The sequence below is a fragment of the Ursus americanus genome, chromosome 4 (assembly GCF_024610735.1).
Source record: "Ursus americanus isolate L20-20 chromosome 4, mUrsAme1.1.p, whole genome shotgun sequence".
Taxonomy (NCBI): Eukaryota; Metazoa; Chordata; class Mammalia; order Carnivora; family Ursidae; genus Ursus; species Ursus americanus.
In genome coordinates, this window is record NC_142130.1 from 66,705,954 (window position 1) to 67,282,669 (window position 576,716).

The window sequence follows — 576,716 nt, forward strand, 5'->3', positions numbered from 1 at the left end:
AGAATAAAAATGGTTTCCAGAGGGAGTGCCTGGGTGGCTCAGTCAGTCGAGGGACCCACTCTTGGTTTCGGCCTGGGTTTTGATCTTGGGGTGGTGATCTCAGGGTCATGAGATGGAGTCCCCTTCTGGGTCCACACTCTACATGGAGTAGGCTTGGGATTCTCTCTCTCCCTTTCTCTCTGCCCCTCCCCCTGCTCATGGTCTCTCTCTCTCACTAAATAAATAATTTTTAAAAAATATGGTTTCCAGAGAAGACTATATTTTTAGTTACCAAAATCTTCTTTCCTTTACTGAGATGTATTTATTTTGAGATATTTAATTAACATTTAACGTATTACAACAAATCTCATGTTCCTAACACCCCATTTATATTTTACCATTACTTAGGAAACAGCTATCAAAGTATCACAAAATAAAGCATGTATTAGTCAATGACAGGTACACTTATGCTGGGTAATAAGCAACCCCCAAAATCTGTGACTTAAAAAAACAAACTTCTTTTTTTTAAATTTTTCATTGATCCATCTATGGACTGAGTGCAGATCTACCAATCTCAGCTGGGCTCATCAGAATTCAGGTTTGATTTGACTCAAGGCCCCAGGTTAGAATCAAGTCCGCTTCACCTGTCTTCATCACTCTGAGACTACATGTTACTTGTGGCATATTTTTCTCGTAGTGGATCGAGGACCAGCAGCTCAAGCTTAAGCACACCGGTACATTCAAAGTCACTGCTCATATTATGGCTGCTGACATTCCACTGGCAAAAGCAGGACCCATGGCTAAGCCCAACATTAGTGTGGTGGGAAAATATACTCTACCTATCCTGGCAGGAGATAATAAGAAGTTACTTCACAAAGGGCTTCAGTATATAATTCTATAACAGGGAAGCAATGACAAGTTGGGAACAGTAATATTCCATAATATTCCCATAATATTTTATAATAGGCATTCATTACTTTAAATTTCATTAAAATATTTGCAGAGCTTGAGGAATGAACTCTTGATCAGTAAGGTAAAATGATCCACTTGTAATAAGAACTTAAAGTTGAAACTTTAGCCAGAATTTATGTCAATTTATAGTAAGAGTTTAGGTTAAACACACATTTAACATGTGATTGGATTGTTAACATAATGCATGCATTTATATTGTATCTATCAGAACCAAATGAATATGACACCCAACATCATTTGAAACATTAAATTATTTAATGATAGATGCCATTGTTTAGAAATATACTTTTCTTTCTTGATGACTGGAAATAACATTTTTTTTCTAGCATAAATTTAGGGCAAGAAGGGGCCAATAAGAGAAATCCTAACATTCTTCTTGTGTGTTAGGAAAAAATACTTTTCTAATATAATTTATGTGATGTTCTATTATAAAATTCTGTTACATAGGCCTGCTTTCTTTTTTTAATGATAATAAATCTAATGTCAAACTCAAACACACTGGAATGTGATGTCCATAACAATCACCATGTACAGCCCTTTCGAGGGCTGAATGAAAACTTCAATAAGCAAACCATTTGATTTTTTTAAAAAGATTTATTTATTTATTTGAGAGAGAGAGAGAGTGCATGCACGATTGGGGGGGAGGGGCAGAGGGAGTGAATCTTCAAGCGGACTCTCCGTTGAGCTCAGAGCCCCACCCAGGACTGGATCTCGTGACCTGTAAGATCATGACCTGAGCGGAAAACAAGAGTCCCACACTTAAACAACTGAGCCAGCCAGGCGCCACCAATCCATCTGATTGTCAACAATGCTGCCCAGAGTGGTAAGAAATGAAAAGGCTGATAAATTATTTTTTGGTTTTGGTTTTGTTTTTGCTTTGTGTTTTCGGGGCATGAATTTCTAAGCCTTAATGTTGCTACTTTAAAAATCACCCTATGTATGTTAAAGTGTAGCGGCTAGAAGAGAAAGCAATATCTTATGTCGTACATCCCAGCTTAAAAATCTTTGATGACTCCCAAATTGCCACAGAATGAAGAACGTTTTAACCATTTACCTTTCTCAATTCATTTTTCACTACTCCCCTCTCCGACAGTCAAATTAAGCCATTGCCTATTTCCAAAATTTACTCTAGGCTATTCTTCCTTTTTATTTTTTTCTGGAATCTTCCTCTCCTGTTATCTATGACGCTGCTGACCGTCCAACATTTACTTCTAGTAAGAACATAACTTGAAGGCCCAAATACAACTTGCCTGAAAAACTTGTTCTAATAATCCCAAGACGTTGAGTTCCCATTGCTTTTTGTATTTCTCTGATAGTACATACCAGAGTCTAACTTGTGTACTGCTTGATTTGTCAAGTCATTTACTGAATACCTGCCATGTGTCAGTCCTTCAGAAGCTCAGTCTACTCTGCATGTTTTATGCATCTTAGCAAAGTATGAGCTCTCTCAGATTGAAGGTTGTCTTACTCATCTTTGCCTTCTCTGTGAGGCTTAGCACATCTCTTTCACACAGTAGGTACTCAATAATATTCAAATAAAAAAATAGTTTTATGGGAAAAGGTCTCAGTAATCTTTATTCATTTTGTCCAGGAGTTTTCACAAAATGATATAAAATTTTACTCTAGGCTTCAGCAAAAGCACCTGGATCACTCAATAAACTGTAACAGGGTCATTAGAGGTAAATGGATCTCTTTGAGCCAGGAAAAGACTGTGCCATTTGCCTTGAGGTATTTAAAATCAAAGATAGAACCTCATTTGTCTGGGATAATTTGAGTGTTGGTCTGCATAACAGTTGTGACCCCTCCAGACTATTATGGTTCCAAATTGAGGATTTTCAACATTCAAATAGTAAATGATAAACTGCCAAAAATTAGGTTATACACTCACTACCTGTAACACTTTATTTATATGATTACAGATGTCTACAAAGTTATTACATATTCTCACTTATATAAAATAATAAAGTAGCTAAAATATTATATTTATAAAGTTTTTTTATCCTCATTGATTTTTTTCCTATCTTTCTGAAGTACAGATTTTATATGCCATTAATTGTCCCAAAACATAATGTAGCCCATTATTTCTTTATAGGCTAAAGAAATTTAAATTTTAAAGCTAGAAGACACTAGAAACCATTGAATCTTCTCTATTTCATAGGATAGCAACTGAGACCCGTAAAAATCACTATTGAAGTCTCATAACCTATCAGAATTTGAACTGTGACTGGTCTGACTCCTGATATAATGTTTCTACTTTACCATCTTTTACCTTTTTAAACTCTTCTGTTTTTCAGGATGTCTACAATAAGACACCTTTCTAAGTAAGTGAATTTATTTCCAACTTTACTCTCAACACAAATCTTTACTCAGGGTAACTCTCTTCCATTATACAAACTTTTGTCATGAAAAGTCTCTCTTCAATTCTCTTCTGCCCAAACTCAAAGATTGTCTTCCTTCATGAAAAAAGAGCAGCTGTTCCAGGTCACAGTGACCTCTTGAGTCATCAAAGATATATTCTATATCTACATGTTTAAAACTCAGCTAAATTAGGTGCTAGATGTAAAGACAGCTTTAAAGCTGTTTATAACACAGCTGGGGAGAGTAAATATGTTCATATAAACAGGGCAAAAGATTATAAGTGTTTTAAAATGGCCACAATGGGCTGTGGGAGCACAAATAAGAGAGCTTTAGGTAATAGCTGATGCAAGCATTTAAAGATGGCCAAAATTCTAGAAAGAGGGAAGGACAATTTGAGATGATAGGTAAGCATTGCTGAAAGATGAGAGTTGTAAAGTGCAAAAGGAAAGTAGCAAACATCACATTTGGCAGGGTCTTAGGGTTTGTTAAGCAGGGCAGTGAAGAGTAAGACAGGAGTAGGTCAGGGTGAAGCTTCATCTAGATAACATTAATTTCCAAGAAAAGGTGCTTGGACTGCATTCAAGAACATGAAAAAAAGATGAAATTATTGAAAGTATTTGAGCAAGGCAATTTCTTCATCAGAATTCTGCTTAGGAAGAGTAGGTCAGAATTCTGCTTAGGAAGATTAAACCAGCTGGAGTCTATAGGATGAACTGAAGAATGACAAAACTCATGCCAAATAGACCAGTTGGGAATGGAATGCTATAGTCCAGGAAAGAGTTATCAATGGCCTGGACTAGAAAAGTAAGTGGAAGAGGATATAGGGGGTCAGATGTGTAACAATACCGGGCTATAATCAATAAGAGTTGGTAATTGATTGGATCTAGAGAAGAGAGTGGGAGTAGTTAACAGACATGTCCATAAACAGAGAAAGAAAAAAAAAATGAACATCCAAGTATCACAGAGGAACATTATTATATTTTTGAAAACTATTGAGTTCTAAGTTAAATGCACAACATGCATACCATAATCTGTCCCACAAATCAACATGTATATTTAGATATAGTAGCAATTTAATGCTTAATTACATACTGACATATTGTTCATTAATTGTTTCAACCATTTCCATCTTCAGTGATTGGAGATACTTTTGAGGAGGGAAGAAGAGGAGTGGGTGGAATGAACTAACATGTAGAAAACTCTGATCATATCTCGCATTCAGGCACAATACATATGCTGCAATTCCTATTTTACAGATAAGGAAACTAAAGCTCAAAACTATCCGCTGGCTTGTCTATATTGCCAGAGATGATATAATTAGTCCCTGGTTTTATTGATTCCCAGAACTCAGAGACTTTCAGTGTTATTAATGAGTTAAGGTTATCAATGAGTTGAGGTTCTGGGAAGCAGATTTTGGCTGAATATAAGAAAAAACCTTTTCAACAATTACAACTGTGAAGTTCAAGAAGAGAACGGAGACATACAGGGAAATTCCAATGAGTTTAGGTAGGTATGCAATCTATAAGCAAGGGAAATCCCAAAAGTTTTTGTCCCAAATGGTTTCAGCATAATAATTGATATGTGAGCAAGGTACACAGAAACAAAGATCATTGTTTATGGACATATACCATATATCTGTATCTCCTTATTAAAGTTTTTTTTTTTTTGCTTGATTTTCCCAGACACTCTTCATTAAGAAAACGATGGATATTTTTAAAATTTTAATGTTTATTCAACTTTATTATAATCCATGGAAAAATATGTATGTGAACTGGGTGTGACTTCCACATAGGGTCTCCTTACTGTCGGTCAGGTTAAATTGTAGTAGCTTGACAGACATGTAGAAACAGATGGAAATGGTACCCTTTGTCAAATGAAGGAAAACTCCTTTGTCAACAGTCAGGTACATTTCAACATCTAAATCCCTTCCAAAAACCTACAGCAAGGTATGATGAGGTAGCAAGAGCTGAAGAATAAAAAAAATTTAGAGATCCACGGAGAAAAAGGTAGAAATTTTTGGCCAATATTTAGTGCAAGAGTAGGTCTAAAATCCCCTAAAATTCTACCAGATTCCTTTTGGGGCAAGTCTATGTCTAAAGAATGAATCACCTGGCTCTTGGAGTTTATCACAATGTCTCAAGCTGAACAGATTGGTGATCAGGAACTCTGGATCCTATATTTTTTATAAGACTTCTTCAGCTATATAGGGGTTCACATCAGAGAGGATTACTATGCCTCTGTGTGTGACTTAATGCTATCCAAAAGTATATTTTTATTTTTCAAAAAGAGAACCTGAGACTGATGGAAGCTAAGACATGTTCCCAGCATTATGGAGTGAGTCAAGAAAACATGTGCATTCAGACTTCAGAGTTCATAATCGTTAGTTACACTGTATCAACAGTTGTAAAATTACCTAGGCAGGTCAAAGTTTTTCTTATAAAAATTGTTTCCAAATTAGGATTCATATTTCAATTTCTAAGTTGGTTTACTATTTGAATGACTGTATAGGTCATAAATTAAACCTCTGGATCTGTACTATCACTTGAACTTTAACGTTTGACTCCCGTTGATAATTCTGCTTAAAGTTACACTTTACCCTCATTGAACTTCTCTCACAACATCTCAAAAATATATCTCAAAAAAATAATTTTTCTAAGTTCTAACTCTTCCTGACCAAACCTTCAAATAAAAAGAAGAAAAAAATAAGCCAGTTAGCAAAATTATTTACATTTTGGAATTAACAACAGTATGAAAACATAGAGCAACATCCAAAAATGACAAATATAGAAGAGCTCTCAGATATCAGACAAGAATATTACAAATAAAGAGATCGAAATAGCAAGTAAATATTTTTTTCATTTTTTTTTAAAGATTTTATTTATTTCTTTGAGAGGGAGAGAGCATGAGCACGGGAGGAGCAGAGGGAGAAACAGGCTTCCTGCTGAGCAAGGAGCCTGATGTAGGACTTGATCCCAGGACGCTGGGATCATGACCTGAGCCAAACAGATGCTTAACGAACTGAGCCACCCAGGTGCCACGACAAGTAAATATTTTAAATATTACTAACCAAAGGAAAAATCCAAGGAGATATTTTGAATTTGGGCAGCTCTTTTCTGATCATTTCCAAATCAGCACACCAAAATTAGGAAGGGTACTTTTGGTCTGAAACAATCTGCAAATTGTCATCTTTTGTGGTCAGTCTGACCATTTGTGATTAGAGTGGGCTATTTAGAAAGAAGTCTCTCTATTCATTTAGACTATTAACCTCTACACACACACACACACACACACACACACACACACACACCTCAAAATACATACACAAAAGCCAAGTATAAGCTACTTTTTAATATGTCTACATGTGATCCTATATATATTATGTATGACTCAGAGAACACTGTACCAGGTATAAGCAGACTTAGATTCTAAACTGAATTTTACCCCTTATTAACAGAGTCACTGGAGAAGTTAGTAATAACCTTGTGCCTCAGTTTTCTTATCTGTAAAGTAAAGGAGTTGGGATGGATAATTTCTAAAGTCGTTTCCAGCTCTATGATTATATATGATTCTCAGACAAGTGAGATGAGAAAATCTATGTGGCTGTATTGAATTGCCTTTGTCCTTGGTCCTGAACAGCTTCAGACTTTAGGGCTGATTCATTACAGCCAGGAAGGAACATTTCCATTTCAATTTCTAAGATAATCACAGCCAGGTTTAACCCTTTCAGATTAAATGTTAATTTTCTTGTTTTTCTTAGGCCTCCATATTTGTTATCCCAGGACTTTCCTATAATTAGATGACTGTCTTTTGATTAATTCTGTATTTGCTTCAGGGAAGTGCCTACTTTCAGCCCTTAGATTATTTCCAGTGTGTGTGCTCCCTGCCCTATCTGTACTTGCTTTTGTGTTTTTGTGCCTTTTTCCTTATACCGAAGCAGCACTTTACTTTAGTTGGTAATTCTCTTTAAGAGCCTGAACTTGCCCTTTAAGATTCAACAATTATGCCCCAATAATATACAGAAAGATGCACTTCTCATGCTTCTATCTCTGTTTTAAACCAAAAACATTTTATCTCAAATATAAAAAATCTTCTTGTTATTGCTTTTTCTTGTTCCCAAGCATCTCTAATTTCCTTAAAGTAATGGGGATTAAAGATTCCATAAAATCTTTTCCAAAGTTTTAATTGGGTAGACAAGAATAAAAATGTTCCTCTTATATAACTTAAAGATTATATCATTGCTCCATAACTCAAAATTAGAAAAGTATAGTAAATCAACTAGTGCTCACATAAGAATCACTTTACCAAACTGTAAATTTAGTAATGAGTAACTAAATTCAAAGGTTCAAATGGCTGATGCAGGTGATAATTTATTAATGAGTTTTTACCACTCAAACACATGTAGTGATATATTAATTGTTTTAATTAGCAAAAAAGATATAAAAATGAAAAAGAATACTTTCTATCTTCCTCCTCTTTCTTGGTTTATCATCTAGAGGTTGTCTCTAGCCTGAAGAAGAGAAGGGTGGATGGAAGTAAATCTTTACTGTATAAAAACTTAAATAGGAAATAATTATCCTAACTAAAAGTCTCAGAAATTCTGCACTGATTCATTTGAAATGATCTAAATAACCCTCCCTTTCATTTATTCCATAATGTCTAAGGCAGAGTCGCTAGCTTCTGGCACTAGACAAAGACTCAAGTTAAGAGCAGAGGGTCAGAAACTGTCTCTGTCAGGGAATGCTTAAATAAACACTACCATATAATAAGCACATAAACACCAATTGTTGCCGAAACAGGTGAATATGACTGTGTCATCATATATCTGCTTTCTACACACACTTCTGAGGAAATGTTTTAGTCTTAGCTCTTTTCTGAGTTCTTTAACCCTTCAAGGCTATTCTTTGGGAGTATAGAGGTAGAGGTATAAAGAAAAAGAAAGTTAACATCATTGAGAAACATTTCTCTAGAGTCTCCCAACAAAAGCCTTTGATGAAGCTCTTAAATTTAGATGCCTCAATTGTTAATTCTATAAAAAATTTTCCCAAATTTTAGTGCTTTTCTAGAGTATAGTGAACACTTTTAAGTATTTCCACATGCTGTATGAGAAAATGAAGCCAGATTATAAACTTCCTTGGATAGTTTTTTAAGGTGATGTAAACAATCAGAATCCCCTTTCACTCCCAGCATTCTCTAAGCAAATTATTGGTTGCATAGTGTAATTTATGTTTACTATGATTAACTAATAGTTTGTAATATAATAAATTTATAATATAGAGTTGTGATTTTTGTTATGTATATAGTTTATTACACACCAAGTCCTTTTAAAATAATTACAATGTGCAGTTAAGTATATTTATGCTCATATCATATCCTTCGTAACAAAACTATATTTTAAATTTCTATAATGTCATGAGTGCTTTTTTAATTTACTAAAAATATTTATTGAGAATCTAGCATATGTCAGACACCCTCAATGTGTCAGTAATATGGTAATGAATAAATCCTGATTTGAATAATTATTGTTGTGAATAAATCCTGATTTGAATAATTATTGTTGTGAAATAATATTCATACTGTTTTTGAAATAGTGATTTCTCTCTTTAATATGGTATATGAGAATTGTTGCAATGAAACAATGATTTTTTTTTATAATTTAGTTAGGATAAGGCAATTTTTTAATAGACAGTCATTACTATTGCTAACTACTCTCATGACCAATTACTTTTATATCATCTTGTCAGTGAGTTTTGTTGCCCATCCAGTTTCCACATGACTATTAATGCTTTGATTTTATTGCTCTCATTTTATACATGATGGCAATGGAAAATTCTACACAACCTGTTGAATCTTGCAGTCCCACAGGATGGTTCATCTTTCTACTTCACTGTGACTGGATAATATCTTTTCTATACACAATGTGCTTGTCCTTTTAGCTCATCTCTTTCTATTTTATTTCCTGTCCTACCTTGTGAGTTTGCTATTATTCTTCTTCACCCCCCCCCAAATCTGTAACAAAGTTTCCCAGCAAACTTGACTCCAGGGTTCCTTTGTGCCATCCTGAAGAAAGAACAGTATGTGAAATATGCTTTAATAGCATGCCCCTGCTGCTTATATAAAGAAACACTGTAGGTAAAATAATGTTGCATTTTTCTATGACATATTGCCATTTGACAGGGTAGCCAAGGGACTATAACTTTATTCTATTTTTTCAGTGCCTTTACACGAAGTATTTGATAGTAAATTTTTCCAGGAGCATAGCAATGGGAAAGAATATTTATTATTCTTGATAAACTGGAAATTTCCCTATTATAAGCATTGTGTAATCAACTACATTTTTTCTTTAACTGCCAAAAAACTTAAAGCCAGGAACCAATCCCAGCTTTATGGGACCTCAGGTCTATATAATTTTGGGAGCCTTGTTTAAGAAAAAAAGAATTTAAAATGATGAATACAAAATTAGGAATGAGGCTGTGGAAGAGCGTCATCCAAGTTCAGGGCTTTTGAAGCTTAGGTGTTATTAGCTCGTGGCAAATCCATCTCTGCCCAGAACTAAGTTTTATACCCAACTGCTACAATTTTCCTCTATCATCATTTCTTTTTTTTTTTTTAAGATTTTATTTATTTATTCGACAGAGATAGAGAAGGCCAGCGAGAGAGGGAACACAAGCAGGGGGAGTGGGAGAGGAAGAAGCAGGCTCATAGCGGAGGAACCTGATATGGGGCTCGATCCCATAACGCCGGGATCACGCCCTGAGCTGAAGGCAGACGCCTAACCGCTGTGCCACCCAGGCGCCCCTCTATCATCATTTCTTAATACACTAGATAACCTTACACAATTGGAACCTAATTGGTTGATTAACTGAAATTTCTGGAAAATACAGAAATTATAAAAAATTGCATATACATTGGGGTGCCTGGGTGGCTCAGTTGTTAAGCGTCTGCCTTTGGCTCAGGGCGTGATCCCGGTGTTCTGGGATCGAGCCCCGCATCAGGCTCCTCTGTTGGGAGCCTGCTTCTTCCTCTCCCACTCCCCCTGCTTGTGTTCCCTCTCTCGCTAGCTGTCTCTCTCTCTCTGTCAAATAAATAAATTAAAAAATCTTTAAAAAAATTACCTATACATAAACAAACATATGCTTTAACACATATAAATATTCATTTGTCAATCTTTTGATTGATATCCAAGGCTTTTTATTTGCGTAAAGAATTAAGTGGAAGTTACAGAGGTTTTTCTGTTTAATTTCCCCCCATCCTTACCTTTTACAATTTGATTTGTTTATTTTAATTTTGGACTAATGGCTTAACATTTCCTATACCTATGCTTTTGTAATAAACTACCTCAAAATTGTCTAAAAATAGGCGGATTAAAGTTATCACTCATGATTACTTGTACGTAGATTGTCTCTTTTGTAGATTGCCCATGGCAGTGTTGTAATACATGGCTGATTACCTTGGACCTTTCTGTGTTGCTGCCTTTGGTTCCATTTGGCATGTGCTGTGTAAATAAAGTACAATTCATCCCACTCAAAACATATGATAAAGTTTTTATTTTATATAATTTTGAACTGTCTTTGTTGCTTCAACTTTCCAAAATCCTAGGTACTTCATAACTAAATATGCATTAGATGTCATTTCTTATACACATGGATTATTTAATTATACTGAAAAATAATAGGGGTGGGAGACTTTTTTTAATCAGCAGGCAAAAGTAGAAATGAGTTAATTTGTTAACACAGCTTTTTGTTGTAATCAACATATGATTTAAATTTGCGTAGAAACAGATTGTAGAAATATTAGCTATTGCCAATCTGTTTAGTCACATACCAGTTAACAGCAAATGGTCACTGGTATTTTAATTTGACCTTGTGGTGTAGAGTTTTAAGAACACGCATTAGTGCACAAATGTGTACTACCCTTTGAAATCTGCATCCAATGTTGTGGGCTCAGTTACAGAACCCAGTGCTATCATCTAAAACAAAAATAGTTTTTTCTTTTATCTGTGCAGCATAACAGAAGAATTTTAATCAAAGTCAGATACATATTCTGAAAGAAATCACTATCTACCCTTCCATGAAAGAACTAAATTTCAGCACCTTACTTCAAATTTGCATTGTGCAATAAATTAATTTCACACATCTTATGTTGACTCATCCAAGATGGAGTGATTTCATTTCTTACCAACCAAAAGATGGTTTGTTTCATAATGTGTACCTTGCTATGAGCTATAGTAATTTTTGAAGCCCATTAATTCAGGAAATTTGATTTTACACCAGTTTGCAGACAAAAATAGCATGTTATTGCATGGATGAGAAAGAACAATTAAATACTTGAAAATATTTTCTGAGGGGAAGTGTTAGTTTAGGTTATTATGAAAATACTGCCTAAGTCCATAGGCCTTATAAAACTATAAAATTTTAAAATATGAGTTCTTTTAGAATTAACAATCTTGGTTCTTTTCTGATCATAACATAATCACACATTATTATAAAATATGATTTCTGAAACTTGGTCATTGTTTGAATGTATGATATTGGAGAAGTACCTAAAATGGATCATGGAAAGGATGGGGAATTAAGAGTGATGTCATAATAGAGGGGCACCTCAGTGCTCAGTCATAATAGAGGGGCACTTCAGTGCTCAGGTCATGATCTTAGGGACCTGGGATGAGAACCCCACACAGCAGGCTTCCTGCTTCCTGCTCAGTGGGGACTCTGCTTCTCCCTTTTCCTCTGCCCCCCCTCCCCCACGTCCTCACCTCATGCAAGCTCTCTCTGTCTGTCAAATAAATAAATGAAATCTCTTTTTTAAAAAAGAATGATTTCATAATAAAAAGGGCTAAAATTATTGGTGCTGTTAGGCCTGCGAAACCTAAAATAAAGAGGAAATAATACTGAAATACATTAAAATATGGGAGGTATTAATAGGCTGAACTGTGACTTTTCTACTAACTTCAGTTTTGTAAGATGTTTAGAAAATGAAATTAAGAAACATTTTTTTAAGCTCTTCCTTTCATAATGAGTTCTAAACATAGGTGATTTGTCAACCTTAGGAGATGGTATGTAGTAAAAATACAAAATAATTCATGCAAGATTTAGATATGTATGGATGATGGTACACAACCGGGTTGCTGCAGGAAATCAAGAAGCTTGAGAGAAGTACTTCTTATCAAAACAAGGAGAGCAACCATGCCTGGTGTCCCTGTGCAATGGAATATTGCATAGACAAATAGCAATTTGTCTGTCATAATTTTTTTTAAGATTTTATTTATTTGAGAAAGAGAGAGAGTGAGCACGAGTGGGGGGAGCACAGAGGGAGAAGCAGACTCCCCGCTGAGTGTGGAGCCTGACACAGGGCTGGATCCCAGGATCCAGAGATTATGACCCAAGCCAAAATAGCAGAGGCTTAGCCAACTAAGCCACCCAGTTGCTCCTGTCTGTAATTATTATGCTTCATTTTTTCACTTTGATTTTCATAACACAGGCTATCAAGAAAAATGAATGATATAAAGAAGTATTATTTTGAGTGAGTATAAAGAATAACTGATTTATAAGACAATTCATTCTAGTTCTCCACTCTAAGTAAAAAAAAAATTATAGTCACACGTATATTTACAATAAAGTTTAAGATAGTACAAAAATTCATTGTGATTGCTTGCCTCATAGTGACTACGAAAGTATTAGGTATTGACTTCATAAATCATGGATCCAATTTTAGGATATGAGTTCCTGTGAAACAAAATGGGCAGCCTATTGCGATAAGCATAAGTATGTCATGAAAGGCTAAAAATGAAGCATTCTAAAAATGCCGCTTGCTTTATCCAGTTTATCCTTTGAATGGCCACAAATTTTCGTTTGTAATTCTTTTGCTTATCTGTCAGGATAGGCTTAGCTATGCTATAGTCACAAACAGCCCTAACTATCTCAGTGGTTAACACAACAAATGTTTTTTTGCTCACTCTGTACAACCAGTGCAGATCAATTGAGGGTTTTGCTCTTCCTTGTCTTTCAGAGACCAGGTTGATGGATGTTGTAGCCACTACTTGGAATGCTGCGGCAGAGGAAAGACAGTTTATGAGGGTCTCCTTCTGTCGATTAAACGCTCTAGCCCTGAAGTGGCCCGTGTTACTTCTGTTCGTGACTCCTTTGGCCAGAACAAGTCACATGGACTCACCTGAGGAAGCCAAGTAAAAAGGAAATCAGGAAAGAAAGTCCCACTAGGCAGCCAGAGCAGAAAGAGTTGGTAAGAGCACTAATGATTTCCACACTACTTCTAGCCCCAACCTTACTGTTTTAAAGGCAACTAGTATTGACGGAGTAACTCATTTAAGTGTTGACCTCTTTAAAACACCACCATGACTGAAAAGTAATATTAATAGGAGACTTTTTCTGACCTACTAGAGTAAAACAAGCCTTCTCGAAACCCACCTCCTGCTGAGGCGGCTTGCTAAGGCTTCAGTGCACTTCAGATGCCTTTTGCTAATTGTAAGCTTGGATAAAACGGCTATTTTGAGAGGTTGAGTGATGCCAGCTACAAAAACATTCAGCAGGAGTGGTCAGCTCTTGGCAAGTGATCTGCCTCGCTGGGAGACAAAGGTCTAAAGAAGGGAAGAACAGGGAAATACTGTGATCACTGTTTTAAACGGAGACTGATTTCAGCCTTTAAATTTCTTTCATCAAGGCATTGTTGAAAACTCAGGCTTTTTAAGGATAGGTGTTTTGCCCAAATACCTTTTGACTGGCTCCTACTAGATAATGTGTAATGAATAAATTGAGGAATAGACTGAAGTCTCCAATACAGGAACAATCTTCCCAGTCCATGAAGGATATGAGAGAAAACGATTTTAGGGGTGGTTTGAAAAATACATCGGTGTCTGGATCTCAGGACAGTATCTGTGTGGTGAGAACAGCTAACAGCACAGTTAGTTTCACACAGAGTCTTATGTTCCATTTCTTATTTTCTCTGGGATGATGAACATTTTGAAAATGAAATAGTGGTTTGAAGATCAAATAGCAAAGCTTTTAGTGGATGCTGCTTTTGAAATATTGTTATCTGTGACATGCTGATTTTACATAATAGGTCACAGAAACCCAAAATATTACATTTATTAAATAATACTTAGCATAAATATTTCAAACTCGGCTATTTTAAAGTACTGGGAAATTAGAATAAAAGGAGAGTATTTTTTAAAATTTTTTAGTGCTTTGCATTTATAACAATAAGAGAAATATAAAGAAAAGAGCACTATTTTTTAGAATATAACAACCTAATAATTATTTTATCATTAAACAAAAATACTAGTAGCTAATGTTTCTTGAACGTTTACCATGCGCCAGACTTTATCATTATAAAACCCATATTCACTAATTTTATTCTCACAACAATTGTCTAGTGTGGGTATTATTATTATTATGAGCAGTTCACAAATGAAGACATTTACAACACAGTCTGATTCCAAAACCTTTGTATTGACATTCTTTTGAGAATATGGGCTGTGGAGACAAAGAAACTGAGGTTCAAATCTTGCTGTGCTGTTTAATAAAAGTGGCAGCCACTTTGAATCAGTTATTAAACCTTTGTAAATACCCATTTCTTCATTTGTAAAAGTCATGAGCTTTAGGTGAGAGAAGAGAATAACTAGGAGTTGAAATTGCTTAGTACACTGTCTTTCCCCCAGGAAGTTGCCCAAAAAACATCAGCTATTATTCTTATTGTAATCACTAGGTATAAAGGGAAGTATCTAGCACAATCTCAGGACTACAGCAGATACTTAATAAATATTGGTTTTCTTACTTGTATATATTTAAAAATCTTAATAGACTGAAAAATAAAAGACTACACCACACGTGACATGGAATCCAACCGGGGTGGAATTCCACAAGATTATGGGAATGTGTCTGTGAATGACCTTGAAATGAAAACCCAGGGGCTATTTTGAATTCTGTTTCTAAATTTAACTGTGTCATCATCTCATATTATTCCTCTCATTGCCAGGGAGTTTGGTGTTCATTTAACATACACTGGGTACATTCTTCAAAGTATCAGCTTTCAAATCCTGGCATTGAACCAGTTTCAATGACTATTCACATTTCCTACAGAGGCATAGTGGAATTTAATAAAAGATCTGTGGATTGGAGGGGGAATAGGGTATCTGGGTATGAGAGGTTCGTGATGGCTCTGATATATTTCTTCCCTCTTTTCAAAAGCAAAATTCACAAAGTGCTTTAAAATTACTGACAAAATTGCAACTAAATATTAGCACTCTTTAAGTCCAAGCATCACCACTGACTATTAAAATGAATGTAATGCTAAAGTGTATTTGAGGTTCAGTGCTCTAAAAAAAGTTCTCTGGGAACCAAAGGTAGCTCCTGTATGGTCTGATTAAAGACACCTGTCTGCAAAACTACATGATGCATCAACATTGCAAGCTCAAATCAATTTAATTGATTTGTGTGCATCATTATCCTATCTGTTATGTTTATGTTTTCAATTGTCAAAAGCAGACTTTGCCGATTAAGGGTTGTGTTACAGTATAGCAGTTAAAGGATGGAGAGTCCAATCATTCGTCTGTATCATACAGAGCTGGCCAAGAGCATTATTCTTCAAAAATGGAAAAATAACAGCTTGAGGAATGGGTCCAATGGCACATTAACTCGACAAATCCAGGAAGCTAATGCGGAGGTGATGCTACACTTGAAAGGCTAGTTCAGTTTCCAGAACTGCCAAGTAAAACTTCCAAAGGTTGACTGACGGCAAACTTGACCCTATTATTATGTTAGCTTTAGCAAGTTGAAAAGTAATATCATATGAATTCTATTTTGAATTAGCTAAGATTTTTTTTACTAATAATTGCCATTAAAATTAATTGTGCAAGTAAAGCTGAAAGAATGCATGATCTTGCTTATTTCTAGTAATAATTAGCCACACATTATATCATTTTTTTGTTGAGCATTCGTACTAAGTTTTGGTTAGGATAAAAATATAAAACTACAAAATTTAATAACATTTCATCTCTTTATTGTTGCTAACAGATTTCAAATTTCAAATTTCTATCTGTATAAGGGATATTTAAACTTATTTGATATTATCTCATTGACAGAGATGAGGATGATATTATCTCATTGACAGAGATGAGGAAAGGCGAATATATATATATGCCAAACTATTATGGGTGAAAAGCATTTTGATTAAAAAAAAAAAAGACCGGGTAACAATCTTGTATTGGTGGGCTACTGCTCATTACAGCAAATGTTTTATTTCCTAGTACTGCTAAACTTCGTTTCACTGGGGAAAATAAATCGAGGCAAGTTATAAAATTAAAGGTTCCATGTCCAGCAAATATTACTTTGGAGGAAATAAGCCCATGAGAAGAAATGCTCCTACTTCCCCATTTCTCATCTAAAACATTCTGGAAAATGGATTTGTGAGGAGAAGCTCATTCTTCCAATGACAAAAATTAGGGTTAAAACTATATACAAAAGTTGAATTCTGCTATCTTGATCAAAAGTGCTGTTTCCACAGGGTGATCTTACTCTTTTGAAACGTGGCTAGTAAAAAAAAAGCAAATCAACTGCAGGGAAGCAGCAGATCCAAAGTCCAGGAAGAGCTGGAACATTAGGGATAATGGACACCATTACTCTTTTTTTTGGTGCCACGCACCCCTAACACACAGTCTCAGCCTTTCTTTTTTTTTTTTAATTTTCCCAATTACTCAATATATAGTACATCATTTGTTTTTGATGTAGTGTTCAACAATTCCTCAGTTGTATATAATACCCAGTGCTCATCATGACACATGCCCTCCTTAATGCCCATCACCCTTTACCCTATCCCCCCACCCCACAGTCTCTTTTTAAAAAATATTTTATTTGTTTATTTGAGAGAGAGAGAGAGAGAGAGAGAGAGAGAGAGAGCAGGAGGAGGGAGAAAAAGCAGGGGCAGAGGGAGAAGCAGGCTCCCTGCTGAGCAGGGAGACTGATGCAGGACTCAATCCCAGAACCCCAGGATCATGACCTGAGCTGAAGGCAGACGCTTAACTAACTGAGCCACCCAGGTACCCACCACAGTCTCTATCTAAAGCTTATTTGGGCAAAATCAACTGGAGTTTTGGTGGGTTTGGGGCGTTTTTTGATGTTGTTGTTTTACAGAATTAAAACAAATAATACTAAAATTCATCTGGAACCACAAAAGACTCTGAATAGCCAAAGCAATCTTGAGAAAGAAAACAAAGCTGGAAGTATCACAATTCCAGATCTTAAGATATACCACGCAAAATTGTAGTAATCAAACAGTGTGATACAGCACAAATATAGACACAAAGATCAATGGAACAGAATGGAAAGCCCAGCAATACACTTGTGCTTTTATGTCAATTAATCTATGACAAAGGAGGCAAGAATATACAATGGGGAAGAGACAGTCTCTTCAATAAATGGTGCTGGGATAACTGGACAGCTACATGCCAAGAGAATGAAATTGGGCTTTTACACAATACACAAAAATAAACTCAAAATGGATTAAAAACCTAAATGTGAGACCTGAAACCATTAAGCTCATAAAAGAAAACATGGACAGTAATCTCTTTGGCACTGGCCTTAGCAACATTTTTCTAGATGTATTTTCTCAGGCAAGGGAAACAAAAGCAAAAATAAACTTTTGGGATTACACCAAAATAAAAAGCTTTTACACAATAAAGGAGACCATCAACAAAACAAAAAAGCAACAGGGTGCCTGGTGGCTCAGAGTCCTGGGATCAAGTCCTAAGTTGGCTCCCTGCTCAGTAAGGAATCTGCTTCTTCCTCTCCCTCTACCTCTCCTTCTACCTCTCTCCCCACTCATGCTCTTGCTTCCTCTCTCTCTCAAATAAATAAATAAAATCTTTTTAAAAAAATCAATCTACTGAATGGGAGGAGATACTTGCAAATGATATATCCAATAAGGGGGTAATACCCAAAATATATAAAGAACTTACACAACTCAACACCAAACCCCCAGATATTCTGATTAAAAATGGGCAGAGGACCTAAATAGACATTTTTCCAAAGAAGAAATACAAATGGTCAGCAGACACATGAATAGACACATACTCAACATCGCTAATCATCAGGAAAATACAAATCAAAACCACAAGATCTCACCTTACATCTGTGACAATGGCTAGAATCAGAAAGAAAGAAGTAAGGAAAGAAAGATCGGGAGAGAGGGAGGGAGAGAGAGAGAAAAAGACAGGAGAGGAAAGGAAAGGAAAGGAGAGGAAAAGTGAGGCAGGGAGAGGAGGGGAGAGGAAGAAAGGAAGAGAAGAATTAACAAGTGTTGACGAGGATGTGGAGAAAAAGGAACCCTCGTGCACTATTGGTGGGAATGTAAATTGGTGCAACTACTGTGGAAACAGTATGAAGTTTCCTTAAAAAAATTTTTAAATAGAAATGCCATATGATCCAGTAATTCTACTACTGGGTATTTACCCAAAGAAAGCAAAAAGACTAATTTGAAAAGATATATGCACTATTTACAATAGCCAAGATATGGAAGCAACCCAAGTGGTCATCAATAGATAAAAGAATAAGGAAGAAGTGGTATGTATATATACAATAGAATATTACTCAGCCATGAAAAGAATGAGATTTTGCCATTTGTGATAACATGGATGGACCCAGATGGTATTATGCCAAGTGAAATAAGTCAAACAGAGAAAGACAAATACCATATGATTTCACATATATGTGGAATCTCAAAAACAAGAGAACAAACTCATGGTTATCAGAGGGGATGTTGGTGGGAGGTGAAGGAGTGAAATAGATGAAGGGGATTAAGAGATACAAACTTCCAGTAATAAAATAAATAAGTCATAGAGAAGAAATTACAGCATAGGGAATATAGTCAATAATATTGCAATAAGGTTGTATGGTGATAGGAGGTGACTACACTTATCATGGTGAGCATTGAATAATGTATAGAATTCTTTAATCAATATGCTGTACATCTGAAACAAATAAAACATTGTGTATTAATTATACTTAACAAAAACAACAAATAAAGCTTATGATCAGTTCGTAATCTGATGTGGTTGGGAAGAAGGAGAGGGGAGGGAAAAGGGAGAGGGAAAAGGAGGAGGAGAATCAGCAGCTGTTTCCACCTGCTCTTAATTCTGACTTGCTTAGGAGCTTTTTGTAACATGCAAGAGCATGCAATATTTTAAAAATCTTCATATTTTTCCAGGAAAAACACACTCCAATAATCAAGAGTCCACTGGGATAAGCCATTTGACAGTCATAGCCATACCTTACTGAAAGTAACTTTTAACAGTGACTTGTAAAATTGTGCACTGAATTGTAAAGATCATTTGTGGGAAGACAATGATGAGTTTTCTTTGTGATTAGTTCTTGCTTTTCATGCACTAAAGGATTGGTTGTTTCTTGTTTTGTTTTGTTCTGTTCTGTTTTTAACATCGAGCTCTTCTACCTTTCTCTGCTATTCTTGAGCACAGCTGAGCACATTTTGATGATTTTTGATGCCCCCAGTTGGCTAGTCATGTTTCTTTAGGTACAGTTCGCTGATATACACTGCTTGACAAGGAAAAAAAATCCGCAAGAATTTCCTCTGAAGACATTCACATGCAGCATGTGTTAGATTTTTCATTTTCATTTGGCATTTTCCAATTCAACTAATTATGTTATAACGCAATGTAAACTTTAAAAAAGAAAGTCCTAAGTAAGAAAAAAGACCAAAAAATGAAGTTTTGCTGCCCAACTTTCAGAGATTTTCCTGTAATCTTTAAATAGAAGAAAATTATATTGTTGCTTTTACATACCTACATGTCAGTTCATGTTCAACTCTCCACCCTGTCTCTCCACCTTCACCCTTCACCCTCCTTCCCCTCTCTCTATGTATCTCTAATGACTTGTTTCTCTAGAATACAGGGTCTTTACTGATCCATTCAAATTCAAGAATCTATCGCTCTCTCTGGGTTGTTTTCTGTGGAAGTTTTGTCATGTTATAACGCTCCATCAATGTATCTATTACATAAGTTTCTCATTCTCTTTCACAGGCTATAACTTATGTGGCAATTCTGCCAGACATATAAACAAAATGGTCAATTATGACATGAATTGAATGGCGATGAACATACGTTACCAGTATATATTTATAAGCAAATACTTTATTTCAATCAATCATTCTGAGAGGTCATTGATTATAAGGCACATCATTATATGCATCACTAAGAAAGAAAATATTTTTCCATTTAAATTTGACATATCAGCAATTGTAAGATACATCCCGATTTCATAGATGAGAAATATAGAGAAGGGGCGTACCATAGAATTGATAAAATGTTGTAGGCTTATGTACACTGATGTGCCTTTTTCCCTTGTAGTACTTCCAGTATCAACCACAGAGCTCATTATATTTTACTTACCTGCCTCTTTCATTTTTCTGTTTTCAAATCATATTTATGTGCAAGTAATTTTGCTGATTTGGCCTTGATTTTAAGATGCAGTTTAAAGCCTGTGCTTGGGTTCCCTCCAATTTATGTCATGGAACTTGGCACCATTTATTCCTGCAGAGTTAATTTCACTTATTCTGCCTTCAGTTGGCCAGTGGCATAGATATCAGAGAAAGCTGGCACAAGGGTGCAATGTCTGGGCGCTACTCTGTTATTCCATATTAAAAGGATTACTCCAAAATACATATCCATTTTAAAGGCATTTGGGCTAGTTCTACAAAATTGTGAGGGAGGAAAAGTTAGTCGTCAGTGCCATCCTTTCTGATGGCCAATTTTCTTAGCATTCCAAAACATGAAGGTCAGAGGGTGCCCTCCTGTTCTGGGTTAAGCGTACAGCCCATAGTAGTAGCGATGTGTTCTTTCTCTCATATCCTCAAGGATAGCATTTAGCAATTAGCAAATCTGATAATCCTTCCAATTGGCCAGAGAAAGGGAAGTGGGATTCTGCCCCCAGGAAAAAAAAATGATATGCATTAACACTGACCTTTTAGAAAGCAATTAATATTTCATCCCATAATTATGGATTCCAAGTGACTGGGTGGAGGCAGGACAGTTTTAGAACAAACAGTAAGGAAGAGAGTTATGATAGGTTACCAGGTAAGATATTTTGGGGCAAATGGCCCTTTTATCTATCCACAGTATGTAGTTAAAACTTTAAGCCATTAATGCCAAGAACCAAACTAGGCTTAGAGAAAGCATTTGCTTCATCTCAAGGAAAAGGTTATAATATAGTTTACAAATATAATATGTTTTTAGTCACACAGAATTCTGGAAAAAAGTCATTCATTCACTCCTTTAATATTTTTAAACATCTGTTATCAGCCTGGTCTGGGCTAGGTTTTAGAGACACAGCAATAAAATAGATTTGGCCTTTGCCTTTATGGAGTGTATAATATAGAAGAAAATACAGATATTAAATAAGTGTATGTGTAACAGGTGTTATAAAAGAGATGTGCGGGACCCAGCCTAGTGTTTGGCAAGAGCCAAAGAGATGACAACTTGCTTAAGACTTCAAAGATGGGTGCATATTAACTTGGTGAAAGTGGGGAATGGGTTATCCAGGCTAGGGGAAGTACATCTCTTTGAGGGCTCATAGGCCAGAGAACTAATACATTACTAGAGCCAAAAGAAACTGCGAATGTAATATAAAGAAGGAAGCACATAAGGGAGAGGTTGAAGATAATAGGTGGGACCATCCACACTGTGGGAAACCCTGTAAGTCATTTAAAAAGTTTGGACTTTATTCTTAAAACCGTTAGAAAGCTGTTAAAGGGTCTTAAGCAAGAATTAATTCATTTTATTCTTTAAACTTTTGTTTAAAAAATTGAGGCTGAGATTAAAGAATAGTTTAGAGAAGGAATCAATTGGATGCAGGAGACCACCTCAAAGACCACTGCAGTAAGTCCAGGTGGGACTGCGGTGGTGGGAGTCAGAGCAGGATGGTTGGCAACAAAGCTGGAGAAAAATAGATAAACCTGAGAGCAACTTGGAGGTAGACTCTTGAGATTTACATGGTCAGTAAAGAAAAACAAACCATCAAGGATGACTGCATGAGTCCCAGTTTTCTCTCTTGAGTAACTGGGTATGTGATGATAACATTTCTAAAAGGAAAAAGAAAACCAGAGAGAGAAAAAAGAAACAACAAAAGCAACAAAAACAGAATTAGGGTGAAAAAACCGAGGGACTCTGACATGTAAGATCAGGTAGGAAAGAAAGATATGACAAAGGAGATGAAAAAGGTACAGCAAAATCAGTAGACAGAAAATCCAGAAAAAAAAAAAATGTGTTAAATAAACCAAGGAAAGAACTTCTAGAGCGAGGTCAACAATGTCAAATGTTGCTGAAAAATAAAGTTAGATAAAAACTGGCATTGTTCTATTGGATTTATTGACATGGAACTCACTGACAACTGTGGTTAGACTAGTTTGGGCAGTGTAGTACGAATAGAAACCACTCGGAATGACTGCAAACGGAGGTAATGAAATTATAGAATAAAACTCTTTTAAGAAGTTTGAAAGTGAAAGGGAAGGTGTGAAACATGCATATGAAAAGGTGACAGATATGAGAGTGTATGTTCATAAAGGTTTTTTTGAAAGCAAGTAATAAGAACTCACCTTAATCTAGTTTAAATAAAAAGAGAGGAAATATCTTACAAGGATAGAAAGAGATCTCAATGAACCCAAAGGCAGGCAGGGAACACAATTTACCAGAAACCAATTCACTAGCTTATTAATTTCTGAATTTATTTGTTTGACTACTTCATTTTAGTTGACCAGATTTTATTGTGATTGCATAGTCATAGGAATATTTATTTTTGTCTCTTCCCTAACTCTTTATTGGTAGAATGGAAGACCAAGGTATAGGTAAAGAAGTTTGAGGGGCATAAGATAGTATAATCACAAGAATGAGTATATTTTTGGTGTATATATTCTCCTTATGAATATATTTTTATAAATATAATAATGGCAAATACATTATTTATGAATAATTCTTGACAAGGATATGACTTAAGAATATTTATATTCAAATTACGCTGTTGTTAGAGTGTCAAATTACAGCCTTCTTACACCCTTCATTGCATGACTTCACATTAGTGGTCAGAAATTAGGAGAATCAGTGGCATCCATGTGGAAGAAGAAAGAGTATATAGGTTTGGGAACAGCAGGAGTAGCCAACGGATGAGACATATTATAAGAAGGGACTACTGAGAAATATCTTCTCCTAAATCAGGAGTAAAGGGCAGAAAGTAAGGAAAGCTGATGGGGTTCTAATCTCAATTAAAAAAAAAAAACCACACATTTCTGAACTAGGATGAGATATCTCTTATTATAGTAACATAGATCTTTAATTTTCTCCACAACTCGTTTGACCCAGAAAAAGGAGAAATGTATCTGTTTATCTTCTGCCTTTCATAGTCAAACTTCTCAAATGAATATATGGCTTTAATAGGTAGTTTTACTGAACACTTACTACGTGACAAGGTTTTTACTCTGTCTTTACAACCTATGATGTAATTATTATTATATTGTCCTCATTTGATCAGGACAGAAGGATTAAACAATTTGGCCAAAGTTATAGCATTTTTTAAAGGATGGAATCAGTATTTAAACCTGAAGAATCTGATTCCAGAACTAGTTTGTCTCCATAGCATCAATTCCCTATCCCACCACTCTACTAGTACTACATTCTTACCGGTCACAAATGATCATCTCATCATTGATTCTTAATGTCCCCTTCTTGACTTCACTATAATTTTTAATGAAGTCTGTTCTGAAATTTTTTCTTCCCTTGATATCTGTAAATATTCTTGGTTTTCTTTTACCTTTTTTAACATGTCTGTCCCCTTTGTCTCCTTTTTTGGCTCTTCTGTATCTGCCCTTTAAGGGTGCTTTTGTCTCAAGTCTCCAACCATGAGTACAAATGTATATATAGTACTTTAGTTTCCTTTAGGAATAAGGCCCTTAAAAGAAATTCTCTGAACAAAGACCTCAATACCCTAGTAGAACTATATACTGTAACCTCCACTCCAGGAACAAGCAACCTATGCTTGATCAGCCTTGCTACACTGGTCAAAGCTATGTACACAATCTAACTAGATCAGTTTCCCCAGTTCATGTGATCCTGCATTGCTTTTCTCTGCCATTTCCAATGTTACTTCCTGGTTCTAGCATGCCTCGTGCTGTAAGTTAACATTGCAGTGTAGTTTCCCTATATGGCTTTATTACTGTAGACTAGTTGGTCTATTGATAATTCCATAACAGTCTTTGTATTGTCCAGGAGACTGTAGAGCTGAGAATGTGTTCAGAAGTCAAACTACCTTATCATTGTTTTTTTAAGTTCTATGTATTCTGGTTATAGTCATTTTTTGGATAAGTGCTTTGCAAATATTTTCTCTCAGCCTGTGTCTTGTCATTTCATTCTTTTAAGAGTATCTTTCAAGGAACAGAAAAATTTAGTTTTATTAAGTTAAATTTATCAATATATTTACTTATGGACCATGCTTTTCCTTTGAATCAAAGAAATCCTTGCCTAATCCAAGGTCACAAGAGTTTCTCCTGTTTTCTTCTATACTTGAAATGGTTTTAGGTTTGACATTTAGTTTTATGATTCTTTGATGAAATTTATATTTAATTAGTGGTATAGATCATATGGAATACAAATACATATAAAAATCCAGTTATTTAGTATCAAAGATTATCCCTTCTGTATCAAATTTCCTCAAAACCTTTGTCAAAAATCAAATGATTACTTGATATGGGTCTATTACTGGACTTTGAATTCTGTACCAACAACCCATTTATCTATCTTTGCCCTAAGACTACATTGTCTTCATACTACAGCTTTATAGTAAGTATTATAAATCAGGTAGTATTTATTCTTCTTTTTAATGTTTGTTTTGGCTAGTCCAAATCCTTTGCATTTCTATTTGAACTTTTTAGAATCAATTTAGCAATTTCTTAAAAAAAAAAAAAAAAGTCTACCAGGATTTTCACTGGGATTGCTTTGATTCTATGGATTAGTATGGAGAGAACTATCATCTTAACAATATTGATTCTTCCTATCATTGAACATGTGTCTCTACATTTATTTAAGTGTTCTTTAATTTGCTGAAGCAATATTTTGTAGCTTTCAGTGTACAGAACTTGAACAACTTTTGCCAAATTTATTCTGAAGTAGTTCATATTTTATTTTTAAAGATTTTATTCATTTGAGAGAGAAAGAGCATGAGTTGGGGAGATGGGTAGAGAGAGAGGGACAGGAAGAAGCAGACTCCCTACTGAGCAGGGAGCCTGATGCAAGTCTAGATCCCAGGACACCAAGATCATGACATGAGCTAAAGGTAGACACTTAACTGACTGAACCATCCAAGCACCCCTAAAGTACTTCATTTTTTTTTTTTATGTTCTTGCAGTTGCAATCTTTTAAAAATTTCAACTGCCTCTCATTAATTGCTAGTGTACAGAAACTATTGATTTTTGTGTTTTGATCTCATATTTTGTAACTTCATTTAACTCACTTACTAGTTCTAGTAGGTTTTTTTGCAGGTTTCCATATAGACAATCACATAATCTGTAAATAAATACTTTTTTTTCTCTTTTTTTACAATTTAGATGACTTATTTACCTTCCAAAACGTACTGTCCAGAACTTTCAATACAATAGTGAATGGAAGTGTTGAGAGTGGACATGCTTTATTGTCCCCGATTTTAGAAAGAAACCATTTAGTCTTTCACCACTAAGTATGTTAGCAGAAGGACTTTTGTAGATGACCTTTATCAGGTTGAGGAAGGTCTCTTCTCATACTTCGCTGAGAATTCTTATCAGAACTAAATGTTGGATTTTGTCGCATTCTTCTCCTGTGCTTACAGAAATGATCACATTATTTTTCATTTTAGATTTTTCATATGGTGAAATATATTGATTAATTTATAAATGTTAAACCAACCTTGCATTCCTTAGGTAAACCTTACTTGTTCATGATATATACCTTGCATGGTTGAAATTTATTTACTAATTTTAATTTATTTACTAATTTTCCAAAAACTATTTTTTGCATATAGGCTTATTAAGGATATTGGTGTTTAATTTTCTTTTAGTAATGTTTTTGGTATGATTTTGTTATAATGGTAATGATGACTTTATAGAATGAGTTGGGAAGTATTTTCCACTCTTCAGTTTTCTGGGAGAGTTTGTGTTGAATTGATATTATTTCTTCCTAAAAGGGTTGATAGAATTAACAAGTGACACCGTCTGGGCTTTCTTCAAGGGAAATTTATTTAGTACAAATTCAATATCATATATATACAAATATATATACATTTGTGTGTTTACACATGCATATACATATATACTTAGAGATTATCTATTTTTTCTTGAATAAGTTTTAGTAGTTTGTGTCCTTCAAGAACTTTTTTTATTTTGTTTCAATTATGGAATTTATAGGAATGAAATTTCTCATAACAACCCTTTAATGTCTTTTTAATATCTGCAGAATCCACAGTGTTGTTCCTGCTTCCATTTTGGATATTGGTATATTAGTAACTTGTGTCTATTCTCCTTCTTTTCCTCATCCCCTCCCTCCCTTTAATCAATCTGGCTATGAGATTACCAATTTTATCAATGTTTTCAACAAATTCGGTTTTGGTTTCTGTGGTTTTCTCTATTGATTTAGTTTTCTATTTCATTGGTTTCTGTTTTGATCTTTTAATTTCTTCTACTCACTTTGATTTAGTTAGCTTTTCTTTTTCTAATTTCTTAAAGTAGAAGCTGAGATCACTGATTTAAGACATTTCTTCTCCAACAGGTGTTTAATGCTATACATTTCCTAAGCACTGCTTTAGTAGCATCCCAAAAACTCTTTATATTTTGTTTTCATTGCAATTTATTATAAAATGTTTTCCAATCCTCTTCCTCCTATTTAATCTTTAATCCATGTGTTATTTAGAAGTGTGTTATTTATTACCAAATATTTGGGGATTTTCCAGATATGTTACTCCATGTGCACTGGAAGAGTGTGCCTTCTACTTAAGTTGGATAGAGTGTTACAGCAATGCCCATTAGGTTAATGTGTTCAAATGTTCTATGTTGTTACTGATCTTGTCTATTTATTCTATCGTATATTGAGAGAAAGGTATTGAAATCTCTGATACTGTATTTGTCTATTTCTTTTCAGTTCTATCAGTTTTTGCTTTATGTATTTCAAAAATCTGTTATTAGACTCACAAAGATTTAGAATTATTATGTCTTTTTGATAAATAGATCTCTTTATCATTGTGAAATGATCTTCTTTATTCCTGGTAATATCATTTGCCCTGAAATGTACTTGGTCTGATATTAGTATGGCTGTTGCAGCTTTAGTTTGAATAGTATTAACATAGCATCTCTTTTGTATTTATATTTAAAGTGAATTAATATAGGCAACATTGAGTTGGGTCTTCTAATCTGGCAATCTCTTTTTCATTGGAATGTCTGGACCTTTTATATTTAATATGATCATTGCTATATTAATGTCTATCATCTCCAATTTTCTTTTTGTCCTTTCTGTTCTTTGTTCCATTTTCCTGCCTTTTCTGCCTTCTCTTGGACTCACTATTTTTCAGTGATTTCGTTTCATCTTCATTAGATCGTTAGTTATATCTTTTTTTTTATTGTGTTGAGGTTTATAGTAGACATCTTTAACTTACCACATTCCACTTTAAGTGATTTTTATATCACTCTGTGTGCAAGTTGACAATAGTACACTTCCATTTCTATTTCCTAGTCTTATACTATTTTTTCATTTGTTTTCTTACACATGTTATAAAACACACAATAAATTTGCTTAAATGGTGAATTGTCTTTTAAAGAAATTTAAATTATAAGCAAAAACCCTTATTTTTTTAATCCACGTAGTTACCTTTCCTGGTGTTCCTTATTCCTTTAGATGTATATTTTCATCTGGTATCATTTTTCATCTGCCTGACAAATTTCTTTTCCGTTTATTGTAGTGCAAATATCCTCAAAATTATTCTTTCAGCTTTTATATGTCTGAGCTATTTTTTTTGCATTTATTTTTGAAAAAAATAAATTCTTTGAGTATTAAATTCTCGGTTGTCTGTCTTGTCTTTTACATTTTTAAGATGTTGCTCCACTGTTTGAGTTTTTCCAATGAGAATTCTGCTGTCTTCCTTATTTTTGTTTGTATACATATCTTTTTTCCTTTGGATGCTTTTAAAATTTTTCCTTTTATAACTGGTTTTAAGCAATTTCATTATGAAATGTGTTGATGTGATTTTCTTCACTTTTTTTGTGTTCGAAGCTCATTTAGCTTCTTGGAATGTGGGTGTTTAATATTCATGAAATTTGAAATAAATTGGCCATTATTTCTTTAAATTTTTTTCTTTGTTTCTTCTTTTTTCACTACTTCAGGAATCCAGTTGCATATTTAAAAGATTGCTTGAAGTTGTTCCGGCGCTCACATGGTATGCTTTGCATTCTTTTTAAAAAGTATATTTTCTTTTTTATTTATTTATTTATTTATTTTTGAAAGAGCATGCACGTGCACAAGTTGTGAGGTGGGGAAGCGTTGCAGAGGGAGAGAGTATCTTAAGCAGGCTCCACATTCAGCACAGAGCCCAACACAGGGCTTGATCCCATGACCCTGATATCATAATGTGATCTGAAATCAACAGTTGGACGCTCAACTGACTGAGTCACCCAGGCACCCCATATTTTCTGTTTTAAATTTTGGTTAGTTTCTATTGCTTTCTTCAATACCCTAAATTCTCATTTCAGACACTGTAGTTTTCATCTCTACAAGTTTGGTGTGGGTCTTTTTCATATCTTCAATATTTCTACTTAACTTTTTAGACACATATATGCAAGGCAAAGTAACTGTGTTTATTCCTTGTGTCTGCTAATTCTAACATTTATGCCAGTTTTAAGTCAGTTTTGACTGATTAATTGTTCTCCTCAGTGTGGATCATATCTGTCTGCTTCATTGCATGTCTCCAAATCTTTGGTTGGGTGTCAGACCTTGTGGATTTTACTTTCGGAGTTTTGTTATTCCTATAAATATTCTTAAACTTTGTTCTTGTGTGCAGTTAAGTTACTTGGACATAGATCCTTTATGGTCTTGCTTTTATAACTTGTTAGGTGGCTCCAGAAAAGCACCCAGCATAGGGCTAATTATCCCCCACTACTAAGCCAAGACTTTTCTGAGTATTCTACCCAATGCTACATGAATTATGAGTTTTTGTGGTATGGATATATGGAACAGGTACTTTTCCTGGCCTGTGTGAATGTTGTGCACTGTTTGCTTTAATTCTTTTGAATGCTTTTCACTGCCTCTGGCTGTCTGCTCAAATGCAAATCCTGATCAGTACTCTGGGGAATATTCAGCTGAGCCCTTCTGCATGACCCGGGGTTATTTGTCTGTGCTGGTCCCTCATTTGTGGTGTTGTCCTATGAACTCTAGGCCGCTTTTTTTCCTGGACCTCCACTTCCTCAGGCCAGGTTCTGCCTGTGTTCTTCTCTGAACCATAGCTTGGAAATTGTCTCATGACAGTAAACTAAGACATTTGTAGGGGTTACCTCAGATGTCTTCTCTTTGGTTGCCTGATGCCCAACACCTTGATTTGATATTGTTTTTGTTGTTTCCTGCAGGAGGGTAAATCTTGTCTTGTTACTCTGATTTGAAACTGAAGTCCCAACTGATCTTAATAATGGAGATGGGCCATGGGAAGATTAAGAAATCTATAGTTCTTCTGCAGAAAATCCACCTTATGGTAAAATATTGAATCAAAGTTTCTTTCTACATATACATGCATATGTATATCTTTTTAATTTAAATGATGTTATCCTACTCTGGGGAAGTATCAATTTTAATGAGCACCAAATTCAATTCTAAATATTGTTCACTTGAAAAAAAGGAGAAAAAAAAAACTACTGGATACCGCAAGAGTGTCTGTCATTTAATAGGTAATATTGACTTTCTAGAAATACATACCTTGAATCCAACCTCTACAATCCTTTTATATTGAAACTATTCTTAGATCTTAAAGAATTTTCTGACCTCATCACACTAAGGAAAAGTTTCAACCTTTACCTGTCAAATACTATTTTTTTTTAAGATCAAAAGTATAGTATAACTAGTAGAATATTGAGTCAGGTGAAATGATAAACCCTCTTATGAAATAATTTAATGGTTGGCTTAGGAAATGTTACCTTCCCACATGAGAGTTAATTTAAGAGGTGTTCATGAATGCAGGTAATGCAGAGACATATGCAAGATTAATTATCTCCGAAAAAGTTCTCAAAATAAATTTTGATATAGGTAAATTCACACCTAGATTATTAATTTTGTGTAAAGACAGAATGTTTGTTTAAAAAAATCCTTAGTATTAAAACCAATATCAAGTAAATAACCTTGGTTTCACTGGAATATCTTTGAACACTGTGAGTCTTTTCAAGTTTAAAAGGCATTATTTTAAGGGCACGTGGGTGGCTCAGTCGGTTAAGCGTCCAACTCTTGGTTTTGACTCGCTGTGATCTCAGGGTCCAGATTAGGTTCCGGGCTCAGCCTGGAGTCTGTTTGGGACTTTCTCTCCCTCTCCTTCTCCCTCTGCCCCTTCTCCCTGCTCACTCTCTTTTTCTAAAATAAATAAATATATATTTTTTAAAAAGACATTATATAAGGGGCGCCTGGGTAGCTCAGTCAGTTAAGCATCTGCCTTCAGCTCAGGTCATGATCCCAGGGTCCTAGGATCCAGTCCCGCGACAGACTCCTTGCTCAGCGGGGAGCCTGCTTCTTCCTCTGCCTGCCACTCCCCCTACTTGTGCTCTCCCTCTCTCTCTCTGGCAAAAAATAAATAAAATATATCTAGAAGGAGAAAATCTTGAAAATAGGATACATTTCTAGATAAGAAGGAAACATTTGAATGAAAATCGATGGGAGTAAATAGTGGCAGAATTAAATTAGAAACTTCAAAAGTCAATAGCTTAAGAGATTCAGTGTTACGAAAATTTTGTATTAATAAAAGGAATTCCATTAAAATTGTTTTAAGAATCAAACAGTCTAAGGAAAATGATCTCAAAGTGAGAAAAATAAATTCTTAAAACCTAGGTCATTTACCTGAGATTTCCTTTATTTCCTGCAGTTTTGTGCTTTAAACTTTCTGATGCGTCACCTAGAGACAGTCACTTTTTTTTCACTGAAGATCAAGTTATCAGCAAAGTACAAAATGGTAATTAAAAATTTCTAGTTCAGTACCAGGCACACATTGTTCTTTTAATGAATCAGATTATCTCAACTTTGTAAGGATTAATTAGGCACTTGTAGCAGTTCCTTTAAATTTCTCAGAACACTATGCCACCAGATAACTAAGCAGCAGCCTTGTAAACTCAGAGTTAACAGAAGCTCAGAAAATCCATTACACTTAATTCACTAGAAGAGTTAGAAGTTTTTTTATTACAACATTCTTAAAATATTATCATATATTTTCATTTGACATTAAGGTTTGTGTAAGCACTAAATACCATTAGAAAAAAACGGTGATGTCAATATTGCAATATTTTTCTTTTAGAAAAAAATTAAAATTATTGAAAAATACATATAACAATAGTTTTTGAAGCCTGCATATATTTTCTCTCCAAAATCAACAAATATTAAGATTTCTGAAATATAGATATTATAGGTTTAAGAAGAATTATTTTGGAATAACTTCAGATTTATAGAAAAATTACAAAGACAGTATAAAGAGTTCCTATATACCTTCACCAAACTTTCTCAATGCTAACACTTTATACAAACACATGTATTAAAATTAAGATCTTAACACTGGTACAATGCTTTTAACTAACCTGAAGATTTTATTAATATTTCATCTTTTTTTAATTCCAAGATCCATTCCAGAACATCACTTTAACTGTAATGTATGTACATATGTACATAGGTATGTATGTAGTTTTCCATCCAACACAACTTTATAACTTTGTCAGAACTATACATATATTTTTCTTTCCATTAATCTATATATATATATATTTTTTGGAGATTTATTTATTTGAGAGAGAGAGTGTGTAGGGGGTAGGGGAAAAGGGAGAGGGAGTCTTAAGCCGACTCCAGACTCATAGAGGAGACTCATAGAGGAGCCCCACACTGGGCTCGATCTCCTAACCCTGAGATCACAACCTGAGCCAAAACCAAGAATCAGACGCTTAAAACGACTGCACCACCCAGGTGCCCCTATCTTATTTTTTTTTAAATTGAATTAAGTTAATATGCAATATTACATTAGTTATAGGTGTAAAAGATAGTGATGATATTTTTATACATTATGAAATGATTACCACTATAGGTTTAGTTAACATCTGTCACCATGCAAGGTTATTACAAATTATTGACTATATTCTCTCTGCTCTATATTATATCCCTGTGACTTATGTATTTTATAACTAAGTTATTTTATAACTGGAAGTTTGCACCTCTTAATCCTTCACCTATTTTGCCCATCCGTCCACCAACAGCAACCAGTAGTTTGTTCTTTCTATCTATGAGTCTGTTTGTGTTTTGTTTTGCTGGTACATTTGTTTTGTTTTTTATATTCCACATATAGGTAAAATCATAGTATTTGTCTTTCTCTAAGTTATTTTACTTAGCACAATAGCCTCTAGATCCATCCACATTGTCATAAATGACAAGTTTCATTCTTTTTTTTTTTTTTTAAGATTTTATTTATTCACTTGACAGAGATAGAGACAGCCAGCGAGAGAGGGAACACAAGCAGGGGGAGTGGGAGAGGAAGAAGCAGGCTCATAGTGGAGGAGCCTGACGTGGGGCTCGATCCCGTAACGCCGGGATCACGCCCTGAGCTGAAGGCAGACGCTTAACCGCTGTGCCACCCAGGTGCCCCAAGTTTCATTCTTTTTTATGGCTTCATTCATACACACACACACACACACACACACACACACACACACACACACACTACAATGTCTTTGTCCGTTTGTCTATCAATGCACACAGGTTACTTCCATATCTTGGTTATTATAAATAATGCTGCAGTGAACATAGAGGCACATATATCTTTTCAACTTAGTGTTTGGTTTTGTTTGTTTGTTTGTTTGTTTTTCAGATAAATATCCAGAAGTGGAATTGCTGGATTGCTGTAATTGTTTGATGGATCTCTATGCTGTTTTCCATATTGGCTGCACCAATTTACTTTCCCACCGATAGCGCACAAGCGTTCCCTTTTCTCCATATCCTCATCAACACCTTATTTCTTATCTTTTTGATAATAGCCATTCTGTGTGTGAGGTAGTATCTCATTTTGTTTTTGATTTGCACTTCTACTGATGTTCAGCATCTTTTCATATCCCTGTTGGCCATCTGTATGTCTTCTTTGGAAAATGTCTCTTCAGGTCCTCTGACTATTTTTCAATCAGTTTCTTTGTTGTTGGTGTTGTTGTTGTTGTGTTGTTATTGAATTGTATGAATTCTTTTTATATTTTAGGTAATAACTTCTTATCAGATATATCATTTGCAAGTATCTTCTCCCATTTAGTAAGGTGCATTTTTGTTTTGTTGATGGTTTCTGTCAATGTGCAAGAGCTTTTCAGATTGATGTAGTCCCATTTGGTTGTCTTTTTTTTTTTTTTTCTTTTTCCTTGCCTGAGAAGATGTATCCAAAAAAACATTGCCAAGACCAATGTCAAAGAACTTATTGCCTGTGTTTTATTCTAGAAGTTTTATAGTTTCAGGTCTTACCTTAAGGTCTTTTATTAATCCATTTTGAGTTTATTTTCATATATGGTGTAAGCAAATGGTCCAGTTTCAGTCTTTTGCATGTAGCTGTCCAATTTTCTCAATACCATTTATTGAAGAGACTGTCTTTTCCTCTTGATATCATCTTCTCTCCCTTTCCTAGATTAATTGATCACATAAGCATGGGTTTTTTTCTGGTACTCTATTCTGTTCCACTGATCTATGTATCTCTTTTTGAGCCAGTACCATGATGTTTTGATTACTACAGTTTTGTAGTACAGTTTGAAATCAAAAGACCTAGGATATCACTTAACTTTTAGTCATCATGTATCCTTAGCCTTCTTCAACAGCTGATAGTGTCACAGTCTTTCTTTCCTCTTCATATCCTTCATATTTTTAAGAATATTGATCAGGTATTTTATAAACATCTTCGATTTGGTTTTGTCTGATATTTACTTATAATCAGAAATTCTCAATTTTTTTTGAAGAAATCTCAGCAGTGAAATGTGTTTCTCATCACGCCATATGAAGGCTTATATCACAACACATCTTATCACCAGTGGTGTTAATTTTGTTCACTTGGTTAAGGTGGAATCTGACAGGTTTCTCTACTGTATAGTTCCTGTCTTCTGTTTCTATATTCTATTATTTGGAAGCAAGTAACTAAAGTCAAGCACACATTCCAGTGGAGGAGAATTAAGCTCCCCCTCCTCGAGGGAGTATAATTTATTTAGAATTTTTCTGGAGGAAGATTTTTCCCTTCTCCCTCATTATTTTGTCAATTGATTATGTACATTAGGATGTACTTGTGAATATTTGTTTTGTTCTTTGAGTTATAAATACTATTACAGGCATAGCCCAGAGATATTGCAGGTTTGGTTCCAGACCACCTCAATAAAGCAATATTGCAATACAATGAATCCAGTGAATTTTTTGGTTTCCCAGTGAATATGAAAGTCATGTTTATATTGTACTGTATTCTATTAGATGTACAATAGCATTATATCTAAAAAAAAAGTACATGACAATTAAAAAATACTTTATTACTAAAAAATGTTACCCATCATATGAGCTTTCAGCAAGTTGTAATCTTTTTGCTGCTGGAGGGCCTTGCTTTGATGGTTACTGACTAATCAGGGTGGTGGTAACTTAAGGTCGTGGGTGACTATGGCAATTTCTTAAAATAAGACAACGATAAATTTTGCTCCATTAATTGACTTTCTTTCACAAACAATTTCTCTGTAGCATGTAGTGTTGTTCAATAATATTTTGCCCACAATAGAACTTATTTTAAAATTGGAGTCATCCTCTCAAACCGAGCCCCCCACTGCTATATCAACTGTTTATGTGCTACTCTAAATTCTTTGTTGTCATTTCAATAATCTTCAAAGCATCTTCACCAGGAGTAGATTCCATTTAAAGAAACCAATTTCTTTGTTCATCCATAAGAAGCAACTCCTCATCTGTTAAAGTTTTATCACAAGATTGCAGGAATTCAGCAATCTTCAGTCTCCAATTCTAATTCTAGTTCTCTCGCTATTTCCACCACATCTAGAGTAACTTTCTTCACTGAAGATTTGAACCCCTCAAAGTCATCCATGAAGATTGGAATGAATTTCTTCTAAAGTTGATATTTTGACCTCTTCCACTGAGTCATAAATATTCTTAATGGCATCTAGAATGGTGAATCCCTTCCAGAAACTTTCCAATTTACTTTTCCCAGATATCTGGCAGCTATAGTCTTATAAAAATGCACTTCTTGGGGCACCTGGGTGTCTCAGTCAGTTAAGTGTCTGCTTTCAACTCAGGTCATGATCCCAGGGTCCTGGGATCGAGCCTGGCATTGAGTGGGGAGTCTGTTTCTCCCTTTCCCTCTGCCCTTGCCCCTCACCCCAGCTTGTGCTCTCTCTCAAATAGATAAATAAAATAAAATCTTTTTAAAAATGCACTTCCTAAATAGTAAGATTTGAAAGTCAAAATTATTCCTTGATCCTTGGGTTGCAGAATGGATGTTGTATTGACAGGCATGAAAACAACATTAATCTCCTTGTGCACCTCCATCAGTGCTATTAGGTGACTGGGTGCATTGTTAGTAAGGAGTAATGTTTTGAGAGGAATCTTTTTTTCCCTGAGCATTAGATCTCAATGTATATTGATGTAAAATATCAATGTAAAAAAATCAATGTAAATAGATGTAAAATATTTAGTAAACCGTGTTGTAAAGAGATGTGCTGTCATCCAAACTTTGTTTTCCCATTTGTAGATCACAGACAGGGTAGACTTAGCATAATTCTTAAAAACCCTAGGATTTTCAGAATGGTAAATGATCACTGGCTTCAACTTCAAGTCACTAGCTGCATTAGCACCTTAACAAGAGTCAGCCTTTGAAGCCAGGCATTGACTTCTCCTCTCTAGCTATAAAAGACCTAGATGGCATCTTCTTCCAATAGAAGGCTATTTCATCTACACTAAAAATCTGTTGTTTAGGGTAGCCACCTTCATTAATTATTCTAGCTAGATCTTTTGGATGATTTGCTGCAGTTTCTACATTAGTACTTGCTGCCTCACCTTGTACTTCGATTTTAAGGAAATAGCTCCTTCCCTTAAACTTTAGGAACCTGCCTTAGGTATCTTCAAACTTTCCTTCTGAAGCTTCTGCTCTCTCAGCCTTTATAAGATTAAAGAAAGTTGGGGCCTTGCTCTAGATTAGGCTTTGACTGAAGGGAACACTGTGGCTGGCTTGATCGTCTATCCAGACCACTAAAACATTCTCCAAATGAGCAATAAAGCTGTTTGTTTCACTTTCTTATTATTCAAGTGTTCACTGGGGTATCTCTTTAAATTTCCTTCAAGAACTTTTCCTTTGCATTCATAAATTGGCTATTTGACACAAAAAACCTAGCTTTTGGCCTAGCTCAGCTTTTGACATGCCTTCCTCACTATGCTTAATCATTTCTAGCTTTTGATTTAAAGTGAGAGACATGACGGGGCGCCTGGGTGGCACAGAGGTTAAGCGTCTGCCTTCGGCTCAGGGCGTGATCCTGGCGTTACGGGATCGAGCCCCACGTCAGGCTCTTCCGCTATGAGCCTGCTTCTTCCTCTCCCACTCCCCCTGCTTGTGTTCCCTCTCTCGCTGGCTGTCTCTCTCTGTCCAATAAATAAATAAAATCTTTTTAAAAAAATAAAAAAATAAATAAAGTGAGAGACATGTGACTCTTACTTTCACTTGATCACTCAGAGGTCATTGTAGAGTGATTCATTGGCCTGATTTCAGTATTGTTGTGTCTCAAGAAATACGGAGGCCCAAAGAGAGAGAGACAGATGAAGAATGGCTATCAGTGGAGAAGTCAGAACATACACCATTTTATGTGAGTGTGGTTCATGGCACCCTAAAACAATTACAAGAGTAACATCAAAGATCACCGATCCCACAGATCACCATAACAAATATAATAAGAAAAATGTTTGAAATATTGTGAAAATTATCAAAATATGACACAGAGACACAAAGTGAGCAAATCCTGTTGGAAAAATCTGGCCAATAAACTTGCTTGATGCAGGGTTGCCATAGACTTTCAATTTGCAAAAAAATGCAGTATCTGTGAAGTACAATAAAGTACAATAAAATGAGGTCTGCCTATACTACTAAGAGTCCAATACTACTATTATTTATTTTGCTGCTCAAGTGATTCCTGCTTTGACTCTCTGTGACTCTTTCTGTTTGGTTCCTCTGTCTGTTTGACGTGGCCGCATAGTTGTCTCTCTCTCTTCCTCCTTCTTTTCTTCTTCTCTTCTTCTTTTTCTTCTTCTCCTTTTTTTTTTTTTGTTTTTTGTTTTTTTTTAGATTTTATTTATTTGTTTGACAGAGAGGCAGTGAGAGAGGGAACACAAGCAGGGGGAGTGGGAGAGGGAGAAGCAGGCTTCCTGCTGAGCAGGGAGCCTGATGCGGGGCTCCATCCCAGAATGCTGGCATCATAACTTGAGCTGAAGGCAGACGCTTAATGACTGAGCCACCCAGGCGCCACTCTTCTTCTTAGCACTCTCTTTCTGGCACTATTAAATGCTCCAGGTTTATCTTGCATTTTCTCTACCCAGCCCTAGAATCAGCCATTTCTTCAAGGAGCCCTGGTTCTTTTTGTTGGAGAATGCTGTCCAGAAACTAAGATCTCAGTGTGGGTATGCTTGTCATTACTATGATGTCACTGCTTCCATGTCCTCCCAGCAGACAGAGCTAAGAAATACATGTGTTATACAGATCAATGTATACACATTTAAAAACATATATTTATCTTTTTGTGGGTGTGTGTCGGGGGGGTAGGTGAGCTCACATCACTATCTCTGAATCTCAATTCAGAACCACAAGGTTTACTCTATCCTTCCCCCATTGCTTATTTGTAACTTCTATCTCTGACGGCATGGCACCTGGCTCCAGTTATCTACAATTTCTTTACTCATTTGCTCAACCAATTGTGGTATGCATGCAGAGTAGCCTTAGAATTCTTAGTCCATATTGCTGTGAAAAATAAATTTACCAAGTAGAATATAGTGTTTATGTACAGTTCTTTTTGTTTTTAGCCTTATAATATTCAGTCAAAACAATATTTTCTGAATTTAATTTAGGTTAGCTTTTTTTCTTCAATAATGTGGCTTCAAAGAAAATTCTCTTGAGTGAAAAACACAATATAGGTGATATGGAATTTAGAAATGTAATGTTGCAAAGGTTCTTTTTGAAGATGATTGTCATTAATTTTTACAGAAGCAGTATTCTAAAGCATTATAATCCATCATAATTATAACTCACCTCAATATTATCAGAGCTCTTCGTCTTTTAAGTGGGGCAATTACAGCATTATATCAGGTCCTACTGTAGTGAAGGCAGAGTTGGGGAAGATTACCTGCTGTGACTTTTATTAAATACAGCCACAATAGCACAACTCTGCCTCCTCCCCTCTAAATTAATTGAGTTGCGTTGGTCTGTTACCCTTCTTGTCATGGTCTTGATATCATATTTAAATGTCATATCTTCCCAATGACCTGCTTTACTGTATCTAAATTTTAGAAAATGAAACCGAGTTTCTGAAACTGACTTGTCCAAGGTCATATGGCTTGTAAATGGTAGAGCTAAGACTAAAATTCAGTTGTGTTTAAAGTAAAAAATATGAAAAATTATCATATTAATGTTAGAACTTCATGTCCTGCAGAAGAATACAGTGAGGCTGGGTTCATGATTAAAACACCCACATTATTTTGCTTTAGCAAATGGACATTTTTATAGTTTTTGAGTCATCCATTGCCTATTTCTTTATTGTCAGTTGGCTCAAACTATGCAACTCTAAAGACACTTCTACCTAAAGAATATAAACAGGGTCTTATTCAAGTCAACCTTCTCATACTTTACAGTTTGTCTTTTGTCTCTAAATAACTTGCGATGGTTATTTTACAATGCAATTTGAATAGATTGGCTTTACTTGAATAATCTAGCTTTTACCTTGAACGTGTGAAATGAAAGCGCAATTTCATTAAAATGTTTGCAGTCAATATAATTCCTATTCCATTTTTGTTTTGTTTTGTTTTGTTTTATGAGGATTTGGGAGTGTCTAGTATGTACTCATGGGGACATTTGCACAGATAAAGAATTTTCTGAGAATAGTTCTGGTTCTATCTAGTACAGGCTTATCAAAGAAAAGATTTCTTTCTTTCTTTCTTTCTTTCTTTCTTTCTTTCTTTCTTTCTTTCTTTCTTTCTTTTTCTTTCTTTCTTTCTTTCTTTCTTTCTTTCTTTCTTTCTTTCTTTCTTTCTTTCTTTCTTTCTTCCTTCCTTCCTTCCTTCCTTCCTTCCTTCCTTCCTTCCTTCCTTCTATCCTTCCTTCCCTCCTTCCATCCTTCCTTCCCTCCTTCCTTCTTTTTTTTTTCCCTATAACCAGTCATGGATTGATAACTTCTTAAAATAAAATTAAAATATTTTCCTAAAGATATAAAAAATTTAAAATACCAAATACAAAGCCCAATTTCTTATCGTTATATTTTTCCAATTGATATTGAAGTTTCTAAACACTTTTTCTCAATTCCTGTATTTTTCTGTTTGTGGGTTGGTCACAAGCATTTGTTTACCAGCATTGATCTATGGAACATATTGGTCACTGGTTAGAGGATGCCTTTAGAAAACCTCATGCCCATCACATTCCAAGTCAGGTTTCACGGACATATTTTTCCCCTTAGAGGTGTGTTAACTATCCTCAAGATCTTAATACTTTCTTACTTTTGTACTAATCTAAGTTATTGGAAAACATTGTATATGGAAGACATTACCTTTCTTTGCTATAGTATTGCCTTTGCAGAAATATAAATGTTACCATTTATTAAGTCATTATTATATGTTACATACAGTTTTAAGTATCTTATATGTATTAAGTCATTTAATTCCTCAATATGAAAGCAGGTACTATTATCATTCCCACTTTATAGAAATGGAAACTGAGGCACAAATAAATTCCCATGATCACAGTTAGTGAGTAGCAGAGTTAAGATCCAAACCCAGGCAGGCTGACTCCTAAGTCTGTATCCTTGCCTTACCATGCTGCTATCCATAAGAAGAAACTATTTGAAAAGGTCCTTCTGTTTTTCTTAAATTGGCTTCCAGGGGGCGCCTGGGTGACAGTTGATTAAGCATCTGCCTTCAGCTTAAGTTGTGATGTCAGGGTCCTGGGATCAAGCCCCACATCGTGCTCCCTGCTCAGTGAGGAGTCTGCTTCTCCTTCTCCCTCTACCCCTCTCTCTGCTCATGCTCTCTCTCTCCCTCTGTCTCTTTTTCAAATAAATAAATAAAATCTTTAAAAAAATAAAAATAAAATTGGCTTTTGAGTACATGGTTCAAAATGTTCCTCAATACCTATCACTTATGGAGTAATTTTTTCTTTTTCAAGTTTTTATTTCAATTTCAGTTAGTTAACATATGGTGTAGTAAATTAGTTTCAGTAATAGAACTTTATGATTCATCACTTACATATAACATATAACATATAACACCCAGTGCTCACCATAAGAAGTGCATCTCCCATTTAACCCATCTTCCTGCTCACCTCCCCTCCAGCAAACCTCAGTTTGTTCTCTATGTTAAGAGTCTGTTTTCTGGTTTGTGTCCCTCTTTTCTCTCCCCACTCCCATGTTCATTTGTTTTGCTTCTTAAATTCCACATATGAGTAAAATATTATGGTATTTGTCTTTCTCTGACTATTTTGCTTAGCATAATACACTCTAGCTCCAGCCACATCATTGCAAATGGCAAGATTTCATTCTTTTAAAACAATTTTTAATTTAAATTTAATTTAGTTAACATATAATATATTATTAGTTTTGGGGGTGGAATTCAGTGATTCATCAGTTGTGTATAATAACAGGTGCTCATTACATGAAGTGTGTTCCTTAATGCCCATCACCCAATTACCCTATCCCCCCACCAACCTCCCCTCCAGCAACCCTCAGTTTGTTGCTGATAGTTAAAAGTCTCTTATGGTTTGCCTCCCTCTCTGTTTTTATCTTGTTTTATTTTTCCTTCCCTTCCCCTATGCCCATCAGTTTTGTTTCTTAAATTCCACACGAGCGAAATACGGCATTTGTCTTTTTCTGACTGACTTATTTCACTTAGCGTAGTACGCTCGAGCTCCATCTATGTCATTGCAAATGGCAAGATTTCATTCTTTTTGATGGCTAAGTAATATCATCTATCTCTATCTATCTATCTATCTATCTATCTATCTATCTATCTATCTATCTATCATCTATCTATATCTATCATCTATCTATCTATCTATCTATCTATCTATCTATCTATCTATCTATCTATCATCTATCTGTATCTCACCTCTTTATCCATTCATCAGTCAATGGATGATGTTTGGGCTCTTTTGAAAATTTAGCTGTTGCCAATAATGCTGCTATAAACATCAGGGTGCATGTGTCCCTTCAAATCAGTATTTTTGTGTCCTTTGGGTAAATACCTAGTAGTGCAATTGCTGGATTGTAGGGTCATTCTATTTTTAACTTTTTTGAGGAATCTCCATACTATTCTCCAGAGTAGCCACACCAGTTTGTATTCCCACCAACAGTGTAAGAGGGTTCCCCTTTCCCCACATCCTCACCAACACTTGTTGTTGCTTGTATTGCTAATTTTAACCATTCTGACAGGTATGAGGTGACATCTCATTTTGCAGTGCCATTTCTAAATGGAAGGGACAATTTAAAGCTTACAGAGTTACAAAAATTAATATCTTTCCTCTTTGCTTTTGCTACTGAGCACCAGAGAACTAAGGTCGGAACTCAAATGCCATAGATTTTCTCTATCCTGAGATTTTTGTTTTGTTTTGTTTTTTGCTTTTGTCATGTATCATTTTACTTATTCAAAGTATCTTTTTTAAAGATTTTATTTATTTGAGAGAGAGAGACAGAGTTTGCACTCACAAGAATGGCAGAGAGGCAGAGGGAAATGGAGAAGCAGACTCACCTCTGAGCAGGTAGCCTGATGTGGGGCTTGATCCCAGGACCTTGGGATCATGACCTGAGCCGAAGGCAGACGCTTAACTAAATGAGCTACCCAGGCACCCCCCTCCCAAGTATTTTTATTAGTCACCTCGAATTTCTTTTGTTAAGTAGATGGTATATAAATATGCTAATTAATGTCCTAAAGCAGTTCTTCTATGATTTAAATAACAAAAGTATATTCTCTAATAGTTTTGGAGATCAGTTTTCTGAAATCAAGTTATCAGCAGGGCCATACATCCTCTGGAGGTTCTAGGGAGAATCCATTCTTTGCCTCTTCCAGGTTCTGGTGCCTACTAACATTCTTTGACTTCTGTCTATATCACTCCAATCTCTGTCTTCATGGTCACTTTTTCTTCTTGTGTCTGTCTGCTCTGCATGTCTCTTCTAAGGACACTCATTGGATTTAGGAACCAGATAATCTAGATAATCCAGGATGATCTCCTCATCTAAAGATCCGTAACTTAATTCTGTCTGTGAAGACCCTTTTCCCAAACAGTTAACATTCACAGGGCCTGGGGATTCAGACATGGGCGTATCTTCTGGGAAGCCACCACTCAAGCCACTGCAATAGGTAATGGTAGTTACATGAGGCTTTAATCCATGGCCTTTGTGACTTAAATTTTATACGTAAAAAGTCTTTTTATTTTTTGTCCACTTCCTCATTCTTCATTTTGTTGTGGACCAGTTAAATTAGCCAGGGACCTGGGTTTCATTCAGGTAAGGTTGATAGATACACGGTGTTTTAAATTGTGTCTAATTTTTGTCTTGAAGTCTTAAAAAAAACTCTTCTACAAATTTGTCTTCATATTCATCTTTCTAAGAGGTAGGATAAAATAGCTCTTAAAATCATAGACTGTAAAAAGTGTACCTGGATTCAAAAACTGACTGATTCCTACTATAGCTGTATTACCTTAAGTGATTTTCTTCATCTCTGTGTACCTTCATCATGGGGTTAACTAAGGATTTTACACATACACACCCCACCACACAATGGTTAAAACGGTGCGACTGTGGAAAGCAGTATGCTATTATTATTAGCTATTATTCTAAAGAAGCACTACAGTCTTCTTCTAGAATAAGTCTATTATGATAGGCTCAGCTATCTGATCCTTTCTTACAAGATTTTATGCCTAAAAGTTTTGCAAAATTTTCAAATAAGGGACAATCGAGAAGTACTGAAAATTTCACATATATAAAATAATCACTAGAGATAACATGAGGGCATAAAGGAAGCCTGTAACTCTGAGTGAAATAAAAACTGCCATTTTGATTGGGTAGTTGGAGACCAAAGAAAATTGTTTAAGTTCTAATGGAGAGGACAAGGTGTTCAGAGGATTTGTCACAGAAGTGAGAGCCTTTCACCTTTAGGGCACTGATTCTCATCCAACTTGCCACAAAAGTAATTGAAAATCATTATCATCTAAAAACCATTAAGCACTGTCTCAGAAAAAAAGTTGTTTGCCTCACTCTGACTTCCAGGCAGTGACAATTACCATCACGTTGAACACCGACTATTTGGCCATCGAAGTAGAGAGGTTAGAGGGTGAGCAAGTCTGATGATAAAATGACAGTCTGTACCTCCAGGGTCCTCTGAGAGGCTTGGCAAGTGTAGAGGGGAAGTTTAGCTGGCTACTGCCTCTGCTGAATTTAATCCAGAAATAAGTGGGTATCAGTTTGGAGACTGGGATAACATAACTTGCTAGCCATTACATACCGTGTAAGGAGATTCTTACAGTCTTACATAAGAGAAAAATTTTAACTACCTTCATGGAGTGTAATTTACATCATAAAATTCACCTGCTTTAAATGTATAATTCAATGATTTTTGGTAACTTATAGAATTGTGTAACGTTTGCTTCATCCAGTTTTAGAACATTTCTGTGACTAAATCAACTCAACCCCATTGTAAACTCTTTACTTGGAATGCTCTTCCTCTCATGGCTTGCTCCTTGTCGTTACACTTCAGCTTAAATGTCCATTCTGAGAGGCCCTCCTTTACCACCAGAACTAAAGCAGACATATTAGCTTAATTTTAATTCTGTACATTTATTACTATTGCATGTATTACAATTGGGCATTGATAGGTTTTGAGAAGCATTTCTCATGTTAGTTGACATTCTCTCCCTGCACCCCCCATGTAAGCTTTATGACAACTGGGACTTGTCTTGTTTACCAATTAATCCCAGTACCTAGGAAACTGAACTGGCTGTCACATGGGACTTCATTAAGTACTTGCTCAGTAGTGAATAAGACGGAATAGGTCCCTGCTCTCTTGGAGTTTACATTCTAAAGGGTGGGGAGATCAATATGTAAAAGAGAAAAAGAGAGAGAGAAAAAGAAACAACTAAACTTTGTTAATTGCTGCATAGGAGAGAAAGTGCTATAATAGATGCTGAGGAATCTTATTTAAGTAGTGGAAGCAGAGGCTTCTCAAGATGAGTTGACATTTATGCTGAGATCTCAAAGAATGCTGGGAAGAAACCAGCCCTGTAGAGCTGAGTCATTAAGAGAATTCCCAACAGAGAAGGCCACATAAAAAATCTCAAAGGCTACAAAAGTTCTCAGTGAGTCCCAGGAAAGTCAGTATTTCCAAAGAATAGTAAAGCCTGATAAGATGAGAAAAGGTGACGAGAAAAGTGGTGGAAACATAGTCAGGGACCAGATTATACAAGGGTTGTTAGGGAATGGTGAGAAGTTTATATTTAACTCTGAGTGAACCAGCATGTCATTTAAGTTGTATGATTTATTCCTTGGGTAGAGCCTTACTATTCACACTATGCCCCTAACCAGCAAGAGCTGCATCACCTCTGAGCTTGTTAGAATTGCGAATCTCAGTACCACCCAGAACTAAATGAGACTAAGTTCTTCTAGTGATATCCTCAAGTGATTTATATGCACATTAAAGCTTGAGAAACACTAGACAATGGATTGGAGGTGAGAAAGAGTAAAGAGGGAAACCAGTTAGATATGTCAGTCCAAATGAGAGGCTGCTTGTATAAGTGACAGCACAAAGGATGAGAAGACTCATTTAGGGTGTATTTTGGAGATAGTTGGTTTAGGACTTCTGGCCAGCTAAGTGGAGATTTCAGTAGGCAGACAGTGATACAAAGGTGGATTTCTGAGAGAAGTTTAGGATTGGAGATAGATTTGTGGGTCTACTGGGTAACTTGCTTCTGCATTTCAAGTGTTGTTTTACAGTGTTTTGTATTTTACCAACATTTGCATGCTGTCATCTTCATGGAAAATAAGACATGCCTTTCTGAAGGTTGTCCAAGTCCTGCACACTTTCGCTTTGAGGTCCTCTATTGCTAGGTATCTCTCATCAAGTCCTTTATTAACCCCTTCACAAAAAATGTTTTGAAATTCAAGGCCATTGCTAATCAACACTCTTCCTTCTCCATAGCCCCCAGGATTCTCCATACCCAAATCCTAACTGGGAAAGAGACTCAAGTCTCTCCAGTTCCTAGGTTCAAAGCAGTTGGAAACTCCTGGGTTGGTAGGTCCAATTCTATGTACATACAATACTGTATTCTCCAAAAAGAATCGATGAGCTAGAAGCCAGTTAATGGGAATGAAAGAACATAGGCAAGTTCCAATTGGGGAAGTTTACATAGGGTTCCCGCTTCTTAAGCCAAGAGGAAGAGAGCTATCTTGCATTAGCACTTCATTAGTAAGTGGTACAGTTGAAATCCAATGTAACGTTCTTCCCTATGCCCTTTGTCTTATCAAGGATAGTTCAGTTTAATCGTTGAAAAACATTTGTTACAATTGTAAACAAAAGTAAAAAGGTGTTTTTGTTTTTACCCCTTTTTCTTTTGTTTCTTTTTGAGGTATGGGAAATGTGTAAAGTTCTTGCCTTGGTTTCACTTCTTTGCCGCTGGCAACCCAGAGAATTGTACCAGAACATCATAGTATCCCTGGGACCTTTCCAGGAGTTCTGGTTAGACAATGATGTGAACATTCTCAAAGGTATTACTATATCCATACTTGACTGTTGCCCTCACAGTGAATTTATTTGATCTGTCTGCAATACTGCCCCAACAAGAAATTCTCAGAACTTTGAGAAGGTCCCCTCCAAGAAAATCACACATCCATTTGAAAAGGATGCCACCAGTTGGAGTTGTTTACAGGAAGAAAAGCGGAGGGCTAGCGCTGGAGCCAAGTACGGATCAGGGTAAGGGAGGGCAAGGCTGAGCTACGGCGCCTGGGACCCGCCTGCCAGGGTGGCCTCGGCCCAGCCGGGAAGAGGCTGGGGAGGAAGGGGCAGGTCTCCCCGGCCTTTAGGTGCTAGCCGCGTGAGTGGGCGGAGGGCCCTGGACGCCTCACCCCCCGCTCGGGAGGTGCGTCCGGGAATCACCCTGGGTCCCGCTCCGCCCCGCCGCCGGGGGAGGGGGGGCAGGCGGCCGTTCTCTCCGGCTATAAAGGGCCCTGGGCCGCAGAAGCTCGCCCCAGCGTCCTCCGGCTCCGCCTTCACCGTCTTCCTCCCAGCTAGAGCTCCAGTTCCCGCTCAGTTTCCAATCGACCCTCTCGGGCTCGGCTACTCGGGCTGCAGCAGAAGATGGCGGCTTCCGAGGCTCGGGCCGACTGCTCCGAGGCGGCGCTGGCTGAAGCCCTGGCGGACGTGCCGGAACTAGCTCGGCTTCTGGAGATCGACCCGTACCTGAAGCCCTTCGCCCAGGACTTCCAGCGCAGGTACCGCCTGACGCCACCTCAGCTCTCGCGCCCCCATCCCCCGCCCCCCTCCTCTCAGCGGGACAGGCTGCGTTCCAGGCGCGGGCTCTGGGCTGGGGCCGCCCCTTAGCTCCTGTGAGCGCAGGCCCCGCCCCTTAGCGGCCCCGCCTCTTGGGCCCCGCCCCGTCCTGCGCTGGCCCGCCCCCAACCCTAGAGGGTAGCAACTTCTTTGGGTGGGCGTCGGGTTGATTTAGTTACCTGGTTCCAGTGGCTTCCAGAGTAGTGGTTTGATAACTCCGGCCCCCGGACCAGACGTGACAGTGCCGAATAAACTTTCCTTATCCCCTGTCCCTTCCTTTCCAATCCTCGGTTTGCGCCATTGGGTACGTGCTTTGGCTCCCAGCACTAGTTTCTTCAGGCGCGATACCGAGCGAGGCAAAGCCACTGCAGGTTTTCTGACCTTTCCATTCACAGAGTTGCCCTGTGAGTTAGCGTGTGCGCAACACCCGGCGTGTGTAATCGCGCGTTTACAGTTTTCGTTTATTTCATTGCAAATACTGTGATTTTATGTCCAACAGGATTCTTTCAGGCAGCTTCTGTTCTTTCCTTGTTAGTATTTCCTCTCTCGGGGGGATTAAGCGTATCTTGGCCACTTTATTTCCCGCCCCCGCGGGCCAGCATTGATGAGTAAACGCACAGCAACATTTGTCAGCAACATTTGCCTGTGTTTGGCATTGCCATCCTGAAGAGGGAGAAAGGCCCGGAAAGCCAAACTTCTAGAGGCCGATGTAGGAGCTTTAGCTTTAGTTTGTCCTCTATCATGCTATAGTAAATTGGTTTATCACAATTAAGGTGCTGGGATAATAATTCTAGTAGTCAGCTCAACTTCAAAGGTATAGTTTTTTTTTTTTTTCAAAGGTATAGTTTTTAAGATTAAAATAGTTGTTATGCTAGTGATAGTAGTTACATTTGTGAGATAAGCACATTGTGATTTAATGGTTTCTGCCCTTTTAGCCAAGTGACTCCAGGAGGAAAACTACTATGGCAACAGAATATGCATAGTCACATTTTCAAGTAATAGAATATTGCCTTTATTTATTTAGATTTTATTTGTTTATTTGACAGAGAGAGAATGAGCTCAAGCAAGGGGAGCAGGAGCGGGAGAGGGAGAAGCAATCCCAATGTGGGCTGGATCCCAGGACCCTGGGATTTTGACCTGAGTGGAAGTGGAAGGCAGATGCTTAAACTGACTGAGCCACCCAGGTGCTCCAGAAAATGGCTCTTTAGTTATTGGCAAGAAGCAGTATTGGGGGTAATGAAACAGGGTTGATTTGGAATTTGGGAAAAAAAAAAATCATAGGTTCACGACTTGGCATTGTCACTTACTACTTGGATCTAATCCAACAACTGTTTAGTAAGGATTCCCTATGAACAAAAGAAGCGGGGGACGCAAAGTTCAATATAGCATCTCATTGCAGAGCTTATATGTCCTAATGAATGAGCCCTCCTCAAAGTAGTCACTTTGAACTGTTGCTCAGTTAATCAGGTGATTGGGCCCTTACACAGCCTTATGAAATTGCTTTCAGTATTTACAATTTACGCTTTCAAAGTGACTGCATAATCTTCATGGTTCAAAATTGGATTTGATTTAGAAATAGTCAAAAAATTTTAGAGCACATGATGGTGGTCAGACTTTTTTGATGTGCTTATTAATGACGATCCTAAATGTATGCTTTGTAAATGACAAAAGACGTTTCTAAAAGAAGACTTGTGGATGTTTTATGTTTCCCCACCTTCTTTAAAACAGAAAAAGGTCACAGCTGACGAACAACCCTTGTTAAGTGTTTCTTTCATGTAATTCACTTCAACTCCATTGGGATTGAAGCAGTTATGATCCTCTTTCATGGTTTGTCAAAATTAATGAGAGGGGCAAAGGCCAGAATAAGGAAGTGAGGGCAATCCAGTGTTCTTGGTGAAAAGGCTAGTCTAGTGGGCCCTTGTGCCTCACTCTGACCTGGATTCTACTTCTGGCCTTGGTTCTGAGTAATTGCCATTTTCCAGCACACATGTTCCATTTAGGCATATCAAATAGTAATTTGGCATTTGGCAGTAGCAACTTTTACTGTTAACATGTGAAAGAATAAAAAAATTCTTCACTCATAAAGTTTGGTGCTGGTTACTTTTTCTATTTTCTGTTTATTTCTAATAACCCAGTGGGACATTATGTCTTTGGCCTAACAGAAAGGAGTGTGTCACTCCTACTGAGGAGTGAAGAAAATTTAGGGCACAAACAACGGTATTTAAGAATGACGATGGGGGAGGTAGTTTCTTGACATTGATGGACTGTCTCATCCTTTCCCAACTAAAGTTATCTCATTAACAATTCTGTTATGTACATTTGTTGTTCTTGTTTACCTTCTCTTTAACTGTAAGAATGTCAAATCAAGTGTGAGGATTAATGAATTACTCTGTGACATAAAAATTAGTACATTAGTGTGTGTGATAGTCTCAATGATGTCTCATTGATTACCTTCTAAGATGGGATTTTCCTTTTGGCTGTCCTTTTTTCACCTGTTATTTATACTGCAATTAGTTGCTGTGATCATAATTTCAAAATCTTAGTGTTTTAAAACAATAAGATTAATTGTCCCTATATTACATGCCAATGTGTGTCAGGCTGTCCTCATGGTCATCACTCAAGGATTTAGGATGATGAAAGCTTCTTTTTGAAACATGCTGCTATAATGTTAGCTGTACGGAATACAGAACATGTTAAACTATGCACTGTTTCTTACAGCTTTTGCCTAAGACTGAGTCACTTCTGCTGACATGTTATATTGGCCAGTGTAAGTCAAATGTGACTTCTGAGCCATGGGTGTGAAACAGAGAATTGACATTTGTGAACAGCTTAAAGAACAGCACAGTTGCAGTAGCACTTGTATACCCTCTGTTTAAAGTTTATATACTATTTTTAGATTTTAATTTAATCCTGATGACAAAACCACGAGGCAGGAAGGGTTTTTATTTTTCATGACGTACAGAGGAAGAACCTGAGATTTGGTCAAGTGCTTAAATTCACATGGCTAGTAGTACTGAAGCTGGGATTAATCTTCTTTCTAGAACTATTTTCAATAGGTTTCACAAACAATGACTTCTTGGTAATTTAGTGGATACCTCTTTCCTTCTTTATCTCTAGCATTGGACATTTTGGGCCACTTCTTGTTACTAGAAGCCATGAAAATCTTTTGCTTTTCTTCTATTACCTCTGATGGTTTTTCCTCTCTTTCTGACCATTTAACATAAGAGATTCTCAGGGCTCTTCCTTATGTCCTTTTATGTATTTCTACTTCTATACTTTCCCTAGGCGTTTTCCTCCATCCCATAGATTCCATTTATGTACTGAGGCTGCCCACATCTATCTTCGACCTCAAATCTCCTGGTCTCAGTCATATTTATAAATACTTTCATTCTGATGTCCTAGAAGTGCAAAACTCAACATGTGTAAACCAAACTTCGGGTTTTTCATCCCAAACCTGTTTGTCGCTTTATAAGCTATCTCCATGTGTGGTATCCTTATCTATCAAGTGCTCAAGCCTAAAAAACTTAACACCTATACTTAATTCTCACCTCTTCTTTCTTCTTCTTTTTTTTTTGATTTTAATGTTTTTTTATTATATTATGTTAGTCATCATACAGTACATCCCTGGTTTCTGATGTAAAGTTCGATGATTCATTAGTTGCGTATAACACCCAGTGCACCATGCAATGCGTGCCCTCCTTACTACCCATCACCAGCCTATCCCATTCCCCCATGCCCCTCCCCTCTGAAGCCTTCAGTTTGTTTCTCAGAGTCCATAGTCTCTCATGCTTCATTCCCCCTTCTGATTACCCCCCCTTTCTTCTTCCCTTTCTTCCCCTACCGATCTTCCTAGTTCTTATGTTCCATAGATGAGAGAAATCATATGATAATTGTCTTATCTCCAAGTAGAATTGATGATAGCTCCTGTTTTTCAACTACATGTCACTTTATATTCCTACTGCTATCATCCTACTCAAGTTGCTAACATCTCTGGCCTGGTTTACAAAAACAGCCTCATAGTTGCTCCACCTTTTTCAAATGTCCTCAACAATTCCCCATGGCTACTTCTCATGATGTGCAAGATTCTGTATTATCTGGTCTCTGTCTCCCTTTTTAGCCTCATTTTTGGACCTTTCTTCTCACTCTGTACCATCTAACCAGAGGGGGCCTGAGGGTTTAGAGAGGCAGCTCAGATGTCTAAGGGCCATTCTGTAAGGGGCACTAAAATATCACTAGAATAAATTGGAAACATGTCCATTTTATGCATGCACTTCTTTTTTAATATTGAAGATTTTCGTTTCTTCATTTGTGTGGGCTCACAAGAAGGTAGGGGTCTAGAAAAATCATGAATAAAAGGCAAGAGAGATTAAGAATTGGAAACATTTTTTATTTTTATCAGAAGTGACTCCTTTAGCTCAGTGGAAATGAATTAATAAGTGAACCCTTTTATATATTTTTATGAATATAATTTTCCTCTACCGCATTAAATAGATCTTTAACAAATGTTTAAAGGATATCAGTTGGCAGTGTGCCAGAATATTCTGCGTTGGAAGCCACATGTTTTGGTAGACATGGTTCCAGCTGTGCTTTTGTACTTGCTGTTCATTCTGTTTTTTGGATACTTTGCTTCTATCTTTTATGTTCCTCTATGTGCTTCTGGAAACAGCTTAGAAATATATTCCTTCCCTAACTTCTCTCCATCCTTATGAAATTCCAGGCTGTCTGAGGAGACTCACTTCTTGTCTACCACCTTGAACACCCCATCCTAAGGATGTTCATCCACTGTAATGTAGTTGTCTTTCTGCTCTTCTGTATCCCCGGCTAGATCGTTTGCTCCTGTGGGTGGGCACTTTTTCTGTATTGTTTGTTTACTATTGTCTTCTCAGTCCATAGAATTATACCTGGCTAATAGGAAGCAGTATAGTATTTGCATGAATATGTTCTGAGTCTATTTTTCTGTTTTTTCATAGCAGTGAGTCTCAGGTCAACTATTAAGCTAAAAATGTAGGGAATACTGGGATGAACAGAGAAGCAGCGGTAGTTACCAGAGGATTATGTATGACAGTCTAGGGAAGGGAAATATATGTTCAAGTAAAGAGCTAAAGATAACCAGAGAAAATCAAGAAAATCATTAATTAGATATTTCCACAGAGCCTAAAGGTTTAGTCACTAAAGGGATGTTCAGTTTGAGAGAGCCTGATGTCAAATTGTGTGCCCAAGGATGGGAGGAGAGGTTTTTGTGACCCCAAGTATACTAAGTTTTACAATTACAGTGAACATCTCTGTTTTGTTAGGAATGAAAATAGCTTTTACATTGGTAGCTAATCAGAGTTGGAAGCACTTTGGATTTGGTGTGTCAGCAGCCACACCAAAAATTGATTCTCACAGCACAGAAGTATATCATAGCTGCATGGTGCACTTTTTTCTCAGTGCCTGGCCAACTTGTTGGCTCTGAGGAAAGTCAAATGTCAGTGATTCTAGAAGGCAGGGAAAAATCTAAAGATTACAAGATGTATCTTGCCCACTCTTCTGTACTAGTAGATTTATTTGCCCTTTGCAGCTGAGCTCTGTACTAACTCCATTTACTCCTGAATTTTCTACGGTGATGGGCAAGAGGCTCTGACCTCTTTTCATTTTCAAAGTGCCTTAAAATGACTTGATGGAGCATTTTGGTTTAGTTTGGGTTCCGGTGCCTGCTGTACCACCTCCTGAGAAATGACTCTTTATGTGATAACTTCTTAGAGGATTCAGTTCAGCTCCCACCAAGCTGGCCCTAGTTAGTCAGCGAGATGTTAATATAGTCCCTGTGAAATGTGCTATAGTTTTAGACTGATAAGAATATCATGCTGCTGTTATTTGAAAGCATGTATTAAACTTCAATTATACATTTATAGATATTAAAGGAAAACATGAAAGTGTTTTCATTGGAGAGAATTGCTGCTACCAGTTCATTCTAAAGTCAGTTTATTTTTTACTAAAGAGTACATTCTCTTCTTGTGATGTCTACCCGTCAGTAGATGCTTACCACTGTTTTGAATCCAGGGTTCTTTTGTGTTTAACATCCAAAAGCAGCATATTCTGTTTTGTGTTTAGAGTAACAGGAACTGAGTACATTAATAAAAGGTAAAACCACATTAAATACACGTTATTAGATGACCTACATTCATTAATTTATTATATAATTACGTTGCATCTTATTTGATGTTGTTGTAAGGACTTGTGAAACTAGTGTTTTTGATATTTAAATGATTAGAATAATTTCTATTCTGAATTTAGTTCCCTAACATGTAAAATGGGGAAATTTATAGAAATATTGCTGTGTATATGTTGCAAAGTATAAGAGCAAGATGAAGCTTGAACTTGAGCTCTCGTGTGCTAATCGCTTTGAATCTGAGGACAAATTAATCAACCTCTGTGAACCTCAGTTTCCTTTTCTGAAAAAAATGGGATGGGACCTCCCTTCTAGGAGTGCCTTGAGAACTAGGGATATATTAAAGATCCTCAGTAAATAAATAATAGTTATTTGATGATGATAATATTATAAGCAAAACAGCCTTCCATCATAAATATTCACATCCTAGGATATTATTTTCAAAAGATTTTATTATTGTTAGCTTCTTTAATGCTGTATCCTGAAATCAACCATCAGATAAGTAACAGGACCAGAGATTCTCCACAACTCTTCCATTTTGTTGGATGGCATCTTTAGGGGGTTCTTTCTTTTTTCCTAGTGGAGCCATTGTGTGAATGAGGTGAGGAGGTGGTAATTTTAATCATAGTCTAGTATACAAGGAAAAGAATATGTTTAAACTTTGATCCTTAATTTGGAGAGGAAATGAGAAGGCAATTGCCTGTTTACTATAAGCTGAAGGCAAGACGAGTCCCGGATATAATGAGCACAAAGCTCCCTTTAGAGCGAGAGGTAAATGCTAGCCTGCAGAAGCTCACAATCACTCTTCTTTTGATCTTCCTTTTCCGTCTTTTCTCGTCTTTCATCTGACTGCTAACTGTTCATATTCTTGGGCATCAAACGGCTACAGGGATTTTCTTCCTCCTGAACTTTGGATGGTTGGAGGAATGGTCATATCAAGTTTACTGATAAACAGAAATAACTTGGAAAATAAGAAAAAATATATAGCTGCAGCTTAAAAGTTTGAAAATGAAAGAATTGTCCAGTGAGATCTGAATATATAATCTATTAGTAAGAATAAAATTTTAAATCCTGTGTCTTGCCTTGTCTTTTCTCTCTCTTTACTTGACTATTTCAGTTATTTTTAGTATGTTTGATTTTGCAATGAGATGTATAAAACAGAAAAATGGAATATTTATGTGTGTTTTAGTAGATCCATTGAACAGAAATCACAATGAGTCACAGGTCCTGGGTATGTATCAGAGGGACTCCTGAGTGGCTCAGTTGGTTAAGCGTCTGTCTCTGGCTCAGGTCATGATCCCAAGGTCCTGGGATCGAGTTCTGCATCAGGCTCCTTGCTCAGCAGGGGAGCCTGCTTCTCCCTCTGCCTGCCGCTCTCCCTGCTTGTGCTCTCTCTCTCCGACAAAGAAATAAATAAAATTTAAAAAAAATAAATAAAATACGATAATCAGAAACCAAGTATACAGGTACACTTCTTGTATAGGTAACCTGGAAGTTTTCCAAATATTTAGCAAATGAGAATTAAATATTTTTTTTACGAATGAAATCATATGTTACTTAATATCATATCTAATTTATTTTCATTTTCATAAATTATAAACAACAGCCACAGGTTATATTGAATTATGAATCACTGCGTAATACAGGTACGTTCTTTGTTACAGAAGCATAATAAAGTCAGTTATGCATGTAGGTCTATGTAACAGAAAACCCAACGTGCCCTCAATTAACAGAAAATCCCACAAACTGAGTTATTAAAGAAACTTTGTGTTTCTCACAAAGAAAGAGAAGCTGAATGGTTTGGGCTTTAGCACTGAGCCATCCTTTATCTTTCTGCTCTACGGTCCTTTTCTCATGGTCTTTATTCTTACACTTAGAAGATGGCGGGGCACATCTAGGCCCCACATCTGTCTTCCCAGCAGGAGCACATTCATGCTAGCTTACTCTGTCCATTTTAGTCAAGCATGTGTTAGATTTCCTGTAAACTCCATCTAGGGTCTTTCAGTTTACAAATTATTGACCAGAACTGTCCCATGGTCATTCTTAGCTGAAAGTGAACCTTGATAGTCAAGGCTTTTCGTTATACACACCTTCTTGAGAAAGTCCTTTTTGGCTTCATCTATCGGATCATCCCAGACCTCTTTCCTTTGCTCCAAAAGGACACTACTGCTGCCTAAGATTAAGTCTTAGTGAGACTATATGTTGTAGTTCCCTAATATCACATCTGTGTACAGAAAGAACCTTCTGAGTAGAACCCAGGTGTTTTCATTTCTCTCAAGTCTATAGCCACATCCCTCAATATCACCAATCTCTGAGTTATGGCTTTCACTTTTCTAAACCTGATCTGTATTTTTTCTGGATTATTTTCTTAGAGGACTATAGAAACTTTTGACTGCTGTGATCCAAAATGAGCTGATTGGGTCTCCTCAGCTACCTGGCTCCAAGACTTAGGAACACCACTGTCTTTTTCCTTTTAATTTCACAGATATATTACTCTTAAAAAATAATGAGAGTATTTTGAGAGGAAATGAGTTTGTCGATTGCTAGTAACTTTTCATGTATTCTTGGGTTCATTAAAAAATGATCTGATTTATCTTTAAGTTACATCATGTTTGTGAGGTTAGAAAGAACTAAATTAAAGATGTCAGTTAATTTACACTCAAACTTTAAACACAAATTCTCTGTTATCTAATGACCTGCCTGTTTATGAGGCTTTAACAGTATACCTTCCTATGCTTTTCTTTTGAAAGCTTGAGATGTGTGACTGTCATTCTCACATCATACCTAGCACAGACTTTTTATATAAATATAGGACTTTATCATCATAGGCAAGTTTAGTGTTTCGTCTCTGATAATAGGACTAAAGAGAAATTTGTGGAAGAGTGCGATTCCTCTTTGATGTCAGAGTAGAAGATCATTGCTGTGTCTGGGGTCATATAGGTTTTCTCTCCTAAGAGGTTATAGGCCTACTACCCATAATTGTTCTGTACTATTATTTAGATCATGAGTAACTAATGTTTGAGTTACTATCAAATTTTAATTGTTTTACAGTCTTCTCTCAAGAGGATTGGTTATTACTCCCGGATTTTGGAAGTTCACAAATGAGTTCATATTTGTCATTTCTATGTTTTTTTTCTTTCCCTAGCTCTGTTCTTTCTGCTTTAAAAATCTCTGATACTTTTGTTACTTGTACATTTTTGTTGCTGTTGTTTACACGTGGGAGTCTTTCATCCTCTTGACCGTTTCAGTTGGCAGTGTTATGTTGGTTGTTTAAAATTGTGCTTGCTAGCGATAAGAATGTAATGAAACTAACAGATCTCTTTTTGCTTCACTTCCCTAAGGTGCCCTTTATTGAAAACTATATGCTATCCATGCAGTATTAGGTAAACCTCTACTCACAAATACAATGTGTAAGCAGGAAGTATATAGAAACAAGAGTATTAAAATAACTGAAGTTTTGTTGTAGTTGTCCAGAGTACCTTTAGAGCTAGAAGACTTTAAAAACAAACAGAAAAACAGTGACCCCCGCCAAAAAAAGGTTAGAGGACATTTAAAAATAGAGTGAATTTCAAAACTGCAAATTGTATTAGACTGGATTTTAAAAAGAAATGTTTTGAAATAATTATAGATTCATAGGAAGTTGCAAAATAGTTCAAAGAAGGCTCCTGTGCCCTTTCTCAAGCTTGCCTCCATGGCAATATTCTTACATAACTATATTGCAGTCTCAAAACCAGGAAGTGAGTATTGTTACAATCTATAGACCTCATTCAAATTTCATGAGGTATTTTTTACATGCACTTAATTTTTGTATCTACTTTTTTGCAATTTTATCAAAAGTATATATTGATGTAACCACCACCATAATGATGATACGGAACTATTACTTCCATGGCCCTAAAGGAACGTCCTCATTCTTTTATACTCACACTATTCCCTTCCCCCATCTCTAACCTTTGGCAACCAGTGGTTTTTTTCCATCTCTATAACATTATTTTTTCATTTTTAGAATGGTATGAAAATTAAATCCTACAATATGCAATCTTTGGTGATTGACTTTTTTTCACTCAGCATAATGCCCTTGAGATGAATCCAAGTTGCATAGATTAATAGTTCCTTTTTGTCACTGAATAGTATTCTACTGTGTGTATGTACCACAGTTTATCTGTTGAAGGACATGTGGATTATTTCTAGTTTTTGGCTATTAAAAATATTGCAGTAAAGTCGAGGTATTAATATTTACATATGGGTTTTACTTTTCTGGGAGAAATGCCTATGAGTGTGAATGCAGGGTCATATGGCGAGTATATGTTCAGTTTTATAAGAAATTGCCAAACTTCTCCATAGTGTCTGGGCCATTTTGCATTCCAATCAGAAATATATGTGAGATCCAGTTTATCTTCATCCTTGTCAACATTTGGTATAGTCACTTTTTTTAATGTCAACAGTTCTGATAGGTGTATAATGATAGATCATTGTGGTTTTAATTAGCATTTTTCTAATAGCTAATTATGTTGAAAATCTTTTAAAGTGTTACTTGCCAACTATGGATCCTCTTTGATGAAATGTCTTTTCATGCCTTTTGTCCATTTTCTAATTGGATTGATTTTTTTTACCTTTGAGTTTTGAGACTTTTAAAAAAATGTATTCTAGATATAAGTTCTTTATCAGATACTTGTTTTGCAAATATTTGCCTTTTCATCTTATAAGACGATCTTTAACAGAAAAGTTTTTAATTTTGAAGAAGTCCAATTTGTCGATTTTGTTGTTGTTCTGTGGATTGTGCTAAGAGCTCTTTGCCTAGCTCTAGGATCTGAAGATTTCCTCTAATGTTTCTCCTGGAAGTTTTATTGGTTTACATTTTACATGTCAGTCTATGACTCATTTTGAGTAAATTTTTATGTAAGGCTTAAGGTTTAGGTTGAGGTTTATTTTATTACCTATGGGTATTTGATTATTTTTAAAGATCATAAACTGACAGACTTGTATTAGGAAGTCACCTGGCCAAAAGTAAATGTGTTTAGTTAGGTATCACTGAAATATATGAATAATGACAATTGTCATCTTGTGTTACAGTTTTTTCAATATTTAATTTTCATATTTTTTCTTATGCCATAACATTACTTGATTTATATTATAAACATATGCAGATTGAATTTTAATTTGACTTTTTAAGGTTTTTCTTATTTCATGCCTTAGAACTCACCTGTTTGTTGGTATCACCTATTGTTCAGTTTTATATTATAAAAAATACTGCTTTTAAAAATCAAGTTGCATTCATTTTGTCTGTTTACTTGGCTTAAATAACAAGCAAACTTTCAAAAATTTTTTGTTTTACTTATAGGAATGAATGTGTTAAATCTTAACTAAAGTAATGTTAATATTCCTTAAGATTAGCTGCTTTTTATCTAACTGAAATTAGCCTTTGGTTTATTTCAATCTTAATATTTACTTTGATGTTTGTCAGATTCATTGTGCTATTAATATAATAGAAATCAGAGCATGTCAATTTCCAGACAGAAATTGCTTAGATGTTGAGAGATGAAAGTTCTTAGCACATTTGTTTGGCAAAATTTGTAAAATTTATGAGTAAGATAGCTAAGAATTTACCCATCTTTAAACAGAAAAGGTAAGTGGAACTTTTGAGGATTCGTTCATTCTAATTATTCACTGTGATGAATATGAGGCACTGAGTATCTAAAAGAGACTTCTGCCAACTCTACTGATAATAAGTTATCATCATCACAATAATAATAATTATTATTACAGTTTATGTATACATCATTTTATGTGCACTGGGTCTGAGATCTGCATTTCTAAGAAGCTCCCAGGTGATGCTGGTGCTGCTGTTTCACAGATATTTTGATTAGCAAGGCACAGCATGACCTCAACCTCAATTTAAAACTGAGTTAGTAATGGGCCAAATTTTATTCTATTAATGTTTAAGTTATATGTTCTGATTTTTTTGAAAATAAATAACCTATATGAAAATAAATAACCTATATAGACTCATATAGTTAACCACATTATTTAATTTTATAATGGTCACAATGATTTTTCTACTTACAGTAGGTAAAGGGAGTTTTATTTTATCATTATCAAAGTTACTTTTTCTTACATCTGCGTTGTGAGTTTCAATGTTGCATATACGTCTTTGGATAAGATATAGAAAATGACTACATAGAGAAAATTATTCCCCACCCTGGTGTTCCAGGGTATATGTGCATATCTGAGTCATAGGCTGTTTTATTAATTTGCTTATTTAACAAATCTATTTTCAACATCCGCATTGTCCAGTCATTTCTCTATGTGATAGTAGGACAATTATGAGTAAAGTAGGCTTCCTCTCCTACAGGAGCTCTAATTGGGGAGATGAACAAATAAATGCATTATAGTAGATACTTGTGCATAAAATTCGGTATAAGACAGATGAAAGCATATCCTGTTCTGTTAAGGAAGGGGAGTATGTACCACATAGAAGTTCACTTGAATTGCCTGAAATTCTTAAAATCATTTCTCTATAAAAGAAGTACTGAGTCTTGACGAATTTGGACAAAGCCTGAGACTTTTTTGGAAGGAGTCAAAGAATATGATAGCTAAATCATTAATCTTCATTAAAACTATAATGCAGTTATCATATGACTTTTACACAGTTTTTGTTGCTTTTAAGTGAAAGTTTACTTGCAAAAATGGTTCAGTTGCAAAATATGCTTGTGTAAGAATAGCCACATTGTGTAAGAACGGAAGCCTCTAAAATAGTTCATAAATCACATTTGATAACCTATCAGCATATTTCTTTAAAACAGAGAAACCCATTTTGGAAGGGATTGTGGACTCTTTTTAGAGGCAATAAAGCAATTCGTAAGTAAGCTAAGGGCACCCATTCCTGAATGAGTCAGGGAGATATTTTGATGATTGTCACCTAGTCAGGAAGGTCTCAGAAATGCATGTGAATGCTGAGTGCCTCCTCCTGACTGCACCCTAAATGTCTCGCCTGGATAGCACTACTCAATAGAAATACAGTATCAGCCACATAATGTAATTTCAAATTTTCTAGTAGCTACATGGGAAAAGATAAAAATAAATGGATAAAATGAATTTTTATAGTATATATTGTTTAACCCAGTGTATTCACAATATTATATATTTGGCAGAAGAGTTTTTATAGAAAGAGTTGGTATGACTGATAAGGACAATGAAGTGAAAGATTAAGGAGGGTGAGAGGTTCAGTCAGCTCTGTGTTCTTGGTAACAGTGGAAAGTATTCCCATAGTGATTCTGATTTTGCCTAAGAGAGGGAGTCAGCAATTATTGACTGGTGACTTGTTTTCAATACTTAGTACTTGAAAGAGAAACGTAAGTGTATTATGTCATAAATGTAAACATGGAGATATGCCACATACTTAATTAACTGGGGCTGACTAGGTGGCCATGTCTTACCCAAGTGATTTGACATGGCTTGTCCACAGTGCCCTTTTCATTTAGGTGATTCTTATTTATGTCATATTTTCATATGCTAAATGCATTACATCTGTCCCATAAAGCAAAAACAAACACAAAATGAAACTAAACAGCCAAAGTAAATCTGGTCTTTCTTGATAAAGTGAGATTAGGTAGCTCCTCTGTGCTGTAATGGCCCTAGATCCTCCAGGATGTGCCAGCCTTCCTTTGACTCAGCCAATGACAGCTGTTCCTAAAGTTGTTGTCCTAAGAACCTAGCTTATTTGCAGTGACTCATTATGACTTGCATTATTCCTGAGTTGGTCTATGCTTGTAAGAGAGAAGGGTTGGAAGGGTTGCTCCTTGATCACTCTTGAAACTATTGTCATGTGGGTGGGTGTGCATGCATGGACATGAGTGTTCTGTATTTTATGCCCATTTCTTTATTACTTGCTTTTCTTATTTCGTCCATATGGTAGTTTCTTTAGTATTTATACTTTTTCTTTATTTTGCTCCTGCTCACTTTTCATACTTAATAGTTACCCTTGTAATAATAAAAAAAATTACTGTTTATAAAAGTATTTGTGGGCATGAAGTGCCAAATTCTTCCAATGGAATGCTGTTTTCCTTCTCTCTTTAGTACTGTGTTGTCCACATTATAACTGCTCAGTACATGCTGACTCACTGTGTATCCCTGGGGTGCTGGATGTGTGTCTTGGATTTAAGAAGAGAAGAATATATTTAGGGAACACATTATTGTCTTTTAGTTGTTTTCCAGAGAGCTTAGAATGCAGGTTTTTATTCAGGGGGTGCTTTGCAAGTAGATATTGACTGGGGGTCTGGTCCAGCTTGTTCTGGAATATTAGAAATACAGAAATATTTATTACCATCGTTGTTGGAGGGTCCCTAGAAATCTTGAAAGTAATTCTTCTATCATGTAGTGGCCTGTGGTGGGCAAAACCTCTCTCACATACAGCTTAACCTTTCTCACGTCTAATACTACTGTGAAGAAGATTGTAATTTGTGCATTGTGCTTTTATCAGCTTGCTGTTCCCAGTGCAGTTTGTGTAATTTTTCATTTCCTAACCGTCCTCGGGCAATTCTATTTAACATGCTTTCTATTTCAGAACATTCTCCTATTTAAAAAACTTCTTTTGCCTCAGGCCCAACATGCTTTTCCAGCCAGGCCAGTAGTAATTTCTATCCTTGCTGGCTTCATTCACCTTCACTGGTAAAATTTTATATAGATTTCCTAGGAATGTCTTTTTTTTTTTTTTTAATGGCTTAGCAAATGCTGGGATGTGTAAGCATTCTATTTGTTGATGTTACTTTGGTTTACAAAAATATTATTTTATTTTTATTACTAAGGAGAAGAAGACGTCTCTAGTTCTTATTTTTTACTTCAAATCTGTGTTAGTTTGTTAGATTGTAAACCAGACTTTGTTTTCTTAATGAACAGAATTTTAACTTTCCACCTGAACTTTTAAAGTCGTCCACATAATGTTCTTGAACAACAGTATTAACCTTAGAACAAGAGGCTGTTTCACTGATTTAAAAAAAGGGGCTCATTCAAGTTCATTTAATAGATAGCAAATTCCTTTTTAAGGTGGTCCCTTAAAAATGAGTGAAACAGATTATCTGGATTGCCATCCTGAATGATCATGATTTTGGCTTGAGATAAAGCAGCATTGTAAGTTGAGCTCTCGAAGTTGCTCTTGGGTCTGAATTCAGTAATAATGATATACTTTAGAGGGATTTAGGTTTTTAATGGGGGAAAATCTGGTAAACAGAGGCATCCAAGAGAAAGCCTTTGTTTTCTTATCATTAGCCACTCTGCCTTACATCAAAGTAGATTTTGAAATATCTCTTAACAATACCAAGTTTTTCAAGTGATTGTAGGGAATATATATAGAGATCTCAGTTCTAAAATTTGAACTCTGACTATAATACAAATACATATTCTATGTGTGTTTGTGTGTATAAACGGCCTTTATATTGTGTGTCATCCGAGTCAGAATAAATGTTTTCCTATTCATTGTGTTGATATCTGTGTAGAAACATGGCAGAAAATGGGGCTTTTTTCCTTTTTGGGGATAGTCATCATAGTGTTAAAGAAGAGTACTTCTTTTTTGGGGTTATAGTTTGCATTTTAAATTTCATTGCTGTTCCTCTCAACTTCCATCTGTGTTGACATTTGGGAATTTTGTCGTTGCTCTTTCTCAAGTAGAGTGGAAAAGCTTAAAACAGAATTTACACTTTAAAATATAACAGAGGCTCTCTCACATCGTGATTCACGCCAGGTCTGAGCACTTTTTCTTTGGCCAAAAAAATTTTTTTTTGTTGTTGTTGAACGAAGTATTTCTCAAGCTTGTAACACTGCTCATTATTATATATTATTAACAACCATTTGCATTAGTGGAAAGTTCTGGCTGAAAATATGATGGTAAATATTAAAATTTTAGGCACTTAATATTTTATGATATCAAAGAGATGTTTCCATATGGATATATTGTGAATTGATTGCTATTTATTAATGACATTGTGGTTTATTTTATTTTACTTTATTTTTTAATTAAGGTTCATCTGCAGCCTTGGAAATAGTAAAAATGTGAATGAGTTGCAAATAGCTACAAACAGATTGGGTGCTGTATGACCTTTTTTTGTTTCCTTATTTCCCTAACTTTCGAAATCCCAGTCCATTGTCATTCATTCATTCTCTCTTTCTCACTCTCTGTCTCTCCCTCTCCCCCGCCACCCCTTGCCGCCACCACCCCCACCGTGTGTGTGTGTGTGTGTGTGTGTGTGTGTGTGTGTGTGTGTGTGTGTGTGAAGGAAAGAGAGAGAGAATCTCTTGGCTGAATAATTAGTGACCTAGACCTCCGTTTAGTTACTGACAGGTTTGGCTGATTGATTCCTGTTTTAGTCAGTTTGGACTGCTATCACAGAACACCAGAGTGGCTTAAACAACAGAAATTTATTTCCCACAGTTGTGGAGCCTGGGGAGTCTGAGATTAAGGCAGTGTCTGGTAAGGGCACTCTTCCTGATTTGCAGGTTTCTGTCTTCCCCCCTTGTATCCTCACTTGACAGAGAAGAGTGAGAGAAAAGCAGTAAGCTCTCTCCCATCTGTTTGCATGAGGGCACTACCATTCATGAAGGCTCCACTGTCATGACCTAATCACCTCCCAAACACCCCACCTTCTACTACCATCACATTGGGGTTAGGATTTCAATATGTGAATTTTAGGGGCATGCAAGCATGCAATCCATAACAATTCCCTAAGACTTCTAGCCCTTAACATTTGTGTTGGATTTTGTGGGTAAAATTAGTTTTTAGATTTTGAGCAATGTGTACATTTGTGCATGCATGTGTGTTTTCCAGCACTCTGAGGCAATACAGCAGAAGCTCATTGTCATTTTCTAAGGCAGCCATGAGACTAGTGATCATTTAATAATCACTTTTAATAATGAAGTCTACATGATTGAAATTAGAGAGTGGTAGGTTTTGGGGGCCACTAATTTTAAGTACCGTGAAAGGCAAAAAAAGGAATAGTGCAAGTCTCCCAAATTTGTTACCTTCGAATTGGAAAGACTGGGACCATTAAATGTTCCAGGGTTCATGGGAAGTGAGGCAGAGGTCTGGTTATAGGCAAACATAATTCGTTCATCCGGTAGCCTGGGAAGGAATAGTTAAGCTAATTATTTTCTTAAGTTGAAATAATTATAATGAAATTCTTTTGGAGAAAAATAAGAACATTGCAAATGAGGTTTATATAAGATCTGAGAAGGAAAAGATATTTTAAGAGCATTTACTGCATTTTAGATTTTCTTACAAAAAGTAACAATAAATATAGTGCTAACTCTGGACTAAACAGATACAAGTGGTTGTCATACCAACAATTAAGCATTCATTTTAATGTTTTTGACAAGACCTTAAGCCATTTCTTTTCACCTTCCTCCTTGCCTAGTCATTAGAACTCTGTAGGCACATTTAACTTATAATGAAGGAAAGGATGCAAATAATTTATACTAGATTTCTTTGTGTTTTATTTTGATGTTTCTGCGTAGTGCAATGTAGTAGAATTGGTGTATATTTTTTAATGTATTAGGGAAGTATATGCTTCTTGAGTAGAAGCGTAGATGAAGGGTGGAGACCCTACCACATAATTTCTCTGTAATTTTAGTAAAAGTTACTTATGAATTTCAGAGACAAATAAACATTCATTAGATATTAGACGTATTTTGTGGTAACTGAGCCTTTTATTGTTTCCTTTCCTCCTGTTTGCTTTCTGTTGGTTCCATCTCTTTTTTTGTGACCTTTAGTTGATTTCTGGCTGATCAGCCAATTAGAGGTAAAGTGATAATAGCTGATAATAACTTAGTATTGTACTGTTATATATTATATACATTTAAATGATTGTATTTGCAGGCTAATTGAAGATCATCCATTTGAGAATTTTTGAACTTTCAGCCAGGGAGCGTTTTTGTTTTTAAACTGGTGTCCACCTTTGTGTAATGCTGACCCTTAAGGAAAAGCCAACACAGAGCACCTGGGTGGCTCAGTCAGTTAAGCATCTGTCTTTGGCTCATGTCATGATCCCAGGGTGCTGGGATTGAGTCCCGCATCGGGCTCCCTGCTCAGCAGGGAGTCTGCTTCTCCCTGTGTTAAAATACCTCATATTAGAACCAACAGAGGTGTTCTGGTGATCATCCCTGTAGAAATTGCATTACTTCAGATCACATTCCTGATGTCTTTTAGAGAGATTTTTGTGTGTGGAACAGAATTAACGTGTCAGGATTTCATCACAAATGAATCATGATTCAGACTTTCAATTAGAAAATCATTCATTTTTCCACCTGACTTTTCTTAAAATTATCCAGTACCTAATATATGCCCACAAATACAGAGAAGGAAATGTTTGTGTTACAATCTGCTGGAGAAAATTAATGCAAGAAAATATATATTAGTAAACTGCTCTATAGAAGTGGTTATCCAGTGGGAGTTTTGTACTACAAAGGGGAAGACTGAAGTAAGTAGACTGTTAAATTGTTAATATTCTTTAATATCACATTTTCTTGGAGCTAAGAAAAAATTCAGGCGTGAATTAGACAAAAATGAAAAAGTATAGGTTAAACAAACGCACTGTAATATATAATGGTTAATTTTTATTTTTAATCATTTATTATGGGGTATAGAAAGATGTTCTTGAAATTTAGAAAAAGCCATGCCTGATTTATATAAAGTTTGATATGTGTTTATGTATAAAAATAAGAAAACTAGCAGATATATTTTCTAAAAGAGTAGATTATATGACTCAGTCCTCAAAGGATGATGAGCCAAGGTAAAATTGACTTAACCCATTTGGGAAGCCTAATGGAAAAGAGTCAAGTCCAGTAATGAAAACATTCTCAATAAAATCCAGTCAGCTAGCGAACCAGTGTGATCACATTATTGCGTTGCCTAAGTTGACGGATAGATTAAACTATCTTTCTATCAAGAAAAGTTAGTTTCTTAGATCCAAACTCTCCTGAAGTAGGCATTAATTCACTCAGTATTTACCAGGCAGTATGTTAGGTACTAGAAAGTGTGCCTTTATCTTTTTTTGTTGAGTAATTATTGCCTAGTTGGAAGTACTAAGAATAATCCAGTGATGCATGCCAATATACAAAACTTTCCTGATGACCAAGATGTAAATAAATTCCTAGTTCTGGAAGACATGGACCCAGAGTTTTTGCTGAGCTTCCTGAAATATTTTATTTAAAATACATGAACTGGTTGAGTGGTGGGTTGACTATATGTTTTGCAGTATCATTTGGTCTGTGTTCCACTCCCAACTCCCTGACTTATTAGTTAAGTGATATGGGCAAGTTAGTTAATGTCCCTAACCCTTAATTTTTTATCTATAACATGGGGATAATGGTATTAAGTTTGCTGAGATTTAGTGAGGATTAAATGAAATAATCCATGTAAAGACTATTTGGTAAGAAGTTAGTGCTCAGTAAGTATTATTGATGATGATAAGGAGATATAGATGGTAAGGTGATCTTAGGAATTACATTCCAGGGCATGCAATTTTTATGATGCTATAAGCTGATGAAGGCAACCAGGGCAAAATACATAATCATCCCCAGTCCCTAGAAGTTAGAATTTTCTCTAGATTTCTTTCCTTAAGAGATTGCATCTACTACCATAGCTTTTTAAATCAGTGCTTTCCAACCTATGGAAAAAGATCAGTCTTTTATATATTTTTTAAAAAATATATCTAATCTAATAGAGACATACTTTTATAAAATTCAACAAGTTATTAGAAAAATTAAAATAAAAGCCCTAGTTTTTAATTTACAATAAAATATATGAAAATTCTTTGTATAGTTGCTATAAAAGTGTCTAGATGCTTATTCTCAAGTGCTCTCCTTATCTCATTATGGACCAGTGATACATAGTTGGCAGCTCAGCACTGGTCCATGGAGCACATGTTTGAGTAGTACTGCTTTAATATATATATACTGATTTACTTCAAAATTTATATCTATACCCAGATCTTTTCTCTGATCTTTAGATGCATACTTGGTGATGACCATCTCTGTCTTTTAAGTAAATGGTACCTTGTATCTACTCAGTAGAAATCTACCATTATAGGGTCCTTTCTTTCCTCTCTGCTCCTTCCCCCACCAGTTCATCTCTGCCCTATTGAATCTCACCATTGTTTTAATCTCTAGTGTTAACACTCTCATCCAAGCCACCGTCAATGTCTGATCCAATTTGGAACTTGCCTTCCTGTTTCTACTCATCACCTCCCACCCTATGTCTACAAGAATGACTTTTCTGGAAATAGTCTGTTTATAACCTTTTAATGCCTTTATGTTTTAATTATAGTGTGCTTGTCTGAGTGGTATGTAACAAGTACATTTTCCAAGGGTTAGGAGGAAATTGCAGCATTCTAGGTAAGTGATGATGGTAGCTTAGATTTGGGTGGTATTTGTGTAAATGGAAAAAAAAATACCAATTCAAAAGATTTCCAAGTATTAAAATCAATATGAATAAACCAGAGGTACAGACACCATTTTTGCTTTTATAGAGAAAAGAATATTCTTCTTCTCAAGATTTACCTGTATGCCTCTGAATTCCTTAAGGCCCAGAACTGAGTCAGATCCTAGCCTTTCACAGTGAAGATTGGCATTTTAGGTAGGCAGCTAATTTGTGTTAGCAGCAACCTGAAAATAGCGTACTGGGTTGAATTCTAAGGCAAGTAGACTGAGGAGGATGGAATATACTGATATGAGTACACCTAATTCAGATTGAGCCAAATTTATCCATTTGAGTATTCTTAACAAGAATCTGGATTTATCGTGGATTTAATTTAATGGGTGCAACAGTTTGCTTGCTTATTTGACTGGAACCTGAGCTCAACAACAGCCAACATTTAATGAGGTTGAGATGCTTGAACATTCCTAGGCTGTGAAGAGGGAGAAAGGCATGGGAAGATGGGAACGGTAGAGTAGGTTTATCCTGTACAGTCTCATCCACTATGTCGCCCTGCCCTCGATGAAGGCACACCTTTGATTAATTTAAAAATGTAGTGGTGAGAGGAACAGACCTCTGCAGGAGTAGCTACAGGTTTGGAAATATTATTGGGATATGTTGCCTTTGAACTGGACTCATTGATTTTGGTGGGGATTATGGGATCAGGTAGCAAAACACTTTGCAGTGCTTAGGCTTCATTGATTAAGTAATTGTAATTGCCATGATAAGCTTCAAGTGTAGAGTGACAATCATTGTTTTGAAATGTAGGGTTGTGTGGTGTGAGTAATAGATCATAGTGTCCTTAGGAATATGACATATTGGTAGATGACTAAATTTTTACCTGATCTATATAACTGGGGAAATTCTAGGTATGTTAAGTAGAAACCTGACCTGTGTTACTGAAATAGGGAAAACTGCTTCTCTTGGAGTCATTTGATTAACTGAGAGGCTGATTTCCCTTGAGAAAGGACATAAAATACCACCATATATATATTTTAAATCTTTCAAGGCTTTCTGAAGGCTTCTGGAAGAAGCCAGACTTTTGAGAATTAATAAAAACAGAATGTGGAGTAATCCTGGGAATGTAAATGCCACAGTGGCATATCAGTTAGACTTGAAGCTTCTGTAGGTCACTTGATCTTCGTCATTGTGGGTCCAAATGGCTTGGCAGACTGATCCTGTAGTTAGTTTCCAGTTTCCTGAGTGCATAGTTGCAACAGACTTGGGAATTGACACAGTTTTCACACTGACTTCTTGTGGAGTGAGGACTATTTAGGAAGGATGAGTGGAAGCCTCTAGAACTACCCCTCACTAACAAAAAAGAAAAATCCTAAGCGGTATCGCATCCCTGGAAATATTGCAGCAAGTAGGTCCACTCTTAAAGACTTGAACGATACAGCAAAGATGCAAGATTCCTATAACATTCCCTTTTGATTTGCTGATTTGATGGATGATCTCAGAGAACAACTGTGGAAACCTAATTAGAATGGCTCCAATTGCTTTGTTTTCTAAAATGTAGTATCAGTACAGTCCTTGGTACCTGGTATGCAGCAATTGATCTGGTGATTTTTTTTTTTTTCTCTATGCCAGTTAGTAAGGACAGTCACAGACAGATGGCCTTCAACTTGCAGGGGAGCTAAAAAAACTTTCATATTTTCAGAATAGGGCAATGATAGTGTTCTTGATCTCTGTCATAATATGGTCCATAGTGATCCTGTGATGGTTAATTTTATGTGTCAACTTAACTGGACCACAGGGTGCTCATGTATTCAGCTAAATATTACTCTACAGGTGTCTGTATGGGGAATTCTAGATGAAATTAACATTGGAATTGGTAGTCTGAGTGAAGCTGACTGCCATCCCCAATGTGAGTGGGCCTAATCCAATCCATTAAAGGGCTGAATAGGACGAAAAGACTTGGAGTAAGGGAGAATTCTCTTTCTCCCTGCCTGTCTTTGAGCTGAAACATAGGTCTTCTCCTGCTTTTGGACTTGAAGTTGGACCAGAACTTATGAGCGCTCCTGTTCTTAGACCTTGGAGCTCTGATTGGAAGTATACCATCAGCTCTCTTGGTTCTCAGGCCTTCAGACTTGAACTGGAAGAGCTAAACCATTGGCTCTCCTGGTTCTCTAGGTTGTCCACTGCAGATCTTGTGACTTCTCAGTCTCTAGACCACATGAACTAATTCCCTGTAATACATCTCTTTAATAAATACCCATATATCTCCTATTGGTTCTTTATCTCTGAAGAACCCAGAATAATACAGATTTTAATCATTTGAATATCTAGAAAACATCACCCTGGGCCGATACAGTAAAGACATCATATTCTTTGAATCTGATTAGTAGGGAGAGCAAGCAGTCTAGATGCCTTAGGTCAGACTCACACATGCCAGATGGTAGATGATAAACTCTGTGCTTTAAACTGGTAATCCTGCAAAATTTAACTTAATACAGTGTTCAAATATTGGGACAACACTTCTGAGTCTATAAGGTTTTTTCCTTTCCCCAAATGACTGGTGTTAATTAAATATAGAAAAATAAAGAATTACACATTAATTTGAAAAGAGGGCACTCATTTTAAACAACTTATACGGTATCAAACCTCTGAAACTTATAAAGTTCTATAGCTTTTTTAACTTAAGCTTTATCTTTGAATAGTGATTTTCATGGTAATTGGAAAATAAATTTCTGGAATTTAGTGTATTTATTTTACACACACACACACACACACTCTCTTAAATATACAAATCAATGTCATATTTAAAAATAAAACTCTGTAGTTGAATGACTTATATGTAAAAATAAGAATAAGTTAGATTGGAAAGCTTTAGGAACAAACTAGAGTTTCCATCCTCAAGGTTTTCTTGTTTTTGTTTTTGTTTTTTTAAAGATTTAATTTATTTATTTGAGAGAGAGAGACAGAAAGTGAGAAGAAGCAGACTCCCTGCTGAGCAGAGAGCCCGACTGAGCCACCCATGCCCCCCACCGTTCTCAAGGCTTTTTTTTTTTTAATTGATTATACCTAATACTTTTAAACAAGTAAAATTTCATTTATATTTAGTAAAATAACAGATGACTAGGTAAGAGAGGCAGATTTGTCCAACTGCCACCCTTTGTGCATGTAAAGAAACAATTCATTTCAGCAATTTATTTAGTTTCTACTATGGGCTAGGTACTATTACAGGCATTTGGAATATGAGTAAACAAAACAGATTAACATCTGTACATTTGAGGAGCTTGCTTTATAGTAGCAGGAGACAGGTGATACACAATAAACATAACAAATATTGGATGATAAACGCTATGGCAAAAAAGGAAACAGAAAAGTAGAAATGACACAGGAATTGGAGCAGCAGTTTTAAATAGGCTTTTTTTTTTTTTTTTTTTTTTTTAAGGTGGACACTGTTGAGCATCTGGCATTTGTGCAAAGATGTGAAGGGGAATTAGTTATGTATATACTGGGTGGAAGAATGTTCCAGACAGAGGAAACAGCCCTTAGGTGTTTGCCTGAAGTATTTAGGAAGTCTGTTCGGGACATAGTGAGCTGGGAGCAGAGCCATAAGAAATGGCATAGAAAGATAAATTGAGCAAGGCTCAGATTATGCAAGTACTTATAGATTACGCTAAAGATTGGTTGGTTCTTACTGTGAGTGAGATGGGGAGCCACTGGAGAGTTTTGAGCAGAGAAATGACATGATCTTATGGTTTAAAATGATTACCATATTAGGGTTCTCCAGGGAAACAGATCAATACTCTCTCTCTTTCTCTAAGCCAACAGATAGATAAAAGTTTTATTATAAGGAATTTGCTTATGTAATTTTGTACACTGAAAAGTCCCATGATCACCTGTGTGCAAGCTGGAGGCCCCGGAAAGCCGGTGGTATAATTCTAGTAAAAGTCCAAAGGCCTAAAAACCAGGAGAATGGATGGTATACATTTTAGTCCAACTCTGGAGGCCTGAGAACCACAAGTACAGATGTTGTAAAGCCAGGAGAAGATGTTGCAGCTCAGTAGCTAGGCAGAGAGATTTTTTTTTTACTTCCTCACCTTTTTTTCTGTTCAGGACTTCCATGGATTGGATGATGCCCACTCACCTTGGGGAGAACAATTTTCTTTACTGGGTCTACTTGTTCCAATGCTAATCTCCTCTGGAAAGATCCTCACAGACATACCCAGAAATAATGTTGAGCCAAATATCTGGGTAATAGGTTTTAGGAGACGGAAAATAGATTGTAGGAGACCAGGATGCCAAAGGGAAGACTAACTATGGCTATTACATAATCCAGGAGAGAGAGAGGATCGTGGTTTGTACTAATAGTTTAGCAGTGGAGGTGGTATAATGTGATTGGATTATGCATCTGTTATAAAATTTGAATCAAAAGGACCTCCTGATGGGTTGGATATGAGAAAAAGAAAGGAATCAAGGGTAAGTCCAAGGTTTTTGTTATGAACAAGAGGAAAGAATTTAATAAAGTGGCTATATTTCACTTACTTTAGATGGAAATGGGCTTGCGGTATATATTTGCCTGATGTAAAAGGTACTATACTGTAGTCTAATGTCCTATTTGTGAGTGTTAATTATCTTCATTAACAGTAGGCTTTCTATTTCATTTTACTTACTGGCCTGGCTCAATATAGTTCTCATGTGTTATATATATTCATTGATTTAACAACTACATTTCAATACTTACTATGCATCAGGCCTTGTGTTAGGTCTGGGCTGCAGCATTAAACATGAAGCAGATAGTTGTCTTCGTGGTGTTCAAATCAATATGTCTAAAGGGTTTTTTTTGTTTGTTATTGCTTGTTTTTGTTTTTCCCATTATTTCCTGTGGAATTGGATACAGAAATTAATGTTTATTTGGGGGATAAAGATAACTTTTTAGACATACCTGTCAGGCCTTCCACAGGAAATAGATGTCAATCAAAGCAGTATAATGTAAGGCTAATTTATTTATAAAGTGAGTATTTATAAAGGCATAGTGCAGAGGACAATAGGGGTTGGGGGGGAACTAAATGGGAAGAAATCAGAGAGGGAGACAAACCATATGAGACTCTTGACTCCAGGAAACAAACTGAAGGTTGCAGAAAGGGGGGATGGGGTAACTGGGTGATGGGCATTAAGGAGGGTACGTGATGTGATGAGCACTGGGTGTTACACAGAACTGATGAATCATTAAACATATCAAAAACCAATGATGTACTATACCTTGGCTAATTGAATTTAAATTAAAAAAAAAAAAAAGATATGGTAGTAAGGAAGCCTCAGAGGATAATGCAGCGACCAAGGGCTTAGCTTCTGAGCTGTTTCCATGGGTAGTCTGAAGGAATAAGGGAAGGGGAAGTTAATATAATCTGGAAAGAGAATATGCTATAGAGACATGCATTTTGAGAAGAACGGTGGTCCTAGTTCAGGGGACATGGTGAACTCACTTGCAGGGAGGGATCCAGGAGCATAAGTATCCTGATACCTCCCCCACACCCCTACTCTTCTCTCTTCCTGGATCTCTCTAGTGGCCAGAAATCTGTTAATATAGTCCATATAGGTCATGGTATTGGAACAGAGAACAGTGTGCAGAATGACGGAGAAAGAGTCTAGAGGGGCAAATGAAAGATGTCTGGACGGTTTGCCCCTTTTGCCTGTCAGCCTACACTATTAACCTTTTTCAAGGTGAAATGTTTGTGATCCTAATGTAGACAATGCACCAAGTCCCATCATCTATGCTACCATCAGGTGATGTCAGAGTGGTCCAACCCTCACTGAGGTAGAAAACATTGGCTACCACTAATAATCTTTATATAAGATGGCACAGAGGGAAAAAGTAGATTAAAAAAATGACCAAGTAATACAAAATGTAATTGCTGCAGGCCATTGTAATCACACTTCACCTTGGCTGGATGGGATTCTTTGCACGGTGAAACTTTATGGGGCACCTTTTCAAGGTTCATTTCCACAGGATCTGAGTCCTTGATAGTTTTGTTTTTATTGGGTTATATCTTACTGGGACTGTGAGGCGTCCCAGTAAAATCCCAGTAAAAATTTAAAATCTCCTGATTTTAAATATAGTCCTCTGGCCTCCGTTGTGAAACTACAACTCATTTTCTTCCTCGTCTTCCCATGGTTCAGTGACAAATGGAGTATGAGATAGCCATAGAGTAGTCTTAGCCTTCAGTTAATCAAAAGTGTGACCATATTTCTTGTTGGAAGAATTCCCGCTCCGTTGGGAACTGGGACCTCCACATCCACCAAGCCTAAAGTTGGTGTGAAGCAAAATTCTTCCTGTATCTGTTATCAGATATGATAATGAGAGGGGCTATGCCCACATCTTCTATTTGATTCGTGGACCTAAATTCTGTCTATGGAGAGGTAGTACTGATTATTGGCTGCTAGTTTGAGACATATACTGAATCCTCTAGGACAGGAGCTCAACCTCTTAGGCTGTTGCCTACCAGATGTCATAATGGAACCTTCAGCAGGCCATTCTACTATTTTATAAAGCCAGCTGTTTCTGGGTGATAGAGCATGTAGTAATATCAGTGAGTTGCCTAAGCATTAGCTATTATCTATATTATATATCCTGTTGCCAGAGGCACTGTTGTTTCATCCAACATGACAACTGATAAAGTATCAGGTAAATCCATGAATAGTAATGCTGGTGGAAACATCAAAGACAGAGCTATACCCAGAATATGTTTATCTTTATGAGGACAAAATACTGCCCCTCCTTGAGTCCCTCCTCGATGTGATGGGTCCAGTGTAATCAGCCCATTACTAAGTGGTTAATCAGCCCAGAAAATGGTAGTATTCTTGGGTTTTTGTGGGGACAGCCTGCTGTTGGCTGGCTGCATGCTCAGCACAGGTAGTAGCCAGATTAGACTTGGTGAGGGGAAGACGGTTTTGTTGAATGCAGGCATCCATCACTGCCACCTGAGCAGCTGTGTACATGAGCATGGGCTGTATTGGCTGAGGAAAATGGCTGACTGGCATGAATATCATCATACTCTGTACTTACTCCTAGAAGTCAACCAGCATACTTGTCTGTCACTGATTCTTAAATTTCTTTGTTTCCAAATTTATGCCTTGCTGGCTAGACCCTGTAGTTACTACCCTGTAAGTCAGTGCCGAACTGTACTTCTAGTTACTTCTCATTCCACTCCAAGTAGAAAACCAGATGTACAACCTAGTTTTGCTCACTGGGAAGGTTACTGCTGAATGGAATTGTAGTATACTCCTAACTTACACAGGCTTTTATGCAGATGCATTCATTATCCAAGCTCAAGCTTTTTCCTCCTGTGTCTTGGCCGTTGGGATCTTAATCCTGAAGTCAAATGTGCAGGTTGAGGTAGGGGCAGCAATGTAGTAGGAGCAAGTGCCTTGGGAGTCTGAGCCTCTTGTTTTGTGTAGCTTAGTTTACTTGTAGAAGCCACTTCCGGTTTGTAATGGAATTCATTCTGCATGTCCAGAGTGGAAGGTTTGGTGGATCAGATAATACCTAGTTCAACATGGGTAATTCCAGTCTCATAGTCACTTGGTGTGAATGGGCAGGTGGTTATTAATCTCTACTAGCACCTAGTAGTAGTAAGCCAGGAGCTGCTTTTCAAACTGAGAGCAGTTGCCTGCAGGGAATGTCATGAATTCCCTTTGATGTAAACCACATATATTAGCTTCTTGTGGTGAGAGGGCAAGGTGGAAAAGGTTGGACCATGAATTTGGAGGGGCAAAGGGAAGGTATCTGGCATACTTTGAACTCTTTGAAGAATTTCCTTGTCTTTTTAATGATAAATATTTAATCAGCTTTTCTGTTACTATATATCTTTTGTATAAGAGGGCATTTGATATTAGAATTTATTTATTTATTTTTATTTTTTTAATGATTTTATTTATTTATTTGACAGAGAGAAACAGCCAGCGAGAGAGGGAACACAAGCAGGGGGAGTGGAAGAGGAAGAAGCAGGTTCCCAGCGGAGGAGCCCAATGTGGGGCTCGATCCCAGAACTCTGGGATCACGCCCTGAGCTGAAGGCAGACAGCTAATGACTGAGCCACCCAGGCGCCCCTTGATATTAGAATTTAGATTTAATTTCATAGTCTTTTTTCTCGTGCTTTTTTTTTCTTTAGTCAGAGACACTTACTTCTTTTTCTTTCCTTTTATCCCCCCTCTACATGGCCAAGTAATAATTAGGGGTATTTCAGTTGTATATTCTGTTGCAATATATGCCTAAGCTAAAAGGGTCAGCTCCAGACTAGACTGGTGATTCACTGCTAGCCAGAGTTACCATTTCTAGTTTCCTTTCTGTTAATACCTGCCTGTTTCTGCTATTCAGAGGAAAAATTGGATGAGGTGGTTTCATATTTTTTTCATTACAAATGAAAATATGTTGAGGTAGGTCTATAGCGAGCGTAATTAAAAAGCATATAATTGGAATAAATCAATTTATCTAGCACTATTGTAGTTCTTCCTTATCCCTACCTATAGAGTCCCTACTTCATTAGTACTAAACTTTTGTATTGTTTTTTACAAAGTTCAAAATACTTTCAACACATTTAGCTATCTTTAGGATGACAGATGTTTTTATTTCTATAATATGTACGTATGTGCATGTGCGTGTGTGTATGGCAGATTCTTGCTCAGTGAGACCTTTTAAATTCAGAAAGTTTTCATATCATCCTTTTTTCCCCTCAGTACTATGTCTTTTGGTTCATTTTCAGTGTTTTATAATGTTTATGATTTAACAGCCAATCTGTACACAAAATAGGTACTGCCAAGAAACTAATTTTTTACTGGTAACTCTGTGGTAATTGGGAGGTTAATTGATAATTCTATATAATTAGCTAATATAATTCTAAATAATCATAATATGAGCATTTTTAAAAATAATCTCTTTCTTGACAATTCTGGCTAGGTATCAGTTTTAGTGAAAAAAGGCTACATTTAAGAATCTGTTACTTTGGAGGCCGTCAGGACAGGCTGGAATTATGAGAAACCAAATGTCACTTCAATTTATTCAGCATGAATTTATCTTCCAGAAGAAGCTTAAAAATATACTGCCTACTTTTTTCCTATTTTTGCTGAGAGTCTTACTTTATAATGACATTCATATTCTCTTTTGTATTTCAGCTTGAAAATTGTTGTTAAAGTTTCTTATCATAGGAAGAATTGCACTGAGATATCTGGCTTTATATTATGTGATGATTGCTCAATGGCAGGGGATTAAAAATTACTTATTCGTAAACATTTAAGTATAGAAAGTTAACATGTCTGGATTGATAATACTTGATAAGAAGTAGTTTGCTGTTCTGGGAATGCTTGATCAAATTCCCATCTATTGGCTTAAAGATCCTCTAACACTCAACCATATAATTAATGATTTTTTTTTCTGTTCTCATGATAGATTAATAATCTGTGACTTTTGCTTTCATATAAGATATGATCTGTTAGCCTCTTTTCAGAAGATGTTCCACATATTGCATCAAGGGAGGAGAATGTATGACATTTACAGAATTCCTGTTTGAAGGGAATTTTGCCTAGGAATTAAGCAGGTTTACATTTTCGCATTTTCTTTAAAAAAATACCAAGTATCCTGCCCATTGAACTGCCTCAGTTTGGTCAAGTTGGATATCACCATGGGTATTATTTCAGCCTTAGGAGAGAAAGCAGAAGGGACCAGTAACTCCTCACCAATATCCCTTCTCCCTTGCCACCCGCTCACTGAAGTCCGCATGTCTTAACTGGGCAACATCACTTTGTTTGGTGCCCAAAGGTGAGTGCACATCATAAGCTCTGGGAAGTATTGCTGGGGCATTTGGAGTAATCCCTCTGTTGGTACAGACTTGAAACACAATTCATATAAAGCCCAGTGTTGCTTAGCAACTTCTATATATAACCCTTTGAGTGAACTCTGCCTCTTCCTGTCCAGAATTGAATATCTCATTGTTTTTAAAAAGAAACTATAGGCCTGTTTTAGAGAAGGGATATTTCTCATATATATTCTTAATGCTGATGTGTCTCAGGAGAGTCCCAAAGTCATTTTTAGTATAAAAAAACATCCTGAAGGGGGATATATTGTTAGAGACTATTACCCTGGGAGGAGAAATATGATCTTATGAAAAATAAATGTACCAAAATTGGGACCTTGGGTGAAATTGGGTTATTGATAATGTTTCATCTTATTCTTTTAAAGAGGAAATAAAAATCTTCTTGACGATTGGGTTTAGTAAACTTATTTAAGAAGCAATCTACCTACCCATCAGTAAGCATTTAAAACAGATTGATGTGCATAGTAGCGATGTGGAAAAGTTTTGTTTACAAGGCTATTTGTGGGCTTCATCTCCAGAAATCAGGTCTAGTAGCAGGCATTTTGGCAAGCATCTCAAAAATCTTGATTTTTTTTTTTTTTAAAGATTTATTTATTTATTTATTTATTTGACAGAGATAGAGACAGCCAGCGAGAGAGGGAACACAAGCAGGGGGAGTGGGAGAGGAAGAAGCAGGCTCATAGTGGAGGAGCCTGATGTGGGGCTCGATCCCGTAACGCCGGGATCACGCCCTGAGCCGAAGGCAGACGCTTTAACCGCTGTGCCACCCAGGCGCCCCAAAAATCTTGATTTTGATAAGCAGCCCAGTTGAGTTGGATGCAAGAGGGACAGCACTTACAGAAACACATGTTTTGGGAATTTTGTGTAAGTTAAAATGCATTCATTGGTTTTCGAGAATTTATGTGATGTAAATATCTAAAATTGGTATTAGTATTTAGATATGAAGACACTTTCTTTTTTTCATATTTTAAATTTGTATTTTTTACTTTCAGAAAAATTAATTTTTGCTTCTGATGAATGAGATTTTTCCCCCCTGTGGAAGACACCACATTTTTATGCATACATATCAGAGCACTGTTTGCTAACCCTAAGGTGTTATAACTGTGAAGGGGTTTTGGGATTCTCTAGAGGAGCTGTGGAAACTGCACATCAGACTCTGGAATGCTTATTTTGTAATTGGTTGAGGCTTTTAGATTTTTTTTTTCTTCCTTGAACAAGAGAAAACATTTTCTCTGTCCTGAAAATCTGTCTGTGATTCTTTTTCTTGACTAAAAAGATCTTGGAGAGTGGGAGATTTTGGTTAAAGATGATAATTTTAAGTCCCATCTTGATACCACAGAACTGTAGGAAATAATTAGTGAATAGTATCATAATTTACTTAGGATCCTACTTGGAAGCATTTTGATCTTTTAAATTTAGAATGTTAATAAGAAAATGCTGGCAAATGCTATTTTTAGTGTGAATTTGGAAACAAATCTAGTTTCATTTAAAATGAGTTGTATAAAATATTTTAAATACATACATGTATATTTCCTGTAAGATGAATCTTTCCTTGCATTTGGACTTCTCTCAATTATAGCCAAGTTCACTGAACCAGGACAGGAACCAAGAATGGAGTCTTGTGGAGAAAAATGTCAAACATACTTTTCTCAGCAGTTGTTGAGCTGCCTGGCTCTTGATGGGGTGCAATTATTGTTTAGGTGTTCATTCTAGTAGCAAGTTAGAGGGAAGGAATTTGAAACCTAGTGTTTTCCAGGGAGGAGAAATAAAAGAAAGAAAGCAAAACAAGCCAACACACAACCAAAGCTCAGGCTTTGATTTTGGAGTTGATTTGTGAGACTGAATGACTAATGCTTTTCATACTACTGCACACTGTCTATAAAGCAGGAGGCAGGGCCAAGAGAGAGGCTGCGGATACATAATTACATGGCTGCCTCCGTCTTCTCTGGGGTTTTAAAATAGAAATAATGTTACTCTTGAGGGTGCAGAGCTGGACTTTTGTGCTCTGGTGGTAACCAGTCTTAGAAGAGAATGAGTATGTCATGCTTCAGTGCCCCTGCTTTTCGTATTTATTGTTTGTAAGCGTGATTTTGAGAATGTTGCTGGAAGTAAGAAGAAAGGAGGGAAATAGGTATTGAAGCAAACAATAATAAAATAGATCTATCACTGGAACTGTCTGTGCAACAGGCAGTGAAGTAATTTAAGATGTGTTGCACTGTTTTTAAAGAAAAAATACATGGTGAAAAAATTGAATGGCTCATTCTACTGTTCTACAGGTGGATAGTTTTTATTTAAACATGGCACTCTTGATATTGCAGTCTTCTTTTTTTTTAATCATTAATTTCATTTAATAGGGAGGATGTGTGTCAGTTTCTGCTGTGGGGTGAGGTTGACCTTTGGAGAGTGAGTAAGGAAGTATCAGGGAGGTTGTGGAGGTTATATCCTTCAGGAAACGATGCTGTTAAGCAAATAGTACTGGGGAGCCCTACCAAACTGAATTTCCTTGAAGACAGGCACTACATTTTGTTCTTTTTTTCTTTTTAGCTCAAGAGATATTTTCTTCCGGACGCCTGCTGTTGTTAGGTACCTGATTAGGTATTGGAGATTGAAAGTAGGAGAATTAATAAATGCATAAAGGGGGTGAGGAAATGTGTATAGGCAGAATCAGTTCGTTTAAGGCTTTAAAGGGCCTTGTGCATTGCATTTCAGAAGAGCGATCTGTGGTAGCAGATCATATTATTGACTTCAGGAGAGTTATGCCTTCTATTATAATGATTTGAATAGTAGAAGAGCTAAAGAGATGTAAGTTTTCATTATGCGGTTGTCTTTGCTTTTCAACAAGTAGTCTTTCAAACTTTTGTTAAATTAGATGAAATATGCTCTACCTTAGAATATTTTAATTATTTTTTAGATAATACACTTTAAAATCATAATTGTATTGTAGTTCCTTTCATAATTTACTTCAGATTCTGTTGTCTTTGCATTTTTATAGTAGGAAAAAATAGAAAAATAAAGATAAAAATACAGTGAAGTTGGTCATAAACTTCATTATTCTGAGATCATTGTTAACATTTTGATGTATAATCTTGAGATACTTTTCTATGCATTTATAATTAAACAACAAAAGACCTTTTAACCTTTATTATTTTTCATACAACAGTGTACTATGAACATCTTTTTATGTCAGTAAATACAGATTCAAAACTTATATTGTATGTGTGACATAGCATACATATTCAATAAAACCGTACCTGTGATTTGCATGGGGGTGCTCAAAAATTTGAAGATATTATATAGGAATATTAATCATAATGGCTAAATTATTCCACATGAACTTTGGGAATTCTTATAGAGAATTCAAAATTATCTTGAATGTACAGCCAAAAGATTAACGACTGATACACATCATTACAGTTGTCCACCCTTATCTGCTGGGGATATGTTCCAAGAACTGCAGTGGATGCCTAAAACTGTGGATAGTACCAAACTCTATATATACCATGTTTTTTCCTATACGTACATACCCATGACAAAGTTTCATTTATAAATTAGGCACAGTAAGAGATTAACAACAATAGCTAATGATAAAATAGAACAATTATAACACCAGACTTTAATAAAAGTTATGTGAATGTGGTCTCTGAAAATATTTTATTGTCCCGTACTCACCCTTCCTCTTGTATGATATGATATTATAAAATGCCTACATGATGAGCTAAAGTGAGGTGAATGACATAGGCACTGTAACATAGTGTTAGGCTACTATTGACTTTCTGAAATCAGAGCATCATCTGCTTCTGGACCATGGTTGCAATAGTTAACTGAAACCAATGGACAGTGAACCCATGTATAAAGGGGACTACCATATTACAATGATGACTGACTATTTTTTTAAAGATTGATTTATTTATTTGTCAGAGAGAGAGAGAGCACACAAGCAAGGAGTGGCAGGCAGAGTGAGAAGTAGGCTCCCTGCTGAGCAAGGAGCCCCGATGCGGGACTCGATCCCACAAGCCTGGGATCATGACCTGAGCCAAAGGCAGACGCTTAACCGACTGAGCCACCCAGGTATCCCTACAATGATGACTATTTTTCAGATACCTTAACACAGAATTAAAGAAATCTTTAAAAATTCTGGTTATGACACAAATGCCATATGATTTCATTCATTTGTGGAACTTAAGGAACAAAACAAACAAGAAAAGGAAAAAAAAGAGACAAACCAAGAAACAATACTCTTAACTGGAGATAACAAGCAGAGGGGAGGTGGGTGGGAGGATGAGTGAAGTAGGTGATTGGGAAGAAGGAGAATACTTATCATGATGAGCACTGAGTAATGTATGAAATTGTTGAATGACTATATTGTACACCTGAAACTACTATAATTCTGTATGTTAACCACACTGGAACTAAAATTAAAAACTTAAAAAAAGGGCACCAGGGTGGCGCAGATTAAGCGTCTGTCTTTGGCTCAAGTTATGATCCTGGAGTCCCGGGATCGAGTCCCGCATCTGGCTTCCCGCTCTGCGGGGAGCCTGCTTCTCCCTCTCCATCTCCTACAGCCTGCCGCTCCCGCTGCTCATGCTCTCTCTGTCAAATAAATAAATAAATAATGTTTTAAAAAAAAACACTTAAAATTCTGGTTCTGACAATAACTTGCTGAGTGATCTTGGTCAAGTTGCTTATTAGTCTCTGATCCTTGGGTTCTTCCTCATTTGTATAATATAGAATTCCTAACACATAGAATTGAGAGAATTAAATGAAATGTTGTTTGTAAAGAACTTAGCACAATGCTAGGTACATGGTAAGTCCTCAGTAATAAGTAACAGTTATTATTATTATTATTATTATTTTTAAAGATTTTATTTATTTATTTGACAGAGAGAGAGGCAGCAAGAGAGGGAACACAAGCAGGGGGAGTGGGAGAGGAAGAAGCAGGCCTCCCACCTAGCAGGGAGTCCGATGCGGGGATCGATCCCAGGGACCTGGGATCATGCCCTGAGCTGAAGGCAGTCGCTCAACGACTGAGCCACCCAGGCGCCCCCAGTAACAGTTATTATTGAAATCTCCCCAGGCTATTAAGACATTGTCTGTGATTGTAAACGCCCTGTGGTGAAGCATACTGAGGGAACCGTTTGTTCAGTCCCTATTCCATAATTGATGCTGTACTAGATGTTGAGGATGTAAAATTAAAAGATGCTCCTTAGTTTTATGGTACCCATTATCTGGTGGAGAAAAATGTCGGCGGGGAAATTTATGAAACTGTATGATTATAGCATTGGGACAGTTTGGCCAGAGCTCTTTGTGAACCCTGTCTTGGGAATGGTTGGCCCATGAGCAATGAGGAATTTATGGGAGTTCATAGCTCTAGTAGTTTTGATTATGAGTAGGCCACATTAATTATATCATAAGTACCACTATGTGATCTGGCCAGAGCATTTTGGGAACACCAAATTAGAAAACAGTGGCCCATAAGCAATAAGAGTCCTAGATGAATTTGAAGTTTCCATTTTACTGATTTTGAATAAGCTACCAAATTAAGCTTCAGTGTGGCATTATTAGCAAACAGATTTGCTTGCGCTTGAATGGAATTTAACATTGGGTTTTCTTGCAGATCTGCTTATAGCATTATGGTCTTGGTTATAGTAGTTTAATTTGGTGCAGGGACTCTTGATGGTATGGTAAGTGAAATTTATAAATGTTCTCTTACACCCGTACTTCATTATAAAACCTACAGAGTAATATAGCTCAGTAAAACTGAAGTGCTTTAATCTCAATTTGGAAATATTTGAAAGAATGATATATGCAATTTGGGAGAAATAATTAACTTGGACATGTAAACAATATAGCAGATCACCCTGCTTACCAAACTGTACTGTGGTTGCAGACCTATTGTGTTCAGTCTGTTTTAGGTCATTGGATATAAAAAAAGAAATTTGTGTATGTGCATGTATGATTTATATATATGATATCATTATATATAACATATATCATTATATATAAAACATGTATGCATAATATATATGTGTATATATAAGCATATATGATACACACAAAATATTTATATAAACATATACAAATAGATGGGTAGAAAGAAACTTGGATTTTTTTTTTTTAACTTAAAAGAAATCTTGCCAATATGTTGGAAGTCACAGTGAAAGCTCTTTGATCTTCTGGTTTTGTAGTTGAGAGAATTTTGAAACCTTTGTCTCCCTCAGTAAAGGCAAAGAACTGTCAGGGTATTTGATAGACCTTTGATATTTCATGGCTATTTAGTCCAAAAGATGTGGATTTTTTTGTTGGAGATATATATATCTCCTTAGATACTTTGATATATATTAGGATAGTGTGTCCTATGCCATTGTCAAAGTGAAAATTGATTCATTTATCATGTTTCTAATATTAAAAACATTCACAAGGATAAAGTTCATGGCTAGCTGGCTATATTTAATAAATTAAAGAGTGTGATTGGGTTTGTTGATTTGCGGAGTGCCCATATTTAAGCTTTCTGATCTTTGGCAATTTTTTAGGTAAAAAAAAAAAAATAGTGCTTGTTAGTTTTTATCTTATAATTGGTATAATAACCATCCAATTTGAAACATATATCAGAGGTATAAATAGTATATGCATATTTTGTTTCAGTAAATTAATTCAGATTCATTGTGACAGATACATCCATTCCCCAAATAAAATTTTCTGGGCAATTAGAATGTAGCACCAGGGGCGCCTGGGTGGCACAGTGGTTAAGCGTCTGCCTTCGGCTCAGGGCGTGATCCCGGCGTTATGGGATTGAGCCCCACATCAGGCTCTTCCGCTATGAGCCTGCTTCTTCCTCTCCCACTCCCCCTGCTTGTGTTCCCTCTCTCGCTGGCTGTCTCTATCTCTGTCGAATAAATAAAATCTTAAAAAAAAAAAAAAAAAAGAATGTAGCACCAATGTAATTTCTGCTCTTTTTTAGGCTTTAAAAGATAAAATTAAAAAAATGCTTTGTGGATTTATGTAGTCAGTGTAAATATGACAAGTTTTTTTTTTTTCAAGAGAGTTTTCTGATGATTTTATTTTTTGATCATTTCTATCACTCTTACTTGTAACAAAAGGGTTTTTTTTCCTTAGAAGTTTAGCTTATTAAAATTATTTAGCAAATATTAAGTAACAAAGAATTTAAATTTAGTAAGAAGTCCCAATCAGCTGGGAAACTGTAAACTGCAAAATGTATTGGGTAGTATTATGGTTAATGGCTAAGGTCAGATACTCTGGAAACAAAATCTTGGGTTGACATTCCGGCTTCACCTACTTAATAGTTTTGTGATGTTGGCAAAATTATTTAACCTCTTGTTTCTTCATCTGCATCATGAGAATGACAATAATACTCTTCACACTGGGTTATTGTGAGGGTTTAAATAAGTTACTACTTAACAGTGCCTAGAATGTAGTAAATACTCCATGAGTTTAGTCATTATCATTCACGATTTGTGATATTTACAATTTATTATAATTTTTTTGTTGATCAACTGTTTTTCTTGTTTTATTTGCTGTGTATTTTACATTTCATAGATGACTTATATGCTGCATTTTATTTTAAGAAAAATACATATTTAAAATTATATCACCTGTGTATGGTAAAATGTACCCTTTTTTTGGTATATGTGGGAGATGTCCAAAATAACCTTTGTATTGGAGTACATTTTTTTTTTTCCTTTCTTGGTTTTGAAATTAGGACCCAATTTTGAATTAGAGATTAGAGTATGGGTTACAGGTTCTTAGACCTGGATGGGACTTTTCGGTTTAGCGTCTTCAGTTTTACCTGAGGAAGCTAAAGCTTTGGGTGGTTATCTTCCTGAAGTTCACATGGCTAATGCCCTAGACTCAGTCTAGAACTCGTGTCTTTTGACTTCTTAACCTCCCTCTCTGTTTTGGTGAGTAAAGAATTTTTGGCAGTGTTTGAGTAACAGTGACATTCTTATCATATTAAGAGATGAAAAGACATGACCATCATTGATTTTCCTCTATTGATATAGGGAGTCACATTAAGAAGAAGATTCTGGTGGTGATTTGGAAGATTGGAATTGCTTCCCGGCGGATTAGTTGGCCATATGTTGTCAGTAGCATTGCTTACTGTGTAGATTGTGGTCTCCACCATCACCTAAAGCCCCTCTCTAACCCGAACCTGTGCTCTTTGCCATGTAATTTTTCCAAAAAGAGAAACCTGACCATAGAACAGAGTGTTATTTGAGCCAAGAGCTGTTGAAACATTAAGTTAGATTTCTTCCTAGAAATCAGTAGACTAAGACTGTGTTAGCTCATGTTTCCTATTACACGAGAGAAAATAAACTGAAAGGTCAGTTGAACAGTTACAGCATTGCCCTTTTCCAAGGTAATCAGCAGAGCATGTAGCAAAGACGTGAACAGGAGCGTGACTGGAAAGAGAGTGGCTGATAAAGAGGCTGGCTGCTCAGAGTGCTTGGGACAATACTTGACACTTCCAGGCCTGACCAGATGGGCCGTCGCACAGGGCTTACCTTCAGTAATTCTGATTTATTACATTCACATGATTTTTTTCTAGTTAGGCAGTCAGGTTTTCACATTGCCAGAAGACCCCAGAAATTTTAATATTGACCATTAATCATACCTTGGTAAAATGCAAGGGCAATATATTATTAATTTGTTTGCAACCAAGAGACAAGGCATAGTGATTAAAATTAATTTCTAGCTACATTTTGTTAATTTATTCTAATTAATTAATCTGTTAAGAAGTGAAAATATGTTTACATTAATGGCTATATTGTAGGTTCTTTAAGTTGTGTCATTAAATATCATTTCCATTATCCTAAATGTAGGATTCTAGAGATAAGTACTTTATTACTAAAGTAAATAGGGAGTTGTATAAGGCTAAGTAATACCACGAAGCAGAGGTTTTCTAGTTTTTCATTAATTGGACGAGAACATTTCATGTTTTTGGTTTTGTAGGATTTAGAACTGGGAGGATCTCAGCAATAACTTGCCCCAACCCCTTTACCTCTATGGCCCAGAACCAGAATAAGAAAGAACATTTAATAAATAACAACCCCTATTTACTTTCAGGACACTATTTTCAATAGTAGAAACAAACTTTTAAAAGTTAATTTTTAACAGTTTCAAAATGTACTCATTCTCCCCCTCCCTAAAAAAGAAAGATTTAATGATTTCTTTTTTTTTTTCTTTAAAGATTTTATTTTTGTTTATTTGATGGAGAGAGAGACAGCCAGCGAGAGAGGGAACACAAGCAGGGGGAGTGGGAGAGGAGGAAGCAGGCTCCCAGTGGAGGAGCCTGGTGCGGGGCTCGATCCCAGGACTCCGGGATCACGCCCTGAGCGGAAGGCAGACGCTTAACGACTGAGCCACCCAGGCACCCCTAATGATTTCTATGTAATCATAATTTCTACATCTATTCTATTAGTTTGAAACTCAAAGTAGTCAAATTACACTTAACTTTAGGTCAAGTAAGAGCAAAACTTATTTAAATAGCTTTTATTCTATACATTAGAAAATAAGAGATCAACTATTTGTTCTTACATGTGATCTGAGGATGTATTTATCGGATTGGCTCTGCATTTGATTGTGTTTTAAATATGGTACAAAATGAATAAGGTTTTTTTAAATGATTAAAATTAATAATGCACTTAATGCTTGCTTATAATTGAATTAATATTTAGGTTTTAGTATTGCACTATAATTAGCATGATAGAACTATTTCATTTTTTTCAAAGTTTCATTGATTTCTTTTTCTAATTAGAAATCCCTTAATTTCTTTTTTTCTTAAAAAATATGAGATATGCCATAAAATAATTTATTTTTAATAAATTTATAAGTAAATTATTTATGCAGTTGATCCTTAAACAATGCAGAGGTTAGACGCATCAACCCCCTTCACACTTGAAACTCAGTATATAACTTTTGACTCCCCAAAATGTAACTACTAATAGCCTACTGTTGACTGAAAGCCTTACCAATAATATAAACAGTCTATTAACATGTATCTTGCATATTGTATATATTATGTATTGTATTCTTACAATAAAGTAAGCTAGTGAAATAAACATTATTAAGAAAATCATAAAGAAATGAAAATACATTTACAGTACTATACTGTATTTATAAAAAAAAATCAGCATAATTGGACCTGCACAGTTCAAACCCATGTTCAAAGGTGGACTGTATGTAAGTACAACCCTGACATCAATAGTATTATCTTTCTGCTTTATTAATGGGCAAGCTGAAACTCTAGGATCATTAAGTAAAAAACCTGAGAGTTAGCTAATGTGCATAGCAATTTGAACCCAATCTTTTATTTCTAAAGTCTGTTCTTTCTGGTATGCCATCATGCCTGGGCACATAGTAGGTGGTCCATACCATTCAGTCTTAGGCTAATTCCATATGTGAAATAATTATTTTAATTAACATCGAGTCCCAATTCTCATGGACACATAGGCATTGGTAAGGATTAGGATAGTGAGACAAACTACTTGAATAAGAACCACATACCTGCACGATGCTGTGTTTGAATAGAAGGGAGATGATGGGAGTTAATTGCCTTCCACTCACTTTTGAGCAGTTCTAAAGCACAGAATGGTTTGCATTCATCTTAAATAGCACTGACTGCTGAGGAGGATGTGTTTTGGCTCCTGGCAGCAGTCGGTGTCTTTATTGGGTCATCACATCCCCCGGTTTGCTATTCACTTTTGTGGTTCCATATGTTTGATCTTGATACAGCACCAAGTTGATGAATTGGCTTCTTATGTGAGATCGTCTATTTCCTTCCAAAGCTGGTTGGTCACACAGGACCTTCAGGAGACAGGGGGAAGAATTTCTGTGAGGCCTCCTTCCGATTTTCTATATCTCATTGGTCAGAATTTGTCCCGTGGAGTCTTTATTCCTCCACACGTCCCTGTTGTAGAATCTGACCTCCACTGTTAGTGGCTTGCAAGCCACAACCTCTGGAAGTCCAGTCAAAGGAGTGCATGAAGCCTGGAGCGCCAGAGGGACTGAGTGAATCAGCGAGTGGAGTGCAGTTACAATGCATTGTAACTCTTACAGTTTAAGAGGCTCTTGATTTTTTTATTTTGATCTCAAATGCAGCAATCATTTTTATTACTTTTATTGGCCTCGTGGTGTTCATTCATTTCATGCAAAGGCATCATGCTAAGCGTTTGTAGGTATATTATCTCATTTGATGATCGAAGCAACCTTACGAAGTAGGTTCTGTTACTATTCTTAGATTAGGAAATTTGGTCTTAGTTATAGCTGGTAAGAGGTAGGATTGGGATCCAAATCTCTGCATAATAATTCTAATTTTAAACCTCAGTCTGACCATTGTATCACCATTGCTCAGCCACAACCTGAATGTAGTAAGTGCTCACTAAAAATTTTTCATTGAGTAATTACTACGTGCTAGTACTTTAGGTGTTTGGTTACCACAGGATGCAAAACAGATAATTTTCCCTGTCTTTGTGGAATTTATACTTTAGCTACTTCTGTTTTCTGGTTAAAAGCCTTTACCAATGCCTTATATAATGCTTTCCCACTTCGCTTTTTGCTTTACTAACTTCCACACATTATGAACTATGTCTTGGAGTCATTTAGTAATATCTTTTGTCTCTGTTCGCAGTGACTAGCATAGCACTAGATACATAGTAGATGTTCAGTAATACATATGGAATAAATGGGTGGATTTTACCTTGTTCATCACCTTTACTTAAATTGGTCCCATCTCTGGTGTTTCCTGGTAGATGAAGTTGAGTAGACACTAAATTGGATAGAGATTAGAAAGGTGACTGAGATTTTAAATGGAAGCTTGGAAATTAGATTTCCAGATTTCATTAACCTATGGATTCTGCCTAACAAAATTCATCCTTCAAATTGTTCCCTTTAAAACCTGTCTTTGATCATATCAGTTATCTCCTTTTTAAAGTCTTTAGGGTTTTTTTATTTTATTTTATTTATTTTATTTTATTTTATTTTATTTTATTTTATTTTATTTTATTTTATTTTATTGTCGAGCTAAAAGTTGTCTTTTCCATCCTGATTGGCTTCTAGATCCCTACCCATTCTCTTGCTCTCGCTACATACAGCTAGTTGTCATGTCAACAAGAACCTCCTGGTTTTTACATATGTATTGTCCTTCTCTGTCTTTTCTCTAGCTTTCAAAATATACTACTTATCCTTCAAGATACAGCATAAATGCCCACTACTCCCTAAAGCCTTCTCTAACCTCCCCTTCATCCTTGCTTACTCCTCAGTGAATGTTTGCTTATCCCAGCCTTCTCCTGTCATGAGTTGAACGCTCTTCCATTGGGCTAAGGAACTTCTAAAGCAAAGGATTTTATTTTATGTAACTGAATTATTAGCACACAATAAATATTTTTTTGTAATAAAATATGTTGCAGTTTTTGTTGTTGTAGAATACTTATCCCTAATTAAGAGATGTAAACTGTTCACTTTAAAGTCTCAAATGCCTAAATCTTCACTTGACATTTTAATATATGGATAATTGTGCATATTCTGGATAGTCTTCATTTGAGAAGAAAGTTTCTTTGAGAAACCTTGAAGTCTTTTTAAAGGCTGATTTAAAAAGCTATTTTTTTCCTTCAAAAATCCAACTCCCCCCTCTTTTAACCTTATTTTCCCATATTTTAGCTATTAAAAATTCCTATTGAGCTTTTACTTCTGTGCTTTTTCTTGCCTCTGATACAAGTCTCCGTGAGGAAGCAAACGACAATATAAAATCTTGAAAATTAAGCTAGCAGGGAAGGAATTTCCCCCATGGGTTCCTTAGGTTTCAGGACCACTCGGAAACACTTGAGAAAGGATTCTACATCCTAGACATTTCTAGATAAGGTATGATTCATCTCCCTTAACTTATCTCCTATGTTCAGAATTCTGCCTGGAATTAGAAATTCAGTACTGATCTAGGATGAATTAACTTACAGGAGAGCAAATATTTCAGTTTGTTTCTTTTCCGTTTTTTTTTCTTTTCTATATTTATCTCCTGTTACCTCTGTAAAATAACTATCCCCCCCCGCCCCGGTCAATCCAATCTATTTAATTTTTTTCCAAACTTTCCATAACCCATGCATTCAAGTCAATATGGCGTACTTAGTATGTGCTATGTGTTAGTATGCATTTATTTGTAATTTCCACAGCAGGAAAAAAATGGTAAAGAATTTTGGAATTTGAGGGGGAAGAACCCTTAATGTTTGCTAATAATTAATATATATATCAAAATCTAAATAAGTGCTATAAATAAAGATAAATTAAAAAGTGTTCTACAGCATTGCCCCTCACTGAAGTGGAGAAAAGTTGCAGCCAACAATTACTGAGCACTTGCTGGCTACTGTGGGGTTGGCTCCCAGTGTGATTTCATTGATTCCTTGGAACCTATGATGTTTCTCCCATTTGACAGTGGAAGAAATTAAGGAAAAGGGAGGTTAAGTGACTTTGTATAGTATGTAACAGAGTTAGAAGGTAACCTGTACTTTATTTCTAAAGACTAAGCTGATTCTCCTAATTAAAAGATTAATAGCTTTATGAATGAAACTTTAAGGACTTTCTTTAAAAAGAAAATGTGACATTTAATTTGAGATTTTTGTCTCTTGATTCACTTAAAGTATCCCTTTTATGATGAACAATGCTTCATCCCTATTGCTCCTTACCTTCTTGACCTTGGACAACCTAACATATTTATCTGTGCCTCTGTTTCTTCCTTTGTAAAAAGGATTAAAAACATCAATGTAGAGATCAAATCTGATGGTATTTATAGCATTTTATATCTGTACAAAATGCTAGTTGCTCTACTAACTTCATTTTATGTTCTTTGGTTACTAAGAATTTGACCTAGTTTTTAAATATCCTATAAATTCATAGCAAAATATTAAGAGAGATGACTGTAGTAGGAGAGGGCACAGGCATGATGAGCGTGCTGTATCCTCAGGCATTTTCTTTTTTGAGCCACAGTGATTTCAAAGTGGAATGTGTATTTCTGTATCAGAAGCTGTAGGGCTGACCTTGAGGGAAGTCAAGATATTTAGTTAAAGTAATATAATGCTATAATCCTGTTTCTGTTGAAATTTTAGTAAATGGAACGTTTGTACATATTTTATGAAAGTTCTTATGAATGATTTTTTTAAACTTAAACTTAAATCTAAAGTGTGTTTTTAAGACATCAGGCTCACGTTAACAATAAAATTATTACCGCATTTGGTTTAACCTCCCAGAGCTGTATCTTTTTTAATCAGTAATTTTCCTTATATTATGTATATATGTGTTTGTATTCTTTTCACCCTAAATCCAAATTAATTTTGTTGATTGTTCCTTACTGTTTGATCATTTTATGGAATGTTGTACTATGTTGTTTAATATGGGTTAGAGTTTTCATACACCCAAGAATTACAGCTGAGTGATATTTGTAGGAAGTAAAAACAAAACAAGAAAACAAAAAACACATTTTCTCATAGGACTTTGAAAATATGAGTCGGTTTGCATACTAGTATCTCATTATATATGTAGACCTTTTTTTTTCGTCCAGGTCAGTATTTTAAGGATTTTTGAAACATTGCCAATATTTAAATTAGGGAGAGTTCATAGAAAAATCTTGGATTTTTTTTGTGTATGCTCTTTGTTAATATGCAGATTTAATTCTTTTTTTTAAGATTTTATTTATTTGAGAGAGAGAGTGAGCATGAGCTGGGGGGCAGGGTAGAGGGAGAGGAAGAAAAAGCGGACTCCCCACTGAGCATGGTGCCCCACACGGGGCTAGATGCCAGGACCCAGAGATCATGATCTGAGCCAAGCGTTTAACCGACTCAGCCACCCAGGTGCCCCAAATATGCAGATTTAATTCTGAGAGAAAAACTTTCCAGCTTTATATTTTTTATATCCGTTTTATTTGGTTTTGTTCTTCAGAGTCAGCAGCTATCCTTATTTTAGATCATTTTTTTATAATTTTTTTTATTATATTATGTTAGTCACCATACAGTACATCCCTAGTTTTTGATGTAAAGTCCCATGATTCATTAGTTGCGTATAACACCCAGTGCACCATGCAATACGTGCCCTCCTTAATACCCATCACCAGCCTATCCCATTCCCCCACCCCCCTCCCCTCTGAAGCCCTCAGTTTGTTTTAGATCATTTTTGTCCATTTTGAGTATCTCTTAGCTTCTTTAATATACTCCATTTCTTTGTCTTTTTCTTCTCTAATTATATAAATTTCCAATTATTTATTCATTTAATAATTTGCTATTTTTACCATATGTGCATTTTATTTCTTGCCAATTCTAATTTATTATTTTTCGGTGATATATTTTGTTCCACCTTTTGTTTTCTTAGGTCTAGGAGTCTCATTTTACCTCTCATTCTATTGTTTTCTCATATAATCCCTCATCTCTTATTTTTATTGAGTTCATTTTTTTAAAGATTTTATTTATTTTTTAGAGAAAGAGAGAGAGAGTGTGCATGGGTGCGCATGAGAAGGGGGAAGGGCCAGCAGGAGAGGGAGAAGCAGACTCCCCGCTGAGCAGGGAGCCTGACCCAGGGCTTGATCCCAGGACCCTGGGGACATGACCTGAGCCAAAGGCAGATGCTTAACTGACTGAGCCACCCAGGCACCCCTATTGTGTTCATTTTTAATTAAGTCGAAATATAGTGTGAAATAGTCCCTGTATATCCCGTACTTGGATTCATGTCATCTTTCTGGGACTTTTATTGCTCACCCCTTAGGGTATGGGGAAGTGCAAGGAAGTTTTAGCATTGCTCAGTTCATTGTTCTGGAACCTTCACTTCTGACAGAAAGCACCTACCACCTGCCTCACTTCAGTTTTACCTGTTTTGTCCTAGCTTCTCTCTAGACCTGTTGCTGTTAGTGATAATAATAGCATTTTTTTGGTGTAGCTGTATGGACTCCGGATCTGGTAGAGGGTCAGGAACAGCCATGTGCTACTCTTGTCCTCCTTGGGAGGGAATCTTTGGTTTCTTCTCGTGGCCTCTAGCTTTTATAGTTTGACATGATGTAGTATGTTCTTTCCATGCTTAGTTGCTATAGGGCAGAACTAGGCAAACCACAGCCCATAGGCCAAATTTGGCCAATAACAGTTTCATAAATAACGTGTTATTGGCATCAGCCATACCCATTCATTTAAGTGTTGTCTGCAGCAGTTTTCATGCTTCAGAGAGATAGTTGAGTAGTTGTGAAATGGACCAATTCACTATCTACCCTTTAACAGGGAAAGTGTGCCAAACCCTGTTGTAGGGCAGTTTTATTTATCTTGCTGGCTTCTGACTATTTTTCTTTTATTTTCTTAGGGGTTAGAAGAAGGACATATAAGGATGCTCCTTCACCATACTATTTTGACATAGAAGTTGCTATAATGCTGATTTTTAAAATTTCATGGAATATAGAACAATCGTATTTTCTCTCTTAAACCAAAATGCATGAAATTACCAAAAAATTTTAGATTGGTTCAGTTTGAGATAAGAATGATTTTTTCCTGTGAGGTAACTGCTACCTTATATGTGAAATTATTCACATTATTCCTCTTTATTATCTTTTTTCTTTTCCTTTTCTGAATAAGAGTAAACAAAGCATTGACTTAATTACGGTAGCTTTCTTGGAAGACAGTTTTATTTTCTAACTTCCTTCTTTTGTACTTTTTCAAAGGTATAAGCGGTTTAACGAGACTTTGAACAACATCGGAGAGAACGAAGGTGGTATTGATAAATTTTCCAGAGGTTATGAATCATTTGGTGTCCACAGATGTGCCGATGGTGGTTTATACTGCAAAGAATGGGCTCCAGGAGCAGAAGGAGTTTTTCTTACTGGAGACTTCAGTAAGTATTTGAAAGATTTGAAGTTAGTTGTACTGTTTCATTTATTTACTTAAAACATAGACTTGTTATACTTCATATATTTATATGAAAATTAATGATTACAAATATCCGACTTTTGAAATAGAGCTATAGGATTTGTTGTCTTTACCTTCACGTGTACTGGTGTTCCTGAAAAATTTGTATGTTCTGTAAAATCATGTCCCAGAAGTAACAGAGGTTATGAGAAAAATAGTGCTAGGCAGACTGCTCCAAATTTATTCAACTTTGTTAGCAAGCCCTGACAAAATCAATAGCAATCTGGGTAAAAATATTGTTGTAAGTTAAATCTCCACTAGCATTTGCACCTGGTTAGCTGGAATAGTAGTTCTTGGATCCTCTGGAGCCTAATATCCTTTCTTGAGACCTCAGTAAAAGTAGACATCTAATCTAGAGGATAAACTTCTTCATGACTCAATTCTTTTGTTTTCCTTTTCCTTTTTTATATAATACAATCTCAATTTTTTTTTAAACAAATATTCTCTTAGCCTTGTTACTTGCACTGTTAATTTCATTAGGCTGTTAACCCTGTGGAAAGCTTCAGTGGTCTAGACGTCAGGCTTCCAGCTTACACTCTAGTGGGAGGAAGGACCTATATATAAATAACTATAATACAGTTTGCTCAGTTGTATTCTAGCGGTATAAATAAATTACTGTAATAGTGACAGGGAAGAAAGCTCAGTTTTGGAAGTAGAAAAATGAAAACTAGGTCTTGGCAGAATGTTCGTAATACAAGGAAATATCAGAATGATAATCATCCTTTAGTGCTGTGAGAGTACTGTAATATTTAAAATTTGTCTTTATCAGATTCAAAAGTCCACATGGTATATGTTTTCACTTATATGACATTCTAGAATGGGCAAAGCTATAGGGACAGAAGGCAGAGTTGTCAGGGTTTGGAGGTAGGAGTTGTGTGTTGATTACAGAGGAACATGAAGGAACTTCTTGGGGTGATGAAGGTATTTTATGTCCTAACTGTGCTGGTTGTTACATGACTGCATATATTTGTCAAAATTTATAGACCTATCCTCTGTAAAAGACTACATTTTATTGCATGTAAATTATACCTTAAAGAAGTTGACTTTTAAATAAAAGTTTTGATTTTATACATGTTGTCTAAAGCAGTACTAATAGAAATCTAATGTAGGCCACTTACATAATTCAGAACTTTTAGTAGCTCTATTAAAGTAAAAGGAAGACAGGTGAATGAATTTTAATAATGAAAAATTTTATTTAACCCAATATATCAAAATATTTTAATGTTAATATAATCAATATAAAATTCATTGAGCTATTTTTGTTCTTTTGTATTCTTTTAACTCTATTTTTTCATTGAAAATACTTGATCTATATTTAGATTTAATAAAATTTTCAGTTTAAGAATACAAACCCAAGTTTTTTCAAACATAATTAAAAGTTTAGTAACTGAGTCGAATAGTAGTTTTAAAATTTAAATTTAATAAAGTAATTAAAATTAAATTTAAAATTCCGTTTCTCATTTGCACTAACCTTATTTCAAGTGCTCAATGGCCACATATGTCTATTGGCTCCTTTATTGGAAAACATAGGTGTAAGGACTTGCAGTCCTCCAAATTAGATGAGGCCTGTTTCTTGAGAGTTATTGAAAACTTTAATACGTTTTGAGAAAGACCATGTGATCTGCTGACTTAGATTAGTTTTGTTTGCCTGATGATAATTATGAAATTATATAAAATTATGGGGATAAGAGACTTCTTACTTAAATTATTGTTAAAATAATCATTAATAATTTTTTCTTATACACAAACATTAATATTTCCCCATATTCTCTATACAACTGCCTTGGTTAGTAGTTTTTTGTTAAAACTATTAGACATCCACCTATCGTTAAGGCACTTTTTGGCATTCTGTTTTATTACTTCTTTTTTATGGCCATTTATAAGATTGAGAAGTATTGATTGAAAATGTATAAGTTAATTTTTACCTAGGGATACCAAAACTACTATAAGAACCTCCATTAAAATTTGGTACTTGCATTAGGTACCCCCTCCAACATATTTACGATTAAACCCACTAAGTAGGTTTTAGAAATATAAAAATATGGGAAAGGAACTCTATGAAAATTAGATTTGGGAACTGTCATAAGGACTAATGCTGATTTATTAGAAATTGTGCCTCATAAATATAGTTGGGCCATATGTGCATTGGAGAACTGCATTTTAAAATTTTATTTATGATTTAATGCTTACATATTGAAAGTATGGTAATTAAAAGATTTTTTGTAAACAGAAAACTAAAAATTATCTACCTCCTATTTTGATGTAAAAATGCCCTCTGTTAACGTCTTGTTTTTTTTCCAATTCAAGTTGATTTTTAAAAATGCCACCCTTTGTGAAGGTGTATAACATAATTTAAAATCTATCCATATATTTGGGATAGCATTTGGTGAATTATTTTCATCAACCAATATTTATTTAGTGTCCAAGAACATGAAGAACATCAGATTTAATCAGTGAGCCCTTATTTTTACTGGAGAGATGGGAAAAACTGAGATAAATGAAATTATGATAGAAAATAGTTAGAAACAGGCAGTATTCTGGGAAAATTTAAATGACTAATCTATTTTTTCTTTCTCTCTTTCTTTCTTTCTTTCTTTCTTTCTTTCTTTCTTTCTTTCTTTCTGATTTTATTTTTTTATTTCAGAGAGAGAGAGATGGAGCACAAGCATGAGTGGGGGAGGGCAGAGGGAGAAGCAGGCTCCCTGCTTAGCAGAGAGCCCCATGCTGGGCTCCATCCCTGGATCAAGGCCTGAGCCCAAGCAGACACTTAACTGACTGAGCCACTCAGGCACCCCACTAATCTATTTTCTTATCTAGATGAAAAAATAGCTTTTCTGCCCAAAGTTACAGGGTTTCGGGGTCTCTGTATACATGAGATCTCAACTTTTTCTCACTAAGGAGCTTTCACTTAAAAAAGTTTGAAAATTGAGAGTAGAACCAAACTTTTGGGTTAATAATGCATTTAAAAGAATATGTCTTTGGAAAGAAATGTACCTGTGAGTAGTGAGCATTAATTTGATATGACTCTGTAGAGCACAGAATTTTGATGATGATGACAACATAGCTGAAAATATACCCTTAAATAACTGAACTAACCATGCCTTTAACACAAGGAATTCTATATTTTGTTTTTCCCTACTTAGATTTTCTTTCCTCTTTTTTCTTTTTCAAGTGGAGTTGAGCAAGAAGAAAGTCATTTTTCTTTGTTGAACTTTTTCTCAGGATCAAAAATAGGTCAGATAATTTTATTGTTAAAGTCTTATAGTGTATAAATTTGTACTAAACCAAAAGGAAAAGAAAATGGATATTAATTAGCTAAATAATTATAGTATCTTTTTCATTATAAAATGCATATGTTCTTGGTAGTTTTGCTGATCATATTAAAATGTTTTAAAAAACGTTTAAAGACATTTAAAAAAACATTTAACTGTGTTCATGACTGTACTCATATTTATCAGCTGATAGGATGACACAGCAATAAACTTAAAAGGTTTTGTAGAATTAACCTCCAACTATAGCGTTGATCAGTTTTTAGAATTCTATTCTTCTAACACAGTAAGCTTGACTTTCTATATATGTACTTGAAATACTACCTTAAATTAAAAAAAAAAAACCACAATTGCTTCTTCACCTATTGGCAGAGATTTAAAAAGTAACATAATTTTATTTATGTTTTTATCATCGAAGTGTAATATAATTTAAAACATTGCTTTTGTACCTACCTCTTCTCTTAACCCCTGAAGATAATATAAAACTGATCTTCAGACACCAGCAACAAAAACTTTATTTCTGCTAATCGTTAAATTGACTGTTACTTATATTTACCTGAAAATGAAACTTTTCTTGCTTAGTTTTTACCTAAACGATTAGACATCTGTGCTATTTTTTCAGAAGAATTTAAAATTAAAGAATGTCTAGACTTTAATTATGTATTATGAAAAATGATACCTGTAATCTAAATACTTTAGCATACTGTGATATTTGTCTCCTCTTCTAATCACTTTAGAAATGGACTTCACTGTACATTCTTTCTCTGGGCTTATTCATAATACTGCTGGTAAATATTTGTTATTCTATTGTATTTTTTTGCCAACCGACTTGAAGATATTCTAGGTACAACTACTCAGAATAGTCAAATACAAATGATCTTTAAGAAAGAAATTGCCATGAATTGGTATGTTAAAAAAAAAAAAAAAAAGCTTGCTATCATAGTTGATCTGTCGAAACACAGTTCTTCCTTTGGCTCAATGGGGATAAAGTGATGATATTTGTCACTTGCCTAAACTGGGTTGCTGTGCTGTAGATACTAACTAGATCGTAGATGTGAAAAGATTTTATACCTTATTCAGTGCTAAAGAAATGTAATTGACAAGACTGAAAAAATTCTCTAGTTTGTAATGGTCTTTTTTTCTTATTAAAGACATTACCATTAATTTCAAAAGGCAGTTGACTCTTGCATGAGTCCAACGGTTGTCCAAACCAAAGTGGATCTAGCTTTTGCCATCCACATTTTTAAAACTTGGAAAGCAACTTCACTTTACATATATTACACATATTTTTCTTTATTTGAGGGAAAATGAAACAATCATTTCTTTTCCTTTCAGTCATTTTTTAAAAACTAGCTTTTTAAGCAGCTAGCAGCTGCCGTAGCAACCCAGGAGGACAGTGGATGTATAATGACATTCATCAGGATTGGAATCTTACCACCCAAAAAGTATTTCTGGGCAAGCCAGAAACTACTTAAAGGTTTGAGATGGATTTCTAAAACTTTGAATCATCTTCAGTAGAGCAAAGATTCATTCTTTAGAAAATTAAATGTGATTTAAAATATACTTGGGGTTTTGGAACTAAACCATGTTTATTGCAGGTTGCTAAATAATTGAAGAAAACTGGGTGCTTTCCAGTAGCTAGATGATAATAAGTAGAAAAAAAGGCAGTAAACTACATATGTCAATATAAAATAATTGGGTTCTATTCGCTATAACTGAAAATATTTCATTTAAAATTACTAAGTCTGGGAGCTAGGCACTTTTCAAATAACCTAAATGTCTATCACTGATGGACTACAAAAAAAAAAAAAAAAGGAAAAAATAACACCCTGATTTTTAGGCCTATAGGAAAAAGGAACCACGGATATTTTTGCAGAGTAGGAAAGATATTAAGGAGAATTTTACCTGTTTCCTGGGCAAAATTAGTCTATAATTTTGTTTTCAGTTATACAGTTGCCCAGAAGTTTACATCATCATAAAAGCCTTTGTGTTTCTTAATTCCACATGCTCTGAAACAATGCTGCTGAAAGTGTGCTCTGTGGACCTGTGTGGTCCATGCACTGTAATTGTTTGGCAGTGATGCATTGGCAGAAATTGGGATTGTAAGCATTTAGAAACTTAAATAGCAGTTTGACAGTAATTTTTTTTCTGGTGACTCTAATGATAATATAAAAATTGGGGCTGAAGTTTTGAAAGCCTTTTTTTCTTTTGATTTTCTAATATTCCTTTTATTACAGTATACATAAGATTTGGTCTATAATAGATTGGAATTTTTTTTTTAAAGTAACTGATCCATCAGCACAGATAGTTGGAGAAACACTGATCTGAAAATAAAGGACTATTTATTGGTTTAGAAGTCTTTTATGGTTGGAAGGTATAGTTCTGATGTCAACCTCCTTTGTATTATCTTTCTTCCCATAAATCTATCATGGCTGTGTTCGCCAGCTTTCACTGTGGTATGGCCCGTTACAAAAAACTCTAACATAATGCTTTGCAACAGCAAAGGCTACAATTATCAGCTGTGCCTCAGTCCCAAGGGTCAGATTCTTCCCAGGATCAAGGGTGATGGAGCAGCCCCTGTGTGGGACACGCTGATCTCATGACAGAGAGAAAGGGTAATGGAGGAAACCTGTTATGGCTTTAAAAGCTTCAGCTGAGAAGTGACAAATGTGATTTGCACTTCCATTTCATTAACCAAATAATTTGGCCAAGCCTTATGTCAATAGAGCATGGAAGCAGAATCTTCTTTTATGGAGGCTCATGTAAGTTTGGGAGTAATAGTATAAATGACCCCCATGGCGAAAAATACATACTCATAATATTTCCAGATTCTTTGATATTCTAGATTGTGTGTGTGTGTGTGTGTGTGTGTGTGTGTGTGTAATCAGAGGGGAGTTGGTTAGGTAAGGTAGTGCCGTAGTGTTCTCTACCTTGATATTGTTGAGGTTCTTTTCTGGAATCTCCACTCACCTCTGGATTCAAGTGGAACTTCGAGGAGTTTTTTGTGAGTTAGACACTTTCAACTCTTCTGTGGGCCTTCTGTGAATGCATTTTTGTTATGTGGGTTCTCATAAGTTTGGCTCCTTGGAGATTGGGATGCTTCTCAAAAGCAACTTTCTGGGATGGTCTGAGAACTCTTGATGTTGTTTATTTTGGCAAAGAGGTGGCAACTCCAAGGTAGAGAGAAGGCATTAGGACTATTAACCAAACCAACACCGATGCTGAGAAATAGCCTCTTTGCTGTATGTAAACTTTAAATAACTAACCATCCAAGGCGTTTTGTAGAAAATTGTCAGGACCTTCTCTGGCTTTCCAACCTGATGTTGCTACTCTCACCCCTTTTATCTGTTTTTACTGATAGATTAATTGTTTTCAATGGAGTAGAGTTACAGTGGAGGCTTACTTAGCTTATGTCTACCTACCAAACCTCGTGAATTTACTTCTGCTTGAAAGGCTCACTGGAAATGATACTGACAGCCTTCCACGGGATACTGAGCATGCATGAGTAGACTGTAGTCTACCACATGTACGCAGTTTGGCTCCTGCCAGTTACATTCAGTGCTTCTTAGTGAGCCAGTTTCCCACCCCCTTCAAATCCTGTGAATGCCAATTCTTCTCATTATAATTCTGCAATATAACATTATATAAAGTGATGAACTGTAAGTGTGACAGCAAAGAAAATTATTAAGTATTGGGAAGATCTCAGTAAGGACAAGTTGGAAAAAAATGATTTTGAAATAAGTGTGCACAAGTGAACTGTGAGAAAATGATATACATCTAACAGTTTCACATGCAGATGACTTTGTGTTTACCTTTTAGCTTCTGTTCCATTACAACCCAAAGGGAATTGGAAATATAAATGTTGCATTGGAGGCATGGGTTCATGTAAGAAAGATCCTATAAAATCCTCATCAGAGGACCTAAGGAGAAATGGCTTTAATCTTATATCAGAATATGGGTGAATATTTATATTTGTATTTTAAGTAAAAACAAAATTTTTACTGTTTTTTGTGTGGGTATGTGCACATATACATATTTTATTATTCTCTGCTTTAACCAATATTTTCACTATATGTACCAATCCTGCCCCAATTGTGCTGGATCAGAGAGCTTTGTTGTAATGTCTAATGGGATTATTTTTATAGGGAAGCATCCTTACCTCCTGGGATTTTAGGAAATTGCTGTTAGAGACCTTAATGCTAGAAGGTAGACTTTGAACTGTGTGACATAAATGATAATTTTCTAGCCTCGTGTTGCTTTTTTATAAATATCCTGTTAAAAATTTAGCTGTTTAGATACTACAATACTTTTCGTTAGGTTTCAGTTTTTTATTCTCATTTATTTTTTGTCATTTTTTTTAACATATTTAAAGATGAGCTATAATTCCCATTTACCATTTCAAAGTAGACACTTCAGTGGTTTTTAGTATACCTACTATGGTGTACCACTGTTATCACTGTCTAATTCCAGAACATTTCCATCACAGTAAACAGAAACATCTAACCGATGGCAGTTAGTCCCAAATGTCCTCTCTCTCCATTCTCTGGCCACTACTAATCTATTTTCTGTCTCTGTGGATTTGCCTGTTTTGGACATTTCCTATAAATGGAATCATACAAAATGTGGCCTATCTTTCCAGTTTCTTTCACTTACCATGTTTTCAAGGTTCATTAAGAGTGTGGCATGTAACAGTTCTTTATTCCCTTTCTTGTGGCTGAATAATATTCTACTGCATAGATACACCACATTCTGTTTATCCGTTCTTCAGTGGCAGGACATTTGGGTTGTTTCCACTCTTTGGCTATTGGGAATAATGCTTTTATGGACATTTGTGTACAAGATTTTATATGAACATGTGCATTCAGTTCTCTTGGGTCACCTTGGTTATTGATGTTCTTACCATTATTTGCCCTACGATCACTTACCCTGCTGTACTTGGCACCGCATTTACGTAGCTCCCTTGGCCTCCACTTCTGTTGAGCTGGCTTGGGGGAGGTACTAATGGATTACTTGAGGGTGGGAGGAGGGAGAAGCCAGGGAATTCTTCCCTACCCCCTTGCCTGCCCCTCTGTCTAAAGTGAGACTACCCGTTCCTCATGCAGCAGTCGTGTCTTGTAGTTCTTGTTGCTTTTCTCTCTCTAAGCTCAGCTCCTGCCAGGTAGGCTTACCTTATTGCCAGCTTCTCTTGGATGGCCCTGGATTCTGAGTTCCAGTAATCCTGCCTCTCCCTTGGGGGTATTACCAGGTTCCTGTTATCACTCATGTCTATTTGAATTCTTAGTTCTTCTACAACCTGTGTAACCAGTTTCCTGTATTAAAACTCCTTCTTGGAAATAGGTAGCTTGCTTTCCACTCTGGCCTCTCATCGCTGGAATAGTATTTACCTTCCATTAAGTGTGCTGAGTTATGCAAATATACAGGACACTTTTCACATTGTGTTTTAGGTATTTTAAAGCAGCCCTGGAATGGTTCAGCACAGTGGCCCTGCCTCTGTTAAGGTATTTTCAGTAATTTTTTTAAAAATAGATTTAATAACTTTGTGAATTTTCAAGTCTTTTTTGTGATAAAGAGATATGTATTATAGAATTTCAGTTATTTTTTTTAAAGATTTTATTTGTTTATTTGAGAGAGAAAGCACAAGCAGCAGAAGGGGCAGAGGGAAAAGCACGCTCCCCGCTGAGCAGGGAGCCTGCTGAGGGGCTCGATCCCAGGACCCTGGAATCATAACCTGAGGCAGATGCTTAACTGATTGAGCCACCCAGGTGACCCCGAATTTCACTTATTCAAAGTTCTAGAAAACTCAGCAATAGGAGATATAGTTATACTCTTTCTTTATATTGTAGCAAATTAGTTATACTTTACTTTAACAGGATTTTGATGTTTCCTGTATTAGAGAAGAGTTTCATCTCCATCATGCTTTGTTAAGTCAAAAACAACTTTTCCCAGTGTGTGGTCCATATATCACTTGAAGCAGTGTAACCTGGTGTTGGTAAAATGAATATTCCAGGGTAAATAATAAATTTTCTGAATCATAGTCTTAGGGTAGAGCTTAATGTTGATGATGTGTTTGCCCTCCTTTTTGAGGATTTATATCATTTATATGCTAGTGGCTGTTGTAGTATCACATATTCTTCCTTTTCATCTCTCACCCTACATCTTCATGGGGAAGTCATAGACATAATTTCTTTTCCTAGCACGTAGTAGGTGATGTGCAACCTAAGAGGAGCGACCTATATATTCTTTATTTAGGAAGATTTTGTAGAAGGAAGGATAAACATGTCTCCTAGGAAAGAATCAGATGGGCACATCACTTACAGTGGAAGGTAGAGAACAGTGAAACAATTATTTCAGATTCCTGGGGTGGGGGAAATTTGGTTGTTACTCCCTGGCCAATTTATCATTGGTGTGTAGGCAGAATTGAGACCTTTTCACATATGTAGGGATGCAGAAAGTTTATCTTCAAAGCATTCTTCCTTAGGATGTTACATATGGATATCAGCAAAATGAGGGAATAAATCAAGACAGAGGAGGACATAAGATGCAGGAAACAGTGACTTGGGTTCAGGAAAAGAGTAAAGTGGAAAGGGAATTTGTCAGGTTGTGCAACAGGCATAAGAGAACAGATATTAGGAAGGGACCAAGTAGAGAAGTCCTCACAGTGTTCCCTGGGAGGAGGTTCCCTGGGACGAAAATGGCAGGATGTAGAAACCATTTGGGAACTTAGAAAACTTTAGGATATGAATCGATGTTTTCAGTAGAAGAAAAAAGTAAGGCTCAATTTAAACATGATGCTGGGAAGAGTCTTCTTTAGGTGGCTGTTAAGGATTGAATTTTTTTGTATCACCCCAGATTTATATGTTGAAGCCCTAACCCCTAATGTGATGGTGTTTGGAGGTCTTTGGGGAGTAATTAGGCTTAGATGAGGTCATGGGAACCCTATGATGGGATTAATGTCCTTAAAATAAGAGGGAGAGAGACTAGAGTACTCTCTCTGTCTTTGTCCCATGTAAGGACACAGTGAGGAGGTGACAATTTAGAAACCAGGAAGAGGGCCCTCACCATGAGCCACATCTTCTGGTATTTTGATCCTGAACTTCCCAGACTTCACAACTATGAGAAATAAATGTCTATTGTTTAAGCCACCCATTTTGTTATGGCAGCCCAGGCAGACTAGCAGAGTGGCACATGGTCATGTTATTGTACTGTGGACAAGCCTGCAATCCTAGTCTTCTACTTGGCTCTGCAATGAACAATATTTGCTATAACATAAGAACCATTCCTTAGTTTTTAACTTTTGAGTTGACCTATAGAGGTATCATTAGACACTTAGTGTTTTAATTATTTCTGTAAAAATAATATTGAAAGATTTTGGAAGATATTTAAAAAATATATTTATTTATTTGAGAGAGAGAGAGCATGAGCAGGAAGGAGCAGAGGGAAAGGCAGAAAGAATCTGAAGCAGACTCTGCACCGAGCATGGAGGTCGCCATGGGGCTCCACCCCACTCCCGTGAGATCATGACCTGAGCTGAAACCAAGAATTGGTCACTTAACTGACTGAGTCACCCAGGAACCCCAGATTTTGGAAGATACGTTTTCTAAAGATTTTATTTTTTATTTATTTGACAGAGCACAAGCAGGGGGAGCAGCAGGCAGAGGGAGAGGGAGAAGCAGGCTTCCCGCTAAGCCGGGAGCCCATCGTGGGGCTCAGTCCCAGGACCCTGGGATCATGACCTGAGCAGAAGGCAGACACTTAACGGACTGAGCTACCCAGGCAACCCTGGAAGATATTTTTAAAAGGCTATCATTATATGAGTAACAATAATCATGTAATTAAAAATTACTCATTAAAAATATAAGTGAATTATATCTATGGTGATAAATATTTATCTATATCTATCTATCCATTTAATATATATCAGTATAATATATTTGATACACCTGCCACTTGATGAAACAGATATGCCGGGCAAATATATGCCTAATCTAGACATTGCTTTATGGTTGGAAATATGAAGACGTTTGTTCAATATGTTCATCCTAATTAGGGGAAATAGGTGACAAGAGAGCTTGATCAGGACTGAAAGTGAATGAACCATGTGCAGGTTCACCACTCTGGGCACATTATACGAGTTTGCTTATTTGTTTTTAGCCCAGGCTGTTCTAATTTGCTTTCTTTATTCTTGCTATCTCAGTTGACTGATAAGTGCATTTGGCTGCAATGAACAAGGCTGTCATCTCTTGGTAAATTATTCACACGCTTGCTTCTGTTGAAGAGTTTGGTTGAGAGTCACGAGATTTTAGCCTCTGTATTAGTCGGGGAGCATAGGACACAGATGGCATGCTCAGGGGTTTCACTGGAAAGAGTTTAGTGAAGGGCTTTTTGCAGAAGGCTGGTGAGGGTTAAGGGAACTACTAGAATTGGAAGCTGTTACCTCTTAGGTTGTAGGTATGAGAAAGGAGGGAATGGATTACTGGAACATAGTTAGAGCTGGAGTCATAAAAGAGGAATCTGATTACAGGATCTGTGGCCAGAAAGGCAGCCACTGCCAGAAGGAAGCAGGGATGGAGTAGGTGTTAAATATCTTCATTTCTCTTATGCCAACATCCACCATTGGCCAGTCCCAACTTGTCAATGGAGTACAAGGGAGTCCTGGAATTGCCGTCTACTGACGCCAGTCTCTAGGGCCTCGAGCAGGTCTGAGAAATTTAGAAGGATCTTAAGGTAGTTCCTAGCGTGGAGAAATGGAGAATAACCAGGATAGCTACCCAGTTTCTCTTAACATGATTTAGAGGGAACTTAAATTACTGGAGGCATTTCTGACTTTATTTTCTTCTAAGTGATAGCAAGTTCTTTAAATAACTATATCAGTGTATTATGTACCTTTCCATTCAGAAAGGAAGAAAACATTTTTGGTGCGTTGGTTTCTTTCCCCCTTCCTTCCTGCCTTGTTTGAACCCTCCCTATCCCTCCTTTTCTCTCTTTCTTCCCCTCCCATCCTCCCTCCCTCTTTTCATTCTTCCTTCCCCTCCACCCTCCCTTCCATCTTTTCCTTGGATATATCTTTAATCTTAACAATCCTGAACAAGGCTAGTGGCTAATATTAAGAAGCTGAAGAGTTTCAGGTTTTGAAAAGGGTCTGGGTTCTTAGGGAAAAGGAGATGGAACTTTTATTTCTTCATCTACTTAAAGCAAGCAATTAACTTTGTAGCAATTTATCAAAGACTTCTAAAATAATATAAACCAATGTATGCACAATTACCAGTACATCTAAAATTGGAGCAAGTAAAATCCAAGTTTTTCTGTTTTCCCCCCTGAAATTATAGAATATAATCTTAAAATCAGGTGCTTACTCTGTTAAAGTTGTAGTGTCTCTCAAATAAATACACAGTTGCATGGGAGTATACAGTGATTTTTTTTTTTTTTAAGTAGATTCATTTAAAAAAAATCTGCAGTCCTTAAAGTTAGGATCTGGAATTTAAATTCAACAATTTCAGCTTCATCCATCCCTACTTCCCTTTCCCTTAAGCAACAGTACTTATTGAGCACCTACTGTATGCCAGAGACTGTGCTAAGTAATGGAAAGTCACCAGTGCAAAAGAAGGGAAATAACCTTCTCTTGTAGCAGGGGAAATGGGTGGTCTCCTTTTAACTAGCAATAATTGCCTAAGGTCATCTAAATTAAACTGGGATTTTGATATTATTCTAAGTATTGTGGGCATCCCTATATGACTTTTTAGGTAAAATAAATAAAAGATCAACGATACCACTTTATAAAGATATTTTAGGAAATAAAAAATTATGTAAAGATATTTCCCTGAGTACTTTCTAAAGTTGAAAGAACTCTTAGAATATAATTTAGTAATAAACAATATACTCTTTCAAAATACTGGATTTTTTTTAGGATTTATTTTATTGCTTATTTATTTTGGTAATATTTGGTGTGTTTATTTTTAAACCAAAAGTATGAAAATGAAACTTTTGAGGTATATTTCTAGAGAATCTGTAATTGATTTAAATGATACATGAGACATTTTTTGTCAAACTGAAGTGAGCTAGAAAAAATCTCTTAGAATAGCTGTATTTAGATTTGAATGAAACTAGGCAGAAAGGAGACTAAAGTGAATTTCCTTTTTAGTCTTTTAAATGAAAAAGTGCATCATTTGTCCTATATATCTTATTCATCATCAGTCATAGCAAAGCATTCATTCCCATGAGAGAGATAATGGATTCAGAGAGCCGAGAGGAATGGAAGATTGTCATTCAATGCAGATGAGTTTTAGTAATATTTTTATCATGAGAAATTGGGTTGCAGAACCTTAAGATTTGGAATTAAGTTGCCATAGATATATTTAATTAAAAGTAGATTGCTTTAACCTTTCTTTAAGTTAGAAATAGGTTTAAAATCTTAAATTAAATTTATAGTTAGTTTGTATTTAACTTGTATTCAGGACTTGCTTTTAATAGGGATTCTTTATAAGGTTTAGCCCCCAAAAAGGTACATTTTAATTGAACTATTACAGTGAACATATAAAGAAAGTTTCTGAAAGGATGTTATAACTTTGTATATTGGATCAAAGTATGGTTTACTTTTCTGGTGATGGAGAAAGTAACTAAACTTATCAAACCAAACTGAAAAGGGAGACCGAAAGGGGGATCTGTGTCCTGAACTCTCCTAACCCCTCATCAACACAACTCCTTAATCAGTATAAATTATATTTCCTAGTGTTTTATTGTTATCACATGACGGGTTGGTTTCTCATTGATAATACTGTTTAGTGGTTAATACTTTTCTAGAAGTTGAAATTTATGAAGAATGAAGTTACCAAAGTAGAAAAGCAAACGAGCATATAAATGTGTGTGTATACATATATACATATTTATACATATATACACATTTATACATATATATGTGTCAGATGTGTGAACTCTGATATTACAGAATCAGTTTTAGGTTCATTAGAGGAAATTAGAATGCTCCAAGCTCATTCTGTGATCTTATCTAATTGTGCATTCTTAGTCCAAGGCATTAAAAAAAAGTAAGTTAAATAAAGAAGGTTGTGTTGTCAACTACTAACGTTGACCACACCTGCCAGGCCTGGAAATGCATCCCCTAGTTCGGGACATTATTTACCCCCTCATTCTGAGCAGGCACTAGGTTTGGGCTGTGTTTGGAGCCATGCCGGTTCCCTGCTTGAGGAAAGCCAGAGGAGTAGAGATGGGGAAGCTGCATCTCCAGTCTGTCGTCCGGCCTGGGGCTCCTGTCAATTAACTTTTTTCTAAGGGTTACAAAGTCAGAAGAGGGGCTTTATCTTAGATCTACTCAGACACTTAAAGCTTTATTCTTCTTGGGAATTAAAACTTTTTTGATACCTAGGTCATGCTGACTAGCACAAAAGTATCTCAGATTAATTGTACATATTAAATCAAAATAAATTCTGTCAAAAGGTAAGTCTGTTCACTGCAAGTTTCATTTCCTTTTTCAAGGAAAATCTTCTATAGGAAATAGTCCATATTTGTTCTCCTTTTCCCTCCTCTCCACAGGGTGAGGCAATCACAAACTGCAATCTCCTATAAGTATACCATCATTACCCAGAAGGTAATTGCAACATTATATAGTTGTTAATCTTTTCTCAATGAAGATTGAGATTCATTCACTCTCAGAGGCTTAGTAAGAAAGCGTGGCCATGTGAGGCATACAGAAAATGGGAATTCATTGTTGTTGTAAGCGTTTAAGTTCTCCTCACCTAGACTTTATTTTGTTTCACACCTTGGTCGTCAGCCATGTGAGAAGAGCCTGCTCTGTACCGTGCTGTAGAGCAAGTAAGATCAGATGAAAATGTGTATGTGAGAGCTCTTAGCACAGGGGCTGACATCTGGTACATTCACAATAAATATTTCTTCACTAACTCGTTTTTGCCTTTGTCTGGCACTTTCCAGTTTAAAGGAGAATGTGAACGTTATTGTCTAGATGGTCAAAACATGCCCCGGCTGGGTTACTTTTTGAAGCTGCAGACTCTCCAGCTAGGCTCACTGGTGGTGGTATTGTTCCAAATTGAAAGCGTAACAATTTTTTTCCTATGAGATAAGTAGACTATACCTGGTAAAACCTACCCTTAAGTTTCTCTAGGATAATTCGTTTCTTATGGAATTTGGATTCATCCCTTTACCAAAGTGTTTCAGTATTTTGTTTAGAAGCCATTGGAATAATATTAATAGAGAGGTAAAGATAGAGCCATGGAAAGCTCACATTTAGGAGTATAAGAATGATGAAGAAGAGGTGATGAAGGCATGAAAGAAGAAATAGTATTAGGAAAATGAGAAGACTGTCCTATCATAACACAGAAAGAGGAGAGGGCTTTTCAAGGAGGAGATGGATGTTCATAATATTACTATATTATCTTCATAATATCTAAAATATAGTGAACACTTAACTGGGCAGTAAGTGCTTAATATAGACTTGCACTAAATCTTCCCAGTACCCCATTGAGGTAGATACTATTACTGTCCTCACAGTCCAGACAAGTACACTGAGACCTAGCCTCTGGAACTTACAGCTGCTAACCTGTGCCAGACTCAGGATTTCATTCAAGCCATTTTGTCTGTATGCTGTAACCACTGAGCTGGAGAAGGGTTGAGGACCTCAAGGTTTCAGGAACGTGAGCTCCATTTGCAGCTTTTCTTTGTAGTGATAGAGAGTTTCCTTAACAGAGAGTTGTTTCTATACAGACAAATGTGGAAATTCAAATTCAAGAAGTTATATAATCTGCCCAAAATCACTTATCTAGTAAATAGTAATTGAAAGGTTTATCTGTAAGTATGCTACACATATTCATTCTATTAAAGCTCTGTTTACCAATAGCATCCCAATTTGTACCTTTGAATTACGTATAATTCCTGTGATGTACATCTGAAACTCATGTTTATATCCCTAGAAGCTGATTTATACTTTTGGGATATTTTATATCTAAACTTTAAGACATCAGTGTTGAGTGTGTGTGTGTGTGTGTGTGTGTGTGTGTGTGTGTGTGTGTGACATTATGTACGTATATAATAGAATAGATAGATGTATAATTAAATGGTTTACGTTCTTTACCTTTGAGTTGCGAGACAGGAAAATTCAAAGTGGACTGATTTGAAAGAGAACTCCTATATTTAATTTCTTTTCATTTTTTTCGAAGTATTTGAAGAATCAAACTTTGTCATTAAGATTACATTTGTTTTGAACCTTGGCTACCACTTTTCAAATCTACACTTATTTGGCTATATCTGCCATGTAGGGTTTCACTGGATTGTTCCTATTGCATGAATTTCACCTCTCAAGGTGATTTTGAAACTAATCTTGAAGGAAGCTTCCAGAAATTTTGTTTGTTGGATGACATGACCTGATGATGAATTGAATATGGTGCACAAGGGAAAGGCAAGGGAAAGTTACAGAACATATAGCATTCAATATTATGTCATTTATTTTAAGACATACACAAGCATACACAACATATACATAACTTTTTGCTCTATAAATAAAAATAAATATATTTATAAATGTGTGTATATGAAGTATATATGAATGTATTGAAGTGTGTGTGCGTGTGTGTGTGTGTGTGTGTGAAGTAGGTATTGAAGAATCACATGACTTTTGAATGTCCTATCTTAGGGAAAGGAGGGGGCTTTGGGGAGGTGGTCAGTTGAGTTATTTTGGTCAGACCTAATCACACTTATAACTATTGTAATGTCTAGTATAGGAAAACAGAACAACAAAAAGAATTATAGATGCTTCTCAGATGAATCTCATAGATTTAATCACAGATGATTCAAAAACAGTTGCATCATTTAAAATTATTATTGGGCTGCTCTTCTGGAATAGTTTGGAGATATTCATTCAGTTAGAATAAGTAGTAATGATAAAAAAAGAATTATTACCAAATGTTTAATTAGCAAACTTTAAGATGAATAATACCACTATTGTAGTTTAAAAATGCATATTAAATATAACCATAAAATAATGAGTAGTTTTGGTAGCTATTTAATGCACACATCTATTTTCTGCTATGTGCCTGCTCCACTACTAGAGCTGGAGAGGTAGCTACCCTATTACTCTTTGGTTGCTATTTCTGTATCTAGCTCTTATTGTCTATAGTGCTACATCTGAGATCCAGTTCATTCATTTCTTTAGGAACCTTAACAAGAGGAATTTAGAGAGAAAGCAATGCACATAGAGGTAGGACTGAAGGGATGTACATATTACATATGACTTTCGTTGGTGTTGAGTGTCCACCGAGTATCGAAGAACTTGAGTCCGCATAGTCTCAGGTAGGTCAGCAGTCTCCGTAACTGAGGAGATCTTACTGTGTTCAGTAGAGACCAGGGGCAGACACAGAGAAAGCAGATAGTTCTCTGTCCCCAGAGTATCAGATTCAAAGGATTTGTGCAATGGGCAGATGGCCAGTGGTCGAGAGAGGATGGAGGGAGCTTAGAGCTTAGTCTGTTAAAAAACAAAGTGGTACAGTGGACTAGCCCTTCAGTGATGGGGGAGAGTGTTAATGGGATAAGAAAGCAGAGCCTTGCAGGCTCTGTTAGGAGGTGGTTAAAAGTGACAGAAACATTTTAATGATTTTGTTTCAAATTTTAGGTTTTTGAATCCGTTCAGTCCAGTAGTTAAGAAAAACATGCTTATTCACTTTGTTTGACTTTAGATAAATGGCTATTGTATCAGAAGGCAGAAAACCTGGTAATAGTAAGTGGTTTCAGTGTGCTTTATTTTAATGGAATTGCCTTAATGGAAGTCAGATTTATTCTTGAACATGTTAAACCTCCATATAACTTGCCAGTATTTTCCTGAAATTGGCTCTCTGATTTCTGAAATGGGAGTGGGGAAAGATGTGAAAATTGATGGCCTCAAGCTTTTTAAAATCCAAATTGAAACTTGTACTACAAAGAGAGAAGTTTAACCTGAGAGTTTATGCCTATATCAGCATGACACAGAGCAGCAATTGAAGTTTTCTTACACCCCACAGATCTAATAAACACATTGGTTCATTTAAAAGTGATTCAATTTTCTTGGATTTGGGATTTCAGAAAAGAAGGAGCGTAGCCTAATGAATTATGTGTTATGTGTGTTATAAATGTAGAAATCACGCATAGAGGTCTATTTTAGATGCTACTTGTATGTAGATAGGGATAATTAGGCATATTGTGAATCTTTAGATTAACAGCTTATTGAACATTTTAGAAAATCAGCTTTGAGTGGTGATACTTTTTTTTTTTTTAAGTAAGCTCTATGCCCACCGTAGGGCTTGAGCTCGTGACCCTGAGATCAAGAGTCGCATGCTGTACTGACTGAGCCAGCCAGGTGCCCCTTGAGTGGTGATATTGAATTATATATATTAGATTATATAATTATGTATATTAGATTAGTTATATATTTATATGTTATATTACATATAATATATATACACGCACTTTTAAAACTTTAATTTTTATAACATTTTTTCACTTTATGTACATATTACGTATATATTACGTATAATTAATACATTATTAAATACTACCATTCATAAGAAGGTGATCTTCTGAAATGTTTATATATTATATAGATTATATATAATAGCTTTAGAATTTAGAACATAAAAGAGAAAATCAAGATCTCCCTTAAAATACATTCATGTTTCTTTTAATATAATTTTGCTTTTAAGTCTACATAATTTAGTTAGTGATACATATTAATTGAAAAGATTAATAAAATTACCTAAAATTAAAAAATTTTTGTGCTTCTTAATAATTTATGTTACTTACTAAATATAGATTTTTTATAATCTTAGTGTATAATGAAGTCTTATTAAAGGAATACTATTTATGTTCACTTGCAAAACTAAAAAGAAATGATTTTTTTGTTAATTCTGTTCTTTACTGACTTTCTAGTTGCCCAGTTATCTTGCGAATTCAATTTGGTATAAACAGTTGAAATTTATTCTTTCATTAAAAAGTCGTTGAGTACTTATTATGTGGGAGGTACTATACTAGGTGTTGCCATACAAAGATAGATAAAACTTGATCCTTACCTTTAGATAGTTTATAGTAAAAAACAAATCAGCCACAGACACATGTAGTAAGTGCTGTAATAGATACAGATTTAGGCTACTTGTGGGATGTTCAGAGGGATAGTGCTCATTCTTACCTGGTGCACAAGTCAGCTGTGGCCACAGTAATGCTGTGTAACACACTATCCCAAACTTCATATGTAACAATAGTAGCATTTATTTCTCACTCATGTATTTATAGATCTGCTAAGGTGTCTCTGGTTTGTAGAGGTGTAGGTGTACTTATGGAAAATGATGGGGTAGCAATCAAGATGTTTTTGGTGGGGGATGAAGCTGCTGATGAGGGATAGGGGAATTGTTGCAAACCATTATCAAAACTCATTGTCTGAAAGGTGCAAAGAAAAAACAAAGTGCAAATATTGCTATAGCAGCATTTCCCTGTTCCAGACTCCATGATGCAGGTTATTCCAGACTCAATGAGACCTCTTGATCCATGATGCCTTCTGACATGATTAGGTTTCTTTGATGTCTACTCCAATCTCTCCAAACACTGCCTTCTTGAAAGTTTCTTCTTCTTGAACATTGACCTTCTACCACACTTGCCCTGCAAGTCTGCATCAGATTGCCCAATATCTCTGCTCCTACACAGCTTCTAGGCCCATGAGGAAAAAATCACACAGCCATATGTACTGCTGCTTCTGTGGGTTCATGGCCATTGACTCTCCACAGAAACCATTTGCACACCCCCCAGCCTGCTCTTCCTTATATCCGCCACAGGAGCTATTTAGTTTCACCACCTCTTCCGAATCCCTCATTTCATTGCCTCCTCATTCTCCCTTAGTGGAAGACTTGCTCTTACTTTTCAGAGAAAGTAGAAGCCAACAGGAAGGAAAATTTCAGCTTCCACACCATTTCCTTAAAGAGATCTATTCATCCTTCCCATATGCTTTCAATAGGTAGTAGGAGAAACTGATGTCATGAATCCCTACATGACATCTCTTTTCTTCCTTAGTATGGTAGATGCTTACCTCTTTTTCTCCCATTAGCTTCTTCCTCTGCTGCTTCCTTTCTTTCTGCATACAAAGTTTTTCACATCTTTCCATCCTTAAATATAGTGGAAAGCTAAAGATAATCCCTTCCTTAATTCTTGATCAGATTCCTATAATGATATTGTAGATCATTGGTTACCAAACCTGTGTGTGCACAACAAAAAATTAGGGAGCTTTATAAAAGTACAGTCGCACTCCTGGGTCTGACTCAAGGATCTGGGATGAGGTCTGTTGATTTCTAACTTTTAAAAGCAGCCATGTTGGTAAAGTGCCTGACTTGATTTGTGCTCAGGTCATGGTATTGGGGTCATGGGATCAAGTCCCGAGTCTGGCTCCAGGCTGGGCATGGAGCCTGCTTGGGATTCTCTCTCTCCCTTTTCTTCTGCCTCTCCCCTCTCCATGCTCACTGGATCTCTCTCTCTCTTTTTCTCTCCCTCTCATCAATCAATTAATCAGTCAAACAATCAATGTGTTTTAAAAGCAGCCATGTTGGGGAACTCTGGTCATAAATGAGTATATATTGGCAGAGATAACACTCAGTATGTGAATAAGGTTACAAAATTGTAAGTTTAAGTAAGTATTTATATACACATACTTTTATATATAATTCATATTGTGGAAACATATGTATGTGCGTATAAATACCTATATAGTAAAAAAAAAGAAAACTTTATACTAAGGTATTAATGTAGAGGGAGTTGGGTTTATGAATGCTTTTTTTAATTGTATTTTTTGCCTTTTATTCTACACAGAATACACATTCTTTTGTAATAGGAAAAAAAATAGAGAAATAATAGTACTCTCGTGCACATATGTTCTTCCATTAAGCCTCCCATTCCCTCAAATTAGGTATTTTTTCTGTAGTTCTTGACCTTAACTGCTGTCATAGATTGTGTTGACCATTTCTAGTCCTTTTGAATTCTCTTTTCTCTTACTTCCATTTTCCCTGTCCTGTTTCAGTAACCACCCATGCAAGAAATTATCACTGTCACCTCTAATAACCAAACACTGCTTCTTATCAATTTTAACTCTGAAATAGCTTTCAAATGCATTCCTCCTTCCTCCCCATCTTTACTGTTGTGATGTAAGAGAACCAACTGAGGTGGGTATCACTGACCCCCAAGGAGGAGTGACAGGAGTTTCAAATGCCACTGAAATCTCATGTAATTCATTGAAGTCTGAAAAAAACAGTTGGGATTGGAAAGTTGGAGGTCTTCACTGATGAACTTTGCCAGAGTATTTCAGGAACATTTTAGGGGGTGAAGAAGTAGAGGAAGTGGAGATAGTAGCCAAAAAGTTGGGCTGTCAGGGACAGGAGAAAGAGAGTGACTTGGACCGAAAGGCGTGTTTTTCTTCATTGTCATTGATGTTATTTGAGAATTAGCAAATATATCAATTCATCGTATTTGAAAGCTGACAGTAATAAGCCTGTAGAAAGAGAATGTTTGAAAACCTCAGAACATAAAAAGTAATTAAAAACAGACAAAAGGAAAGAATGGAATCAAGAAGTTAGCCTTGAACAAGCGAGAGAGAGAAAGAAAACCAAAACCCTCTTCTATAGACTAAAGAGAAAGAGGTAAAGATGGCTGCTGGTAGCAGTTTGTAGGTTTGAAAGCAGAAAGCTGAGGAGTTCTTGCCTGATGGCTCTAGTTTTCTCTGTGAAGTTGAAATGAAGTTTTCTGCTGCAAAGAAGGGAGTATATGTGTTTACCTCTCTGTGGACGTACTGAAAGCTACTCAGTAGAAGGGGTCATTTGTTACTCTCTTTCCCCTTTTCTCTTTTTCTCTCTCTCAGTCTTCTCCTTCCCTTCCTCCTCTTTCTTTCTCGGTCTTGCTGTCCTCTCTTTTACTTTTGTGGTTGTCAGCCGTATGGCTATGCACCAAGGATAATGACGGGATTATTGTTGACAGTTCAGTTTGAGCGTCTAGGGAGCAGCCTGTATCCCATGCTCTATCGGTTGCTTGGCTGGGAATGGTGACTTGGTCGGGCATTGCGGTCCAGAGTGCCCTGCATTTAACGGACTGATGCAGCTCTTTCTCTGGTGTAACTGCCACAGACCTGCCTAACAGTTTTAAGGCTTTGCAAACATTTACTGTCGAGCTTTTTATTAATGAAAAAATCGACATGCAGAATTTATTTCTTAAAACATAAGATTCCAGAAGAATAGCCTTAATTCATAGTGCAGACATAAAATCTAGTTAAGAGCCCACTGTGTGGTATGTACATTTCTAATGTAGAGAGACACTGGACTGGGTCCAGATTGTTTATGTATGTCGTGCAGGGTAAGAGTACACACAGACAGAAGCAGGAGTCAAGCCAGCATGGATTCAAATCCGGCTCTGTCACTTAATAGCTGTGGGACTTGGGCTTTATTGCTCTCCCTCTTTGAGCTTGTTTCCTCATCCATCAAATGAAATCTGTATTACTTTATAGGACTTTTGAGATAATTGAATTAGATATTGAATGTCAAGCTCTGAGGACGATCCATAACTACTGTTGCTGCCATCAGTGTCACCAAGTCATCCTATTTTTTGTTAATGTAATGACTTTTATTACTTCTTCTATCACAATAAAACTCGCCATTCCTGTATCATTTGAGACAGCCTCTGCTCAAACCATTTTTTTTAAGAGAGTGGGTTTTGTGATAGTTTTATAGATTTCTTTTCTTTATAGGACTCTTCCAGAGTCCTGTGTAAGTTCTAACGTTGGCAGCAGCCGCAGCTTGTATGTTTTTGTTGGTAATCACCCATCAATCTGTTGCTAGTCTGGCCTCGAGAAGAAGAGATCCTTTTTTTTTTTTTTAATGCTTAAAAGCCTGTTTCTCCTCCCCCCCCCCCATCTTCTAATACGGTCAGGTTGTTCTAACTTTGCAAAGCCTTGAAACATTTAATCATTTTCTCTTCAAAGAAGTCTTCAGCTATCCAACTTGACGCTTTATTCTACCTATTGACCAAGCTATCTTCTCAGCATTAAATTTTTATATATGTCTCCCTACGTGGTCTTTCCCTTTACGATTATCTCTGATACAATCTGATTTTAGTGTAGGGCAAAAAGCTCAATAGAAATGAACAGATAAAGGCTATCTGACCTTTAAAATATTTTTTACTTTTTTAACAGCTTTATTGAGATAGACTTCATATACTATACAACTTAACTATTTAAAGCATACAATGCCATGGTTTTTAATGTATTAAGAATAGTGTTGTGCAACCATAGCCACAATCAATTTTAGAACATTTTCATCACCCCAAAAGAAACCCCGTACCCTACAACTAGCATCTCACAATACTCCCATCCCTCCCCTAGTTCTAGGCAACCAATACTTTATATAATTTGCCTAACCTGGATATTTCATCTAAGTGTAATTATATGTGGTCTTTTGTGACTGGCTTCATACACTTGACATAATGTTTTCAGGGTTCCATGTTGCAGCATGTATCAGTACTTCATTCCTTTTTATGGCCAAGTAATATTCTATTGTATGGATATGCAAAATTTTCTTTATTCGTTAATTAGTTAATGAACATGTGTTTGCCTTTCACTGTCATGAGTAATGCTGCTATGAACATTCAAATACAAGTTTTTGTGTGGATATATGTTTTTATTTCTCTTGGGTATATAACTAGGAATGGGATTGTTGAGTCAAATAGTGACTATATCTTTGACTATATCTTTAGCTTTTTGAGGAACTTTCAGACTGTTTTCCAAGGTGGCTGCAAACGGTTTTACATTTCCACCAGCAGTGAGTGAAGTTTCCAATTTACCCACAGTGTCACCAATAGATATTATCCATCTTTTTGACTGTTGTCATCCCATTGTGAATGAAGTGATAGCTCATTGTGGTTTTGATTTGCATTTTCCTACTGACTAGTGAGGTTGAACATCTTTTCATGTACTTATTGGCTATTTCTACATCTTCCTTGTAGAAAGATCTATTCAGATCCTTTGCTCATTTAAAAATTTGGTTGTCTTTTTATTATTAAGTTGTAAATGTTCTTTGCTTATTCCAGATTTAAGTCTCTTATCAAATATATGATTTGAAAATATTTTCTCCCATTCTGTAAGTTATCTTTTCACTTTCTTGATCTTCACTTTCTTGTCAATTTTCCTTTGACACAGAAAATTTTTAATTTTGGAGAAGTCCAATATATTGTTTTTTTCTTTTATTACTGGTACTTTGGTGCCACATTTAAGAATTGGATTGCAAAGATTTACCCCTGTGTTTTCTTCCATGAACTTTATAGTTTTAGTACTTACATTTAAGTCTTTTTAAAAAAAGATTTTATTTGTTTATTTGACAGAGAGAGAGAAAGAGCAGGGGTATAGGGACAGGCCGACTGTGCGTGGAGTGCAGAGCCTGACACGGGGCTCGATCCCACAACCCTGAGATCATGACCTGAGCCGAAATCAAGAGTTGAGGCTCAACTGACTGAACCACTCAGGCACCCCTAATTTTAGTCTTTGATTCATTTTGAGTTAGCTTTGTGCATGTTTTGAAGGAGGGGTCCAAATATATTCTGTTGTATGTAGAGATGCAGTTGTCCTAGTACTGTCTATTGAAAAGACTATTCTTTCCCCATTGAATGATCTTGGTTACCTTTGTCGAAAATCACTTGATCACAGACACCCGGGTTTTCACATTGCTAGACATATTAGAAAATATTATTTTACTTTCATTGGTATACTTTTGTAAGTGGCTATAGGGTTAGGAGGGAGACTTACATAATTGCTTTCCTGATTACTGTAGACTTCTGTCATGTGTCCATCCCAGGGGCCAGTTCAGGTAGAGTATCTTAAATTGAAAGATTGTGTTGTGTAGAGAATGGTTTCTAGCCTCAAATGTGTGCTGAAGCCAGGGAAGTCAGAAATGGGTTAAATTGCAATCTATAGTGATATAGCATGTAAGTGTGAGCTGGAGTGCGGGCTCTAAGAGAGCCTCCCTACTCAGCTTCAGATATTTGTTGACATGGAGGGATACAGTTCAACATACTAGTCAGTTAAAACATAATCGAAGGCCATTCTTGGCCTATGAAATGACGTTGCTGCCTCTGATGATTGATCGTATTGCACCAGTACCTTTCTCCCATTCTTTTCCTTACTATTTTGTCTTTTCCATGTTCTTTCTAAGCAAATATTGTACCACTTCCTAGCTCTAACTATCAATTTTCCCCTGCTTCACTGTCATTTAAAGATTATAAAATAAAAGGATGGTCAAATCCAGACCCAAAACAAACCCAGGTAAAATGGTATAGAAATCAGTAATAGAAATCACAGCAAAGATAAATGCCATTATCCTTAGGTCCCAAGTAACATTTACTTTTGGTTAAGTATAGATGGCAAGAATCACTAGAAATTGGATAGGTTTTCAGACCCAGTTACCATGATAGAATTTAGTATACTCTTAATTTGTGCTGAATCAAGGAAACTAAAAATAAATGGAGAATTTAAAACAAGTTATATAATTTTCAAGGATATGGAATATCTACAAAGGTAGATCATATATCAGAAAACTTTCTAGAACTGAGTTTTGAGTAGTGGGCTCTGAAAGAAATAATAAATGGTGAGTAGGGGTACCAGCTAGGAAAGGGTACTTCAAGCAGAGCAACCTTGCTTTCATATGTTTTGTGTAGTTTTCATGCTGGAATCTATTTTGAGATGACTCAATGGCTTATACTGTTAAAAATAAATAGATTGGTAAATAAATAACTGGGTTGATCACCCCCAAATTAGGCCATTAAGTACACCACATTTTTAATTTCATTTCAATAAAACTAGAAATAAGTGAAAAAGTTTGAAAAAAATATATACTCACCACCCAATTCTTCCCAATAACAATAGGAGAAAAGAGAATAATCAAAAGTTATAATTATAGCCTGTTTTGAAAAGAAATGCAAACACTGTGTATCAAAAGCTATCTGTTATAACTAGGACAATAATGAGAGGCAACTTTTCTCATGTCGGTTCCACATCTGATCCACAGAACACAGAAAATGATTTAAATGTCTACTTTCTAAATTCTCCCAAGTATGGCCATAATGAATACTATTCTACATGTACTGAAGAGAAATTAATTTATTGTATACAGTGGGTCTTTTGGGCCTTACGGCCTCATTCTCTTAGTGATCCCTGGCTGAGCGAGGCTGGCATGCCTTATTAAAGTTATAATTCCCCGTGTTGATGAGGATGTGGGTGGTTGAGCATGCTCATATGCTGCTGGTGGAAGTATGATTGGAACCGCCTATCTAGAAAATAGTTTGTTAATCTGTATTTAGAACCATAAATAAATTAAAATCTTATACTCTTTATTTGATAACTTTTTATAATTGATAACAAGGAAAGAGATTTGGGCAAATATTTAACATGGAGACTTCACATTGATTTTTAAATTTTTATTGTGGAAATTTCTTGGTCTGTGGAAAAGTAGAGATACCCTTTGTCATAGGCTGTTGGCCTGCTATAACAATACCATGGCCTGGGTGGCTTATAAACAACAGAAATGTATTTCTCATAGTTCTGGATGCTGGGGAGTCCAAGATCACGGCATCAGCAGATTTGGTGTTTGGTGAGGATTCACTTCCTGGTTCATAGACAACAGTCTTTTTTCTGTGTCCTTACTTGGGGGAAGGCACCAGATATACAGCTGGGGTCTCTTTTGTAAGGGCACTAACCTCGTTCATGAGGGCTCTACCCTCATGACCTGGTTACCTTCCAAAGGCCCCACCTCCAGATACCATCACATAGGTTCATTTATTTCGGTTTCTATTTTAAGGGATTTTTTTTTTATTATCCCCCTTTCTGACAATAGCTTTTTGATTGTATGAATTGTTTACCTTGTTCTATAGTCAAAATATAACAAGGTGTAATCCTAAACTACGAATCTATATTACTCTTTCCTACATACATAATCATTTCTATTCATTTTGGGGGGTTATATTTTCATGCTACTTAAAATTGCAAGAAACAACATACATTCATTTGCCATCTCCTTTCATAAAAAATATCATTATATAAATACTGTTCCTGTAATAAAGAAACATGGTTAATCCTATTTAAGTCACATTTGCCACACATGTTTTGATCATGGAGCCCTTTTCTTCCATGCATGCCTTTAAAAACAGTTCAATAAGTGAAGCTCTAGATTATTTGATTTGTTCTCTAATTTCCAGAAAGCTGCATTTCACAGGACTGAACATTGTTCTTTATAATAACAAGGTGTTAGTATTAGATTGGTTCTGAAGTTAGAGGCATTCTGATTTACTCTAGATTTTGTTTTTGAAAAGCTCATGTAGCCTTAATTAATGTGTGTTAAGAGAATTTCCCCAAAGAAATAATGCTGGAGGTCTCAATAAGATAATCCGTAGGGTACCAGCTGCCAGCAGAAGTTGAAGAATGGTGGTTCCCAGGCATCCAGTTAAGGGAAAGAGCTATCTGGAGGAGAAAAAAAAAGAAGAAGATCAAAAAATCACAGGGATATATGTCAGAAAGGACTACTGTCTTCCACTGACTACCGTAATCCTAGGTAGGGGCAATGCCATAGGAAGTTTCAGTAGTGAACATTATGATTTCTTGGGAACAGAGCAGATGTTTTCTTGGTATGAGAGAAGTCCCCAAAACTTCCGTTTGGCAAGCTAACTTTGCATAAATCTATGTAAATGCTGCATGATATGAAGCTTGAAACAAATAACATGGTGTGATGAAGAAGGGTGTTCAGTTGCTTTGAGGAGGTGATATTCCAAATATTTAACAACTGTTATAAGGGACATCCACGCAGATGGAGAATGACTAAAATGTGCCATACAGGCCAGTAGTGGCCTTACATGATTAGCCTTATCTGCTGCATTCTCCAGGGATCTGCATCACTGCTGGGTGAAGTCTATGTGGCAGGGGTTGACCTAAGTGTGGGCCATGTTCTCCAGCAGACCAGCACCCACATCAAAGGTGTAAGGCTCTACATAGTAAATTGGAACAATTTCAACCATACATAAGGAAATTTTGTATGAAACTCAGGAACTCTACGAAATGAGGTGGCTAAATGGCTGATGAAGAGAAATACTTTACTGTGAGTTAAAGAGTTTGGGAATATATGAAGGAGGTTGACATTTAAGAATTTTATGTGAGGATTATTACATTAGAAAAAGAAAGGTTGTTGGGTTTGAGACAAATATAGAGTCTGTTCTCCTGATGCAGTGACCTTAAGTTAATGTTTGATGATCTATGCCGAATGTGTGTTTGCAGTTCATATTAAACTGTGCGTCACACATTGTTTCTTTTCCATATCTCGATTTGAATTTTGTCTGCTGGTCTTGAGTCTATGGACAAATAGAATCTTTTGCATTATCAAATATGATGATATATTTTAGCCTGTTAATAAAATACCTATTAACATGTTTGCTTTAAAAATGTGTCAGGTCATCATAACTTGATAAATATCAAATGTCTTAGAAAATGTTACAATAAAATAATTTATACAGGCAGCAAACATAATCTTAAAATTTGATCAAAATTAGAATAATTAAACACATTGCCTTGGGTGTTCCGAACCCTTGAACCTGGTGATGTCTACATTATGGTAAGAAATGAGGCATAGAAAGGAAAATGAGGTAATATGTTAACATTTTAAAACTTTAATATTACTTTTCTAGATAAAAGACCTCAAATTTTTATTCATAATCAGTCAGTGATCAGTGGCCCAAGCATTTTAACCAAGGGATCTCTTAATGAGAATATTCTAGAAAATGTTATTTATAGACATTAATAACTACATTGAATAATGGTCTTAATATATGTTATCTTTTCATGTTCAAGTTTGTCAATTTTTGTTCCCTTACATTAATACATTCCAATTCCTTTATATGTTAGATCTGTTCTATAATCTTTATCTCACTTGTCATCCTTGTGGGCTTTACAACCCTTTTCATTCCCAAATCCTAAATCCTGAATTTCATGTGAGTAATATTGACCTTGAAGGGTTATTAAAGATATATGATATTTCAGAATTTCCTTGACCTATTGATTTAGAACATTATTTGGTAGTCATAAATCTCGTTTCATTTAGAAAACCACTTACAAAGCTAGGAGTAGAGAACAGCTGAACATACCTATTGAACCAGGCAGTTGTTTCTAGTGTGGTCCCTAGGTCAGTGGCATCAACATCACCTGAGAACTTGTTAGAAATACAAATTATTAGGCCACACTTGAGATCTATTGAACCAAAAACTCTGAGGGCGGGGTACAGCAATCTGTTTTAATAAGCCCGGGTGATTCCGGCATGAGGTAAAGTTTGACAACCACTGAACTACAGAACTCTCAGTGTTAGTTCTGTGCTTGATAGAGAAATAAACAATTGTCCCATGTGGTAATGGGATATTTCTGGTCCTGTCCTGATGCCTACATAGAGATATTAACTATTTGCATTAAGTACTTAAATAAAGTTAATGCTATCTTGTGTACTCAGAATATAAGTCATACAAGATTAAAATGAAAAAGTGTTTGAGTAATCTGGTTCCAAAAGTACCTCTTTAGATTTACTCTAGTATGGCTTAGAATCATTTATCATTGTTGTTATTACTTTCGGTTATATTTAGGAATAAAGTCTCATGACTTATTTCATAAGACAGAAAATTTCCCTAAAATATGTCTTTCAACTTCTTATCTTGCCTTCCATATTTTTGTGAAGCAAATTCTATTTACAAATGAAATATTCTATTTTATTTATGGGGCTCCTGGGTGGCTCAGTCAGTTAAGCATCTGCCTTTGGCTCAGGTCATGATTCCAGTGTCCTGGGATAACCCAGGTCAGGCTCCCTGCTCACTGGGGAGTCTGCTTCTCCCTCTATCTCTGCCCCTCCCCTTTTGCTTGTCCTTTCTTGCTCGCTCTTTCTCTCTCTCAAATAAATAAATAAAATCAAAATATACTGGCCATTTGATGTTTAATATTTGTTTATTTATTTTTAATTGTGTACTTCCACAGTTGGTTCCTGCAGTTATACCTGGCTGTACCTTAATTTTGGTTCCTTCTTTCTTAACTAAGTGTTTAGTATAAAGTTTATAAAAACAGGTTCAAATCCATTTTTTTTAAATTATTCTGTTTCTGGACCTTAGATATATTTATCCCCTGGAGAAAATCCCATCTTCTTAGTCATTCTGAAAAACCCATTTTAGGGAGAAACAATCTTACATCTGCATGCTGTACACTGTGGAAGTGGAAATGTTTATTGGTATTCATGTTTCCAATAGAAAAAAGCAACACTATTTAATAAAGGAAAATGAGTGAGGAAAATTTAGGGCTAACAGTAATTGGAAAAAGAGTCAGGGTCACCTGGGTGGCTCAGTCGATTGTGTCTGTCTTTGGCTCAGGTCGTGATCCCATGGTGCTGGGATTGAGTCCCACGTTGGGTTCCCTGCTCAGTGGGAGTCTGCTTCTCCCTCTCCTCCCTGCTTGTGCTCTCTCTTGCTATCTGTGTCGCTATCTCTGTCTGTCTCTCTCTCAAAAATAAAATCTTAAAAAAAAAAAAAAGTCAAGGAGATAACAGACTGCCAGTGGTGTGGCTGAAGAGGGATTTACGTGGGGCAAGTTATCTAATGCAAAAATCTTAAGTTGTTTCATGCGTATATGCCTTGTAAATGTTCCTCTCCCTTTCTTCTATGAAATCCTTAGATATGTTCTGCATCACTTATGATGGTTGGTGGAATGGATTTTCTTGGGGTGGCATATGTGAAGGTGTTCTAAATTTTGCTTTCAAGGGTGGGGTTTAGCAAGAAAAATGTAACTGCAGTAAAATTAAACACCTGAGTTTCCGTGAGTAGGAGGGGTGCTAATAAAAAAACTTGAAGATGATAGAAAAAAATTCACAGTGTAGAATTACAAATAACGTGCTTTATGAGATTTAGAACTCTAAGATTTTATAAAAGGAAAACATGATTCAGTAAAAGTATTTTCTTTATCCAAATACTAATACTTGTTTAACTAGACCTTAAAACTCAAGTGACTGCAAGTTGAAGCACTAGTTAAACTGATATTCAGTCACTAATATTCAAAAGCACATTGATTTTTACATTACTGAAAACAGCTTTTAAATAAATCTGCATATCTAAATCACCCATATAGTTGAAGATTCACTTTCAAAGTAACAAAATCTTATTGATAGTTGAGTTTTCAGTGACTCTGTATTATAAATTTATTCATTTTGGTGTACTGTTACTCAATTTAACTTTTTCTTGAGGAGATATGACAGTCATTCTGAACACTAATTTTGAGTTTGGCATTGAGCAGGGCCTATATTAAGCATTCAGTTCATATTTAATGAATGAATGAATGAACTAATGAACTGTACCCTTTATTTTCAGATCTAACTAACCAGGAAAAGATCTGCTGCTTGTCTTAAGTTTATTAATTATCTGAAGTGATTAGCTTAAAAAGAAATTCAGTAAATGTATGAAGTGTTACAGTACCTAGATATTCGTATTTCAGGCTTTTTTTTTCCCCCTAAACATGCTGTCAATTCTGTGCTTTGGTAAAGGAATGTCACACTGTATGTAGGTCAGATATATTTGAGATATTAGGAGCAGGAGCATATAAGAACACAGAACTTGTTGAGCTGTTTTTTAATGTAAACTACCTTTAGACATTTTCAGATTGTCTTCATGATGAGGAGTAGGGAAATGTTTAGAAGGATCTTTATTTAAATAGTATTTCCTACACCCACTGTGTCCCCAACATTCAGAGTGTCTGGGGGTAAAGATCCTTAGAATTAATGGGGTGAAAGAGTTGGTGTGTAAAAAAGGAAATCAAGACATAAAACAAGTTCCCTGATGCTTTTATTACCTCGTCCGCTGAGAGTCTAATGTCATAGCACTACGGTGCATGGCATCACAGTGCTGCTTAATTATTTTTAGGACTATGAAATATTTTAGGCATAAACAATAGGAAATAATATAATAATCATCTCTATATATACCACCTACCATAAGATATAAAATATTACAGATATTCTTGAAGCTTCCTGTGTTCATTTTCCTTTATCCGGTGGAAATCACCCATAGAATTTGATGTTTAACATTCTCATTTTTCTTTTGGTATTTTTACTATATGCATATGTATCCATAAGTGTTATGTAATATTCTTTTGTATATTTTTGAACTTTGTATAAATGGTTTTCTTCCGTACCCTTTTAAATTAACTTTCATGCTTTAGCTATTTGTATATATATATATTTGTTCTTTAGTTTATATTATTGTATAGCGTTCCATTGTTTAATTATACCAGAGCCTATTTACTCATTTTGTGTCTGACATACATTTTGATAGCTTCCATTTTTTGCTATTACAAACAGTTCTTCATTGAGCATTTGTGAATGCTATCTTGTGCACATTTCTCAGAATTTCTCCAGGCTGTTACCTAAGGGGAGGATTGTTGGGCTTTCTAGTGAACGTATCTTCAACTTTGCTATACATGCTATACAATGCCAAGTTGTTTTACCAATTTATACTCGCAGTTGCAGTGTTATTTTATGTCCTTGCTGACTACCTGATATTTTTAGGCTCTTAAATTTTGCTAATCCAGCGGGTGGTAAATGGAGTCTCACTGTTCTTTTAATTTGTGTTTCCCTAATTACAAGTGAGCTTGAACATTATTACATGTTCCTTGGCCATTCATGTGTCTTCTGCTGAATGTCTTTGTCATTTTTCTGTTGGTTTGTTTTCTTTTTCTCATGAATTATACACATTTTACATATATTTTGGATATTCTTTCTTGGTATATTCATTATAAATGTATTCTCCCAGTTGGTAGTTTGTCTTTTCATTCTTTCTATCCATCCAGCTATCTGTGAAGATAAATTTATAATTTTACTGGTCAAATTTATCAGGCTTGTTCTTAATTTTTATTTTTGTATCTTGTTTTAAAAAAAACAGTTTTTATGCCTGAGATTATAAACATATTTCCCTGTATTTTCTTGCAAATATTTTGCAGTTTTGCCTGTCATATTCAAACATCAAACATCAATCTATGCTCAAATGATTCTTGGACATAGTAATAGGTAGAGATCTATTTCTTCTTTCTTCCTTCCTTCCTTCCTTCCTTCCTTCCTTCCATAAGGATAGCCAGTTGTCACAGCACCGCTTATTAAACAGTGTGTCCTTTACTTACTGATTTTGTTTTCATGTGTTCATGGGTCTATTGTTCTTCATTTTGACTCTCTTCCAAGATCTGTGATCTACCTTTCCTTTGCCCCCTATAGTTTATAACCTTCCACCTTTCTTGCTTGTGGAATTTCTTTAGGTTTTTAACTCAGTTCTGTCATACATTTGTAGATTTGGATAAATGTAATATGATTTTAATTTTTTTCATCATTTTTCTGCCATGAGATGTATCTTGTATAAGCACCAAGAATACATTTCTGTTTTTTCATGTTAACTCCCATTGTTGATGGTGTTTCTTACAGAAGGACCCATCATTTTCTTTTACATTCTATTTATTGATGGATATATTAGAATTGGAAGGACAATTGAAAATGTTATAATTTTTAATTTTAAGATGCAAAAGGCTAACTTTCAAATACATTTCTTAAAAATCAATTTAAAATAACCTGCTTTTTTCTAAATGGCTAGTAGCATATTTTGCTTAACACCCTAGAAAACTTAACATTTTTTTAGGCAATTTGATTCTGTACAAGTAGGCAGTATATTATGCTTTGCTTAAAATTCATTTAATATTAGTCATACCATGCTATTGTTAACTGATCTTTTTTTTTTTTTTTTAGATGATTGGAATCCATTTTCGTACCCATATAAAAAACTGGATTATGGAAAGTGGGAGCTTTATATCCCACCAAAGAGGAATAAATCTCTACTTGTACCTCATGGATCCAAATTGAAGGTACTTTCTACCCTCCTGTTTTGTTTTGTTTTTTTTTCTTAAGATTTTATTTATTTATGTGACAGAGAGACAGCCAGCGAGAGAGGGAACACAGCAGGGGAGAGGGAGAGGAAGAAGCAGGCTCCCAGCCGAGGTGCCTAATGTGGGACTCGATCCCGGCAGGCCAGGATCACGCCCTGAGCCGAAGACAGATGCTTAACGACTGCACTACCCAGGCGCCCCTACCCTCCTGTTTTTATATGAACTTATTTTCTTTTTGTTTCATTTGCAAAGTTTGATTTAAAATATTAGAATGTAAACGGTGCATGATAGTTATGGGAGAAACAGTCTAAATGTTTAAATAGAGGAAAATTTAAGAGACATCATCAATAAATTGTGTTATATTGGGACTGTTTGGTAAGGTACTGAACTTATTAATTGTATTATTATCAACTTTGGAAACTTTATGTAAGGAGGGATTCAGTGATTGCAGAAGTCTAGCTTGAAAAACAGAAAGTTTAATAGAAAAATGAAACCTGTCTTTAAATCAACAAATGTGGAGAGAATTTTTCCCTATAAAGAGAGTCTTGATAAAATTGATTTTTGGAGGGTGCCTGGGTGGCTCAGTCAGTTAAGCGTCTGCCTTCAGCTCAAGTCATGATCCCAGGACCCTGGGATCAAGCCCCATGTCTGGCTCCCTGCTCAGTGGGGATCCTGCTTCTTCCTCTCCCTCTGCCTCTCCCCCTGCTTGTGCTCTCTCTTCTTCTCTCTCTCAAATAAATAAATAAAATCATTTAAAAAATTGATTTTGTGATGAGCTACATGAATGGAGGAGGCAATACTGTGTGGGGGAGACCCATGCATTTTGGGGACATGATTTGCCTGGTTATTATTCTTTCTGGTCTTTAACATTAAGACTCTTTTTTTTCCAGTTCTCCTGTATTAAGCCTATTTGGATTAGCCCAGGGACTGCCTGTCAGGGGCAGGCTGAGTGTCCTTCAGAATACCCTCTGCTTTGGCTCACCATGTTTCTGTATTCAGGGTTTACAGAGCCCATGTAGCTAGCCTTTCTTGTCTCCTCCAGGGACGCTTGAGGGGATGGGTTTGAAAGCCTAGATTACAGATTTCAGGCATTTGATTATTTAAAAGGTTATCTAAATCCTTTGATGTTTACTTGATTTTATCCAGTGCTCATAAAATTATATAATATTTCCATGTCCCCTTGTTTCTTTCCCTTCTTTGGACATGTGATTGCATTCAAAGCACTTACCGTGATAAATCCTGTGACTGAATTGTGGTTTTTTTTTGGTATTTGTTATTTAACATTATTAACTCAGTTACTTAAAGTAAAATCAAAATGTATTGTATTTGTATGGTTGTTTTGTAGGTTTTTAGTTTTGTTTTGTTTTATAAATAATGAAATTTTAAGTACATCAGAAAATGACTGAAATCAATTGCCACACATAATATAGTTACCAGAAGAGCATATTATCTGGGATAAAGAAACATTTTGACATGGAATGGCAGCCAAGGTTCTTCTTAATCTATAGTGAAAGGGAGAAAATGTAGCTACAGTATACAATAAGAGGGATTTACATTTAATATAAATAATCCCTTTCCACGTCAGTATAAACTTGACGAAAGCAGGGGCATAGGCCCTAATATTGTCTATTCTCAATTCTTAGAGCTTGGCACACAGTAGGCACTCAAGAAATATTTATTAAATATTAAAGCCATTTTTAGGCCTGGTCTTTGAAAGAATAAGCCAAAGAGCTTGATTCTTTTATAGTTTATGTAGCCTGATTCTAGGAAACTGTGAGGCAAGGCAACTCTTCTAGTACTGCTTTCAGTGTCACTTTAGGTCTTACGGCCATTTGTTCTGCTTTGCTTTGTGTTTTTAAGAACGCAACTTATCTAATTTTTAAAATTTTTTTGCCTTTTTAAATTTGTTTGCCATCTTAAATTAGAAAAATTTATGAGCTCTGACACCTTACCAACTTCTTGTGTTAAATGGTGACTGAATTAATTTTGACAGGTTGTTTTTTATACATGGGGAAAGTAATTGATTACCAATATGAATGATTATTGATATATACAGGGAATAATGGTAAGCATTTGTCTCTCCCATCCAACTCCTAATCCTTTATACTTTATGCTGTGGTCTGAATGTTTGTATCCTCCCAGAAAACATACGTTGAAATCCTAATGCTTGATGTGATGGCGCTAATAGGAGGGGCTTTGGAGGTGCTTAAATTTGAGGGTGTATCCCTCTGAATAGGATTAGTGCCCTTATATATAAAAGGGGCTCCAGAGAGATCTCTAGTCCTTTTATCATGTGAAAATACAAGAAGCCTGCACCCCCGAAGAGGGCCCTCACCTGACCAGATTGGTACCCTGATCTCAAACTTCCAATTTCCAGAACTGTGAGAATTAGATTTTTGTTGGTGTAAGTCACCCAGTCCGTAGTTTGTTGCTATAGCAGCCCAAACAGATTAAGATGCTTCGTACGCGATGTTATGTACTATACTACGCTTTCCTTTAAAAATTTATTTGACTTAGATGAGATGAAATGATCCTATAATTTAAAAAAGGTAACTTTTACCTTTCACTTTACTTTGTAAATCTATGTCTAACATAAAATAAATGTTTAGCAACTATCAAGTAAACTGTTGTGTAATTGTTCTTCATTATTATTCTCTAAAAATTTCCATGAGGATAATTAACTAGAAATTTAGGCCCAAAATATTACTCATAGTATTTAAATGTTTCAAATGTTGAGGAACATTTAGATGCTGTTAATATGGTGATATAATTAGTTTTTCATTTATGGGAAATGATGTATCAGATTCTTTGAGGGAGGGGTTAAATTCTCTTTAAAAAAAATCAACTAACTTGAGATTTTTGGCCTTTCAGTTTGAAGTGATCCCTAGATAGTCTGTCTTGGTAATTAAAAATCTTGTTTTAAATTGAACTTGAAAATTTATTTCAGTTCACAAGGGATTGACCTTTATAACTCACTTGAGGATGTTTCTCTTGTGAATTATCTGGTAACCGCTAACAAAAAAAGAAATGTTACCTACCATTAAGATAATAGCTTTGTTTTCTCTGTAAAACATTTTTCAGTTGACTACTTTAAAAGAAAATATCTAGCTGCTTATGTGGTCATGTAAATGTCTCCTTTCTATGTGAGTTTATCAAATAGAATATATTTAAAAATTGTAGTAAAGGCAAAATAAACATTCAAGACTATAGAGATAGAAAGAAGACTACATCCCTGAAGGAAAATGAGACATATGTTATTCATATCTTTAATACTTTTTCTTCCTGGGTACTTTAATACTTTTACTTCCTGGATACTATTTTAAAATACACATCTTTAATTGTTATATTAAAAAAAAAGAAAACTTCTCAAGTTGTTTCATAGACATTTAACATAATGACTGAGTGCTGTATGTCAGGTACTGTCCTTGATCTGTGATGCTCGTACTGAATTGTAATATATATGTGGGCTGCGTGTGCTTTTAAAATAAAGTGCTATTAGAACAAAACATTAGTGGACAGTACACACACACACAGAAAAAGAGAAGTTTGAACAATGTTTTTTGTTTGTTTGTTTCTTTGTTTTTCCAAAAGGCTGTTTTCAAAGTTGAGCATGCAGGGGATCCACTCAAGAGTTCAAAGAAGGGTGGGATGAGGGTCCTAGTAGCACCCAAATTGCTACCATGCCTAGGCCACAGGGAACAAGGGATCGATTACTAGAACTCAGAGGGAGAAAGAGTTGGCAGTCTTGAAGGAATCACTGAGCTCTGGGGAGAGACATGGCTAATTTATGGCGACCTTGCAGGGAAGGAGCCAGGGGAATAAGGAGACAATTTCATCTCTCACTCTTCTTCTCTCTGACCTCTTACTGGGGCTGCACATGGGCCAAACCCAAAGAGAAGCCAGTATTTTAAGGAATATGGTCCACATGAGTCAGCATCCTGGGACAGAGAGCTGGGTAGGAGGTAAATCTGACCTAACTCGTAAAATGTAGCTCAGGAGGTCGGTAAAGACCTCAGGTCAGGAAAAGTAAGAGATCAGGGAAAGTAAACCTGGAAGGTGGGTTGGAGGCAAACTGTGAAGAATTCTTTTTCTTTTCTTCTGATTCCCATTTTCTTTTCTTTTCTCATTCTTAATTAATGCCCAAATGACTGCCAAGGACAACGAGAATTGTCTTCTTTTTAGTGTTTAGGATGTTTGTGTATTTTAACTTTTCCTTGCCAATCAGTAACAAAATGGACTAGAACAGAAGTTCCTTGATACCAGACCTTTAACAGTTTCAGGAGATTCATGTGTCAGTCAGCTCGGGATGTTATAACAAAATTCTATACAGTGGGTGGGTTCAACAACAGAAATTTATTTTCTCGCAGTTTTGGAGGCAGGAACTTTGAGACTAGTCAGCATAGCTGGATTCTGGTGAAAACTCTTCTCCTGGCTTGCGTATGACTGCCTTCTTGCTGTGTCCTTACATGGCTCTAATCCCATCATCAGGACCCCATGCCATGACCTCATTTAAACCTAATTATCTCGCAAATGCTCCATCTTTCAATACTAACACAGTGGGGGTTAGGGCTCCAACGTATGAGTGTAGAGGGGAGCACAGTTCAGACCAGACCATATTGCTTTTCTAATTATATTGAGATGTTATACCATCGATAGGTAGAAAAGGGACACAGAACCCAATACGTACATTTTCAATTTTCTTAGATAAGACACAATGAAAAAAAAACCAAACAAACAGAGATTGCTTTACATTCTTATTTAATTTTATCCTGATGGTAATACTATGAGAGAAAGTATTGTTATTATATTTTTTATTTCCTACATGAGTACACTGATCTGTGGACTTGAATTCAGGCTTGTCTGACAGCTAAGTCCACGCTCTTAACCATTACATTACAATGTCCTTTAGGCTCAGGATTCACAGAGAGAAGGGAAAAAAGTGATAGAGAGGAAATAAAACTGGAGTCAGAGATTTAGCAACTTATTTTATACCATATTTGTGTTTACTTTTTTGTGTGGAAACCATTATCCTCAATTTTCAGGGAGCTGAGAGAATGTGAAGTGACCTTCCCTGAGAATAGAAAGGAGATAGGTAATATGTAGAAAGAGTTTGGGTTTTAGGGGGTAAAATATCAGATTTGTTAAGTAAAGTGAAACTACTAATTGAGATCTGGCATGAGATTGAGAAGCAGAAGGATGCCACTGAGTAGTTTAGGGGCAGGGATGTGGCATGTTGAAAAATCAGTATCTGATTATTTGCTTAAGAAGGTAAATCTCATTTGTACATGAATGTTCATAGCAGCATTATTCATAATAGCTAAAAAGTAGAAACAGCCCAAATGTCCATCAACTTATCTACAGACAAAATGTGGGAAACCCATACAGTAGAATACTGTTTGGCCATATAAACACGTGAAGTACTGATACATGATACATTCTGGATGAACCTTGAAAACACCGTGCTCAGTGAAAGAAGCCAGTCATAAAAGCCAAATTTTCTATGGTTTTATTTTTATGAGCACCCAGAATAGGCAAATCCATAGAGAAAGAAAATAGATTAGTGGTTGCCAAGAGCTGGGAGGGGATGGGGAATGATTGCTAATGAGTATGGGGTTTTCTTTTAATGTGATGGACATGTTCTGGAATTAGATCATGGTGATATTTGCATACCATGCAACCTTGTGAACCATACTAAAAACCATGGAATGCTTTGAAAGGGTGAATGTCGTGTTATGTGAATTATTTCTCTGATACAGTGAGACATTTGTATTTGGTCTTTGTCCCAGTTGCTGGCGTATAGCTCCTAAAACTCTTGGGGGATGGGGAGAGAAGAAGAAGGTAAATCTCATAAGCACTTTATCCTTCATTTCTGGAATATTTTCTTGTGTTATTTCTTTGCCAATTTTCTTGTCCCCACATTCTCTGTTCACTATTTCATGAATTTCTAATATCTGGGTATTGAATCTCTTAAATTTTCTTACCTTTTTCTCTCAAGTTGCCCATCATTTTGACTTTCTGTTCTGGTTTAAGAAATAACTTTATTTTCCAACTAATTTCATCTTAATAATCACATTTTTTAACATTTCTTTTTTTTTTACATTTTTGAAAGATTTTATTTATTTTTTTGACAGAGAGAGAGCACAATCAGGGGGAATGGCAGGCAGAGGGAGAGGGGATCATGACCTGAGCTGAAGGCAGACGCTTAACCACTGAGCCACCCAGCACCCCCCTTTTTTTTAACATTTCTAATAATATGCTTTTGTTCTCTCCTTTTGCATACATTCTTTGTTAAATGCCCAAAGATACTTTTATCTCTTTGAAAATTATTATAGATGTTTTCTTTTATTTCCCCAATTTGCTTCTTACTCCCGACCCACTACTCTCATTTTCTTTCTTTCAGATTTTATTTTCTTGAGTTTCTTTTAGTCTCTGTCTTTCACTCTGTATGCTGTTTTATTTTATTTTTTTATTTTTTTATTTTTTTTTAAAGATTTTATTTATTTATTTGACAAAGACAGCCAGCAAGAGAGGGAACACAAGTGGGGGAGTGGGAGAGGAAGAAGCAGGCTCCTAGCGAAGGAGCCTGATGTGGGGCTCGATCCCAGAACGCTGGGATCATGCCCTGAGCTGAAGGCAGACGCTTAAGGACTGTGCCACCCAGGCGCCCCTTGTATGCTGTTTTAAAATGCCTCATGATCCATGGCTATATGGTCATATTTTAGAATGAGGTAGGAAAAAGCATTTGAAAATTCTACGCACATACACAGGGCCTTATTCCTGGTGAGCTTAACTGTTTGGTAGTCAGAAAGTGAGCCGGCTTTTAAATTGGAAGCAATAAATGAAGGTTTTTCTTTGAGATCTTTCCAGATGAATCTTTCTGTCCCCTTCAGGGGGTCGGTGGAAGGAGTGTGGACCGGAGGTCTTTATACCTGGCTACTGGGATTCATGGATAAAGACAGGGAAAGTGGAGGAGGGTTCTACCATGACAGGTGACACTTAGACACTTAATCTCCCTACTTTCAATCATATGAGTCACCTCTGTCGTCTACTGTACTCATTGTCTCTGGAGCCTTCCTAGTTCATTGTTTTTTAGAGCATGAACCTCTCACCTCCTGTTTGAAGGGTAAGAGGTTGTGTTCTGGAGGTATGTACATTTATGTGTATAGGCTAGGGAAAAGATGTGCTCCAGAGCCCACAGTCCCCTTGTTTAACACCCCTTGTTTAACACAATCCCCTTGTTTAACTTACCTTCTTCCATAGCATTAGGAGCCTAGAGATGCTGAGTCTCCTCGTGGTGCTTTCAAGCAAATTGGCCAGCTCTCTGAAATACCCAGTTTTAATTTTTGCCTTAGTTCCTTCTCACTTCAGCTACCTTCTATCTTACAAACATTTGTTGAAATTTCTGTTCTCTTACTCCTTTTCCGTTAATACTGTATGTATTGCTTTGCTGTTATTTCAACAGACATTTGTTAGGCTTGTCATTTTTAATTCATACTTCTAAACACCCTTCTTTCAATGGAAGAAGAAAAAAGTACATCTACTGGTTAGAAGAATATTTTAAATTTTCTGGGTCCTCAGTTAGGTCATTATATTCTCATCGTATGCCATGATTATAAGATTTTGGCCAAACTGATTATTTCTTGCTTGTGATGTCTTTACATATTATTATATGTGATAAAGATTTTCTTCTTTATGACCCACAGAAAATCCTCTACTCACTTCATTTGTTACCTGGTTCAACTTAATCAACCTTTAAGACCCTGAAACATCTAATTTGTGAGAGAATGCGTAGTTAGAATTAGATGCTCCTTCCCTTACCACAGAGATTGTAATTCTTTGTGTTTGCAAAATACAATATGAATGTTAATAAACCTAAATAGCATACCAGAAAATAGTCTTCCTCTGTAGATGAGAATAAAGGCTTGTTCATCGATCCATTTTTCTTTTTTTTTTCTGAAGTTCTCTAAAATGTTGATAGAAAACACAAAATAAATGTGTACATTTCCAGAGGAGTCTATTTGCCAGTCTAAAGAGTAACTCTGTCTGCCTAGAGAGGATGGGTGAGGTAGAACGTGGGAGTGGTTTTTCTACTTTGAGTTTGCTCCACATTAATTTCTTTATCAAATTTTGCTCTTTTTCTTTCTTAATATCTTAATTAACATATATTTAATTTTATATTTTCCTCATTTGATATATTGTACTGTCTTCCCAGATATATGTGAAGAAATAAATGATAAAATGCCTGCACTTTGAATTGATCGTCCATTTGGAGAAAACTCCCCGTAAACAAATGAGTTGCTTGTGCACTCTGTGGCTGGGAAGGAAGTAGAGGAAGAAGCTTATAGTTTTGGGAGGGTTGTGACAGGAAAAAGAGGAATAAGTAAATGGAATATGTGGTTGTTTCCCTTTTTTTATTTGTTAGTGATTTAGTTCTCTTTACTTTGGCTACATATTGATGGGGCCAAGAAGGAATCCAAGAGAGAAGATGACGGGGAGAAAGAACAAGGAATTAGAGACAGATTCTTTGGGAAGTGGATAGATGGAGAAGAATAAAGGTCATAGGTTTAATAGGTAGTCAGGGAATGATTATGGGAGGAGATGCATTTTAAGCTTGGTCTTGTGGGAGTTAATAGATGTAAATTAATGAATAGGTTGTCAGGGGTCAGTTAGGGAATCAAAGAATATAAAGTCAAGCAAGATTGAACAGGAATTAACAATTCTATGTAGGAGATAGTGGCCAATTTGACTTATGAGGATATCATGTATAGGGAGACTAAAAAAATAGTGAATCTCTTTGAGGAAATTTTACTCTGAAAATGTGCAGGACAACATAATTGCTAAACTTTTTTTGCTTTTTTTCTTTAATTCTGCTTTTTAAAAAATCCTTCATTTCTTAAAACCTCAATAATTTTTAATAGTGGCCAACTTAGTCTTTAACCTGTGTTTTCTTCTTTTTTATCCCCAGGATTTTGACCCTTAATCTCATTGTTTTCCTCACAAATATTCATATTCTCTCTCCTAAAGCATATAAAAGTAGTCTCATTTTCAGTTAACAAAAGTTAGCTACTATTAATGGACCCTGAATGTTCTTTTTCTCTTGTATGGTAGAGAATCCTGGAAAGAAGAACCTACTATCATGTACCTGTGGTCTTTCCATCTTCTCACTTCCCATTCATTGGTTTTTATCCTCTCCTACTCTTAATAGTTTAATAAAAGATAATAGTATAAATAACTGGTTGATGGTACTTTTAAACTTCAGACCTGTGAATGAAGCAATGTAAATCTCATTTACCATTATAAATCATTTGAACCATATATTTATATCAATATTTCATATAAATTCATAAATGAGTTTTACCGTGTCAAGGCCTATGATAGGGTCTCAATCTTCTGCCATTTCTGAGGGATCATTTCTAGTTATGCTATTGGAAAAAATATATCCTTTTGCTGTGTGCCACCTGCCAACTCAAACTTGTCATAAATCATTGTTTTTCTAGTTTACTTGTTAACACTTTCTTTTCCTGGGCACATTCCAATAGAAATTCTTTCAGCAATGGCTCGAGATCTTATTTATTTTACATTTTGTCTAGGATTAAAGTTTATGTATTATGGATATCTAGATTCAAAGTTGAACATAGGGAAGAGGAGAAAAAAGAGAGAGAAGCAAACCATAAGAGACTCTTATAGAGAACAAACTGAGGGTTTCTGGAGGGGAGGTGGGCAGGGGGATGGGCTAAATGGGTGATGGGGATTAAGAAAGGCACTTGTGTTGAGCACTGGGTCTTATATATAAGTGATGAATTACTAAATTTTACTCCTGAAATGCCCCAGTCCATTTCCATATTATAGCCACAGTCATCATTCTAAGATTTGAAATCTGCTCATGTTATGCTTCTGCTTTAAACCCTTTGTGATAAACTCTCCCAACCCCTGATTTGTTTATAGCCAGGGTTTTCACACTGTGTATCAAGAAGCTGACCTAGTGAGTTTTCAGATTCCCCAGCACTCACTTGAAATAATGAGATCCTTTCCCTGTTTTATACTGGGCTCCCATGTATGAGTATGTTTAAATAATTTTTCTATTTTGAAAGAATTGAACAACACTGGCATCTAGTTTAAATTCTGTACTGTTAGCTTGACATACAAAGCCCTCCATGCCCTGGCCTCTGGATTCCTCTCCAACTTTGTCTTTAGCCTTGCCTCAGTCCATTTGGGCTGCTATAACAGAGTATTGTAGATGAGGTGCCTTACAGACAACAGAAATTTATTAAAGTTCTGGAGGCTAGAAGTCTGAGACTAGGATACCAGCATAGTAGAATTCTGGGGAGGGCTCTCTTTTGGTTTACAGACTGGCAACTTCTCAATGGTGACTTCTCGTATGGTGAAGAGCAGAGAGAGGAAGCAAGCTCTGAGACTCTTATAAGGACCCTAATCCCATTCATGAGAGCTCTACCCTCTTGACCTGATCTAATCCTTATTACCTCCTATACTCTCTGCTTTCTAATACCATCACATTGGGGGAGGGGTAGGATTTCAACATATGAATTTGGGGCGAGGGAACACAAACATTCAGTCTATAACAATGAGGTATACAGTCTACACCAAAGTACTTGCAGTTGCTCAAATGCTATTCTCATCATGTCTCAGCAAATGCAAAGGCAGCGTCCCTTCTACATGGAATGGCTTTCCCCTGCTGCTGTCTGACAAACTCCTAGTCTTTGATATAGAGTTTAGGTACTATTTAATTTTGGTGGAATTTTCCTTAATGCCAAACTCTACTTTCCACTTACCAACTACCCCTTCTGGCACAAACCTTTCTGGAGCCTGTTCCCTCCTCATTCACTGTGATGATATGTAGTTTTAGACTGTAAACTTTTTGAGGACAGTGTCGATGTCTTGGTCATCCCTGTGTCCCTGAGACCTAGTAATGTATGATAGAAGCTACTCAATAAGTGTTTACTGACTTCATGGATGAAATGGATTGAGACCATCAGGTAAGTCCATTTGCCACTGTTGGAAATATTTTTGCATATGCACATTATACAGAAAGTGAAAGAAATTTATATAGTTGTATGTCAGTAACTTTATATTCTTTGAGTTTAGGCATATTTGACCTATAGAACTGTTATTTATGGGAATCTTGTTGATATCAGGGTTAAAAACAAATGAACAAATATTAGAATCTGGAAATCAAAGCTAGTTTTAATGAGTCTTTAGCATTTTCTGTGTTAATATAAAGATCCCTGTGAGTTACTATTTAGAGAGCTCAATATAAGAAAAAAGTTTGCTTTTCTCCTGAAGATTCGAAATGTTTATTTTTATCTCACGATTATTCCGTCTTTTCTCTTGTCTGTCAGAAAACTTAAAATTAAGTGAAATGTACAATTGCAATAACCATCCAACTCCAGAGCCCTATACCATTTTCTAGCCTCCTTGCCCTCCGGCCCTTCTTGCCTTCTGTCTTCATTGTAACTGTTGATTTTTCTTTCTCATTTTATTTTTAAATATTACATTACATATTTTTTAAATTGTAAGGTTTTTTTCCTGTTTTTGGAAGTTAAGGATATAAATTAAATGTATGTAAATCTGTGAATACGGTCTTGAAATTACTTCCAGTCAAGACCCAAATTTGTTTTAATATTTCTTTACATCACCTGTGAGTAAATAAACAGGGCCTCAATCTTTTTCCTTATAGTTCAGAACCAGTTAGTTAGGAGGTTACAAAATGGATTTACTATGGGATGTGCCAGAGGTCAGAATGTTTAGATGAGTAACTATGAAGAAAGACAAGTCCAATTATGGGATGATGTCACTCTTACCTATCCCAAATTAATAATCGTATGTTATTTCTGTACGAGACACATATCATCTGTTTTAGACATTTTCCTCATTGAAAACTTTCTCAAACCTTGAGGAATATTTACTTTTGACACAACGAAATAGAAATGTGGGAAGCACTGTTACTATATGTAGGTCTATTTTGGTTAAGCTACAATGAATTATGATGAAAGAAAAAAATGGCTCAAGTCCTTTTGAGATATATAGATGCAGTCTTATTACAGCTTGTTTATATTAAGCATTGGAGTGTTCCATGGCAGGGTGAGGAGCGGCCTGGAGTATGTCGTTTTGTTTTCCCTTTTCATTTTCAAGCTAAAGCCCTGCCGAGTAGGAGGCTGTTAGTGAGCCATCACTGGCAGTATAGGGATTGCTTTCTGAAGTCATTATGAATTAACAGCTAATGGGTAGCGTTCTTTGGTAGCTCGTTTATAATTGAGTGCAGATAGATGAAAATCAAACACAAAGGGAACTCAATTTTATCATTAATTTTGACTTTGTTTAACGGATGATTTCTGGGCACCACCGCAGCCTTTCTAATTTGTCTGTGTATGATGAAGAAACTAATCATACACAGCTCAGAGAACAAATAACATACGTTTTCTCCAAAAGGTCACCTTCAGAGACAAGCACAAGAAAAAAAAAAATCTCATAAACCTGTTGATTCTTTTTCATTTCTCCTATGTTTTTACTCTTCCTTCTTTTAAGAATTCAGTATATAAAATAATTATTTCATAATTTAATATATGCAATGATTGAGTATACAGAATTTGTAGCCTAAGTTAGGCTATAAATATAATCAGCCTGTTTCTTTGTAAAAAGATTCCTTTGTTTATTTTATAGAACTTAACTATGTGCCAGGTGCTATTTTAAACACATTGTAAATATTAATTCATTTAGTTCTCAATGCAGCCCTATCAGGAATGTCCTATTATCATTGTTCCCATTTTTCAGAAGAGGAGAGTGAGGCACAAAGAGATTATATAACTTTCTCAAAGTTACCTAGCTAGCTGATAGCTGATAGTTGGTAGAGCTGGGATTGAAACCCAGGAAGTCTGGCTTTAGAGGTTGTGTTCTTAACCATTATGCTATGATGCTATAATTTATTAGTTTAATTACAATTCCTGTGACTTCTTGATAACTCTGCTTAAAAACACTACCACACATAGCCCTTGGCTTAAATGATAAACCTTTGCAAATTCTGATATGTTTTTAGAATACATGTTTTTGTATGAGCAAGTGGCAATGCAATGGCAGTAATAAATTTGGAAGAACACACACACACAAATCTGATATATTTTTAGTTGTTAGGAACGTCAATAGAACATATGGTATAATTAATATACATATATATGTGTATATATATATATGTATTTTGAGTTAGGTGTTTGATGGAATCATGACTACTATGTGAGGGCAGCTTACAATGAAGATCCTCAAAGGAATCCATGCCCACAGATTGAAACAGTTTGATCTTATGATATTGCTAGTCAGCATGTAGTATGTATGCATACATGTATATGTGTTTGTGTGTGTGTGTTGGTAGATGTGTGTGTAGTTAGTTTTATAGCTCTGTAAGCCAGAACATTCTAAAGTAAGGTGGATTTTACTTTGCATTTTTTAAATGTAGACTAGTCCCTATGCCTAGTGTGACCATACATTCGTGTTCTACCTCTCTAGCTAGACCTGTCAGCTTGGGCACTGATGAGGGGGCAAGGTCCAGAAAGCAAGGAGCTAGTGGTTGGGTGAGACCATACACGGTTAACTGGAAGGACATCAATGTCATTATAGAGTCAAAAAAGAAAGAGACTAAAGTATCCACATGGAAAAGCTAAGGATAGAGGTTGAAAGAAACCCAGTTGTTTATAAAGCTTGTGTGGCTAGACAGAGGATAGTTGGAGAAGTCCCTAATGAATGTGGTTCAAGAAAGCAAACAAGGTGTGAGGTGAGCCAGGTGTGGTGAGTGTGGTGAGTGGGGCTCCACCATGCTGTTCCTTTTTTTATTTTTATTTTTTGGTAATGTGCTTTGCTGGCCTAGGACTACACTTGGTTGACTTTATTAAGGTTGTTTCAGTGGGACATAGGCATCTTTCTCAGTCACCATATTAAGTAAGATATTGGTTATTTTGCTTTGTCAAGCACCAAAATAACAGTGTCTTAATCACTATGGATGGTTAATTTCTCTCTGAAGTAAAAGTTCAGGTCAGTAGGTGCTCCATAGGTAGTCTGTGTCTATTCCATGTATGTTCCCACATTTCCTTGTTACCTCCTATTGGCCTTCTGTCGCCAAGTATTTACCCACATGATAAACAACACCTGTCATCTCTGTGTTTCCTACAGAAACAGGAAAACAAAGTTAAGGCGTTCTCTTTTAAGGATGTGAACACATCATTTCTATACACATCCTTTTGACCAGACCTTAGTTTTATTGGCCGTCCTCGCTCCAGGGGTTGTTGGGAAATGTGGTTTTAGCTTGGGGGCCGTTTGTCCAGCCAAAATTCAGCGGGTTCTGTCTTCAAGAAAAAATGGAGGATTGCTTTTGAAATGCAGTTAGCATTTACTGTCATAGCCATTTAAAAGTAACTTTTTAAGGAAATGGAAAAAAATTAACCTTGTGCTAGAAACTTTTATTTTTATATACTTCTCAGGTCAACTGTAAATAATATATCCTTTAAAACTTAAAAAGTTTTAAAACTCTTATGAGTTCAATCACTATAAATTAGAAAAAGAGTGGTATTCTTAATAAAAAAAAGAATTTAGAGGGGACAGCTGACAATATACACTCCAAGATATAACTAGTATTAGTAATATACAATTATAATGATATACTTGAGATCATTGTGAACTCCAACATTACACAAATAAAGTGAAAGTAAAATCCTAAAGCAATCTGGAAGTTGTTAGATAATATTACATGAGGCTTAAAATTTTGCCACTTTTTGAAGGATGTCCAAGTTATCATGAAATGCTAGTCTCACTTTTAATGCTATTTTTAATTTCACAACAACTTCTGCATAAAGTAAGAGCAAGATTTTAATGAAAACACTGCGTGTAAATATAGCCGTGTGGGATGTAAGAGCATACTGAGCAGAATTTACAACTGGACAGCATTCCAGGCTCTAACCTGGTTTTCTTGAATAGCAAAATTGAGCACGTAAACTGATCGCCAGAGAATTCTTAGGACAGCTGGATGGGTACATTTAAGCTACCTAAGATTTAAATTAAGGTTTAAGAAGAATGATTTTCCTTCCCTTCTTAAAAAAGCTAAATAGGTATTGGCTGTAATCATTTATTTTTTGTATTGGTTGTGAGCATTTTTAAATGCACACTTAATTTTTCACTTTTTAAAACAAATTTGTAAGAGCATCAGATAAGAAGGAAAAGGTATGAGCTAGCATTTATCTGTAAAATTACAATAATTAATGAAAGAACTTGTAAAAATATTTTACATAATATTAGAAGGGTTTTAGGAAGAAGACTGCTTCTTAAAGCTGGTAAGTTGGTAAACTGAATCTTACTAAAATAAGAATTATATTCTCAAATTTATCTTTACTAAAAAGTAAAATTTTAGGGAAAATCATAAAATATGGGGAGGACAGAAGCACCTCAAAATGTTTCAGTTGTACCCCCTTGAAAGGATATTTTAAATAAAAATAATTTTGTTGATTTCCGTATCCTGATAGGAGACCTGCCAGCATGCTGGCCTCTCAGTTCCTTCACCCTCCTCGGCTCCAGTGGTCTTGCCCTCCTCTCCCCTCACTCCTCGAAGTTGTATGGCTCTCACCCTCCCGCTGGAGCGATCATACTGCAAATACTGTTCCTACTCATAAACAGCCTGGGTAACAGTACCTTAAAGCACTGGTCCTCCAGCCTCAGCGTGGGTCGGAAGCACCGGGTAGGCTTGTTGAAAGACACTGCCCAGGGTGCTTGATTCAGGAGGTCTGGGATGAACTTGAGAATTTGCATTTACAAGTTCCTAGATGATGCCAGCACTGCTGGTGTGGGGACCACACTGAGGACTGCTCAGAGGACTATTATTACAGAGCCTACACCTCTAGTTGATGATGCTTTAAAAACCAGAATTGTGTCCTCACATCTTTTTTCTTTTTCTTTTCTTTCTTTGGGTTTTTGGTTTGTTTGTTTGTAGGTCTCACGGTCCCTTGAAAAAATATGATGGGTTCTTTTTGGATTAGTTGTATACCACTGTTTTAATTCTAATTGTGAAGAATATGGGCAAGGCGCAATGAAGAGGTGCTTGAACAAGATTTTATATTTTATTTTGTTGAGCAGAGAAACTCAAGGGAAACTCTATTAAATGTCTTTTTTTTTCCTTACTGCCCAAAGTATGCTCTTTTACTGCCCCACATCATATCACCCTAATTGGTGAAACTAATACAAGCACAGTTGCAGAATTCCTTAAAGTCATGGAGACCTTCTTCAGCCCTTTTCCTCTTATACAAGATTAGGATACACGAACTCCTATGGTTACTTTATGTTAAGCCAGCCCAGGAGTCCCGCTCTAGCAATTTTCTTAAAGGCAAAGCCTCAGAAGTTGCAATAGCTAAGTCAGTGTTTACGAAGAGTCCATTTACTGTCTTATTAACTAGGTGTCATGACAAATTATTTTATATAGAGAATTGGATAAAAGTCTTAGGAATATAGAAGTTTATTATATGCCGTTTATGGCTTTAAGCAAAATACATATCTCAGCCTCTCAGGTATTCCCCAATTTGCGTTTAAAAAAATGTAACTAGTATTACAAAAACTTTTCAAATAAATAGTACTCAAGTAGGTTTCAATTTTCCGTTTTTTCATATTCATAATTAAGAAGAAATATGGTGATTGTTTTTATTCTCTCAAGATACATACTTCATTATTTAAATTTTGTCCTCTCATCATACACCCACAGAACAAATCGTCTCTTTTGAGTATACTGCCCAGTAGCTTTCTTCAGCACAGTGTACCATGTCTCACCGGGGTATCTAAATACATCTGAAGGCCGATACCATGTGACATTACTCCTGTGCACTCTGCCTATTAGGTGGCTTTGACTTTATGTCTATGCCACTATGACCTATATTTCAGAGGATAAGTTTCTCCATGTTCTCTTGAGTAGTGGTGAAAGCATAATGCACATAAATACGGACTCCAGCCAGACTGATTGTGTTCACTTGCTGTTTCCAGTACCTGCTATTGGTGTGGCCTTCGGCTCATCATTCTTGTATCTCAGTTCCTTCTCCTAAACTGGGATTCCTAATAGTACCTCATGGAACTGATGAGAGGGTAAAAGTATTTACAACAATGCTTGGTACTAAGTTAATTCTCTGTAATCTCAGCTGTAGTTGTGCATACCAGTGCTCAGAGCCATGCTTGTTATGCTTTCAGTAATCACATCTTTGCAGATTTTGTGAGTACAGGCCAAATATTTTATAAATTGTAAAATAAGGCAGTATCCAAGGAGTCTCTAAATCAGCGTCGTCTTCCTCCTAACAAAATGCTCTGTTTCCTGAGCTCAGCTGGTGTGTTCATGGGATCACTCCACCAATGTCTGAAAATTCACGAGAATGTTTAAAAAACTGTGTGCTTTGCGCAGTGTTTATTCATGTAAAGAATTTTATTTGCTTTTGAGTATTCATTTTCTTAATTCAGAGTTTACGTTTTAAGAATCTTGGAACTGTACGTAAAATCTCTGTACAACTTTAAAAGGAATCTTAATGAAATGGTATGGGCGAGATCAAGGAGACTGAGACCAAAACGAAGCTACTACAGTGAAGATGGATGGAGAATCCTTAATGAAGAGAGAACTGTTGGAAATGAGAAAAGCCAGTTGTTTTGAAACTAATCAAATACGAGGACTGGAGGTGAATGATCAATAAGATCTAATCAATGTGAAAAAGCATATCATAGGAAATGTATTAAACTGTGAGCACTGGAATGAATTTGGATACTGTTCTCATATTGCACACACGTTTTTGTCCGTCAGATAACCAAGAGGGTTAGGGTTTTCATATTTCGGTGAAGACAATTCCCACAGTCTTTTTGGTGACCTCTAACAAGTCACAAGAACAAATGTGGCTGTTTCTGCTTATAACTCCTGAAGGTTATCAACTATGTATTGACTTAACATGTAGTGCAATTATTTTGTGTTTTATACAATTGTCTAAACATACTCTACTGAAATTGCCTTAAAAAACCATAAAATTTACCTTAATTTGTCATAATTCATAAGTAACATATAAATATGACAAATTTCTTAGACAAATGGTTAATGGGAATGTATTCTAAAAGAAGGATGCCTCTGCAAAAGGATCCTTAGCTTTAATGTGATTCAACTTTTTTGAAGAGTAGTTCACACATGTATTATAGACGATCAAGCAAATGTTTGCTTTACTTCAACTAAGTGCTTTATATTGTTTATAAATGATCCTTACTTGCTTGTGAGAAGAGGGCTTCTGCTAGACTTACTTAAAGGATACTAATTTAAATTAGACTAAACTTTGAAAATAATAAATACTTGAAAATAAGGATTTTTATAATTTATACTTACACAGTTTTGTTTTGCTGGCCTCATTAGCTAAAAATAACAATTTTTTTCCAGAAAAGTAAGTAATGAAATTAATATAGTTTAACTTTTTAGCTCTGGGTTTTGACAGTGCTTGTGTTCTTCTGAGGTGGGGTGGGGAATGAGAGAAGGTACACCTACGCATAAAGTATATTCATGCGTAAACACTCATATACCACATACAGTTTTTAAGTTGCTTAATATTAAACAAATCTCTGATCATATTGCAAAAATACATATCTTTCAGTTACATGTATGAATCAAAACTCTTAAGTGAGGTAAATCTGATGAGATTCAAGTATACAGTTAACATTAAATATAAGGGAAAAAGCCAATTTTTTTCAGTTGTAAAGCAGCATAACCTTTCAACTGCTGTCATTCTCAAAGGTCTGCCATCCTCTTAGTCCCCAGAACTGTAAATACACAGTTCTTTTATCTCTTGTCTTCTATTACCATCACGTTCAATCAGTCAAGAAATTTAGCTGATTTTACCTCTGTAGGATTTCTCGAATATCGTTTTCTTCACTAGTAGCTTGGGCCTTTCTTGCCTGTTGTCTGAATTACTCGAGTGGCTTCCCCTTCCCACCACAGCAGAGAGTAGTTTTCAAAGATAGCTTCTGTATCACCCTCACAGAGGAAGAGGGTTGTGTATTTTTAAACAGCTCCTGATGATTTTGGCGGATGGCAAGTTTAAAACTACTGGCCTTATAGAAATAACATTGGGCAAGGGGTCAGGCACTTTGGGTTATTACTTAACCATTAGTTATTAGCTGTTTGATTTTATATCTTGGTTCCTCAGTTTATTAGCTAAGTATATTTATATTTTACATGTCCCAAGTAATGACTTTGTGAAGATACCTTTAAAGGGTAAAAATGATCTAATGATCAGTCATTATTGTTTTATTGTACTGTTGGTGGCTTAAGGAGTTGGTACTTTTTTAGCTGTTACTCAGTACTAAACTCCTCAGGATGGCATTTCCATTTTCTTCATTAATGAATTAATTGCTATTGTTTCAAACTTTCTTGTGTTGAGCTTGTCAGTTTCTTTTTTTTTATAATAATTTTTTATTATGTTATGTTAGTCACCATACAGTATATCCTTAGTTTTTGATGTAATGTTCCACGATTCATTATTTGCTTATAACACCCAGTGCACCATGCAATATGTGCCCTCCTTAATACCCATCACCCTCCCCTCTGAAGCCCTCAGTTTGTTTCCCAGAGTCCATAGTCTCTCTCAGCTTGCCAGTTTCTTATTTGGAGGTTTGTATAATCTTCTAGAATCAGGTTTTATTAGTCTCACTGAATTTGTTTCCAAGTCTGAATATATATTTTATTTTATTCACTTCCTAGAATGGCCCATTTTCTGTGTTTGCCTTTCCAGATCCATTTCTTCCTTCAGAATGGCTTAGAAGTCCCTTCCATAATGAAATAACACAGTGATTAAGCATCTAATTTCACATAAATATTTCACATAACCTCAGAACTTACATATGCTGTTTTTCTTCTTCTTCTTCTCTCGTTCTTTCTATATATATATCTATCTGTACATATGTAAATCAGTTTGTACACACACAGTATTTTCTCTTTGTAATGAGCAATCCTAGAGTTTGCAAACAAGAAGGAACCTTTGAGATCATCTTCGTCAAATATTGCTGATATAGTTAAGAAAACTGAATTTCAAGGAAGTTATAACTTGCCCAAGATTCATGCATCTCTTCACATTAATAAGATCTGAGCCTGCAAAATACCAGCTCATGCTCATCGCAAAATAAATCATTTGTAGTTGCTTAAGGTTTAAATAAGGAAATATTATCAGTACAGTTGTTTTTATTTGCAGTATGTTTCCTGACCATGAATAGTCTTCCACGGATACTATTCTTTTATGAGTTTAAATTGTTAGAGCATTTTAGTTGGAATTTTAAAAAGTCTTATTGTGAGTATTCAGCATGTTAAAGGTACTATTTTGAACATTTTATTTGTTTTAACAGCTTGTTTTGGTTTATAACCCTTACTTAACAGTCCTATGAGGTATAGATACTGTAATTATTCCCAGTTTTAGCTGAAGAAAGTGGATGTTAGCTAGATTAAGTTTCTTGTCCAGGGTCATAAGTGGCTGAAACAGTAATCAAACTGAAATGTTCATCTTCTAGTCTCTCTTCTGCAATATACCGACTTATATGTTGAGGTCGGGAGAACTGTAGTAATCAACTAGCTCAAACCTTATTTTAAATGTGTGGAAACTTGGTGATTTGGCCACATGCTGATTAAGAGAAACAAACCATCTATTTTTAACTGTAATTACATGGAAAGTGGGTAAAATAAATAAATATGGTAAATAGCATTCTGAATAAATAGGTGCCCTGTTTTCAACTGTTTTTGCTTACTTCCATTTCATATTTAAATGTATATGTATATGTATTTAAACTGGAACAATTTCACATTCTTTTTAGAATATAGATTTCCAGAGAATGATACCATTGCTGTTATCAAGTTGAATTAATATCTGGGTTTTGATACTAATATCCCTTCTTTCATCATTAGTGTGTCTTCTTAGTTATAACTCAAATATTTTTTTACTTCAAGCTTTTTAATTCAGTGTTGATATTATTTTTCATAATTTAGAAACTAGGTTATATTCTTTTTGTTTTTCAAAAGATGCAGTACGTTTTTTAAGATTTGATTTAGTTTATAAAGTAAATTCCATGAACATTGTTTTCAGTAGGAAGCCCCCAGGTACAGCATTTGATATTCATGTTTTTAATAATCACTGCAGGAGACAGCGTTCTGTCTCTAGTTCTTCTGAACGATACTAAATCTTATTTTCAAATAATAAGAAGAACCCATAATTTTTAGTAACCGTGACATCTGTGGTCTCTGAATCAGTGTTTTTTCAAATTATAAGCAGTATAAGATCCGTGTCGTATTTTTATGCTACAATTGAGAGTTTCGTAAAAGAGTTGGAGCAGCTTCCATTTATTATTTTGGATCATGATATTTTTCATAGATTTCAGTGTGCTCTTTAGGCAATTAAAATCATAAGGCTAAAATAAACACATAATTTAAAGTTTTTTCTTAAAATTATTTTATTTAAGTAGCTCAGTAAGTTGTGTGTTTGAATGTATCATTTATGTAGCCAATCGATACATTTGTGGCAATGGAGTTATATCTCCCTCTTTTGGAAAGTGAAGGCATGGCATTTGATTGCAATTAAATTATAGATTTTCAGTTTACACAATTTTCTGAGCAAACAGTTGTAAAAATAATATTTTTCTTTGGAATAGTTTTCCTTTTGAATTTTATAACATTAATTTAAAAAGCTTTGATTTGCACATATGTACATATTTATTTGTTTGGGCTTGAGGGCTACAGGCCAATTTGATGTGTTTGAACCCAGGAAAACTATATTTTCATGTTTGAAATGCTTTCATTTTTACTTCAAGAGAATCAGTTTTACTTTTTTGTCAAAGCAAAATCATTAAACATGATTTATAATGTCTGTTAAAAAACAGAATTTCAAACAATTAAGAAATGGAGAAATGAAACAGCAAAGTAGCTCTTCTCATAATTTAACAGCCTGGCCCTCCCTCCTGCCATCCACTATTTTGAGTTTTTGTAGGTCTTCTTCCTGATGTATTTCTACGCATTTATAAACTCTTTTTCCTTGTCACTCTGCTTCTCCCTGTGTGTGTATGTGTGTGTGTGTATGCTTTTTATTATCATAAAAATGTGATTATACTATACTTATTGGTTTCCAATTTCCTTCTCTTATCCGCCAACTAATCCCAGCCCCCCCTTCAATATATCATGCAGATCTCAAAAGGTACATTAGTATTTTACTACTTGAATCAACTCGATACTCATATTAATGAAGTGATGCCGACAAGCTAGAAACTAACGGCATTCTACCTTGGCCTAACAAACAATTATAAAAAGAAATAAAAGCTTACTAATATACTTAATGAATGTCACACAAATCTGTTTGTTTTAATAGCTAACCTAATTTTATAATAATTTTGTGCTTTCTTGAGATAGTAAAATCGGACTTCACCTTCACCACCGTTGTTTAGAAGAACATTTTCTTTTCTGCCCTCTTTGCTGCCCACACCAGCAGCTTAGCAAGTGCCCCGACTTTACCTGTAAATTGTTCACCAACACTGAGTGTCTTGCTGGATATATTCTTAGATTTTGTTTTGTGCTCCTTTGTACCTTGCGTACGGAATATAAAGGGATTCAGATTTAGAGATTTTCAGTTTACCATTACCATATCACAAGAAGACTGCTTACATGAAATATAAAAAGAAAATGTTTGCAAGAGTCAAAGTAGGTTCTTTTACTTTAAAAAATCTCACGTCTAATATCAGTTTGGTAGTTTTCATTTGTTTGATTCTCATAAATTACTTGTTTGATTCTCACAAATTACTTTCAGAACTTAATCAGCGTTTCTAAGAGGTTGAAAACATGACGTCAACCTACAGAGTCTCATTCAATAATATATGTGAATACACACACACACACACACATATATATACATATAACATATGAAACACGGTTGTGAACTGCCACTGAATTTAAGGAAAAAAAACTGTCAGAGTAGGTCTTATTTCACATACACATTAGAATTTAATTAAATTGTGTAAGTCCAAGTATATACAGGTAATGCCTTTTGTTTGTTACCTTTGTAAATAACAATGTCATTGACATTTGCATATTTTAATTAAACTGGATTTACTCTATCATTATGCTAAATATTATTAGTTTATGATGGCCAATTAATTCTATGTCATTGACTTAAGAAGTCACATTTACAAGTAGTCATGTTGAGAGGTTTGTGATAATAGTAATAATGAAATAATAATTCATAATGCCTTATACTGGTAATTACAGTGGGTGATTTTTGCAAATCTTTGTCCATGTGAATGTTTTCACCATTCTTTCAAATGAATCTATAAGTCAGAAATGAAAGTAACACCTCACTCACCTATAAATCTTGAAACATTATTTCTGGCAAATGGGTAATTTTACTGTGGGTTCTTTTAATAAATATTTGCTTAGTGATTGAAGCAGTTGTAAGCTATCCCATAAATATGGTCTTTTCTTTGAGAAACAACTGTAAACTGTCTCATAACCAGTTGTTTCTAGCTTTCCGTTTGTTCCTGAGACATGAACTCATTTTTAAGTTAACAATTTATATCAGAAGTAATTTTAACATCTGAAGAAATTTATCCTGTAGGCGTTTTCTTTCTCTTCTCAAAGCTTTTTGGTCATCTTGTTACCAAAACCCAAAGACCAATATTCAAGAGATGAATTTTGATTGGAAAGGAATAAGAGCTTTATTCAGGAGGCCAGCCACCTGAGGAGAAGGCGGACTCCTGTCCAAAAGCAAACTTAGTGGTTTCTGATTGGCCCAGAGATTTTTAAAGGGATTTAGGGCAGTTAATCAGTTAAGGGAGTGCAGTGGTCTGCCAATTCTTGATTACGTGCAGTCTCAGTGGTGCCAGCCACAGATGTTTTAGTGATGCCCAAGGTCATACAAGGGGATCTGGTTCCTTCGTGCCCAGGATGGTACCAGAGAGCCTGGTGACATGTGGAAGTGCTCTGTTCTTTCTAGGAAAGAATGCACGCTCTATAAATATACAAAAGTTTTAGTTAATCACACCCCTAAGGGTGCTTGCTAAAACTTAAAAGACTACTAGGTTGGCCAGAGGGCCTCAGGCAGCTTTACTCTTAGGACCGGGTTTGGACATAATTACACTGCTTGTGTTAATGTTGGTACTTTGACAGTCTTAGGAGTTTTCTGGTTTTGCCCATCTCATCTTGAAGTTTGGTCCATTCTCCTCCAGTTCTTTAGGATTCCAGTTTCCAAGATCCACTTCCAACTTTTCATCATATGAGCTCACTTATTCTACTTCTTTTCTCAAACTGCTGTATATCATATTCCAAATTTGATATGTTCTTTTAAAGTCATGTCCTATCTTAGGTCAGTGCATCTTCCTCTTATTTTTCATGATCAGAGTACTGCTTCAAATCCCAATTTAGGTACAGATTATCCCTACCTCTCAATCCTCTCTCTCTGCCCCCTAAGGATTCCTATATATTGCCAACATCTGTTTCTTTTCATGTGAGAATCATATCAACTCTGCGTATAAAATTTAAATTTTACAATTTCAACTTTGAAACCAAATGTAGGGAGAAAAGAACTTTCTCCATGCCAAACAATTTTTTGTGATTGTGTCTCATCAAGAAGCTAATTCTGAATGTATACAGAATTATGTATAGGGAGGTATAAATGGAAATAATGAATATGTGAGCTAATTAATTGTGGCATATCAATTATCTTTGAGTTTTCCACTGTTCATGCCTATGGAGATAATGGCATTTTATTAGTTTAAGCATCATTCGTTATTCTTAGGCAAGAAAGAGTGATCTCCGTATGATTTACCTCGTGCACTAGTTTCTTTCTCCCAGAGCTTATGTAGGTGCATCTTCTAGGTACAGAAACCTAACTGCAAGGAAGTGTGAAAAATGTGATTTTAAGCTTTATATCGTCTGTTACAGGAAGGAATGTCAGAAAATGGTTGGGCTGACTGAAGAGCCAGTATCTGCTACAACTTTCAAATAAAAATTATAAATGGAACTCCTAAGAATATAGTGTTGGAAAGAAAATCATACAATTTTAGTAATGGCATTTAAAGTAGCAACGATAAATATTGTTTTGCAAAAATGATTTGTGTGATACTTGGTAGAGAAACTGTGAAGTATTTTAAATAATGGGTAACAACTATACGATAAGATCAGAAACTTGAATAGGTTCACCATACCCTCTTCTGAAGACATTCCTAGCTACAGTAGAAAACTTAAGAAAAGTAGATGATGTGAAGACATTCATAAACATACTCAGGACCACAAATGAATAAGCTTGGAGCCAGCATAGATGCCTTCAGTGACTGAAGTGAGATTAAATTTACCAAATGATTGAGAATAATAAATTGGTAGGGAGATTAGACTATGAAGAATGAAAAATAATTGTAAATTATTACTGAATAAGAAATAAATGGAAAATTCAAAGTAGGGATTGAGACAAATCTTATTGCAAAATACTTTTTTATCATCTGTAAAGGTATTCATTTGTATGAAGGTTTAGAGAATCCATTCTCTATAATTCTGGTGGGAGTTCTTCCTTCCTTCCTTCCTTCCTTCCTTCCTTCCTTCCTTCCTTCCTTCCTTCCTTCTTTCCTTCCTTCCTTCTTCCTTCCTTCCTTCCTTCTTCCTTCCTTCCTTCCTTCCTTCCTTCCTTCCTTCCTTCCTTCCTTCCGTCCGTCCTTCCTTCCTTCCATTTTTAAATGCACTTTATTTTTTGCTTTCTCAGGTCTGGCTTTTATCTGCTAAGGCATGAGACTGCAGACCACAGAATCAGAATCAAGGGTGATAGGTAGTGTTGGTGGTACAGGATACAAATAGGGCTCTTTATCTTAAAATGTTCCTCAGGTAGTCCTCGTTGCACATCCAGGGATGAAAACTACAGCCAAAGACACATATAAAAGTCTAATATTCTCTTTACTGAATTCAGGGGGAAAATGTTCATATTTCAAACATGTCACAGTTCAGCATATACAAATCAATTTCAACAAGTGTTTAATTCCCTCCATTAAAGCCACAAGGTAATGTATAATACATTTTAGAAAGATAACTTTAAAAATATTCTTTTCTTCCTCCAGCTTTAGTGCTTATAGAAGTGAATCACAGGTATCTAGAAAATTAGACTGTCCATAAATACCTTCCTGCCTGATTGCTTTCTTGATGTCAACATTAATTCTAGAAATACTTTAAATGTATTAGCAGACATCCTTTTCCTCATATCCATGTACTGTGAAATATCTTACACTTATTTTATAAACTTCTTTTGTCCTTCACTCTGGGCATACTAGATTTTAAATAGGATTATAAAGTCTGGAGAATTGAATACTTTCATTTTTCCTTAGGAGTATTTTTTTTTTTTTAATAAAAGTAGTTCATGCTTTTGTCCTCTAAATTATGTAGGCATCAGTTTTTGTTTTTGTTTTTCTTTTGAATCGGGCTTTTATTTAGGATTTGATCTCTTAATATTGTGCCAGAAAAAGGAAGAAAATTGAATTTTGTAACTGTTAAGGTGGGTATTATTTTGAGTTATATTTAATAGAAGTATTTGCACTTTGGCAAAGTATGCCTTCAAATATTAGTGAATAAAGGTATGCCTACAGAACATAACCTTTTTCTCATGGGAAAGTACATACTATATAATCTTCTTATGATTAAATATTTACATACAAACTAAGTTATTTTATTGAGTAGCACCATTAAGTATATGTTAAATGTCAACATTAATGTTTAATCCTTTTCAATTTGAAGTGGTTTTATTGCTTTGTTTTTGTTTGTTTTTTACTTTTCAGTCTGTTCTTCTTTACCTATGCTAATAGCTATAAATTTCTCCGAGTCAGTGCGCTCTGATTGGAAAAAGTCTCATGGACAGGTACAGAGAGATAAATAGATGTGTTTTTAAAAAGTCAACTAGAGGTCACTGCATCTTACCACATGTATATTCTCTGAGCCTCACTCAAAAGTCAAGTAGGCAATTCTCTAACCTGTGCTTTAGAGACCACATTGTCAGAGAAGTTTCCCTGCTTCTCGAGAGGTCTTATCTGCTTCTCCAGAGGACTTGGAGATTAAAGCTTGTTTGCTGTCCTGTGTCTTTCTTTTCTACATAAGAAGGGAGTATCTATGTTTAATAACTTAAATACACCTGAACTAGTAAAGTTTCAAGTGAATATCTCTATTGTGAAGACTTCTATTATTTCTCACTACTTTCCATCATCACTGTTGCCACCTCCAGTCCATTATCAAAAGGATCGCTTTAATACTTTGCCATATTATATGACCTACAAAAGTGCTATAAATGCACATCAATCAGTGTGATACATCACATCAATAACAGAGTAAAAACCATATGATCATTTCAATAGACCCAGAAAATCTTTCAACAAAGTACGATATCCATTCATGATAAAAACCCTCAACAAGTAGGTTTAGGGAACATACCTCACCATAGTAAACGTCATATATAGAAACCCATCGCTAACATCAACCTTAGTAGGGAAAAACTGAGAGCTTTTCCTTGAAGGTCAAGGAACAAGACAAGGATGTCCGCTCTCACCAATGTTATTCAACATAGTACTGGATGTGCTACCCACAGCAATCAGACAACACAAAGAAATAAAAGTCATCCAAATCAGTAGGAAAGAAGTAAAACTTTCACTATTTGCAGATGATATGATACTATATTTAGAACCCTCCAAAGACTCCACCAAAAAATAGCAGTATTACTCAGCCATAGGAAAGAATGAATCTTTCCATTTGCCACAACATGGAAGGAGCTAGAGAGTATGATGCTAAGCGAAGTAAGTCAGAGAAAGACAAATATATGATTTCACTGAAAGAGAGAGACAGAGAGAAACACCAAGAAACAGACTCTTAATTGTAGAGAACAAACTGATGGTGACCAGAGGAGAGGTGGGTGGGAAATAGGTTGAATGGGTGATGGGGATTAAGGAGTGCACTTGTCATATGAGTACCAGGTGATGTATGGAATTGTTGAATCACTACATTGTGCACCTGAAACTAATATTACACTGTGTTAACTAACTGGAATTAAAATATAAACTTTAAAAAATGCTATGAAATCAGCTGACAGGAAGATATCCAAATGCATATCTGGAGTTAACATTTCACATATAGTCACCTATTCCAATTAAACCATCTGTTTAATCATCACATTTTCATTTCTTGATGGGTGTACTTACTTCCTTATCAACATTTATATATACCTCTTTATAGATCTTCCCCTAATACTATGTATACCTAGGAAAATACTTTTGTGGATGAAAAGAGAGAAAAGAATGTTAGTGTTGTAATCTATATTATGAGACCTTAATATATAAAGAATAGTAAATATTCAGGAAGAATTCTTTTCATCATTAACTGTTTACTTAGGAGTCATCAATTACATTATCGGAGATACTAGTCTCAATATATATTAAATATATAATTGTATGTTTTCTCAAATCTTATAATTTTTACAATTATGTATTTTGAATCTAGTCTCTGTAATTTCTCTGCATACCTTCTAGGGGCTGAATTATTTCTTTCTTTTCCCCCCACACTTTGTATCTTACCTCACTGCAAAAGCACTTCACGTGATTGCTTAAGAATTGTATTCTTTTCTTCAGATGATTCGATTTATCACCATATAGACTTTTGTAATTATACCTAATAAAATATTTTTAAAGAGAACTTTAACTCATCTTATGAAAGTACCCCCCATCCTAGCACTTCTGAAAATACTTCAGATATTTTTCTATTGGCATTATACCAGATTATAACTCTGTTTACTTAATAGAATTCTAGCCTTCACTGCACATGGATGAGTCTCTTTGAAGCACACTTTTTCAGTAATGAAAACTCACTGATTTTTTCCCCTTTTCATAGCTTTTTTCTTTTATTACTGTATTGATCTTTCAATATCTTGGAAGTTTAAATCCTATATTTTTATATCATGTGTAATTCATTTGTTTTCTAGTCTAAGACACTTAATCAATCTTTACCCGATTACAACATTTCAGCATTGTTCCTATTCTTTTCACTTAGGAGTAGTTATTCTCACTTGCTCAGGGGTATCGTTTTCAATGCCTGCTTCCTAAATCTCGCATAATCCCTTTGGATTTTGTCTTTTTATAGTGACCTCACTTTATAAGGTTTTTGTTCAGGTAATGTACTTGAAATGAAGCAGACACTTTATCAGTTCTACTTAGTTGTTTCTTTATTTCTTTAAAGATTTCCCTCAGTCAAAAGACAGAGACAGAAAAAAATATTATAGTTGTAATACTTCTTAACAGGACTAGAAGGTCAGGGAACTGGGGTGGAAACCTTTGGGAGTAATACTCCTTTTTGTAAGTACAGGAGCGTCTGTCTCTTTAAAAATCATTCTAAATAAGAACCTGCTTTTATGAGAAGCAACTACTGATCTTCATTTATTTCTTTTTTACAATATTCTGAAGTCCCTTCTCTCCCATGTGTAAGTATTACAGAAATGAATGTTTATGTCTCTGTAATTCTACAATTGGTGTTAAATCAGGAGCAAAGTAGCCATGAGTGTTATGCCTCAAATATAATCTCTTTTTGTTCTGTACATTGGTGTCCTTGATGTCAAAGTTTGGTATAATTTGATCTGATACCCCTTTGTGTCACATTACAAATTTATTTTTCATAGCTAGTATGCTTAATCTTTTCTTTTAAAGACTTTTTTTTTTTTTATAGTGGCTTCATTTTTTGAGAGAAATACTTTAACTTAATTTCTACTCAGGCCATTCTTACTGGATTCAACATTGGAAAGGCTTCTTGTTTCTTACGAAAGACACACGTACACACACAAAAACACCTGAATTGTGATGCCATATTTTCAAATTAAAAAATCCATACAGAGCTAAAATAATGGGAGTCAATGAAAATTTATCAATAGGTTATTGCTTTTGAAGTTCAACTGATTTTTTTTTTAAGATTTTATTTATTTATTTGACAGAGATAGAGACAGCCAGCGAGAGAGGGAACACAAGCAAGGGGAGTGGGAGAGGAAGAAGCAGGCTCCCAGGGGAGGAGCCTGATGTGGGGCTCGATCCCATAACGCCAGGATCACGCCCTGAGCCGAAGGCAGAGGCCCAACCGCTGTACCACCCAGGCGCCCCTGAAGTTCAACTGATTTCTATCTTTTCTTACTTAAGCTACTAGGAAGGATTATCACCTTTTCTTTTGTATAGTGTCTAGTACTGCATAACATAAGAGTTAATGGACTTAATCTAATCACTTAATCTCTTTTCCATTTACCTCAGCCTCTGAATATTGTGGATATAAAGCACATCACAAAGATGTGATTTTTTTTTTCAGTTATTTTTGAAATTTTAGTTCTAGTGTAGTTGACAAATACTGTGTTATATTAGTTTCAGCTGTACAACATAGTGATTCAACAATTCTACACATTACTCAATGATCATCAAAAACAAGTGTACTTAATCACCTTCACCTATTTAACCCATCCCCCAACCTGCCTCTTCTCTAGTAGCCATCAGTTTGTTCTCTGTAGTTAAGAGTTTGGTTTTTTATCTCTTTTTTTTCCCTTTTTCCCTTTGTTCCTTTGTTTTGTTTCTTAAAATCCACATGTGATATTTGTCTTTCTCTGACTTATTTTGCTTAGCATCATACTCTATAGCTTCACCGCTGTCATTGCAAATGGAAAGATTCATTTTTATGGCTGAATAATATTCCAGCATGTGTGTGTATATATATATTGTGTGTAATATATATATACACACACAAAGACACACACACACACACATTACTGCTTTTTTTTATTTTTTTAAGATTTTATTTATTAGAGAGAGAGAGAGAGAAGGCACGAGCAGGGAGAGGGGAAGAGGGAGAAGCAGACTCCCCACTGAGCAGGGAGCCAGACATGGGGCCGAAGGCAGATGCTTAACCAACTGAGCCATCCAGACGCCCCTACACGTTACTTTTTTATCTATTCATCAGTCAATGGACTTTGCTGCTTCCATATCTTGGCTATTGTAAATAATGCTGCAATAGACATAGGGGTGCATTTATGACTTTGAATTAGTATTTTTATATTTTTTGGGTAAATACCCACTATTTTTAACTTTTTGGGGAACCTCCATACTGTTTTTTCACAGTGGCTGCAGCAGTTGCATTCCCACCAATACTCAGGAGGGTTCCTTTTTCTCCATAGCCTTGCCAACACCTATTGTTTCCTGTTTTTCACTTTAGCCATCTGACAGGTGTGAAGTAATATCATTGGCATTTTCCTGATGATAAGTGATGGTGAGCATCTTTTCATGTGTCTGTTGGTCATCTGCATGTCTTCTTTGGAGAAATGTCTATTCATGTCTTCTGCCCATTTTTTAATTGGATTATTCATTTTTTGGGTGTTGAGTGTTTTAAGTTCTTTACATATTTTGATTACTAACCCTTTATCAGATATGTCATTTGCAAATATCTTCTCCCATTCAGTAGGTTGTCTTTTAGTTTGGTTGTTTCCTTTGCTGCAGAAGCTTTTTATTTGGTATAGTCCCAATAGTTTATTTTTGCTTTTGTGTCCCTTGCCTCAGGAGACATATCTAGAAAAATGTTGCTACAGCCAATGTCAGAGAAGTTACTGCCCCTTCTCTCTTTTAGAAGTTTTATGGTTTCAGGTCTCACATTTAGGTCTTTAATCCATTTTCAATTTGTGTGTTTGGTGTAAGAAAGTGGTCAAGGTTCATTCTTTTGCATGTAGCTGTCCAGTTTTCACAACACCATTTGTTGAAGAGACTGTCTTTTTCCCATTGCATATTCTTTTCTGCTTTGTGGAAGATTAATTGGCTGTATAACTGAGGGTTCATTTCTGGGCTTTCTAATATGTTCCATTGATCTATGTGTGTATTTTTGTGCCACTATCACAGTATTTTGATTACTACCACTCTGTAGTATAACTTGAAGTTTGAAATTGTGATACCTCCAGTTCTGTTTTTCAAGATTACTTTCTTTGGCTATTCTGGATCTTTTGTGGTTCCATACACATTTTAGGATTTTTCATTCTAGTTCTTTGAAAAATGCTCTGGGTATTTTGATGGGATTGCCTTAAATGTGTAGATTCCTTTGGGTAATATAGACATTTTAACAATATTTTTTCTTCCAGTAAATGAGCATGGAATAGCTTTCCATTTATTTGTGTTCTCTTCAATTTCTTTTGTCAGTGTTTTATAGTTTTCAGTCTTTCACTTCTCTGGTTAGGTTTATTCCTAGGTATTCCTAGGTATCTTATTATTTTCAGTGTACAGTGTTTTATAGTTTTCAGTCTTTCACTTCTCTGGTTAGGTTTATTCCTAGGTATTCCTAGGTATCTTATTATTTTCAGTGTACAGTGTTTTATAGTTTTCAGTCTTTCACTTCTCTGGTTAGGTTTATTCCTAGGTATCTTATTATTTTTGATGCAATTGTAAAAGTGATTATTTTCTTAATTTCTCTTTTTGTTGCTTTGTTACTAGTGTACAGAAATGCAACAGATTTCTATAGATTGATTTTGTATCCTGTGGCCTTACTGAATTCATTTACCCGTTCTAGTAGGTTTTTTTGGTGGAGACTTTAGGGTTTTCTATGTATAATATAATGTCATCTGCAGATAATGAAAGTTATACTTCTTCACTAGTTTGGATGCCTTTTATTCCTTTCTTTTGTCTGTTTGCAATGGTTAGGACTTCCAGTACTATGTTGAATAATAGTTGCGAGAATGGACATCCTTGTCTTGTTCCTGAACTTAGGGGAAAAGCTCTGAGTTTTCCCCCATTGAGTATGATGTTAGCTGTTGGTTTTTCATATATGGCCTTTATTATGTTGGGGTATGTTCCCTCTAAACCTATTTTGTTGAGGGTTTTATTCATGAATGGATGTTGTACTTTGTTAAATGCTTTTTCTGTGTCTATTGAAATGATCATATGGTTCTTATCCTTTCTCTTATTGATGTGATGGTGTATTGTGTTGATTGATTTGTGAATATTGACCACCTTTGTATCCCAGGAATAAATCCTACTTGGTCATATTGAATGATTTTTTTAATGTATTTTTGAGTTCAGTTTGCTAATATTTTGTTGAGGATTTTTGCATCTGTGTTCTTCAGAGATATTGGTCTATAGTTCTGTTTTCTTCATGGTGTCTTTTTTTTTTTAAAGATTTTATTTATTTGAGTGAAAAAGAAGGAGGGCAAGTGGGGGGGGGCAGCAGGAGTGGGAGAGGCAGAGATTCTCCAGTGGACCCTGTACTAAGCACAGAGCCTGATGTGGGGTTGATCTCACATTTCTGAGATCATGAGCTGAACCAAAATGAAGAGTTGGATGCCCAGCCAACTGAGCCACCCAGACGCTCCTCATGGTGTCTTTTTCTGGTTTTGGTATCAGGATAATGCTGACTTTATAGAATGATTTTGGATTTTTTCCTTCCTTTTCTAGGTTTTGGAAATGTTTGAGAAGAATAGGTATTAACTTCTTGTTCAGTGTTTGGTAGAAATCATCTGTGAAGCCCTCTAGTTCTGGACTTTTGTTTGTTGGGAGTTTTTTGATTAGTGACTCAGTTTAATCACTGGTAATGAGTCTGTTCAAATTTTCTTTTCTTCCTGCTCCAGTTTTGGTATGTTATATGTTTCTAGAAGTTTATCCATTTCTTGTATGTTGTCCAGTTTGTTGGCACATAATTTTTCATAATATTCTCCTAAAATCTTTGTATTTCTGCAGTGTTGTTACTTCTCTTCTTTTGTGTCTGATTTTGTTTATTAGAGCCTCCTTTCTCTCTCTCTCTCTCTTTCTCTCTCTCTTTTTGATTAGTCTGGCTAGACATTTTTGTTGATATTTTCAAAGAACCAGCTCCTAGTTTCATTGATCTGTTGTTTTTTAAATTTCCATATTATTAATTTCTGCTCTAATCTTTATTATTTCCCGCCTTCTGCTGGTTTGAGGTTTTGTTTGTTCTTCTTTTCCTAGCTCCTTTAGGTTCTTTGAGATTTTTCTTGCTTCTTGAGATATGCCTGTATTGCTGTAAATTTCTCTTTTAGAACCACTTTTGCTGTTTCACAAAGATTTTGGACCACTGTTTTTCTTTTATTTCCATGTATGTTTTGATTTCTTCTTTGATTTCCTGGTTGATCCATTCATTGTTTAGTAACATGTTATTTAACCTCCATGTATTTGTGCTTTTTCCAGATTTTTCATGTGGTTGACTTCTAGTTTCATAGTGTTGTGGTCAGAAAAGATGGATGATATGACTTCAGTCTTCTTGAATTTGTTGAGACTTGTTTGTGGTCTAATATGTGATCTGTTCTAGAGAATGTTCTGTGTGCACTTGAAAAGAATGTGTATTCTGTTGTTTTAGGATGGAATGTTCAGAACATATCTGTTAAATCCATCTGATCCAGTGTGTCAGTCAAAGCCACTGTTTCCTTATTGATTTTCTATGTAGATGATCTGTTCTTTGATCTAAGTGGGGTGTAGAAGTCCCCTACTATTATTATATCACTATCAATTCCTTTATATTTTTTAGTAAGTGTTTTATGTATTTGGATGTTCCCATGTTGGTACATAAGTATTTATAATTGTTATGTCCTCTTTTGGATTGTCCCCTAATGATTATATAGTGTCTTCTTTGTCTCTTATTACAGTCTTTGTTTTAAAGTCTATTTTGTCTGATATAACTATTGCTATCCTGGCATTCTTTTCACTTCCATTTGCATGATCAATGCTATTCCATCCCCTCACTTTCAATCTGTATGTGTCTTTCAAGTTGTGATCGTTTTTTATGATGATTTTATATGCACATGACTTGTGTAAGGTTGTTTGAGTAAATAAAATTATGGTCTAAATTATGAGATCAAAAATGGAGATCTCTAAAGTGTATGAACTTTATTATCCAGATAAAATTAATAGAATTTTTTTAAAAAAATTCAAATAACAGAGTTATGTTATTTTCAGGTTCATAGTAGGTTCAATATATAAACAATGGTAATGCCAATTATAGTTCACATATAAACCTAATTTATGTAATTTTACCAATCAAACATATGTAGTTTTATGAAAGTGTATCTACAAAGTGCTCATTTACATAATATGGGCTTGTTATTATTAGAAAAATACCTTAATACTTTTATTGATGTCTTGGTTTTTTTCCCTCAATTAATTGAAATATGAACTTAAAATTCACAATGAAATATCCTTTAATATCAGTTAGTGTTTCTGATATCCCTAATTAGAAAATTCAGAATGAGGGGTGCCTGGGTGGCTCAGTTGTTAAGCATCTGCCTTAGGCTCAGCATTCTGGGATCGAGCCCCACATCAGGCTCCTCCCCTGGGAGCCTGCTTTTTCCTCTCCCACCCTCTCTGCTTGTGTTTCTGCTCTTGCTGGCTGTCTCTCTCTCTGTGAAATAAATAAATAAAATCTTTAAAAAAAACAAAAAACAAAAAAAACAACGACAACAAAAAAGAAAATTCAGTATGAAATTTCTTCAATAAACATTGTTATTATTTTTGCTAACTGATTATCTATTGAAATAGTCTCATCTCTGTTTAATGAAGCAAATATATCAGATATTGGGTAGGAAAAATAGCCCCTTAGCTTTTGCTTATGGTAAACTCAGAGCTTTTATTTGCACCATATAGAGTAGTTCCTTTTATTCAGTCTCCGAATATAAATACATGGGGGTAGACTAGCAATAAAAACTGTGTATTACAAATTCACTTTTTTTATAAACTCACCCAACAATTCTGAAGATCAGCAACATTTACTCTGAAGGAGTTTGCTTTTCCTGGGAATTGTCAAGGAGACTTGTTTAGTGAAGATTACTGAAATGCATTGGTATATGTCTTCTTTTGGGGAGTAGGAAGTTAATAAGAAATAAAATATGTTATTTAGACTATTCATTAAAATAACTTTATCTTTTAACTCTGTCCAGCACTGATGTTTAACTAAATTTAAGTACATTCCATTTTATTCTTAAAAAGTGATTGCTTGTAATTTTTCCTTCCTAATTTAGTTTCCTGTAGCTGCTGCACAAATTTGGTGGCTTTAAATAATAGAAATTTGTTCTCCCACAATTTTGGAAGTCAGAAGTTCCAAACCAGTATCACTGGGCTGAAATCAAGGTGTTGGAATGAGCACACTCCCTCTGTTCTTTGCCACTCCCAGCTTCTGGTGGCTGCTGGCATTCTTTGGCTTGTGTCTGCATCACTCTGCCTCCTTGGTCACACTGCTTTTTCCTCTCCTATCTATGTATAAATATCCTTTTTTCCCTCTTATAAGGATAAATGTGATTGCCCTCTTGTATTATCTAGATAATCTCTCCATTTTAAGATTCTTTTATCATATCTGCAAAGACCCATTTTTTGCTACATAAAGTATCATTTACAGATTCTAGAGCATAGGATGTAAGTATCTTTTGAGGGGCCATTTTTGAGCCTCCCAAAATGGCAAAGTGATTCATTCTTACATAATGTTAGTGAATCTTAAAACTGATCCAAGTCAGAAGAACAAACAAAACTGTGGAAAAAACATATACTCATATGTCATTTTTTTAAACAAAGATTAGGCATAAAACTTCAGTTGAATTTAAAATGAGATTTAAGAGCTTCTTTAAAATTATATTAAGCTATTTTAAGTTTTAATAATTATATCTATGCATTTAAAATAATGTTGGGGCGCCTGGGTGTCTCTGTCAGATGGATGATGACTCTTGATTTCGGCTCAGATCATGAGACCGAGCCCCACCTCTGCCTCGGTGCTCAATATAGTCTACTTGGGATTCTCTCTCCCTCTCCCTCTGCCCCTCCCCCTGCTCATGCTCCCTCTCTCCTCTGTCTCTCTTATAGGTAAATAACTCTTTAACAAAATAAAATAAAATAATGTTTATACTATGTTATTTGTAAATATTAAAAAGTTATTTCTTCAGGATTCTGCTCACTGATAAAATCATCACATTCTCTGGAATATCACTTATTTTCCAACTTAATTATGAACATTGATTACTTTTTCTAAAAATTTATCTTCTTTATTTTTGCCCCATGCACTTTTTTTTTTAATTTTAATTTTAGTTAACGTTCAGGGCGATATTGATGTCTGTAGTAGAACTCAGTGATTCATCACTTACCTACAATACCCAGTGCTCGTCATAACAAGTGCCCTCTTTAATACCCATTACCCATCTAGCCCATCCCCCACACTCCTAAAAATTGCTTTAAAATAAATTGCAATATATTTTCTATGTATGTATACTTCTCTTTCTCTGTATATATATTTATATATACATATATGTATTTCAGTCACATTTTAAATGCACAAAGAATATTCATATTTAGTATTGTACAATGGTATGATAGATATGTATATCAACATATATAATGTATATTTGTATATATTTGTATGTGTTGTTATATAATAGTATATAATATGTACTATATCAATATATTATATTTATATATTTTCTGTATATGGTATCACTTAACAGTAGATATTATTATATAAATTAGAGGTAATTTAGAAGTGGAGATAACATTGATTTGTAAATTAGAAATGACTTTTCTTCATTATTTACTTTAACCTGTACGCCACTAAATAGTTATTTTTATTACTGTATTTCTAATAACCTCCCTGATAAGCTGCTTTTTTTTTTTTAATAAGGAAAGGTTTTCCTTGTATCACATAGTTGCAATTTTGGTAGTATAATTTAAGCAAATTGAATTATAATATTCAATATCTGTGCCTTTTCTCTTTGTCTTCTACACATTCATTCATGAAACCCAGAATTACATTCAATACCATTTTCTAGAGTATGCTAATAGTTCTAAACAGATGAACCCGACCACCTGAGGAGCATGTTATGTCATAATTTTCCGGTTCATAGGAACAATATTCTTTGGCAAGAAGCATTTCAAAAGATATTCCTAGAATGAATGAATACATACACACACACACACACACACACACACACACACACACACACACACACAATTTTTTAAGGTGTTCACTGCTTTACCAAACTGTTTTTTATATTGTTTATTTGAGTTCTAAGTGACATTTTCTAAATAAAATTTGACTTCATATAGTTCACTAAGTCAATTTGATTTTTGAAGAGACAGAGGTTTCTTTTATATACTTGTTTATTTATTAATGTCTTTTGATAGTAACTTCCCATAAGTCAGAGATAATTTGATTTATTAAAAAAGGAGCCTGATAATATTTTTACCATGTTACAAGAGGTTATAATTTTACAAAGTATCTATTTACCTATAAAAATTCATCACAATATCATATTCATTAGTATATTCCTTTAAAGTAATTTGAAGTTTTTTTTAACACCGTGTCAATATATTTAAGGTACATGATATATGCAACTTGAATAGCATAGCTCCACAAATGTGTATGCAGTTATATAATTAATGTATCTACAGTCCTTACTAAAATACTTATTTGTTTCTGATCAAAAAGGTTATACAAATGAAGGGGTGCCTGGGTACCTCCATCGGTTAAGTGTCCAACTCTTGATTTCATCTCAGGCCACGATCTCAGGGTCCTGGGATCGAGCTCTGCAGTGAGCTCTCCGCTGAGCAGGGAGTCTGCTTGTCTCCCTCTTCCTTTGGCTGCCTCCCCCCACCCCCAGCTCACACATGCACATGCTGTCTCTCTCTCTCTCTCAAATAAATAAAATCTTTAAAAAAAAAGTTATACAAAGAAATGAAGTGATACATACACACATACAACCAGGAAATAAAGGCTACTAATAATCTATCCATAGCCAGTCATCTAAATATTTTTTTCTATTGTGTGCATTTGCATTAGGAGATGGAATACATTCTTTTTCATAACATGAAAGAATTTTCTTAGAACCTTCAATATAATTTAGTACTATAGTTTTTACAACTATACATTATTATTTACAGCCACATATTATACATATTATTTAGTCATTCACTTTTTGCCAATTAAAGTAACACTAAGGTCAATAGACAGGGATATAATTCTTCGGACACATCTCTGATTATTTCCATGGCAAAGTTCTATCATTAGAATTGCTAAGTCATTGAGAATTACTTTTTTTTTAACACATATTGACAAATTGCTATTCAGAGCTTTTGTACTATTTTAGACTTACACTAGCCGTGTATAAGACTTTCAATTTGGTAGTATCAAGTGAATTCTTGTACTTCATCAGCCGTTAGACTTATTATCATCGAACGATCTATCAAGCTATCTCTTTTCAATTTGCTTTATAGTATGTGCTATTTTGAGGATGTAAATTAAATGATGTAAAGTCCTATCTCATGATCTAAAACACCTTTCATCTGAATCTGAACTCATGAGATCCAAATTCTAGGAATTACCCTCTCCCCCAAAAAATGTGAGCAGAGTTTAGTCAAGAAAGATTATATTCCCCATTCATTGGAACATCTCTCAAGTTAGCTTTATTTAGATTTAGTATAATACTCTTAGCTGGTTACCACAACAATTTAAGGACAGCAAATAAAAAACAAGGTGAGGTGGCTTCTATAGGCGAGTGCTTAGGAAAATTGAACTAGTGTAATAAAGAAGCCTCCAGGGGCGCCTGGGTGGCTCAGTCGTTAAGCGTCTGCCTTCGGCTCAGGGCGTGATCTCAGAGTCCTGGCATCGAGCCCCACATCAGGCTCCTCCGCTGGGAGCCTGCTTCTTCCTCTCCCACTCCCCCTTGCCTGTGTTCCCTCTCTCGCTGGCTGTCTCCTTCTGTCAAATAAATAAATAAAATCTTAAAAAAAAAAAAAAAAGAAGAAGAAGAAGAAGAAGTCTCCAAAATTTAGGGGCCTAAAGAACAGAGAAATATATTTACTTTTTATGTAATGATCACAGATAAGTGTTCCAGATTTGGTGGGAAGTTTTGCTTCACTATATCATTGAAGGACCTAGACTATAATTCCATTACTGAGAAGGAAAGAGGGAATTTGGTATTTAAAAGTTTCCATCCTAACAACACTAATAGGAATGACTGTTAGGGAAGTAAGAAACGGAACTTTTGGAAACAAGAATATTGAAGTCATTCAGTGAATGATTAAATAATCCTTTGTCAGGTGTAGAGTTTGATTTTACCCTGCCTACAAGCTTATAACTTAACTTGTTTCATGCCATCTGGCAGAATGCACACAACTCCTGGGTCAGAGACAAATGATTTTATTAGTCACAGCACAATAAGCAGTATGAGCATCAGATTTGCATTGGTTTTCTTTGTCTTCCAAATCCCATGGAGTGACACCAAATTGTCTGAATGGATGCTGCTCACACAGTTGGTTTGCCTCATAGCTCCAGAATATTCATCTGGGAGAATCCATTCTTTTATAGCAAGCAGTAAGCAAGCCCGTTCTGTATTTTCAGAGGAGACATTATCATAATATTCCTCAGGGTTACGTGCTACAAACACAACTCTGAGAAATGGCTTCTGTAATTCTGAGAATGGCAATTGTCAGGGCCTTGTATCCTTGCCATACCTGGCAAAATTTGTAGGAATATGAGACACCAATGAAGGGACTATTCCTTCCAACAGCCATAACACAGTAGCCTCTGTAGACATGTGTATAACAAGCAAATTGATGTTCTAAAGAATGTGAAAATTCTTGATGTCCTCTACTTAAAGTTTCAAATATTCTGTCTGCTAACAGGCACCTTCACAAATAATTACGGGTCTTTGAACATCCTTTGGAGGGACTGTGGAGCCATTTTGCAAAAGAGAGACAAGACAGATAGATGGATTAAGCAGAGTGTTATTTACTGAAAACAGATTTCTGTATTTTATTTCCCTATGGCCTATTCTCAGTTGATGAGTGAGACAAAGGACCTTTTCTTAAGCATATTACTATTGTATATTATACCATGAATTCATGTGGCTCAAGGGACATATCTTTTGGAATGAATACTACTGAAATGGATGAATCCTATTCATTCATCTTTTTGTGATAATTATTTGATAGCAATATTTAGCTGTCAGCGGGAGGCCTAATGAAGGAGAATTTTGTTCATGTAAGTTAGACATTCCTTTTCACCACTCACCTGCTCTTCCATCATAAATCATGATTTATTATTTTTTGGTATCTGTAGGAAGTGCTGTGGTTGCCTTTTAAGAGCAAGAAAGTGAGTATCAGAGGCTCCGTGTTTAGCTTTAGGCTCTGTTATTCGGTGACTTTTGACAACTTAGTCTCACTTGATATTTGGGTCCTAAAGATTCTCTAGAATCAAGTAAGATATAATGATGGAAGTCCTTTTTAAACCTTAAAGCGTTACACAAATATTTAATTACCAAGAATTATGCACACCAGAGCTTTTCTCTATTAAAGGAGACTGAAGAATATATTCTCTCTCAATGCTAAGGGCATAAGATAGCTCCTAATCTGAACAATTTTGATCATCCTGTATCTACTTCTAAAAGGTTAATTTAAAAAAAAAACTTAAGAAATAAAGCTACCATTTCCATCACTTGGAAACTCTGCTCATATGGCTCACTTTGTTATCTAACCACGTTGATAAGTTAAAAATCTTTTATTCAAAATTAAGTCTAGAAGGGTGGATTTGCACATTATTGGGTTTTTTTTTAATTGATAACAATAGTGATACTATTGGCAAATATAGGAATGGATGGCTAAAGGGGGAAATACTTGGTTTTATCTGATAAAGCATACTTGGACTAGGGTATAGAAGAAGTTGAAAAGAGGTGGAAAATATTTACAGGGTGTTATTTGTTTGTACGTATGTATGTATATTTTTGTGTGCACAATACAAATGTTAATCAAAACTCATTTTCCTCCTTTAGCTTCTTGAAAATGTTATAGTTGTTATGAAAACAAAATGAAAGAGATGGCAATATAGCTCATTACTTTTTTTTAAAAAATACATAGTAGGGTTATGTCCTCCTATTGACTTATTCACAGTAGTTTCCAAATAATATTCCTGTCTTTTTACTATCTACTTTATGTTTACTTCCATTAACCACTGTAATGGTTGATTGGCAATGATGGAAGTTGCCAGAGAATCATAAAGTATTTCAGCTGCAAGTGACTTTAAGGATCATATACTATAACAGATAAGAAAGCAAAGTCCATGGAATTTAAACATTTTAAGGGTACACATCTGTATGGTACTTTCGATTCTTAAGACCATTCCCCCTTTTCTTACTTGTAGCAGTGCTCATAAACTCTTATGCATTATCTTTGAGTTTTCAAAGTATTTTAAAGCAATAACATCTCATTCTCTTTTTAGGTGGTTATTAGGAGTAAAAGTGGAGAGATCTTGTATCGTATTTCACCATGGGCGAAGTATGTGACTCGTGAAGGTGATAATGTGAATTATGATTGGATACACTGGGATCCAGAACACCCATATAAAGTGAGAACAACAAATCTTTAAATAAATGCTTGTTCCAATATTTCTAGGAAAATTAATTTTTACTTTTATAACTTTTATAGTAATGTTCAACTTCTCTCTTCACTAACAGTTTTATATTTTACATCATAGTGTACCCGATATACTTACCATACATATATCAGAGTTCATCATCTGTAGCCAATAAAACATAGAAGTGAGTTCTTGTTTTATCATGTGTTTCTGAGGTTAGGAGGGAGAAAGAAATCTCTACATACTGACCTGAAAGGGATACTGCTTTTTTTTTTTAATCACAATTTCTGATTCATCACAGATTCTTCAGTGATGTAATATTTCTCATTGTGATTGGTTTGAAGCAGGATCAGTGTCCTTAGAACAAGGAATAGGGAAGATACCTCATGAATGTATTATTTGGGTTTATTTCTAAAGCCTTATTATTGCCAAGGTTTATATATTTGAACTCACTTTTCTGTCTTCTGCGTTATTGGAGCTTGTCGATAAATGCTTTTCATTTAACAATTATGTGTGCATTTTAAGCTCTTGTGTTTTCTTTAAGGCTCAAGGATAAGGCATAAGCCATTTCATGATTACTCTTTTAAAATAGACCCATTGGGGCACCTGGGTGGCACAGCGGTTAAGCGTCTGCCTTCGGCTCAGGGCGTGATCCCGGCGTTGTGGGATCGAGCCCCACATCAGGCTCCTATGCTATGGGCCTGCTTCTTCCTCTCCCACTCCCCCTGCTTGTGTTCCCTCTCTCGCTGGCTGTCTCTATCTCTGTCAAATAAATAAATAAATAAAATCTTTAAAAAAATTTAAAAAATTAAAAAAATTAAAAAAATAAAAATAAAATAGACCCATTAACATGATCCTAAAAAGGAATTTCTTTTCAAGAGAAAATTTAATGGATGTAGCCAAATGCCTTTTACATGCGAAAGCAGTTCCAAACTATTTGAGTTGATTCACCATTTCGTTTAACATGCTTAATCAGTTAGTATCATACCTGTACTTCTGATCTAATTCTTCATATAATTTTATATTCTGTAGTTTAAGCATTCCAAACCAAAGAAGCCAAGAGGTCTAAGAATTTATGAATCTCACGTGGGAATTTCTTCCTATGAAGGAAAAATAGCTTCTTATAAACATTTTACATGCAATGTACTACCAAGAATCAAAGACCTTGGTAAGTAATAACTGTGATTTTTATTCAGATAAAATTTTAATGAGTCTGTTCTCTTATTAGAAAAGCTAATTACAAGTGTCTCTTTTTTTGTGTTAAGAGATTAAATATGTAATAGAAATGCATTTTATTTTAGGCTTCTCAAATTGCCCTGTAATAGTGATAGCATAGAAAAGAGAAATGGAATAAGATAGAGCATAAGAATTCAAGATATTATTCCAATTTCAATTTTAAGTAATGTGAACTGATGGCTTCCAAATTGTAGATAAATATGTAAGCATAATTACTTTTCTACAGGAGAGAACTTTTATCAATTTAAGTGGTCATTGATTATAGCCTTTTCATTTTAGTTTGTTAGGGAAAAAAAATCTTACATTTTTTTAAGGTTACTGGAACCCATTTTGTATCAGAGTCAAAATATATACATACATATATGTATATATGTATGTGTGTATATATGTATATATATGTGTATATATATATGTATATATATGTATATATATGTGTGTGTATATATATGTGTATATATATATATCCACATCTGGTCTGGATGACTTATTTAACAAATATGTATGGTGCATCTTTTTTCTAAGACACATCGTTCTAGATATTTGTATGTTAGACTGTAATGACACAGATCCTTGTCTTCATGGGAACAACCAGGAGAGTTAATAGTGTACTGCTGAATTATTGATTCAGTATGCTTTAAATTTGTTATTTTTCTTTTTATTGGTAATTTTTTTTTTATCATTTCACAGCATATTAGTGCCTGGTCCAACAGCTAGGCAGGAAGATAAAGTACATTTAATCATTCTGCTTTTGCTAGGCAGTCCAAACTTTGGCTAGAAGAAAGGTTTGCAACTCACTGTTAAAGTTCTTAATTATACATGGATATTAATTGTCTGTGATGGTGAGGTCAGATTCCAGAAACCAAAATTAATTAAATATATGAAGAATTTAATATTAATTATATTTAATAGTTATTATATTTAAATTGTTATATTTGAGATCTTCTGCCATTTCATACTGTAATATGTTGTTTATGACCCTGGTCTTGCAGAAGTTTTGACAAAACAAGGATTCTCTTTTTCATTGTTGTGTTTCAGTTGAATAGCCCAGAACCCCTGCATAAATGAATCTAAGAATGAGTAATGCCATAAAATTAATAATAAAAACTATAAATTGGTGCTTGATCATAAGAATAATATTTATTGCATAATAGAGAAACTACAAACTGTATTTTGTTATAAAATATAAAATTGATTTATGTTATCTGGGCAGGAGTTTATGTACATATTTCTATCATGATAGAAATGTGATAGAGTTAGATTGTTTTTATAATGAAAAAGCCAATAGCAGATTATGAACCATAGTTCATGTTATTCTTGAAACATGAATCTGTAAATCTGAATGTGACTTTGCAATTGTTCCAATATTAATTCAGTACTGAAATATGTACACGAGAAGCTATACTAACATGAACTGAACTTTGAGAACAGATTATTTTCTGTGTATGTTACAGAAATGTAACTTTCAAAGCAGTCAAATCATATTTGAAAATTTTACCAAATTTTATCAAATTTGGAGGAAAAAATTGTTTTCTTAGTTATTTTTTTAAAGATCCAAAGTTTCTTCTTCTTTGATTATTTCCTTATATTAAAAACACATTAGTAAATGCTTTTAAGGTTATGTGTGCCTGTGTGTGCACACATACAACTTTGCAGTACTTGTGTAGGTGTAGAAATTGCAGGAAGTAGAAGGATTCTGGTTTTGTAAAAGCTGCCTTGTGGAAAAATGGATTTACTGGTATATCTTATGTTATATGGTAGAAATAATTGAAATATAAAGACAAAGGTAAAATAAAAAGTACATGGCATGCAACTGGTTACTTTTATTTAGCTTTCATAATCTTCACTATGAATATTACAAGTGCAACTGAAGTTTAGCATATGTAGATTGCCATCTTTAATATTCTAAAGTCAAATTAAGAGTATATTTGCATATCATTTATTACTTGTTAAAATGAAGACATTTCAAATAGCTAGTTAGAGTACAACTCTCAAGAACTAACCGTCCGATTTTGTGTTAGAAGGTCAGACAAGCAAAAGATGTTAAAGTAGTAGAACTTTTCAAAGTGATCAAATCATTTATATGTAAATGATCATATGTAAAATTTAATGTCTTCAGAACAAGAATGCTGTGTTTATATATTTTTTTCAGTTCTTTTTTTTTAAATGTTGCTTTTTCATCTCTGTTTGACCTTTACTTGTGTAGGATACAACTGCATTCAGATGATGGCTATTATGGAGCATGCTTACTATGCCAGTTTTGGTTACCAGATCACAAGCTTCTTTGCAGCTTCAAGGTAAAATGAAAGTCCCAATTAGAACCATTTTTATTTAAGAAAAAAAATAAAATGAATTTTTACCTTTTATACGATGTTTTGTAACCTAATTTACAGTTAACAGAGTTAACAGAAGCTGAGCATTTTTTTTTTAACTAAGATCCTAGACTGTCTTCCCATCAAGCGTCAGAGATTGGCCATGGATCAACATTGCTTTTCATGAAATGATTTCTGATAAAGAATATCCAGTTAACCTACTGAAATTGTCATGCATTTGGAGGCCCTAGTCTTAGTCAGGAACTCATGTTTCATGGAAGTCATTACTGCCAGAGCTCATATCCTTTTCTGGAAAGAGATTGACTCATGGTAGGAATGTGACCGAGAAGGCTCTTGGTAGGTCATCCTACTATCTGCAGAAGGATTGTCCTTTCCAGGCTAAAATCCAAGGAATGTGACTCTCCGGGCAGAAAGAAACCAGAGTCCTATAACTGAAGAAATGCTGACCTAAATGACTACGAGTTGAATAAGTCCAACATTGTCTCCACCTCATGGAGCTCACACTGTTGTGTCATATAATGTTAACCCAATGATCATCCATATTGATTTCTACCCATGATAAAAACTAAGAAGAAAATGACAGAGTGCTATAATAGCCTAGAATGAGGGATCTGATCAGTTTAGATTAGATCTGAACTGATGTTGGAACTGAGATCTAGAACATAATTAAGAGTGACCTGGGAGGAGGGGTAAAGTGGGAGTAGGGAGATAACATTCCAGGCATAGAGAAAAGATACTGACTCTTTTACCTGTTTCTCTTTATAGTCATTCTCCTTGAATAAATCACCTTTATTTATAATTTCTAAATATTTCATTCCTCTTCTTTCTTGAACTCATTCCAAGTTGGCTCTTTACGTCTTCATTGAAATTGCTCTTATCAAGTGTAATGATGACCTTCACACTGCTAAGTCCACTGATCAGCTATTAACTTACTTGAACTGTCAGCAGCATTTGGCACAATTAGTTACTTATACCTTGTTAGGACATTTTTCTTTCCTTGGTTTTCAGGAAAACTATTATCCTCCTGTTTGTGTTTTTCCTATCTCTCTTGCTACTCCTTATTTATTTTTTTAAATTTCCTTTGCTTTTTTTAACCACTAAATATCAGACCTCCAGGGATCAGCCCTTGGTTCCATTCTCTTCTGCATATGTATGACATATACATTGGGGGTCTTATCAAGTGTCACCCACTCTTATGGCTTAAATACACTTTACATTGTACTGGACTCTTCCCTTTCTGTCCATTCCTATAATCTAGCTATCATATAACCTAACCATCTTGTAACTTCTAAATGTATCCCAAATCTGGCTTCTTCAACTGTCACTACCCTGGTCCAGGTTGCCATTATTTATAACCTGGATTATTTCAGTAGCCTTTTAACCGATCACTCTGTTTTCTCTTATTCTACGCCTTCCCTAGCCTTCTTTCCCTCCATACACATGGCTACTTTCTGCATAGTGACAAGAGTAACCAGTTTAAAATAAAAGATCGTGTCACTCTCTTGCTCAGAACTTTCTGATAATTCCTTATCTCTTTCAAGTTAAAAGTCAAAGGCCTTATATTGGTCCATAAGACCCCGTGCGATCTGGGTCTTGGCTGACTCTCTGGGCTCATCTCTTTATTGATCATTCCACTCTGGCCATACTAGCCTATTTGCTTTTCTTCCAAGTGTTCCATGCTTTTTTCCCCAGTGCCCGTCCCTTTCTAAACATTCTGTCTTTTAGGTATTCACATCCCTTACTCCTTTGTTCTTTCAGGTGTTCATTCGAACATTGCCTTCTTCATGAAACTTTCACTTGATAACCCTGTTTAAAGTAGCACACCTGCCCTTTCTACCAGTGGTTTTGCTTCATTTTTCTTTAGAGAAGTTATTGCTATCTGACATCCCCCATGTTTTGCTTATTTGTGGTCCTCCAAATAGAATGTAAATTCCATAAGGGCAGTGGTATTTATTTTGTTCACTGCTGAATCCCAGAGTATAGAAAATTTCATGACACATGGTAGATAGCTTAATAAGTATTTGTTCAAAAAACAAATGAATGAATGAAATTTTTAGGCTATTTATTCTCTGAACACGCTGTTCATTGAGTAGGGAAAAAAAAAAGGCTAGGCAGCTGCGATAAGGAGAGAAAGGGGTAAAGTGTCATAAATCTAAAGTTATTGGAAGGAGCCAAATTAAGCAGTGCAGTAGGTAATGATAAGGTCCACAGTCTTCATCCTAAGGACAATGGGATTGCAAGGTAAAGATGAAATGATCACATTTGCATTTTGTAAAGATAGATCTTGCTGCCCAGTGGAGTTGGCTACCAGCAGACCTGCTATATACTAAGCACTGTACTGTATCATGGGAAACCAGATGGCCACAGACCCTGCCGTCAATGAGGAAGTGAGACAGTAAATAATCACAAGGGTAATTGGGTGATTATTTTATTTAAAAGCAAAGTTGCTGCTGTAGAAGGCCAATATTGAGATTTTATGTAGGTTAAGAAAAGCCTTCCCTCTTAGGAGTGATTTGTTTTCTATTTCATGCAGACTAGAGAACTGCTATTAACACAAACACACATGCCTATGAGCTATTCATGTTTTCTGCTTGGGTGGTGACAGACATGACACATTCTCTTGGCCTTCTGGCATCTGGGGACATTCCAGTTTGGGAGTAAGTAAGTGCAGGACGAATGGCCTCACTCAAGGCACCAAGGATATTCAAATAATACTCCACAAGCCTCCAACCCTAAGCATACACGTTCACAGTAATGGCCAAGTATATGAACAGGGAAGACAATGCTCTCCAGGCCAGGTAGGCCTGGAGAAGGAAATCAGAAGCTCTGAGTATGGAGAAACAAAATTTACTGCTTCCCTACTCAAAATGTGAATTTTCACTGGGATATAAATCTACATCTAATAACTGGAATTACATTATTATTTTTTTATCGAATACCTGTAAAATTTGTTTAATAGAAAATATTATGCCACCTTGACTTGTATCTAAGTATTATATCATATTGAATTTGCATGTATAAAGTATCTAGTACTGTACTGGTAAAACAATTGATACACAATAAATGATTAGTTGTTTGCTTTAAATATGATATGATTTTGTTTTTGCTTTATTCTTTCCCTTTAGCCGTTATGGCACACCTGAAGAGCTAAAAGAACTAGTTGACACGGCTCACTCAATGGGTATTACAGTCCTCTTAGATGTGGTGCACAGCCATGCTTCAAAAAATTCCGAAGATGGATTGAATATGTTTGATGGGACAGATTCCTGTTATTTTCATTCTGGCCCTAGAGGGAATCATGATCTTTGGGATAGTCGATTGTTTGCCTACTCCAGGTAGGTACCTATCGTATGGAAATGTCTTTGTTTAAAAAAACATTTCAAGGAATATTACTGAATTCATTGTGTATATAGTCTTTCACTGGTGTATAATTTCTTAATTTGATTATTTAACATTTTATAAGGAATGTTTAACACACTTATAGAATTTACCTTGTTTCGAGCAGCACATGTATTTGTGGTAAGTTGTGTTAAATTTCGGTTTTACCAATCTTATGTCATTTAAAATATATTGGTTAGATGGCCATTTAAAAGGATTAATGTGAATATTTTTTTAATATCTAAAAAAAATATATTTTATGAGGCTGAATTAACTGTAGCAAATCTCCTTTTAATACAAATATGCACATTGTTTTAAGTAGGCAATTTTTAAAAATTGTACTTCATATTTTGTTATCTTAATAATATTGCCATGTTCTTGATCGCAGCTAAATTAATATAACTTTAATAACAACATATGTTAGTATGTAATATGTCAGGGATGATATAAGTGTTTTAGATATATTAGCTACATATTTTATTTATTCTGCATAGCAACTCTACTTACACATGGTAAGTCCTGTTATTAGGACCACATTACGTAAAAGTAAACTAAGGCTTAATGTTGAAACAATTACGGTTAAACCCATTTCTGACTTCTTTTATCACTTAAATAGAAGGGCGTTTTAGGTGATTAAATACCATAAGATGACAAAAATATTTCAAAAGTCAAAAATACCATCCCTTTGTATCCATTATTGATTATAAGTGAAAATATAATGAAAACATGCTGTTAGGAATATTAAAAGTAGCAGAGTATCAATGTATAATTAATTTTTTATAATATTTTTTTAAAGAAGTTTAATGAATTTTCTTTTGGGTGTTGCATTATACATAAACATACACATATCTGGAAAACGAGCAGTGTAGAAAATTGCTTTAGCAAGTACTTTGACAAAATGAAGATTTCTAATTTTTCAACATAAATTAGATGACTTTCATGTGGAGGAAATTGTTTTGCTTTGCTCCTTCCTGAATATTATACATTGTTTTATATTTCATAACCGTATAGGAATCACTCACGCCAGACGAAGCCGCATAACATATGAGAAAAGACACAAGAGGTAGAAGCGGGTGGCAGGGTTCCAGGCCTAGTTTCGTTCTGGAGCAAATCACTTAATCATTCTGGTTCTCAGGTTTTTCATTGTAAGAGCAGGCAGAGTGTGTTTTTCTCTACCTCGAGCTCTCATAGTCCATTAAAAGTTATCCACTTTTCTAAAGAAAAGGGATTATACATAATCGTTTTAAAAAACATTTCTATTGTAGAAGTTAAGATATATTTAACATTTTATTTAATACTTGTTTTCTTTTGTTATGGAATTAACTATTAATCTTTCTCAAGTGCTTGCTTTTAGCAAATAATATATAGCATGGTTTTTGCTTGTTATTTTTATTATGACTAATTTTTTGGCTGTATTATGTCATATAGGCTTAGTCCTTTGTAAATATAGTTCCATTTAAAATCCATTTTATTATTTTATGTGTTGTTCTGTGTGATATCTATATTTTCCAATTTAATAGAATTAGGTTTCTGTATCAGTTCATACTAAGTGGTTATGACATCATTGTACAATATAGATAAAACCCTACAAAGCCAAATTAAAAAGTTTAAATCACTAAACTTAAATAATTTTTTAATACTTAGATTTCTCAATATATGAAATACTAAAGATTCTAGGACTCTGAATTATTTTCTCAATACTTTGCGCAATTTATTAAAGACTTTTTTGACAAAATTTATATTAGCTTGATGAAACTTAACGGCTTTTCTTTTACATTTTCTTCCTTCTATTCTGATAAGTTATAGCATATGTAAAATAACATGGCTCTGGTACAATGCTAAAGCCATTTTTTATAATCAGAATTCATGTTCAAAGTCCTATTCTGTTTTTTTGGTTATTTATTGCTGCTTAACAAACCAGCTCAAAATTTAGTGACTTCAGATAACAGCAGTTGTTTATTTTGCTTCCAGATCTGCATTTTGAGCGTAGCTCAGGGGAACAGCTCTTCCTTTCTTCATGTTGTGTCAGTGAGAGTGGCTCAGTTAAGGAGTGGCGCTTTCAGCATCCACTTTAAAGTTGGTTCACTCGCATGACTGACAGCCATGGCTGTGGGCCACAGGGCCCCAGCTCCTCTTCTTGGAGCCCACTTCACAGCCTACTTGGGCTTTCTCACAACTGTGGACATACTAAATAACAGGACATGCAGGCTTCCATTTCTTATGGTCTGGGTCAAGAAACTGACACAGCATCATTTCTGCTATAAACTATAGGTCCAACAGTTACAATTTCAAGGACAGGGGACATGGACCCCTTCTTTCAATGGCAGGAGCATTAAAGAATTTTCCCGCTATGTTTTTAAATCCCCACATCTTGGGAAGCCTGGAGGGTGACTCAGTCGGTTAAGCATCTGCCTTCGGCTCCAGTCATGATCCCAGGGTCCTGGGATTGAGCGCCACCCCTCCATCCCCCCCCACCCCAGGGCTCCTTGCTCAGCAGGGAGCCTGCTTCTACCTCTCCCTCTGCCTCTGTCTGCTGCTCTGCCTACTTGTGCTCTTTCTCTCTGTCAAATAGAGAAATAAAATCTTTAAAAATAAATAAATAAATAAATAAAATAAAATAAAAATAAAAAAATAAAATAAAATAAATTTCACAAATTCAGAAAAATATTGAAATACCTGTCTATGGGGTAATACTTTTTTTTTTTAAGCCATATTTCTGTGGTGGAGAGTTTTGTCTGAAATAAGCAAGTTTTGGAAAAAAAATAATGTCATTGCTGATAATTAGAAAGTATAAAAAGGCACACATTATCCAAAATAAAAGATTATTATTCTTAGTAAATATAAATAACATTCTCTGTACATGAATGCATTTAATGAATGTAAGCTCATTAAACATGCAAAGAACACATGGAAACCTAGCCTTCACTAATACTCTCCCATAGAGTAGCTACTCTGCCTGTAATTTTAGGTTTGTTCCTTATCCAGATGAAGTCAGAAGCTATGTATTTTAAAATATAAGTTCTTTTCCACTCCTTATCTTTGATTTGTTGATTAATATTATCCTCCATGGAAAAGTATATATAAAAATGGTACCATGGTTTACGTAAGGCCTAAGCCTCTTCTTTGAAAACTTGTAATAATTTTTGAAATTATTATATTTACTGTTTGAAAAAATTAATCTTATATAGAATCAGCTTCTGTAAGATATGTTGCTGATGCTCATTTCATCCTATCTATATGTCACAACCTGTCACCATTTATAATCTCTGATTCAAGTGCCATCATCAAAGTTATCAGAATTAAATCTCTCACTCTGAGTAATACCAGAGATCCTGACTGCGCTATTTCATTACCTGCTATGAATAAATTTCCAATCAGGAGCTGCCCATGTTTTAATTTTCTGTCTACTCGGCTGAACTGCCTTCTAGCTCTGCTAAATTACTAATGACAGTTCATAACAGAGATTGGGATGTCCTTACTTTAGTTGGTAAAGAGAACTTTCTGACAAATCTGTCATCTATAAGTTTCTGAAGTTTCTAGAGTGAAGAAATAATGGATACAATTTAGAGGTCTCAGTTTTAATTTGTTTTGCATATTTGGCACTATGTAAATGCACTTGATAAAATAACAAGACAACTGCAGATTTGTTGAGCTTAAAAATTATTATGCCTTAACTATTACTAAAGCTTCAAATGAGTACCTTTTCTTTGTTGAATATTTCTTTCAGAGATAAGATATTGAACCTCAAAGGAGATAACATAGTAGAGCTAATGCTCATATTTTCCCTGAACCTTACGTTTGGATACAAAGGTAGTATAATTATATTCCATCAGCATGGGGTCATGATGAAAAAACTATTAGGTAGGAAGATACTCTACTGTTATCTTGAGTTACCAGAGTTCCTTCTAGAAACAAAAGTAAATCCAGTTTGTTTTTTAAGGTCATAATCATGAATGGAATGAAATACTTCTTAGTACAGACACCATAATAATTGGGTTTTTAATCATGGTAGGCCTTTTCCATAAGTTAGAATGTGGAAGGAAATTCATGGGGGCCTTCCCTGTTTAAAGTGGATATTTGTACCTTAAGTAGTCTATGATGTCATATGTTTTTTTCGTTTTTTAGTTTGTCAATATAGTAAATTCCTTTTATTGATTTTTTAATGTTAGGCCAGTCTTGCATTCCTGGGAATGACCCTCATGAACACAGTTGCTAATATTCTAAACAAAATTTTAGCATATTTATATGACATTTTATCATGACCAAATCAGTTCTTAATGATGAATCTTAAGGATTATTGTGCACTGATATATTAGTTAAGGAGTGTGTGGCACCATCATGATTAGCAAGATGTTTAAAAACTAAGCATCCAGGACATGAATAGAAACTTCTAAAATTACTATTTTAAAGTCATGTACTTTTTTGTGGTTTCTTAAAAGCAAAAAACCAAAAAGCACATATCATTGGGCAAAATAATTTTGCTTTTTTGCTGTAATAGAAATGACCACAGGGCACCTGGGTGGTTCAGTCGGTTAAGGGTCTGACTCTTGATTTAGGATCAGGTCATCATCCCAGGGTCATGAGATCGAGCCCCCAGTTAGGCTCTACACTCAGTGTGGAGTCTGCTTAGGATACTCTCTCTCCCTCTCCCCCTTCTACCCCCCTGCCCTCCCCACCCTCCCCGCCCCCACTCTCACATGCTCTCTTTCTAAAAAAAAGAAAAAAGATATGATCACAATAACAAAGAGATAATAGCATAAATACTACTTTTGAAAACAGTTTGGTATTATCTGGAAAACTTAAAGATTCATGTGTCGTAGGATGTGTTCCAAAATCTATATGCTTGTTAACTCTTGAGCATATGCTTGTCAGAAGTTTGGGAAAAAATAGACCAAAAAGTCATTCCCTTCAGGGTACAGGTGATATTTTTTAAATTAACTTGAAGTAATGGTCTTTAAAGAAATTTTTGCTATGGAGAAAACATTAGGGGAAAATACCAAGAGAAAATTTCTGTCATTGTGATTTTATTGCCACAATTTCAGTCATAAAATTTCTTTGCATACACATAAATCTTGGAGGTAGGTTTTACCAAACTTTTAAAATGGTTTCAGTTTTAGTATATCTTCAGCCCATTGGTTATAAATATAAATGAGTCCTCTTGTGGTTATTTGGCAAAAGTCACCTGACTAACTTCAAGGAAAATGGAAATACACAAGTCAGATTTCAACAAAGATGGTAGATGATGGAGGGAGTTGAAAAAAGAATTTTATAATTTAATAATCATAGTCATTATTGATCCTCTCATTTATATCTATATATTTTAGTGAGCTGTTACAGCCAGGACAAGCATTAAAATCACTTTTAACTTTAACCAGACCCTTGATTATTTTTATTTATTTGACACAGAGAGAGAGAGCACAAGCAGGGGGAATGGCAGAGGGAGAGGGAGAAGCAGACTCCCCACTGAGCAGGGAGCCCGATGTGGAACTCTATCCCAGGACCCTGAGATCATGACCTGACTGAAGGCAGATGCTTAGCTGACTAAGCCACCCAGGCACCCTTAGACCCTTGATTATTTTATCTTTAAAATTAGTTTCTCTGTGTGTATGAGTTAACAGTGCACTTAATGTATTACTAATGTGGCACATATATACAATTAATAAATATATATAAGGGAGAATGTGTTGAAAAGTTTACATTGATAGAGCACACAATCAAAAAAGTTTACAAATCACTGAATTAGACCATTTTTTTAGGTAGATCAAGCTTGACATCATAGACTTTTAAAAAATAAACTATTTTTAGGTTAACATCATAGATTTTTTAAAAATAAACTTTTTCTGAATAATTTATTCCATTGATTTAACAAACATTAAACATCTACCAAGTGTCATGTCTTCCGAGAGCTGATATTTTCAATATATTTAAATGTAGCACAAACCCCAAAATAAAATATATGTTTTTAATTTCTTTGGGTAGATTTCCAAATATTTCATGTTTTTTAATTGAGGGAATACATCATCATTTTAGACAGACAAATATCTGTCCTATTTACCTTATAAATTTACAAAAAGTAAAAAGATGATTTTTATAGAGCAAATGATGGATGATTAAAAGACAATTTTGGACATAGATTTAGCTAACAGCGAACTATTCCGAAGACAGACAATTAAAAACAAACAAATAATAGCCTATTCTTCATTAAGAATATTAAAATCTCACAGAAAGATTGTTAATAGCTTCAGTGAATGCTGGATATCCCTCCCATAAAAAGTCTTAAATTGTTTTCTTCTTTCATAATATTTTTTTTCTTTTCCTTTTAGTATTTCTTTGTTGTATAAGCCAGAACCTTCTTTCAGCTTGATTAAGGAAAATGGTTAAATCTACTATTTCAAAAAAAGTAGAGTTAGATTCAAAATTCAGACAGACTAATTCTCTTTTGTAAAAGAGATTAAGACAGTTGCTGTATCAATCTAATCTGTCCGGATTTGAGTGTGAATAGTAGAACTATAACTTCTCCCACAGGGTTTATGAGCTTACTCAGCCTCGCAGAAAGGTTTCTGTTCATGCAGAGTGTGCACAGGGGTGAGGATTTACTGTCTTTGTATGAACTTTGTTCCTGGTATTATCTGCCCCGTTCATTCGCCTCAAGTCTAAAATTTAGGTGCACAGGGATATAGTGGAAATATCTTGAGTATTTAGGTCTTATTCACCTGTAACATTCATTCTCAAATCCAAACCCACTCTAAAGTAGGACAGTTCTACTCGGTAATTTGCCTTAAATTTGAAAATGCTGTGCTTTCCCTCTAAAAGCTGCTGCTTTATCTTAAGGCAGTGGTCTGTGTTAGTGAGAATGGTCCGAAAGTCCCTATTCAGTGATTATTCATAAGTTTGGAAGCGACGTGGAGTCTATAACAATATCTGGTTTTGTTAATTAAACAAGCAAGTAAAAAGTGAAAAAAAAATCTTTTCCATCTGTGGGTAACAAAACAACTTATTTAAGCATGTCTGTTTTCTAGGGTACGGACTAGCAGTTTTATAGTTATAAAGTGATATTTCATAGTTTCCTAGCTGAATGATTTCCTCAGCATTAAGCTGCAGATGAATAATCCATGTTGTACTGAGCCAATTATTTTCAGAAAATATGGGTATCTTTTAATTTTGGAGGGACACATTTATAAGTAATATAAGATGATTCATTTTTGAAGGCTTTTCCCCTATTCTTATAGATTAGTGATCAGGGCTATTTTTCTTTAATTCTTGAATTTCCCTTCCACATTTTGTGATGTGTGAGATATCCCTGTTTGGTTTTACCTCAGGCCTTCAGTCTGTCTTCTTTCTCTTTCATTATTAGTAAGAAGCCCTCAGCCTCAGGATTTATTTCATTGTCTCCTTCCAGGTTAATATATCTTCCAAAGATTAGACCTTTGCCTGTGTAGCCTTTCAAAATTCTGTCTCCTGAAAGTGTCAGTAAAACTCAGAAGCAGTTACAGTTAACATTTTCTCTCAGCGCTTCAGGAAACAAAACAGCATAATAGCCAACTTTTCTAAAACTTGAGCTCTGTTCTTGGCTGTGTTAAGGGTAGCAAATGGGGCCGACTAGCTGTCCAGGTGCGCTCATCGGGTCTTTATGGAGTAATGATCATGATGATTTCAGTGGTCACCGTTGTTAAGGGACATTCAATTTGGAGGCATTATTGAACTTCCTTCTGTGACTACCTGATATAAAACGACTCCTCTAGTTCCCCCCCACCGTTCCCTCCCTCCTATTCTTGTCTAATTTTTCTCCATTGTACTTATACCACTGTGCGACATTCTAAATAGATATTGTTTGTTTTTAATTTTCATGTTATATGTGTTGTTTGTATATTAAATATGGAAGTGAAGTTAATAATTCAGTGTTTTTTATAGAATATATTTTATTTAAAGTAAAGCAGTCTCAAGTTTTCTCTGTCGTATAAGCTTTTCACTACCCAAGTTGCTTTCCATGGTGGTGACACTGCACCGTATTGATTTGCTGGGGTTGCCGGTTCTTTCCAACTGAAATCGGTGAAGGAAGCTACAAAAGATACACCAGCCAAAATACTTATGTAATTAATACAGTTATAATTAAGAGGGTAAAGATCTGGTATAATAGAAAGTAAGTGGTTTTGGAATTAGGTGACTTGGATCATGAACCAAGTAGCTTAACGCTTGAAAATGTTTCATGTATAAAGAACTCATAATGATATTATTTATGTGCCATAGGGCAGTTGTTCAGACTACTTTAAATAATAATTGAAAATGCATGCTAAACTAGAATATAGAGTGTAAAGGAGAGTTTGGAGTTGTACTTTCAGATTTTTACTAAGGAAGGTAAGCAGGGCCCCCCTCACGAACCGGGCAGGTAAGTGAGGGAAGCAGGCCAGGTGGCGCTGTTGGCCCCTGGCGCAAACAGGCTCAGTCCGAAGGGGCTGCTGCTCCCAGCTCCTGCCCGTTTTCACGTGAGAAGGTGGCCTATGTAGCTACATCTTGCAGTTCTATAAGACAAGTCTGAAGCCCACACTTTATTTGAAATCTCTCCATTTTTAAATGTCTCCAGTTGTTGGGAGAGGTAAGCAAGAGGTTGTATCCATGGATTGACCTGCAAAGCTGGACTCAGGCTCCTCACCCCCTCTCCTGTCCTTGGAATGTACACTCTGCCTACCATTTCCATAGCGGGAGCTGTTCCATGGACAAAGCCTTGAGATAGTGAGTGGTGCCTAGACTACCTGGGCAGTATATGTACCTGAACACAGTGAGGGCCCCTCTACAAACTTCCAAGATTCTGGTGGGCAGGTATGGAGATCTACTCATCTTGTAGCCGCCCAAGACAACCTCCTATTGCAATTCCCTTGCTTATTAAAACTGTCACCTTCCAATCTGGAGTGGCCTGCCTCTTTCTTGTTCTCTCCCTGCCCCTCATGTATTCCGGTTTCAGATCATACCTAGGAAGCTCCTGAGGTTGCAAACTAACAGCAATTAATTTAAAATTTTGGAATTGCCACAGACCAAAGGAGTACACGTTTGAGATGGATATCTTCCCCGGGCCGCTGGGGCGATCTCTGTACCCTAAGATGTGCCCTGGGTTGTGACAATATCAGATTCTACCAAACTTCCAAAATTAAGTAATACATTATGCAGTGAGGACATTATGCATGATAAGGACAATGATATTTTATAGATTAAACACGACATTGTAATTCTTTTTTTTTTTTGGATTAGCAATGAGAATTTTATAAACTTAAACTGATGGTATGTTACTATCACTCAGAATTATGTTAACATCTCCTTGATTTTAAGCAGCAGAAGCATCAACAAAATAAGTAAGAGCCTTTTAAGACAGTCTCCACAAAACAAAACGTACATTTATTGAAGAGATCTACATAGTTAAAATGCAGTAACCTTTGTTTCTTTTAAGACCTTGCATCTAAGTTGTGGTTTCTTTAAAAAAAAAAAAAAGTAAATGTGGTTATTGACCTTTGGAGGTAATATAGAGAATGGGTGGGGGCCTGGGCTGTGGGTATCAGCCTGGCGTCAAATACTAGTTCCACCACTGATTAGCATGTAAATACAGCCAGATTAATGAATCTTTCTAAAATTTGATTTCCCCCTCTGTAAAAAAAAATTCTAATTGTACCTCACTCCTACGATCATGAAGATTTAGTGATACATTTATCCCCGTGTCTGACTTGGCAGTCGTGATAATTGCATTGCCACCATCATTGCCATACCGTTGTCATAATTTTCTCGGGGGCAGAGTCACCAGCCAGCCTCATCCTCTGATACATGATTAGAGGCATGAGGACAAGTAACAGCATTTTATTTTCATGAGCCAAAATGTGTGCTGTAATCACTGTGGATCTTTGTTCACATGGTCTCACACTATATTTCAAAAGCATGTTAAGCTGGGGTTTTTTTGTTTTTTGTTTTTGTTTTTTGGTAGAAGCACAAAATTAGGAACATTTGTGGGAAATGACTGATGATGATCAACATGTGGTGTTGAGAAGTCACAGCCAAGAGCAAGGGGAGAGAGAGAGAAAGAGAGAGAGAACCCATCAAGGTCAGAGATCAGAATGGAAAGCACAGCCCTCACTATGAGGCCACTTCTTCAGAGCAGACAGTTCCACACTCCATGGCCTCTCTGAGCATCATTAAACTGCAGTGTAGAATAATCATAATGAACAGGAGTCATTAAAAAAAACTTTGTCAAGTTTGAAAATTTTCTTTTAAGATGGCAGGAGAAGGGAAAATGTAGCTTCAAAGTCTTTCTGTTAAAAAGGTTAAAATTTCAATTGTTTTAAGGATTAGGTAAAAGTTATCTGTCAATTTTTTTGATGAGGATTAGGGTGAAAACTTCATTTGCATGGACTGCTTTGTTCCCTTTTGTTGTGGGATAAGCAAAACTTCTCTCTACGTACTATTATTTTTAAATTTTCAGGTCCAAAAGGCATTGTATTAAACCGTATTGAATTAACTTTTAAATCAAGGGCCATCTTTTATATTTCTTAGGACAATATTTTATGGTGCTCTGTTCTGCTTTTTAATCTCAGAACATTGATCGTCCATCAGATTATTTACTCTTCCCCAATAATTGGGGTTTTTTTGTTTTGTTTTGTTTTGTTTTGTTTTGTTTTGTTTTGTTTTGTTTTTACTATACTGGCTAGGCTGTTTTTGGTAATAGTATCTAGGCTAATTCAGGCAGGAAGGGCCTACTTCATTCTTACAGTCCTCTGGTCTTTCTGTTTTGAGTGGCCATTGATGTGGCAGTGGTTGTAAGTAGGGAGGTCATAGCTTCATGCTTGCTGTTCGGTGCCCAGTCTGGAATGGCATTTACCCCTGATGTTTTTCTTTCTGACAAAGTGTTGTTATTAAGAGTTGCCGTATAATAAGCTAGCATGGGCTTTGCTTGACCTACAGTTTGTCCTTCTTGCTTCTGCCATGAGCTCATCTACCAGCTTGTGTGGTTACAGTTGAAAGGCTATCAGAAATAGTCTCTATCTTTTCCCAGCCCTTTCCAGAAGTAAGATATCTGACATCTCCTGTACAAGAAGAGAATTCAGGGAGCTTAGTGATAAAATGAAGTGGATAAACAGAGCAAACACTTTCAGGCCGTAGGGGTGGTGAGAGAAGCAGTAAGGGTGCCATCTCTGCTGCCAGGCTGCTGGCTGGCAGGGGCAGTGGGAAGTTATAGGGGAGGTGTACATTAAATAAGAATGCAAAATAGGAACTCAACAGTCCTAATGAGGCACCCATAGAATAATACTGCCCAAAAGAAACATAATGCAAGCCACATACATAATTTTAAATTTTCTAGTGTCCACATCCATCTCTAAAGTGGTAATTAAAAAGGAACCTACCTCGTAGAGCTGTTGGAAAATTTTAAATATTCTATGTACAATTCTTAGCATAGTTCCTGGAATATAATAAGAGTTAGTTTTGTTTCTTAAAGCTTCCATGGTTTGTTCCGCATCCAGACTAAGTTGTTGAGCTCAAATTTATGTGTCATGCAAACTAGGAACATATATACATTTAGCAGGTACAGTTCCTCTTTATATCATGTCCAAATTATTTCTCAAATCAAGATTGTCTTTCTTACCCCCCACCCTGAGTTAAATGCTCTTATTTGATTACCTGCCTTCACTCTTGCTCTCTTACCTGTGAATATGTGTTTTATTATATCAGTTACTGGATTGCATTATTATTATTATTTAGCTTTTCTCCTCTATAGCAAACATGAATGTAAGCTTCAACGACGCAAAGACGATGTTTGTCTTGTTTCTCTCATTAGCCCTCAAGGCTGGAACAGTGCTTGACTCATTTAGACACAAATTTGTTGGATGGATAAATAAATGAATGAACGTATTTATGCTTTCAAAGGCTCCCAAATTAGAATATAGGTCTTATACATCTTATAACCCTATTGTTAGGCACAATCCCTCAGAACCTACCAGAGTAGGCTGTCAAATGTTTGTCCAAATGAGTAACAATGAAACCCATTACCTCTACAAAGTAATACTTTTTGAATATTTTAGCTCCTTTTATTCCAGATACAGCAATGGTGTTTCAGTTAATTCATGAAGTAACAATAGCAGCTAGGTTTGTCACAGTTCTTTGTTCCAGTATAACTACTTGGGAAGTGATCCACCAAGGAGGAAAGTTCAGCAGGATATCAATGTGTGTCTCATGAAGAGTGTTCAGTGCTCAAAATATATTTGGAAAACCCTGAATTGAATCAAGTTCAACACGTTTCTTTATCGTTGAAATTCTTGAAATGTTTAATTAGCTAATGTGCATTTTGAACCTCCGAGTAAGTGCTATACAATAATACTTCATTTCTTTTTTTTTTTTTTAAGATTTTATTTATTTATTTGACAGAGATAGAGACAGCCAGCGAGAGAGGGAACACAGCAGGGGGAATGGGAGAGGAAGAAGCAGGCTCATAGCGGAGGAGCTTGATGTGGGGCTCGATCCCGGAATGCCGGGATCACGCCCTGAGCCCAAGGCAGACGCCTAACCGCTGTGCCACCCAGGCGCCCCAATAATACTTCATTTCTTAAGTTTCTTTTACCTCAAAGTACTTCAGTGCACTTTGAAAAGATTAAAAAAAAAAATCTTAACATGGCTTAAGAGGTTTATGAAGGACCTGGACCTGATCTCATCTTAACATATTCTTTCTATCACTTATTAATCTCTTACCACTCTGGTGCTTTCCCCGCATTGGGACCTCTGTGTATGCTTCTCCCTCTGTCTGCAGTATTTCCCTTGTATAGCCGTCCCTATTTATTTTCCAGTCCATGGAGTAAAAGCCCCTTCTTAACTTCACCAGTGTAAATTCCCCTGGAATGCTTGCTCGTGGCTTTCTCTTTTCAACCTTCCTTTATTTATGATAATCTGTGGTTAAAATTTGTGATTATATTCTCATTCTGTTTTTTAAAATAGTTATCACTTACCTATTTTTCCTTTGATCTCATATTTAGGAGATATCCCATGGTACCAGTGTGCATGTGAAAATTCCATATTATAAACATTGTTGGGGCACCTGGGTGGCACAGCGGTTAAGCGTCTGCCTTCAGCTCAGGGCGTGATCCCGGCCTTGTGGGATCGAGCCCCACACCAGGCTCCTCTGCTGTGAGCCTGCTTCTTCCTCTCCCACTCCCCCTGCTTGTGTTCCCTCTCTCGCTGGCTGTCTCTATCTCTGTCGAATGGATAAATAAATAAAATCTTTAAAAAAAAATAAAATAAACATTGTTAATGGTGGCTTTACATTTTTGTAAAGGATATCCTCTTTGAAATTTGCATCCATGAAATAAAATAAAAATTTTCACTAATCCTTTAGCCAATGAAAATATAGTGACAGTAACATGTCCATTAGGGGAGGGAATTAGGATAGGCTGGCTTTCGCATTCAAGTTCTGCTGTGTCCAGGTTGTGGGCTGCTCTGCTCCTTCCACAGGGGTGCTTGTCATCATCTTTAACTGTTTACTTCACTGAGCTCTTTGCGTTTCCATCTCTTCGTTACCACTGCCAAACCCCCATCAACATGTAGTACTCTTTATTTATAATGTATATTTTGAAGAAATGAAACTTTTTTACTATTATTTCCTCAAGCAGAGAATAATAGCACAACCTCCTTAAGAATTTATACTTATTTAAAAAATACTGTATATCAATCTTCCCCCACCAGCCCATCAAAAGTTTGTCTGGCTTCCTTTCTTCCCCCACTTCTTTTCTGTGTTCTCTCTCTCTCTCTCTCTCTCTCTCTCTCTCTCACTCTCATAGAGATCTCAGCTGTACATTTGGCAATTTCAGCTTTATGATATTTAAAAGAAGATAGCCAAAAATAAAAAAAATTAAGGATTTTATTTTTTCTTCATGCTTGTCAATTTTGGAAGGAGCTGAAGGGAAATTATCTCTATGTTCTTTTTTAAAAGTCTTAGTACATAGACTCCAATTGCTAAAAGAAATTAAGGCGTACAATATTAAAATATCATAGCCAGTATGAAAATAAGTACCTCATTCAGAGCAAATACTCTTGAGGAGAAGTGATCCTTTGTGTCTCAATTAGTCATCTCTGTGTTGATAAAGACTTTTCCCTGTCAAGGCAGGAAGGAAGCATTGTTTTTTTCCTCAGGAATCTTTTTTCCTTCTTTCCCTTCTTTCCCTTCTTTCTTTCCTCTCCTGCTCTCCCCTCCTTGTCTTCTTTCTTCTCTCCTTTCTCTCCTTCCACTTATTTATTTATTTTTTTAATAATAGTACAAGGGAGGGCAGGTTCTAAGGCAAGGGAGAATTTGGTTGTGTGTCCTATTAGCTGTGGTTTTCTCTTTGGTCCTCCTCTTTGTCTCCCCTTTGTTGGGTTTGTTTTCCTGGTGTGCTGATTATTTTAGCATGTGGAAAAGAAATGGCTGTGGCTAGAAATTTACCTTAAGAAATGTGAACCTTTGAGGCCATTTGAGCATAAACCTAAGTGATTTAGAGATGGTGGGAACAAACCTGAGGGAGGTTTGGTCCTTTTATCCACTCTTTATGCAGGATGCCTTAACATCCATTGTATGTCTTTATAAATTGCCTTGCCTTACAGATATAGCATATAAATATTGCATCAGGCATACAGATATCACACTAGGCATATAGATATAGCATGTTGATATTGCTCATATGAATGTGCACTAGGTTGTTTTCCTGTGTTTTCTCATGATTTATATACGTGTGTGTATGTGTGTGTGTGTGTGTGTGTGTATAAACACATCTAAAATCCAGATGTTTATACAGGTTAGTCATAAATTAACATTTTGGTTTCTTTCAGTTAACTACAGCTCATAATCTCCACACACCGAAAATTGATAGAGAATAGGGCAAGAATATCTATTTCTAGGCTGTGCAAGTGGATTTGCTTTAAAGAAAAGGAAGTTTTGTTTTAAAAATATATATGAAATACATTTTCTGTATTAGAAATGTCTATAAAATGTCTTTAGAGAACGTGTGTGTGTGTATTACATATATACATAAGGTGAACTTCTCAGAGTCTTAGCTTTTTAAAATGAGTAAATAAGTGTTAGGGGTCAGAGACTTTATGGACAGATACTGATGACTAAGTAATCTGTTGCTGAGAATCACTTATCAAAAATATATTTGGTGTATACAAGTGCTGAAATAGCTACCTTGTTTATTTAACAAAAAATGTATTGAGTAAGTACTTACCCATTCCTAAACACTGAGAATGTAACATTAAAAAACCAGTAAGACACCAGTCCTCAGAGCCCTGTCAGTGGGGAAGGCAGACAATTCAAAGCAAATTTTCAGACAGTAACAGGTACCATGAAGAAAAGCAGCTAGTTCAGGGGTATGTTGCATGGCAGCTGTCTTTTAGTGTAGTCAAGGTAAGCATTTCTGAAGAGGTGATATTTAAACAGAAACCCAAATGTAAGCATGAAATATAAAATCCAGTATAAAATGTGAGGAGAAAAGCAACTGTGGAGTCCCTGTATGGGGATTGATTGGGCTTGGTGCATTCAAGAGAAGGCAAGAGGAATGTAGAATGGTAAGCAAGAGAGAATTTTAGGAAAATCCAGAGAGTTTGGCAGTCATTAGACCATGGAAAGCCTTGTAGGCCTTTATAAGGAGTTTGGATTTTCTTCTATTTTATTCAATTTATTCTCTGTTTGATGGGAAGCTGTTAAAAGGTTTGGATCATGGGAATGGTGTGACAATATTGAAAAGGTAATTCTGCCTACTATAGGATAAAATAGGAAGAAGAGGTGTGTGGGGCAGGTGTGGAATCAGTGAGCTGGCAATTTAAAATCAGAAGGTATCTGTTAATAGAACTTATTTCAAGGGGTGCCCGGGTGGCTCGGTTGGTTGAGCATTGGGCTCTTAGTTCTGGCTCAGGTAATGATCTCATGAATTGTGAGATGGAGCCCCAAGTTGGCCTCCATGCTCAGCAGGAAGTCTGCTTGAAGATTCTCTCCCTCTGCCCTTCCCCCCATTCTCTCTCTCTCTCTCTCAGTTAAGTAAATCTTTTTTTAAAAAGTTATTTCGAGTTGTGAGATTATATCAGAAGCACTTAAAGAGAGGGCGAGGAGAAATATGATCCGATCCTGAGCTCTGAGTTACTCTCACATGCAGAGGTTAGGAAGACAAAACAGAAGGCAGCTAAGAACACAGGGAAAGGTCTTCAGGTGAAACATGAGGGAGTGTCCAGCAATGCCAGCTGTGTCTGCAGGGCCCAAGACCACTGATTTGGACGTTGGTCATTTATTTGGACTAAAAAGGGTTTTTGGTGGAAGAGTTGGGCTGAAATTCTGCATGTCCCACTACTGGGTGTTTACCCAAAGAATATGAAAACACTAATTCAGAGGGATATATGTACCCTTATGTTTATTGCAGCATGATTTACAGTAGCCAAGTTGTGGAAGCAGCCCAAGTGTCCTTTGATAGAGGAATGGATGAGGAAATGTGGTATATAGCCCTAAGAAAGAATGAAATCTTGTCATTTGCAACTACATGGATGGATCCAGAGTGTATTATGCTAAGCGAAATAAGTCAGAGAAAGACAAATACCATGTGATTTCACTCATATGTGGAATTTAAGAAACAAAACAAATGAACAAATTTTTAAAAAGAGACAAACCAAGAAATAGACTCTTAAGTTTAGAGAACAAACAGAGGGTTACCAGAGAGGAGGTGGGTGGGGGATGGGTTAAATAGGTGATGGGGATTGAGGAGGGCACTTGTGATGACCAAAGCTGTTGTGTGGAAATGTTGAATCCCTAAATGATACACCTGAGACGAATATTACACGGTGTGTTAACTACACTGGAATTAAAATAAAATAAAGTTCCGATTCCAGATGAGTTAAGAAGAGAATGGTAAGTGAGAAAGTAAAGGCAGCAAGTGTAGATAAATTTTATGAGGTGATATTCTTTAAAGGGGAAGTAAAAGGGAAGGTTAATGTCAGAAAATTTCTTTTAAGAGATATTTCAGCCAATGGGACTGAACTGATAGAGAAGGGGAAATTGCTAAGTCATCAGAGATTGGTTACTAGAGGTACAAACCCCTTCAGAAGGGAAGGAAAGATGGGGATTTGGTATACTAATGGAGGGTTGCTCTTGGAAAAGTGCAGGGATAATTCATCTGATACACTAGGAGGCGGAGTCTATGGGCTTTAAGCAGCAAGGGAGGTAGATTTGATTGGGGGTTAATGATGTTTTCTAATTGCTTCTATTTTTCCAATTAAATAAAAAGCAGGACAGTCCGCTGAAAATGAAAAGTTAAGGGAGAGGTCTTGGAAATTCCAGGCGAGAAGAGGTATAAAATTGTCATCTGAAAGAGTGGGGGAGTTGTTTCTTTAGGGAAATATGATGGGATTCCTGAGTAATTCTGAGGACCCACCTGGGTGTGGGCTAAGCAGAAAGTTGGATTTGACAAAGGCTAGTTCTGCTAGGACTAGGAGCCTTTTCTTAAATCCTGCTGAGAGGTCCTGATCTTGCGGATCAAGCCCCACGTTGGGCTCTGTGCTGTGTAGTCTGCTTCAGATTCTCTCCCCCACCCCAATTCAAGTAAATAAATAAATAAAACTTTTAAAAATCCCACTGAGAGCTGTTTTAAATTTTTTTTAAGATTTTATTTATTTGACAGAGACACAGCGAGAGAGGGAACACAAGTAGGAGGAGTAGGAGAGGGAGAAGCAAGCTTCCTGCTGAGCAGGGAGCCTGATGTGGGGCTGGATCCCAGGTCCCTGGGATCATGACCTGAGCCGAAGGCAGACGCTTAACAACTGAGCCACCCAGGTGCCCCTGAGAGCTGTCTTAAAGTTGGGAGAAGGACAGTCTCCTAGGATTCCCTCCATAAATTCATGAATGACAATTTTGCTTTCTCCATTTCCCTTAAATTTTCATAGAGTTAATTCTTCCAGAAAGTTAATAATAACAACAAAAAGTGTCACAGTTTTTCAGGTCAGATCTGTTAAGTCACAGCAGGGGGTGTAATTAATGATAAGTTAAGTAAGCTTGACAGACATTTGAATATCCTCAGTTCATCACTAAGTATATTCTTCATGGTATTACCGGAGTGATCTTTCTCAACTGCACATTTGGTGCGTGACTCACAAAGGTAAATTATCCAGCGGTGAACTATAGCCTATGCAGTTGTTTCTAAACAGATGAACGCCAACAGCGCTGGTGGAAATGGAGATCTCATGTCTGTTGTAGAGTCTCTCATACTTGAGGCTGCCTCCTCCTTATCGATGTTGTCATAGCCTGATATTTGTTTGATCATATGAGGTAGAAATATGGGACCCAAAGACATAGAAAACAGCGTTTCGTGTGCTGGTTGATCCATATCAAATATGATCCCAAGTATTTCTCAGATATTATCCTTACTATTTCTAGTCCCACTGACGAAAGGTGGGATTCTTTAGAATGCCTGAAATGACCGGAGCACCAAAAATGCCATCGTTCACTAGGTGGTTAGAATTGCAGTTAGTAGTAGACAACACAAGGGTGTTGTCCAGTTTGCAGCTATGTCGAGAAAAGCCTGGTATATGTGTGTGGGTGGGGGGCATTGTGTGAGAATGTACACAGATCTGTGTGTGCATGAGCACATGTGTTTGGGATAGTACATCGGGTATGTCAACAGAATCCTAACTCCTTGTCCTAACTCCTTGTATTGTTTTTACCCAGGACAGAAACTGTGGGTCCTTGGATACATTCAATTATAACTTTTTGATGTATAAAAGGACCTAATTCTAAATTCTAAGAAAACACACATATTAAAAGAGATGGCGTTATTTTTAAAAGGCACTTGTAGCAGGGATGTGGCTGCATTTCTTCTCCCATATTGTACATGTGCCCTTAGCCAGTCTCTGGGAAGAAGCACACAGACCTTAAGAGCAACAGACAGTAGTTGCAATGGGTTATTCCTGTCTGTGTCTCCAGGTATCAAGGTAGGGTGTTTCCTCAACTGTCTACTCCCTCAGGCCCTTGATTCCTATCCACTGGGTGCTGAGGTATCTCACTGAAGCCCTAGAGGGGGAAGGATCACATATTTAGGTAATGGTGCCAGAGGATGAATTCTAGGTTCTTGCAAGCTGAGAGTTCTAATTAATATCTTATCTCTTTCCACCTCTCTAAATTCTACAGTGTGGAGTTCCTCTCACATACCAAGACTCTAGTTTTTACCCATCCCATTCCTTCTCCTTTGAAATGCTCTCCTTCCTCTACTGTTCTATCTGGAACATCTTATGTTTCAAGACCAAATATCTATCTCCCCTTGTAGAAAATTTTCATGAAAGCCTACTCATTACCATCTCAGTCCCTGCCCCCTTAAATGCTTTCCTTCCCTCTTCATTCCAACAGATTTAATCTGGACTTCCCCTTCTTAAATACTGCATTTATAGGCCTAATAATGTATAACATTGAAAAACTTTGCATGTTAGTCTTTCCTACTGGATAACATATCACTTCAGTGGACTGCCATTTTTTGTTTGTTTTGGTTGGGGTTTTTTTGTTTGCTAAGTGGCACCGTGCCCAATGTGGGGCTCAAACTCATAACCCTGAGATCAGGAGTTGCATGCCCTAATGACTGAGCCAGCCAAGTGCCCCCAGTGACCTACCTTTTGGCTTTCTTTCTACATCATGTGTTTGCTCTCCAATGCAAATTCTTATGAACTATTAGAATTATACCTAAAATAAAAGTATGGATCCTGAGAGAGTACTCTGTACATTTCTTGAGATATTTTAATGCAAAATGCTCTACCATTTACTTTGGCTTTTGATATTAAAAAGTATTTCTATTTCAAAAATATTTTCATCTTCCCATGCTTCCACATAGTACAGATTTTTTAATTGATATATTTTATATCATTTGATTTTAATTTCACGTGTGCTCTGAGTAATTTATGAAAGCAATACTTTTTTTAAAAAATAGGAAGTCATGAAATGTTTTTTAATGTATCAACTCATTTATAAAGTTCACTTCTTCCTATGTATAGAGATATTTTATTTATAGGTTTGTGTATATCTTGATGGTCATGACATTTTAATACTTTACTGTTTTACTTATGATGGAAAGGTTTTACTCTAAGAGACCTACTAAAAAGACCTACTACTAAAAAGTAAATAGAAAAACTATTTTAAATGTAAAGTGATGCTTTGCTTCCTCACATTAAAATGCATTTAAAAATGTCAAAATAAACATGCAAAGCTAAAATTAAATCTCTTGATCATATTTTTGAGAAGTGATAACTTTCTATTTTAATTAAGTCCCCAAAGAATTTTTAAATGTGAATGTCTGTGACCCAGAAGCTAATTTTCAAACAATTATGTATATAATTATTTGCTCTACAGTTTTTCTCCATTCCACATAAAGTCATGATTTTGTCAAGTACTTGTTTTACCCACCCTCCATGAAATATATGAGTGTTAAAAAATTTATAAGTTCCAACCTGCCATCTCATTATCTATCATATCTATCATGGCATATAATTAAGTGCCATAATTATTTTTATTTATAAACAATTTGTATAAATATAAAAATACAGAAATATGCACTTAAATACAGAATAATTGTCAATTTTATATAATTAGCATAGTAGCCTGAAATTGTACATTTGATATATGTCATTTCTCTTTATTCTGACTTCAACATGGTCAAATATGGCAGAGACCATAAAACCAGTATGTTCATTCTAAGTTTAAGTGGAAAAATTATAGGTTTTCTTAATATGTATGTATGTACAGATCTATTTGTAAGACAAGTTTGAGTCAAGTTAATATAGGTGTTGATAATGGGAAGGATATATTTTCTATAGAATGAATATCAAAGTTATAGTTCAGCCATAATGCTAAATATCTACATAAAATGGTTATTTATGCTGCTTTTTGTATGGCAGAGACCAATGTGTCAATATCAGCACTGTTAATGGCCTTATCACTTAGATGATTTCTTTTGAAAAATAAGTGAACTAAAAATTATTTTTCAGGGCACCTGGGTGGCTCAGCCATTTAGCATCTGCATTTGGCTCAGGTCATGATCCTGGGGTCCTGGGATCAAGCCCCGCATTGGGCTCCCTGCTCTGCAGGAAGCCTGCTTCTCCCTCTCACACTCCCCTTGCTTGTGTTCCCTCTCTTGCTGTCTCTCTCTGTCAAATTAAAAAAAAAAATTACTTTTCCTTTAAATATGTGGCAAAATTATAATAATTTTCTACCTATTTATTATTTTGATGTAAAGAATCAGTGTTTGAAAAGTGTCTCATATACAAGTTCAAACATTTTCAAGGATGTATTAGGTAAGGTGTTCCTGGGTGTGTAGCAGTTTTTCAGCCCCAGAAAGTGCCTGATGAGTAGATTTACTAAAAGGTAAAAATCAATAGTGGAACACAAATATCTCTGGCTCTAGTCATAACTTTTCCAGTAGGCATGTAAGTAAATAATTTTACTTTCTCAAGGACTTATCCTATAGTTATAAAGTGTAGCTTGGCATAAATTCACCCCTGAACTGTTTATACAAAGGAAAATTCAGTGTAGGAGATGTAACCAGTGCAATTTCTGAGCTACGGGAAAGAAGTGAGGCAATAATGTCAAAGTGAACCTGAGTGGGAGAAACAGGTGCTGACTGAGAATGTCAAAGGCAAAAGAAACTTCTCACTGATATTCAAAGTTTATGATTCTCTGTCATTTTGATGGTTAAATTTTTGTATCAACTTAACTCAGCTAAGGGATGACCAGATAGCTGGTAATCATGATTTTGGAGTGTATCTATGAGGGTGTTTCTGGACAAAATTAACATTCAAATCAGTAAACTTAGTAAAGAGGCCTGCCCACCAGTGTGGGCCAGGTATCATCCAATACTTTTAGCACCTGAATGGAACAAAAAGGTGAAGAAAGGGCAAACTCTTTATCTCCTTGACTTGGGACATCTGTCTTTTACTCTCCTTGGACACTGGGGTTCCAGGTTCTTGGGCCTTTGGACTCTGGGAGTCATAACAGTAGCCCCATGGTTCTCAGACCTTCAGCTTGGGACTGGGAGTTACACCATGATCTCCCCTTGAACTGAATTATGTCATTGGCTTTCCTGGTTCTCCAGCTGACAGAAGGCAGATTGTGGGACTTGTCTGCCTCTACAACTGCATGAGCTAATTCCTTTAATAAGTGTCCTCATGTATGTCCACATATATCCTATTGGTTCTGTTTCTCTAGAGAACCTAGACCAATATAGTCATGTTTAAAAATTAATATAAGTGATCCCCAATGGTATCACTTGAATTCATAGACTATGGAGATGTAGGGATCTTCTGAAGTGAACTAGTCCACCTCTCTCTAGGAGTAGGGATAACTTCTGTCACTACTTTTCATGGTTATACTTTTCTACAATCCTTTTGGAAAACAGTTTGTCAGTACTTACATTTAAAAATGCTCTAGCATGATCACTGAGTCTGCTCTCACCATTCCTATGTAACATGGTGTTGGAAGACATAACCAATGAAAAAAGGAAAGGGAAGGAAAGGGAAAGGAATAGAAGAGAAATGGATTGGAATAGAACAAATAAAATTGTACCTATTTACAGATGATATGTAGAAAATCTCAAGGAATACAAACAAACAAAAATCCTCCAAAATCTGAGAAGTTTAGCAGGGTTGCAAGATGCAAGAAAAATATACAAAAATCAGTTGTTTCTGTACACTAGCAATGAATATATGGTAATTAAAATTTAAATATATGATGCCATTTATGATTGCTCTCTCTTCTTTCCTACTTCCCTTCCTTTATCTTTCCTTCTCTTTCTTCCTCCCTCCTGTTTTCCATCTCTTTTCTCTCATAAAAGAAATATTTAGGTACAAATCTAATAAAATACGTACAGGACTGTATACTGAAAACTATAAAACACCAGTGAATGAAATAAAAAGATGGAAAATGGAAATGCATACTGTGATCATAGATTAGAAGATTCAACATAGCAAAGATATCATTTCTTCCCAAATAAAAATCAGTTTAAGACAATTCCTATCAAAATCTCATCAAGATTTTTTATAGATATAAAGAAGATCATTCTAAAATTATATAAAAAGGTAGAAGATCATTCTAAAATTATATAAAAAGCTAAAAGGTTTTAGGTATTCTAAAACAATCTTGTAAAAGAGAAATGAAACGGGAAGAATCAGTCTTCCCAATTTTAAGACTTATGGTATGGTTACAGTAATCAAGACTGTGTGGTATCAGTGAAAGGATAGACACAGATTGAAAGAACAGAATAGAGAACCCAGAAATTGACCTGTACTAACATGCCCAACTAATCTGTGACAAAACTACAAAAGTGCTTGAATGGGGGAAGGATAGACTTTTCAACAAATGATGCTGGAGCAATTGGACATCAGTGGGCAAAAAAATTAGCCTCTACCTAAATTTTACACTTTATATAAAAGTTAATTCAAAATAGATCATGAACTAATATGTAAAATGTAAAACTGGACAACATTTAAGGAAACAAACAAGAAAAAAAAGAGAAAAGTCTTCAGAATGTAGGGGTAGTCAAAGAAGTCTTAAACTTGATACCACAAGCATAATCTATACAAGGAAAAATTGATCAATTGTCATCAAAATGATATTATAAAGACTTGGTTAAGATGATGAAAAGAAATGCTACAGAGTGGCAGAAAATGTTTGCAAACCATATATGCCCAACAAAGATCTCAAATCTGGAATGTATAAAGATGTCTCAAAACTCCTCAGTAAAACAAACAAAAAAAACCCCTAAAACAAACAAAAAATGGAAAATAGTCAGAGGACATGAACAGTATATAAATATATTAATAAACAGATGAGAATGCATTCAATATCATTAGCCACTAAAACTACAGTGAGATATCACCACATACCTATCCAAATGGCTAAGGTAGAAAGCAGTGATGACGCCAATGCTGGTGAGCATGCCAGGAGATGATCATTCCTGGGGGAATGTAACATGTTACAAGCACTCTGTGAAACAGTGTGGTACTTGTAAAACTACGTATGCAACTACCATGCAACCTAACAATCGCACTTCGGGATATTTATCCCAAAGAAATTAAAACTTTTCCCACACACACACACAAAAACATCTACATCCGTATTCCTAGCAGCTTTTTCATAATGCCCAGTACCCAGAAACAACCCAGGTGTGCTTCAGTGGATGAAAGGTTAAACAAATTGTTGTACATCCATACCAAGGAATACTATTTAGCAATAAAAAGGAACACTGCATGGTATATACAGCAGTTTGGATTAATTTCCAGAGGATTATGCTAAGTGGAGAAGAAACTGTCCCCAAAGGGCACATACATGGTGTTTGATTCCATTTATATATCATTCTTGTAGCGACAAAATAAAGAAATGGAGAATAAATTAGTGCTTGCCAGGGGTCAAGAATAGTGATGGGAAGGCAGGAGGAGAGTGGTGTGACCATAATAGGGCATCAGAGGGCTACTTCTAGTGATGTAATTGTTCTGTATCTTGACTATATCAATGCCAATACCTTGGCTGTGATATTGTACCATAGCTTTCCAAATGTTACCATTTGGGGAAACCAGGTAAAGTCTACCCAAGATCTCTCTGTATTATTGCTTTATAACTGTATGATAATCTGTATCTCAAAATCAAAAGTTTAATTAAAAAATATAGAAGTCTTATATGTTAACTACCTGGAATTTAAATAAAATTGGGGGGAAAAAAAGCCTCTTTGCAAAAGGAACAAAGTGGCTAGGAGAAAATATATGAAAATGTTAACAGTTATTTAACTATTACCTCTCATAGGGACTTGATAGTAGTCTTCATTTTCAAAAACATATTGACATAAGTAATAACTTTTCAAATAGATTTTTAAAAAGTAACTTGTGGTTAAACTTAGTGAAATCAGGACATCTGGTGTGCATGCAGTCTTAGAATATCAATGCCAGTTAAAATCATTGTGGTTCAAAGGTGATCGTCAACTTTAAAGTCCAGACTTCCCCCCCCCAGATTAGAATGAGCTATAGAGGAAACACACTGAACTCGTAAGAGAAAGGTATAAAAAAATTAATGCTCTAATAGTAGATGGAGTATATGCCTTAAAAAGTTATTGGGATCCTTGTGTTCAATAAGCAAGTTACCTTTGTTTTGTTCCAAAGAGTTTTTTAATCCCAATAAGTGATTTTAAGGATTTTTAAATGAGCATAGAAGTAACAGTATAATAGTTACATGGTCTTAAAGGATAGGCAATCTCAGTGAAGTAAATTTCTTAAGAACCATTCTTGTCTCTCAAGTGCTATTACTCCTATATAAGTGGAAAGTTTGTGTTCAGTAACAAGTGTTCCTTTGTTCCCACCACTGCTGGATTAGTACTAATGCATATTAGTAATAGTAAGATTAGTAACAGTGTTTGCTTTTACTAGGCATAATGCTGATCATTGCTCTTTCCTCAATACATTAATCTTCTTGAGATTGTTCTCACATTCTTCACTACATCCTGGTTTTGACAATTCACACTTGTCACCCTGATTGTATTTGGGTATTCCCTAACTCCCCAACAAAAAAAGGGGGGGGGATTTATAAACTGTGTCTTAGTTACGTTTATTTCTGCTGCTAGCTAATGTTATTCATTATATACTTGTGTTTGTTTTACTCTGAGAGATTCTCTTTATCAGTCTGGGAGCTGTCTCATTGTAGAGAATTCTTGTAGCAGAAAATTCATAGACACAAGATTTTGAAGAGGCCTCTATCACAGCTTAATCTTTAGTCCTTTGTTCAGTAGCCCTGATTCTGCTTGCCCTTACATGTCTTCAGTGATGTGAAGCTTACCTCATGAGAAGCCCAGTCCATATTTGGACAGGTCTCTCAATTAAAAAATGTTTTGTTATATTGGGTTAAAAATCTGTCTACCAATTTGTAACCCGTGGAAGTTCACGAAACAGATCCAGTCACTTTTCTATAAAGTGTGCCTTTGATATTATACTCTGGGGCTCTTTCTATTTCCAGTGCATGGATTTCCATCTCCCCACCCCCAGTTGTTTTTCCTGTTGCATTACGGGTTTTGAATTCTTATTTATTCAGCAAATGTAAATTTGTGTATGTCTGTCTTAAATGTGGAATTCTGAACTACATATCATATACCAGATGAGTTCTGACTATATCGTATTACAGGATGTCTTAGCCATTGCCCAGTATAGGAATGCATTATATCTTTGTTGTTTACTACTTATTTTATGCTTTGAAATTGTAATTGTGTCAAAATGTTAATTGTGTGTTAAGAATTGGTGCTGTTCTATCTTCTAGATTTCTAACTTGTAAGCGAGGTAACGGGAAAAATCACTGTTTAGTGACAATGCTTTGTTTTTAACCTCATTTAATCTCCATGGGGAATATTGTAAAGATTACTTAAAAAAAAAAAAACACTTCAGTGTATATCTAGTCAAAATCCTAAAACCAGTCATTTAATTTGAATTGAATTCCATAAGGTCACTAGATGAAATTTCCTGCTATACTTAGTGAATGAATGGAATATGTTAAAAGAGGAAAAGCAGACCATGTTTGTTTTCAAAAGGCTAAATTGGAAACTTGTCTGTACTCACAGTCCAGTTCTTCAGAATTATAAAACTGAACTTGAAAGCACCCTGGTCCTCTCTGACCCACTGGGGAACATAGTGGTCACCACTGGAGAGGAAAGTGGTACGTTTCTTTTCAAGTGGAGCCACCCGCAATCACAGGTGTCACCAACAAGCCTTGCAGCTTCAGAGAGCTATTGTATTGTTGCTTCGGCCAGCCATTGTGATAATAGCCTTTCGGAGGTGGCTGGGCCACTTTCAAGCTTCATCGTCGCTTAAAAGCCACATTAGAAGTGTATATTACACCTCTAATTTATCAAAATCGCTTTTTCTTTCTTGTTTTAATAAGATCATAGACCTTCCAAGAAGCCTTTCCTTATGAAGTGTTATGCACTAGGAGAAACGAATGTAGGCCTTTTATGTTATAAACACCACAAATATTTTACTCATAAAAACGTATTTGTCTTCAACTAGACATTCCTCTATTTCATCTTTAAAAGAGACACACTTTTCATAAAATAAACTGTTGCCGAAGACTAACAAGTATCTATAAAGCAAAGCATCTTTCAAATCATTCTTTGATTAACTCACTGTATCAAACAAAGGTCAAAGGATGGTGAGGAGGAGATGCGGAAACATCACGTTCAGACTTGCTTTGCCTGGCTTACTGGTGCTGTTGCTCTGGTGATAGAGGAGGCTTATTTTGAGCCAATGGGGTAGACATGTAACATGGGACATCATAATAGTTGGGAAAAAATCAGGAAATTATTACAAGAATTTACACTTCAGAGCAATACTAATTTCCATGTAAGGCCATATTTTCTTCACCTTTCCACTTGCCAACATACCTTTTTCATCCTCTGTTCACATTTATATATTTATTAATTTTGTATATCCTGGGGTTTTTTTTTTTTCTCTTTTTGCTTCATTTGTCCCTCATGCAACTGGCTGTGAATAAATTTGAATCACATTTTTATGCTGGTGACAAGTCGGAGTGCCAAATTTGAGCTATTTGAGGCTCTGTTGTGAGAAATGTTTATGTTTACGATTTCTGACATCTGTATTAAACTACCCTCATATTTTAATTATTTCTAAAGTATGTTTGATCATTAACAACCAACAGTATCAACAACAAAATACATTGTGGCTATAATTAGTAAGTTAGGAGAAAGCATTAGTGAGCAAGAGGGCTCTAGAAAAGGCAAGTTGAGATGGCTAGTGAAGTGGCACATTGTGGTAAACTCCATGAACTTCCTGGAATAGACCTAAAATGTTATTAACTTCACTGGTAATCAATACCAGCAAGATAACAAGAGAAGGCAAAAAATAAAAACAAAACAAAAAACCTAGGAAGCAAAATTACAAAATAATTTGGGAGGCAGGGAAACTTATGGGTTATAATCATTGGTATATTTTGCTGTGTCTGAGAATAAAATCTGACATTATGGTTTTTTGTCTTTGAGCATTGTTTTGGAAGGGGGATGGTCGGACAGATGTGGACCAGTGTCCCCGTCATCCACCTGTCTGCCCGTGATTTTGGAAAAACCACTTAACATCTCTTCTTTTAGTTTCCTCATCTGTAATTAGGGTATAATAATCCCTACTATAAATATAATGAGAAAATTAAATATAATTAAAGGGATAAAGCATTTGCTCCATTATAGATCCTTAGTAAACATAGAGTAGTTTTCTGTGCTTTCTTTGTTTCCCCAGTGTACAAACTGTCAAACAGGGAAAGGAAATCATCCTCAGGAGTTAACAAAATATATCATGGCTGCCAGTTATCTCGTATTGCTTATCGTTTGGGGGTCATTGAGTAATGTAGTGGGAACTGTTCACAGTGACAGTTCTATATGCCAATGAAAAAGCAAATATCAGAAACCTATTCAGTGACTTTCAGTGCATGATCTTGAAAAAGGAATTGAAAATGTAGTTTGGGGGGGCTTTTCTGAAAAGGAAAAAGATGCCATAGCCCAAATAAAGAGCTTTCCTAAATGCCTGATTTAATCAGAGAGTAACATTCAGAATTCATATTTCTTAAAGTTTCTCTTAAGAACAATATTCAGTGGAGGAAGCACAGTAGATTTAACTACAGAGTGCCTGCCCTTATTTTACTCCCATATTATGCAAAAATAATGTTATGTGGCATAGCTCATAACCAGTGATCGTAGAGGAAAAAAACACAGGGCACAGGTTGCAGATTCCCTCTTGGTGGAAATAAATGGTTTGGTGTGGGAACATTGATCACTAATCCAAAACCATTGGTGGTTGTAATGACATACTGGTATTCAACAAGTATCCAATTTAGTGATTTTTAGCAACAAGAATTAATTTTGGTAAAAGTAGCAGATTTAGTTCTAAGAAACTTGAGGGGCTAGTACAAAACTAATCATAAATAAACAGCATTAGGGAAGCCTGGGTGGCTCAGTCCGTTAAGCGACTGACTTGATTTAGGCTCAAGTAATGATCTTAGGGTTGTGGCATCAAGCCCTGCCTCGGGAGCTCAGCACAGAATCTACTTGTCCCTCTCCCTCTGCTTCTCCCCCTCTTCTCTCTCTCTCTTTCCCTCAAATAAATAGATAAATAAAATCTTTAAAAAAATAAATGGACAGCATTGTGACATTCCTTGCTTAAAACATAGTGTCTTCTTATATGTGATGCCCATTTATCTGCACTCTCTGTGCTGTCCTACAATAAACTAAGAACAATAACAAATACGAAAGTAATAGTAAGAAATGATTCAAAGTCCATCATAAAAATTAATGAATTAAAACAAAGCTGAAATTTTGAGAAATTTAACTACAAAGAGTTAAAACATAGTATAAATTGCATAATTTCTATGAGGCCTGGACACTTCTTTCTCTGCTTTCCTATGGGTGGTTCTCCAAAGTTAAGTAAATAAACAGGCGGAACCACATGGTACAGTGTGCACAACGGGCTCTGAGCTCTGACGCCTAAGTCTGGGCTTCCTCACCTCTCTCATTTATTCCTTCATTTTACATGTATTTATTATATGGCTCCTAAGTGCCAGGCACTCTGCTAGGCTCAGGGATACAGCAGTTGTAACAGGACACCTCTACTTCAGAAGCTTAGATTTATTATGTTAAAGATGAATAATGAATTACTTTTTAAAACCACACAGTGTTACATAATTGCTATGTAGAAAATAAAGGAACAACAATAGCAACAATAATCTCAAATAATAAACCAGAAAAAAGATCACAGTATCACGTAAGTGGTAAGCAAAACATAAATGAGAATGAGGATGTCGTGGTTGGTAGAGTTGCCTGGTGTCCAAAGAAGGCCTCTCCAATGTCCTATTTAGTAAAATCTGCTTGATGTTTGAGCTGGGGTCCCATTCAGGGGCAGAGAATTCCAGGCAAAGTGTGACATCCCTGTGCTTGAGGAACAGAAAGAAGGCTGCTGTAGCTGTGCTTAGGGGGGAGGAGAAGGTCATGGTATTAGCCTGCTGCCAGGTTATACTGGACCTTGTAACCAGCTCTTCAGACTGGAGTTTATTCTAAATGAGATGGGACTTGATTCAATAGGGTAGTGTCGCTCTGAATGGGCAAGATTTGGGCCCAACTGTGTGTCATTATTCTCTGACATCACACTGCACATTTGCAAAGAGACTGGGCATTAGCTCTAATACCATAACTCTAACTCTATATATCATAAATATAGTATCGTAGATACAACATATATATATATATTTCCAATGGGTGGTTTTAGTAGTTCAACCCGAGTCATTATATAGGAAAAGAAATTGTAAAACATACCATGAAACTTTAAAATAATTTTGTGACTTTTCTTAAAAAGTTCATTTTGTAAACATAGGCTAAATTCTCAGACCTTTCACCAGATACCCTGATATTCTGAAGAAGAGACGTTTTTATTTCCCAGGGCCTGCATCCATTGCAAATGCGAAGTTTCTTCTACTCTGTTGTCTTATCTTTTACAAACATGTCACTTTGCATTTTTCTCTAGAATATATTTGCGTTTATTTTACTCTTAAATAGCTTCTTAAATTGCTGTCAAGAGACAGATATCCATAGTAGTCCAGCTGCTTTGATTCTGCAATGAAAGAGACCTGAATTTAAACACTTACATCATCACTGGTCAGCTGTGTGGATATGGATGAGGTACATACTGACGCTGGTGAAATGTGGCTTTTAATTGCAGTAGGAGGCAGGCTATGGTCTGTGGGCCGAATCTGTCCAAATCTGTTTCCTGTTTTTGTAAATAAAGTTTTAGTGATATTCAGGCATGCCCATTCCTTTACGTATAGCCTATGACCCCTCTCATCCAGCAGAGCTGAGTTATTACAACATAGACTGAGACCATACGTAGCCCACAAGGCCTAAAATGTTTATATCTGGCTCTTTAAAAAAAAAATCTAGTAACCCCAGTTATACTGCATACCTCTGAATGTTGTTGGAATTCCATGTGGGAACACTTCATATAAAGCATTTAGTGTAAGGCCTGACATTTAGTAAGTATTCAATATATATTTGTAGGGGCACCTGGGTGGCTCAGTCAGTTAAGTCTCTGTCTTCAGCTCAGGTCATGATCCCTGGGTCCTGGGATCGAGCCCCACATCAGGCTCCCTGCTCAGCGGACAGTCTGCTTCTCCCTCTCCCTCTGCTGTTCTCCCTGCTTGTACTCTCTCTCTCTCTCTCTCTATATATATATATATATACATATATATCAAATAAAGAAAGAAATAAAATCTAAAAAAAATTTAAATATATATATTTGTAATAGAGTTTTTAAAAATTCATTTTGTTTACTTTCAAATTAATCAGGTCCGATTGAGTTTTAAGAAGATGGATCTTTATGTATATCTTTGAGGGGTACCAAGCATCCAAGTTTGAGACATCTGTTTTTAAGCTGTAGTGTTTTGGTGACACTTGCCCATTTCTGCATTAATAACACTCCTGGACGTTGGAAGTTTTATTTTGCCCACTAATGTGTCCTTGGTATGGATATTATCAATTATACATAGGTAAAAGTCGTTGGCTATATTACAGCAATATGGGTAGATTGTTAAATTAATCATTGCAGAATCCTTTGAAAATCTAGGCAGCAATGTGCAAATGCAAAATTTATAACTGGAGCAAACAAAAAGAAACTGATGATTCCTTAAGGATACTGATGTTTTTGTGGTTTCTTCCTTTTGTTGTTGTCACCAGAGATTTATATAACATTTGGGGAAATTTTCAATATTTAATCATAAGCATTCTTATTCCAGTGTAGCCTGTACATACAGGCCATCCTGAAATTACTCTAACTAGAGGCTGGACATACTGTTGTTTGTAATTGGGGTATATGTTTGCAAAATGCCCTCGTGTATTAAAATTTCTAATAAACAAATACATGTATTGATAAGGAGGTATGATTAGTGAAGAATTTAATAATTTCACTCTTCATAGTGGTAAACATGTTGTAAAAGTTCCCTAAACAAGGATTGTAAACTGGGGGGAGGGGGGCAAAGAAAGAGGATAATCTTTTGAGTGTTCCAACTAAATAATTTCTTAATTTGTTTTCTTTGTGAAAATATCCTGTTAAAAGTCTACAGCATACTAATTACAGAGCCATTTTGTAGGTGTCCAAAGTATCGTAATCATTAAGTTGCATTTATTCCAGTGGAATAGAGCGTGTTGTTCTTACTTGCCATTTCCTATTTCGTTGACTCTGAAAATGGGATTTCTTAAATAATATGTATTCGTTTAATTTGTTTTTTTTTGTTGTTATTGTTTTTAGTGCTTTAGAGTTAATGTTGGATTTTTTAAAATGTTGATTTGTTATTTGAATTTTTTAAGTTTTCTTTGCACCTTATTAAATCAGTTCAGGTCAATTTGTTTAAGATTAATTTTTTGAAAAAGTATAGTATGTGGTTCCTACCACATGGACATTTATGGTTAAATTGGGAGACCAGGTTTATTAGTTGCATGAACCAGTTTATATCTCCTGTTATCTTTTATGTAGCACTAATGTAAGGAATCATCAGATTTTGTGATACGTATGCCAGGATTTGAATAATGAGTAGCATTTGGATAGGAGAGAAATAGCAAATGATTCTTATATTGGATCCTTTAGGACGTGTAGGCTGGATAGTTTTAGTTTTGTTTTTGAATATAGTTGTTTATTTTTCCATTTCATCCAGAATTGTTTTATTGTCTAAAACACAGTATTTGATGTGATAAACCTGTAGGTCTAGAATCTGTTAGTGTATAATGAAATGATTCAAATTATTTAGTCTACATCCTAAAAGTCAGAAATTTTTTTACCTTAACATTTTGCTTTAACAAAGTTTATGAAATTAGGAGAACAAATAATGGAGTACCCTCTTTTAAAAATTATCACAATAAGATTCAGAGAGATTATATATTTATACTCATTTTTGCAAAATTGGCTTGAATACAGTTTTCTTGACTCCTAATTTACTGCTGTTTCTTTGTGAATACAAATGTTTTGTTAATTTTCATTAAGTAGAGTAAGGCATAATTTTCTCATAAAATGCATCAAACCAGGGTACCTAATATCTGTAACTTTTCAAATTCATATATAAATATGTATATTTATATGTATTTAATAGATTTCCAGTAACAGCTGGTTTATTTTGATTGGCTTTTACTTTGCTTCTTCAACGAAGGTTTAAAAGGAAAAGAGGCTAACGAGAGAAAAGGGAAAGAGGAAAGAAGGAAAAGGAAAGGAAAGAGAAGAAGAGGTCATATGGAGAGCTAGATTAGATGAAGGAGCCACAGAGAGCAAAGGAGGAAAAGAATGGATTCTCAAGAGTGACAGAAAAATCAGAGTCTGGCTTGAAAGAGACAAGAATTGGAACAAGAGTTAAGAACAGAGTGAGATTTGATAGGTAAAGAGGCTATGACATAGAGTGGGGATTTCCCAGAGACATATATTGCTAGAAAGAATACTATTTCAAAGGTATTCTCTTTAAAGAGGAACATTCTGGAAAAAAACATGATTGAAACAGTGAAGAATAATTGATCTTTGTGTGGGGAGGTCAGTCACAAAGTGATCACATAAAAATATTCATCTTATTTTTTCTTACCCTCATCTGTTTGTTTGATGGCTCATTTGATACTTTTCTGCAAAATCTGATAATGTTGACCACACATTAGAATCAGTTTTTAAAGGAGGCCTTACGTTAAATGCTACACTAGAAAACTTATAGTAAGTAATAAAAATGTATTCCTGCTATGTCTGTCAGACATGGATTGGCAGCTTTTCTGAACTAAATTTATTTCTTACGAATTTGAATGGGTGATGTATTGCCTAATTTATCCTATAGAATCTTCAGGATTATTAATCACTATTGTAATTAAATGTATTTATGGTATTATTTATAAAATGTCTGTCTCTCCCATTATGCCCCAAACCCCATGCAAATGGGTATTGTGTATTTTGTATTCATTACTATATTCCCAGCACCTAGCACTGTACCTGGCACAAAGTAGGTACTTAAGAAATAAATGTTGAATGCATCAATAAGTAAATACTACACTACTCCAGAAAAAAAAAATGGTGAGTTAAAAAAATAAGGCTTGTTTTGTTTTGATACTAGCCAAAACATGCTTATCTTTATGAAGATTTATTTTCAATATAAAAAAAATATAGTACTAGAACACATTGGCTTGTTCCAATTTATACTTAACCTATTATATAAACAAATAGACATCTAAAATCTGTTTATTATCTAATAGGAGTTCTCCTTAGTCAGTTCTTTATTGTATATCAAACTGCTTATAATGCGATTATCCCATTATCTCATTTAATCCCCTCCTAGAGGGTGCTGAAATTTTCTTCCATTTTACAGTAAGGAAAACTGAGGCCTGGAGAGGTTAAATACCTTGCTCAAGTTCATACAATTAGTTTGACTACATATAAGAGCAATGGATATGTGGGACTTATGTAGTGTTAAAAAATTGGTGTACCAAGGAAATTGCCAAAAATAAGAATTAATATATTCACGGTCATGCCAAATGTGGCAGTATAAAATTATACTTAAGAATTATTGTTTTTTTGGGTGTGTGGGTGGCTTAGTTGGCTAAGTCTCTGCCTTCAGCTCAGGTCATGATTTCGGGGCCCTGGGATGGAGCCCTGCGTTGGGCTCCTTGCTCAGCAGGAAGTCTGTACCTATTACCTGGGTGACCCTGAGCATTTTGTTTAACTTTTTTAAATTTCAGTTTCCTCAACCATAAAACATACTTGATATCACAGCCTCACTAAAGTGAGACTATATATAATAAGTGGAGTCTAGAAGCCAGTAGACACACGCAGGGACTTTGAATTCCTTTTTATTTCCTATTTAATATTTACATTTCTCCTTTCTATTCTACTCCAGCCAGCCTACCAAAAGCTGTTCCTTTGTAGGGTGTGTGCAGATGTACATTAGAGAGCTATGTACAATTTAGCAAGTTCAGGGCAAAATTGAAGACTGCTGAAGAAGTGATGGTTGAAGTTTAAATATGACTAATACCAGCTACATACTGTTTTCCTTGGGTTTCCCACCCCAGAACACACATACTTACATGCACATGCGCGTACATACACACCACTTCCTGAGGAACTAGGTGCCTCTCTTTTTGCCCCAGGCCTTACCTCTCTCCCTATGTAACTGGTATTCCCCAGTTCACCTTCTCTCTGGAGTATATATCGGTTTTGGTCACAGAGTACATTGTTGCATATTGAAAACAACTTCCTTGGGGTTCTAAATATCTATATTTAAATATCTAAATATCTTTATATAAACTATATAAGCCTCGAATGTTGTCCTAAAATAGTCATTATTTGGGGCTGATAGTCAAGGAAAATCTTCTTATAGTCACTATAGTCTACGAAATCATGATTATTTTGGACTGGCAAGGAAAACTAATTATCAGATGCTTTATGCGTGTATATCTGCAAGATCTTTATTCTCCTTCACCTGTATTTTTCTCATTTATGTTTGATGCTATTCAGATATATTGATCTATAAGTTGCCTCAAATCATCTTTTGAAATGAAACTGACTAAATAAAAGTGAATGAACATGTTATATCTAATTATAAATTTTAATTAGATGATAGGAACTTATCAAGTTCAGGAATGTGTTTTTCTATAATACAAATATTATAATAGCTTACTTAAGTATCATAGTTAATTTACTAGAGATAAATCAATTAGAAGGGGAAAATGAAAAAGCGGAAACATATGAATAGTTAATGTTTGCAAACTTTTCTATTAAAATAAGCGTTTAGGGCACCTGGGTGTCTCAGTTGATTAGGCATCTGCCTTCAGTTCAGGTCATGATCCCACAGTGCTAGGATTGAGCCAGTGGCAGGCTCCCTGCTCAACGGGGAGTCTGCTTCTCCCTCTGCCCCTCCACCCTGCTCATGCTCTCTCTCTCCCTCTCAAATAAATAAAATCTTTAAAAAATAAGCTTTTAAAAGCTGATTACCAATTTTGGTTTAGTATTTGTCAATTGACATACATATATGTACATTCAAGTCACAGTCACTTGTTTTGATCTGGGGCACTAATGAGCTTCATTCTATAAATAAGGGAGGATTTTTAACCTTGTTTGAAAGACATGGGTATGTGTGTATCTAGGTGCCCATGTCTCTATATATATTTAAGTATAATTAGTTAATTTACAGTGATTTATTCTGGAGAAAACAATGTTTTGTTCAGATGAGAACAGAATCCCTCACCTGTGTTCCACCAGAGAGTGTGTCATCGTTGGGCTCTCTACTTTCTGTACCTTGGCTTGCTCAACTTCTGAGTCCTCTACCTTGAAAAAGATTTAAGTTCTCTCCAAACGTTAGTAGGATATTTTGTAAGCATTAATGCTTTGAAAGTTCATTTTTGGTAACAGTTTTTGTGAGGAAGCAGAGAAATAAGAACCAATTTAAAAACAAATGATGTATTAATTTCTTAAGTACCCAGGGTAATCATCATCAGAGTGTGTTATTATTTGATTTATATTTGTCTTTTTCTTTTCTATCAGACTGAAAACTTTCACTTTTGCTCTCACTGATTGTCCCTGTGATCTCTCACTACTCCCCAAATGCACAAGCACACACGCACACACCTACATACCCAGGTACAAACACACGCCCCGTCAAGTATGCCTTTTCCTAATCTTACTTGAGCAGGAGACCAAGCTTGTTAAGAAATCGATCAAATTAGAGAAAAAAGAGACTTGAAAATTTCTCAGGTATTTTTTTAAGCAAAAAAATATAATTGGAAGGATTTAACATATATATAAAGGTACAATATGCTATCTTTTCGCACTTATTTCCTAGAGAATACCTGATTGGACTTATAGATACTACAAATAGAGGTAATTTTTATACATTATTTAATAAGCTAAGTACAGTTTAGGCCTTCAGGGAAAGAAAATGTTTTATTATAATAATGAATGTAGATAACCAGGGCTCAGTGAATATAATGTTATTAAAGAACATAGTAATTTATATAAAATAAAGTTGTGTGGGTTGAAATCTAGAAAATAATGTGATATTGAAAAGAAAACTTCAAAATCATATTTTATAATAACCATTTGTTCTGAAATTTATATTATTACAGATTTTAGTAGTCAAATTAACAATCTGTCTCACTAGCATTTTGTGCTACTTGCTATCTAATTTTTTTAAATTAATATATAAACAATAGCTTCAATATAATTCTCAGTGTCCAAAAGTCCAGATACATTTTATGATTGATGACACTACTGTCTGGTATTAGATATGATCATTAGATTATATTGATCATGTTTCTCGCTTAATCATTTCCTATTGACTGACAGTGTACAATTTCTGTTGACAAAATACAAGCAAAATACAACATTTTTTCTTTAGTGGTTAATTTCATTAAATTTAAATTGATGAGTTTTTTTTTAAATGGAGTAGGTAGATATTACCTGCTTTTCAATGTCAGTAGCTTCCATAGAGTATCTTCCTTTTAAAAATGTTATTTTTATTATAATTTAAGATTCTATCCTTTTATTTGCCATGCCATACCTTCTTCATAAAAGAAAAAGTCTTAAAGTATTTTCTTTGCTCAAGGTCGACCTACTGCCTGAGTTGAAATACCCAGATCAAAATATGCAGTTTTGTTTCATGGTGTTAGACTGTACTATTTGATAGCTGTTCAGCTTCAAAGATTGTGGAATAACAAAGAAGAATTTATAATTTTCTTCAGAATTTTATATTTAAGACTCTTTACTAATGTTTCCTATTAATTATAGAATGCTAGTAGTTTTAATAACATCCAGTGGACAAAGTTGCTTATTTTGAAAATCCCAGAATCTATTCAGGAGCATAATTAAAAACAACATTTTGGCAAATAGGTTTAAATTACAAAATGTAGCTTCGTCTAATAAATGTTGTTCTATCTGATTATACTTGTTCACCAAGAAAATTTGACAATGTTTTATTTCATTATAAGAAAAATTGACAATGTTTTATTTCATTATAAAGTTCATTGGCAGAATGTGAGACAATCAACAGTTTTTGATTTTAGAGATACTTTCTAGAAACCTTAATATTGGAATTATCTGTGTAACAAAATTTGCTTAATAAATCTTCATTACTTGATTACAGGTTGAATATTTCAGACAGCTAAACCAATTAGAATCATGATTATTTTGATTGCTAGAAATTCTTAAATGTATATATTATTCAGCCATATATTCAGTTTTTATATTAGACACCTGTTTATGATTCACAGGAAAGTCAGCTGCATTTTATTATCTTTTTTTGGATCGTAGCAATTTTGTTTTCCTTACAAAGAATATGAATAATCTGATCAGTTAACTTGGCAATATAGATCACATAGTACTTGTTTCTAACAACTTACATGTTGATTAGTTTAAGATATAAAGCTAATAAGTAAAATAGATTACTTCTCATACACATTCATCCTGGCCCCCAAAGCATATTTGGCATCACCTTCTAAAATTTAACATCTAACTCTTCCAGTTATTTCTTTGGTTTCTAAGAATAGGCTTTAAAAACTTCATATCAATGGAGAAATCTTAAAATCAAAGTCCCACCTTGTCTGCTGGAACACATCAGAGTAAAACTGCTCCTAAATTGCACTTTATATTTTTATGGGACTCTAATCAATGGGATATATCAACTGTGTTATGGGCTGTCTGATGACATTTTAAGGTAGAAGAAGTAAATTGCCTTTTTTATTGTACCCTTTGCCAGACATTTTCACACTTTGATCAAGGCAAACCATACAGTTGAGATGACTCAGTTTATTTATTACTAAAGAGCGTGTTAAGTAATATTTCTAATTCAGTCATTATTCAGAATACATCATAACCCTTCTTCTCAGCACCGTCCCCCCGGAAGAAGGAAAAATGGAATTTATGGGTATAGGACTTGAAAATTATGATGGTAGAAATAGTAATAGACATCTTTCAAAAATCTGTGTTTCCACTGGTACTTGTTCCTGAAGCTTGTTCTGCTGTTCTCTTTAAAGGCAGATCTCAGATTCAGTGAACTCGTTCATTCATGTACAAGCTTAATGATTTCATGTCCATGTGGTGCTGGAAGGTAGCATGCAGAGCAGAATGCTTCAACCTGACCTCCTTACATATTAGATTTCTTTAAGATTATTTATTTATTTTAGAGAGTGAGAGAGCAAGGTGGGGAGGGGCAAAGGGGGAGGGAGAGAGACTCTCAAGCAGAGCTGACAGGGGCTCAATTCCATGACCCCGAGACCATGACCCAAGGAAAAGTAAGAGTCGGAGGCTTAATTGACTGAGCCACCCAGGTGCCTCCACATTTAGATTTTTAATGTGTATTTAGAGTCTTCCACTTGGTTTTGAAATCTCAGTACCTCTGAGAGCAAATGACTTTAAAAGTAGTTTTCTCCAGTAACCTATAGTAAAGGTTTTATAATTATGTAATAAATGTTAGGCTTTGCTTCCTGCAGCAAAGAGTTAGTATAGCACAGTTAAGATTGCTATTCTTAGAAATGCCTCCTTGCAAGATTGGCCCCTGGCTAGCCATCGGGGACCTGGATTTGGAGAGGGTTCTCACCATTCCCAGGACTGAAAACAGTGGTTCACTGCACCTGAACACTTCATACAAGCAATATGTCTTATACTGAGCACCCAGTTTCCTTCTGGGAATCTAGATTTTGATATGTGTCAAGGCAGAGGATACCCAGTCACCAGCCTCCAATAAAATCACTAGGAACTGCGTTTCTAATGAGTTTCCCTGGTAGACATTTCACAAGTGTGGTGACAGTTTGTTGTTGGAAGGATTAAGAGCGACTCTGTCAGGAGAGGACTCTTGGAAGCTTGTGTCTACGCTCCTCTGAACTTTGCCCTATCCGTGTGCCTTTTCTTTTGTTTATTTTGCTTTTTATCCTTTTGCTGTAATAAATCATACCCATGATCACAACTATATGCTGGTTCCTGTTTGTCCTCTTAGGACCCCTGGTGTACCTTTCCCCTTGTAATTTAAGTTCAGTGATCTGGGATAAATATATTTATATAATAGTTAAATACAACTGTCTATATTCAGTTGGATATTTACCTAGTGTAAGAAGAAAAGGGAGGGGAGCCACGTCTTCATTCCAATGGCAATATAAACACTCTATGACCTACTGTTTTTTAAGCTTTGAGTTCTGGGTCATGTCCATGATCGTTTATAGACTCTGTATATAGATCATTTATGGGTTCTCTGTCTTGTTAGATCTCTAAAGTTCCGATTTTATACAAACAATGTGTTCTAATGTTAGTTTCATCAGGATTCTGAGTTTACCGAGAGTGAATTAGTCCCTCTAGATTAATCATGTAAAATGATAAGAGACACAAAATTGGGACCACAGAGATATTGAGAATATATTGATGAGTCTGTCTTTCCCCCTATTTCCTGCATGAATAGTTCATTTTTTCTTAATCAACAAAAGCTAATTATTTATAAAATATTACTCTTATAAGACTAATTGTTGTGTTGTTACGTAACTCCTCTTAATAGCCTAGTTTTAGAAAATGTATATAATGAGAGAATTAATATTTTTAACTTTTGCTTTTCATTTGCTGCTGCCAGCTTTAAAATTTTAGATCTAACTTTTTTTCCTTGAATGTATTTCCTGAGATTTTGTTATTAAAAAAATAAAACTTTCTAGATTTCACCTCCCTACTGTTTTTGTTCTAGTTTCATCCCTTATAGAATTTTGTGTATCTCTTTTCTGTCTCTACAGATAACAGTTTATGCTTCAGCCATGATTCATCAAAATAAAATAAATTATTTTGAAAGCTCTACAAATTTGATTTATTCCTATCAGTTTAATCTTGTGATCCCCCCCCCCAGGATTGTTAATGTTGTTTAGACATTGTTTCAGGTTAAGAGCATTTCAAACTCTAACATGTAGAATTTAGTATTTTTTTTAACCCATTCGATTTTTTAAATTTAGATGCTCCATTGTCATTGTTGTTTCTTTTCAGATTATCACAGGGAATTCTTTTTCTGTTTATCCATGCCAAGAATCTGTCTATGCATATAGTCACAGCTAAATATGTCTTTTTCTTTTAATATGTTATACTTTTTTTGGTCAAGAAGAGAATAGATTAAATATTTTAGCAATAGGAATGACTAGGCCATTGATAATGCTGACCATAATCAACTAAGTGATATTGTGCAATGCTTTCTTTTCCGTTATTAAATTCACTTTTTTTTTGTTTTTATTGGATTGCACTATCATTGGTTCTTTTTTTTTTTTTTCTCTTTTATAGATATCAGGACACAGTTTTTACATTTAAACCTGTGTCTAGTCTGCCTAGGAAACATTCAATCCATAATATTTATATTAGGAATTGATAGCAACTGTCTACAAGCCCAAGCTGGTGATATAAATGAGTATAGGGCTGGTATTGGAAAACATGGAGTGGCAGGAACTGGGAAGAGCTTAGGAGGTCCACGTTCTCTCTGCAGGCATTCAGAGTGAGAATTTGCAGTCCTCTGCAAGGTAAACAAAACAGTAGTGCATGCCACATTAGGCCCAGGGACAGTTTGTGATCTTTGGTTTATGTGTTCATATCTTCATACATCTACCCAAGATATATAGTATTTAAATAGGTTTTGTTCCTACTCCGGGGTATTTTTGACTAAAAATATCTTTCCATTTACCTTTCAGAAGTAAAGTATACATTACCAGTTGTGAATAGCCAAATTAGAAAATATGTCCTTTTCAAAATATTGTTTACAAAGGATTATTGATATGGAAATTTCTTCATGTCTCCTTTCTGGAGTACTCCTATAGCAACTTTGTTTAAAAAGTATGGACATGCTTCCTATTGTGCTGTGAACCAAAGTGCCTCTAAAAAAATAAGTTTTTTAACTTAAATGAAACTTCAAAAAATGTATCGATATTAGAAAGTCCTATACAAAATAGAGTAACTTTGATTATGTTCAGTTGTGGAATACCTCTTTGTTTTTATTAATTTCTTTTTGGTAAACAGTTATTTTTTTTTCTCAACCCCTAAATAAATATGTGTTTGTAGAAACATTAGGAAATTCTGCCTTCATCATGGCTTGGACTCAACAATGTAAAACCTCCTCACTACATTTTCAGATCTACTGCATTGCTTGTATTTCTTTTTTTTCATTGTTGTTTTTTTTTTTTAATTTCAGTAAGTTTGCAAAACTCAAAGTAACTTATTTAAAGCAGTTAGTTACTAACAACTCATCTTTCCCCAAAGTTTGGATTAACTCTTCTGAAGTTGATTGTGGTGACTTAATATCCACATATGTCAGATTGCTGTTTAATATATGGAAGGTTTAAAAAAATACATAAATTTTAACTGGGTTAAAGATTTGTGTTCACTATAACTGCTTTGTCATTAAACTAAATGAGGTATTAAAGTCTTAAAACCGGAGTTATAATAAGATAGAGAACTCAACCATAACTGTATGACTAAAGAAAATACTAATTGACAATGCCTTCTTTTCAATTGTCCGAAATAGGCTTGTTTCGTGTGGCGTTTTTAATTGAGTTAAAACAGTTCTTTGTTTTCCTTCTGTTTTTATGGATGTACGACTCTTTAACTTGTAAAACTTGTTACTTCATTACTCATGTGTGTTTTAGTAATTAGGTTTCTTTTTCTTTACCCTCACAAAACACAATAGTCTAGTAAATGTAATATTGGTTATCATGTGGTTGACTTTAAGTCTTTTTCTTTTAATTTTTTATTCTAAATATATGTTTGAAATTGTAGAACTAGGAAATATTTTAAGCAAACATTGGAGGTAGTTTTTCTAATGATGACGAAATTATATTTTCTGAAAGGAGGAGTTATGTAAATAAAGTTATGTTGCATGAAAACTCTTGATGAAAATTTAGAGATCAGTGACAGATTTTTTCATTGCTGTTGCTGTAAGCAATACTATGGACTAATCACTGTATGGTTGCTGAGGACACAGCGTTGAACAAGAGAGTCCCTGCACTTTGGACCAAACTTACACACTTTCTCTCAGTTTTTCTTAGATATTAAGTGATTTTGCAACCAAAGAAATTTAATAATCTCTTAGAATGAATTTCATCAAAGAAATGTGATACATAATAGTTTCCTGGTTTTTGTATATTTCTTTGAACGTCATGATTCCTAAGATATTTAAGTTATAATTAATACTCTTAGCAAACAGTGTATAAAAAGGAAACGACTATAAACAATGCATTCAAATATATTTTTTTCTAATGTTTTAGCTGGGAAGTTTTAAGATTCCTTCTGTCAAACATAAGATGGTGGGTAGAAGAATACGGCTTTGATGGATTTCGTTTTGATGGTGTTACATCCATGCTCTATCATCACCATGGAATGGGTAGGTAGCCTAACATATTACAGATGCAACTAATGATTTCATTTTTTTTTCTTTTTACTGGAATATTAAAACCAGGTTTAGGGTTCAGGTACAGAGTTGCAATGACCATTATTGTTGGCTTGATTTTTATCAATTTCATTTGTATGTCCTTTCTCTATTGACTTCTGATCCCTTTTTGGCAAGAGATTGGATATAAATACATTTTATAAGTAAATAAATGATAATGCTTTTCTTTGAAATATATCTACTTAATAATATTGCTCTTCTTAATAGGTGGCTTTCCTTTAAAAGTGTTTTATGTAGTTTAATTTTTTTCTATTCAAATATAGCATACAGTGTTAGTTTCAAGTATACAAAATAAAGATTCCACCATTCTGTACATTACTCAGTGCTTATCACAATAAGTGTATACTTAATCCCCTTCACCTATCTCACCCAGCTCCACACCCACCTCCCCTCTGGCAACCATCAGTTTGTTCTGTATATTTAAGAGTCTGGTTTTTCGTTTGTCTCTTCTTTCTTTGCTCACTTGATTTGTTTCTTAAATTGCACATATGAGTGAAGTCATATGGTATTTACCTTTCTCTGACTGACTTATTTCACTTCGCATTATACTCTTTAGACCCATCCATGTTGTTACACATGGCAAGATGTCATTCTTTTTTATGGCTGAGTAATATTCCATTATATATATGTGCGTGTATATATATATACACACACACACATATACACATATACATATATATAATCACAACTTCTTTATCCATTCATCTCTGGATGGACACTTGGGTTGCTTCCATATCTTGGTTATTACAAATAATGCTGCAATAAACATAGGGGTGCATGTATCTTTTTGAATTAGTGTTCTTTGGGTATTCTTTGGGTAAAAACCTATTTGTGGAATTGCTGGATCATATGGTAGTTCTATTTTTAATTTTGGAGGGGGCCTCCATACTGTTTTCCACAGTGGCTGCACCAATTTATATTCCTACCAACAGTGTACAAAGTTTCCTTTTTCTCCATATTCTTGCTAACACTTGTTATTTCTTGTGTTTTTTATTTTAGCCATTCTGAGGGGTAAGAGGTGATATCTCATTGTGGTTTTGATCGGTATTTCCTTGATGATTAGTGAGGTTGACCATCTTTTCATGTGTCTGCTGGCTGTCAGTATGTTTTCTTTGAAATAATATTTATTCATATCCTCTGACCATTTTTAATTGGATTATTTGGTTTTTTGATGTTGAGCGGTATAAGTTCTTTATATATTTTGGATATTAACTTCTTATCAGATACATCATTTGCATATATCTTCTCCCATTCAATAGGTTGCCTTTTTGTTTTGTTAATGATTTCCTTCACTGTGCAAAAGCCTTTTATTTTGGTAGAGCCCCAGTAGTTTAATTTTGCTTTTGTTTCCCTTGCCAAAGAAGACCTATCTAGAAAAATGTCTGGGTGATGTCAAAGAGATTACTGCCTATGTTTTCTTCTAGAAATTTTATGGCTTCACGTCTCACATTTAACTTTAATCTATTTTGAGTCTATTTTTGTGTATGGTCTAAGAAAGGGGTCCAGTTTCATTTTTTGCATATAGCTGTCCAGTTTTACCAGCACCATTCGTTAAAGAGGCTATCTTTTTCCCACTGTCTATTCTTGACTTCTTTGTCATAGATTAATTGACCATAAAAGTGTGGGTTTATTTTTGGGCTCTCTATTCTCTTCCATTGATCTATGTGTCTGTTTTTGTGCCAGTACTATTGTGTTTTAATTACTACAGCTTTGTGCTAGATCTGGAAATGTGAGATCGTGATACCTCCAGTTTTGTTTTCCTTTTTCAAGATTGCTTTGGCCATATGGGGTATTTCGTGGTTTTGTGCAAATTTAGGATTATATGTTCTAGTTCTGTGAAAACTGCTGTTGATATTTTGATAGGAATTTCTTTGAATTTGTAGATAGCTTTGGATAGTATAGACATTTTCACAATACTGGTTCTACCAGTCGATCAGCATGAAATAGCTTTCACTTTGTTAGTATCATCTTTAATTTCTCCCATCAGTGTTTTATAGTTTTCAGAGTACAGGTATTTTACCTCCTTGATCAAGTTCATTCCTAGGTATTTTATATTTGTTGGTGTAACAGTAAATGGGATTGTTTTCTTAATTTCTCTGTTACTTCATATTAGTGTATAGAAACTCAACAGATTTCTGCATATTAGTTTTGTATCTTGCAGTTTTACTAAATCCATGTATCAGTTCTAATAGTTTTTGGTAGAATCTTTAGGATTTTCTGTATATAGTATCATGTCATCTGCAAATAGTGAAAATGATGAAAAACTGAGAGCTTTTCCTGTAAGAACAGGAACTAGACAAAGATGTCTGCTCTCACCAGTTTTATTCAACACAGTACTGGAAGTCCTAGCCAAGAAACAAAATGTTTGTAAGCTAACCATTTATCGAAGCACCCATAGGATGTGAACGTGACAGCAATTATAATGAGAAATAAATAACAAAAAAAAAAAAAGGGAGAGAGAGAATCTTTGTGAACGTCTGGGTCTCTTTGCATATTAAACACTGATGAAAATGTGTATATTTTAAGTTAGATGTTCACAGTTAAAATTAAATTAGAAATTAATTTGTAATTAAAAACATTGATCAGAGATCTTCAGTTTAAAAATTGTTCAAAGAAGTGGAATCGCAGAATCCTAATTCCTCAGTATATAATGTGGTGAATAATTATTATTTTTTAATGGCCAAATATTTACCAGCAACAACGAATCTGAAAAAGGGACATAACTATAACTCTTGAAAAGTGGCTGCCAGGGAAAGAAGCTATATTCAAAGCAATCTGCCCTTAATCATGGTCCTGCCCGCATGAAATGTCCCTAGGAAAGAAGTTGTGTCTATAAAACATGACAGGTTGCACTGGTATCCTCCAGTTTGGAGAGAAACTGACTGAAGGGATGAAGAAGGGAGGCATGGCAAAGTTCCAGAGAGCCTCTCCTAGATTACAATACTTGTATTCCTTTGCAGAACTTCTCTCTGCTGAGGGCTTGGTATTTTCCAAGGAAATGTGGAGTTAGTAAATGAACTGGAAAAAAAAAAAAAAAGAGAGAGATAAAGCAATTAACGTCAAAACACTAAGTGTTCAATTTATAAAAATTGAGTGATAAAGAGAAGTTCAGCAGGTGACAGAAAGAAAAAGCAATTTACCTGTGTGGATGGAAACAGTGGCTGAACTCATACTTTTCTGTTGCCAACAGCATTGTCTAAAAAATTCTTAGGGAAACAAAATTTGACTCAAGAATTTGATAATTAAATTGCCATTCAGGTATTTAATTGAATGAGCTTGAGGAATAAAACTTCCATAATTATATTTGAAAATATCATTTAGTGATGGGATCTAGCAAACTGGAAAAAAAAAGTGAGTCAAAATAAAACGCTTGATATAGGGAAGAGGGAAAAGGCACGTGTTGGACACTAATTTGACTTAATTACAAATGAATAAACAATTCAAGGAATCGGAAGTAAGTGCTATGTACCATAAGCAATCAAAATTAGGATGTGGGGGAAGAGAAGGTAGAAGAAAATTGGAGGATGTTAAAGTCTTTTGTCACAGAAACTCTGTATTGCATAAAATGGAGCACATATTTAAAATAATATAAACACTGTGTCTCAATGTTATGATGGTTTTCATATTTGCTTTTCTTTACTTCAAAGGGTTCTAATAGGAACTAGCTAACATTAACACCTCTTGACACGAGAAAAAAATGTAAACATTGAAATCTAGAATTTGGCATCATTTCATTTTTTTGCTTTAAAATTATGTTAAAATTAAATTAAAATTTTCAATTAAAGTGCTTTGTTTGCTTTTGAAAAACAAAAATTAAGTTGCAGGATTGTCTGAATTCCAAATGTTTGCTATGGAGTACTTTTCTAAGGTAGAACATATATTTGCTGATGATAATATTACATGATATTGAGGCTCATTACACTTTGCTATGATAACAAAACTGTTCTCAATAAACTAATTGGTGGGGGCACTTGTGCTAAGTTAAGGCTTGCATGTTAACATCCATATTGATTTTCTGTTCCCTAGGTCAAGGTTTTTCAGGTGATTACCATGAATATTTTGGACTTCAGGTAGATGAAGATGCCTTGATTTATCTCATGTTGGCAAATCATTTGATTCACACGTTGTATCCAGATTCCATAACAGTAGCTGAGGTAAAGCCATGATGATCTCTACCCTCTGATCCCCTTTAATATAGAACATTTTGTCAGCATACAATATTTGAATGATGAATCTCATGTTGTCAATAATTGCTTAACTGAAATCACACCCTGACTCTAGAGCAGCTGTCTTGTATGGGTGGCACATTATTTAGAATGCAGAGTTTTCTTATTTGGAGAACAGTGTGCGCTAATTACTTGTCATCATTCCATTGTTACAAAAGAAAATGCCAGTGGTTAGAAAGTAAAATATCCTAATCAGTGGACAGGTCCTTCTGCCGTGAGACCTTCACTGGACAAAAGAATTGAATATTAATGTGTGTCTGTTTTTTATTTATTTATTTTTTCTTTTCTGATTTAATCATTAGAGATGGCATGGCTCACCGCCTGCGAGCTTCTCTGAAGTCTCTCTTGTTCTGATGCGATTACCTTTCTTGTTTACGTTATTGCTCTTGGATTGCCAAATGTTCACTGGTTATTCATGATTACTGAAGGTTCATGATTAACTGTCCCAAAGCTGCACTGTAATGATATAATTCGGTATATGCATAATTGACAATTCCCCCCTTGGTGATAAATGTGATAAATTAAGAAGTTTGTTAAATGCTTATGCTAATTTAGATTTAGTTCTAAAATCCCTCTGGTTTTCTGAGTCCTCTTACTAGAAATTATTATTAAAATTGAAGTTGGTATGTTAAAACTGTTCTGTACAAAGTGTAGTGGCTGGCATATGAAAATAGCAAGAATATCGTTAAAAGAGTCAGAGTTCAGTTGTATTTGCACATTGGTGGCATTTAGTTCATGGGAATGAAATGCAGTAGTGATGGTCTCCTTCCTGTGGTATTTATTATTATAGACTTTTTATTATCCATCTTTTATCAAAACCCTGAATCTTCAACTAGATGGAATGATTTCCTTGTTTATCTTTGAATAGAGAACAGTTCCTTTCTTTAGACATTTTGTCTTCTAAATATATTCTGGGAACAGAGCAATGGACCCTAAATTTCTGGAATACTTATACAGATTTTTTAAAAACACAATTATAATAATATTTTGATAAACCTATATTATTCTACACTATCTTCCTGCCTATGTTTGGTCATACCTTATAAATCTTGCTAATACTTGTGCTAATTACTTTATGTGCCAAGTATCTTTTAATGTCAGAGTGTATTTGAAACTTTTATTTTGTCTTTTATATGAATTTATCTGTCAAACATCAAAAAACTTTGTCAGTTATATTTATGACAATTCAAAGCAGAAACAGTATAAATGAAAAGTTACTACAAACAATTAATGATAGTACAAATCAAACGTGGGTACTGGAAAAAAGAAGCAATTATTTAATACATGAAACTTAAAATTGTTACATTGATCTTTCCGTTCATTTCAAGTAAAATAGTTTCATCATCTAGGGAGCCCTTGTCTGATTATCAGTGTTTCTACCAATGAAACTTTGAGACTTTAGCCTACTTTATATTACTTGGTTTTAGATTTTTTTTAACAAGATGTTTCTTCAATTTATTCTACTTAAATTGAAAACTACTTCAATTTCAGTACATCACTTTTCTGTCTAGTGGGAGTCTCTTCAAAATGTGAAATTGATCCTCATGAACTTTTTTTTTAAGAAAGGAATGTGGTGTAACAAATAAGTAATGTAATTTATATAAAGTCCTATAGTAGAAATTTAAATTTATTTATAATGGCAGTTACTAAAATTGAAGACTTTTTTTCCTAGAATATATCTCCCATTTCCCATGGTTCTATTTGCTATATTAATTAAAAGTATTTTTTGACTGAGGTTTTCTCCCCCTTTTGGAATAGTCATAAGATATCCTTAGATATTAAAAAATAAAACTACTTAAACTTTATTTGGAACACATGATCATTTTATATGGTTGGTATCAACTTTTTTATATTTAAAGTATATTTATTTTAGTGGCCTTTATGTTTACCTTTTTTTTTTTTCCTTTTAAGATTTTAAAAGGATACTCATTAACTCGTTTCTTTCAAAGGAGAGTACAAATATCTCATGTGCATTAATGGAGTAGCTTTCTAGGATTTGGATTTAGAAGTCAAGACCAATTGGTGTCCAGATATTTTTCTTAGCATATTCTATTTCCTATCAAAGTATGCACCTTAATGTTTCTTGAGAAAAATTATCTTGATCTTTAATACCAGCCTATCACTAGTCTTAGGAAAACTCTTAGTCTCATGAAAACACTTCTGGGGAAAGCATTTTATCTATAATTCCAGTGTGTAACATGAGTGGCTGGTATTTAATACATATTCAGCCAATGTTTATAAGGAACCAAAATAAATGCCTACTATACTAGTGAAAATATGACATATTACAAGATATAACTTCTTTAAAAATGTTTCTGATAAATATTCATCCTTTTCACTTTTTTGGTCCTTTTTTCAGTTATAAACTATGAAGTACTATGTAGAAATAAGATATTATTGACAAATACTTCATTTTCTTACAGACATATTCCACTATGTACTATATTTAACTGTATCTCTCTTTCATTAGAAAACAATTAATAAATTATTTTTGAAGTCCAAAGAGGTCATATATTTCTTTTTTACCAGCTCTTCTGTTTGAAGAGTTTGGGGATGGTGTAGTGTATGAAGAATCATTTGAGTTCAGTTTCAGAGAGTTCAGAGTATATGATAGTCTTTTATAGAAAGTAAGGATAATAATACAAGGAAGAGTTTGGGCAGTGACACACATAGAAGAGTTTGTGACAAGCACAGGGAAGAATAAATATTTCAAAGTGAATGATGTATTTAGTACTTGAAATATAGTAGTAGAAATTATGGTGGAAAGCTATCGGTCTCTCCGTTGCGCTTTCTGTGTACTTCAGTTAACAATTATAACAACTACATCACATTATCATTTGATGATAAGTGTGTATATGTTTATTTAGGTTCTAGTTTATAAATCCTGAAGGTGAAATATTGTGTCTTATTTACCTTTAAATTCCTGACAGCGAATTTATTCATTCACTCACAAAATTGTATTGAGTTCCTGCTTTATGCCAGGTACTCTTATACTACTATGAATTCTTGGCATATATCAGTGAACAGCAACAACCACAAAACCCTTGTCCCATGGATCTCACATTCTAACAGAAAGTAAGGAGGCAAATAATCAAATAAGAAATTATATCATCAATACAAAGTATGATTGTTGAATTGAATCTTTAGCTAAAGAATTTGATTTTTGGTTATCGGCCATTGGAAGCTATTGATGGTTAGTGATAGGGCACTGTCTCATAAGATGTTAATTTGGGGGGGGGAGGCACCTGGGTGGCTTAGTTGGTTAAGCACCTGACTCTTGATTTCAGCTCAGGTCATGATCTCAGGGTTGTGAGTTCGAGCCCTGCATTGGGCTCCATGCTCAGTGGGGAGTCTGCTTCTCTCTCTCTCTCTCCCCTCTTCTCTCTCTCTGTTTCCCCACTTGTGCTCTTGCTTCTCTCTCTAATATAAAAAAATGAATCTTTAAAAGAAAAAGATATTAATTTGGCAGCAGTTAGAGTGAAGGGAAACTGGAGATGGGGAATTCCATTTGGAAGCATAATGGTCTAAGCAAGGAGCAATGAAGATTAAGTAAGACAGTGGCTATAGAGACAGAGCAAGGGAAAAGGATTTGTTTGAAAGATATTGTAGAGTTAGAACTGCTAATATGTGGCTCATATTTCACCATAGTTGCTGATATAATATATTGTGCTACATCTGGGTCCTTATGCCATCTTTTTTTTCCTTATGTATCTCTTTGATTATCTATCAGTAATCTAGCGGTGGCATGACAGAGAAGGGAGGCGCTCTGTCGAAGGGCCTGACGTCTCAGTCCTGACTCCACTTTTGAGAAACACGTCTTTAGAGATCCCTTCACCTGAGTGAGCTTCAGTTTCTGTATCTTCTAGGTGAAGAGGGCCCACCAGATAACCTTAAGACCCATTTCAAGTGTAGCTGACTATAGTGAAAGCCATCTTAGTGCTTCATTCTTAATGTACTAAGTGTTCTTTCTATCTCATCAGAAGCTAGGTGCTCCCAGAATACACTCCTTGCTAGTACTGTCTGCAAAGATAATAAGTATAATAGATAAATGCCCAATGTATTTTTGTGTTTGATGAAAGCAATAACAAAATGTTCATACATTAGCTCAAAAATAAGTCTAAGAAGCTATGTTTTAGCAGCAATTGTCTTACTCTTTTGAGTTCTCTTTGTGATACTAAGGGAAAGAAAAAAAAATCGCCTCATGAGATTGAAGTTGTCCTGCGGTAAAAAGCATTACACAAAACGTTAGTGGGAAATGAAATATGCTGTTATAGTTGTAACTACTTTTACAATTATGCTGCCAAAACACCTCAAAAAGATATGCTCCTTTTTACTGTTTTTATTTATTGGCCCAGAATTTACTGTCAAAAGAATAGTTAGTAAAAATCTGAGCAATGTGAATTGATAATGTTGGTGTATTTTGTTGCAGGATGTATCAGGAATGCCAGCTCTCTGTTCTCCGATTTCCCAGGGAGGGGTTGGCTTTGACTATCGATTGGCCATGGCAATTCCAGATAAATGGATCCAGGTAAGATTTCATGTAATCTTTTTTTCCCTGTAAATACCATGTATTATGTTGGTTTATTTATTGTTTCTTTGATTCATTTCTTAATTTATGGTCATTAGTTACAAATATTATAATTAAGTATTATCATTGAAGTATTAAATTTTCCCATTAGTGTGTTGATTCTTGTGCTTTTAATAAGGTACTTCACAAATTTCTAAAAGTTTTAGTTTAAAGTATTCATACTTGAATCATTCAGACAAGGGAAAAATATTAATATAACATCAGCTATGTACATGGAATTTTGCATTATCAATGCAGTTTTATGAAACTTCAGTTCTCTCTATTTAAAACACATTAAAAGTCATCAAGGCGTCCATGTCTGCCTCCAAATCATCAGTGTAGAAGTTACTCCTTAATTCCCAGTACTTGCCTCATAACATGTTTCTTCCTCAACAGATTTGGATTCATCCATTCCTTTATTTAACCTTTAAAAATTCTTACCATGTGTCAAGCACTAGAGATGAATAATTGTACATGACACCTTGCACATAATTTGTAATATAATTTTATTAAATTTAATGACATTTAAGTACCTTGGATTATATTTTGTTTTATTTAATATTTGCCTGAAAGACTTATGTTGTTATATAGACTTGGATTTGACATAGAACATTTTTGAGGGGCTATGTCCGTAATCATAGGCTGAAAATGTGTAAGAAGTCAGCTATGTCTCAAATAATCGTAGTCTTCTGATGAGCCCTTTGGTATAGACATGAACTGGTGCGGTGACGTCACAGTGACAGACCCATTTAACTTTGCATAGAAAAACCATGGAGCCCACTCTGAAGGAAGTGGTTATTGTAATCATATCTTAACTTTCTTTCCTGTGCCCCCAGGCAGTTTGTAGAATGCACAGCTGTGACATTAAATCTTTACCAACATAATTTCTGCTTCTCCATTTATAGTGATTCCTTAGACATTGTCAAGTTAAAAAAGCAAATGTTTTCCAGAGATGATTAGACTCAGAAACCAAAGAAACAAATATCTATTCTAGCTTTAACACCTGTCATTTAAAAAAAAATGCTGTGTTCTTCATTTTTCTCACCTTGGTTTAAGGGTCTTGACCCACCATCTTTTAGGATTTCTAATCTTCCATGCAGACTTTTTTTTTTCCCTCACAAATGCCAAATTTTCCTTTTTTCACCTCCTACTGGAAAGTCTTCACCAGTTTTTGTGCAGATTCAAGAATATTTCAAGGTGTACATCAACCTAGATTTATAGCCCACACTGGGATATTTCCTTTTCTGAACATGGTCACAGTTTTAAAAAGAGGAATTAATTTAACTTACGAAGCATTTTAGTACCTCGTATGCTCAGGGTACTGTCCTAGTCAGTACCTCATAAGAATGGAAAAATATATTGTCCTGTGTTTAGGATGTGACCATTGTGTCTTCTTAGATCATGAATTCTCTAAAGGCACATGTGATCTTCTGCTTTATGTAATTATTTAAAAATCTTTTTGCATCACCAAAGTGGTTAATAAGAGAAAGTTAAAATAATATTTTAAAAAACTCAGTGATTTCTCCACTTAAGTAATTCGTGCATTTAAAAACAGAATTCCGTAAATGACTACTGTTTCCCCAAATGTCAGGAAAGCACACCAGAGTATTAATCCAAATGATAGCTGTACCCAGAATGTACGTGGTATTCATCGTGATCTACCCATAGGATCCGAGTAAGATTAGAATGCTAGATGCCATTCATGTTTTTGTTGTTCAAAAGCAAATTATTTACCACTTTCTACTTATATTATCTCAAAGTCAGTAGTTTGGAATGTCACATTTAATCATATTTAATCACTTCCTAAGCAAATATTTGCCTACCTAAAATATGCCAGATTTGCAGCATCTCTTTTCATTTTATTTGCTCGTTTTTATTACCTACCTACCTTTTATCACCTTTTTGTGTTAAATTGATGTAAGTATTTAACTGAATTCATTCATTTATACATTAATTCCACCAATATTTATTAGGCACCTTCTATTTTTTCATGTAAAGTTTCTCAATTAAACTTTTTATATGAAGATAATTGTAGATTCCCATGCAGTTGTAAGAACAGTTGTGATACAGTGAGGTCTGGTGCACTCTTAACCAGCATTTCCCAATGATGACATCTTGCAAAGTTATAGTACAGTCTCACAACTAGGATACTGGCAGTGATATAGTAAGGTGTAGAATATTGTCATCACCATAAAGTTCTCTCATGTCGTCCCAGTCACTTTCTAACCTGTGGCAACCACTAATCTGATCTCCATTTCTGTTTTTTTTTTTTCGTTTCAAGAATGTGATATAAATGAAATAATTTAATATGTAACCTTTTGGGATTGCCATTTTTTCACTCAGCAAAATTCTCTGGAGATTTCATATAGGTTGTTGCATGTATCAGTAGTTTATTCCTCTTTATTGCTGAACGATATTCCAGGGTATGGATATGCCACAGTTTGCTTAATCATTTGCCTGTTATAGACACTAGTATTGTTTCTAGTTTTTGGCTATTATAAATAAAGTTGCTATAAACATGTGTGTGCAGATTTTGTATGACCATAAATTTTAATTTCTCTAAGATAAATGCACAAAAGTGCAATTACTGAGTCATATAGTAGTTGGATATTTAATTTTTTAAGAAACTGCCCAACTTGTCCAGAGAAACTATACCATTTACATTCCCAACAGCAATGTTGGAGAGATCCAGTTTCTGTACATCCTTGCACCTACTTTTGTCATTCTTTAATAGGTGTGTAGTGATATCTAACTGGTTTTGATTTGCGTTTTCTTAGTGGCTTATGATGATGAACATCTTTTCCTGTGTTTATTTGCCTTCTATATATCCTCCTTGATGAAATGTCTATTCATATCTTTTGACCATTTTCTAATTGAATCACTTGTTTGCTGTGGAGTTTTGAGAGTTCTTTATATAATTTAAATTAAACTCTTATTGGATATGTGGTTGGCAAATGTTTTCTCCCAGTCTGTGGCTTGTCTTTTTATCCTGTTCGTGTGGACTTAGAGCAGAAGTTCTTTGTCTATATTAAATCTGATGAAGTCCAAGTTATCATTTTTTTTCTTAGACCTTAATTTTGGTGTCAAGTCTAAGAATTCTTTGACTCTCCTACGTTTTGTATTAAACATTTTGTACTTTTATATTTAAGTCCATGGTCCATTTTGAATTAATTTTTGTGTAATCAGTCTTTAAGACTTAGTTCCTTAGTCCAAGTTTGTTTCTTTCTTTCTTTCTTTCTTTCTTTCTTTCTTTCTTTCTTTCTTTCTTTCTTTCTTTCTTTCTTTCTTTCTTTCTTTTTTTCCTGATTTCCAACTCTTCCAGCGTGATTTGTTGAAAAATCTATCTTCCGTTGAATTGTCTTTGCACGTTAGTCAAAAATTAAGTGGGCGTGTTTGTGTAGGTCTATACATTAGTGTCAAATTGTTGCTGTCCCTAATTACCACAACACTGTCTTAAAACAACACAAAAATTTGCTGTTATATAGTTCTCATAGTTTTGTAGGTCACAGATCTAAAATGGATCTCACTAGACTAAAATTAAGGCATTGGCAAGGCTTCATTTCTTCTGGAGGCTCTAGTTCCCTTGCCTTTTCTAAAGGCTTCTAGTTTTTTAAAAGCCACCTATACTGCTCAGCTCTTGGCCCCTTCCTCCATCTTCAAAGCCAGCAGGATAGCATCCTCAAATTTCTCTCTTACGCTGACAGCTCATGCCCACTTTTGAGAAATATCCCTATAATTACATTGGACCCATCTAGTTATCCAGGATAATCTTTTTATTTCAATATATTTAACTTTATCACCTCTGAAGTCCTTTTGCATGTAAGGCAACATAGTCACAGGCTCTGAGCATTAGGATGTAAACATCTATGGGTGGTCATTATTCTGCCTAACACAATCTGCTGTCTGGTGTCTAATGATTCACATTGAAATTATGAGATGTGGTAAGAACATCTGAATTCCGTAGGATGAAAGACAACAAAGGAAGATTCAAAGAAGCCTGAACCCCATTTCTTGTACCGAAATCTGCATTTTGTATTAGTTGCTGTGTAACAAATTACCACAAACCTAATAACTTAAAACATTATTCAGTTGCTCTCATGGTTTCTTCAAAGGACATCCATCATATTCCAAGTTCCCACCTCCACTTTCAGTAAAGGATTGCACAGAGATGTGAATATGGAGGAGCAGGAATCATGGGGACCATCTTAGAATTCTGCCTTTCAGAGTGCAATTGACACTTTGGACAGAGGAATGAACCCATGCAGAAAGAGTGTATTGAGTAGAAAAAAGAGGCTATTTTTAGGAATAACTTCCAAGAGCACCAGCTTTATAGGATAGGCAGAGGAAGAGACTGCAGGATGCCTAGAGTGGTAGGAAAACAAAACAAAATAATCAAGAGTTTCACACTGGTAGACTGAGAAGGAAAGTGTTCCATGGGAAGGGATAGAGTCAGCACTCTCAATATGTACAGTGAATTCTTGCCTGAGAAAGAGAAATTATTACCTAAGAGACGGTCATCTGCAATCTTAGCAAGGTCATCTGCATCGAAATGGAGCAGAAGCTAGATTGAAGACTGAGTGATAACTGAAGTGGAGAAAGAAATGTTGGTCTGTTAAGATGGTAATTATTTCATGATAATTAGCCTTTAAACTTTGAAATAATAGGTTTTTTTTTTAGTTATCATTTTTTAAAAGAATGGAACAAAACATTATTCCTGCTAAAATTGTCTTTATTCAAACCTAAAAATGTAACAAGTATATCTCTCTCTTGTGAAAGTGACAGAAAGATATGAGCACAATAACACTTCACTGTGGTCTTAATCAAGAGGTAGCAGTTGTTACAGGGGAAAAAAGGTTGAAAAAAGTCCCAAAGTGCAGTGATCAAACCATCTGCACAAAAGCAAACACACACACACCCACACACCACATCACTGCCATTTGGTCAGTCTGTATTAAAGCTGTGATTTTACTAAAAGTTTAACCAAAGATGTTTTTGCTACATGGGTGCACTCGTATCTATATGTCAAATAATTTGGATTAATATGATGGATGCCCTCAGAGAGTGACTTAAGGTAAGAACAATAATGGTTTATTCACATTATTTTCTTTCTTGCATTTAGCTACTTAAAGAGTTTAAAGATGAAGATTGGAATATGGGCAATATTGTGTACACACTGACAAACAGACGCTACCTTGAAAAGTGCATTGCTTATGCAGAAAGCCATGATCAGGTAAATGAATATATGTATAAATTGTATAAGTTAAATGTGTCTCTCTGTGTTTATTAACGGATCTAATACAAACTTATCTAAATGTAAATTTCTATAGTTTAATGCAGTTAATTTATAGCTATCTGTGCGTGAAAACTCCTCATACTTGGAAAACATTTTAAAATTATTTTGCAGATCTATAAATTCCAACTTCAAAATACAGTACTATTTTTACTCTGCCAAACTGTAATTAAAAAATTGTAAATGACAGTTGCAAGTGTTCTCTTACATGTTTTCCTTTGTTGTAACAAGAGGAATATTGGTGCTGATCCAGGTTAATTTTAATTTCCATTTTAGATTTCCTCCTAGAGGTTTTCTTTTTATGCCTTTTGACAAGCTTTCATCATTTTTTTCCTGCAATCACTGAAATCTCTTGCTAAGGAATCACTTTGACCCCTGTTTGTCCAGCTTTGGCCCATCCTTTCTAACGCAACCTGAGGTATTTTCCAAAGAGCAAAGCAAATGTCCTCCACCCATTTTGATTAAGTCTTCTCATTCAAGGCCTAAGCCAAAGTTTCCACCTTCATTCTCTGCTTAACTCTCCAAGCATTTTATTCTTCAGTACAGTAAAATTCCCACCCATTCCTGAAAAGGTCAACCTTTTTCCGATCTTGTGCTTTCCCCCACACACCAGCAAATGTCTAGTGCACCTGAGAAGCTTCTATGAAGGCTTACCACCCTGCCTCAGGTGTCATATTCTCCCTCAAGACCTCGTCTAGTTGTATAGGGAAAAATAGTTGCCTCATCCTCCATGTTTCATCACATTTTAGGCAGAACATTTGTTTCCATTACCTTTAGATTGCCAGCCTTCCCACTGTGACTGCCCCTAATAGTTGTTCACTAAACATAAGTAAAAGGGGGAAACAAAGGCCATTTAGTTATTTAAAGCCATAGTAATTCTCATAAGCATAAGCAACATAAAATGTTGTACTCTTTGTACATTAAAAAGGAGACAGTAAAAATATTTGAAATTATTTGCATGAGGTACCTGGGTGACTCAGTCAGGTAAGCGTCTGACTCTTGGTTTCAGCTCAGGTCATGATTTCAGGGTCCTGAGATCAAGGCTCTGTGCTCAGCATGGAGTCAGCTTGAGATTCTCTCTCTCCCTCTCCCTCCCCCACCCCTGGCTCACATTCTCTCTCTCTCTGAAGTGAATAAATAAATAAAATCTTTAAAAAAGAAAAAATTATTTCCAGTATATGCATTAAGAAAATTGAAGCTCAAACAATGAGCCTGTTATTCTTACAGAAATTGACCATTTAAGGTAAACAGGTAGATTTTCAGGTGTCTTCGCTAATTAGTAAGAAAGTGTAAGTAGACCAGAGGTCAGCTACTAAGGCCCATGGGTCAAGTTCTGCCTGCTGCCTATTTTTGTGAAGGTAATTGGAACACAGCCATATTCATTCACTTATGTCTTTTCTGTGGCTGCTTTTGAACCTTAATGGCAGATGTAAGTAGCAGAGACTGAGAAAGTGGCCCACAATGCCTAAAATATATACTAGGTTAGCCTTTACAGAAAGTTTTCTGACTCATGATGTAAACCCATGTTAAATTTTGAATCTTCCAAGTCAGGGTAAGGCTCTTTTTCCAACTTAAATTGGCCACGGAACAGATCAAATAAATACCTACAAAAAATGAGAACCAAAATCTAAAAAAATTAAAAATGGATAATATTAATTTAAGCATGGAGGAACTCTCACCAAATACATAACAATATGAAAACTGAAATACATGTATAAATTCTTTATATTGCAAATTCTTGGCAATTATAACATATTTCAAGCTCCCTAGATATGTTTATTTTATATAAATGAATAAAAGAATAAACGAGTGGATTCAACAAATTGAAGATGAAACAGATTATTTTCATAGTTTTCTTCCCAAAATATACAGAAAATTATAGACTTACCAAGAATTATTTCATACTTTAAAGATTCAGGTAATTCTGCCTTTTATTACAAAATGTCAGAATGTACAAAAAGATGCAAGTTTCCTAGTTCTTTTTAAAAGCAAAAATAGGGCGCATGGGTGGCTCAGTCGGTTAAGCATCTGCCTTCGGCTCAGGTCATGATCACAGGGTCCTGGGATGGAGCGCCCCCCCCTTTGCTGCTCAGCAGGGAGCCTGCTTCTCCCTCTCCCCCCTGTTTGTGCTCTCTCTACCTATTTATAATCTCTAAACTATTTTGATTATTTATTTATAAATAAATAAATAAAATGTTTAAAAAAATAAAAGCAAAAATACATTGAATCTGGGGCGCCTGGGTGGCACAGCGGTTGGGCGTCTACCTTCGGCTCAGGGCGTGATCCCGGCGTTATGGGATCAAGCCCCACATCAGGCTCCTCCACTATGAGCCTGCTTCTTCCTCTCCCACTCCCCCTGCTTGTGTTCCCTCTCTCGCTGAGTGTCTCTATCTCTGTCAAATAAATAAATAAAATCTTAAAAAAAAAATACATTGAATCTTAAATCTGATAAAATTATAAAGATGTATATTTGTAAAATGAATAATATAGAAAAATATACATCATAGTAAAAATCTAAGCAGAAGTTATCAAAATAATTTTGTAATAGAATCATAGATTAAAGAAATAAATACAGTTACACATAAGAATAAAATTAAACAATTCCAAACAAGGGAAAAGGACAAATCATTTAAGAACCAGTACTGCCGGGTGCCTGGGTGGCTCAGTCGGTTAAGCGTCTGCCTTCTGCTCAGGTCATGATCCCAGGGTCCTGGGATGGAGCCCTGCATCGGGCTCCCCACTGAGCAGGGAGCCTGCTTCTCCCTCTCCCTATGCAGCTGCCCCTGCTTGTGCTCGCTTGTTCTCTCTGTCAAATAAATAAATAAAAACTTAAAAAAAAAAAAAAAGAACAAGGACTGCCTAATAACTAGTTAACAAATACATATACATAGTCTTCAAACGTTTTTAACAGTGGAGCCTATTTTTGAGTCACACTTCTCTAGCACTCTAAGTTATATGTCAGATTGAAGCTGCGTTTTATTGGTATGTGTGTAGTCCACTAGGGCTTCCAGAACAAAATTCCACAGACAGGGTGGTATAAACAACAGAAATTTATTTCTCACAATTCTGGAGGTTGGCAGTCCAAGATCAAGGTGCCAGCACATTCAGTTTCTCCTGAGGCGTCTGCCCTAGGCTTGTACATGACCATCTTCTTTCTGTTCGCACCTGCTCTTTTTTCGTGCACACTCATCCCTGGTATCTCCTCTTCTTCATATATGGACTCCACTCACACTGGAGTAGAGCCTCACTCTTATGACCTGATTTAATCTCGATTACCCCTTTATAGACCATCTCTCTAAATATAGCCACGTCGGAGGTTGAGGTTGGAACTGCAACGTGAATTTGGGGAGGGCACAGTTCAGTCTATAACCGTACACATTCACTTTATATGTTTAAACTTAAAATATTTATCTATAAGTCGGAGAACAAAGAGTCTACTTTGATAAAGTGAAATCATTTGAACTCAAGTAATACAGATGACAATAACCATCTAATCAAACTCTGAAAATTCTTATGCCAGGAACCATATCCTGAGCCAATTCTTTCTTGGCCCTTAAAATAAGGACAAAACCCACAAAATGAGTAGATATTCTTCTAACAGTATTTTAAAGAAAAGTCATTTTAATCAAAATAGTTTAGAGATTATAATAGATTTATAAGTAAAAACATTTTTTTTCTAAAAATGAAAATTATTATAATGGGGTAAGGAGCTTATGGTTTTATCTCTATTATATGTTTCACAATATATTATTTTTTGTCAATGAAAAACACTTTGCATTATTAGTTAGCCATCTTTTAACCATAAATAATTCAAATTGTTAAGAACCCTCTCTTCTGCTACTCAGGAATTACCTGCCCATTTATCAACTGTTATATTTTCATATAAAACAAACTAATTTTAGATTAGATGCCAAATTCAATGAGAAAGCAAATTTTACATTTTAAGGAAAAGCTGTCAACCCTCTGCTGAAGGGAAAGAGGGTCCATTTTACTATATTTATGTACATATTTTATATATATAAATACATATGCATAAATATAAATACATATACATATAAATGATTTTTAAGAAAGTCTTCCATTCTTTCAAAACAAACAAAATCATGGTGATGAAAACTATTTTCAAAATTTATTTAGTATTCTCAACATTGTAATAAACATTTATTCCAATTTCAGAGAATTTGAAGCATCAGCTCAGGTACAACAAATATTCAGGGGGCTTATCCTGAGTTTTCAAACAAGCTCTTTAAAAATAAAAATCCATCCTGAAAATAGATGGTGTTGCTCTCTGACCAGCTCACCTGATTTTACCCATTCACCTTCTGCAGAGAAAGCAACTATTGGAAAACACATGAAATTAATACTAATTCAAGCACCTCTCCTACATTGTTTCCCATCCCGTATCATCACGTGTTACTCTAGTATAAATCACAACTGCTTTAGTACCTATTCGTTGCATTTATCTCAGTGACTTTTATTTCCATAGGCACTCGTTGGGGATAAGACACTGGCATTTTGGTTGATGGATGCTGAAATGTATACCAACATGAGTGTTCTGACCCCATTTACTCCAGTTATTGATCGTGGAATACAGCTTCATAAAATGATTCGACTCATTACTCATGCTCTCGGCGGAGAAGGCTATCTCAATTTTATGGGTAAGTATGAGTTGAACACATATCCCATCTATGTTCAGAACGTTAACTAATATTACATATGACATAAATCATGTAGAATAATTTGAATTACTGTTCAGATTTAAAACAGAAAATTACAACTTTGTTTCTTTTATACACTGTCATATATAAACTGCACAAATTAAGTTACTATAAGATCATTGTTATACTAACAGATGACGCAAAAGTAGCCTAATAGCTGGCATTTTATTTAATGTTTTTGGCAACAAGGGGGTGAACTATTTTTAAAACTTAGAATTATTCTGAATTTAATCATTGGAGTTTTTTTATTATTTTAGTGTTTGCACATTAAACACAAGAAAGATATCGTTGTCATATCATAACATATCAAGCTAAGATTATTGGTCTTTGAGGTAATTGTATACCAGTATGTTTATATTATAAAAGTGAAAACCAAGGCAAAGGGTATTGTGATAGACAAAAATATATATGTATATTTATTTTAAAAATAGGAAAACTATGAATATTCAAAGTTCATTGTTGCCTGAAGGATCTTGAGTGATAAAATATAGAAGTCAACTAATAATATTTTCTGTTCTGTTTGGTCAACAGCGATTGTTTGAGCATTTGAGTTTTAGGAGATTTCACCAGTTCTTAGATTAGAGAGAGATACAAATACTGGGCAATGTATATGAGAGGCTGACTTATTTTTCTATAGTAAAAGCCTTAGAGCTTCAAATTAATTTATTTCTCCCTGGAAGTATTTATGAGGAACCTCAGATTGGACTTTAAAAAAGTCTCTGTTAATGAATAAATAAATAAGTCGGTCAGTCAGTCAGTCTCTATTTGCTAACGTGAGGTTAGGAAGGCTAACCCTATAAACTGTTTACCATATTTCACCTGTATGGCCTGTACCTTTGGCTGTATTCCTCTCCTAGGATCACCACAATTTGTTAATATTCCTAAGCTGTCCAGAAGTGACCCTCCCAACGTGGGAGACCACACTGTGCCAGCCAGGCTGCAGGCCAGGTTTCCTGAGTGGACTTTGCAGGCATTATATCCCTAAGTAAAATTAGCCTCAGTTCCTTAAAAGCAACGGGTCCTGCCTGACCCAATAGACATTGTCACAAATACAGCCATTCCAGTAAGGCCTATATCCTGATAAAAAGATAGGGTCTATGAACCTATGTAAATATGTCACCATGTAAAGTAAGAAGTGGGGGTTTAGTAGAGAGATTTTTTTTAATGTTTTAGTTCATTTACAAAAACAGTTCATGAAGTTGTTACAGTCTAGGATAGCTTAAAAAGAAATGGAATGGGCTTCCTTGTACGTGTGGAAGCTAAAGCAGTTTTCCAAACAGAGAACCAAAATAAAACCTCCAAGTTTATGCAGTCAGTCCTATGTCATTAATTCTTGAAACCCACTGCATTCAAAAATTCTAGTAATCTTGGGGCACTCTCACTGGCTAGCCCAGTGAGTAGAGCATGCGACCCTTGATCTCAGGGTCGTGAGTTTGAGCCCCACACTGGGCATGGAGCCTACTTAAAAAAAATAATTAAAAAGGAAAAAAAAAGGTCCTTAAAAAAAAAAAGAATTCTAGTAATCTTGACTCAGTTTACTGCTTTAGTCTGTTGTGTAGGCAATGTCAACTTAGAAGCCTATACCTAATGAGTGGAGAGTGTGGGTAGTTCAAAGTACTTAATAAAGTCCTTTTGCTGAGACTGTCGTGCTTTGTGGAAGACAGTTCTAGCCTGTAGCACATCACAGAACCTGCAGGCAAGCATCAGTCAAACAGACTATCTACACATGGCAGAGATTTAACAGCCCTAGTTAAATTAATACTGATAACGTTTAAATAAGAAAGATCTAATGCAAATTCATATTAAGAATTATTTCCTGAGTCTTGCGGTCTATTTCATGGGCAGCTAGGACATTAACCAATCTCAGTAACTTCATAAACTTGGTGAAGTATTTATATTAATAATCACCTTAACTGTATATATTCCACTAGGGCACGCTGAGCATCTGTTCTGTTTTGGAAACTCTTCCCATAGGAACAATAAATAGTAACAATAAAAAACATGATTATTTCTAACATCTCTTTCTAGAAGGTCTATAAAGTGAGCATATTTGTGGTATCAAATATAATCGTGAGATTATTCTTTGATACAGGACTAAGAGATCTTCGAAGATTTATTCTTTTGTCCTTAAAACAAATGGCTCCTAATGCTTAACATCAGTATAACACCTTTCATTTATTCCTTCTGTCTTATTATCTAAATCTTAGCATTTCTCTACAGACGTTAAAATCAATAATCTCCAAATAGCTCTATAATTTCTGATTATTGATGTTGTTTTATGAAGTTTAATATTTCCCTATGAGCTATCATGACTTTAAATATTTTTTTTTCCATTTCCTGATCATGTCACTGTCCTGCTTAATGGCTTCAATGACTAGTGTCCTCCAGCTGACCTGTAAGTCTCACATGAATGGTCTCCTGTGGGTCTCCCTGTCGATCGCTCGCTCCAGCCAAGCAAGCCTTCTTTCAGTTCATTGAATGTAACAACCTCTGAGCTCTACACATTTGCAGTTCTCCTTTCTTAGAATCTTTCCACTCAAACACTCCCTCCCATACCTGACCAAATCCTTCGTCTGCAAATCTCATTTCCCAGGGGAAGCTTTTCCTAAAGCCTCATGCTATGCTAGTTTTCCCTGTTATACATTTTTATATTATCCTATACTTACCTTTCATGGCACTTAACAAAATTACATTTGAAAAACTATTAAATATATGACTCCCTTGGTAAATTTAAGACTCCGTGAAAATAGGGGTCATCTGTATCTGACTCACTATTATATCTCCAGGAACTAGTAGCAACTGCCACAGTATCTAGCACATCACAAGGCTTTGACATTTTTCTAAAAAAAGGATATCGGGTAGATGTGTATGTATGTAATAAATAGATAAATATATATAAAAATATTACCTTGTACTATTTTCAGCAGTCGTTCATTAGCTGCAATCACCAGTTGTAGTAACAAGCAGAGTAATTTTTTTCAAGTGGCATATAAGAAATTAATATTTAAAAAGATCAATTTAAGAAGTTTTTCAAGGCTGACTGAGGAGCAACCTGGTTGTTTATTCATGTTTTAGGCATTTTTAAACTTGTTAGCTTTCTGGAATTTTATTTTTCTTTAGTAGAGGAAGAATGAGTTAAGAGAAGAAAACATGTTCTTATGGGTTTTTTTTATTAAATCATGTTTACATAAGTTCATTAGGCACTTAGATATGTGTTCTATTCATCAGAAATCATTAGGATCAATACTGATTTTCTCAGAATGAAATCAGTTTGGCTGATTTGTTTTGTTTTGCTTGTTTTTTGTCTTAGGTACTCCTAATTTTGAGTTTCAAAAAAAATCTTTCACTCCAGTTAAAGCAGAGGAGTATTTGCTGTGAATTTTTTATTTGCTAGATAATTTTAATTGGCTATGAATAAATACATTTCTATTTCTTATTCTTCTACCATGTAGTCATCTGAAAGAATCAAATACAGGAGAGGAGAGCAGGGATGGCTAAATTATGTTTATATTTTTATATTTCATTGATCATACGAGAGTTAAAATAATAAATATGAATAAAAGTGAATTTATATTGACATGGCATTCTGTACTTTCTAAAGCACTTTCCTCTGCATCATCGAACTTAATCTTCATAATTTTTTTTTATATCATGTCTTAATTTAAAAGAAACCTTGGTTGAAAAAGTTAGAGGAATACTAAGGTGTGCTAGGTCAATGTCCCAAGTCACATTTTGCCAAAACTGCAATTCGCGAAGGTAGAGGGACATGCGTAATGTTGTACAGCTAGAAAATACAGCGCAGCTGGTTGTCTTTTTCTTCTGATTTCCAATCTGAGAAAATTTTTTTTAAATTCTTTTATCAATATGCAGATTAGCCACCACAGTATAGTTAATGAATATGTTTTAGAAAAGTAGAGCAAAACGGTTAAGAAAGCTCTCTGAGTGGGAAGCCAAGACTTCTAGCTGCGTGACTTGGGTCGGATGCATTGCCTTCTGGGCCTTCGTTTGCTCAGTAATAAAATGGCATACCACCCGCCACAGAGGACTGTTTTGAGGGTGAAATGATTTAATATGGATACGAGACTCAGAATATTGCCAGGCGCATAGCTCATCATTAACTTTTATTTAAATTAAGTGAGTTGAACTTAAAATTAAATTTACTGTTAACTACTTTTAATATTACTAATTATTCCATTAAATAAATAGGACCTGAATACTGATGTTCCAGTTCCATTTAAGTATTTCTTTAGAATCTTGCCTCATGGTACATTGTTTAAAACAAAAGTTTCTTTTTTTTTTAAGTTTTTAAGTTTCTGAATTTTATTTTATAATATGGTGAATATTTTTTTAATATTTTTTATTATATTATGTTAGTCACCATACAGTACATCCCTGGTTTTTGATGTAAAGTTCGATGATTCATTAGTTGCGTATAACACCCAGTGCACCATGCAATACGTGCCCTCCTTACTACCCATCACCAGTCTATCCCATTCCCCCACCCCCCTCCCCTCTGAAGCCCTCAGAAGTTTCTTAAAATGTTTCATTCATTTCCTCTTTAAAACATGAGTAAATGTAATAATTCTTTGTTAGAAACCAAATGACATTTCCAAGTTGATATATATGGTAAATTAAACCATTTCTGTAGTGAGTCTAAGAGTAAATATTACTTCTTTTGATTTTAATTCATAGTGACATTTACTGAATGTTGCTGCCAAAACACCCTACTTAGCTTTCATGCATGAAGAGGTCTGAGGGTTACCTCCGCTAGTTTTTATGTCTAGGATGATTTGTAGGATATATATTGATCAGTTAACATTTATTATACATCTACTATATGGTATTCATGTATTAGTCTATGTGGGCATTAGATAAAACTTAATATCTTTTTTTGGCATACCTTTACAGAGAATTTCTATACACACACACACACACACACACACACACACAGAGAGAGAGAGAGAGAGAAGGCAGATTGACTTAAAATAAGTTCAATTTTAAAAGTTAGTAAATTTGAGATATGTATCAATTTAAACTATAAATTTAACATATGTGTAACACATTCTAGAATGTGTTTTAACACAATTTATAAAATTCCTTCATGCTTCAGACATTTATATGTACCCACTGCATACCAAGTATTGCTAAGTGATAGATGTTCTGAGGTGGAAAGTAGTTCTTGCCCTCAAGGTCTCAAAACCCAAAAGGGGTCACAGACAAGTAAGCAGACAAGTATCTTTATACTAGTGCATTCACTAGATACAGTGATAAAGATAAGCAGAAAATGTCATATAAATATATAGGAAACTGGGTTAGGAGATTGTTGGTGGAACTTATGAGCAACTTCAGTTAGACAAACGTAGATAGAAAGGCACAAGGAAGCCCTGCAATGAAAGTCGAGTAGAAATAGGACTGATGTACTGGAGTGAGATTGAAGTCATTTGGAAATATTAAACTTCAAATAAATGAAAAAACTTGGTCTAAGGAAATGAATTTAGTGATCATTCATTGATTAGAAAGTTGAATGAAAAAAACGTGGTTGTTGGGGCACCTGGGTGGCTCGGTTGGTTAAGCGTCTGCTTTCAGCTCAGGTCATGATCTCAGGGTCCTGGTATCAAGCCCCAAGTCAGGCTCCCTGCTCTTTGGGGAGCCTGCTTCTCCCTCTCTCCCTCTGCCTGCTTCACCCCTGCTTATGTAAAATCTTAAAAAAAAAAAAAAATCTTAAAAAAAATGTGTTTGTCATCACTTTAAAATACCATGAATTCTTCAGCAAGAAGGACCCATTGTTGATGACTGAATGGCTTTGTGGTTTACTTTTTTCTGTATTTATAACTAAAAGAATACGGATTAGAAAAATAAGACATAAGATCAGTGATAATCTATTTGGATATGTCTTGCTACCCTTTGTAACCACTGGTTATTCAAGCATCTTTAATAGATGGCTAAAAATAAATATAAAATAAAAAATATCTGCCGTACACATAGGATAACCTCACTAAATATATGTTAATTGCATGTAGATAAACTCCTAAAGCCATTCAAAGGAGAAGAAAATAAGGATAGGGATATGTTTTGCCCAGGTTTCCGGTAGCTATTTGGTTATGTTGGAAGGACTATTGTTTCCTGTATTGTATATCGTTTCAGTCATCTGAAGCAGAGGGTGTAGTCACATGACCTCATCATGTGACTCATCAGGAGTTACTAGAAAGGGGTGTGGTCAGGCAAGCCCGTGGGCTACTATGCCCAGAGATCATAGTACTAGGGAAGAAGTCAATACCAATACAGTGGTCCCCTCTTTAGGTTCTGCTTTCTGCAGTTTCCGTTTAACCACCCCGTTAACTTAATCGGATGCAGATGATCCTCTTTCTGACCTATGGTCAGAGAATCAGTTGTAGCCTAAGGCTATGTCACATTGCCTAAGTGGTTCACCTCACCTCATCTCATCATGGAGGCATTTTACCATCTCACACCATCACAGGAAGAAAAAGGGTGAGCACAATACAGTAAGATTTGTCGAGAAAGAGAGAGATAAAGAGAGGGAGAGAAGACTTTTACATTAACTTTTATTAGGTATATTGTTGTAATTACTCTTTTATTTATTATTGTTGTTAATCTCTTACTGTACCTAATTTATGAATTAAACTTTATCATAGGTCTGTATGTATGTATAGGAAAAAACATAGTATATATAGGGCTTGGGACTATCTGCAATTTCAGGCATCCACTGAGGTTCTTGGAGAATATCCCCCGCAGATAAGGGAAGACTATTACAGTATTAATTTCATATAATGCCAAAATAATGGGATTGATAGTGTTTTTTATTAAAGACTGTTTAGAATTCTAGGAAGAGAGAAGAAACTACAAATTTCACTAATTTTAAATAAAAATGTACATAAACATTTTACAGTATCAGGTAGAGCATAAATTAAAATCTAAGCATTAAGCACATATCTTGCAGATTTAAAATACTGGCAGACAAAGCAGAATGGAATTTTAAGAATCAGGTATCCAACAAAATGAAGAAAACTTAATCATAATTTTGAAAATGAAGTATCATTTAATAGTTCCCTAAATGTAAGTTTCAAAAATAAGCTGCATTAAAATGTTGCCCTCCCTGAGTTTCAAGTTGGTTTTTTTGGAAAATGTTGTGGCTTTTCAGAAAGCTCTTTGTAACCCCGTCCTAGACTAAGCAGTGGTACGGAGAAAGTTATACCGAACAACTAACTCCAAATAATTGTCTTCATTTCCCAGTGATCAGGTGTCTTATCTAATAATGTTAAGAAAATCTTTTTCAGTAACTTTTTTTTTTTTGGTGGGGGGGATATCTTTTTATTGAGAGCTTGCTGCCAGTTTTGTTTCAGAGTAAGTTGTTTTGTTTTCCCCTCTGATTTGACTTCATCTACTTTAGTTTTATCATATATAGAGATTCAAATGCAGAGTGGATGCATCACTTTCAGTACTGTCGTGTTCATATTCCACTTGTTCAGAAAGCCTTTGAACTAAAGTAAGAATTATTCTTGCAACAGAAGCCTTGCTTTCTCGGTTGTCATTTTCTTCTTCCTCTTGGGGATAGTGGTACAGAAGAACACTTTCTAAATGAGTACACCTTCATTCAGTTTGAAATATTAATGCTGCATCTAACTCTCCGGGTATATCTCAAAACATAAATGATTCAAATTTCTCATTTAAAAAATACTGAACTAGCAGAGTTAAATCAACAAAACTGGTAACGTTTCACTGATATAATATATAGCACTATAGTCTAGAAAACGGAAAAGTCATGTCGTAATCATAAAACACATATTCCCCATGACATCAGATGTTAATACATAAACTGAAATGTCAGAAATAACCTGGAATCAGTGGGACTCATTGATTCATTTGGCCATTCATTCATTCAAATTAAACTCATGGTTTCCATGTCAATTTCTGGATACAGGTATAGGTTGGTTGTAAGTGGAGTTGTGTGAAGGCGAAGAAGCTCAGGTTCGATAGCTTTGTGCTCTCAAGTGAGGTCATCATCTGGGAGCAGAAGGAATAGGGATGTTTGAGAAAGTAGGAGCATGAAATAGACCACTCCAGGTATGAAAATACTAGGGAACCATAGTAGAATAGCCAAGTAATATCAAATGATCTTTTCAGAATTGTAATCAAGACTGTAAATTGAATCAGCCTTGTGATTGTGTGACATTTTTTCTAGAAGGCATGGTTAATCAAGAGTAGGAATTTTGTCAGGCATCTGTCAAAAAAAGGGACGAGTTTTGAAAAGTATTAAAAACTCGTAAAGAACCAGTAAGCCACTGGTTCCTAAAATTGCACATTGGAATAACCTGTGGAGTTTCCAAAAAAAACAAAAATTAGAAATTGTGATTGAATTAGTGTTGGCCATAGCCTGGGCTTTGGAATTTTTGAAAGGTTCTCAGGTGATTCTTAAGGCTAGGAAGTAAAGAGAATTCCAAGGTGACGTAAAGGGTACAGGAAAGTCCTCTGGTTATAGAACAGAAATTATAGAAGCCGCAAGAGGAGGATGTAAGGGGAAGAGAAGAACAGTTGGGACAGATGATGCTGTATCATGGGTGCAAACTGTCAATTAATGACCAGAAGGCTGGACTTGTGCTTCCTGGAAGCAAACAGAGCAAGCAGGTTTGGGACTGCTCCTGAAGTTTTCCTGGTTGGCATCAAGAAGCTTTCTCAAACATATTTTTATCAATACATAAAATTTAAATCAGCAGCCTTTTCTGCTTGTCTTATACTGTTTGCTCTATTGATGAACAAACTAAAATCATGACAATAGAGCGCAAACTGTATTTTGTCCGTTATGTGGGTCATCTGATATGTGCACATGTGTTTTTACTACTTTCTTGTTTAGGAATCTCATTACCATGATGTTATTCTAGTTTCTGTAATGAGTGATACCTGTGGAGAAAGAGACATAATTACAAACTGGCAATTTTCTCTCTCAGCAGTGTAATGAAATTTCTATTACTAAATTTGAAGGATTTTCTCAATATGATTATATTGTACTTTGACATTTGAAATTCTGTGGGACATTCTTTAATGAATATGTTACATTCTCCCCAAAGTCACAGGGAAAGTTGGATGGGTTTTTGTCCTAAGTGTCAGTCTGCATTTGGTGATAGCTGCATTATGCTTCAGTGTAAAATGTGTGATCTTGCTTCAAATCTTCCATCCATGATTGTTTACTGTCAAACTAGTAAATCCTTCTTTTTTCTGGTAGATAGGAATACAATAAAAATTTAAATGCCTTCCTGCTAAGTGCTGGAATTGAAGCAGTTAGAGGAAGACAAAATACACTCTCCTGAACAGTAGGAGTGCTAATTTTTGGCATTTTCTCTTACTTGTTGAGGCAAGTTTACTGAACATAACAGGACTAGTAGATGTCTATAAAACTGAGCTGTGAAAAACTGCAAAATTCTCAATATGAGCAGTTGTGAATGGCATGAAGCCCCGTTAAAATGCTCAGCGACACAAATAGCATCAATTTTAAATGGCATAGACTTAAAGGTAATGGCTCCGGTTTGATTCACAGCCCACTGATAACCAGTCTTAGCCGGCATTAGAGGAGAACTTACCATGAGTTTGACGTTGTGCTAAGAGTTAAGGAAGTGCTGCTACCGTTAGCTGGGGAGCTTTAAATACTGAAGCCTGAGCCCCACACCAGCCATTTGGGTCAGAGTCCCTGAGCGTAAGGTTCTAGCAGCAGTAGTTTTTAAAAATCTCGCCAAGCGATTTTAATATGTGGAAATACAACATAGGGATCCACTCCACTGATGGAGAGAAATGCAAAAAAAAAAAAGTCGGTCCAGAGATAGATCTATACTGTGAAACAGACAGATCCAAGTCACTGGGAGTTAGCAGACGGACTCTCCTCTCCCTCTCCCCATGTGATTGAAATGCCCTCGGTACTGGACATGTTCTTTCTGACGGGTTACTCTTCACAAAGGAACCTTCCAATCTTTGCTGAGGATCAGAACCTGGAAGCCGAGTCTCTTTCAAGAAACCACGTTAGCCTAGTGGGGAATGTTTCTGATGTAACCTAACCCACGTTTTTCTCTAGCCTGCTCACATTGACCAAATTGAATACATCACACCTTTACAATAGGAAAAGGGTCTACTAAAAATCTGAATGTTGAGAGGAAAAAAGAAGCCACTGAACCTCACTCTGTCGTTCCCTCTTTCAGCCTTGGTCTCAGGGTAGGACACTTAGACGGCCCCTGCATTTCTTCTTTGGGGCTGTGTGTGGTTGTCTGTGGCTGCCAGTGTGTGTGGTGTTAATGGCTCCTCCTGAACTGCTCTTCAGCGGGGCTGACCTCGCACTGAAGTTGCAAAGAAAGAGCAGTGGGGTGGGACCCACCACAGCTCCTCATCTAAGCAAGGTCCGCTGCTATCTGTTCCGCGGCCTCTAAGCCTCTTACACCAGAAGCAGGAACTTTTCTCTTTGGTTTATTTATACAAAAGCCTGCCAGAAAAGTGGAGATAGTAATTATTGCTGTGAGTTCACTTGTTTATTTTCATTATAAAGACTTAGTGGTAAAATAAAACTGTTTTCTGTGCAGAACGTGCTAACCTATGCCATGTGACCCCCTCATGTGTTAGGGATTTTAAACCACGACCTACCACTGGGGGCATTGATCTTTCTCCTGGTGAAGGTATATCACCATACTATCAGAAAGAAAGAAAAGTTCTGTGTACAGGAAGGCACTTGTTGTTCTTGTCAGCTCTGTTTCTTCAAGGTGAGGTCATCACAAATAGGAATTTCAACTTGGAGGCTGCAGCGCCTATTTCCTAATCTAACAAAATGATAAAGGAGGACTGGATCTTAGAATAAGCCCCAGTGAAGAAACCACAGTGTTTTCTAAAATTAACATCTGAATTCTTTGCTCGTAGGCCAACACACACACACACACACACACACACGCGCGCGCACACTGAATATGTGCAGATGTATGTGCACACGCACACACGTATGCATAAACATATACTGAATGGACTCACTATTTACACAGGCCTGGATTAGGAGACCCATAGTAACCTCACCAGCTCCATTGCTGAGTTGTAGATGATTGAGTCTATAGTACTATTTACTTTAACGCTTCTTGGAAACGTTTAGAAATACAGAAATTTTATCAAACCTTCTTTATTACTTATTGCCTTGCATTTTGCAAGAACGCCAAAGCGTCACTGCATGAGCTTCAGTGTCTCACAGAAGCTTCTCCTAAATCCAGAAAGGCAGCTAGGTCCAGGATCCTCTATCAAATTGCTTGTCTTTGTAAGGAGGGAAAAACAGATGTATGCAAGGAGATGTGAGTGAAGATAAATTAATACATAATGGACATTATATGTAACCCTGAATTCCTAATTCAGTCTTACATCTTCAACTAAGCTTCTTCCCAATCTAATCCCAAAGACCCATTTGAGCAACGACCTCACCTTATTGGTAGAATCTTCCTAAATGACATGCCATGGAATGAATAGTATCCCACTCACCCCACCCCATCATATGGTATGTATTTATATCATGCTTCGTCATATTTCCTCTGTGGTATTAGGCTCTTGAATTATTTCCTACCTTCACTAATTCTCTCCTTTCCAGTTTGACTACATAGTAAGTTTCATTATTGGGCTCACAGTCTCATAGAACTTCCCATAGGTTTCTAGAGATTATCAAGAAACCCACAGATCTTCCTTCCAAAAAGTATTGATCAGAGAGGGTTTTTTTTAGCTCAAAGAGTACATGCTGATTCCTCCAGTATTATTTGCAGATTGTAAAGATCCTTATGACCATAGGATGCAGAGTGTGATTGATTCTGCATTGCCAGAGAACTATATGGTTGTCATCTTTTAAAATGCGGTTGTGAGTGCTCTAAACACAGTCTGCTCTGGCAACCTTTCTCCTGAGCTTCTTGCCAACAGGAGACAAGAATTTAGAAGATGAATTCCTCTGCCCCTAAAACTTTAAATCATTATCTGAGTCTTACCTTGCCCCAGCTCACTCCCAAAACAAAGCAAGAAGATGAACTATACACAATAATCTCAGGTAATAGTAGAGAAGAGTAATTTATATTTTCTAAGTTCCTTGGAAAACATAGTCATTTTTCTTTTTATTTTCACTAGAGAAACATAAGTTTCTCTTTGGGAATATATTTTCCTCGAGCGTTGGGGAATGCAGATTATATGGGTGACTTGTCTTAATTTGACATGCTCTTGTCAAATTAGCGTCTTTGAGGGTCTTTGAGCACACTGTTCTTAAAATACCTACAGCTTGAATATTCTCCCTGAGCCAGGCAGTATGCTAAATGTTTTACTTATGATAGCTCATTTAAATTGAGTTCCAACCCTGAGAAGTAGCAATGATTACCTTCATTTTACACATGAGGAAAATGAAAGGATAAACTTCAGTACAGAAGCCAGAACTTGAACCTAGCTCTGTCTGCCTCCAAAACACATCATCCCATACAAGCCAATAATATCATTTTATCTGAAATGAATGCTAAGATTGGCAGTGGTGTTCGCAAATCTCTAACTAGAGACATCCACCAAGAAGAGATGAATCAAAGAGAAAAACAGTAAAATAAATGTCATACTCTGTGGTGATCTGTGACACAAATCAAGTGACTTATTTCCAAAGTTTGAGCCAGTCTTACAAATCACTTGTTAGTCCTCTTTGCTTACTTCTTTCTACCACTGGGTCAGGCACTGCCGAGAACCTGAGTATGCAAGCGAAGACCTAGCCATTCACTCCAGGAGTCCATGTCCAAGAAGAAGACAGACAAAGCAGACAGAGATAGGTGTGTTAGGTGACATGTGACACCTTCACAGTCCACACAGAGCACATTCTAGAAGAACACTGAACTGATAGATAAGGAGTAAGTTTGGGCTGTCAGGGGAGGCTTACTGCAGCGGGTTGAGTGTAAAGTATCCCTTTCCTCTCTGTCCTGATCCCTCACTGGAGTGGTACCCACGCAAAGCTAAGAAGGTGAAACAGAATGAGGGACCCATCAATTTAGAACATGATTGATGAGAGAGGAGGCTATAGCCGGAAGCAGAGGCCAGGTCATAGAGAGCTATTGAGGGGTTTTATAGGAGATTGACAGAGTCAGATCCACAGTTTAGATATGTTACTCAACTAAAAATGTGAAAAATAGATTTGAGGGGGCAGTCACCTCAGACTAAATATAGCACTGCAAGATTTTCTGCTACCAGAATTCTTTAAAATTGGTTTAAAATTGTAGGTCTAAATTCTTCGCACACTGTTCACATCACTCTATAAATTGGATATATCCCCTGAGCATGGGTTCAAAGTCATTCACTTCATTTTTTTTTTAAGTAAGATTTTTCTGAAGATTATGAGGAAAATAAAGTTACCATTTTTCAGGGCCACACAGATACTAGGATCCTTCTGGTTATTGACTGAAATGAAAGAAATATTTAATGGTAAACTCTGCCTAAGTTATATAATACGAGATAAAAATAACATTATCTTATTTAAGTAAGTTATTTTTACTTCATATTTATAGCGTATGTAACCAAACACTTGAATGCTGAATATTGGTTTGTTTGGGTTTGTTTTTTTGTTTTGGGGGTTTTTGGTCCTATGTGGTTCATTTAAGAGATGTGTTTCTTTGAGCAAGTTTGAATCAACCTGTGCATTTTATTTCAGAACCCAAAAATGATCCAGGTACTTGATTTAAGTAGTTTTAAAAATATAAGGTAGTACAGGTATAACTCACATTATACAGTAACGATCATTTGGAAAATTTTTCTTTAATTTTGAGTTTGTAAAATGAATAATTTCAGGTGTAAGCGAAAATGCTATTTTAAAGAATTCTGTGATACAGTCAAGAATGATCACCTGATTTATCTTTCATTAAAACATTTTCATATATTCAAGTTGTTTAAAGGGGATTGTTTCTATAGAAGCATAAATTACAAATAAAAAAGAATAATAATACAACTTTAAAGCATAAATACAGTTTATAACCATGTTGTAAAAATGCCTGCAATAGTTACCTTCCCTTTATAAATACATTTAAGAAATCTATTGACAGTTAACTAAAAAGCTTGTATGTATATTCTTAAAATGTAAGTCAACACTCAGTTTGTATAGAGGAATTTATAGATTGGGAGGAATAACCCAGAAACAGCTTTGCAACTTTGTTTGCACGCTGTTGTCTAATACACTCTTGAATTACTTTTAATAAACACAAATGATAGGTGTTTGAGTCTCACCAGCGCACACAAACCCACTGTCTTTGAAAGGTCCCATTTTGACCTGTGCTGAGATGACCATTTTGTGATGAAGAGATGAGATGAGAAAAATAAAAGTTTGAAAATCTAGATGTTCCACTCCTTTTCGATACTTGAATCGTATATACGTCATGCTTGATTATATATGGGTCATGAGGTAAAGTTTCATGTTATACCTAGTAACAAACTGATAATGTGGGTAAGTAAATTTACTGTTAGATTGTTATACTGATTTGTTTTTGTGGTCTTGCCTTCCCACCACACCAGTCAGCCTTAGTAACACCTTTCCACAACAAAACATGCAGATATCTTGGATTATCATTCCCATAAATTATCTACAGTTTAATGAAAAAATATTATTGTGTGGTTAAAAATTCACCCCACATCTTATATTTTCTTTCCTTTCCTTTTTCTTTATTATAATGTGAAAGTGCTGTGCACTTAAAAATACTTTTTAAAGATCAGTTTATTTTATCCCTAGCTTTAGACTTTAAAGTAGACTAGTAGTATGACATGAGAACTTAATTATTATATGTTTAGCAAATAAACATTTATATCCCTGGTACAGTTTTAAAAATCCATTTATTGACTTTTTGAAAGTTATTTTATTTATTAAAGCAAGAGTCTTCTGAAAGCTATAAGGACTAATAGTAATCTCTCTGTCTTTTAAGTAGAAGACTTGAATTTTGTGTGTATTTGGGTTCTCCGATAAAGAAGACCAAGTAAATATTAGCAGAATAAATAAAAATAGTCGAACATATTCTTTTGCTTACAAAGTTGGAAGCTACTACTATATTTGTTAGTCAATCTCAATATTTTTGGAGCAGACCTTTCCGACAGCTCTTAAAGAGCTTGATGGGAATCAAATGGATGAGGTAGGATCCCTTTATATATTCTTTGAAGATGTGCAATCAAACAATTCCTTGACTACCTGCTGCAGACGGCATGGCCTTCTATACATAGAGAATATGTGTACCAACTTCCAGCAATGGAAGCTTCCTGGTTTCATTAACATGCCTTCTTCATGCATTCTTGGTGGGGTAATATCACCAAAGGGGGTGGAAATTGACAGTTAAGGGAGGGCAAAAAGTAATTAATAATAATCTTAGATATTGATAGTTTTTGTCCTTCAGAGCATCACAGCATATAAACACATATCCAGTAGATCTGTAGTATTTAAATTTCATCGGGTGGAAGCAATTAGGAAAAAAGTGTCTAAAAAGGCTCCTGAGTGTGTGTGGAGTAGGTGGAGTGGGACTTGGGGGAGGGGCAGCAATGATAAAAAGGTTCAAAAGCACTAGCACTGTGTTTTTTCATTGTCACTTCTGGGCCTTTTCTACTCAAGTACTTGCCGGTTAAGTTCTGTTTCTTAAAACAGTATCTCCAAGATACTCATTTCTGTTTTCTGGGTTGATGTGTAGATTCTAGTTCTGGGATAGACAGATGAGATTTTAGTCCTGGCTCAGACATTCCTGTGTAACTAAATGTTCTATTGTATAAAGTAAAACAAAGACTTTGGCCTCATATTTTTCCCAATAGGTATTGATGAGTTCTTATTCCCTTGGAAAATATTTTTCAAGTAGCTAAAAATGAACAGGTTTAAGTTTTAAATGTTTTTGAAAGTTGGGGGGAGGGGGGTTTCTTCTGTGGCTGCCAGCTTACTTCCAACTTAATTCTTTTATTCTTCTTGGCTTTTTTCTCCTTTCCTTGCCAGTATATGCTGCCCCTGACTGAATGAGGGCAAGAGTTGGCTGAGCAAATATAACATCAAAGGCCAAGACAGTTTAAGATAAAGAGGAAATTCTTAAATTCGAAGTTTCCTTCCTGGAGACGCCCATCATTTTTTTAGTAAAAGACAAGGATATCCATTCATATTTAATCATTTGACTTTAAGGTCACATGTTTACATTGGAAACAGTACTAATATCTCTATATTATTTTATGCATATTGTAAAAATGATCTACTTTCTTAGAAAAGAAAATACTATAATCATTATACACATTAGCATTTACCACTGAAATCCATTTGTAGAAACAGTTTTGTTTCCTAATATCATTTTCTATCTATGTAAATTTGGGTACACCAAATACGTGTTTTCTTATGAATCAGGAATATTTTCATAAGTAATACCTTGTTTTGTCTCAGAAAGATTAACTATAAAAGGCAAATATAATTATTATGACTTACTGGTAGAAAAAAAACAGATTTTTGCATTTTAGTAATTAGCAGCAGATTTGCTCTTTTCTGACCCTTAGCACGAGATTTTTATACCAAGCAGCATTCGCTCTGCAAATTGGTGCTATACATTAGCGACACCTAAGTTGTTTTTGTTTTTAAGTTGTAGTTAAATAAAACAGTAAATGTTTCCATTTACAGTGTGGCTAAACATGCAATAGCAACAGTAAGCATTGGACTGGACATAGTTCTTTTTACCATGATTTTGATACACATTTGTTTTACTTATTTTCATAGCTACAATAAAATAAGTGAATCTGAGAAAATATCAGAAAATTTTAAAACATTGCACATTTTACAAGTTGAGAAATAGGTTACTAACACATAAAGCTAGTATCTTACCTGTTTTTCCTCTACTTTGCCAAACTTCATCATGTGGTTATGTGTGCTAACTCTGCTTTCTCATATTCAACACTCAGACCCTCGCAAGTGTCCAACGGGGAAACTCTGGTTTCCACAGTCATCATTGGCTTGCAGGTCTCTGCACCCACTCCCTGAACTCCCTCTTCACCTGATTCAGTTGACTTTCCCTGTGTTTTCCTTCCCTGCCCTCTCTGCTGTACCAGCGGTGCCTCCCCTGTCTCCTGCCACACATTCCTTTTCATCTTGTCTCTCCTGCCACATTCATGTTTGCTCCCTTGTCATCATGGGCCTCTATAATGTCGGCCCTATTCTTTATTTCTCAGAAAGCTCGTCTACTTTTAGGTTTTGGACATTTCTTTACGTACATAATTCCCAAGTCAACATCTTAGGATCCAACCTTTTGCTCTAAACTACAAACATACGTTTTGAAGCCACCTTTCTGAGATCTCTATGTGGTATCTTGCGGCTCCTCAAAGTCACTGAATCCAAAACTGAAACCATCCTTCCTACAAATTATGATGCCTTTTTAAAATTGTTATTACTATTAGTATCATCCCCTTTATCCAGTAACTGGTGGTTGAGCTCTAAGACCCATTTCAGTTGTTCCTTCCCTTTCCTTGTTCTTAACATTCAGCCAGTAGACGATTACCACATCTTTATTATTCATGCCCTTTTCCCTATATGCATTCCCACATGATTCACTATGTATATTGCATTTGTTTAGACTTTTAAAGTTTTAAATCACTTTCACATAACATGATTTCACATAGTGAAACCTGCAAAGTCAGTATCCTTTTTATAATGTTGATTTTTGAGGCAGTGTAAAATAATGGTTAAGAGTTCAGGTTTAGGGGCGCCTGGGTGGCACAGCGGTTAAGCGTCTGCCTTCAGCTCAGGGCGTGATCCCAGCGTTATGGGATCGAGCCCCACGTCAGGCTCCTCCGCTATGAGCCTGCTTCTTCCTCTCCCACTCCCCCTGCTTGTGTTCCCTCTCTCGCTGGCTGTCTCTCCCTCTGTCAAATAAATAAATAAAATCTTTAAAAAAAAAAAAAAGAGTTCAGGTTTAGGGGAGCCTGGGTGGCTCAGTCAGGTAAGCATCTGCCCTCATCTCAGGGCATGTTCCCAGGGTCCTGGAATCAAGTACCACATCATCATCATCATCATCATCATCATCATCATCATCATCATCATCATCGGGCTCCCTGCGCAGCAGGGAGTCTGTTTCTCCCTCTCCTTGTGCCCCTCCCTCCAGCTTGTACTCTCTCTCTCTCTCTCTCTCTGAAATAAATAAATAAAATCTTAAGGAAAAAAAAAGAGTTCAGGTTTGGAGACAGTCTGCCTGGATTCTGATCTTGGCCACTTTACCTCCTGGTTGTTTTCATCTTTGGCCCAGTACTTAATCTTTCTGTACCTCATTCATCATCTCAAAAATAGGGATTATAATGATACCTATTACAGTGGGCAGTTGTAAGAATTAAAATATTTAATGATGTTAATAGTTTGCAGTGATGTTTCACATATAATAAGCGTGTGATAAATCCAAGTTCTAACTATATTACAAGTAAGGGAAAGTTACAAGACTTGAGGTTTAAATCATAAGCGAGAAACTGAGTCCTAAAATTCATGTCTTTTATATCCGTATCCCATGCTTCCCCTACTATATGACACATAATTTTGTCTATTTCCTAGAGAGAATTTCTTCATTTTATCGGATGGCCTAATTTATCGTCAGAAAATTGTTTGAGAGCATAAAACTGAGCAATAGAATTTGTAGTTCTGTGAGTCAGTTAGCATGGTACCACTCTGTGCTCCCACTATTCCTATAAACTTTTCTAACGGATCCCAGGAATAGCTTTAAAGCAAATATGTCTATATTCCTAGATGGTTGTTTAGAATATCTGCTAACTTATGAATATTTAAATAGTCATGAGTCTTGACATCTGTCACTTGGAATGTTAAAAGTTTCTTTTTCCCCCCAAATACCTGACACATTTAATGATTCTTTTTTTTCCCCCATTAAATGATTCTTTGTAAAGCTTCAAGAAGTTTAGGGGAAACTTTGACAGTTTGTGAAGAAACCAGATAACTATTGTGCCATAATTCTGGCTGTTTATTTTAATCTTCTGTTTAGTATAATTAGAGTCTCTTGGATATTTCTTTACCCTTTAGGCAAACTATAGTGTTTATTTCTGAATAGCTTTATGTTAGGTAAAATTTAATATAATATATTTGTTTCAGATTGACTTTAATATATTCTTTGAAAATAGCATATTTTATATTGTTTCTCTCTGCCCTATACAAATACTTTCTAACCTGAAGAATGGAGGTTTACTTAGATACCTGTCACCCCTTTAGGCTTTTTGGTACAATTAGGTGAAATTCACCTAATTGTATTTCTGTATGTACAGACATTTCACAAAACCAAAATGCCGCCCTTCCTATATAGTCCAAAGTACCAAAACACCCTTTCTACACAAGGAAGGAGGAGGAACAAAAAGTGAATATCTCCCCTTTGAATCAGCTCTTTTGAAACAATCTTCTCATAACAATTCTGCTGGTATATCACTGGACAAAACTTAGAGCCATAAATGGAAGTTAGAAAATGTGTCTTTTCTTGAAAGTAGTTTACTAGCTTGGAAAAAAAAAAAAAAAAAGGTTGCTCGGACTAAAGGAAAGATATATTTCTGACATAAGAGATGATAGTTAAGCTGGTTATTGAAGAATAGACAGGATTTCTGGAGGCAAAAACAAGCATTAGAACTCAAGGACTAACTAGAAAGAAGATGTACAGGCAGGAAACATCGGCCAGGATCATATTACTTGGGTCATCTTTTTGATTGAAGCAAGACCTGTGGGAGATAAAGCTCAAAGGAGAGCAAAGAAGCTTTCCTCATCCCGGGACAGATAATAGTGATGAGTATTTCTAAATGGAATAGTTTAATGAGATTGTTGTATATGATAAAAGTTAAACATAAAACTAATCAAAATACTAACTGTATTGCTTTGTTTCTGTGTTCTTTTCTTTACCAAACTGTTTCCCTCATTTAGAATTTTAACTTGTGGGGCGCCTGGGTGGCACAGCGGTTAAGCGTCTGCCTTCGGCTCAGGGCGTGATCCCAGCGTTATGGGATCGAGCCCCACATCAGGCTCCTCCGCTGTGAGCCTGCTTCTTCCTTTCCCACTCCCCCTGCTTGTGTTCCCTCTCTCGCTGGTTGTCTCTATCTCTGTCGAATAAATAAATAAAATCTTTAAAAAAAAAAAAAGAATTTTAACTTGTAGGAGAGCGCAAAGAATGATTAGACCAATGGAAAATGTTCTGGTTTATATGGGGGGGGGGTGGTAGTTTACATTGTATCACACCTCTCTGGGACATTTGTATAGGATCATTTAAACGTCATTACTTTTAAGACATTAACATTGTTTACGTGATTTTGAACCCTCTCTTTTAATTTCCTTCAAAGACAGTTGACAGGCTAATTCATAACCTTGTCATTATGTTTTTTACAATTCAAAATCCGTGTTACCCAGAGCAAATGGAGACACCTGAAGCAAGGCAGTGCAAATACTGAGAACTTTTATTCTTTGGGGGGAAGAAGTTCACAGTGTTTCCCGCAAGCCATCATGCTGCTCTGGAACTTTTTTCTCATTTATTTGGCACCAGTGGCCTGAGAGGAAGCAAGAGCTGACAGCAGGGAAGCAGAGAAGGCTAACTAGCTGTTGGCAGGAACTTGGAGTGATGGAAGCATCTTCCAAAGGCAAACTGATACTGGTCCTTTGATTAAGTTATAAGCAGGTAGTTAAGTCTCTCTACTAGGGGGTTGGAGTTGCTGACTACAGAAGAAAGGCTGTGGGAGATTGAAACCTTGGAAAGCTGTAGCAGGCTGTGCCTTGAAAGAGCCTGAGGTTCTTAGGCTCATCTAGCCTGGAATGATATCAGGATTGAATTAAACTGATGTCAGTTATGGCATACAGAGGATTTAAGTGAACGGTTTCTTTCCAGTCTTATTGCCTGTGGTTATATGCTTCCCCTTTCAATGTCTCTGCTTAGCTCTCAATAATTCTTTAGGGAAATTTGTTCATCTCTATTACTATCTATGTTTGATGTGACGAAAAGGAACTAACCCTGACTCGGTGGTGGCAAAAGCCAATTATAGACAAATTTTAGGGAAAAATAGCACAATTTGACTCAGTTACTAAATTTGGGGGTCTAAACCTAAAGTTAGAAAAGCCACAAAATCACATGTGTATAATCAATTTTGAAGTCATCCAATATATTGTTTTTCACATTTCCTGTTTCCTTCACTTGTTTCCTACCACCTGAAAAGGGGTGGAGTCTTTCAGCTGGTGCCCTATTCACTTGCAAAACTTTTACGCTTTTTACAATGCTGTTCATTAGCAAATCATTTTCTAAGGCATTTGTAATTTACTTGGGAAAAATATGAATTCAGTTAGGATTGTATTAAATAACCTCACTTTTCCCCCACCATCCCTTCTCCCTCTTAAAGGATATTTTGAGTCTTCTGCTTCATGTAGCATCAAAATGGTTTCAGAACGAATGGCAAAATCCACTACTGTTGCTTTGAATTTTCTTAAGAAAATAATGTGTGGTTTTTAAGAAATTATTTTTGTTCAAAAATGACAGGTTTTCTCCATTTAGGCTTATATGTTTTGTTCATTTTTTAGTTGGTTTGATTATACTTTTATTATTTGTTTTAAATCAGAACGGTGCCACAAAAATTGCATGTAGGTCAAAGTATAATTAGCAACATGAGCCATTTGAAATTCTGCCTCTTATTGGGGTGGCATTCAGAGTGGGAAAACACCCAAGAAGGCCTCAGGAAGAGAGAACCTAAGTGATTTATCTTTTCTCCTGATTTATATCCCCTTCTCTCCAAACTATGGACAGCCTCCTCTTTATGCAGCCCTTTCCACCCCCTGGCACTTTTCCTCTGTGGTGTTTTTTTGTTCTTCTTTTTTGTTTTGTTTTTAAAGATTTTATTTATTTGAGAGGGGGAGAGAGAGAAAGAGAGAGTGAGCAAGAACACAAAATCAGGGGGAGGGAGAAGCAGACTCCCTACTGAGCAGGGAGCCTGACTCGGGGCTCAGTCCTAGGACCCTGGAGTCATAACCTGAGCCAAAGGCAGATGCTTCACCAACTGAGCCACCCAGGCGCCCCTCCTCTGTGTTTTTTATGGCCCTCATTTTGCAATCAGTAAGGAAGCATTTGTTATATACTTTCTTTGAGTCCTTCCCATTTGAACTGGGTATTTGAAAGTAAGCTAGAACTTTCCCTCAGTAATATATAGCCTACTATAGGAAACAGACATGATTTCCTTCATTTTCTTCTTTCAACACATGTTTAATAAATCCTCGAATGTGTACTGTGTGCCTGCTATCACATAAATTAGGTAATAAGGATAAGAGATGAAAACATAGTGTGTCTATCCTCAAGTCTAATAAAGAGACAGGCAAAAACAACAAACACAAAAATCACACCGTTTAATAATTGCTTTAATAAGGGGAAAAAATTATACCTATGTATAAGTGGAAACGCAGGCACCAAAGCTTTCCTGCAGGATTTTAAAAAGGCCTCATGGAGACCAAACAGCTGTAACATGGAGTAATAACATCAAGACAGCAGAACATGTGAGGCACAAAGGGAGCACAGGTCTGTAATAAATATACTTTATTTGTATACTTGATGGTGAAATTGGAAATACATCTTTACACATTTTTTATAGCTTTTTTATTATCTTCCCTAATGTTTATACATTTGTAATAGGTTTCCAGCTAATGTTGCTCAAATCAAATACCTAGTGCCAGATACCATGGAACGAATACAGACAAATCTAAGTTAGGATACTGACTTTGATACCTTATACCTGCATCACCTTGGAAAGTCACATTACCTTCCCGATCTATTGGCTGAAAATGGGAACAATGTCCCCTCGTAAATTGAAGGTTATTGTGACTATCATTTGAAATAATTTCTAAAATTCTAGCACAGAGTCCATGTACATAGAGGGCTCTCAAGAAATTACTGTTGCTTTTATTATTTTAGTATAGTTTTACGATTTCATTTATTTAAAATGTTCTCCCATGGTCTTGATTTGAATAAAAACATGAGATATATCATTATATATTATTATCCTTCGGTATAATAATGCTAATTCTTTAGCATTTCAAGTAAGACTGGTTTATAAGTGTGTATTCATATATTCTACCGCATATATATGCAATATAAAGTTATTCTTATTTTGTACTTATGGACATTGATGGTTAAGAATGTTTTATGTTTGTTTTATTTTGACAACCTTCTTATCAAAACACTTGACCTAAGTACTTGCTTCATCTACTATCCTGTTCCTTGATGATAGGAACTTACATTTAAAGCAATTCTAATCATGTACATAAGTGAAGGGATTGATGGTTTGGGCCGTGGTCCAAGCATAGTTCAAGTTGGAAATGTTTTCTTTCCAAAGTGCCCAGAGCTCATTTGGCCATTGCTTCAAGACTTTTTATGCATAATGTATCAAGGGGAAGACTGGGGAGAGCAGAACAGATGGAGGGTATCGACCAGCCTTGCTGCAGTGGCTCTAACCTTCAGTGCCATTCCTGGCCCCTTTCAGCTCAGGGGGTCAGGGGCATGGGCGGTAATACCGGGTGGAATGGGAGCGCAGGCATAGCATTTGACTCAGGCCATCATCCCCTTTACCTAGGGGATGAAAGACTGGAATTTATCATGTATTTTCTTCAAAATATTAGTTTGTAAATTTGTTATAGGAATTTTAAGGAAACCTAATAGTATATACTAGTCTTTTTTCTTAATGTCTTAAGATATGGTGCATATTATATACCATGAAACACCTCAGAATTCAAAATTTATGAATACAAAGCTTACATATCATTAAGACAGACCATTCACTCCCAGGAATTTAGTTAAATATTACCTGTCAGAATACCCTAGAATAAACAAAGAGAAAAGGTAGAGCACTTCATCCTCACAGCACTATTTTCAGTTCTTTACTTTTACCCCAGACATCACTGCTATTGTTCACTTTCTGTTTGTGAATGTTTTCTCTTATTACTCAGTGTAGTAATTATAGGACTTCAGGTTTTTGTTCAACTACAACTCCTATTACTGTCGACCATTGTCTCTCCTCGGAACCCCTCCTTCCCCGGGGTCCATCTCCTGTCTCCCACCCACCATGGTTTTCCTCATCTCTCCCTCTGGCCCTTCCTTCTCAGGCTTCTTTCCAGGCCTCCTCTGCCCCACCTGGCCATGTGAGTGTTCCTCGGGCTTTTTCCATTGTACTCTCTTTCCTGCGTGCTCTTCCCAGGCAATTTCAGCCACATCGTGGCATCAGTTACCCTGAATGTTTCTAAAAGCCATGCACATGCTTAGTATGCAGAGATGTTTTTTGTTTCTTAACACCCCAGGTAATTTCTAGAATTCCAAGATTGAGTCTCTAGACTGACACTCCCCCCTCTCCCTGTACAGTGGCAGAGTTCCAGGTCTGTCCTCTCTACCTTGCTGTGCCACCATCTCAGCACCTTCACATCTTCTTTTTTTTTTTTTTTAAGATCTTATTTATTCATTTGAAAAGTGGGGGGAGAGCATGAGCTAGGGAGAGGGGCAGAAGGAGAAGAAGAAACAGATGCCTCACTGAGCACAGAGCCTGACATGGGGCTGGATCCCAGGACCCTACAATCATGATCTGAGTCAAACGCAGACACTTAACTGACTGAGCCACCCAGGCACCCCGACATCTTCTTTTTGTGAGGGGAAGCGGGAACGCGGGGAGACTTGCTAGTATTCTTTCCTCTCCTACTACCCTTTGTTGTTTTCACTCTTTAAGTCTTTTTTTGAGCCCTCTCCTAAGGAAATATATATTGTTATACTTGTTTAATTCTGTCTCTCTCCTCTATTAGATTATGAGATCTATGAGGACAGGGATCATGCTGACCTACGTTAAGCGTGTTATCTGATGCACAGGACGCACTTTAATACTTTTGAAATTATAATCTTGTGTTATAGTTGAGCATATGACCAATATAGCAAGTCCTGGGGCTCAGAATATCATCACTGACTTGTATTTTCAAGGAGGAATGCGCATGAGAGGGGCTCCACAGGAGAACCCAGAGACCTAGAGACCAAAGCATTTGATTTCAAAATAGTCTTGAGGCTCTTAAGAGGAACGGGCTTTGAAATTTGTTTGTTTTTAATGTTCTCTTTAGGACTGTACTATATACACATATCTACACGCACACCTGTATATATTTACACATGTGTAGATGTGTATTTCAAGCGTATATATAGATACACTTGATATCAACAATGAGTTACTAAAATCCACAGCATAGAGGCGGTGGTAGACTTTAATGGTGAATCCCCAGCAGCCCTGTCCTCCTTGCCACCTTTATGTCATCTTCTGGATCTGATTGTTCTATTTTGTTTTTGTGCGTCAAAAGAGATGGTGTTAGATCTTTAACAATTGTAGAGAGAATAATCCAATTTCAACAAATATTAAGGGAGTACCTGTTGTAGGTATAGTACAGTGGAGCATACTATGGAGAGAAAAAAAAAAATTAGGCATGGTCCCTGCCCAGAGCCATATGATCAGTATCAAAGGTGGGCCGGAGGAATGGATAGCAGTTTATTTTTCTAAAAAGGGATATCAGAGTCCCTGATTTGGAAAAATATTTTATGTTGTACCCCACTCTTTGGAGAGTTGAATACCCACTAACGGACTAGAGGAAAACCAAAGCATTTGATTTGAGAATAGATACTTCCTTTTAAGAGTTAATCTGCAGTACAGTTAAAGAAGAGTAGGAACTAAAGTTTTTTTACGTTCTTAAGAGGACTATACGTTATTCTCAAATATACATAAACTCGGTATCAACAAGGAGTTATATAACATCCACAGCATGGAGGTTGTGATAGGCTTTAATTAATTCCTAGGTAAAATTAGTATGCATTACAGTTTAGAGAAACAAAACACACAAACCTGCTAATCAAAATGTTCAGCTAATAGAGCTGGGGCTTTTTTCATTAGTTGTATTGTCTCAAATTCCATCACTGTACCAGCTGGCTTCTTGTCAATTTATAGTTTGGACCTTTACATCAAACAGCAAAAAATTAATTACAGGAAAAGCAATCCCAATAGGAATTTTGTACCTAGAGGTTTTACACAATTAACCAGACATGAGTGGTGCAGTTTACAGAGGAAATAGAAAGGAGAGAAGGAACTTGGTAGAATTTTCTAGAATCATTAATTAACAATAGCAATGTTAGTTACTTGCTTCCCTGTTTTGGTTTTAAAGTTACTTATTAGCCAGAACTTTCTGCCTTCTCATTTCTGGAAGCAGCCAGTTCTGTTATTATAATGAATTCAGTGAATCATGGCATGAACTATGAATTCTCTTACAAAATATCCCAGGTGACAGCTCAAAAAATTACTGTCTTCCCTTCATTTTGAAATAAGCAACATTTTATGTATTACATCAGTGATCATAATCATAATTTAACAAGCAGAAATATCATCCTTTGATGGTTAGTGCCAGGTTACTTGTAATGCATATTTTTGACTTGGAAGTATTGTTCTCAAATGTCACAGTCTTTGCCTCCATGTACTAGAGTTAGTTTAAATGTGACTTTTCTAAGCTTCTTATCTGTTGAATAAACCAGCCCAAGGTTTGAAAAATGCTTCCCTCAATTTAGGCTTTCACTTTTTTTTCTTTTTTATGTAGCTTAGAAACTCTTACCTGTGACGCATTCTTCTAGTTACTAACATTCTAATACAGTGAGTGGTACTTACCCTTTTTAAGACTCAGGCTCCCAGAGAATGTGAAAGAAACCTCTCTCTCCCCTCAGAAAAACACGCAGGTGAACATGCATACAGTGTTTCACACGAAATATCAGGAAATCACCAGCAATGCATGAGCTCCAAGTTACAAATGCCTGTTGCATTCATTGAGGAATATATACCTATATTATGTATGCATATATACCTAACATTTTTATGATTTAGAAATATATACACATAAATTTTTTATTTTGTTAAATTAAAATACTTATTCATATTATGTGTTTCTTATTCCAGCAAGTTATCGGTACTAAAACAGATCAATTGCCCTTTTTGCCATCACCTGAATAAATTTAGATTTCGTATCCATCTTTATATAGCAGCCCTTAGTTATAAGCTTATTTGGGTAGCCATATTTCACTGTACCGTCTCAAGAGCTGCCACATCCCCTAAGTAATTTGTAGACCATAGCTGAGAAGAACATTCTTAACTTGTTTTAATGATAGTATTTTTCTTCATTAGGTTTGTGAGCTGTGAGCTAGTGTAAGATACTAACAGGCATTTTCCAGTTTTCTCTGTTCAGTCTGAGAATGGTTCACTATTATTCCAAGGTCACTTTGAAAGTCTTTCTGTGATTTGCTTCCATTTATTTTATGCTTGTGTTTACAGTTTTGAACCAAATATGAAATTTAATGTTGCGTTTGTCTACATTAAATTTAATTTGCCCCTTGTCAGCTCATTTACAACAGAGATAACATTCAAAAGCCACCCTGTAGAATGTTTTGTCTGCAATCACTAATGTAATTTTTCTATCTATTTCTTTGTTGTATGCAACTTTCTATATCTTTCAGTTTAAAGGAAGCCTCTCCAGGAAAAGATTTCCAGAAAATCTAAATTAGTCTCTAATAGAGATTAATAAACGATTCTCTAATAGAATAGGGTCTTCATCATATCTTGAATTTTTTAAAGTAGCTCTTTTTTCTAACTTAGAAATTCAATTTATGTATAAATATGCTCACTGGAATGTTTTTTTTTTAAAGTAGTGACTTTGTACTCATAAAGGATAAATGAGGTGAAAGTTAAAATACATAAAAAATCCTAAATTGAATTATGACACCAAACATTCGTACTGCTTTCATCTTTGTCTTTTATTTTTTCCCAAGTACGTAATTTGATCTCATGTAATAAGCTTTTTTATTAATTGTTACTAATTTTTAGATATGCTATTAAAAAGATAAATGTTTAAATTTGACGAGTCTTGGAGCGCAATAAAATAAAATCTTAAAATTAAATGATGAAAAATGCTTTTAAAGTAGAATGTCAAACATATGCATTAAGGAATACAATTTTGTGTGTGTGCTAAACATTATTTCCAGTAACAATTTGTTAACTTATGCCTGTGTCTTCAAATGATTAGTAGTGTTCAAAACTTGGGAAATGTTTTCTCTTAGAATCATATCTGCTTTTTACCTTCTCAACAGCTGTTCTGCATATTCAGTTTTCTTAGGTAAATATTAGACAAGTGTACAGACATGGATTTATAAGATTGCTCATGTTTTATAATACTAAAATAGTAGAAAAAGCCAAAATGACTAACATGAGGAAAATGGTTGAATAAAACTGCTTGTGCACACATAAAGAAGTACCATCGTGGAGAGAGATATATACTTGTTGACACGGAAAATGCTTATATTAAAATTCAAAATAGCATATAACTCTATTTTTGTTCAAAACAAGTTGTAGGTAGATAGATGGTAAGATGGAGATATATATGGATATAGACATATAGTTACAGATATAAATGAAAATAAATAAAATATTTACCAAAAGGAAAACGGTGATGTCTTAGTCCACTTTAGCTGCTATAACAAAATACTTATAATAAACAACAGAAATGTATTTCTCATGCTTTCTGGATTTTGGAAGTCTGAAGGCCAGGAAGGTTGAATGAGGGCCCTCTTCCCGTTCTCAGACTTCTAGTTGTATCCTCACCTTGTGGGAGGGCCTAGGGAGCTCTGTGGAGTCTTTTTATTTATAAGAACGCTAATCCGATTCAGGCTGGCTCCACCCTCGTGGCCTAAGCATCTCCCAAAGACCCCACCTCCTAATACCATCACATTGAGGATTAGGATTGCAACGTAGGACTTTTGGGGGGATGGTAACATTCTTATTTTATAAGATTTTAGATTGTGTGTGTGCGCACATGCATGTTTAAAAAAATGTGAGTATGTTACTTACATAATAAAAGAAATACTAAAATAATAGTAACTAATATTTATTGTCACATACTATGTGTCTTGTACTTTCCTAAATAATTTGTATATCTTAACCTCATTGTAATTGTGCTACTCTTAAATATTTATTTATGATTATAAGGATGTGAATTTTCATGCTAGAATGTTAGAAATAAATGCTAATGTGATTTCACGTTGTATCCATTTTCAAATGGAATTCATGAACCCTTAAGGCTGTAGCGTGCGCAGGCGCGCACCTGTGTGTGTGTGTGTGTGTGTGTGTGTGTGTGTTTCGGGGGAGCAGGTACTTAGCTTTTAATCAGATTACGAGATGGGTTCATACCACCGTCAGTAGTTTTGGTCAAACTCACCATTCAATTCTATACTGATGAAAACTATACTTCCAAGGAGGAATACTAAGAGAGAAACTAAACCATACAGTGGAGAATTTATATTTTCACCTTCTTAGTATACCTGAGACAGTTAGAAGAGATAGAAAGCAACAGAGGCTGTAACCTGAGGCACATTTTCAAGAAGCGTGGGGAGAGATCAGGAGATGGGGGGGCCTCTAGTGTCAGTAGTGTTCCAGCCAAAGGAGAACTCTGGTTTTAGAAGGTTCCTAAAATGTTAATTTTAAGTGGAATGTAATCAACTGTATACTATATGCCCTATAAGTATATATAGTATATGTGATAATAAATATACTATATAAATATATATGCTATATAAAGTATATGTATAATATATATAGTATAAATAACCCTTGAGAGCTTGTTGAGAGGTTTTGCAGGATGAACATGTAGGAATAATGAAGGAAGAGATGGGAGAGGGAATTCCTTTTTTTTTTTTTAATGTTTTTTTAATTATATTATGTTAGTCACCATACAGTACATCCCTGGTTTCTGATGTAAAGTTCGATGATTCATTAGTTGCGTATAACACCCAGTGCACCATGCAATACGTGCCCAGGAGAGGGGATTCCTAACATAGCAATCTGATTTGCCTCATCCCTGTGGGTGTCTTGTAGCAAAATTATTCTCACATCCAATTCTGCCTTTTAAAAATCTAAAATAGTAGATAGCTCAAAGGTCATTAGTACTGGGCTTAGGGAAATTGGTTTGTATTATTAAATTTATGAATAAATGCATCAGTGCACAATTTCAGTACTTTAAAGAAAGGAATAAGGTTGTACCACAAAAACTAAGTCAAGAGGGGGCGCCTGGGTGGCTCAGTCCTTAAGCGTCTGCCTTCGGCTCAGGGCGTGATCCTGGCATTATGGGATCAAGCCCCACATCAGGCTCCTCCGCTATGAGCCTGCTTCTTCCTCTCCCACTCCCCCTGCTTGTGTTCCCTCTCTCGCTGGCTGTCTCTATCTCTGTCGAATAAATAAATAAAATCTTTAAAAAAACAAAACAAAACTAAGTCAAGAGGAGCCAACTAACTAGTTGCCTGCTGAATTCATCCTGGTTACTTGTATGTCTGCTGCAGAGTAGGGCTGGTCAGTTCCGTAACTCTTGATTTTAGCTTTGTTATAGCTCTCATCTATTGCCCGTTATGTAATTGTTTCCTGAACAACATCTGTAATACGTGGGCGTGTGTAACATAAAAGCTTCCATACATTGAAAGCTGATAGCTGCCAGACCCTGTGCCCAGTGCCTCGTTTACCATGTTTGAATCTTAAAAGAACTTTTATGAAACATATTATCCTATTTTACAGATGAGTAAACTGAGCACGGGAGAAATTAAATTGCCTAAACTCATAAGGGGCTCACTCAGATTAAAACCCAAGTCTCACCGTGTCCATGGGCATCATGTTGCATAACTGTCTTTTCCTTAGACATATAAAGAACTTTAAAATCTCTACTCTGTTCTCCTTCAGGGAGTGGCCTTTGGCCCTCCTGCTTTCGGTACAGGAAGGTTGATGAAAATGTAGATGCCTGTCTGGGACTTCCCCCAAAGGTAATGAGACAGGTTCCTCCTCCAGATGAACATTTTTAACAAGCTTTCTTGCAATCTATATGTTTTCTCTGGAGCATTCCATAGATTGAAAAGCACAGCCCTACATTATTTCATTCCTATACCAGGTGGGTGGTAGGATAGCAAGATCTGGGTTTCGGGGGTTTTGTGTGTGTTTGTTTGTAGCACTTGTCACTGACCATCCTTTTTGAAACTCTTCTTAGGCTTTGATATATTTTTTCTTGATGTCCGTCTTACTTTGCTAACCATTGTTCCTCAGTCTTTTCTAATTAATCTTCTGCCTGCAGTTCCTTAGGATGCTGTCCATGGGCCTTTGTCCTTTTGTGGATGTAACTACTGTCTCTTATTGAGGCCTTAACAAATTACTCTTGGTCCTCACCCCCCAGTTCTCCCTTGAATTTCAGTACCTTATTTTTATCAGTGTTATTGTATATCCATGAATGCCTGTGTATTCTTCAGGTCTTAAATTTAGCATGCCAGAAAACTCATTATCTCCCTCCCACACGCTTCTTCTGTCACCATTGTTCCCTAGTGTGGCTGATGCCGGCACTACTCAGTCACCTGGGCTTGAAACTTCAAAACCGCACTCAGAGTTCCCTTTTTTTTACAACCCGCATTCATCAGGCGGCATCACATCCTTTCTTTTCCTCCTCAGAAATGTCATTTGTTTTGTGTTTGTTTGTTTTTGTTTCAGTATAGTTGACACACAATGTTATATTAGTTTCAGGTGTACAACATAGTGATTGACAAATTTTACATTATGCAGTGCTCACCACAAGCTTAGCTACCATCTGTTACCATGCAACACTGTTACAATATCATTAGCTTTGTTCCTTGTGCTGTGCCTTTTATTCCTGTAATTTATTCATTCCGCAACTAGAAGCCTATAGCTCCCATTTCCTTCACCTATTTTGCCCATCCTGCCCCAGCAACCATCAGTTTATTCCCTGTTTTTCTAAGTCTGCTTTTTGTTGTTTATTCATTGTTTTTTACATTCCACATATGAATGAAATCATATGGTATTTGTCTTTCTCAATTGGACTTGTTTCACTTAGCATAATACCCTCTAGATCCATCCATGTTGTTGCAAATGGTACAACCTCATCCTTTTTATGGCTGCATAATATTCCTATTTTTTATGTACGCACACACATACGTACATACACCACATCTTCCTTAGCCATTCATCCATTAGTGGACACTTAGGTTGCTTCCTTATCTTGGCTATTGTAAATAATGCTGCAGTAAACATAGGGGAGCACATATCTTTTGGAATTAGTGTTTTTGTTTTCTTTGAATAAATACCCAGTAGTGGAATTATTGGGTCATATAATAACTTTTAATTTTTAATTTTTTGAAGAGCCTCCATACTGTTTTTTTACAGTGGCTGTACCAATTTACATTCCCACCAGCAATGTACAAGAAATGCTATTTGAATCATTCTTTTCCTCATTCCCACTGCATCTTGTCATCTCTTACCTCATTCTTTCGATTCCTGGATAGTTTTTTACTGTTTTGCTATCTCCAATATCCAATGTCTTTTTCACACTGTAGAGGTATTTTAATAATAAATGCATTTGAACTTCTCATTCCCCTACTTAGAAAATAGCCTTTAGTTCCCTACTGCCCACAGTGTAAGCTTCTAATTTTATGAGGCCTCTCCTAATCTAACCTCATCTTGTCTGTCCCACCTCTTCTCCTCACCACTAACCCTATTTTATGGCTAAACCAAACTCCTCACTACATCTCACCTTCTCACTCCAGTGCATCTGCACGTGTCATCCCATTAGCTTGGAGTCTCTGTCCATATATGAGAAGTTGGTCATTCTTTGCGCTGTATTTCCATGGTATTTATTTCTGACAATATGATGGAGTAGTAAGAGTCAGGGTGCTAAAGCCAGACTGTCTGGATTCATAGATCCCAGCACTTAAAAAATGTCTGTGACTCGGCTTCCTTACTTATAAACTTGGGATAATAATAGTACCTCCTTTAGTGTTGTTGAAGATGGAAAGAATTGATTCATGTGCAGTGATGTGCCTAGCGCATCATAAGCAGACCCTAAGCATATGCTGCTGCCCCCACTGTGGTAATCATAATGACAATGATGGAACAAGGAATTGCTTATTGATACTGTAGTCAACCTAGAGTTCGTGGCCATACAAAAATAAAAGTATTGTGCTTATCGAAAGCCCAGATCCAGTTTGTAGGCTGCTATACTTTGGCCAACTCATGTCATTTCTAGTCTTTCTAAAGTTCTCCACTAGTTGAAATCTCACCAGTACTTAGACATGTAATTTCCCCCCCCGGCTGGCAGTCCCTTCCTTAGCAGTAAAGACTGTGCTGCTCTACAATTCTGAAGGTGCATGAGTTTGCCAGCTGAATGGCCATTAGAGCGGACTGTGCCATGGCGGAGCCAGGGGACAGGCTCCAGACCTAAGCAGAACTCCTAGGCATGGCAGAGGGAAATTCCGTGTGTCACTTGACGGCAGCCTAAAGTAAATATAGGCCCATAGCGTCAGAAATCTGGGTCCCTCCTATGTCACCTCGCAGGTAAAATTGTGTAGAGTATTATATAGACTGAAATACTAGAACTCAGCAAAATGTTTGTAGATACTTTAATTCTTATGAAACTGCTGCAGACATATTTGTTCGGAGGCTACTTTTACTTTGATGGCTATGGTCCCAAAAAGTTAAATGCGAATTCCAGTGTTTCTTAGCAGAGTTTACTGTTTAAAGCAACTCTACAATAAATCATTTTGAATTACATCCTACTTCACTAGTTTACTAGTTTTTCTTTATTAGAACATTAATACATTAGTTTCTTGAATGTAGGACATTCTTGTATCCGCTATAGTATTTCTGAGACAAAGGAGACGTTCATGGCTTAGAAAATTGCAGCACCAAAGTGGCGAATGAAAGCAAATTTTGGAAAACAGAATTTAATTTTTAAGGAGGGAAAAAAAACAAGCTGTAAAGTAGAAATCCACCTTGGGGGAAACAGTAAGAGCCCATCTATTAGACAACCAATATCTAAATTTAATTTTGAGAATGAAAAATATTAATGTGTTACTATTTTATTTCATTTTTCCAGTGTATTGAGTTTTTGGTTCTCATCATTACAATGATAAATAATATTTAAATAGTTCCAAATCAAGTGTCCTAGCTAAACACACATGCATGCACATGCATGTGGACACGTTGAAATTAAAGATACACATCTAATGGTAACACGTAGATCTGAGAAAGAAATAAGGAAAATGAATACTAAGAGTGATGACTTGGGTTTCTATGGCACCTGAAGTTTAAAACGTACTTGCCTAATGTGTGGATGAGGTAGAAAGAACCTCGTTAAAATCTTTGGATCTTAATCAGAACAACTAAATTTTAATGGTTGCTTTTGCACTGATTATCTGTGTGAGCTTGGGCAAAACTGTCCAAAGCTTTGGATTTCTCATCTGCGAGATGGATATAATGAAGAGCCCCACTGAGGATCAAAATATAATGTACATTCAAAGCCTTGGGAAATTGTAAAGCATTGTACAGATTACAGAAATGACAGAAATAGAGATTTTGGGAATTACTCAGAGATATTAGAGGTTGTTTCAGAGATGACAGAAGTATGATAGAGATAAGTGTTCTCAGTTTGTGCGTGAGGAAAAGGAGGCGTGCAACAAGGGCTCTATGGCTGGGCTAGAACCAGACCCTGGAATTCGGAGTCCAGATGTGGTCACCACTCTTTGTGCTACACCGTGCTGGTTTTGAACGAAGGTTGTATATCATTCACAGGGCACAGCCATAGTAAATTATAACCTAAACTGATTTTAAGGACTTTAACACTTATAATTATTGAGTCACCTTAGCAAGAAATGCTAATATTACTGGGTGAGGCTTATATTTGTTTTTTAACACAGGTAATGAATTTGGGCATCCTGAATGGTTAGACTTCCCAAGAAAAGGAAATAATGAGAGTTATCATTATGCCAGAAGGCAGTTTCATTTAACTGACGATGACCTCCTTCGCTATAAGTTCCTAAATAACTTTGACAGGGATATGAATAAATTGGAAGAAAGATGTGGTTGGCTTTCAGCTCCACAGGTAAGCTCTTTATTCTAAATGTTATGTTTTAGTCACCAATGTTGTACATGCTTGGAATGGCAATCGATTTAAATCTGTATGCGGATCTTTTAAACACCACTTTATTATTCAGTGTGTAGTGCCCTGGAACATACTTCAGGTTGTCAAAACATGTCACTGAAGTCTCTCCAATAGATAATGAAAATCTTAAACACAATGCCTTGCTTACTTTCCTGTTTAGTTTGTTGTTGGTTAAATTTAGTAATTTTTATTTCTATTGGTTAAAATAAATGACAAAAGCTCGGCATGGAGTCCATTTTGGAAATTGCTGTGGAAACATCTTAATTGTTTTGACTGTTTTTCTTTATATAAATAATTTTGCTGTCATAAAGAGACTACTTTGACAACATGTAGATTTCTTTATTCCTATTTTTCCCCCCTTTCCTTTACTGGTCTCTAACTTGTCATCTCAATAGATGCCATTACACCTGCATGCTGTTTTGTATTTTTCATGAGCCTGACTCTCCTCTGGAATTAAAGTCTCAGTTTTCAATAAGTTTTAGAAAATGTAATTAACAGGTGCAAATTTTATACAGGCTTTTTTCCCTTGCAAAAATTAGCATATAGTATGTGTTACTTATAATCCATTTACTTTTTACTGGAGCTATTTGAAATTACTGTTGATGTATTTGTACTTTGGTGTCTATGATTTTTTTTTTTAATGGTTAAACAAAGGTACTTATATATTCACCAAGATTGGCTACATGACACGAATGCCCTAATCACGTTTATTAGTAATGCAATTTCCAGAAGAGAGAGCAAAATGATGCTCCTTTTCAACAGGACATTGTTGAATACCAGAAGGCACGCTGTTTACTCTAGAGCCTTAGTTCACGTTGCTAAATTACTAAGAGTGGTGCTGCTGATATGCATGGAAATAAGTCCTTTCAAAACTGGAGCTGCAAGAGGCTGGTGTTGAAAAAGCAAAGACCTCTCACTGCCTACCCTAAAACATGGTGTATATGGGAGACTTTGTAGATATAATTTCTTTTCAGACCTTCTCTTTTATTAGGAAAAAAGATATCTTGTAAAGAACATTAGGTTGCCATTGAATCTGACAAAGGTGTGCAATAATGTAAAGTTTTTAAGATAACTACAACTTCAGAAATCTCAATACAGTAACAACGTTACATTTTATTTTAAAACGTAATTTTATGTACCTTACTTCATTAATCTGGGGACTAAAAGTCTTAAAGAAAATTCACTTGTAAACGTCCAGTACACACACACACACACACACACACACACACACACACACTTTTATACGTAACATAGGTACTGTGTTCTTAAAACCTAAGCCACAGTGCTAATCCTCTATGCTTTATTTGAAGTTGTCAATGACTACTGAGATTTTTATCCTCTTTAAGCCATTTTTGAGACTTTTGTTAGTGTAGAGTTTGATATGTCAAAATTGCAACATGTTCAAAAAATATAATATGTTGGGGCGCCTGCGTGGCACAGCGGTTAAGCGTCTGCCTTCGGCTCAGGGCGTGATCCCGGCGTTATGGGATCGAGTCCCACATCAGGCTCTTCCGCTATGAGCCTGCTTCTTCCTCTCCCACTCCCCCTGCTTGTGTTCCCTCTCTCACTGGCTGTCTCTATCTCTGTCAAATAAATAAATAAAATCTTTAAAATATATATATATAATATGTTTTCATTTGTTGGCTCAATAACTAAGAAGTCTATTAATAAAGGCAAAAATAATTTTTAATAATTTTCTTATAGCAGCATCTATCATGTAATAATATAATATATGTGTTAATTCTTGCAGGCCCATGTGAGTGAAAAGCATGAAGCCAATAAGATCATCGCTTTTGAGAGAGCAGGTCTTCTTTTTATTTTCAACTTTCATCCAAGTAAGAGCTACACTGATTACCGAGTTGGAACGACTCTGCCGGGAAAATATCCTTTTTGTTGCTGGTGAATGTAACTGTCTGCATTCCATTATTTATTACATCATAGAGAATAAGAAAGACAAATGCAGATATTGGTGACAGTAGCTCTCAGTTACTCTTTTGAAAAATGAGGGACTTGAAATAGTTGATTGGTGGTAAATCTTTGCTCTGTTTGGTTATACTGAATCAATCCTCAGCTTCATTCTGGTTCTAAAATGATTCTGAACATTTTTTTTTAATGACATTTTGATCCAATATGCAATTCAGGAGACGATCGTAGTTTTTCTTTATGAAAAGATTTTGTAAGTCGCCTTTAAGAATTGTCTCTTTTCCGGGGCGCCTGGGTGGCACAGTGGTTGAGCGTCTGCCTTCAGCTCAGGGCGTGATCCCGGCGTTATGGGATCGAGCCCCACATCAGGCTCTTCTGCTATGAGCCTGCTTCTTCCTCTCCCACTCCGCCTGCTGTGTTCTTTCTCTCTATCGAATAAATAAATAAAATCTTAAAAAAAAAAAAAAAAAAGAATTGTCTCTTTTCCCTTTCTCCACGGAGAAAGCAGGCAAGAGCTATAGAGATAGCTTCCTTCCCTTTTCTTTCCTCTCTCCTCAAATGCTGGACATGGCTCATTTCTGAAGGCCTGAACTGGTAAGGAGTCAGGGCACAGGAGTGTGAGCCAAGGAAATGACAGGGAGAATGTTTTTGAAATTCTGTGTATTCATTTACTCATCCGTGTATTTGTTGAGCACCTACGTGTTGAATACCAGTGAGCCAGCCCTGTGCTGGGTGCTAGAAATACAGGAATTCTCCTGGCAGATGTAGTCACTGCCCTTGTGGACCTTTTAAACTAGTGAAGAAGAAAAACATTAGTAATTGTAAGTTTGGTCATTGTTGCAAAAGGAAAAGTGCAGTGTATTTTAAGAAGATTATGACTTACCAGATCTGGGAAAAACAAAAACAAAAAACCAGATTCAGGACCTAGCAACAACCCAACACAGATTTTTAAGCTGACCATGTCAATGATCTTCTTGTCCCCTGAAGCCCTCACAACGATCAGTGTCTGCCACCTGAACAAGGTACCCGATGCCAACATGAAAGCTGATGTGTCAGGGTATCTCTAGCTACAGTAAAAGAAACCTCCTATTCACTGGCTCAAACAGTAAGGAAGATGTATTTTGCCACACACTCAAAAGGTAGGGTGAGCCCAGCACTGTGACAATATCATCAAGTTCCCTGGTTCATTCTGTCTTTCTGCTTTCAACTCTTGGGGTGCCACCAACACCCAAAGGATGGCACCTGCCATCGCTGCAAGACAACAGCCATGGTTGCAGAGGTAACCTTCAGACGCAGCAAGAGGCAAAGAGACCTTTTTTCTCTTTTTAAGAATGAAGTCACTTGAGCAAATTTTCTTTCATCTTCTTTCTTTCATCTTTCATCATCTTCTGACCAGAATTCAGTCACACATCCCCAAGGAAATGTCTAGGAAGGAGAAGCGTATTGCCATGATTGGCTGAATCAAGGGAATTACCCTGGAGTTTCCAAGAAGTGGAAAGTGGACTCAGGAAGTAGACTCCTTCCTTGGGGAAGCAGTTTCCCAGACAGACTGTTTCTCCAACAGTAAAGAAGAAAGGGCCAGTGCTGTCTAGTTAAGCAGCCTGCGGCACCTACCCCTACCCTGTGCTACTCAGTGAGTGTGGTGAGAGATCACAGTTCCACGTGCCATCAGAGCAATTAGGAGAGATGGCTGTACCTATAACTAATAGCCCCAGTGTGCCCCAGTTGACACACAGAATGTTCCATCAGGGGGTGCCTGGGTGGCTCAGATGGTTAAGTGCCTGCCTTTGGCTCAGGTCATGATCCCAGGGTCCTGGGATCGAGCCCCGTATTGGGCTCCCTTCTCAGCAGGGAGCCTGCTTCTCCCTCTCCCTCTACTGTTCCCCCTACTTGTGCTCTCTCGCTCTGTCAAATAAATAAATAAAATCTTTAAAAAAAAAAAATGCTCCATCAGTGTGATGGGATTGCCTGCACCAAAGAGTTGCACTGTTCCAGGAAGCAAATGTACCCACCAGTTTTATAAAGAAATGCAAATAAATGCTAGATGTTTAGTAACTCATACATGACCCCTCTCAGTTCCGAACTGCTGAGGTAATGCCCCTAGACTCACTCCCCATTTACCTGAAAATGTAATATAATCGATATGCAATCAAAATTATAATTTTTGATAATCAAACCAAAATACTTTTACAGTATACTTGGGAACTACTGTAGTCTTTGTTAAGCACTGTCCTTGACTCTAAGCCAGTAGGAGAGAAGAGATGTATAAAAGCAAACTAGGATGTAAGGCATAGTGCAATAAATGGGAAGGGGACAGGAAAGTTCCATGGGAGAACAGGAGAGAAGTAAAAGAAAAAAATAAAGACAGAGAGAAATTGATTGATGGAGTGATTGATTTAAGGAAAAGACCTATAAGCCTGGACCTTGAGAAATGGATAAAATCATACTAGACAAAATTGAGGAGGGCCATCTCAGCTGTTGGAGAGCATAGAACATTCTTAGCTAATGAATGGCACAATGTATTAATTGGAGAATGATGACCCTAAAAAGGAATAAGAGATAAAGCTGAAAAGATAGACTGAGATTGCGCAATAGAAGATTTCAATGCTATATTAATTAGTTTAGACTTTTTTCCATAGTTCTGTATTGAGTCATTGAAGGTTTCTGAGTTAGGGATCTACCTGATAAGAATGTATGCTTTAGGAAAATTCTCATGGACCCAGTGTATAGGAAGGCTTTCTTGAGGAAAGAGACGGGAAGTACAGAAATTAATTATGAGAAATTACAGTACATGTAGGAGATAATTAGTATATAAGCCAAAGAAATGACAATAGGATAGAAAAAGGTATATGAGCATCTTCGTAGAGTGAAAGAACTCAGCAGTTGTTTGGACTTAGATGGAGAAGAGAAAATATAAGGTTTCATTTTGAACAAGGGGAAGAATGATAGTGGTGATATGACTTAGGATACCAAAGCAAGAAAGCAAGGAGGAATAACCAGTTAGGGGAATAGAAAATATAAGTTTAGGGGTACCTGGCTGGCTCACTTGGTAGAGCATGTGACTCTTGATCTCGAGGTTGTGAGTTCAAGCCCCATGTTGGGTATAAAACTTACTTAAAAAGAATATATATATATATATATATATATATATTAAACACACACACATATATATATAAAGAAAATATGTTTAATTTAGGATTTTGATAAATGTAAATACATAGAATTTCAATGGTAATGTTTCAAAGAAAAATCTTGATTCAAGCTACATTGATCTCATGTGTAACTATGTAATCTATGTAACTTTAACAAATATTATTAAGTGAAAACATAAATAATAGCATATTTTATGAGGTGTAGAATCTACCCAAAAGTTAATTTTATTTAATGGTATAATATTAAGCTGTACATGAAAGTCTAGTTTGGTTTTTTTGTGTTTTGTTTTGTTTCTCTAAAGTGATCTCTACACTAAACACAAGGCTTGAACTCATGACCCTGAGATCAAGAGTCAGATGCTCTTACTGACTGAGCCAGCCAGGTGCCCCTCTAGTTTGGTTTTGATAAAACCTTGACACAAATTGAGTCTTCTGAAATTTAGTGATTTATCTAGATGTCTGTAGGCATCTTTTATACAGAAATTCTCTATATTAAACATTGAATGCTTTACGTTAGTGACCCCTTTCAGAAACTACTCATTGAAAGCTCTAATGATGTAGACACCTGGGAAAATTGGGCCATATCTTCATATAAGTAAAACCTGAGCCTTGATCATCTATTGAATCTCTAGGAAAACCTCGAAGAAAATATTTTTGGTTCTTTTCCTACAGGGATTTTGTTTTCTACAGATTTGTGCCTACTTAGACCTTATTTACTCTTGCCATCTTTCTCATTTTGTCTTTCTGTCAGCAAGCTGTAACTAACTCCCGTATGTTACTGCTTCCTCTGAGGACATTTGCATTTTAATAATGATCTCTTTGAAAACTCAAGAAATATGCAAGACCTCATGGACTTGTTATGTAACAATGTAATAATTGTTTTATAACAAAGTGTGTTTTTTTTATTTTTGTTTTTTTGTTTTTTGAGGGGAGGGGAATAGGGGAGGATCTCCAGCATACCTTAAACCACACCTAATTAGCTACAGGTTCGTAATACCAGCTTTAACTCCTATACTGATCTTAAAACCTTTTGGATTTTGTGATGTTCTATACTCCAGAGACCCAGATCAGTGCAGAAATACCATATATAAGTTCCTCCACACATCGTAGCTAACCATCAGTAGAGCACATTCCAGTCCTAGAAATCTCACTATTTCACAAGGTAAGCAATTCACATTTGTTGGTTTTTTTTTTTTTTTTTTAGATATTGCCTTAAATGTATGAAAATAAATGCATTAATTCTGTACTCTGGCCCCAAGTCTGTTCTACAAGCCGCCACTCAAGTCACAAGGGCATTTAACATGCTCCTCACAGTACTTCCCACTCCCTGGTCTTCCCTCTTCCAGACCAGATGCCTCTGGTTTCTTCAACAGATTCTCATGATACTTTCCAGACCTCTTACCATCGCGTCTCCCTCTTCAAAATGCACTCGGCATGGTGCACATCCCTCTTACATCATGTCTCCAGAACTAACAGCACAATATTCCATATAGAGGCCAGCAGGTATGACGTACAGTACCCGATTACCTCCCTTTATCTTAATACTACTCTCTTTATTAATATAGTCAAAGGGAAACTAGCTTTTCTGGCAACCATCACATTTTTCACTCATATTGTGTTTGCAACCAAATAAAAGTCTTTGGTTTTTCTTGATGTGTAGTAGTATGATTCACATAGCTCCCTTATTCTTTTTTTTTTTTTTAAGATTTTATGTATTTATTTATCAGAGAGACAGAGAGAGAGCAGAAACAGGGGGAGCGGCAGGCAGAGGGAGAAGCCCTGACGTGGGGCTTGATCCCAGAACCCAGGGATCATGACCTGAGCCAAAGGCAGATGCTTAACTGACTGAGGTACCCAAGTGACCTATTCAGCTAATAACTTTAACCTAAAATCCCAAATTTAACATGGAACATGAAAAAATATATGTATTGTTTTTTGCCTCTAGCCTGTTAATGGGGAAGACAACAGTTCTCTGTTACTATTATGACTATATCATCTTCCATAAGCAGCAGATAGATCTATGCTTTCTTTTGGCTCTTATTGTTCCAAGCTTAGCTTTAAGGGCTCTTTTTATTATCCCTAACATTTTACAAGTCTCATTTCTTTTGGGTCTTTCATCTTTCTGACTTTATTCTTATACCTTTACATGACACTGTGGCTCAGCATTATAGAATCATTTCAGAGAGGGAAAGTACAAAAAATCAGGATTTCTATGCTGTATTTTCTGCCTTTGCCAAAGTGTTCTGTGCCATTGGTATTTCCAACTACTGAGCCAGTGAATTGAATACAGATTTTTCTGTGAAGAATGCACAGTGGCAAGATTGGATATATTAATCAAGTTAAGAAATTCATCAAATTTTTAATTCCCTGGAGAGCAGGTTTGGTGGCAGAACAAATTTAAAGTTTCTAAAGAAGTCACTTGAACTTCTTCTGTCACTATGAAATATAAACCTGTGAACAGGTAACATGTCTGAATTCTTGAGTAGTTTTTGAACCTGTATATCCTGTGTATCAAATAGCAGAACGTCAACTTTCACTCAAATCTGTGGAGAATAGGTGGTGACTGTCTTCCCAAGAAACTGTTGTAAGGTGAACTATTTTGGGGATCATGACAGGCAAAGTAGAAGAAACACTCCAGTGTTTAGAGTAACTATCACTTCAAAATAAGATGATACATTTTGGAAAGCTAAAAGAGAAGTCTGATTTGCATCACTAAGGTTTGGGAATGTGGCCTTAATAGTGACTGCTAAAAGACATAATATTGTTTCTGCAACAAGAATCTATAGCCATATTCTAGAAAATTAAACACACACACACAGCAGAAACCCTTTGCTTATATACTGTCTCACATTGGTCTTTTTAGCTGCTAATCTTCAGCGTAATAACCACCAACATTCTTTAATTTGTAAATAGCACTGTGGGTGATGCAGAGCTCAGATCTAAACATACGAGACAAGTAGGCAGATCATACATTTCATACCTAGGAAAATAAAACACACTTTCTTAATGTGTTATATTTGCCTATCATTTCACATTGTTTAGCTGTAGAGAAAGAAAAAACATAATGCCCTTCATATTATCAGAATCATTACTGTCTTTCTTCCATTACATTACTTCACTTAGAACAATATCAAATCAGCATTGAATCAAAAGGAAAACTGCTAAGCCCCCAAGGACAAACCATTCTTTCTAATCTATTTTGAAGAACATAAATGATGATACCCTATTTTGAGTGATGTCAAGGAAAGTGGGTGTTGGGAACCTCTTTCTGAGGACCTTCTGTTTGCTGGCCATTTTTAATAAGTATCTAGTTCCATAATCCCAGCAGCCCTGTGAGGTAGGTTGTGTTAGTCTCATGGGACAGGTCAGTAAACCCAGGCCTTTAAGTCACTCCCTAACTTCCCTCCAGCACACAGGTGTAAAGGCTGAGCAGCGTTCTGCAAAGCCACTGGGCTGCCATTTTCTGTTCATGGCTGCCTATGTGTGGTTGGTGGTGGTAGCAATGGTGGCCTGGCCGATGATGACTTATTTCTGTTATGCTCAAAATAACTTACGTGTAGTTCTGGGGCAGTAGGTAGCATAAAAAAATAAACCTGTACATCCCGTATGTCAAATACACAAATTCATGGCACAGGCAGCTTCTCTCTCTTCAACTAACTGCCTTCACGCCTCATTCGTAAGGTGTGTGTCTTGGTATTTATGGATTCACACTGTTCTGAGAGCGTAAACAACACTAAAATCAAATGTTTTTAAATTATTTGTCACCATGCTGAGATGGGGGTGGAAATAATAGTGTAATAGCAGCCCCCTTTCCAAATGGCGTTTCAAACTGTTACAATACCGAAATGTTAAGAGGAGAGTGATCATAAAGGATGGCTTGTGAAAAATATGTGAATCCCAGCCAAAAATATTTAAAGCTAAGGGAACAGATGAGTAAATAGTTGAATTTGACCTGAGATCTTTGAAATATTTTCATTAAACTGCCGCAAGATGTACTTTTTAAAATGTAAATTCAGACTCTGACATTTGCAACCTGTACACAGAGTTTCTAATGAGCAAATAAGGTCACTTGGATGATTCACTGGAGTATGATTGCTGAAGGCAGAGATGTTGCTGTGAGTTGCTTAGTTTACAGAAGCCTTTGAAGCATGGTTATGTAACACTCTGTGTTTATTAGAATCTGTGCTTAATGCAACAAATAAAAACAAAGGGCTTGATTTAGGTTGAGCTAAATGCCACATTCTATCAAGAATTTATATATAAAGGTTAATTTCTCGACCAAAAAAAAAATATAGAGCATCTCAACTTTCTAGTTTTCCAGGTTATATATGTTTTAGTTAATAAAAAAAAAAAACTTAAAAAAATACAAGGTTTTCTCATAAAAGATCTACAACGATCACTTTGAACAGATGCAAGCATGTTTCTTTTCCTTGCGTGTGTATGTGTGAGTGTGTATGTGTGCTTTTACTCTGTGCTACAATTTAATGATCTCTTCTTTCTGTGAATGGAGATGATCCTACTAACAATTTCATATTTAATATAGGTCCTACTTTTGTTTTTATAGCTTCAAAAAGGACGTGCCTTCATTGCCAGGTTAGCCCTCTTTAGTTTCAAGATGACGGTAATCCTTGTAAACATTATCTAGAGGTCTTTTTGACCATTTTTTACTGTTAAACATTGTGCAACAATCCCTGTGATTTAATGATAATGACAGATGTGTATCCGCACCTCCATTGGCAGTAAAGAGCCTATGATTTAGCATCATTTTTCTACCCAGGAATTTAAGATGAATCACAAAATAAGAAAAATAAATCGCATGATTAAAATATTGCAACTGCTATAACAGTTTTAGATTAGCTTAATATATATTCATACGACTATAGGCAGTAATGAATAATGAGCAGGCCCTTAAAACACAAATAGTTTAAGGTGGGGGTTTTTTCCTTTCCTTTTTTTTTTTTTTTTTTTTTCTGAAATATCTGAGTCCTATTTCTGGGTCCGTGTTCTGAGATATTCAAAGCATTTCTGGGTTTTTTTTTCCTTCATAGCTCAGTATATAGTCTCCTAGGTTCCAGAAATTCATCTAACAATAGCTCAGTCAAGATTTCTGTCTATTTCTTGTCCTTCTATGGGAAAAAAGAAATCAGAAACATTGTAACCATTAAAAACAATAGACACTTGTGTAACAATTGTATCACTGACAAGGGGAAAAAACATTTGTGCCGAGGTTGATTATTTTTACCAATTTGTAAAAAGAGGTACTAGTATGTGGAAATTGACTCTGAGGTATGTGTAAGACTAAGAGTCTTAATCTGCACATTAGCAATTAGATCTTTAGTTAAAATGTGTTAGGTACTCACACATAAAGCTAAATTTCTTTTGGATGGATGATGATGAATGGAAGGCTGGGCAGTCAGAAGTGGATGGATGGATGGATGGATGGATGGATGGATGGATGGATGAGTGTTGGGTAGATGAGTGGAGAAACAGATGGATGGATGAGGTGCATAGATAGAGGATACAGCTACCTAATGGCCAGAGAATCCCTGGGGTTGTTTAAAATTAAATAATCAAAGTACAGAGATTACTAGAATTTATTGTTTTTCCCTTTAAATAGGTATTTAATTAAATGGTAGAAAGGAAAAATTGATAAAATATTATCAATAAGATGCATCACGATTTTGTACAACTCAAAATTAATACAATAAAATGTATTGTCAGAATACTTGCTGAACAGACTTTCGTAATAAGATTTACCATCCATTACAAACTTATTAGATGCCCTCCAGTCGGCGAGCACTTTACACTTATTATCTCATTTAGTAAACCTTTTCCTTTCCTAGCAAACAGTATTGCAAATATGGAAGAAGAAAATCTACAATGAAAACGTTGGCCTGAAAAATTCCGTATCTAACCTTTCTTTTAAAATAGTCCTTTGTTGGGTACCTGGGTGGCACAGTCAGTTAAGCATCTGCCTTCAGCTTGGGTCATGATCTCAGGGTCCTGGGATTGAGCCCCACATTGGGCTCCATGCTCAGTGGAGAGTCTGCTTCTCCCTGTCCCTCTGCCCCTCAACCCCGCTCGTGCTCTCTCTCTCGCTCACTCTACTCTCTCTCTCTAATAAATAAATAAAATCTTAAAAATAAATAAATAAATAATATAGTCCTTTATTTAATCAGTCCAAAACTGATTAAATCATTCTCTACTATTTAAAAAAATTATATAATTGTATCCATCTTTATACCCGATGCCCGTGGTCTTTAAATAGAGCATTCTGTGTCTACAATAAATTTCTAATATTGAATGTTAAATTACTGTTTCCTTCTGTATCTCAGTAGAAATTAGCCTTTTATTTTTTTCAGTAAGTATCTCCTGCCTGCCAAAAAGCTGTTTAGATCTTCTATAACTGAGGTATTTTCATTTTCATCATTTTCTGTTAAGCTATTCTGACTCCGAATCTCACAAGGTCAAACTGAGCAGTCACTGTTTCATTTATGTGTGAAAATAGTACCTGAATACTCCAGAAGAGTCTTAAAATGAAGCCATGATATAATTATTGGTTCACTATAATTATTTAAGGGCTCCCGAGAATGTGTGGATGCTGCAACCAAAGGAAGAGTTTATTTCTCCAGAGAAAAGTGGAAAAAGTAGAGCTATGAACACTGTGTTCTTGGAAACAGTGGCTTCAGTTATAACCATGTGTAAAAATCATTTCTAATTCTATTAATGTCATATTTCTTGGCCTAATGGTGGAAAAATAACCTAATTAATTCCTATTATGTCTGTGAAGTTTATTTGTGAAATTAATTGATTCTTTTTGGTTGCTATATGGTATTAATTGTTGAATTAGGAAAGTATTCTTTAGATGTTATTGAGAAAAATTATTTAATTAATGTATAACTTAATGAAATGCAATCATATTAGCTTTTACTGGCACACAATAAGTGTTTCATTACAGGAACATTAAAACAGAAAATTATTTTGTCTGTAAAATTATAAACATTACTGTAATTTTTTCTCCATCCATTTCTATTTAGAGACAGTCCATTATTTTCACTTTAGTACCTTCCCTTTCAACACTCTTCCTTTCTTTCCAGCTAAGGAAAACAAGAAAAATAAGTTTCTCTGATGGTAGCATTCTTTTCGGATTCTGAAACATTATTTTCTTCAGTTTGTTGTCTTACTCTTAACGTTTTTGTCTCCCGAAGGCTGACTAGTTCTAAGTGTTTCCCGTTCTTATATGTGTAAATGTAGAGAAATTTGGTTCTTCTTATTAGGATAGTGGCTAAAAGCATGGGCTCTTCAGGTGGAGAAAGACTGTGTAAGGGTTCAAGTTCTCTCTCTCTCACTTACTTGTGTTATAAAAGTAACCTCACTGTTTCTTAGTTTCCTCATCTTTAAAACACCGACTTGTAGAGTAACTGTCAAAATTAAATGAGTTAATGCATATGAAAGGCCTACCAACAGCTCAGGCTGTAGCTCAGGGAGTGTTACCTGCTGTGCTCATCGTTACTGGCATCATCATTGCTCTAAAAATGCCTTACAAATCTGATAATAAAAGGAAGAGAAGAAAGGATGGGCGGAGTAGGTACTAATCCCCTTCCGTACATGCTCTGGTCCTACTTTGTTCCTTTCCTAGTCCCCGGTTCACCACCACAAGGTTGTTTCTGTCCTGTCACAGTCTTGGAATTAAGTCTTCTGCTCCTGGCTAAATCCTTTCCACACTCTTTCATTACTGGCTCACCTTTCTTCCTCACCCCCTTGCTCCATATGCTGCAGCACTAGCATGAGTTCCCTCTCATCTGCACCCACGCTGTTCTGTCTTTTCCCCTCAGGTCCAAATCCAGTTATTTATTCTGCTTCCTTCCTTGCACTCCCCTCTTGAAGAACTCACACATGATCGTAGCTTCAACCCTGTGAAGATGGTCCCTAATCACCCCTCCTATGTCCATGTGTGACCTAGTCACTGACTAATTTTGTGATATTTAATGACCATTAGGAAACACCCAGCAGCATGGAATCATGGGTTTTTGAGAGGTAGCAGAACTCTAGCATGACCTGGTTCAGCCCATTGAAATTAGATAAAATCATTTGGGTTAGAAGATATATTTTAGGGAATGGTTTCCAAATTAGTATCGAAAATCAAGTCGGCATAACACTTCACAGTGTGTGAATGCTTTTATTTACATTGACTCCTCCTATCTTCACATCATCTTAGTGACATGGATCAGGCAAGTATTCTTATCCTCAGCTTCAGTATGAGCACTAGAAAGATTTATAACTTTCATAAGAGCATATTCCTAGTAAGTGAATAAATGTAATTTAAATCTACCTCCCCTAATTTCAGCACGGTTTTTCATGTGAGCACCAGATAATTCACTTTTTTGTTGCCCTGTTGAAATGCCATTAAAGTAGGTAAAGCATGTCTCACTAATTATTTATAATTTTATGTTTCCTTTGCATTTCTTTGTAGAAGTTAATGGTGCCTCTGACTAAATGTCATTTCTCTGCAGTGTTATACTGTCCTAGTTTCTAACACACTTATAAACACAGATCAGTTTAAATGGGATATTTTTTGAACAAATATACTCATTTTAAAAATAAACATTTTGGGGGCACCTGGGTGGCTCAGTCACTTAAGCATCTGACTCTTGATTTCGGCTCAGGTCATGATCTCAGGCCCCTGAGACGGAGGGTTGGGCTCCCTGCTGGGCATGGCACCTGCTTAAGATTCTCTCTCCCTCTCCCCCACCCCTCCCCCTCAGTCTTGTGCTCTCTCTCTCTCTCTCTCTCTCTCTCTCTGTCTCCCTCTCATAGACAAATAAAGACACAAACAGACTTTTTAAAGATAAAGTAGCTTTTTTAAGGAAAAAGATGACTACTCAAATTTTTTATTAAACCAGGATATAAACCTAAGGATATTTCAGCTTCAAGTGCTGACTGGGAAAGTGTAGATCCTGAAGGATATTAGAGGATAAAGGGTTTGGGGACTAAACATCCCATGAAACAGAGGAAAGAGCACTTTACAAAGTGGTGAGAGATGAGAGTTCTGCTTTCATCAGCTTTCTTGATAAGCTGTTACGCATGTTCTTCCCTGAGCCCTGGAACTTACCGCCTGGATCCTGGTTCCACATTACCAGCGTAGACTTACAGCACGGGAGTTCTGATCTGTTTTAGCCACACACAATAGATACAGTCTTGGACAGATCTGGGGAGATGAGCCTCCATGTAGATTAATATTGGAAGCATGTAACTGTACGTATTTCCCTTTCTCACCTTAATTTTGAATGTAGGAAATTCATCCCTGGTGACATTTTGTCTGCTGGCTGCCTCAATTTACCTAAAGGATCCATAGAATCCTATCACTGTATTCGATTAACTCTCTCATGACCACGATAGTCTCATCACCTTGGAATTTTAATAATTGGATAGTCAAAATAAAACTCACATTTGTGAAATAACTATGAAAATAAATACTTAAATCTCATAGAATTTGATTCAAAACCTGCCAGAAATTTTGCTCATTTGGATTATACAAGTCCTTTCCATGTCTATCATAGCCAAAACGTTTGTTGATTTCGTTTTGAATGGCATAAACGTGCACTCTGCAGAAATAACTTAGCAACTTTACTCTTTGCTTATATTATTTCCTCTGTCTACCCAGTAAAATTAAACCAATATGATTGTTTTAAAGATGATTGCGAACTACTGTATTAGATTTATTATGCCCCAGAAAATATATTTATTAGCAGTCATGTGTGTGTTTAAAGCTCCTGCACTCATTTTTTTTAGTGCCTACAGGAAAGTGTTTACTTTGAATCTTTTCCCTCACAATCATTAATCTAGGTACAGTTATGATAGTTATGGGCTGGATGCCCAGAAGTACTTAGAATAACTGGGAGTGATGGGGCTCGTAGGGGTGTGGACCTGTGTGCACCCATACGCCTGCAGCCTTTTTTTTTTTTTAATCATTTTTCATGGGACGCCAGCTCAGTCTATTCTCAATCAGTTTTCTGAAGCACTGAGTGGGCCCTAGAGTATTAGGATTTTCTATTTTGCCTGAAACTTCTAAAAAGAAAGAGGAATATACATTAACTATACATATAAGTCATGACTTCAAATAAAAAAATGTTTACTATGAACAGTAAGGTAATCAGCTTTCAAAAGTTGGAGTATTTAATCTTCACAAACTTTTAAGTCTTTCAGTGGCAGATGGTGCGAGAGTGGGAGAACATATTATCCCTAGATGTATATCCTGGCCCTGCCAAATTATATTTTATATATTTTTGTTATACACACACACACACACACACGCACATATATATATGGTTTTTGACTAGTCATTTGATGTTCTATGCCTGAGTTCAATCATCTGTATAAAAAAGCTAACTGATGAGGTTGGTAATTCAGGTTTTTATATGCTGACTTTAGTAAATGTGTAATCAATCATCCACTTCAACTAACAAATATATAAAGTGTCTATCTCCAGGGCTCATACCAATCAGTTATTCACTTTAAGAATTAACTACTTCAAACTGACATGCGTGTGTTTTACTATTGTGACTTCTCCAAAAAAGAAGGAAAAAAATCTTTTAAAATGTCCAAGTAAAACTTTATAGATAATGAAATGGGATTGTGTTAGAAGGGAAATGTTAACTCTATAAAACAAGGAAAGAAAATCAAGGTTAGTTTTTTATAACTAAAGTAATATTAAATTATTTCTTCAGGTTTAGCAAAAGCATGCATAGATCAAAACCCAAGAAGGATACGGTTATATTCCAATAATGAAAAGATCCACTCAATAAATGTGCCGGGGACTAATCTAGGGCCTAGGTAGCGGGGAAGTGAGGGGCGGGGTAGGTAAAGGCAAAAATCCCTTATAGAAATTGTATTTTAGTAAAGGAAGACAGAAAAATGAAATAGGTTTATAGTGTGTTAAAGGTTGATAATGATATGCTGAAAACCTAGGATGTGTGTACAAAGAGGGTATGGGGAGGTGTTTAGTTCTCAGATAGGGTATTCAGAGGTAGGTCTCAATCTCTCTCAGTACCTTGAGGAGAGTTTTCTTTAAAAAAATAATAATAATAATACCTAAAATTTAAAAAGGCATCTAGTTCTCAAAGAGTTTGATGTACTGCCCTAATAATCTTTAATGTTAAAAATTCTATCTAATAGGAAAACTTTGAATCCTAGTGAGAATAAAGAGAAGGGCGTGGAAGTATGGGTCATTAAGGAAGGAGAGGCCAAACTGGGTATAAAAAGTAAGATAGGGAAAAAATAGACCCACTTGCACATTTTCTTTTTTTTTTTTTTTTTTTTAAGATTTTATTTATATGACAGAGATAGAGACAGCCAGCGAGGAGGGAACACAAGCAGGGGGAGTGGGAGAGGAAGAAGCAGGCTCATAGCAGAGGAGCCTGACGTGGGGCTCGATCCCATAACGCCGGGATCACGCCCTGAGCCGAAGGCAGACGCTTAACCGCTGTGCCACCCAGGCGCCCCACACTTGCACATTTTCATCACTTATGACATCACTTTAAATGATCCAGGGGGCTATAATAATAATAATATAAATAGCAGCTAATAATTTGAGAACTTTCTCCCACACTAGACACAGCGCTAAACGCTTGAAACACACTGCTTTAGTTAATCTTCACAGCAACCCTCTGATAGGGGCACCTCGGTTTTAACTGAGCCGCGAGGAAGTTCAGTAGCTTTCTTAGAGACACACAGTTAGCAATTGCCAGAATTGGTATTAGAACATAGTTGTTGGACCCCAAAGTGCATGGATGTACCCACCATATTTTCCTGTTGTAGGTAGGATGTTTCTCCTATTCTAGTCTGTCTGCAAGACATAGCTCAGATGATACTTACTGCTTATAATTGTCATTATTTTTCAGGGACTTTGAAGTTTCCAATTATCTTTTCCATTTATATATGTTTCATTGGATTCCATTGAAGGCTGTATTAGAGTAAGTTTGGGAAAAGGTGTTTCTTTATAGCCTAAGTCAAAATTATTTTGAGTTCAAAAGCACAATGTGTTTGTAAAAAATGTTGACTCTGCATGGTCAAAACTCATTTAGATGTCAAAGTATGTGGTTATAGAGTGAATACAAATCTTATTTTTTCTTTTTCAATTCTAAATAGTTGCTGTTGCTTCATCAAATAATTGAATTTACAAATTCTTTGTGTAATCCTTAATGGCATAGACAAAAAGCAACAGTTTTAGAGGATGGTTAGGCTAGAAGTGTGGGCATAGTTTTTCATTATTAAACTTTAACTGTGAACATATTTTTTCATTATTTTTCCTTGAGTTTTTGAGAAACAATGATATTTTTTATTTCAAGTTATATAATCTTCTAGGACAAAGAAAAGTTCCTAGTTGGGTTAGTCAAAGTATTCTGTAAAGTATTTAGAATAATTTTCCTGTTTGCATAGAGAAATATATGGTACTCAATACTTAGTATTATCATTCAATTTGCTATTTACTGGTGTATGTTATCAAGCATGCCTAAACATAAACTAATAATTTGCATGAAAATTTATTTCAAAAAGCATAGCAATACATTAATTAACATGGTAGATAATATTTGAGCCCCTCATCCTTTGAGTTTGTTTTATTGCTACTCTGCATTGTATAGTTTCTCAAAATTTACAGCCAAGGAAGTAAACTTGAAGGAATTGTAGTAAATTACAGAAACCTGATGAAATGAGCATATCCTAGAATATACTAGAAATATACTTCTGTTTTGTACATAATTAAAGTATGTGGTTGTCATTTAAGCTTAATTAAGACAGTGCTCACAAACTTGAATGTGTATGTGGCTTTTTACAAAAACACCAAAATATTAATATGAACTGATAAGAGTAAAAAAAAAAGGATTGTTCCCTTAGAGAGAAGTTGTGATGTTTGGCATTTATTATATCTTAAAATAAACTTTGGTTATATTCAATAATAAATTCCCTTATTTATTTTCACATTACTCTCTGTTTTAATTTTGTTTTAGAAAAATAATATTTAGGGATGTTTTAAAACTAACATAAAGAAGAGAAAAATTTTTAAATGGATATTTTCTTTTTCTTTTTATTTTTTTTTTTAAAGATTTTATTTATTTATTTGACAGAGATAGAGACAGCCAGCGAGAGAGGGAACACAAGCAGGGGGAGTGGGAGAGGAAGAAGCAGGCTCATAGCAGAGGAGCCTGATGTGGGGCTCGATCCCATAACGCCGGGATCACGCCCTGAGCCGAAGGCAGACGCTCAACCGCTGTGCCACCCAGGCGCCCCGATATTTTCTTTTTAATGGATATTTTCCATTGAAAGTAGCATAGTCATAAATGCCACATTGCCATAAAATAGTTTTGAAAAAATAATTAAAATATCAGAATTCCTTTTCAATGATGAATTTTTAAGTTAATATATATTTTAGATCACAGAAGTAAATGTGGGAATGCATAATCAGACACAACACACACACCTACCCAACATTCATTACAATATATGGCAACACATCACAAGTCTTCGCTACCTTTGCATTTGGAAAAAGACCAGAGAGAGCAACTAAGAGGTGTAATGTATGGCCCCGTGTATTGCCTAGGCATAAGTTAGCTGTATTTATAAAATAAAGGAACATCTGTTTAAGATGGTATACAATTATAACTGAAGATTTTGTGGATTGCAGCTGGCAATAAATAAAATTCAACTCATGAAACATAAAAAGAGAAGGATTATGTTGGAACACTGTGGCTAGTCCTGTGCTAGTGGTGGTTTTTAGATTGTTAAAAATACAAAATTGTCTTTGCTCTCCAGCCCCTCCCTGTTCTTACTCTACCAGATGTTTGTTCACGGTTCCTTAAAATTTCATATGGAATATTTCCTGCCTTTGGTATAGATTCTTTCTCCTGGGATCATTGAGCTTCCAGAAGTTATTGCAATCATAATAATATGGGTTGGTTGCTTAAAGAATCAGATCTGAAAATAATGTAATAGGTGCATATATTCTAAGTTGTACATTTTTTTCACATTTAAGCTTGTCTTCATTTGGGATATGTCCTACAATAAATGGCATGGTAGTGATATTTTTTTTCTCTTTATTGGGGATATATAAAATAATTCATCTTAAAATTGATGATGCCTTAGATGTAAAGACAGATGGTAACTTACCATCTTTGCCATCTTTATGGTCACCTAGTGACTGGAGAACCCCTTTCATTGTCACTTAACTTGAAACCTCAGGGGTTGTACCTTACAATAAATTTCCTTAGCTTCATCAGCGGGAGTGAAGTGAGTTTAGTGCAGAATGATATAAATGATAGTACTTCTTACATCAAAATCCTTATACTTTGAACAGACACTTTATCAAGTGGCTGAGCAAACACAGCAGCTTTTGAAGTATTTGAAGAGCCATTGAATTTAAGAGTCTTCATGCCTTCACTCTTCTTTAATCTTATTAGTACAGGTCTTCAGAACATGGCTCTTTCTTGGTTCAAATTTAAGGACATAGATTATACAATAATGCTTAAAACTTCTTATCTATTTCAACCTGTTGATATATCAAATACTTAGGAAGCTCTTGAATTTAAAATAAGAAGAAATCATAATATTTTTAGATGACATTCAAATGGATAAGGACCTATTTGATCTCTTTTGTAGAAAAAAATCTTCATAAAATAATTCCATCATTCTTTCTTTTTTTTTCCTACTGTATTTTCCCAAATTGAGCAAGGTAAAATTTTTGGTCCAATATTTTGTATTCACCAACAAAATGACCAGATGAACCTAATGAATAAGAATGGGTCTAGAGCAAATACAGTAAATGTCAGATATTCAGACACCATAAGGAATGTTAAGAATTCAGTCTTTTAACATCAATCTTTTAAATTTAATTAGATTAATCATTGAGATGAATATCACTTTATCTGCTTTTTAAATTTTTATTCCTCTCATGTCATATTCATTCTGGCCTCTTTATCCTAAGAGTCTCAACGTTAGAATTAAACAAGAAACTGTTTATAAGAAGACTTTGCCTGATTCTCCGTATAAAACAGGTGCCCAGGTGTAGAGAGTAGAGTAATTAGATTACATTTGACTGGTGTGTGCATCCCAGCTCTGCTACTAAACTGGTTATGTGTCTCTGGGCACACACATTCTCCACTCTGCTTCTGCCTTATGTTTCCATCCAAAATCTCATTGCTGTATCCATGCCCCTCCGTTCATACTCTGCGAGGTTAGGTCTTTTCTTTGTCCATCCTATTCTACCCGCGACCTCCAGGTTAATTTTCTTGGTTGTCATACTGTTTCTCACCAATCTTCAACATTCTCATACTTAATTACCAAAATAAATCTTAACAGCCTAACGCAGCCTTCAGAACTCTTTAGAGACCATCAATCCAACCTTTCCTCCTTGGACCTGCCCCCCATTGCATATTGCTTTCTGCTTTATTTATAGACATTCAGGTGCATGGTTGTGTCTCCTTACAGCTGTAAGTTGTATGTAAACTAAGACCATATCTTACTCATTTTTTTTATCTTGCACAGTGCCTTATACATTTTGTGTACTTAGTACATGAGTGGGGGAATAAAGATAACTTATTCTACTTTCCTCTAATACAAAAATATGAGATATGGAATTTGACTTTCTTGGTGAATCAGAATTGTCCTGAATGTTGCAAAGATATATCGAGAACCTTTTATGAAAAGACATTCTGTTAAGTGTCAGGAGGTAGCTATGAATGAAAGAAGGCCTTTTGAGGTATTCTGCTAAATTTATTCTATCGGCTACAAAATTGGAAACCATATTTAAAAAATAATTTAAAATAAGTGTAAATTGGCTCAGAGTTGTATTTTCAGAGAGATGTTCTTTAGTGAAAGATGGGGGTTTGCAGGGTTTGGGTGCTGTCTGGGTGTCCTGGTGTGTGTGTGTGTGTGTGTGTGTGTGTGTGTGTGTGTGTGTGTACATAAGAAAGCAGGAATAAAGGGATGCCTGAACGAGAGACCGGAAATCAATCAATCCAGGTGCTCAAATAACCGCTTTAAAATTGTTTGTTCTAAGCAGTGTCTCTAAAAGATGTGTTTTCTAATACTCAAATAATACATGGTAGTGATTCACAATTATAAGCCTCCTCCACAATTATTACTTTTAATCTACTGTTTTAAATTATTGTAATTTCTGGAGCTCAAGAGTTGCTTTTCTAAAGAAAGTTACTGTATTGCCTGAGTAATGTAGACACAGGGCTGGGTAATTCCAATAGTGGCCACGGCAGAATTTTTTCTTTAAATTATAGATCAGAGAAATAGGTCCAAACTGACGTTTTAAAACTTTTTTCTGGCTTTTGTAAGCTTTTGCTTTATAACTACAAATTACATATATTTTTTTTTTTATTAATAACGATTTTTTATTATATTATGTTAGTCACCATACAGTACATCCCCGGTTTTCGATGTAAGGCTCGATGATTCATTAGTTGTGTATAACACCCAGTGCACCATGCAATATGTGCCCTCCTTACTACCCATCACCGGTCTATCCCATTCCCCCACCCCCCTCCCCTCTGTAGCCCTCAGTTTGTTTCTCATAGTCCATAGTCTCTCATGTTTCATTCCCCCTTCTGATTACCCCCCCTTTCTTTATCCCTTTCTTCCCCTACTGATCATTCTAGTTCTTATGTTCCATAGATGAGAGAAATCATATGATAGTTGTCTTTCTCTGCTTGACTTATTTCACTAAGCATTATCTCCTCCAGTGCTGTCCATGTTGTAGCAAATGTTGAGAACTCATTCTTTCTGATTGCTGAGTAATATTCCATTGTATATATGGACCACAACTTCTTAATCCAGTCATCTGTTGCAGGGCATCTCGGCTCCTTCCACGATTTAGCTATTGTGGACATTGCTGCTATGAACATTGGGGTGCATGTGGCCCTTCTCTTCACTACGTCTGTATCTTTGGGGTAAACACCCAGTAGTGCAATGGCTGGATCATAGGGTAGCTCAATTTTTAACTTTTTAAGGGACCTCCACACGGTCTTCCAGAGTGGCTGTACCAACTTGCATTCCCACCAACAATGTAGGAGGGATCCCCTTTCTCCACATCCTCTCCAACAATTGTTGTTTCTTGCCTTGTCTATTTTTGCCATTCTAACTGGCGTAAGGTGGTATCTCAGTGTGGTTTTGATTTGAATTTCCTTGATGGCTAATGATTTTGAACATTTTTTCATGTGTCTGTTAGCCATTTGTATGTCTTCATTGGAAAAGTGTCTGTTCATATCTTCTGCCCATTTTTTGATTTGTTTATTTGTTTCTCGTGTATTGAGTTTGAGAAGTTCTTTGTAGATCTTGGATACCAGTCCTTTATCTGTAGTGTCATTTGCAAATATATTCTCCCATTCCGTGGGCTGCCTCTTAGTTTTTCTGACTGTTTCCTTGGATGTGCAGAAACTTTTAATCTTGATGAAGTCCCATAAATTCATTTTATCTTTTGTTTCTCTTGCCTTTGGGGATGTGTCATGAAAAAGGTTGCTTTGGCCGATGTCGTAGAGGTTGCTGCCTATGTTCTCCTCTAGAATTTTGATGGATTCCTGTCTCACATCGAGGTCTTTCATCCATTTGGAGTTTATTTTTGTGTATGGTGTGAGATAGTGATCAAGTTTCATTCTTTTGCATGTAGCTGTCCAATTTTCCCAGCACCATTTATTGAAGAGACTGTCTTTTTCCCACCGGATGTTTTTTCCTGCTTTATCAAATATTAGTTGCCCAAAGAGCTGAGGGTCCATTTCTGGGCTCTCTATTCTGTTCCATTGGTCTATGTGTCTGTTTTTGTGCCAGTACCATGCTGTCTTTGTGATCACAGCTTTGTAGTACAGCTCGAAATCCGGCATTGTGATGCCCCCAGCTTTGTTTTTCCTTTTCAACAGTTCCTTGGAGATTCGGGGTCTTTTCTGGTTCCATACAAATTTAAGGACTATTTGTTCCAGTTCTTTGAAAAACGTTCTCGGTATTTTGATCGGGATAGCATTGAAAGTGTAGATTGCTCTGGGTAGCATGGACATTTTAACTATGTTAATTCTTCCGATCCATGAGCATGGAATATCTTTCCATCTTTTTATGTCTTCCTCAATGTCTTTTAAGAGTGATTTATAGTTTCTAGAATAAAGGTCCTTTACGTCTCTGGTTAAGTTAATTCCAAGGTAACGTATGGTTTTTGGTGCTATTGTAAATGGGATGGATTCCCTGATTTCTCTTTCTTCGTTCTCGTTATTCGTGTACAGAAATGCGACTGATTTCTGAGCATTGATTTTGTATCCCGCCACGTTACTGAATTGCTCTATAACTTCTAATAGTTTGGGAGTGGCTTCTTTTGGGTTTTCCATATAGAGTATCATGTCGTCTGCGAAGAGAGACATTTTGACTTCTTCTTTGCCGATTTGAATACCTTTGATCCCTTTTTGTTGTCTGATTGCTGTTGCAAGGACTTCTAGTACTATGTTGAATAATAGTGGCGAGAGTGGGCATCCTTGTCGTGTTCCTGATCTTAAGGGAAAGGTTTCCAGCTTTTCCCCATTGAGAATAATATTTGCAGTAGGCTTTTCATAGATGGCTTTTATGAGATTGAGAAATGTACCTTCTATTCCTACACTCTGAAGGGTTTTAATCAGGAAAGGATGCTGTATTTTGTCAAATGCTTTTTCGGCATCGATTGAGAGGATCATATGGTTCTTGAGTCTTTTCTTGTTGATATGATGTATCACGCTGATTGATTTGCGAATATTGAACCACGCTTGCATCCCAGGTATGAATCCCACTTGATCGTGGTGGATAATCCTTTTAATGAACTGTTGGATTCTATTAGCAAGTATCTTGTTGAGGATTTTGGCGTCCATATTCATTAGGGAAATCGGTCTGTAATTCTCCTTTTTGAGGGGGTCTTTGCCTGGTTTGGGGATCAAGGTAATATTGGCCTCATAGAATGAGTTTGGTAGCTTTCCTTCTGTTTCTATTTTTTGAAATAGCTTTAGGAGAATAGGTATTATTTCTTCTTTGAATGTTTGGTAGAATTCCCCAGGAAAACCGTCCGGGCCTGGAGTTTTGTTATTTGGAAGGTTGTTTATCACTGACTCAATTTCTTCATAATTAATTGGCCTGTTTAAGAAATCAATTTCTTCCTTTTTCAATCTTGGTAGTTTATAGGTTTCGAGGAAGGATTCCATCTCTTCCAGATTGCTTAGTTTATTGGCATATAGCTGTTGATAAAAATTTCTAATAATCCTTCCAATTTCAATGGTGTTCGTCGTGACCTCTCCTTTTTCATTCATAATTTTAATAATCTGGGTCCTTTCTTTTTTCTTTTGGATAAGTCTTGCCAGTGGTCTGTCAATTTTATTGATTCTCTCCAAGAACCAGCTTCTAGTCCTGTTGATCTGCTCTACTGTACTTCTGGTTTCTGCTTGATTGATTTCAGCTTTAATTTTGGTCAACTGCTTCCTTGTGCGTGGATTAGGCCTGTCCCTCTGTTGCTGTTCCAGCTTCTTGAGGTGAGAATATAAAAACTGCATTTTAGATTTTTCTATTCTTTTGAGTGAGGCTTGGATGGCTATGTATTTCCCCCTTAGGACTGCCTTTGCAGTATCCCATAGGTTTTGGACTGTTGTATTTTCATTCTCATTGGTCTCCATAAATTGTTTAATTTGATTTTTGATTTCCTGGTTTATCGAGTCATTCCTGAGCAGGATGGTTCTTAGTCTCCAAGTGTTTGAGTTTCTTCCAAATTTTTCCTTGTGGTTGAGTTCCAATTTCAGAGCGTTGTGGTCTGAGAATATGCAGGGGATAATTTCAATCTTTTGGTATCGGCTGAGACCTGTTTTGTGTCCCAGAACATGATCTATTCTTGAAAATGTTCCATGGGCATTAGAATAGAATGAGTATTCTTTGGTTCTGGGGTGCAGTGTTCTATATATATCTAAGAGGTCCAACTCGTCGAGTATGGCATTCAAAGCCTTTGATTCTTTGCTTAGTTTTTGCCAGGGTGTTCTGTCTATTTCTGAGAGTGGAGTGTTGAGGTCCCCTACTATTAATGTATTTTTATCTATATGTCTCTTTATTCTGGTTAAGAGTTGGCTTGTGTATCTTGCTGCTCCCCTGTTGGGGGCATATATATTTATAATTGTCATATCCACTTGTTGAATACTTCCTTTAAGAATAATATAGTGCCCTTCTGCATCTCTAACTATAGTCTGTAGTTTAAAATCCAATTTATCTGATATGAGAATTGCTACCCCAGCTTTCTTTTGAGGTCCATTTGCGTGAAAGATGGTACTCCATCCCCTTACTCTCAGTCTGAATGCATCTTTGGGTTCAAAATGAGTCTCTTGTAGACAGCAAATGGATGGGTCATTTCTTTTTATCCAATCTGCAACCCTGTGGCGTTTGAAACCAGAATTTAAACCATTAATGTTCAGGCTGAGTACTGAGAGATATGCTTTTAATTCTGCCATGTTGTCAGTAAAGTCTTTGTTTGTATTGGCTGTGACTTTCTGTTTTGTATCACTCTTGGGGCCTTTTTACTTTTATAGAACCCCCCGTAATACCTCCTGTAGGGCTGGTTTCGTGGTTACGAAATTGGCTAGTGACTGTCGATTCTGAAATGTCTTTATTTCTCCATCAATTCTGAATGACAGCCTTGCTGGATAAAGGATCCTTGGCTGCATGTTTTTCTCTGAAAGAGCTTTAAAAATGCTCCCCCAACCCTTTCTCTCATTCCAGGTCTGTGTAGACAGGTCTGATGTAATTCTGATGCCTTTGCCTTGGTACGTGAGAAATTTCTTTGCCCTGGCCGCTTTCAATACTGTTTCCTTGGATCTCATATTTGCGAATTGCACTATGACGTGACGTGGTGTAGGTCTGTCATGGTTGAGCTTGGGAGGGGTCCTCTCTGCCTCTTGGACACGAATGTTTGTTTCCCTTGCTAGATTAGGGAAGTTTTCAGCTACAATTTGTTCAAATATCTCTTCTAGACCTCTGTTTTTCTCCACCCCCTCGGGGATGCCGATGATTCTAACATTGGATCGTTTCGTTGAGTCAGTAATCTCCCGTAGCCAACATTCGTGGGCGTGGATTTTTTTAAGACCATCTTCTATTTTTATTTTTTCCTCTATTAACCCATCCTCCAATTCACTAACCCTTTCCTCCGCTTCCGTGACCCTGGCCGTCAGAGCCTCTAGTTTTGCCTGCATTTGGCTCATAGAATTTTTAATTTCTGTCAAATTCGCTCTCATTTCCGCCCTTAGGGATTGTATATTCTCAGTAATATTTTCCTGAATACTTTTTTCAAGTCTACTCATTATCTTGACCATTGTTACTCTGAATTCCATTTCTGATAATTTGGTTACATCCATATCCGTTACTTCTGTGGCAGAGGCCACTGATTCACTGTCTTTTCTTTGCTGGGGGGGGCTTCTCCTTCTTGTCATTCTGATGAAGAGAGGTTGCGGGCTTTCCAGAGCCCAAAATTATTGACTGGGTCCCAGGCCGTGCCCCTTGTTTTATAGGGATCTTAGAGATGTGGGCTTCTTCTTTAAAGATTTTATTTATTTACTTATCTGAGAGAGGGAAACAGACAGTCAGCAAGAACGAAACAGAAGCAGGGGAGTGAGAGAGGAAGAAGCAGGCTCCCAGCGGAGGAGCCCGATGAGGGACTCCTTTCCGGAACGCCGGGATCACGCCCTAAGCCGGAGACAGGAGCTCAATGACTGCGCCACCCAGGCGCCTCGGGTTGTGGGCTTCTTGATTTTTCAGCCTGCCTTCTGCGTTCTGGGGGAGGGGCCTGCCGCGCCGATACTCAGGCAACCCTGTTTGGTTAGAGTCTCCGTGTCCCCTGCGAGGGAGGATGGGGATGGGCACTCTCTGAGCCGGTATTTCCAGGCTTTTGTTCTCTGGCGGCTTTCCCTGGCGGTTTGCTGTGCCTCTTCTGAGGGTCAGAGCAGCAGAGGCTGCATTGTCACAGAACAGAGGGATTGCGGCCCGTTCTCCACTGATGTTCTGGCCACTTTAACTCTGTTACTGTTGGTGCTGCTCAACCCTGCGGCCGTCCCGGGATGTGCGCACCAACTCGGCGACCCTGCCCTCACTTCCAGGGCCGGCGCGTCTCTGTCCTTTGTGTTTCTAATGCCGCCAGCCACCGGCTGCGTCTCTGTCCTTTGTGTTTCTAATGCCGCCAGCCACCGGCCGCCCCGCGCTCCCGGGTCTCCCGGTCTCAGTCTATGCCCGGTGAGCACACCTCGATTCCGGAGTTTTGTGAGAAGCCTGGTGGCGTGCGCACCCGGTTCAGGGTCTCAGTCTGCTGTTTCGCTGGTGCCGACCGCGAGTCCGCCCGCTCCCCCGTGCAGGTGGCCCGCCAGCCGCCAGCCGCCCCGCGCGCGCTCCGGGAGTTCCCGGTCTCAGTCTGGATCCCGTGAGCACACCGGGATACAAATTACATATATTAAGTGAGTAGATTCCAACCGTCTTAAGTGTGATGATCCCTTTCAATGTCAAAAAGAAATGGATTCTTTTATAACAACTGTTCTTTCAGTATCCTTGATTGAAAAAATATATAAGCAAAACCTTACTCTAAATTTTGTGACTTTTTAAGTGAATCTGCATTTTATTAGTCAAAAAAGATGCACATTATTTGAAATACAGTATCCAATGTGTATAATAACATAAGTTAGTCTTCAGACAATGCCTGATACAAATATAGATTCCCAGTCTCTTATAGTAACATAATTACTCATTTGGTGAGATCCTTATAACAACACAGCTTCCAGTGAATATCAACCCACAGGTTGGGAACCCTTGCTTTTGATGAGATAATTGCTTTCTTCAGACACTACTACCAATTATCTGTGATTTTCACTACTAATTTAATAATTGATACTCTTTCGAAAGTTTTTAAAGTATTCTAGGACATCAGTCTCTAAAATTACTCATGTTTGTTCTTGTTTTTGCTTTTTGAATATTTGTACAAGTATTTAATGAACTAGGATGAAGAACAAAAGCTAAACTTTAATTTAGCAGTTTCATTCCACAAGGCTTCATTTATTTACAGTGTCTCCGGTTATTTATTTTCACTACCTGTGTTTCGCCATTAAATGATTTCATATGCTCAAGTCATTTTCAGCTATATTGAGTGACTTTAGAATCTGCCTGTGCCCAGTAGTCATCTTTTGAATCTCAATCAATCTTTCTCTGTCTCTCTCTCTCTTGTTAAACACTAACATTCTGATTATCAGTTTGAATTTGAGTCAGAGCAGGCTGACCTAGATTGAGTGAAGTGGAGCCACCCCTCCCAGCAAAAGTTCCTTTAACGAGTTTGTCTGCATCTCTTACCCAGACAGAGGTTCCCGAGGCATGAAAATGATCATTGTTTGTCTCCGCATGTACTTCTAATGTGATACTTTTTAATGAAAATATACAAACATTTCTGAATTAAAGATTTATATACCAGAGAAAGAAAACACAAAGCACTTAAATCTCTTTGTATCCTCATTAGGCTATATGTACTGATGTACATTTACTTAAGGAATTTTGTATTAAGTATCATGTCTAGACATTTAGAGCATAATAAATTTGAACATAATAGCCATAGCTTTTATTTTGTTGTAAATACAGTAATAAAATGTAGCTAATAACTCACTGAAAAAACAGATGTTAAATTGTAGCAGACTGTGTGAACGCAAGATGAATCTATGTGTAACGTGGATGGATAGTATGTTTTCATATCATGTGCGTTAATAGCAGGAGGACGCCTGCTTAATTCTGAACTCTTGAGACCACACATGGACACTTGGTTCACTTCTGTGTTCCTCACCTTGATAACCTGGATCTAGAAAACTGGAATGAAGCTAGAGATGAGGAAGGAGTAAAAAGCCGTATCAAATGAGAAATTCTTAAAGGTTCTGGGATTACATTTAGTATGTATTTAGTAATAGATGTGGAGGACACATGGAGGTAGCATAACTATTATTAAATATTTGCAAGGTTACTATATTTTGAATTTATTCTTTATGGCTTTTCCAGGTTGAAAGTGCCAAGAAGTCAAATTTCCATTCACTATGGAGGTGAATTTCTAATGAATGGAATGGGTTGTAATAAGAGAAAAGTAGATTCTCTGTTAATAGGTACAGTCAGTCCCAGGTTGGATGATCAAGTGATAAGCTGTGGTAGGATAGCAAGTATCCCATGGGCATGTGGACCAAAGTGTCTCTAACACCCCATTTCAAACATGAGTATCTCTGAAATATTGGAAAAGAAATGGGTATATAACACAAATCATGATTTAACAGTGTTCAGAAGACTCACTTTTAAATTGCTGTCTCAGAACATACTTTATAATGTCTCATTTCACTCCTGAACCATTGTGATTCCTTAAAAGCTGTACATTCAAAATTGTGCTCGATACAGATGCAGCAGAATATGGAGGACATCAGAGATTGGACCACAACACCGATTTTTTTTCTGAAGATTTTAAACATAATGAGCGTCCGTATTCTCTTTTGGTAAGTAAGGTCTTTAAGATCTTTTCATTACATTTTCATTTAGCCCTTTATTTTAAAAGTGGTGTTTTTGTGCAAAGAAACAACTCTTCAACAAGTAAGTGGCATGTAAAAAAACAAAACAAAACAAAACAGGATGGGGTTGATGGAGAAGAAGTGAGCTGAAACATTCAGAGGCGGCATTCTTGGTGCTGGACTGAATTTGCTTTTGGAAAATTGATAGTAAGGGTTATTTGGTGGACAATTGGGGAAGTTTGGATATTAATAGGAATAAAAAATATTTCTCAAAAAATAAAGGGAAGGCATTTTTTTCTATTTTTTTATGCAGCAATTTACTTCCCTTCTGTTCTTGCTTTCTGTATAATATTTTACATCCAGCAGATTTCTACATGATTGACTGTCTAATGAAGTTTAATTTAAAACACCTTAAAAGGGTCTATAAAAATCTCTTTTTTTCTTTCCTGCAGTCAATTAAAGACTGAATTCATTCTACTTGTAAAATTTTCTGATTTCCTCATATCACTGAGGAAAACATTAAATTATATAACTGATTTTTACTTTTGTGTTGTTAACACATATGAAAGAAGATTGCTTTAAACTACAAGGTTTCAATTCTTTTAAAAATGTAGGTTTTAGAAACTCTCCACATTTGGAGGAAGAATTTTTTACTTTATGTCCAGATGGTAGGCTCAGATCCATATATCTATATTATGTATTTTTTTTTCCTTTTCCTGATTAGTCCTATACCACTCTCCCTCTCTCTCCCTCCCTCCCTCTCTTTCATACTCTCATTTTCTTGTCCTCTTCCTCTTCTATCACTCTGCCTCAGATACGCAGTTTTTCACCATGGAAGGTCTTGGATTAAGATTTGTCTCCCTTCTGTGAGGCCAGGATGTATCTAAGGAAGGTATAGATAGCTTTATCGCAGTTGTTAAATTCTCTTGTTTTCCAAAAATTTAAGCATAAGTCAAAAGGGAGAATCTGGAAGAGACCCCTGGTTCCCTCATTTTTCTACTAGAGTCCCACCTCTTAAAGTGGTGCGAATACATCACCATGTAAATCACCATATTCTGCGCGGAATCAGCTTGCCAAAGACAGTGGCATCAAATAAATTGAAAGAGCAGAGATGAGCAAGATTGCAGAGATGAGCAAGATTGAGTTGTGGTTATAGGCTCTGAGGAAGGTGTGATGGCCGCAGGAGACGTGAGTGTTACCCTAACAGTCTGTGTGCATCTAGGTGGTGAGGATGGTGACACTTACGTAGCTTGAGATACAGATATAGATACATATGCATTTTTAAGAGGGAGGGCTTAATGGTTCTATCAGATTTTTTCTACAAAGAATATTGTAGTTCGTCAGAACATTCAGTTTTGCCAAGTAAAGATTGATAAAAATGTCTCTGAAATGAATTTTTTTAAGGTTTTATTTATTTATTTACTGAGAGAAAGAGCACATAAGTGGGGGGAGGGACAGAGGGAAAGGGGGAGAGAAAATCTCAAGCTAGCTCCACGCTGAGCAGGAAGCCCAAGGTGGGGCTCAGTCTCACAACCCTGAGATCATGACCTAAGCTGAAATCAAGAGTCAGACGCTCTTCCAACTGAGCCACCCAGGCGCCGCTCTGAAATAAATTTTTAAGATTACCTTAGGGGACACCTGGGTAGCTCAGTTGGTTAGGCATCTGACTCTTGATTTGGGCTCAGGTCATGATCCCAGAGTCCTGGGATCGAGCCTCTCATCGGGCTCCCTGCTCAGCGGGAAGCCCTCTCCCCCTGCTGTGTTCCCTCTCTCGCTGTGTCTCTCTGTCAAATAAATAAATAAAATCTTAAAAAAAAAAAGTAACTATATACCTCTTTTCTTTAAAAAAAAAAGAAGAAGAAGAAGATTTTCTCCCAATTTGGGGGAAATTATAATCTTAGGCAAGGGCTCACAGTCTTTGGGGATGGGCAGAAAATATCTTGCCATTCTTTCAATTTTTGTAAGAGTAAAAATACTCTATCATAGTTAAAAGAAGCCAGCTAACAGTGGCAGCAGCAGTCAGGAGATTATTTTGCAAGTACTAATTGAATTTATCTTGCAAATAAGGAATGCACAGTTCTAAATTAGCAGGTGGAGTGGAGGGTAGCACATAAGCGTTGATAACTGGTAGAGGCGTACAGTGCTGCAAGCAAGCACGTGAGAAATAGAACATAGCTTAACCACTGCCTGTATTAGAATTCTGATCCAACTTGGTCAAAAAGGTAATGATTAGCTCTGTCTTCCCAGCAGCAGCATCTTGTTTCAATAACTTCAGGTGCTTCAGGAAACACCATTTAAATGTCTTTAGGCTCCAGGTGAAATGATCACTGGTTTTAATATAGGAATAAGGGAGCACAAATAGACCAGAAAATCCAATAAAACATGTTCCTTCTTGCCAGAGTTATCCTTTGAAGAGCCAAAGGAAAAAAAAAATCACATTAAAAAACGAACCTATTCTAAGAATGCCTCATTATAAAGGGATTCTTTATTAAACTAGGTCATATGTGCTGGGATCCAATCAGGTTTCCTGAGCATGACTGTAGGTACTCTAGATCTCATTCCACCACCGGCGAGAGATCACTTTTGCCTCCCACCTGCCTGGAATAAAGGGAGAGAAGAAGGCTTCTTTCCTTCTCCATGAAATTTCTGCCCATCATAACAAGTACACAGTATTTACTAAAGCTCAATTTGCAAGCTCAATAATCCAAAGGATCTGCTGAACAAGTGTCAAATCTGTTTGCAAAGATAGTAACAAATAGAGCTTGAAGGAATCTTAAAATATGAGGGCGTCTTAAAATAGCCATCCAGGCTGCTGCATCAGCAGGTACCGTTCCAGCATCCTCCTTATTGTGTACTCCATCAGTTGAACCTGGGAAGCCAGACGAGAACCGTGTGTGTACTACCACTGAAACGTGTTTGCTAAGGTCAGAGTAGCCTGCAAAAGCCAAGAAGCGACAGGGCCAAATTTCTCCTTTCTGCTTTACTGGCAATTATTGGAAACTCCATTTTAGCACATTCATTCCCTATATTTTGGTTTCTGATAGAGGAACGTATATGAACGTATGTGTTACTTACATGGCAGTCAGCGCACTGGAAGCAGGGAGGCTTTCTTTCCTTTCTCTGGTTCATAAATTCAAATTCCATGGCACAAATGGAAGAACAGATTATTGAACCTAAAATGAATTAGTTTCCTTTACAATAACTCAAGTAGTCTCAAGGGAAATATGCGTAAGAGAGTAATTTTAGCATTTATTACTTTGCCAGTTAGGCTCCTTATCATTAAGAAGTAGATCTGTTTGTTATTTTTCTAAATTTGGGAATTCAAAAGCAGACTTTTGGGTTAAATAGGGAATTCGGCATACATGTGTCTTTATTGTCCCTCAGTTGTAAGTATTGGAAATACAATTTAGCAATTGGGAAATGTTTTTTGCTCTATCCCAAATCATGAACATGTTTAGGTATTTCAGAAAAGAAAAAATCAAACTCGATTCTTAAAGCTTACTCTTTTCTAGTATTTCTAAATGAGATAACATAGATTTCTATGTAGAAATCGTTATTAGCATCACTTTTCTCTTAGCCTAACACAAAATAATGAATTAGAATATGATTTATTTTTTCTCAGAAAATATTTTATGAACTAAAGCACATATGTGAAAATTAAAATTATTTTATATATCAAACTTATTTTTCAAAATAATTTGTGGCTCTTTTATGACAAATGTGTGTATGTAGACTACTAACGGTCTAATGCCTTTTCATCAAATGACGTTATCACCCTTCAATTATGCACTTTTGCCAAATTTAGCAATTTCTAAGAAAATTTAAAAATTATTTTTTACTTAAAAGTTATTTTAAAGCTTTCTGTTTTCAAATTTTTGACACCCTCTTTTCAAAAATCGTATAATTAATTTTTGCAACTCAATTATGATCCTAGAAGAACATAATACTTTGGATATCATCATACAGTAGATTATTGTGTGATCCATTTTGGTTTTTTGTTGTGGGTTTTTTTGTTTTTGTTTTTGTTTTTAGCCATGTTAGTGTTCAGCATAGTGATCAAGTCATTAAGGTAGTCAAACTAACTGGGTAGATTAGCATGCATTTTGCCTCTCTTAATAAGTGAATTGGATTATACTGTGACATTCTGATTCCTTCTGAAATGTTGACTATAAATATAGCTAGAAAGAATGAAATTCATGGCCATGCATTACATCGTCTCATATGTTCTTAATATGATCCTAACCACAAAATCTTTAGGGCTTAATGGCATACACATGGGTGTGGTATGTATGTTTATCAGCGTATATTATCTGTGATGTACATACTAAACAGTGTTTCTATACGTGTATTTAAATATAAATTGTTTATATTTAAATATGCTTAAATATTTTTATGTTTAAACCTACTTAAATTATGTTCATATTTCTTTTCACTTGCTGTATGAATCAAAACTATTTTTAGAATTAAAATTATAAAATGAGTGTTACAGAGCCAATACTTAGCACTAAATTATAGAGCCCCCAAACCGTTCATGTCTGTAATTGTCTCATCATAGGGATTAGTTCTGATTATCTTAAATCCTTTAGTATAATTGGTAGTCATTTCCTAACCACTAAGAAAATTGATTTACATACTCAGAACCCTAATAAAGAAGAAAACTCAAAATTCCATAAATAGCCATAGTTAAGAAAAATCACTTGCTTGGGGAAATTCTTTCATGTTGCCTATACTGCAAGGGCTCTAGAGCAACATAAACACATTCTAGTAATTAACACTGCAGTGAAAAATACAATTACACAATATTCCCGTTAATGATACTATACAATTACCAACGGAAGGTTTCTGAGCAGATAGTATTAAGAGGTCTCTAAGTGTGACTGGAATTGGCATTATAAAGCTCCTTACATAACATGACCAGCATCATTTAGTAAGAGTTCTTGGAGTATTTTTTAACCATTAAAATGCCCAAATAGGAAACTCAATGCATATATTGCAAGCCTTGAACTTCTTATGTCACCCCTTTTGTTTTCCTCTGACATTTGGGGTGCCTAAGATACCAAGAGATCACAGAAAGGAAGGTTGTTTCCAAATGATAGGTTTATGGTTTTGATTTGTGTTTTATTAATGAAATTAGTTATGAGGTTATGAATCGAACAGAGTAGATACCAAAATCTGTAGGATTCAAGTAGGAGATTGATGTGACCCATCCTGATAGTCACTGTGCCACACTGAGCAGAGACCTGTCATTATTTTAGGTCTGACTTGTTTGTTTCCTTGCATCTGTCTGCAGAGCCTTGAACTTATCTGAATCCTTTTATATGCATATAAAACCATACCTAAAATCAGAGAAATGTTTTTAATGTAAAGGGAACTGAAATTCTTTTGTCTAGTCTTTGGTGCTACTGAAAAATTTAGATTGCTCTTCAGTTTTAAAATGCTTAGAACAGTTCAGAATCATTCTATTATAACCTGCTGCCCCAGTGATGAGTTATACCTAGTTTCTATGATTCCCCAAAACTACGCACATAGAATAGAGTAAGTACGGGGCAAACTCCTTTGAAAGGGCAGAACACTGTCTCTAGACTCCTGCCTATTTTAGTTAAGAGTTGGAGAGGGAATTGGTTGAACCTGTAAATTATAGGAAAAATAGAGGGAAACAGATTATGGCATTGACATGAAGGGTTTCCCCACACTGAATGACTGCAAAGATAAAATATTTATCTTTTGGAAGTACTGGAAGCAAATCAAACATTGCGACATTGAGCTACCCAGTGACTATTGGCATTTGTGAAATTTTTTCTCAGATGATGGTGATCATTTTCTAAAATCACTATTAATGAGATATTAGAAAAACTTCTCTAGCTACTACATTCATAATATAAATTTCTTTTTAAAATGCCATCACTTTACAACCACTTTAATCTTTATTGTTCAAAACTAACCAACTATATTAGTGTATCTGATCTTTTTTTTTGAATTGTGAGAGTTCTTTATCACAAAAACCTTAAGGGAAAACATTGTGTTCATTTGCAGAGTTGAGATGTATTGGACATACAATAGTCTCATTCAGTGAAAATCAGCTGTTCTGTTCTTTTTTTTTCTTTTTTTTCCCTTAAGCCCTGCCTGCTTTGCATTTTTCATTCCGGTTCTAAACTGTAAAAGCTTTTTTTTTTCTTTTTTTAACCCATCAGTCAGACTTTCACTTAAAGATAAAATGACTGAAATAATAAAATCTTCACAGTGTCAGAAATGGAGAGATACTGTCACAATGACAGCAGCAGTCTAACATCATTTTTACTGTTTGTTAACAGTAAATATGTTATATGTAAAATATCACATAGATAAACAAGGATCACTTCTCGATTTTATAAAAAGTATTTCAGATATAAGTATATTAAAGAATATCTTATGATATATGTACATAGTGGGCCCACCCACTTTTATTTGTTCTTTTATTCATTGTTCTCTATTTTATTTAGTCATCATTGGCACCTACTTTGTCCACGGGTACCTACGAAGAGTTAGAAATATGAAGACATAGGGCTTCTGCCCTTGTAAAGTTCATAGTCTGGTGGGGAGGACAGATCATAAACCTGAAAAAAATCGCAAATTGTGTTAGATGCTCAGAAAGAAATTAAAATGCCCGTTAACCAGAGAACTTGGATTCAACTCTTATTTCTGCCACTTACTAAGTGTGTGTTGTTGGGAAAATTATTTAGCTGCCGCGTGCCTCCATTCCCTCCTCTGAAAAATGGAGGCGACAGCAGTCCTGCCTCACAGGGTTGTCACGAGGATTCAATGAACTAGTATTTAAAAACACCGAGACTGATGGAGGGCGCATGCTGAGCACTTAGTAGCTGTTACCTGCGGTTGTCATTGTTTGGTGCCTCACCATACAGAAGGGAAAGCTGGGACCCAGAGAGGCAAAGCAACACAGCCAAGGTTGCCCAGATTAAAAAAAAAAAAAAAAAGGAAGAAGAAGGAAACAAACAAAAATGGAGCTGTCATAGAAAACCAAGTGGAGAAGCTAGCCCACCTAGTGTTGTCAAGGGCGTGGAGCTGGAACTTTTTAAAATCAAGAAATAAGGAACTAGCAAGATAAAGAATATTCTGAGCAGAGATCCAAAGGAAGAAAAGTCCCCCTGTGGGCAGAGCCTGGTGTGAGGGGAGAAGAGACTTTCTCAGCAGGAAGGAGCGGAGTCAGGACCCTGCTGGGCGTGGAAAGGATGCGTATTGTATTTTAAATACAGTGGCAAGCTTTTTGACTGGTTTACATTGGGGAGGGGACCTAAATACCCTTAGGATCCGTTATACCACCTTTAAAGTTTAGTTCTTAAAATGACAGAAGACAAAACTGGATGACAAATAAGAGTGTTGGTGTAGAGCAGTGTTCTGTGTATTACTTTTATTCTCCTGAATAGGATACCATTGTAACCTTAGGGCAGCCTCCCCGTACCACCGGAGAGTGCCTCATCAGCCTGAGTGTCCTTTACAGCCCTCGTGTCTGCAGATCCCGGGGTTTGTAAAGTGTATGGCGCCCTCTAGTGGTGATTGCTTCAAAGGATCCTCACATAGTTGTCAGGACGGCTGAGCCGTGGACTGTCTCCTGGGAGCCCGCAGCAGCGTAAAGATAACTGTGACTTGAAGCAAATGTGAGAGGGCATCATGTCCTTTTGACATAACGTCATCGTGTTCAGAATTTCTTTCAATTGCACTGACATGATTGTGTTGACTTAGGTGTACATTCCAAGCCGAGTGGGCCTCATCCTTCAGAATGTGGATATGCCCAACTGAAGAGACGGAGTTTCAGCTTCACCGGAGGACGTGTGCTTTGTTTTCCTGTTCTCGTTGCCACAGAGCTTGTAATGTGTGAGCTTGCAAAACACAGTCGTCTAGACGAAACATCAGACGTCTGAAATTTAGTATTAGCTTATGCAAATGAATGTCAGACTTTAAGTAGGGGGGTATATTTTTGAAATTTCGAGGATCCTGTACTCTATTTTCCAGGCGTCTGAGCAGCTAGGATTCTCAAATGAAGTATTCTATGTAATGCCTTTAAACAACTTTACTTTCTAGGCCAATATTTGATCCTTAAAGTTCACATTTGAATCGTGTGTCATGTATGGTGATTTCTGTTGAATGTATACAGTATTTTTTTAAGACGAATATTTGGTGACTTTATTTGTTCTAAGTATATCTTGGTTTCAAATACACAGCACCAAGGTTGTTACTATGTTTTTTTTTTAAATTGTGTTTAGAAATACTGTAATAACTATGTAGTAATAGTGTAAAATTAAGAATTGGATCAAAGATAATATAAAGCCATTATCTATAACCTTGTCCATGCTTCATTTTGCCTAAGTTTTATCTTGTAATCTCTGCTTCACTTAGTATCTTGGTGGATGCTGATATTTCCGTCTTTCTGAAGACCTGAATTGGTAATTGTAACATTTCAGAAAACGTCTTTTACTTTTAATCAATAAAAAAAAAATTGCAGATTTGCCTTTGCTAATGTTTGCTTTGTGGTACTACCATGGGGATTGATTTAGAATGAACATTAAAGTGCTTATCTTACCTCTGATACCTTCCCCATATATATGCACACTTGCGCAATGGGCCAGGCACACGGTTAATAATGGTTTTTCTTTAGGTACTATTTTGTAATGTAAGATTATACTAACCAACTCAGATATCCAGGGTACTCTGCAGCTATAAACCTGAACACTTTCAGACATTGAATTAACTGTCTCAACCCAGTGGGGTACTCAGTCATGAAGTTGCCAGTCAATTCACTAACTAGTAAGCCAGGGGTCTAAAATCAATGATACGTCATTCACTCATAACTGAGAAATGATGATGCATTTATAAGACGAAGTATCTGTCACGTTTTGTGAAGATCTTATTTTCCCCTTTATATTAACACATTAATAGTGACAGCTTCTTTTGTTTTTTAAAGACTTTGACACAGAGAGAGCATGTGCGCTTGCGCACAAGCAGGGGGCGTGGCAGGCAGAGGAAGAAGCAGACTGCTGGCTGAGCAGGGAGCCTGATGTGGGACTAGACCCCAGAACCCCGGGATCATGACCTGAGCTGAAGGCAGCCGCTTAATGACTGAGCCACCCAGGCACCCCTTCTTTTTTTTTTTTTTGTTTTTAGCCTGATTATTCATGACTAATGATCAGTACTTGGAAGTCTTTCTATTAAAACTTATTCAGTACTGGAAAGGGTTAGCAAAAGAGACTTTTATAGCTATACCTAGTATATATTTACCATTTTTCTTATAACTTAGTTCTGAAACATAGTGTTTGCTTTAACTTCAAAGTAGAGTAATAGTTTGATTTCCTGACAGAATCAGTGATGTTAGCTGATGATGATACCTACTAGGAAGCATTACTGAAAGCCTCTATGTTGCTTTTCCTGTTACAGGAATGTTCTGACTATCTTAGCACTGCCATGATCTGTGTACTATACACCTTATTGATAACAATACAACGTACAGGGGTGCCTGGGTGGATTAGTCGTTTAAGCATCTGCCTTCCATTCAGGTCATGATCCAGGGTCCTGGGATGGAGCCCCACTTCAGGCTCCCTGCTCAGCGGGGAGTCTGCTTCTCCCTTTCCCTCTGCTTCTCCCTCAGCTTGTGGTCTCTCGCTCTCTCTGTCAAATAAATAAAATCTTAAAAAAAAAAAAAAAAACAGTACTGGGGCTCCTGGGTGACACAGCAGTTAAGCGTCTGCCTTCGGCTCAGGGCGTGATCCCGGCATTATGGGATCGAGCCCCACATCAGGCTCCTCTGCTGGGAGCCTGCTTCTTCCTCTCCCACTCCCCCTGCTTGTGTTCCCTCTCTCGCCGGCTATCGCTATCTCTGTCAAATAAAGAAATAAAATCTTTAAAAAAAAAAACCAAAAAATAAAAAACAGTACAACGTACAACCATGATGTTTTGTGTTCTAGTTTATAATTTCTTACTTTTGCATTTCTTTTGTATGAAAAGATATGGGAATTTTCTATCACAGCTCTTTGAAAATAACAAGAAATTACTTCACTCCTGGAAGCCATCTTCTTTCCCTTATGACCTCTGTAGCAAAGAATAATCATAATGCTATATTTTCATTATATTGATTGTCCTTACTAATATGATCTTTAGATTTTACAGTCTAAAGTTAAAATTTAACAATGTAATATAAATTGCCTTTGTCAAATGCCTCCCCAACAAAGAGAACAATAAAAGGATGTTCCTAGGTAGAAATTGTAAAAATACATTCAAACAAAATATTAATTCTCAAATAGAATGTAGTTTTTTGTTGTTGCTTTTTGTTACTATTTTTCCTATCAGAGCAGACAGCCTTTCTAGAACATTCTAACATTGTACTGTATTTCCGAGTAGGTCTTCATTTTTGTATCAATAACATTCTCATCATCATGTACTCTAGTGAGAAGTTCTGTTTACTGGTTAAGCATTTTCAACAATCACAACAGAGAGATGCAAAATTTTACTCTGTATGCCTTGTAATGTTTTTTTCTCTGATGTGGTTATCTTTCACATCAAAAATGAGAGTCCTCCATCTTAGTTGACTGGTTTAGAATAAGTATTTTTACCATTCTGGTCTTCTATGTTCTAGAAAACATAGATGATTACAGATTTCTTTCCATTATTTTTCAATATCAATGAGTGCTAGTAATTATTATCCAAAATAGAATTTACCTCTCATGTTAATGATGCTTAATGTTTTATTTTATTATCAGCTTAGGTGGAAAATGCCTGTGTTTAATAATAAAAAACTGAACTGTAAACATTTTTCCTAGAACGTTTCCCATTTTGTAACACTTGAACTCTGAGGGTCAACTCCTTTCATATAATTTTTTTCCTGTACATTTGATGTTTCTTACATTGCCCTGTTCTTAGCTGATGCATTCATCTCTAACATAAAATGAGGGATTTAGCCACCATGTTCCTCAAGTTCAAAAAATAACCAGTGACAATAAATTGACTTTTCTTGTGGCAACTGTGAAAGAATGCATGTATTTTTTCCTCTGACTGGAGCACTCCCCTTAGCAATATCAATTCAACATTTGTCAACCATCAGGGTTATAGCCATTGCTGTGCGGGATCATACAGGAGGTTGTCTGAATAAGGAGCCTATTCCTCAAATAATACAGAAGAGAGTGCAGACAGATCTCAGGGAAGCGATGAAGGGTAATATGTTTTCCTCTCGTGTTCAGCTGCGGCTTCAGGGCAAATATCTTTTCACTGTCTCTGGTCCCGCAGCCATTGAATCCCGTGATGAAAGCAACATAAAATAGGTTTCCTGTTGCTCTTCCTGTTTAGAACAAGCCAGAGCAGACATACCTGATAGGAACCAGGACAGTAAAGCAGCTTTCTGGCTGGCCTCACACCTCGGAGACGATTTCTTTTTGCCTCTTTCGAGTCATGTCCTGAACCGAGGGTCTTTAGAGTCTTGGGTTTCATTCATCTATATATTCCTTTTAGGGAGACAAGCACTGAGCTAGGCACTTTGCTAGGTAGACTATTTTGATGAAAGAAAATAGAAATCTAAGCCTAGCAATGTCATGTCCTTTGTGCAGCTGAGTTCATTTATCATTCACGAGGCGTTAGAATTAAAATGCAGATAAATTTTCCCACTAAAGCCAGCCTTCGGGGGGGAAAAAATCAAATGAACTCCCTACTAATTTTTCTGCTCTATTATCTTATTAATGGTGATTTGTAGAGAATTGCAGAGAAACATTCATACTTTAGGGCAGAATTTCTTAATTGGTAGTGTGAGAAATTAAGATACAGTAGCTCTAAGTGTTTTTGTCTTTCTGTAATTTAAAACATTACATCTGGATTTTAACTCTTGGCAAAAACTGTACAGTGAATGTAATGTTTATTTACATGAAAAAATGTATTTTGTGATAGATATGCTTATGCTACAGGGCATGTCATTCAGAAGTGTCCTCACGCCTTACAGTTTTTCTTGTGATTTGTGCTGGGCCGGAGAGAAGTATCCAGCCCATGCTCGGTGTAGACCACTTCACCCAGGAGCCTGCACTGTATTAAAAGGGCAGTGTGATAGCATGGTCGGAAGGCCTGAGTTCCAGTTCTAGCTCTTCCTTTCAGTGCCTCATATTAGAAAGCACTCACTGACTCTTAGTTCTCACTCAAGGCAATAAGACAAAAGGGGGGGGGCGGAGCATTGGTTTTATAAATGCTATTGTTTGATCAATAGCCAAATGGATGATGAGTCAGTGGAGACATCTTCCAAATTCATTGTCAGGGACACACTGTCACCATCACCTGTCTGTCTTTCAAAGCTTCTGCGCTAAGTTGTCCGCCGTCCCCCAGGCAGGGATGTGTGGGCTGCTTTACAGAAAACGGGATTTTGCATTTCCTCCACCAATGCAGGTGACCAAAATGTCCATCTTCCTCCACTGCTGCTTTCCTTTGCTTTTTTTTTTTTTTTTTTTTGGCCTTTTCTCTGAGTGCACTAGGACATTCCAGTAACTTCCATTCCCCTGCAGTCGTGTTCTGCCTCCTTGGTGGGTCAGCCACTCCCAAACTTGGCACGTACGTAGCTCAGCCTTGTGAATGAAAGTTAGCAACCCCTTATGGGGACCCACCAGGCAAGGTACACCGTCTATGCAGTGAAATAGCCGCAGGTACCCTCCAGTGAGGCGTGGCAACCAGGGCTAAGGGTCTGTTTCTCTCCCTCTTCCTCTTCTGCTCACACTACTAACAGAAGGAATGAATTACGGAGAAACTTAAGAATTGCAAAAGAGAGCTCAAGGTCAGAAGCACTTTGGCCCATCATTGTTTTGGATGGAAAGCCTGTACTCTCATCAGGCATACGCATATTCAATAAATAAATGTTTGCACAACTTAATAGTAATTTTTTCAAGAGGGGGAGCGATATCAGCCATTGATCTGCAATTCCCACTGCTGTTTGGTACTTAAAATAAGACAATGCGTAGCAGAGAACTAGCAAAAAAGCTATCACCCTAAATTACTTTACCATGCAAGGATATAAACTAAGTGAGATGTGTTCAAACTGTGCATGCTTGTCTAAGGTCATACAGAAAATACAAAGCTAGGGACGCCTGGGTGGCACAGCGGTTAAGCGTCTGCCTTCAGCTCAGGGCGTGATCCCGGAGTTCTGGGATCGAGCCCCACGTCAGGCTCCTCCGCTATGAGCCCGCTTCTTCCTCTCCCACTCCCCCTGCTTGTGTTCCCTCTCTCGCTGGCTGTCTCTATCTCTGTCGAATAAATAAATAAAATCTTTAAAAAAAAAAAAGAAAATACAAAGCTATAAGCACATGAATAAAGCCACCTACATATAGAATTTGTAAGTAAACTGAAAACCCACAAAGTCCACTGATTCCAATATTTATCTTGAACTAATGAATCGCTTGATCTCCATGTGTGGTACTCCTCCATTTAGGCACTTTTCTGGTCGTATTATGAACATCAAATCTAAACACGTGATTTTATTTGGATTTAAAGAGTTTTCAAGTCTTGGAATGAAAGGCAATATATGTTTCAATCCCTTTAGAGAATTTCTCACCTCAAACTACGTTGCTATGAGTCTTTTATTTTTCCTCTAGAAAAAGAAGAGGAGGAAAATGAAATACCTTTATTACTTCTTTATGTATGTCCACTAGGGATGCTTTTTAACTGAGTTTGTAGTGTCACTTTCCATTCACTCCAGTAATATACATAATGAAAAACACTACATGTAATTTCATTTCACAAATGCCTCTAGCCTTGTTGTCAACTATTGATTAAAACCAGCCATGTGGGGGCGCCTGGGTAGCGCAGTCGTTAAAGCGTCTGCCTTCGGCTCAGGGCGTGATCCCGGCGTACCAGGATCGAGTCCCACGTCAGGCTCCTCCGCTATGAGCCTGCTTCTTCCTCTCCCACTCCCCCTGCTTGTGTTCCCTCTCTCGCTGGCTGTCTCTCTGTCACATAAATAAATAAAATCTTAAAAAAAAAAAAAAAAAAAAACCAGCCATGTGATATGCAAGTCCCCCCAACATACAGAGTCACTTTCTACCCCCTCTATCACTCAGTTGTATCAAAACTGCAGTAGAATGCCTAATTCTGTACTACATATATTTTCTTATAAGATATACCGTATTGGCTATCATGTACTGAGTGCTTTCTTCTTACTCTATGCCCCGTGGTGGTACTTTATGCTTATCACTGCGTCTCTTAAACTCTGCAAAATGATTATAATTACCCTTGTCTGAGTCAATGCTCCTCCTCTTACCACTGCAGTCTGCCATCTTCCACCGCAGATCCTTGGCCATGTCTAAATCGGCGGCTGAAATCTGGCTCTCCCATTTGTATTAGTGTGTCTCTAATTGGATTTGAGCGTCTTTGGTGAGGGAAGGGGGTGGCACGTGAAATCACCCTGGGGTGTGTAATGCCCCACATTCTGTTGTCTGACGGTATTCAAGTTCCAGGAATTATTTTTGTCATGAATTGCATTAAAAAAAAAAGTTACAAGATCATGACCCCAGCTCCCAGATCCTGCTTCCTAAGGCTATTCTGCAATAAAAGGAACTAAGACTCCTTGGAGAGATGGCTGATACTACAGCTGGAGCAGGGAGTATACGAGATGAGCCTGGGGCTTCGTGTAGTACCAGAGCGTAAGGAAGTGCCCCCAAATCAAAAGGATGGGAGCATGTCAAAGGGACACAGGAGCCAATTGAAAGGTACCCAACAGCTACACCTGAAACAACTTGAACAACAAAATAAATAATGTATCACTGCATAAAGTACAAAATACCCATGACTTCATACTGATATAAATAAATGCTTGAATAAATAAATCAATGGGGGAGAAGAGACAAATCTCCCGCACAGAAGAACGCTAAATAATTTTTACCGCCCAAGAAAGTAGGGCTGGACTCTCCCCACCCCAACTCTCTCCGTTGTGCATGGACTTCACTTAGTGATCAGCTTCTAAAAAGCAGAGTGAGCAAAGGGGGGAATAAAAGGTAGCGGGAAACCCTGGAAAACTACCTCAGCCGCGGGACTGTGGTCAGCATCATCAGTGAGTCGCGTTGGTAGCACGTGCTCTTGATACAATGTGATGAAGTGAGGAGAATGACAAAAATACAGTCCTCCAAACCTATAACTCTAGCCTTACCATGAAAAAAGAAAAACATAAAAAAATTGAGAGTGTTTGTGTATATCGATTAGATATCAGATTACACATATAAGATTATGTGTGTATTAGATTTCATATACGTGTGTATATATCTCTATATAATATGTATGGCATAGAGAAAGAGTTTTATTTTCAGGAACTGGCTCCTGTGATTAGGGATACTGGCAAGACTGAAATCTGCAGGGCAGGCTGGCAAATTTGAAGCTTGGACAAAGAATTGATACCACAGTCTTGAAACAGAATTCCTTCTTTTCTGGAAAACCTCAGATTTTGCTCTTAAGATCTTCAGCTGATTGAATGAGGCCCCGCCCCCATTATCAAGGGTAATCTTTACTTAAAGTCAACTGCTTACAGATGTTGACCACTGTACTGACAAAAATAACCAGGTATTATAATCTAGCCAAGCTGATATTTAAGAGTAATCATCGTAGAGATACCTGCCCGGGTAAGGAATGCCAAACAAGGTGAGTCTAAGAAACTGTCACAGCCCAGAGTTGGTACGGAAGCAGGACGACTGAATGCACTGTAATATCCAAAATGGGATTCTGAAACAAAAGAAACACTGGGGAAAAACTAGTGAGGTTCAAATGAGATGTAGCTTAGTTAATAATATATAAAAAATTGCATCAAAGAGGACAGATGCCTAAACAGACAATTCTCCTTTGTAGAGGAAAGATAGTGTTACAACAGATCACATCCAGTGTTCCCAAGGAAACAAACCAAGACTGAAGAGAGGAAGCATAGGAGCCTCAGAGCCTGACTGCAATTTTCTAAAGTGACAGAAATAGTGATGACCAATTGTCTTTTCACCATCTCCTTTCCTGACCCACAGACAAAGCAAAAGTCTAAAATCATGACTACATGGCAGTATGTCTAAATGTCTAAAACTTATGTCTTGTTGTTCTGTACTGGATTATTTCCTCTGAGACATTACACTTAATATTTGGGTCGTGGCCTCCAAGTGAGCAAATACAACGTTATGAAACCAATACTTGGGATTTTGGGTAAAACTTCTTCCACAAGTAACTTATTAGCAATCCTATAGGCAAAATCATTCATTCAACTACTCGGGCATATAGCTTTCAACCATTCACCTTAGAACAACATTTCATGTTAATAAATAAAATGCTTATAAATGTTCTCCCAAAATTAAGAGCTTGACTACAATCCAGAGGCTAGGCAAAGTTAGGCTGAAATTATACATAAACCCTAAAATCTTAATGACTAGACAACATGAAAGTGCTTTTTTTTTCACTCACATCACATTTCAGGGCAGGACAGGTAACCCTCCATCTTGCAGTCATGCTGTCTGGAATATGTGGCCTCCAAAGTCACAATAAAGAAGAGAAAACTGAAGAATTATAAGACTAAGTCCAGGTTTGGATGTAGTTTATACCCCTTTTGTCCCACCTTGTTAGAATTCAGTCATGTCCTGACCTAACTGCAGAGGAGGCTGGATCTTTCTGTGTTCAGGAAGGGAAAACAGTGCAATAAAAACATAGCATAGCATTTGCCATAACTGTCAACTAAGTTTGGAAAATCTTTTACACTTAATTCCTCCTTATAAGCTCATAATGCAAATTAAATATTAAATATGCTGTGAGTTCCTATAATAAGGAAACTAATCTAACATTGTTTAATTAATTGTTTCCCAAACTTACTTAACATTGTTTAAATCAATTCTTATCCTTAAGGAACATCAATAAACATCTTGAAAAAGAAACCACTATATTTGTTTAAGCACCATTTGGATACACTAACTTGAAGCTACAGGGCTCACCTTTTTCTGTGCTTCTATGACCAATAACTCCTCTTTCAAAATCTCTGTGTGTGTGTGTATTCAGTTCACTTCAAAGTCAGCTTATCTAGGAGCCAATGTTCCCATTAAAATCATTTCTTGATCTCATAATTTAACCAGCAGTGAACAATCTTATTTCCCTAGATTTAGAATTCTCCTGATAGGTATTTAACTGAATTCTCCAATACAGGCATACATCCTTTTATTGCATTTCACAGATATAGTGGGGTTTTTGGGGATTTTTTGTTTCGTTTTATTTTTTTTATAAATTGAAGGTTTGTGACAGCCCTGAGTTGAGCAAGTGTATTGGTGCAATTTTTCCAATCACATTTGCTTACTTCATGTCTCTGTGTCACATTTTGGTAATTTTCACAGTATTTCAAACTTTTTCAAGATCATTGTATTTGTTACGGTGATCTGTGATCAGTGATCTTTGATGTTATAATTAATAGTTTTGGGGTGCCATGAACTGCACCCATATAAGATAGCTAACTGAATAACTGTTCTGTGTGTTCTGTGTTCCACTGACCTGCTGTTTCTCCATCTCTCTTGCTCTCCTTGGGTCTCCCTATTCCCTGAGACACAATGATATTGAAATTAGGCCAGTTAATAACCCTTCAAAGAAAGGCCTCTAAGTGTTCAAATGAAAGGAAGAGTCACATGTCTCTCTCTTTAAGTCAAAAGCTAGAAATGATGATGTTTAGTAAGGAAAGCATATTTAAAGCTGAGATAGGCTGAAAGCTAAGCCTCTTATACCAGTTAGCCAAGCCAGGAATGCAGAGGAAAAGTTCTTGAAAGAAATTAAAAGTGCTACTCCAAGGAACACATGAATGATAAGAAAGCAAAAGAGTGATATTGCTGAAATGGAGAGTTTGAGTGGTCTGGATGGAAGATCAAACCAGCCACAATATTCCCTTAAATCAAAGCCTAATCTAGAGCAAAGACCCAACTCTCTTCAGTTCTATGAAGGCTGAAAGAGATGAGGAAGCTGCAGAAGAAAAGTTTGAATCTAGCAGAGACAGGTTCATGAGATTTAAGGAAAGAAGCCATTTCTATTACATAAAAGTACAAGGTGAAGTAAAAGTTGGTGTCGAAGCTGCAGCAGGTTATCCTGAAGATCTAGCAAAGATGATTAATGTAGGTGCCTACACGAAACACCAGATTTTCAATGTAGGTGAAGCAGTTTTACATTGGAAGAAGATGCTATCTAGGATCCACATACCTTGAGAGAAGTCAGTGCCTGGCTTCAAAGCTTCAAAGGACAGACTGACTCTCTTGTTCAGGGGCTAAATGAAGCTGGTGACTTGAAGTTGAATCTGGTGCTCACTTACCATCCTCCAAATCCTAGAGCCCTTAAGAATTATGCTAAATCTACTCTATAAATGGAACACAGAGCCTGGATGTCAGCACATCTTTTACAACATGGTTTACTGAATATTTTTAGCCTACTGTTGAGACCTTCTGCTAAGAAGAAATGATACCATTCAAAATATGACTGCTCATTGAAAATGCACCTGGTCCCCCAAGAGGTCTGATGGAGATGTGTGAGATTAATGTTGTTTTCATGGCTGCTAGTACAACATGCATTCTGCAGCCCATGGATCACGGAGTAATTTCGACTTATAAGTATTACTATTTAAGAAGTGCATTTTTGTAAGGCTATAGCTGCCATAGAAAGTGAATCTTCTGATGGTCTGGGCAAAATCAGTTGAAAACTTTCTGTAAAGGATTCCCCATTCTAGATGTCATTATGAACACTCATGACTTATGGGAAGGGGTCAAAGTATCAACATGAACAGGAGTTTGGAAAAAGTGGATTCCAACCCTCATGGATGTCTTTGGGGGTTCAAGTCTTCAGCAGAAGAAGTCACTTCAGATATGGTGGAAATAGCAGGAGAACTCGAATTAGAAGTGGAGCCTGGAGACGGGACTGCATTGCTGCCACCTCATGACCAAACTTAAGCAGATGAGGCATTGCCTGTTACGGATGAGCGAAGTGGCTTCTTCAGATGGAATCTGCTCCCAGTAAAGATGTTGTGAAGATTGCTGAAATGACAAGAAAAGATTTAGAATAGTACATAAACTTTGTTGATAAGGCAGCAACAGGGTGTGAGAGGATTGACTCCAATTTTGAAAGAAGTTCTGTAGGTAAAATGCTGTCAAGCAGCATTGCATGCTCCAGAGAATCATTTGTGAAAGGAAGACTCAATTGATGTGACAATCTTCATTGTTGTCCTATTTTAAGAAATTGCCACAGCCACCCCAGCCTTCAGCAGCCACCACTCTGATCAGCCAGGAGCCATCATCTTTGAGGCAAGACCCTCCACCAGCAAAAAGATTACAACTCACTGAAAGCATGTCAATGGTTAGCATTTTTTTAGAAATAAAGTACTTTTTAATTAAGGTATGTACATTTTTTAGGAATAGTGATATTACGCACTTAATGGACTTCCATATCATGTGAACATAATGTTTACATATGCTGGAAAACCAAAAAAATTCATTTGCTTCATGTTATTGGGATATTAGTTGTTTTGCAGTGGTCTGGAACTGCACCTGCAATATCTCTGAGGTGTGCCTCTCCTGATCTCACAGTTCTCTGGAAACACTTTCCCCAGGTTATGAGAAATCTGAGAACCAAATTCATGGCTGACTTCTGGAAAGAGAGTAAAATTTTGTGGCATGCATGTCATTTAATTACCTAATTCCTGAATTGATCTACCCTTAATTTTCCTTTGCTCTGATTATTGTTACCTGGACATTTAAATTTCATTTCTGTATCACTTATCATAGTATACATTTGTAAGCCACCTAAATCATTTTTGGAGTAAGGCAATAAATAGAAGATGTGAAGATAGATCATAGATTAGATAGATGATAGATGATAGATAGATAGATAGATAGATAGATAGATAGATAGATAGATAGATATAGATAGATGATGGATGGATAGATAGATAGATGAATACATTTTTTAAATATGGCTTTTGTTGTTCTGATCGCATCGTCTGTGGCTATGTGTTTCTGTATTTTGTGACTAGTTGCTGAGGAACCACTTAGAGCTAATGAGAAGTATAGGAGTTTCCCTTGATATTTCATTAGTCTAAAACCTGGATTTTCTAGATTCATGAAGATTTCTACCCAATATTGTGGCAGCAGGATGTTAAATGTAATTATAATGTGTGAAATATATTAAAATATATTATGAAAAAAATGATAGCTTTTTCTTGTGTGACAAAAACAAATTCTTACGTGTACTTTATCAAACTTCTATTCTTTATATAAATATATATCTTAAAATGTATTATATTAGAAATCTGAAGGTACTATAAAAAGTTAAGATAAAACTCAATATTGGATGAAACTAAAAATTAAACTTGGGTAAAATAATATATATTTGTTGACAGGCAGAAGTTAGTAATATTCAGCTTTAGTTTCTTTCTTTTGAAGGAGCATTCCCAAATACAAATCATTCTTGTCCCGCTTGGCCAGTTATTTTCTGGTACTGCTCAGAGTCCTAGCACAAGTATGATGTGGGCCCCTTCTTGACATTCTGGCTGGCTAGCCAAATGTCAGTTTAAAAAAAGATAAGGCTGTTATTCATTCATTATTATTCATCTGTGTATTGTGATACTGTGCCAGGTGCTAGGAATGTAAAGAAAATAAGTAATAGAATTTCACAATTTAGTATGCTGACTGTAGTCTCAAAGGAGCAAATAGATTTGTTGTTGTGGCAGAGTCTACAAGTTTTCTATCCAATGTCCATTTTTCTGTCTTCCATAATAATATAATCATTTTCAGGTGCCGAAAGACATCATTTTTTCAGCCATGTGACTAAATTCCAAACAAAGAAAGAAGTTGGGTAGAACTTCCAGGAAAACTCCTTAAAATGGAAAATAGAAAATTAGGGTGTTTTCTAATAACAAACTTTACCTTCTTCTTCAGCTGCTTGGTGTGTGGATTAAATGGCTGGAGGTCTACATCCCTCTTAGCTCATGAGACACCTTTACATGCTAGATGGTAGAAAAGAAAGAAAGAAGATGCCAGATTCTTGATGACTATAGACAATCATACAGCCGTGGACCACCTTTACTCCAGATTCATTTTTTGTAAAAGAAAAATAAGTCTTTATATATTTACTAATATATTTAAGATTTTCTGCTGAATGCAGCTAGAAACATAAATGATTCACTTATCAATGAAACTAAATGATCTAATTAATGAAAAAAATCAAGAGCTAGGCCTTGTATATGTAAGATTCAAGTAAGTAGGTGAATGAGGCTGTCAATACACAGAGAGAAGGCATATTAGTATATTAGAAGTAGGAAGTTACATAGTGTTCTCTAAACACATTAATTCATTCAACGTGAGTTACTAATTCAGAGTCTATGAAGAAAAACATAAAGAATAACAGAGGAATGATAATTTAGAACCAGTTTATAAATGGTCTTCAGTGTCTAAGCTAAGAAGATTGGTTTCTATTTTACTTATGATATGTTCATGAGGATTATTTACAAAGTAGGAAAAAAGTAATAATATTTAGAGCTGAACGGACCTTAAAATCTCCTACTCTAGTGGTTTTCAAAATGTGCTATGGGGGATCCCCATGAGAACTACTTTGTGGTCAGAGGGCTGGGGCAAAGAGCTTGGGGCTGCTAAGTCTACATAAACCAGGATCTCTCATTCAGAGCAAATCTCTTGTTATCGTTTGTAATTCCATATAGTGCTTTTTTGAAAAGAACATTACAAGGCTAAAAGAATGTGAAATCTACCAACGTACACCAATCCCTTCATTCTATCTATTGGAAAATTTTGACTCAGAGGGGGCTTTTGCCCCCTCTGAGGGAGCATCTATTTGACCCCACTGCAAGGAAGGACTTGGTCACACCTGTACGGAACATTAGCCAAACTCCCCCATTCTGTTGTGGTGCACATGGAGCTTTGCTTCAGGAAGGTTCTCTGAAGTATACTTTGTAGGGGATCAATGTTGGTGGCTTGGAGACGGGTTGTAAAGTCGAGTGCAGTTGCTGCCCCAGACATGGGGATGGCCTGAAGCCAGGGTAGCTTCAGTACAGCTGCATAGTAGGGACAGGAATCAGTCACCCTAAATACATTTGAATCCGCTTTCATCAACACTGACCAAATTCCTACCTTTAATTCCCTGCATCTTTAATACTCAGATGGTTTCTCTTTTTTTTCTGGGCACGTCCTGACTTACACGCAGATCAATGCCCTACTTTTTGCTGAAGAGAACTGGTGAAGAAGGAAATGGGACCTGCCCTATGACTTGCAGCCTGCAGCCTCGAGCTTCCAGTCTCGTATTTGGACTCATCAGTCCTGAGGCTGTCAGAGATGAAAGACTATTTCGGGCTAGTTTCCTGATCGTGTTTTGACCCGTGAATCTAAAACCCTGAGAATGTTCTTTCTTAATCTTAGTGTGCTCGGAAGTAGGCATCTCCCCCACAGTCCTTACGCTCCTCTGTATCACATCATTTTTTCCCAAGAGTCACTTGCAGTCCCCACATTTGCTTTCATGAGGCTTTACATGCTAGGTAACTCCCAGGGATAATTTGCATAGCTGTTTTTCCCTGTATCTTATAGATGACCGGCTCATGTTCACTAATGATGCAGTCACTGCTGCCTTCAATTCTCACTATGCAAGATAACCAATACGAAGCTCACGGTTAGGTGGCTCTTTACCTGGGATATTCTTCTGACGCCAAACATTGTATCAGTCGGGGGCAGTCAGGAAAACCCACATTACTACAGGTATTACAAATACAAAGTGATTTATTTTAAGAACATGAAAGGGCTGGTAAAGCAACAGTAAGAAAGATTACTTCTGGCTTTCAGAAATTCCAGAAATATAAGGCTTACAGAGAAGCCACTACTAATAAACTTGGGTCTCTGCAACACCAAAGTCAGTGATTCTCGGGAGGATGCCCAGACACTGCTGGAAGCTGCTGTTGATTATTGCAGCTGTCTACGGCCCTGAAGTAGGTAATTCTCAGGAGAAGGCCTCGAAGCCCCTGGCAAAACTCCCCTTGCGCCGTCGGCTGCCGCCCTTCTCTGAGAAGAGTAAGAAAGTTCCCGAGCAAAAATACCAAAATACAGCACGGGACACATGCGAAAACTGTTGGAACTGAATCGATAGTATCCCCAGTCCTTGGTTTGCACATTAATGAGGAACCATAAAGATGACCGTACAAGCTGAAACTATGCAAAAGGACCTCATAATCAAGAAGCAAAAGGTGATGATTGTTTTACAGCCTTTCAAAATATGTGTCAAAGCATTAGAACCTCTCTTACTCTAGGTTATAAATGTAAAGGGAAGTGAAAAAATAGCAAAACTAATATTTATTTAGTCCACAGTCATTTTAAACATTTGAAACACGGACAATGAGTGTGTTTGATTTTTCTGTATAAAACATAAGAGCAGTTTGAACAGTGCTTGCCTCTTTGTCGCATAACTCACTGCACAGAGAGAACATCTTTTCTATGCCTGGGTGAATTGTACTCCTTTCTAGGTTTACATCAGCTGCCAACATTTTATGCTTTGAACTTTCGGTGCCATGAAATATCTCTGAGAATTCCTTGAATGTGGGGGTTTTTTGCCAACATCACTTCCTCCGGGACACCTTTATCCTTTTCGTCACAGCCACTTGCCTCATTTGTGTCAATAAGCCACCTGCCGTGACTAGTGACTAGCCGCATGTCTAGAGTCTCTCGAACGTCGGTGGTGGCAACATTCCCACAGTCAGTGATGTTTTCCTATAACTTCATTTACATTTGAGTCTAATTTTCTTTCTAGCATTATCACTTACCATTTCTTTACTGTACTTTCATCTTTGCTGGTCAATTCCCTCTACTTTCATTTTTGCTGGTCAACTATCCATTTTTGTAAAATAGCCTGTGGGTTTATCATGGGAGACAGGAGTCAACGCAACTATATGTAATTTGTTCATGAACGGAAAACCAGACGTACAGTGACCAATAATCAACATCCTTTGAAAGAAGTGATGTTACTGGCCACTAATCATGATGCAGAGATGTTACTTACATAATGATTTACAGGCTGAAGAGGTACCAGAAAGTTCAGGCTTTATGCAATGACACAGTTAATATACCATGGTAACTGAAATTTGAACCTTACTTAAAACAGGTATTATTTAACTAAAACATGATGACCAAAATTATATACTGGAACCTTGCTGAGGGAGGATTATCTGGCTTGGTGACCAGTTGGAGTCCTGTAATGGTGTGGGGAGTAACAGTTGAGAGGAAAATAAAACAGGAATGATGACGTTAAAAATTTAAAGAGGAAAAATGTTAACACAAATAAGTGACATAGAAACAAGTGGTGGAGAAGTTGAGGAAAAATGAAGATATTGATTTTGAACCACTTAAGTTTTAGATCCTGAAGCTAATCCCTGTGGACGTATCCAGCAGGCTATTAAAATTGCAATCCCTATTTCAGGAGATATAGGAACCAGAGATATAAATTTGAATGCCATCCACAAAGAGGTGGTAAATGAAATCAGGAAACAAAAATGCTGAAGGCAGATCTTTCCAAGACCTCACACATATTTGGTATGTAGAAAATAACAAACCAAGAAAATGGTGCATGTAGCATCCCAAGAGACATAACAATTCCAGGAAAGGCAAAATCACGTAGCCAAGGAAAGTGAGTTTTTAGAACAGAAGCAACAGCAACAATGACAAAAGGTAGGCAAGGGTAAGAAATGTTGCAGAGAAGCAAGACAAGTCCTAAATAAGAAGCCATTATTAGAGCTCCCATTTAGAATGTCCATGGTGATTCTTTAAGAGAAAACTGTCAATAAAATGCTGGGAGGTAGCAGGAAAAAGAGAATGGAAAAAAATTTGACAAGTGGACAGTAGATGGTAGATGACTAGCAAATGTGAGTTATACTTTTGAGATACTGGTTAGAGAAAGAAAGGAGAGCTTGGTAATGCACCTGGAGAAGAAAAGCATAGTCTCTTTTCTTAAAAGAGGAGAATATCCATTTTACTGCAGAGAAGGAGCCAGTGGAGAGATAAAAATTGAAGATGTAGGTTCAGAAGAAGTGGAGAAGGCTGGATTTGAGAACAGATGGAGGGTGACTTGGACATGAGTAAGGGTAATATTTCTTGAGAGACAAAAAAGGAGATATCACATAAGATTTTTAGGCGAAAAAGATGGAAACAGGTGTAGGCTTCATTAGCCCCTCTCTTCACCTTGAAAAGTACGAATGCAGTGTCACGTTGAGAACTTGTGAAGAGCTGAGAATGGCTTCCAATACTCATTATAGGGGTTGGTAAAACATATCTAAAGGAGTTGTTCAGTACTTGTTTAACCTCGTCTAGTAGGTCAGATCACAAGACTGTGACCCATGGATAAGCTGAACTTCTATGTTTTTTCTATTTCAGTTCTTACCTACCTGAAATTTGGATTGGAAAAAAAGGAACAGTAGTATTTCTAGAGGGATAGTGACACAGCAGGAAGTTAAGCAAGAAAGTGATCTTCTAGCATTAGGAAAAATTTTTAAAAAGCAAGTCTGAATGAGAAGTGTAAAACCAGTGCAAAAGAATTGAGAATATATGTTGACTATAGGACAGGTGATAACGAACATCAAGTTTATTAAGGAGTGGCAAGCAATTCTTTGTTGAAAAAAAAAGAATTCATCTTTATAAGGTGTTCAGTGAATGTTCACCAATGTCAAATACTTTACCTTCAAGTTCAAATACATAATTATATTCATACAACTCTAGGGTGCCTGTTCAAGCCCTGCATGTGTTTATCTCTTTTTCAGAGAATTATGTCAGACTGTTCGATCTTCTGCTTTTTTCTTGGGAAGCTTTTTTCTATGGGATCCATTTCTGACATTATTCAATGCAACTTCATTTTTGTTTCTGTTCTATCAAATAGATTTTCCCAGAGCTTTAAAAAAAAAAAAAAAAAACCTTATTATTGGGTGAAAAGGGAGATTTTGCTCTTTTTTGTTTGTTTTTGAGAAAATCTAATAGCTTTGTGTCTTTTGGTACATGAGCTGGAAGAAACAAGTTACAAGTATCTTTCCTTCCACGTAATTATTCGCATTTCAGTGTGGTGTTCGGTAAACCACGGACTGGGGGTGAGCCGCGTCTGTTTGTGTTGTGAGTTTGGTGTAGATGTACACACTTCCGCTCTATCAACGCATTTGCCATGCTTGCTTTGGAACCACCTGGAAAAAGAAACATTGGCTCACAAGAGAAAACCTGACTGGGATGAAGCTTTGAGCTAAGGAGAAGAAAGAGAAATTAATTCTTTTACATATAGACTCATGTCCTACCTGGTGATTAATCAAAGAACTTAACTTATATTGCAAGTACATGTATTCAAGATCAAAAACTGGGATGCTGATATGCTCAAGAAAGGGGTAAACTAAGTCACAATCAACCTTCAGAACTCTGCATAATTGCCAGTTATAATGGTCATTATGGGGGCTTAACTCCTCTGTTCCCGAAAGGTCTTTGACCCATAAATGAAGAAATTTGACCATAGTGCACCAAGGGGTCAGTGGGAGAAGAAAAGGTATGCATGCTGAGGCAGCCGACCAAGAGACTGAGCATAAACAAGAAATGGCTGAGAAATAAATCTACAAATACATGTAAGCGGATGCTCTAAACCTTTCCTGAGTTCACCACTGGGCTGCACAGCAGTTCCCAACTATCAAAAGTCTGGTTAAAAAATGCTTTTAATGCGGCAGTTACTAGTGATGTGCTGAGTTAAGTCACAGGAAACAATACTCACTATACAATGCTTTTGAAACCCCCCCCCCAAAAAAAATATCTTTAAACCTTTGACGATGAGCTGGTGAAGGGGTCTCAGGAAGACAATAATTTGGCAGCTACAAAGGGATGCAGGTGTTTAGATTTCTGTGTACACCAGTAGATTGGTTTCCATATGCCCCTACTTCCAGACTTCTCTTTGCTCCTGCTAACCTGTGCATGCTTCGGCTGTCCCATCAGACTTCTGATTTCCATCCTCCAAGTGCCAAAGTTATCTTGCTCAAAACCCACTTCGAATGTCCTTAAAGAAAGTAATGTAAGAAAAGCATCTAGCATATGGGATGTAGTGGTTTTCAATACAACAGCTGAAATGAATTTGATTTCTCGACCCACCGATTTCCCTGAACTCAGAGCATTTAACATTTCCTAAGGATGTCTCTTTTTTAAGGGTTGTAGTTCACTGCTGTGAGAATGTCATATATTTGTGTCTTGTTTCCTTAACCATATTACAGATCTTCCCCAACTTATGCTGGGGTTATGTCCTGATAAAACCATTGTAAGGTGAAAATATCGTAAGTCAAAAATGCATTTAATACACCTAACCTCCCCAACATCATAGCTTAGCCTAGCCTACCTTTAGTGTGCTCAGAACACTTCCATTAACCTACAGTTGAGCAAAATCATCTAACACAAAGCCTGTTTTATAAAAAAAAAAAAGTGTTGAATACCTCATGTAATGTATTGAATACCATACTGAAAGTGAAAAACAGAATGGTTTTAAGTGTCTCAGTTGTTTACCCTCATAACCCTGTGGCTGGCAGTTTGGTGTGGCTTTGGTGCCATTGCCCAGAGTAATGAGAGAGGATTGGACCACAAATTGCTAGCCTGGAAGATCAAAATTAAGATTTCTACTGAATGTGTATTGCTTTCACACCATCATAAAGTCACAAAATTGTAAGTTGCACCATTGGAAGTCGGGGACCTCTGTATTATGAAACCTTGAAGTTCAATTCCTAATATGCTATGACTTCCTTCCTCCCTCTTCTTCCTTCCTTCCTTCCTTCCTTCCTTCCTTCCTTCCTTCCTTCCTTCCTTCCTTCCTTCCTCAACTCACAATTCAATGTATTGCACAGTGACAAGAGAATATGATCAATTAATTTTTGTGTGAACAAATAGTTTTTCCAATGAAGAGAGAATTTTCACCTAACTGTATTATTTATTCCCTCAATATTTTGCCTACAAAAGGCTCGTGTAATGCAGGTCACTGACTCCGATATACTGAGATGATAATCATTTTCATTTTGCAGTGGTGCAAACTAGGAGGGCTGATTGGATTTAGCTCTCTCATTTTGCAGGTGAGGAAACAAGAATGTTTACTCAGATGGCTTTAAATTCCTGAAGACAATGGAGGAAAACAGTAGCAACAGCCAGGACAAAAGCCATGTAACATTTATGCAGGGTTGTTGTCTATCCTGAAATATATTGTTTTCTGACCTGAATGGAGAAATTTAGTTTGTCTGGATTTTCTACAAGACAAATTTGAGGCATAGGAATAATTTCATTACTTTGAACCTGAGTCACTTTCACACTTACTTCTTCATAAAAATGTTTTCCGGGGTATGAAAAGAATTAGAATTTCTTATGTTTGGACTGTCTTACAGTAAAGAGGTGGAAAATAGAATTAACTGCAACGAAATGGTGTGTTATGCATCACTTTAAATTATTCATTTTTTTTATTTCTTTTATTGAGCTTGAGTTTATCCTCGTGGTTGACCTTCAGATGCTTCTGAATATCTTTCTGCCACAGAACTGAGTAGACTAGCATCTGGCCTTCCTAGGTTATGAAGTACAAATTCAATTGACTCTCCTAGGGCTTAAGGCTGAGGTCATGGAGTGTCTTTTAATGGAAACTTCAGAATTGAATAGTCAAAGCTTGCTCTTTGAAAGTTAACGTCCACCTATAATCAAAGTCCATTTGTGCTTTGGCCTCTATAATTTTAGTGGTGACTTTATTACAAGCTGAGTTTAGCAGTATTTTGGACAAATTCTGATATGAAGAAGAACCGAGCAACATAAAAAGCATTATAGTAAGTAGTCAACATTTGACGAAATTCTTTTAAAACTGTCAAGGCAATCATTCAAGAAATGTATTGTGCTTCTAATGGCATACGGAGAGCACAATGACAGCTGGTGTGATTCACCTTAGACCACCAATATCATGTTGCTGGGCACTCTGGCGAGGACAAGAAGTATATGACACTTTCCTTCAAACAGCTCAAAATCTATTTGGAGATACAAAATAAGAGAATGGTTATATGTATAAAAATGAGAGAAGGGAGAAGTTATGATAGGCTAGAATATTTTTAAAATTTTTTCTTGAAACTGGATTCTAATTTGGCCACAGAGCAGGGCAGAATTTGGACTTACCGTGAGAAAAGCAAGGTCAGGTGAAGCAGATGAAGCAACAGTAGCAAAGACACAGATGTGAGCATGAACATTGTACGTCAGAGGACAGAGAGAGCATCAGGCCGAGCGGAATAGAATATGCTTGGTGGGGCACGGTGGGAACAAGGCTTGAAGGTGTAGACCTGTAAAGGACTTAAAAGAACTGGATACCGTATGCAGTGGAGAATCGATATTGTGTGTGGTATTGAGCAGAGGAATTGGTTAATGACATCACTCTCCTGCAAAGAGTAATCAGATTGATGCATTAAAATGATTGAAAGGGGAGAGAGGTGACAGTTGGAGAAAATAGTTACACGTTTCCAACTCTGAATGACTGTTGAGAAAAGGGAATGGAGAGGAATGTATAAATAGAAGAGATATTTTAAGGAAAAAACAATTGAGCGTTATGACTTAGTTGAAGAAAATGGAAGTGAAAACACAGTCAGCAATATGCCAACCTTACAAATGACCAAATATCTCTAATGAGTAATAAAATGTTCGGTGTGTTTACCTAGCTCTGCCACCTTGACTGTTCAATGAATTTATTCATTAAGGGGTAATATATCAATGTCAACCCAGTATGTAGGAGGCTAGCAAATAACAGGGAAGTGGCCTCACCAGATACTGCTCTCAGCCAAGGGAATGGTACCCATTATGTTTTACAGAAGGCCCTTCATGACTGCCAAACAGGGATCAAATCTTGTTTCATTATGATATAAAGCATTGCAATTTCCCAACATTTATTCTTCTACCCTTGTGCAGAATCCCTTCCTTCTTTGAATTTCATGCCACACTCTACCCCTCTTGAAAGCTGTCATTCTTCAATTATCTATTGCCCTCAGACATTTTTGAAATATTGATACCTTAGTCATTGCTTCCTTTCTCCAAGATCTGCCATGAGGAGCTGCTGTCCCTCCCCTGAAATCCTGAAATCCAACATGCCTTCGTGGGACCACAATCTGTCTTCCTTCCATCTCTCTCATACCTACGTTCCTGATACGTATAATTTCTCAGTGACTGTTAGCTGTTTTTGCCTTTACCAGAAATATTTAGTAACATCCTTATGCTCTCAACTCCCTTGCAGATCTCCCACAATACCAACAAAGCAAAGCTCCAATCCTGAACTTATGCCAAAACCTACCACCTCCCCTTACCTATTTGAGACACAGTATGAGAATATCCACAATCCTTAATCTCAGGGAATTCCTCATATTCAAGAATATGTCTAAAGAAGAAAATTACAAATATTTTCTATTTTTAATATCTCTACCCACTGTCTGAAAAAAAACAGCAAACTGCCAACGACTGTTTCTCTACTTCTAGTCTGTGTGTACACAAGCTTGTGGGTATGTACGTGTGTGTTCTTTTCTGGGGAATAATACAGATTAAGTGAAAGCAGAATCAACTGGCTCATTTACTGCAAATCAACCCTTACACTCTGCCCCCCTCAATTTCCTCTAACACCTCTTACTTCTCAAGTTGCTTCCCCTTGTGTCTCTACTTTTGTGCGATGCCTGATCCTTCTCCCCCTAGAATAAATGTGCCTAGAAGTTTTCCAGTGTAAGCATGACAAATGGATTTAGGACTTTAAAACTTTGCTCCCCTGTTCAGCAAAATTTTAGATAAAAGAAAAAAAAAATAAGGATGTATGTCAGGTTATGTGTATGTGTGTCTGTGTGTGTGTGTGTATGTGTGTGTATGTGTGTGTGTGTGTACTTGTGGATTCCTGATGCTTATACCAACCAAAATACACAGATAAGAAAGAAACTTTAAATTCAATGGAACACTATATTTGCCTGTCTCTACCATTCTAAGTATTACAATATTCTTTTACTTAGGAAAACCAAAGTCCCAACATGGTTCCTTGATTCTCTCATCAGAAGGGATTAACATACAAGTTTTCTTGACCTGAAAAGTAACCTTTAGCTGACAAAGCATGTAAGGAAATGAAAAACAGCAGTGTTTCTACTCTTATCCATTTTTTTTCTGGTCTTTTCTGATGTAAAAATATTTCGGCCTTCAAAAAGCTATTGTTTTATATCTGCATATGTTAAGGAAAGCTTTAAATAATTAAGGTGCTTTCCAGAAGTGAGCATACATATAAATTTAAAATTTAAGGCTAAGCAATAAAGTATTCTCTTTGAATTAAAGTGAACTCGTTGAAATGATTCATTAAATCCTTAAAAATAATTCAAACTTCAAGAATATATACTAATGAATATTTCTTATCTAGCTTGCAAATTAACTTGAAAAAATCTACAAAAAATAGCTATCAATAGAAGAATGCTGATAAATCATACAGATTCATGATTTTATTATAAAGGTTCATTAACACATGAAATTTATATGATTGTATACATTTTGAGTATATAATTGGGAACTTCACAAATCCAGTGATTTCACACAGGTAGATTTTTCATTTTTTAAAATGTACCCTTAAATCCCCAAAGATATAAATTCATTGCAATAAAGTATTACCAAAAGAAGCAGAGAATAGGAAGATTGGAGACGGCTTTCTCAGAAATACCAAAACCTCATGCAGTTTGTCACCTTGGACCTGGCTTGATGACACCAGTCAAATAAAGTCAGCCTCATGAATGGTTCCAAGAACAATGGAATAATATCAAGAACTTAGAAATTCCATGGAGACATGTATTATTTATTTATTCTCTAAGTGATAATTTTGAAAATACTCATCTTTCTCCAGACATATAAATTACTCACACTTAATTTGTTTAAGATATAACAATATTTATCAATCTCAAGATTAAACCAATTATTAAAAGTTACATTTTAAAGAAATTTTTAAGTTCCTTAGTTAAAGTAATAATGTACAGGGGCACCTGGGTGGCTCAGTCGTTAAGCGTCTGCCTTGAGCTCAGGGCGTGATCCTGGCGTTCGGGGATCGAGTCCCACATCGGGCTCCTCCGCTATGAGCCTGCTTCTTCCTCTCCCACTCCCCCTGCTTGTGTTCCCTCTCTCGCTGGCTGTCTCTGTCAAATAAATAAATAAAATCTTTAAAAAAAAAAAAAGAAAGTAATGATGTACAAAGATGTAGGTAATGTGAGTTCCCTACCTCAAGGAGTTGGTGGTTAACATAGGAATAGACTAGATCTTTACTTTCCTGAAAAAAGAAAAAGATATTTATTAAATGTTGGGATTTTTAACTGGACACTAGCTAGGCATTAATGTGCCATTTTTTGTAACTGAAGTGACTGAAGCTCAGGTAATTGCCCCAAAATTATATGGTTAGTAAGCAGGGGGAGCAGATTTTTGAATTTGGTTTGCTTGATTCTGAAGACTATACTCCTTTCACTTTAACAAATTTCCTTTACTACTTTTCTGTGACTCTATATGCATTTCGGAAGTATTCATTATTCGATCTTTTAAATAACAGACACATTCCAATTTATGACAAAATACATTATAAGTCATGACATTTTGGGAAAGCAAATTGGCAACATGCAGCAGATATCTATTGAAGTAACAGAAGACAAACTTTCTGGAAACTGCCTGCAGCAATAAATGGGAAGGGCTAGAATGTTGCTGGACACAGAATTAGGTGCTTGGATGTTGCTAAGGAAAAAAAAATTGTTCAATGACACTTGTTAAACATGATAAGGAAGACTTTGTTCAAGGGATGTCATTACGATAGAAATAGAGAGTATTGGGGCACCTGGGTGGCTCAGTCTGCTAAGCATTCAGCTCTGGGTTTCTGCTCAGGTCATGATCTCAGGGTCTTGGGATCAAGCCCAGTGTTAGGCTTCATACTTAGCGGGTAGTCTGCTTGGGATTCTCTCTCTCTCTCTCTCTCTCTCTCTCCCCCTCTGCCCCTCCCTCCTCTCTAAAAATAAATAAATATTTAAAAACACGATTGATTTATTTATTTATTGAGAGAGAGAGAGCACAAGTGGGAGCAGGAGAGGGAGAGGGAGAGAGAATCTCAGCGGACTCTGCCCTGAGCATGAAGCCCCATGCAGGGGATCCCAGGACCCTGTGATCATGACCTGAGCTGAAGGCAGATGCTTAACCAGTGAGCCTCCCAGGCACCCCTGGACATACAGTTTTTAAAAATGAAATGAAATCAGTTTTCAACCGCCCTTTCCTGACTCCCACAATCTCTAGTTGCAAAGCTCTTGGGAAAACGTCCTAATCTGTCTTGAGCCGTGTGTCTATCCCTTGGATGAATCACAGTTAGCCAGGGATATAGGGAACGATGACAGGCTGAGCTTGGGTCAGGTGCTCATTCTTCAACCAGTCACTATTGCCAGCAAAGTACAAGATGCAAATGACAAATAAGTCTGCTCCCTTCAAAACATTTTCCCGAGGACGGAGATAGGGTACTGTTTTGGAAAAACAAGACAATAAATGCATCTCACATAACCCAACGTATTTCCTCATTTGCTTAAACAAATTCAAATGGGTTCCAGTCACTGTGACCAAAAAGACTTAAATTATTAAAGTATTTTTTATTATGTATAATAAACTCTGCTAAAGAAGAAATCCAAAGGAAAGAGAAGGTTCTTTACATACAATGTCCATTTTAATGTAACAGTCGATGTTTGTTACCACCTGATATTCCATTTTTCCCCCATCCTTTTCATAACCCAGTTTTCATGTACCTGTTGACTCCTCTGCAGTCAAGGTGATTTTCTCAGGGAAATTTCCCAGTGATTAGTCCAGTGACCCAGACTGAAGTCCATCAGTGAATGGCCTCCTGCTGGCCACAGGACTCAGGTACCAGGATTAATGTAACACATGACCATGACATTAAAGGGCGTTTTCCCGGGAGGGACAGAAAAAGAGGTCTACTAAGTCTATGTGAGAGAAGTCTGGGGGGAGAAAATGTTCTCTGTTCTGCCACCATCTTGATTTGTGCACCTGTAGAGATTGGTACTACCAGAGGTGTTCTGTAAACACGAAAGAAGCCAATGGCCCTGGAAGGGCACAGCTGAGGAGTCACAGAGAAATGAAATCAGCACCGCTGTATTAAGAGAATGGAAGTTGTCCTGTTTCTGGATATACAGCTATCTAAACAAACACATGTCCCTCAGATTTAAGTTATTTAAAATTTAAGTTATATAAAATTTAAGTTATATAAAAGCAAAAAATATGTTACAAAACCTCTTGAGACATAGAGCTTTAATTACAATATCATTACAAACAACATAAATGACCAACCAAAGAGGAGGGGAAAAAAATTTTTCAATATTCACTCAAAGAAATATTTTGGAGACATTAAATGTTATAGTCATAAAGACTATAGACTATGTAGATATATCCCACATCTATGTAGGTTACTTTTCAGGTTAAAAATAAATTATCTGCTTCACATTTTATTACCTGAGCTATCAGTCAGCCACTGGCAGTCATATTTAAATTCTTACATTCTGGTGTTAACGTAGGTCTCAGAGGTCTGACATCGCTGGGAATGAGCTATTTCACGAGAGTCTACCCAGAATACTCATGCTTTCTTCTTTGTGTTATTTTTTTTAATAAGCTAAGTATTTTTATGGGAATATTTATGTGATGTGTTAAATACTTCCTGCCTTATTGGGGCAGGATGCATGATTTCATGTTTTCTTGATGACTCACGGTCATCTTTGTGCATATCAGTTGTACAGTGCATGGTAAAGTAACCGTTTGAGGAGACGTTTGCCTCCAGATGCTATGCCTTTTAAATTCTTGGGTCTTTTTTTTTTTTTTTTTTGGTATTTACTTTTTGTAATTATTTTGTGTATTTTACAGTTCTTATGACTTGTGCCCTCTGCCAGGCTGTCAGATGTCATTTCTTGCTGCTCTTTGATATCCCGCCGATATGGTCATGCCCCCTCCTAATTTTCTGCTTTTAACCTGTTCTAGATTAGAAAGTCAAATAAGCAGTCCTTTTAAAACTGTGTCTAAAAAAGAAGTCAAGAGTTTTTAGTAAGGGATTTGTCTAATATACCAAGTTCTGGAACAAAGACATTGAGTTATTTCATTTGGGCTATTTTAAGACTTCGGGACAGATGGAGTCAGGAGAAATGATCTTACCATTTGCTAATTACAAAATAAAGAGCTCACTTGTGTGTGAAAGGGATTTTTCTGTTAAATCTCTTAAAATTGAAGGGATTGTTTTGAGTAATATTTACACTGAGTTAATTTGGATTTTGCCCTGAAGTAGGCTTGTTGCCAACTGACATGTAATTTTTAGATCTGTGTTGAATCTTGAGCTAGAAGGCACATTAGTCAAGATGTCATATGATCCTTCAAATTACTGAAAGCACACTAAGTTTTAATGGGGTTCGTTAGCTGTTCCCAGCTAATGACAGAGCTGGTCTGTTATCAGCACCATTTTTTTCATAGTGTCCTGCTCTCCCACACAAAAACATCTAGTAAAAGTGTTCCTTTTCTTTCACTAAAATTACACTTTTTTCAGCTGAATGAATATTTTTGAAAGAAAAATGAGCTATTGGCCTAAATACTGTTTAAATCTACAATACTTTGAATTAACATCTTTGGATTGAGTTTAGCTCTCAATGGATAGTATTTAATATGACATCAATTTGAAACTCCAAGAAGACCATATGGAAATGATGACTGAAGTGTTTACTCGAAGCTTTAAATACAACTATTTGTATGGTTATCTTTAATGTTTCTACTCTGTTTAATAGCAGCCTTTAGTCATTGTCCTTGCTCCAGCTAAGGCATATAATGTGCTGTCTGGTGTAACAAAGTGTTATTAGAAACAAAATCTTTAATATCTAATTTGCTAACTCCAATTTTACAGTTTTTGATCTGAAATGCAGATGTAAATTGGATCAAAGAGAAAACATTTCACTTGGAGAAATATTCCCAGAAGCTTTTAAAGTAAATGTCTTTTTCTTTTCCTTTTCCAAGAAGGATGAAACTTTGATTGTTTTGCGAAGTCCTGTGGAGTTTGAGCCTCTAAACAAAAAAAGTAAGGGGAGGATTCTAGAACTCTCCAGTTTATATGGAAGGTATTTGCTTCATGGGAAATTTCCTTCAGATTCAGTCCATATGGATTATCCTTTAAAATGTTTTCATCAGTTTTGCCTTTCTGCCTTTAGATTGAAATGAGCCTACCCCTTGAATGTTGCTGAATTTATAGCTCTAGTAAAACAAACTCTTCTGGCATTTTCTACACACAATTGGGTTTTTTAGCTGCTCCAAAGACATGAGCTACAGTAGTTTGCTTCATTATTAAAGACATATGATGCCTGTGGTATAGATTTCCCGTTGGGCAACAGAGCTGATAAAAGAATAAAGAATTTCAAGAATCTGTATCTCGAAAATAAGTCCCAAGGTATCATTCTTTCATTTTTTTTTAAGTTGGAGGAAAGCTTGCAAAATAATTTCCATTTTTATTTAGCTTTGTACTTAGTGTACAAAAGCTGTGTGAGAACACAGCATTTATCAGATAAAATTATTTGCCCTATGATAAAAACATGTTATTTTAACTTTTTACCTACCACTGGTATATTAATGAGAACTTCCTAAAAATGGGTATTTGATGTCAGTCCCAATCAGAATCCTGATTGCAGGCACAGTGTAATTCTAAATGTTTCAGACCCTTTACTAGAACACTATTTATCCTAAGTAAATTTTTTTGGCATGGCCACTTGTGAAGTGTTTTAATGGTGACAGCTTTTATACATCCTAATGCCTTAATGTCAGTCCAGTGGTCCCGTGTTCAGAATGTCATTGTGTTAAAGCTATCAAATTACCAGACCCTTTGCAAGCAACTTCAAAGCAGAACGTGTAAGGTGCAATGAGATACTTTGTGCTTGTATGTCAGGGAGAGAGGCAATCCTAGTCTAGATTGCTCCCATCTACTGATCTACACAGCTTTCCACAGACGCATTCAGTGGCCGGGAGACTCCTTTTGTTAGTGCAAAGGAGGGCAGCTGAAGTAAAGAGGAGGGATTCACATGGGGAGGACATCTGTTAGAAATCAGCCCAGGATCAGGACCTGGCAGTGTTCCAAAAGTGGTGTTTCAGCCTCTGCAGAGTCAGCCAATGACAGATGGACTTGCAGCCAAACGTCACGAGGGAGAAAAACACATTCTGGAATTTAGCATTTAGGTCCTTTCACCGTCTGCGTCGAAGATGCTAGAGCTATGCAAACAAAGTGCTGTAGCTGGGGTGCCTAGATGGCTCAGTCGGTAGGGTCGTGATCTTAGGGTCGTGGGACTGAGCATGTCATGGGCTCTGCCCTGGGCATGGAGTCTGCTTGAGAGTCTCCCTCTCCCTCTGCCCCTCCCCCTGCCATGCACCAGCCCTTCCTTCCTCTCTCTGTCAAAAAAAAAAAGCTATAGCTATACAAATGAGGTGTTGTACCCATAGCTTTAAAGATATGGTTTTAATAAATATAATATATTATTTGCAATATAATCCCTAAATCGGCAGGAATCCTTTTGTGTCCCAGCCCTGAGCCCAGTGCTTGATGAAGAGCCTTGGTAACGGGAAGTGTTCAGTAAGCTCTTGCTAAATGTAACAACGCCAAGCTATTGCTTAGCGCCGTCTGCGTCAATCTACCGCATCGTTGGCTACTGAAAAATGCATTTACAGAGCTCATTCCTTACCTCTAATTCTCCTCTTTAGTTATTTCAATTTTACAAATCCCTGGTTGGGAGGGGATTAAAGTTAGAAAATCATGGAAGTGAAAGGCTGAAGTAGACTTTAAAGAGAAAGGGTATATTAGATCTTTAAGTTGATAGTTAAGGAGACTGTGGCCCATAGAGGTGGAACATTTCAGGAAAAAATCACAAATTTAGCTGGTTGTAGAAGTTCAGACTAAAAATTATGTCTTCTCAACTTCAATATTGTGCTCTGTATTTTTAAGTAATTGGAATGTGTCCATATTTCTCCATGTGCTGTGGTATGAGAGAATGACTTTATATATTATCCCAAAAATAATAAAAAAATATTTATTGAGCACTTATTTAACAGGCACTACTTTTAACATAAATCATTTCAGTAAATCCTTACAACAATACTATGAAGTAATTTACTTCAATTTTACACAAGTCATATTATATATATAGTAGATATTTATGTTTATTGCTATATATATTTAAATCTATTTATCTATCTTTCCATCTATCTAATTGTTTTTATGGCCGCAGAAAATAGGTAGATGCAGAACTGTTTAGAGTGAGAAGCTCACTCTATTTCACTCAATAAACCAAAGCAAATGGCCAGACGGTAAGCATAAGCAAAAAACAGTCAAAATGCAGGACTGAACCACAGTGTACTCAGAATACACACCACCTTAATTTCAAAAAGAGTCACGAAAAAAAAGGAAAAGAAAGAAAGAGTCAAACAAGCAATACAAATGAACACAAGTAACTTGATGCATACCTAATATTTTAGCAAATATACACACATCTCCAAAGATTATTAAGGACCTTTATTGTGCTAAAAACATAGTTATTGACTTTCTGATCGAGTTTTGAAGAGCTAGGGCAAGATACAACTCAGGGAAATGCAAACTTTGATAACAAAGGTGATCATAGTAGTGTATTTGGATTCACAATGAACAACCCTTATATAGTCATGATGATGTCAACAGTAAACACACGGAATCCCATGCTGTGGTAGAAGTCCATTTGGTGACTAGGGATGGAATGTAGGTGGTGATCACTGAAAAATGGAAAGCTACACCTTTAATCATCATAACAGGCAGGAAGCAGATGCAATAAGTAGATTATTGTACAGTCTGAACTCAAGAGGGTAAAAACAATGGAAGAGATCATTTTTCTCCATCACTGTGTTTAAACCCGCTCTGTCACATCTCCTTCCCCTATCACCTTCCAGTCATTCTCATTTGTTAGAGAAAGTTAATTGTGACCACTCTCGGATATTATGTCCACACCACTCCAACATAAACCTTCAGCACCATCCCTGATTCAGTTTTCCTCCTGCCCCAAGCTCAGACACTTGCCAGGGGAAAGAGGTTATAGCTTTGCTCTTTCGCTCTTCTTCCAGCTCTCACCCCAGCCCCCATATCTGCAGGAGGAGGAGGAGGAGATGGAAAGGGTCAAGTGCTTAGGGCAGAAGTGGCAAAGGTCTTATGTCAGTGGCACTTCTGTAATTTAGCCACTGCAATTCACAGTCTTTTGTGCAGCAAGTATAAATGGGCTCGCTCTCTGGGGGATCATAGTAGAGATTTTCTTGGGGAGTCTATGGTGATCTCCAACCTGCGCGGTTGCCTATACTGAGTGAAGCACTGTCTCTTGATGTCTTGTGACCGCTGCTCTTATTTTACCACCGTAGTTAGTATTCTCAGTCTTCCTGTCTTGCCAATTTATCAGCATTTACTGCTGCTCCCTCAAAAAACCATGTCGACTCAGCACAGAGTGAAGGCTCTTCGTTGCCACCCATCTGAAAACCTTTTTGTCAAACAGAGTGTATCAACCAAAGCTTACTGTTTCCTTTTCTCCTCTACCCTATCTAAGGTAAGAAATCTGGGAGAGTGAGTAGAACTGGTGCAGGAGGAACATTTGAATTTGGAAGGCAGAAGAAAACCCTTGGATACAGTAGAGCCTGACATTAGGGAAGTGCTATTATTAGGGACAGGGTTAGGGCTAAGTTAAGTGCTATGGGGGTGTGCTTCATTGAACACTCTGTTCCTGAACTTCATAGAAATGAAAACCTAAAGTAGGTAATCTTTTGTGTCTGGTATTCTTGCTCAATATATTTCGAGAATCACTCGTTGTGTTTTATGTGTCAGTGTAATTTGTTATTGTTGTCGTTGTTGTTGTTGAATAACGTTCCAGTATATGACAGCCGCACAAATTGTTTTTCTAAATTCCTGCTGAGGGATACTTGAACTGTGTTTAGTTTTGAGGTACAATTGAACAAAGCTGCTATAAACCCTCATGCATGAGTTTTGGTGTGTAAATTTTTTTTCATTTCTCTTTGGTAAATATCTAGAGAAGGCATTGTTTTGACAAAGGTAAGTTAATGTTTAGCTTTATAAGAAATGTCAAATGTATCTCCAAAGTGGTTCTACTTTTTACCATCTCCCCAGCCATGTGTGAGGATTCCAGTGGCTGCACATTCTTGCCAACATTTGGTATCATTTCCTTCAGTTTGTTTCTTTTTTTTTTTTTAAAGATTTTATTTATTTATTCAACAGAGATAGAGACAGCCAGCGAGAGAGGGAACACAAGCAGGGGAAGTGGGAGAGGAAGAAGCAGGCTCATAGCGGAGGAGCCTGATGTGGGGCTCGATCCCATAACGCCAGGATCACGCCCTGAGCCGAAGGCAGGCGCTTAACCGCTGTGCCACCCAGGCGCCCCTTCAGTTTGTTTCTAATTGAGGTGATGCGGTAGCTCATTGTGGTTTTGATTCATATCTTCCTGGTGATTAATGATAGAGTATCTTTCTGTGTTCTTATTAGCCACTTGGAGTTGTTATTTTGTAAAGTGTCTTTCAATATTTTACCCATTTTTAATTTTATTGTTTTTCTTTTCAGTTGTAGACTAAATAGTTTGCATTCAAATCCTTTGTTAGACATATGAATTACAAATATTGTTCTAGCCTTTTCATTTTCTTATGGTATATTTTAATGAGCAGAAACTTTTTAAAAAATATTTTATTTATTTATTTGACAGAAAGAGACAGAGATTGAGAGCACAAGCAAGGGGAGCAGCAGGCAAAGGGAGAGGGAGAAGCAGTCTCCCAACTGAGCAGGGAGCCCGTTGCGGGACTCAATCCCAGGACTCTGAGATCATAACCTGAGCTGAAGGCAGACCTTTAGCCTACTGAGTCACCCAGGCACCCCAATAAGCAGAAACTTTTAATTTAGATAAAGTCCATTGTATTTTTTTTTCTTTTTTTGTTAGTCCTTTTAAAAAAAATCTTTTCTTAGAAATGTTTTTCTGCATGAGGTCCCCAGAAATATTTGTCTCTGTTTAAGTCTAAAAATGTTACAGTTTTGGCTTAATGTTTTAGTTCTATAAAACATCTCAACTTATTTTTTTTTTACCATTATGAGATAGGGCTTAAAAGCGATATTTTTTTCATACATCCATGCCATTTTCCTTCACCATTTGTTGACAAGACTGTCTATTTCCCCAATGAATTACCTGGATGTGCCTTGTGAAAAATCAGAGTCTTTTTCTGGATTTTATTTTCTCTTCCATTTGTCTATTTGTCTATCATTCTACCAATACTGACCTGTCTTGATTCCTGTAACTTCATAACAACAAACAAACAAACAAACAAACAAATAAATAAGAACAGTATTTCTTTTCCCCACACCTGCTTTCAGTTATGCCACATTTGGTCATATGCTTTAAGAACATACGGTAAAAGATTTAGTGGTCTTCCTGACATTTTTATACTACTAGTAGCCTAAAATTCCAGCTATGATATATCACCAGACTCTTGAAAGATAGCAAGAGATAATTTAACCATACTTTGTTACCGCATAATACGTCATGTCAATGATCTCCCTGGGGTAGGCAAATTCTAGCTTTCTCTTATTCCACTTTGACTCAGTCGTTTCAAAAGTTTATACCTTACCCCCCTGCAAATATCAATTTCAATTTCTGTACATTTAAATCTTTAAACTATAAGTGACAGAATCCCAATTATAAACTTGCTTAAAATAACAATAAATAGAAGAAGGATAATTATTTGTTTATGTCACAGAAAAATCCAAAAGAAGAGAGTCAGCTTTAGGAAGAGCTTTATGTATGTAAAGAGTACCCTCAGCCCTTCATCAGTCTCTTCCCAACACCCACCCTTCTTTGCAATCACCACTTCTATCCATCTCCTAGCTCTTTTGTTCTCTCTGTTAATTTCATTCTCAGGCAGGCTCTCACCATACAGAGGCCCTTGGCTTCTCTTTCCAATTATTTCTGAAAAAGTCTTGGTCTTAACTCCCTGACTCAGCCACAGTCACATGCCTGTCCTTGAGCTACTCATTGTAAATCTGTTTGACTGGGTGTAGGCTCCTTCCCATCCCTCAGAACAGGATGGATTGGGGCCAGGTTTACCTGAATTAATTTGCAAAGAAAAATAGAGTTGTTAATTTCCAGGAAAAGGGAAAATACATGCTAAGCAGACAAAAGAAGAGACTATTACTATAGTCTGAGGATATCAAAGAGTCAAATTAGATAAATATGCTGAAGTATATATTTATAAAAGAAGTCTCATTCCATAGTTTTTTTTCTCTACTTTTCACCCGCCTTCTGCCGCAGAGCAAGGAAACATCCAGTTCCTTCTTGCAACGTATTTCAAGGTGTCTCTGATGTAAAATGAATGCTCAGAGTTTATCTGAAAACATTGAAACCGTATCACGTTTGTCTTATTAAAACTTGCGACACATGTGGTTGAATATCAAACAATGGATATTTCTTTACTTTTCAATAACATTTCCGGCCAGTAGCAATAGTGGTATGGATACATTGATCTGCTATAGTCAGTTCTAGGCTGGGTTTTGATAGTTTACAATGTAATTTCTCTGAAAGAAATTTAAGATAAAATAATTGCTGATCTCTGCAAGTATGCTTCATTTTTACAGTGATTAAAAAAGTCCATTTAGCTGATTTGTCAGCCTTGTAAGAACTTGCTGTTAGAAAGTCATCAGAGTTCTTCAGAGAAGGGCATTTTATATGGGTAAAGGGGAGGAGGGTTTAAATCTTTTTGAAGTTATTTTTCAGTCTCTGATTCAAATCACCCGAAGTCCACATATAAATTAACTCCAACATTACCTCAAGTTCAGCAGTCTTGTTTTAACATCACCTTTTGATCCCATTTTGACAAAATGGCTTTACATTTCTGTGGCTCAGTGTGGCTACCACAATATGTCACTGTCCTCAGGATACTCTAAGGGTTGTCTTCAAATACCATGACTTAATAAAAACACACGCTGAAAAATGAATTGTTATATACTTCAATACCATCTTTGTTTGGTGTTAAGAACTTGCCTTCCTAATTACGTAGTCAGGGCCTGAGTGTCCCAGAACAAACTGGACACCGCTCCAGACATGCATTAAGCAATCCATTCTACTTGGCCAGCATTAAGTGTGGAGACTAGCAGACCCAATTATCCTTTCCTTACTTGTACAGATATTTCACCTTAGCCCTTTTAGCTCCAGAACATACCATACTGTGATATCACAAAACTCTCTGGGAAACTCGTTTATCTTATGGCCATTAGGTTTTTTTCAGCTTCCCCCTTGTGTGCTGTCCATGGCTATTTGCAGTCCTCACTCCTTTCATGGGTAACCAAGTACCTTGCAAAGGGCCCTTTCCCTTTCTTTTGTTGCTGAAAGCGTTGCTTTCCATTTCTCTATCTCCTCTTCCTTTTTATTATTTTAAATATATTCCTAAATATGAAAAACAAGTGGAACACATTTTTTCAATGAGATGCTATCAGGATGAATAGCCTCATGCAGGCTGTTTCTGTCTCCCTTTTCCCTAGTAACCTCTAGACCAGCCTCTACAGATTGTGACATTTATGTAGAGGGAATGAGGCACACTCCACATTGACAGCACTCCTTGACCCAAAATGTATTCGCCTGTCAGAGAAAAGTAAGAGGACGGGCCTCCAGTAGTCAGCTAGTTCAGACCCTTGAAATCCCAACGGACTGTTCGGGTGAAGGGAAAGAGGAAGTGGAGATCCTCAGTTGCCTCTTGGACGTCTGTGGGACTGCGGTTCTGATTTCTGGGGTCCCTGCTTTTCAGCGGTTGCCTTGAGGTTTCTCTAAGCTTCTAACACAAAGTAGTATACAATAGTGGAGAGAAATCTTAGGTCTCGGTGATGAACTGCCTAAATTGAAGTCAGAACTCCAACTAGCTGTGTGACTTTTAAAAGCAACTTAACCTCCCTGTGTTTCAGTTTCTCAACAACAAAATAAATCTAATAGTAATACTAAATCAAAGGTGATTGGAAGCACTAAGTGTCTACAACCCTTGTCTAAAACCCTTGCGAGTAGATGTAGTCTAGAATTAAGAAATTTTTATTTTTTGGAGAAAGTTGATGTGGAGTATATACAATATATCACACAATGCCCCATGACAGAGTTTGGGTAGCATAGTCAAACATATTGACAGTTCTGTAGGAAAGCATAAGGGTATACACACCAAATAAAGACTAGAAATAACCACGCAGACATTCAGGTCAGGTGTTGCCATCAAATGACTTGTAAAGTATGTTTCAGAGTTGGAACCACATGAGTCTAAGTGTTTAGCCAAGTGTTTAACACATAGTTAATTCCTCAAAGACATTGTCTATTATCATTATCATTTAATAAAAACATTTGTTGAATGCCTAGCATATACTATTTATTTTGATATATGTTATTGTTTTATGGAACCTCTCAGGGCCCCTCTTATCTTATCTGGTTCTGATTAATTAATACTTAATTTTTTTAAAGACTTATTTATTTTAGAGTAAGCAGTGGGGAGGGGTGGGGGGCAAGGAGAGGCTGAGGGAGAGGGAGAGAGAAACTCAGACTCCACCCTGAATGCGGAGCCAACACGGGGCTCCATCTCACCACTCTGAGATCAAGACCTGAGCGGAAACCAAGAGTCAAGCACTTAACCGATTGCACCACCCAGGCGCCAATTCTTAATTTTTTTTAAGATTGAGTGAAATTTTCAGAACTTGAGGAGGTAGGTATCAGAAGGGTTTTTAAATAAAATTCTTTCATTTTCTCCCCTGGATAACTTTTAATATTCAGATACGGTTTACATTATTTTCTTTCAAAAAAGGTTTTTATTGATGGATAATTGGCAGATAAAATAGTGATGATTTGATATATGTATACAATGTAAAAGAATTTCCTTCATCAAATTCACACATCCATCACCTTATATATTTATCTTTTTTTTTTTTAGTGAGAACATTTAAGTTGTACTCTCTTAGCAAATTCCAATTATACAATGCAGTGTTATCAAGTATAGTCACCATGTTATACATTAGATTCTAATCCCGTGGTGGTGGGGCTCCAAGAAGAGCTGGAAATAGCTGCTAATCGCGTCTAACCCCCCCCCCCGCCTTCACGACAGTGTTCATACAGCCTCAAGTTCCTCCGAACATCTGGTCTCTGGTCCTGAGATGATTCATCTCATTTCTTTGTACTTGAGATGGCAGGCAATGTAAATATTCAGTTACACTTTGTTTCCTTTTTGGAGCCACTGAAAAGTGGGCCATTTCATATCTTGTACTGGACATTACATGGTAGCAATCATGTGAAAAATGTCATGACAAGTTACAAAATACACAGACTATAGAATAGCCCATACTCTCCTTCCCCACTTAATTTATATGAATTATACTTCGGTATTAGAGCATAGGAAGACAGGATACTATCCACTAACAATAGTCTATTGAATCTGTAAGTTCAGAGATGAAAGAAGTCTTATTCCAAGATAACCGGCCAAGGCTTTGACCTGTAAGGTAGATTATACATATTTTAATGTATTGAATTAATACTTACATGTATTCAATGGTCTGCCTAAATTATAGGAGAGGTCATTATAATTTTTTTCAGGAAAACATCTATAAGTCACATGGCCCCTAGTTTTATTATTATTATTACTACATATTTTTAGTTTTATAATTATAGAACAAATAAAACAAATATCTTATAATTTTTTGTGTAAGCAGGTTGGCCCCTGCTTTTCATTTTTTGTTTTACTGTTAAATAACCACAAATGAATATAAGAAATTATATATGTATATATACACACATATGGTATTTGAGGTATATAGATACAAAAATATCTGTAGACAGGCCGACAGAAATCCAGATATCTCTCATAAAAAGGCCACCTAGACTTCTTCCCCAAAAAGCTTTTTTTCACATCATGATCCACTCACTGAAATGTGAAATTCGCTCAGAAGTCCACTTTATTTCCAGCCTGAAATTCCTGATGTTTTGGACACTTGATATTGTTGGCCTTTAGGCATATTGGCCGTGGAACCTAAATTCTGGGCCATTACCCGGAAAAGTACATCAGGCTGTGAACCAAGCTCTTAAAGGAAAGTAGTTTTTCAAGCTACATTATGGTGCTTTTAAAGAGAATAAAATCCTTAATGAGAAAATGAGTCTCCTGAGACTTCTGGCTCTGAGGTCAGTTTTGCACACTTGCCCTTTTAGTTGGCAGAGAATCTGTTAAGGGAAATTTCGGGGAACGAATTCTGTAAAAGGTCCGGGATAAAATAAAATGACGGCCCGTTCTCTGGAGCCTCTGTTGGGCAACTTTATAATACTCTGACAGATTTTCTCTGAGGCTGTTCCCACACAATACCCAGTAACCCAGCCTCTCCCCCGCTACATACCAATGGAGGAAAGAGAAATTGTGTTGCTAAGAAACCTGTTGCAATCACACCTGATGGAGCCAACACTTGTCAGCTAATAACAGTTTAGTGTGAATAAACTTATCAAATCTTCCCAAGTGGATTAATACATTGTCAGCTTCTAGAGGGTTTGGGCCCTGTATTTATTTATCTTTATTTCTATTCACATCTCATGCAGCGCTAAATAAATGCTTTTGGAGTGTCAACTGAGGTCAGCCTGCTCTGCTATGTTGCTCTCAGCTGGCTCTTCCAGGAGGGGAGTGAGGAGGAGGAAGAGGGTCTTTTCCTAGTCGTTGGCGCTCGCTGTTCCGCTGCTCGAGTCTACTAGGTAAGCAGTCCAAAGATGTGGCAGCCTAAGAGGCCACCTGGTGGGTGACAGAACTTCCCCGACCTTGCAGCGTGATGATAAGGGGAGAAAAATGACACTTCGATTCGGAATCGTTCGCGGATCGCTAAGATGGGTATCTCGAATATTGCTGAAAAAGGGATAATGGAAAATCTCTAAAAATTACTGTGCATAAGACTTTTGGGTTCTCTCTAGGTGATCTCCATTAGCTGGTGGTCTAATTTTGGTGTGACTGACCCTCCTGTAGGAGAGCGGTTAAATGAAGCTTTGATCATGGGAGACAGAAAGCAGGATTGGAATAACGTTGTTCATTCCCACCTCCCGCGCACCCACATTTAAGGCTTCTGGGTAAGCTACAATGAACACTTCAACGTTGTGAGAAATGGAGATGACAGTAAAATGTAATTACATTTAATTTATCGAATGCACAATAATAACATTCTGTAAACTAGGACAAGTAAGAGAAAGGGAAAATCTAATCTGGTTTCCTGAGTCTCTCCTCTCCATCTCCTTAGCATTAACCGAGGCTCACTGTAACATGTATTATAAGGAGATGAATTCACTGGCGTGGTTCTTTGTTATTTTACTTTCACCCAGAAATGTAATTAAGAAGCAAATCATATTATCTAATGACAGAGACAAAGTATGTCAGAAATGGCATTATTACTGCAAAATTACGGAAAACACAGGCTCCGTTCCCACTTCTAATTTATCACAATAGTGATAAAAGGTCTAAATGCTCCTAAACAGTGAAATTGAATGAGAGTTATCAGCCTTATTGTTACTTAGGAGCACAACTAATTTCTTTCCACCCTTATAGAGTTAATCATATGATTTATGATGTATTTTGCTGCTTTTGGTGGTAGCAGTGTATACAGCAATGACAATCCTCGGCGTTCTACTTTGACGAACTTTCGTCTCAAGCTCTTAGGTGCCTATAAATTCACAGGACGACTTACTAGTCATCAAAAGGGGAAGTAGTGTTCTTGATTAAGAAAATGAAACACAAGGAGTTCAAAGGTTTATGAACTTTATTCAAGTTTATGCAGCATTTATTTCCCAGGAGGGGAAAAAAAAATCACCGCCTGCTTAATTTCAGATGCCTCCTCTCTCTGAGCCTCTGGGACATAATAAAATCACTGGAATATACTTTCACACCCTGATGAAATCTGCTGTCACATGTGACCTTTGTTCTTTCTGTTCAGACCAAACCCAGTCACCAACATGTGCCTGAAGAGGCTTCAAACCTCCACTTAACTCCTTGTATGCGGTTTTTTCTTCTGCCAGCTGCCCAGAGGCCGCATCTAATGTCTCCCATGCTCAGAGCTCTGGAGTAAGTCACACACTCCAGCAGTGACCGTCTGATCAGCAGAGGGGCCTTTATGACGTGATAGGCCCCTTCCAGGTGCTTTTTATCTTCTTAGAGGGACCACGATCGTTTTAGGAGGCCGTTCTCAGCTCAGATACCGTGGTTTCCTCTGTAAAGACTCCCCAGCATCATTCTTCTTTCCTGACCCTTGCCCTAGCACTTTGGTAGAGGGAACCAATTCCTCCAGGATCTTTCTGGCAGGAGAGGGTACGGGAGAGCCTTTCTTATTTAGGGCAAGTCCAAGGGAAAAGGCTGAGCTGAAAGTGACATCAAGACTGACGGTGTTGAAATTTTGCCCCAGCCCTGTGATCCTGGAACACAGGGGAGGTTAAAGGGATCCCACTCCCCTTTATGTTCCAGGAAACAGTGTCCTGCAGAGAACCATGCTAGGGAATATGACTACAGATGGTCCCTCTTTAGCTAGGACAAGGCCGGACACAGGTGCTCCAAATTTTCGTTCTTTGCCTCACACATGTGTACCGGAACTGCTTGTCCACACTGAGCAATTGGAACAAAATGATGGATAATGAAACTTAAGTACCTTCGGTATTGTTCCTTCCCCCAGGTAGCTGCACTTTGACTCACCTGCAGCCTGAGCCAGCATACAACCAGACCTAAGGGCCCCTGAGCAAGAATAGGCTGGTCTCACAGTAAAACATTCTCTGATCTACTGTCCCATCAGGACACCCCAATCCTACATCACTGCACCTGGTTCTTTCTAGCCTGTTTACTCCTCCCTGGAAAGGAAAAAACCCTTTTCTGCTTAATATGTAAGACATTTGCAAATGTCGGCTTAGAGCATTCTCTGAATTGCCATAGTCCCTCTCCCCTAATCTTTACACTTCCAGTACACGAGGCCATATCAAATGTCTACACACTTCTTCCCCAACCACCACCCCTCTCTTTCTCTCTCTTTCTCAAACACACACACACACACACACACACACACACACACACACACACACACACTCTTCACACAGACTCTTCTCCTGAAAGACTCCAGTATGGCTAAAATCTACATTTCTCTAATAAAAAGACAGGTATAGTGATTGAGCAAGTTACAAGGAGATTAACACAGAAAAGCAAATTTTTCTTCATCTCTGAATTTCTATGTACCTTTGATGTTTCCCAAATTGCTTGGCAATCTCGAACCCGTGTTGAGATCTCCGTTTTACAGAGACGTGTCCTTCAGAAGCCATTGGTAAAGCCAATCAGTCTGCCCCAGAGGGAAAACAAGACTAGAAAATCCTTGTTGTAATTGTTTCTTTCCCCTCTCAGGAAACAGAGTATGATTTACCACACAAATGCCAGACTACCACATCTGACAAAATAAATTCTGAGGATTTGAGACAGAATAAATAATGCTTATTCTAAAATCGTATTGTTTTGGTATTTTTTTTTTCTTATGGGAGAGGACCCATTCATGTCTTTTGAGTTAAAAATAGTATTTGTTTTTCTTAGCATTCATTACTAGACAGGGTCTATGTAGACTTTCACGGTTTAAGCCTTTTCAAATTAAATTTGAAGGACCACTATTCTTTCCTATCAGAGTAAAACACATTCTAAATCCTAATAAATCTATTTCTTTAATATGCCACTTGATGTATAATAGGGCAAACAAAAACACATAATGGGTTCCTCTTGAGAAAGAAAAATGTATTCACTCCTGATGAAAGATCTTTTGATAATTCACTCTTGGCTTCACCACTTGATTTATATCATCTTCCCACATTAATTTGTTTTTAATTTTTTTCCTGCCTTCTAAGGTTTTTCTCATTTCAGTGACATATACGTGACAGATAAGGTTGATGAACTACAGAAGATTCTAACTCAGATGAAAAGCTTAAATTATTCTGCACTCCCATAGAATCCATGCAAGAAGCTGAGAAGTCAGGATTTCCAAGGGCTTGATCATAGCATTTTAGAAACAAGTGATAAAATCAACAACAAAAAAACCCCCATTAAAACGGAGTGTATTTTTTTAGCCAATACCGAGCGGCTCCCTGGAGTGTATTTTTTTCCAAGCCTTCAGCTGATTCAACTGCGTGCTCTAAAAGTGATGGCAAAGCTATAGAAGGTCTATGAAAACCATTCTTTATTACGGATCTTAATTTCAAAAATATATTCCCTCTATGAACTTAATTGTAATTTAGGGAACAGTAGTAACTGACCTGACCATCTTCAGGTAAGGAAGGAAGCAGTATAGGTGACGATGCCCCAAGGTGAAACCCACTGTTTTTAAAAATAATACCTAATTCCTTTACAGGGTATAGCCCATGTACCTTCATAGGGAAGCTGGACGACGTCAGTCCTGTTCTGTGATTCACCAGTCAAATTAGATGCCACACACTGGAGCATTTTTCCTCATTCGGTCTCAGTAATAGCAAATACATTTCAGTCATCTTTTCTCATCCGTGATCAGACTGCATGACTGTATTTTATGTATCTTTTCAGTGGTCCCTTGATTTCCACCTATACCCTTTGCAATGATGATTGATGTGAGGGTGCGGCCCTAGCCAGGATGCTGGCATTCCAGCACTGGCTCCTGGGGTAAGAAAGCCTCATGATATGTCAATCTCCTCCTCTGTAAAATGGAATTCTTGGGAAGATGAAAAAGGATCATCTATTTAAAGCATCAAATGCTGGGCATTTAGCTGTATTCTCGTTTGCTTATTATTTATTTATGCTTCTAAATACTTAATTGAAGATGATGTGTTCTACTTATTTCAATTATTTCTTTTTTTCCACAAAGCACCTGTAAATTATATCATACTTTTACTATTAGTCTGAATTGTATTAGAAACATCTAACCTAACTGACAGTGTACCCACTGGATGCTAAAAATGTCCTGGTCCTGTTTAGGAGTAAGTTTGGCTCATAAACAGAGGCAAGCAATGCAATTTTTTTTTCTTAAAAACACATTTTTTTTTTCTTTATGCCTTCTTATAAATAGAGTCCAAATTAACTTCATTCTATGACAATAATTTGGGAAAATAAATTCTTCAGGAATAGGTAGGAATAGCAATACTTTTAGACAATAAGTTCCTTACGAATTAATCAGCTTAGTTAATTTGCTACTTAACATCCCTGAGGGCTCTCTGTATTCAGAGCCCTGGACTGGAGGCTTTGGGTTTGTTTGCTTAAATTTAAGGATCTGTAAGCTGCAACTGGAGCAAGGTATGACAGAGACACTATTCCTGTTAAATGGTGAGCGTCCTCTCAGCTCTATCGTGGGCATCTCTTTCGAGCAGAAATCACCTGGTTATTACAGCTTACAAGTGGGATATTTTGTACAACCTGTGACAGTATGCAATATCTCCAAAATATATGTTTGTGGATGGCCTTGACCACTTAATTCTTATCATTTAATTTCCACATGGACCCATGTTTTCTAAGCTATAACATAAGTACTTTAAGCTACAGCATTCCCTAGCAACCCACCCACACGACTGACTTATTTAGATGTGTTCTATGGAATTGTGTGTGAGGAGCTTTCGTGAGAAGCCCCCCACCCTTTTTTTGTTACCAAGAACAGATATATTTCCCACTGATTAATGGCCTAATAATTAACAGTTAGCAGTGTGAATTTTGGAAGAAACTATTTACAAACACTGTTTTAGTTTTATGCATCCATGCTCTAAAAGACTCTTTCAATAAAAAGCACCCCCATGGTTTACTAAAGAGTTATTTTTTAATCTGATCCAGTATTATTTTAATTTGTTGCCTGATCATTTCTGTTTTTGAAATTAAGAATTTATATACATGTCCTGATTACCAGAATTCTTTTTCAGAGCGAAGTGTAATAATCTAACGAACTGATCAAGATGGAATACCGTAGCTATCATATTAATGTTAGGTGCTGTTTGTATGTTTATTAATCCCCATGACAACCTTGCAAGCATATCTTCTACCTTATGGAACAAGAAATATGGCTTGGAGAGTGTAACTTGCTCACATCCTACAGTCAGTCACCAGCAACACTGGGATTCTAGCCCTGTCGCCCTATTCCAAAGCCCATTCTTGCCCCTTGCCCTGTTCCCAGCACGTTATGTGTGTTGTACGCAACACGGTTACTGGCACAGAAATTACTTGTTGAGAGATGAAGAGTAAGTACTTGATAAAGCAATACAGATGTACATATATTAAATCTCCATATTGCATTTTGTATTTTTATATTTTCACGAAAACAAATGCAAATGGTCAGACCTCGCACAGACCCGTCTTGAGGAAGTATTTATTTAGAATATTCACAAAACAAGAGGAGTTGCCCCATGGGTTTTTCTGTTGATCGGTACACTCTGGCTGAAACAGAGATCAGACTTGGGAGACAGACCCCAGCTCTCCTGCGGTGGGGTTTTGAAACTGTCGTGATCGCAGGTCCAGCCCTGTGCTTGCAGCTCTGTGACGCATTGGTGTAGGGCCTGGGCTGCCTCTTCAGCTGTCTCCGGGTGGGGCGTACCCGCTCTTGCCTGGCGCGGTCGCGGACTGGAGTTTATCTCGCGACTACACTTAATACAATCTGGTGGACAGGCAACCTGCTTCCCCTCCAGCGTACTACCAGCATTATTTGCCTTCAGCGCCTGTACTGCAAGGTTTCGTGGAACTTTGCAAGAGACCAACAGGCAGGAAATGGATTTGAATAAGTTGCCTCTTAACTTTTATGTATGTTACCATTTTTGTTTGTGTAATTTTATTTTATTTGTGTTCACAAAAATTGCTGTTGGTGCCATAGCTCCTTGATATCATCTGTTTAATCCTTCACGGAGTTCAATTCAACTTCTTTTCTTCTTCTCCTTTGGGGGAGAATATATCAACTTTCAAGGGAAAAAAATGATCCATGAATGAGAATAGCAAAGATAATGGTTACACTGATAAGACAGAATTAGTATAAGAACTACTTCGGCTTCACACTTTTCCTGCCAAACAAGGCCTGATTTGTTAAGGAAAGAAATGGAGTGGACAGCCACCTCTGTGGTATGGTAAGAGGCAGCGAGGAAAATTCCTTGCTCCTCAAATATTCCCTTTTCTATTGACTACGTTTCGAAAAATCCTGCACTCAAAGATTGTTCTGTTTAATTAAAGGCTTAAAGTGACAGTTCTCCTGGGAAGGCTTACACTGAGCAACTATCAATCCCTTTTGTGTGAATAAATTTCTGAAGAGTTAGTAAGAAAAGGCATTTAGAGGGGGCCAGTGGCAAGGGGAGCGTCTACAAAGTTCCTGAATAATAGGACAGGAACTGAGGGTAGCCACTCAATAGGAAAATTAGGTGATGTCATTAAGGCCACATCTGTCTCTGCGGAGTTTTGCCTATGCCCAATGCTGCCCTAATTTATGACTTATCGAGTGGCAGTTGCTTATTCGATTTTTAAGGCTTACATATATCCAACATCTAGATAATCGAAAATTCAGTTAGGTACTCAATATATTCAAGAATCTGGAAATAAATGACTAATCGACTACTCTTCTTTCAACCTTCTTTCCAGATGGAAAGAATCATAATCCTAAATGAAATTCCAGGATCACCCGAGCATTTTAGTTTAATCTACTTAACAAAAGAATAAACATGGAAATGATAAAATGAATAATTTTTCTCTAAACTAAATATTATGGATAAAATTATAGAGCCATTTCATTCAACTAAGATTACATATGATTTTAGTTCTACTGTATACCCCAGGGGACTATAAAGGCAGCATTTGAATTTATTTTATATTCTATTGCTTTTCATTCAGCAGAGTCAATAACGAAAAATGATAGGGAGGTTGCATATATTGTGTTTTGAACAATTTGTTGCCTTTTCTTGGGCTACCTTCTATATGTATTTTTAAAGACACAAGTGTATCATTTGCTTGGATGTAACAAAATCCAATCATAATTACCTGGCAGAAGCAGGAGCAATCTTGACATAGCTCAGGAAATCCAGACACCAGGAGTGAGGCCAGACTCTGTAAGGGACTAAAACTAAGTACTGAAACCAAGGCAATCAAGACAACCTGGAAATCCTCGCCTCTCCCTCCCTCTCTTTGGGTCTATGTGTCCCTTCCATTTTGCTTTCTGCTGGGCTTTACTCTTCTGTAATTGCCCAACAAAGCTGCTAGGCAAATAACGATTGTCGCAGTCCTAATTTTACATAATTGACAGAGGCCAGCACCCACAGCCAAATAGAATCTGTTCCGACTTCACATTCTTGAGAAAGTGAATTTGCTTGGTTGAACCTGGGTCATGGTCTGACGCATTTATCATTTCATCAACATTACTTGAACCATTTTTGAATCATCAAAAAGTTTTCTAGGTACCTATCTTCAACTGTCTATATATTTTAAAGTACAAAAATATTTGAACTGGTACATGGTGTCGCTGCTTGATGTTTTATTCCAAGCTACAAGTAGCCATTCTGGTAAAACTAGGGCCATTGGTATTTGTTCATATTTATAGGTGTATATTGCAGTCTCCCCAAAATAAATAACTACTGCATGGATTTTAAAAGTTATCTTTACGTGGCTTATTTGTCATAGCATTCAACCCACAAAATTAAATCTACATATTTGGGGGGAACACCAATTTACTCCATTCTAATATTTTCACTTGATTCCATCAAGTTTCTTCAGTGTGGAAAAGGAACATTAAACACACACACACACACACAGAAAACAAAAACTAAACAAAAAACCTTAACACAACATTCCTCTCCATAACAAAATTTAGTCTAGTTATCACTTCTTTGTGAAGATGTCCCTTATAAAGTTCCCTACACAGCCCCCTTGCACAACCAAGATCCCGCTTCCCACTCCCCTAGCACATGAAACATGCCAGAGATTGCAATACTCATGTTTGTAACTGTTTAATTTTTCTCTTTTTTCGATTTAGGCAATCAGCTTAGAGGGACAGGAATTCTGTCCTGGTCAATTTGTGTCCTCAGTGCCTACTTATCACAGTGGTAAGTACATAGTAGGTGTAAGTCAGTCAATGATGACTTAGACATTGCTAAGGGTTGCACAGATGGCTAAAGTATTATGGTGTCCCAGGACCAAATGGAGTTTGTTGTATTCTAAGATACAAATTTATCTATAAATGGCTATTTTCTTTGGATTTAACCTTGGTTATCCAGTTATCTTTTCACATGTTTTGAAGGACTTTCAAAAATAGAGTAAATTTTTTATAGAGAACAGTACAAAGAACACCCGTTTTATAAATGAGAACTGTGTGAAAATTTGTGTGACACCTGTAATATTCACATGGAACATAGATCGATCTATTATCATCTTTGGCGGAAAGGGAAATGAGGAGTTAACTACTTGGTTCCAAAAATATTAGCATAAAATCACATTGTTTTTGACCCAAGCTTCTTATGATAACCTATGTTATATTTTTAGAAATCACCTTATAATTTTCTTAAGTTATAATGACAAGTCAGAATACTTTAATGGAGAGTGAGCATAGAGAGAAAAGTGAAGTATAATAGTGTCACATTTTTAAGTCACAAACTTAGCAATTAATTGTATCACAGTCTATTTCAGTTTAACAATTTCTTTCTGACTTTTTCAGTATCTTTGTGGTACCTCTCCAGGTTTGCAGGCTTTGTCTCCATCACCCCTATTTTACTCTTTTCTCTGGATAACATTTAGGCACATTGAGAACAGACATAATGTTATGTTATCCTTATCTCTTGGCTTCTGGGTCTCTCCAGTTGAGATGTAGATCACCTTGCCCGGTTTCCAGATTTGGTTTCTGTCCTTGTTGTACCTTCTGTGAAGTGTCATAATGTCATCTCTATCTGCACAAAATTCTTGGAATGCTGGACATCTTTTTTTTTCCTTTTTCTTTTCTTTTTAGACTTTATTTATTTGAGACAGACAGAGAGCATGTGAACAAGCACAAGTAGAGGGGAGGGGCAGAGGGACAGGGAGAAGCAGACTCCCCACTGAGCAGGGAGCCCAGTGCGGGCCTTGATGCAGGGCTCCATGCGGAGCTCGATCCCAGGATCCTGAGATCATGATCTGAGCCCCAAGCAGATGCTTAACCAACTGAGCCACCCAGGCACCCCTGGCCATCTCCTTCTGTGATCCAGGGCAAACACCTCAGTTAATCCTAACAGAAATCCTAGCAAAGATTTCTGATAATGTGATATGAAAGTCTCTGACTTTGGGCTATCTACCACATAACCACTGAGATGTCACACATAAACCTCTAGATTTAGTTCATGCTTTTCCCAGTCTGTGGAGAATGAAGATGTCACCATTTCATGATCTAATCACTGCCTAACTATGTTATGCCACCATACTACCTTGTGTTGTCAGGCTACTTCTTCAAAGAGCTTTGAAATTTTGTAAGTTATAATCTAAAACAGGGAATAAACCTTCACCTTTAATATGGATATTTCTAACAATCTCTCCTAGGACTGTGATCCCAAGGCAGATGGGATTTTTGTGTCAAAGGACTACCTTTCACTTTCCCCATTTCTTCCCTTCCACCAAGACCAGAAGAACTCTTTTTGGAAGAGTATCACTTCACATTATGCTATGGAATTGTGTCCACCCAAAATTCATCTGTTGAAGCCCTATCCCAATGTGGGTGGTATTTGGAGATGAAGCCTTTGAAAGGTAATTAGGTTTAGATGAGGTCATGGAAAAGGCCTCAGGATGGGATTAGTGTCCTCATAAGAAAGAGGCATCAGAGAGCTTCCTTTCTCTCTCTCTCTACCATGGGAAGACATGGCAAGAAGGTGCTGGCTGAATGGCGGGAAGAAATCACTCACCAGAACCTGACCATGCTGCCACCCTGATTTCTTCCAGCCTCTAGAATTGTGGGAAAAAAAATTAATTTTTGTTATTTAAGCCACCTGGTCTGTGGTATTTTATTATGGTAGCCAAAGCTATGACACATTATATCTTTTTCTTCCTACTGCATGGCTTAATCTTGATAAGAAGGTTTATTGTGGGACCAAATGCAATTTACCAAGAAGGGAACATACACTAGGGGTATTGTAAAGTATTATTGCTATTATGGGTAAGAGAACACAAAGAAGACCTCAAATCCAGACTAAACAATGAGAAATTAAGTATACATTATTTTTCAAACTGTAGGTTACAACCCATTAATGGACTGTGAAAACAATAAAGCAGGTCACAATTAACCCTTCTCTTAATGATTTAGAATAAAACAAAATAAGATGGAAAACATCAGAACATTGCTGTGTGAAAATTTTTATCATTTAGTTGGATGCACGGGCATGTTTGCTTCATGTGTGTATACCAGTTAATAATATAACATACACTTCTTCCTGAGACATGAACTATACAGTCACAACCAGCATGCTCAATGAGAGGCGGATGTCAGTAAATCCTCTCATGCTAAGTCTCCATGGCCTTAAACAAGGAAGCATTGGCAACAATGCCTTCTGAAAGGGACAGTCAGTCTTGGAGACCATTTTGGATTCTGTCCTCCCAGTCTGTTCCCTGTACCTCATAGACACATTGAATTTATCTCTATGGGATTTCAAAAATTGACGATGAACCCCCCGCAACATTTTTTCTTAGTTCTTTGGTATTTTATTTTATCGATGTCCTTCAATTTTCCCCACTCTCCTGCCAACCTAGTTCTGACCCCTTTAATTTCCATTGTATGTGGGTTAACTTCTCTTGAGCATTATATTCTTTATTTGGAAACTAAGAGAGTTGGACTTGCTTTTATTTAATGTCTGTTCTATCCCTAAAATTCTATATATTTTTGCTTTTATGTTAGAGTATTGCATTGATGACAGTGTTTCTCAAGCTGGGATTCATGACCAGCCTCTCAGGGTCTGGAGGATATATTCTCAAGGATTGGAAAGCTTTAAAATTTGTTGCCATAAATTTTTTTGTTTGCTTGTTTTCACAGCCTTGGGAGCTCAGACATGCTTTTCTGGATGAGTGGCTTATGCAAGGGCTCAGGAACTTCACGTCGTTTAGCATAAATTGGAGCACATTGTACTGGAGGTAGGGATACAGAATGAGGCAGGAGCTATAAGCAGAATACATACATGAACAGCCTTGTAAGCCAAGTTAAGGATTTTGATCTTTATCCTAAGATCAATGTGTATATGTGTGGAGTGGGGGTGGGTCATGAGGATGTTTATGGTAGAAGACTAGAGAGAGAGTTCATTAAAAGGGAGAGATAAAAGGTTTTGTTTTAGAAACACTGCCAAGGGAGAGAGCAGATTGAAGGCGACAAAATCCTGGGTCTAGTCAGGAAGGCTTTAATGTCAGCAGAGTGAGAAACAGTGTTTGCCTGCACGAGGGTGTGAATAGAGAGGGGAGACGCAGAGATGCGGAAAAAATGGAGGAGAAATATATTCTAGACAGATTCATCAGAACTTCTTGATATTGGACTAGATTTGGGGATTAAGGGAGAGGCATGTGGAGGATGACGTTGGCATCTGGTTTGTGCAGTTGGCAAGGGGATGAAAAGGCCATCTTCTGAGAGTGTTAGAAAATAGTGAAGTAGGAGGTAGGGAGAAATTAGACAAAATTATTCATGTGCAAAGTGGGAGAGAAAGCTGCCCACACATATCCTCGTACTATCATGCAGTGCGGAGAGCTCACTTGGAAGCAGACGTAATGAATTTGTCCGTGCTTTCCCCAGCGACATCCAACAGCCAGTAGAGACTAGGTAGTTATTAATTCAGAAATGGGGAGAATGCAAAAGATAGACATAAGTCTGGGTGGTATTCTAGAGACATCGGAGAGCCACTAAGATGTTAGATAGGTGTTTTAAGTACATCAATTTGGGTCTCACAGTCCATGTAGGATCAAGGGACACAGGATTGGACAGAGGGGAATATTAAATGCAATGCAATTTGCGTTGGCAAGGAGGCCTGGCTTTAATACCCCCAGTCTGGGGTCTGGGCTGCTTCCGTGGGGAAAGGTGTGACTTAGGGTGAGGCAGCTCTTTACAGCTTAGGGCAGTGGTTTTCAAAGTGTGGTTCCCCAAACACCAGCATCGGCATCCCCTTGGTGCTTAGTGAAAGTTGGAATACCAGCCCTCACCGCAGACCTCCTAAATCAGATCTGGGGCACAGTCATCCATGCAGGAAACTCTCTCTCTCTGACTCTAATACAAATTCTAGTACTAATTGAGAACCACTGGCTTCAGGAAATTTTGGAGAGAGACTCAGCTGAAAATTGCCAGCAGTCTAGACTCTCAGAACCTGGGGAATAAGCGCATCTCTCCTGAAGGGGAGAACTGTGGGCACCACCCCCGCATCGCCAGCAGGTGAAGCTGGAAGGACCAGTCTGCAAGCAGCGGCTTCTGTTCTGAGTTAGCAGTATCGCGGGTGGTTTGAGTAGGAAGGACAGAGGGGCCAAATTCAAGAATTTGAAAATAAACTATGAAAATGTACACGGAACCCCCTTTTCCATTTGCCTTTTTCTTTATTTCGAGTATTCATCTAATATATGCAATTAACTAGGCATTCTTTAATATCAACAGCTCTTCTGAAGTCAACTACGGTTATAACAAATACTTATGGATAAGGAGTTTTATGTTGTGATTAATCAATAGAATATTTTACTAGTTCAAAAAGTTAACAGTAACTCACAACATTTTTTCCTTTATTATGTATAAGCTGGCAAAAGTTAAAAGAGGAGCTTTTGAAAGTAAATCAAATTATATTATACAGAAGTATGAATCTAAAGCAAATACGTCTTTCCTTTGTTGATTAGCATAGAAGTCAAGTTTGCGTTAGAATAAAACACCTAATACTTCATTAAGCACCTGTGAGATTGTGTAAAACTTGCTTTTAAACCCACATTCAATCAATTCTTTTCCAAGGCTATTGGCTGTATATATACTTTTATTGCTGAGCTTCTGCATCTTAAATCCTTGTAACACCAACCTTGACTAGAGAAATATTCATTGCCAACGCACAATTTATTTAATGCACAGAACAGCTTGATGGTTTGGTTCAGCAAAGTCTAGATGCTATGAAGTGGGCATCTTGAAATTGCCCCAGCACTAGGGGCTAGTAGTACCTGGAAAATGGCAATCCATCTTGGAAGGGGATAAAGAGGAGACCTGTCAAGTCCCTCTACCCTGTTTTTAGATTATACGCAAAAGCACTTACTTTTGCAGGAACCAGTAAGGTTTCTACACCACTTGAAATAGGATAAATGCTGCCTGGCAAATAGAAACAAATAAAGATATAATGGGTTTAAATAGCCCCGAAGACAGAGATTCAGACTTCTAGTTTAGTCACTACCTAAAGATAATTAGTAGCTCTTTAGGAAAAATTTAAGGTGTAAATCTCTCAGTAGAAGCAATTTAAAACAAGGTAAAATATGGAGCAAGCAACCAACAGAGTATTACAATGCAGAAATATGTCTCAGTTTTCATGCGATAGTTGCTTTTGGGGGTTTTTTTCCTCAAAGATTTTATTTATTTATTTGTCAGAAAGAGAGAGGGTGGGAGAGAGCGAGTGCGCAAGCAGGGGGAGCAGCGGGCAGAGGGAGAAGCAGGATCCCCACTGAGCAGGGAGCTGGAGACAGGGCTCCATCTGAGGACCCTGGGATCACGCCCTGAGCGAAGGCAGACGCTTAATGGACTGAGTGACCCAGGTGTCTCTGATTTCTGGTTTTTAAAGGACCAAATCTCCTAACTAGGTGTAAGCGCAACACCGGGAAGCCGGGCGAGCCATTTGTTCCTTGCCAGTGACTAGTGGGTTTGCTCCTCCTGGCTTTTTATTATTCACCATTTTACTGTTGTAGAGAAGGAGGATGACAGAAGATAACAAGCAAACTGTACAGCGAGTTTGTGGCTACTTAGAAGATAAAAAGGAAAGTCCAACTGAGGTTACAACAGGGATTGATTAGCGGTGGTAATTTGGGATCTCCTAAAGGCACGTGGAAATGGTTATGGAGTTCTGTTGTGGGTGAAGGTAAATATCAATTACCTCAATCTATTTCAGTGAAGTTCTTTCATTATTCCCATTAATCCCTTTTACAAATGAATTTTTTCTTTTATTTTTTCATTGAAATTATTTTCTTTGTGTGCCCTGTTCATGTAGCCCAAATACGTGGCTACAAATAGTAATGATATTTTAGCGTGTGTATTTGATTTTAAAGCCAGAGTCTGAAGTCATTTACTTGACTCCTAAATTTATTTCCTTTCTTTATGATTTTAATGAACGGCTCCTCCTGCTCCCCTGAAGACCGTGTGTTCAAGAAGCTGACCCTTGGGGCGCCTGGGGGGCTCAGCCAGTTGAGCGGTTGAGCGTCTAACTCTCGGGTTCGGTTCAGGTCCTTAATCTCCAAGTTGTGAGCCAGAGCCACGGCGGGCTCCAGCCTCAGTGCTGAGTCTCCTTGAGATTCTCTGCCCCTCTCCCTGCTCTTGTGCACATTCCCTCTCTCTCTCTCTCTCTCTCTCTCACACACACACACACACACACACACGTGCTATTTCTCAAATCAATAAATATATATATATATATATTTTTTTTTTTTTAAGAAGCTGACTCTATTGTTAGGTACAGAGGTGTCACATGGGCTCCCTGTTCATAGTGATTTATTCAGATTGGATCTGTGATTTGACTAGTCTGACCAGAATGAGTCTCTGGATATTTATTTGGAGGTTGTGGCAGAAATGCTGTCTTTGCCGGATAGGAATGCAGAAGTATGATTTCTTAGGATCCACTGTCATCCATCTTGGACTATGAGAAGAGAAGGCTCCAATAAGCAAAAGACACACCAGAAAGAGGAATTTAGACATACAAAATGGATAAAATAAGTCCTAGTACTTCCTTTGAAGCTGTGGTTCAAGTAGTACTTGACTTTTCAGCCACCAAAGCAGCATATTACCTTCACTAATTAAGCCTATGTGACTTGTGTTTTCTATCATTTGCAGAAAAAAGCATTCTGATAAATGTGATAATCCTCCATTCTCCAATCCCTAAGTCATATATTTTTCTACAAAAAAGGAAGAAAGGGGTACTTGGGTGGTGCAGTCGGTTAAGTGTCCAATTCTTGGTTTTGGCTCAGGTCATGATCTCAGGGGTCATGAGATTGAGGCCTGCATCAGGTTCTGCTCTGAGTGCTGAGTCTGCTTGAGATTCTCTCTCCCTCTTCCTCTCCCTCTGTCGTTCCCTCTGTACTCGCTCTCTCTCTAATAAATAAACAAACAAATAAATAAATCTTTTAGAAAAGAAGAAGGAGAAAGAGAAACAGAAAATGACGCACACACATAAGTAACAATATTTCTATAGGAGTGTCAACTATTTTCTGACAATCCTATATGTAAGTTATGGGTACATGCGATACCTTACTTAATTGTTTATCTCATAGCAACGTAATCGAAGTCATAAATAGCCATTATCAATGAGCAATTTGGAGATTGCTTACTTTATTTTCTTATCTTCATTCACTGCCAGGGAAATATATGTAATATAATCAAAGTATTATTTAGGAGTCAGGAGGGTTTCTCAACATTAACAGAAGATAGTAATCTATAAACAAAAATCCTGTTTCATTCAAATATTTTGCTCATGGTAATAAAGAGCATAAGAAAGAGAATGAGAAATCACAGAACAAACAAACTGTTTCTTCTCCTATTTCAAAGATTACCTGGAGGTATCTGTTGCCCTTTACTATATAATTAGAAAGATGCATTACTTGGAGTTAAAATTTCCAGTGAATAGACAACATGTTTTCATGAATATATTGATCTAAATAACTTAGAGAAAACTCATATGCTTTTATTGCAGGTCAAAACTCACCAGTGAAGCTCCATCATTAAATAACCACAAATGTCTTGTTTTGTTGTTTTTTTTCTTCAATTTGACTGCGTAAGTATATTTTTATAATAGTTGTTGAGTACACATTTTAGCATTCTTGGTTTTGGGGGGGGGTTGGGTTTCTTTGTTTTTTGTGTGTTTTTTTAGTATTAAGAATCTACAATAAGGAGCCCCCTAGGGATATTGACAGTGAAGGAAGTAATTGGCTCTCTGGGAGATAAATGATAAAATCAATATTAGATTACAGATCAGCAGACTTACGACAGACCAGATGGCTTCTGGTTGAAGTATTAACATATTTAAAGAAAAAAGGTACCACGCAGAAGGGGCATCAGTGAATCATGGAAATGCAGGAAAAGCTATGTCTTTGGGCAACTGGTAACCGTCATGAAATGAAGAGAGGACCCTAGTCATTGGACATCAAGTTATTTACGTCCCACTAGCAAGGCTGGCCCTTAGATTTGGAGCCCGGGGGCCCTCAGGTCTTTGTGATCTGAATGGGAAGTCCAACTCTATCGTGAGATAGAACAACAGTTATTCTCACCTGTTGTCATTAAACATTGAATTCATCTAACAATCAGTTTTGATCTTGTGCTCACCAAGAAATCTGATTCCCATATCTTCCTCTTTTTCTGTTTTTCAGCCCTGTCACCACAATTTCACAGTAAATCAATGAAATAGACTTTGATTATGTTTATTGCGTGGCCATATAGTTTGGCCACTGGGAGCCAATGTACCAACACTAACTCAAATATGTATGGTTTGTGTGAAAGTTGTATTTCTCAGTGCATAGAAATAAGTTGGTATTTATCTTACATATTGTTTATTAGTAACTGAACCAGTCCATTCAGGACCTGATCCCATTCTGGGACATTAATAAGACAGCATCCTTGAGGACTTCAAAATGAAGAAACATTATAGAAGGTTTCCTCTGTATGATACCACTTACTTATTTGTATATTAATTTCTAAGGTATCCATCGAAAATTGTCAGGCATCATTTTTATTTTTATGAAATGTTTAATAACCTTTTAAATATCTTTGATAACCTCTTATTGCCATCAGGATAAAGTTTGAGCTGTTTAGGGTGACAGGTAAATCCCCTCATGATCTGACTTCCACATCTTCATCTCTTGACATCATGCTGCATGTAATGGATGTTTTATTCTCGGTCTCTTATAAACTACCTGTGTTTCAAGGTTCAGCCCAAACATAACATTATCATAGGAGAGTCACTCCTCCCTTCTCTCCTTTTCTTTTTTTAAATACAACCCTTCTTTGGAACTTTAGCCTTTGCTGTCATAATAGTCATAGCAATACTATGGTGTATTGTAATTATTGACTTGGCTATAAGATTACAAGCCTTTTTGGAGGAGATATTCTGAATTTTATCTTCGCATGCCTAAGACATAAGGATAGTGCTTATATATGAAACTCAAGGGAGTTTACTGAATGGATGAATGAATGGAGAATGAATAGAATTTTGCTCCCAATCCAATTCACATTCCTTGTTACAAATTACAGTAGACTGACATAATGACCCAATTCTTGACCTCTCCCTGTGTCCATACCTATTATCATATACCTTTGATAGGACCCTCACACTCTGACTCTTAAACTCTGCCCTGTGACTTGCTTTAGGTCATTGGAATGTGGGTACACAAGATGCAAGCAGAGACTGGTGGAGAGGCATAGGAATTAGAACCACTCGGCAGAACAATGCATGAGCCCAGCCAAGGCCTGTCAAGCCTATCCTACGTCAGCTGAATCCCAGCGATGCACAGCACATAAATGCTCATTATTATAGGCCACTGAAGTTTTGGGTGGTTTATTATGCAATGTTGTCACAATAGATAAGTGACACACCTATGATGATTGGTGATCTTAATGAAGCAATACCTCTGATAAAAACAAAGCCATAATTCGTGTTGACTATAGACCGTATGGAGCAATGGTTAACGTAGCATGCTCTAAAGCCAGATGGCTTGGCCTTAACCTCATTTTTGCACTTACTAATAATTTGACATCGATCAAATTACTGATTCCTGCCATGCTTGTTTTCTCATCTATAAAATGTGGACAGTAATAGCAAGTACCTCATAAATTTTGTTATGAGTATTAAGTTGTGAATACATGTAAAACACTCAGGCCTCTGCCTAGCATGAGTATTCAAGAAATGCTATTGTTCTTCTGTATAAAAAACCCTTGTTTAATGAATTTCCTTCTTGTTCTTTCCCTTGATGAGCCATGTTCTTCTTAGCTATGATGTATGGTTCTGTACATCTGTGAAAAGTGATAAAATATGAATGTTTTATCTGTTCAACAGCATGGCTCTTTTGAACTCAGAAGTAGGCAAATCCTAAATTGTAAGCCACACTCGACAACTAAAGGAGCAGCAGTGACAGATTTCCTGAGATAGTCATATAGCATATCCTAATAAAATAGGGGAAATTAGAAGCTAAGAAAGTAAATCTGTTCATGACAAAGCTCGTATCCAAACTCCAAAATCTTAAGCTTGAAACTCTTCTTGCCCAACTTCCCTTCCTTTCAAGGAGATCAGTTCTTCATGGGAAGATCAGCTCTGACAGATCCTTAAGGGTTGAAGGAGTTAACTTTCACACCTACTACATGTGAAAGGCCATTTCTGGCTTTTCTCTATTGTCATACACATCTGCTGGGCTCCTCATGTCGGTACCCTGCAGTATCTTATGGGGTCAAGTGACACAAATGGTATGGGTTTTACCCCTTCACCGAGAGGGCCTTTGGAGAAGGAATGCTTAGTAGTAATATGATCAAGCTCCTTAAAGCCTTCTACCATTATGCACAAGGCTCTCTATTGAAAACTCAAGAAGCTGCTGAGGATAATTTAAAGCTTTACTAGAAGCTGACAGGGAAGGCGGATGAAAACGGTAAAGCCATCGGACTTTGCCACATCCTTGCCAAGGATCTCTAAACAAGAAGGGGCTCCTTAGACATCTCCACGGATTCTTGCCATAAAGCACTGGTAATGTGTCTCGGGATGCAGCGCCTGCCATCACCATCTGTAAAGAAGAGAGTCAAAATGCTGACTGCAGCAATTGGCAGCACTTGTCATCTCTCTCCAACACTGGCACAAGCACTGAAAGAGCTGCTTTCAGTCAGTTCCTGTGCTGGACTAAAGAACTGTGTCAGACACAGGGCTAGTTTTCACCTGCAGTAAGAATGGTATTTTCTTGCTCGGAGAGAAATATAAGAAAGAATTTGAATAGTTGGATACGTGTCTCAGAACTTTGCATGGACGTGTTTTCAATTATTAGCAGGCCGAAAACTGCAGTACTTCTAAATAGATATGGATACACATAGAATTAATTATGATCCAAAGCTAGTACATGAGGTGATGGCCTTGGGGGTGACAGTTGAGGGCTGTGTTAGAGCCATTGCCCATTACTAATGGTATACAAGTATAAATAGCTTGTAGGTTTGGCTTCAGGATCATCTTTTCCTGAAGGCCTGCTTAGGGAGATGAGAAATGAGGATTATGTTATTAGAATATAAATTTGGTCTCTGGGGAAGCCCTTCCAGCTCAAAAAATTAGGGACATCTTTACAACACTCAGAACCGTTCTTCATACACTATAACTCACCGGAAATTCAGAGCCAGCCACACACAGCAGAGACATGTAGGAGGGTGTCTTCATTTGGAAGACCTTGCACCATGATGACCAAGGATAATCCTCGGAGATGCAGACATGAACGCTGTTGGTATAGCCTGCTGCCCTGTAAGCCTGCTGAGAAATTACTGTTAATAGCTCTAGGTGAGAGAAGAGATCTAACCTTTGCTTGGTGCTAAGATACCTTGAGAATTCATGGGGCAGTTCTTAAAACAGTATCCCCTTTTCCAGGGCCACCCTCTGACACGGTGAAAAATGAGGCAGTAGAGCAGGTCCCGGATGCCAACTTTTCACTCTGGGTGTACTTGGGGAAGTCATCCAGAGTGGGACGAATTCATTAATCTCCTTTAAGCTTTGTACCTTTACTCACAAGGCTGTAAGTGGAATGCTCCACTTTTTTTTTTTTTTCTGAACAGTGGAGCTCTATTTACATCAGAAGGGACATCAGGTACCACAACAATCACTAAAAATGAAATCCTACAGCCTAGCTGCCCACCAGCGTGGAAAGTGTGTGGCTGGAAGTGAGCTTCACAAGGCAAGTCACGCACAAGGGAGGGAAGACGGCAAGATGCCAACATAGCTTATGGATAACATGAGAAAGGGGGGCAGACAGAACGGCAGGCAACAAAACCGAGAAAGACTCACAGAAGAGAAGGATTTGGCTTAGCTCCCTTGAAGCAGACAGACAGAAAGAAGAACAGAGAAACCACGTTGAGGCGGCAAGAGCAGTGTCAAACTCAGAGATAAGACCTGCCCAGAGAGCCTGCAGTCATAAACGCAGGGTTACGGCCATGTGAACCCAGGGTTCACAAGGACCCCTGGGTTATCTATCAAACTTGACAGCTGTATTTGATCCTGTCACAGTCATCTGTGTCACTGTTGAATATAAAGTTCAAGACACTAAAGAGTTGTAGAGACATCTTAAATATGAAGGCTATACAAATGACACTCTCAACATGAGATCACAGCCGTGAACATTTCAGAAAAGGTTGTCTACATGTTCTATAGATCTGCTATTTTTATGGATACTGACACCTCCATGTAAGCCATGAAAAAAAAAAGGGAAATTCCATTTCGACTTAGGTTAGCATCTTCCCTACTCTTATTCTGTTAATTTGTTGGCCTCTGTGTGCACTTATCTGAGATATGAAACATGAAGAAAGAGTGAGTGTGAAGGAGAGGCTGGCGTGTCTATGGGCTGCACATACCTGTACGTTCATTTGCTAAAGCCTGAGCCCGTCCATACCTTGTCGGAATTCTCCCGGCTGCTCTGAAGATCTTCAGTACTTAATCTCTATTCATGTGAAACAAGAAACAACGTCCTTCTCATTTTATTCCAAAGCCATCTTTAATGCCAAAGATGAATGCGGATATGGGGGAGGTTGACATTTACTCAGAATTATTATTCAATCAAAGTTCTATTTTCTTCTTATGATTTCATTTGTCAGAGTAGTTTTAATGCAAAGCTTGTGATCAGGTTTTGTTTTTTTTTTTTCCTTAAACAATTGGTGTTACCATCTGTGTCACCCGAGGCTTCTTTTTGTTGATTATTTGCCTCGTAGCCTCATGTAATGTGACACAATGAAAACATAAATAATTCGAGCCTTGTTTTGTTGGGAAAGAACGCGCCACACAGTTGCGTGGTACCCGAGTACCGATCCCAGAGAAGGTGAGGCAACATAATATTCTTCCCACAGAAACGTGCTACACTTTTTTTTTTTTTTCCTTTCTAATCCTCTCTTTAAAATTCTTTGTTTAGTTTGATTGGAGAGCCACATCAGAGGCGTTTTCTAGGGCATGGGACCTGCCTGCTTGGGAACTTCCCGCTGTGCCCATGAAGCACTGTTCACCTAGTCTGAGCCGCTGGAGTTCAGAACAACCCTAGGGCATTTTTGTTTACTGTTTTATATCTCGTTTGTTCTTTCTCTTTGTTCTCTTCCATTCAGAGAAAGGTGTGTGCTAATGCCAACTTGTTAGAAGTGTACCCAGCAGGAGCAGAACGTGAGCTGTTTGGATTCTTTAAAATAGTTCTTGCTTATTTGCCTAGTGCGTTAGGTAACAATTAGAGGGTAGTCTCTCCATAGGTACAAGGGGCTCACTCTTCAAATAGCTAAGGTTACAAATGTGTTACCTACAGACTTCGATGGTTTACCCCCAATTCTCTCCTACTTCTCTCTTCAGGCTCCTCCTCCCAAGCCCAGTGCAAATGATTTCTGGCTATTCTTTCCATAGCAGAGCTCTCTTCAAACAAATGAGATATGTTGGAGATTGACTCTGAAATGTTGTATTTGGAGAATGCTGGGTTCCAGCATATGTTTTCTGCTATCTTGCCAAAGCAGGCACTCTCTGGCCTTGCCTCTTGGAATAGCTTGAAAACAGGAGTGCTGAGCTCAGTTAGTAATCTGGTAGTATTTTTTTAAACTTAAATTTCAGAATATGTCACCAGCAGCGGAGTGATAATAAATCAACATCCTTGCAAAAATTTTTAAGAGCTAGAATTTTGGATCCAGTTTCGTGTTTAGCTTATTGACCAATGCAACTTCTGGATTAGCTGCTTTTGTTGTGTCTGTGTGTTTCCGTGTTTGTGCTCTTACTAGGGCGAAGACAAAATATCCTGAGATACTAGAAAGCATTCAGGGGCGATAAGAAGAGGACTCCTCCAATACCCTCTTACGGCAGGAAAGCCATCCTGAGCCATTCATTCTGCACCTTCAAACATTTGCCTCTTTATATCCATAAAAGAGCCAGATTTTAAGTAGCAGAACTTAGAGCCAACGGACACCAGGGATTTTGATTTCCTACATGCTTATTACTCAGAAAGGTTGATTAAGTATGTTTTACTCAATTAACCACAGATGTGCCCTTGTGCACGACTAGGTTGTAATTGTCCTAATTGATTCTGAGGAGAGATCTTTGGTCAGAGTCAAGCCAGATGTAGGCTTTGTTAGTGATTTTGATGGAATGACCCCAGGAAGCTCCATTTTTACAGCTTTGATATAAAAAAAAAGCCCAAGAAGCTTGCCCAGGCCTCTCTGCTTGCTTAATTATATTTTTGATAATTTATTTTACCAATTGACTTGTAGCCAGGCCAGGTTATGTTTAATTTTGATGATGTTGCACAGACTTGCTGGAGAGGAAGAAATGTCCTAGCTCATTATCTTCTATTCTTGCTTTATCAGATCTGTTTTCTGGAAATTGTGTGCAAATTCTGGTTATCAGACACTGTCTTTGAAAAACACCCCTTTCTTTCTATCTCCCCTCTTCTGAATCCTTTTGTTAGCACAGGGCGAATAGTCGGCTTCCTGTCTTTTCATCACTGATGTTGGAGATTTCACCATCAGCTACTCATTCTCCTTTCTTAACTCTGGTCTTTCCAAGTATACCCACAAACTAGTATTATTTTGGTAAAGTGAGGCTTCAAGGTTGGGTTAAGATAGAGTTCCATTACATACAGCAATCAGATTAATTCAGAATTCTTAATTAATTCTTAATTAATTCTTAGAACTTTACTGATAAAAACAGTGGTAGAAAACATTTTGAAACAGAATTTTATTTTTTACATTTCCAAATTAAATTCAGCATTTATAACCTCCTTCTCCTTCCCCAGAAGGGAAACAATAATAGAAGGCAGAGAGGAGGCAAAGGTATGTTTTCTGTCATGCGAGAGAATGAGGAGTGCAGGTAGAAATTAAGTGATGGAAAAATTAAGTTTTCTGCTTTTCATCTGCATCTGTAGACAATGAGATCCATATCCATTACGTTAGCTTCTGTATGTTCTGGATAATTGTTCTTATAAATATTTCTTATAGGAGTTCCACTTTTGTTGGCTCACACAGGCATATTCTCTTATGTGGCTAACGCTGGGAATTGGAAAATAAAGTCCTTTGCACCCTAATCCCCACCCACATGTAGTTCTTGCAGAGAAAACAAAAGATGCTGCAATCCAGGAAGTATCTGGCATATATGTGTAGTTAACAGATGAGCAAAGATTCGGTGTAGATTCTGCGTGTACGTTTTGTTAGCCTAAAAATAAAATCTTTTTATTTTTAAGTTGTTTTATCAGCAAAAGACGGGTTTATTCGGGACTAAAAGAGAATTGGAAGCCGGGACAAACAAGCTGTGGCGAGACTGCAGGCAAGTCCAGGAAACAAGGAGACAGGTGTGCTTTTATGAGGAGGAGAGGGATACAGTGGGAAGGCTGTGATAAACTAAAAGTACATTGGTGTGAAGTGGGAGTTTGAAGTGTGGTGCCTTCTCGTTGGCTGAGCCGTTTTGGGGTTGGGAGAAGGAAAGTATCTTTTTCTGCTGCTGGAGGAGTAGAGTAGGACCCAAGCACAAGGTCAAGTCCATGTGAAGCAGGAGAGCGAGGTTCTTGTCTCACGGAGTCGAAAAATGAATCTCGCGGAAAACGGAGAATGAGCGACAAGTTTATTAAGTGAAAATACAGAAACAGCTCTCAAGATTGAGAGGGGTCCTGAAAGGGTTGCCACTGACGGCCTTTAGGGTTGGTCTTTACGGAAAGCTAACCAGGGTACTTAAATCCTTTTAACATCTCTATTGATATTACCATTGAGCAAAAGGACTAGTGATAACACCTTCAATGGCTTACTTCCTTTTTAGGGTCTGCTTATTCTTTGTTGGTCACAGGTGATTATCATAAAAAAGACACCCATCCCACATGCCAAGGGCAGGGTGGTCTGGCTTGTTCCCTTATCTCTGGTTTCCCCCCATCTCCACATTTTTGGGATTCCTGTGAGCCTGATCACGTGGCCCCCAATCTATCTCTCCTTACCTAGCCCCGCCTGTCCCTTACTCAAAGGTAAGGTCAAATGTGTCTCTTCTTGGTGGGTCTGCAATTGATAAGGCATGGTAGAGCTCGAGAGTTCTGCCTGCCTAACCTCCCGACTCCAATTTAGTGAGGTTTCCCATTACTAATTTTCGGTTTCTTCAGAGGAGAATGCATAAGTTCTGAGTAAGGGGAGGAATATGGTCCTGACAACATGTAAGTATTATGTAATTTCATTTAGAGCCCCAGATGTTTTCGTTTTCTCAGTCACATTTACCAGGCAATGCATAGTCCATGGACTTGCGAAAGAGTATTTTATGCAAAACTTTTAAATTTTATTTCAGAACTTAAACCTTTACTTTGGTGGATTTTGTAAATGTTGTCAGTTGAGTGAAATGTCAGAGTGTGCAGGTGTATGGAGTTTGTACCAAGATAGTGGGGGCAGTGTTGTCCATGTAACAGGCGGAATAAAAAATCTCCTCTACCATCTCAGGTTCTCCAGCTGCACCTGAATTAGACAGATGTTGGGGAGCAAGAATTTCTGTCCCCTTAAGGTCCTTCTAGCTGAACAAAGAATCAAATTGACATGAGATAAACAGGAGAAAATCAAATTTAATTTTGTACATATGGGGAATCCACACAGACATGGAAATTCCCCAAACAGGCAAAATGAGGTATATATGTCGCTCTGAACTAAGGAGATAGCAGTCTGGGACTTAAAAGGGAAGAAATGCAATTCCTAGGAAGATGAAAAAGTAAGTGTTTGGTAAGCAAATGTTTGCTGGGCCACTGAGAAACAACGGGACACAGAGAACTTCGGTCAAACAGGCCTTGCTGGGGTCCCCCCGTCCACCATGCCTACCATATATCACAGTGTAGTGATCTATGGTGATAGCTCTCTTCCTAGAGCAGGTCCTCTATTTAAATTCTTTTTAAGCAGTTGTAGGGGAGGTAAAGAGCTTTTCCTGAATCTGCTGTGTTTTGAGTGCTTTTTTTTTTTTTTTAAGATTTTATTTATGTATCTGAGAGACAGAGAAAGGGAACGTGGGAGCACGAGGTGGCAGATGGGCAGAGGGAGAAGCAGACTCCCCACTCGGAGATGCCCTGCTGAGCGGGGAGCCCGACGCTGGGCCAGTCCCAGGACCCTGAGACCTTGACCTGAGCCCAAGTCAGACTCTTAACTGACTGAGCCATCCAGACACCCTTCTGAGTGCTTTTTAACTCAAAATAACCTTCATGCCAAAGCAGCCCATCTTGGGCTAGCTTGTCCTTGAGCCACGTGCTGGTAAAAGATGAGCAAGAGAAAAACTACGGGAAGTTTATTAACATATTTATCATACATACACATGGGAGCATCCAGTGATGAGTAGCCCAAAGGAATGATTAGAACTTGGGCTCATATACAATCTTAGGCTAAACAAAGGGAAAAAGGTTTTGGGCTCCTGGGCCCGGGAGGCAAGCTCTGGGAAGGTGATCGGGAAAAGTATGGTAAGTAAGTGTTGTTAGTACGGTTTGTTATGCAGATTTGTTCCTTCTCTAATGATAAGAGCTGTTAGGAGTCCTTCTCTTACTGGTACAGAAGCGGGAGAAACCTTTAAAATGGAGATTTGCTTTATAAATGTAAATATCTTTTACAAAAGGAAAACCTGCGCCCTGTCTGCGGAGCTTTTCATACAGCTGCTGGTTCTCAAAGTTCTTTAGGTCAAAATAATCCATATGCCAAAGAGGCCTTTCGGGGGTGGCATATTCTGCTACCTTTCATTCATCACTCCCCTCACTTGCATTGTTGAAGATGCTTTCAGTTACAAGTTAAAGACAAGTGAGCTCAAACGGTCTTAAAAACTAGAAAGAAATATAAAATTTGAATTCTATGAAAGTTTTAGTATTAGGTTCAATCCATGTGAGGAGGGAGCAGAAGGCTACATCAGCTGATACCCTGCAACCTCCCCCCACCCCCTACTCTTGGGGGGGGGGGGGGACACTTGACATTCTTCCTGGAATCTCCCAACTATCTTAATGTTAATACCTTGCTAAAGGGGAAAACAACCTTAACAATGGCAAGGCCCCTGATACCTTGTAGGCCCTCTTTAGCATATAAAGTTCTTTTGAAAACCTCCCTTTTCCTTACCCCCCCCAACCCCATAGTATAATCAGCCACCCCTCAGAACCCCGGGGCAGCAGCTCTTTCTCCGGGCGGCTACTATCGTTGTGCTTTAATAAGACCACCTTTTTGCACCAGAGATGCCTCGAGAATTCTTTCTTGGTTGTTGGCTCTGGACCTCATCCCACCAAACCTCACCTATATTCCAAAACCACATCGCATGGACTCAACCTGGTTATCAAAGACACAGTTTTGGTTTATTTCTCCTTTCTGTTTTTAAGGTATTAGCTCCTAGGCTGTGATAGTTTTCCCCAAGGTCATGTATGTGAAGATTGCCAGCAGATTCTAGGGCCAAATAACTACAAAAGAGGGAAGAGAAACTTAGTCTTAGAATTCCCAGCAAAATTCCGGATGGCCCATTTAATTGGTCCAGAGAAACTTTCTGATTTCACACTAACTGACCCAGCTTCAGTTACACGCCTGTACCTGAAGCAACTTTTTTTTTTAAGATTTTATTTATTTATTCAACAGAGATAGAGGCAGACAGCGAGAGAGGGAACACAAGCAGGGGGAGTGGGAGAGGAAGAAGCAGACTCATAGTGGAAGAGCCTGATGTGGGGCTCGATCCCATAACGCCGGGATCACGTCCTGAGCCGAAGGCAGGCGCTTAACCGCTGTGCCACCCAGGCGCCCTGTGAAGCAATTGTTATGGGCAGGAAATTGAATACGTTGTGGGCTTAACTGAGGCCACATTCTCTAGTCCTGGTTGATCCCAGCCCAAGATTCAGATTTGGCTGAAAAACATGGACAAAGAATGGGAATGGATGGTTCCCTTAAATCTTAATCCTTTAATCTTTCCATAAGAAAGGGAAGTGGTTGCTGGAAAGGAAACAACAATCATTGACTATTTTTTGAGAATCACTGGTTTAAGAACTATATACATATATAATATAGAGAAAAAATTAAAATGCATTTAATATTTGTGTGTGTATTAAGCAAAGGTGGTGGAAAACTTGAAAAGACCGTTTTTTATCTGAAGACGAGTAGAGCTAAAGAAATACTGTTGTGGACTAGAATGGGTGCCTTTCGAATAAAATTGTGGAGATTTAGTGTCCTACAATTTTAGGGTTGAATGCAAGAAAACCAGAAGAAACTCCAGTTTTTAAAACCTTCTTTCTTGTATTGAGCTGAGCTTCCTCCCTTTACATGTTACCAAACCATTTCCCCTGATGCTACCATTTGAAACTACTTATAAAAAGAAATTCTTCTTTTACGTGACAGCGCTTCAAACATTTGAGGTTGGTTGCAGATAATAACCAATGTAACACTGTCTTACACTGGGTAGTACTTTAAAGTTTTCAAAGTCCTGTTATGTTCAATATCTTATTTTATTTCTAAAAGAAACATTTATGAACTTAGAAAAGTTAATCAGAATAGGAATCTTCTTGGCAGCAAGGGATAGATACCAATTTCAAAGATGAGGTAAGAGAGGAGAAATGTACTGGTAAATGATTCCAAGGAAAAGTTGAGCGACCAAGTAACTTGTGTCATAGGACACAGCTGAACTTGGAATGACTCAGGCAGCAAAACAACATGACTCTATTTCTCAACTGTCTCTCTGTTTATCAGCTTCTTCTTATAGCAGGCCACCTTTCTTTGGTAGTTCCTATCATCAGTAGTAGCTTCTTAGCTGTCATATCCCAGCTTTGGCTATGGAAGACCGTCTGATCACTCTCTGGTTCACAAATACCACGCAGTCCCTCATGAACTAACCAGAATCAGGTTCATGTGCCTCTTACAACCAAATATAGATAGAAGTTTGTTAGGGGAGGTCAAGAGGATGTGACCACAGGTTGACCGTAGAGCTGGACCAGGGCAATAGGAGGTTCCCTACCTCCTCCTCTGTCCTTGGAATGTATGTAACACCCACCATCCCACACTAGGAGCTGTTTCAAGGACACAGCCTTGACAGAGCAATGTTATTGAGACCATCTCGATGGAATAAGTGACTGAACCCACTTAAGGCTTCTGTATAAACTTTTAAGATTCTGGTGGGTGGGTGTGGAGATTTGCTTATCTTGCAGCTGCTGGAGAAAATCTTCATAAGTAAATTTCTTTGCTTATTAAACCTGCCACCTACCAACCTGGAACGGCCTGCCTCTTTCATGGGTCTCTTCTTGCCCTCCTGTATGGGGGCCAGGTGCAAATTTCAACCAGAAAGTCTCCTGAGGGTGCAAATCAACAATTGGTAAGCCAGGCAGAAGACTGAAGAAATGAGTCTTGGGAAAGAGGGATCTGAAGTGGAAAGTTCTAGTGACAGTCAACCTGTGTGTGTGGAGGAGTGGCCCATATGCCAGATGCTTGTGGACCACCATGTGAGTATGGGGACACTCCCAAAACATCGGTTGGTCTAATGCTTGTGTTGGAAGAAGTACGCATGGCACACTCTGGCAAAGAAGGGAAATGAATGGTTGCTGTAGTGGGCTGACCTCTACTGTGGACACTTTGGCTGGCCGCTGATGCCCAACTAGAAGCTGAAGCTGGAGTTCAAAAGACGGAAGAAAAGCTGAGATGAGAGAAGGATGTGTGGTTGTCCACTACTCAGCTACCTTCAGAGCAGGCAGACAAGGTGAGAGAGCAGGATAATCATTTGGAGGCCTTAGTGTGCTGCTTTGCAAAGTTCTAGAAGGGTGCAAGCTGCCATCGATTAAAGTCAAATACTTGTGACGAAGCCTGATTGCAATAATAAGAGGTGGAATCCCTAGAAAAGTGAAGAGGAAGAAGTTGTGGTGATTGAGATGCCAAAATGCCCCGACCCCTAATACAAAGAAAAGCAAAAACATAGTAACAGCAACCCCAGCCAGCAGAGCATCCCCAATTGGGAAATGTTCATGATGAGAGAATATACTCCCACTGAGCTTATTGGTATAGCTACCAGGTTTTAACAAAAGACCAGGCAAGTATCCAGGCGTGGTTAGTGCAGCAATGGGATATAGGGAGTGATAGCATTTCTCTGACCAGGCAGGGGGCAGAGAAAATGAGCAACATCACCACACATCCCGGTGTCTGGCAGCTCCCACATAATGGCTTGAGGGCTTTAAGGCACTGTCTTCAAAGAGTGGATTTTTCTAGCCCTCAGGGAGGCTTGGCCCAATGAAGGCATCTCCCAGGGCACATGGACCCCTGGAAATCTATAGACAAGTTATGACAAATTTTTAGGTAGTTGAGAATGAGACAGGCCATCCATGCTCCTATCTCTGAAGGGCCTGAGCATGTCATATTTACCGCAGGAATGAAAGCTGAGATACTCTGAAGTCCACCCCAAGCACCTGGTATGAGATGCTGATATTCATACTGAGACCGGTTGTGGGAGAAGATGTTTATGATGTTGAGCAATCCATTGCTGATCTGGAGGAAACTGACAAATCCTAGCAAGAGGTACAAACTGTGGGAAAGACCCAAGACAGAGAGGGAACTCAAAAAGGTATATATATATATATATACCACCTCTTCTTTATCCATTCACCAATCGATGAACATTTGGGCTGCTTCTGTAATTTAGCTGTTGTAAATAATGCTGCAATAAAAATAGGAGTGCGTATATCCTTTGGAATTAGTGTTTTTGTATGTTTTGGGTAAATACCCAGTAGTGTGATTACTCAATCATAGTGTAGTTCTATTTTTAAAATTTAAGGAACCCTGATACTGTTTTCCACAATGGCTGCACTGATTTGTATTCCTACCAACAATGCACAAGGGTTTCTTTTTCTGCAAATCATCGCCAATAGTTTTTGTTTCTTGTGTTTCTGATTTTAGCCATTCTGACAAATGTGATATCTTATTGTAGTTGTAATTGCATTTCCCTGATGATGAGTGATGTTGAGAGTCTTTTCATGTGTCTGTTGGCCTTTTGTTTGTCTTCTTTGGAGAAATGTCTGTTCATGTCTTCTGCCCATTTTTAAATCGGATTATTTGGTTTTTGGGTGTTGAGTTTTATAAGTTCTTTATGTATTGGGGATACTAACCTTTTACTGGATATGTTCTTTGCAAATATCTTCTCCTATTCGGTAGGTTGTTTTTTAGTTTTGTTGATTGTTTCCTTTGCTGTGCAGAAGCTTTTATCTTGACAAAGTCCCCAAGCTTTATTTTTGCTTTTATTTCCCTTGCCTCAGGAGACATCTCTAGTAAAATGTTGCTGCAAGCCGATGTAAGAGAAATTACGGCCTGTGTCATCTTCTAGGATTTTTATGGTTTCAGGTCTCACATTTAGGTCCATAACCCATTTTCAGTTTATGTTTGTGTGTCTCTAGTATAAGAAAGTGGTCCAGTTTCATTCTTTTGCATGTAGCTGTCCAGTTTTCCCAATGCCATTTGTTGAAGAGACTTTTTCCCATTTCATAGTCTTGCTTCATTTATTGAAGATTAATTGACCATATAATTGTGGGTTTGTTTCTGGACTTTCTATTCTGTTCCATTGATCTATGTGTCTTTTTTTGTGCCAGTACCATACTGTTTTGATTACTGCAGTTTTGTAATATAACTTGAAATCTGGACTTGTGATACCTCTAGGTTTGTTTTTCCTTTTCCAGATTGTTTTGGCTATTTGGGGTCTTGTGCAGTTCCATACAGATTTTAGGATTATTTGTTCTAGTTCTGTGAAAAATACTGGTGGTGTTTTGATAAGGATTGCATTAAATGTGTAGATTGTTTTGGGTAGTATAGAAATTTTAACAGTATTTCTTTTCCCAATCCATGAGCATCGAATATCTTTCCATTTGTTGGTGTCATCTTCAATTTTTTTCAACAATGTTTTATAGTTTTCAGAGTACAGGTCTTTCACGACCTTAAAAAACTCTGTATTTTTCACTTGAAAATATTTGTTAGGTTGGACTCACTAATCTTATGTTAAAACATAAATGTCTTTGAGATTTCACGTTTTAAGTATTGACCACTTTTTTTCTTTTAGTTTCTCAAAATTTTTGAAGGCCATTTTGCATTAATCATTATATGTCAATAAGATTTTCCTAAATACAAACATCTGGATATGTAATCTGATGGATCTTTATGCTGCTTCCACATATGTAATTCCATCCAGCCATCAACATAACTGGAATGATTTTAAAAAGGCAATTCATTTCTGTGCTCAAGTGATATCTTCATGGCACTATCTCTATTCACCCACTCTTCTTCTTTCTGTGAATTGACTTAATTCTCAGACAGGTGTTCTTCATGTTGCAAGGCTTTAGGAGCCCCTAGTGGAAATCATCTGCATTTCCCACCATCCAAAATTAAGGGAAAATCCATGAGCATCTAAAAAAGCATTTACAGAACAAATCTCAGGATTTTGTGTCGAAAAGAGGAATTCTATCGTTGAAAATGATATGACACTGAGTTTAAGGATTTTTTGAAAGGACGTCCAACTTGTGAATAGGAGAGCTGCGCTCAAACCAGGGCTCAACCTTTACACGTCATTTCAGTTGAACATGCACAGTCTAGCTCAAAATATTTTACGAGAGCTATAAAAATTCTCAATCTTTGTTTTTCTTGAATGATACATGTATGTATCCCCCTGAAAAACTCATTTATACTTATAATGTAAATGAAAGAAAATCTTACCATCTTTTTTTTCTTTTTTTAAGATTTAGTTATGTATTTGAGGGGGGTGAAGGGAGAGGGAGAGAGAGAATCCCAAGCAGACTTCCTGCCTAGCGTGGAGACTGATGCAGGCCTCAATCCCATGACCCTGAGATCATGACCTGAGCCGAAATCAAGAGCTGATGCTTAACTGACTAATCCATTCAAGCACCTCCAAATCTTATCATCTTTATTCATTTGGGTTCTCTGTACATTTCTATGGTCACAAACTTGTCTTTGTATTGAAGTCTCCCAAGTTAAATGGAATTTTTTATTTATTGCCTATAAATAATAACTAATATACTTGGATTTTATAAGATGGTATATCTTGCCTTTGTCATATTTTACAAGGTGTGTTCATTCTCAGTTAATAGTTGCATAAATAAGAATTTAAAACTTAGCTATTTAATTTAGCTCTAAAATGATTTACCTTCAAACTGTAACTGTGAAAGAACAAAGAGTATTATTTAAGATTCTGTTAGTTTCGAGTGTTCAAAGTACAACTGGAGCAAGCTTAAGTAGAGTGCAACTTAATGGATGGCTTCCAGGCTGTTTTACAGATTGGAACTATAAGAAGATAGCTCAGCCTCATAAAAAACTGGAATCAGGGGCCTAATGCCCTCAGAACTGCATCTACCTGTCTCTCTCCCTGTCGTTCCCCAGTTCAACCTCCTCTACTTCTCCATTCCAAACCCAGAGTGATTGCCTCTAACTCATAAACCTTGTTTGTTTATATATAGTATAGCTTCAGACACTAGAGAGGGGTTTGTTGTCCTTTTTCTAGTTTTATAGTCTTCGGACAAAGACTCTTACTGGTTCCTCTTGGATCAGGGACCCATCTTGGTAACCAGAAGTTGAAATTTGTCCTAGCTTTTGTCAGATGTTTATGCCAGTTAGGTCAGATGCCCACTTGTTGTCAGCCAATATCACATCATGTGAAAATACTTTATCCATAGTTACTAAGTGTATGGAGAAGGAACTCGTTCTCAGAAAGGGGGTTCTCCAATATTCAGCGCACTAAGTAATGGATTTTCTCATAGCTAGTGGTAGCTTTAGGATATTAGTTCAAGCCCCCATTGAAAACTTAACATATGTATCCTAGCTATAACTGGATTTTAAACTTCGACATTATTGCTGATAACATTATATGCAAATGGACTTGTCCTTTTCAATGCCCCTGCATACCTTTTAATTATCAACTCTATTACTAATTTTATTTCTATTCATCCCATAACAACTCTTGAATATATTTGGCATTAAAATAAGTACATTTTTTTAACTTAACTAAAGGAATGGCAAGATTATAGAATTAACAGACAGAATGATATATCACAAAAAGATGCATGCTTTAGAAATTGATTGTGTTATATATTTGTTTTGTAAAGGACATGCTTGGGTTGGAAAGGGTTCTAATAAGACTCATACACACATCTTCTACTTTATATTTCTAAGAGGACTTTGTTACTATTTGGGATCTCTGAAATTTCTATAATAAGAACTGTAACTAATCTTTATAATTATGAAGGAACAGTTGATTTTAAAAGCCAGCTGAAATACTTTATCAGGTAAAACTTTTCCAGACTATCCAGTGCACCAAAGAGACTGGGACACCATTATGGTACAATTAGGTTTTCCAAAAATAAAGTCTTACATTTTAGAAAAAAATATATAATTCAGTTTCTCATGCATTGTTCCATAAGAGCACAAATACGTCTGAGTAGATTATTAAACAGAAAATCATTTCAATAGGTGGTTTAGACAGAATTGGTAAGAAACTCTGAATTCAGGCCAGTCATAAAAATTTACTAAAGTTTGCCATCTAGAGGCCTTCAGGGGTATATTTTGGAAAGTATTTTCAGATGCTTTTTCTATAATCTAAAGTCCTGATATTTAAATGTTTAATGTCTTAATACGATAAAGATTAAGATAAAGGGAGAGCCCTTACTTTATTATTGAATCTACACAGGACATTTTAAATTTTGAGCTTTAAATCTTAAATGGAAGTACGTTTGTTTCTAGTTTTTACTTATACAACCATTTTGGTAGTTACATTATAAGAAACCTTTTAGTCGAGACCAATTACAGATTTCTTCACCTTACATGCGAAAAGAAGAAATAACACATTACAGATTGGTAAATGTACTATGGGGCGTGTAATGATTAACATTTTCTTGACTATCAAGGTAGACTGTCTTAGGGTTATTTGCATTCCTGGCCAGTACTGCTGCTTGATGGATGGAAAGAGAAAGTTGTTCATGTTAAATCACTACAAGAGTAGGGAAAGCAAAATTCTCTGAAAATAAAAGACAAAAGCATCATCTGAAACTAAGTTTTAAAGCCTAGAACTATATCTTTGCGTGTGTGTGTGCGCGCGTGCGCGTGGGCGCGCGCATGCGTGCGAATGTGCACGTGTGTGTAGACAATGTGTATTTGTGAATCTCTGGTACTTTAAGAAGTAATTGTAATGCATAGATCATTGCCACAATAGATTACACAGTGGAGGCATTTATCAAGATTGCAATTGTGTTTTCATGAATGTTTTACAGTTGTCAGCTTATCAGTGCTAAAACAGAGGATAATGAGCTTTAAAATGTAGGTTATGGGGCCACAATAGAACCTACTTCTAATGAAAACTTTCCAATCAACTGAGTTGAAGGTTGGGAACTTTTAATTCTCACTACATCACATGGTGCTGGCTCTGGCAGGAAGAGAGACAGGCGGTTATGGTTGCTGCCTCTATTGATGCTCTCCGTCATCAGGAGGAGGTGGTGAGGGTTCCATGTGATCCAGACAAACATGCTCCATTTTTAGCAGCTGTGGAAAACTCTCAAAGGGGTTTCTTTAAATTTTTAGAAATTATTTCTATACCATACCAATATTGGATTATTTCATTTCTCTCCCAACACCCCCAATTTTAAGAGACCCTCCAGGTAAGATGGAGCTTAGAATTAAAATCAACATTCGGGGACAGGTATCACCTCACTAAATGCATGCATTTACATCTGATTTCAGGATGTTAAGATGCATTCTGGTGTCAAACATCCTATATGGCGGGATGTGGGGGGGGATGTTTCTTAAGAATGAGAAATTGCTACGATAAAAATGATGATTTTATCTAGTGGAGGTAATATGCACCTCTGTAATTAAGTGTCTCATGTTATGGTGTAATTACTCCATGTCCTCACACTGACCTCCAGGAAAAGAGTGTCTAAATATTACATTATAATTTTAACATTTGTCTTTTTAAATAGTATAGTTCCTGTGCAATGCAGTGCATTGTGTTGATAAAATATCCAAGGCAATTTGCCGACAAAAGGGTATGTCAGCAGCAGCGAGATTCCTCCACTTTATTCTAGAGACCTCTGATATCTTGAAATTGACTTAAAAACAGTAATAAGGTTGAACAGATAGCTCAATCTCTGTGCTCATCAGTGTTTGGGGACGGTGTGAACTGTGGTTTCCCGCGACAGATTGTTCATTACGCACCATTCACAGCCCACTAATGACAGCAAACATTTTATGTTAACAGTATCAAGATCTGATGATGAGGAAAACTGGTTCAGAGTGTTGCCTGAAGGAGAGACACTTCTTGAACCTAAAGCAACTTTCCTCTTACTACGGTCCAAGCATGCAGTTTATCAAAGCAAGAGTGTCTACTTACTGGTAAGTAGGTAGGCATAATGGTAAGCACAATGCCATGCGGGGTCTTCCTGACCACAAGAGCACATCCTACCACTGCGATTGTTAATAGTGTGTGTGTGTGCATGCGTGCGCGTGTGTGTGTGTGTGTGTGTGTGTGTGTGTTTTAGTCAGGATGCTGAGCTGCTTTCTCTTCAAAAATAGAGTTGTATATATCTCAATAGTCTTATTATATATTCAAATTCTTGCCTTATCAAGGAAAGGTAATTCATTTTCTTTTGAAAAAGGAATCCACTAATATAAGTCTCGTGCATTTAGGTCCTCATGAGTTCTACGAATTTAACTCCTTTAAAGATTTTCTCAGCCTGGCATAATGGTTAATCTTATGGCTCTGGAATTAGATTACTTAAATTCCTATCTCGGCTTCTGCTGAGCTCTGTAACTTTGGGTAACTTGCCTAAAATCTTCCTGCTATACAATTATCTGATGCAAATAGGGGTAATAATAGTACCTTCCCTTTAGGATTATTGTAAGAAACGAATGACTGAAACATATTAAGAGGTCAATAAATATTCACTATTAGAATGATACTTAATTACTAGTCAATAGCCTTGAAACCTACCCGTCTAGTTTATTTCTCTGTGTCAACAAAATCTCGATTACTTGTTCTGACAAGAGACTCTTAGGTAAAAATCAACACCTGGATTTTACAAGAAGGTTTTGAGGTTATTAAGTGTAAGAGGCAAGCTGAGTTTCAATTTGACAGTATTCCACAGTAATTTTAAAAATGCATGATTTTCTAAAGAACTAAATATACACTCTTGAATAAGGAGCACAATACTGAAAAATAATGAAAGTCAGCACGGTGTTATAACAAAGGGCATTAGCACCATACCTGAGTTACAATTACGGGTCTGTCATGTGGTCAACATCTCTAGGTCTTACATCTTCATCTACAACCTAGGATAATGCCATTTCCTTAATTAGGGCTGTTTTGAGGCTTAATTGAGATAATATAATTAAATCTTATAAATAAGAGCTAATGAGTAGAGGGTTTTTTTTAACAGGGAGAAAAGTCAGCATGGCAGGGGTTGGCTAGATATAGGCATATTGCTTCGAATTTCCCTTAACAATTCTGGTTCTATTTTTCTCTGTCTATGTCTATACAAATTATTCCCTGTTGCCCTACTTACTTACCTCTTTCTTTCACAGAATTTTCCTCTTGTTCCATGTGTATGTTTCCTCTTCTCTTCCCTTTTTGTCCTGCTAATTTTTTCCACTGAACTCAAAGTAGGATTTTGATGAAAGCATTTTCTAAGTTTGCTGAAAAGAGATTCATGTTTAAAATTACTCACAAAGTAGAATATAAGAATGGCTAACACACGTTGTTTTGAATAAGGGGAAATATGTATAAACGTATAATTGTCTACCATCAATTGACATGATATTCTGTAGGCCAGGTGTTGACAATATTTTTGTAAAGGACCAGACAGTAAATATATTAGATTTTGTAGACCATATGGTCTCTGTTGCAATTATTCAACTCTGCTGTTGTTGTGTGAAATCAGCTGTAGACAATACATAAACAAATGAGCATGGCTATGTTCCAATAAAACTTTATTTATGGACACTGAAATTTGAATTTTATATAGTTTTCACATATCATGAAATATCGTTCTTCTTTTGATTTTTTTCCAACTGTTTAAAAGTGTAAAAAGCAACCATTTGCAACAACGTGGATGGAGCTAGAGAGTATTATGCTAAGCAAAATAAGTCAGCCAGAGAAAAACAAATACCATATGATTTCACTCATATGTGGAATCGAAGAAACAAAACAAACAAAGGGGGAAAAAAAGAGAGGCAACCAAGAAACAGACTCTTAACTAGAGAACAAAATGAGGCTTACGGTCCAGGGATGTGGAGGAGCATGGGTATTGGGGAGGAAGGAGGGCACTTGCTGTGATGAGCACCGGGTGATGTCAGGAAGTGTTGCATCACTGTATTGTACACCTGAAACGCATGATACACTGTATGTTAACTAATTGGAATTTAAATAAAAACTTTTAAAAAATGTAAAAACCATACTTCAACCACAGGATGTACTAAAACAGGCAATAGGCCAGATTTGATCCATGGGCCACAGTGTGCAGACCATTGCTTTAAGCTATGGGATTTATACTGATGTTAAGAAATGATATATTCAAAATGCACGCTAATTAAACATAGATTAGTAGAAACTGTCATATCAGGTTGAATGGGAACAGATTATGGAAGACTTTGAATAACAAAAAGAGGCATTTAGGTAAGTGACGTTGTCAGTAGATTGCTTTATTTATTCTTAAGTAGAATTAAGTGATAAAAACAACTTTTGAGGAAGATTCATCTGGAAATGCTGTGCAGTGTGGGCAGTGAAAGAAAATGAGCTAGAGTGAACTCCCAGCACACTTTTGCGTCAGCTAGCCCAGGTGTCAACTGAAGAGGGCCTTGGCGTGGCCGGCAGCTTTGAGAATCATGAGGGAGATGGGAAAGGAAGAATCAACAGAACTTCATAAACAATTGGACTTAAAAGTAAATGGAGGCGATAGTGAAATAAAATGGTGACTTTAAAGTCAGCAACTGGGATAAAACAAGAAAGTAAAAATGGGAAAGAGAAGTCATAATTTGAATTATGTATCTTTTCTAGACCAAATGACTAAGTACAATAGGGCTTCTCTCTTTTCCAAAGAGATTCACAAAAGAAAATCCTCTGAAGATTTTTCTTCATCATTTTTTGTAGTTTAAACTGTTAGTTTTTATGTTGCAATTAACTAAGTCAGTAAGTTAGCTAAATAAGTAGAGACTAAATAAGACGAAATAAGCGCATTACTGGTCTTACCTACATGAGAGTAAAATAAGAAAAGTCTCACATAAAAATGCCATAGGCAACAACTGAAGTGATGATAGTTTAATAAAGCACAGAGTATATAAACACATTTGTTTTTCTTTGCTCTATTAGTATGTAATGGAAGAAAAATGGCGTTTTTCAGATCCTATTTTCTGGACATTTTTACAACATAACCTTCAAGGATGTGCATTCCAAGTAAAACCTTTACCAGTACTCTGAATCATTGAGAATTAAATAACTCAACATTTTCAATAGAAAACTCAATTTCCAAGCTATCGTATCTCATTTCTTACCAGAGACATGCTACCCTACTCATGGCTCCCCTATGTGAACTTTTTCTCCATCAACTGAGAGAAGCGTTGTGCCTCTAAGAAGTAAGCATACAATAGGACCTTAGGGCTATGGAGTTCTAACTTCTTATTTTTCCCAATAAAAACTGTTTTTTACAAAATAAGGTATTCCCCCAAGCACAGATTGAGCTTAAATAACACATTTGGTTATTTCCTAGAAGTTTGGTGGTATTATGTGACAAGTTAAATGTATTCATTTCTATAACGTAATTGACAAATGGGCATGTGTGAAGCAGTTTTGGTCCTTGTGAGTTGTCTTTTGGTAATTTGAATGATCACTTCCCATTTCTTTTTTCACTCTGAGAAGCAAAACCATCTTTCTCTGTTTTAAACTAGCAAAGTGATATCCACCTATAAAAGCAGTTAGTATGTAACATCTTTATGTCATATCCGTGTATCTTTGGGATTGTCTGTGGCTAGCATAGCAAAAAGCCTTCTGCCAGAAGCAAGTGGTGTAGATAGTAAGTAGGTCAATTAACTCAAAAGGTTGTTTACAGTGAGAAATCATGAGATAATTTGTTATATGCATACACTAAAGTTTTTCTGTTAAGCTAAAACCTATAAATACCTGTTCATTAACTTTTTAAAAATATAAGACCAAAGTTGCTTTTTAAGGATGCGTCCAGGGACTGGAGTTCACTGTATTTTGTCTTAAATTGTACATATAATACATCTTATATGAAAGCCAGTTTTATTTTTAAGTGGAGCAAAAACTTAGAGACCATTGTGAAGTAGTCTAACTTAGGTAAGAAAAGACTTTAAGACATATTTAAATGTCTTTTTTCCTTCAGTTGTTTAAAGTTGTTTCTACTGAAGCTAATTCAGCCCTATTGGTGACTTATTGGGTCTTAAAGCATTCAACCCAGTTCTTCCAGAGAAAATATCAAAGAAACACTTTTATAATCATTTTTTATCAGTTTAAGCAATATTTAATTGAATTATATAATTATAATCATAAATGTAACTCATAGAAACATGTTTAGGAAAAAAATCCAAATTACCCTCATGGTAAAAACAAAAACATAAAAACCCTCAACTAGTGGAAGAAGAAATATTAGAGTACATAAGAGATCTTATTTTTGAGCATTTGGTATGATATGGACATCAGATATATCATCATAGAACTAATTAAGAGCGTTGGTTAATATGATGAAATATTTAAGTGGTAGTTGTATGGCATATATATTGGATTTTTGAAGTTGTTCTATTAATGTTCTTTAACACTTTTTTGAAAAATCTAGAAAGTACTACTAGGTTTTCAGCTCTTGAGAGTAAAAGATGAATCTTATAACTGTATGACCATTGCCTGACATATAATAAACATTCAATTATTATTTGAATGGATAAATCAGTGGATGGTTGAATAAATAGCTACACCAAAGGGGAAAAGGATAATATGCTGACTTCTACATGGTTTCACAGGACATAAATCTAGATTACTAAGTTAATTTCACCATGGAAATGTACTCACCTTTATATTACTACGGGAAATGTTTTCTTTGCTCATTAGATAACAATATAGAAAGCCCATTCGCTTTGTAATTTTATTCTGTCTTAAACTAGCTCAACTAACCAGATCCTGCAATTTGTAATTTGACTTCCACTCTCAACAGAGTTGACATAATTTAAAGGTTAAGAGTGATCATCTAAACATCTAATTACATACTTAACAGCAAACAAGATCAGGGAGATTGTCTGGGTAGCTGGTCACGTATTTTCATTTCTTCACTTTTTATACTCCTACCCCCTCAAGCTATACAGAATTTCCAAAATGCAAAACATTCAGGCTACATGCAGGCTAAGTTACCTATGGGTAGTCTGATTCTCCTCCTACTGTATTTTCTAAGTCCATCTACTTTTCTTCTTAAAAATAGTAACCACTGACTCCAAAATAGCATGCGGGCTTCTTATTCCTGCATCAAGAATGATTTCCCCCTGTAGTTTAATTGTGATCGTTGGTGTAAATTTTCTAACTTTTAAAAATGTTAATAATGATAGGTTTCTAAAAAATTTCATATTATAAAGTCATAAGAAAGTACAAAATCTTCATCTAATGCACTATTAAAATGGTGTCACTATGTGCAAATCACAGTAATATATTGAAGTTGCTTTGAATAAATACTTTCTTTTCAGTCCTCATAAAGCTATTGATATATCATATTACTTTTTATAGACTCTGTTCTGTGATATGATGTTCCTAGGTCTAAGTGTACCCAGCATGGGAAAAAAACTTTCCTTCTGATAAAATGACTTTCATTTTGCCCCCAAATATTTTTTGATGGTATCCAGTGAGCACAGAAGTCAAAAATCTAGTAACTCTTTCTTAGTTCTTCTTGATCTGTCTCCTTTCTTTTTGACTACTTTGTTCTCTGACAATAAATAAACTTACCTAGTTATTCTTCTAATATTTTTTCTTTCTATCCCTTAAATAGTTGTTCCTCAGGTTTTTTGTTTTGTTTTTTGTTTTTTTTTTTGTTTTGTTTTTTGTTTTTTTTTTTAAAGAATTTATTTATTTATTTGACAGAGAGAGACAGCCAGTGAGAGAGGGAACACAGGCAGGGGGAGTGGGAGAGGAAGAAGCAGGCTCCCAGTGGAAAAGCCTGATGTGGGGCTCGATCCCAGAATGCTGGGATCATGCCCTGAGCCGGAGGCAGATGTTTAACAACTGCGCCACCCAGGCGCCCCTGTTTTGTTTTTTATTAAAGCACTCCTCATTTTTTTTTTTTTTTACACAGTTAGCATTATGTGGACAACTCTCAAATCACTTTCTAAAATCCTGGCTTCCTTTTTAATTTTAGTCCTATAAAGCCTCACTTGGCTATTCAGTTGTCATCAAAACTAGAGTCACCATAACCCCCTTCTCAAATTAAGACATCTTGTTATTCAAGGGCTCCACGTTTCTGCACTTTCATCACCCATCATTGAAACTTAAATTCTAGAAGTCAATTGGCTTCTAAGTAGGTTCTGGTATCAACTTCAATGTGGGGAGGTTGGGGGCTTCCCACCCAGCACCAAATATTCTCCAGATACCAGCTGGGTGTCCTACAATTCAACTCAATTCTGACTCTATCTACCCAGAGATAGTAGATCCCACAGGTTGAGGGTTGAGTCCTACAAGACTAACCCCCACCCCCTGCTTCAGATGCCAGTCACACGTCCAAGTTATTATCTCTGCTTCTGACAGACTGACTACAGATTAGAAGTTCCCATAAACTCCTCCTCCAGTTCCGTTCCTTCATCAGAGCAATTCATAGAACTCAGAAGAAACATTGTAGTTACTAGACTACTAGTTAATTGTAAAAGGCTATAACTCAGGAAGAGCCAGATGGAAGAGATGTGTAGAGCAAGGTATGGGGGAATGGGTACAGAGAGTCCATGCCCTCTCCAGGTGCCTCACTCTCCCAGCACCTCCATGTGTTCACCAGTTAGAAAGTGCTCCAAAGTTCTCCAAACCCAGACATTTTTTTTTTAAGATTTTATTGGTCAGAGAGAGAGAGAGAGAGAGAGAGTGCTCACGTACAAGCAGGAGGAAAGGCAAGCAGAGGAAGAAACAGGCTCCCCGCTGAGCAAGGACCCTGATGCAGGACTTGATCCCAGGACTCTGGGATCATGACCTAAGCTGAAGGCAGCTGCCCAACCAACTGGGCCCCCCCAGGTGTCCCTAAACCCAGACCTTTTTTATGGAGTCTTCATTGCATATGTATGATCGATTCATCATTTGCCATTAGTATTTTATTGAACTTCCAGTCCCCCACCCCTTCCCCGGAGGTTGGGGAGGTGGGATATAAAGTTCCAACCCTCTAATCACATGTTTTTTCATTTTTCCTCACTCTTCATATTCTAGATTGAACATGTATATTAGTGACTATTATGTGCCAGTGTCACATAAGATCCTGGAGAACTAAAACCTGCCAACTCATTGTTCCTGATCTGGAGAACACTTAACTTACTCATACAGAGTGAAAGAGGTTACGGGAAGAAGACAATTAAGACGATAAGGGGGAAAATGAGCAGTCAATTTAAAATTTGTATTAGATTTTGAAGACAGAATGGGATTTTGGCTGACAAAGAAAGGACAGAAAGAACACATCAGAGCTCATGTTTTCATTCTTTGGGTATTTGTTTGTGCTCTTCTTTCTGCCTGTAATTACCTCTCCTTAATCTCTACTTATCAAAATCCCACTGGTTTTAGGGTTCATCATCTTGTTCAATATTTTTCAACCAATTGCAAATGTGTGTGTCAATCTTATTAACTTTAGTATCTCCTGCTAACACTAGCATTGTGTTTGGCACATGGTAGGTGTTCAAAAATATATTTTGCTAAAGTAACAACTAACTGCATAAGGAAATGAGCTATTCAGGAAAACAAAGTTTATACACGGAGTTTCAAATTGCCCAGGCTTTTTCTGCTGTATTCACATATGAAATCAGGAACTGACATTGGGATCCCCATTGTGAAGTGCAGTGTAAAAACTCTGGTGACTTGTAGTCAGAGATAATCAGTCTTTTCACATCAGGTGATGTCCACAACAAATGTTATGACCTATTGTTCTAGTGTCTTCATAGTTAGGAAGGAGCTGAAGTTTAATTACAAATGGAAATTCAACTATAGTGAATAATAGTTATCTGGATCTTCAGTTTCTCGTAATCTTCTGTTCTACTTTTTTCAAACTGTAACTAACACTTAGTCCATCATCTGAATTCAGGAAAAGTTGATTTTTACTAATTCACTCACCGAAATATTTTGTGCTCGTAGAAGTAAAAATATAATGACATTTACTATTTATTGGGTGCTTGCAATATGCTACTCACTCTACATAGGTTATTTCACTTAATCTTTATAGCCACCCAGTTAATTATTCATATCCCATTTTATGGATGGAACTAAGGATGGGAGTGATAAAGTAATTGCCTGTTTATAGTCCTAGGAGGTAAAGGCACTATATTTGGGAACTAGGTCTAACATTAAAAAGCTGGTTTTTAATGTTAAACACCCTGCCCTCAACCACGTAAAAAACAAACTTGACATATAAGGGAACATGAATGTTGAATGGGTTGCTGCTCATGTTCACAGTCATCAACGGAGAAAAATAGATTTGCTTTATTCATTGTATATCATGAGCATAAAATCATGATTTATTTTAGAATTTATGTTTAGGTGGGGCCATTCTTTCAGCTTCAGCTTTTAGTCTTTGAAATAATCCAATTGGATTTGATGAATTGTATAGGTCCTTCAAGCTCTAACATCTGTAAGTCTTCACTCTGAATAGTTAAAAGGGCTTGCTTAGCTGCAGGCTGAATAAATGTTTTCTTTTAGAGGTTAAAATCCACACTTGCTGGATATTGAAGAGAAGATGACACTTGTCAATTATACCCCAAGAAAGCTGAAAAATAAAATGGCTGCTCTTCCATTCCTCGTAATATTCTATCAATTGTGGCTTTAATTGCTATGACACTGACAAAACAACCAGGGAAAACTTGAGGTTGAAAAAGCCAGTCAGTGTTTTGGGCTGTATTATGGAATAACAAAGTTGGAATTCTTTTCATTCTCTTCTTCTCACTGAATTAATTTATGGTTTTCATTTCATATCAACACATTCACTGAAGAGCTACTCAAACTTGGCAGTCACCCCTCCCCTGACACTCCTTCATACAATGGCTTGAAAGATACATTTTTTTTTTTAACTTCCTTTTTTCCTCTTCTTTTGTCTTCCTGGGGTGTTATATATCTAAGTGACAGGAGTCTTACAAAAATTTAGAAAGATAAACACTCTGCGTCTGTTAGGTACAACAGAAGGATTCATACATCACTTAAGAATTTCCCTCCTCACCTGTCTGGTGTGGGGGAGGACAATAACCCTGAATGGGCTCAGTACCTCATGGCTGATTGCTGTCCAGGACATCATTATCGGTGATCTTGTCTTGTCATTGGTTTATGGATGTCACAGAGGACGGTGGTCTCAAACTGGGATCTCTGCAGCAGGGCCAGGAATCATTATAGGTTATTATCCACTTGCAAGATGATGAATGCTATGTTAAGATTCGAAACGGCTTTAGGAGGTAATTTTCAAAGAAATATACATCTTATCATTTTTCTACAAAATTTCCACTTTAAAAAAGTAGATGGCTTATCATTATTTTGTAAATAAATTTTGATATTTTAAGATGTGTTTAATGGTCAATTCTCCAAATCCTAGTCAACCTGGAAACCAGAAATCTGGAAAACATGTCTGTAATACTCTTAGTGAAAAGTCTAGGATACCAATTGCCCCTGATTTCATATGTAACCAGATTGGCTTATTATTATTATTATTGGCTCCTCAGTGAATTGATTGAACTGGAGCTGAATTCCTTGCTCAATCATTACATATGCAAAACTTACATTATACGATGGTTTTGAGTCATGGCAGGCTTCTCAGGGAATTTAATGACCAACTTGTGTTTAGTGGACCAGATGCCAGATTTGCAGCTTCTCCTACATTTAGCATGACAGTGAGCTGCCACTGCCAACACTGTCTATCTGCAAGGCATTGCTTACGGGTTGGAGAAGGACCGCTGGCCACATCCAATGGGGGGGCTAACCCGTAGAGGTCTGGGTAACCCTACTACATGCACTGCCTTCTCCCAAACCACAAATGCTGCACTCGAATCGTTATTATTTTTACTTAGGGGAAAGTGAAATAAATTAACATCCTAGGTACTTGGGTGGGAGCCAGGCTGCAGAGGCCTTCTCCTGGATTTGTATTGGCTGTGTTAGATTTGGGGATATGTTCTGCGGGCCTGTTCTATCCATAGGAGACGCCTGAGATTCCGACATTAGTCTGCACTTGCTTGACAAAGGAAGCATCCCCAGCCCCCCCTCATGCATCTCTGAATATCTAACAATCACCTTTCCATGACAGCTTTTCCTCCTCAAATACATTCTATATTAAAACCCTGCTTTATACAACCTTTGCATGGCTCTGCATATGAAATACTAAAACATCATCAGTTTTAATGAAATAGTCAACCTACTACTTGAAGAATTTATATTTATGGCCAGCAGACTAGCTACCCTCCAACATGAGCTAGGTGATGCATTTCTAGAAACTTCAAATTAATCCTTTTCATTACAGAAGTAGGTACCCATGAAAATGAATAGAAATAGCTGATCTCATTAAAGGCTGAATTGAAACCAGTTCTTATGGTGGCGGTGGCTACAACCTGTGATAATTTCCCTAGCTGCTGTATGAGTTAAGTCCTGTAATTACTTTTAAAAAATTCTAAATAGCATAATTTTAGGTTATATTGTATTTTTTATGTGTATATTTGTATGTATGTTGGAGAACAGGGTATAGAGATGTATTTAAATAAGCTTGAATTTTAATTGGGTTGGCTTGGTTTTTATATTCATAGGGCTTTATACATGTCTTTCTACAGACACAACTTTTTCCCTCTAATTCTTTTTGATTCTCATTCTCATTTTGTGAGACTGATCCTTAGATTATGACTCTCGTTATAAATGCATACTATGCTAGAGGGCTATTTTTATGCTCACAGACTCAAATCATTCTGGGATTTTAATTTCTCTTCTATAGTTCGAAACAAATTTTTAAATTTAAAAAGATGAAGACATTTGTCCTTGCCCTAGGGCCCTGATTTAAGGTTTAGACAGAAGGTTAAATATCAAAACTTTAATATAAATCAAGTGAATACATTTCTGAATAAAGGTCTGGTGCCATCTGCAGAGGGCATTGATTCCTCTAGCCAGAGGGCCAGGGAGTCTGTTTACAAAAGAATATACAATTTAGACAGAACAAGTGCCCTTCTATCAAATAGAAGAGAAGAGTCATGTTCATTTGTCATTACAAGCACACCATTTCCTTTTTGGTGAGTTAATGCCCTTCCTTAAAAGGAGATTAGTCCTTTAAAGTAAAGAAATTGGAGCTGGCAGCTAGCATCCAGGAGTAGATACAGCTTAGAAATTCTTTAAAAGCCTGAGCTCCGTCTGACCCATTCAGAATCTCGTAAAAACATCACCGGAGAATACTGGTAGTATCCACATTCACCCACCAGGATTATTTCAGAATCACGACCACATGACTTTTCACAGTAAGAATCTGTATGCAAATAGACATCAGTTCTCAATGGACACTCTGGAAACTCTTTGGTTAATGCAGCAAGAAAGTAAGCACAAAGACCGTGAGGGAAAGATATTAATCTTAAGATATGACAGGAAGGGTCATACCTTGATTTTAGCTAACGTCTGTCCTCTACAAGTAGATGACCCCAGTTTCTTTAATAACTTACCCTCAAAATTAGATGCAATGGGTAATTATCTTGGTAGAGAATTTAAATTCAGCCTTTGATTCCTTTCACAGATGAATCTCATACTATGAACACAAGGATAATAATAGGCCAAGGAGCATTTAAATATTTATGCAGATTCTACTTCAATTTATATTTGGAAACTTTGCAACCCTGGTAGAAAGAATATTTCTCTTCTCACTGCATACTATAATTTCTAGGACTTTAAAAGTAAATATTTTAGTACAGAAAAGCAGTGGAGAAGCTCAGTGACCCTGTAGCTTTGAATAAAGACAATTCTATTAAACTTTCATTTATAAGTCACAATCAGGGAATTGGCTGAGAATAACAATATGCACCATAAATAAATTGAAAATTGTTACGGGTATTCTAATGCAATAAAAATATACACAACGCCAATACCATATTAAAGATATTTTAATATTTCCTTAATGGTTTCAAAGCCACTTAGAAAACTTGCCTCAATTTAGGATCTTCATTAATGGCATTGCAATCTTGGGGAAAAAATTACTTTTTAAGTTATCTGGGCTGTTTGAATTTAGGACAAAAGCCTGATTGTTAGGATAATTTGTTTTATATAAACCAAGGCTTTAGACTTTTTTCCAGCAAGTTATTATGAGGTATATTATCTCAGTAATGATAATACTGCCCTTATTTTTACAATAGTTGTGATAGCAAAACAAAGAGTAGAAAGTCTAGAGAGGCTTATTATTATAGATGGACAAGCAATAAAAGGAAGGGTAACAGTCTGTATGGATGTACTGTAATATGAAAAATAAATAAATAAACCACTCTGTTATACTTTGTTCAAACCCTGGCTGTAAAATGAACTAGCTGTGTGATTTGCAAAATGTTAGTTCTGAACATCATAGTTTCTTTTTTTTTTTTTTAAGATTTTATTTATTTATTTGATGGAGAGAGAGATGGCCAGCGAGAGAGGGAACACAGGCAGGGGGAGTGGGAGAGGAAGAAGCAGGCTCCCAGTGAAGGAGCCTACTGTGGGGCTCGATCCCAGGACTCTGGGATCACGCCCTGAGCCGAAGGCAGATGCTTAACGACTGAGCCACCCAGGCACCCCTGAACATCATAGTTTCTTCATTCATACACATAAACATAGTTCATATTGCATTCGACCATTGTGGGCATTAAAGGGGATGATATGATATATGGGATGTGCTTGTAATATAATGTTTATTATATATGTCTATCCCCACTACCCTCTTAGGGGAGAGAAGGGTCAGGCTGCAATGGTTACTCTCATCCTAGACCATTTTAGGTCTCAGAAGAAAGATTTCTTCATTTCCTGGTTCTCGGATTTTTCTTCCAGGCAGATATGCCAACCAGTAGGTCAGGCAGAACCTTGCGGGCGTGCAAGCTCATTTATTATGGGCACTCATATGATGAGCGTCAGTAGGCAAAGCAAATGGTATGCAGTGCTTCGGAGCTCAGGTGAACTTGTGATATAATTTAGCCTTCTTGTACTTAACTCTAATTCCTTTCCTCATGACCTTTCCGTTTTTCTGCAACATAAGTACCTACTAAACCTGATTCAAAACCTAACCCCTAAGGTAGATCTAAATGTCCTCATGTGATTCAGCCTGTACTATACACTTCATTTCCAAGCACCATTATAACAGCATTATCGCACAGATGAATACCACTGCCATCTAAGTGGGGGTGGATTCTACACTGGGCAGGTTTTATTGAAAACAGTATCAATGTGCTTCACCTTCCACATTGTTTACAGTTCTCTTCATTTGTGATGGTTAAGAATTCAATAAACCAGTAGTAAAACGTAGTTGTATAGATAATGTAGCCACAATTCAAGCACCCAGTCTTTAGTCTTGTATTGGTCAAAGAAAAAAAAAAATAGCCACAAAAAAGAAATGTCAAAAAAATTAAGTTGATTGCATGTCTCAAGCTCCACAAGAAGATACAAGGTTCATAGTGATGTGACTCTCCTATCTATCTTCAGCAAAACCGGTATCAAACCCCAATATCTGAATCACCTAAAAAAGTGCCTTCCCCAACCTTCCAGTCTCTAGTGCAATTTCTTTCAGTTTTCCCATAATATTGCATCACAATAATACAAAGATATGTTTGGAATTGCAGAATGCTCCTCATGTTTGAGAAAAAGGAAGAAAATTAGTAGACAGAGCAAGAAACACCTCTAGTGAGAAGTGGATAGGGAAAGGCTGAAACCATTAGGATTTTTATTTCAGTTTTCAAATCTGCAAGCTTCAGCTACCATAGGGCAGAGGACAGAGTAGAAGAACCAAAGAGGTACGTTGGACAATGAGTATTGTCAATGGAGTAGTGAAGCAACTTAGTAACATGGGAATCAAAAGAGAAAAATATTTCTGCTTTATTAATGTTTTGTGATTTAAGCTCTGATAGAAACAAATTTTAGAGATTATAAAAAGGACATCAGACAACATAGAGGACATAGAGGGTATTATACTGAATGAAATAAGTCAGACTGAGAAAGACAAATAACATGATTTTACTCATAAGTGGAATCTAAAAAAAAAGTAAACAAAAACAAAAAGCCACAAATGAACGAACAAACAAAAAGCAGCATCAGACCTATAAATACAGAGAACAAACTAATGGTTTCCTTGAAAGGGGGGGGTTGCACAAAATGGGTGAAGGGAGTGGGAGATACAGGCTTCCAATTATGGAATGAATGAGTCACAGGAATAAAAGGCACGGCATAGGGAATATAGCCAATGATACGGTTAATAGTGATGTTTGGGGACAGGTGGTAGCCATACTTATGGTGAACATAGCATAATACATTAACTTGTTGAATCACTATGTTGTACACCTGAAACTAATATAACATTGCGTGTCAACTATGCTGAAATAAAAACAAACAAATAAGTAAATATGTACTTACATACATACATACAGATTAAGAAGACATGAATCTGAGTTTTGTATTCTGGCTGACTGCAGTTTACTCAACATATCTTTTGTTTGGAGATACCTTCTCTTTCTTTTTCAACACTGATCAATTAAATCAATGAAATATTATAAATATAATAAGTTTTTATTGCCCTCTGCCTTAGTAAATAAAAAATAACAAATGTCTGATGGTAATTTATAAATTATGAATAAGTAGCTCTTCTCCAATAAATAATTCCTGAAATGGCTTAGGATGAAAGCAAATGTTCTGTGTTGCCTGTCTTCATTATGCTCTAGAAATGCTTCAGTCCTGATATAGGCAGAGAGGTTGACCAGATAACTCTATGTTACCTTCATTCTTCCATGCTAAGATTCTATAATTCAAATATAAAAATGAATGAATTTAAAATGAGTATTTCAAAAGGGCATAATCCCCAGTTTAAACTGACTATCCCAGGGGTGCCTGGGTGGCTCAGCCGTTAAGCATCTGCCTTTGGCTCAGGGTGTGATCCCAGGGTCCTGGGATCGAGCCCCACAGCAGGCTCCTCTGCTGGGAGCCTGCTTCTTCCTCTCCCACTCCCCCTGCTTGTGTTCCCTCTCTCGCTGGCTGTCTCTCTCTGTGTCAAGTAAATAAATACAATCTTTAAAAAAATAAAACAAAATAAAATAAAAAATAAACTGACTATCCCCTAAATCCTATTTTGTTATTTTTGTTGGGTTCCTTGGTTTCTTAATTTTCTATTTAGTATTTAGAATCTCAGGGCTGGTTTTCTCCTTACATTTATTTAGAGCTTTTATTTTGTATATGCCAACATTTATTTCTGTATTCAGTGCTAAACAGGTTCTTTTCAGTGAGTACTTCTTTTCCCCTTCCACTACCCTCCCAACTTCCTTCAGATCCATCAATGCTAATGGTCTCTGAATTTATAGCTTTTCAAAAAGGTAAATCTGCCAAACAAAAAAAAAAAAAAACCACATTGGTCAATTCATTTAAAGTGATTTCAGAGGCTGTCAAGATAAAGATTTAGATGACATAAACAAACAAAGAAATATTAACAGATTAAGAAGTCGTAATTGGAACATAGGAATAAATATATCTGATTAAAAAATGAGTCAATTATTTTATAAATGAATCCTTTCTATGCACAGCCATAGCGTAATTGCATTTTACAATTTATGTATGTATGTATGTATGTATTTATTTATTTATTTTAAATAAGCTCTATGCCCAACTTGGAACTCAAACTCATGACCTCGAGATCAGGAGTCCCACACTCCACCAATTGAGCCAGCCAGGCAGCCTGCGTTTTACAGCTTTTTGAAACCTTAGTAATATGGCTGTTTAAAAGTTTTATTTCTACTGATTTATATGTGTTGTAATAGCAGCTATGCACTGTGCACTCACTCTTTGCCGAGAATTATATTAGCATTAAAAAGGTTATTTTACTGAATTCTTACATTACGGCCTATGTAATAGGTATTATTAATCTTGTTTTACCAATTAAAAAAAAAGTACTTCCAAAGGTAAGGTAAATTTCCCAATTCCACATAAGTAATAAACGTCAAATCTGGCATTCAAAGTCAAGTCTATTGTTCTCCAGAGTCTAAGACTATTGCCTTTACACAATAATAACCCAAAAACTTGATTTCCAAATTTCAAATAGAAAATATTTACTAAAAATTATTATTCCTTTTTTGAATTTTTTTCTTTGATCTATTATGAGTTCATTTAGACTTATGGAATCTTAATGGGCCCTTCTCTAACTTTCATTTGACTCAGGAATCCTCTCTACAGTATTAGTGATAGATCTGTTGCTTCTTGGTAGGGTTTCTAATAGCAGGAAAATCTTGTTCTTTTAAGGCATCAGTGTATCTACACCAATCAGAGACCACTGTAATTTTTTTTATTCTCTATTATTGAGTAGATATTTGCCTTTATTAACAGCTACCATCAATTCTAATTCTGCAGTAACCAGAACATGTAACAAAAGTCTCTATAAAAGTCTGAGACTGAAGAGGAAGTAAGCAAAAGAGTAAGTAAAGCTTGGTGTATAGGTATTCTAAATACAAATAACAATAAATTCATGACAATATTCAATCCTAGGATGGTTGGGAAAATGATTTATTTTCTAGCCTTAAAAAATTTATAATCTGGAATCCTATCTGGGGTGCATTATTATTTTAATGCAATAATATTGTAGCAACAGAACCATGTAATACTATGATAATCCTGTAGAAAATGTGGAGAATTGTTCTGAGTCAGATGTAGCTAAGGTTATCCAGTGAGGAAATCATTTTAAATCGGGTATAAGAGTGTGAAAATGCAAATAATGATGATGATAATAATAATAATAATGTTTCAAAACATTCCATGTGACATTTGATAATATAAAACAATAAAGAAGACGTTTCCGGCATAGACAATGTTTGGTGGAAATGCTTTGGAAGGACCTAAATCAAATATATGACATACTGTTCCACATTATCAGCATTCTTATGTAGAATAGCCAATAGCTTTTTGATAGTATGTATAGTTCACGAAACTGAGCAATTATAAAGAAGGCAAACATGATATTTACTTTTTATACTATTGAAAATCTTCTCAAAAGGAATGCTGGGGTGTTTAAAGTAGACCGACTAGCTAGTTGCAGGACTGTCCTCTAGCTGGAAGAGACCGAGGGGTTAGCAGTTCTTTGGGACCCTGCCTGAAAAGCGTCATTAATGTGCAGGGCAGGAAAGAACTAAATGCAGGTATAAGTTGTACATTATCCACCTGAAGCAGTTGTTCACATTGCTTTAGTCAAAGTGCCTGATCTGATATATAATAGTTCCAATCAAGCACCGGGGCAGACACCACTGTGGAACATTGATCTTCTAATCCTTTCTGTGTTCATCTTTCATTTTACTTGTTCAAAGCCTGTCTTGTGTCCTCCTCTCCTGACTACTTGTCCCTACATTCACCCGTACTTCCATCATCAGAATCACTCTCATCGGAATCATCAGTACTTTTGTAAAGTCAGTGTGGGGCTTCCCGTGGAGTGCGTGTCTGAATCACATGCTAGTTCCAGCCCCACTACTTCCTAAGTGTGTGATCTTGGGAAGGTGATGTACATGTTTGGGCTTCTATTTACTCTTCTACTAAGTAATACTGTTTCTATGCACTAACTTACTTAACCATCTTAAGAATCTATTGAGGTAATTTGTGCTATAGTTTACATTTTACAAATTAAGTAAAGAACTTGCCCAAGTTTACAAAGCAACTGAAAATTTGCAGAAATAAAGACTCTCTCCCAGGCAATCTAGCTCCAGAGTCCAGTAATCTTGACCATTGTGTTCCATCACTTCTGTAATATTACCTAGCAGCTGTAACTTTGAAGCTTTTTTTTTTTAACTTTGACTCTTAATACTATTTGGCTCTATGTTTAAAAGAAATGAAATTTTATGTGCTCATCTCTGTTTCACAGGAAACTGTGTCATTCAGATTACCAGTCTTTAACCTCATGGAGTAGTCAGAGCAAAATAACAGCTAATACCCAATGTGTTCTGTTAGGATGAGTGATTTGTTTGCCAAGGGAATTCAAATTTTACTTTTGTTTCATTTCATTTTTCATTCAACAGTTGGAGCCATTCTTGGACCTTCCTCTACGACTCCTCATGAACTTGTTTCACTACTTAAGGCCTCCTGTAGCTGTGAACTGGGTAGGAGAAAACATCTGTTGGAAGACTCTAACTCATGTTATTTGTAATGAAGTAGGTAGCCTTTTGGACTCCCATCCTAACATAGGATGTCATCATCTATAATAATTCTTAAAATTATTATGTGTAATAATAATTTATAGTAGATCAATAGTAATTTGAACTACAATGTATATCTCTATCCCATTGGATTTTATCTGTATTATCATGTTAAATCTCACCACACTCCTGATTAATCTCCTTCCATTTGGCTTCTTCAATGTGTCTTTTGATTCCTGAATAGCCTCAAGAGATGCTTTTAGAAGGACTTTCTAACTTTTGATGTCCACGGGGCGATGGCATGCAACTGCTCTATGGTACTCCCGGAAGATGCTGCTAATAGATCTCCAACCAAAACCCTCTTTGGAAGAAACCAGTCTTTATTGTTACGGTTGGTATTGCCAGCATTGTGAAGAAGAACATGAGTGAAACGCTTACACATTATTCAAAGAAGTAGCTGAAAATACCTGAGACTTATCTCTGAACCTCCGAGAAGGTATTCCCATCCCCTCCCTTTGTTTGCCTTTTTTGCGTGGAGTGTTCTTTCCAGTCATACTGTAGAAACCTACCAGGGGTTTATTTGTGATTATGGCTGGTTTGCACACTTCAGGGCTCTCCAGACTGTGGAAGGGATGGTCACAAATCGAAAGCCAGCACATTACCCAGCACTTCCTGTGCTCTCACTTAGCATGCCTTTGTGAATATGTAGCCTTTTTCATTTTCCCAGCTGAGTCCCCAGACCTATTATTAGCATATTATGATTTACAAGAGAGTGGGTTTTTTAATAACAACACTGAGATAGCAAAATCCATTTGTTCATCCGAAGAGGTTTGAGAGCACATTATAAGCGCAGGGTGGTCAGTATAAAAACTGACACAAGTACACAGTCCATGATTGTTCCTAATTGAAGAAAACACCAAATTAGAGCCAAAAGGCTGGGAAATAAATTGTTTACCACAGTAAATCATTCTCATAAGTATAATTATTTAGAACATTTGAACTCTATTTGGGGTTATAAACAGTGATGTGGGTTTCACCAGGAACACTAGACAGCTGGTTGGCTTTAAATCTTAGTGGCAACCACATTGGAGGCTGCCAGGGGCTTCTACTGTTCCCTTTTAGCTAAAGGCAGGATTACTGAAGCTGCATTATATCCTCCATCTCATTTTCAGCTCTATTGCACCAATTATGCTGCATTGAGGCTTATAGGGGCTTACACTGAGTCTCAGATAGATGGAAGAAGCCAGTCTATATTCTTTGTGATAAAAATAGTCATTAATTACTGAGACTTGTAAACCGCTTAGCATCCTTCTTAATGTGGCCCGTCAGGTGCTTCTCCTCATTCTATAGCTAATCAGCAAAAGAGGAGAAAAATCCTCAGGAAGAAGATGATCTTTTTTGGCTCAAACAGAAAGCCAAGGTTAAAAATAAATCTAAAATACACTGTAAATCTAAGCCCATGTGCACTCACTGGCAAAATACTGTCTTGTTTTCTTTTCAATCAGTGTTGATGAGAGAAAAATTTCTTATAACGTTGTCCCATGGGGAAATTAATTATCAATATAATTTTTTTCCCTCTCTGATGGAAAACAATGCGTTCTGAGGATTTGGATGCATGAAAACACATTTACAAAGAGCTCAAATGGAGTTAGATAATTATCTAATTAAAGAAAAGTGAAATGTCATAGGTATTAATGAGTAATTCAGGAGAGAGGGAACCCAACTAGTAAAGGGTCTGCTGAAAGCCACAATGAATAGGTTCACCTCTGAGTGGACAGCTTAACTATGCTGGTGGAATTTTGGGGTAGCCGTTTCAGAACTGACTGCCACATCCAGTATTTTAATTTTTAACAATAACCTTATGTTTAATTGGCAAAAATGCCCATTAGGTTCCTTTGTGAAGGCACTCAGAATCATGGGGTAGTAAATGTCAGTGCGATGAACTATAACAACCTTCATTTGGTAGACAAAATGCAGATAAATGGCCTTTGTGTGTAAAAGTATCCTACAGGTTGGAAAGATAGAAAGCATGCTGCTAAGGGAGTGTAAGCACTTATAGAGGGTTTCTTTCTTTAATGTGCATATTTTATAAGTAAAAACCATGCTTTAAGGAATGCAGTACAACCACATTTCATGCATTTTGATATGACTAATATTTGTGAATGGGAGTACCGTTTTTTCAAAGCAATGGGCAAAGAAAATTGGAGTGATGGCATATCGACTAAGTTGATTTCTACAAAAGCCTTGTAGAGGACTTTAAAAATGAACAGTATATGCAGGGAAAAAAAAAACAACTATGAAAGAAATTACAAGTGGGTTTCACTACATTACAAGCTTGAGATTGCTTATTAAATACATAACTTGTTTTTCTGCTATACCAGTCATTTTACATAAGTGTGTGATTTGGCTTCCATTTATAATGTGTAACTGCAGCGTGCTTCAACAGTGCCACAGGGAATACTTGTTATGGGTTGAATATTTGGTTAAAATCTCTGGAAAAATTCCAAAGGCATCTACATACCCATGGTAGCTTTGGGTAAGCAGCTTTTTTTCAGTTCACTTCTCTCCTTGGCAAGTCGGGAGAAAACAACTGCCCTCCAGACACAGGGCAGATAATATATCCCTATTTCCTTTCTTTCCACGCCACGTTTTTATGAATTGGTGGTATCTGTATTTGGAAGTAATTTAAATTTTTACTGCTCCTTAAGAAGAAGCTGCTTTAGAATCTGTAAAATGTTGAGCTATTAATGTGTACTATATTTATATATAGTTATTTTAATCACAAATAATTATAGTATTTAAAACCAACAGTGAAATATTGACTTCTTGGTACAATTTCTATGTAAAATCCCATTGCACAACAATTCTGAGGGGCAGGGAGGGGTGGAAAAGAAGTATAAAAACAGATAAGCAAGAAGAAATTTGCCCAAAACATAGAGAAACGGGTCCTTCATATGTTACACCAAGTATAGATTCTGGCACAGATTTTATGATGGACAACTGTAGAAAGTAATATATGCACAACAGGCATTTTTTTTTTCCATTTTAAAGCTTCACCGGAGAAAGCGAGATATATATATATATATATATATATATATATATATATATATATATAGCCTTTAGATGTAATCATTGATTTATTATAAAAAAGGCAAAGACCCCCGCAAAGGGACACAGAAATGGGACTCAATGCTGAAAGAGTGGAGAAGAAACATTTAAACATGTTCTAGGACTGTTTATTCTCTAACTGCTTTGCTATGACTTACACAATTTAAAAGGCTTTCAGGAACAGTCTGTTAGCAGAGGGAACACAATCTTATTTTTCATAAAAAAGAGAGCACACAGAAACTGTAGATGATACAAAACATTCAGAAACCATTTCTTTCTCTGATATACTCTCTTTTTCTTAGCTGCATCCCAACCCCCATACCATAGTTTCTTCTGCATCTTTTCCAATTATCTCCACCCTCTTCACCAGGATCTTAGGGCCTTGGCTCCATCCTTACAGGGAACTTTAAAGTTAAGGTCGTGCTGAAAATCCTGGGTAGGCTCAGGTGTGGTTGACAGCAACTCTGTCCTCATGTTAGGAGTAGGCCTAAGGCTTTCAAAATAATCACAATGAAACATCAAAAGACCTCCTTATCACCAAGTGTGAGGAAACAAAGGAATGAGAAGAGCAGAGAACTCCGCATCCCCCTCTTCCTCTAGGCTCCTCCTTGAGGTTTTGGAAAGGATGCCACTGTTTATGTTTCCTCAGTGAATGGATTTGTGTTTTTGGAGTTGGAGTAAGGTATCTAAGGACCACATACCATACTTGGCAGATAGTAGGTCAGTTATGCATGGAACTGAGAAAACAGCAAACTAAAGTAAGTAAAAGAGAAACATTATTGACTCACATAATTGAATAAATCTGGGCACAATGTGGTCTGAGGTGGAAACATTTTCATCATGGACTAAATATCCTCTCTATTGTTGGATGTCTTTCTCTTGGTTTTGGCTTCCTTCTTCAGCTTCAAATGTCACAAGATGGCTGCCAACCTTCAAGAGTAAAACTGTTGCCCTATACGATACCCCAACCCCTATGGTTAATATCTTGTGCCTTGGGGGGAAAAACCTCCCAAACCTTGAACATCCTATGACAGAATAGCTTCTTCCTGCTGTTTGCAACTCTGAATCTTCCTCCTGAACCTTTTACCCATTCACCTCCCTCATCTAGCAAGGAGCAAAGATAAATGTGGGTGGTGAAATCATAGCGTTTCTGGTTTATAGCATGGGATAGCTCTAGGCTGCCAGCCTTCTCCTATAAGGGAGATAGTTCTCTATCTTTGGGAGATGGCTGGCAGCCCATCTCCACATGTCTTATCAGCCTGTTGGGGCCTATGAAACAGAGCATCTGCATTGATAGTGCTTAATCTTGATTGACAATGAATTATAAAATTAAAGAATGTAAAAGCCTTCTTTTAGTGCTTTGCCTTTGGGTCTAATTCAGCCCTGGTAAGGACCTAGGAAAGAGGGTTATTTTCAATTCACATTTGAAAGATGCCCTCTATATATACTTCTTGCTGATCAAATCAAAGCTTAAACCCAGTTTATGAATAATTTAACTGTCCTCATGCCATGCAGGCATTAACCAGTAAAGTCCACAGGTTTCCTGTATAACAGCACAGCCAAATATTCCAAGGTTCACTTTCCTGAATGCCCACTGGACATCTTCTTCAGGAATGTATTCATGATCTGGAGGCCTGGCCCCTGCTGACACAAAGGATCTGCAGGAAGATTTCCTCTAATGAAATTATGACAGGTTGCTAGTTATCAGCAGAAACTCTGATAGATCAGCTACAATGACTACTGAACCCCAACATGTGTTTCGTTCTTCGAAGTTGTCCGGAGCATACTTTATTATCTAAGAGTAATGAAAAAAGGCATACTTCTCTATTCTCTTTCATCTAAGCATTAGGAAATAACTAGTCCAATAAAGCAGGTTTGAGCTGACAAGGGCTGGGAGTGATGATGTTATAGCTGCTTTCTGAAAGCATGTTTGAATCCCTGGCTATTTCTTAGTAGGCAGAAGATTAGGTATTTCGTTTTTGAATTTTTATTTTGTTTTGTGTGGGTGTTTTTTTTTTTTTTTCCAGAATAGGGTATCTATAGGCAAATAAATCTTTCTTGTGAGAAAATTGACTACCTCTCCTGGCTTAGATTAAATGAAGTTACTCTAGCACCCTCCCACCAGGGACATAACCAAATATGACTGGAGAGGAATGAGTCTCTTTCCATGACAGTTTACTTATTAATCCCACAAGTATTTATTCAGGGCCTACTATATACCAACTGTGCACAATAAAAATATCTTCCCTGACTTTCTGTATCACACGGATATTAAGGTCCTTTGGTTTACTGAAACATTTTTGTTTGTTTTCAGATCTTTCTGAAGTTCAGGTGAAAACTAATACTACCAGAAAAAGAGAGTTGCTATTCCCTGGCCAGTGCCACCAATAGCCTGCTTGCTATTCTCAGGCTCATCTTCAGTCAGAAACAATTGTCAACACTAGTCAGCATCTGAGGACCATGGAAAACCCAAAAAATAAAAGCAGAACAAGGCTCATCAAGTACAGGGGTCCTTGGGAGGATTGTGAATATTGGTATTGGTATTGGGGTTTGAGTTTGAATCTATACTTCTAGGTTGCCTCTAGAAAATCAAGGGTATATTGGTGGAAGTTAATTGGGATAAGGTTGATATTTGATTTCAGGTTTTACTTAAATATCTTCAGAGTTTATTAATAAGCATTTCAAAGTAATTTGTTAATGGAAAATTTAATTGTTTTGCTGAAGTTGATGATTTCAGATTGTCTGAAATGTTCTCCGTCAAAGAAGAATATCATAGATTGTTGATGAAAGATTATTGACTGCATGCCTGACTTGTTGGAGTCTGATGTATCAAAAGGATCGAAAATAAGTTTTTAAAATTATGGAATACAAGGTGGTCAAAATGTATACATGACCTTGAGTAATAAACATGTTTATAATCTTCATCAGTGGTTATAATAAAGAATTCCTTTCCTGAGCCCAAATGGAAGGTACATCAATAATTGATCTTTAAACACTTATGTCAGACATTGTAGTTCTTGTCCTCAAGGAATTCATATTTTCACAGGAAAGATTGACCTTATTCATTAATTACGAAGTGCCTAACATGTTTCAGATGTTGCTCTTAGTTCTAGAGAAACAATGATGAAAACAATTGATTTTGTCCCTGACCTCATGTTGCTTAGATTCCATTGTTGGGAGAGAGAAAAGGAGTAATAATTAATCAAACACTACCAGGTAAGTGGTGTCAAGAAAAGTTCATAGTTCCAAAGAGAGCATAATAGAGGGATTTGATCTGGTTGGTGAGGTTAGGAAGTGTTTCTGGGGACAAGATATTTAGCTGATATCTGAAGAATGCCTAAGATTTAATTAGAAAAGATGGGAAAGACCAGCAGGCAAAATGTGTAGAGGTAGCTATAGCGGCACTGTGATGGAAGGAAACAGATCCTTCCTGGAATCGAAAGAGCAATGTGTACAGATGTTATGTGGAGTAAAGGGCATATTAAAGATGTTGAATATTGTCCTGAGAGTTCTAAGAGCCTACCGAAGTGCTTAAAGCAGAGTGCAATATGTTTAAATTGTTATTTCATGAAGATTGTTCTTGTGGCCATATATGTAGAATAGATTTACACAAGTGAATATGAGCAGAACTTTCAGGCAATACTTGCAATATCTCGGAAGAGAAATGATTGTGCAGAGCAGTGGGGGTAGAGATGAGAGTCCTGTATATAGATCTGAGAGATATTTAGAAGTTATAATCATTAAGACTTGATAAAGTATTGGACAAAGGCAGTGAAAGGGAGGGAGGTATTTTAGATAATTCCTAGGTATTTGGCATTTGTAATTGTACTCTTTGTTGGCCAATTTCATCAAGAAAGGATGCCAAGAGGAAGGGTCAGTTTTGCTATCATAACAGCATGCACAAATTACTGGAGAAATTAAAGGAAACTGCTGAGATGTAACACAGTGTTGGAGAGCTCATACTGAGATTTTTCATGCACACACATGGACACCCACACATATATGTTCATTGAGGGCTGGGATAGAATTGGCAGCATTGGGGCCAATTAGGATCTTGTGTATGAATTTTTTTTAAGTAAGCTCTATGCCCAATGTGGGGCTTGAACTTGCAACCCCGAGATCAAGAGTTGCATGCTCTACCAACTGAGCCAGCCATGTGCCCCTTGTGTGTAAATTTTGGAATTTTTGATTGCAAATGACAGAAATCAACTCAGGTTAAATTAAGCAAAAGTTAATTTATTGGGCAAATAAGGGGATTACAGAATTCATGGGATGCTACATGTGAACATAGGACTTGGAAATAAGCTGGTCAAGTAGCCCCCAGAGGCTAGAAAGCAAGAAGAACAAAAAAGAGTCTAGGAAGAGTAACAATCCGGGTGATTTATAACTTTTTAGCATGGATGGATTCCAATTATCTCTGGTCTCTTTGTCCTGCTCACGAGAGAGCATCTGATTGGTCTAGATCATGTTCGATGTCACCTACTGAATATGGCAACAGCAGACCTGGAGAAGGTACTTTCTCAAAAGGATCTCAAGATTCAAATCAAAAACAGAAGTAAAATCTGAAAAGCAAAAAACTAATCTCTGCTACATCGTGGAAGGCATTTACTTTTCTCTTAAGTATTCACTGAAGCAATGCAGCAATGAGGTAACCCTTCCAAACATTTGTTTGATCACACGTGTTAAAAGGAAGCATCTTCTCTTAATTGGCAGTGACTGTGAGTGCATTATTAGTTGAGCTTAACCTCTCTGCATCCTCGTTCCCTTCTTTTCGCTTCACTTTTCTAGTTGGGCCAGGTTTATTCATCTTGTTTTTTGCAACCACTGAATATGTTACATTATAGGGGGATGTTAGTTTGAGTGGAGGGAAGAGCGTTCCTTTAGTACACAAATACAAGCCAGTTAAACATACAAACTTTAATAAAGTATGTTTACATGGTTGTCATAGTCAAATTGAATTCTAAAAGCACAGCATCATGATTCAGAGAAACAAAAATGTGGCTTTTATATATACTGTGTTTTTCTCTCCAAGAAATAAGTACTTCCCTATATTTCAGCCCTAACTGTTCTATCGTTACATACTTTAAAGAAGAGGCATTCATATCGCTGTAGATTTCCATATATTTCATAATACTGCCTCACCCTCCACAAGACAATTCAAAGAGATTCATCAGAACTTAACACAGTTGCATATGGAATAACTGTAAGAGTTTTGTTTGTGCCCATCACTTTCCTGTCAGTACAATTCTCCTCACTCCTCTCAGGAAAATACGAATCTTTTTCTGAACACAATTTTGGTTCCCAACTGTGTTAAGTAATTTATCTCCAGTTGTTGTCCCAAATCCTGCATCAAATTACCTAAGTTGTCAGTCAGGTTTCCACATATTGATTCAGCAAACTCAGCCTTGTGTCCTGCCCAACTCCAGCAGAGAGTTGATTGCTTTACTCCAAAATCCGTTGAAAAGTTAAATTGTTAACAATACAAATTCACTGGAAATTGGGATAACTCTTCGCCTTGGCTTCAATCTCTTCACCTTGAGCCCTGGGCATTTAACACTCCTCTCTGGGCAGCAGGGCAGGGAATTGGAAAGGAAAGTAGTAATGCAGTTACTGCCAGGAGTCAAAGGAGTAGTTAGAGGTCCACTGACTCTGGCAGTGGGTGTAGGTGTTGCTCAGACACTCACCTGCCTCCCAAAGCAAACAGCTACTGATAGAGTCAATTAAATATAACCTGCATTTCAGGGTCCCTGCTTATACCCGACCAAACATGCATCCAGGAGATAAGGGAGTCATTTACTTTAACCCAAATCTTTGCCTTGGTTCAGCTTTTGCTCCAGAGAGAAACATTACCTTACAATACCAATTAGAAACGTTTTTCTCTGGATTATTTTCGTAATAGTTGATGAAAACCATATCTGTTTGCAAATACCATACCTTTATAAGAAGGCACGAAAGCCTTAAATAGCCTTGAGTGCTTTTTACTTAATGTTCAATTTGTAGCAAATATACTTTAGGAGTTAAGTGCTAGTGTTTAACCAGTTAAGATATTGTAAGTTAACTTGGGTGTTTAACAATGAGTTGTTTTGAAGAGTATTATAAGTGAGCAGGTGTTTAAGAGAGTGGATCATAATTTAAAGTGCTTGACTGAAAAATAGGAATCTTTTAATGGTATTTATGTGTTAAAGTCTTTGGTAAAAGCTCTATATGAAAAAAAATTAATCCAGCAAGGCAGAATAGTGCATTTGCGTTGCTGTTGCTCGCATGATCATGACACAGATCTTGAAGTTCAAACGGAGCCTAGAGATCATTTATTGCATCTTTTCATCCATCCTTTTGCTCCATTTTATCTTCAGCAACTTTCCAACTTCTCCATCCTCTTTCTAACAAAAGTCCTTAAAAGAGTCGTTGATAGATGCAACATTACTTTATCTTCTCTTACTTTCTTTACACCCACTCCAGTCAGTACGTTGACAGTGCCACATCATAGAAATGCCCCACCAAGGCCACCAATGACCTCCACATTCCAAAATCCAATTGCTATTTGTAATTCTCATCTTCGTTGATATTGCAAAAGGATTTTATACAATCGATCCTATCCTCCTTTATAAAGCATTTTATTTGTTTGGCTTATGGTGCACATTCTTTGTTGGTTCCCCTTTTCTTCATTGGCTGTTCATTCAGTTCCTCTTCATCAACCTGATAGTTTTATGTTCAAGGAAGTCTGCCGACATCTTCTTTTTTCTTTCTATACTCACTCCTTCCTCATGCTGTCCAATTTCATGGCTTTCCTACTTTGAACCCTAACAAAGATAGAGTGAATGGTTATAAAATAATTATCCTTATAGTTATGTTATATTAAGTACATATTCCATCTCAGTCAATTCATATGCATTATCTACTTTATAAATATGTACTTTATCCCACTTACCTCAGGTACACCAGAGAATCCATATACTTTGTCAGTTTTAAGACTAAAAATTGACACAGTATATTAAGACTGAACCAAAGACATAGAAACACCTCAAAAGGACAATGGAATGAAAGTTTATAATAAAATACTTTAGGCACTTGGAAGAATGTTGGAGGTGGTCAGTGACAAGATGTGACCACTATTTGACCCAAGAGCTGGACCTGGACAGTCAGAGGCTCCTCACCTCTTCCCCTGTCCTTGGAATGTACATTCTGCCCACCATCCTACATTGGGAGCTGTTTCAAATATGCAAAGAGGGCAATGTATTGTTGAGACCAACCGGCTGGTGTATGTGACTGAACCCAATTAAGACGTCTACCTAATCTTTTAAAATTTTGGTGGGCAAGTACAGAGATCTAATTATCTTGAGGCTACTGAAGATAAGCCTTTTATGTAAGTTCCCTTGCTTATTAAAACTGCCAGCTATCAATCTGGAATGGCGTCTTTCTTCAGTCTCTCATTGCCCTTCTGTATGGGAGCCAGTTTCAGATTTCATCTAGGAAATTCCAGAGTTTGCAAACCAACAATTGATGAGTCAGCCAGGAGACTGAAGAAATGGGTCTTGGAAAAGAGGGATCCATGGGGAAAGGCCGAGGAGGAGTACCGCATACGTCAGATGCTTGTGAACTACCACATGAGTACAGGGACACCCTGAAAATGCTGATCTGATTCACTTGTTTGAGGAAATATACATAGAGCACAAAGAAGGGAATGGTTGCTGCAGTGGGCTGGCCTCCACTGTGCATAGTTTCATTGGCCACCAATGCCCAACTAGAAGCTGAAGCTGGAGTTAAGGAGTTGGAAGAAAAACTGAGGAGAGAGAAGGACATGTGGTTGTCCACTACTCTGCTCCCTTTGGCCAGCAGATAATGTGGGAGAGCAGGATAATAAGTTGGAGGACATAGTGTGCTGTTTTGCAAAGTTAGGTGGGTGCAAGCTGCCACTGGTAAGGCCTGAGCACTTGTGGTCAAGCTTGATTTAGACGCTAAGAGGTGGAATCCCTAGGAAAGTAAAGAGAGAGAAGACCAGAATGTTGAAGTAATTGATGGTGAAATGGCCCCTAATACAAGGGAAAGCCAAGCCACAGCGATCTCAGCCAGCAGAGCAATCCCCAGTGCAGGAAATGTTCATGATGAGAGAATATACTCCCACTGACCTTATTGATAAAGCTGCCAAATTCTAGCAAAAGGCCAAGGAGAGTATCGAGGTATGGTTAGTGTGGCGATAGGGTACAGGGGGCGATGCTGTTTCTCTGACCAGACAGGAGGAGGGAAGAATGAGCACCACCACCACACACCCTGTCCTCTGGCAGCACCTGCATGGAGCTCAGGGTATTCTAGGCACTCACTCCTTACAGATAACATTTTTCTGGCCTGCAGGAAAGCTTGGGCCAATGAGAGGCTCTCCCTGGGCTCATGGTTCTATTGGAAATCTATACAGGAGGTACATGAGCTCTGTCTATTAGCCCTTTGCAGTGACAGATGAGTTATTCTAAAGGGATTAACCCTATGACTTGGACAATGGGAAGCCAAGGGATGGATGATCATGAACAAGCCCTCATGGGATCAGTGTATGTGGGAAGACATTTGGGGTTGCCTGCAGGAGTCTGAGGCGGTCCTCACTGTTTTCTAAATCCTGGTTCATAAGATGCTGACACCCCGTGGCCATCATGAAGTTGACGCCATAGTTCAGGTAGAAACCCCAGCAACTGACCTTTCAGTAGATAAAGCAGATTAGGTGCACGGAAAGAGCGGCCACCACAGTGCTGAGGTGGGATGGCATATAGCCAAGGACTGCCCTTGAAATACAGTGACTTGGTTAATGCAGTAAAGGCATGTCCGGTATGTTCTAAGCAATGCCCGAGGCAACTGCCAAGGAAGGCTAGGGCCATCCACTGGAGTTTCCAACTGGTGAGGGATTGGCAAATCAATTATGCTGGCACCTGCCTCCAAGTGAGGGTTCTAAATATGCCTTGGTTTGTGTGGACACTGCATTTGGCCTCTGTCACTGTGCACCCCAGCCTTTCACCGTTAGGAGATTAAAGAAGCCAAGTATCATGTACAGATACCCTCATCAAGTAAAAAGTGATTGGGGGGGGGTCACATTTCAAAAGTCATGATGTATAACACTGGGCAAAAAGAATGTGACATTGAATGGAGTTTCCATCTCCCCTATAATCCATAAGTATCAGGGTTGGTAGAAAGGAAGAATGGAATATTAAAGCAGCAGAACAAATTACTGACAGGTAAAACCACATTGGCTGGGTGGACTAAAGTACTGTCTCAGGATTTAATACATTTAAGTGATCAACCAGTAGGACTTGTTGCTGCATATACCAGACTGGACACCCTGCAGAGAAATCCAATACCATCATGATTTGGAAGTTGAGGGAAATAGCCATTGCCCAGACTCTCACCATGGATCAACTCTCATCATGGATCACACTGAGAACACCAAGTCTTATCATACCAGGAAAGATACTATCTACTAGAACTTGTGATGGACTCCCCAATGGGATGGGTGAATTACTTTGGACCCCTAGGCGAGGGGGAGCTACTTAATCTCAAATAGAATCTGTTATCCTCCTTCATGCCAGACCTGTTGAAACACACTGTGCCTGGAATGGAACACACACCATTGAAGGAGAGGAGAAGGTGAGTGTCCTGGTCTGGGATATCCCACCTCCAATCTGTTTTCTTATGCTAGCCAGTGCTACCTCCCCTGGCCAACATATATGGTATGCGCAACTAGGTCCAATTCTTAAGCTGCAGCCGTATTAACATCTCTGAATCAGGTCATAGGTGTAGATCTTATAGAAAGGGAAGATCTTCCCATATAAGTTCCTACTAAATATCTACCTTTTTGACCTTAGACTTGTGCTGTTTCCATGGTATTTGGTCTCAGGATGGATACCTAATGGAAATACCTTTCTACAGTAGGCCCACTCAGATGCCTAGGAGAGGAATCAATCCAAGTGTCGGGTGTGCGGGCAGCTGCTCCTCTTGACCTTGTCGGGATTGCCTTGGGAGGGGATTGGAAGGCCTTAAAGGAGTGCATTAAGGTAGGTCTAGTGCTCTTAATTCATGAAATATTATCAGTACTGATCCAGAAACCTGGCCTGTGGGACACACTCTTAATAACTCCGGGCATGAATATTCTTTTTCTGTCAATCAAAATACATAGGCAGTCCATCAAACCACTAACTGGAAGTGTCCTAAAAAATATCACCATTAGAGCTATGAGTGGCTCTGCTCTGATCTGAGATAGGTTCATGTGGCTGAGCCTGGGTTATGGACATTTGAACACCTAGGCACCCCTATGTTGGGAACTGAAAAAAAGGATATGCTGCTTTGGCACTGACCTATCCTTTGTGCCAGTATTTATTAGGTAGACTCAAAAGGGACCCAGTATTGGATGGCACAAATCTTTGACCATGGCTCCTACTTGGGTGGTTGGGCCACTGTACCCCGGGTTTCTCCTGGACATAAGGGAGAATCTGGCCCACAGTAATACTTTTCAGCCTCCCCCTCCTCAGACCAGACGGGCACATTCTGTATTCCACTGGTACGATCATTTGGCCACCTTCTTTGTCCCTTCCATTGGCCTAGAGGGCATCGTAGCACACTTACAAGCCTTTACTGCATCCACCCAGCAAGCCTTAAAGATAGCTAGAAAGCCTGTCTTGACTGAACACTGAAATGTCGCTAGTGAGAAAAACTGTCCTCCAAAATAAAATGGGCTTGGACATTATTGCCCCCCAAAGAGGCACCTATGCCATTATCCAAACCGAATGTTGTGTGCTCCGTAGCCGATGAATCCACCCAATGCATCATCTTTGTTAAATCATGTAAGGACCCAAGTGAATGCACTGAGTCAGCTGATCCCCAGCCTCGGGGACTTAGTAATCAGTGGTTCGGATCATGGCACTCTTGGCGGAAAAAGTGGTTACTTATATTGAGAATCATTATCTTAATCTGTGTTTTCTCTTGCTTGCGCTTAGCCTATTGCTGTGGCATCTGCCTCCGCGGCAGCCAGAGAGCCATCAAACAAGCCGCCTCCACGCTAATAAAACCCCTTGCTGATTGCCAGGGCACATTGTGGGGAGCATTTAACATTGTAAGAGCTGGTCACGTGGCGGGGGGCGGGGGGAGTGTTGTAGGAGGTTATTGGGAGGACGTGACCCTCTGGCGACCTGAGAGCTGCATCCGGGCAATTGGAGGCTCCTCCCCACCCCTATAGTTGGAAGTTAAATTTCGCCCACCTTTCCCATGGTGAGAGCCGTGTTCAAGGACACAGCATTGTGAAAATAAGGTGTTGTTGGCCGGGATATGTGACTAAACCCTGTTATGGCCTCTAAATGAACGGTAACATTCCGGCGGGCAGGTGCGGAGATTTACTCGTCCCGTTGCTGCGCAAGACAAGCCTCGCAAGTAAGTTCCGTGTTCGTGTAGACAGCTACCTACCAGGGGGGGGGGGGGGGGGGATGAGATCCGTTCTTTCTTCCGTCTGTCCCTGCGCTCCGTGTCCGGGGGCTGGTTTCAGTTTCACCTGGGGAAATTCCTGAGGTTTTTATTGGATAGTTTTACAGATGACAAAAATTCTTTTTCTCAGAAGTGCCAAAAATCACCTCAAACACTTCCTATCGAATATTCGTCTATTATAACCTGTAGGCAACAAAACAAATGCCTTTTTTTTTTTTTTAAGATTTTTACTTATTTATTAGAGATTGAGAGAAGTAGAGAGCGAGCACACATGCGCGCATGAGCAGGGGGAGGGCAGAGGCGAAGGGAGAAGCAGGCTTCCGCTTAGCCGGAAGCCTCGGGCAGACTCGATTCTGGGATCCTGGGATCGTGGCCTGAGCCAAAGACAGAGGCTCAACCGACTGAGCCACCCAGGCGTCCAAAACAAATAATTGCATGTTAATTCTTGTACTCTAGTTTCTGTTTGAACTGGTATCCTTGGAAGCAGTTATTGAGGTGGAGTTTGGATATATATTAGAGACGGAAACCTGTGAGGGCAAAGGACAGGAGGCAGGCTTGGGCGGACAGAGGGTCAGACTAGACAAGGCTTTCACCAAACCAGTGGGGGCTCTGGAGCAAGTTCATTTGCTGGAGTGTGGTGCATGGGACTGAACTGTCTGTACGTGCCCCCGCTTAGTAAGCAGTTATGGGCTGCCCTGGCACGCGTGTGACCTCGGGCGAGGCTGTTGTTTACTGCAGAGGCCAACCCTGAAGAGGGTAACAGCTGGACGTGTCTGGTGAGCATACATCCCACGTCCGGTCCTTCCTTTAGGGAGGATCCTGGGGGCTCATGTCCATACCCACCCGTGTACCCCTTGCACCACAGGATCCACTCCGTACGTATTCAGACAGCAGGTCTATCTCACCTGCCAGGTCCAACGTTTTCCTAATCACAGTCCTGACTGCAGTGTAACCCACTTGCCTTGGTTGAGCATTTCCTCTTGTCAGTTGTTGCGCATTTAACCGCTGGTCTATTAGATCCTGTGCTTGGTCTTTGGCTTACTCTGTCCTGCCACACAGATAACAGTGACTTTGAAGGCACTTGAACAGGCTTCTGGCTTTCATATTTGGCTTTTGGTTGCCTGTTACCTTAGCTGTTTGTTTCCTTTCTAAGTGGAGCATTGGTGGCCCTTAGCCATAGGCATCCTGTCCTGTTATCCTTACACCTGCTAGTTCCTCCCTAAGTCCTAGCACCTGATCTTCTCCTGTGCTGAAGTAGTCCCCCCTTCCCTGGTACACCTTCCCATTTTACCACTGGTAAAGCATTAACTGCCACCTTTCTGGAGGAACGTTCTTGACTTGCCACCAGTGAGGCGTCCTCATTGTCAGACATGGCCCCCCTCTTCATTATCTGCTGAGTCAGCTAGCCCTGACTGCTCTCCATCTCATGGCCTACGTACTTGGATCCCATTTCTGGTTCTCCGAGAGCTGAGATAGAGCTTGGGGTGCAAAGTGTTTATTAAGGATCAACTTCTACAAAAGGGAGAAGAGGAAAAATCTGGCTATGGAAGTCATTGGATTGCAATGTAAGCCTCACAGAACCCTAACCAACTTGGCAAGGAGCTCTGGAGTGAGTAATGCCCACCAGAGCATCACATCAGGCCCAAATTCTGGGCCAAAATTGACTTGCTCAGTCAATAAATATGGGCTCAAAAATGATGTGACTTCTGAAACTGAGGCGAAGCCTGCAGGAGCTAACAGGTGAAGGCTACTTGTTGCATATGCTGTAGGTTAGCAGCACGTTCATTCTTGAAGAGATGCCTCTGGCCTCACATTATCTGTGTCTGCTGTAGAATTCTTACTATATTCTGTTGGTCAGTAAATACACCTGTATAGATATAAGTAGATCTTTGGATTTATCATTTCAATTTTTGGAAAGTGCTTGTCCTTACCATTGTAATTAAATGCTCTCTTTTGCCCCCAAAACCTTCTTCAGTTTTGTAAATTAATCTGTTTTTCTTATTTATGCTTTCACAGCATTAACATTGTCTTCCTCTGCCATACTTGTGATGAGATTATGTCCCAACAGGCATAATACTTGTGAGAAATTTCTCTGTGTGTTTTGCTTACTGGAAAAAAAAGTGTTTTTTCTCACTAAAATCTGTCCATAATTAGGGTTAACGAATGTGACTTTATGCTCCTTGAAAAAAACATGAGAAGAATAAAGCATATGGTATGTATCTGCCGACAGAAAGTAGTATCAGAAAGTTCTTCTTTTTCTCCAGAGAAGTGTAGGATTTACAGGATAGATGGGAGAGAAGTAGTAAGCTGTTTTGTCAAGGAAAAAAAAAAGAGCAGGGGCGTGCCCTTTTTTCCTACTTCCAATTTGAAATCTAGAATGAGAATTCCACATGGGGCAGCTGTAATATCAGAGTAGAAAGGGATGTCTATCCTATTTGTGCAAGCAGAGAGATAGAGCTGGAGCGAGTTCTGGTCTTGCTATGGGTGCAGAAGGGTAGAAAGAGATGTTCCTCCATGAGCAGGTGACTGACACTGCTGGCTGATGAGCTCAGAGGAGGATGAGGAGGGAAGCTTGATCTGGTGAGGCAAAGTACATAGCTGGCCAAAGCTATACTGAGAACGTAGGGAGAACCCAAACAGCAACAAGAATCGAGGTGTTGAGAGTGCAAAGGAGAACTGGGTTCAGCAGGGAGCAGCCAGGATTCAGAGGACACGATGCAAGTTGGAGGAAGTGTCCGAATCCTCAGTCTTGTAAGCCCCATCTCTCCATATATGCACAGGTTTCTTGTGAAAAAGTGGAGGTACAGCAACAGCAATGATGGGGGTTTAACTTTGAATTAACTGAATAATTAATAAAATAAGAATATCAAACAAATTCAAGGAACCAATCTCATCATTGTTATGCACAAGGGTGGAGACTTGAAGCAAGGTTAGATCAGACATGAAGAATAAATATCCTTAGTTTTCTCGGCAATTATGAACAATATAGTATAAATTGCAATGGGTTTTTATACTTAATATTCTTTAAGGGATTGTGGGCTCCTCCAAGTCAGACATGGCCCCTCTTCATCTTTTTATTCCTGAGGCGAGCATTTATAGGTCCTCAATGAATATTTGCACCTTTAGAGGAGGGGACTTGTTTTATTTTTTTGTATTCCTTGTAGTGTCAAAAACTGAGTTTTGCAAATAGAAGTCATTTAGAGAATGCTTTATATTTAATTGTATAATTTCATAGCTAGTTTCTTCTGTGAGGGTATGGATCTGCCATTTATGGGAGAAATGTACTTAAAGCATTTTCACCATCTTTGATATTAAATTTATCTGTTCTTCTGCATTTCTGAGTATTATAAAGTGTGTTGCTACTTTGCAGTTCACCTAAAATTATCTCTTGGTTTTAATTTTAATAGATGGCTTTAGTGGTGCTGATTGATTTCTTTCCTTGCTTATATACTTAAAAAAAATCTCCAATACTTCTGAGCAAGACAATGGGCTTAATAAGAAGTATTTATCGCTAATTCACTTAATACTTAATATTTCTTTACCAGATTTTTAAATATAAATGACACCATTTACTGGAACAGAAAATTTCACAAGGTTTTTACATTAATTCTTCCTCTAATTCTTGCCAATTTGCTGCAACAATGTAATTGCATTGCCTACATTATGGTTAACAGGAAAGATTAGGTATGTAGCATTTTATTGTCTTTGACAGCTTGATGAATTGTGACTTGAAGTGAGCAAGTGCCTTTGTTCTAATTGTCTCTTTTTCATTAAAGCTGAGAACTGTACTTGGGCATTGGGGGAATACTCTTCTTACTGCCTTTAAGTAAGAGCTGTTCACACTGATGAATGTTCTCCACCTAAATATTGTGCAGGCAGCTCTTTGTTTATATTCCACCCTTTTTATCATTTCAAGGCTAAAACTGATGAAGATCAATCAATACAACAGACTGAAAACAATTGTCAGAGAAAGTGATTTCGGGAAACAGAATGCATTTTCCTGCTTTCCGAAAGAGTAGGAGAATAAGATAAAAGAATTCTTGGTATTATGCGTTCTCTTCCATGTATACATATGGGTGTTTCTGTACATCTGTGTAGGGTGAATCTGTGGCTCATTAACCCAGTTACTCAGCTTGGTTAATGCAGGTTAACATCATTAATTTGATCCCTCTGAGTGCACATTTGCATTTCTCTTTTCCAGAGCTGTAAGGTAATTCTAACTAGTTACCTACTCATTCATTCACGATTAATTAATTTCATCCAATTGGCACACTCTTATTGAGGGTTAACCATGAGCCAAGCTCTATACTAAAGACAGTATGGACAAAAGATGAAGGCGATGTATCCAACCCCTAAAAAGGTTACGTTCTGCTTTTAAGGGAGATCAGATAAAAGACTTTGACTCCAATCGTGAAAATTCCATTATTTGCTTCAAATAATAATCCCATTAGTGTGTGATTAACGTCTTTTGTGGGATGGAAGGGCAGCTTCAATCAGGGAATAGCTGAACAGAGTGTGTTGAAAATTTTCCCTGTACTACCCAGTTCCAGCAGGACCTTTCACCTGGAGACAGTACACAAGGTCCCACTAGGGTGGAATGCGGAAGAAGAAATGTTTGCTGTATATTATCCTTTTTGCTAGGTGAAGGAGTCTGATGAATTTATTCTCAGGTTGGGAAGAGCCACTAAGAGTTTTAAGGGAATGAATGATGGAAGTGTTTCTCAGTTTTAAAAAGCTAAATGGTAGCATCAAGTGTTATTAGAAGGCAGGGAGAATTTCAATATTCCATTTGAGGTAAGATGAAACTAAATGTTTTTAGTATTTCTGTGGTGAAAAATGGCAAATGTATCAACTGATTTAATTCCAGGTAATAGCGCATGTGGTAGAAGGAAAGGAGATGCTTGGCCTCTCTCCTTCCCTTGCTACTTGATTTCACCTGCCCATCTGCTACTTTTGTTTCCCCCATTTACTCTTGATACTCTCTCCACGTGCCTTGTTGACTTGTGCTTAACTCTTGGGTGGCCTAGCAGGAAAGCGTCAGCCTCTAAGACTTGTAGCTTTGCAAAAAAAAAAAAGTAGGAGACTCAGTAAATTGACATTAATCAGGATGAATTTGATGTATCTTTTAAAGCATGTTTTAAGGTACTTAAGTCAAAGAGAATGCAGCTGTTGCAAGAGTGGACCACAGGCTCCCTGGAAAAACTTCTTTGATGCCGGTATCTTTGATGAAAGATGCCCTGGTTGAGGTGTTCAATGCTGGGAGAAGAAAGTAGTGTCCTGAGCCAGGAGCTGTCGCATTGGCTCCCTTGCCAAATGTGTGTGTCACACACATTCCATGTTTTATTCAAGATGGGTAATTTTTGGATCCCCACTCCTAAATTACTTTTTGCCGACTTTATTTTTTAGGCTCAGTGTTCCTGGCTGAATATATAGTCTCTCTGAATAATAGATGTTTACTTGAATACATCAGAGCTAGAGCTTAAAACCAAGTGTCGGTTCATTCATAGCCTCCAGGTTGGTGACTGTAAGGTTCAGTCGGGACACCTGGTAACCAAGAAGACTTTAATATTTTCCTCAGCTTGAATACATTTAGAAAGGTTTTTTCTAGTCTCTAGGCCTCTGATCTCCCCTTTCTTAGAACATTTACTTTAGAAAACTAGTAAAATTGTAAATTCTTTCCCTGCCCCTTTGAGGTATAAATCTTTAAAAAGCTTCTTGCCAGTTTTACAACCCCACATAGTCTTTCTCAAGGACCTGAGAGCCATCCCTTTGAAATGTAATCAAGGAAGATAGTGCCTCTGTCTTGCAGTCTCCGTAGGAGAGTAAGAATTTAATTTAGGTGCGATACCTTGCTCTAAATTGTGAAACTACTTCCCATGATTACTTTTCCTTTGGGTGAAGCAAATTAACAAATACAGCTGACCCATGATTCCCCATCCCACCTATCTCATTGCCTTTTGAGTTTCCTCTAAAAAACCCTTACCTTACATTTGGAGTGGTGGGTGAATGAGTCTTTTACATAATAACAGACAACCTTGAAGGAATGTATACCACTCCATTCTGTGTTTTGTGTTTTGGGAAATAGCAGAGCTCAGCTATAGTCCCTTCCAGACTAAGGAAAGTGAAAGAGCTCATACTTGAGTAACATAGACCCAAATTAGGTGAGTTACCCTTTGTGTTCCAAGCTCCAAAGACAATAGGTTCTCTGTAGTGTCTGTTCAGATCTATGCAGTGGTTGGGAAGATGCAGCAAAATCCCATGATCTGAAATCTCAGAGTGTTGGATTTCCTGGGAAATAAAACAGTAATGAGGCTGTTAGTAACTGGTGGGAAGGAGGCTGGACTGAGGACAACCGGAGTAGCCTGGGTGGTAGAAGAATCCCACTCAATGTAAATGAGCTGACGGCCAGAGGATTGATCCAATTGCAGGGAGGAGCTGAGCTGGGGGCCAGTGGCTGCGTTTGAGGAAGAAGGGGCCTAAAACGGACTTAAGAATATTATAAAAACTAACGCCCTGGGGAAGGAAAGGCAGAGACTTCTAGAGAACAAAAACATTTGGGATGAAACAAGGTAGGGACTGCTCAGAAATGCATCAACAGATATCAATACCTGGAATTCATTTGGCTACTTGTGCAGTGGAAAATGTAAACAACTCAATGCGTTAATGTGAAAATGTGGATTATTGGATTTAAGGAAATTATGAGGAAATGCCATTCTTACTAGTTGTTAATCATTTTGTTGGGGGGAGGGCCCTGACAGAAGAGGGTTCTGGACTATGCTTGTTCTTCCGTGTTATCCTGTCTTTAATTAATATGGATGTTACGAGTGCATGGGTTTCTGGACCTACTGGTCAGATACATTGTGACTTTTGTTGGTGGCTTCTCGAGTATTTGAATGCATGGCTCAGAACTACTTGTAAGCTTAAAGCTTGCAAAGGTTGTGACATTGAAATAATGTCCCCTTTCACAAGAAGGAGCCAATTTTTTTCTTCTCATCCAAGCATCATTGGAGGCTATAAAGCAACTTCCCATTCTAGCCAGTGAAAATTCATTAAAAGTCACCGGTACTTGGAGACTTACTATGGAGTGTCGAGGTTTACGAAGAAGGAACTTGTTCTTGTAATGCAGCATTTCATTACAGTGACTAAACAAATAGCTGTCGAGTAACCTTGGGCATTGCTAATGCCCTCTTTTCCGTAGTTCTTAACTAAGAATTCCCCAAATCAGTTCGTCATTACTTGACAAGTAACATAGTATGTTTTTATTCACCCAAGCCTTCCTGGGAAGTGTCATCAGGAATTGGACAAACTCAAGTACAATGTAGATTTCTAGATGAGGGCTACACATTCTAGAATATTGATGATATTTTGATAGTAGTCCCCACTGTGAAATGTCTTATTACATAAGATGGCATCCAAATACAAGTGAGTAAATGTGAACGGGACCTTAAATGAGGACAGACTCCAAGGCTCTGCCATACAACTAACCTTTGGGGCTATTACAGACATTTCATGGCCTAATAAGTATAATTTGCTGGCCTTTCTATCTCCCACTGTAAAGAAGGAAGCCTATCAATTGTTTGACCTCTTTGGATACTGGAGGAAATGCATTCTGTACTTGGAATTTTATTAAAATCTCTATCCCAAGGCACTCAATTAGTGGCCAAACTTGACTGGCAGGCCATAATTTTGAGAAGTGTCCAGATGACAGCAAGACAAGTTCTGTGTGTGGGTTACCAATTACTTTAGATCCCCAATTCCAGATTCCTAGAACCAGTCTTATAGCTATAATGAGCCTTAACAAAAACAATCAAAATCCAATCCAAACAAACAAAACCCTCTACTGGTATTCAGTGGCTTCTGGGTTTTTGTACTTGCAAACTTTATTCTGAGGTCTAGCAACAGTTGCTAGCCTGTGATTGGGTCCTACTGAAGGCAAATCATTCCCACTAAAATAAGATTGTTACTTTTCCTATAAAGCATCTTCACTGAATCATAGGTCTTACAAGAAAAGTTTATATTTTTTTTCAGAGAAGCAGGCTCCCTGCTGAGCAGAGAGCCCAACCTGGGGCTCCATCTCAGGAACCTGGGGTCATGACCCAAGTCAAAGGCAGATGCACATCCTACTCAGTCACCCAGGCACCCCAAGAAAAGATAAGTTTAAAAAATAAACTTTTGAAAAATGAACATACTACATCCAGTCAAGAGCTAGGTTTGGTTTCTGAGCCTTAGTTAACGTCATGAATGGGTGACTCCCTACTCATTTTTCACAAGATGGCTCACCTGTAGCCTGACCCAAACTGTTAGCTCGGTAGAAGTCTTTTTTTTTTTTTTTTCCTTTAGTAGAGGTCTTGTCAACAAGACTTTCCACCTTAAGGAAGGGCATGAATCATGGATAAAACAAAACAAAACAGAAAACGTAGCCCTCCTCCAAGGTGGGTAAATCCTATGGAATGCCATAGCCATCAGCCAAACTTAATAAGAGCAAATTGTTAATAACCCACAACCTTAGTGGTTCTATGCTATCAGATACATTTTTGTTCTGATGAGAGAGCAGCATTCCTGAAATTGACAAAAACATTCACATAGAGGTGTGGTATGTGACAGAGAGCCTCTACTGGACCAAAGGTTACTCAGGCTTCCTTGAAGTTTTCAACTAGACTTCCATTTTTGGACTAACATGTTTGTCTCTGTATTGCCCGTTTTTAGCAAGAATCCTGCTAGGTTGACTTACCTCACCAATGTAAAATTTGAAATACACAGGAGCCGAGTGAATATATTTGTTGCTACTTAACTGTCCTAACCTGCTAGTCCCAGAGTTTTAAAATGCTCTTTTTAACTTTGTTTTTTATTTAATTACAGATGACTTATTCTATGGACTTAGAGGTTTATCTGTTGTCTTATAACAGTATTACATGTCAACAGTGAGGCTGTTTCATTTATTTGTACAAAATCCAAGTATTGGGATGCCTGGGTGGCTCAGTCAGTTAAGTGTCTGCCTTTGGCACAGGTCGGGGTCCTGGGGTCCTGGGATTGAGTCCCACGTTGGGCTCCTTGCTTAGCAGGGAGCCTGGTTCTCCCTCTGCCTGCCGCTCCCCCTGCTTGTGCTCTCTCTTGACAAATAAATAAATAAAATCTTTAAAAAAAAACCCAAGTATTTAGTTAATTTACCATGCTATAATTTAATCTTTGTATATCTTCCGTTTTTAACTGCTTAAATGACTACTAGATAGCCACAAAAATGTGACATAATTAGCTGGCCATTAAAAATTTACTTCTACAGATTAAAAAAAATGCTTTTTCCCCCATATGCCATTACCCTCAATAACTAATCAGGTTCTTCATCCTCTACTATCCTCCAGGTAGTTTCTCATCACCCTGGCCTGCCTTCAGCAAGAATCCTGTTAGATGGTTTAGCCAGAATCCCCCCCTTGCTCATGATAATTTACCCACTGACCTGCACCCTGTTCTTTGGCTACAAATTTCTAGTTGCCAGTGCTGTATTTGGAGCTGAGTCCAGTTTCCGTCTTCACCTATAAGACCCCCTTACAGTAGGTCCCTATATCCACTGCCATGCTCGCACTGAATAGTTTCCCTTAGTATATTTGAACAAGTGGAATAGAACAGGATAATTGATGATAATGCCCCATGGGAAAAGTTTAGAATAATAAGTTTTTGCCGCTTATTCTAGCCTCTCCATTAATTACATCTAGCTAGGCTGGCTGCTGCTGCTGTTTAGAAGTTATGTACTGTTACATCTACTTTGCCACGGCTGCACAACAGTGCACCCAGGAGTCACGGGGTAGAGAGCCAGGTTAAGTTTGAAGAGGAACATTGTGGCCATCTTCAGTACTTTAAAGATTTGTGTTTGCTTTGGCAATGGTATATGGATAGACAATTTATGACCTCGGTGAGTGGACGCATAGTGTATATGGTCCAGATTGAGGCCATCTGGAGAGAAATAGTTTTGGAAAGTGACTTTGCCTCTCATGGTTGTACAAAAACCTTCTATGCCCAGAAGTTGCTTTTGATAACAAAAGGGTAATTCCTAAATCTTGGAAGATCTTTTAATTTTTTAAGTGGATATACAGCCTGACTGATTAACAGAGAGGAATGACAGACCTTAATTAGTCACGCATGAACACCTCTGACCCCAGAAAATGTCTGGTGTATGTGATTTCCTATTTCAGATATGGATGAAAAGGCTGAAATTGTCTTTCACAACGGTTTCAAGCAGTGGCTTGCTATCTGTCCCAACCGCAGGAGACCTCCCAGACAATTATGCGAGAATCACTGTGAACCAGAATCCATGAGAGCTAATGGAAAGACTCACACTTAATGAGCCACCAAGGGCAGGGGGTGGACTGAAAAGAGACGAATTTGGATGGTTCTGGGGCTCATTCTCCCCCGCCCCCCCCAACTCACACTTCCTTCTGGTAGCTTAGCAAGAGGCTAGCACAGCAGTTTTGAATTAGCTCAGTAGTAAAACAGCCTGATACCAGAAGCTAAGCGCAAAGACTCTCCAGCTGTGCTCCACCCAAGCATGCCCCTCTCCTCAGTGCTGAGAGGATGGAGGAGTCATGCACTCTGCTGCCTCTCTGCTTGTGAGTTTTCCCATTCAGTCCTCTTTTATTTTGCATTTACACCTCATAGTGCCGTGGCATATGTGTGTCCATGCATGACAAATGCGGAAGAAATATAAACATCATTTTTACCCATGGACTTTTGTTTAAACCTTGGTGGTGGGGAGGAGAAAGATCTATTAAGGACCCAAGGGAAACCATAAGATTTGTCAACATTATTTCAAGTAGATGTGGATAATTTAAAACCTGTGAATATGTAATGCATAACTTAAAAGGTTTCAAATATAAGATGTAAATACATTGTAATAGGCCTTGCCTCAGAACACAGGGGAAAATATTACAAGGCCTTTAGTGCATGTAGATAACTCTGCTTCGATTACCATTAGATTATAACTGTAAAATCCAGATATGAAGTACAACAAATCACAGTGCAGAGTTTCAGCTCAGTGAACAATGTTTCAAATAAAAGCAATCTTACATACTGGAAAGAAATACACATGAGTTTTCTTTCCGATGGGGTATCCATAAAGATGGCATACTTACTACAGATCATCCAAGTTCATACCTATAACTACAAATCTCGTTTTGTATGGTTATTGTGAGACCAATAATGAATGTGGTGTTTCTGTATGGCATTGAATGGAACATTTGTAACTTCAATTCTGTGAGTTATAAAACAGTTTGTTCGGTTTTTGTTTCATTTTGGGAGATTAGGAATCATGGTTCGTAAAGAATGAGTTGTGTTGATTCTGAACTTTTGCATATCTTGGTATATTTAGAAACATCAAATACAAGGGGACAGTTGTAGAGGAATTCTGCAGGAGTAGTACAGGAAGGGGAGTTGTGGCATTGAGAGTTGGAATGTGGAATGATTCTCTGAAAAAAAAGGGTGTGTCTTGGAAGTTACTAGAGTCAGGTAAAGAGCTCAAAGTCTGAGAGACAGTTGTGACAGGTAGAGCCGCTATTCACTTTAGTCACTTTGAAAGAACTGAAATGATAATACTCCTCACTATTGGACTTATTAAAAATACATTGGGAGAAAAATGATTACTTCTAATACGAAAAATCAGAAATAGTTACAGATAATGTGATTCATGAATCTTCAGGAAGAAACAGAATAAAGAAGATAGCTAGAGTTTTATCTTAGTGAAAAAAAATAGAGCACTTCTTCAATCTTATGAAAATTACTAAAAATTTTAGTGGCATAACTTCGGAAATGATTAATAGCAGGGCTCAGAGGACCAGTGGCCATTGTCCTTTAACAGGAACAGAATTGAACCTGAGGCAAAGTAAAGGTTTAAATATAATGATGGGCTTGGCCTGTCAATTGTTAAAGATTGAGCCAACCCATTCCATCAGAAAATCATGAAATTCCTTCTACTTGATGAGGTACTTAATAATATTCTTGTTCAATTTTCATGAATGCTATACTGGTGGATGTTCTGTAAATTATAGTTATAACCCGGGTGAATAGCCAGGGTCCCCACAAATGAAGCACTTACATTTTTTTCATACAATTTATTCTCTGAATATGGACACGCGGAGTTGTGGATCACAGCTCCATCACCCCAAAGAGGTCTCTCATGCTAACCCTTTGTAACCACAACTTTGCCCTATCTCCCAACCCAACAGATCTGTTCTCCAAGTCCTATATATATTATATATGTATTATATATATATAGATATATATATATTATATAATATATATATTATATAATATATATATCTATCTCCTCTTCCCAGTTCCTGGTAAGCTCTAATCTCTGTCTCTAGGGAATTCTAGATAGTTTATATAAATGAAATTACACAGTATTTTCCTTTCGTGTGTGGCTTATTTCACTTAGTTTCATGTTTTCAAGTTTCATCCATGTTTAGCATGTATCAGAACTTCATTCTTCATTATGGCTGAATAATACACTGTTGCATGTATATACCACATTTTGTTATCCATTCTGGTGATGTTCCCTTTGGTAATTTCCACCTTTTGGCTGTTGTGAATAATTGAACATGATATACAAATATCTGCATGAGTGCCTGCTTTCAGTTCTTTGAGGTATTTATACCTAAGAGTGGGATTGCTAAATTATGACATCATACTTCTGTGTTTATCTTTCTGAGGAATCAGCTGCTTCTACAGCAGCTACACCATGCTACATTCTTACTGGCCATGTACAAAGATTCCATTTTCTTTACATTCTCAGCAACATTTATTTTCCTTGCCTTGCCTGCCTTTCCTTCCTTTCTTTCTTTTCTTTCCTTTCTTTCCCGTCCCTGTCCTTACCCTTCCTTCCCTTCTCTCCCCCCTCCCTTTTTTTTCTTGTCTACATGATAGCTATCCTAGTAGGTGTGAAGTGATATTTCATCATGGTTGTGATTTGCATTCCCCTAATGACTAATGATATTGAGCATCTTTTCATGTGCTTATTGACCATTTGTATCTCTTCTTTGGAAAAAATGAATATTCAAGCCCATCGCCCATTTTTTAGTTCAGTTGTTTGTTTTTTGTTATTCTTGGGATTTAGGATTTCCTTATATGTCATGAATAGTAAATCCTTTTCAGATATATGACTGCAAAATTTTTTCCTATTTTTTAAGTAATGTCCTTTGATGCACAAAAATTTTGGATAATGTCCTTTGATGCACAAAAATTTGGATAAAATGTCGTTTGCTACACAAAAATTTTAAATTATGATGAAGTCCAAATTACTGATTTATTTGTCTTTTGTTACTTATGCTTTTGGTGTCATGTTAAGAATCCATTGCCAAATACAAGGTCATGAGATTTTATCCCTATATTTTCTTCTAAGAGTTTTATAGTTTTAGTTCTTATAATTAGGTCACTAAGTTTTAGTTAATTTTTTTTACAGTATATGTTGTACAGTAAGGGTCCGAATTCATTCTTTTGCATGTGAAAATTTGTCTCAAAATCATCTATCGAAGAGACTATTCTTTCCTCATTGAATGGACTTGGCAATTTTGTAAGAGTGGAGTTAGCTATAGATTCACAGTTATTTCTAGACTCTCTCTGTTCTTTTCCATTTATTTATATATCTATCCTTATGTCAGTATCACTGATTTTTGATTAATATAGCTTTGTAGTAGGTTTTGAAGTCGAGAAGGTGACTCCTTCAAGTTTATTCTTCTCTCTCAAGATTATTTTAGCTATTCAGGGCTCTTGCAATTCCACATGAATTAGAGGATTGGCTTGTAATAAATGGAAGTACATGAAGCACGCACCATTAAGAGAGATTGTCACATTGGATAAAATATGTGCTGTCACAAGGAAATCACTTCAAATACAGTGTTAAAGACACATTAAATATTAAGCCACAAAACAAGTTTCAATAAATTTTATAAGATTGAACTCTTACCAAGTATTTTCTTTGACTGCGGTGAAGTTAGAATGTAATAACAGAAGGAAAACTGGAAAATTTTTTAAAAAATGTGAAAATCAAACAACACGCATTTTTAGAACCATTGTTCCATCTTTTGTTAGTAGTATTATTAAAGTGTAGATGACACACAATGTTACACTAGTTTCAGATGTAGGACATTGTGATTCGACAAGTCTGCCCGTCATGCTGTGCTCACCGCAAGTGTAGCTCCCATCTGTCAGCATCTACTATTACAGTACCATTGAGTGTATTCTCTGTGCTATACCTTTTATCCCTGTGCCCATCCACCTTCCCGCTCCCCTCTGACAACCACCAAACAAAACACTCAAACAACAAACAAGCAAAAATCACAAAGGAAATTAGAAAACACTTAGGGACAAATAAAAATGAAAATACAACTACCCAAATTTGTGGGATGCAGCAAAGGCAATGCTCAAAGGGAAATTTTTAGCTGTGTATGCTTAGATAGGATTTCTCTCAGGGTTTTTGTGTTTTGTCGTCTTACTTTTTATTTTGATAAAATTGTACATTCACATGCAAGATAAGAAATAACAGTGAGATGCCATAGACCTTTGATCCAGTTTTCCCCAGTAGTAACATCTTGTATAACAATATCACAATTAGGAAATGGATGCAATCTACTGACTTACTCAGGTGTCACCAGTTTTATATGCACTGATTTTTGTGTGTGTTTGTGTATGTGTGTGCTTACTTCTAGGCAGTTTGATCATGTGTGTAGATTTGTATGACTACCATAATACTTAAGATACAGAACAATTGTATGACACGAATCGGTCATCTACCCCTTTCATAGTCACAGCCACTGTCTTTAGTCCCCCTAGCCACTTGCTTTCTAACCTCGATCAACTGCTAATCTGCTCTTCATTTCTATAATTTGTCATTTAAGGCATGTTACATGAGTGAAATTATGCAGTATGTGACTTTTTGAGATTGTCTTTTTCACCTTGCATAATTCCCTTGAGTTCCATCGAGGTTGTTGCATTTACTTTTTTTTTTTTTTTTCCTTTTTATCACGGAGTAGTGTTCTTGGTAAGGATGTGTCACAGTGTAACTGTTCATCTTTTGAAAGGTATTTGGGTTGTTTCCAGATCGGGGCTATTATGAACAAAGCTGTTACGAATATCCCTGTGCAAGGTTTTGTATGAACATAAGTTTTCATTTTTCTGGGATGATTACTCAAGAGTGCCAATGCTGAGTTGTATGGTAAGCACAAGTTCAGATTTCTAATGCCATACTGCTTTCCACAGTTGTTGGACTACTTTATATTACTATCAGCAGTTTCTCTTAAGGTGTGTCTCCTGCTGTAACCAGTTAACATTGTTAACATTCAGAGCAGGTGTAGGAAAGAAACAAAGAAAACACGCACATACCGAAGACAAGCCAAAACAACAAAACCTACCAGAATTTCGTCCTGCTTTCTCCAGCTGAAGAGTTTACTTTTCTCAGTCTTATTACTTTGAAAATAGAGTTTCTCTGGGAGATTTTCCTATCAATGTGCAGTTAATCCTTGGTGCAGTTATGGGGCTCAGCTTGCTCTCAGATCAAACATGGGAGATAAAGGAGGGGAAAAAACCCATTAACTCACTAGTATGCTGGACTTTCTTCAAGTTTTGACATCCCTCCTCAATCTGTTATTGTTTATTTTTAGAGTCTTTACATTGTTTCTCTGTGTATTCTGTCCAGAGTTTCAGTTACTATCATTGGGAGCTGAAGGCTCTAGTGGGCTTGCTTCATCTTGGCTATTACCAAAGTCATTTCACACAACTTTAGGAATTCTCGAACTGTTGGTACATTTTCAGATACATTGCTGCTGCAGCGTTTTTTCAGATGTCTTAGAGCTCTTTTTTTTTTGGCCAGCTGGGAAAGATATCCGTACGTTGTTTTACAGTGAACAGTGGCTGAGTGATAAATGTCATCTAGCTGATGGTCTAATAGATGAGAATACAACTGCTGATAGCAAAGATGATGAATAATGTGAGACTTACGGTATGTCCTGAAACCAGAGCATATTTGGAATTTTTTGAAGATGACTGCATTGCAGTACTTAGGAGCTTTATATTCTTCAATGGGAGATGATTAAGTAAAAGGCTTGCAGAATAAATTCTTTTATTTTAAAAGAATGGTAAATCCAGTCTCTATTTTTGTTTCTTCTGGTGTTCTGCCATTTAGCTTCTCTTTGGGTGGAGAAAATCACTGCAATTTCAAAAGCGTGAGTTTAATCTATGATATATTAGGGTGTTCAAATCTTTTCTGGGATTCTAGTCTTTCCCTAGGAGTGATAATTAACCTCTGAGAGTATCACTTATGCAGTTTCACCTGGTGGTTTGTTTTAAGAATTTCTTTATCTCGTTTACCTTTCTGACTAATAACTTCAGGTTGAAGGCAGGAATGGTAAGGATATGGAAAAATAGGTACTCTCACCAGGATATTTCAGCCATCAGAAACTCAAAGCATAGGGACCCCTGGGTGGTTCAGTCAGTTAAGCGTGTCTGCCTCTGGCTCGGGCTGGATCTGAGGGTCCTGGGATCGAGTCCTGCATCAGGCTCTTTGCTCATCAGGGAGTCGGCTTCTCCCTCTGCCTGCCGCACTCCCCTTGCTTGCATGTTCTCTCTCTCTGACAAATAAATAAAAATCTTTAAAAAAAAATTAAAAAAAGAAACCCTAAGTATTGCATTCTAGTGTTCAATATTTGAGTTGTATGGTGCCTTTTTAAATAATAGTTCTAGGATACTTTTTCTTTCTTGGTGTATTGGAAAGTGCATGGGACTTCTACTCTAAAGGATTAAATTTGCCCTGAGTTCAACTTTGTGCTAATTATGTTACTTTGGATGATTCATTATTATGAGCCTTAGATTCCACATATGAAGATGTGGTTAATAATACCTGGCACAAAGAACTTTGTTCTGAGTTCTAAATTTTATACATATGTATTGTAAACCTAAATAAAGAGGTAAACTGGGGCAAGCTCAAATGTTAGAAACTGAGTTTATTTGGGAATGGCAGAGGAATTGCAGTTTAGGAAATGCATGTTGTAGCAAGTTACAGATCAATCCACTGAGAGTCTGCAGTGGCTGTACATACGGACAAGGAGAGCAAAGAGGCAGAAGTCCAGCCAGGGTCCCAGCCGTAAGCGCGTTGGTTTGAGGATGGGGAGGGATTCCTGGCAGACGTTCATTGGTACAAAGGCAAGTCTCAGTTTTCTCTAAATAAGGCGTTTATAAGTAATCAGTCTCTCAGTTCTTAAGTTCTTTTCTTCTATAAAGTTCATGTGAGAGAGTCTCCATTTCATATCCTCCTGTTCCATTTTAGACTGCAATTTCTTCATAGTATGTATATATGGTGTATTATATATGTGGTATATTTTATATATGTTTATCTATAGGTTGCCTCTCTATCTGAAGGTAGTGTTGCTATAAAACCTTCAAGTCAAAATAGCATAAAGTAGGGGCGCCTGGGTGGCTCAGTCGTTAAGCATCTGCCTTTGGCTCAGGGCGTGATCCTGGAGTCCTGGGATTGATCGCCACGTTGGGCTCCTCTGCTGGGAGCCTGCTTCTTCCTCTCCCACTCCCCCTGATTGTGTTCCCTCTCTCGCTGGCTGTCTCTCTCTCTGTCAAATAAATAAATAAAATCTTAAAAAAAAAAAAAAGTATAAAGCAAAGAAACAAAGAGCATTAGTGCATATGGAAAATTTTTTGAGCATTCCCAGACCCCCAAAATAACCTCTCTTACACTTTTCTGATATCTTAGGCTACATCTCGCTAATGGATGTACAAAACAATTTTGAGATAAAGCACAGATGCTCATAGACACAGTTGAAAGCTTGATGCTGTGATGGTGAGGGTGTTTCCTAGGGAAGGAGCTTGGTGGCCCCACTGTCATTGCTTGGGGTGTGTGCTGCCTCTATAAGGAATTGCTGCAAGACAAACACTAAATTCTACTTTTGTTATTTGCCTTTTGGTAAAAGTGAAATCCTCTTTGGATTTCTTTTGGTTAGTGAAAATAGGTAGTAATGTGGGTATTTCTTAAAAACCTAGTAGCATAATGTGAACTTTTGAAAAACTAGTTAGTTTAACATTTAAACACATGTATAAGTGCTTTATAAGATTTTAAATGCAAAAGAAATGAGTATTGTTTTTCTGTAAATAATTGATGCCCGAAAAGCAATGATTTCTTCCCTGGTAGGGAAAGGAGGGTTAAAAATATTAGCCAGTTTTTAGGAGTAGTTATTGGAATATTCACAATATAATATACTGTATTTCTACTAGTAATACCTGTAAGTAGATTGCAGAAACCAAGGATTCCTTCTGTTCCAGTTTATAATTACATTTTGCGGGCTCTCTTTGAGGTTCTGACTCTTTGTACTCACCATTTTAGAATCTACATATAAATTGCTGTGTACTGTCAATTTTACTATAGTCAAGTACATTTCAAAGCCAAACATCATGATGTGTAAAAAGGGACAGAGAACAATTATATTTGACAAACAATTTTTACATGACCTGAAAATGTCTTAGGATTAAAAATGATCCTTTTATACTCTGATTTGCTTAGAAGTGTTTGTTTAGTTGAAACTTGTGGAATCATTTCACTTTACTTTAGGGGTGGCTGAAAAAGTTGGAAAAGTCTCAATAAAGATTTTGAATTTTGCTTCTTTGCTCATGGGGATGAGTGTTCCCAGCAGAAGAACCACCAAATTTATATGGAGCATATGGGGAGTTACAGCTAACACTGTAATCATTTATGCAATTTTTGTGAATACCCAGGAGATGGTGGTACTTTTCAGTTTCAGAAGGAGTACAGATTTACTGCTCAAAACACTTGACATAACTATAAGGAAACATCTAATGTTGAAAATGGAAAGTAGTTATCTTTTTGTTATGGTTAGCATTGAACAGAAGTATTCATGTTTTTCTCACAGTTTAAAACTAGGCATGTAGAAATTTTTGTGTCAGTCAGAGAGAGAATAAAATACATAATTCCCACTGAAAGGGAACTGCCCTAGAATCTAGGAAATTTTCCTCAGTATGAATTTCAATTAACTGTATTTAAAAAAAATCTTATTTCAATTCTTTGTACACATTTTTAAAAAATAATTTTTAAAGATTTATTTATTTGAGAGAGAGGAAGAAGGTGCGAGTTGGGGGGTGGGGCAGAGGGAGAGAGACAGTCTCAAGCCGCCTCCCTGCTGAGCGTGGAGCCTGATGCTTGGCTCAGTCTTAACAACCCTGAGATCATGATCTGAGCTGAAACCAAGAGGTTGGATGCTCAACCAACTGAGCCACCAGGTGCCCTCACATTTATTTTTCAATGGAAGCTTATAAACTGTTGAAAGGGTTAACGAATACAAAATTTAGGTCAGTAAAGTTTGAATTGTGCAATATTTCTTATTTGTCTCCCTGGTTGCCCTGTTTGGAGGTTCCTTTGATAGCCCACCAACCTGTAACCCCTCCCCCTTTTTTCCAAAGAGAGTATTTTAGAATTTATATTTTAAAAAGTTTTTAAGAATGATTTAGAAGATTAAAGTTATTTGGGTAGACTGGTTCTCAAAATAAAACACATAAAAGAAGCACTTTTTCTGAAAAGAATTGGAACAGTTTTGATGTTCTCTTCCTAAGAATAAATAAAATGTGGAGACAGGACAGTACCTTCAAAGCCTCTGTTTCTTTAATAGAGGTCCCATAACGTAACCACCTCTATTCTTTCAAGTGAAAGGTTTTGCTAGGTTTGAATTAATTCATAAGCACTCTTGGAGATTAGGAAAAAGGCCACCTCTCACCCCTGGAAGGGAAACAGAAAAAATATTTTTTTTCCCCCAAGCTTAGAAAAGATGAAGGATAGGCTGTTAAATCCCTAAGTAGAGTTCAATGTTTGATTTTATAAACCCAGTGGATGAGGTCAGGTTATTGTTATAACACCTCACATACACACGCACATACACGTACACATATGCTTGTAAGTGTTAAGTAATCTTTAGTGGTTGTTCGCTTTTCTGTGAGAAGTCATCAAACAGGAGATGCCTTTGGCTAATATTGTTATTTATTTATCTTTTGGCTAAAGATAGCAGAAGTTAGCAACACAGTTAGTGGGAATGTAACATGGTATATATAGGTAATACAGCCTATAGTTTAGAGTATGGGCATGAAGTCATTCTCCCTTAGTTCAAATTCTGGTTCCAAAATTAATTGTGTGACTTTGAACATCTTACTTGAACTCTTTGTGCCTGAGTTTTCTCTTTCACAAAAGACGTAATAATCACACATAACCTGTAAGGTTTTTAGGAGCTATAAATGATGCAACGTGTAAAATATTGGTATATATTTAGCTTTTAATAGATTTAGATATTTTTATTTTATCATCACCATTTTTTTTTCAAAGATTTTATTTATTTAACAGAGAGACAGCCAGCGAGAGAGGGAACACAAGCAGGGGGAGTGGGAGAGGAAGAAGCAGGCTCCCAGTAGAGGAGCCCAATGTGGGGCTCGATCCCAGACCGCTGGGATCACGCCCTGAGCCGAAGGCAGACAGATGCTCAACGACTGTGCCACCCAGGCGCCCCTATCATCACCATTTTAATAATCATCAGACCATCATCATTGCCAGCATAATCATCTTTATTATATACTGATATCCTGTTTTACTGGATTATATCAGCTTTTTATCTGAGGGGATTGCTTTTGTTCCGATATTTAGTAAAATGCATGTATTTGTTGTGTTTTTGGATTTAATAGTTCTTTAGATTTTCAAAAGGCTGAACATAAGAGTAAAGTGTATTAATATATAATGTTCCTCTTGAGCAATACATATACATTTAAATAAAATAATTATTAAAATTTTGTTCCAAAATCACTCAAAATGCTTTATTTTTAAATACTTTAAAAATAATACATTTTGAGAATTTAAATTTTAAAGTTCTGTAAGGATTTTTAGGTGCTTGTAAATTTCTCTTTGAACTCTAGTTAGCCCAGCTCATTACAGAAAGTTTACTGTATATTAAAGTTAAAATGGAAATTTGCACCTTTGCTGGACAGAGTCAAGTGAGGAATTGGAAAGAAACAAAATGAAGGAACAGAAATCCAGTTGTGTAGCCTAGTTTTAGATTCATTCCATCACCATAAATAAAACTTCTATAATGCAACAACATAAATGATCTCAAATACATAATGAGTTATAATAAAAGCCAGATCAAAAAATACATACCATATGAATCTACTTACAGGTAGTTGCAAAGTAGACAAAATTGATGTATGGTGATAAGGATTAGAATAATTGCTACTTTGGGGGATTTAATCCAGAGTTTGGGTGCTGGAAATTATCTATACACACGTATGTGTTTAAAAAGTCGATCATTTGGGGGCGCCTGGGTGGCTCAGTCGTTAAGCGTCTGCCTTCAGCTCAGGGCGTGATCCCGGCATTCTGGGATCGAGCTCCACATCAGGCTCCTCCGCTGGGAGCCTGCTTCTTCCTCTCCCACTCCCCCTGCTTGTGTTCCCTCTCTCGCTGGCTGTCTCTCTCTGTGTCAAATAAATAAATAAATAAAATCTTTAAAAAAAAAAAAAGTCGATCATTTAACTGTATGCTAAAGATTAGAGTATGTGAGTCGTTCCTCATTAGGAAAGGGTGAGGGAGAGAGCGAAAGAGAGAACAAGAGCGAGAGAGGGTGTGTGTGTGAGGGGGGGAGAATAGATGTCTCATTTTACTAACTAAGATTTCTTTTTGCTGTTCTTATCTTTTCTTATTCCAACGTCCCTTCTTATTTCCTAGGACATTGATGTTTCTTCGATTTTAAATTTGAGAAAGTGTTTCCATGATTTTTCCTGCTTATCTGATTAATCTTGCAATATTCTTAATTCTTTTGAAAAGGAGCGGGATATGATTTGTATATTTCATTCTTTGCCAAAGATTGAACCCTACTTAATGCTATTTACCATAAGTAGGGTATAATCTGCCAGAAACAGAACAATTTGATACTGTAACACATCATTGCTGGAATTCCTTAGGTATCTTACCCTCTTAGAATGTCATTATGAAGTGAGATTTATTTTCAGGTATATACACTTTCTGGATGTGAGTGATGTTTGATTGCCTGACATAAATACAGACACTGGTGCTCTGTAATCCTTAACATCCTTGCTTAGTCAGTTAAGCTATGCTGAAGCCATCTTGCTTGTCCTTATATTTTCCTCATGAGAGTGGAATTCAGATAATAGTTTTCTCGGTTGCCAATTTTATTTTATTTTTTTTTAGTTGCAGCCTTTAAAAACCCATGTTTCTCTGCATTCTTTGTGTTCTCTGGCTCAGCAGTTTATCCTTCACTTTTTTACTTTTCAGTATTTATACATCATCAGAGGATGGGTATGATTCAGATTCAGGCTGCATAGAACCAAAGAGAAATATTTTGAACCCAAATTGGAAAGCATACCTAAATATTTGGATTCAGCCTGGAGTCTCAAATAAATACAAAGGTGACATTGTTAAGAAGAAAAGAGGCTCTCAGGCCCCTGGAGAATGCTTTTACCTCTGCAGTCTTCAGTGATTATGCTTAAACAGAATGTAATCTTTGAGTTTTATATGATTCCCTGTCTTTCCTTAGAACATTGCTATTTATTTTGTAAGAGAGGGATCTTGACTTGTAGAGTACCATGGGATTACTAAATCTATCCCTGGTCATCACTATTTGACACCATGCATGATCTTTTGATAAATTCTTTGATTCTAGGTCTTTTCTCTAATATAGCTTGTTCAGGATAGTTCTTAGAATCATCTGAAATAAAAATACTAAGGTCAGAAAGATTATTTTCTGTTGTTAAGCAGCAAATGCTGTTGTTCCACTCATATGCTCAGATGCCCTTGGGTCCATAACCCAGGGAGCCTGAAATGCCTGAAAGGGGAAATGGGACTTTCTTCCAGTAGGCCCTTAGCCAGTGACTGATTTTAGTAGAGTCTGACTACCCACCTCCCTTGCCTCAGGCTGGGACAATTCTGAAATGCAATACTTGGAGAGAGTTCTGCAGTAGCAGGCTGAAGGTACTCTTCTGGGACATTGTCTGCAAATGTACCCCTCATTACCTTCTTCCCTTTCTCTTGTCTCCTCTTTCTCCCCACTTTCCTAAGTGATCTCTCCTGGGATTTTTTCCTTAATATATCATTAGCAAAAGAATCTTCTTAAACTCTGCTTCTGGGCAGCTTGACCTAGGACAAACTATATGCCACAAATGATTAACTTCTTCCAGCCCATGTTCATGATATGTTTCTAAAGAGAATTTATTCCTCTTCAGCAAAATTTTACAATATTTGTAAGATGGTATAAGTGTTGACACGAGAGCTATTATTTACACTGATTTCTTTCTCACACCATGGCTGATATTTTACATACTGAAGAATAAGACTACTGACTTTCTTCTATCATCAGTGAACTTACATTTTTCAGGGAAAAAAAGGTCAGCCTGAATATAACTCTTATTTTGCTTATTCTTGGTAGTGTAGTTACACTTCCCACTTTGAAAAGCAGTAAGTCTTATTTCTGAAACTTTAGAAATAATACATGAAATGTTAATTTTTATGCATTTTTGATATGACGGCTTTTTCATGTGATAATACTTGACTACTATTGAAAATGACACAATAGCACTTGTTGTCGATAATCTTCCATAGTTAATACAAATGCTGAGAGCTGGAGTTCCTCCACACAAAGCAGCCAGCTGGGGGGCCGAGAAGCTTGCTGCAGTGTTGGAGGACAGAGCGGGCCCACAGGAGCAGTCCATGGTGACTGAGGAATCTTCCAGAGGATGACTGCCACTGGGCCACCAATATACCCATCTCCTGGGAGCTGCAATGTAATAGTGTAACCGAACACACGTGAGTTCACTCCTTGGTGAGGTAGAGGTAGAGACTACGCCAGCTGGAGTTGTCACACAAAATAATCGTTATTAGAAGCAAATAAGGAAATCATAGGGAACAATTTCCAAAGCTGTGACTTTCTAAACAGAACTGGGGAGGTTTTAAGCTAAGGATGAATGCATCTTCATGGAGGGGCTTGACAAAGGAGAGTTCGGTATAGAATTGGGGCAGAAGTCATCCGTAATTGACAAAAGTCCGCGTCCTACTTGCTTGAAGTCACAAAGACCAGCAAGCATCAGTATCATCAGTGTTCTGCCTCCAGAGAGCTTGGCGTGTGAGTGTACACCGGGATTGGAATCCTGCGAACAATGGCAGAGTATGTGTTAGGTCCGTCTGTCCTTTTGGAAAAGCACTGGGAGCTTCACCACTGATTCCCTCTATCTGATAGGTTGGGCTGTCTCTTGGCCTGCTAGGTTTTTGCATTCCCTTTATTTCCTGAAAATCCTCAGTTTTTGCATTCCTTTGTAATTCCAGCACCTCTTAGGAAGTTCTGCAAATAGCATGGGGGCCATAGGACCAGTGAGGCATAGATCACAAAAATAGCTGGGGGCCTAAAATGACGTCTTGTGTGCGTCATGAAAGCTAAGTCTCCTCTTTGTTTTTCTGGGGACCCCTAACTCCTCTGCTCACAAGAGCCTCCTCAGTCTGAAGAGAGGCTGCTGCTTCTGTGTTGGTCTTGCAGTATCCCTCCAGCACCCTCTATTGACAAAGCCTGACATCGGGCCAGGTGACACAGGGAAACTAGTGTCCAGCTTCAATACCACAGAGTCAAGAAGAGGAGGTTTGGAACTGACGGGTTCAGTTGATGACACGCACACAATTCTTAAAATAAAGCAAATATTCAGTTTTGCTGTGGTGATGAGCTCTGATTCAAAAAGCATAGAACTGCTGTCTAAATTTTGTTTTCAATAGAAAAGTAAAGTTACTAAGTTATATTGAAATAGAGAGCAATGTGTTATTTTTTGATAAGGGTCTCATAATAGGGGCTTAATGCTTGATAATTCGAACACTACCCTTTCTTTATATTGTTTTCTGCTTATTTTTATTGTTACCGAACTGTGTCCTTCAGTTTCTTTTGCTGTGGTGGTATATGACTAAGAGGAGATGTGAAATAAATGGATATACTAAACTCGGGGCTTAGCTTGGCCTTCAGAGTTGCTACAGTTCACTCTCCCAGTCAAAGGCGTGGTGATCTGGGGAGCACATACCTAGTCAGACTCTTTGCTGCTTTTTCACAGAAAGGATATTTTAAAATCTCTCTTTTTATCCTTGATCAAGTCATAAAGCTAAATGTGGTATTGTGTACTGCAAGGTAGTAGCTTCTGATTTTACACGTGGAATGCTTCAGAACTGAATGACTTGGCAGAAGTCACAGAGCTTGCTTGTGGCCAAATCCACGCCTGCAAGAATCTAGGCACGCGAGTACCTGCCGTTGCAAACTCTTTCTGTGAAGTCAGATGGTGGAGGTACAAGTGTGGTTTAGCTATTGATGTACGGTAAGTCTCCCCCATATTTAGCTTCTTGACACAATTAGCATTTCGTTAGATCGTGATTTTGTAGTTTGTCAGTTTCGGTGAAGCTTAGATAGGTGGTTCTGGTTTTGCCTGGGCGCTGTCACCCGCGTCCTCCTCTGGTTGCGTGGGCTGCTCTACTGATCTCAGCTAGGCTTATCTGTGGACATCAGCTTTGACAAGTAGGTCGGCTTGGAATCATTATTCTGCCTACCACAGATGGCTAGTCGTCCGAGATCTGTGAAATATGAGCATTTCTCCGCTATTTCTTGCCATCAGGGCGTGTCGCTTGTCTAGGCTGGTTTTGTGGAGAAGAAAACCAACAACGTTGGAAGATGGGAATGATATGGACAGAATACACTGGAATAGAAATTTGTAACAGATGTTGTAGGTATACTCCACATCCCCTGGACTTACTCCAGATATCATCTGTGGACAGAACAAAGGAAAACCAAAATCCATTTTGCAAGTGAGGGTGGCTCAGGAGTGGAAAGATTAGTTTAAAATACTTGCTTTAGGGGCATGCCTTGGGAACAAGAGCAGGATCCAGGAAAAGGATTTATAGCAGCGATCATGCACAACGATGGTACAGGCAGATAGAGGTGGTAGAGACTAGAGAAATCTTAAAGAGGTATGTGGGAGGGAGTCATGATGAGGCATACGGAGGCTTTAAGAGTTGGTGGGAGTGATGGAGAAGAAGCTGTTCAAGAGTGACAGTCTGAGTTTGTGGCCATAGAAGGCATTGTTCCCCAGGTCAGTGAAGATCTAGAATGTAGGTATAATTAATAGAGCAAAAAGTTAACCATATAACCTCCATTCATGTGAATATATGAATACTGATTGGTTCCCTGATTCACCAGCTATTAAGTTTAGTTTGTTTTCTTCCAAGCCTTTCAATGTCTGTCTGCAGTTGTAGTGCGGCTGGAGATGTGTAGTTTTCTTCATACAACCTTCCCGGCATAGATTTTCTTTCGTGTTCACCCATGGCTTAACTCTTGGTTTCGGTGACACTCGAGTGAGTGACCGTTTCTTCCTGCCAATTTATGAACTAGAATAAATGGTTTGTAAGAAGCCTAAAATCTTTTTTTGTTTGTTTGTTTGTTTGAAGTATACTAATAGCTGTATTTCACCTTCTTTACCTGTAGGATGCCTTTAATTTGTTTCATACCAGTATAGGAATGGCACATAATTGCCAAGAGAAAGCCCAGCTTATTTGATAGTGTTGTTTGAGAACAAATAAAACCCAAGTATTGGAAAAAGAAAAACTAGGAATTTGATTAAGAAGTGGAGGGCTTTAAGTGACACTCTAGTGCCTTGGGCTGGAGTTTCAAAAAGTTGGCAAGGGAATTGAATCCCCCAGTGCTCAGGCTTATGATGGCAGGAATAAAGCTATTTTTGTCCTCTAGGCAACAGCTTTACTCTGCCAAATTTCCCAAGACTCATACAATGAGAGCATCCATCCCAAAATGATTAATGCAAATTTAGTAATTGTGCACATGGATCACTTCTCTGTCACCCATTTTATCCATAAAATGCGCCTTTCTCTCTATGCACGCATTGCTCCTGTTTTGTGCCATTCACCTGTTGCTGGGGGCATGGAACAAATTGCCTCTTTGTGTGAGGCTGTGGGAAGAAGAAATTATCACATTTGTGGCTGGCACCCACCATTAAGCCAAGCATGTAATTATTTGAATCAGAATGATCATATGCACGGAGTCAGATTTATCTTGGCTGTTGCAAGGAGTGCGTATGAGGTGTGCACACTCCACAGCTGGACAGTTTTCCAAAGGGGGGATAGTGGAGAGGATACAGTCCTCTGTTAAAGAAGATACATTTTTGGCAGCAAAGGCAAATTTCAGTAGAAGCCAATGAGACCTCAGGGGCTCTGGCTTTTGTAAAATTTTAAGTGCAGTGCGTACAAGTGCAAGGTTTCGAGTCGAGAGCCCTGGGGAAGTTAATCAGCAAAAGACGTATTGTGTTGCCAGTCTCACAGTGTGGACTCCCCCAAGCACTTCACACCAGACCCTCAAACTTAATCAACCAACATGGCTCAGAGGAGTAAACTAGAAAGCCCCTCAGGCTTGTGATAGCCCTTTCAAGTTTCCAGGAAGCATTGATGCCTGCCTAATAGGGCCTTTCTGGAAACCACTAGCTCCTGTTCCGAGGGCACCAATCAACCCGCAGCTGTGTTCAGCGAGGGCTTTAAATTGACAGTGGAAGGTGGAGCAGCCGTCGTGAGGTAGGGGCCTCCTCTGTGGAAGCCATTTGCTGGTTAAACATCCCACTGCTTGCTGACACTCCCAGTTACTAATTTGAGCAGCTATATGCTTACTCTACACGCTGCTGCTGTGGTATAACAAAGTGTCCACGTATTTTTCTCCCACACCACAGGCTGTCAGGCAGATTTCCTGAAACAAACAAAATCTTTTCTGTGCCAATAAATGGTAGCGGATGAAAAACAAATGAATTTTCCACGTGCAGAATTGGAAGGACCCTGTACAAACAATACAGGGCTACTTACGAGTGCCACTATGTTCGGCAGAGAGAACACAGTGACCTGACGCATCCCTTTCTCAAATGCCTGGCAGTTAAATTTTTTTTGAAGAGCAGTTGCTTTGAAACCCCACTTTTAAGGGCTCTTGACTATCTTTCCCTTCTTTTTACTTTAGGATGAATTAGGAAACTAATAATAACAAAACCGATAAAATACACCATACAAAAATAGAAGGTTTTAGTTGATATGATTGTAGGGAAACTTTGCCAAGGGCATTGGAATGGACAAAACACAAAAATTACTGAGTTTCCTGGGTAGTACACCTTTCCTGGTTATCTGCTTTTGTCTGGTCCCGCTCCATTCATCCTCTTTGTTAATAATGTAAATAATTTTGTCCATAGAAATGAAAATGAGTTTGGTCCCATTAAATGCAACTGATTATTGTCCTGTGCATATTTATCAGACTTAGATCTCTTTGCAAATTTATTTCGGCATTCTTGATTGCCTATGTATGTGTGAGTTGTCTGAATTCTTCCTTGAACTACTTGTAACATCTTACGGTATTCTTACTAATTAATGACTTAATAAAATATTTGGCATGTATTCATTTTGTATTTCTATGTGAGTTATGATATTAATTTTAAAAAATATATTCATCATTAGCATCAATTCAGGAGATTGTTTTTTAAATTAATACTGAGGAGAACTGTGTTTTTAAAAATGTTCTCCAAAAGGAACTATTGCCATTCTACCCCATGGGAGAAAATGAACAACAGATAACTCTGGAGGGTGTCTTTAAAATGCCACATGCCCATTAATGGAACAAAGCTATCAAGCTGCCTTTAATAGAAAAATGACATATTGCAGTTGTCTTATGTTTAGCATCAGTCTGATCTTAATACTTAAATGAGCATTCAATAAATGGAAGCTTGGTTTTCTTTTGTTGTTTTGTTTGTTTTTGTACAGGATCAAAATAATGTCTGTGCTGCATCTCTTTTAAAGTCATTTTAGATTGAGGGCGTAGATTTGGAGATGGAGATTAAAACCATTGGGTAGCCAAGGTGCAGGATCGGATTGTTTTTCCCTTTTGCCCTTCAGGATGTGAGGAGTAGCTTAGACAAGAAACTCCATGATTGCTTCTAATCAAGTCTTCTGTTTGTGTCCTTTGATGCAACTTCACTATTATGAATATTGTATTAGAACAAAAGAAAACAAATGAATTTAGGAGATCATTGACTTGGTTCTGCTTCATTGTAGCTTACATATCCTCCAGTAGCTATTTTTGACTAAGAGCCAAGGAAAGGCCTGAGTTCAGCTAATGCATCCTAGATTACATTTTTGAAGTTCGTATCATACCGAAGTATTTATTTGAGATTTATGTTGAATGCTTCAGTTTATGTCATAAGTACTTGCGAATCTGGCTTCCCCTGAGGCTTTTCTCCTTTTCTCTTGGTAGTCCTCCCCCTACCAACCCCATTTATCAAATATAGTGTCTCATAATAGGCCAGAATGAAACCTCCCAGAACAAAATTAGCCCATTTTTTCTGTCTTTTCTGTCATATCATGTTCTGATATGAGAAATTAATGGGATGACTTGAACTTGCATTCTAATACCTGAGGGGAACTATTCAAAACCTCATTTTTTGAGGTGTTTGATGAAATTTGGGTTTGAAGGTAATACATTTTCTCAAATCATTAGCTATATAAGGAAGTATACCAGAATATAATATGATATTACTATTTGGCATTGGTCATTCCTTCTGACCTTGTGTAGATATGTGATGAGAAAGTGAGGGGACACAAAGAAAAGATCACTAGTTAGAATTGTATTTCTAGAAGAAACAACCAGAACTAACCTGTTATCTTTGCGATGGTTTCATTCATTCTGTTAAGCTTTTCTTGCCTTAAGTTCAGGAAAACTCTCTTTAATTAAACTGTAGCATTTAGTACTTTTTTTTTTTTTAATAGGCTCCACACCCAGCTTGGAGCCCAGCGCAAAGCTTGAACTCATAGTCCTGAGATCTAGACCTGAGCTGACGTCAAGAGTCAGATGCTTAACTGACTGAGCCTCCCAGGTACCCAGCATTCAAGACTTTTTAGGGTTATAAAGTTAATTTACAACTTCTCTACCTTTAAACCTTTATACACACTATACTTCAGTGAAACTTAGATTACAGACTACTTCCTGATCCTAGAACAGGTATAATGCTTTGCTTTGCAAAGACCTTGAACTGCCTTCCATGTTTGTGTAGAAATGTTATCCATCCTGTAATACAGTGCTTCTTAACCTCTCTGTGGTACAGGACCAGTATTTTTGGAAGTTCCTATTCGGTTACATTCCAAAATTGCAATATGAAAAATATGAAAAAATTACTACATATGATATAACTATAAAAGGCTTATCAAATACAAGTCTTAATTTGTTATTATATTCAAAGCACATTTTCAGATGGCTATAAAAGTTTCTAAACCCTTTGAATCTTTGTACTTATGTCTTCACAAATCAGTAATAATTCAATGACTGGAAGCAGTGGCATAATTTTTCTCACAAATGCTGTCTGCTCCAATTGTTTTTTCTGTATCTCTCTAAATAAAAGTGATCTAACCTTTACTGGAAAGTAGCAGTTCAATGTTGTTACTTTTCTTATAATAATTGACTTAATTGCATTAGAGTTCTTGAATAATTATAATTTCCCTTTGAGGAAAACTCCAGCACTAAATGTTCAAGTAAATATTTGTTGAATTGCAATTTTCTTAAATCTGTTGTTGAAAATAGGTTTTACGATTGATGTTTAATGCCTATTCCCTCCCCCCTTTTCTGAAACAATTAATAGAGAAAAAAAGTTTACATCAAAGTCAATGTTTTTGAAACGCCTTCTGCAAGAATGATTCCTAGCAAATCAAATCTAAGAGTTTGAGTGTCTATTATGATTGACAATATTTCCAAGTTTATTGAACTTGCGCATCAGTCCTGCTATGCCTGCCCATTTTACTTTGAACTTACGCCAATATGGCTTTTACTTTTTTTTTTTAAGATTTTTGTCTATCCATCTATCTATTTATTTATTTAGAGAGCGCACACGCAAGTGGGGGGAGGGGTAGAGGGAGAGAGAGACTCTCAAGCAGACTGTTGCTGAGCTACAAACCCAATGCAGGGGCTCGATCTCAGGATCATGACTGGAGCCGAAATTAAGAGTCAGACACTTAACCAGCTGAGCCACCCAGGTGCCCCTAGCTTTTACTTTCATTCATCAGTTGTGATTTTACATTTCCCCCATCATCTAAGTTTGCCAAAGTTAAGGCCTCATAGGCTTCCTTCACTTCTTCCTTGTCTCATTACCCATATTCAGTAAGTTGTCTATCACTATGAATCTTATTTCTCAGTAGTTCTCAGATCGGCACCTTCCCTTCCATCTCTGTTGGCCATTACCTTGGTTCTGCACATCATCTAAGCTTAGGCTTAGGTTGGTCAATAGCCTTCATCTCTTTGTCATCATTATATAACGGGTACTGGGATATGCCTTTCTTTGGAACATCTTTCCTTGACAAAATTTTTTTAATTACTGATGAGAGTTCCCAAATAAACTCAGTACCAGTAACCTCAAAAAGCCGAAATGAGTCGTAGAGACTGGGTGGGATCATTCAAGCATGAAGGGACTCAACTCCCCATACCAGCCTCATTGGTATAAAGTTTCTTGTTTCTTTCTGTTTTTTTTTTTTTTTTTTTTTTAATAAGTGGAAAAAGGTCTCATGGTTATGTAAGTTAGTGGTAAAATTGATGATAAAATAAAGGTAGAAATGGTTCATGTAAATGCTCTCAGGAAAAATTTACTTATAGATGTAAGACCTTCTATAAATAAACACATTATGATTATAGGATTAATAGTAGCAGTGGTCTATCTAGTTACAGAATATTGAGTTTTAGGAACAGTCAATTCTCTGTTTCTAAATGTTGATATTGAAAGCTCTGAAATCACTGTACTAGGGAGTTTCAGATAGAAAATATTTCATCTTCGGAGGAATTGCATGGGAGTAAATGGCACAATACTAATAATTTTGATAGTGACACTAGGTGTGAGAACTGTGTATTGCCTGATTATTAAGTTAATTCACAAACCATGTAAGTTTCCTGCAAATTAAAAATCTTACAGATTTGTAGACTGTAATTACTGGGAACTTTTTTTCAACTTATGAATGCCGCTTTTGAATCCAGCTAGTCTCATTTGCAGTATGTTTTGTGGATGTTGTTAGAACAGTGTTGGGAAGGTTCCAAAGGTTATTTTACTGACAGCTATCACTAAGATATGTTAGCCTGGGGATGTCATTTTTCTTTCAAGAATAGAGTAAAGCTAATCAGATACGAAAGTCCATTATCTGATGAGAAGTAAACAAGTGACAATATCATAGCTGTCAAAATGAAGTATAGTCCTGTGAGAGGGTTGTCTAGGAAAATGAAGAAAAGTGAATATCAAAAATATCTCTGAAATGAAATGAAAAGAACTAGTTTTTTTCTTTAGACATAACAATGGGTCATATTTTTGGGGCATAATTACAGTAGGAACAATCTGGGAGTTGAAATATAGGAGTTAGAAAAATCAGCTAAAATGGAAGTTGCAAATACGATTGAAATATTCATATTGGTCAAATAAGTAATAAAATATAATTGTTTCCTTGATCTTGAATTTTAAAATTTAAACTATATTTAGAACAGAATATATATTGTCTTTGTTAAGGTATAGGCCAGGCTGCTGTGAAAAATATTTCAAAATGCAAGAACTTACACAAGACAGGAATTTATTTCTCAGGGAACAGTTTCAGAGCGCAGATAAAGAGCAGATAGATGGGCTTCATTATACTCAGTTCGGCTTCACAATGCACTGTCACCCAGGTGCTGTACTCATCTGCAAGGCCAGAACTGGCTACAGTCCATCCCACAGCCTGTTGGAAAGGAAAAAGATCAGGACACAAAACAAGCAATTTTGTTATAAGGAAATGCCCAAGCAATTGCATGTCTGATTTCTGCTCTTTTCATTGCAAAAACTTAGTCACATGATCCTACTTCGTTAGAAGAGTGTCTGGGAAATGTAGTCCCTGACAAGTTTCCTTTAAACCTTAATTGAACTGGGCAAAAGAGCAGGAAGAGGGGGGATGTAAATACTGGAGAATAATAGGTTTTTGTTTTGTTTTGTTGCTGTATATGTATGTGATTAAAGTTAAATATGAGTTTAAATCAGAAGAAATATATTCTCCATTCCTAGTCCTACTGCTAATTTCTTTTTTTTTAAAGATCTGTTTAATTTTAGAAGGAGAGAGACAATTTAAGAGGGGTAGGGCAGAGGGAGAGAGAGAATCCCAAGCGGGCTCCATGCCCCATGCAGGGCTCGATCCCATGACCCTGAGATCATAACATGAGATGCTTAACCGACTGAGCCACCCAGGCACCCCAGTTCTACTGCTAATTTTTTTGTGTGCTTTTCAGATACTTTTCTGCTAAAGGGGTTCAGAGCATACCCACCCCACAATATGCCCTTTTGTATATTATTATTTTGAGGTGAAGGCACCTGAGAAACAGCAGATGCAGGAAGGTCTCTCTAACCTCTCCCTTTCTACCTAAAAGCAGGTCATGAAATTTCCCATGAAAAGGGTGCCCCCTTTGTACCAGGAAGAGAACATTCTTACCACCAGAGATTGAGAGTTGTCACCAAAATGGGTCTGTTCAAACAAACCTACTGAAATAATCCTTGAATTCCATTAGTTTCCCCCATGTATTTCCTTGTCACTGTCCCACAGTTTACTGCTCCTATTTGTCTTATGTCAGTTTAATTTTCAGGCCCAGCTACAGAACCTAAGAAGGTAGAGAGAACTTTTTCCTTTTCAACAATATTCATGGAAAAAGATACAGATTATAACATTCCCCCCTCCTTTAAAGTAGACCTTGCTATACACATAGTTTGCTTAATGCGTCTTCAAAATATTCCCATATCAGCACATGCATATGTTTTTTTCTCTCTCGCATAGCTGTACAGTGTCCAGTTATATGAATAAACCATGACTCTCAACTTTTGCTTTTGGGTATTTTGGTATCATCAAGGTATTTTTTTTTTTTCTTTCTTCTCTTTTATGACCATTCTACAATGAACTTTATTGAATATAATGAATCTTTATTGAATATAATATATATTTCATAAAATGCACCCATTCTAAGTGTACAGTTTGATGAGTTTTAGTGATGTATACAGTAATGGGAAGATCATGACAATCTAATTTTAGAGTATTGTATCATTTATAAAAGTTCCTTTATGCCTTTTTGCAGTCAATCTCTGCTCCCACCCAGCTCCTCTGCTCTCTGTTGCTGTAGGTTTTACTTTTTTAGAAGGTTCACATGAATAGAATCATGTTGCATAACTCTTGTTTTATTTCTGGCTTTTTTCATTCAGCATTATTACTATGTAAAAAAATTTTTATTTTTTTATTTATTTTTATTTTTTTATTTTTTTAAGATTTTATTTATTTATTTGACAGAGAGCCAGCCAGGCAGATAGGGAACACAAGCAGGGGGAGTGGGAGAGGAAGAAGCAGGCTTCCAGCAGAGGAGCCTGATGTGGGGCTCGATCCCATAACGCCGGGACCGCCCTGAGCCGAAGGCAGACGCCTAACGACTGCACTACCCAGGTGCCCCCCAAAATTTTTATTTTTAAATAATTTTAGACTTCTAGAAAAGTTATAAAATAGTATAGAATTCACATAGCTTTCCTTTCGTTAAGAGCTTACACACCATAGTCCAATTATCAAAACCATAAAATCAACAGTACAATGTTTTAATTTCACATGTAGAAAAAAACAAAACCTGTCAACATTCAGATGTATTTGTGTCAGTAATTATAGTGTATTATCTTACAGAAAATTAATAAATTGTTTTAATAGTAGAATAATAAGTAGAACACTAATTTATTGATTCAACTTGATGTTTTTTTCTGCCACTATCATACTTGATCTTGAAACATAATATACATAATTTTTGAAGGGGTTGAGGAAGTTCTCAGCTAATAGCAGTATTCATTTTGACTAAAAAGGATAAGTTAATTTTGTTCCAGATTCTCCCAGTCTAGCTCAGCAATACATAACATCCTATTCTCCTGAGAAAAATTTTGCAATTAGGGAAGAAGCAGAATAGTTTTCACCTTCACTAAACTTCCCAGATGACTCAGATACCTAGATACCATCTAGGTACACCTTTTGCTACAGATCTGTAGATTGGCAAGTCAGGCTGACTGGTGTACTGATCAGCATAATTATTTTGAGGTTAATTCATGCTGTATCATGTATTATTACTTCTTTTTTAATGTTATATTTTATTATATGGATATACCACAATTTTGTTAATATAACAAGTAATAAAGAACAAAAATTACCTAAAATTCTTTATCAAGGAATAACAACCACTAACACTTTGGAGTATATCCTTGAGATAGTTTTGTATGTTTACATACCCACTTACAAGTATTTACCCATCTCCCTCTGGACAAAATCATATACACAGCTTTTGTAATTTGCTTATTCACTCAACAGTATTTCGTGAACATTTTCCTATTTAAATGAGTTTAGACCTTTCTCATATTTTAAATATTTAACAGGTCCTATGTAATTATTTTCTATTTTTTATTATTCTAAAAATGCCATGATTAAGATCTTTGTAAATTGATATTACAGTGTTTCCAGAGTATTGCCTTAGCATGGATTTTTTATTCATGTTTATAGCAGTGTCTGTTAGGCTTTATTTGGTATTGAAAAACAGAAGTCTTATTATTGACCTACTGGGGATCTGGAGCTCATGATAATATTGAAGTACCAATCTATCACTATCATTTGCTTATTTTTATCAATAGTGACTTGGGGGAAGAAACAACAGATACTCACCCATGTACAAGTACAAAAGCTCACACCCATACCCACCCACCTGAAAAACCTTTATGCTCATTGAAATTCAGTTCTTTTATTTTTCCCCATTTTAAGAAAATATATTCAGGCTCTTTAAGTCTCCTCCTGGTTAACCATAGCTAATGTAACATTACATGAGCGAAGCCTGGGACAAGTCCCTTGGGCAAGAAGCTACAGATATGTGGAACACCAAGAAACTAAGTCACTTCTCAGTCAGGGGCAATTACACTGACACCTAAGAAAAATAGCATTAGAGTAGCTTGACAGAATCGAGTAAAGGATTATCAAAAATGCTCTATGCCAGGTTCATGCCTAAGGCAGATGACCTGGTTGACAAGCTTGCCCAAGCTAACTATATTAATGCTTCAGATCAGTGTAAGAGGAACTAGCAGCTATTCTCCTTAACTAATCATGTTGAAATTGTTGACAGATTTCATGTCTGCTTTTCCATTGCATAACTATTCATCAGTAAGGTGAAGAGAAAAATTCATACAAATTGATTAGAATATATGCATCTTTTTTCTGTTGGCACTGTAGGACTATGGGAGTTTTCTTTATTTAATTTTGTGGTTGTTTCTCCAGTAAGTCAAAATTTCCTACAACAGCTAATCTTTTTTTTATTTAAAAAGGAAAATAAAACTGCATGATGTATCTGTCAGTTCTGAGGATTGTGCTATACAAGTTGTAAGCTTCACATCTGGGTCACATATATTTTCTGTTAGGAAAGCATGAGGTTCAGAATTTGGAGAGTCAAGTGCTATTAAAACGTATTCAATATGAATATAAATCCTTAACCAATAGTTAAGCCTTGGGGTTTAAAATTGTGACTATCAATTAAATGTACGTTTGACATTGATTAGCCACATTCTTTTCTCTGTGGCAAAGTATTTCAATCACATTTGTTCCTGAGAGTAATTGGATTTTTGAATAATCTACAAATTACCTTACAAGCTGGTTTTCGAACCCCTAAAACACATGTCTGTACATGATTTCACTGTATTAGGATCTGGCTTTACTTCCTGATTTCTTGGGGAAATAATAACTCTTGTTGAAAGTAAAAAAATGATACTCATGTTACTGTTCACATATTCAAAATAAATGATGTTAAATCAACTTAAGTCACCCTTAAATTTTTAGTTTAGAAAAAAGATCTTCTCATTGGGTCAACTCATATAGAAATAAAATTAGAAGTAGCTTGCATGATATTTTCTATCAGCAAGTGTGCCACATTTCTCTTTGGACAGGACTCGGATTGGCTTTTACAAAAACCATAAAAACCTACTTAAGTCTAATCACCTGATTCTTTCTTTTTCTCTGTCTCAATACTGAAGATAAATTTGTGTTCGAATAATGACCTCTTTCTCCGAAGATGAGAAACGACTATATCCACCATCCAGTTGTTTCTACGGACTTTCTAGTCAGGTACTATAAACTCAAAAAGTAAGATCTGACTTTGCTGCCCCCAGTTACACAGGGAGTAGTCTTGCTATTTTCCTTTTATCCACTAGGTGACATAATAGATGCAGCTTTTCAATGTCCGTGAAGGTGTAGGTGCCTGTGTAACATGTTTCTTAAGGTTTAATACTCTTAGTTAATGTCTGTTAACTGACAAACCTAAGTGTAAGTATGCTGATAGAACAGTGGCCCATAAGGGTTCGTTCATGACTGCTCACTTCAGTGTTTATGCTTTGCATCTTGGAACTTGTACGGAAACACAATGATTGATCAAGAAAACACTAATTTTTATTTTGCTGTACGGTTTACCAGTGATTCACATGAGAAAAATAAGAAAACCACAACTGATATGGACTTAAAAGTTTTGAGGGTGAAAACGTGCTTTGCCGAATTTGGTTGAAACATAAAGGAAAAATAGGCAAAGGCCAGCGAAGGTTATCACAGATTCTATTAGTGTTTTCTTGGGAATGGAACCAAAAGTACTCTTCATCTCTTGCTACCCATAAAGCCCATTCTTAAGGATCAATGCAATGTGATTGTGAAAACACTTATTACTCTTTAGTATCTCCTCTTATTTTTGTATTATAGCTCAATAAGGTTATGATTCAAAGCAATCTTACAAATAGTTGTATTTTGAAATAACTGGAAAATGCTTGAGTCTGTCTTATCCTTGCTAATTAAATGAAAGTCCTCAAGTGAGAGGAAAGGTAACAGAACACTCCCTCAACACATTTTCTCTATTTTCTGATAGTCTTTATATTTCTTTATATTAAACTCCCTTTTAGAATATGGTCAAGTCAAATTTTTCATGTCTTTCACATGCCAGTCAACTTGCTTTTGTTTTTTGTTTTTTTGTTTTTGTTTGTTTTTACAGATTTTATTTATTTATTTGACACAGAGAGAGAGGGCACAAGCAGGGAGAGCAGCAGGCAGAGGGAGAAGCAGGCTGCCAGCTGAGCAAGGAGCCCAATGTGGGACTCGAGCCCAGGACCCTGGATCATGACCTGAGCTGAGGGCAGACACTTAACTGACTGAGCCACCCAGGTGCCCCTCAACTTGCTTTTGAGTTTGAGTCTGAATGACACAGAGCAGAGCAATAGAAACTGATTTTTTTGGAGGGGGTATCAGTTTGGCACGCTTATCTACTTAATTATTGTCAGGCGGTGATGCTTCAGAGCTAAATATGATTGTAACCCCTATCTATGTACAGTGTTTCATCTTAGTGCTGTTTTAGGAATGCATTTGAATTTCCACCTGTTTTTGTGGACATATTACCTCAATTACAAGGTAGTAGCACATTTTGGGGTGCCTGGGTGGCGCAGTCGTTAAGCATCTGCCTTCGGCTCAGGGCGTGATCCCGGCGTTCTGGGATCGAGCCCCACATCAGGCTCTTCCACTAGGAGCCTGCTTCTTCCTCTCCCACTCCCCCTGCTTGTGTTCCCTCTCTTGCTTGCTGTCTGTCTCTGTCAAATAAATAAATAAAATCTTTAAAAAAACAAAAAAAAACAAAAAAAAAACAAGGTAGTAGCACATTTTAATTAGACTTGACACTGTGGTTTCTGGTAGTTATTAAATGTTACGATAATTATGGATAAAAAGTAGTTGCACATAAAGCAGAATCCTAAATAATAATAATAACAGCTAACATATATTAAAGGCTTAACTTGTATTAGGTACAGTGCAAATGTCTGAGGATATTCTCTTTATCCGTACCCTGAGGTGTAGTTCAGTGTGACTGTCATACTTTCCTCATACATTTTCATAATTTTAAATATGATTTCCAGATTTATGCCTCTAACCTGGAGCTCTCTCCTGAGCTCCAAATTTCTATACTCATCTCCATACTTAGATGTCCTAGATGTTTATTTATCACCTTAAAACTATATACCCATATTAGAGCTCTTATCTTTTCTCCAAAACCAGTTCTTCCCCTGATTCTCCATCTCCATTAATGGCAACTCCATTCTTTCTGGGGCTTAGGCCAATAATCTTAAGGTTATCCATGTTTCTTTTTTTTCTCTCAAACCCCAAATCCAGTAACCGGTAAATCCCATTGACTACCTTCTAAATCCAGCAGCTCTTTACCACTGTCACTCCTACAGTGTTGGTGGAATTCCAGCAATGTCTCACGCTCATCTCTCATCCTGCTAGTTGTGATAGCATCCTAATTTGTCTTTCTTGCCTCTCCCCTATGAAAATGTGTCAGATTATGTGAAATCTGTCCATTCAGAATGCTTCATTGGTTTCCCTCTTCACAGATTAAAATCCCTTGAATGGTCTACAACATTCTAAACCATCCGTTTACTCTCTCCAACCCATGTCTTTATCTCTCTTTCCTCTATGGTTTTTCTTGATTGTGTAGTCAAGCTGGCTTTCTTACTATTCTTGGAATAAACCAGGGATCCATAATGCTTTGACTCCAGGTTATTCTCAGGCCTTGCTTCTTTACCTTCTTCAGAATTTTGCATACCTAACATTCACAGAAAGTGATTTCTTGACTATCCCAATTTAAACTGAAACCTGACACCCTTACCTGCATTGTTCTGGCCTTCCTTATGCACTGTGCTTGGTTATTTTCTTTCTATGGTACAAATGAGCATTTAACATAGTATATGTATTACCTGCTTCTTTAGCTTATTATCTATGCCATTAGAATATAAGTACATGAGGACTGGATTGTTTGTGTTTATTCACAACTAAGGGAGCAGTGCTTAGCACATGATAAACTCTCAATAAATATTTCTCAACTGGGTGGATGAATAATTTTACAGTGGGTAAACTGAGGCTAAGGATACTAAAATTGTCTTGTTTATTTGTTTTCTTATATTGTCTGTCCACTAACCTCATGAGAATAAAGCTGGTTAAGAGCAGGGATCTTCTTGTATGTTCTGTTACATCCCCAGAATATAGAGAATACCTGCTACACACTAGTTGAATGAATAACTTATTTTATTTTGCCAGTGGAGAGGCTCAAAAATTGCAACAATAATTTTCAAATCTTTGAAGTAATTTTCACATAACTAATGTCAATTAAGAGAAAACATTTATTTGCCTGTGATCCAATTAGAGATTGGATCTGGGAGGTGGGATTTAGCCATTCTGTCCTGCTCCTTCCAGAATGTTGAAAGCCTGAGGCAAAATTTGGAACTAAGAAGACTTGAACCTTCCTCTATCTTGCCTGCCTATCACTCTATAAGGAAGAGATGAGATAAAGGCAGAGTGAATAGATATTGATGTGCAAGGGATGTTCTCTTATGGAAAATACCTTTTAATCTTTACACTGAATATCGTCGATGGTGATGAGAGATGTGTGCATGTGATGGCAGATATGGGAGTAGTCAAGTTGATGGAATGGAGAGAAGGGGCCATCTAAGAGGGCAGACGTAGGTTATCTAATTGACTTTTCGGCTCTTGCTAGAAGCACAATGAAATAAAATTGACTTTCTTCCTTGATGTGAGCTCCCTCACATCTTTACCTAGTGGTCATATAAAGAAGGACTTTGGATTGTCATTTGATTGTGTGTGTGTGTGTGTGTGTGTGTGTGTGTGTGTGTGTGTGTTGTATGCGTGTGCGTATGTTTAAGAAAACTTGGCACTGTGCAGATGTCTTGTACTGATATTTTGTATTTATTATATTCTTTACTCATTATAATTCAGTTCCTCATTCATTTTCTGTATTTCTTTTGTAACGTACACATTATTTACTTTTCAGTAAGTTTAAATCCTTGATGAGTATGGCATCGCATGGATTCTGTGGCCAATGGCTTTAGCAGGAAGGTTGCTTGGGAATTTGGCAAGAACCATGCCACTGTTCCCATGAGCATGAGTTCCTGTTCCTCAGCTTACTGTGGTTTTGTTTGGTTTGCCTCCAGGAGTCACTGTGTTGTTCTTTGCTTTGTATACATAAGTACATCTCTTGCCTAGATAGAATTCTGTTTCATCTTGAGCAGAAACACCTTCAATTTTAAGAAGAGCTATGTGCTCCCTCTGGTTCTAGAGACCTTGCTTGTAGCCAGCAAAAATGGCCTTGGACCACAGCCTTCTAGACTTATTTGTTCTGTTTCCAGCAGGCCTCAACAGGTTCGAAGATGGAGGAAAGAGAAGGAGCCATTTTTTGTATTTCTTTGAAATATATTTATTTAGTGATGAGTTATATCTAAATGGTAAATAAAAAACAAAACTTGGAATAAATTTTGATTTTCCTAAAAAATAAATAACATTGATGTAGGTACAGGGCTTAAAAGGGAGAAACAAAGCTTTAATCTTTGGGGGAATTTAAAGTGTTCATATATTTGTAATATATTTAATAATATAAACAATGAATTATAACTGAAAACATTTAGAATCATGCCTTAATTAACAGAGTATGTTTTCTGAAATTTTTCAATTTTCTGTTTTCCCTTCGGTTAGCTAGCTTAATTTTATTATATTCGAAGCTCTCTACCATACTCATATTACAAGACTGGGCAGAAAAAAGTGATTTACTAAAACAGTGATGAGGAGATATAAACTTAATAATGAAAGGAGTTATGTCTTCTCATTTCTACAAGACTCCACTGAACATTGCCCTAAGGTAGATATGTAGGTAGAAGAATATCTGTATTCATTGTGATTATTATAACTACTATATTTAGTACATATTTATCTTGGAACTTGCACACATATATACATACATACATATACGTATATTGATTTTGTATGTAGAATAATATGTTTTCATGTTTAATCATATTGGTAACAGGTACCTCAAAAGCAAATAGGTAAACAGCTAATTGAAGTTATATTTTAAAATCTTACAATTTAATAAAAAACTTGGATGAGCAGAAAAAACAGCAAATATGGATTTGATAATTAATACATTTTTTTAAACAATAGAAGAACCAATAATCCAGCTATTTAAATTTCAAAGTTAAGTGTTGAAATAAAATGTATCAGGCATTTAGGTGTACCTCATCCTTCATGGGAGAGAATAAATTAAATTTAAAAAATACGGTTTGAAAAATTCAAGTGAGTATTGATATGTGTAAGTAATATCTTTGTATAACCTAACCTTTGATGAAAGTGAATATATTTTTAATGATTCACATTATAATTATTTCAAACATATTTCGATTATACCTTGCTAGTGGCCTTTAAGGGTTATTTTTTTTCTGGCTTCCCTTCAAGTAAAATGTAATTTTTATCAATGCAATAAATCATTTTTAAAGCAATTAATTCTTTTGCATTTTTGTAGCTGCTAGAGAAATATTATTTGAGCAGAATGTCAGCCAATTCACAACAATATTCATAATTTTCTTGGGACATGAGTTATAGATATGGGCTTACCTAAAATGAATGTATGGTGTCTCGTGATAGCTGGGTAGTATCTCCACTGGAACCCCTGTTTACTAAGTAAGCTATTATTTGAAATAACATTTCCTCGTTATCTCAGGATAACACTGTAAATTATATGTATTATTCGGAATACTAAACAAATATTTTCAGGAGCTCATCAAGCACCTGACTTAGAGCTCTGAAATTGTCCCAGTGTTACTCCGAGAACAAATCCTGTTTGTGTATATATTATGAAATTAGACTATACCAAACCCAGAAGGCAGATACAATCATTCTTTGAACTGTACAATAAATCCTGCTGCTCTGGAAAGTTTGAAAGCCTATTTGCATGTGGCAGAGGTAATGAAATGCATCTTAATAGACTTAAACATGCAGCTTTAATAAGTATCAACCAAATATAACCATTTCCTGGGTGTGATCAAGTAGGCTTCTAACATTCAGCTTTGTTTCTTTAGTTAGCTCTTGTTTATTTTTCCTATTTGCACAGCAGCAAATATGAAGCATTAGATTTGTCAATGAATTGAGCTTCAAAATTATTATCTTGTGGAAATAAACAAGAATCACTTATTTAGTGAGCAAATATATGCTTAATAAAAGATATATTATGCTAAGCTTTTCAGAAGACCTGCTGTTAGTTTGATAAGTGAAAATACCCCCTTTCCCAAGTCTCTGTAATCTCAGAAACAAAAAATGAAATGGAATCTGTGTTCCAAGGGGGGTTTGCATGATTACCTATAATTACAGAAAGTTCTTCTTGCCTTAACAGCTCTATCTATGGATCGACATCTGTGCTTGAAAAGTTTTTCTTTTAACAGAAGTTGACATTGGGAAATATGTATTTTCTTCTTTGCAATTTTTCTGGAGAGTTTTAGAACTTCCGATAGAACCACTGAGAAAATATTCCCTTACTCCACAGCAGACGAAGGGCAGTTTGAAAATTAGTATTCTGGCCTCACTCGTCCTATTGCCGTTGGAAACCTTTATCTGAACAGGAGGAAATCCTGCCCCCACTTCAGAAATGGAGCTGGCAGAAGGTTTAACTTAGAATCTTTGTATGCCTATTTGTTCTAAATATTGCTTGAAAAGCCTAAACACAATGGCATAAATAAAAATAAACGTCCTTCAGAATAACAGGGACATCATGTTCATCACACCTGGATTCATTCTCATCACAGCTGATGTGTAGAGGAGTGATTAGAAATCATATAGACACTGATGAGGAGTGAGAGGAAGTTATTTAAAATTCTGCTGCACCTTGTGCTCAAAATATCTCCATCGGCATATAGTCACTCTTGTAAACAATTTAGGAAACCATGTTTTTTTAGACTGAAAAAGCTTAATTTTATGAATATTTTAGATACATTTAGCCAGATTGAAATTTTTAAAGAACCGCAAGCATAACATTTCCTTCTCTACCTCGTAACAGGTGTAACTGCAAAAAAGTCAACGAAAAACAAAAGATCCACAAATGTTTCCTAGAAAGTGTAGCTTTTTCTTATGCAAAGACAACTCTCGTGTTGGTCCATCGTTGTTTTAGAGCGTTGCAGTAATAATTAGGACATAAGTCTGTTTTTTTTTTAATGGTTTATCTAGATATTTATCATATTTTACACCTATAAAACCAAAACTCAGCCCAAGGAAACCACCCTGAAAATGCCTTTAAAACCCCTGTTTTATAGAAGATGTTTCAACATCAGCATGTGTGTGTTTGATGGTAAAGTGTGAAACACAGTATCCAGCAGGTAAGAAGGTGCATATAGGCAGTTGCCTGGTTAACTATCATTTCTTAGACATAGTCAAGGTTAGTTTTTATCCAGACATCAAGATCATGACCTGACTTCACCCAATTTTAAACATTTCCTTTTTAACATCAACTAAATGTGAATTACATCAGAATTACATATTATTGGTCAATAAATAATAACAAATTATGAATTAATGAGAGAGAATAACGTACAAGTTAATTAGCTAAGCAGTATAGGTTTGCAAATAATTTATACCTGTAAGTAATCAATACTGGTTGGACTCCTTTTGTTAATCACTAATCCTTTCATGATTAATGAATAAACTCTGAGCTGGAGGTTCTTATGAGGGAAAATCTTCTCTATTTTATTCTCTTACTATTCTGCAAGCTGGTCATCCCCTTCTGCTGGTAGAAATGCATCTGATGTTTGTAATGTATGCTGTGAAATCTTTTTTTTGAGTATAATGGTGGATCCTGTCACAATCTTTCTGTATTTCTTAAGTCTCTCTTCTATGTTCTTCTTAATAAAAAGGCCTAACTGGGCTGCTGATGTTGCTACTATACTGATCTTTTTGCCATCCTGTTTCTGACTTTTCCATTAGTACGATAGACCTTCTGTAATATTGCTGACTAAGAGGCATGCTGTCCTGTCTCACCTGGATACCGCAATTTGTCTTCTTATTTGTGACCTTTGAATTTTCAATACTAGAATGATACGAACTGACTTCAGTTTCTCCGTTGTACACTGACTTCTAAGTTACTCTATGACCAGTGTGTCCATCTGCCTAAACATAGTTCTCTTGTCTCCTCTTGAGATGTGTGGTTCCAGGGTCAATGGCTTTCTTATTTTTCTAGTTTCGAAGACCATTTTATGTAGAATCTTTCCGGAGCCCCACTGGTCAGATTGACTTAGGAAAAAGCTGCATTTCTCTACAAAGTCTCTTTGAACATGTCTAAGTAACATAACTCAGTATTTCTCAAAGTGTGTTCCAAAGATTACTCATTTTAATGCTGTAATAATCATATAACAATGTAGAGCATATTAATTGCATAATTTTTTCTGTAACACAATTTTGTAAAATGCTACATTAAAACAAGTTAATCAGGACATTTTATCATAGGATTTCTCACTGATTTCAAAAATCTTAAATTCTTAGTGAATATCTAGAAACTTTTCCATGAAGAATACCATGCATTTTGTGAAACAGACTTTGAGAAATGCTGGTGTAATGTTTTTCTTGCTCTCCCCACTCCTAGGAGTGACACAAAGAGGATTTAAATATAGCCTGTTTTATCCAGCCTGTTCTTCCATCCTTAGATTGAAGAGGATGTTCTAGGAATGAGACATGATGGAAAATTAATCCCATTACATATGAACATTATCTTCTATTTTGGAGCTTAATCTCGTGTCTTTCTTTATCAGCCACCATGCATTACTTCATATCCTGTCCTCTTTAATCACTTTCTTAATTTGCTTGGGTGGATGTGTCCATTCCAAATAGACCATATGTATTTTTGAGAAGTCCTTGCACTAATTACATTTCCATCTTGCAGCATTTCACAAGTACAAAGTAAATGTTTAAGTTAAAAACTTAATACTAAGTATTAATATTTTACATAATAAATATTAAAAAGAAATAATTACTGAGTTATACTTTTCTTGATGTAAAAATCCTTTTTGGTTTTTTTTGCATTTTAAAGACTCTGTATCCTTCGATCATCTAAATCCCTCTTGAGCTTTTGGGGAGAGTAACTGAGTAGTATCTGTTAAAGTTTTTATAATGTGGGATTCTGAAAATAACCAAATAACAGGCTTTACCCTCTGACATTAAGAATTATGAAACTGGACAAAATAAATAAGGCAACTATTTTAAATATTAGATGAAATTTTGTATAAGACTATGATCCTTAAGAGAAAAGGAGTTCAGAAAATAAGCTCCACATTTGTTCTGCTTTTGGCCTGGAGGCATTTCTCAAACTTTGGGCGAGGAAGTAGAGCCCAAGTAGAAGTCAGTCGTTTCACTGGATGGAGGAAACTGATCAGTCCGGGCTGCTGGGGCAGCTGTAATTGCCAGGGAAGTTATCAGCAAGATATCACAGAGAATGGTCCAGAAACTAGCATAAGGATACCTCCAATCTTTGAATGAACTCTAAGCTGTCATGCACATTTCAAGATTTTAAGAGGCCGGCTACCAGGGGCTATGAGCTGAACAAATATTCTGTGTATTAAACAGTGATGGGGGAGACTGGAACTCTGAATGTGTAGAGTGGAGAAACCCTGAAGAATATAGCAACCATTTATTCAAGACTCCAAAGAGACTACACTAGAGGGTAGTTCTTGTTCATGTTTTTGGCCCCCAGTTGGGGTCACACAGGAAATATCTTGTCAGTATGTCCAGCCACCTCCATGCTCTGAATTCCCAGATCAATTTTAGAGGATGAGAAAATAACAGCAAGGACGTGCCAGAGCAGTGAGGTGGATCAGCCTCACGCGCCGAAACTCTGGTGTACCATTTTTGTCACACCAGATCTGTACGTTTCTCTCTACTCTTTTACTGTGCAATTTGCTCTTCTAGTCAATAATAGGAACAAGATTCTTGATAATCATATTTGACTTCTCCTTCTTTCTTACCCAAGTCAAATCATTTCTTAAGTCCTATTGATTTCATTTCCTTCATACATTTCAGTTGTCACTTTTTCTGCATGTGTCCTGAATAGGGAATCACTAATACATGGATTATGAAAAGAGCCTTATACCTCTGAACAACCAGTGGATCAAAGACGAAATCAAAGAAGAAATAAAAAATATCTTTTTTTTTTTTTTTAAGATTTTATTTATTTATTCGACAGAGATAGAGACAGCCAGCCAGAGAGGGAACACAAGCAGGGGGAGTGGGAGAGGAAGAAGCAGGCTCACAGCAGAAGAGCCCAGTGTGGGGCTCGATCCCATCACGCCGGGATCACGCCCTGAGCCGAAGGCAGACGCCCAACTGCTGTGCCACCCAGGTGCCCCGAAATAAAAAATATCTTAACATAAACAAAAATGGAAACAACATGCCAACACTTAGGAAATGCAACAAAAGCAGTTCTCGGAGGGAAGTTTATAGCAATTCCTACATTAAGGGGGAAAAAAAGATCTTAAAGTAAATTTACACCTCAAGGAACTACAAAAAGAAGAAGAAAAGTCCAATGTTAGCAGAAGGAGGGAAATTACAAAGGTCAGAGCATAAGTAAATGAAATAGAGACCAGAAAAATAATAGAAAAGATCAATGAAACTGAACACTGGTTTTTGAAAAGATAAAATCAACAAGCCTTTAGCTAGACTAAGAAAAAAAGAGAAAAGACTCAAAATCAGAAGTGAAAGAGGAAACACACAAGTACAAAAAAATCATACAGTCTGGGAACAGTTATATGCCAACAAATTAGATAACTAGAAGAAATGCATGCATTTCTAAAAACAGACAACCTACCAAGACTCTATCATGAAGAAGTAGGAAACCTGAACAGATCAGTGAGTAAGGAGATTGAATCACTAATCAAATTCTTTCAACAGAGAAAAGCACAGGACTAGATGGTTTCGTGGGTGAATTCTACCAAGAATCAGCACAAAGCCTTCTCAAATGCCTCTGAAAAATTGAAGAGGAGGGAACACACCCATACTCATTTTGTGAGGCTAGCATTATGCTGATACCAAAGCCAGGTGAAGATATTACAAGAAAAATAAAATTATAGGCCAATATCCCTGATATATACAGATGCAAACATTCTCAACAGAATATTAGCAGCCAAATTCAGCAGCACATTTAAAGGATCATCCCCCCACGATCAATGTGATTTATCCTTGGAATGTAAGGATTGTTCGATATATGCAAACCAATAAATATGGAGTGAGGTCATGAAAATGGAGGAATAGGAAACTATACGCTGTTCCCCCACAAAGACCCTCAATTAGACAACTATCTACAGACAAAAATAGCTCTGGGAGAGCTCCAGAGTCCACTTAAGAAACTTGAACAACACAGTGGAACAAGAAATCCAGAGAATAACTGGACAAAAAGATAAGGAGCAGTTTTATTTTGCTTGTACCATCCCATTTCTTAGGCTGGCACTGCCCAGCACCAAGAAAGAATTCTTTGGTTGAAAAGAGCTTCCTTCTCCAGAAACAGAGAATAAGGTGAGCAACAACTTTCCCAGCCTTTTGGGGCAGTGCGTGAAGGACCTGCTTCAGTTTCATCCCACCCAGAGACAAGCAAAGCTGAGATATATAGGGATGGCTTGGAATAAGGAAAAAGGGCAGAGGCTACCAGTATCAGCCACACAGTGGGAGTGGGCTGCTGTGTGAGTGCAGGTTGCCAGCCTAGATCCCAGCAGCTGAACCCTGCGCTGCTGTGCATGTGCTCAGGGCTAGCCCCTCCAGCTGTTCACCTGCATTATTGACAACAGCCAAAACATGGATACAACCTTCGTGTTCACTGACGGTTGAACGGATGAAGAAAATGTGAGATTAGATAAGTAGGTAGGTAGGTAGATATTATTCAGCTATTAAGGAAATAAATCCTGGCATTTGCAAGAACATGGATAAACCTTGAGGGTATTGTGCTAAGTGAAAAAAGACAGAGAAAGACAAATAATGTATGATTTCACTTATATGTGGAATCTAAAGAGCCAAACTCGTATAAACTGAATCAAATGGTGGTTACCAAGGGCTGGGGGGAAATGTGGAGATGTTGATCACGGGTTATCAACTTCCCATTATAAGACGAATACATTTTGGGGATCTACTGTACAGTATGGTGACTATAGTTAACAATAATGTATTCTTGAAAACTAAGAGAGTAGATCTTAAATGTTTTCATGTACACACACGGGCAATTATGTGAGGTGATGGGGATATACCAAATCATTACATTGTACATCTTAAGCTGACACAATGTTGTAGGCCAGTTATATCTGAATGAAGATGGGGGAGGATAAAAGGAAAGAGCACTATAATGGAATTTCCTTATTTCAGAATTGTTGCCATTTTCAACCGTTTTCAACATTTTAACCAGAAAGATTATTTTGGGAATACAAATATACTTGCTTAAAATCCTATTATGTTCCCTCAGTGATCCACAATGAAAAGTATACATTTCCAAGAACGTCCTTCAAGATGCCTCATGACACAGAGCCAGCCTAACTGTCCAACTTTTTCTGTTGGTACACCTTAATATTTCTTCTCCAACAATACCCAGCTCTGAAATGTTATTGTTTCTGTCCCTCTGTGTCTCTCTGTTCAAAAGCCCAGAAGCAGCTCCATCTGCCCAGAAAGCCTTCCTCATGCCCTAAACCTTCGGCCAGGTTATCTTCTCTCTGTTTTCTAATATTCAATTCATGTTTTACCTTCTCTGGAATGTCTTTCTTTTGACATCACATATACCATATGCTGTATTAAACAAGTGAACCGAAACCTTTGTCTCTCAGTTTCTTCACAAGTAAAATGGAAATGACAGTAATGAGGATAAATTAATGAATTAGTAATTATAAGGCATGTGCCTTGAGAAGGGAACTGTACCTATTTTGAATCAGATTTTCACATGCTGAAAAGAGTAAAAAACTTCCTCTGGGCATTCAATTAAAAAAAAAAAACTTTGCTAGTTTAATGAGAAGATGGGCACCTAGGCATAGGTTGAAAGTGCCAATCAGCTTTAGAATATTGTGGTATTTACTCCATTTAAGTTTGTCCAGAATTTGGCAGAACCAAGGATATAATTGATGTATTTGTTTCGGGATTAGTTACCCTTTACTAATGAAATTACTCTAAATTTGCATTTTCTCTTCCTTTTCAAATTTCATAAATCTCCTATCACAATGTAATTACTTAGTTTTGTCAGATGATCAGGATTTATCCTCTTATTGTATTTGCCATTTTGGTATTTTGTATATCACATTTCTTGGGTCTCACATTCCCAGGACAACCTCATAATTCCTGTTCTTTGTATATAGTAATAAACAGTAGATCTTTCGTGGCTAATCACTTTGAGGTCCCCAGTAATGCTAAAGAATTTTTTTTTTTTACCTTACTGAAAGGAACCGTGTAGTAATTTATTTTTTCTGTAATTATTTGACAACGGTCAACGTTGTAGACATTCTCATTGGTAATAGAAGCCTTTAACCATAACCATCTGAGTCATTGCACTTGCACAGGTGAGATACAGGAGCCTGCTTTCAGGTAAAGGGATTTCACCTGGTTACAAGTTCATTGACTCACTCAGGAGATGCCCTATCCTCCCCTCTCTGAAGTGACTTTACACAAGGGAGGGTTAGATCTATCTTTGCTTCTCATAGAAGAATTGACATTATCTGCAAGTCATTTTATTCTTTTCAAGCCTATTTTGATAGATTCTCGTAATTATTTTCCTTTTCATAAAGATTGAATCCTGCACTGAATTCACTCACACTCAGAGTTACGGCTCAATTGGTTGGTTCTACTCATTTTTCTTCTATAAATCAGTGGAAATTTTGTGATTTCTAATGAACATTAGACCAGTAATGAACATTAAACTAGTAGAATTAGATTAAAATGTCCTAAAGAATTTAGGGATTTCCCCACACTTTTTTTTTTTTCTCCCCAGAAAGTACTATGGAGTATATACCCAGTATAGTTGGGGTAGCAAAAGTCAAATTTGAAAAAATAGTTTCTTATTGTTGAAAACCCACTGTCTTATGGTAATGTATTTGTGAATAATGCTACCAACTTCAACTAGCTTTTAGCTACCTTAGAATCTCTATGAAGGGGTCTTAGAGACTAAAGAGTAGTATGTAGGTGATGGGTCCTTTGTTTTTGCTTCCCTTGACGTGGTAGTTCCAATATATTTGTGTATATGTACACGCATACATATATATGTTCATTATTTGCCATGTTTTGTTTCTAGCAAGCTTACATGAATGCAGCCATTTAATACTACTTGTATGGTTCATTTTACCAATGAAGAAATAAGTTAGTCTGTGGCGGATTGGAGCATAGACATAGGTCTCTGTTATCCTAGTCCAGAATGTTTTCAGCCACACATATTTCTGATAGCATTATCCTTAGCAAGAAGGGCCAACTTATATTTTTGTGACATTATAATTATCCTAGGATAACAATGGGCAGCGTGGTACCTTTCCTTTGACAATATGTTGAGTGATATTTACCAAAAGAAAGCTTTATGAAGAACAAGAGGACAAGAATATGTTGAATCACCAGTTGCCATAATCCATATTGTTACAATGTATCCTTAGGACATTGCCCCATGCTGTTACCCAGAAAACTTGAGCACCATCAGCAACTCTGGATTAACATACCTACTCAGCTGACATCCCTGTACCACCCTGGATTGCATTAGGGTGTTTTAGGTCCATAGGACATATAATTTCTGGTGTTGAATAATGAGTGATTATGAATGTTAAGTTGGGTTTATCTTGCCACCTTTGACTTCATGCTCAGCTTGTGGCTTGACAGTTTCTAGGGCCCTTATTGGTTTTCCCAACTTTAAATGAGGACTGTTCACGATTCAAGAAATTTCTGTGTTTGGTCTAGGCAAAAAATGAGGTTTCAGCCAGCTTTTTGGTTAGTCAGGTTTTATCAAAGCAAAGAAGTTCTCATATTCTTAAGATCTTCACATTTGGGGTACTCAGGGCTATGCTTATTCTTGTCACTCTACCAAAGACAGTGTCTCTGATTCATGGTCACCTGCGCAAAAGTCCAGTTGGCATTCCATTTCCAGCTCTCTGATTAAGGTTGATGTTACTTTGCACATATAGAAAGTGGCAGATCTTTCGAGTCAGTTTATTCCCATCAAGCACTGGTGGTAGTGCATAGGAACGTTGCACAGAGTTATTAAGGGTATGGACTTAGAGAGGTCACCTTACTGAAACAGAGTTGAAAAATTAATTGTCCAGAGAGCTGATGCTGTTCTTCTCTATTAATGAGGGTCACATTTGTATTAACCCTTGCCATCCATTCATTTCCTGAGGGTTTCTAGAATAAAGCTATTTCATCAACTAAATACTAGATTCCAGGGCTAATTTGATCAGCATGTGTATTTTTCATCTTCCTTAACATTGCTGATTTCCTTTCCTTTTTTTTTTTTTTTTAATTATGGTCTTCTAAAAGGCTTTGTGATCAGTTTGGATTTCTTTCAAAGGATTAGCTATGGTATCTGAACATAATTCTGTGAAAGCCTATGCCATCTTTTTGTGTTTTGAAGGGTGAACGTGTGTTGTTGTTGCAAATCAAATAATGGTAAGGCTTTGTCTTATTGAGTGCAATTTATGTAATCTGTTTTAATAGATAACAGGGATTATATGGTCAAATGAACTCTTTGATCCCCAACCCTCATCTTAACCCCTTTTGTAACTAGAAATTTGAAATACTACATCTTAAGCAGTGAAATTATTCCTTCAGAATAATTCTATTGGATCTATACAAGGAAACAAAACTTGAGTTTAAAATGAGCAAATAGCTTCAACTTTGTATGCTGGGGGTGTTAGGGAGGGTGGAGGGATATTGTGCCTAGTGTGGTGAAAAAAACATGAGCATTTTGGTGAAAAAAACATGAGCATTTTTATTTTTTTTTAAAAAATTTAATTAAAATTTTAAACAGTTTTATTTATTTATTCATGAGAGACAGAGAGAGAGAGAGAGAGAGGCAGAGGCAGAGGGAGAAGCAGACTCCCTGTGCAGGGAGCCCAATGCAAGACTCAGTCCCAGGACCCAGGGGTCATGACCTGAGCCGAAGGCAGATGCTTAACCAACTGAGCCACTCAGATGCCCAGGCATTTTTAAATTAAAAAAAAAAAAAAATGTAGACTTGAGTCCCAACCAGGATAATCTTTGGGAGTTGATTAATCTCTCAAAGCTTTAAATTCCTCGTCAGTAAAATGGAGTTGACAATTCCTGTATATTAGAATTGTTCAAGTATTTATTAATATATGTTGCCTTGTGCCTTCAAAGCTGAGTAAGTACTCAGTAATTGCTGGCTGCCTTCTCCTTTCTTTTCCTCAAATCTTCTTCCTTTACATCGGACATGATAGGATAGGAATGTGTTCATATTACTAAAGAATGAATGTACAGGATAATACTGCTTAGGCAAGGTAGGTTTTGTAGAAGATTCATTTAAACCTACGTCAGAACTAAGATGGCATTTGGAATGCAAAGACTTTATTCTTTGAGAATAAATATGGTTTATTACAATTATAGCAGCTTTGCTCTAACCTGTAGGCTTCCATTTGGGTTCCCATTTCATACTTTTTGTCTGAAATACAAGAGTTTGAATCCATGTTTAGCCACTTTCTGGCATATGATTTTAGACAAGTAATTTATCCTCTGCCTTGGTTTTTCTTATCTGCGCAATGTCATATAATTACAGTACCTTTCTCAATAGGGTTATATGAGGATATACTGAGATAATCCATATAAAGCACTCAACCAAGTGTCTGGTTCTTTGAAAGAAATAAATGAGAGATCACTTGTTATATTTTGTAATATGTTAACATATATTTGGTCATGTGTCTGTTTTCCTAATAGGTAAGGATTTCCTCCTGTACTAGTCACTTCTGTATCACTAGTCTTGCTAAATGAATGGTGGAGTGAATAGCAGAGAGATTATTTAGGCCAGTGCATAACCACTCCATTGAGATGTCAAACTCCAGGAGACAAGTTACAGTATGAGAAAGGATGCTAGAACTTTATTGGATGGCTATTTTGAAGAATTAATTATAAACAAGCAAAGAAGGAGGTGTCTTATTCATGATGTCCACACTCATTTTCTACAATTTCCATCTTTTATTATTTTGGTCTAGAGAGCTAATGATTGGAGCAATGGTTCAAATGATGTGTGTTAGCATAAATCCAAGGGCAGAGAATGTGAGGAATCAAATATGATTATAAAGTAATTATCCAGAGACAGGATGATTAGAACTTGCCTACCAATTATGTTTGGTATTCAGTGGTCTTTCTGTACTAATCATTAGTGCACCAGGAAACATGACTGATAGAATATCAGAATAGAATTTTTCTAAAGAGTCAGACCACATCCACCTTTTTGTACCATTTCTAGTCTAAATACCTAAGTGATTTAATGTTTACCATTGTTTAAGTGACAAAAGAGGGTTATCTTTCATTAGCAGCCATAGGTTTACAAAGGTACTGTGTGAAAGGCAATAGAAGTAAAAGTAAAGTCTCATTTAACCATTATGTCTTTTAAGTCGGTCATGCAGGCAAAGAGAAAATATAGGTATAAAAATATAAGTATATGGACACATATCAAGACAGAAACATTTCCTAGTAAATTTCCAATTTATAAGCTGGATTTTGGCCGACAATATTTCAGATGTTACTGACTGGAAGTAATGAGCCTGAAACTACTAAAAATTTAAGTGACTCCTAAAGTTGATATAACCTTTTAGTGGCAGACCAGGTTTTAAAATTCACTCGTTGATTCCATTAAGTCCTAGAGCTTAGTCCATTAAGCCATGCTACCTCCATTTAAAACCTATTACCAGATCCTTACATACTTAGCGTTCAGTGTTTGGAATAACTAAATCCAGCACACCTGAGGTAGCGTATTCCTGGATAGATGCACACATATTTGCATATGTATCTCTACTCTTTTGTCTTTCCGTAAGTTTTCAATTTATGAGTTGATGATGGCCCTCTGTGGCTCAGGGTTTCTTTCTATGGTTGTTACAGTGCTTTCTTTCATGATTATTTCCAGAGGGACTGATGTTAATTTTGCAGGCTGTGTAGGCTGAACTGATATCTCTTAAATCACAGTGCTTGATAAACGGAGGAGGTTAATAAGGCATGGATCATTACAATTGTAGACCCATCCTAATTTATACTAATGACTAACAGGGCTCATAGCAAATAAGAATCTGTGAATTGGAAAGTGAAATGGCTTGATTAAAAACAATGAATTTTATGTGTTTTGGAACTGCACAAAGAGAATAATAATTTTGATGTCATCTATCCCTGATAGAGAAACTGTCAATACAGAAAACAGAGGATTGCTTATGAATAGCTTATGTGAATGAGAGTATTTACAGGCTCATAATAAATCAGGTCCTATTACAGTGAACTCTACAGGAGTCTGGCTGTGGTCCTCAGCCTACAGTTTTGATGAAATATTTTCTGAAATAAAGGGTAATCAGTTGGGTATTTTTGTTATATGGGAAATTTTATTGAAATAGTTTCTGTCATAATAGAATTTGACCTATAGATGAAGTGCCGTTTAGTTACTTTCTTTGGGAATCATCACATAAATATTCTTGTTAAGATCTTTCTTTTATTGGTAATATCAGGAATGGTAGAGCCATGTGATTAAAGGGAGCCTGAAGCTTCAGAGTGTTTCCAGAGAACAATCCTGCCACTAGGGACACTAAAGAAGGGCAGAGTTGTTCTTTAGAACCATTTAGAGGGAGGTGGGGGAAACTCACGCTTCTGTTTCCAAGAAAACAAGTGGATTGACTGTATTGACTTTTCCTACCCTCAGGAGATTTTTATATTATGCACTGATGCTAACGTGTGTGTGTGTGTGTGTGTGTGTGTGTGTGTACGTGCATTCACATGCATATGTTTATATGGTGGGGTAGAGGGGTAACCTATAGGGTAACTTTTGAGAAATTAATCTTGTGCTCTTCACTAATACGAGCCTGTCCATTGGCCAGTAAGATACAACACACTTAGAGAAGACATTTTAGTTTTAACATCAGCCGTGCCAAATAGAAGCAAAAAGAATGGAGAGGAAAGATACTTTTAGGTGTGGAATGACAGAACCATTTATTAGTGTCCTTGTAGTATTAAATTGGGTTCTATGAAGCTATGCTGGGGAGGAGCTCTTGTAGTCTCTAATTACAGCATTTATTATCAGTCTTGGCTTAGCACAAAGGTACCACAGCTATGTTGCTTTGGTGTTAATTTCAGTCTCTCATAGCATCTCTGGCTATGATGTACAGGCTGTTTAGGAGAAGAAAAAATACTGGGGTCTTGGGTGGGTGGTGTGAGAAGCTGTGAATTATTTAATCCTAAAGTCATCCTTACTGTCACAATGAGAGAAGATGACTTATGTTTGGAAAATTTAGAAGTAGAAACCAGTGTTGAGAAGTGAGTCCTTTCAAAGATGTTAATTGAAGCCTTTTCTAAAGACTGAGAGTTCTATTCTTGGAAGAAGAACCAATGAAGTGCATGTACGTGTGTGTGTGTGTGTGTGTGTGTGTGTGTGCGCGCGTGCGCGCGCGCATATGGATCTAGATGTAGATACTTACGGGAGAGGGATGGAGAGAGAGGGAGGGGAGGGAGCAGCCACAGTGCCTAGTGACGTCTGCAGCATGAGTTGCTACTTCCTCAGAAACAATGCCCCATTGCATTGAGAGTGATGCATGATACCTTGGGGGGAATAAATACAGATAATTAAGGTATATAGTTACCATGGACAAAAAGAGTAGATAGTTCCCCTGGCCCAATATTGTGGAGGAGATTCAGACAAAAAGTAACACATTCAATTGAAAATTGACTATTACCATCGTTCTCATAATTGTTTAGCTGTGGTTCTATCTTTTAGAGGTCTTAATGCTCACCATTAACTTTTTTAAGGTAATAATGGTGTCTCTATTCACAATTTAATTGGGTGGATTTCATTCTCAAGTCGTTTTTTTTCAAGAAGGGTTTGTAGATTATATGCCCTGAATTCTTGCATGTCTGAAAGTATTTTCCTCTGGTTTCCATTCTTAAATAATTTCACTGTCCGTAAGAATCTTGGATCATGGGGTGTCTGGGTGGCTCAGGTGGTTGAGTGTCTGCCTTTGGCTCAGGTCATGATCTCCGGGTCCTGGGATAGAGCCCTGAGTCAAGCCCCGCTTTGGGCTTCCAGCTCAGTGGGGAGTCTGCTTCTCCCTCTTCCTCTCCCCAGGTTCATGCACTCTCTCTCTGTATCTCTCTGTCTCAAATGAATATAAAAGAAAAAGAATCTTGGATCATATTATAAAAGTTTTATTTTAAATATTTGATAAAAACAAAACATATATGTAGCACAATGTAAATTACAGAGCATGATAATAAATCAAACATCAGTGACCATACTAACCAACTTAATATCCAGAGAATTACCAAGACTTTTACCTCGACTACTCTTTGCTTCTGTCCTCCAAGAGGTGCTATCTACTGCAGAGGTTCCTGGCAACCCACTACTTTGAATAACCTCACCATGGACAAAAAGAACCCCTCAGGTGGACAGTGTTGACTTGCAGTGATGGAATAGTTTTACCCCCAGCTCTTTCCCTGCCAAGGGAGAGAGGAAGAGGAGGAGCTGAAATTTTTTTTGTTTCAAAGGGTTCTAGTAAGGAGATGTGCTACAGATCCCAACCTACCCCTACCTCCTACCCCCACCAGGTTATTGCTACTATCCTTCCTGGGCCTCATATAGACCTGCCTAAAATATAATAAGGCAGCTTTTGTTAATTCATGAAGTCTATTCTTTAACTCTGCTTATGACGTAAACATATCAGCTGTTGACTCATTTTGAGCTTATGATCAAGCTTCCTGCCCCTCCCTGACTGTCCCCCTGCACACACTGAAGAACTTTGAGACCTAGGTCAAATCACTTCACTCTCATGGCTTCACTTCCTTTGTGTAAAATGAGAAGCTTGAACTATAAGGACTTCTGAAATTCTTCAAGTTCTAACTTCTTTGAGTTCCCAGGAGAGTTCACTTTGTAGTTTTATATTAAGATATCTCACCCACAGCAGTATGGCATGTAAATCTGCCTAGAGACATTAAGTTGATTAAACAACATAAACTATGTACATAATTTTTTCAGCATACAAAGGTAATATTCACAGAGGCCTGAGTAGTAGGTGGTTGGGGTACATGTGTGTGTATATCTAGATAGAGCCAGTTGACTATACTGGATTGTAATGGTCCACAAGGAGAAAATAAGTTACAGATGGAAAACAACAGTGGGAAGTGAGTGAGGGGAATTGAGGGGAGGATTTCCACGCAAAAAATCTCCCATTTTTTTTTTTAACCCTGGGGAGTAGGCATTTCATTTGGTAGACTCCTTAGTTGGAGGTGCTGTCAGCCCCCCATCTGGTTTTGCACATGAGAAAGGGAAGGGGAAATGTTTTGAGAAAAAGATCAGGGACTATGAAGAGCAAAGGGAAAGTCTGGGTAAGTGTTGTAAATAGTGTAAAATGACTGGTAAATATCCCGTCATCATGTATAAACACACCACATAGCTTTTGAAACCCTTATTCTCCTCTTGTCTTTACCTCACAATCTCTCTTTTTCTCATCCAGCGCTGGGTTTATATGGACAGGATCTAATGCTGATTGTGAGTGACAGAAAGGTCCACCATACCAGAGGCTGATTACAAAAGAATACTTGAGGAGCAAGGGAAGACAAGAAAGAAGGGACACAGGGAATGTTTGCTTCACTGACCATGGGATGGATGGCCATGTGGGGTGCCTTCAAAACCTAGAATGGCTTTCCTATGATTTGTAAGAAAAGTGAATAGCAGTAAAAGAGCTTCTCCTGTACCTCTTTCGTTTTAATTCTTTATTGGATAGAATATTAACTCAGACACTGTGTAAAGGACTGGTTAACATACTTTTGTGTAGTATATAATAGCCTTCTCAAAAGAGAGTTTGTTATAGACTTTCCTGTGTCTCCATTCCCTAATTGAGGATATAATATGCACGTTATGTGGGCAAAATATTTTAGAAATCTTTAATAAAAGAAAATTTCTCCAGATGCTAAGGACAGTATTATAACTAGCATATTAAAAGTATTCTGATACTGTCCATTTGACCCCCTGCAAAGCAATACAAAACAAAAGGAAAAACTTTTTTGTATGTGTTTTAAAGTTGTATATTCCTATGAAAAATTCTATTGAAAAATATCACAATCCTGAAAAAAGTAACATCCCGTGGGATTTTATAAAATCACATTCGTTTTGAAAGTAAACGCGTTTAAGTGGAATTATCAAGGTGACTTCCACTATTACTGTTATTGTTGTCTTCAGTAACTAATGACAACCTTTTCCCATAGAACTGAACATAAATTAAGTGAAAGCAATGCACTGACTTCCAGTAATAAATAGAAGGGAGACAGTAATGGGGACTCCCTGCTGTTTTTCTTTGCTAGTGTGTCCTAGGAATGTAGAAGAAAGAGTATCTAGTTCATCACTCATATTTTTATGAAATGTACTTCTTTTCACACTACCCCAAAGATAGAGTATCAGTGCATTTTAAAAATGAGCTATCTTCACATATAATGTGACAATTCACAACATAAAACTTAAGGGAGAAATCTGCATTTTTATACAGCTTAGATTCTGCTGAAAGAATAACAGCCTCATAAATTCAATGAATGAAATATATCTTTCTAAAATAATCATCAGTTTCATCTATATTTGAATTTTGAAGGCTAATTCCTCAGTTCAGTTAAAAATATTTAAAGGTGAGGCAATATATCACTTTAGTTGGGTGGTGAAGTTGACAGGCTTGGAATGTGCAATCAGAAGCAATTGTTTTGATTCCATTTAAAACCTGTGTGCCGTTGGACAATTGAGGGTTTCAGTTCCCTGAAATACGAGATGGGGATGATAAGGCCAACTTCTCTGGTTTGTTCTGACACGTGCTGGACACCTTATTTAGTCCATCCACCCATGGGAGGACACCAACCATTTTGTATGTCTGCCTCTTTGTGCCCCATCCCTTGGCCATAGTTGACTGGATGGGAGTGAGCATGTGGCTCAAGGTAAACCAATGAAACCAAACTTCCATTATTGGATATCTGTAGTTGTGGGAAAAGGGAATAATGAATTGTTTCTCTGACTCTAAATGCTTGTGCCAGGACTTACAGCATGCAACCCGAGATATGACTCCCAGACTTATCATATGGATTGCAGAAGAAGAGGAAAAAACTTAGGAATCATATCTACACAGATGAGGCATGAGCAAGAGGTTAGGCAGCTTTCCATGCCCTCCTGGTGCTTACCTTTCTGTCTTTGGGTTTCATCTGAGTCTTCTGTATAGAAATCTCTTGCCAAACTTGTCTTGAATTTCATTCTTTGATTTGTAACCCAAGAAGTCCTACCAAATACAAGAAATAAGTGAGAATGTTCATGGAAACCATCTTTAAAAACTATAGAGCAACTTTGCAGGGTTGTTACAGGATTCCAACAGATAAAGAAAAACAGTACAAACTCCTTAGTGCATGAATTAGTCTACTGTAACAAAATTCCAGAGGCTGGGTGGCTTTTACAGTAGAAAATTACCTTCTCAAAGTTCTGGAGGCTAGAAGTCCAATATCAAGGTGCCATCAGGGTTGGTTCTGTGAAGCCTCTCTTCCTAGCTTGTAGATACTTGCCTTTTTATCTACATTCTCACGTGGCCTTAATTTTCTGTGCCTGTGCATGGAGGGAGAAAGATCTCTCACATCTCTCCCTCTTCTTGTAAGGGCACTAGTCCTGTTGGACTAGAGTCCCACCCTTATGAGCTCATTGAACCTTAATTACCTCCCTAAAGGTCCAGTCTCTGGAGAGTCACACTGGGGGGTAGGGCTTCAACGGATGAATTTTGATGGTGGTCGAGGGGGGGCACAATTCAGCCCATAACAGAGTAAGTAAATGACATAGTTTACTGCACACATAGATACACAGAACAGAATCCCCTGCAGTGATTCTGTTGGAGCTTCCTGGCCTTCAGCTAATGATTGTCCCCTGCTGTCTGGGAAATCACCTGATTGAGGTGAGGCTTCTAGAAAGTCCTATGAGAAGTTCCATTAGGTTTTAGAACCATTACATTTTCTAATACTTCCTGGACTCCTCCCAGTTTTTTCCCTCTCAGCTTTGGCTATTTACGTGCTGGCTTAAAAGGTGAGAATAACTGGTGACAACTCTAATTTGTTCATTTTTGAGTGAAACTATATCTTTAGGGTCAATTTCTAAGAAATACCGTCTCCTTCTCAGTCTCAGGGTTTAGTTTATTTGTATCTATTCCTGTACTTATATAAAGGTAAGGTATGATCATTATATTCATTCGGTTATAGTGATTTAGAGGATCTCCTTGGAGTCAATGACCCTGTCAGTGTGAATACCTATTATTATTTTTCTTTTCTTTAGCATATCTGGTGGGCTTGAAATAAAATATAATATCTATATAAATAGTATTAGTGGAAAACTTGGGAGCATGCCAATCTAACATTTCTATAGTCCTACCTTGAATCCTATTAGAGAAATTGGAAGTAATATATTGCAAGGGACTCTTAAACAAAATCTTATCCTTCACCCCCTTTCTCCCCCAACACACTACCTTTAGGAACCAGAAGACAGCTCAGGAAGACCTGCTTTGGGAGTTAGCTGGGAATCCCAAATAAATCTGAATGAGTGGGTTTCTATCCCAACTTCGTCCTCAACTTTAACTGGCTTTATTATCTTCCTTAAGACCCGAAAATCTTCCACTGTCTTCTGGCACTCACAGATGGTCATAAACAAAGTCTCTGTATTCTCCTCCTTCACTTTCTGAATGTTTCTTTCACCTTCTCAATCTAATGAAATCTGGTTTTCTCCCTGGGTACATTATTTCACTAGAAACTCTTAATTGGCGACTCTAGAAATCCTCTGAATCTCTACCACAATGCTTATGTAATTGGTATCTCTAGATTTCCACTCTCCAGTATGGTAGCCACCAGCCATGTGTGCCTCTTTAGTGCTTGAAGTGTGTATGGTCTAAAGTGAGATGTGCTATATGTGAAAAACATACACTGGGTTTTTAAGACAGTATCAAAAAAGAAAGAAAATGTAATATATTTCATTAATAAGACATATTGATTACATGTTGAAATGATACCATTTTGGATATATTAAGTTAAATAACATATTATTCAGCTTAATTTTACTTATTTCTCTTTTCCTTTTTTAATGAGGTTACCACAAAATTTTAAATTATATGTGTCATATATTTCTATTGAACTACTTGTTCACACTCTCTTTTCCATTCACATAATCCCCAGCATTTAATCTCACATCTTCAGGCACTTGCTAACTTTTTACCCCCACTATCTGCAGTCCAATTCTAATCCCCAAAGCATATTCTTTCACTCTGTCATGTTTGTTTTTCTTTTTCTTTTTTTAAAAAAGGTTTTAGCTCCTGACTCACTATCATTCTTTCCAATATCCTGTTGTAAAGTTCTTGTGATTACAATACTCAGGTAGATAAACTTTCAATAAATACCACCTCTCACTTTCTTGACTTTCTTTTTTCTAATTTTTTTTTTTCCCTCAACTTTCCCTCAGGCTTTCCTAACATGGTCATATGCTAGAACTTGCCATTACAACACCTCCAATTCCTTTGTGATTGCAATTTTCAAGCAGTTTACTACCTCTTATATATATATATTTAAGTGTAGTAACCAGCTCCGATAGTCTTTCCACCCCATGCATTGATCTCATTACCTGTTCACTGGCTCTTTAAGCCACTCATGTGCTCACTCTTCCTCACCCAATTTAAATGTCATTATGCCTTGTAATCACTCCCTTGTATACATTCTCTGCTCCCTTGTCCTTCTCTCACTTTGTCTTGTTCATCAGGCAAAACCCCAACTCTGTTTAAAGATTTATTTATTTATTTATTGTTTTGGAGAGAGAGCACATGAGTCGGGGGGGTGGGGTCAGAGAGAATCACAAGCAGACTCTCTGCTGAGCACTCAATCCCATGACCTTGAGATCACGAACTGAGCCAAAACCCTGTTCGAAGCTTAACTGCCTGCGCCACCGAGGCGCCCCCCTCCCCAAACTCTGTTTAAATGTAATTACCTGTCTTCTCCATTTTTGCGTATTTGAAGCTGAACAGATATGGATGGAAACCCACAACAATGTACCTAGACTCATGTTAGATCTATGACCATAACTGAAATATGTCCCTAGTACTGTTGCACAGTCATTTTCTGTCCCACATGACTATTTTATACCCTTTCCTTTCTCTTTAAAACTCAACACCAACTCTGCAGCCTCACTTTAAGCATAAGACTTTGCTTTCTAGTTCATTGGGAAAATGGAAATAATTGGAAGGGTGCTGTTACAAACCTTTACCATCCTGTCTCCCAAATGCCACATCCAGTCCATTAGAAAATCCTTCACTCTACCTCAAAAATATGTCCAAGATATTTTTTTTTCCTACTCTTTTGCTTCTCCCACCCCTTCCCCTTCTGTTTGCCACACAGTAGCTACAGTGACCTTGTCTAATCTTGCAGGCCAAGTCACTCCTTAGTCACATGCTTTCAGGGGCTTCCCCTCATACTCAGACTAAAGTCACACCTTCCTGTGGCCTTCATTATGTCCTCCTCGTTCACTTCTCCGACATCAGTTCCTCTGCCATTTGTCTTCATTCACTCAGCTTGTGGCCTCCTTGCTATTATTAAAATAGATAAGCACATCCCTTCTCAGGGATTTTTAGTTGGTGAGAACAGGAGATAAAACTAGAATGTCCACTGGTAATTTAGACTTTATCCTGTAAGCACCGGAGAATAATTGTAGGTGAAGGGATAGGTCAGTTTGCATTTCAGAAAGTAAATAATATGTTAACATTATGTAGGATGGATTAGGGATGGGAGAGACTGAATATCAGTTAGCAAAATTTAGTGATATTTTTTGAGGTTGCTAACTAGGTTTTGGAATAGAGGTAAGCTGGATTTGAACAGCATTTTGAAAATAGAATTGAAAGTGTATCTTACTTAATAGGCTGGATTGAAGACTAAGAAGAGTCCAAGATGCCTGGGGCATCTAGTTTGCTCTGAGTAACTGAGCAGAATGAGTAGATAAGGTGTCTCTCTTAGTCTGTTTGAATTGCAGTAGCCGGAAACTGGCTGACTTCTAAACAGCAGAAATGTTTCTCACAGTTCTGGAGGCTGGGTCTCTGAAGTCAGGATGCTGGCATGGTCAAGCTCTGGTGAGAGCCCATGTCCGGGTTGCACTTCTCATCACATCCTCACATGGCAGGAAAAAGCAAGCTAGCTCTCTGGCCTCTACTTTTAAAAGTACTCATCCCATTCTTGAGGGCTCCACCCACGTGATCTAATTATATCTCAGGGGCCCCAGGTCTTACTACCATCATATTCAGGATTAAAGTTTCAACATACACATTTTGGGGGAACATAAACATTCAGTCGGTAACAATGTTCCATATTTACTTCTGATATTAGACCACATCGTGTAATGTTTGTTTCTAGTCTATACCCAGGTCTTGACCCAAGATTGGTATATCAGGGCCCTGTGAAGACCATCTCAGGGGCGGTTTCATCTGTATTGGAAACATTAACACCACTCCAGCACACTCTGTTGTGTTTATGCTTTAGTACTTATAAAATGGGGACTTAATGCTCTAGGAAATCATATTTCATAAACAAATGCCATTAAAATAAAATAAAATTATGATCCAGTAAACTGAATACACTAACAAGTGGCTGACACCTCTGGACTACAAAGTGTCAGTTTGAAATGAGAAATGTTTCCTAAGGTCTGTGTAATTCTTAAGAGGTAAGTAAAGGACTTTTTGATGCCCTGCCTTTCCGATCACTCTCTCAGTAACTCGTCCCTGGGCAGTTATCACTGGCTCTCATGTTTTTGTGTCCCAACTCCGCGCACTGCTGGTGGGGCTTGGTTTCACTCTGTCTCATAATTCCCTATGACCAAGTTATCTTTTTAGTACTGGAGTCTGATCTTGGATCCCAGCTGCCAAGTCCACACCCTCTCAGGAGAAATCTAGCAAAAGGTTCATTTATATACCACTCGAGAGAACCACTTTACAGAAAACCCTGCGATGCATGTCAAATATCCTCTGACTTCCTACAAGGCCAAGAATCTTTAGAAGGGGACTCAGAATTGTTTCATCTGTAGAAGCTGTCATTTCTGAAGCAAATACTTTTAAAGCTTTGAACAGCAATACTTATAGTTACTGCTCTTGGTCTTAAGGACCTGAAGAATCAATGATGGTACTTGGGTAGTTTATTTAAACAGAGTTTTACTGTTGCTGTGCAACCTGAGTGCTGTTTTGCATGACAGGTAATTCTTTTGTAGTCAAAAATTATTTCATTTTTCATAACACATCACATGAGCTCTCTTTTCTGCATTTCTATGCATATGAACATATAGAAGCAAAATCTTTATGATGCAATTCAGTATTTCACAAAAATGTATCAGCTACTATGGAAATATATGAAAGGGAAAGACAGAACTTTGTTATTTAGATTTAGTGCCTTCACTGCTGATACACTGTAGGGTTATTATTATTATATTGCTGGGCTTGGTAATAACTTTTACTTACTCATTTCTTTATTGTAATGCATGACTAGTATAGGAAGTGTAGAAAATACAGAGAGTAAAATCATTAGGAGTCTCCAAAACCAAAAATACAAAGCAGTCATTACTATAATTATACACACACCCACACACGTTTTTGAAAATAAAATGATATGCTGTTTTATAACCTGAACTGAGAATGTTCTGATTGGATTCATTAATTAATCCACAACTAGACTTATTTTCTGCCAGAGGACCAAATGATGGGAATGATAAATTTTGATAAGAAGAAGAACTGAGTATGTGGTATTGTGACATTGGGTGTTAGGTGCTAACGTGCAGATGTCTGTATCCAGAAAGATACCATACTGTTTGAACTTCTGGAGGGATTCAAGCTGGGTCTCAATGTGACATGTTGACCATGTTTAGAGACCACACAAATCCTTGTAAAATTCTGCATATCCAGTGAATTAATGCACGTACAGATTAAGCACAATGCTTGGCACGGGGGAAGCACTCAGTAAATCTTAGTTGTTGTCATTCAGCTTATTCATGCTGCCAGGACTCTGGGTGATTGTGTGTGGGAGAGATTCCACATGAGTGAAGCTGATTCAATGTCTCTGGTTAAAAGTCTATTTGTAGTTTGCATCACGTTGCCCTTTTGGCGTAGATATTGCTATATGGACCAAATTCTTATGTTAAAGTTTTAATCCCCTGTTGGAGGGAAGTAGAAGGTGGGGATTTGGGAAGTAATTAGGTCAGAGGGTGAAGCCCTCCTGAATGGGACTGTGCTTTTATAAAAGAAACCCCAGAGAGTTCTCTCCTGCTTTTCACCAGAAGAGATTACGAGGAGAAATTGGCAATCGGCAGCCCAGAAGAGGGCCCTCATCAGAAGCCCAATCATGCTGGCACCTTGATCTAGGACGTCCAGGCTTCAGAACTGTGAGAAATGAATTTCTCTTGTTTAAAACTGACCCAGCTTATGGCATTTTGTTATATCAACCCAAACTGAGGCAGATGTATTATTTATAAATTTTGAATTAATTTTGGCTTTAAAAATACTTCACGTACATACTTATGAATCATTGATTGGCGATAAACAATTCTAGGATTCTCAGAAGTGTTTGTTTTGGGGGCGCCTGGGTGGCACAGCGGTTAAGCGTCTGCCTTCGGCTCAGGGCGTGATCCTGGCGTTATGGGATCTAGCCCCACATCAGGCTCTTCCGCTATGAGCCTGCTTCTTCCTCTCCCACTCCCCCTGCTTGTGTTCCCTCTCTCGCCGGCTGTCTCTATCTCTGTCAAATAAATAAGTAAAATCTTAAAAAAAAAAAAAAAAAAAAGAAGAAGTGTTTGTTTTGGCAGTTCTAGGCTTAAAAACTGTAATAATTATTGTGACCCTATGGATAGGAAAGTTTGAAAAAACATACAATATAATTATTTTTATGGAATTTGCTAACAATATAGCAGAAACTAGAAGACCGAGGAAGGAGAGGACAGATTAGTTTTGTACCTATTCGCATGGTTATGTATGACCATCGTTGTCTATACTGACTGTGTATATAATCCTGACTATGATTTGCTAACCCTTCTTTTGCTTTCAGATGAACTGCCAGCTCATATGAAATGTTTTATCATATCATTTAAATGATTAGCAGGAATTGTTTTGCTTAAGCCTGCTTATTTTCAAATGTAAGCATTACAAAAGATCATATCTGAAAATAGTTAAGGCATTAAGAATATTACTTGCTTCCAAATGCAACCCAAATAGGAGGACTGTTTAGTAGTTTATAATACTTTGAAAAATAAGGTCTTTATGTGTACTGTAGCACTTCTAAAAGTAAAAATGCTGCTGAAAATTTCCTTATATTGCTTAAATATACAGAACTACAAGGCAGCTGGATATTGCAAATAGCATTGCATAAATTATATAAACTTGAATAGAGCAGATTTAAAATGAGTAGGAAGAGCAACTATCATTGGCTTTTCAAAGGAAGTGTTGCTGTTTGACAAAACACCACACACTCCCCAAAAACATATGTTAATTTGCAAATTTGGATCTATTCCTCATGGATCACATTTCCATAGGGGAATTAGAGACATTTATCCACTGAAATTTTAGTGACATATCAGCATCTAGCATAATTTTGAGTTAGTGGGTAAGTAAATCAATCGGTGATGATTGAAGCTTCTAATAACAAATACTAAAGTGAAACTTATATTCAAGGAGTGAACTAAACTTCGATTTCAAGCCTGATAGGTATCCTTAGATATTGGTAGGTAAGCAGTATTTAATAAAATAACATTTGAACTCTTCAGATTTTGGAATATTTCCTATATGAATTCAACCATGAGCATTATCTTAATGCTTTTTTTTTCTTAGAGCATTCACTACATTTTTATTAAAGACGTGCACCAGTTAAAATAGTTATATGGTTTTCATAACATTAAATTGGCAAATAATGTTTTATATGCTTAGATTGCTTAAGATATGGATTATTTTAATGGCTATATTAGTGACTTTGAATATGTAATGATTTGATTAGGCACGATCTTTGGGCAATTTATATATATATATATATATATATATATTTAGGGAATATATACATATATTTTAAAAATGTGTTGCTTATGAAAAATCCTCTTGGAACAATTACAATGGAGATTATCGGTCTATTCCTAACAGAGTATGAAAATCGTATGTCTTAAAACTACTCATCTGACTTAATTGTAAACTAAAAGTTTCTAGGTTTCTCAACAGATGTTGACACAAATGTGGGAAAAGGGGAACCCTTTTGCATTGTTTTTGGGAATGCAAACTGGTGTAGCCACTCTGGAAAACAGCATGGAGTTTCCTCAAAAAGTGAAAAATAAAACTACCCTGTAACCTCATAATTGCACTACTAGGTATTTATCCAAAGGATACAAAAATACTGATTCAAAAGGACACATGTACCCCAATGTTTAAAGCAGCAATATCAACAATAGCCAAGTTATGGAAAAAGCCCAAATGTCTATCAACTGATGAATGGATAAAGAAGAAGTGGTATATATATGCAATGGAATATTACTCAGACATCAAAAAGAACGAAATATTGCCATTTGTGACAACGCGGATGGAACTAGAGAGTACTTTGCTAAGCGAAATAAGTCAGGGAAAGACAAATACCATATGATTTCACTCATATGTGGAAATTAGAAACAAAACAGATGAGCATAGGGGAAGGGAAGGAAAAATAAGATAAAAACAGAAATGGAAGCAGACCAGAGACTTTTTTTTTTAGAGAGAGCACACACATGCCAGCAAGGGGGGTGGGAAGAGGCAGAGGCAGAGGGAGATGACATCTGAGATCTGAGCTGAAATCAAGAGTCCTAAGATGGTGACCTGAGCTGAAATCAAGGTCCCATGCTTAACCGACTGAGTCACTCCGGCACCACAAGAGAGTTTTAACTATAGAGAACAAACTGAGGGTTGCTGGAGGGGAGGCGAGTGGGAGGATGGGCTAAAATGGGTGATGGGTATTAAGGAGGACTCTTGTGATGAGCACTGGGTGTTGTATGTAAGTGATGAATCACAAATTCTACTCCTGAAACTGGTATTACACTATATGTTAACTAACTTGAATTTAGATGGAAGAAAATAAAAAGTTTCTAGGTTTCTTTTATCTAATTGTCTTTGGTTAAAAATAGTTTTATGTTTTCCTAAAAATGAGGCTGAGTTCTGCTATGAAAGACTTTAAGTTTATTAAATAAAATCATTCTTTGATTTTTTTTTTACAGTCACTGGAAACTTCAGCTTGAATGTATCTTAACATAATAGAATTTCTGACCACACAATTTTGCTTATTGTGATCCATAAATCTCTGTTAATCTGCAGATAAAAAGAAGATTAAGTGAAAGAATTTGGCCTTTTTTCCTTTCCCTTCATAATTTCCTCTCACTTATTGCACTTGCTTTTGTCTTTTTGATCCACATACTTTAAATATTGTTTTGAGCTTATTGACTCAAATTAAGATACAGGGGAATAACATCAAGTTGAAACAACAGACTACCTGCATTTCACAAGGATAAATGCAAATTGCTCTTAGGTCAGAAAGTCTAATTGAATAAAAAAAATGGTAGAAGTTATAGCTGACACACATGCAAAAAAGACTCAGGATTTTCAATTTGACTGTAAGCTCAATATGAATCAAGTGTGATGTGCCTGCCTTTAAAAGCTAATGCCTTTGAAGACTCTATTAGCTTTGAAAGGTGACTGAGGTTGGATGGAGGTTGGGTGGGGAGGGGGAGGAGGAAGAACCATATATTAAGGACAGTAAAAAGAAGCTAAGGATATTTAGCTTGGAGGAGAGAAAACTCTAGGGGCAGGTATGATAGCTGTCTTAACATAGTTGAAGAACTTCAATATGGAAGGATAAAACTGCAGCAGGAGGTTTAGGCTATTTTACATCTGAGGAACTCTCAATTCTGAGATTATATGATTTTGTAATCAATACTAACGTTTTCAGGAAACAATGGTAATCGCTAATAAATTATAATGAACTTAATATTTAATGACCTGGTTTTCAAGCATTCCCTCATTGATGACCCCAAATGTTATCTGTGCTCACCAGCAGTGGTAAAAACATCTGAAAAATGATGCTGAAGCAAAGAAATATAATTGGGCCTTGGGGATTTGGTAAGCTCAGTAGGGTTAGTCCTTTTTAGGAACTGTGCTAAGCATAAGCTTAGAATCCCCCAAATCTTGGAATATATATATTCTCTCCATGGCTGTACCTGAGATCTAAAGGATGGTATCTTGGGCTTATATCATTCAGTTGAAGGCTCTGAAGGATGGATGACAGGCCAGTTCTTAAGCCTATTAAGTTAAAATTATGGTACTGCAGACTACAGACCCTAAAAAACCTCAGTAATTGCCACAGTGATTTAGGATCATCTCCAAATGCAACACTGTGAAATTCATTGCTGTTGCAGCCTGCACAGTGTAGCCTATAAACACAGAGGAAGATGCTTACAATCTATATTTTTCCATTCATAATTTATGAATTGAATCATTGATCAGAACTGCCAGATTATGCCTATTATAAATATTGACAATGGCCTTGCAGTTCTCTTACCCTAGGTGTATGGGGATATGTTTCCTTGGTGATAATGAAGTTATCCAAAGCTCATTACTAATGGTGTATTGCATAAGGTTCAACTGCTAAGGACAAATTCCAGTTAACAGCGAACTGCTTTCCATTAATTTAGAAGACTAGGATTCGCAAAAGCCTAAATATATAGAGCAAAATAGTCGTTTGAATTAAAAGGAGAACTTCTTACACAGCACTAAGATTACATAGAAACAACAAAACTGTCTTTAAATAAACCACCTGGGTAACATCATTGATTCCATAGTCAAAGAAATTATGATCCTTGGGGACTGGGAGCAATAGATATAAATGCTGGTTTTCAGAGCATCAAAACTGTTTGCTTCAAAGAGGACAGCTTAAGGAGATGAAACAATCCTGAGACCCTGTCAAAAGACCTTTTGGCCTCTTAAGAAGTCGATGGAATTTGACATGCACTGCAGGATTTGTAAAGTAGCTCCCTTGAGATATATTCAACAAGACTTTTTGACTGATGGTAGTTGTTCTAAGCCATCCATTTCCTTAAATCTTTAAGAAGGTTTCTATTTATTAAAGGAAGAGAAAGAAAAAAGAAAGGCAGGAAAGGAAAGACATGCCCTGGAAAAGGGTATTTATTTCATGACATATGGTACCAGTGGCTCTGCTGTTCTAGAAAGGACTCAAATGAACAAACAAATCAAAGAAACCAGAGAAAACTCAGATGCCGTGGTGACCGCTGATTTTATTTGTGTTTCTGGCATCTTTAGGGGAGAGCTCCATAGAGCTAGAAAAAAAGAAAAGTGTTTATAATAAAGAGAAGCGATAATTGAAGGTCGACCTGTGGCTACGTTCTGTTTTTAACATTCCTACCAATTTTCCTCCTGTTGTTAATCAAGGAAAACTTATATTTACCATTTAAATGGTCATCCAAAAAGGAAAATCAGTACTATTTTCCATTATTTTTTCCATTTAAAAAAGTCAATCGACCTTACAGAGTTTCTCCTCTAGGTAGAGGAAAATGGCTTATGATAGAGAGGGCTGTGCTTTTCATGATGGGGACAGTGGGGGCAGTAGACTGCTTCATGGTGATTGTATTGTGCCGACCTACTCTCTGGGTTGAACGTTACTAATGGGTGTATCACAGGTGAATTGAGCCCCAATGAGACAACTGTGTGTGTGTAGGGCCCTCTCCTGGAAGAAGGTTTAGTCAGCTTAAAACAAGGAACGGGTTTCTCTCACTGCAGGAAGGTACAAGGAGGGCGGTTTTTATGAACCAGTTTCTAAGTTGTGTTCTTTTCTGCCCTAGGATTTGTTAAAGCAAATAAATATTTATAGCATCAACAGATTTAGTTTTGTGCCTACTCTGTATAAAGCCAGGTGTTGGAATCTGAGAAATAAAAGGAAACAAGACATTGCCTGTATTTCAAAGAGGCAAAAGTCAAAGCTTAAATCCTTCCCACTCCTGTGCGAGTTTAACTAGGAGCTGGTAGAGACAGAGTACCCCAGACATTTCTTAGAGAGCTGATTACTGCATGCTTTATGGCGGCCTCTAACCACATACGGCTACTTAAATTTAAATTAATTAAGATTAAATACCATTAATGATTCAACTTTTAATCCAGTCACCCTAACCATATTTCAAGTGCTCAGCAACCACATGTGGCCTGTGGATTTTGTATGGGATAGCGCAAAGATAGAATACTACTTTCGCTACAGGAAGTTTTACTGGGCAGCATTGCAAGATATCTAATAATAATAATAATAATAATAATAATGAAAAAGCACTAGCCTGAGCATTAAGAGACCATGAATTGAGTCAGGCTCGCACTATTTTGTGTGACTTGAAACTTACTCCTTTCTTGAATTCAATGTCTTTTTCAAATGAGGGGGTTGTTTGAAAACCCACTAGGTCTGTTCAGCAGCGATGCACACATACTGTAAGGTTCTGTTACAGAACAGAGCTAAGAGTCATCCTGAAAGCACACTTCTTGTTTTAAAAGTTTCTGAATGAATAATTGCCTCACAAACTGATATTTGACTTTGGTTTCTTTCAGAGGTCAGGTCTGTTTGGCTTCTAATAAGCAAATAAACAAAACTCCACAGTGTCCCTGTCGATAAGAGAGTACTGTTCAGTACATAAAAATACAGTGCTAAAAGATTTTTCATAATCCGTATTATCAGCCAATCTACTAGCGTCATTTGAATTGTAAATATTAAGCTTGTTTTGGTAGCCATGGCAGAAATGAAAGTCTAAAAGTATACCGTTGTTACATTTGTGATTTTATTTAGAATTGTTTTCACTAGGGAACCCTCAGCCTGTCGGATTAAAATGGTAAAGAGACCTTTTACTGCAAGAGCTCTGACAGTTATCCCCTTAGCAAAGTTTGCTTTTGTGATAATTACGTCTACTCTTGTTTACCAAATGAATCACTTTTCAGTGCTGCTTTTAACCTTGACTGGTTTCCCTTTATGATTATTTTTTGCTATGAAGAGATATTTAGAAATACTGTGCACATTTTCTGCTACTCTTTTTCAAGTGATATTTACTCTTGGTTTTCTTTAAAGCAGATTTCAAGGTTCATTTTAGGGAGGCAGTTAAGGTGGGGGAGCATATCAGCAATATGTCTTTCATCTGCAAGAGCATGGATGTGCAGTGGTTAGTCAGGAATAATTCTGCCTAATTTCCATGTCTCCCTTGGGCAATCGGTAGGCCACACAGGCACCATAAAATCCACTAAGCATTATGGGAGGAAGAGTTAAAAGGATTTACAGACCTAGAGAGGAGAATGAGACAAATGGTTCCCATAAGTAAGTTAGGCTGGGCTTGGTGGGGTAGGTTTCTCCATAAAGCCACAAAAATCACCCTAAGGTAGAAGAATGTTGAGATGCTGAAATCATGTGCTGGAATTCAGCTTCATGTTTTGTATGCACTAGTGATTTTTTTTTTTTTTAAGATTTTATTTATTTGACACAGAGAGAGAGCCAGCGAGAGAGGGAACACAAGCAGGGGGAGTGGGAGAGGAAGAAGCGGGCTCCCAGCAGAGGAGCCTGATGTGGGGCTTGATCCCAGAATGCCGGGATCACGCCCTGAGCTGAAGGCAGACGCTTAACGACTGCGCCACCCAGGTGCCCCTGCACTAGTGATTTTTAAATACAACACTCGGTAATAATCAAATGTCCCAAGTTCTAAAATGGAAGGTGCTGTAACCAATATGGGACCTGTCTCCATTTGCAGGGGCACTACGAGATTTTTCTTAATGATAGTCATGCAGCAGTAGAGAAGGCAGAAAATATATCAGAAAGTATCAAGAATGTTTGGAGGGTGGTTCAGTCGGTTGAGTGGCCAACTCTCCGTTTGGGCTCAGAGGCTGGATGGAGATCTCAGGGTTGTGGGTCTGGGGCGAGTGGGGCTCCACACTCAGTGCGGAGTGTGCTCGTCCCTCTCCCTCCTCCTCTGCCCCTTCCCCCACTCATGCTTTCATGTTCTCTCTCTCAAACAAAAAATAATTTAAAAAAAGTTAAAGAATGTTTGGAGGTATTTAAGAGTGGCAAGACTGGAGGCCAAGAGACAGCCTAGGACAGAGCACAGAAGGAACAGCCTCTGGGCAAAGTCAAGTGGCACTGAAGCAGAGAAAATGGTTTTAGAGGCTGTTGTAATCTGAGACCATGATTTGAAGTAAAAAGAACTTGGGAAAGGAGAGGTGAAGTCCCAATAATTTAATACTGCTCCTCCACGATGAAATGCCCTGAGGCAGCAAGGCCAGCATAAGCACATGCAAACACAGACATACAACTGTGTCTCCTTAACCTTCCCTGTGTTCCACACTCTCCCCCTCCCACACTGTCTTGTCTGTCTCTCCCTTTTCACTGTCACACTTGCAAGTCCATCCTGGTGGCAAGTTTTGGCTTCCTCCTCAATGCTGGGCCACTACCTTTTGGCTTCCACCACACCCCCTCACTGAAAGTGGCCTCATTCAAATCACCCATGCCCTCTGGAGACCATGAAACTACACACAATGGATTCTGCAAGTTCATACCTTTCTTTTTTCTTTTTGTTTTTAAAAGATTTTATTTATTTATTTGACAGAGACAGCCAGCGAGAGAGGGAACACAGGCAGGGGGAGTGGGAGAGGAAGAAGCAGGCTCCCAGCAGAGGAGCCTGATGCGGGGCTCCATTCCAGAACGCTGGGATCACTCCCTGAGCCGAAGGCAGACGCTTAACGACTGCGCCACCCAGGCGCCCCAGTTCATACCTTTCTTGACCTCAGTGACCAACTTGTCCTTTTGAAACACAGTTCACTAAGCTTTCATGACGCCACGCTCTTTTAGTTTTCCTACCTCCCATCTTCTTTGCCAATTCTTTTCCTTAGAGTTACATTCAAATTATTGGAATCTCTGATGTGGGAAACAAAGGCAGAAGAAAAATTACTAAATTTCCTTACTCCCTACAGCCCACTGACAATTCTTTGAAACAGGCAGAGTGACGTTTCCTCTAGGGATGCAGCTGCCTCTGTGTTGATAGGAAAAAGGCAATCTTAGCCGGACTCCCAGCACCCTGTAAGTCTATTTTAACATATAAAAATTCCTTTGGAAACTTCCTTTGTCTCTGCCTCTACCACCCTGAATATATGTTGGCAATCATCCGCCAAGCATATGACCCACTGATATATATCTGAAGGGTCTCATGACTGAGTTTTTACTAAATAAATGATCTTTCCTAATAATAGCTAGCCCCATCAGGATCCTGGGATCCAAGATACTTGGGAGGCTTACACTATCCCTAACCCCCTCCCAACTTGAAAGTATATAATGGGCCATTCCTCATGACCCCAGTGCAGCTCTTTCTGCCCAGGAGGTCCTGTCCTTGTGCCTTAATAAAATCACCTTTTCGCACCAAAGACATCTCAAGAATTCTTCCTTGGCTGTCGGCTTCCAACCCTGATATTTTCCCTACATCAATCTCTACCTAGGATTTCTTCTTTTCTCACTCTGTACACTCACTTTGGGCAGTTGCATCCACTCTCAAGATTCAAATGCCTTAAATGTTCTAGTGGTACCCAGACACAGACTTTTTCTTTTGACCTTTGTAAAGAGCGTACCCATGACTTGAATTCATCTTTTCACTGTTTATTCCCTTTCCATTATTTCCCATTTCATTTAATTGCTTCATCCCCAGCAATTACTCAGACAAAAATACCTAAGGGTACTTGATTCCACCTTAGCCTTAAATCCCTACCTCCTAACGACAATCAATTAATTGCCAAGGCCTATTATTCTACCATCTAAAAGCCTATTGATTCGACCATCTAAAAGGCCACTTTTTTTTCCCTATCCCTTTTTGTACTGCCCTTGATCAGGCTATTGTCTCTCTCTCTCTCTCTTTTTAATTTATGCAATAGCTTCCTGTCTCCCATACTATAGTATTTTGTATCTGCAACTTACTTATTGTAAAGCCAGAATGATCTTTTAGGAACACAAATCTGATTCAGACAATCCCACCCTAAAATCCTTCAGTAATTCCTATTGTCACCAGGATAAAGTTCCAGCTCCTTAAGGTGGCTGGTAAAATTACCCAGAAGTTTGCTCTGACTGCGTCTTCTTACCCCATCCCTAGGAATATTTCCCCTCAAACTCAGTGCTTCAAACTTTTGATTTCTTTCAGTTCTCTGATTTTCTTTTCACATTTTCTCTTATTTCACCTCATTCACACATGTTGTTTGTCTTTCACCAACACCTATTCTTCTGTCACCTTTAATAAAGGATAATTGGATAAAAGGCAGGCAGGGACAAGGGGACCTCAAGGGGACCTCCCCCTGCCCTAAGAGGAAACCACCCTTTTTTTTTTTTTTTAAAGATTTTATTTATTTATTTATTTATTTATTTATTTATTTATTTATTTATTTATTTATTTGACAGAGATAGAGACAGCCAGCGAGAGAGGGAACACAAGCAGCGGGAGTGGGAGAGGAAGAAGCAGGCTCATAGCGGAGGAGCCTGATGTGGGGCTCGATCCCAGAACACCGGGATCACGCCCTGAGCCAAAGGCAGACGCTTAACCACTGTGCCACCCAGGCGCCCCAGAAACCACCCTTTAAAAGGATTTTACACTACCCTGGAAGAGCCCTCCACGCTCTCCCATGTGATAACTAGGTGACAAAAACCTGTTTGGATGACAGGCACAGGGAGGGTTAATCAGATTCAACAACCAGCCAACAAACCCATAAAAGCCCATAAAAACCCCTGGACTTAGAAACTTTCGGTGACAACCCTCTCAGGTCCCCTCCCTCTCTGGGGGTTTGTACTATCACTTTGCTACGCTCAGTAAGCTGCTTTGCTGCCCACCACTCTTTGGTCTACCTTTTCATTCTTCCAAGTGGCGTGACCAAGAACCGCGGGCACCAGAGGAAAAGAAATCCTGTAACACCTTCTCACCTTTCAGATCTTATGGCAGACACCACTCTCTTCAGGAAAATTTTCCTAACCATTAGACCAGGTTAGGCTCCTTCAATAGCAGCTTTCCAAGAAAACCTGAACCTCGACTGTCATACAAACAAGACTGATTTTGATTTTTTTGTTATCTGTCTTTCCTATAAGTTAAGCTCTGTGAAAGCATGGATTTTGTCAATTTCACTCAGTATTGTTTCCATTAATCGAATCAAAGATTCTCTCATATAGAAAACATTGAAATCAGTACACAAGGTATACATATGCATACTTATATGTATTATACATAATGTACCTAAACATTCATTAATCAGGTTAGCACATATTAATATTATGTGCTAGAGACTTCTGTACAGAAATAATTTCATACACAATTTATACAGCATATACAGGCATTTCTGCCATGCACCACATATGTGTTCTTGGATAATTTTTGTTCTGCAGAATTGCACACTGAAAATAACAGGGCTTTTTGGAAAAAATAGAGTTGAACAGAGATTCAAAACTGATGTAACTTTTTAAGTAAAGCATTAGCTAAAATATTAATTGGTATCTGGGAATATAACACAAACAGCAGAGGCAGGCAGCTCAGTGTGGCTGGAGTTAGCCTCAGGGAATCATTTATTTAAAAAACTGCCAGGACAATGGCTTGGAAATGCTGGCGTGGGGCACTGAGATGATGCAGAGCAACTTGAGCTCTGAGCCGGTGGGGCTGCCATTTAGGGGTCACGGGTGGAAGAGAAATGGGCCATGAGCTGAAAGCTGTACAAAGCTGGCGGCGAGCCTCTCTGGGAAAAGAGCCCCTCCTGCAGGTGCTCAGTTTTACTTTTCTTAAAGTATGGCTATGAGTGTCGAAGCTGAGCTGAGGGCTTTTTCCTCTCCTGATGAAAGTTCTAATTCTACTCTGGCTATTCTGGCTCCCTTTTTCTAGAAAAACCTGCATGTAAACTTCCATTATTTCCCAAGTCCTAATCATGTGTAAGGTGATCAGTGTTAGAGAAACACACATGGGAGCTGAACAGACTATATTTGCACACTAGGCAAGTGGTTTTGGATTGTGTTCTCAGGACTGGATTTCTATAACCACGTTAATAAGAAGAAACAGAAATCAAAAGCTAATAAAGTTAACCCTTTCTTAAGACTGAAATAGTATGTACTTAGTAGAGGTAAAGATAGAAGTGCTTTGGAAGTAAATGTGTGTGTGAGACAGAGAAGGAGGGAGAGGGAGAGTCAGATAAAGTGGGTTTGGGTTCCATAAAGGAGGCAGAATCACTATGAATTTTGTGGAATATGGACTTTATGCTAAGAATAAGACCCTACACAGTCAAGAGACCCTGGGGAAGTAAGGGTCTTTTGAAAGGAGGAGTTGTAGAGAATTACAGAAAAGTTAGTCCCTAAGACCTCTGAAGCGCTGATGTGGGTGGACAGATAGAAACTTGCAAAAGGATCTGGGAAGGCTGGTCTCCCCAGCTGATGGAGCAGGACAGGGGTGGAGAGCTGCTGAAGTCTGTTGCCTGTGCGTATGGCAGGGGTCCTGAGGTCCCATTAATACAACTGGCTGTTGGGAAGAAGAGCTGTATGTAGAACGGGGAGATTGAGGACAAGCTGGAACTTGCCAACACTTCTGTGCTTGTGTCTTCTTATATCCAACTGCAATGGCTTTTAGAGAGAACGATGATATCTTCACTATGCCTTCCAAATCATGCACAGATTTCTCTTGTGGCAAACTTAACTTGGAAGCATACAAAAGAAGGGGATTCTTGGAAATATAGTCCCAGCTAAGGCAAGTTTATATAGTAAAACACACTTTGGTAAGTTAGTCTGCAAAGGGAGGCAAGTGCCAAATTTTGGAGAGCTTAAAGGCCAGAACTCAGGAATCACATTGTGTTCCCAAGAGAGAGTGCCTTGCCACCATCTTTGCTTTTTAAGATAATTTTGGCAACAGTAGCATGAGCGGGATCGATGAGGCACTGGGGGTTTTGGAGTCCAGTTATGACACCTGAAATGGATCTGGGTAACATGTTATAAAGAACTGAACTAGAACATGATATGGGAAGTAGAGAAAGGAGAAGCTATTTAAAAAAAAAAAAGTAAATTTTGTTCAAACCAATCGTTTGGATTCTAAGTGGAACATGGTCCTAAATGATTCAGAAATTAGAGGAATTTCTAATAGCACTGTTCCTATGTGGCTCAAGTATCTCTGGGCCTTTGTTCATGTAGATCTCTCTCCTGGAACAGTTTTCCAGATATTTGCATTCTCATTTCACTCAAGCCTGAGATCAAAAGTTACATCCCCATGGAGTAAGTTAAAATAGTGTGCCCATGTTCTCTTTCCTTAATTTTGTATTTCTTCATAACATTCATTACCACCTGACCATAACTGTTTATTTTCTAAAATTTTATTTCCTTCCTTCCCTGCATGTGAGCAATTCCATGAGGATGTATTCTGCTTTGTTTATTGCTGTATCTCTGACCCTTCAATAAAGAATGAGTGGCCTGTGTGACCTTGGTCATGAGTAGTGCTGGAATTTCAGTAACAGACTTTATAATAAAGTCAGGATGTGCTGTGAGTAGAGGCATTGACCTGTCAATGGAGGCAGAGTTGTATCCTTCCCAAAGGGATGAGTTTTTGATATGGGTACGTTACGGATCAGATTTGTTGGGATTCCAAACATGGTGATATTCATACTGGGTGTTTCCGTTTGGGTCAATAGATGCTCTCATCTAAAGCCTAATGTGAGAGCGACAAAGCTCAGGGAAGTTCTAATTCCAATTGAATGCTTAGAAGGTCTAGAAACTCATCTAGCCCATACCCCAAATTGTTGGAGTGCTGAAGTTCAAAACTGTATTACTATTGCGGATGGACTTCTAATTCTTTGCCAGGTATGAGATTAATGGTGGCTGATGGTTTTGATGGACAGTCTTCCACATCCACAGTTGGGCAGGATTGGAGCATTTGAGAAATGACAAAATAGCATGATGTGATTTCATGAAAAACTAGAATTATTCAGTAATCATTATGTACCTCGGTTCTGCACATGAGCCAATCAGCACAACCCCTGCAGATATGAGACCATGTTTGCCTGCTTGTGTGTGTCCTACATAGTTAGGCAACAGGATCTGGCTTGAGGACAGGGGATTCCAATTCTACTAATGTCCTGAATGGTAGCTTGGGAAAAGTTAGCAGAACAAGGACATGGGACACAGTGGAACAAGACACTGGGAGCATGTCAGAGAAACCTCAGAATTTTTGTTTGGGTTGAAACTGAAAAACAATATGAAATAAGTGTTATCTGTGTTTGCTCCCAGAGTCAGGGGCTTGGAATGGGGTTGGGATCTTCTGAGCAGGAGTGTGCCCTGGGTATTGAAATCCAGATGGACAAAGCAAAAATGTCTTGGCTGGAATGCTAAAAATAGACCTAATCAAATGCCAGCTTCAGTGCCTCCAGTTAAGAGTCACAAATCAGTGTTGGGCAGTTTTGATCAGAATGAAAACTGATTGAGTATGGCTTAGAGTACCAGGGTGATTGCTATGAGCAAAACTGGAGTGTTGGCGGCATGCCTTCACGTGCCGGCAGGTGTGGGGTGTTTTTCAGTGCTTGTAAGTATTTGGGTGAAAGTTTAATTGTTTTAAGACCCAAGACAATCCTATAACTCTTTAGTCTACTATGAATTCAGCTGTGTTGCAGACCTTGTCATTTAGTCTGCTATTTATCTTTCAGAAAATATAGCCTAGTGCTGCAGAAATGGGCCATCTATATTAAGATACAATTACTTGATTCATCTCAAAGAATTGCATATGCATGAATGTATGAATGTATGTGTGTATGTGTGTGTGTGTGTGCGTGCGTGTGCATGTGTATATATTCGTAAGCGATGTGAGTCTCGGAGTCCAGTCCAGGCTATGGAGACGGCTCTACTGGTTCTGATATTCTCTGCTTCTCCCCTCATGGTGAGGGTGCTCCATGTCACCAAGATAACTTTGAGGTTATCATGATCGGCTGCATTGACTTTAGTGGGTCATTTGTAAATGTCAGAAACAGGGCCCCAGGAATTATAATAAGCAAAGTTTCCAGACCAGATAACTCTGCTGGTATGTTCATTAGTCTTCTAGTGAATGGGTAAATTTTTTATGATCAAGATGTGTATCAGTGCCGCTGTCCTGTTTAATTATAGAGACAAGAAATAGGCAGACACACTGATGCGGCATTCAAGTGAGGGGGAAAAAAAGTAGAGGAATTATTACAGACGTCTGGATGGTGTCCTTAATTCCCCCTCCAGCTATTGAATCTCAGCTGTCTGCAATCAAGAACCGAGTCACAAAATGGCTTGCATTGTGTTGCTATTTCAGTTTGACAGGCAGTCTTTCAGCATGGAAATAGTGAACAATTCACCAGGTTTTTAAATTTCTATAAGAAAAACATTTAAATGCTGTTAGAACTTCAGCTATAATGGCACTAAGTATAACTCTACAAAAATATTTTAATAATCATGTGAATATTCAGTAAAACCTTATTAAATTGAAAAGTAAGGTGCTAACTCCCCCAGCACAAGCAGATTTTAAATTAACTGTATTCAGATAAACCAATAATTTTATCAAAGGAAAGTAGGGCAATTATTTTGCATAATATACAATTTGGGGGAAAAAAAGATACCCGATTAATTAGGCATTTCTGAAAACAGCAGATATTTTGAACCATTTATTCTGCTGAAAAAGTTTTACCAAGTTCTCATTTTCCTAGCTGAGACAAATATTCAAATCTGCAAGTGTTTATATTTGCAGCGTGCATGCATGCATATAGGTTTAACTAGATATTTGTATATTTCTCTCATCTGCATACATAGGTATGCATATGTAGGAAGGATGCAGCACCCTTTGGCTGGGTGCTTGGGAATATTTATCCGGGTTGATTATTTTTGACAGATTTTAGAATGTTGCTGCCTCTCCTCTCGCAGGAGTCACTTTGGAGAAATGGATGAAGGGGACCTCAAGTGCTTGGAGAATATAGCCTCCTTATCATATCATTCAAATACACCATTGTATTTATAAAAGCTTTTAAAAAATGCTATGAATGCTTATTTAAAAGGACACCCAGGTTGCATGCTGATTCCTCAGAAAGGTGGTAAACTCTTTAGGTTGCCTGACCAGAGAAGACAGGCAGAAAGAGTAATTTAACATCATTCTAATCTGTTCCTAATGGAATTTGCAGTGCTTTTCTTCCTATTTCTTTTCATTGTTTTTCAACCTAATCACTAATAGGAGGCTGAAATGGAGTCTCTTAATTGTTTCTCACTTTTTACAAATTCCAAACGCACAGTTTGGAAATTGTAGTTAGTGCGTTGGAGGCTTTTCCTCCTCTTGCTCACCCTGACTAGTGCTTTTTTGTTTTTTCAGATTTTGGTTTGCGGTCTCTTTCCTGTACCCAGGGGTAGTTGGAAATAAATAAAAAGTTGTCTCATTCGGGAATTATCTAAAGTAAATAAATAAATAAACAAGACTAAAAATTAGGCAACTCATTGACTAGGCTGTTGAACCAGGTAAAGTGGGAAAGAAATTATTCAAGTTCCAAACCTTTCTACTTGCAAATTAGCCAAAATCAATTGCATTTTAAGCGTTGCATCACCTTGATTGATTTTAAAATGGATAGCACTTTGCTGTTCACATTTATGGTGAGCCGTGAAGGACTTGGCAATGGGCATCTTTTCTACCCGTGTTCTGCATTAAACTTTTTCAATAGTGACTACTTTTTAACGTTGAACAAACTTTACTGCAGAATGCAGTCTGGTTTTTCTGGGAGGTTGAAATACAGTCTTCAGATTGTATTTGTTCATTAATTTTTTATATAGCATTCTTCTATTTCCTTAGAATCCCTAGTAGGTTCTAATTAATTCCTTTAAGTCAGAAGAAATATTTTTGAAATTTTAGGGTTAAAAACAGACATCGGTAAGACAAAATGCCTTATGGGGAAATGAGTTAAAGCCTAAAATTTATATGGTTCAATGGGCGTCAAAAGGAGGGAGGGGAAAATTACTGGTTTTGAAATCAAAAGACAGATTTTGAACACTGGCATGGAGAACACCTTCGTGACCTTGGACAAACTTTAGACCCCTCTACCCCCACCTCACATCTTCCCCCCCAATCATGTATTGTTTTGGAAATTAAATTAGAAAATATGAACTTGTTTGACAATATTAGGCACAAAAAGAGTGACCAGTAAATTCTGTTTTTCTTCCGTAAGTGCAAACCAGGACACATAATGAATTAAGTGAATGATTAATTATATGCTCAGTGTCTCCTCCATTTTCCCCTTTCCTCTACTCTTTCTTACTTCTCCGGTACACTCCATTTCACCAGAAAGTGTGGAATTATCTCTAACTGTACTACCACAGAATTTTTCTTCTGCTATACTGCCAAGCTCATGCATTGAAAATGGAAAGTTAGGGATTATACATTACACTGGTGGTAATAAGTGGTAATTACTATGGTTGCAATTGATGGAAATGTCATGGTGATATAAGCTGAATAGGAGAATGCATATTTTATGTTTTTGGCACATATAAAATGCTTAAATACATGTTCATTTATTAAAGTTAGGGATGTTCTGGAGTTAAGGACATTTGTGACTACTTTGCTAGAATGTTTCATGAAGCATATACATTTTGTACAATGGGACGAAAGTTAGATGGGCCACAGTTTGAGCATGCAATATCATTTCTAATGATTAATCATTTATAAATATTGATAATCCAGTTTGTTTTAAAAGATACTCTCTTGGCTGAGCCAGAATTTTAATTTGTAAAAATTGGCTGGAAACAAACATTGGTAATTAGTTTCTAGTTTGCATAAGCCTTGCTTCGCAAATATTTGCTCTTCTAAAGAGTTAGCAACGGGTGTTTGCATATGTACAAGGATTTGTGGGCAGTAACAGTGAAACTCATTATGACTTTGGTAACTGCCATCATGTATTTTACATGGGCTTCATATTTGATAGACCCACCTGCTTCTACTCATCTCCTGGTAATCCAAATTTGACATTTTGGGGAGCCATTTAATTTTCTCTAAGAAGCTATGTTCTCACCTGCTCATCCACATTCCCAAGGAAGTGCTCTTCTATTGCTGTCGTTGGCATCATAGCTTGTTAAAAAAGAGGGTTCGAGCTACATTTGGAATCTTGACTAAAGATTTTTTTCCCCCTTCACGTCCACTTTTATTTATTTATTAATAAAAATCACAGTAATTAAAAATGGTTTTGTTTTAAAGGCAGGGGTAGAACATTCTTTCTGAAGTCTAGGGATGAGGCCTCAACCAACATTTAAAAATAAGCACTTCTCATGTTTCTGACTAACTCAGGGGATCTCACTGTGACACAAACAAATACAGAGCAAGGTTCTCCAGAATGAGACACATTTGCCATCGAAGGCTTGAACCAAGAGAAAAGATTGGAACTTATATTGCTATATAATTTTATATATTTACAATTATACATATAATTTTATATAGCTGTATCTGTAGATCTATCTATTTCTATAATTCTATGCACCAGACCTTGAGAGTACTTTCTGGTATCCTACAATAGCCTCCATTAGGTATTTTCTAACCACCCCCACCTTTTCCCTTCTTCAAAAGAGGGTGAGTATAAAAATAGCACAAAAGCAAAGGTGTGGTGTGGTGAGAGTTTTTGCCAATAGAATTTGCATCTGAACATCCTATGCACACGGGCTCTTTTCTCTTGAGCGTAGTTGTGTTTTATTGAATTCTCTGAGATTTTATTTTTGCCTCATTGGCCTCTAGTTGTCCTGGAAGTCAGGGTTCACAATGTCAGAGAAGCATGATGGGAGGAAAGTGTTTGATCGTTGATATTTCTTTGTCCTATTTTAGCTAGCTTTGCTGTATTGACTCGTTTGGAGCGTCTACACTATGAGCACATACTGCTTCCTCAGCCTGGAATGTCCATACTTGGGGTGGCTAAAACGGGTTTCCATGAACCCCTGAGAATGGGTGCATGTCACCTTTATGCAGCCATGGGATACTCCAAACTTACTTATGTAATATGTAATTTTTCCTTTTAATCGTTTGGTTTTAAATTTTCTTTTTTAGTTTTATATTTAGTATTCGGATTTTTGATGTATTTGGAATTTTTTGACAGCTTTATTGAGATATAATAGATATATAATAAAATGCACACATTTCTGAAATGCATAATTTGAGAAGTTTGACATATGAATATATCCATGAGTCCATCACCTCAATGAAGATAATGAACATATTTACCACCTTCAAATGGCCCCTCTGTGCCTTGGTAGCCCCTCTTTCCTGCACCTTCCTTCCACCCCAGGCAACCGATGGTCTGCTTTCTGTCACTTTAGTTTTAATTTTATAGAATTTTTTAGTAATGAGATCATAAAATACATATTAGTTTTCTGGCCTTTTTCACTTGGCATAATTATCTTTTTTTTTTTTTTTTAAAGATTTTATTTATTTATTTGACAGAGATAGAGACAGCCAGTGAGAGAGGGAACACAAGCAGGGGGAGTGGGAGAGGAAGAAGCAGGCTCATAGAGGAGGAGCCTGATATGGGGCTCGGTCCCATAACGCCGGGATCACGCCCTGAGCCGAAGGCACACGCTTAACCGCTGTGCCACCCAGGCGCCCCTGGCATAATTATATTGAGATTTATCAGTATTGTTATGTGAATCAGTGGTTTATTTCTTTATATTTCAAAATAATATTTTACTATATGAAACATCACAGTTTGTATAGCCATTCACTTGCTGGTTGTTTACAAATATTGGCTACTAAAAATAAAGCAGCTAATAAACATCCATGTATGAATTTGAAAAATTATTTCATTGTGGTAAGAATGATTAACATGATATCTACACTTCTAACAAATTTTTAAGTGTACAATACAGTATTGTTAAGTATAGAGACAACATTGTACAACTGATCTCTAGAACTTACACCTGTTGCTTAATTGAGACTTTATCATGATGTTTTCATTTAATTTGGAAGGGTACCTAAGATTTGAATAACTGAATCATAGGGTAGTATGTATTTAACTTAAAACAAATAAAGTTGTCATTTGTTTTTGAAAGTGGTTTTACATTTTCTGCGGGGTAGGGAGGGGAGGAGGTCTATTTCCTCTGGGGGCATTGTAGTCCCCCCCCCCCCCCCCGCCCCGCCGCCCTTCAAAAAAATGATCTTAGACCACACACACACACACACACACACACAAAGAAAATGGTCTTACCATTTTTCATTCCCACCATCAATGTATGAGAATTTCAGTTGTTCTACATTTTCATCTACTCTAATTATGGTCAGTCTTTTTGCCTTTAGGTATTTGAATAGGTGTGTGGAGATACCTCATTGAAATTTTAATGTGCATTAAATACCTAATGACTAGATGTGTTGAGCTGTTTTTAAATCTGCTTATTTATCAGTCTTACATCTTTGATAAAATGTCCATTAAATATTTTGCCCAATTTTTGTTTTATTTTGTTTTGTTATTGTTGACTTTTGAGAGTCCTTTATATGTCCTGGGTATACATCCTTTTTTGGGTATGTGATTTGTGAATTTTTTTGTTGTTGTTGTTAAAGATTTTATTTATTTATTTGACGGAGAGAGAAAGCACAAGTAGGCAGAGCAGGAGGGAGAGGGAGAAGCAGGCTCCCCACTGAGCAGAGAGCCCAATGCAGGGCTTGATCCCAGGGTCCTGGGATCATGACCTGAGCCAAAGGCAGACGCTTAAACAAGTGGCCACACAGGCGCCCCTGATTTGTGAATATTTTTTATTCTCTTAACTGTATTTTTTGAGGCACAGAAGTACTTAATTTTGGTGAAGCGCAGCTAATTATTTTTTAATGGATGGTAATTTGAGTGTTATGTTTAAAACTCTTTGCCTAAGTAAAGATCACAGACATTTCCTTCTAAGTTTTCTTCTAGGAAGTTTCATTATTTTTGGTTATACATTTAAATCTGTGATCCATTTTGAGTTTGTTTTTGGTATCTATCAATTTTCTTTTATTTTTCCTCAGACAGATATTTAATTATTCCAACACCACTTATTTAAAAGATCATCATTTTCCCCCTGAATTTTATTTGTCCCTTTGTCAAAAGTCAATTGACCATACATGTGTGAGGTTATTTCTGAATTCTCTATTTTGATCTGTAAGCTCCTGAGAACAGAAGATGTATCCTTTTATCACTGTATACCCATTACTTGACATAATACTTGGTAAATAAAGAAGCGCTGTTCATTGCTGAATAAAGTTAGTAATGACGTGATCTCATGCATATACATAACTACAAAAAGAAACCAACTTTCTCATAGTGTGATCTTGTTCCTGTCTACCTCTCTGACTTAGTTTTCAAATTTGTTCTCAAGAGTCATGGAGATTTCAGAGCAGTGCCTCAGGGGCCATGTGGATTTGGGTTGAGAGGCAAGGACAGAAATATGGACAAGTTTCTAATCCTATTTGTTCCATCTTATTTATATATTGCATTTCTATGTAGGATTTAATCCAAGGAGCAGTTGCCATGACTTATACAAAAAATATGAAAAGTAACTGCTTTAATATACTGCCTTTTCCAGGGTTACTTACATTTAACAGATTGCATTAGAGACCTTTCAAGGACTTACAGTACAGAACACCTAATTGTGAAGTGGCTCAGTGTTTTACCGATGATTTGGAAGAGTTGGGGACAAAAGGGCTCACTGGTGTCCTTTGAATTATACCACATAGGTAAATGCTTTCACTAGTAATGAAAACTCAAGTGTAGTCTTAAGAAGGGGAATAATGCATGGATTTTCTGTGACTGAATATCGTTTTGATGAAAAGACAAAACTTCAACTTTGCTGATTCCTTCTTTTAAAATAATGATAAATGCCTGGAGAATTTGACATTCAGTGTTCAATATGATTGCAGTGCCTAAGATAAACAAAGAATTCAAAAAGAAATGAAAAACCCGTTATTAAATAGCGCTAACATTTCTTGTGTAAAAAGCTGGAAAATAGGAGAGAAAAAGCCATTTCTGGGGAAACAGTTTACATACAAGAAGAAAGATTATTCGAATTGTGTGATAAATAAGAACTAACACAAAATCACGGCTATCTTCTTGGCCGTGCAAGTTGTGCCTGATGTCAGACATTGGCTAGGATCCTGGTGTCAGTTTTATTTGTTTTGTTTAGTTTCAACTACGTATTTTGTGTATTCTGAAGTAAAATGTGAATATTAGAAAATATAATATCTCTGCTACTATTTGATAATGAAAGATTTGCTAAAATAAAAGAATCTTTGAACGTCAGTAACTTATTTCAACATTTCCTCAGAAAGACGCTCAACTTGTGATGTTTGTTTTTTCCTGCTCGACATCAGTGACCTACATAGGCGACTGGCCTGGGCTTAAGGAAAAAAAAATGCTTTATCACAAAAGCCAATGATAGCTTTTGACATCTGTGCTAGATCCATTTCCTACCCGCTGTGCTTAATTTCAGAATTCAGTTCTATCATTAAAATAAAAACCTTGTTGGCTCTTCCATCGATGTGCCACATTACATCAATTTTCTCCAAGCATCATGTACAATTTCTAGGTACCAGTGCCCCCTGGACTTACTTGGAATTTCAGATCTTGCTACCCTGCTGTATGAATTGATCTTGTACATTGTGGGATGGCATGTGACCCATGGAAATACATTGTTTCTTGATTCTCTTTCCCAACTCAAGTCCTGAAATGACCTATTTTTCCACATCTTTGCTGGACTGACTTGTGATTCCTCTCTCATCGCATAAAGATTCTCCTTCCACTGGAAAGAACTGGACAAAGTGGGTCTGGGTTGAGTATACGTTTTCAGTGTCATCCTCCATCCTGTGCTGTCTCTTGAATTTCAGTTTTAAACAGCAACTGAGAATATTAACTCAGAGCCTTTATTTAGCAGCTGAATAACTAAAAGACTGTTCGAACCTTAGGAGTCTGTGGCTGGTAGATTTACTGATACTTGGGTTTTTGACAGTAATGAGAGGCACAGAACAGATAGCTTGGTTTTGGAGAAGAGAAACTGATAGATACTGGGTTCTGTACAGAAGAGATGTACATTTTCTTTGGAGAGACAGAAGCAGTATTCCCTCTTGTTGAATTTGCTTTGTAGTTATTCCTAATAAGTTTACTTCTCAGTACCTGTTTACAGTTTTACTAGTTACAAAGAAAGCAGGTGCTATATATCCTTCTCCATCTCTAATTCTCTCTTGGACAATGGTAGCTCCATCCATTCTGGTCCCTAGGGCAAGAAACATGGGTGTTGTCTGTCCTGCATTCACCAGGTAATTAAACTCTGTTCCTTTTTACTTTGATACATCTATCTTATATCTATTTTGTCTTTTTCTATTTCCATAGCTACAGCTTCCTTTCAGAGAATTATCTGAATGTCTCCAGTAGACTTCCTGATTTATGTCATTTCTCTCTCCCTCTGCAGTGCCTCTAGAGAGATTTTTGTAAAAGGCAAATATCATGCCACTTGCTTGTTTAAAAATCTTTGAGACTCCCTATCACATAGTACATTGCTTGGTAATGGAAAAGGATAGGTGGAATGTGTGCAAAGCTTGTCCCCTGACTCAGACACACTCACACCTCCCTTCCTGGATTGAGAATCAATGACCTACGAGGTAGTAATAGCTAACAGTGATATCAGACAGTATGATAAATGCTTTCTATGTATTTACCCATTTAATGTTCACAAGTATCTTTTAATTACAGGGACTGTTTTTAGGTCCATTTTATAGATGAGGGAAACAAGTTATAACAAAGTAAGTAATTTGTCAGAAATGACACAAATCATTAGTAGCAGAAGCAAGAGGCAGAGTGGAGGTATTCTAGATCCGAAGTCTGTGTTGCTAAGCTGTACACTGTGCTTGTTCCCTCAATGGGGTTCTAGTTTCTTGCTTCTATTTATGTGAATTTTAGTGATTTGCATAGACTATCTGCTATGTTTTTAATCTCCAACCTTCAAGCCTTTAAAAACTCCTCTACTATCTTTGGAATCCTTTCAGGCAGGGCTAATTTAATTGTGAGATAAGCATAAAGACTTTTCATCCTAGAATGATTTACTAAAGCAGATAGTGAAAATCCTGGTAAAACAACATTAAAATAAGATAATTTCTCAGTTACCTAGATGCCTTAGATGTGAACCTAATTGAGGGGATCATAATGGAACATGACAATGTGAAACAGGAGTTGGCAAAAGATACAAAAATTGTATAATACATTTTCTAGGAAGGCATGTTGACTCAGATTTCTTTCTCCAGTAAAAGATGATTGAATTAGAGATTAAAATTAAAATCTTTCTAAAAAAATTAAGGAAAAAAAAAAACTTCCTAAACTCATTGACTGAAATTCTCAAAGAGGTAAATTACTGATAATGAAGGAAGTATGGGTTGCATGCAATAAATCAGAGAAGCAGGGCAGTGGAACATCTGAAAAAAGGAAGATGAAAAAAGACTCAAGACACTTCACATCCTTGAAGCTGCATTTATGTGGTTGGCAAATGCTAAAAAGGAAGCTTTCAATGCTATGATACGACATAAAGGAACTTGGCGTTCAGAAGGGATTGATAATACCTTTTTAATCATTTTATTGGCCGTGTGGATGTCCATTCAATGTTATGGTGACTTTGTTCAAGCATCTGTGTTCTTCAGCTTCTAGAAGTACAAACCACTAACTGGCCACTTGAACTGGAACATTTAGAGGAAGAACCACACACAGAAAGATGCCTTTTTATTTGCATATTACCTAAAGCAACACAAAACACATTTATAAGCTTGATATAGAAAGTGGGAGAAAGAAATTTCTAGGAACTAGAAAGTGGCAAATACAAATTAATGGTAAAATACCCATAATAAGTGCTTTAAAGAGGCTTTATAAAATGGCATTGATATTCTCTTTTATGCACATATGCAGCACACTTTTTCTTTTTGGCATGTTTCCCAATTGTTTATTAATTTAGAGAATGTAAAATAGTACTAAGAGAATGCTTTGCATCACAGTCACACTTTCTTCTCCATAGCTCTCCTTACCTGAATAGGTGTAAAGTTGTTCCACTTTGATTTCATCTGTGATGAGATTTTTCAAGTGTAAAATAGTACTAAGAGAATGCTTTGCATCACAGTCACACTTTCTTCTCCATAGCTCTCCTTACCTGAATAAGTGTAAAGTTGTTCCACTTTGATTTCATCTGTGATGAGATTTTTCAAGAACAATGCCTCATCACTGGGGAAGAATGACTGTGTTGCCTTCTCCTATAGAGTAGTTGGGGTAAAGTGTGCTGATTTTTATTTTTATTTTTAAAAAGGCTTTATTGAGATATAACTTGCATGCCATAAGATTTGCCTGTTTTAAGTGTATAGTTCAATGAATGTTTGTATATTCATCATCATAATCTAATTTTAGAAACATTCTTCGTTTTTATCCACAGCCCTATGAGACAACTCATCTATATGTTCTGTCTCAATATATTTCTGTCTCTCTGTATTTGCTTTTTGTGGATATTTCATATAAGTGGAATCATATAATATGTACTCTTTGTAAGGCATGGAGGGAGTTGAGAGTCATTTTAGAAGCTTTCTGTATTCTCTATAGAGGAATAGTATTCCATATTCTAGCAAGTGTGAGACAATCTATATACTATTTGCACTTTTTACTTTGTGATCTTGGGCAGGTTGCCTAATCTTTTTTCAGTTTCTTTGTCTGAAGAATGGAAATAATAATAGTACTGGTCTTATAGGGGTTTATGGGAATTGAGTGCATATTTGCATAATATGCATAAAATTTTTAGAATGGGGCCTGGCTATAGTAATATTACATACAATTTTTAAATGTTATTGCTAGTTTGATTATCATCACTATACCCGAAGAAGAGGAATATAGTTGGGCAGATTTTTGAGTCTTGGTGAATTGGTATCATTATCCTTGAAGTGATCAGTGAAATGTAAATCTACCCATAGGGCAGGAAATCAAGAACCAACTCTTCTCCTACAGGAATAAAATAGCCACATTAATGAATGGCAGCTTCCTAAATCATGAAAGGAAACTATGGTGAAGAGTGAAGAGTGTATTATTTTTCCTGGGGACCAGCTGACTTTTCTTTCCTTGGTGTGAATCACGTGAGTGTGGTTCCCTTCTTGGGAAGTTCCATCTCCATAACAGAGGAAAAGAATCAAGTGGTTATGGCAAGATTGCACAATTTTCCTACATTCTAACAACAAAGCAGAAGAATGTCCTTTTAAAAGAGTCCCGTACCAGGGTCAATTTCTGCAGCACACTTCAAAATAATCTCTACTCATCAACTACTCTGTCACTTCCAATAGATTTTTTTTTTTTCCCTCAAAGCTAAGTAGAATGGCTTATTTACTCCAGACTTGCCCTGTGAAATCTAAGCTGGCTGACCAATCTGTCTGTTTTACAACCTCAGCAGGTGGGAAAAACTTTGGGGGCAGCAGGTGTTGCATTTCTCAAGTGGCTGCAAAATAGGAGTGCTCTTGAAAGATGAACATTCTCTTCGCTTGTCTTTTTCCTGGAACAACTCTTGACGGTCTGGTGTCTCACCTTGGTAAAACTTCCTAATATCTTTCCCACTAGTGAAATAGATAATAAGAGAAATACAGCATTTCTAATGAACAGTTGCCATTTATTGTGGATTTGTATTTTCTGGGGGATCCAAAGTGTGAGTTTATTCTCTGTTCCATAGAGTGAACCCTTCAGGGAACTTTTGGCAGCCTGGTGTGTTTACTAGCTACTTCTGTTATGAAAGTTTTATTTAAAAGAAATAAAAGGATGTGTCAGAAGATCTATTTTAAGTGAGTTTTTATATTGTCCCCTTGATTTCAATTAAAATCTTGCGCTTCAAAAAAAAATCTTGAAACTTGGAGTTCCATAGTCAATTGATTTTTCAAGGTTAGTCTGATCACATTTGTCTAATTTCTTTTACTTAACATTGCTAATAATCTACCTGTTATTAAAGGTGGTAGTAGCATAGAGGCTTTAGTAAAACATTTTCATATATCTCTTCAGAGGTAATTCTAAAGTATGTCCCTAGGATTATGTAACGTGATTACTCTATGCACTTAAAAAAAAAGTACTAACAATATAATCATCCAAATAATAGGCCTGAATATCTCATCTGTTTGTATTTCTTTTATTTTAGTCAAATATTTTTGAAAAATCTCAGTATTAAAGTCTTCCTTTAAGATTCTACATGGTTGGGCACCAGTGCGTGAGTTTCTTATTTTTGATATTTCTCATTCTTTTAAAACGTCTAATCATCAAGAATTTGTAATTTCTTTTTTTTTTTTTTAAAAGATTTTATTTATTTATTTGACAGAGATAGAGACAGCCAGCGAGAGAGGGAACATAAGCAGGGGGAGTGGGAGAGGAAGAAGCAGGCTCCTAGCAGAAGAGCCTGATGTGGGGCTTGATCCCATAACGCCGGGATCACGCCCTGAGCCGAAGGCAGACGCTTAACCACTGTGCCACCCAGGCGCCCCAAGAATTTGTAATTTCTAAGTGACCAAGAAACTTTCTGAAGAGAAGCTATTTGAGATATCTTTTCTAGTAGTCAGTAACAAAATCTATGTAGATGATCAAAGGGAAAAACCAGAAAAATCAGAATTAGGCCCTAGAATATATAACAGTTATGTACTGATAAAAGTGGCATCTCCAATTAGTGGGCAAAGGATAGTTAATTCAGTGAACAATGTTGGGTCAAGTGATTCATGATTTAGGGGTGAAAAGATACCTCCTTCAGGGGCACCTGAGTGGCTTAGTTAGTTGAGCATTTGACTCTTGATTTCGGCTCAGGTCATGATCTCAGGATTGTGAGACTGAGCCCCATGTTGGCTCCGTGCTGGGTGTGGAGCCTACTTAAGATTCTCTGTCTCCTTCTCCCTCTGCCCTACCCCTGTTAAAAAATGTACTTCACCTCACACAAAATAATTTTCACATGGATTAATATTTTAAACATAAAAATAAAACCATGAAACCTTAGGGAAAGGATGAATATTTATCTAATCTTTTTGTAGCAATGGCTTCCAAGCATGAAAAATAAAGCTCTATAAATCATAAAGGGGATTGAGATATTTTACCATAAAACATGAAAATGTATGCACGGTAAAAACACTGCAACCAAAATTAAATACAAATGGGAAAGATTGGTAGCATACACATGGAATATGTGGAAATATTGCAAATGAATGAAAACAATAAATATCTTAATAATAGACAAAGAGTTGGCAATCTGCTCACTAAAATATGAAAAACGAATAAACATGATAAAATTTTCTGAATTACTTATGGATGAAATAAGATTAAAATATTATTGGAATGCAACTTTTGTTTTATCAGTCTAGCAGATTTATTGTTTTAAAATGACACTTGGTTAATGTGGGGACAAATGAATGTTATTACATACTGTCAGTAAGTATAAATTGATATAACTATAGAGGGTAAAACTAATTACAAAAAATTCTAGTTGTAAAAAATATTCAAAATATTGGGGAAATAATTAAGCATGAGTCTAAGAATGAGTCTAAAGATTTAGTGATAAAGATACTCATAGAAGTATTTTAATAGCAAATAAAATTGGAAGCACTACTAATAATATGCAATTTATTGGGTAAAATATGATTCATAGAAGGTACACATATGCATGTCATGAATTATGTCATAGAAGTATTACTTAAGTAGAAAACTTGCTTATTAGAAAAGTTGGTAACAAACAGCATATCCATCATCTAACACATGGAAAGTATATTCTCCAGAATATTTATAGCACTTTTTTGGTAATGAAATTATGGGTGATTTTATTTTTCCTCTTCGGATTTATTGATTCCAATTTTTTAAAATAATAGATCGTTATTTAAGAATAAACCAAACAAACGCTGTGATATGCTTTAGGTTAGTAGCTTATATCATGGTTAATCCCTCTCTAATCATATTGTCTGGATTACAATCCTGTCTTCACCACTTACAACTGTATGTGACATCGGGCAAACTGCTTTTTTCATTTTGAGTTTTCTCATTGTAAAGTGGAGAAAACAAATTTAACTACCTCATAAAGTTAGTTTGAAAATTAATTGAAATCAGGCATGGCATTTATTGATTTTGCTTTCAAGATCAGCTATTGTTATGTAAGTAAAGGTTACGTCATAGTCATGAAGTTCCATGTTGCCTGGAATAGATGATGAGACTGATTCTCTAGGCTGCTTATGTTTTCATATCCGTTGTAAGAACATTTTCAGGTGGTCAGGTACTGTTGTAAATTTGTGCACTGCACATAGGCACCAGGAAAAGGGGTGAATGGAGCTAAAAGCCGTCCTCATTGTATTTCACCAGCCATGTGCATTCCCAGTGAAAGGGCAGCCAATAGCCAGCAGAAACACTTGTTCCTATGTAAAATCCACTGTCATCCTACAGCAATAATAACTAATAACTAATAATCTTCATACGTTAAGTGTTATGTCTTATGAGGTTAATTGTATCTTCCTTTCCACAAAGAAAAATAAGTGCTTTCTTCTATCTGTAAATATCTCAGAACTCTCAAAACTCTTCCAGTTAGTGAAATTCCATCAGGTCACCATCTTTAGTAATGTTATCTTAACCTTAAAAAAAAGTTTTAACTTTGCCATTATTTTCAGTGGCCTAAATCATCTTCAAAATGTTTCGGGGGAGATGCTGAATTTTACACAGTAGCCATTTCAAATAACAGAATAATATATCAAGCTGTACTGTGTTCTCTCTCGTATTTTGTGCTATTGAAATCTACCTGCTGTTTAAATTCCATAGCCTGGCACTCTGATATTAACCTGGAGCCCTAAACTCCACAGGATTTACCAAACATACAGACAGTGTCCTATTAACTTACTCTCTGCCTTCCTTTCTCTGTATCTCTCAGATATGAGCTTGTAATTTTCTGTGGTGGGGCACTTGTGTGTAATAGCTTGTGCCATCTAATTGAATGAGGGGTTTAAAGCACATTAAGCACTTAGAGGAAATTGTGCCAGAATATAATGCCCTTTCCTGGCTGTCAGCTAGCTCTGGGTCCTAATCAATAGGCTGATCAACAGCTGTAGAAGAGAGACGAGGGTGACAGAAAAACTGTACTCTAATGAGTAGGGAAACAGAGAGAAAACTGGATCCTTTTCAAGGGGGAATGGAAATAAAATTAAAGAACCGAGATAAAAATAATTGATTCAGTGTTGTACAAACATTTTTGCAATGCCTACTATGTGCGTGGTGCTGGGTGACGTGTCAAGGAGTATGCAAAAATACATGACCTTCTGTCAATACTGGCAGATCCTGGGAACTGACTAGCTTGGAATAGGACCGTTTATATCCAGAAGTTTGATGTTCTTGTTCTTTTTAGCCAGAACAGTACAAAAGCCACATGTCTTTTAGTGCCACTAAATGCGTTTTTCTGTTTTCTTCTGACAAGAGAGTGAAGGTGAGTCAGAATAGTTATTAATTAAAATAAAACTAGAGGAAAAAGCTGCTGTGCAAGACTGGTGAGGGAGGAGGTTGTATAAGGACAGAGCCATTTTTCTCCGAGCTCCATGCTGTCTCCTAAAAAAATCTATACCAATCTCTAGGGTGCAAATTAATTAATGATATTGTGACTAGTTTATTTATAATCCCATAACGCATGCAATCTTTAACTCTAAACCCTGGTTACTGACCCAAGCCCGCGGGGTGATTGTTCTCCTAGTAATGAAAGGGAGAAGGGAAAGAATGATGGAAAATACAAAATACTGACAAAGAAAGAGGAAATTTCAGTCCTTTCCACAAATGGCGAGGAAAATAAAAATACTTTTCTTCTCCTTATATATATATTTTTTATAACAGCCAAGCCTGCAGCATGTGTCAGGGGCAGATCAAATATTAAAAGCAAATTTTAATAAGTGAGACTCACAAAGGGATTTCTAAAGCTCAGGGGATTTGGAGAGGAGTGCTCAGTTCGGGGAATTCCACAGCTCGAGGGCAGACCAGGTGAATGCTCTGTTGCCCATGGATGAGGGACCTGACAAGGGGGTTGATGAATTTGAGATTTATTATTAGAAAGTAGGGACTGAGGGCACGTATAAATGGAGGCCAATTCTGATAGGAGTGAAAGGGAAGTTCCACAGAGGTAATGAAAAACTCTGAGCCAAATTTTAAAGTCAATGTACTGACTGATAGTGAGTGAGCGTAAATCTGCCACTCTGATTGAATTTATGGCCAAGAGTAAATGCAGGGGTTGCGGGAGGCTGAACAATGGTGTGCTTTGTGAGTGTTAGACTTCGGAAGAGTTTCCATATTAACATAATCTGGAAGCCCTAACAGGACGCATTAGGACAGCAGAAGCACCACAAGGACTTTAAAAAATAATCTTGGGTTAACTGCTTTAAATCCTTGGACTAGCTCAATGAAAGGGTTTTCCTTTGATAAAAGCTTTTAGAATAGTTAACAGCAAATGATTTGGAAAAACAAAGAGTAATGTGGAAATAAAAGTTTATAAAGCGGTAGCAGGACCTTTGTAAGTGGCATTTAAAGGGAGATTGGCAAATGTGGCAAGTAACTAGAGACACATTAACTGGTCACAGGAGAAGGGGAGTGTGTGATGTCGGCACTCTATGATGCTAGAGAGGTAATTGTTTCTTATAATAAAGGCATGTTCTCAGTTCTGAACAAGGGCTATTCTTCCAAATGGAAAACTGTGAAACACGGCACTGGGGTATTAGAGCTACTAAAATCCCTTCAGTTTGATCCGCTCTTCTGCCCCTGTACTTTCTTGGGACTAAAGTATTTTCTGCCAATGGATTTTAAAAGAAGCCCACTTCATAGCATCAGCATCCCAACTCACAATCTAAAGGCTGAGTAGAACCACATTTAACCTCTTCCTTGCCTTCCTTTTATGCCTTCTTTATGTCTCCTTTAATAATATTTGAAGACTTAATCTGTTCTATCAGGAAGTTTAGAAATCTTTGAGGGTAGGAACGGGTCTTTTGTGGTCTTCAGGGTCTAACACATGTCTTATACAAAGAAGATTAGTAGTTTAAAAAAAATGTATTTATTGAGTTGATTTTCACGTTTATGTTGATTATTTAAAAATACTTTTCAATACTATTAAAATCACCTCCTATCTTTGTCCATTTGCCGTGCTGTAACAGTATACCATAGACTAGGTGGCTTATCAACAACAGAAATTTATTTCTCTCAGTTCTGGGCACTGGGAAGTCCAAGATCAAGGTGCCTACAGAATTGATGTCTGGGGAGAGCCTCTTCCTGGTTTATAGACTGAACGGCTGTCTTTTCCAAGGGTTGAGAGAGCTCTCTTGATCTCTTTTATAGGGGCACTAGTCCCATTCATGAACGTTTCACCCTCTTGACCTAATCACTTACCAAAGACCCCTCTTCCTAAAACCAGCACTTTGGGAGTTTGGATTTCAGCCTGTGAATTTTGCAGAGATACAGCCATTCAGTCCATAACATCTGTGAACATTGTTTTCGTTGTTATCCACAGATGCAGAAAATGGACATAGTTAAAGAATATATGTTGGGCGTAGTAAAAAATGAGAAAAAAATTCATAAATTCAGTAATTTGTTTTATTCTTCCAATGTGTTCAACAAATATCATTAACCATTTATTATGTGCCAGGCACTCTTTTAAGTGCTTAAGATATCTTAAAGAACTAAAACACCCTGCCTCTTGTGTAGCTTACATTTTGGTGGGGGGCGGGGGCTGGGGAGTGGCAGACAATAAACAACCCCCAAAGAGGTATACTCTGTAGTATGTGATAAGGTAGTGAATGCTATGGAGGAAAGATCGAGAAAGGGAGAGGAGGACTGGGAATGTGGTGGGGATGTAGGGAAAGTGAAAATTTGAAACAAGCGTAAGTAAAGCTTTGAAGGAAGTGAAGAAGTGAGCCATGGGATTTTGGGGGGGAAACCAAAACAAGGGACTCTGGCAATGATGTGCCTGGAGGATAGGGGCAGAATGAATGAAGGAGAAAGTACCAGCTGGTGTCAGATTTTCTATGACCTTGTGGATCACATTGTAGTCATATAGCAAATGCATTAGCTTTTATTTTGAGGGAAATGGGACATATATTCAGATTTCAAATACAGGAATGACATGATCTAACTTCCTATCTTTAAAAGATGCCTGTGTTGTGTTGGTGATACAGTTTAGGGTGCACGGCTGGGATAAATACTGAAGCCTTATGGTGCTCTGTTTAATGCTGATTTGTGTAGATGGGAAATGCGATGGTTTGAGGCTGAACAAAACATAGCAGGAAGTACAAAACTAACAGCTTTTATGCTTTAAAATTAACCTGTTGGGTATGTTTTCTTATAAGAAACTGTAAGCCATACAGAGCAAAACAGTGACATATAATGGAGGTATGATATTAAATGATTATATGTGGCCTTTACTCAGTGATTCTAGGTCATGGAGATATTAAAGCTGGAGGAAACCTTAGAAATTATCTCATAATTTGACACTTTCTTGTACACATCGACCATCTGAAGCCCAGAGAGGATTCAGGTGGGGAATTCCACTGACCTAAGTGCTAGGCCTGGATTTCACTACGGATGTTCAGATCCAAGTTTAATGGTTTCTCTCCAGTAGGGCATTTTCTCTGTGTTTGTAGCAGTGTTAATGTCTGCTAAAGTCTTTAGAACTTGAGGAGCAGACATTTTCTAGGTAAAACTATTGTCACAGTTCTTTCTTAAAAGAAGAGAAAAAAAAACCTTTTTGAGCAACTCATCAGAGACATGACCTAGTGCCCCCATAGAACAGATAGACATTGAAATTTATAGTCCCCGATGAAAACTATTTTAAAAGTCTAATGGGGAAAAAATATCTTTTTGGATTGTGGGGAAGAGATCCAGAGTTCTGTCTTTGAAATGCCAAAAGCCAATGAACTTCAGGGAAACAATAATCTGCATAATATAAATCATTTTTCTTCAGCTTCAAAATGCCAAATACCAAAATATAACTTCTGGGAGCTCCAGGTTATTTTTTTAGGTTATTTTTTAATAAGAGAATGTTAAAATTAGTTTATGTATTGACAGCATCATGGATGACACTGAAATAATATGTAAAAATATTACTGGTAACTGTAATGGTTACTTTTCATATAAACAAGAGCCAAAAATAGCAACAACAAAAAAGAGCAACAAAGGAACAAGTATACAAGCAACAAACAGCAGCTAAATAGGGAGAAGTTTGTTTCTTTCCTACAAAATAGTCTGGCCAGTCTTTTCTGGTGTCAGGACTCTTTTCCAAGAGCTCACTCAGGGACCATGGATCCAGTCATTTTCATGGATCTGGAGCAAAGGTCAATGTATATGTATTTGGTGAAAAAGTCTGTTAGAAAATATTTTAGGCTTTGTGGCCATACCATCTCCATTTCAACTGTTCACTGCTGCCACAGTAATGTGGAAGAGAGCAGTCCTAGACTTTATATAACTTCATATAACTGAATCGGTGTGGCTGTGTTCCAGTAAGACTTTATCTGAAAACAGGCAATGCATCCTTAGATTTCAGGCAATAATTTCAGGGTGGGAACAACTTCTTCAGGTTGCTGTCTCAGTCTGCATGGTTGAAGGTGGATCACTGGGACATCAGTATTTTAGCTTAAAACAGAGAGAAAAAGAAGCTAGAGGAATGTATGAGCCATGTTACAAGTCCAGAGTGGCACCTTTTACTTCCACTCCCCTTTTTGTCCAAAAGTAATGTTGCCATACTTAGCTGCAGGAGATAATGGTAAATGTGCCAAACATAAACAAAACAATAAGAGGATTAAGGACACTGGGGAACAAAATCAACACAGTGCTTGATTTGCTTTATACTGAAATCTTTCATTGATACCCACCAACCTATAATCAGTATGCTGATAAGTGATTATATATGCATTTTAGAAATCCTTATATTACTCATTTTTTATTATGAAAAATTTCAAATATATTAAAAAAATGGAACTAATTGTGTAATAAACACCCAAATACCCATTACTTAGGCTCTGCAACGTATATTTTGCTGCATTTGTTTTATTACGTATTCATCTATGTATGTTTCTGTCCAACAATAAATCCATCTTTCTATGTTTTCAAAGCAAATTGCAGACATCAGCATATCCCACTTCTGAGCACACGTCTTCATCAGTGCTATTAATTAGAGTTCAATGTTTGACTACAATTTTTTTTTTTTAAGATTTTATTTATTTATTCGACAGAGATAGAGACAGCCAGCGAGAGAGGGAACACAAGCAGGGGGAGTGGGAGAGGAAGAAGCAGGCTCATAGCAGAAGAGCCTGATGTGGGGCTCGATCCCAGATCGCCGGGATCACACCCTGAGCCGAAGGCAGACGCTTAACCGCTGTGCCACCCAGGCGCCCCTGACTACAATGTTTTAAGATAGAATTACACACAATAAAATGTATGAATCTTAAATGTGTCATCCAATGAATATTTTCAAAAAAATGTAAATCTTTGTAACCCTATTTTATTTCAAGATGTAGAAATTTCAGTCACTCCAGAAGTTCCCTCATGTTCTTCCAGATCAATCTCCCCACTCTTCTTGTTCTTACCATAGGGTAGTTTGGGCTGTTCTAGAACTTCATATAAATGACATCACGTAATATGCATTTTTGGTGAAATATTTCTTTCAGTCATTCAGCATAATGTGTTTTTGTCTTTTTTTTTTTTTTTTTTTTTTACATTTCATCCATGCTGTTGCATATATGTCAGTAGTTCATTTGTATGAATATTCCACAGGGTGTTTATCCGTGCTACTGTTGATAGACTCCAGAATTTTTTTTCGTCAGCTTGGGTCTATTAAGAATAAAGCTGCTATGAATGTTCTTATACAAGTTCTTTTGTTGATAATATATACATACACAGATACATGTATCATATACATATATACACTCATATATACATACATACATATATGTAGATATACATACATACATATATGCCGAACTCCATCTCACCCTGAGATCATGATCTGAGCCAAAACCAAGAGTTGGATGCTTAACCGGCTATGCCATCCAGATGCCCCTATATTTAGTTTCATAAGAAAATTCTAAAATCTTTTTTTTCCATATGATTGAACCACTTTATACTTCTATCCTCAATATACAAGAATTAGTTGCTCTGCATGCTCACCAACATTTAAGGTTCTTAGTGTTTTTAATTTTAGCTCTTTTGGTGGTTGGATCACAGACCTATGAATTTTCTGTGGAGGATTATACTAGAAGGCAATATTATCTTTAAAGAATTATAATTAATGTATGGTAGAGTTAAAATAATTTTCTCTCTGTGCAGTTGATATAGAGGTTGCACCTCTAGATTCAGTGAGAGCAGAGCTCTGCTGCATTGCTAAACCCCATGGAGTGAAGTCTATGTGGTAGTTTATGTAAATAGGTCTAGATTTCAGTGGGAGTGGGAAGGAAGGTTATTGACATAGGTTAAAATGTAAATACTACCCCCTGATGATCATTCTGAATGATTAAAACTATTTAAAGAGAGATGTCAGGGGAATATCAAGAGAATACTCAAAAAATAACTCTATTTCTTCTTTTCTAAAGTTTACTAATTAAAATAAATATGCTAAGCCTATTTCCTGAAACAAAGCAAAAAAAATGAAGCCTTACAAACGTAAACATTTAGCTGAGCTTTATCTTTCTTTCCATAACTTTAAGAATTTTTGTTAAGTATAAAAATATAAAATATAAAAATCATAAAGAGAGGCAGAGAAATATGCCATTATGAAAGCAAAGTTACAGGAACAGCTAAGGATAAAGGAGATGGGGTAATGTGCCATTCTATGGTATGTGTTTTTTTTCTTCTCTTGCTCTGTCAATCTGTTGTATTTAGGATTGAAATACGGGCATCTTGTAACATTTAAAAGAAGATAATGGAGGAGGAACACCAATGAAAATAAGAATGACAATCCTGTTTTTTAAATTGACTTCTTTTTAGATACCAATTTTTGAGAACATTAATAAAGAGCAAACCTCCTTCCTTCCTTTTTCCCCTCCCTTCCCTCCCTTCCTTCCCTTCCCTCCCTCCTTTCTTCCCCTTCCTTCCTTCCTTCCTTCCTTCCTTCCTTCCTTCCTTCCTTCCTTCCTTCCTTCCTTCGTCTATCTATGTAAGATGAACATATGGCAAAAATTTTGTTTAACTCATTATTAATGAGTGAGTCATTCACACGTTACAGTTGGTTTAAAGAGAAATCTAAAGAACAGACACATTTATAAATCAGAAATATTGAAATGAATGAACAAATGACACAAAACTGGCTTTTTGCACTATAAGGGAGGAAAATCAATTGAACCTTTGCCTAACAGAATTTATTTGCCTGTCTGTAGACAAGAATTATTTTGCATTGCTATCAGTTATTTACAACTTAGAGAGTTGTAAGATAGCTAAAAGGCAAAGAAAGGTGCAGAGCTCCCATTGAATCAGAATCAGCAACCCAGAAGAGTGTGCTCTAAACAATGTATAGTTCTTCATTGAAGTACATTATTTTCTTATCTATCGATCATATATCTATGCCTACTGACTTACTCTATTTTTAAGAAATCCCCATGATAAATAGAGAAATTTGGCCTTTGATACCCTACCTCACATCTGTATTGAAAAGTGGTTTCTCAAAATGTATGGCTGGTGTAAACTTTCTCATTTCTCCCTCAAAAATCATCTAACATCCAATGAGTTAAATTATAGGGTCAGTAGCATAAATATAGAATTAAAAGATGAAAGAAAACCCCTAAACAATAAAATATTTTTGTTCTTGACCATATAATCTAAATCTTGCTTATACCTTTGGTTGGTTACTGCTTATTATTTCCTTAATCTTTTAATTAGTTAAGTATTAAAAGTTCTCTAAATTCTTACTAATATTCATGCATTAACTTGTAAAACCATTTTTTACATGAGAGTTATTTTATGAGTGCCTAATCACTATATTTAAGAAAAATTGCAAAATAAAAAAATTAATCTTGCCACTAATTTTGTGTAAATAAAAAACTGCCATTAAAACTCTTCCTGCATGCTAATGTGTAAGATGGAGAAAACTGAGTAATGCAGTAATGATACATGCACACAGGTATTTTCAAGACTACAAAGTCTGGACAGAATTTCATGCAAATCTGTATGGTGAAGTACAGTTGGCCCTTGAACAATGTGATAGTTAGGGGCCCTAACCTTCAGAGTCAAAAATCCTTGTATAACTTTTTTTTTCTTTTTTATTTTTTTTAATTAATGATTTTTTATTATATTATGTTAGTCACCATACAGTACATCCCCGGTTTCCTATGTAAAGCTTGATGATTCATTAGTTGCGTATAACACCCAGTGCACCATGCAATATGTGCCCTCCTTACTACCCATCACCGGTCTATCCCATTCCCCCACCACCCTCCCCTCTGAGGCCCTCAGTTTGTTTCTCATAGTCCATAGTCTCTCATGTTTCATTCCCCCTTCTGATTATCCCCCCTTTCTTTATCCCTTTCTTCCCCTACCGATCTTCCTAGTTCTTATGTTCCAAAGATGAGAGAAATCATATGATAGTTGTCTTTCTCTGCTTGACTTATTTCACTTAGCATTATCTCCTCCAGTGCCGTCCATGTTGCAGCAAATGTTGAGAAATCATTCTTTTTGATAGCTGAGTAATATTCCATTGTATATATGGACCACAACTTCTTAATCCAGTCATCTGTTGAAGGGCATCTCGGCTCCTTCCACGATTTAGCTATTGTGGACAGAGCTGCTATGAACATTGGGGTGCATATGGCCCTTCTCTTCACTACATCTGTATCTTTGGGGTAAACACCCAGTAGTGCAATGGCTGGATCATAGGGTAGCTCAATTTTTAACTTTTTAAGGGACCTCCACACTGTTTTCCAGAGCGGCTGTACCATCTTGCATTCCCACCAACAATGTAGGAGGGATCCCCTTTCTCCACATCCTCTCCAACAATTGTTGTTTCTTGCCTTGTCTATTTTTGCCATTCTAACTGGCGTAAGGTGGTATCTCAATGTGGTTTTGATTTGAATTTCCCTGATGGCTAATGATTTTGAACATTTTTTCATGTGTCTGTTAGCCATTTGTATGTCTTCATTGAAAAAGTGTCTGTTCATATCTTCTGCCCATTTTTTGAAAAAATCCTTGTATAACTTTTGACTCCCCCAAATAGCTTACTGTTTACCAGAGAACTTACTGATAAAATAAACAGCCTATAAACACATATTTTGTATGTTATATGTATCATATGCCATATTTTTACAATAAAGTAAGCTAGAGAAAAGAAAATGTTATAAAGAAAATTATAAGAGAAAATACATTTTTAGGACTGTACTGTATTTATTGAAAAATGTTTGCATCCAAGTGGACCCACACAGTTCAAACCTGTGTTAAGGGTCAACTGTGGATGAAAATATATAAGTAAATAAATTAGTTTCTCTTATTTCCTCAAGAGACAAATGGGTACACCTTGTGATAGTCTTACAATGGATTACAATGTAAAATCATGACTTTACATTGTAAAATCAGAAGGTTGGACTCCTGATCAGGCCTATGATGTCTTCAAGAAGATACTCTAAGGGATGGGAAAAAGTGAGCAGCAACCTTCTACTTTAGTGACAAAGAAAATTTTATCATTTTCCCCTTATGTAGGATGTGTCACAAGATCCAGTGTTAGTTTAAACTCACTTGATATAAAAACCATCAAGGAGCAAAATCTGATATACTGTCATTTTATAGCAACAGCAAAATATGCAACTGTTTTTATTGTATTTCTGCTACACAAACAAGTATGCTTTTTTTTTTTTAAGATTTATTTATTTTAAAGAGTCAGAGTCAAATATGGGGAGGGGTGGAGGGAGAGGGAAACTTCAGCAGATTCCGTGCGCAGTGTGGAGCCTGACGCGGGGCTCGTTCCTACATCCGTGAAGTCCTGACCTTAGCTGAAAACCAAGAGTTGGATGAGAAATCATACCGTTTTTAAGCATTTGTACCTAATGTAATTACCTTAATAATTGAATATCTATTCCTAATTGACATTATTTATTACCTTAGTAAAGATAAAAACCTCATATTCCTCTGTTTTATACAAATGATTTTAAATTGCTTTTATCCTTCTCAGTTTAATCAGTGGATATTGAGGGTGAACAGAAGGAACATTTAAATTTTATTCTGAATTTTTTTTTTTTGCCGTTAAAGAATCTAAGTTTTAGATGAAAATTATTAAAGTTGTCATCTTTATCCTTGTTATTCATTTTTCAGATGTTTACATTTGACAGTAGTTTTCTTTAAAATAAAATTAAATAGTTTCCTTTTCCCATCAAATCTACTGTCTGAAGGCTAATCAAAACATGATTTTGTAATGAGTTTTTAACTATGAACATTGCTCATTGCGATGAACAATGAATTTAGATAAGCAGAAGATGCTGTGCTGGGTGAACAACGTGATCCCTGAGATATTTCCATTTAAAAGGTCACCGTAGGAGACAGCTTGGGAAGTTGCCATTTACAGTAGAGCACTGTATAGATATGATCCAGCAAGATGGCAATTAGATTTTCAACTCATGTTACCGAAATATGAACTATAATGATCCCTGTCCAGTTTCAGTGAATGTGAAATGATACTTCTTATGCAATGGAGAAGAGAGAGTTCATTGTGGCATGAAACATCAAAGATACTGTCATGATAAAATCAAATCTCACATTAACAAATTTTCTTAAGTGACTAAATAAATATTTTAATTTTTTAAAAAATAATCTTAGGGCTGAAGAAAAGTCCCTTTTAAAAAACCAGTTGCTGAACAAGTTTTCCTTTTTAATACCTTGATAATATAATACCTTGGTAAAAGTATGACTAAAACCTCTTATTGTATTTTTATTGACAAATTCTTGAAATCCTTTTACACCTATTCGAGTTAGAGGAATTAAGTTTAATTCAGAAGCCCAAGGAAAAATGAATTTAAGAAGCATTAAAATTGTAAATATAACTAGTTTCCCACATTTATTAAAAATATATCTCCAGTAATTTCAACAGATCATTTATTTTCACCATAATATAAATGACAATGTAATTTGCACATCTGAAATGAAAAACTTCATGTTAAATGTTGTCTTAGGTAGATTTGTCATCAAATAATTTTCCACCTCCCCATAAAAAAAGTGCCTTACTCTTTTCTAATTGGTTTGCAGAAACCTCAAAGATAATTTTCCCCAATCGAGACAAAGCAACAAGAGAAGATTAGTAAATTGTTATTGTTTGTATACCATGTTTCACTTAGCACATTGTTAGCATTTTCTCAAAAAAGTAAAAGACTTTTTAAAAAATGATTTAAATCTTCATATTATGTTTTATCACTAAAATTGAATAATTTTCTTCTTATATCATTTCCATTTTTTCATATTTTATCATTATAGTAAATAACTTCCAAAAGAGATCTATAAACAAATCCCTGATTTTTTTCCATAGGATATATTTCTAAGAAGTAGAATTACTTACTCAGGCCCAAGTAATGAATATTTAAAGACTTTTAACATATGGGGCATTACAGTTTTTGGTAATATTTATAATCCTAATATCGTCAATACAGTATTAAGTATTATCTCTTTTATCTTTGCTATTTTAATAATTAAAAAAGCTTTATTACATTTATATTTCTTTTTTTTTTTTTTAAGGTTTTTATTTATTTATTCGACAGAGATAGAGACAGCCAGCGAGAGAGGGAACACAAGCAGGGGGAGTGGGAGAGGAAGAAGCAGGCTCATAGCGGAGGAGCCTGATGTGGGGCTCGATCCCATAACGCCGGGATCACGCCCTGAGCCGAAGGCAGACGCTTAACTGCTATGCCACCCAGGTGCCCCTATTACATTTATATTTCTTATATCAGTAGTGAAATAGACTATTTTGACATATTGATCAGGCATTTCTAATACTCATCCTTTGAGAATACAATCTGATGTTGGGTCTCCAATTTTTCTCTGATTTGTAAGCATTAGTAACATCAAGCACTTTTCATTAATATGTGATGCAAAATTATTTCCCCATTAGTGTAGTTTGTCTGTCAATTCTTATGTGCTTTTGGCTTTTGGAGGAGGTCATCAAGAGGATATGACCAACTGTTGACCCTTGAGTTGGACTCTAAATTGGAGGCTCCTTACTCCCTACCCTGTCCTCCAAGTATATATGCCGTCCACCATTCCCATACTAGGAGCTGTTCCATGGATGTAGCCTTGAGAGAGTGAAGTGTTGTTGAGATCATCTGGGTAGTATAAGTGACTGAACCCAGTTAAGGCCTCTCTAGAAACTGCTAATATTCTGATGGGCAGCTGCAGAGATCTAAAATCAACTTTTGCCCATGTCCAACAGGTCGCATACGTATTTTTAATATTTCTGCACCTAGGGTGAAACTTTTTCTTGCTGTGGATGATTTTATCTGTGTTCTGACTTTGCCAGTCTCCTGTTCCTCGCTCATCTTTTCCATATAATCTCTGCTAACTTTGGCTCAAGCAGATCTGGAGATGGCTATATTGGTTTGGATATTTATTTTTCCACTTACATATACTTGGAAGTTTAAGGACTTCTCTGTCGCCTGGTTTTACTGTAGGTGTGTGTTATGGGTAGTTTCATTTATTCTCCTTCTATTTTTTTTTTTAAAGATTTTTATTTTATTTGTTAGAGAGAGAGAGAGCATGAGAGCAGGGTAATGGACAGAGGAGAAGCAGACTCCCCGCTGAGCAGGGAGCCTGAGACAGGACTGGATCCCGGGACTCCAGGATCATGACCTGAGCCAAAGGCAGACGCTTAACCGACTGAGCCACCCAGGTGCCCTATTTATTCTCCTTTAAAATCTGCATGAAAGATGTCTACAGAGATTCAGTAGTAGGCTGCTGCCTTTATCCTAGGAAAATCTTCTCTTATGCATTTTGAAGCAAATGATGATAAAACACCAAAGACTATTTTTAAGGGTTCAAGAATTCATTTAAATACTAAATATATCCTGTATCTTGAATAGTTTCATCTATTTACTTTTTAACTTTAAAACTACAATGCTAGAATTTGTTGAAAGGAATCTTGATGATGCCGACCATTGATAGAAGCAGATTTTGGTTAAGATTTTTATTCTTTCCCAGCTCTTGATTATATTCATTACTCAGAAAAAGAAATTAATGACATTTTGGCATATTTTTGAGGTAATTCTTTCTAGAATCAAATGTAGTCAAATAGTTGATTCAGAATTATTTGCCACTATCTCTCAAATTTGGAACATTTAAACTTTCTACTTTTGAATATGATATGTATTTTTAGGTGGTTTCTAAATACTCCCAACAATTGTTGTCTTAGTCTCATTTTGTGCACTAAAAAGAAATGTCTTTATAATTTTATGTGGTGTTCACATTTGGTCCAAATATATGGAAGGGTATGCCACAACACAAAACACTTGACATTTTTCTCAGAAGCTAACAATTGTAAGAATTTTCTAATGTAGTAGAAATAAAGAATAAGGAAATGAACTAGTTAGATGCGGAATTTGATTTTTGACTTAACATTTTCTGCTTTGATCCAAAAATAGACACCTTGGAATAAGCTTCTGATTTCAACCTTATCATTGATAGAAAAATATTAATTATAAACATTTTTATGATTAAAAATTATCAGAATATTTTTTAAGGTTACTAAAATTTAGAGGTCAGATATTTGCAGTAAACACTCAATAAAAGTGTTCCATAAATACCCAAAGTTTGAGAACTGCTGATTTAAAATGAATATTTTGTTGGATTTCTTTTGAATATTTATCACCTTTTTCAAACACTATTTTATAATCAATTCATTTCTTCTAAATGGGCTCATGGATCATCATTACTTTTGTGTTCTTTTATGTACTTTGATCTGTCTCCTTGCCTCCTACTAAATTTTTTTTAGAAGTTTTGTATGTGTACTAGTTCTACACTATTTAATTTATTATGGCTTTATTATAAATTTTACTATAGAAAAAGAGAAGTTTACTTCTCCCTTTTCTTCATCACTGTTTCAAGCTTAGTAGTCTCGCCTCTTTCCAGCTTTGTTCAGAGACTGTCTGCTGGAACCTGCATTTGCCCTTTAAAGTACATTTTGAGATGAAATATATTTCATCATCAAAAGCTTTCTCATGTGACTTCTTCTGACGTGGCCTCAAAGGTCTTCAGGGAAAATACAATTATTCTCAATACTTGTCGACACTTTTCTGCAGCCCTGTCGCAGGGAAGAGTTTTATAAAAACTCTTTGGCTAGCACAGCGCCCTAGAAGGATATGTTCACTTTTAGTCATTTGCCTCAAAAAGTGTTGACTTTTGTTCATTTGTCTTCTGTCCCTCCCTTCCTTCCCTTTTTCCCTCTTTCTTCTCCAGTTTTTCTCTGCCTGTTCTCTCTTGAACCCAGTTAATCAGGTTTTATCTTCATTTTACCAATAATCTCTTTCTGTTAAAGTCACCAGTCACCTCCAGCTCGTTTAATCCAATGTTGTTTCTCAGTTCTTGTCTTACTTGAGCTAGCTGTTGTTTTTCCTTGAAGCACTTTCTTCTCTTGGCTTATCTGACACCTCACTTGCCTGATATTCCTATTAATTTGCTGGCCACTGATTTTCCTGGCTGTTGTTTTTCCTTGAAGCACTTTCTTCTCTTGGCTTATCTGACACCTCACTTGCCTCTGATATTCCTATTAATTTGCTGGCCACTGATTTTCCTGGTTCTTTCTCATTCTCTGATGTCTCAATGTAAGAATGCCCTGATCTTTCTGCTCTTGGCTCTGTGTTATTTTTCTGACTCCTTCTCCTAATACTCTCTCCCTTATTCCTTCATTCAAGCTACGCTGGTGGCCTTGCTCTTTCTAGAAATGGCAGACATGCTGTTGCATCAAGACCTATGCGGTGTTTCTTTTATCTGTCTGTAATACTTTTCCTCCGTATGTTCACACGGTACTTTCTATCACTTCCTCCTGGGCTTCATTCAAAGGTCACCTTCTCAATGCAGACTTCTTTGACCAGTCTGTTCACAATAAAATACATATACCTTTTCCACCAACTTCAGTTCACATCTTCTTTTTCAGTTTATTTTTCCTTTTTAGAACCTAATACTATCTTGAATAACACATACACACACACACTTACCTTATTTATTGTCTCCCCTACTAAAATATAAAAGTCCCATGAATTAATGGGTTCTTTTATTTGACTCAGTACAGTATATCCAGCACCTGAAAGGAAGTTCATGGTTCTAATTGAGTACTTGTTCTATATTTGTTGAATAAATTAATGAATAATTTTCACATTCTCTAACATTAATGTTTACTTTTTTTTTTAAAGATTTTATTTATTTGAGAGAGAGAGAGAGAGCACAAGCAGGGCAGAGGGAAAGGGAGAAGCAGACTCCTCGTTGAGCAGGTAGCCCGATGCGGGGCTTGATTGCAGGACCCTGGGGTCATGACCTGTGTCAAAGACAGATGCTTAGCCGACTGAGCCACCCAGGAGCCCCTAATGTTTATTTTTTTATTTTTTTCCGTATGTATTTAAGTATATGCTAGCTGTTAGGGCTGCTGTGCTTTTTCTATCTTTAGTTTGTCTCTTTCGGTTTTAGTCTTATAAGATGCACGTTTCTGTCGGATTCATTCCATATATTTTCTGGATCATTAATATATGAAATCATCTTTTGTTTTCCTTCATTAATTAAAATGATTTATCTGGACACAGAATTTTGAAATTCACAAAATTTCCTCTTAAAACATTAATCTTGTCTCTTTTCCATTTAATCTTGAGAAGCAGGAGCTGGTCAGATTTTCCCATGTGTAGACAGAATTTTTTTTTCTTTTCTAACATTGCATAATTTTTTAACTTTATCATTTTAGTTCTCAAATTTTACATGGCATACATAGATTTGTGCATCATTTTCCTTTCATCAGTATTATCTGGGACAGTTTGATCCTACTATCCCAAGAGAGTCACAGCAATTTAAAAAAAAAAATCTGTATTTCACCAAATTTTTTTTCTCTTTTAATATTCTGTTTTTTCAGTGTAAACATCTTCAAGTTTTAGTTTGTGTCTTCACTTTGTATTCCATATCTACTACATTTTCTCTTGTGTTTTTATCATTTTATCTTTCAGGTACATATTCTAAAATTTTTTATTCATTGACTCAGTAAGTCTATTTTAATAGTCATTTCTGGTTTTCAAGTCCAAAAGAGGTGGACTTTAATTTTACTGTTTAACTTTTTGCTTCCTGGTGATTTTCCTTTCTATCACTCAGGAGTATTTAGCTTTTTTTTCCATTTATCTTTGATTATGTCCTGCTGTCTTTTATTTCAGCCTATCTTCTTCCTGTGGATTTCTGCACATATTTCATGGAAACCTTTTCTACTTGTATTATTTTGGACAAAAATAATAATCATTTTCAGGTTTTTTTCTTTCATTCCAGGAATAGATAATTTTTAGTTTTTTGTTTTTGTCTTTTCCCCTTCTCTGAGCGTACAAAATAGTGTTCACTTTACCTAGTATTGAAGTAGTTTTATTCAGGACCCTTGCTCTCTTTCCTTTATTAATCCTTCAAGAATGAGAAATTTATCAAATCCAAATCAACATTGGACAACAGACTTGCCTTGACATCATACTGATTTGAATTTTGTGGAATCTTTTTTCTCAAATACACAACTGGAGATCTCATTCATGGTACCTAAATAGCTAGCTTTGTTTAGTAGAATTCATTAACAGTGATGGAAACTTCTCCTAAGGCATTGCCTTATTTTCTGGAACTCTAAACTAAGGCACTATTTGAAAACTAACAGTTTGTGTAATGTACTCCTACCACTCCTACCACTTCATGTATTAAAGTTGATATACATGCAAGTAAACTATGTCTGCCAGAGAACAATCCTCTGCCTAATCCATCAGAATCAGCATTTCCCTGGCTTTTTGTAGAATGGAAGTTAACTGATATTGAGAGAAAGGTTTTAGTCTGGCTTCTATAGTAAGAGCAGTTCTCATCAGTATAGAGGATGATTCTGTATCTTGAAACAGGAAAAAGTTTCTTCTTTTCCTTCTTATCTAACCTTTGAGGCTAGAAGTTTTTCATTATTTTGGAGTGTCATAGTGCTTTCACTGAATCTCTCATACAAGTCCCATTTATCCTTATTGTTGTAGCATGGGTATTCTAGAGTCTCATGATTGGTTGATGTTAGTATAAGGTTTCAACGCTGCTGTGTGTAACTAGTATTTTCAGTTCTTTCCCTTTAATTTTTGTGGTGAGCTATTTGACACTCAACTAGGAATCTGTTATTAGATATCACTTTAACCGTAAATCTTTGGCATGAGAAATTGAGACATGTTTTCTCTTGTGTTATGAATATTGAAGATAATATTCATGCAGAGAATAGTTAGTACAGGACACTTGTTCAAAATAATGGTGCAGATCCTTGAATATGATAAAGTTTATACTAAATCCACCATGGTCTTAACATAGAATAGAAAACTTAAAGAAAACTTATATTTGAAATATTTTAAGTGACTTATTGAACTACAACTGACATACAATAAACTGCACATATGGTGTACAATTGATCAGTTTCAACATGTGTGTATACATATGTATATACACATATGTAAATGTATGTATGTGACCTGTAAAACCATCATCATGATCATGATCATGAACATATATGACAAACCTAGAATTTCCTTGTTCTTTTCTGTAGTCTTGTAGTCGCCCTATCTTTGCTGTACCCCTGATCAGCATCAGGCTACCACTGATCCGCTTTTTATCACTACTGACTATCCCTATTCCACTATCCCATTATCACTACTGAGTTTTCCATAACTAGATTAGTTTGCATTTTCTAGAAATGGAATCGTACAGCATGTACACATTCTTTGTGTTCTTCAACTCAGTATTACTATTTTGAAGTTCAACCATGTTGTAGTGTGTATAATACTTTATTATAATTGCTCAATTGCATTCTGTTGTTTGGATATACCATACTTTATTTACTTGTACACTTATTTATGGATATTTGAGTGGCTTCTAATTTTTGGTTATTACAAAAAGAGCTGCTGAGGATGTTCATGTATAAATCTAATACGGAAATATGATTTCTGCACAGTAAAAGGCGAAGACATATAGTTAACTTTTTAAGAAATAAGACAGTTTAGTGGTTTCTGGGTGGCTCAGTTGGTTGTCTGACTTTTGATTTCAGCTCAGGTCATGATCAAGCCCTGCGTTGGGCTCCCTGTTCAGTGCGGAGTCTGTTGTCCCTCTCTGTCCCCCTCTGCCCCTCCCCCTGCTCATGTGCTCTCTCTGTCTCTCAAATAAATAAATAAGTAAAATCTTAAAGAAATAAGGTAATTTATATGGCAGTTCATAGGGCATTATAAAGTGCAACCTAAATATGTTATTATGTTTAGAAATTTACTTATTTTGGCTGGTCAGTGTAGTCTGGCTAAATATATTCTATTCAAATTTAATAAGAAGTAAATTATTAAATCAAAGTGAGCGTATTATAGTATATGACTCTCAAAAACTTTGGACAAGAACTGAGAGACTTAGATTTAAAAGCATGGATCGGTTAGATGTCCCACTAGGAAGAACATTTTTATACAATAAATATCAACAAATTGTGAGTATGTGGATATATGTGCAGTGATTAAACATACCTAGATAGTGTCATATATAAGAAGGATCATTTTGTTTATCATAAGGGAACACGGACTTCATTATCCTAAACTATTTCTCAGTCTCCCCAGGACACTGCCTAAGGTGTATTATCTCAGCTAATCCTATGTTTGAACCAGGAAAGTCAGTATTAGTCCATTTTCTCTTAAACAGATAGAATTAAAGGTAGAAATTGAACTTCTTAGAAAAAGCAGGATTACATAAAACAGATTTAACTATAAACATAGAGACAAGGTGGAAAGGCCTATGGAATCGTATTGAGGCCTGAAGGTGAGCTTGAGTCTATGCAGACAATTACTTTTTTGCTTAGTTACTTGTGTTCTCCTTAGTTTAGGTCCCAGTGGGTCAGAGATTAGAAATATGATTATGTTATGGCTGCCAGGAAGGAAATCACAAGGTGAGAGTTGAGAGGGAAGGGGAAAGACAGTGGAGGAATCATCAAATCACTTGCAGTGTGAGTGAATTCAGAATAGCAGCAACAGCCGTGCATTCTTAAGCATCTTGTCTTCTTTAAAATGACCATTTGCAGTAATGATAAGACACATTAAGATGTGTTAAATTTTATTATAAACAGGTAGAGTAATTTGGTCCATAACTTTAATAATTTGTATTATAAAATTTAAGAAATTCTAGATGGATAAAAGGCTTATACTATCTAAAAATTGATTTTTGGTGCTTAATTTTTGGTGATACCATGTAAAGGAGTGAGTAGGCTAACATTTCAAAACATGTAAAAAATTAAAAACCCAAATGAGATGAATAAGAGAAAACAGAAAGAACAGCAATAAAAAATAAATAAAAGATTATCATGCCCAGCCTTGCTTTTAAGAGATTAATTGAAGATTGGTGTGTTGGGTTAACTGCTTTAAGGCCATCAGTGTGTTAGTAGCACTGATGAATGTATTGACAGAATTCTGGGCTCATTCATTTATACTTTGGTACCATTATCACCTGCATATCATCACATCAAAATTATCATGAAAACCCTGTAGTACTGTTTAGATGAATGCTTTTAGATTTACCACTTGTTTTTTTTATTTATTCAAATGTAACACTTTGAACATTCAGAGTTTCCATTCAGAAATTTTGAAAACTTCACCTCTAATAACTCATTGTTCTGCTATAGATAAGGAGCTTGTTAACTAAGGAACATGGCCCAGCCTGGCATCAATAGAGATGGTTTTCTTAGCTCAATCCAAAATCACTGACAGACAATTTAACTCCTGTGAAGCTCGATGCCTGTCATGGTCCTAGCTGTGCACACAGGGTCTGTCTTAGACAGTTCCCGATCTGCTCTTCTGAGCTCGTGAGTGATACAAGAGGTAGAATGAGTGGTAGCGGAAAGAAAGGGTCCTTGGTATGAGACAGATCTCAGCTTGACTGCTGATTATTATCCTTCCTTGCTATGTGATTCTGGGTATTTTTTTTTAAAGTTTATCTGTAGTATAGTTTTTTTGTAGGTATAATAGGGATTATCATACCTGTTCCCAGTATTGTTTTGATGATGCTCTGTGATCTTGTACATTGTCTAATAGAAGATGCACAATAGAATGAATTCTTCTGGTTATATAGTTCCTTTTCCTTTTTGCTTCAGCTTAACCTTTTCTCTCATGTTGAATTTCTACACTGAGCCAAATCAGTGAGTTCCCTCCCCAGGCTCTGCCTATCCCGATGATTTGATGATTTGAAAGCCCCTATGTTTCTTTGGCTGAGCTTGGTCTTTACCATCAGTGTGCTCTTACTTCATTTCACTTTTTATAAAATATACAGTTGTTTGAAAAGACTACCATTCTTAACACTCAACATGATGACATCTTTAAATACTTCAGTTTTATTTTTAATATGTTATAATAGTGCATGACTTCCTGGCAACTAAGAATGTTTTAGTGGTCTAAGAGTGAAAGAGCCTACTTCTGAATAAGTATGATTAAGACTGACTCTTGTAAAGAAGGCAGAGGATCATAGGGGAAGAGAGGAAAAAATGAAACAAGACGAAACCAGCATAAGAGACCCTTAATCTTAGAAAACAAACTGAGGGTTGCTGGAAGGGAGGGAGGTGGGGGAATGGGGTAATGGGGTGATGGACATTGGGAGGGGTATGTATTGTAATGAGCATTGGGTATTATATAATACTGATGAATCACAGACCTGTACCCCTGAAGCAAATAATACATTATATGTTAATTAATTGAAATTAAATTTAAAAAAAAGATTGCCTCTTGTTAGCTTTTAATGTGTTAACATCAGCATGGCAAATCTTTCCCTTTTAAAATGTTGGAAAATTTTTTTTCAGTATTTCAATTCTTGTTCTGATGATGTGCAGTGTTTCAGATTATGACTTTTCAAGAAAACTTTGTAAGTTTACAAACATCAAAAATAGTACTATTTGGTTACATTTTCATATTATTTTAATTAGTGATAACTATATATTTCTTATAGGTTATTCATAATACTTTGCATTATCTTAGTATTACAAGCAACAGAAATAGTAGAATGTTATATTTCCACTTTATCTTAATACTGTAGGACAAACTATTTGATAAAGATTGAATAATATGCAGTGTTTCATTTATTGGTGTTCTATTTTATGCAGCAGCATCAGAATTCCATATTATCTAATTGTGAACATTTTCTTCTTGATATATTTTACCAATGGAAAAATATTTTAAACCCATAAACATCAACGTATTAGTAAGAAATTGATAAAGTAGAAGTAGTTGTATGTCATCATTTAACTACACTAAAACAAATACATAGATTTTTTTTTACCACCTTTTGCAACAGTATTAAACTGCAACCATTTTAAACCTGTGATATAAAATTTTTCCAAGTTTTTTTGCTGATTCATTTACAGTGACAAAATATTGCACCTCCAGCTTCATATTTTTACTGCATATAAACTTCAATAGCAATTTACTTTGTTAATAACCTTGAACTGAGATTAATATCCCAAGTATAAGATTTGGAGTAAAAAACTCTAAAAGATACTGAAGCATCCTCTAGACTTGAGCAAATCATGCACCTCTCTTTGGGGTCTTCAGTTTTGATCCTGTGTTGGAGTAATTAACCATCCAAGTAGTTGCTATTACTATGTTCAGCTACCAAGATTGGCCTGTGTTAACAGGGAAATAATACATATGAAGTGGAGGAGAGAGAGAGGGAGGTGAGAGACGTGAGGAAGGTGAGAGAGAGGTTTATTGTAAGGTGTTGGCTTATGTGATGGTACAGGCTGGAAGGTCCAAACTCTGCAAGATATGCTGGTAGTCTGGAGACCCAGAGAAGAGTTGACATTGCAGTTCTGAGTCTGAAGGCAGTCTGGAGGCAGAATTATCTGCTCGGAACTCATGCTGTTTTCTCTCAAGGCCTTAAAGTAATTGGATGAGATGCAACCACCTTATGGAGGATAATCTGCTTTACTGTAGTCTCTAGATTGAAACGTTAATCTCATCTAGGAAATACCTCCACAGCAACATCTAACAACAGTTTGGCCAAAAGTGTGGGTACTGTGGCCTAGCCAAATTGACACATAAAATTAACCATCACCGAGGCCAATCAAGAGGCCAATATCGAATAAATTCCCAGGGAGAGTACCTTTGGCTCGATCCCACTTGGTAGCTTTGAACACAGCATAGGTCTCATTTTAAGGGCCATCCTAATCAGGAGCTGTGGAGCTGGTAAATATATATATCCTCTTCCTCCTGCAATTACTGATCAAGGGCTGCTCCTGAGGGGACTTAATTCTCATGTACTTGTATGAGTAGACAAAACAGTCCCAGTAGCCTGAGAGCATTTCTCTGACGAGTGGTTCCAGGTGCTGGCTGTGGGACTGACAGAACAGCTGGAGCCAGTGTGTCCCCCCAAACACATAAAGAGATTCAGTGGAGTATATGTCCATCAGCAACAACGTTTGCATGTGCGTAAGGGATTGGGGAAACAGATCAGGTTTAAGGTGTGGTCCAGAGCTACATTGTGAGGAGTTGGGGGGCATGTCAAAGAATGTGGATTTAGTATAAAGGTAGGTTAGTGGTAGGCTCATCAGTGTCAGTCTTGCTGAGGAATTATTACTTGAAATGATTAATTATCATCACTGGAGCCTTTGAGGTCTGAGTTAAGGCTCTGTAAACTGGGTTAGAATTGATGTTTCAGGGCTTGGGGACCTTTGAAACATTGCGTTGGGGAGAATGTGATCATATTTACACTTTACGAAGAGCACACTTGTCCTAGCTGGAAGGAAAGCAAACCTGGAAGGAAAGATAATACTTTACTATATTAAAGCTACAAGTATGCTTCTGTGGGAGTAGGTTCAGGATATATTTAGGTAGCAAATTTGACAAAACTGTCTAAAGTGGGACGAGGAAAAAAAAAAGTTAATGATAATTTTTAAGTCACTGGCATGGGGGATGGAAGCGACAGTGATGCCAGACCCTGAAATATGGGACATGGAAGCAGGGTTTGATGGGGAAAGTAGTGAAAGAGGCTTGAAGGGGCAGGAAAACATTGAGGAAGAGGAGGCTGTTAGTCAGTGTCTTAATCTGTCCATGCTGCTATAATCACGTATCATAGACTAGGTGGTGCTTCTAAGCAACAGAAACTTTTTCTCACAGTTCTAGAGATGGATATCTGAGGTCAGGCTGCCAACATGGTCAGGGGATGGCCCTCTTCTGAGCTGCAGACTTCTGGTTTTATCCACTTGGTGGAAGGGGCAAGAGAACTTCCTGGGGCCTCTTTTGTAAGTGCATTAATCTCATTCATGAGGGCTCTGCTCTCATGACTTAATCCCCTTTCAGAGAACTGTTTTAACCCATGAATTTGGGGTGGGGGCCACACACATTCAGACTGTAGCCACACAGTTAGAAAGAAAGTGGAGGGGCGCCTGGGTGGCTCAGTTGTTGAGCATCTGCTTTCTGCTGAGGGCGTGATCCCGGCATTGTGGGATCGAGCCCCACATCAGGCTCCTCTGCTGGAAGCCTGCTTCTTCCTCTCCCACTCCCCCTGCTTGTGTTCCCTCTCTCGTTGGCTGTCTCTCTCTGTCAAATAAATAAATAAAAATCTTAAAAAAAAAAAGAAAGTGGAGAGAAGTTTGTACACTGCAGATAAATGTTTTACTATTGATCAGGTATTGACAAACTATGGCCTTCTGACCAAATCCATGCTACCAAGGGTTTGTAAATACAATTTTGTTGGAACACAGCCATACTCATTTGGTTACATATTGTCAGTGGCAGCTTTCACTCTACACAGAAAAATTGAATGCAAATAGCTCTGTTGTGACAGGGACCGTATGGTCTGTGCCGCCAGAAATATTTCCTTTCTGGCACTTTTCATAAAAAGTTTGCAGACTTCTGGTATAGATGGATATTGGTTGAATTTTTGGATGTGGATAAATTGCCTAGGAAATACATGTGGTAGGAATAGAAATTGCTGAGCATTAAGGAAGAAAAAAAGGAAAAAAGAAGAGGACTAAAAACTAGAATCTTAGTGAGAAGAAAAATAAAAGACAACTGTCTTAAAATCCGTATCTCTGTATTATTCAGTCTAGATTTTCTCTCGTCATCAAGTAAGCTGAAGAGGAAGAGCGAAGCAGGTAGAATGTCTTCCCATTTTCTTCCCTCCTTGGTTTTTCTTTTCTGTCTTCTACAACCTGCTTTCAAGAAAGAAGTTATTTGGTGGAAGGAAAAAACAAAGATGATTCTGGAAATAGTTCTAACCCTCTAAGAAGAAGTAGAAAGAAATGAAATGTCCTCTGAGGCCCATTCAGTGTCTCAGCCAATGGGACGTCTTGCCCGTGTGTATCAACCACACATTACGTTTTGCTCCCACATTTCATTTGTCCTCTACTATTTCCTTTTTGTTTGTATGGGCTGTTCCCCTAGAATGAAGACAAAGATCACGGCATTTTGCCTAGGAAATAATATTCTGCTTCCTTTGCTAGAAGCTGTGTACTTGCAGCGGTAGTAAAAGTGTGCTGCCCAGACTAGATTCCCACCAACCTTGTCACTTGTTTGAAAGGGAGCCCTCTCTCTGACAAGAAGAGACAAGGGCCAAATGAGCCTGATTCTTTCCTATGCCAGCCAGCAATGCAATTACAAGAATGGGGGCTAAGGAAGGACAAAGCAGTCACTCACCCCTGCACACAGGTGCTGTGTCCTTGAAATAGTTGATTGTACTTGGGGCCCTGTCTTGGCCTGTTAACCAGTACTGCAACATGGGATTTCATAAATGACTGTAATTTCATTGGTGATTTGTTGAAGCTTCTAAATACAGTTTTTGAAAGGGATGATTCTTTTTTCATTGTGTCCTCTGATAAAGGCTCATGGTTTCTATAATCTTCAGAATTCATAATCTTTAGGTAATGCACTTTGTAGAAACAGCAGGAAAGTGAGGATTTGCAAACCTCCTTTTCTTCACTGATGAGTTTAAAAATGCTGTTGTTTACTTTCACTGTTGAAAATGGAACTTTCCCCATATTTAAGCAGTGGTGTTCTCTTTTCACATGAAAAGCAATGAATTGTCACAAACGGACATCTTGCTATGAATAAAGATGACAAATGAGTAAGTGACTCAGAAATATGCTTGACAAGTGGGAAATGGTTTGAATATAAAGTCTATATAGTCTTCTACCATCAACTTACGAGACTGAACAAGTGTGGTTGCAATGGGTAACCAACAGGTGTGTGGACAGTAGCTCTCAGAGTGTTCTCGTCCTCCTCAGATTGCCAACAGAACCTTCTCAGTGTGCTCCTGTTTGTGAGATTGTGATATTTCTTTTTCTTTTTCTTTTTTTTTAAGAGTGTATTTATTTAGTTGAGAGAGAGTGAGTGAGAAAGAGAGCATGAGCAGGTGCAGAGAGGGAGAGGGAGAAGCAGGCTCCTCGCTGAGCAGGGAGCCTATGGCAGGGTTTGATCCCAGAACCGTGGGATCCTGATCTGAGCCGAAGGGAGACACTTAACCAGCTGAGCCACCCAGGTGCCCCATGTGATTCATATCTGTTAGCATGGGTGTGAGTCGATCCTGCTTCAAGTTGACATGGCCTCTGTAGCCCTCTACCATGAGGGTCCCGATCTTAGGAAATGGTTTGAGACCATTCCTAAACAATTATCATATTTAGTACTGGAGTTCAGTGTCCTGTGTGTCTCACTGATAGGCTAGTTCCAGAGACCCTGGCACCCGAAAGCTGATTCTGATATCCAGGAAGTGAGAAGTGAAGAGAGGAAGCCTCAGAAGTCCGCTGTGCTCAGAAAGATCCCATAGTCTCTGAGGGGGTCCTTGTTGGTAAACATTGTAGCCCTCACTTTCCTTGTCACTGAAAGTTGCTGAATGAATTAAATAATATGGTGTGGAATTTCTGACGGTGTAAAAAATCCACCGTGCCTGTTATTACTGTAAATCAGAGTGCTAATATTTATAGCACATACAAAGTGCCTATTTTTCTACGTAGTTACTGTGAATGTGGTTGTTGCCCTATACTTGATTTGTCTCTGGATTTTGTCATCTGCATCATTATTAGATCAGTATTCAGAAAATGGTTTCTTACCTCATTCTCACTCATGTGCAATGCAGACATATTGCACTCTTCATTTTTTTCCATCTGTCCTTGCCTCTTTCCTTATTAAAAATTTATTTATGAGTAAATTTAGAGAGGAAATGGAAGTCACTATAAAATCACATGCCCTAGCACAGTGATGATTTGGAATTGCTACATCAGTTAAGGGCAGGTCAGGATAGCACTAACTGTCACTCACAAAGGGGTTTCACACAGATTGTGGGTTCTGAGTTTTCGCCACATATGGCTATAAATCTTTTTCGTTCACTGAAGGTGCTTAGAGGGACGCCTGGGTGTCTCTGTCAGTTTAGCGTCGCCTTCGGCTCAGGTCATGATCCCAGGGTCCTGAGATCAAGCCCTGCAGCTGGCTCCCTGCTGAGTGGCAAGTCTGCTTCTCCTTCTGCCTGTTGCTCCCCTGCTTGTGCTCTCTCTCCCTGTCTCTCTCTCCCTCTGACAAATAAATAAATAAATAAAATCTTTAAAAATAAAGGGGGCGTAGAAGTACAAGAGTGTAAGAATGATGTTATCAGAGGCTAAAGTTAGAACACCTCTATTTTATGGATAAAGCAATTATTTGTGAATTTCTGCCACACTTGGCAGCTGGCAGTGGCACAGGAGGGCACGGCTGCCTGGAGCCCGAGAACCTAGATGAGTCAAATGAAGAAGGAGACACCTCAGTACAGTGATGGCAGAGTGTGTGCCAATTTGGGTAACACTTTTTCTCATATACTTTGTTTTTCTTCTGTCTGGAAACTAGTGCAGGAAGTCTAAAAGAGGAAAACAAGCTGGTCTTCCCTAGTTATTTTTAGGTAACTAGTGTTTGCACAAGTGTTCCATTATAGAAATATTTGGTTGGCAGTTTGTTTTGTCGTTTTTTTATTCATTCATTCATTTATTCATGTAATGATCAAAATTTCCCAAAGGTTTTATTGTTGGGGGAGCTACAGAATTAATGGCTGCAGAATTGTATTAGGAAAGTTCTTGTTCCCTAAGAGTTTACAGTCTTAAAAGGGTTTACAAAATTTTGTCCACCCGCCTTACTCTAAACCAGTGGTTCTCAGTGTTGGTAGAATGGGGAGAAATTGCCCGCAAGAGATACCTGTCTCCAATGTCTGGAGACATTTTTATTAACTGGGGAAGTGGGTCTCTTGGCATGTGGTGGGTAGAGGGCAGGGATGCAGCTAAATATCCTACAATGCACAGGAGAGACCCCACAGCAAAGTATTATCTGGCCCCAATGAGAACTCCTGTTCTAAGCTCTTGCTTTGACCAGAATTTATTCTTTACTTAGCACAATTCTTTACATATAGTGGAGGTATCTGTTACTTTGTTTAGCAACTAGCAGAGGTTCCTAACACATAGTATAGTATTTAAAAATTTTTTTTCAAAAGGATTAATATATCTCGATTTGGATTATATTTAATGATACAGTATGAAGAACCATGGCTTTGGGAGTAGAACCGAGTTTGAATCCTAGCTCCGAAATTAAATGTCCGTGTAAACTTGATTGAGTTACTAACATTTAAGAGTCTTAGTTTTATACTAATATAGGACACTGGTACTTGCTACTTAGAATTTAATGAAATATGTATGTAAAGCCCCTGGCACGTAATAGTTCCTTAGAATAGACTTGCTTGCTTTCTCTTCTATGTGTGGGAAATTTTCCCAAGGGTGAATGGATTAACTTTTTAAATTGATAATCTTAGAGTAGTTATTCTACAAAATACTAGTTATTGGATTGTGTTGTTTCCTTTGAAATGTCATCTTTTGTGAAATCAAGGTGATTCTGGCTATTGTTTTCTTTTTTCCTTTTTATTGTTGTTACAGCCTTACAGCGGTAAGATTGAGTCTGTCTGTGGGTCTGTAGGCTGTTACCTGTTCTTTGTGTGCAAAAATGTAAGCACTAACTTCTCCAGATGGTACCACAGATGCAGAAAGGTTAAGAGATGTAATCAATTGTCATACCAGGGAGGCACTCAGTGTGATTTGGAGTTTATTGTGAGTCCCTACTGACTGAATTAGAATGTCATGTTCTGTGATGGGATAGTAATAGATTCGGTGCTTGCTCCTCTCTGCTCTCCTGGATAAAAAAACGGGAAGTTCAATTGTGAACTGCCTCATTCAGTGGCTGAGCCTGACATAGTGGTCGGATAGGTGCTCTCTGGTTCTCTACCCCCATGTGTTTATGCTCATGCCTTCATATCTGCCCTGTGAACTCAGCAAATGATTTCTAATAATTTCAGAATTTGCTGGAAAACTACACATAGGAAGGAATGGAGAGAGGGAGAAGGTTCCAGTTCTGGAGGAGCAAGGTCTTTACTGGAGCAGGAAAGCAGTACCTGAGGAGGTGGCCACTCAATAATAGGGTTCTTCCATACATAAATTTGGAAGAAATCCATAATTTGGGAGAGGTTATTTTTTTAAAAGTGTTCTCTTCCACAGATAAGAAAGAATAACATGTATTGTATCAAAATCTAATGCTTATACCACCCAAAGCCTTTTGAAAATTATAAATTTTTAGCAACTCTAGGTGACGTAATTCCCTTCTTAATGGCTGCACTTTTGACAATGTAATTTTGTAGACCTGTCTCAATCAGGTGGCTCGGCAATTCAGTGGTATTAGAAAAGGTGAAAAAAAAATAGAAAATTTGAAAAATTCAAAACAGGAGAAAATGTGAAAAAGTTTTGCAAGAGAGAGGCTACGATAAATTATTGTTCTCACAAATATAAACAAGGTAATTCCACTTTAAAACTGGTTTTATAAAGTGTTTCACTTGACATCACACTGTGATAACTGAAAGTAAAAATTCTGGATTAGAACTATTGCCAGTCTTCAATACGGCTCTCATGTGCTTCCATGGCAATTGCTCTCAGCTAGGATGCTCAAATTTGATGAACTCCTGCTAGTTTGCAAGCCAACCTAACATTTTGATGTTACAGTTAAAAAATAAATTGGTCACACACCCGTGCCCTAGCTGATACTGTTTGTTGATAATCTGTTAAATTTTCCCAGATAATTAAAGAAAAGTGTAAAGTAGCTTGGAAGATTATTTATAATTATTGCTTTAAGAGGTAGGTACACATGTTGTTCCCCCCCCCCACAATTCCCTTAGAATACCATTGTTATTAAAATTTTAAAGGGCCTTGAAGTGAATTGCCTTCCTTGGTTTTCTTGAGCTTATAGAATGTATTTTCATCTTTTAGTCAAAGTTCCGTTTTTAAATAACTCTGTTCTGCTCCATGAGAGACATTTCAGTTCTAAATGTATGCAACCAAATTATCTTTTAACCCTCATTTTCAAACTGCAGTTCAATCAGTATACTCCAGATGGCACACAATGATGATAAAATTATGCATATGTTACATTGAGGGATTGAATATGCAAACAGAAGGAGCTGGTTAACTAAGGTTTTCAAATTGCCTTCAGGACTTTACCATTCTCCTACAGAATGACAAAAAAATGCAGATACTATTTTGCTTGGTTTTAGGATTTGACATTTTTTAATATGGCAAATGAAATGCAATTATAATCCGTAATAGTCCACATGAAACTTTGCCAATGTCGATAGAAAAGCAAATGTTTTCCACCACAAGTCAGTACGTAAAGAATGCATTTTTACCTTAGTTTATTACCAATGTTTTGCAGATAAAACCATGCTCATGAGAAGATATTTGGGGGGGGGGAAACAATCAAAATGGATGTTCCATACATTAATAGATGTGGTTTCTTTGTTAGTTTGTTCCTAGCATATGATGAGGGAAGCAAGTCATCCATTTTTGTTTTCATCATTTTAGAAGGCCATTGTAATATTGGAGGAAGTAAACAGAAAACAAAAGGAAACAAACACAAGTCATTCTGCTGTGATTACCAAAGAGTGATCAACTATTCTACTACTGAATACTTCCTTTATAGCTCTATAGTTCTGTAATGTGAAAGCTACTTAACAGGATCCTTGGTTTTGGATATAAGCACAATTAAAGAAGTGATACATTTGTCAACTTAGCATTACACTATTATTCTCAGAAAATCTTCTCAATTCCAGTGGCAACAATTCTTTAGTAAAAAGTGTGTTCATCTGTTTTAATTATTTTTATGCAATTTATTTAAAATAAAAATTAAAAGAAAAACAGTTCTTCCATTTCACCCAGCATGTACGCCCACGTATTTTAGATGGCTGTTAGTTTTTAAAGATTCAAAAAAAAAAAAAAAAAAAAGATGGTGGCTCAGTAGTAGTAACCTCTATATGAGGGTTAGCACACTATTTTACACATGATTTTAGCTAAAATGCTGAGTGAGAAGCAATAGTACACTATTTTATTAGTGTTAGTTGTAAGACTAAAAACAGGGGTATGTATTACCATCATATTTGTAAATTTCTCTACCTCTCAATATCCACCTAAAAGTTATTATTTGAAAATGTTTAGTCCTACTGCCTAAGGAGGATTTGTGTATATTGGCGTGTATATTTTTCTTTTCAGTGATCTAAATTGGGGAAGTCCTTTATTCATCCTGGAAACTAGGTGTTTTTTGTTTTTGTTTTTGTTTTTGTTTTTCCTGTGGTTTCATGCACTGATTTTGATGACCATTTCATGCTAAAGGAGTTTCCAAAGTAGAACAATTCAGAATCCATGAATAGTAATTGAGCCCTTTAGTTCTGCTCTAAACTTAAAACCATTATTCTCCATTTAAAGCAGACAAGTCATGTTGCTGTACCGAACACTGCTCTGTCATTTTAGGTGTGGTTTTTTTTTTTTTTTTTTTTTTTTTTTTTTTTTTTGTGGTGGTGGTGGTTTCCAGTGAGCTGGGCTGGAATATTAAGCTCTCTTTGCTTCCTGTGCTCTCTCTTGCTGTGCTGGGCACATTTAGGGTTCTGTCTGAAATGGGCAAAAAGCAATTGTGTTGTTCATAAAGAATAACTTGTAAGCTGGTGTGGATGCCTGTACATTTTTATTCTGTGAAGAGAATGTGCTATTTGCCAGGCTTTGAATCTCTGGCAACTGGCTTGCTGAAACTCAGCTTAAATGTATTGTCGTGCATAAACAATCAAATGTAGAACATAATATGTCTCCTCTTCTGACTGCACCTCTCATACCAAACGCATCGGCTCAATACATTATTCTATGTATATGGAGTTGTATCTGTCAGAAGCTAATTTAAGTGTCATGTGAAAACAAAAAGTTAATAGAAGTTTAACATGGTAAAATATTGCTTTTAATATTAAAAATGCACTGTAGCATTTGAGAAAATGTAGCTATTATGGTGCTTGTGGAATGATGTAGCCAAATACCCCTGTGCTGAGAGCCCAGTGCGGAGCAGGGTAGGCTGGGGTAATCATTTTCTAACATGAGCTGTCATGTTACAAAAGTGAATACATGTTTGGATTCTCATGGTCAGTTCTGTTTGCCTGGTAGGAAAAGTTTAAACAGTTCTTAACAACAAACATGCTTCTTTATCGAAAAGAATAATTTGTACTAGAAACCAGGTGGTAGAATGATTTTTAGACCTACCCTAGTATAAAATTTACCCGTCCAAATTCCGTACACTACATTTTTGTCCTTTTGTATTTAAAATACTATACGTTCATACACACTAAACAAATATTGTATATTTTGGTGATCTGTTGTTTCTTATTTCAAGACATTTCCATATAAATTAACATTTTATATCATCAGTATATGTTCATCATCTTTATTGAATACTATTTGGAAAATAATAATAGCTGTGAATACTAGAGTTCTGAAAGCTTCTTTTTCTTTCCTCCCTCCCTGCCTCCCTCTCTCCCTTTCTCCCCTCCTTTCTTTCTTTCTGTAAATGTCTTTTTCTAGGAATATGATACAAAGTAAAGTGATATCTCTGGCAACGAATTAAGTCTATTATGGAAATTACATAAAAAAACAATTCTTGATGACCATCAGGAGCCAAAGGCTATGATCTCTTTCTCATACAACATGGTTCCAGCATCAAGCCTCCTACTTCATTTGATGCTTAACAACATAATAGCATTGTCCTTTAATGCAGCAAGAAAAACTGACCATAGTGGATTTGCTGAGAGACTGTAGAAGAGCTTCTAACTGTGACATTCTAATAGATCTTTAAGTGTATTTTTGACTGTTAAAGAATTCTGCCATAGTTTGTGGATATAGAATCTAGCAACTATAGTAACATGTGACTCCACAGTAGAAATAAAAGCATGGCAGATTTATCTGGTGATTTACATTGATGGCATAATATGGAAGTAAAAGAAGTAAAAACTGCACTGGGGACTTCTGCCATTCTGCATGAATGAGAAGGGTAATGGGAAAAAGGTTAAAAGCAATTGTTTTCTTCATGCAACAGATTCTTTGAATGAATTTGGGCTACACGAGTGGGTTGTCAGATAAAATACAGGATATCCAGTTAAATTTGAATTTCACCTAAAAAAGCAAATAATTTTATTATAGCTATGTCACAAATATTTTATATAGTATACTTACGCTACAAAATTATTCACTGTTTATCTGAAATTCACACGTGATTGGATATTGTGCGTTTTCCTTTACTAAAGCTGGCAGCTGTAGTGTAGGGACATCCTTGGGGTGGAAGGGGAAGGAGGAGTGGATAAGGTCTAGACTGGTCTTCAGCCTCCCCTGCAAAACTTCTGTTCCTTGTTCCATACTCTGATACGGGAGAAGTGGAGTTGGGGCCATGAGCCATCAGATTTGGGGAGGACAGGCTGACGATCCTTGTATCTAGGAGCAACTATATAGAAGGCTTAGGGAGATACATGGCCATAAGATGCAACATCAGCATGTGACTTATTAAATTACCAAGGGCGTTGAAATAATATGCAGGTTCTACCCTTAAAGAATTGTCCTCTGCGAATCAGATGAGCACCTACCTAAGAAGCAGTATGGGCTGGGTTATGAATAAAAAGTGCATAAACCAGCAGAAGCAGAGATTCTAACTCAACCACCTTTTTGCAGTACTCCCTATTCTCTGCTGCTTCTCGGAGACTTTTTTTCTTTCTTTTTCTTCTTTTTTAATGGAGGAGGAAGGGGTAGAAATTTCCAATTTGGCACATTTCCATTTCTCTTGGAGACTACATCCCATCTTTGTTCCATTACCATCTTTGTGCTAAGTTACATAGTACTTAAATCAAGTTAATTCAATACTAAAAAGGGACTCTTTGAAGTGCCAGGAACAAATTGAGGTACCTTGTAAATTCTCTAAACTAGGTACCTTCATTTTCACCTGGATAGCAAGGCATAGAAAGGTTAAAATATGTCCAAGGTCATAAATCCAGAAAAAGGAAGGAACTGAGATTAGAATCCTGCTGTAATTAGAATACTTCTGTTTAACTACATGAGGAAAAAAAAAAAATCAAAATTATCCCACCTTACCTTGAACTACATGTGGTTAAAGTGTTTCTTTGGCCACTTTTTGGTTACTCTCTGAAGCTACCTAAATATGAATCCTAGACCTTAGGTGCAATGATTCTAGAATTTAACCTAAAACAAGAACCTGGGATAAAGTTCTGGGAAGACATTTCTGTTTAGTTGCTAAGTTTGCACACGATTTGCTATCAAAATTCATATTCTACTTATCAGTTAGACTATTTAAACAATGCAGGTGGTAATGCTGACTACCCCACTGAGATATTTTAGGAATAACAATGCAAGCAAAAAACATGCCCCCAAATAATGCAAAGCTCCTTTTGTATGTATGAACTATGAGGAGCTATATGAAGATGAAATGCCAACAATAGCTCTCTGATAGACATAAATGTAGACGTTTCTATCCATTCACCCACTCTGCAGATAATTACCAGGAAAAACGTGGCTTTTATCCTCAGTGAGAGGGCATATAAATTCAAAACAGGCAGATGTGACTTTTTTCTAAAGAAAATTACTGAATTCATACATTTTTTAGCAACAGAGAAGTTAGATGAAGTTACTTTAAAAATTAGTTAAAATGCAAACCCTGGCCTGCCATACAATCAGTTTTTCAGAGAAGTATGAACAGGACTTTAGAATTTAAAGATTGTAATTCGAATGAATATTAATGCTCAAGTGTGTGGAGCACAGAGGTAACTGACCTCAGACCTCACACAGTGTACAAAGTAGCTGCTTAGCTGGGAAAACCAATTTTTCACCTTTTTTTGTCAGAAATAGGAGACACTCCACTATAGGCTGGATTTTGTTCCTTGTAGAGGTCAAATCAGTGTCTGCTTGAAAAATTCATGATCCAGAAAAGGTAATTTTTAATGAATATTTATGAGCGATGTCCTTTCTTATCAGAGCTGTGCAAGTTTTCTGAAGCTTGCCACTAAGACTGGCTTGTGATTTTTAGCAAAAAACCTCTGAATCAAAATGAGGAAAATGGGCTTGATATACTGTCGTCTGACTCATTTTGGCTTCTTCTGTTATGCATCATCATTGCATATAAAACAACATTGTTCAAGGCTGTTCATATCACTACTGTTGCAGTATTTTTTCCCTTCCTTTCAGGATCCAAACACCAACATAAAAGAACATTTAAAGGACATTATACTCTTTCTATATTTTTTTAACCTTAAAAATATTTTGCCCATAAAGTTGTTAAGACTCAGACCAAGTAATAATAGAAGTACAGAGCTTTCCTCTGTGGGCTGGGGCTCTCATATTCCGTGTGTAAAAACAAGAACTTCAGAACACTGAAAAGGCTTATAGCCACCAAATCATGATTTTTCTTGCACTTTCTCTTAAAATCAGTACAAGCCAAGAGATAAATCTCTAACAAAGCATCTGTTGAAATTTTCCAGAATTAATATATATTAATATTTGTAATGATATATCTACATAGTATTGTGTTAACATAGTTAATACATGTATTAATATATAATAAATGTATATACATTCATTGGGAAAAAGTGTTAGGTATTAATTTACAAGTGTAAAATAACATGGTACATTTTCATTTGTTCAAAGAGTAGTGAATATATTCAAAGGTTTATGTTATTCTTAATCTCATAGATTAAAGAAACACAACCACATCGTGAAACAATTCAACCTGCCTAGAAACTGGTAAAGGTTTCAGTGTTTGGCCTCTGCCATTTTGTAATATGAAATGTCTTTATAGCATGAGAGTACTACTTATGGATTTTCCCCTCAAGGTAGCATGTAATAGACACATTATCATAGCATTAGTCTTCATGTGGTTTCATGAAATGTTGCTCTGATGAATTAGGATGACAACCTATTTATCATTATAAACATTAGAGGAAGGCATGATGAAATGGCATATAATACCATACGGAATCAAAACTTTGTCCATGAGGATTATATCATTTGCTTTCATGAAGATGAAAGTATCTATTGTAAATTTCTAAATACCAAATATAAGTAAATCATATTTATTATTTTCAGTATCTATTGCATTTTAGCTTCCTGAAGCATTGGAATTCGAGGCCTGCAAAATACCAAAAAATAAATACATGAAGGGAAACACCAACCAAGTGCTGCATCCCTAACTCTCCTTTGACTCCAGGCCTTTGCGTTGGCTGTAATGCTTTGCCTGGAATGTTCTTTCCTGTCTCGGCACGACTCAATCACACTCCAGACATAGGCTCTTTAGCTCCTACTTATTTTCTAGGTCTTTGACTAGATGATGTTGTCTTTGGAGAGTCTAATCTTGCTCCAGTGGTAGTGCATTTGCCTTATTATGACACTGTGATTGTCTGGTGTCGTCACTGTCGTCCACACTGAAGTTTTATTCCGTGAGAGCCAGGACTGAGGTTTGTTCACCACTGTACTCTCAGATCCTGGCTATGCATGCATTCATTTGGTCAGTCTTTATTTACTGATGGCCTGCCAAGTGTCAGGCAGTGTTTGGGACACTGGAAATCAAAACATTTATCAGGCAGATAACATACAAGATGTACAAGATAGGTTAACAAAAAGGAAAAAAAATAAGTTCAGATTCATGTTTTTCCAAACGTATTTTCTGAATAAAGAACATGGGTGTAATAGAAGGTGATTGGATGCAGGTGTGATGGTAAGTTTAGATTGATGGCAGTATTAGTTAATGGGTTGCAATGAAGCAGGAATCAGTAAGGCCAGTGAGTCAAATGGCCACTCTTCTGCCTCTTGATCTCTTAGCCTCTCCCACTCTGGGATAGCACTTCAGAGCTTTCCTGTCACCTTCTGTCATCTTTCTGTCACCTCTAGAAGATTATCCACCGAGTGTAAAATTTTAAACTTATGTTTCTATAGGAGTAAACACTTTTGACTGGTCTCTTTAGTTAAAGAATATAGAATTAGAAATCATGAAACAAAGTTTCTGATTTAAATATTTTTGGTTGTTTGTCTTAAAGTAGGCTAGTTCATTGGTAGAATCAAACATTTCTCTGGTATCCCAAATACCATGGTATCTAATAGGAAGTTCTTACTGGAAGAGACAATGTTACTCTACTGGTGAATACTAATGACCTCATACTCATTTTGTCATAGAAACTCCTTTATCTTACTATTACTTCTTGGTCATTTTTCTTCTTTATGGACTATATTAGAATTTTTGTTCAAGGGGACATAGGAGTGTCATATAATAAATGGAGTCCTGGCTCAGATGTGTTCATGGATCTCTCCAGCAGTCCTTTTCTCAATCCCAAGTGCATAATTGGAATGGACATATTTGATGGTTAGCAAAACCCCAACATCATTTTCTTTGCCATAAGGATTAGAGCTGACACAGTAAGGGAAGTCAAGTGGAAGTCTTTCAAATTGAGCCCGCAGCTAATCTAGTAAATTAAAAACAGTAATATATCAGTGACACTTGTAAAGGACTAAATGCAGATACAGTGATTCCCATTCTACTTTCATTTAATTTAGTAGTCCGGCCACTACCCAGAACAGACAGATCCTTCAGTGTGACAGTGAGCTATTATAAACTCAAGCAAGTATTTGTCCTCACTGGAGCTGCTGCACTACATGTGATATCTTGGTTAGAGCAAATTAACATGGACTCAAGTACTTGGTATGTGGTTATTGGTTCAATACATGAATTATTTTCCATCCTTATGAGTCAGGAGGACTAGAAGTGGCTTATATTTACATGTGGAAGAGAAGAGGATGCCTCTGTAGTCTTGCTTTAGGTCTATGTGTACTCCCCCTCATTCTGTTGTGATGTAGTTTGGACCACCAGGACATTCTGCAGCACATTACATTGTTCTATTCTAGTGATTATATCATATAGTCACACCAGATGAGCAAGATCTGCAAGTATATCAAAGACATTTTAAAGATATACACACTCTGTGGGAGTGTGGGAGAGAAATCTGCAAAGATTCAGGGGGCCATCTCATGTGTTTTGGTATATGCTAGGGGATGCCCTCCAAAGTAAAGAACAATTTATTTCATTTTACGCTTCCCACCATTAAGAAGAAAGCAAGTACTTTGTAGGTCTCTTTGGGTTTGATAGTGGCAGTTTCTACATTTAGAAATGCTGATCTAATCCATTTACTGAGTAACATAGGAAGCTGCCAGGTTTCAGAAAGATCCAGAAAGGAGTCTTGCAGCAGGTCTGGCTCATGCTGCAGGTGGCTCTTTTGGTTGGGCCACAAATGAACAATTTTTGCACTAGCACTCAAATCACAAATCAGGGAGGGCATTAATGACTGACTATAATGATAGATTCTCTCGGGGTGCCTGGTGGCTGAGTTGGTTAAGTGTCCGGCTCTTGATTTCTGCTCAGGTCATGATCTCAGGGTCGTGAGATTGAGCCCTGCATCAGACTCTGCCCTGGGTGTGGAGCCTGCTTAAGATTCTCTCTCTCCTTCTCCCTCTGCCCCTCCCTACCTCCATTTGCTGTTGCTCTCATTCTAAACAAACAAAAAAAGATATATTCTCTTAATGAATAGGGAGCTTCAAACTGTGTACCTGATGATATACTTTGAGTGGAAAGAGAAGTTGTTTGAGATAAAATATATACTAAATAATGGGCCATGGTGAATAGCTTGTTCAAAGTCCTAGAAGAAAAAAGGCAGGGAATATCAAGGTCAGAGGAAGAGGCATGGAGTTGGGAGTGTATTAAGATTTTTGTATGATTTGTTAACTTTTCACCAGAGATTACCCACCAGGAAAGAGGCACTAATCAACTGGACAAAAATGACTCAATCAGTTGATGTGTAGTAGCCTCTAACATACATTGACCAACTTAGTTCTGGCGGAGTGGGTGCGTGAATAGATAGCCATGGTAACAGGATGCGAGCTATGCATGGGCCTAACAGTTTGGGCTTCACATACAAGGCGAATCTGGCATTGCTAATAATCCAGTCTTCAGCAAGAGAGATGAGTGCTGACCCACCTATGGCACTATCCTTTGAAGCCAACTAGCCACTTGGTAGCAAATTAATTACATTGAACTCCTTACTCCCTGGAAAGGGAAGTGATTTGTTTTGCTTATAATCAATGTGTGCTTTATTATGGATTTATCATTCCTGCCTGTGGTCTATGACTAATTTCACGGGCATGAGACCTGTGTAGTCACACAGAGCCCAAGCTCGGAAACATTTCGCGCTTGGTTTAGTGTTCTTCTGTTGCCATTTTGAAATTTTTACTTTTCAAACAAGGGACACCACATTTTCATTTTACATGGGCCTAACCAATTTTGTAGCTAGTCCTGCTGCAGTCTGGGCCAGTCTCTCCATCTGAAGTCTTACAAAGTATTTAATACATTAACATAGAAAGGATCCAGTGACCTGCTTCACAGCAAAGAAAGTGGCATCCATTGGTCCTATCATGTACCACACCACTCAGAGGCTGCTGGTTTAATAGAACAGTGCAAGACTATGGTTAGTATAGGGAATGGGGCACCAAATTGCGGTGCCCCACTGAAAACTTTTCACCAGTTTATATGAGGGGAGTGTGTGTGTGTGTGTGTGTGTGTACGTGAGTATATATACACACACATACATATACATATATAAATTTAAATAAATAGCTATATATAAATTTTTACTTTTTATTTTTTAAAATTATTTATTTGAGAGAGAGAGAGAGACAGAGATAGTGAGAGTGAGAGAGAGCAAGGAGGAGAGGGAGAAGCAGGATCCCCACTGAGCAGGGAGCCTGACACTGGGCTTGATCCCAAGACCCTGACATCATGACCTAAGCCAAAGGCAGATGCTTAACCCACTGAGCCACCCAGGTGCCCTTAAATTTCCATATATATATATATATATATATATATATATATATATATATATATATATATATATATAATGTATCTATCTATCTACTAGATGAACATGAAATAATTCAAGATATGCATGCCAGCAAAGAAACAGGCAGAGGTGAGATTCAGAGAAACGAGAAACCAAGGAAGACAATGAGAGCATGATCAGAGACAGAAGATAGAGTCCTTAAATGCTAGGGATTGAATAAATTCTGCAGGGATAAGGATCTTTGCTTGGTTCATTCGTGTACCCCAACCATAGAGAGTAGTGCTGACATGTAATAGGCATCCAGTAAGTATTTGTTAAATGGATCAATTTTAGGTTAAAACTAAAGGTTTGAGCAGCTCATGACACAATGAATACATGTGTGTTGCATTTAGAGAGAAACAACTTCCAATTATATCATAGCACTGTACTGCACCTATTACGTAACCGGCCCTGCTCAGTACTAGTGATACCAGCGGTAGTAACACATGACTCCTGCCCCAAAGGGGATGGTGGTAAGTGAGAAGTTCATGCTAATGCCACCTAGAGACACCAGTTGACTTCACAAACATGTCTTGACTTAAAATCCCCATACTTTCATGGGGATTATTTTTGCTGTTTCGAAGTTTTGAAATTTCCAAAAACAATTATCTATCAATTCATTTAAAGAGATGTTGTACAGGCAGGGACTGACTCATATTAATACAGTGTACAAAAGACCAATGAATGAATCAGGCTTATTTCATGTTAACCTGTGAGAATCTTTCCAATTCTAAGAATATTTTTGCCTGTATTACTCTTATGTGTGCCCCCCTCAGTATCGGGGTTATTCGGAACTGCTGAATAGGTAAATTTGGAATCAAAGCAAAATGGAGGTGGGTATTAGGGAGGAATTTCTCATCCATATAGGATAAAGTCTAGTGAAACACTCATGATCTAACAGAAAATGCCTTTAAAGTAATCTAAATGTGCATCTCCCCCAGTCTAATGTGTTTCTCCTACTTTGTTCAGAAGATAAGCACAAATACTATCTTGCTTACCTGTTTTTCTACTTCCTTAATTTTGACCACCGACTTCCTTAATTATCAATCATATGTCAGTCCTGCAGTTTGACTATTCATAGGTCTGATTTTTATGTAGAACTCCCCGATCACCCTCCCTAGGGCTTGGGTTTTTTCCTATCTTCTCAGCCATACATTACAATATTCATTCAGTTATTTCTTCAGATTTGTTCCTGTTGTAAATTCCCTAGAACTTTTTTATTTTTTAAAGATTTTATTTATTTATTTGACAGAGATAGAGACAGCCGGCGAGAGAGGGAACACAAGCAGGGGGAGTGGGAGAAGAAGGAGCAGGCTCATAGTGGAGGAGCCTGACGTGGGGCTTGATTCCATAACGCCGGGATCACGCCCTGAGCCAAAGGCAGATGCTTAACCGCTGCGCCACCCAGGCGCCCCAATTCCCTAGGACTTGTAAAAATTATCATTATTGACTTGCTGAAGAAAAACCTGCTGTGATGGCCCCAGTTATGCATCATCTATATGTGATTTGGAAATTTATGAATTGATATTTACATATCAAAATTATGAAGAAACACTATCTCATATAGGGCAGAGATCATGTGAGCATTCTGCATAGTGCAGACTTGATAAATATCAAATGACTACAAGCAAATTAAAATAGCATTTTCTCACATCCTGGGTTTATATAGATAGGTGCGTTTTGTTCTTGCAGATGAGAGGTTGACTCATGATCATGAACTCTGACATCTTTCTGGCTGATTGAAAATAAATTGTGCATGTCAAATGAGTCCTTATGTAGGTATGAAATTTAACAATTTCCTGTCCCTGGCTACGGGGAAGAGTTTTGTTGCTGTTGTTTTGGGTAATGTTTTTCTAGTAACCTCTGTTGTTACTAATAACTACTTACTAGTTAACCGACTAAGCTCCCAGAAACTTTCGCAGCTGGGAAGGGGAAGTAGTGGATTAAACAAAAAAGCAAAATTCAATTGTCATTAAAGACATATCACTACACTGTATATTTAAATTATGGTTTTCTTTATTAAGCAGTGAAAGTAAAAGAAAAAAAAAAGATATTTAGACCCCAGAGGTATTTGAGATCTTGGTGAGGAGCTAAGGTGGAGAATGGCTGTTTATCTACTTAGGCCTCTGAGCAATACATGAATAGGTAGCTAGGCTTTTGCTGTGACTGAAAGATGTCAGAAAAAAAAAGTTAGGGTATCGAACTCTGTATTACACTTACAATCAGGAAAACTACCACATTTAGCTTTACACATTCTGTAAAAAAATCCCCCAAACTCGACTCAGAACACCTCCCAGTCTATAGGAAGCAATCCCATAATCATTGTAGTTTTTCAATATGTGAGATATTTGATATTTATTTCAAGTTTATTTTTCACTTAATTTTTTAATGTTTTTCTCTGATGAAAACTTCTCTCTCTGTAGTTACTTAAATCATTTATACCTTCGTTTAACAGAATAAAGGATAAAAACGGAGGTCTTATTTCCAAAGTCAGTGGCCTCGCAGGAATAATTTACCCATATTATCCTCATTTAATGACAATGACTTTCACTTTACTCAGTGATGTCTTGAATATGTTAATTTGGTTCCACGTAGCAAGCGATGTGTAGTCAATTTGCTTACGGAGGGACAACAGTCTGTCTGTCTTCAACATGGCATCTATCAGAAGAGAAATCAGGATAATCTTGAGGATTTCTGAAAGCTGTGCTAATTCCAGGGTGACTACTCTGATACTAAGAAACAATAACAAAAAAACCTTTACGGGTAAATATCAACTTTGACAGAAGCAGCTTTACAAATCTTTGAGACAATCATCATGTCTTTGTTTAATAAAACTAAAAAAAAAGTCATTGGAATCTGATTTCAAATACGGAAATGAAAAGTATCAATCCCAACTCCATATGTGCTAAATGATGAATTGAGATATTTATACATACATTGATAAAAATATGAATATCTTCCCAACACTTTCATAGCTCCTTATCTCCCAAACATTTTACTGTTATTGTAAAATTGAACTAATCAAACAGTCAAGAGATAATCAAGAGATTACAAATACTGTGTGTATTATAATAAACGGCTTTCCAAAAGTTCAGATCTCTTCAAAAAAGGCAGATAGTTTTCTGAATTTTGTATTAGAAAAAAAATAAGCATATGTAAATAGTTTGCAATTGTGAGAGAAAATATTTTTCTGGAAAGTAGTTTTAAAAATATTCAGTAAACGTTTCATGGGTTTTCAAATTCCCCAAAATAATCATTTCTACAGCCTAAACATTATGACACTCTTAAGTATGCTGTTGTCCTTTTGTGACAACATGAATTCCAAGTACAGGTGTGTGTGTCTATGTGTTTACATATATATGAGCCCAATTCTCATGTTTTATAAGAAAATTACTTGCCAATTCTTTTCAGATTTTCTGCTCTTCCAAATATTTCTTTCCATTCACTTTTCCTTTTTTATAACATTTAATTTTGTCCTTTTTACTTTTTTCTGTCCTTAAAAACATTAATAATTAGAAATGGTAACTAAATCATTTCTAAAATGTTAATATTTAAGAAAATCTTGGAAAATGTAAAGCAAATATTAAAAATGATGTTCTCTCTCTCTCTCTAATGGTAGAGGCCATGAAAAATTGAGGCAGAAGTGAAACATCAATTCCCAAAAGAGTTAGTTTTCTCAAAATGCTGAAAGTCAATTCAACAAGTATTTATTGAGCTTCTACCCCTGCCCTTGGGGACGCTGTGATATAAAATCAAGAGTTTTCCCCACAGGTAACACTTGATTCATTTTGATTTAAAACTGGCAGCTGAGAAAGTCTACTCAAGGTTGCATTTGCTCTTTATATATAAATATTTTTCTACAGTTTGAGTTTTTCCCAATATCAGTGCCTGAGTTTTAGAACCCTTTGTCATTTTTTTCACTAGATCATTCTATTAAAAAAAAATGAAACTTTGAAAATGGTAATGATTAAAAAGTGATCGATATGAGATTCTGTTGATTCTTTGTAATATAGGAAGGATTTTAACTTTTAGAAAGGGTAGATTCTGTATGTATAGATAATTATGTTTTTCTCTTTTTTAGAAGCTTAAGAATATATTATTTTTTTGCTAATTAAATGACACTTGTTTTTATTTTATTTTTTGCTATGAAACAGTTTGCTATGTCAATATAGTAATAATAAATATAATAATTATTCAGTAAAAATTTAGAGAGTGCCTACACTTTTCCAGGCATTCTAGAATTTGCCAAATAAGAATGAACCCTCAACTGTAAGAGGGGAAGAAACTAGGAAAAGTAGTGGAGAATTATTTTAATATCCACATTGAAATAGCATCCTGATTAAATATTTGTTGGGAAATTAGGAAAGCTGATTTTGCTTGAGTGAAAGAAAACAGAATGATTGGATTTTTTTCCTTAGACACATAAGCGAATCTTAGCCACCAGGGGTGAAGACAAAATAGGAGCAACGAAGTTGTGTTTTCTTTCTTCTTTCCTCTTCAAGGAGACAGGAAAGACAAGAAATAAGAAAACTGGTGTGTCTTCTTCTAGTAAAATCATTAAGAGAGAATCAGGGAAGAAGAATGAAAAGGGTAAGGACTAAATGTATTTAAATAAAGTCTTAGATTAAAAATTAATTATTATCAAAAACGGAAATAAAAATAACATTCAGTATCTTTGGGAAACAGCACCTTTTCTGCAGTGGGTTTCAAAAAAGAAGCTAATATGGAAGATCTGGGGGTGTGGGTGAAGCAATGCATAAATGTCCAAAAGTGGAAGAGGAGAAATTGAAATACAGGGCTCCCACCCACACTGACGAGTGCAGATTCTGTAGTTTTAAGGCCAGTGAGAAATTTGAGACATTCAGGAGAAAATTCAGAGAGAAATAATCCCTTCTAACTCTAAGATACTTCATGATGCTTATCTTTACTTATATCCCAATGGTCCTATAATAATCTCAGGATGTTTTATCTAATTTGGAGGAAGATCTTAGGATAAGATTGAGATAAAGGAATATAATTCATGTGGGGAGTTGATAAGAGATAAGCAGGGGTTCAAGATTCCAAAGAAGGGGGTGGTCTATGGAAAAGTGAAGGCATCTAGAGGGAATTTAGATGCATCTAGAGGCATCTAGAGGCAGAATTTCCCATACGAGGACTGATAAACCACACGTGCATTGGGGAGGGACTGCTGCTTGGTAGGAGGAACACAGATCCAAGGATACTAGGTTTGGGATGACACTACTTCCAAATTTACTCCCCCCCCACCCCGCCCCAGTCTCATCCCCAATGGTAAGGCTTGGCTGTGTCTCCAGACTTGGTTAAGCAATCATGGTGCACCGGGTGTTACATGCAAGTAATGAATCATGGAACTTTACATCAAAAACTTGGGATGTACTGTATGGTGACTAACATAACATAATAAAAAATTATTAAAAAAAAAAAATAATCAAGCAGGGCGCCTGGGGGCTCAGTCAGTTAAGCATCCGCCTTCGGCTCAGGTCATGATCCCAGGGTCCTGGGATTGAGCCCCGCATCAGGCTCGCTGCTTGGTGGGGAGTCTGCTTCTCCCTCTACCTCTCCCCACTGCTTGTGATCTCTCTCTCTCTCTCAAATAAATAAGTAAATTCTTAAAAAAAAAAAAGGGGAATCAAGCACCACGAAGGTGAGATAGTGAGATGTAATAACACATAGCATGTTTTCTGGAGTCAGACTGCCTGGGTTTGAGTCCCTATTCCACTTACTACTTATATAACCTACGTCAAATTTCTCAGCTCTCTGACTCATTTTTCCTATATAGGATGGGAATAATAACAGTACCTACCCTCTAGGACTTTTGTGAGAATTAAGTGAATTTAATCCATTAAGATGTGGCACTGTGCCTGGTCCACAGCAAGTGCTTCAGAAGTGATCACTTATTCATTTTGTGTAAGTAGAAAAAACATCTCAGGAGGCAGGAATTGAGAACAAATGGGTTAACTCCTGTATTATTTTTGTACTCTTCAAATCATAGTTGAGGTTTGACATAAGGAATAACAGCGTAAGTTTTGCACAATACCAGACACAAGCAACACAAGATAGATCATCTGCTGTCCTCACTGACAGTCATTCCTTGCACTTCATAGAATTAGGTCACATCTAAATAGAGGAACCATTGACTCAAGTATTGTTTATATCCTTAGTAAGAAGATGTGTAAATCTTAAGAACGTCGATAGACATTCTTTAACTCTTTTCAAAATGTGTACCATTGAAGATGCGTATGGTTGGCATCCACTCCAGGCTCTAAACATTTAGGTGATGTGTAAAGCAACTGGACTACAGGGGTTTGGGGGATGTAATTATTGAAAAGTGGCTCAGTGCTCTGTTTCAAAGTAGATAAATGGAGTTTATGACTACTGAGACATTGGCTTATTTCAATCCACAATATTGGAAATTTTCACCATCATATCCTTGAACTCTGCAAACAGAACTTGATATTTAGAAGTATTTTACATTCACATGTGAGTAACAGTAAAGGATACTTTTGGGTTCATAAATGTATGCAGAGAGGGTACTCATGTTTTCTATTTAAGAGGTTTGGGAAGTAGCATGATAAGTATAAAATCAACAGTGGCAACTATTAATATAATCAAGTGCAGATATTTCTTTAAAATAAATGGGACTAGTGATTAGGAAGAAAACAGGCCTGCGGGGGGAATAGAACTATACACAAGAGCAGTGATAAAAAAGAAGCCAGTTTATTATCAACCAGTGTCTCAAATATATCAAATCATAGTATCAAACCAGAAAATAAAATCCTGGTTCAAGCATAGTTTCTGTCATAGAAGCATATTATGTTTTATGTGTATTTAGAAAAAAAATAAGTGATTTTAGGACTGTCTTCAAGAAAAGACTGCAGTGTGACAACGAGATGGCCAAGGATACCAAAGCATGCCCTGTAGATGATGTGTGAGCTAAGTTTGAGCGTGGAGGTGAGCAGTGCTTTGGGACTTGCCTGTGGGAAGGTATGATCAGGATTTCTCTGAAGGAGGCACTGAATGTAAACCTGGGCGGAATAAAAAATACACAAAGGAAAGAGAGGGTTTTGACCTGTCTAAACCTTGTAAATCCAACCACGCAGTTTTGAGGAATGCTTGCGCAATATAGGCTGTTAGTTTACTACCTGCCTGTTGACCGCTGTAAGTGAGTTTTAGTGGACTCATAGTGTTGCCTTTCCAGCTTACCAATATTGTTACAATAAATAGACACCCAGTGTATGAGTTCACTTCTTTGGTAGTACTTATGAATTGAATTAGGATTGCAGTAACCTGCTGCCGTAACCAAACTGCTTTCCTTTTCTACTAACTTAAATGTGAAAGCTCTGAGGGTAGAAGGTAGAGAGGAAATTATCAACAAAATTGACATGCAGTTTCTAATATGTGTGACTTTAAAAATTTACGCTGTCTCTCCATGACCTTCCTTGAGATCTACCCAAGCCCATTGTGTGAACATCTGAAGGAAGAACAGATACAGACACACCCAGAGATAAACATGTCTGGCTATGCATTTGTAATGGTGGTGGTGATTTGCTCCTATCAGTGGTCACACATAGCCAATTTTTGTTGTTGTTATCCAGAGTTAGCAATAAGTAATTTCATGCATGTGAAGTCACAGTGAGAGAACAGGAGTGAGCTCTTCCTAATCATTATGTCAGGGAAGAGATGCTTGGGCTGTGGTGCCTAACTAAGCATATGGACACTGGGATATGACAGCATACATGTCACCTATGTAGAATTTCCTGGTGCATGTCACCTCCCCACACTGTTCTTAGGGAAGCAATAATATCTGGTTGCTGCTGTTCAGTCAGTTTAAGCACAAGCCTACAAAAGGATAAGAACACCTGCTCACTTATTCCTGAAGAATCTCTTACAAAAATCTCATTGAATCTTGAAAGAAACTCTCTGCCAGAGAGTGGGGCAGTTTGAGTCACGACTGTTCTCAACTTTGGATGTAGACAACTCCCTTTTTGACTATTTTCCTCTTTCACTAACCTGAAAGCACTCCCACTGGTTCTGCTGGCAATGTTATACCCGACTAATAAAAATGAGGCGCACTACTCAATTTATCTGGGCCCGATTATGTTGGAAGGCAGCTAAAGGCAAAAGTGAGTCCTGTATACTGAACGGTGTTGAGCCCCTGTAATCTAGAGGGGAAAACATTCAAAGGGCACTGTGAAGCTCAATTTGCAGAAATAGACTGAAAATTGCTGCCAAGCGGCCCAGCAGACAATGCTTATGCACAGCCATCGCAGACCAGGTTGTTGCTCAATTTGAGGAAAAAAAGTTGTATAGCATCAGGCATTGATGGCTTCTGTGCCATCCTCCCTGAATACAGAGGACAGTGACCGGCTCACTAACACTTGTCTTGATTAACCTGGTGCCAGTCTATGAGTTCTAAATATCCTCTCTCCCCTGATCATTTCTACCCGTATTAGAAAAGGCCATCTTTAAAATGCTCAGGGTTCAGGGGAGCCTGGATGGTGCAATTGGTTGAGCTCCTAACTTTTGGTTTTGGCTCGGGTCGTGGTCTCAGGGTCCTGATCTCAGAGTCATGAGATCAGGCCCCATGTTGTGCTCCACACTCTGAGTCTGCTTAAGAATCTCTCTCCTTTTCCCTATACCTCTCCCATCCTACCCCCAGCCTCTCTCTCTCTCTCTTTCTTGTAAGTAAATAAATCTTTAAAAAAATAAAATGCTCAGGCTAAAATAATCAGCTCTACTATCAATTTATAATTGATCCCTGTTCATAAATATCTTGGTATGAAATTCCTTAGATGTTTTTCTCAGATACTTTAGCATTGTGATATAATCTTGTCAAACCCTTGGCTTCTGAACTAAGTTATTTTTATCAGCGATATTGGGAGAAGTTATATGTCACATTATACCAACACCTTCTGGCCATGCATCTTATCCCTTTACCCCTAATAAAAATGTCTGAGTCTTATGTCCCAAGGAACTGTTTCAAAGCTTTCGAAGATGACCTTTAGTCAAATAGGTCAACTATTATTTAAGCTTCCTCAATTAATGCCTTCCTGGGATGTCTTGTTTTGAAAATCACGTTTGACATTTTGACAGAACTTAGCTTTGATATTCAAGCCGATTTGCCCTCCTCCAGCTTTCTCAGCTACCAGGCACTTGAACTTTCACTCACATTTTTTTCTGCTAAGCTTCTGCTGACGGGCCTCTCTAGATACCATTGAGTAGGCTGACTGAAATATAACCTCACTCCAGGTCAAATGCCTTTAAGCTGAAAACCATTTCCAAGAAGGATGAAAATCTTAGATAGTTCAAGTCTGTCTATTTGGCAGTGTGGAGATAAGAACAATGAGTCTAGTTGGTGTTTTCTTTCATTTTTGCCATTCTGGAGCAGCCAAGAGGAAGAGCTCAAATGTTCAGTAATATCTGTTGTTGCACATACACAAACCATAGAATGGAAAACAGAATGGGACAAGTTGAGTAACTATTATAGTAATGGGCAGGTAAAATATAATATTAACAGGTTGAAGGTGTAAGGTATATGTCAGAGTTTAATTAATAAAATAATTTTTACTTGAATATTTGAGTCAGTTTCAGAAACATGAACTCTAATTGCTTTAGTAACCTTAGATATGTCATAGTTAAAAAAATATGCACTGATGGCTGAAAAATATCACATGAACTTATGCCTAGTGAATTTCCAAAAGATTGCCCACTGAGTTGTTTGCCCTCCCTCTATCTTATTGTCCCAGAATCTTAACAGGAGAGTCGCTGCTCTATTCCAATCAGGCATTGCCATCAAAAAGTCTACTTAAAATAAATCCATATTATCTATAGATGAAGGGAGAGAGGAGTGGCCATTTCATTTCCCTGATAGTCGATCTATTTGGCTAAAGAGTACCTTAAAAGCTAGAGGTAGTTTCTTGGGAAATAAGTCTGGCATTTTTACTGCAGAGAGACAGTTTCTTGGGACATAAGACTCAGGCATTTTTATTGCATAGAGATAATTTTTGGGGACATAAGACTCAGACATTTTTACTAGGGGTAAAGAGACAAGATGCATGGCCAGACTGAAGGTGTTGGTGTGATTTGACATATAAACTCTCCCAGCATCCCTGAGGAAAATAACTTAGTTCAGAGGCTGAGAGTTTGACAAAGATTCCAGGAGAATCCTGACATAACTGAGTGACTGGTAACCACCCGAGGCAGATCGGGGACTGGCTGGGTTGGTTTTGCTGAAAGGGCACAGTCCCTGCAAAGGCAATACGTACAGTGAAGGAGGTGCAGAGAGTCAGTAAAGATCGTGAGCATAAATGTAACCTCTTTTATAATTTTACTTTAGCTAGCTCTGTCTTCTTTACAAACCCCTTTTCTCAATATCTAACTCTCTTGTTTTACTTATTCTGTGTATTGACTTCTCAAAAAGAGCACAGATTTCACAAATGTTAAGAGGTGGTGGCTTGTTTCATACTTTAAAGTCATGGCTATTTTGGTTCATGGGAAGGGAGAAGGAGCATCACAAATCAGACCCTAATACATCCAACCTGAAGGGTATATTCGTTAATTGAAACTCATAGTATTATTATATACAGTTTAAAATCTAAGTTGAGGAAATAACTATTTCAGATATTGGCATTAGTGATTTTTTTAAAAGAAGAATGTCTATCTTAAAATATGGAATGAGTTAAAATGGGAAGCTTTTTACTTTTGATTTTGTTCATACTCTACTTGCTCCCTACTTTTGATAAGCAATTACTTAAATAATTTGTATTCCTCACTTCTAGGTGCTTTCTAAGTGTGACATCTATCCCCAGGTATGACAAGAACTAAGTTTTTTTTTATTCCATTTTAGAATATTAAATATTCTACTTTCTCTTGAGACTAAAGCATATTCTCTCACCCCAAATGCTCTTCATTAGTAGTTATAATGTTCGCATCAATTCTCTCCCAAGATTTTGACTGCTTTCCTGTGCTTCCTTATTCTGGTGTTCCACCCACTGCACCAGTTAAACTTTCCCTAATTTCTCCTGGTCAGCACTAGAATCAGTCAACTCATCTTGAGGGAAGCTTCATCTGAATTAATGCATTGAACACCGACACAACACTATTCATTGTGTAGCCGAATTAGTTATAGGCTAAGATACAGAGTTAAAAATACAGCACCTTACACAAGCTAGAACCTTACTTTCTTCTTACCTGTCTAAAGTAGAAAGTAAGATTTCTTTCATTTCATTATTGTGTCTTCTCAAGAGCGTTGCAGTCCATCAAGATTGAGGCTGGGTCACCACTGTGCTAGCATTTTAACCTCCTAAAAAAAGGAATGAGAAACTAAAGGGAAAAAAAGATGTCCTTTTATGGAAGTGATACTGCAACGTCATATTCTTTGGAGAGTCACGTGGCCACACCTGGCTGCAACACACTTTGAGGATTACAGTCTAGCTTGGATGAAAATCTGGGGATGTGTTCTAGCTCTTAAAAAAAGGAGAAACTAGACACCATCATAGCTTTACATTTTTAGGCTCGTGATGTTTATACTCATACATAAACATTTTGATGCTTTCCTTCTTCCTAATCTTTTCCTTCCCTTTTGGCTAAGGCTCTTTATGTATTCATCGCACCTCTTCCAGAGAACATGGAGGGCACATGGCACTAGAGTGTAGTTGGATATTAAATGATACTACTTTAAGCACTAAATTGAAAGTTATTTAATTTACAGAAATATGCTTTACCTAAATGTTTAAAGACTCTATCTGTGGTCTTGGGGAAGTATGCAGTGTGTGCTTCATTAATTAGCTTTCTAATTCACCAAGTGATCACTCTGTGCCTTCTACATGAATAGAGCTGAGTGTAGTATTTTGGAGATGCAAAATCTGAACACAAAGAAACTTTCCTCAAGTGATTTATAAACCACCTGAGGACACCCAATGAAAAATCACCAAACAGAGCAATGGTACAAGAGCTGTCATAGGAAGAAGAGATGAGGGTTGGTTTGTTTCTTGTTGCTTTGTTTTGTTTGGGATACCTAGTGTGTATTTGATGGAACCTCTTTCATCACAGTCTTTTCAAAAATTTCTTTCTTTAATTAGTGTTTATATTCCCTGTAGTTTATGAAATATCCCATTGTAAACATATATAATTATTATATTAGGAAATAAAAATAATGCTACCCTCTATTCAGGGTTGTTCATCTAAATTATATAACCTTTGTTCTTCGATTCTGTTGATCATGAAAATGGCATAATCACAAAGTTTATAATGTCATAGTATTTTTTCTTTTCTTTAATGAGACAGAAAGAGTGACTCTCAAAGTTTAATGTTTCTAATCAAGTGGGAAGTTTGCTGAAAATACGTATTTAAAGACTCTGTGGAGAGAATCTGACTCCATAGGCCTTGTATAAAGACCAGGAAGTGTCATTTTCCACAAGCACCCTGTTGATTCTGTGGCTGCTCGTCTCCCTACTCTAAAGAGTGCTTGGTTTAAAGAACACACTGTGGGGAGTTTATATGAGTAGACACCATTGCTAATAAACTTTCTGTGCATAGTTTAAACATCTTTCTTGTGAAATTGTTTCTGCCACTGTGATTGTCTCTTGCAAGAGAAGGCAATTATTCCCATTGGCCATATTAAGACAAAAATCAATGTATTTAAAATGCGTACATCTTAATGAAAATGTAATCTCACATAAGAGGTGTGATTGATGTGGTCTCTTTATATCTTTACCTATTTTTAATGAGAAAAGACGTTAAGATGGGACAAACTGTTATTTTATACCTATTATTAGCGATATAGGTAGTATTAGTTATCTCATCTTTCCTGATTATGTATTTTACCTCATTGCTTCTGGATTATAACTTATGTCTGAGGCTAAGGAAAAAAAAAGCAAGAAAGCAAGAAAAAAAAAGGAAGGAAGGAATGAAGGAAGAAACAAAGGAAGGAGGAAAGAAAGGGGATAAATAAAACAAAAAAGAATGACTTTGAAAAACAATAGTACTTTATCTTAAGAACCGTATGAAAGACTCCATAGTCCAGCTAGGTCCCTGCAGATGATAATAAGTAAAAACACCACTGGTAGTTTTAGCCTCCCCTCTCCCCTCCCAACTCTGGCTGTTATCACTGGAAAATACCAGTGCCCAGTTTTTTAGTGATTGTTAACATGGTTTGGAAGATATCTTATTAAAATTGAAATACAAGTGCCACCCTCTTATTCATTTAAAAAGTATGATTTTTCAAATTTGAAAAATCGTATTCAGGAACACATTGTTCTTGACTCTCCAGACCTGCCTTTGCATTTTCCCAAAGCGTAGTTAGTCTAATTTTAACCTTTAATTTCATTGAGTTAGATAATCATCTTATAACCACAAATATCACGCCAATTTCTTGCCAGCTCTTCCCACCTTTAACACTACCATCATTGATGTTTATTGATTTGAGACTCCTGCATCACAGTACTTAATTAATTTCAAACACAGCAGAATATTTTGGGATTTTTATATTCAGGATCCCATTGATTTCTTGTCTTGCCAGTTTTAATCAGATTTGGGAAAAGGGAAGATTATGTCAAGGCTGTTTACCCATCTATTGGTTAAAAAATGTTATAAGTGCAATCGTTAGAAAGCACTTCATTTGAATAATGTATCTAAGTCTTAAAGTGATCAATTATACATGCTGGACTTTAACATAATATTTAATTTAAATATCAGAAAGAACCTGTGCTTTCAAGATACAGCATATATCTCACATGACTAGATACAAAGGGTATTTGTTTATGTATATAATTATATCTTTATTTTACATCTTTGTTGCTCAGACTTCCACATCAAAATGCCTAATAATAGTCTGAAATCCCTGGGGCCTTGGAATGGGTTTCTGTGCTCTGCTTTAGTGATTAACCAAATAGTCAAATACATCATTTCAAACTTAGTTCTTTAAAAGCAGTCTTTTGAAAGACTAGTACCTGCATTGCTGTTTTGTGGTACAACAGTGACAACCAGTGGCCGCTGGATTTCACTGACAATTTATTTCGGCTGACAATTTATTGCTGATATTGTACAGATTAACAAGGGCCTGCTTCTCACTTTAATAACTAGCACTCAGAATAACTTGCTTCTGGCTGATCTTCATTTTATCTTTTACTAAAAACAGGTATATATCTGGGGCGCCTGGGTAGCGCAGTCGTTAAGCGTCTGCCTTCAGCTCAGGGCGTGATCCTGGCGTTTCGGGATCGAGTCCCACATCGAGTCCCACATCGGGCTCCTCGGCTGGGAGCCTGCTTCTTCCTCTCCCTCTCCCCTGCTGTGTTCCCTCTCTCGCTGGCTGTCTCTTTGTCACATAAATAAATAATGTCTTAAAAAAAAAAACAGGTATATATCCACCACATGTCTATTTGAGAACTGTTTTATTTTATTAACTAAGCATCTGAAAGGTAGATTAACTTGTTTTACTAAGAGGTCACTGCAAATGCAAATATGGGAGGTGACTGGAAGATTCTTAATGGGTTCATCCTATGTGATACATAAACCAGATTTATTATTATTATTATTATTATTATTATTATTATTATTATTATTATTTTCTTTTACCTGTAAAGGAAAGGAAGGAACTGCTAGGTATTATTATTATTATTATTATTATTATTATTATTATTATTATTATTATTATTATTTTCTTTTACCTGTAAAGGAAAGGAAGGAACTGCTAGGTATATGTGAAAAATAGGTCAAAGCACTCTGTGGGCAAACAGTTGGGGATCGTATAATTATTCACTACCTGAACATCCCAGATTGTTCTCATCTTCCCTTCCTAAAAGGTCCATTATTTCTTTCATATGGAGAGCTTAATGGAGTAAAGCTTTGCTAGATGTAATGAGCTGAATAATGTGGAGTTCAACTTTGGATTATGGACTTTTGGAGACTCCAAGCAGTTAAAACTAATGATTTAATCCCTGTATTTATTTTAAATTTCTTTGAACAGATCTATTTATATATTCTAGAAGCTCTCTCTCAGACACAGCAGTCTAGAAATACCCTTTTTTCCCCTCTAGTATCTATGACATTACCACTCTGTCTCAAACTGTCTTCTCTCTCTCTCTCTTTTTTAGCATGGTTCCAAACCTTCATTTCCTCCTCACTGGCACTGCTCTAAGAGTGCTTATGGCAAATTTGCTTCTGTAATCATAACTTGAACCCATCTGGGGATGAGATTGGCTACAAGCTTAGTATTTCCACTTAACATATTCATGATTAGCATGCACAGAAGGAGTAGAATTAGGATGAATGTTTTTGGAACAGTACAGATAAATCCTCATAAATGTAGTACAACAGCCCTGGAAACGCACAGTGCGGAAATGTAATGAAGCTGAACTCTAGAGAGAGTTTGGTATTCTCAGTACCATGCCTCTCCTAATGAACTCATTTAGATTAGAAAATGGATTTAATATTTTATTGGAATTAACCTGAGCCAGTAAAGAGGATTACAATTTCTTTCCATAAATATAGTGATATTACAGGGTGAGGTAGCATGTTACATGAATATTAAGCACTTTATGAACATTGTCATGAAGCCAAAAGGTGTAAGGTGATTATATTTTAATATAGTGGTACTGTTCTTACAATAATTAAATTTGAATAGCAGCAAAAGGATATTTTAAAAAGATTTAAATCAAAATTTTGTTGCATTTTCAGAGCTAAAATGCCATGCGATTAAAGTTAAACCCGGGATAGAACATTTAAGTGATCAGCCTCAGCAGAAGCTGTGTTTTCCCAAGTGGGACATAAACAACAGAGGAACTGGATGCTGGGGGAGGGAAACTAAGATTCTGAGTTTGGCTAAAGAGAAGGATTATTTACTCACCTGTGACTACTTTGGTAGATAAGGTAGACAAAAATAGAACTCTACTGATTATGGGCTAGGTTCTTTTTTCCTTTCTGTTACCTTTCCTTTCATTCCAAACTCATGATGTGTGTGTGTGTGTGCGCGCGTGCGCGCGTGCGTGTGTAAAATTCATATAAGAGGCATATACAGTCTGTAAAGGAAGACATTCATGAGAGGTCAAAACACATGTGCTCTTTCCCTTCTCCTAACACCCTCTGGCCATAAGCTACTTCTACCATTAATTTTTGTAAATCTAGCTGATGTATTATAGACAAGGGAACCAATATCACACTTTTGTAATGTTAAGGAAAGAAAGGAAAAAAAACCACCCTGTAACATGAATCTGATCCAGCCTTAAACAAAGGGCAAGCTTGGGCCCCGGAGTGCCATTTCTACCCATTTTGTAAAGTCAGCGACTGTGCCTATGTGCACCCGAGCGTTCACTGATTTTACAGGATAAGGCACAGTGAGCACTGCGTGCTGGAGGCCGAGGTTAGGTCTTGAGGCTGTGCAGAAATCTTCTGATTAAAGCTGAACACGCGCTGTAAAGTTGCTCAGGCATGTACACAGAGTTAGTTTAAGAAAAGCTTCCCACCCCTCCTTCGTTGCACCTACAGGAGTCAAACTTCTTTGGTTTAGCGGAGGAAAGGCATGTAAGTGTGGGTTTCAGATTTCTCCAGCCTATATATGCAAAGAGTGCCACGACTGATGCTCTTTTAAGCTTCAATCACATTGGGGCTTTGAGATAATGCTATTAAACTGGAGTAAAGAGAACCAGCAGCATGCTGAGCATGTGGTGGGTTTGGGGGTGAGAATCAGGCCCTGAACAAGAGATGTCAGCAGCAGTGCTGAGCAGCTGGTGAAATTCTGTGGCCGGAAGGCTGCAGTGACCTCGTGGAAGGTGGGGGGAAGCTGTTCAGAGGGAATGCGTCCTGCTGGAGTGCAGATGAAGGAACTGGGCTGGAGTGACCTCATGGAGGGTCGGGGGAAGCCCTTCAGAGGGAATGCTCCTGCTGGAGTGCGGATGAAGGAACCCTGCTGAGGAGCACCAACAGGAACCCAAGGAGGAGAAAAGGAGGGAAGAGAGGACTTGTGAAAGAGGAGGGGAAACTGCCAGGAGTTTGAAATTTGCTGGTCTCACAAAGATCCTGGAGGAGCCCCTTTGCTCTACTTTATTATTTTACTATTTGATACGGTAAAACGTTGAGTTTAAGATTTTTACCGTAATTAGCCCAGATATGCATCTCCCTGGGGTGTTAGGGCTAAGGTAGATGGGGGTGGATGGGCAGTTATTAGCAATGCTACAGAAGTAAACAGGGAGATACCCAGAAAATCTTTAACTTTTACATTGCCTAAAAGGATCTGGCAGCAAGACATAGTAGGCTTTTAAACCAGGCAAATTAGCTTGGAAAAGGATTTTCTAAATTTCCTTATTGACTTCTTTAATATATCAATTAGTCTGGCTGACTTAGTTCAGAGAACTCTCTTGGTGTGAAGAGAATATGCTCTGGATCTACAACTTCATATTTTCTGGTAAGAGGATAAGATACAGGAGAGAGAAATAATCTCCCAGCAATTTTCATACCCCTGAAAATGCGTCAAGAAGGTAGAAGAGTATCCCCACTTTCTCCTCTTCAGACTTATGTCCAGATAGGAGACACTGTATTCAGTAAGGTGCAACCTCTACCCAGGATGCCTTTTTGGATTCTAGAAGTTAATTTGCAGGCTATGAGTCAGCTTCCGCAAAGGAAACCTGGCAGTTAATGGTAAACAGACCATGAGGCGGATGATAGAGGGGTAAGTAGCTACTAGATAACCTTAGGACATTGCCCTAGAACTAGAGGAGAGAGAGATATGACAACGCATGAAGACAGTGCCCCTTCTTCTTATGCCTAGTTCATTTAAATCACTCACCATGCTTTCTCAACCTATAGAGGGTTTAATGATGACCCTCACCCCGCAAAGGATAGGTTCAGTTCTAACCCTGGACACCAGAGATTGTGACCTTATTTGGAAATAGAGTCTTTGCAAATGCAATTAAGACTCTTGAAGTGAGATAATCCTGATTTAGGGTGGGCCTGAAATCCAATCACTGTTGTTTTTTTTAAGACAAAGGTGAGGGAGGGATTTGAGAAACATAAGCACTGAGACTCAGGGAAGAAGACCACGTAAAGATGGAGGAAGAGATTGAAGTTAAGCTAATTAATTTAAAGAAACCAAGGAATACCAGTAGAATACTGTGAAATCGGTGTATTTATTTATTTATTTTAGAAACTTTATATTTTAAACCTTTTGTAGAAAGATTATTTAAACAAATTCTAAAGTACCAGAATAATAATATAGTGAATGTCCATGTACCTACAATCCACCATCTGAGTTTAGAATTATCGATTCCACCAATCTTGTTTCACACATAACCCTTGTAATATACAATCCTTGTAACATACCAGGTTGGTTTCTCAGTTCCTTATTTGTGTACTTCTGCCTCCCTACTGTCATCTCCAAGATAGTAGTGCCTGGAAGTTTTAAGTTGCTAACTGGCTCTTGAACAATTATTGACAGATGTGAGGCATGGAAGCATAGCCTATGTATTGGGTCTGGAAATTTCAAGGGTTTAATTTGTACTCCTGGCCTCTACTGCAGGATCATGTTAAAGCTACCTTCTGCAGGACATTCCATGAAATTCCCCCTCCCCCGCCACTCTTGTTCTGCTTTCTCCAACTAGCAGTGCTAACTTAACAAAAGAGGACCATAACCTTGTCACCAGGTCTGCTTTTGGGGAATTTGACCTAATACCCTCACCTACTAAGACCCTACTGTATTATATTGAAAAAAGCCCCAACATTGTTAGCATTTCAACTGTACTTCAATACGTATCTCAAAAAGTTAAAAATGCATTACCATTATCACACTTAAATATGACAATAAAATTCCTTAATATGTAAGATACCAGTCATTATTCTAACTTACAGTTGCCTCATAAACATAATTGTTGTTTGGTTCATTTGATATATAAGCAAGAGTTTCACAGTGCATTTGATTTGAAATGTCTTCTTAATCTCTTAATATAGAGGTTTCTTCTCCATCTTTTGTTTTTTAATGTTCATGTATTAAAAAAAAATTGTCATTTTTCTTTAGCGTTTCCCACAGTCTGGGTTTAGCTGATTGAATCTTCATGGTGTCTTTTAGCATATTTGTCTAGCCCCCATCTATTGCTGCATTGGTAGTTGGATTTAAAAGCTTGATCAGATTTAAGTGTGGTATTTTTGCTACATCTCCTTCATTGGTGGTGATATGTCCTTTCATTAGGAAGCACATAATTTTGTTTCTTTTTCTGTTACTTGGTTGCCATTAATAATATCTTTATTCATTAATATTTCAGGGACTAAAAAGTGGTGATACTGTGATTCTTTTAATTCCTTTTTCATTTATTAGCTGGGTTAATTCTAGAAAGACAGATACTTGGCTTGTCTATTTGGTTATTATTTGGTAAAATTCCACAGAGAAAGCAGGATAAATGTTTACTTTTTTCTTTTTACCAGTTTTTAAAATAGTGGGTTAATTAGTTGACCAAAATTTTTTTGTCTTTTAGCATAATTATGAATTCATTAGTTTAAATATATTTGCTGTGCTTCCCCCATTATAGTGATTATCCTTTTTTGCGCATTCTTTGGCCAATGGGAGTCCTGTCAGGTTGACTTGTTACTCCTTTTGGTATGACTAGAGTAGTCTTTGATATCTTCTGTGAGAGTTATGAGCTTCCACGATCATCTTGTATGTACTCATCTCCAAAGCTGGAATGGACATTTTCCTAAGGAACCCTTTAATTTATATGCAACTGTAGGTCATTAATTTTAGGACTTAACCAGTGGATGCAGGTAGGATTACTTTTTTAAGGTGAAATATAGCATGAGTTCAACTGATTCTTTCCATTACAGTTCAAAACTACTGAATTTTTACTTAACCAATTCTAATATAGATCCCTTTTCTGCCACATAGAGAATGCCAATTCCCAACAGTGCTAGCAATGATAGAATATTATCTGCTTTATCCCACAAAACATACAGAAATCTCCACCGATAATCATAATTTTCACCAACGGTATGTTTATGGAAATTAGTGTAAGTTTTTGTTTTTGTTTTTGTTACAGTACTATATTAGAGACTCATGAAATGTCTGTTCTCTGGGTGGTTATGCCACCAACCAGTTGCACAATTTTGTTTATTGTTATTTGTCATATATTTTTTTAATTTTTCAGGATTAAGAGTGAGTGTGTGTATGTGTGTGTGTTGTGTATTCAAAGATATGTAG

General features: G+C 36.8%; 1 protein-coding gene and 1 pseudogene across 2 annotated transcripts; one reads left to right on the forward strand and one right to left on the reverse strand.

The window, feature by feature from the left end:
• Positions 1-46,908: 46,908 nt before the first annotated feature.
• Positions 46,909-314,946, forward strand: GBE1 (1,4-alpha-glucan branching enzyme 1). Of its 2 annotated transcripts, none has more exons than XM_045785422.2 (16): positions 46,909-47,277; positions 94,453-94,622; positions 128,811-128,926; positions 171,231-171,356; positions 172,398-172,533; positions 174,805-174,895; positions 178,057-178,266; positions 221,611-221,726; positions 225,819-225,946; positions 230,448-230,546; positions 235,705-235,815; positions 240,362-240,533; positions 275,390-275,574; positions 277,385-277,515; positions 305,122-305,239; positions 312,989-314,946. In XM_045785422.2, exons 1-16 carry the CDS (start codon positions 47,144-47,146, stop codon positions 313,043-313,045), a joined length of 2,100 nt encoding a protein of 699 aa, XP_045641378.1. In that variant the 5' UTR covers positions 46,909-47,143; the 3' UTR covers positions 313,046-314,946. The 2 variants fall into 2 exon arrangements, with proteins under 2 accessions (XP_045641378.1, XP_045641377.1); XM_045785421.2 differs by lacking the exon at positions 312,989-314,946 and adding an exon at positions 311,731-312,196 and having other exon boundaries at positions 46,990-47,277.
• Positions 314,947-461,792: 146,846 nt separating this feature from the next.
• Positions 461,793-474,457, reverse strand: LOC123784287 (large ribosomal subunit protein eL33 pseudogene; annotated as a pseudogene).
• Positions 474,458-576,716: the final 102,259 nt, after the last annotated feature.

Coding starts and splice junctions, on each gene's coding strand:
- GBE1 (XM_045785422.2), top strand. CDS start 47,144: ATGGCGGCTTCCGAGGCTCGGGCCGACTGCTCCGAGGCGGCGCTGGCT. Junction 128,927..171,230: donor CTCATGGATCCAAATTGAAG/GTACTTTCTACC, acceptor TTCTCTTTTTAG/GTGGTTATTAGGAGTAAAAG. Junction 171,357..172,397: donor ATCCAGAACACCCATATAAA/GTGAGAACAACA, acceptor TATATTCTGTAG/TTTAAGCATTCCAAACCAAA.